Raw genomic sequence first — 478,919 nt, forward strand, 5'->3', positions numbered from 1 at the left:
AATTTCATGGCTATTAACCTTAATGAGCCTGCGTATGAAGGCCTCATTTCTATTCTGTCCAATAATAATAATAAAAACATTTTGATTGAGTTTCTGTGCTTTGAAGATATTTTTGCTATGACGCACATCTGGGCAAATAACCTTTGATTGGAATAGTCTTTGAGCAGTTGGTTCTAAAAGGTATTTGTGATAATAAAGCAAATGTGCTTTGAACGCCTGCAGAGCCTGTTTTCTGTTCTGAAGCATCGCGGTTAAGCAGTGAGCGGGTGTGCACACAGAGCATGAGCGGCCTCCGATCTCTCCGAGCCCCCGACAGCCACAGCCCCGGGAGCGGCAGTGGGAACGGGGATGTGAGATCCAGCTGCGTCTCAGTTTCCCTGTCCCTGGAGATGGTATTAATATCGCCTCACAGTCACAGTCTAGAGAAGTTCCCTCCCCTGGAGCCTCTGGTGCTGAAGTATGTGCACGGCCTGATGGCCACGGGTCTGAATCCCCGAACCTCTGAGGTTCCCAAAAGAAACATCACTAATAGCAGCTGCTAGAGTGATTATAACATTAGCAGTACCAGCAATAATGATAATCATTACAAAGAGAGTACATTCAAAATATAACACACTGAATTAATATTATTGTTAATAATAATAATGATAATAATAATAACAAGAATAACAATAACACTAATAGTGATGGTTATTGTTATTATTGCAATTAGTAGTAGCACTATTATCAACAACAAAAACACAATAACAACAATAACAATATTAATGCTCATTATAATAATGAATTAGCTTACTAAATCATATTGATAATTTTCGTAGCTTCAGCAGCAAGGAAATCTTGTTTTAATTTAAATAAAGTCTAACATTTTATGAGGTATTCTTTAAACACTGCTTCAGTAGAGAAGGAAATTAAAGAGACGACTAAATTGACACACATTGCATTGCGACACTTATATAGAGCTTCATACCCCAGAGCAGGGCCCCAAAAGGCATTTTCGAACAGGTAGCACAATACACAGCGGCGGATTGAATGGGGTAGATTGAATGTTGCCTTTTTTGTGCACCTATCTGGGAAGCATTTTCATGTGCACGAGTGACCAGAAAGGTGCTCTTATTTTGTCCTGGGACACAGCACTAAGGCCCATATTTATACTTGTTTAGCGCCGCATTTGCGTCATTTTCTTACGCAAAAGCAGTGCAAACTTGCAAAATACAATTGTATTTTGTAAGTTTGCGCCACTTTTGCGTCAAAAAGCGGCACAAATGCGTTGTGAATGCTTAAATCCTTTTTCAAATGTGCTAAGCCCATTTAATGATTCCAAAAAGGTTTTCTGAATTGTTAAATGGGTTTACGAAAACCATCCCAAATCAGTGTTTGGTGATGGGTGCTAAGGTCATCCTTTCCAAATACTATTTTTTTATGGTATATATTGATGTTTTGCAACCTAAATTCTGTCACAAAACATGAATATGTTACTAACACATCAAAGGAGCCCATTCATGAATGGGCTGCATTTTTTTTTTTAAAGATTGCTTTACTCAAAAGCAGTCACAGATATGGTGGTCTGCTGATCCCAGCAGGCTACCATCCACATGACAGCAGCAAATCTTAGTGGATCGTAATTTGTGGCCTACCTCATTAATCTTTAATGAGATACGTTGAATTGTGACCCACTACAATTCAGTATTTTGGGAACGGACCTATTACTTAAGCTTAAGTCGGTTTGCAAATTACCAATGCGTTCAGTAAATGTTGGTGCACAAATCGCAACAACTTTAGCTGAATGCATTGTTTGTACATAATGCCCTAAGAGGTATGATGGAGAAGGAAGCGTGAGAGGTGGATTCACAATCACAGTTGTACTTAGCTGACAGCTAGGGTTAGCTCTTCAGATCCCTATTTTATGAAGACGGTTTTCTTTAGATTTTTTATCCTTTTTCTGTGTACATAACAGCAGATTGGGCAACCACTCTGACCTCTTATGTGTCAGGATGAATAGCAGGCTGAGAATAAGTGTAGGGACTACATCAAGAATTGTCTGCTTGGTCTGTTTCAGTGGTCTTCGGCAGCCATTGACTGGCTATCTATTTTGGCATAGAGTGGTTGGCCCAGGTGAGTTGATGTATGGGTATCTGCGGCGATTCTGTCTCACAGGATGGTATACCAGAAATGCCCACATGTATATGTATTTTTAAGTATCTTTTTATTATTTTCAACCTGTGAAGGTAAACAAAAACACAAACACATGGCATTCTCAAGCTAGAGTACAATATAGCACATGTACGTAATGACAGTACAGTGGTATTAGTATGACAAAGTAGTGGATACGCCCTATCTAGAGCCAGGTAAACAAAGGGCTTGGTTTTAAAGTTATGGGAGGGACATCCTCGAGCCAGTGTCTCCAGGTGTCTATACAGAGTTGCATCCCTGCCATAGTAAGTTCAGTTCGAATAGTCTCATGCAGCATCTCTAAATTCTTCCCATTTCTCCCAGATCATAGAGTATTTTTGGGGGGCAGCCTCATGCCCGGTGGATTGTTTGTTCTGTGTGCATACAGCAGGGCATATTGCTCACCCAGAAGCTCACCCCCTGTGGCGTCCCACCACTCCAGAGCTGAATATCTCTTTTAATCACTATCAATGCAATGTTTTGGAATATTATGGCATATTTATGAATTGTTTGACCTTTTTATATCCTTAGGACTACCAATTGGAGTAAGCCTCAACAACTCTCCTAGGGTTCTGAATACCTGTTGTTGGACTGCAGACCAAAAGCCCCGGATCTTCTGATAATCCCAGAGGGTGTGGACCAGGAATCCGGGCAAATGATAGACTCGCAAACAGGTGTCAGTGGCCACCTGTCCCATTTTGTACAGTCGTGCACTGGTGAAATAGGTCCTGCGAAGTATTTTTAGTTGTATGAGTCAGAATCCCACTCCAATCGCTACCTCCCTGGGATACAACAGGCCTTTTTCCAGTCTTTTCCCAGGTCTCATGGGCCATCAGCGCACAGAAGGTAAAGAGTTTCTGCTCTCTCCTGGGTGGGTGTCTGACCCAGGGCCCCTACTCCAGCAAACACTTCCAGCAGGCTCCGCCAACACCCCTCGCTGCCCGGGCAAGGTCTTTACTCCATCTCCACCACCATCCTAGCTGCTCACTCTCCATAAGCTGGGGCCACCTGGCCTTTGATATTTGCACCACAGAGCAGCCACATGGTGCAAACTCCAGAGGAGACAGGATCCCAAGTCAAGTCATACATCCTCGGGGTTCTCCCTTCCTTGATGGGAGCAGTCGGTTAGGGCACCAACTTGCTTCGGCAGCAAGCCGCAGGCCTCCTCCGAAAATGTGTACTTCTTAGTTGACTGTGGCAATGATCAAAAGTATAGGCCTTAGAGAGGACTAAGACAATAGGGTGTGTGAATGTTATGACATCAGCCTTGATTACAATTGGTTGCATTGGTTTTCAAGGTGAAGCAGTTCCCAATTGATATGATGCCTCAGATGCTTGGCATTCACTTAGTGAAGTGGCCTCAGAAAGGATTAAGCTGTGGGTGTTGGGGATGTGCAGCTGTTCTTGCACGACGTGTATTGGTCACCTAAATACAAGTAAAATTGGCAACATATTAGATGATGATCGTTGAGGGAAATCGAAATCCATCCTTTTATAGCCTCTAACCTATACTTATATTAGCACTAAAAGTGCCATACAAATGAGTTCTCTAGTTAACCTTAATATACACACACCTTTAACTCATAGTCTGTCAATGTTTGCGATGCTAGGGTATGTTTCAGATACTTGATATAGCACATGCACACTAATGGTTTCTTGACCCTGTTCCACTTTCTGTGGCGGTAAGCACAACAATGCCTGAAAAGCCAGGTTTTCATGGTGCTTCTAAAAGACAAATGTTCAGATTCCAACATCAGTGGCAATGGAAGAGAGTTCCACAACACAGTCACATGTGCCAAAAAGCAGTGGCCACCCATTGTAGATTTCACATATCTTGGTACAGCAAGAAGCTGAGCTGAGGTAGAACACAACCTGCACATCAGCACACATCTAGTAATCTACTTTGCGATACCGGTGGAAGGTAGGCCACGAAGGGCCCTTTATACAATGCATAAGATCTATAATTGAATTATGAATTTAACTTAACAGGTAGCCAGTGAAGTTGTTTTAATACTAGACTGCCATGAGATCTTCTTGAAGGTAGACTGCTGTATTTTGAGCAATTTGCAACTGATTAAGAACCTTGGCCAGAAGGCCTAACTAAAAAGCATTGGCATAGTAGAGCCATGAGCAAATTAGTGCCACAACTACAGATTTGAGGGCATCTGCTGATAACTAAGTGTAATACTATGTGTATTTAACCACCGGCTCCTTCTTGAGCACTGACTCCATTTTGTGCTTAGCCAAGTGCCGTCACATGGGTGGTAAAGGTATTTTTCCGCACACAGCTTGTTAACCTGTTTTCGCTCTTCTCACCAGGGAAAGGAACAAAACATGGGTGAGAAATGTAGATAAGAAGGTACGAGGCTGAGAATGTTCATGGAAGAGCAGGGTACAGCTTGGTCTTAGAAAAACACCGTGAGATTTGGCCAGTCTGATACGTGTTTTCTCAACACTGAGCTGATGCGGCCAACATGTGAATCTCACAACTTACTCAAATTGAAGGGGGTTTCTAGAATCTTCCTCTTAAGATTGATTAAAGAATATAGGTGGGGGCAGAGAATAATCCCATTAGGGTGGTTCTCTTTTGTCTTTTGGTTGTCAGGGTTCCACAACCTGAAGTTGGCAGACAAGGGATGATGTCGGAGTCAAGCTCCACTGTGACACCTTTTTAATTCTTACTATTTAGTTCTGCTGTGTGCATACATGCTGTGGGCAGCTTTTGACACAGTAGACCACCAGGTATTGATCCAGAGAATGAGGGAGCTCGGAATTAAGGAACAGGCACTTGCCTGGTTTACTTCCTTCCTACAGGACAGTTCCTATCAAACAAACTACAGTGCAGGTGTAGTGTACCTCAGGGCTCTGCCCTTAGTCCAACACTGTTTAACATTTGTATGGCTCCCTTGGCCTCTTTGGTGGAATCATTTGGGTTAGCATTAGTGTCCTATGCTGATGACACCCAACTGCTGGTTTCCTTTTCTGCTAATGAGACCTCGGAAGGAGCCGCTTTCCTTACTTGTATGCAAGCGGTCTCAAGCTGGATGACTCAGAGTAAATTGCAACTAAATGAGGAGAAGACGGAAGTCATGATACTGGGCCCTGAACCAAGGCCTGGAATTTCTCGCACCTGTCCTTCGGCACTTAGTGAGTTCCCTCCTCCCAAAAAGCATGTTAAGAGCCTGGGGATCAGTCTGGATCCTCTTCTGACGCTAGACCTGCAGGCTACGAACATATCTACTACTTGCTTTGTCTTACTGAAACTTCTTAGGAAGATTCTTGTTATTCTTCCAGCACTGGCTAGAAGACTCATTGTGCAAGCTGTTATTCTTTCAAGGCTAGACTACAGGAATGGCCTTTTCCTAGGTTCCCCAGTATATGTTAAAAAGAAATTACAAAGAGTTCAAAATGCTGCAGCTCGTTTATTACTGAACATCCCGAGAAGGTCTTCTGTGAAAGCTGGATTGGCTTCCTTGCACTGGTTGCCTGTTGTACAGCGGATCAAATTTAAGGCTCTATGTCATTTCCACAGGTCTTTGCATGATAGAGGGCCTATGCTCCTTAGGAACTTGGGCACTTTTTATAGGCCAAATAGAGATTTGAGATCCACTACTCTTGCTTTAGTAACAGTACCGAAAATAAAGAAAGCAAGATGGGGTGGGTCCTCTCTGATGTTTTTAGGAGCAAAATTGTGGAACTCGCTGCCTCTTAATCTTCGGCTGATGGAGCAAGAACTGGAATTTCGAAAGGCCTTGAAAACTTGGTCATTCTAGGTCCAATTGTTCTTATTCCTTTCTTGTGTATCACTCTCATCCCCTCTGTGGTTAGGGTTTAGTAGCGCTGGGAAGCCCGAGGGTAGCCATGCGCTCTATAAATTGTGTAACATAACATAACATACATGAATACGTGGTCACTACACATATATAGATATATATTTGTTGTTTGTTGATGTATTGCATATTCCTGGATCATTATTATTCTACTGCTGGGATTATCTTAAGAGTTGCACGTGTAGTGCTGCATTCATAGTAAGTGCTCATATTATTATCGTCGTGTAACCTGGGAAGTGCCTTAATTAATTCATTACTCAGACTGAGTGCTGCATTCTTTGCATTCCTTTCACTTCGTTCTCTTTCGGTCAGAAGCAGATCAGAACCCTAGTGCACTAGCTTCTTGATCTGTCTTAGCAAGAAGATTCATTTTGATATTGAAATTTGAGACTTCATTAGGAGCTTACCATTGACAATCACTCCGAAGCTCTTAGCGGCATTGTTAGGAATAGAAAGAATACCCATCTTGTCTGGCCAATATACATTTGTCCAAATATAATCTTTATTGTTAATGATTTCTGTTTTTTCTGCATTGAGCTTCAAACCCATCCAGTTTGAAATGTAAAACATTACATTTTGGAATGACAGCTGAGAAGAGGGATGATTGCCCAGTCACAATAAGATCTGTGAGCCTTTGGTATGTAGGTATATTTTACAACCTTTAACTTTGAATTCCTTAACTAACAGATGAACATTTATGTTAAAAAGATGTGGAGACAGGGAAGAACTGTGTGAAACTCTGCAGGGTACACGCTGCTAATTGGCCGCATTGTTTGTCTTTGAGCGGTCTGTCAGGAAAGGTAGCCTGCCCCTTCAAACATTCCGCTTAAACACGGTTCAGCTGGATATTATAGTCAACCAAGTTAAAGGGGGCTGATAAGTCCAGCAATATCAGAGCTAAAGTTCTGCCCTGAGTCACACTCGTATCTGAGGTCATCTACATAGGCCAACAAATCAGACAGTGCAATGTGTCTAGGTCAGAAGCCAGACTCTAAAGGTTCCTCAAAGTTAGTTGCTTAGAGGTGAGAACCCAAAGTGTTCGCAACATGGGCTAAACTTTTAGCACAGCACAACAATAAAGGTACTGGTCTGTTGTTTTTCAGGATGGCTGGATTGCCATGTGGCCTTTTCAAAAGAGGCAATACCACAGCACCGTTAAATGATTGAGGAACAGTGGCCTCTGCAATAAGGTATTAAGGAATTCTTGTAAAAGATCACGTAGCACCAGCTCTAACGGTCTAAATATTGCCACTGTACAAGGATCTAGTTTAGATCCCACTTTTACCTTTATGGCCAGTTTCAGTAAAGTTATAGACCCACTTGAGATATTTCAAATAAGCATGACATATTTTTGGTCTGCATCTGAACTGGTTGGAAGACTCCTTTAACTATCTCCTTTCTTATCTAGAAAGAAAGAGTTCAATTGTGCGCAAAACGTTTGGGTGAGAATAATTCCAGCAGCGACTTTGGTTGTAGAGGATAGTTCCTCAACAGTCCTTGTGTATATCAGAAGCATTCCAGATCGTATTAATATAAAATGCCATTTTGTGACACGGTAGATGTTTATATTCTGTAATTTCTGATTTAAATTTTTCTCTCCCCTTGCTCCCATAGTCCTTCCACCATTGGTGGTCTAACCATTATAGTTGGTTTCCACAGCCATTAACTCTAGAGCGGACCATGGTACAGGCTTCTCTTGGTTTATAAAATGACAAAAAATAGGTGACATGTTCCCTTTGTGACTCTTTGCGACACTTAGTAAATGCTGAATTGGTATTCTCAGCAGATTTCACCATTTTAAATTCTGAACCCTCTAAAGATTTTATTTTACAATCAATTACTTTTCAATTTTACACCATTAATGTGACATTTTCAGGCTGAGCATTACTTGGTTTCAATCACTCTGATATCAGTAATGAGAAATGGATGAACGAGTGGTTGAATGAAATACAGGGATGGACTATCTATCTGCTCTGTTACTTCAGTGATATAAACCCAATATAAATCTAGGATGTTTCTGGTCTCTTGCGTAGTTTAATGATTATGTTCTATTAAATTGCATTATCCTTGGTGCAAGCCTCGTGGTCTTCAACCCATTCATTAAAGTCTTCAATTATCAACAATTGGGAATGGTTTACCAATAGGGAGCATGCTAGTTTATAACATTGCTTAGGAAATTCCAACATGTAGTGGGGAGGACAATATTCCAGACAGAAGGTTCTAGAGCTATGGTTAAGCTCCAGGATAACAGCAGGAGTTCAGTGTCTGTGTCAGTAGGTTCTAAGTGGAGTGAGGAGCAGGAGACCTGCTTACTCACAGTAACCTCAAGCCCTCCACTTCTTAGTGTCAGCTCTATTAGAACTGAGGGGCTAGTTTTTAGTTAATAGTATTGCTTCTTGGTTGGTCTCCATTAGATAGGTGCATACATGCCAGCCCTCCTGTTTCAGACGGGTTTTTACATGCAGGAATCAGGAGGCTAGTCTCCAGCCTCCTGATTCCTGCATGTAAAAACCCAATTTCTCTGGGGGCTTCAGCTGGCAGGGCCTGGTCTTGTGTAACTCGGAATATGCATTGACAGTAACCTGCTTCATAAGGCCAGTGCACAGCACTTACTTCATGCTCTCTCTGCCTGCCATAGCACTTTACCTGTGCTCCTGACAGGTAAGGGAAAAAAAATACATTTGCAAATCTAATATTTGATCCTGCAGCAGCAGACTTGCAAATCCCATACATAACAGTAACCCGATTCAGGCACCAATAGAAGTCAACGGGGGAAATACATTCTCATGATATTTTTCAAGAAAGATCCCACTTTTCTCTTCTAAAATGTTGGCAAATATGAAAGTGGTCAAAACTTCAAGATTCTGCTTCATTACAGAGCATATGTTTAATAAGCTACTTGAAACTTCTTACCAGGTGGTTGTTGAAAGAAAGGTAGAAGAGTCTGCTGGTGTGTGTGTACTATTCATATTCTTTGAGCTTTAAAAAGGCACACAGGTGCACCGAACGGGGAGGACCACTGCTGGAGGCTGGAGCTAGGGGATCAGAGAGACCAAAGTTGCAGGGCTGAGCAACATGTAAAAAGGGGGGTGGCAGGGCTGGGGGCAATGAGACAACGTGAGTTAATAAAGCAAACAAAAACTGAATGGGAAACTGAACTTTAAACCAAACCGAAAACTAGCTTGAAACTGACTTAAAATTCTTATTTACCTTAATCCTTAAGTTCTTTAGCCCTATGCCTCCCTTCCCAACTTTATGTTTCACTTTTACAAACCAATCCTTTCCTTTTTATGCTCTCCCTTTTCTTACCTCCCTTCATCATCGGAACCTAATACCTCCTGTATTCTCCCACTTCCGCTACTTCCCTTTCTTTACTGCATTTCTACTATCCTCCAAGTCTGCCAATTCCCTCCTTTCATTTAACTCCCCTCTTCCCACTGCCCTTTCCCTCTAGTCCCCTCCCATTTCCTTCTCCAATCTTTCAATACCCAATCCTGGAAAGACTTTTCCCAAAGCCTTTCAATTCCCTTCTATACTCAGCACCTCACATACTCTATCCACTCTTTGTCTTCCTTGCCCCTTACCTACCCCTGGAGCTTTCAAGCCCTTTCTCATTCTTTGCTTCCACCTTTCACTGATCCCCATCCCATCTCCACTCCCTTCATTTCTTCTCCCATCCTCTTGCTTTTACTGTTGACCCTTTCTTTATTCCTCTACATCTCATCCAAGCTCAATCCTTGTTCCCCTCACCTTCCCTGCCAATCTATTCCCTTACATACTCTTTCCTATCCACTCTTTATCTTGCCCTTCACACACCTCATCTTAATCTTCCTTACCATTTCCTTTATCTTGCTCTACTTTCCTCTCTTCCCCTCTCCCTTTTACTCCCTTCCTCCTTGCCCATTCTTGCCTTTCCCAAATCCTATCTCTCCCTGCCACTTCTATTCCTTTATCTTCACCTACCCTTCCCCTGCAGTCCTTTCATGTCCCCTTCCTTGGCCATCCCTTCCTTTCAAATTCTGCTCACCTCTCTTCTCATCTACTTTCCTTTTCTCTACTCCTGTTTTCTTCATTTCCTTTCCTTTCTTTTCCATTCCCTTCCATTCCTTGCTCTTCCTTTCCCCTTATCTTCCATTGCCTTCACTGTCCCTGGCCTATCCTCTTTGAACCTCTTCTCACCCTTACATTCCCTTCCCCAATCCTCTCCCCTCTTCTCCTCTCATGTAACCTCCCCTCCCCTCCTCTCCTATCCCCTCACCTCACCCTCCATCCCCATTTCCTCTCCTCTGCCCTTCTCTTCACTTTCCGTTCCCTGCTCTTCTCATCACCTTTTCCTCCCTGCCCTTCACTTCCTAGACCCAATCCTGTTAACTTTCCTCCACCTCTTTTTCTCTTGCCTTCCCTTTGTAGCCCCGTCCTCTCCTCCCCACCACTCCCATTCTATTCCCTTTCTTGCTTTCCCCTCCCTTTCCCCATTCTTATTGTCCCACCTCACCTCTCCTCGCTTCTTTCTCTTCTCCTTTTCTTTGCCATTCCCTGCCCTTCCTTTCCTTCCCCAGTATTGTCTGCTCCCCTCCTATCTCCTCATCTTCCCTTAACATTTTCTTCCCTTTTCCCTTCCCCAATCCTCTTACCTGATTGTTCTCCTCTCCCATCACCCTCCCTTCCCTTCCCGCTCTCTCCTTTCTTATTTTCCCTGGCCGTTCCTTCCACACACCTCTCTTCTTCATCTTTTTCCGTCCCCTCCCTTTCCTTTGTTCTCCTTCTTTTCATTGATTCTCTTCTCATCTCCTTCCACTTCACTACCTTTCTCTCCTTTCCTCTCCCATCCTTTCCCTTCTGCCTTCATCTCCCTGCCTTTTCCTTCCTCTCCTAGTGTCTCTCCCCTCCCCTCCATATCCCTTCTAACCCACTCCCTTCCTCTCCCCATTCCTTTCCCATCCTTCGCTTCCCTTGAAATTGTCATTCACTTTCTTTTCCTTTCCCTAATCCTCTCCCAGTCTCCTCTCATTTCCCTTCTACTCCTTTACACTCCTCTCCATTCCTTTCTCTTCCTTTTACATCATCTTCCCTGCCTTTCCATTTCCTTTCTCTTTGTCTCCCCTGCCCTTCCCTTCATTTCTCATCTTCTCCCCTTTCCTCTCCTTTCACCACTTCCCAACCTCTTCTTCTCCTCTTCCACCTCGCCATCCTCTTCTTCTTTCCTGTTCCTCATGCATTTCCTTTCCTTTCCTCACATTTGCTTTTCTATCCCTTCCTTTCCCCAATTCTGTCCGCTGATCTCTTATCTCCTCTCCTCCCTTCCTTTTCCTTTCTTCTCCTTCACCTTCCCTGTGGTTCCCTTCTTTCACCTCTCCTCGCCTCTCCCCTTCTTGGCCCTTTCCTTCCTTATGCCTCTCCTCTACTCTCCCCTCGCCTGAACTCTCCTCTCTCCTCTTCTTCATTTTGTTCATCCTCCTCTTTCTCTTCATTCTCTTCTTCTTTCCCTTCCTTCTCTTTTTCCTTTCTTTTTTTCCCTTGCCATTTCCTTCTATTCCTTTCCTATTCCTTCCTTTACATTTCCCCTTCATTGTCCCCTTCATTCCTTCATTCAACTTTCATTCCCTTCCTTCTCTTTACCCAAATTTCTCTACTCATATCTCCCTTTGCCTCCTCTTCCTTCCCTTTTGTTTGTTTCTTCTTCACTTTCCATGCCATTCCTTTCTTCACCCTTCCTTCCCACTCCTCACCCCGGCTCTTTCCTTCCGATCTCATCCCCTCCTCACTCCCCTTCTACTCCACTCCCTAATTCCCCCCTCCCTTCCCCATCATTTTCCTTCACTTTCACTTTCACCTTCCCTGCCCACCCCATCCTTTTCCTGTTCCTTGTTTCCTCCCCTCCACATCTCTTCTTTCCCATCTCCTCTTCTCTTCTATCCCACCTTTCATTTCCAAACTCTTCCTCCTCCAATTATCCTATTCTCCTGTACTCCGCTTCAATTCAGAGTCCTTGTATTCCTTTCTCCTCTCCTCTCTCACCTTCCAACCTCTTCTTCCTCCACGTCCTGTTCCCTTTCCTCTTCCCTTTCCTTCCTCCCTCATCCTCTTCTCTTCCTTTTCTTCCTCCCCCACCTACTCTTCCATCTCCATTTCCTTGGCTTCCCATCCCTTTCCTTCCTTCCTTCCTTTCTCTTCACCTTCCCTGCTCTTCCTTTTATCCAACTTCTCTGTTCCCCTCACGTCCCTTCCCTTCACCATCCCACTATCTTCACTGCCAAGCCCTTTTCTTCCTTTCTGCAATAATTGTCTCCCTCTCCTCACCTTCGCCTCACTTTACCACTCTCTTCTTTCTTTCTTCCCTTCTGTGCATCTTCCCTTTACCCCTAATCCCTTTCACCTTCCTATACCTTTGTCCCACTACGCTTTCATCTCCCTTTCTTTCCTTTCCTCCAATCCTCTCCAGTGTGCTTCCATCAATTCCCTTCCACTCCTCCTTTCATTCTCTCCCTTTCTTTCCCTTCACTTTCCCTTCAGAGTGGATACAATGAGACCACACACTGTCTAGCCACAGGTATGGGATGTGACTACAGTGACCCAGCATTCTACATTTTTCCACAAGGAAAGAGCCTTCAGAGAGTAGACAAGAATCAGTGAATTAGTATACATATGAAAAAATATGTGAAAATTCAAGCTCATAATTTCATAGTGTCTGTGAAAGACCAGGATTGAGAATGACGTTTGCTGCACTTGGACTACACATGCAGCCTCACCACTTCTTGTATCAAGGTCCATAATGGTACAACCATTGACGTATATGTCATCCTCTATGCTGGATCAACAGACCATCAAGGTTACTTTCTGGTAATTGATCAACTTCATGGTCAATCTTCTGCACAAGTCTTTTCGAGAGTTTGTGTGCAATGCTATGCTGCACCATGGGCCTGTGAGAGGTACTGAATCAAAGGCTGATGTTAATTTGGCATAAGTACTTTTGGACAACTGGCATTTTGGAATCGTGTAATTTGTATGTCTTATCTATCCAGAAATATACTTTTCCTGTTTTGGAATAACCTCACTCGATGTTGAAGCTGGCAACCAACAGAAGCAACAACTGCTGGCCAGCCGAGGAAGCACAGGACTCAGGGCCCAACAGCCCTACTCACAAACTGCATTTTGCAGGAAGTGAAGAAGTACAACAGTATTTAGCGTTACTACTCACACATTACAGAATGGCATTCAGAATCCTATGGGAAGAGAGCTCAGCCTCTCCTACTTTTTCTGTGCGGAGATCTCTGCAAAAGTGGGGTATATCCATAAATGTACATATACGTTTTTGAGCAAATGTGGGAGGGAAAAGGAGAGTGGCTGAAAAAAGCTAATTACTTATTACTAAATGGGAGGTGTTTTTGAAGATTCAGGAGCTTTTTATGGATTTTAATGACTAAACACACACTTTGAAAGGAGTAATACAATTGCTATTCACAAACTACACTTCTAAAGTTAGTACAGCCATAAGTATGTCAAATGTAATGTATTCTCAGCCCAGTCTTGAGTACGTCAAGCACCACACATGGCTACCTCACAGGTGCTGCAACACTGTCAAATAAAACAATGGAGGTTGAGAATTAGATTAATTAGATTAGATAGTGTTAAATAAATCAATTTATTTTCAACAATGAATATATAGTAAAAAAATATATTCAAATGAAAAAATATCTAAATAACTCTACTGTTAAAGTTTAATTATTGTTTTGTAAATTGATAGATTTAAACTTGAATTACTTAATGGATATTTAGTTTGATGAGTTGATTATACAGACATTTTATTTTATTAGTTCTAGGTAATATTGATGATTTTCAAAGAATTTACATTTATATTGCACATTAACATATATTTTAAATACTAAACTGAAATACCCTAAACGTTCCCATGTAGGGATCTCCAGACCTCGCCTACATGTTAAGGTACATGTACGAAGTTGATAATGATAATGGGCACTTCATTTTCAGCATTTCCAGAGGTCTAGAAGAGGTGACATCGAAATACACAGCTCAGCTAAGTTAAAAGACAGACTATTGTGCGTGTGTGCTACACTGTTCATCAAACCCTGATGACTGAAAAAAGACATGAGGTTAGCTCACATCAATCCTGGATGCCACTTTGGCAATGCAGTCACCCCGCAGGAAGATTTCATATTCAGCCAAACTTAAATCATGCCAGAATTTCAACCATGTGGAAGTGTTTTGTTAGGAGGAGAGATTGTGATGTTGCTGCAGCTGTAAAAATATCTTCCATTTGTTATAGTCTATGCTACGTATCATGGCCTGAAGACATTCATCCTTGGTGGCATCTCATATTTCCTCTTCAGATGGCAATGGACCATGAGCCTGAGGTGTAATTCAGGGTTTCTCTTGAAACGGTTACCTAAAGGTGTGGTGATGTATATGCTGAGACAAATAATCCGCCAGGTTAGTCATGCTTGGCCAGAATGCAAAATCATACTTTTCTAGCTGTAGCATCGGTTTTTCCATATGTGTTTTTCTGTGAGGACCATGTTCCAGAAATAGAAGGGCCTGGGGCTTATGGTCTTTGATGTCCTTCAAGGTAGTGATGACAATGTGAGCAGCCAAACTTTATAGAAATTTCCCCCTTTTCTATTTCCGAGTATACAGTATGGTATCCTTCAGGTCACAGCTGACAACAGTATTGGGTGCCCACTTGTCAGGTTGCTGTACTTATAAGACTACAATTCATGTAATCCACTGCTTGTTTAGTGGCCTCAGCGGGTATAAGTCCTTCATGGTGAAATCACACAACAGTGCATTCATGGCTTTTCATGTTTTTTAGTGGAGAACCACTCCACGATCAGTGGAGGAGAGGACAATGTAAAATAGAAGTGAAAAGAAAGGAACGTGAAAGGAAGGGACTGCAGTCAAAAAGAAGACAAGGGAACGGGAGGGAAGAGGGCTGACAATGAAAGACAAGAGAAACCAAGGTGGGGGTTTGGAGGAAAAGGGAGGGAAGGGGGATGAGGGGAAGGGGATAGGAGGGTGGAGTAAGGGAAGGAGAGTGAGGGCAGGAGAGGGAAGGAAAGTGTGTTCGGAAGTTATGGAATATGGGTTGGGAAGACAAGAGGAAGTGAAAAAAAGAGGAGAGTAGATCTGAGAAAGGATAGAGATGGGAACTCAGTTGGAAACGTGACTAAGGGAAGGGATTGAACACAGAATAGAATTGGGGAAGAGAAAGAGCACGAGAGGAAACAAAAAGAAAGGACAGGAGAGCTGGAGAATGACAGGAAAGGAAAGTGGGAAGGGTGGTGCAAGGAAAGGAAGGGAAAACAGTGTGCATGGATGAGAAGAAAGGAGAAGGGTATGGAAAGAGTATGAAAGGGAGAAATGGGAATTGAAAGGAAGAAAATATGAAGGAAATGATAAGTGAAGGGGAGGTTTTTAGGGCATAAGGAAGTAGATCGCATGAAAGGATGAAACTGTAAGGGGAGGAAAGGGATGGAAAAAAGTTGAAAGGATGGGAAGGTGAAGAAAAATGGTGCCTGTTTTAGTTTAGGTATGAGGGTACGGAAAGGTGGAATGGGCATGGAAGGAATGAGAAGGGAATGGCAGTAGAGTGAAAGAAAGTGAAGTTGTAGGGAACGGAATGCAAAGCAAAGGGTAAAATGGGAAACGAAAAGAAACACGTCAGAGAGAAGGGAAGGAAAATAGAGGAGACAGGCGAGGAGGGATGGCAGGGAAACTCTGTCAGGTGGGGTGGGGAAGAAGAGGGAAGGTTTGAAAGACAAGTGAAGGATAAGACTGAAAAGGGCAGGGTTCGGCTGGAGGAGGCGTGGGTTGGAGGAAAGGAAATTAAGGAATAAGCTACATGGGGTTTTTAAGTCAGTTTCAAGTCAGTTTTGAGTTTGGTTTCGAGGTTAGTGTCCGGTTTGGTTTTCAGTTTTCTTTTGATTTATTCACTCACCTTTGTTCCCCACCCCTGCCCTCTTCCTATTTGTAGCCTGTTCAGTCCCCGCAGCTTCCAGCGTCTCCGTGTCCCCGGCTCCAGCTGCCAGCAGTGGTCCTCCCCGTCCGGTGTCTGTGTGTGTAATGCTGCGGCTCCCTGGTTACCAGCCTTTTATACCGAGAATACGTCACAGTGGAGACTTTGCAATTGGTCATCACACATCACCGCTTTATGGGTGGTACCATTTGGTCCAGGTTCACAGGGTGATACGAACCCACTTTTCAACGAGATCCATCCATTAAGTCACACAAATGATTAAGCCATGGCCTGGGAAAGAACCCCGGCTAGCCGACATATTTCCCCAACAGTCCTCTCTCCCCCCCACCCCCCCCCCCACTTGGACGTACCCGGGGCCTCATGACATCACATTGCAGGGCCTATGATATCACAAGCGTGTCATCCACAGGGTTCTGCTACTGTTGCTGCTATGGAGGTTGGAAGCTTTCAAATGGATAGATAGAATTTATTTTCAGGCGTTGTTTAAAATAAATGATACATTCAGCATAATCCCATCCACACAACCTATCTTCAAAGAGTGCAAAAAATGATTTACCAGGCTGCTGTCTAGATTCTGCACTGTTCGGCCAGCGGACATGGAAATAGCAAAAAAAACTTTTAAATGTACCCAGCGGCCGGGTATAGAGACACTACCTTATGCTTTAGGCGGTAGCATCTACTTACCTGGCTGCTGGGTAAATAGTGATATTTTACTGCTGTTTACTCGACTGCTGGCTAAATAGTAGAAATTATTTGCTATTTGACTAACAGCCATGGAGAAATACTTCACTATTTACTTGGCTGCTGGCTAAGTAGTACAGATTCTGGACTGATCTGGCAGCCATGCAAATAGTGGTAAAACTTTATTATTTACCCAGCTGCTGGGTAAATGGTAGAGATTCAGCTCTTTTTGGCAGGCGGCCTTGCACATAGCAGAAAAACATCACTTCTTACCATGGCCACCGGCTAAGCAGTAGATATTCTGAAATGTTCGGCTGGCAGCAGTGCAAATCGCAGAAAAACTTTACTACTTATTCATTTTTCAGGCAGGGTCTATGGATGCACTATTGAAGTTCCAGAACTGATTTGCGATGTTTCTCTTTCAATTATCATTTCAAATATAATTTCTGGTTGTTGCTAAAACACAGCCTTTGTGCTAGGTGATGGTTCTCACGATAGTAGCATTAGTGCTGGTTCCAAGCAGAAGTATACCTAACAAGGACATAATGAAGCATGAGAGCTTAACACCTGGCTGTCATCAGCCTTCCTGAGTCCTCAAGGACTGAAAAAAGGACTGCCTTGCTTAGAAACTTTGACACCTTTAACAAGAGAAACCTATAATCTATCCAGTGCTTAATTTGTGCTTGTTGTTTCAGGTACTGAATACTGGCACTTATTTTTGAGGGCCGGGGCTTATTCTTCGGCCTCAAGCATTTGCTGTGAACAAAAGACACATATGGGTAAGACGAATGAAGGGAAAAACGAAAAAGCGTCACAATGGGAGAAAGTAGAAAGCTACTACAGTGAGCAGCAGGGGCAGAGAGTGGCTTTCTATGGATTAAAGAGGCGCGAGATGGCACCAGGATTACGCTGACTCAGTATGCCGTGTTCACACATTTAATTGCAAGAGCTGCGTGTTTAAGAGGAGGGATTTGGGCACCAGCACCTTTTATTTACAAATTAAGCAGTGAATCCATCCCTTACTTCTACCATGAACACTATGTAGTCACCCAGGAATAACTAATCAGTAGCCCTTTGCTAAAGGACCTCACAGAAATTTTTGGGTAGCCTTTTCTCCATTCTTCCTCACTTCTGTTCTGGATTCTCACCAACTATCCACAAGGATGCAGTCAATACATGCCCTTGTAGGGAATATGTATCTACTCTCAAGTCATGCAAAATGCACGCCACTGGTCCATGCACTAAGACTTTTATCACACAAGGAGTCTTACTATTACTCACTTAGGGGCAGATTTATTAAGGGCTTGCATTGCCCTTGCATCAGGCAAGGCTACACCAGGCAACGCAAGCCTTTAAATGAGATTTACTAAGCCACGCAAAGCCATCTGGCGTGGCTCTGTATGGCATAGTAGCACAAAGCAGTGCAAATTGGTGCTTTGCGATATCCTGGGTTGAGAAGATATGGATAGAGCATGGGCATTGCCATGCATCCACCTAAGAATTCTGATGCAATCCTAAATTTACTAGGGGGTGTACACCTGGGATTTCATCAAAATAGTACACCTTCCCAGGTAAGGTGCAATGAGGTGAAACATCTGCAGCACACACAGAAAGAGGAACATGTTTCAAAGGATTGTTTTTGTGCAGGAAGATGCCAAAAACTATCCTCTTCATAAGCAGGCACCCTTAAACAATGGTGCATGGGTGCCTGTGTTGGCGCTAAGCAGCACATATTGTGCCAGTACAGGGAAAGAGCAAAGTCTACTAAGATACAACACATTTCCGCTCGCTCCTTATCACGCACCGTAGCACAGTAAATATGCCCATTGTTACATACCCACCTCACACACACTCACATGGAATGTCAGCACAAAGATGTGGATAATAACAAAGAATCCTCTTTGGGCCATGTCAAATGATCTACCTGAAGCCTTCGCAACCCACTTTTCTGCTCATGAGTCTTCTTATGATTGTGATCTTCCCTTTGCTGATTGTCATATGCCTTTGACCCCTTTGTTAGCTATTAACCATTTTTCCTGACTTCAGCCATCTGAGGTTCTCAAACCCTCTCTGCAATCCTACACAAACCAGACTAATTTTCACTCATCCACCTTTAAACTCCTCTGCCATGTTTCAGTGCCTATGTTCTCAGATCCACCCTTAGGCTACTGTGCCACCATCAGACCACGTCTTCTACACTCAGCGGGCAGAGTGTAACGGTCCTGGCTTTTTATTCACTTTGCATGCTTTGATTTTTCAGCAAATTCTTACCAGTTCTGTACATGGGCTAAGGGGGGAGGGCAGTTTCTAGGGGTCTTCAGCATGAGAAGCATGAATAAGAAGAATTTACAAAATGGATATCCTAATACATGTGGTTTAGACTCACATAAGTGTTGTCCTGCTCCTGGTTGTCTTTTTTCACTTCCAGGACCTTCTGTATCTTTAGCCAGTGGTCCTCCACTTAGCCCTGTTCCTAGTCTGACGTTTCTGTGTTCTTTTGGTTCTCTTGATTCTCATCTTGGCCCTGGTCTAACTAGTTCTGCTCATCCCGACTTCCTGTATCTGGGGCTCTTGCTTGTAGTCCTTCCTGACTCTGGTATTCCTAGCCCTGCTCCAGGTTCATCCTTGCTTTAACCCTTCCTGAGCCTTCTAATCCTGGTGCTACTGATCCTCATTCTCATCCTGGTGGTCGGCTGAGTCCTTATCCACCTAGCACTGCTATACTGGTTCTCCTAGGGCTGGCAATCATAGTCTTCTTGGTCTCGGTCATGCCGATGCTCCTTGCCCTTGTGGTCCACTTGGTACTGACTCTACTGGTCCTGGTCCTCGGGCTGGGCCTGGCATTTTGGTCCTGGTCTGGTCCTATTAGTCCTCGTGGCTCTGTTTTTCCTGGCCGACCATATCCTCTCCAGCATGACCTTAATACCTTGGTTTCTAGTTCGCCTGATTTACTTGGAACTTCAGGTCCTGGTCCCTTGGTTCTGAACTCTCCGGTCCTCCAAGCGCTCTTCCTGGCCTTGCTTATTCTAATCCTTCTAGTCCACCTAATCCTCTGCCATCTCGCCCCTGGTCTTAATAGACCCAGTCCACCTACTCCTGCACTGATTAGGTCTCTGGTTCCTCCTCCAACATGTCATGATACTCTTGCCCATGGTCCTTCTGCTAATTGTCATCTTGGACTAACTTTTCCACTTTCTCCCGATCCTCCTTGTTCAGGTCATCCTGTTCTTAGATGTTCTTAGCCACCCAGTTTGGTCATCATGGCTCCTGTCATCCTGGCCTTCCTTGTCCTCGTTTTCCTCCTCATCCTGGTCCTGCTTGTTCTGCTATGCCATGTCCTGATGCTCCGGACCTCTGTGAATTGAGCTTCCTTTTCCCTTGGTTGTCATTCCACTGGTCTTCATTGCCCTGGTGCTCTTAGCCTGTTGACTCTGGCTGCCTGGCCATCTCCTCTTTATTCTTCAGGTCCTGTTCTCCCAGTCTTTCTCACTCTCAGTCTGGTTTGCTAGCAATGTTCTTCCTATTCCTGGTCCTCAAAGTCTATGTTCTCTTCCTGGTTTTGCGCCTTGTAGGCCTGATCCTTTTGTTTACGGTCATTCTTATTTATGTCTTTGTATGCCTAGTCCTCTTGGTTATGCTGCTTCTGGTCATCCTTGTTCTTTCAGGCCCCCTTCTCCTAGCTCTTTTTTCTTTCCTGATCCTCTTGACCCTCGTCCATTTAACCTGGTCCTTGTCACCCTGCTCACATGATCCCAAGTGCATCAGATACTAGTCCTGCTGTTCCCCTCAGCCTACCTGGCCTCTTGTCTCCTTGTCCTCTTAGCTGTTGTCTTCCTGCTTTGGATCATCCTTGCCCTCCTGGCTGGCTCTGTGCCTTGTCCCTATGGTCCTTCTGGCTCTGCACCCAGTAGTCTTGGCTTTCTTGGCATTGTTCTCTTTGTTTGGGTCCTTGCCATTTTGGACCCTTGTCCAGTCTCCTTAGTCTCTCTGGCTCATGCTGTTCTGGTCCTCCTGATCTTCCTCAACCTGGTCCTGCTACCCCCAGGTCCTGGCTTTTCTGCTCTACTTGGTACTCTGGGCCCTGTAATTATGGTTATGGTATCCCTGGCACTACTAAGCCTGTCCCTGATCCTATTGGTGCTGATCCTTCTAATCCTCCTTGCTCTGGTCCTCCTGGCTCTGGTCCTCCTGGCTCTGGTCCTCCTGGTATTCTTGGTACTCACCACCTCATGTCCTTGCTTATTCTGACCCACAGACCTATTGGCCTGGCTCTTGTCTACCTGGATCTGGTCCTGATCCTCTTGGCCCCGATCTTCTTGCTGGTTGTCCTCAAGTTGCTACACAAACTCATCATGATCCACCTTTATATGGTCCTCCTGGGCCTGGTCATCTTGTTGCTCATCTTCCGGACCATTCTGTTCCTAGCTCTGTGGCCTGGACATTTAGGCTGTGATCCTTCTGGTCCTGGTGTCCCTGATCATCCCGATCCTCCTTTTCCTCCTCACCCTGGTCATCCTGGTCTTGATACTCAAGTTCCTGATCCCCTTTGCCCTGATCTTTGTGGACTCCTTAATACTTTGTTTGTTGGTCCTGCCTGTGTCCTTTGTCTCAGCTACCTGGCACTCCTTGTCAAGGTCATGCTATTCTAGTCCCTGTTCTTCTTGAGATTCAGTGCCTATTGTCCCTAATCCTCTTTGTCCTGTTTCTTATAGGTTGGGTTCTCCCAGAGCTAGTTCTCCTGGACCTGAACAACTTATTATCTTGGTCTTGGTTTCCTAGGCCCTGGCCGTTCTTAACTTTCTTGTCCTATTGTGTTTGCTATCATAAACTTTGCCTTTTGTCCATCATGGCCCCTCTGGGTTCAGATAGTCTTGGCCTATCTAGCCCTGTTCCTTGGTGGTCCTCTTGGACCTAGTCACCTTGTCCTAGTCCTCCTGACCTTTAACCTCCTAGGCCTGTTACTACAGGTCCTGGTCTTACTAGCTTCTCATGCCCCGGCGCTTTTAGCCCTAGTTCTCCTAGTTAGGATTTTCCTTGTCCTCCTGGATCTATTCCTTGTTCACTTAGTCCTACTGGTACTGCAGCCATTGATCCAGGTCCAGCCTCATAATTTTGGTCCTGGTCCTCCTGTCCATCACTATCCATTCCACTTGGGCTTCCAGATGCTTGTTGGCCTTCTCACCTCAGATCCTCCATACCCTGGTCCTGCTACTTTTAATGATTGATCTGTCCCACTTGGTCATCTGAGCCCTGGCCCCCTCAGTTGTGATCTTCATGACCCTCTTAACCTTGTTTCCGGTTCTCCTGGTGATGATGATTTTAGTTTACCTAGTCCTCTTTCTTTGGTCTTCTGGGGGCCCTTGTTACTGCCACCCTCGGTCTTCCTATTCCCTGTCCTGCTTATCCTTGTATTATGGATGTACTGGACATTGCTATTCAGGTGCTGATTTTCATAGTCGTCTTTAGTCTGGTCCTGATACTCCTGGCCCATGCTGTCCTGATCCTTGCCTGCATGGCTCTGCAATAACATGTTCTATCACAGAGCATCCTTGCCTTTCCTAGTTCAGATGTTCCTTGACCTCAGGTTCATGCTAGTCTAAGAATTTTCTGTCACTGTGCTTTCTGGTACGGGTTTGACTGGTCATCATTCCCATGTACTCATTCCCTAATGTCATTTGGATCCTGGGTCTCCTATTTCACAGTCTCCCAGTCATGGACCTTTTCATCCTCCTCACCCTAATTCTTGTCCACTAGTCGTCCTGGTCCTGCTTCCCTGGTTTACCTAGTACACTTGTTTGCCCGTACCTAATCCTTGTGATACTGGTCACCTTGGTCCATGTACTCCTGGTCTTAGTTGTGGTACTTTTTGTCTGTATTGGGTCTCCTGGTGCTAGATCTACTGGCCTTGGTTTCCATAGCCCTCCTGGTTCCCTTTCTTCCTATCCCATCCTACTCTTACTAGTCACCTGGTTTCTTGGTTTGCCTATTCTACCTTTTTCTTGTCTGTTTGGCCATGGGCCCCTCTATCATGGTCCTCATAGTGATGGCCCCATTTGGCCCGGTCTTCCTCCTCCCTTTGGCACTGGTCCTTCTAGTTCCGATGTTCTGGGTCACCCTGGTTCATGTAGTTTTTGTTAACCTAGCTTAGGTTATCCCTGAGCCTGACACTTCTGGACCTTCCTAAGCCGGTCCCAATCGACCTAAACTTCCTTGTCCTTTACAACCCCTGGTCTATCTGCTTGGGTCTGCTACTCCTGGTTGACTTGCCATCTGGTCCTGGTTGGTGCATACAGGCCCTCATAGCCTTTCTTGTTGTTATGGTCCATGGCATTCTGTTCTTTCTATCTCTGGTCATTCTATTCCTTCAGGCCCTTGGCCCCTGGGCCCAGATCCCCCTGTTTCACATCCTACTGGCCTAAGCCTGGCCTCTGTACCCCTAGTGCTGTTATTCATTGCTCTGTGCCTCAATGTCTATTTGTTCCTGGTCCCCTCTGGCATTGTAATGCTGGTCCGCATAGATTGGGCCTCACTGGGCCTTGTTCCTCTTGTTCTGGTCCTCCTGACTCTGGTCGTCCTAGCACTCCTAATGATTCACCTCTTAGCCCTTATTCTCCTGCTTTATAATCCTCCTCCTACTACTGCTTCTTTCCCCAGTACCCCTCCATAATGACTTTAGTCAGGTACAGCCTCCAAGCATGTCATACCGATTTTTTCTTTTGGCTTCCAGATTTTTTTTCATGATAGAATCAAGAACGACATAGTATGGTGTTGGACCTTAGGGACTTTATGTCACACTTTTGCTCCCTTTATGGAGCCTGCTCGGTCCATATAGGTTAGATCTCTATGTGTCCCCCAGCTCCAGCCACCAGCAGAGGTCCTCTCTGTCCGTTGTCCTTGTGTGGAAATCTGTAGTTCCCTGGTTGCCTGCCTTTTATACAGAGAGCACAACACAATCTGAACCTTTTTCATGGGTCATAATGCATCACCACTTTGTAGGGGATACCGTGTGTTTCAGGTTAACAGGTGAGCAGGCAAGGCATGGGTATTATTCATTTTCAGGAAGCTGTCACACTTTTAAGCCACTTAAAATAATCCTGCAATGAACCTGAATGAAGGCCCCATCCTGCCAGACATTCTTCCCCAACAGTGATGTCTACTTTTCTCAATGGTGCTGTGATATCAGGTGTTCCACTGACAGGGTTCTGAATCCGGCACATCTGGGAAGGCACAGACACTTTAAGGTGAATCTTAGATGTGTGTTTTTCTCTCATTCTTGTTTATAATAAGGAAGTGTCTATTTGCCCAGCTGTCGACCAAATAGTACAAAATCTCTCTACTATTTAGCTGCCCATAGATTAAATAGTAGAGATGATTTACAATTTGACCAGCGGCCAGATAAATATTATCACGGAGGCCTTCATTTAGCCCGCCATAAAGTAAAAAGGGACTCCAGGCAATGGCAGTGTGGTGTAATCTTGTAATTGGGATGCAAAATGTGAGAAGCTTTTGAAAGTAAGAGCATATACAAATGTATAATAGTTTGTAAAAAAGTAACTGCATTAATTAAGCTAAGCTATTAACACTGTCAAGTACAAAATCAGAACTACCATTCCCAAAATGCATTGTGCAGGTGACTAAAATGTCAGTGTGCCTGAAGGCGGCACTCATCACATGGGACAAATTAGTATCAATGCCCTAAACATGCTCTGCTCGGTGAATAGTATGAAAAGTTGTGTTTTTTCACACGCAGCAGAGGGAACTCTTCTTGTGAATCACCCAGATGCATCACTTACCTGTCTCCTGCTTTCACTTCACCTTTCCACAGAAGCCCCTTTAAAGTGTCTCACTCAGTTTGCCTCCTGCAATTGCCTCAAAGCACTATGACCCCGTACACCAATTACCTACTGTATGTGTTCTTCCCTCTGGGGCCCAGATACAACCTGTCTGCATTCCATGTTTGCTGCTACTTGCTAACTGCTGATGTGTTGCTAGATTTGAATGCTAAGCAAGCACAATCCCTCTTTTAAGGAAGCCTAAAACTAGCTCAAGGCCATCCATAAGAAGCCCAAAATGAGCCCAGCCATCAAAAATCATCGAAAGGAGTATCATAAACACTAAAAAAAACAATGTATTCTCATTAGAGAATAAAACATTTATGCAACATGCTTTAAAACCATACAGAATATTCTTTGCTGACAGCCAGATACTCCCTGACTGAAGCACAAAATATCTATGTGCCATTTCCTGAATCTTCTATTTAATTTCTACATGCCTCATTTGAATGTTAAAATAAATGTTTTTATTCAAAATTGATTTTTGTCTTTTTTTATCTGTTAATAGTTTAGCTTAATTAATGCAGTAACTTTTTTTTACAAACTATTATACATTTGTATATGCCCTTACTTTCAAAAGCTTCTCACATTTTGCATCCCAATTACAAGATGACACCACACTGCCATTGCCTGGAGTCCCTTTTTACTTTATGGCGGGCTAAATGAAGACATCCGTGATAATATTTATCTGGCCGCTGGTCAAATTGTACATCATCTCTACTATTTAATCTATGGGCAGCTAAATAGTAGAGAGATTTTGTACTATTTGATCGACAGCTGGGTAAATAAACACTTCCTTATTATAAACAAGAATGAGAGAAAAACACACATCTAAGATTCACCTTAAAGTGTCTGTGCCTTCCCAGATGTACCGGATTCAGAACCCTGTCAGTGGAACACCTGATATCACAGCAGCTTTGAGAAAAGTAGAGATCACTGTTGGGGAAGAATGTCTGGCAGGATGGGGCCTTCATTCAGGTTCATTGCAGGATTATTTTTAGTGGCTTAAAAGTGTGACAGCTTCCTGAATATGAATAATACCCATGCCTTGCCTGCTCCCCTGTTAACCTGAAACACACGGTATCCCCTACAAAGTGGTGATGCATGATGACCCGTGAAAAAGGTCCAGATTGTGTTGTGCTCTCAGTATAAAAGGCTGGCAACCAGGGAACTGCAGATTTCCACACAAGGACAACAGACAGAGAGGACCTCTGCTGGTGGCTGGAGCTGGGGGACACATAGAGATCTAACCTATATGGACCTAGCAGGCTCCAGAAAGGGAGCAAAAGTGTGACATAAAGTCCCTAAGGTCTAACTCCATCCTATGTAGTTCTTGACTCTATCATGACTAATGGACTTCGCCATCTTTCCTGGAATATGCAGAATCATTATCATGACTGCTATTAGATGCAGATGTCACCAGACCTTATCTTTCCAAGAACTGTGAAAGCATCAAGCCCTTCGATCAATGACACAGATACATCCAACAAGGCAACATTTGTCTGGGTCAAATGTCTATTTTTCACCATGTCAAGGTGGATTAAATACATTAATTGACAAGACAGTGTAGTTTGAATTGTCGCCCTTCTACCTAATACATTCATAATGAACCATATAGGACAATACCCTAATGCACATAATTCATGTCAGACATTCCACAATCTCTGATAAGGTTTAGTATATAAGGATTACCACTTGACCACTTGTAAGGAGAAGTCCTTTGCCCACATTATTGCCTGAGATCCTGCCAGAGGCATCTTCCTCTCCTTACCTCTCCCTACCCTTTCCTCTCCATATTGTCCCCATTCCCTTTTCAGTTCCTTGCCCCAATCACACCCCCTTTCTTTCCCTTCCTTTCCCTTCATCTCTCTTGCCTGCCTTCCCTTTTCCACTCTCATCTCCCTTTCATTTCCATTTACTTCCCCTGTCCTCCAATCTCCCCTCTTCCCCTCTTGTTTCCCCTACTCTCCTCTTTTTCCTCCCCTCCCTCTTCCTTCCTTTTCCTTCGGATTCCATTCCCCTTTCTGCTCCTCCTTCCCAGACCTTTCCTTACTTTCTCCTGTCTCTCCGCCACTTTCATGCCCTTCACCCTACCTTTCCCAAATCCAGTTCTCTCCCTTCTTTCTTTTCCCTTTGCTTTCTTTGACCTCCCATCGCCTTCTTTACCTTCACTTCTCCTTCTCTTCTTGTCCCTTTCTTCCAAATATTTCCTCTTCTGTCTTCTCTTCTCCATTCCACTCTCTCCCTCTCCTTCACCTTCCCTGCCATTCCCTTCCTTATCCAGATCATCCTTTTTGTTCACCTCTATGTCACCTCTGTTCCCCCTACCTTTCCCTTTCTTACATCTACCCTCCCTTTTTCCCAAATCCTCTTACCCATCCATCCCTTCCCTCCCCTCCACCCACTCCACTCCACTCTCTTCAAAACTACTCCAGTCTACTTTATTCCTTTCCCTTCACTTTACCTGCCCTTGCCTTCTTTTCTCCCCCTCTTTCCCCTCACATCAGGTTCCTTGCCCTTCCTATTTCCCAAGTCCATTCTCCCCTCTGGTGCGGGGGGCCCCCCACCCCTAGGCTTACACATACTCAGCCCCTACTGACATGATTGTGGGGGGTCCCTTCAGTATATCTCGCAGGTGGGACCCTTCACACTTTGTTACGGCACTGCTTCGCTCCTCTCCTCTCTTCCTCTCCCAGTCTGCTCCTGTCTCTTCACCTCCCTTTACTTATCCTATCTCTTAATCCTCTCCCTTCTACTTTACTCCCTTCTCGTTTCTTTCCTTCCCTTTCCCAATCCTCTCCACTCCTTTCCACCCTATCTGCTCTCTTCCTTTCAGCAGCACTCTGTTCTTTTCCTTCTTTTCTCCTCTCCGCTTTCCCTTCCCTCATCATTCCTTCACTTCCCCATATCTCCTCTCTTCTCCTTCACCCTTCCTTTCCTTTATCTTCCCCTCCTCTCCTTTTCTCTCCTTTCTTCACTTCCCTTCTTTTTTCTTTTCCTGTCCCATCTCATCCTTCCACAACCCCCTTCCACTGCACTCCTTTTCTTTCATTTTTTCCCCTCTCCTCTACATTACCTTTACCTTCCATGCCCTTCCCTTTTTTGCTCCCCTCCAGTCTCTTTGCCTTCCCTAACTTTCTCTTCCTTTCTTCTCTCCTCTCATCTTCTCTCTCCTCCTTCCCTTCATCTTCCCTCTCTTCTTTCTTCTCCTACCCTACCCGTATACCCCATTCCCATCCTTTCCGTAATGTTATCTTCTCTCCTTTGCTCTGCTGGCCTTTTGTCTCATTTCCTCACCCGTCATTACCCTGCCTTTCATTTCACCTCCCCTGCCCTTTCCTTAATTTCCCCAATCCTCTCCAAATACCTCCCCTAGACCCACTTCCCTTCCTTTCCCTTCAATTCTCATTATCCCTGTCTTTACCCATCTCCTCTTCCTTTAACTCCCTTTCTCACCTTTAGTTTCATTCTCAACTTCCCTGCCCTTCCCATTTTGCAAATCCCCCCTCCTCTCCCATCCCCTTCACCTTTGGTTTTCTGCCATTCCCTTCCTTTTCCCATCTCTCCTCACCTACCCCTACACCGCCATTCCCTTTCTTTCCACAATCTTATCTTCTCTCTTTTCCTTTGCTCTCCCTGTGTCCTCTCCTCTCCTTCACTACGTTTTCTTTCACCTTATCTGCTTTATTATTCTTTTCCCCAGTCTGCTCTTATTCCTTTCTCCACCCTTCACCTTCATTTCTCTTGAATTCTCTTCTTCTTCAACTTGCCAATCTCCTCTCCCTTTTACTCCCTTCCAACAAATGTGTCCCCTTCTTTCACTCTTTTACTCCCCTCTCAATTTCCCAAATCCTCTCCTCGCATCCCCCTCCCAATCCCTTCACCTTCCTATCCCTGTCATTCCCTTCCTTTCCCCAATCCTCACCTCTGCTCTCTTCCTTCCCCTCACCTTCCGTTTTGTCCTTTTCTCTCAACTCTCCTTCCCTTCTTTCAATTTTTCTTAACTTCCCTTCCTTTAACTTTACCTGACCCTCCCACTCTTCTCTCCTACCTTTTCTTGCCATTCCCTTGCTTTTCAAAATCTCATTGTCTCTTCTTTATCTGCTCTGCTCCCCATTCCTCATCCTTTTCCTTTCTTTCCCCAATCCTATAACTCCCTCCCCTTTCCCTTCCCCTCCCTTGTGTTCACTTCCCTTTTCTTTCCTATCCTTCCTTGCCCTCTCCTGCCCCTTCCACTCCCGTTATACCTTTCATTTTCCCTCCTTTCCCTTCCCATTTCTTGCCCTTCTTATTGCCCATATCCTCTCCCCTTCCTGTACCATGTTCCCATTCCTTAAGTAGCATTTTATCTTTTTTTCAGTTCCCTTTTGAAATTCAATCCTCTCCTCACTCTTCCCTGTCCTTTCTTCTCCTCTCCCGTACCCTCCTCTCCTCTCCTTCTCCCTCTCTTCATGTCGTTTTCCCTTCCTATTTCCCAAATCTTTTCTCCCCACCTCCTGCCCCACCTTCCCATTCCTTCACTGTCCCTTTACCTTCCCCGTCCTGCCTTAATCTTCCTTTTCCAATTCTCTTCTTTCCCTTACCTTCCCTTCCCCTCCTTCATCTTCCCTTCCATTCCCTTCCAGATTGTTCACTTCTTTCCCTATTTCAGTTCCTTGTCTTTCCTACCTTTCTCTGGATTTGATAGATAAAGCACGCAATCACCCAAAAGGCTGTCCTGGCACTAAAAGGAGAGAGGGACACTGCTCATAGTAGGAATAGGTGTGTTTTTAACTGCTTGTGAAATTTCGAGAGTTTAGGCTCTACCCAAATGGTAGGCGGGCGATTGCTCCAGACTTGAGCAGTCAATAAGGAGAAAGCTTGGCCGCCTGTGTGCATCTTGATAAATATAGGAATATTTGTTAGTATATTGAGCAGGCAGGTGTGATGTCTAGCAGGCAGATAGGGAGAAAAAATAGATGCGATGGTGCTAATGGGCGCAGAACCACGCATAGTTTTATGACAAAAACAAAAAAGCCTTAAAAAGTCAGCATTTGCATACAAGGAGCCAATAAAAAGCAGCAAAGTGAGAAGAAATACGAGTTTATCTTCTGAGACCTAGAATGACGAGGGCAACCACATTCTGTGTCAATTGCAACCTATGCAAGAGGTGACTGGAGTACAAGAAAAAATTGAATTACAATAGTCCAACTTGTTGCAGGATATGGGACTTGACTAAAAGATTCCTAGATAAACTACCTTCATCTGTAGAAACTGGTGGTTGTTAATTTATGTTGGCTTCAAATGATAATTTAGTATAAAAAATTATTCCTAGATTATGTGTATTAGAGGAAGGTATGGGACAAGCACCTAGAAACCCAGGCCACCAGTTAGAGATCTAGACACAAGAGTTGCCAAAAACCAAGACCTCAGTCTTATCTGTATCAAACCTGGGAGAGTTACATTCATCCAGTAGGCCATTGATTGTGAGCAGCTTTTGAAATGGTCCTGGAGAAATGCGCACTCTCATTTCAGTCGCAGAACGATTTGGGTATTTTCCATATTAGAATAAAACTGGAGGCTGTGAAATGCTATAAAGTCAGCCAGGAGAGCCACATAAAGATTACAAACTGTAGGGCTTAATGTTGAGCCATGTAGGACCCCAAAGTTTACTGTTTTGAACACTAATCGATAGTGATCCATAGAGACTGCTTCAGTTTGTCCCTTCGGGAATGTCTGAACCAGTTTAGTATGCTGCCCTGTAAACCAGCTACAGCTAGTGTGTTCAGGAGAATGTCTTGAGAAAAGGCATAAAAAGGTGATGAAAAGTCAAGGATTAGGACCGCAGAACTCCCAGCATCCAGAATCACCTGGATGTCATTGATGGAGGCTGTCTACACGGTTCCCGTACTAAGACTGGAATGAAAACCTGATTGATAGTATTTACAAAATAATTATTTTCTGTGTTATGACAGTTGGTTGTTAATAAAATTTCCCATGATTTTAGCAATCATGTATCAAGGATGTAGGACGGTAGACGGACAATATTGTAGGGTCAACTATGTTTTTTTTTTCCAGTAGAAGGATGATAAGCACTGTTTTCCACAAATCAGGCACCTTATCAGCAGACAAGAAGGCATTGCACGTTGACATTACTATGGGCCACAGAAGAGGCAATAGCTTTCATAATCTTAGCTGAAGAATGATCTAGTGGTGAACCAGAGGAAATTTGGTTAAGCTTATAAAGGATGGCGTCTTGACTCACCGATGAGAAATCTGACCAGGGGACAGCAGGAGAATGAGAAAGGGTAGAACTCAAACAGTTTGGCATACATGAAAGTATATAATTATGTTACAAAAGTCTGATAAATTAGAGCAGAGCCTTTGTGTGGTAACAGCTGTTGTAGAAGTAGCTTCAGGATGAGTTAGAGAATGATAGTGAATATTTCCTTCCCTTCATCATCACTCCTAGACCACGGCCACACCGCAGTGCTCATACTCCTCGACCTCTCAGCAGCCTTCAAAATGGCCTCCCACAGCACTCTACATACCAGACTCCACGACATAGGAATCCGCGGAAGAGGACTGGAATGGATCCACTTCTTCCTCTCCGGAGGACTCAGAGGGTCAGACTCCCACCCTACACATCCAGACCCATAGGAGTCAACTGCGGAGTCCCCCAAGGATCCTCACTGAGTCCCACACTGTTCGATGTATACATGACCCCTCTTGCAACCATCGTCAGAAGCCATGGAATGAACATTGTGTCATATGCCGATGACACACAACTCATCATTTCCCTCACCGAAGACCTGGACATGGCCAAAAGGAACTTCCTCTCAGGAATAGAAGCCGTCGCCACCTGGATGAGAGAAAGATGCCTCAAGCTCAACTTCAACAAGACTGAGCTCATTATCTTCGGAAATGCCACATCAGCTTGGGATGACTCCTGGTGGCCCACATCCCTCATCGCCCCCCCTGCACTGACTGAGCACACCCACAACCTAGACATCATCCGCGACTCCTCCCTGTCCATGAACCGCCAGGTAAACTCAGCCGCCTCCTCCTGCTGGCACACACTCCGCAATCTTTGGAAAATCTTCAGATGGATGCCAGCAGACTGCCGCAGGACAGTCACCCATGCCTTAGTCACAAGCAAGCTTGACCACAGCAACGCCCTCTACGCCGGCACCTCGACTAGAAACATCAAGAAACTGCAACTAATCCAGAATGCCGCTGCCAGACCACCCACGCCAAGAACGTATCTCTCAACGCCCTGAGGACCCTCCACTGGCTCCCAGTCGTGAAACAAATCACCTTCAAGTGACTCACCCAAAAGTACATGGTCATATACAACGCAGGACCAGTCTACCTGAACCATTGCGTCTCCTTCCACACCCCGCCAGATCCCTCCGCTCCACCCAGCTGACCCTGCCCACCATCCCTCGCATTCGTTAAACCACAGCCGGAGGACAATCCTTCACCTAAATTGCAGCAAAGAGCTGGAACAACCTCCCCCTGCACCTCAGACAAAGCCATTCGATCACCATCTTCAGGAAGAACCTTAAGACGTGGCTCTTCGGCTGAGGCCCCTTTCACACTCCCAGTGCCTTGAGACCCTTACGGGTGAGTAGCTGCACTTTACAAAAACTGATTGATCTACTAATTTCCCAACTCTCCCCTCTCCTGTACTCTCATCTCTTACCCTTCTACTCCTCTCCTTTCCTTTCTGCTTTCCCTTTACCCTCCGTGGCATTCCCTTTGTTCCCCTCTCCCCACCCCCTCTTTAACCCCCTGCCCTTCCATGCATTTTCCTTCCTCTCTTCTAACCTCCCTGCACCTCTCTCCTGCTCTCCTCTTGTCCTCTCCCTTAACCTGCCCTTACATTTCCTTGCTATCCTACTCACGTCTTTTCCATGCCCAATTCTCCACCTTCCCACCCTCCTCCTACCCTAACTCCCACCCTCCCTCCCTCCCTCCCTCTCCTGGCACAATAAGACCACGCACACTCCTGCTATTTGTATGGATGTGGCTGCAGTGGCCCAGTGTGCAGCAATTTTCATCAGGAAAGAAATACTATGGAGGAGAGACAAGAATTAACATACATTTGGCAGAATGAGTGATCAAGTTCATAATCCTGTGGTCTCTGTGAAAGACTAGGATTGGGGTGAAGGCTGTATTGTTTATGGCTCTTCAAGTAGTCTCACCACTTCTTGTGTCGAGGGCCTTACTGTCAGGACCATTGGTGGAATCGTCATCCTCTATCTCAATGCTGGATTGGAAGAGGATCAAGGTAGCAGTGTGGTCATCGACAGTACTCAGGACCAACCTTCTGCTTGACCCCATTTTCCTTGTCTTTTTGACAGTTTTTATGAAATGTTGTGTTTCACCATTTGCCTGTGAAAGGTAAAACATCTATGTTTGATGTTTACTCTGTATATGTATTGTTGGACAACTGGTATGTTGAAATGGAGCCAGTTGTCCCAATTATAGACATGCAAGAATAAGGGCCTGATTTAGAGTTTGGCAAATGAGTTACTTTGTAACAAGGTGACAGATATTGCGTCCCCTGTATTACGATCTCCATAATCTATAATGGGATCATATTATGACTGATGGGATAGCCTTCACGTTTGTAATGGAGTAACCCCACCGGCAAACTCTAAATCAGGACCTTAGTAAACATATGGCAAGATGAGTTACCATTCACAATCATAATCCGAAATGGGGCCAAGTGACTCTCTTTACTCAGGAATGTCATGGACTGCAACTATTTTTTTCCAGTTTTGGGATAACCACACTCGATGTGGAAGATGGAATCCAGGAGGACCAACAACTGCTGGTTATTTTGGGAGGCAGAGAATTCAGGACCCCAATTCACAAACTGCAGTTTGTAGTAAGTGAAATAGTACTACAGAAGTACCACTCACATACTACAGAATACATATAACAAATGTATGAGCACAAGGGGTTGGGAACTGAAGGAAAGTGGGTTAGGAAGGAAAGAGGAAAGAGGAGCCGGTGAAAGAGAAGGGAACAGAAGGGAAGGAAGGAAGAAGAGAGGAAACAGTAGAGAAGAACTGGGGAAGAGGAGGGATGAAAAATGGACATGGGATGGGACAGGAATAGAAAAGGAAAGGGAAGGGGGAGAAATAGAGAAAGGGAAAGGGAGAAGAGGAGGTGAGAAGGGAGAGAAGAAGAAAAGAATGGAGAGGGGAGGAGAGGAGAGTAGAAGAGAAATGGGGAAGAGAGGGGAAGGTAAAGTGAGGGAGGGTGGGCAGGGAGGAGAGAGGGGAGAGGAGACATAGGGAAGTAGAGGAGAGGAGGGGGTTAGGAGAGGAGAGGAGAGAGCATGGGGTGAAGAGAGGTGGAATGGTAAAAGGGAAGGCAATAAATGTAAAGGGAAATGAAGGGAATGAAAAGAAGATCAGATGATGGGAGTAAAATAGAGAGGAGGGGATGGGTAAATTGAGAAGGGGGAATGGTGAGAGGTGTGGAGAGCAGAGGAGAAATGGGGAAGGGAGAGAGAAGAGATTGGGATGAGAGAGAAAGTGAAGGGAGAGAACAGAAATGGGGAAGGGAAAGGAGGTTAAGGGCAAGGCAAGAGAGGGAAGGGGGAGAGGAGGTGGAGATGAGAGATGGGGAAGGGGAAGGGAACGCATGGGGAGGAGAGAAGAGGAGGGATAGGGAAGGTGAGGGGAAGAAAGGGAAGGTGAAGGGAGGGAAGAAGAGAGGAGAGAAATGGGGAAGGGATGGGGAAGGGAGGAGAGAAGATTGGAGAAGGGAAAGGGAAGGAAGTGTAATGAGAAAAAAGGGGTTGGGAAGGGAAAAATTGAAGACTGGGAGAGGAGATGGAGAAGGGAAGGCAAGGAAGGGAGAGATTAGGGGAAATGGGGAAGGTAATTAAAAGGATGCGAATGGAATGAAACACAGAGGAGAGAAAAGAGATGGGAAAGGGAAGGGAGGGAAGCAGAGACAAAATGGGTATGTGAAGTGAGGGGAGAGGGGGGACAGCAGAGGAGAGAGGATAAATGGAGAAAAGAAGTGGGAAAGGGAAGGTGGAGGGCAGAGGAAGAGAGAAGAGAAATGCTGAAGGGATTGAAAGAAAGTGAATGGAAGGGAGCTGATGAAAGATGTGGAAGGGGAGGTGAGGAGAGAAGGCGGGAAATGGAGGAAAGCAAATTGAATGGATAAGAGAGGAGAAGTAAGGAGAGGAGGTGAAGTAAATGCAAGGGAAGAGGAGGAGGAGACATGGTTAAGGGAAGGGAAAGAAAGCAAATAGAAAGGAGAGATGAGATGGCGAAGGGGTGAGTGGAGAGGAGAAATTGGGAAGGGGAGAGGAAAGGGCAGATGGGATGAGAGAGGATGAAGAGAGAGGAGAAATTCAGAAGGAGATAGGAGGAAAGGTGAGGAGAAATAGGGAAGGGAAAGGAGGGGAGAGGAGGGAAGGTGGGAGAGAAAGGAAGAGAAAAAAAGAGAAGAGCAGTGGGGTGAGAGGAGGGAGAAAAGGAGAGGAGGGGAGAGGAGAGGAGAGGAGAGGAGAGAAGATGAGGGGAGCATGAGGAGAGTGGTAGAGAGGAAAGGAGGGGAAGGGAAAACAGAAACAGAGAAGGGAGGGAGAAACAGAAGAGGAGAGATGATGAGAGGGAAATGAAAAGGACTGGGAGGAGAGGAGCTAGGGGAAGTGAAGGGAAAAGGAGTGCTATGAGGACAAATGAGGTTGGGAAGGGAAGGAAATAAAAGACAGGAGGGGAAAGGAGAAATGGGGAAAGGAAGGAAAGAGAAGCAAATGCAAGCAAGAGAAGGAGGAAGGGGAGAGAATGAGAGTAGAGTTTTGCGAGGAGAGGAAAAATAGGGAAAGAAGAGAAGGGAAAAGATGGGAGGAGTGTGAAGGAGGGGATGGGAGAGCAAGAGAAGATAGGAGGACAAGGGAATGTGGAGAAGCAAACTGTAGAGTAGAAATTAGAGGAGATAGGAGAGGAAAATGGGGAAGGGAGTGAGATGGATGAAAAGGGAAAGGAAAGTGATTGAGAGGAGACAAGAGAGAGGATAGATTGGAGAAGGGAAAGGAAATGTAATGAGAAAAGGGGGTTGTGAAGTGAAGAAAATGGAAGACTGTAGAAGAGATGAGAAATGGGGAATGAAAGAGAAGAGAATGTAAGGGAGAGAAGTGGGGAAGGGAAGCAAAGAGAGAAGAGGAGAAATGGGTGAAGAGGGGAGGGAGAGAAGAGTAGAAATAGGGAAGGGGAGAGCAGGAGAGGGATAGGGAAAAGTATTGAGGGAAGGGGGAGAAGAGGGGTGGAGTTGGGAGGGGTCTGTAGAAGAGGAGAGGAAAAGAGAGAGGGGAGCAGAGGAAAGGAGGGCTAGGGATGGGGAGAAAAAAGGATAGGTGGGGAAGAGAAGGACAGGGAAGCAAACTGGAGGGAGAAGAAAGGACAGATGGGGGCAAGAAGGGGAGGAAAGGTGAGAAATGGGGAAGGGGAGGAAAGAGGAAGGGAAGGTGAAGAACATGGAAAGGGTTATGAAGAGTAACTGGGAAGGGACAAGAAGGGATTGGAAGGGAGAGGAGAGATGGGGAAGGAGAGGTGAGGTGAGGGCAGAAATGGGGAAATGAAGGACACGGAAATGAATGGAAGGGAGAGAAGAGATGGGGAAGCAAATTGAGGAGAGAAACTTTTTTAAACTGAAGGAAGGGTAGAGGCAGGAGGAGGGGTGGGAGGAGAGGAAGAGGATTGAGGTGACATGGGGAAGTGGAGGAGAGGGGAGAGGGGAGAGGGGAGAAGGAAAGTGAGGGGAGAGCAAGAGGGTTAAAACAGGGAAGGGGGAGGAAATGAGAAGAGAAGACAGAAGAAGGGATAACAGAAGTGGGGAGGAAAGCACAGGAGAGAGAAGTGTAAAGAGACCACAGGAGAGTGCATGAGAGTAGATGGGGGGGAGGAGAGGAAAAGAGAGGGGAAATAGGAAAGGGAGAGGAGGGGAGGAGATGAGAAGGGAGAAGAGGAGTGGAGAGGAAACAAGGGGAGCGAGCACAGGAGAGGAAACAGGGAGAGGAGAGAAGGGTGGCGTGGGGAGGAAAGGAGATGAAGGGATGGGGAGAGAAGAGGAGAGGATGGGAGAGGAGAAATGGGGAAGGGAGGGAGAAGAGAGAGAGGATGAGAAGGAAAGAATAAGGATTGGGAGGAGAGGAAATTGGAAACGAAAAAGGAAGGGAAGTGTAATGATGAAAAGGGGGTTGGGAAAGGAAGGAAATGGAAGACTGAAGGGGAGAGTAGAGGAGGAAAGGGAAGGAAATATAAGAGTATGGAAGGGGTTGGGAGAAATGGAGAAGGGGAGGGTAGCAGAGATGAGGAGGAAAGGGAGAGGTGAGATGAGGAGAAATAGGGAGGGGAGACATGAGAAGAGGGAACAAGAGGAGTGGGGAGAAGAGGAGAGGGGAAAGCAGGAGAGAAGGGAGAAGAAATGAGAGGAGAGGAGGATAGAGGAGATACATTTGGAAGTGAAGACAAGAGGGAAAGGGAAAGGATAGGTATTGGGTGGAGAGGATAAATGGGGAAGGAACAGAAAGGGGAGCAAATGGAAGGGAGACAAGAGATGAGAAAGGGAAGGGGGAGGGAAGGTGAGAGGAGGAGCAGAGGGGAGGGGAAGGAAGGATTGAGGGTAAATGGGGAAGGGTAGAGAGAGAGGAAAGAGCACCTGAGGAGAAATGGGGAAGGGGGAGGGGAGTTGAGATGAGATGAGAAGGTGGAAGATAGGAGTGGGGAGGAAATGAGAGGATGGAAAGCATAGGAGAGGTGAGAAAGGGGAAGGGTTCAGGTGGAAGTGAAGGTAAGGAAAAGACAGGAGGGGATGGGAGAGGGCAAGAGATAGTAGAAATGGGGAAGGAGAGGGGAAAGTAGAATTAAAACGTAAGAGGACAAGAGAGAAGCCGAGAGACAGGAAAGGAAGAGGACAGGAGAAGGGGAAAGTTGAGTGGGGAGGAGATAAGCACAGGAGGGGAAAGGGGGTGAAGAGTGCAAAAGAGAGTAGATGACAAGAGAAAAGGGTAGAAGAGTGGAGAGGAGGGGTGGGGAGAGCAGGAGAGGAGAAGAGGAGAGTGAAGTAGAGGAATAGAGAGAGGGGATGGGAGATGAGTGGAAAAATTGGGAAAGGGGACAGAAGATTGAAGAAGGGAAAGGGAAGGTAGTGGAATGGGGAGAAGAGGGCTGTAAAAGGAAGGGAAGGGGATGGATGAGTGGAAGGAAAAAAAGAGGAGATGAGAAATGGGGAAGGGAAGGGAGAGTAGAAGTGAGGAAGGGAAGCAGGGAGAGGGTAGAGGAGAAATGGGAACTGGAAGGAAATGAAGAGGAAGGAAGGGAGGGAGGGAGAGAATAATATAGATATGGGGAAGGGCGAAGTGGGGAGGGGGAGGTGAGATGAGAAGATGGGAATTAGAAAGAGAGGAGAGGAAGAATAGGGGGGAGAAGTGGGGGCAGGAGAGGAAAAGTGTAGAGGGGAGCAAGGGAGAGGATGGGATGGAATGGAAGATGTAATCAGAGGAGAAATGCGGAAGGGTGGGGGAGTTAGGAAGAGTGAAAGGAAATGAATTCGGAGTTGAGAGAAGCGATAGGAAAGTAGGTGTAATGAGGAAAAAGGGGTTGTGATGGAAAGGAAAAAAGAAGAGGGGGAAATGAAAGAAGTGGGTTAAACTGGGTATGGGGAGGGATGGCAAACAAGAAATGGTGGGGAATGAGAATGGAAGACGGGTAAAGGAAGCCAAGGGATGGGAAGGAAACTCTTTGGGGAAAAGGGCAAGAGAAGGGAATTGGAAGGGAAGCAAAAGAAGGGAAATAGAGTATGAAAGTGGGTTGGGAAGGGAAAGTGAAGAGTAGAAACGAGAAGATATTAGAATTAAGGATAGAGAGGGATGGAATGGAAGAAAATAGATTAGAAAGGGGGTCGAAAGTGAAGGAAAATGGGTTAAAAGGAAAGGAAAGAGACATCGGAAGGGAGGGGAATGGAGATTGGAAAGAAGGAGTGTTGGAAATGGAACACAAAAAGGGAACGGAATGAAAAAAAAATAGAATTGGGGGATGGGAGGAAGGGGCATGAGAGAAAAGGAAGAGGAAAGGGTTAGGGACGTCTAGAAAGTAAAGGGGTGGGAATCGTAGACAAGGGAGAGGAATTCAAGGAAAGGAAGGGAAACGATAATGGGAAGGGTCAGGAGAGGAGAGAAGATAGAAGGGGTCGAAATGTGGTGGGTATAGTATAGAAGGGAAAGGGGGAAGGTGGAAGGGAGTAAAGGGAAGGGTGGTGGGAGTGGAGTTACAGGGAAGGAAAATAATTGGGTCTGTTTGACTGGAAAGGAATGAAAAGTGTAGGGAAAGGTTGTGGAAGGGATGGAAAGAAATGGAATCATAGGGACAAAGTGTGGGGTGATATTAAGTGGGGGGCAGAAGGTTTGTTGGCAGAAGTAAGTAGAGAGCATGGAATGATGGCAATGTAAGGGAGGTGAAGTGGACGGAAAGGAAGTGGGAAGGATTATTAAGATGAAAAGCATATTGCCTGCAGTGGGCAAGGTATGGAGGGGCTCAGAACGGAAGGGAAAGGACGGAATGGGGATTGAGAGGGGATGTCCATAGGTTGGGAATGGAAGAGACAGTGAAGGAAATAGTGAAGGGACTAGGAGAGGGGAATGCGCAGTGAAGGGAAAAACGGAAAGAAATTAAACAAATGTTAGAAAGATTGGAAGGAAAAGAGGGGGTAGCAGGGAAACTGAGTGGGGTAGGCTATAAAGAGACCAGAAGAAAAAAGGGAAGGGCTGGAAGTGTTTCGAAGAAAAGTGATGGATTACGTTGGAACGGGAGGTGTTCGGTTCGAGGAGCTGTAGAATGGTAGAATGTGGGGTGAAGAAATGGTTTTCAGTTCAGTTTTCGTTTGGTTTTACTATCTCACCTTAGTTCCCTTGCCCACACCCCTGCCCCTTCCTTATTGGAGCCTGCTCAGCCCCTGCAGCTTGGGCCTCTCCGTGTCCCCAGCGCCAGGCGTGGTCCTCTCCGCCCGGTGTCCTTGGATGAAATGCTGCATCTCCCTGGTCACCAGCCTTTTAAAAAAAAGGTCACCTCATAAGGGAGTCTTTGTTACGTGTCATCATGCGTCACCACATTGTGGTTGATACCATGTGTTTCAAGTTAACGGGGGAGGCACGGGTATTATCCAAATTTCTTGAGACGTCCCACTATTAGGTCATTAAGATGAACCTGCGATGAAGCAGGAAGAAGTCTTAATCCTGCCCGACATTCTTTCCCAGCAGTGCTTTCTCACTTTCTCTCTGCTGGGGGCCTCCCCTCTGCTGGTACCGGGGTGTGCTGACACCACGTTGCGTGTCTTGTGACATCACAAGTGTTTCAGCAACAGGGCTCGGTGTCAAGGGTGCTGGGAAAGCGCGGGCGCTTTCGAAAGATGTGCTAGACTTTATGTTTCAGGTTTTGTTTAAAATAAATTATAATCCCATCCCCTCAACCTGTCTTCACAGAGCCAACCCGATTTACATACTAACTGATTCTTAGTGCGCCACGTCTACATCTCTTTGTCTTCCCTGCGCCTCCCCTCTAGAAATGTGAAGCAATCGCCTCCTTTCAAGAAGTGCGAATATCAATTAAGTCTACTAAGAAAGGTACATATGAAAGTTCTCCAATTTAATTATTTAATCTAGTAAATAGAAAGTGCGAGCTTTGGATTCTGAAGACCTTTATTTCAAATAGTTCGAACCCTGCGCCATGTTGGCAGCTGTTTCCAGGCGTTCCTTGTGCTTCACGAGATGCGGCTTCTGTGGCTATGGAGGTCTGAAGAGGTCTGGCCGGCGAGTAGTGCACTTCTTGTTTACGTTAGTGGTGCCCCCGTGATCACCCGTCTCCCCCTGGGCCCGTGTTAACCCTTCTGTCTGGTGCTATAAATGCAGAATTATTTTAACTTGTGCCATCCACGTCTAGTAAAAAGGTGTAAAAAGGCCAACTATAAAAGTGAACCGAAACATACATAAACATATTTAGGCGAACAACCAACCCTTTTCAAATAGGTCAAAGCTGTTTGCTCCGTCACAGGCCTGATCATTATACACAATCTGAAGATGCTTCAAATTAGTGGTTTACAAAAGCTTAACTTTTCCCCTCTGATTTATCATGTTTCTCTGTAGCGTTTTCAATTTGTACTCTTATATAGCTTCTAGGCGCAATAAAGCACAGATTCACAGAATTAAATAGCTCCTTACACGCAGATGGATTGGACACCTCTATTGTCCATGGCCTTAGAGGTCACACTCAGAGCTGGCAATACAACCTGGGACACCCAGACATGTGCAAGGCGGTAACAGGAGCTAAGGAGCCCCAAAATGCTTTCATCCCAGTATGTCTCATGGCACGTGGACGAGCTATTGCTGGATGCTTGGTTCACAAAGAGCATGTAAATGTGTTTAAATGTGTTCAACGTGTGTGTGATGTGTTGCGTGTGTGAGTGTGTCTGTGTTAGAGACCAGCAAATATGTACACAACTGTCTTTGTGGAAATCGACAATGTGTATTAAACGGCATCATACAGATTGAGCAGTAATATCTATCTATCTATCTGTCTATCTATCTCGTTTACTTATTTATTTATTTATTTATTGCACTGCATTGTAGAAAGAGCCTTTCAGCACCAGATTTTGGCAGGCGAATGTTTAAAAATAAACCATTTGTGGATTAACATAAACAGAATGGTGTTACTGGAGTTGGTAAGTGAGTGGAGGGAGAAACGCAGTAGAAGTTTTGTGATATGGAATTAGTCAAATGTTCCTTCTGGAATGAGAGGGTATGTCTTTAAAGCAATCTTTAAAGTCTTGAGAGATTAGGTGGAGCGCAGGTCAGTGATGAGTGAATTCTAGTGTAAGTTATTTTTTTGTTTATTAGCAAGTTAATTGAAACCAAAGCTAATTTGAGAAGTAATCACATAATCGTACCAAATAATCACTAGCACATGCACTTAAGTTAAACTTTGAGTACACACAGTACGAAAACATTCTCCTGTTATTAAACTTAATTGAGTTTAACATTTGATTACACAGTATATAATGAGGATAACCCCATCGGCTTGCCCTGGACAAAATCTTTTCGTAAAATATTAGATTAAAAATGAGGATTTAAGTCCGAGCACTCACTTACAGCCAAAAATAAAATGACCAGGCTTTTTGAATAATTATCTGCCCAAAGGTGTAGTTCATTGCTCAGCATATTATTTCCCACAATATGGCGGTGTGAGTTCGGGCAATTTTGATAAATTGCAAATTGTTGGTTATCTTCCCAGTCGTTATTGGTTTCTGACATGGCGTTGTCCCATTGATTGCCTTGGCCTGGATACTCATTACATACAACAATCCTCAGAGAGTCTAAATCAATGCCTTCAATCTTCCAAAGATCTTATGCAGAAACCAATCCATCCTATGATATATCCGTCAATGTTTCGATCCCTCTATATCTTGGGCCAAATCCCAGCTCCACAGTGGGTCTTCTTCAGGACTAATACGATGGGAGTCCCATACATATATCCTCTGACTTCTTCACTTCTTTTACTTGTCTATTTATGAGGAAATCAAGTCTGATTTTAAAATATCATTCCTCCTTATATACCAAGTCACCCGTCAATTCCAATGCATTCTTCATTCATATGTGAGCCTTCGAAAGACTGAGCGTTCACCAAGCAAGAAGGCATTGATTTAGACTCTCTGAGGATTTGGAATGGAGTTCATGCAGCAAACAAAAAAGAACCAACCAACTGTTTTTAATGTTTTTTGTATAGGTTTTTGATTCATTGGAATATGTATTATTCTCCTTTCTATATATCACAAGCACTTTTTCTCACACTATCTGTCCCTGGGTGTGTTGTTTTATCAGATGGGCTGTCCATTTAGGATGAATATATTAAATTGATATTTATGTATAAGTAAATAAATGAATAAATATATTTATATGAATAAATAGCTTTTTTGCTTTCAACTATGTTGTTTTATGATGTATAAATAAGTTGTCGGGTTCTCCCCGTTAGGGCATTGTTGTATGTCATGGTTATCTTCTACCCAGCCCGGTCGGGTCATTGGGTTACCCTATGTGGTTTATTGGCCTGGATACTGGCAGTAGTTGGGTACCTCTTCCAGGGGTTTACTTACTGCCACCTCCTGAATATCTGGGCTTCCACCCCCATGACCACTAATTATTAGTCTTTTTCCTTTGAATGACTGATTTTGCTGTTTTGAGTGACTTCTGGGTTTAGAAACTGCTTTCGCAGGCTTATCCTGACTGTCCTGCTGCATTTCCCTCAACTGTGTGGACTTTGTCCTACATTCCGCCTTACTGCCCTTGGCTATCCCCTCTGGATCCTTCCCTAAGTGCCAATGGATTTAGCACTAGACTTCCAAATGCTGTTTTGCTGGACCCCCTTAGACTTTTTCTGCGCTTTCCTATGCCTTTTCTTTTCCCTTTTCGTGATAGAGGCCTCCTTCCCTGCTGGTTCCTTGGTAACTTCTTCCACCGTCCCTTCCCTGGTGAGACTTGTCCCTTCGGTACTTGAGCCTGGCCTACACTCATTTAGACACAAATTCATCTTCTGTTCTGGAGAATGATTATCCTGTGAGTTTTTGCTTTCTTTACTTTCTTATAGTAGATCCACTTCATGGAGGGTATCATTCATTACCTTCTTATTCTTATGTACCATATCGTCCCTGCAGCGAAAGATGGTCTTGAGTTCCGACGGCTTGTGCCCTTACTTCTATCAAGATATAGTTTGAAATTTCTGAGGCCTTAAGAGAATTATCACATGTGGAGACACAGTGGCATGACACTTGCTGAGTATAGGAGTTGTTTTGAGCTCTTTTAATTAAGTCATTCAAAGCTTGAAGTTTCTTATCTATGCTCACTACGTGCACTGCCAAGATATTAAGTAACTCTACCTGAGTGTCCTGTTTGTCTGCTTGAAAGTGAATAGCTGCGGACATGGTGTCCATGGTTGATAAAAGAGCCCTCCACGAATCTTCTGAATCTCAAGCTGTTGGCAGGTCCACATTACCTTTAACTACCGTTAAAGGGACCACTGGAACATTGGTCTCCTCTGGACAGACCAACGCCATGCCCATTACGTTTACCTGCGTTTCTGAGTTCCTAAGACTCCTTATATTTGATGGAGTGGCCTGGGGGGGGGGTCTGGCTTCACCGAGGAACTACTACTGCCGGTAATTCACTGGTTCAAGATGACATTTAAGATTTCTGAACACCCTTCCCCTCCTTGTCTAGCGTGGGTGTTCGAGATATGACCCGCATTTATCGGTCCCTCACTGGCAACCTTCTTACTTAAAAGTGTATCTGAGCAAGACTCTGAAAGGTCAATTAATGGTTGGTCCTCCTTCATTATACGTCAGAGTAATTTCCCCCCTGTGGTGATTGAACTGTATTTAAGGGGGAGCTATGACTCCAGTTATTCCAGTTACTGAGATTTAACATGGAAAAAGTATCAAGTTGGTAGCAGAAATGGACTTCTGCCTTAGTCGCTATGCTTGGGTTAGTGGATTGCGGATTTAATGAGCTGGTGGCAATCTGGTCCACACGTGGCATTTCCATATCCTGGATGGGGGATACGCAACCCCAGCAACTGGCTTGAAGTCGCTGGCCAATGATGGGGAGGAAGGCAAAGGGCCATTCAAGGCCACAAAGGGAGTCTCAGCCGTCTTAGTTATCAGAAAGTCAGTGATTTTATATCCCTCTTTCTTATCATGGCCTGCTGATTTTAATGAGGTTTTCTCAGAGGTTGCTGATTTTAAGGGGGATTTATTCCCAGTAGACATACTCCTTTGCTCAATTAGATCCTCCCCTGTTGGTCCTGGAGAGCCTTCTCTTTGCCTCTTTGCTGCTTTTTTCTCCCCTGAGTTAGTGTCATCCTTGCTTTACGGCCGATATTCAGGCTTTATGCAAGAGCTGTTCAGCCAATGGTAAACTATTTGTGCTAGTAGAGAGGAGTTTAGCAGCTTCCCTTAAGCACAAGCCACATCGGACTAATACCTGCCGCTTCTGTGCAAAAAAGGCAGACTGCGGCCTAATGCCTTTGAAAAACTCACACCCTCTTGCCTGGCCTGTTCTCTAGCACCAGGCACCCAGCACCGAGTCGCTTTTTTTGTGGCTTGTTGACCTGTCGCTTGTCGCTTTTGTGGCTTGTTGGCCTGTCGTTTCTCCCTACTAACTTGTGCTCCTTAGTAGACTCTGTGTAGGGCAATGATGCTCTCAGAAAAGGGGTTTATGCTTACTTGCTGTATAGCCCGTTGTAGGCTCATGGACTCCCAGGCTCCTAAACTCTACTTCAGAGGCCACTTCAGAGGCCTGGGCCACTACCCACTTCCTCTTCCACTACTGCAGCACCAGCACCGAGACCAACACCAACACCAGCGCCTCCAATCCAGAGGTGTTGGTGTCGCCTTTGAGCGCACGACTGCAGCACTGCAGCACCACAGGGCTGCCAATCACAGGGGCACCAACCACAGGGCCATGGGTTCTGGATGATGGAACCAGGACACAGGACACCTCCAGCCTACTCCAAATGACCTCCTCAGGGCCACCTCAAGGTCACAGTCAGCTGAGGTCTGCTGCCTTGATCTCTTGATAGCGGGCATCTCAGTGTCACACTTCATGGGCCGCCACACCTCGTAGTCCTCTTGAAGTGTCTCCAATCCGAGGCTTCGTAACGCCTCAACAGCCCAACAGCACCTTCAGTGGTGCCTGAAGTTATAGGCACTGCCGGGGGCGCGCTGCACCTTACAGCCCCCTTGTAGAGCCTCAAAACAAGGCTATTAAGCGGTCCACGCATGAAAATTCACCTGGCCCTGAGGCAATGTGTGCAGAGATTCAACATTAAGTTCGCACAAATATGGTCGAAACTCATGACCTTAGTGGGTTGATCCAGCTGAGCCCTGGATAGCATACTATCCTAATGCAGCTAGGAAGCGACACACAGACAGGTGACCCAACATAACATTTTATTATCTTAAGCCTCAACCGCTGGAGGGAGGGGAAGGTGGGGCGGGGAGAAGAACAGCTCCTCCCGAATGGAGGTAACATTGAGTTCTCACCTTGGTGGATGTCCTTCAGGACACTATTGGAAACTACTCAATTGAGGGACATTTAAGAAGGGAGAAAAGACCATAATCAATTGGTAAGATTTCCCAGAAGCTTTAAGTTGATTCTTGTTGTCATGACTGAAAAAAAAAAACCTCAACAAAATGCCAGTTGTTTCAAGTTTCACAAGAGGACCAGCAAGAATTGTCCTTTATGGATAAAGAATCGGGATACAAGTTGTCACTAGCATTGACTGTGGTGGTCTCTTGCGGGGGATGGTTCTAGTGTGTACCAAACAGTACAGAATTAATTTAAAATTCTAAAGGATGCTTGACCTTGGTAGCAAACCGATGCCCACCAAATGTCGTGGGATGGAATCTGAAATGATTTCCATTCGTATAGGATATTCTTGATCCCTATTGTTAACAGTAGGTCTAAGGGGCTTAGATCCTCAGAGTTTAGTTCCAGAATGGGTATGAAAGATCATTGACCTAGAGTCAAAGCATAATAGTTATTTCTTCTGTCAATGTTTTTGATTTCTTCCAGCAATGTTCTCAGCATCTTACAATGAAATAGCTTATAATCAAGGGAGCCTGTTGCTTCTTGGCATGTCCATCATTGGTCGGAGTCAATAAGGTCCACCCTGAAGAGTTTTTCAGGTGTCCAGGAGGCCCTATTTAGTGTGCAGTATTTGCATTGGGAAAGAAGGGAAGATATTTTTTTTATTACCTAAGGAGAATTTCCAACTGTTTTTGCAGGAGCCATCACATACATTCATGGGGCAGGATGTTGTGGGGGGGTTTCTCCATTTGTTTTGAATCTCTGATGTTTTCCTATTTTTAGTGTCCCTGGAGTTTTGTATTCTGTAACTTTTTACTGCTGCATGTTTAGTTTAGTTTAGTTTGGGGGATTTGTAGAACGCTTGGCTACCCAGAGGCCTCCCAGCGCTAGAGCGGAAACAGAAAGTAAAGGGCAGCTTATACTGTGAACAGGAAGGTTTTCAATTTTTTGCAAAAGGAGGATTCTTGCTGATCTTGGCAGAGCTCCAGAGGTAGGGAATTCCAGAGGGTTGGTGCTCTAAAAGCTAGAGATTGACCGCCCCACCTTGATTTCTTTATCCGTGGGACATTGATTAGGGAGGCGGTCGAGGATCTGAGAGCCCTTTGAGGGGTGTAAGGCGTTACCATCTGTTTAAGAATGGCCAGACCCCTATTGTGCAGAGCTCTGTGTACAGTGCAGAGGGGTTTGAAGTTGATCCGTTGCTCCACAGGCAGCCAGTGGAGGGAGGTTAAGGCAGGTTTCACGGAGAGGTGTCTAGGAGTAAGGGTGCCATGGTGTTCTGCACTATTTTAAGTCTTCTTAGGACATAACGAGGTGAGCTCAGATACAGGATATTTCCATAGTCCAGGCGGAAGATCATGAGCGCCTGAGGAATTAGTATTTTGGCTGGAAATTGAAGGATCTTAAAGACTTTTGTGAGTAGTCTTAGAAGGTCAAAGCACTGGCTGCTAGGTTTTTTGTTTGGTAGTCCATGGTAAGGGGAGAGTCTAGCCAGAAGCCTAAGGAGTTTATGTTGTCTCTTGTCGGAGGTATACGTAAGACTGGACAGCTTTATCATAAGGTTGATGAGGTCTAATTCATGTGTTTTATTACATTTGCTTAGGGCTACCTTGAGTTTTAAAAAGTTATAAAAGTCTATGTTATTTAGATTGTAGATCGCTTGTATCTCTGCAAATGTTTTGGGCTTTTTAGTGCTGCTGAGGTCTTTGATGCATAGTGTGGTCTTGTCTTCCCAATTTCCCACACTGAAGATTTCCCTTCTTTATTGATGTTTGTGTTGCCCCTAAGCGAGGCATAATCAGATTGTTGGATTTTGCCAGGAAGATTGTTATCAAGGCCTTTGTGTGCCAAGATGGTGTCCTTGATAATAAGTTGTGAATGTTAGATTTTGAAGGTTTTCATTGTTAGCATAGAGATAGATCAGGGAGGATGGTTTCATCAGTTATTCTTCAATGTGTAGCCATAAAGGTTTATCAGCACTGGGCTTAGACCACCACATGGTTTGTCTAATTAGAAAGGCCAATTGATATATGAAAACGTTTGAAATATTGAGACCACCTTTGAGTTTGTTCATTTTTAATTTCTTGAGTGAGATTCTGCCTCTCTTATTTTTCCACAAAAAGTAAGATATCAAGAGCGCTATGTTTTTGTAAAGGTAGGTTGAGAGATAGAGGGTGGGATGAAAGTGATAACGTTAATTTGCAAGGTTATCATCATCTTGATGCATTCTGCTCTTCCCAACAAGGTCATAAAATTAGGTGACCATGTACAGAATAGTGCATTGCCTTTTTGGAGGTCTGCTTTCTTTTTATTTTTAAGATTATTCCAAAATTGTATCCCAAGGTATTTGATTTGAGATGGTTGCCAGCCTAATTTTGTATTGTTTAATATTGAGAGTATGCATAAATTATTTAGTATGAAAATCTCTGTTTTGTCTAAGTTTAGTGAATAGCCAGATACCTCTGCATATAATTTAATTGTGTCTAATATTGTGGGACAACACTTTCTTCCTCTTCTGAGAATATCAATTCCCTCAGTATGTATTTTGTCTCAAAGATATTTGTTGACTCGCATGCAGGCCGAAGGCTAGGTGTAGAGAGCAAATACCATATGAGTACATTTATTACCTAGATTTAGTTTGAGCAAGGGAGGGCCAGAAGACCTTATCAAAGGCATTATTTCTATTCAAGGCCAGGGCCATTGAAGGGGACGATAATGTTCTTGCCTTTTCAATGAGGTAGCAGAAACATCTAACATTGTCAGACACAAGTCTGCCCTTTACAAAACACGTTTGTGTTCAATGTATCAGTAGGGGGAGGACTTCTTCCAGGCTGTGTCAGAATTTTCGCATAGATTTTACAAACAACATTTATGATGGAGATGACTGTAATTTTTGACTTCAAGATGGTCTTCCCATCTTTGTGAATCACAGCTATCGTAGCTTTCAAAGCCTAAGATCTTACCAGAGGCCTCAAAGTGATTGAATAACGATTCAATATGGGGCATTATACTATCTTGAAAGTGTTTATAAAAGCTGACTGAAAGCTTTCGGGCCCTGGAGCTTTCCCACATTTGAGAGAGTTGATTGCCCGTTTAATTTCCATAGGGGGAATGCTTTTGTTGAGTATTAAGCTTTGGTGTTATTAAGGATTGGTAATTGTAATTTACCCAGGTATCTTTGGAATTTACTAAGTCTGAGGGTTGAATGAGGGTTGTATAGCTCACTGTAGCATTCCTAAAATGTGTTAGGTATTTTATAGGATCAAAGACTGTAACTCTAGATGTGTTCCTAATGGCGGTGGTGAGGCCATTGTTATTTGTATATTTTAAGTTTTATTATTATTAGTATTCTTTTTAATATAGTATTATTTTTTGAATTTTTAAGTATTTGAATAATGTTCTAATTAGCTAATGTTCTACAAGGTTTGCTTGATTCTTCAAATGTCTTCAACTTATTGTTTTAAACCAGGTGTGAGCTCTGGTGCTGAATATTTTATTGCATTGGTATTTCAGAAGTTGCGGCTTGTATAGGATTTCTGGGTTTCTCAGTTTGGCCAAATTATTTTCTAATTGCTTCATTGAAGTATCTAGCTCGTTAAACATCTTGAATGGGCAGCACCTAAATACAATCTACAGTTCACCTTTAATATTTGTTGACTCGGGATCTTTAAACACTTTTCCCTTAACTTTAGAAAAAGGGTTTTACTCAGAACCCCAGGACATTGCTGCTTGGTTTGGCAAATTTTGCAGCCACAAAATAAGAAATTTGCAGCCAAAAAAGCAAAAACATTATGTGCCTATCTCAAAAAATACTCTGGATCAGCCAGAAAACCAGCACTACACAGCCAGCATGAGATGGGGAAGGAGATGTCTGATGCCAGGGAAAGTGCAGAATACAGCTTAAAATATTTACTCCCTCTCCCATCATCCTGACAGGTTGTTTCCAACGAGTCACATATTCTACTGGACGGAGCTGTTATTGTACCCTCCTGCACCTTTCTCGCTTCTTAATGTAAGGTGGAGGGAGGGTTGAGGGGGCTATTATAACAGCGTCCTGCAGAATCATTTGTTTCACGCTGCTCCTTGTAGCAAGAGGTTTGGTGGGGAAAGATGATGAGGAGTAAAAATAAAAGGCCATTGGGGGAAATGGGGGGGACTGAGTAATAATGATTACTGGGACGGGTGACATGAAAAAGGAGGACTGCCAAGGGCCAGTGAATAGGTAAGGGCAGGACGATGCTTGCAAGGCAGGGAGAATGGGGACCAGAAGAATAACTGCCAAGGGAGGCCAGGACGATCACTTTCTGTGCCTCAGACTCCAGCAGTTTTTCTCCTTTTTAACAGGTCCGGTGACACTTGTTTTGGGTACTTGGAGGCAGACTTTGCCTCTCTACAGTGTGGGCGCTGTGAATGGCCTGAGGCCTACCGCATGCATGTGCGCTGCTATTCTGGGGGATATAACACCATGCACACAAGGGTACTATTCCGGACTCATCCTCGAGCGACTGGCTCTGTCTTTCTTTATCAGTTCGGCTGTGTACACCCAGGCTGGTGTGTGCAGAGGTCACCCTCTCTAATGCTGAGCCCGGATGGCTAACTACATCCCATCCAACCTTTAAATGCGTAGAGTGAGCCCCGCTCAGGCACACGCTAAGTAGCGGAGTCTCTGACTGGGCCTTGGGTTTGGTCTCAATTTCTGTATCTGTCTTGATGGTCGCTGGGACGCCAAGATTCTCTCCGTCTCCTCTGCTCTGGGTCTGTCATCACCAGTGACTTGGCTTGGCTTAGGCGAACTCTGTGGGCGAGTCTCTTCACCCCGTCTAAGAGCGCTCATCATGTCTTCGCCTGCCGGTATCATTATTGTCGGGGTGTCCACCTTCTTATCGATGGCTTCCGGTTCATTGGGTCTCTGAAAGCACTTGAACCATGACACATTCCTCGCGATGACCTCATGGCCTCTCCTGGCAGTAATCATGGTGCCTCTAGTTGCTGACAAAGTCCACGCTCACCTTTCATAGGGTGTGCGTACTTCCACCCTGGGTGTCAATCCCTTATTAAGACAGAGACCCCTGCCTTTAGGTGTCAGTCAGTTGCTCTTCTGTCTCTGTTAGCTCTCTCGTTGGTCTTCTTTCATCTCTCTTGAGCATTGAGAGGTGGGGCTTCCATCCTGGGCCTGACAGAATGCTAACTCGAGTTGATCTCTGAAACATCGGGGTGCACCATGTTGTGCAGTGCGGAGTATTGCAAGAGGGTTGGAGGAACCAGTGGAGTTCCCACTCACAGTGGTGATGTTAATCAACGGCCACTCAGAGTGCCTTGTTCAGGGTCTTCATTAACCTTTCTACTGTGCCATTGGCTTGTGGTCATTGCGGGGTGATCTTCTGATGCCTAATCCCAAGTGTCGATACATATTTTGCAAATTTAGTGCCTTGACGGGGGCCCATTGTCGGTTTTGATGGTGTCTGCTTTGCCATAGGCTTTAATGTCTTTTCAAATACCGGCTTGACTTGTGTGAGCTCTATGGTGGCCACCAGTTATACCACCGGGTATTTGGATCGATCATTGACTAGTACCATGGTCACCCTCCCATCTGGGAAGCTGCCGAAGTCCATGCTTACGTTTCTCCATGTCTTCCTGGGTCTTCTTCGATTACGACTCCCTACTAACTGGCAGGCTTGTCACAGCCGCACAGCCTCTCCCACTTTCCCATTCATTCCATGGATCCAGACCTTGCTTCTCATTCGGGCCTTTGCCTTCTCAGCACCCTAGTGCCCCTCATGGGCCATGTCTATTGTGCATTGGTCCAACTCTCTGGAGATTACAATGCGTTGTTCCCTCATTATGATGCCATCTGCTATTCAGCTGATCTCATCCCTCACCTTTCTGATTTGTGACAGCCTCGACTTCTCTTCTAGGTGCCATTGGTTGAAGTCCTGTTGGAATAGTTTCCATGCATTTCGGGTGATTGCCTCCTCTACTCTCTAAAGGACATTGTCCTCTGTGGTTGCCCTCCTGATGTCATCAATCATCTTTGCCTTTGAGCAAGCTGCCGTGGTCACGATGTGAACAAACTCCTCACCCCCCTCACTCCTAAAGTTCCCTTCCCCTTCACCCCGGTTAGGTGCCTGGAAAGGAAGTCTCACGCATTGCTGCCTCCCACCCATAGCTGACAGTGAGCCGATATAGTAGGAGTTGCACCACCCAATGTTCGATCCACGGCGGGGGATGAGAAGCTGTCCCTGCAAATAAGCTCACCAGCAGCTTGTGATCTGTGATGACTTTGAACTCTCCTCCATGCACGTATAGATGAAAATAGTGGCATGCCCACTTAATGGCCAGAGTCTGCCGTTCGATTTGGGCATGTTGAGTGTCTGTGGCCATTAAGGCGTGGCTTGCACATGCCAGGGGCGCCTGGTTCTGGTTCTTGCATCAGGACTGCTCTGAGCCCCAGAATCCACCACGACTCAGTGCCTTTGCCCGGGTCAAAGTATTCCATTGTGGCGTCTGCCAGCAGGACTGTTTTGATTTTGTTGAGTACTTCTTGCTTTACCCGGCAACACGAGCTGAAAACCTGTGTCTGGTATGCTTGCTGAGTAAGCCTTCCGCTGATGGGGGTGGCAATCTCCAGCCACCACCTGGCGGTGCTGCTCCCTGATACACGGTGATACATCCGCAGCCAGGTGGTGCAGCTGGTGGATTTCACACCCAGCCGCACTGATGTCTGTGAGGTAGGGCCGGGGCAACAAACTCCATGGGAGAACCTACAGCGATGCGCTGGTCATAGCAAGCACTGCGGGCAGGCTTCATACACCACCACCTTCATCGCTAGTGTGCTGTGTGGGTCACTGTGGATGAAGAGGCCTACCGCATGCATGCGCGCCACCATGCACACAAAGGATCTATTCGGACTCAGCCTTGAGCGACTGGCTCCCCCGTTATTTATCAGCTGTGCTGCGCCCGCCGGGGCGGGTGCGTGCAGACGTCGCCCGGATGCCTCACTACAGCCCCCTGGAAGCTCAAAGTGGCATCGCCTGACAGGAGAGAGGAAATTAAAATATCTCTCTCCTGCTTCACTATTCTTTTGCGCTGGGTCGATAAAACGAGAGAAAATATTTTTCCAAGCTGGGGCTTTTGTAGACCCAATTTCCGACTTTTTTTCAAATCTCAAAATCCTGGATAGGGTATATTTACAGTGTCTGCCCGGATCAGTCGTTTCTTTTTCGGCAGTCATGCTAGGACTGTAAGCCTGCCATAACACCTTTTTCCCACAAGGGAGCAGACAAGCTCTTTGGAGACAAAATTATTTGGTAGCGTTTACTTTAATTATGTTTCACAACTGCTTCTGTTTTGGTCACCAAGTTCCTCGCATATTTTGGTGTAGCGTTCAGTGATGTTGGACACAAGTCTCTCAATTCTTAAAACGTGTCTATAGCTTACGCCAGTTCAATCCTCTGTTGTTCAAGTGATTATCTTAAACTCTTTGTATGTGATGTTTATCTTCAAGTCACGGAAACGGCCAGACATAATTCACTTAACTGTAATATTAAATTTAAAAAACGGTATAAAAATACCTGGCAGATATCTGCAGCGTTCCATAAATATGAGAAAATAGCACCACGTCGTATTTACAAAGTGTTCTGACCCCATAATGACCCGATATAGTGTCGGTGCACGAGGACATAGAGCACGAAACCGTGCCCGCCCTCTCAACACTAGCGTATCAAGCGTTCTATTTGCACTAATGCAAGCTAGAAAAGTAGCGCCTCCTACAACTACATCATGGGGCATATTTACAAGCGCCACTGAACCATCACTTTTTGTGATGCTCGGTGACGCTGTGGACTACGCCATATTTACAAGGTGGCGTTAAGCCCTTCCTGCACACAAATAATCATCCATGACATTTTGCTTCTTCTTTGTGTGAATTCTGCAGTAGAAATAGAAAAAGCAAAAAACGAGCTTGAATAAAAGTATTCCTCCTCCTTGTGCAATACTAACGCCACCCGTGGGATGGTGTAAGAGTTTGACGCTGCCTCAGATTTATGTTTTCTTGTAAATCTGTGACAGCGTCAAAAGCAATAAGTGTTGTGTTGGAACGCCCACTGCAATACCCATTGCACCCCCCTCTCATGCAGAAAACTGCATCGGAGGGGCCCATATTTACAAGGGGATGTAAAACCACAAAAAGTGTTGTTACACCTCCTTGTAAATATGGAGAAGTTGTTAGTGCCATCAGAACATCGCAAAAAGTGACGCTCGGGTGGTGCTAGGGCCTTGTAAATCTGCAGCGTAGGGAGGAGCACAGGGGTGTGCCGTATTCTTGTTAATACAGCGCATCCCTGCGTTTCCAAAGTAGCACAGCGCAGCTCTGCCAATTTTGGCGCAGCACCACTTTATTGTAAATATGCCCCCATGTTTGCTAGTAAAAGAGTGTCATATTTTGTGTGAAGAGGGCCTCTCACACAGTGGCGTAACCCAAAGTGATGGGCCCGCCTCTTATATCTCAAAGATATTTATTGGCCTCGGGCTGAATGGGGCCTCCTTGAATGGTAGTGGTGAGGGGTTCAAGGCTTGCGCCCCACTCTTCCCCAGCCCTGCAGGGACCTTTGTTACGCCCATGCTCTCACATCCTTGAGCGCGATGTCACTGCACTTGCTGAACTCTTGATAGCTACGCTCCTGCTCTCAAGCGTGACTTATGTACTCATATCCTCGAGTGCAATCACCATTCGACTTCAGGAGGGTCACACGTAATAGGTGTACCCTTTGCAGCAATTACGGATGTAAGGAACGGAGAGATATGGCACACCAAGGCATGTCAGTGGTTCGTACCTGTTTTCATGTGGCAGTGGGTCTTGGGAAGTGCTATTGATTACACAAAATGCCATGGGTGTTGGAGCTGTTCCCACACCATAACGCCCACTTGGCGTGCTTTGCGATTCAGTGCTGTTTTGACCTTGCTCATAACTACTTTGGATGCTACAATCCACTAGCTCAGAAAAGCTGACGCACTAGGGGCGTAGCCTCCGTTGGTGCAGCAGGCGTAGTGGCCATAGGTCTGAAGGGGCCACTAAACCTGATTGTTGTTGTTTTTTTAAATTTAAACAGCAGCCGGGAGAGGTGTATATGTGTCGGGGGGCTGGGGGTGGGGGGGGGGGTGGGGGGGGGGGAGTGATCATTCCTTTCTTTCCACTAGGGCCCATACACTGGCGGCTGTACTGTGGCGCGCGCTAACCCTTAGCGCAGTTTTGCACCTAGAGCATCCATGCTAAACATTAGGAAATCTGGGCGCTAGTCCCTGTTTGCATTGTTGCTCGGCCGTCCGACAACCACTGTCGAGGTAAGTATCGCAGTACCTCGAAAACCTGACACTTATTCGCATAAGCCAGCTTTTGTCAGCCTGAAATTTATAGGGCCTATTAACAAAAGAATGTATGCGTGAGGAATGAAACAGTACTCCGTAGCCCCCGCCTTCCACTTCCTGTTGGTAAAAGTGGAACGCGGGAACAATCGTTTCTGTTTGTACTTACTGTGCATGCTTGCAGATGAAAGGAGTAAACCAGTATTACAACGGAGACCAATAAGCAGAAATGGCTTTGAATAATGACATTAAGTAAAACTCCGTGGAAATAAAATGCTGGGTGGCCTGGCACAGACATCAGACATAGAGTTATTCTTAATAGTCCTTTGAGTGGAAGGTGTGGTAGACTGTGAGTTCCTATTGCGGTCACACTAATGTGCTTATGTGACCCGAAGGAGTGAGATGTCCCCCAGCCTGGGCAGGCCTGCATGCAGACATACCGCCATGTTATGAATTCCTTGGAAGTGGAGGAAGACACTGTTTGTCATTCCGTAGGAGATGCTGTTGGTATAATCAAGCTTCAGATATCAGAGAAGGTAAGATAGCAGTGCCACCCTTAGAGCTTGAAGCATGCGCATGTGTATGTTGTGACACTGTGTATGCATGTGTCATGATGCAGGTGGACATTTGTGATTTCTGTGATAAGATGGCCGACCTAAAGTGTACAGAAAGATAAATAAAAATAAGTGCACGCAGGGAGCAGACAAGTCAGTGAGTGGTCTGGTTGCACTTTCAAGCTTCCTGGCTCTTGTGGGGGAAAAAAACAAGCACATTATAACAGTGGGGGCTTGGGGGGGGGGGGGAGGTATGGGGAGCATCAAGGAGGGAGTTGGAGGGGGAAATGAAAATAGAGCCAGTAGAAAAGAAGTGCGTACAAAGCGCAAAACAATAGCGAGATGGAGCGCCATTAAAACTTTGCGGAATGAGGGAAAATTGGAAACGAGAAAGGAAACACCGGTACATTCGTACTTCCATGGAATATTCATTAACAAAGACAAAATGGTCCCCTCAAATATGCCATGGAAGGATACAACTCAGTCATTCAGAACACTGCAAGACCGGAGTGCTCCCCGGAGGGACAAACCCAGGAACAGAGAAGAAAGCCAACGAATTAAAAACAGACAATTGAAACAGAAAACAAAGAAATCCAATCACCAGGCTGTCTGTAGCTGAGATCTAAAAACACTGAAAAGTAACTTGTCTCTTTGGAATCTATTAATGTATTGACATTTGCATACCGCAAAATTTTGTTCTGGAGGGTAATACGTTTATTTCAGACTTACAAAGTTGACCACTTCTTTTGCAACAACACTTTGCCCTGTTCATTTTCAATCATCCCAACAGTCCGCAGCACACTGTGAAAGTGCTTTAAAGAGAGCGTTGCCTTCGCTGCCATAACAGATTCACTAGTGACTAGCTACTCAAATCCAGCTTTTATCTTTGCATTTTTACACTTGTCCTCATTTTATAATGCTCTAAACAAATCATCAAGTCCCTGAATGTAAAGAAAAAACATGGACTGGAGCTGATAGTCACACACAGACATGGGAAACTTTGCAAGGTTGGTTTAGTACCCTTGCAAAATAAATTAAAATTAAAGACACCTAATTTGGGAAAGAGCTTAATTGAAATTCAGCATAAATCATAAAGGATGAGAAATGTATTTCGGGCAAAAAAGGTGCCTGTCAGGACCCCTTTCAAAGGGCCTTGGAGCAAACAGGAGCTATTGGGCCTTACCATGGGAGTTGTGGCCTTTTACTCCTGAAATCTCAGGGCTCAACCTACTATGCATCTTGAGTAACCGAGGCTAAGTACTACCCTTTTTAGCACTTGCCTCTCATTGGTAGCGCAGGTCGAGCAGTTCAAGGCTTCTTAGGGGAGGGGTGATGGGAGAAGGTAGTTGCAAGGTGTATGCAGATGCTCTCAGCAACCCCGATAAATGAATGTCCAACCACATATTAGTGTTTATGAAAAAGATCGTATTTATATTCAAACATAAATTGAAATACGGCTCACGAAAAAAATAATACACACAGCCTTCGTAAAGCTGGCACTCTAGCATTGTCTGGGAAGGTCTCTGAGTCCAACTCCTGTATGTAAAGACTGTGGTTATTCCCCATTCACACACAGCAATATTCAGGATGGAGTGCTCTAGTTGGTAAAAGTCTTAGAAGTTCCACAATCGCTTCTTAAAAATCAAAGTGTCCCTGTGCCATAGCTCTTTTAGTAAGAGGAAGTTCCCTCAGAGGCTCAATGGACTGGCATCTGCTCTTGCTGGAGCTGCGGTTTGGCAGGTCCGGGTGCGAGTCAGTGGTCCGGTAGTATGAAGAAGTCGGATGCTGCAGGCGAGACAGCAGGCATCCACAACGCTCCTCTAATAGTGTTATAAGTTTTACTCATTCTAGCAGCTGGTTTCGGGTGCTTTTTGGTTTGGATGGTTGAATTAATGCTTTGCTTTCATAGCTCACAACTCACTACTCTTCACTTTTGCATGCTTCTTCAAGCCGACGGCTCTCTCGCTTCCTCATGGGCCGCACCTGGCATCCCGGGGTCGAATACGCACCCGACAGCCCTTTGTGTCCGAGCACTGCATGGATGACGGCTCACGTCATGCTACAGTGCTGCACTACTCTGACAGTCCTTGTCTGCACACTGGCCCTCACCTGCAATACCAGGGTCACAAACAGCACTCCTGGCAACAGCCACTTGGGTTCACAACACTGCATGTGCGATGGCCTGCTTCTCACCACAGCTCTGCACCAGGTAATGGCCCTTATCTTCACCGTAGCTCCCACCTAGCATGCTGTGGTCACGAACAGCACACTCGGGTTAGCAGCCTGATCCATGCCTCAGTCATCAACGCAGACCAAAATCTCACACTCTCCTTCCAGGATCCAATGAACAGGATTCCACTGGACCTCACTTCCTCCTGGTGCTCTTCAGATCCTCACAGAGTTCTCTGATCTTAGTACGCAGGCAGATGCTGGTTCTTCAGTTTCCAGGGCTAGCAGTCTTGATTCTCCCCTCTGCTCGTCTAATGCTTGCCCTACCCCATCTGACTTTTTATCTGCTTTTTGATATATTTTTTCTCCACTGCCGCAAGTGTCTCCACTGATCCTCCACACTCCACTCACCCATGTTGTTTCCACCCTCCCTGCACTGACTTCTCCTCCAAGCATTCCTTGTTTGCTCCTCCACCCCTCTTGTCTCAGTCTTTAAAAAAAATCTTTTTACATTTTTGGAGGGCCTAGCAAGCACTCTTTGCTGCTCGGCTGTTCCTGTTTTTTAAAATGTGCTTTTGCTGTATGTTTAATTTATTATTATTGTTAGACCTGGCATCCTTGGCGTAGTCTTTCCTGTCTTTTTGCCTCTGCTTCCTATGTTGTGACTTTGTGCCGGACTTTGTTTTTGCTGGTTTTTGGTACTTTGGGCACTTTACCACTGCTGACCAGTGCTAAAGTGTAAATGCTTTCTTTGTAAACTGTATGTGTAATTTGCATTTCCATGATTGGCATATTTGATGTACTAGTAAGTACCTAGTAAAGTGCACTACAGGTGCCCCAGGCCTATAAATCAAATGCTACTAATGGGGCTGCAGCACTGAATGTGCCACCCACATGGGGATCCCTGTAAACATGGCTAACACCTGCCACTGCAGTGTCTGTGTGTGCAGTTTTAAACTGCCAATTCGATCTTGCAAGTGTACCCACTTGCCAGGCCCAAACCTTCCCTTTTTGTTTATGTACGGCACCCCTGAAGTAGACCCTAGGTAGCCCCATCAGCAGGGTGCAGTGTATGGTAAATGTAGGACATGTACTGATGTGTTTTACATGTCCTGTCAGTGAAATACTGCCAAAGTAGTTTTTCACTGCTGCAAGGCCTATCTCTCTCCTAGGTTAACATGGGGACTGCCTTTAAATATCTTGTAAGTGTAGTTTCCCATTGGGATCAGAAAGAGATATGTAGTTTGGGGTCTCTGAACTCACAATTTATAAATAAACCTTTTGGTAAGTAGGGTTTTAGATTGTCAGTTTAAAAATGCCACTTTTAGAATTGTTTAATCATTCTGTGCCTCTGCCTGCTTGTGGAATCCACCTCTAGGTCAGGCTGATAGTTGGGCTATTTGTGAATTCCCGCTAGGCAGTGACGCAAAAGGAGCTGGGGTGCAGCCTGCATATTCTGATGACTCTCCTGGGCTAGAGTGATAAGGGAAGAGCTGGCACGTACACCTAAAAGGGCCATGCCTGCCCTCACACAATGCAGTCTCCACCCCCTGGTGTGTGTCTGGGGCCAGGCCTGGGCAAGGCAGGATCGTGCGAACAACTGAGATTTCCCTTTGAAGTTTGCCTACTTCATAGGCAGAAAGGAGTATAAGTAGTGGACTCAAAACCCCAGACCTTTAGAGTACTTCTGGGTCAAGAGGAACCTCTGCCAAGCAGCAGAGCTGGAGGAGGAGTACTACCCCGTTGCTGTGTGCACTTTGCTGGGTTGGCCTGCAGTTGGTGCTTCTGTTAAGTTTCTCCAAGGGCTTAAACTGAGCTTGTTCCCTGTTCTGAAGTCTCAGGGCCATCAAATACTTCCTCTGTCAGCCCCTGGACTCTCTTGCTGAGACTCCTCCCCAGCCAAGTGGTGCCTAATCCATTCCCTTGGCCCTTTAAAGGAGAAGCTGGTGAAAAAAATAAAAGAAAAAGTGCACCGACATTAGACGACGTCCGGAGTGACGCCACTGCCGAATCCTGCACCACGACTGTAACTGAAGCCGGGGTCTCTACTGGAGTGCGATGACCCCGAAGGCTCGCCGCAGCCTCACTGAAGTCCAAGACTCCGTAAGTCCCGAAGTGCCGTGTCACTGACGTCCGTGGCACTTGACTCCGCCGGAAGTGTAAGGAACCGACGCTTTGCACCGATGCCGCCTCATCTCCACAGCTCTGCAGAAAGGACCCGAATCCTCGCACCTACACCTCCCCTCCTTTGCTCCACAGCACGGGAGCCCGACGCCACACCGAATCCAGCGAAGCCTTGATTCCCATTCCATGCACCGACTTGTTTCCTCATTTTCACAAAGTACTGTACCTTGAGGTCTGTGCGGCTCCGAGACCAGCACCATTGGCGTTGGATTGTTGGGAACGACTCTGTCACTATGCTGTGATATCACCAAATTGGAGCGTATGTGTTTCTAAGTGCTATATTCAAGTTTAATCTTTGAAAAATTGTAACTTTGCTTGTGTTTGTTGGATTTATCTCATTTTGGTCTTGTTTGCTTTAGATAAATAATGGCTATTCTTCTAAACTGGTGTTGTGTCACTTTTGTGGTGTTTTCACTGTGTTACTGTGTGTGTTGGTACAAGTACTTTACACATTGCCTCTGAGATAAGCCTGAGTGCTTGTGCCAAGCTACCGAGGGGATGAGCAGGAGTTGTCTTAGGAATGCAACTCCCTTACCCTAACTAGAGTGAGGGTCCCTGCTTGGACAGAGTGCAAACTGAGTGCCAACCAGAGCCCCCATTTCTAAAAAAAATTTTTTTTAACTTACTGCTGGAAGATTGGCATTCGCCATCTTGGAATAGTATCTAAAAATATAAACAAATAGCAGTTGCGTTATGCTCTAGGTGCATCTAAGCATAGTGGCACCTGTTAATGCATGTCATAATGCTTGCCTGTCGTAGCCTCATGCTCGTGCTGATTGCATGCATGCGTAAGCTCATTTATTTTAGCCAGTGCTGTATAGCATCGGCAAAAAGCATTTATTTTCGCTGATGCGGAATAGCTTAGACAAAAAGCATCAGCAAAGCCAGTAGATCAAAAAGGTGAGAACTATTGCCATTGCTTGCTATCAAATACTTATATGTGTGGTTTTATTGCAATCAACATATTTATTGATGCTTAGCATACCTGCATAGCACTGTTTGTAAAGTTGCCTTATATCTTGCTTTGAATACTTTGAGATGTGTCTTTCTTGCTTGTGGCCAGTAGTTACTTTTTGTGAGGGTCACATTCTGTAACCAACAGACACCAGCGAGAGTGAATCGCATTCTAGAGAGCTGAGTCTGATGATTTGTCAAGTGTATCTTGGGCCAAGCTGGGAGCTCCCATTAATACGGAAGGATACATTTCAAAGCCTTTCTACAAGGACACATCTCAAGTTTTTTCCTTCAGTACATGTTAGTGCTTTGATTTGCTGAAACTGAATAGAAGTGAAACATTCACAATCATTTCTAGTCAAATTGTAACATAAATAAAACTACATTGAATGAACAGGACATGTTGGGAAACTTGAAAAGTGAGAATGTTGCCTTTACAACTATTTTTTTCACAGCAATGAATTACTATTTAAAATTGTTTTTCATACATATAATTTGATATAAAGTGGAAAGAGTGTCAAAAGTTGAGAAAGGAATGCCCACATTCAATCCAAATACCATTCAATCTGCACTCAACCCCTCTAATAGGAACCTGTATTCCCACTGTAACAGGAAGTACCTCACCGTGTCTGAGTCTCATGAAACACACAAATATCCAATAAGTATAAATTCCAGTGTTAATTAAATTTAGCATTCCATACATATTTTCAGTTTAACTAATTAGCAGAGACAGACTGATGTCGGAAACATAAACAAGGCACAGAAAGGCTTCATCAGCAGCTCTCTTATTTCTGCTCTACCGCTCTTTTGACAAGAGTACAAAGATCAAAAGTGTTCCTGTGATCTACAGGTGCATGAGATGAGCATTTTGGCTACCGGTACTAGTATCATTAAAAACAAACCAACAAAAGCTGCATTAGAAATAAAATACCTAACTGAAGTATCACCTAAATATTTATGTAATGGAATATAATACTAGTCAAGTCATATTATGACAAATATAGACCCTCATTACAACTTTGGCGGGCGGCAACCGCCGCCCGTGAAGTTGTATCCGCCGTGCGGCCGCCAATGCGGCCGCACCAAGTTTCTGCCCGCCGGCCCAGCGGGGATGTCGGCCGCAACACGGGAGCCGGTTCCAAATGGAGCCGGTGGTGTTGCAGTGGTGCGACGGGTGCAGTTGCACCCGTCGCACTTTTCACTGTCTGCTATGCAGACAGTGAAAAGCTCCATGGGGCCATGGCAGGGGGCCCCTGCACTGCCTACGCCAAAGGCATGGGCAGTGCAGGGGCCCTGCGACTCCCCTTTCCGCCAGCCTTTTCATGGCGGTTCCTACCGCCATGAAAAGGCTGGCGGGAGGGGGACTCGTAATCCCCTGGGCAGCGCTGCCCTGGGGGATTACAACCGCCAGGACCAATGTGGCGGGAAATGTCGGTCCCGGCGGGGCGACCGCGGCGCTTCCGCCACGGTCGTAATCCCAGAGTTTGTACCGCCAGCCTGTTGGCGGTACAAACTCCAGAAGAGCCCTGGCGGTCTTTGACCGCCAGGGTTGTAATGAGGCCCATAGTATATTTAGAAATGTATTTACATCATGCTTCAAGTATGCGTTTGGTTCACATGCAAAAAATTTTGATTTTATTTGAGGGCTTTCTTTTCAAGGTGGCTTGTCCATTCACAAAAAGGTTCTTGACAATTGCTGAAAACAAAGGACCTTGTCTGGTGCAAAGCACTCCTTAGAAGCCACCAAAAATACTCATCTGTTCTGCTCTTCGAGTTGACAGAGGCACAGTCCTTCACATTATTGCTTGCTGCCTCCTAAACAGACTCCTCTATCACTGATCTCCTTATACTCTGTTCCCTCTCCCTCAACAGCTGGAATTCCTCAAGAATCTACTATTGCTCCCCTCCATTGTAACTTTTATCGTAACCGACTACCACAGGTCATCTCATGCTGATGACACACAAATTATATATAAAGTTTAAGAATTCATCTGCTCGTTGTTTCTGCATGATTGGGCAATACATACTAGTGGCTGACTGTTTTATACTAACAAATCAGCTCAAGCCAAACACATAAAAAATGGAGATACTAGCCTATGGTAAAAGGAGCACCTGCTACCTGGCTAAAAGGACATGGTTCATCTCCTCCAAACCTGTTACATTAATATAGGTTCGGTTGTGGGTTTTAACCTCTCCCTGGTTCCTTGAGTGAATCAAGTTACCTATGGGTTCTTTCACATGATAAGATATTTGCATTGAGTTTTCTTATATCGAAGTTTCCATCAAAGCACACGAATCACTGTCAATCTAGTACTTTACTGTCTAGAATATGCCAAAGTTATCAACCTTCAAGCATCTTTACATGTGTTTTTGAAACTACAGAGAATCCAAAACTCTGCTATGTGAGAATTTCTTAACAATAAAATCTGAACTCACATCTCACCAGCCCTTTAGTCTCCACACTGGCTGCCTGTGGCCAAATGTATCACTTTCAATGCAATGCATGTAGTTCATGGTGCCATTAATGGCTCTGGATCTCTTCTTTCAGTGTAAATGCAATACCCACAACAAAACATTAGCTCCTAGCACTTATCTTTGATCTTGACTATCCCTTCCTCCATAATAACTTGTTGTGAAAGGAAAAAAGTGAAGACCTCGAATTTTCCTTTGCAGAAGGGTAATGATTTACAATCATCACTGTTTTACTTGGCCTTCTCTGCAAGGTCACCCCCATACCTTTGCCTTCATTCCTCCTGTTTTCTGAACCCATTTTTGTTGGCTTTTAGGATTATACGTTATCACAGCTAACTAGTGCTAAAGTGCTTATACTCTCCCCTCTAAACATGGTCAAATTGGCTTGCACCCAATTGGCACATTTAATTTACGTATAAGTCCTTAGTAGAGCAGTACAGCATGTACCCAGGGCCTCTAAATTAAATGCTAGAAGTGGGTCTGCAGTACCTCTTGTGTCACCTGCTTAAGTACCCCTTTAAAAGATGTCTTAGGCCTGCCATTATAGCCAGAGTACAGTATTAAACTGCCAATTCGACATGACATAATAAATCTTTTGCCAAGCCTAAAACTTCCTTTTTAATACATGTAAGTGACCCCTAGGGTAGGCCCTAGATAACCCATAGGACAGGGTGCATTGTACTTAAAAAGTTGGACATGTACTTGTAATTTATTCTTGTCCTAGTAGTGAAAAGCTCACAAACTATAGTTTTACTGCTGTGAAGCCTACCTCTCCCATAGGACAGCATTGGGTTACCTAATTACATTTAAGAAGTGATAAGGTTTGCTTGGGAACAGGTAGAAACATCCTCTTTGGCCTCTAATGAATTGTAATTTAAAACCCTCTTTAATGGTAAAGTTGAATTTTAAGTCACAGTTCTGAATATGTCACTTTTAGAAAGTCGGTGTTTTCTTGTCCTAACCATTTGGTGCCTGCAGTCTGTATCCTGGGTCATATGACTAGGTGTAGTTGGCAGTTGGGTTTGGTGTACTCCTCCTGGACAGTTACACACTTCACTCTATTCTTGAATGCAAACCAGGACAGGAAGGAAATTCCAGAAACAAATGTGGTGGGAAGTCTAGAAGTGTCTCCCACTTCGCAGTTGCACCAGTAATAAATATTAGACTCTCATACCAACTCTTCAGTATGCTCCTGGACCTGTGGCTACTACAGAAGAAGGACTGTCCTGCGGTCTGATGCATGCGCTGCTGTCTGAGAAGGAAGACTGAATCTGCTCCCTTCATCCCAGGCTACCTGAAGTGACTCCTAGGTTTAGCTGACATACCTCCTGTTCAGAGCTACAGGGATATAACAGCTCCAGAGGCCTCGCTGAAACTGCCCAGCTGACCTGCTGCATCTCAACCTCACTGAGCCCTGCTGGCATCTGTAAGAGGGGGTCCCTGATCCCCAAGAGGCACCTCCCCAGGACCTGGCCCTTGGCAGCATCAGAGTGCACCTCCTTGAACACAAAGGAGAAATCCTGAAGCTTTGGGCTTCTCGTGACCGCGAATGGGCCAGTTTGCAGTGAAATGTTGCCACCTACAGCACTCACCAGCACTAAGCTCTGGTGAACACAACTCTTTGCTGTATAGTGACGAGTGTCAACCGAGATGTGCACTTCGCGCTACAGCATTGCTAGCCCTCGGTGACTGCCAGTTTGAAGCTCCAGCAACCACTGTCTCAAAGCCTGACAGCATCTTTGCTCTACAGCAACAACCACCTGCAACACCCAGACTGCTCTTCGCACCACAGTGACGACTATACACATTGCTGTCCCTGCTCCTTGTGGCCTCCTCCACTGCAAACTAGACTCTTCGTGATGGTCTTTGAGAAGATAACTTTTTCAGTGGGACTAACCTGGTACCTGTATCCAGCCAGCGCTCTATTGCAGTCGACCTGACCTGTGCCTTTCACCCAGACTAGCTCGACCAGATGACTGTGATTGGTGCTTTCTGCTTGTAGGTGCTATACTTACCTAAAATCTTTGACATTTCATATCTCTGGTTCTACTGGTGGGTTCTCTGTTGTTACGGTATCAAACATTTACCAAAAATGTTACTCTATTTTTTGAAATTGGTGTGAAATATTTCTTCTGTTGTGTTTTAAATTTATTACTGTTTTTGTGCTGCATAACTACCTTACACATTTACTCCAAGTTCAGCCTGACTGCTTTTATGCCAAGCTTAGAGCGGGTTAAGCACAGGTTCATTTAGTGACTTTTGTAATTCAGTCTGAGAGGGATTGTGATTGCTGCTTCAAAAGGGATAACACCACCACTCCTCTCAGCTAATTACAGTTTCTCACAGTCTCAAATCCTGGACAGCATTACATTTCACATGCACATAATACAGTTAGCTCATTTTTAAAAGGGCAGGTATCTACATGTGCAACGGCATCTAATCTCACATTATTCTTTACCTCCTCATAATTAGGCCTTGCTACATCTTAATACCCAGTTTACTTCATGTCTACAAATCTCACATTCTCTACTTAACATCTACCATGTAGGGGTCACAACATCCACCAACCATTTCACCCAGGCACTCTGCAAGGGAGGCCTGGAGCCGTGTCATATTGAAGCGATTTACAGCTCTCTGAGGGAGATGAAGCTCTATATAAAAGCAACAATGCAATACAGTTCTATACACAGAGCGTCTGCATGCTTCAGGAGAGAAAGACCTGTGACTTTACTTGCTGTGTCTTCTTTTTTGTTTGGTTTAAAAGTAGTGCTTTATAAGAAAATCCCCTGTGAGATGAGGAGGCCAAAATATAATCACCCTCAGCTGCTGTAGTTTGTTACCCTTGTTTGGAGGCCATCTTGTGCAAGCAGCAAGAAAAGGAGTTCCCCCGAGCCAAGTGACGAGTGTAGTTTCAAGCATACATGCCAAGTTCATCACCCACCTCCTAAGAAGAATTTTCGTCCAGGCAGCAATGGTCAACTTGTTGAGTGGCCCGAGAAGCAAACAAAAACAGAACAGAATAGAGAGGAAGACAGAAACTTGTGGAAATTGACTAATATCTAAATGGAAACATTTGAGCATAATCAAGGATAAAAATCAGCGACAGATAGACAATGAGGGTGTTTGTAAGGTAGCACTGTCCACCCAGCCATTCAATGCACCACCGTATTGCAGCATGCATTAATATTAGCTTCTACTCAACACTGTGTGTTTGCTGGCAACTGGCAATTAATTGGGCCACCAGCATTCTCCATTGTTATTTATTTCAATATTTATTTTACTGGTTACAAAGCATGCTAGGAAAAGAAAGGCAAGATCATCAAAAGACAAGAAGCTACTCAGTGGAATGCCAGGTTTTCAAGCCTTCGCAGTGCTCCTCTGTTAGAGGTTTTCTAAATGAAGGGAGGGAGAATTCCATTATTTGTCCATTAGGTAAGACAGAGAGTGGCTGCACCAATAGACTATGTCAATCTTTGGGCCCACCAGCTGAAGATCCATTATGACTGTAAATACAATATAAGATTGGTGACCATACCTTGCTGATCTAGGGGAAGTGGCATAGAGTGTGGTCAGATAGAACCAATTATTGCAAACTGTCTTTGTGGCTTAAAGAGATTGGCCCAGGATGGAGATCAAAAAGAAACCCAATCTACCAAAGTGTCAGCAGGATAAGGAGATTGTCGAGAGTTGGGGGGTGGCTCCCACAATCAGGACCTCTGTATATTAAGAGTTACGTTTTAAACAATTTCTATTTATCCATTTCACAGAGAGAAAGCTCCTGGGAATTGGCTTGAGCTAGTTGCAAATTGCCATCAAATCTCAGAATTATCATATGGCGAAGATCTAAAGGAGAGGCCATATGATCTTATGAGAGAGGGATATATAAAGGTTTAAGTAGCACTCCGAGAGAAGCCTTATGAAACACCATAGGATAAGATCTGAAAGTGGATTGGAAAAAGAAGAGAGTAAGGCAGGAGGAGGAGCAGGAGGGAGACTGTGATAAAAATGAATACTGGAGGGAGCAAAGAGGAACAAAGGAAGAAAGGATGAATAAGGCAATGAATGCACTAAATGAAGTAACAGAGGCAGAGAGGAAGCTAGGAATGAAATAAAAAAAGAATAAAGGAAGAAAAGCAAGAATGATAAAGAGATAAAGGAACAATAGTAAGGAACCAAGAGAGAAAAATAACGGAAGTCGTAAAAAAGGACAAATTCAAAAACGAAGGAATAAGAAGCAAAAGGCGAATAATAACTGGGAATACTGTGACACAGGTCTAATGTATGAACACAAAAAGGGACAGTGAAATACAGTAAACACAAATAGCAAATTAAATTCAGAAAGGCACGAGACAATGTCTGGCCAGGGCGCCCCTCCTGTGGCACCCTCTGTTACTCCAAGTTTTGTCTTATTGACTACCGTCTGTCTTTCTTTGTGGTTCTTTCCTCTTCGCTAATGACTAGCCTCAAAGACGGGAACAAAGTTCAGAGAGGAGCAGCAAAGTGCATTGCCCAAGGGGACAGGCTCCCAGGTCAACACCTGCCCCCACTGCAGCATGTCCTTAAACCGGAAACACCATCCAGTCAAGGCATGACCGGCTGCTCACATAAGAAACTGTAGCTGTGGTATACTTTCAACAAACACATTGAAATTAAGGAAGTACATCTTGTGGCTCAAGTCTCTTTGTGTCTTTGTGTTTCGAATGAAGTTAGTTTAAAGGAGGGAAACTATTTAATTATACTTCGTCGAGACAACTCTTAGATTTAAATGTAACCACGTATTTTCATGACGACATTTTATGTCTAAAAGCTGTTAATTATTTTAGCAAAAACACGTTACAAGCACAAAACCTGACTGACAACCTGACATGATCCCTGGAAAGAGAGAGGGAATGTCACAAGGCGAAGCCTTCTCAACAAAGGAGTTATTTCTCTTGGTGTCCCCTACTGTGTCTGCAAAGCAACCATGAGAGAACAGCCAGCGATTACAACAAAAGTGTCAAATTGTGAGCGACGGGCCTCTTCAAACTTTTCATTACACTTGTGTAACTAGAAATTCTGAAATTTTGTGAATTTCAGTCCACAAAATGTGGCATCATTTTGTTCTGTGGGAGACTATTTTGAGCCCCCTGGGAGACATTCTCTTCTTGAACCAGTCACATTGCCAATGTCAGGCATTACTTGAATGCAGGGAACGCCACTGCCTTCAACTTCAAGCAAGATACCACTAAATTTTGTTTTCAGATATTGTATATATATTATTTTCAATGTCCTAAACATAATTTTGTGATTTTGCACGGGATTTCTGCCATCCGTATGGCACATGTTCTTCTTCATCACACTGGTGGATGGATTGTCAGGCGGCCAATGCCTCTATACATCCCAAAGTGCATAGTCTTCTGAATTTTGAAGACATTTCTGTTACTGGACAGAAATCCACCGGTTAGCCTCACTATATAATCCTTGTGGTGGAAGAACAATGACTACATTGGAGAAAATTCCACTGTTGGATTCTCCTCCTGATTTAGCACTTCTTCCAGAAATCTTTCATTTTTTATTTACTACTCAACTCAAAGTAAATCGCTAACAATAAAAATACAAAAGAAATAAGTGCAAAATCACAACCGAAGTTGCGTGTGTGTAATATTGAAGGACAACTGATAACGTGTGTTTATCATACGTTGGTGTTATGATATACAGATTATAGAAAGAGCTTTATAAATGTCAGTAATATAATTACAAATTGGATCTTTTTAATATAACTGAATTTGTAGAGCAATGCAAGTGTAAATAGTCTATCTAGTTGGAGATGTAGTTAGATTGGTGGGAATGTACAGTCATGAACAATCATTTAAAATGAGTTTTAACCTATAGAAAACTGAAAGTCTTCTAGAAGGGTGTTGTTATATTACCTGGCCTGTCTCTGGATCTGTCAGCAGCGCTGAATTACATATTGTGAGGATGCCATTAATAGACTCTCTGAAAAACCCTGGGTAGAACTTCAGCTCTTTTAGACTGTTGATTGACATAGAAAATATGTTCTTTTTTCTCAGTGGGTCTCTAATTAAAATTTACATTCCAAAAGGGAAGGCCTGTGTACTTGAGTTACTTCACTGCTTTTTTTTTCCACAAATAATACAATAAGCCTCTTATGTATCAACACGTCTTCACTTAGACACTGGAAAGGGTAAAACCCTTGAATACACCAGGTCCTCAATTCTCTTAAATGTGATCCACAAAGGAACTTTACCTGACTACCATTTGATGTAAAAAAAATAGATTAAACTCCAGGTAAGCTGTAACAAAAATGACACAGGGAAACTCATTTTCCAGTACAAAACTGCAAAAAAGACCATTTGATGTCACATACTGCCGCTAATGAAATCTGGTAGTCAAGATGCAATCTAAATATACCCAGTATACATATGTGATCAGGCTGAAATAACTAAGGGCCTGATGTACAAAAACACTGTGCAGTCGCAAAACATGCTATTCAATACATCAAAGGGAGTCTGACGGCAAAAAATCTGTTTATTATTTACATCAGCCCTTTATGAGTCAGAAAGCTCTCTCCGAATCGTAAAAGGGGTTTTGCGACCTTGTCTCAATCACAAATAGATGGGGGTTTGTCAATTTGCTTTTCAAAGAGAAATTCATCAGTTGTTTGTGACAGGTATTGCAGTGGCAATCCATAGATTGCAAAGGAGACGCTATCCCTGTGAATCTTGATGGTTGGCTCGAGAGAAGAGGCAGAGGTCCACAGGACCAGTGTATGATCCCCCTGAAGTCTCCCAAATGGCAATCAGTATTTTAAAGTAACACTGATCCCTTTAATGGACACGTGTTGCTTTAAAAAAAAATGTTGCCCGTTTGGGTATGGAAATGCATGGAGAGAGAAGTCCTTCCTAATAGCGACTCGCAGTCCTATGTACGAATGTTTCGCGAATGGAATACGGTTGCAAGATATTCACTTTCTAACACCAATTTAAACTTGGTGCTAATGCATTCGCAAACAGGAAGGGATCCCCAAGGGACCCTTTCCCTTTGTGAATGCATGTGAAAAAGGTTTTTCAGAGCAGGCAGTCGTCCAGCTGCCTACTCTTAAAAAATGAAACTGAAACGTTTCATTTTTTCATTAAATGCATCCCGTTGGAGGAAAACAGGCTGCATTTAAAAAAAAGATTGCTTTATTTTAAAGCAATCATAGGCACGGTGGTCTGCTGATCCAAGTAGCAACCCTCCTTGTCATTTTTGCGATACCCATTGGGTCGCAAATTGCGACCTACCTCGTTAATATTAATGAGGTAGGTCTATTTGCAACTCACTGTTAGTCGCAAAAGAATCTCAGTGGAGTTACATACATTTGGAATTGCCATTTCCTAATTGTGATTCACATGGAATCACAATTAGGAAATCGCAATTCCTGACATGCGTACATGTGGCCCCAAGGTAGAAGTATGTGGAGTGGATATATAAAGGAAAAACTGCTGTTCAGGGAACAGTCTGGTATTTTCCCAGTTGCATTCCATAATCTTTACAGTCGTGACCACATACTGGTTTCTATGCTCTGGTCTCGGCCAGACCCAACATTGTTGGCTTGCCTCTAAATATATTAAAGACAGAATATCTTGGAGTGAAAATATCGAAGACACAATATAGAAAACGAAATATCAAAAGGCAAGTAAGTATAGATTTGCTATACGGAACTCCACATATATGTACCTTGATGATATATATATATATATCTCCAAGATACATGGATGTGAAGTTAGGAGTAGTAAATCTTTACTTCCGCACTTACCTTTCAATATTTTGGTCCTCAGTATCTTGTCCACAATATGATTATAACACAATATTTCTATGTTCGATATTCAGTAGTACAATCACCTGGTTTACATTTCTGTGCACAGCACTTTTGTTCGAATACGAGATGCTCATGCTATAATAAAAACAAATCATGGTGTGGGGCCATGCTATTGTTTGGCCTGCAGTGTTTTTAAATATGCAGATTAACAAGCAGTCTTTGGCCTTGACAAGCTGCTGCAATGATTAATTATTGTTTTGTATTTTTCTATTTCAAGGATATGCCATAAAGAAAAGAAGCAAAAACCCGAAAACATGCCACCTCCACATTCCATATCATGCAGAGCAAACGTGGCTACTGGTGGGCATTACCCATACCTCGGACAGGCTATGGACAGGCTGAAGAAGACTCCAAAGTGTCTAGCCCTTGCTTGCCATGTGGTGATGATAGAGAACAAATGCAACGGGAGTTAATATAGATTAAAATATTAATGTTTTACTTCAACAAAATGAAGAAACTTGTTATCTCTGAGCTGAGAATGAAGCACTGAAGCAGGCTATGGCAAGTGACATTTCCACTGGTATTCTCAGTGATCCTCCCTTCTCTGGGGATCCAACTAAGTTGCAAGAGTTTTTGGATGGCCTAATACTGCATGTTGCTTTCCAACCAGGCCTGTTTTCCTCCTATTTGATAAGCTCCTCAAGTGAGGAAGCCATGCTTTGGGCTATGTCTTTTGTGTTCACTAAGGATCCCTGCCTAAATACCTATTCTGCCTTCCTGAATTTCTTCAAGAAGATGTTTGACAGACAAGATTGAGAGTTTTCAGCTCACTATGCCCTCTCTGATATCTCAGAGGAATGTATATATGTCCTTTCAAATTTTTCGCACTTTCATCAGAAATCATGTAGCAGAGACCATGTAGACTCGGGTCAAGAGGACACTTATTACCCTGTTTCATTGAAGGGTTAAAGAATAAAAAATGAGTTGATCCGATCTTCACATCCTAAGAGCCTTTCAAAGTTGACTAAACTGGCCTTGGTGATCAAGCATTATTTGAATGAGAAAAAGTTAGACAGAAGAAAAGCCAAAGGAATTGATCCTGGATTGGAAACGTGAGATCTCTTCTTAGAGGATCTGATCCTGTAAATCAGTTCCTAGTTCCTCGGAGGATCCCATGTAGATTGGTACAATAAAGGTTCCTCTCCCTGAAGCTGAGAAGGAAAGAAAGAAAGCAGTACTATGGCCCTCATTACAACCCTAGCGGTAAATCCCACCTACCACCGTGCCGACGGCCGCCATCATACCGTGATTGGTGCAGAAATCTGCTACGGGTATTATGACCCACACAGAGAAATCCACCTCTATAAAGACACCCACACTGGTCCGTCACACCAAAGGTCAGTGATAAACTGGCGATAGCCAAACCCACACCGTTACGCCAACAGGAATACACCCACAGTATCACAACCCACGAATCAACGCAGCGGTCTTTCAACCGCGGTAAACCATTGGCGGTACACACCGCCGCGCTCAAAATACACGCACACTAACAAAACTCAACCACATTGGACAAATCAAAATACACACACCTGACACACATACACACACCACACTCACACACCCACAACACTATAAAACATACACGCACATTACTCACAACCCCTTACAGTGAACAATTTTGAAGAAGCAGAGAGAGAGAAAAGCAAAGAGCACACCATCATCCAGAGGCACAGAACACTATCACACATACACCATCCACGCACCTCACACCACACACCCCAACACACCACCCCACACATCACCTCACACATCACCTCACACATCCCTCACACCACATCATGGCACCTCAAAGACACCCCAGGTTTTCTGAGGAGTAGCTCAGGGTCATGGTGGAGTAAATCATCCGGGTAGAGCCACAGCTATTCGGATCAGGTGCAGCAGACCTCCATTGCAAGGAAGATGGAGCTAGGGTGGAGGATCGTGGACAGGGTCAACACCGTGGGACAGCACCCCAGAACAGGGGATGACATCAGGAAGAGGTGGAACGACCTACGGGGAAAGGTACGTTCCGTGGTATCAAGACACCAGGTAGCCGTACAGAGGACTGGTGGCGGACCCCGACCTCCTTCCCCACAACTAACAACATGGGAGGATCAAGTCTTGGCGAACATGCATCCTGAGGGCCTCACAGGAGTAGCAGGAGGACTGGACTCTGGTAAGTCAAATCTTTACTACTATATCCCCCCACCCTACCTGCATGCCATCACATACTCCCACCCTCACCCTCACTCCCATGACTCCACCACCTCCCATATACCCTACCATCACAAGCCACCACTCCCACAACCAAGCCCTGCATGCAACAACAATGCATGGACACCCTTAACAGACATCCATGGACACCCATCACCAAAGCATGTCCAATAGAGAGAGACTCCCCCAGGCCACAAAATCGCCACTCACACAAGGGCCAAGGCGATAGTGCAAGCACAATAATACAGGGAAGCAAACCCATTGCACAAGATGGCACACACAGATACAGTAACAATGCATTTACATCCCAACAGGGCCCCTAGCCAACGTCACCGGACAGGAGGTGCCAGCCATATCCAGTCCCCCCACAGAAGAGGTCCACAGTGATGACAGCAGCTCTGCACGCCTGGATGACGATGACCAGCCTGGCCCATCAGGGACCTCTGGACAGGCGGTTCCCCTGCCACAGTCCCAAACCACCACAGAACCTCCCCCTCAGGAAACACCACCACAGCACCCACCCAGCGGGCCCATGCCACTGTCCCCTGGACACGTCAATCAGCAGTGTGTCCCCCACTACAGGGACCCCAGGCAACCCTACTAACCCAGGACGATCAAGGACCTGGGGTCAGTGGCAGTGGGCACACGGTTCAGGGGACAGAGGTATAGGACAACAGGGTAGCTGGGAGGACTGCTGTGCAACAGGGGAGGACAGGCCCAGGGAACCGACCCTCCACGAGGCACTCTCCAACATCATGGGAGCGTACCACCATTCCTAGGAGACCATGGGCACGGTACAGGCCAAGGTTCAGGAGATCCAGCGGCTGCAGGAGGGACAATACATAGGGATCAGGGAGGACCTCACCAACATATACACCATCCTGTCACCATAGCAGGGGTGCTGGCAGACATAGACAAGACCATGAGGAAGGCAGTGGCACAACAAAGGGCCCCTGACACTAGCCAAATTGAGGAATAGCCCTCCACCTCCGCCGGCACTAGTGGACAGGAGGCCCTGCCACAGGACCAACAGGCCACCAGCACCCCACCCCCTGCAGAAGGAGAACCACCCTGCAAATGATCCCTGCGATCCAGGCAGAAGACAGAGAACTTTGCCAAGACCCCCGCCAGGAAATAAGACTCTCCTGATTGTCACCCTTCTGTCCCACTATGTCACCCTGTCCACCTAGAACTGCAATTACTCCCTTTCCTATGCCCCATTGGACAATGCACCTGTGATACCCAGAGACTGGACTCTAGCCTGGACTTTTCTCCACCATCACCCCAGCCCCTTGCACATACCCCAATACTCATTAGCCCCTAAATAAACACCCTTTAAGCACAAACCAATCTGGAGTCAGTCTGATCTTTCACAAATCTATAATGACAACATTAGTAACAAATAGCAATGTAAATTTTCATTTACTCATACCAATGTATGACAGTTGTTGGGCAACAGTACATATAGCAAAAGGCAGGATGGGGTACTCATAACTAAAAAAAATGAAAATCCAAAGTGAACTGTCAGTGTCCATAGACAGAGGTTAAGAGGCTGACTTATACAATGTGGTACAGTATTCTGAAATGTGAGGAGGAGTTACAGTGTCTTACCTGTGTGTCACTGGAAGTACTGCATGATGATGTTCGTTCGGTTGTCAATATCTTCTTCCTCTGCCTCCTCTTCCTCACTGTCCACAGGCTCCACCGCTGCCACAAGACCATCACCAGGCTCATCCTCCTGCATAAAAGCACCTGGCGTCGCAATGCAAGGTTGTGCAACGTGCAGCATGCCACGATTATCTGGCACAACTTCTTAGGTGAGTAGTATAGGGAGCCACCTGTTAGATGGAGGCACCGGAATCTGGCCTTCAGGAGGCCGAACGTCCTCTCAATAATACGCCTAGTTCACCCAGGCGCCTCATTGTAGCGGTCCTCTGCCCTTGTCCTGGCATTCCACACTGGGGTCAGTAGCCACGAGAGGTTGGGGTAACCAGAGTCACCTGCAAATGTCGAGGGATAGCTGTTAGCCAGACACTCACCCTTTGGAACAACCCCATACCCAGACACCTACTCATACTGTGTGAGGACCTTGGCCTCACCTATTAGCTACACCCGATGCCTCTGGAGTTGGCCCATCACATGAGGGATACTGCAATTACTCAAAATGTAGGCGTCATGCACAGAGCCAGGATACTTGGCATTCAAATGGGAGATGTACTGGTCTGCCAAACACACCATCTACACATTCATCGAATGGTAGCTTTTTCTATTTCTGTACACTTGTTCATTTCTGAGGGGGGGGAGAATGCCATTTGGCACCAATGATGATGGGGATATGTCCCAGGGCATAAAAGTCAGCCTTCACTGTGGGCAAATCCTCCACCTGGGGAAACACGATGTAGCTGCACATGTGTTTCAGCAGGACAGACAACACTCTGGTCAACACGTTAGAAATCATTGGCTGAGACATCCCTGATGCCATGGCCACTGTTGTTTGAAAGGAGCCACTTGCCAGGAAATGGACCACTGACATGACCTGCACTAGAGGGGGAATTCCTGTTGGATGGCGGATAGATGACATCTGGTCAGGCTCCAATTGGGCACAAAGGTCTTGGATTGTGGCACGATATAGTCTGTAGGTGATTATGATGTGTCTGTCTTCCATTGTCGACAGGTCCACCAGGGGTCTGTACACCGGAGGATGCCACCATCTCATCATCTGCCCCAGCGGTTGTGGCCTATGGAGGAGAACGGTGAGCAGAGGGTCATGTACCACATAGATTACAAGTGTGCCTGCAGTAACGTTCGTAAATCCGTGTGTGCCGTAGAATTCCGTATATGTGCCAAAATGTGCTGTGACGCAGTTAGGTGCCATGCATGTGCCCCCCTGAAATGGCGGCTGCCTGACTTGTGAGGAGGGACAAGGGGAAATGAGGTAACTGCACTGGCGTTGTGCTGCGTCACGGTAGGCGGTCAAAGACCGCTGCGTAATTCAGCATTGGTTATCATTGGGCCCTATGGGCTCCAGAAGCCAATGGCGATGTACGCCGGCGGTGACGGTACGCACCGCCGCGGACGTGACCGCCATTTTCTATCTGTTCACTCACTTGATACCTGACCTTCAACAGGAGAGGACCTACACTGCAAGTGCTGCTGTGACCTCTGTCTGGAAGCCACAATGCCTCGACTGTCTGGGGAAAGGGCCCCAGCCTTCACCGGACAACCTGGTGGATGGGGTCCTCCCCAGTACACGCTACTCTACGGTCCTCCAGACAAACAGGTGAGTTCACTGTGAGCATGAAGCGTGGGCAATGCCTGTTTGGAGTGGTGTGGATGGAAGGGATGCATGTGAGGATGGTCAGTGTATGGGCGTCAGGGCATGGTTGGGAACTGGTGGGCAATGAGTCTGACGGTCCGGACGGATGAGTAATGTCCTTTCCTTCTGTAACTTTCCTCTAGGTCAGCACCCACCAGAAGGAGGGTATTTGGCATGCCATCGCCAAGGAAGTGCGGACCCTGGGGGTCTATCATAGATGGAGCACCCACTGCTGCAAGAGATGGGAGGACCTGTGCCGCTGGAGCAAGAAGACGGCAGAGGCCCAGCTGGGGCTGGCCTCCCAACATGGAAGGGGTGCCTGTCGCAACATGACCCCCCTGATGTTCTGCATCCCGGCGGTGGCCTATCTGGAGTTGGAAGGGCACTTGAGGGCATCACAGCAGCCAAAAGGGGGTGAGTACAGTGTCATAAAGCTGACTCTGTGCGGTTTAGGAAGTATCTGGGTGGGGGATGTGAGCTGTGGGTGCCCCTAGGCCAGGACAAACATGGCAGTGTAGGTCCCTTGTTGAGCAAGCTCTGAGGCACTCCAACCCCAATAGTGTTAATGGGCATCTACTACTGGGCAGGCTCCTGTGGGTTTCAGGTGTGCAGCTAATGGTGTTAGGCTTTGTAGCCCATGGGCTGGTGACTTTCCTATTAACTGGCAGTGCATGGCCTAGTGCATAGGGCTGCTCCCTGTGTGTTGTGTCCGCCAACGGTAGTGGTGTTGCTGGCATTGACCATGTGTGTCCTCTGTCTTTCCCCCCCTTCTTGTTTTGTCACCCTGTCCTTGTGTGCATTAGCATCATCTGACAGAAGACCTGAGGCGCCAGCGACGGAGGGAGCTGCAGCCCACATGGCCAGGAGGGTGAATCCACGGAGGGTGAAGGCACCAGTGGGACGGAGGGCGAGGGGAGCTCCACGACAAGGACAGGAGGGGATCCCAGCGACAGCAACACCTCCTCTGATGGAAGCTCTCTGGCAGTGGCGGACACCTCTGTGCCCACCCCAACAGCAGGTTTCCCGTGCCTGCTCACCCAGGAAGGTGGGCATCTTCTTCGCCCCAGGCACCTCAGGCCCTGCCCCAGTCAACCCTACTGCCCTCAGTGAGGAGGCTATTGACCTCCTGAGAACCCTCACTGTTGAGCAGTCAACCATTCTGAATGCCATCCAGGATGTCGAGAGGCATTTGCAGCAAACAAATGCATACCTGGAGGGCATTCATTCTGGCGTGGAGGCCCAACAGAGAGCATTTCAGGCTCTGGCCTCAGCATTGATGGCAGCCATTGTCCCTGTGTCAAGCCTCCCCTTCCAACTTCCACTACCAAGACCCAATCCCCTCTACCTCAGCCTATCCCAAGCAGACCATCAGACCAGAATGCACACACATCAACAGACATAAGTGGCTTAGAAAAACATAAGCACCACACATCCCACAGGCACTCACACAAGCACCATACCCATTCACACATACCAACATCTACTTCCTCCACTGTGTACCCCTCCTCCATGTCGTCCACCTCCCTCCCTGTCTCATCTCCACTCATACCTGCATGCACTACATCATCAGCCACTGCCTCCATCACCAGCACGCCCATCACAACACACCGCTCACGTGCAATCACCACCCCCACTACCTTTCACACGTCCCCTGTATCCTCTTCCAGTGTGTCTGTGACCCCTCCTCCCAAAGTACACAAACGCAGGCACCCACCCACTCAACAGCCATCCACCTCACAACAGCCTCCAGCCCATGCACCTTCACCCTACCTCTTCCTCCCCTCCCACACCCCCTCCATCTTCCTGTCCCAGTATGTCAAAAAAACATTTCCTAGCTAACATTAACCTCTTCCCTACACCACCCCCCGGTCCTTCCCCCAGGGCCAGGATGTCTGGATCCCAGGCCAGCACTTCAGCCACCAAATCTGCATCTGCTGTGGTCCCTACTAGTCTGGTACGGACCAAGGGGGCACCCATCAGAGCTGCCAGTGTGTCACCAACAGATATGAAGGACCACCCTATTCCGCCACCTGCAAAGGTAAAAAAGGGTCCGGCTTCCAGCAGGGGAAAGTCACACCTCCCACCCAGCAAGGCCTCTCCCAAACACAGTGAGGACAGTGCCAAGGTCCCTGCAGTGACTGCCAAGGTGGGGAAGGGCCCCAAGCCAAAGGGCAAGTCACCTCAGGGCACGATGTCTCCTGGTGAGGGGCTGGTGACCACCATATCATCAGGGATGGCAGCCACCTGCACCACAGTCACCACTGCCACTCCAACCACCACCTGCACTGCCACCTGCACCGCCACCAGCACCGCCACTGCCACAACGTCAGGCTGCAGCATCCTCCCCAAGGATTAGCCATTCGAGGCTGCCGGGGACGGTATGGTGTCTCCATCCACCACAACAGACACTTGCACCACGGCCAGCACTGGCAGCATCTCCGCCGCAGCCACCGCCACCTGCACCACCATCAGCACCATCAGGTGCACAGCCGATGCCACTCTGTCGGATGTCAGCACCATCCCCAGTGGGTAGCCGTCCGAGTCTGCAGGTGGCGTCCTGGACCCCTTGAGACACCACCACCAGCACTGACACGAACCAGCAATTGACAGCCTAAATCGCTGCAGGATGGAGTGTGGCTCTACCTCCATGGAGTATCATGCAACCTGTTCCAGGTACATTGCATGGCTAAGACACCCAGGTGAGAGGATGTCAACTGCCACACCCCAGGTGCAGCATCACTGGGCACCAAGCCCCCTCCAGAACCAGTGGAGAAATGCATCCACTCCCCCAATCCGTGGCAGGATGAAGCACTCTGGGCACAAAGCCCCCTCCAGAACCATTGGAGAAATGCATCCACTCCCCCAATCCTTGGCAGGATGAAGCACTCTGGGCACAAAGCATCCTCCAGAGCATGTGGGCAAACCACCCACTTGAGAGACTGTGGCTTTGCACTCCCCAGGACCAAGCAGTGGGCAGAGCACCCACTTGAGAGACTGTGGCTTTGCACTCCCCAGGACCAAGCAGTTGGCAGAGCACCCACTTGAGAGACTGTGGCTTTGCACTCCCCAGGACCAAGCAGTGGGCATGGAGTCCCCTCGAGGAGCAGTGGTGTCGTACCATCATCCGGCTGAGGTGCCCCTTCTCCCCTTCCCCCTGAGGTGCCTGTTTTTTTTCCGACCTGATGCCCCTGCAGTGTTCTCTCCGTTTTGAGGCAGGTGTCATGTGTGGGCTTCACCCATGCTTTTTGGGACCACTGGTCCACGGACATTTACATGGGACAGTGTACAGACTTGTGTACTTGATGTAAATATTTTTGTATACTGATTATTTGCTTTTCAATAGATCTGTCTGATTGTTCCAATATAACACTAGTTAAACTCATTTTGTTTTGTCCTTGCATTCTTCTAGGGGGTGACGGGGTGTATCTGTGATGTTGTTGGATATGTGTGTGTGTATGTTGTTGTGCGTGGGGGTGTCGCGTGCTGCATGTGTGTGTCACTCTCTTTTCCCTCCTCCCCTCCCCTGTGTGCTAGGTGCAGTATTAACCGTTGTTGCCGCCACCGCCTTCTTTCTACTTCGTGGTGTATTAGTAGATACAACAACATGGGTTGGATCTGCAATTCGGGCTCCATGGCGTCCTGGTTCCTCGTGGAATGTCTAGAGGTGAGTGGTTCCCCTTCGTTGTTCAGTTTCTGCCATGCTTTTGAGGGCTTTGGTACCACCCCGGAAAAGCTGGCGGATTGGTGCCTTGTAATAGTGTGAGCGGTACATTGTCTTCCGCCTGTCTGTTGGCGGTTACCGCTGCGGTGTTTGTTGCTACCGCCGTTGCGGTCGGAATGTTAAAGTGGCTGTATGTGTTGGCGGTTTCCACCATTGTCGTGATCCCATTTTTTTAACCGCCGGCCTGTTGGCGGTATTACCGCCACTTTAACACCAACCGCCAGGGTTGTAATGAGGGCCTATGTGTGTACCATGCCAATCCAAATAATTGGTTAAAGATTGCCCAGTTTTTCCTTCCAGAAATCAGGAAAAACTTCAAGTCCTGTCGGCTTTAAGGGAGAGTCAGATTGAAACTGGAAAATCCATATGCTTGGAAAGTCTTCAAGCACAGAAATTATTTTATAATTATTTCTGAGTCCAGTCAATTTCCAATTTGCTGGCAAGTCAAGGATACTGGTTTCTGTAGCTTGTGGACTTTATGTGGACAAGTTTGATCTAAAGAACATTAACAATTCAGATGGTTGACAGTTCCCCCTTTGTACTGGTACAGTCAATTAAATGTCTGTTCTGAAGGAATCTGTTTGCAGTCCCTCTGAAACTCTCTCCTTTGATAATCTGGCCTTTCACAATTGTTCATTGATTTTTGACTTCCTTGTTTGGAATGGCATAACTCAAATCTTACTTGGCGAACCAGAGTTGTCTCATTATCACAATTCTGTCAAGAGAATTATCACTTTGCTGAAGATTACTAGTTACCATTGGATGCGATCTCCTACTCCTTCAATGCTTCTTGGGATTAGTCAATTCTTACTGCCAGTTCATCTCAGAATTTGCACATAAAGCGTTCATACTTCTCATACACCGAATAGAGTCCATCTCATGGATTTTGTTGGACTTGAGAAGCAGAAGTCTTTCAGAAATCTGCAACCCCTTCCGTCTCTCCGCAGTCAGGTCTTCCATATCAAAATACTTTTTCACCAGCCCAAGGCAATTCCTATAAGGAACTTTGGCGGGCATACATAGCTCTTGTGTCTGAAGAATTCTGGGAACTGGCATGGCCCGAATAATTGTCAGCTTCACTGACACAGATAACCCTACACAGAATTGAGGAACCAAGTGGGAGGACTTCGTAACTGATGATTAGTGTCTTACCTTTCATGTTCATTGGCAGTGAGTACTCCAGGGAGAGGGTGGGTGAGAGGGTTTTTTGGAGGGTTGAAATGATGTTGTATTGTGTTTTCTTGATTATTCTTATAAGCGCTGCTACGCTTTTTGTTGGGGGCTTGTTATTTCATATTACTTGCATCACTAAAAAGAGATTTGAAGCATAAATACCTTTTCACCTTCATCCAAAGGATACCATGTAACAATGGATGTAATAATGGTTACCTCTGATTTTTTTTAAGATGACTCTCTTCTCAACTTTCCAGTCTAACCCATTGGCAATCCAAATACCAAGTGAATTACCCAGAATATATTTCATTTAGAGGGGTTTCCAATTACTATCATGTCAGAGTATCACAATGCATACATAATTATTAGAAAAGTCCTTGTTTAGATCTTGAATTTCAGCAATCATTACTTCCGGGCTTCACCCACAGACAAGCGGACAGACTGAAAAGGACAGTGCCTTGAGCACTATCTTTGCTGTGAAAGTAATGCCACAAAGAATAACATACCTAAATTTCTACCCTAGACTGAATTTGACTGTTGTAATGTCACTCTCCCAACTTTCTTGTCTTCAAGGTTTCAATCCTCAGTATTTTCGTTCTTCTCCATGAGTAAATCCCTCAGGCCCAGCAGCATCTGGATTTTTAAAACAACTTCAAGAACAGAGAAATGTGATTTCCAAGAATCTAACACAGGCCGAACTGACGATCAAGAGTCAGGCAGATCAACATCGAAGACCTGCACTAGAGACCAAATCTAATGGCTGTCCTCTTGCTTTTTGATTCATGTCATTTTCCTATCCTGCTAAGACCTAATTTCTTTGGTCTGCTTCCTATTGAAAGAAAGATCAATCTAGTGGCTTACAATCTGATATACAATCTGAGTGAAAATGGAGGGGGTGCACGGGCCCCTTCCTAGGGTTTCTATTAGCCCCAGGGACCACCACCTCCTCTGGGCTAATTTGCCGAAATGTGCTGGGGGAGCCACGATTCCCCGGAACCACCACCTCCCTGGGGCAAAATCTTTATTTAAAATGGGGGAGGTCTGTACAGCCTCCCCCACAGCCCCGGGGACAGCCACCTTGCTGGAGCTAAATATAAAATAAATGCAGGGGCCCTGTGTGGCCCCCCCTACAGTCATGGGACCGCCACCTCCCGGGGGTGAAATAACATGATGAAGGGGTCTGTTTTTTTACCTCTTCTTTACACTTTCAAATTAATTTGCTAACTTCAAAATTAACCGCATTTTGACATAATCACTTGGTGAAACCTATTCACATTTATGAAGCCATTTTCCAGGTATAAGTATCGTAAGGGATTACCTTATAAATTAAATACCAACAAATTTGTTTGCTCATAATCAAACCCATGTGGGATAAATCCTTTATCAAACACTGATAAAAAGTTCAAACTAACATTAATGGCTACCTTGACTAAACTAATTTACAACATTTTTTTGATCTCATCATGGCATTTATGTGTTCCTTAGCCTGTACACAATTGAATTTGCACTTGCATCATGCCCAATTTGCTGAATTTCACTATCATTACAAACATTAAAAATGTTTCTTTAACTTCTAATATTGTTCTCTGATTTCCTCGTATGTACCACACCAATATGGCTTTCTCACCCTTGTATCTCTGTCTGGTATGTGTTATATTGTTTCTTGCATGGCTTCTGAAAAAGTTACCAAGTCCCTTGCTTCCGTGACACAGCAATCTCTTTACCATCGTTTCAAAGGCTACACTTTCTGGTGTGATGACATCAGCTACTATTCCAGCAGGTGTACTGTTAACTATCGTCCCCTGCTTCCCATTGAGCTCATTCCCAGCTGAATTCACAGAAATGTATAGAACTCATCTTCCATGTTCAGGCCATTGGGTGCTTTGCTATCCAACCTCAAAATATACCTGCTCTCCATCTGTCTCAAGAGCCTCTCTTGGTTCCCCTCCTAAGATGCTGAGGGCGGAATCAATGACAAAATACTTCAAGCTGGTTACATCACCTCAAAGGAGTTCAGAAATATGTCTGGTGATTGGATCTGACCAATTCTTGTTAACCGTTGCTCTTATAAGCTGTAGTATCCTCTTGTGAACCTGCAATTTCATGCTTCCCATGTACCGTAGCCCACAAACACATTGTAATACATGCAGTGAAAAATTCCATCCTACAATAGTATGTTCCCTGAATATAGATTGATGACTCAACTACCTCTTCACCCCATGATTGCAAGCCTTGCATTTGTGGCACCTATGAAAGCCCTTCTTATGCAACCAAGTTGTTGTTTTAGTCTTCATATCATGGCTGCTTGATACTAATGAATCCTTCATAGCACAAACCCTACAAAAGGTGACTTGAGGAGATATGGGCAAGGTTGAACTTAGCACTTGGACTGCCTGCAGAAGATGCCAATGTTTTCTTAGTATAGTTCTTAGCTGTTTGTGCACCATGCTGTATGTGGTGATCATCCTGATTTGTGGGATGTCCCTCTTTTAGTTGGGCTTAGAAAACAATATGGATTCTTAACTGATTGACTCAACCTTGGCTACTGCTGTCTTGATTACTGCCTCTCTGCAAAAAGCTTTTTATGTTTTCTTGCTTTCCAATCTCTCAATCCTGTCTTGTACTGCTGTTATTTTTTACCTTTAACAACTCCCCATAAGGGATATTAACGATGGTATGTTTAGGATGTAAGCTGGAGGTGTGCAAAATCGTATTACTAGCTGCTGGCTTTCTAAACAATATGGTTTTCAGTCTCCCATTTTTTACAAACACCTGAAAAACCCAAAATTAAACTTGTTTCATATCAATGTGTTCTTTAAAATGCAAATTTAAATAATTTTGGTTAATGACCTCCATAAAATTTTTAGCTGACTCCACAGTACTATTTCATATAACAAACACGTCATGTATAAATATCAGCCAGCATATAACCTTCTCTCCCCACAGAGTACTGTAGTCACTGATGAGCACCTGCGCCTCCCACCAGCCCATATGCAAACAAGCATAGCTGAGGGCAAAGCAGGTGGCCATAGCCGTCCCATGTAACTGCCTGTATATTTGCTTGTCAAACAAGAAAAAGCTGTTATTAAGGCACCATTTGATCATTTCAAGCAGCATTACAGTGTGTCTATACAGAGACAAGGGCCAACTCTTGTTCAACCCCTCTTAGTCCATCCTCATGCCGGATACTCGTGTATAAGGATGTGAAGTCTAAGTTCATCAAGCTGTATTCTTGGCTTCATGGGATATCATATATTATCTTCAGGAACTCAGCTGTGTCCTTCACAAATGATGGTAAATTGCGAACATATTCTTGCAAAATGTGGTCAACATATCTGGATGTATTTTCAATAAATCCATTAATCGCTGAGATTATTGATCTCCCCGGTGGTTGTTCTGCATCCTTATGAATCTTAAGTATCAAATATAATACCAGGAGTTTTGGATGGTCATTCTTCATCTTGGCTAAAGAGCGCCCCACCATGCACAGTGTTTTGTCAACCATTTTACTGCAAATATGACATTAATCTTATCAATGATGTTATCAAAGATGTCATGAGTCCCGTAATTTGTGGGTAATTAGCAGTGCATGGCGAGGGCGTGAGTTATAGTTACTTGAGATAACTCTAACTATAACTGGTACATTTTTATAGTTTGGTATGTTTAGAATGTGAGCCTAACTATAACGTCCCTGTAAATTTTGTTTTTTAAGGGAATTTCTATGTTTGTTTAATTCAATTTCCCAGCTATAACGTCCCTGTAACCTTTGTTTTTTCCAGTGACTATATATATATATATATATATATATATATATATATACACACACACACATAAATATGTATACATATATATGAACCAAACACTATGACACTTTAACACATTTTTTAAATGACTTACCTGCGAGGTAAAGTACCATGATGGAAAGGTAGTGTAGTGATACTGACCTTCAATGCATTTATCCCTAATTTAAAAAATCTGATGTACTTACCTGAGTTGTACAAACTCCAATTGTGCCACATCTCTTTCAGTATTGATGGTCTTGGAAGCTAGGTTGGTGATACCAAGAGAGAGTAGATTGGAAAGACCATGTAATATGATTCTGGATACTGGTCCTTATAATATATTTTAATGTTAAGATACTGAGTTATAGGGAAACATATATGAATCATCATCTTAGAAGGAGACAGATAACAGACAACCAGGTAGTGCAATACCACAAATGATTATGGGGGTCATTCCGACCCTGGCGGTATGTTGGCGGTAACACCGCCAACAGGCTGGCGGTGTTCCGCCAGCAATTCTGACCGTGGCGGAAAAGCCACGGTCAGACCGCCGGCCCCTCCACTTTCCCGCCAGGCTTCCGCCTGGCGGGCATAATCCCCAGGGCAGCGGTGCAAGCACCGCTGCCCTGGGGATTATGAGTCCCCGACCGCCAGCCTGTCCGTGGCGGTAAACACCGCCATTGAAAGGCTGGCGGTAAGGGGACTGGGGGTGCCCCTGGGGGCCCCTGCACTGCCCATGCACTTGGCATGGGCAGTGCAGGGGCCCCCAGGCATAGCCCCATCGCGCATTTCACTGCCCGAATTGCTACTGCACCCGCTGCACATCAACATTGCCGCCGGCTCTATTACGAGCCGGCGGCAATGTTGATGTGCCATTTCCGCTGGCCCAGCGGAAATGTCGGAATAGGGAGGCATGAATACCGCCGGCAATGGCGGTATTCTGTCTCCCCCGGCCTCGGCGGTCTGAAGAAAAGACCGCTGAGGTCGGAATGACCACCTATGTATCCTTTTTAAATCTCACCTACCAGACAGTACAAGATTTCTGGTTGTGAAAGACCTTTTGTGTACTTACCAAAAAAGGTACAGTGGGCTTAGAGCCCACGCAATGCTTACCATTGGTGGCTTGATTGTCACTCTCATTTGTTGCTTCTTATTTAATGCCTTGTCTTCCTCTTTTTTCATTTATCCCTCCCCTAGGGCATAGCCTCTTTACCATCCTTTTGACTGGCTAACTTGTATCCTTACACTGCTCACATTAAGGCAACTGCTTTTTTCTTTTTGATTAAGCACTCCATGGGAGTCGCTGAGAGTGCTCTCTCCCTTGTGTGACCCCACCCTGTCAAATATACCCCTAGCCTCTGTGTTGCTCTCACTCTTGTGTGCTGCTCACTCTTGTGTGCTTCTCCCAGCCAAACTCCACCACCTGACATCTGCATCATTTTATAGGTGAACGCATGGGTGGTGACGCATGCACGTGTTTGTTTCATGATGCATGCCTGCTCATACATCATCGAGCAGGAATGTGCCTGTTAAATTACTCAAGATGTGTCATTATGCCTTGTTTCTTTCTTTTTCTGTTTACCAGTGCTGCACAGGATCTGCAAAAATATTCCTTTTGCAAATTCTGTCCAGCATCGCCAAACAACATTGAGATAGCCAATAGGTTCAAAAGGAAAGACTTCTTGCCATTGCCAATGCTTGTTTAAAGTATCACAATTGAAGTCGATGTTGTTTAAATTGCATTTACTATGGCATTTAATGTAAGATGAGTTTGTTTAGTTTATTGTTGATGACCACTAATAAACTGCGTAATGGATATAAATGCTCTTGGAACAATCCTTTGACTAGAGAAATTGTTGCATTTGGTTTTGTAGAAGCACAAAAATGGTACTAAGAATATTCCAGAGTTGGGGGTAAGTTTGTCATCTTTAATATGTTATAGTTTATATGATAGATCTCATAGAAAACATTCTTTCTATCGACATTCAAATGGTTGTCAAATCATTTGCTCAATATGTATTTATTGAAATGCAAAACAATATATTCGTCGAGGCTAGCTATTTACTTACACTCGCTTGACACAGCATCATTCTAAGACCCATTTTAACATGCCAGGAGTCGCTTTCGTGGAGTGAATTTTTATCTCAATGCACGTTGTACCCTTCTGCTTAGTTACAGTGACTATTCTCAGGGGCAGCTAGTTATCTTCGAAAATCACAGCCGTAAATATCAACCCTGAATAGTACAGAGCGAGCACAACTTTTTTCCGCGTGGTTTCAACGAACTTACAAAATAGGTTTGAAAAGATGAGGCAAATAGCGGGTTTTCCACACAGTTTTCACAAACAGGGCTAGATTAAACATAGCGTTTTGTGGTTGTGACTGCAAAACAACTTCTAGTATGTATCAAACCCAAACTGCTTTTCATTAACACAATATCGAATCAAATTTGGATTTGCGACTACATACCAAATCCTATTGTGAAGGGTCTGTATAGGGTGTCCCTTCCAAATAGCAATACACAATGGGATGTATTAATGTTATGTAACCGAAATCAGACGCGAAACATCATGGTCTATGAGACATCGTCCCCACCGCAGCTGAAGTGCTTGGAAAATCTGCGATTTGAGCTTCCAATCGCTGAAATCTCGAAGGAAGCAAGAGTTACGATTCCGCTATCACCTAAATTTGATGTTGCAGACAATAATGGCAAAACATTTTTGCGATCTTCACCAACCGACGAGATCTGGTACCTCCCAGGCAACTTATATACCTGACTGCGGACACATTGTCAATCAGGAGGAGAATACAACAGTGGACATTGTGTGGGGAAAGTGATCTGACCGCAAATGCCCCCGCCAAGAGCTCCAGACAATTGATGTGATAGTTCAACTCTCCCGGGGACCAACTACCCCCGTCTCTACTGAGCTGCAACGTGCTCCGCAGCCCCACCGGCTGGCATCCGACTCGATTATTATATACAGAACTAAGGAAAAAATAGCTCTACCATTCCATGCGTCCAAGTGGGAGAGCCACCAGGCGATCTCGGTCTTGGCTTCTTCCGAAGGCAAGACCAGTTCCCAATACTGTAGACTCTTCTGAAGATGCAAGATCTTCAATCTCTGAAGAGCTCTGTAATGCAGAGGCCCCGGAAATATGGCTTGAATTGAGGATGCAAGAAGACCCACTAGTCGTGCTAACATCCTCAATGATATGGTCGGAGAGGAAAGGGCTCTCCTCAACTCTTTCTTGATCAATGCTCGTTTGGTTAGTGGGAGAAGAAACAGGGCTTTGACCGAGTCTATCTGAAAACCTAAGAACTCGATAATTTGAAATGGCACCATGCTGGATTTCTCGGCGTTGATGATAAACCCGAGATCTTGTAATAATGGTACCATCCAATTGAGATGGCAAAGGACTGTTTCTCTCTCCTGAGCCATAACCAAGATATTGTTGAGATAAACGATAAGCCTCACACCCCATTCTCTCCGATACTGACCAACCGGACGCAGAAGCTTGGTGAAGCACCAAGGTGTGGAGGACAGACCGAAGGGCAGGGCTGTGAACTCGAACCAACAGAGCCCCCCCCATTGGAATTGAAGAAATCGTCTCTGGGGTGCGAAAACGGGCACCAAAAGATAGGCGTCTTTGAGGTCCAACCGAACCAACCAATCGCCGTTTCTTAATAAATGCCTGAGCAAGTGTATGCCTTCCATTTTGGAATGGTGGTATACAATCCAAGAATTTAACTGTTTGAGCTTCAACACAAGCCCAGAGCCACTGCCTTTCTTTTGCACTAAGAAAATCGTGCTGACGAACCCCGAGGATGAGATACAGTCTCTACCACACCTCCCTTCTGCAGGAGTGCAAAAATCTCCTCTGCTATGAAGGAGCGATCTTTGAGGGAAAATGGGGGGGAGGGCCCTCTGGGTTGGGGAAGCATAAAATTCTAGCTGAAACCCTTGAACAGTCTGTAACACCCATGGATCCTGTGTGATAGTGTGCCATGCAATGAGTAAATGTTGAATTCTGCCCCCCAAAACCACCTTCGAAAAAGGAATAATCCTTACCTGTAGTATTGGAGTCCTGAGTGGAACCACCTCCACGGTAGCCTCTGCAGGTATGGCCACGACCTCTGTAGCGGTTAGGGTAGAAGGTTGAGGAACCATAGGTACCGTCTCTTTGAGTGGCAAATCGCAAAGCCTGGAAACCATGGCCTGCCGCTCAGCCACTGAAGCATCCAGCCCGAGCAAAAAGAGCATTATTGAAAACTTTCTTTATGGAAGTTTATGCCTTTTCTAGAGCTGTGAATGTTGCTACATATTTGCTGAGGTCCTTGACAAACTTGTTGCCAAAAAGCAGGCCATTAGCTAGAGTCTCGGCCTCATTAGATGCCAGATCTGCCAACTTAGGGTCCAGGCGCATGAGGAAAGAGCACCGGCGCTTAGTGAACATGGCGCAGTTCGCGTTGCCTAAAAGGCATATAGCGCATTGCACCCATTCTAAAATGACCTCCGGATCCAGGGGCGTGTTTGTTTCCTTAGACTGGATTGCCAAATCTAATATTTCTGTTAGAGGTCCTGACAAATCTAATAGTTTATCCTGGCAGCCATGCCAAGCGCGGCCCAACCCTTTTTTGGGATCCTTGGCAAATTTCTTCAGGAACGTCGCCATACTGGGATCTAGCTCCGGAGTATCCGCGACTTTGCCAACCAATGATGACCGAGGGCATTCAGATCTGAGAGTGTTGCAAACTTCTTTTACAAAGCTTTTGTGCAGTCTGTCCAGCACATAGTGAGCCACCTTGGCACTTGGAACCCATTCCGTGGAGCTGGGATGAATAATGTCTTCAGGTGTGAAGAGGAGATTTCGACCACTTGGAGCCGGTACATCTGAGGCTACGTGATGAGACTTGCATTTTTTCTTGCGGGAGGGAGAATCTTTTTGTGGGTCTTCTGACTCAGAGGTAGAAGAAGAACGCTCCTGTGATTCAACTTGAGGCTGTGAGGGCATAGCGAAAGGATTTGCGGCCTCATAAGGATTAAATCCTCTGTATTCATGATCACGCAGCACTGAAGCCGCCATTTGCGCCAAAATCTCAGCAGATGATGATCTCTCTGAACGCTATAACTGAAGGTTGGGGACTTCAGTAGGGTCATACGATTGCGAGCGTGCAGGCTGACTACCCTCGCCCAGCAGTTCTCTCCTGCCAAAGTTAGTCAAGGGCTGAGTGAAAGGCTTTTAGTTCTTTATCAAGGCCTAATTCACGAGTCCTGGAAATGATGCCCAAGTGCCTCCACTAATCTTTCCTCCATTTGATGTTCCAGGGGCACTTCTTGTAATTCTTGAAATTGATCCTCCTCATCGGCTTAGTATGCAATTATGCAGAGGCTAGGAGGTATGGATGAGTTCGGGGGGGAAGGGGAACCCTATAGCAGGTGTTAAATAGAGTGCAATAAGGCAGTAATACACCTGCCTGGCCAGGTAAGGAAGTAGATGTGGAGGGCACCACCTGCTAAATGAATACATTAGAATTTTTCCCCTGAGCCAGGTCTTGATATGCTTATTTCAGCCCTGTCGGGCAATCGGTGAGGCCAACTCAATTGCCTTTGTGCTGCACATGCGATGAGCCGATCGGACCCAGAACATTTTCCGATTTGGAGTATGCACGTCATGCGCAATAGAAAGGGGACTACTTCCTCTAACACAACATGCGGAGAAACTCCGCCGGCCTCGCTCCACAATGGCCCCATGCAAGGGATCAGAGATCCCAGTAAACAGCGCGATAAGCATGAAGCACGCTAGCAAATTGAAGCAAAAAATGTATTATAAATAAATTTTAAATCTACACATAGCCTATCACATAGTAAAGCATAAAGCACTTAACTGGCTGCTGTAGCTGCAATGAAAGAGGATAGAGTCTGATGTTTGGACCTTATATGTTGTTGAGGGAAGGGTCATGATTGGATGACGATGTGTATTCATTGGATATGTAGTTTAAAGTTTTGTTGCTTTTCTTTGGCTGCTGTTTTGCCAGTAAAAGAAAGAGAAAGCTTAATCTGAAACCTCCAGTCCTGCCATAGAATCACCGGCATCCATCAGCACAACACCCATTACTCCTCTTCCTTGGCATCAAGCCAGTAAAGGCTTTGCAGTCTACCTGATGGCCAACATATGCTAGTTGTGATTGATGATTTCTCGAAATATCCAGAAGTAGAGATCATAGAGTCTGTAACAGCCAACCAGACCAATCATCGTTTGGAGAAGATAATGGGCAAACATGATCTTTTGCGTGAGCTTTGCACTGACAACGGACCTCCATTCTCTGGCCCAGCCAAGAGTTTTGCAGAGACCTAAAGTCATGGGGTATGCACCACTGGAAGATCACACCCATGTGGTCCCAAGCAAATGGGGAAGTAGAACGTTTTATGAGAACTGTGAACAAGGTACTTCACATTGCACTGGCCAATGGCCAGAACCTGGACTGTGCCCTGTATGCATTCTTGTGGAGTACAGACTTACTCTACACACAACCACAAGAGCTAGTCCCAATGTACTGTGTATCAGTTGCATGATAGGTGACACCATTCCTCATGTGGAGGTGCCTTTTGCTGTACAGAGTGAGGTGTCCAACGCCCTGCATCAACGAAAGGTACAGAATAATAAGGTGTCCTCCTGTTAGGGTTTGTACACAGCAAAGAGCATGTCCCCTCTCACTGCACTAGTGGGTTCTGTAATAGCTCCCTTTTAAACTTACTATTGAAAGCCTTTCTTGTTATCTCACCTCCCCCCCCCCCTAGGCTTCTGTGTATGTTGTTTAATGTGCTGTTTTGTTTACACATTGGGCCTTGCTTTTACCAAGGCTTCTTTAAAACACTCCTCCCTAGGCCATGTGTTAATCCAACTCATTTGCATAATAACTGAAACTCTGCACACCTTTCAAGAACATGTGCAGCATGTGAGGACCACACCCAGCTCTTCAAACCACACCCATCTCTGCACACCTTCCAAGAACATGTGCAGCATGTGAGGACCACACCCAGCCCTTCAAACCACACCCAGCCCTGTCTATAAAAGGCATCCCCCGAGCCTCACCCAGTGCTTGTGCTCGTCTACCTCCCGCTTACCTGAGAACAGATCCCTCGGCGCTGGCACTCCTGCTCTTTACAGACTTTCATTGACTTCAATGGGCGCAGCTTCTGGCTCTTCCTTCTTCCGGTTTCCGGTTCCTCCTTGCTTCAGCCTCTCTCCTATGAGTAACCTGCAGAAGAGAAAGAAGACAAGGTTAGACTGATCAGTATCTCTTGCCAGCAACAAGTAAGTGCAAAACCTTTTATTACCTGAAAGAACTTTGACAACAATTTCTGGATTCGTGTATAGACAATTTGAAACGAAATACCTTCCACGAACATTGTGATTCAAACTCTTTGTTACAAGAATATTTTGCAAAACTTTGTGAAGCAAACATTGTTTTTTCTCATGGAACTTTTAAGAATCGAACAGTGGAAACCATTAACAGCAAGGCAAACAGTAAATCAAGGACTTGCACAAATTACATGCTGTATTTTGATATAAAAGTACAGTATTTGTTTTATAAAAGATTCTGGAAATATGGGAAAAAAGTTTTACAGTAATAGAAAACACATCCCAGAGCAGTAACACATTCCAAACCTGGAAACTAGAGACCAGGATCCAAGAGGTACTTTTAGAAGAGAATTTCTAATAAATAAAGGGATAGTCAGGAACCCATTTAGGAATAGGTTGCACTTATCTGTTCTTTGTTTATGTTTCATTAGGCACCAGTTTCTACAGAAGTCAGAAAGGGCCGCAGATTTGTGCAGCACTTCAACAGTGGAAACGCAAGAACGGTGTTGTCTCTCTTTTTTTTATTTTATCCACTTCCCCCCTTCCCTTGAGCTTCTGTTCTTAGTGCACTGTTTTAAAAACTAGTGTGCTGGAACAAGCAGTTTCAGGGTGGGGTCGGATTGTCTTCAACCTCCATCAGAACTGAACAAGAACTCAGGTGAGCTGGGCTTTGACAGAAGCACAAGCCTTTAAAAAATTTCAGTTCTGGTGGACGATGAATACTGGGGAAGAAATAGAGGGCATTGTCGTCACGGATATGGCGCAGGCCCTAAATGAGGACTTGGCTCATAATGAATCAGTGTCTGGCATCTTGCAACATATGCAAGAGGAAATAGAGAGATTAAAGATGGAGAATACCTCTTTAAAACAGGATTTAAGCAGGTATAAATTTAGGGGATCTCAGTGGAACACAGCTTCTACGCTTTTGTTTAAAACCTCCTCAGAGACAGGGGCGCCATCAAAACATACAACTTTGCCTTCCCCAGTTGAGGTTACTGTTAATGTTCCTAATGTTGTGCCCTTAGCAGCACCTGAACGTTTTCATGGAGATAGTAACAAATTCCATGTTTTTATCAATCAATGTCAATTACACTTCATTTGTAAGCCACAACTGTTCCCTACTGATGATACGAAAGTGGCATTCGTCTTGTCTTATTTGGGTGGCACAGCAGCCAATTGGTCAATTTCTTTCGTGGATAGAGATGATCCCATCCTCCATAATTGGAATCAATTTAAACGTACCATGACCAGCCTTTTTGCAAAACACACTTTCATGCAGGCAAGTGATAATGAGCTTTTAAATCTTAAACAAGGTAACAAGGATTTATTGACCTATCTCACTAGTTTTAATCGTTTACTCACCGAGACACAGTGGCCAGAAGAAAAGCGTGTCTCCCTTTTTTATAAAGGTTTGAGAGACGAGTTAAAAGACGCGCTGGCTCATATCGTTGATTTGCCAAAAGACTATTCAGACTTTGTAGATTTAGTTGTGAAATTAGAACATAGACTAGGAGAAAGAAAGGGAGATAAATACAAACTGGAATCACGGTTAACTTTTATTAGACACGAGAAGAAAGACACAGATAATAAACTCCCTGAACCAGAGCCTATGCAAATAGGGACACTCAGAGGTCCACTCACATCAGAGGAAAAAGAAAGAAGGAGAAAATTTCAATTATGTTTATATTGTGGCAGGGCAGGTCACTTTGCCAGAGAATGTCCAGTAAAGCCTAAAACTCCACGAAAGGGTGCTGTTTCCTCCACCTCCTCAACTGAATCGGGAAACGATTAAGCTCGACAAGGGGAGAGGTTACTTGTTCGAGAAAACATCTTAATCAAACCTCTAATGCTGCAGCCTTCAGGGTACCGCACATACCTAGACATTTCATAATTCAGGTCGTTTTAATTGATACTACCCAAGTGAGGCATTCTCTCCCTGTCCTACTGGACTCAGGCGCGACAGGAAATTTTGTGGATAATAAGTTAGCTGAAATCTTAGGACTTCCTATGTGCCTAAAGCCTTGTCCAGAAGCAGTATGTGCAGTGGATGGGTCAGAATTGACCTCTGGATTAATCACAAAACAAACAAGTCCACTTGTTATGGTCTGTCAGAACGGGCACACAGAGGTGATTAGCTTTGATCTGATAGATACTCCTAATTTTGGTTTGATTCTCGGGGTACCCTGGTTAACAACTCATAACCCAAAAATTGATTGGGTGAATAGAACTGTTACTTTGGATTCCTCTTTCTGTATAACCAATTGCTATCAAGAAGCAGGTACAGAACAGAGCACAGTATTACACTGTGCTAGTGTTACACAAGATGAACCAAGTCTCCCTCCTGAATATTCTGACTTTAAAGACGTCTTTGATCCAGTAAAGGCTAGTGTGCTGCCCCCACATCGGTCTTATGACTGCCGTATAGATCTTATCCCAGGGGCCCCTTTACCTAATAACAGAGTATATGCTTTGACTGACGAAGAAACCAAATACTTAAGAACCTACCTAGATGACCTACTACAGTCTGGGTTCATCCGTCATTCCACATCTCCAATGTCATCTCCACTCTTTTTTATCCCGAAGCCGGATAAATCCCTGCGCGCGTGTATCGATTATAGAGGACTAAATAAGGCTACAATAAAGAATAAATATCCTCTTCCTCTAATACCTGTGTTGTTGGATCAATTAAGACATTCTACTGTATACACTAAACTAGATCTGCGGGGAGCTTACCACCTGGTCCGAGTAAAAGAGGGGGATGAGTGGAAGACAGCTTTCAAGACAAAGTTTGGTTTATTTGAGTACACAGTAATGCCCTTTGGGTTATGTAATGCCCCTGCGGCCTTTCAGTTCTTTATAAATGAGGTCCTACACGAATTCCTGGACGTTTGTGTCATAGTATACATAGACGACATCCTCATTTACTCTAAGAACTCAGAAGAACATACCCAACATGTTCATGCAGTATTATCAAAGTTAAAAGAAAATCATCTTTTTAGAAAAGTGTACTTTTAATGTCAACAAGGTGGACTTTTTAGGATACTGCCTGTCACCTCAAGGAATAACTATGGATGTAAAGAAAATCAGTGCTATTGCTGATTGGCCAGAACCATCCTCTGTAAAAGATATTCAGAAATTTCTGGGTTTCGCCAATTTTTATAGGAGGTTTATTGCACATTTTGCAGACATTGCGGCCCCAATAACTATCTTGTTGCGGAAAGGGCAACGATTTCTTTGGACTGATGAGGCGGCACACGCCTTTCAACTCCTAAAACAAAATTTCACTTCAGCCCCAATTCTGAAACATCCTGATCCTGACTTGCCCTTTTTTGTTGAAGCGGATGCTTCACAAGTAGCTTTAGGAGGAGTTCTCTCTCAACGAGATGCAGTAGATGGCCAGTTACATCCTATAGCCTTCTATTCCAAAAAGTTATTGCCAGCTGAACAAAATTACACTGTGGCTGAAATGGAACTACTAGCTATCAAAGTAGCCTTTTCAGAATGGAGGCACCATTTAATGGGAGTCAAGTACCCAGTTACAATCTTTTCTGACCATAAGAACCTACAGTTTTTTGGATCACTTAAAGCACTAACACCACGTCAGATGCGCTGGTTAATTTTTTTTAGCACATTTGACTTTGTTATAACCTATAGACCAGGTGCACAACAAATTCAATCTGATGTGTTATCTAGATACGGACATACCTCAGACATGAAACAAGATAAAATAGGAGAACCCATTATTCCTCCCCAAAAGTTGTTGGCACCAGTACAACAGAAGGATTTCATCACAGATCTATATAATGCACACATGCAAATAGCACCTCAGGATTGGTTAAAGGATTCCCATAACACAATACAACGAGGTTTATTGTATCACGACAACATGCTGTTAGTGCCCACCTCTGAATTACAAACACAGGTGATAATTTGGCATCACGCCTCACCCTTGGCAGGTCATCCTGGTTGGGTAAAAACCATGGAAAATGTGCAAAAACACTTTTGGTGGGACACTATAGGAAAGGACATTAAGCAATTTGTCACTACCTGTCCAATTTGTGCAAGACATAAATCTTCTCATAAGGCTCCTAACGGCTTGTTAATACCAATGCCAACACCCAAACAACCTTGGCACACTGTGAGCGTAGACTTTATTGTAGGTTTACCACCTGTAAAATCCTTCACAACAGTGTTGGTTATAGTGGATTTTTTATCTAAAATGGCACATTTTGTACCATTACGGAAATTACCCACGGCGGCAGAATTTGCCGATATTTTTATAAGGGAAATTGTGCGTTTACATGGTTTGCCAAGCAAAGTGGTTTCAGACCGAGGGAGCCAGTTCAACTCCAGATTTTGGAAAAAATTATGTGAAAAACTGAAAATAGATGTGGCCTTATCCACTGCTTTCCACCCAGAGACAGATGGACAGACTGAACGACTGAACCAAACCTTACTTCAAACGCTACGTTGTTTATTGGCTGATTATTCTAGTGAATGGTTGGAAGCTCTCCCTGTAGCAGAGTTTGTTTATAATAATACTGAGCATTCAGCTCTACTTTGCTCACCATTCTATTTCTTGCAGGGGTATCATCCAAGAGCTATACCCATTTTGTTAGAAGATTCCCTGTTGCCTACAGTAACGGATAGACTAACGAAGTTAGGTGACATACAAGACAAAGCCAGGAAACATTTATTAAAGTACAAGGAAAGCATGAAAAGACAAGCAGACAAACACAGGTCTGAGGCCCCAATGTATAAAATTGGTGACAAGGTATGGCTCTCCACAAAGAACCTAAACATAGAGGGATCCCGAAAGCTGCAACCACGTTTCATTGGACCCTTTAGTATAACTGCCATAGTAAACCCGGTAACAGTAAAATTAGATTTACCAAAAGAATATCCAGTACATACTACATTCCATGTGTCCTTGCTTAAGCCGTACAACTCAAAAACCCGACCTGAACCACCACCTCCACCCATACCAATTAAGGGAAATCTGGAATATGAAATGAAAAGCATAAAAGACTCAAAAAGAATTAGTGGACGTCTGTTTTATTTAGTAGAATGGAAAGGATATGATGAATCTGAGAATTCATGGGAACCAGCATCATATGTACATGCCCCACAGCTGATTAGACGGTTTTATTTAAAAAATCCAGGAAAACCCCGTCCTGTAGGAGGGCCTTTGAGGGGGGCAACTGTTAGGGTTTGTACACAGCAAAGAGCATGTCCCCTCTCACTGCACTAGTGGGTTCTGTAATAGCTCCCTTTTAAACTTACTATTGAAAGCCTTTCTTGTTATCTCACCTTCCCCCACCCCCCTAGGCTTCTGTGTATGTTGTTTAATGTGCTGTTTTGTTTACACATTTGGCCTTGCTTTTACCAAGGCTTCTTTAAAACACTCCTCCCTAGGCCATGTGTTAATCCAACTCATTTGCATAATAACTGAAACTCTGCACACCTTTCAAGAACATGTGCAGCATGTGAGGACCACACCCAGCTCTTCAAACCACACCCAGCTCTGCACACCTTCCAAGAACATGTGCAGCATGTGAGGACCACACCCAGCCCTTCAAACCACACCCAGCCCTGTCTATAAAAGGCATCCCCCGAGCCTCACCCAGTGCTTGTGCTCGTCTACCTCCCGCTTACCTGAGAACAGATCCCTCGGCGCTGGCACTCCTGCTCTTTACAGACTTTCATTGACTTCAATGGGCGCAGCTTCTGGCTCTTCCTTCTTCTGGTTTCCGGTTCCTCCTTGCTTCAGCCTCTCTCCTATGAGTAACCTGCAAAAGAGAAAGAAGACAAGGTTAGACTGATCAGTATCTCTTGCCAGCAACAAGTAAGTGCAAAACCTTTTATTACCTGAAAGAACTTTGACAACAATTTCTGGATTCGTGTATAGACAATTTGAAACGAAATACCTTCCACGAACATTGTGATTCAAACTCTTTGTTACAAGAATATTTTGCAGAACTTTGTGAAGCAAACATTGTTTTTTCTCATGGAACTTTTAAGAATCGAACAGTGGAAACCATTAACAGCAAGGCAAACAGTAAATCAAGGACTTGCACAAATTACATGCTGTATTTTGATGTAAAAGTACAGTATTTGTTTTATAAAAGATTCTGGAAATATGGGAAAAAAGTTTTACAGTAATAGAAAACACATCTCAGAGCAGTAACACATTCCAAACCTGGAAACTAGAGACCAGGATCCAAGAGGTACTTTTAGAAGAGAATTTCTAATAAATAAAGGGATAGTCAGGAACCCATTTAGGAATAGGTTGCACTTATCTGTTCTTTGTTTATGTTTCATTAGGCACCAGTTTCTACAGAAGTCAGAAAGGGCCGCAGATTTGTGCAGCACTTCAACAGTGGAAATGCAAGAACGGTGTTGTCTCTCTTTTTTTTATTTTATCCACTTCCCCCCTTCCCTTGAGCTTCTGTTCTTAGTGCACTGTTTTAAAAACTAGTGTGCTGGAACAAGCAGTTTCAGGGTGGGGTCGGATTGTCTTCAACCTCCATCAGAACTGAACAAGAACTCAGGTGAGCTAGGCTTTGACACCTCCAACCAAAGGCCCGACACCAACATCTGCAAGTGGACAATACAGTTCTTGTAAGATATCGACACCCAGGAAGTAAGTTTTGCCTACCGTTTGAGCCCTCTCTGTGGAAGATCACTGATATACGAGGGACAATTGTCACGGCTACAAGAAGTGAGGAGACAGTCACCGGAAACATTGCCTTCTTCAAAACCTACAAATCCTCAAGCTCCCATACCAATGAGAACTCTCAATCAGAACTCGCAATCATCTCACAATTCGGATCCAGGTCTGGACAAGAATGGCCCTAAGGAGGTAATACAAAGCACTTCCGGCTCGTCTGAGAGCCTACTGTGGTCGTGGATACACTAGGGCAAGAACAGAGAGCACCGACATCCAATGAGCAGGACCTCACCCATGACACCGAGAATGAACACCCCAAGAACAGTGTTATGGGTCAATGCAAAGCAGTATCAAGAGAACACCTCAGGTCCCATCCTGCTATCTTCACTAGACTAAAAGATTTTGGGGGTCATTCTGACCCTGGCGGTAATTACCGCCATGGCGGAGGTCGGCGGTAGCACCGCCAACAGGCTGGCGGTGCACCGCTGGGCATTCTGACCGCGGCGGTTCAGCCGCGGCCAGAAACGGTAAGTCGGCGGTGTACCGCCGACTTCCCGCTGCCCTTGAGAATCCTACATGGCGGCGGAGCGCGCTCCGCCGCCATGGGGATTCTGACACCCCCTACCGCCATCCGGTTCCTGGCGGGTCTCCCGCCAGGAACAGGATGGTGGTAGGGGGTGCCACGGGGCCCCCGTAAGAGGGCCCCACGAAGAATTTCAGTGTCTGCTTTGCAGACACTGAAATTCGCGACGGGTGCAACTGCACCCGTCGCACCTTCCCACTCCGCCGGCTCCATTCTGAGCCGGCGTCCTCGTGGGAAGGGTGTTTCCCGCTGGGCTGGCGGGCGGACTTTCGGCGGTTGCCCGCCAGCCCAGTGGGAAAGCCAGAATGACCGCCGACCGCGGTGCGGTCTTTCGGCGGGAACCGCTTGGCGGGCGGCGACCGCCGTCCGCCGCGGTCAGAATCACCCCCTTTGTGTTGCATTGACTAACAGTATAATTAGTGCTCCACCAATACATATGTTTTGTTTTGATGTGTATTCAAGAGTTCTGTGTGCCACGCTGAGCGCCCTGCATTTTGTTTTTGTTTTCTTTGTTTGGGGAGGGATGTTATGTCACAAAAGTGGGTTATCCCATTTGTTCAATCACAGGAAGGGGGATCTGGAAGAAATCCCTCCCAAGTACGTTGTGATGGTCACAACCATCACGTGAGTAACCCAAGTTTTTAAAAGTGCCCAGGAAACTTATCTTGGTGTTAGTTCACCTACAGTACGTGTCTGTGTGTGTCCTTGAATTGTGCAGCGGCCCTCCTCCCTCTATTGCTCCACATGCTGTGGCCTGCAGAGCCTATCTGCGGCCCAGGCCTGCCGCACAAAACAGTCCGCAACACACCCCTTCTGCATTGTGAATGTTTAAAAACACATTTTTATGAGTAGGTACTCATATTAAATGGCTGCAAAAGTTTTCATTTTTAAAAAATGCATTTCATGCTGCATTAAAAAAAGATAGCTTTATTAACAAGCAGGCAGACATGGTGGTCAGCTGACCCTAGCAGGCCACCATCCCTGTAACTGTAGCAAGTCATAGTGGGTTGCATTTTGCGACCTACCTCATGCATATTAATGAGGTACGTCGGATTGTGACCTGCTGCAAATCCTGATTTTGCAAATAAACCTATCAGTACAAAGGTCAGTTCCCAAAATCAGAATAAATTCTGTCAAAGTCGAAGAGCGATTTGCAACCACTTTTACCGTAACAATTCTTTGTATATTTGGCACTAAAGTTGCTAAAAAACATAGGTTGCGAAAGGGCACTTAAAATTTCACTAGTTTCATAGTATGACGAGGAAGTCTGACCCTTCCATGTCCCAAGACAAATCTGAGAAATTGGTCACAAAAGGATGAGTTTTTAAGCATAGGATCAGTACAGTGCTATCCTCGCCGAGCTAGATAGTGACAAAGTATTTTGCCATTTGTACAGCAAAATCTTTAAGCATAGGATTGACACAGTGTCATCCTCGCCGAGCTGTAAAATGACAAAAGCCATTTACCACTTGACTTTGTCACTATCTAGTTCCGCGAGGATAGAACTGTGCTGATCCTATGCTTAAAAACTTTGCTGGATAAGCAGACATTTGAGGTGAGCAAATCTAGAGTGTCGCTGGTGTTGCAGGGTGCTCCTTACTAGAGCAGCTCTCCACCTAAAATTGGGAACTTCCCAGAGTTCTCCTTTGTTTTTTTGCATAATTTATGCGTCACTCTAACCCTGAAAGGGCCTTGGTTTGACTTGTACTGGGTGCTCCCTCGTGTCTGGACAAAGCTATAACCCTCTGAAGAGCTCTAATGAGAGCGAAACACGTGTCAGGGGTTGCTTTACTCATTCCAGGTTGGCTTGGACGGTATTTGACCAGTCCAAAGCTGTAATACTGTGCCTGGAGTGGTAAATGGCTTTTGTCATTTTACAGCTCGGCGAGGATGACACTATGTCAATCCTATGCTTAAAGATTTTGCTGTACAAATGGCAAAATACTTTGTCACTATCTAGCTCGGCGAGGATAGCACTGTGCTGATCCTATGCTTAAAAACTTTGCTGGATAAGCAGACATTTGAGGTGAGCAAATCTAGAGTGTCGCTGGTGTTGCAGGGTGCTCCTTACTAGAGCAGCTCTCCACCTAAAATTGGGAACTTCCCAGAGTTCTCCTTTGTTTTTTTGCATAATTTCTGCGTCATTCTAACCCTGAAAGGGCCTTGGTTTGATATATATATATATATATATATATATATATATATATATATATATACCAGGAAATGCAATAATGTTGTCCAAAAACATTAGCTTGTCAATTTATGAAAATACACATATTTTCCCATCAAAGTACTGCCTTTCATTCTGTAAACCTGACAATTTCGTAACACAAAAGCTTAAAATGTTTATAGAAGACATATTTTTGTTGCAAAACGCCCGCTTTTCATTTTTATTAAATACATATTATGTGTACTCAGGCCGTTTAATTCTGCCCTCCAGGCCCCTGCATCACCATCTCCTACTAAAGATTGCCGTAATGTGTCAAGAATTGCCACACTCGTATGACAGCATTCATTGCAACAATACCAGGGTTGGGCACCATGGTATGTTAGGAGCACAAGATATGCAAAGAACTGTCTCCATTTTGTCAAGGTTCCATCGTACCAAAGGCATTCACCACCATGTGTTAGATGCCCACAATACGCCAAAAATGATCACCAGTATTCCAGAAACAACATTATACCAGTAATGGGCATTATCATGGTATTGATGCCACCAATATGCCTAAAATTGTGGAAGTATATCAGAACCAGCATTATTGATACCCATAATATGCCAAGATTTACCTCCATTATGCTAGGGCCATCATTATACCAACGTTGGGCAGCATCATACTATGGATGCCTACAGTTAAGCAACAATTCAGTCACCATGCCAGTGCCAGCATTATATCAGTGCTAGGTACCATAATTTCATGAGTGTCTGTAATATGCCAAAGTTTCCACCATTATACCAGACTACATCTTCAACATACATGAACTCAAGTACACTCACTGACAAAATTAGACTCACATACATATGTAAAGTGTCATGCTCTTGCGCCACCTCCTCTGCCTCACCTGGATCTCACTCATTCAGCCCCTCGTTTCCACAGCAAACACTAACAGTGTAATTGGCGGCACCAGGCTTGTCAAATAGCCAGTAATTGAGTGGTTGAGATGCATGGTGACTGGCTGCATTACAGGCCTTGATCTGTCAGTTACACTATGATTGTATGCAGGGCCTGTCAGTGGTTTTGGTGTGCTGCTAGGCAGTGCTTATCTGGTGAGTAATGCACACCTCCTCAACAGTAAAACAATAAGAAGGTGGTAGGTATAATGTTCGCAAAAGTCTCAGTCACTAGCAGTCCCACAGGGCACATTTCTGTTAATTGTGCTTTTGCCCCTTGCACAACTCAGTATGGGGCGCACCCATATACAAATCATTCTTTGTCATTTCAGTCATCGTACCCATTACTTTTTTGTTTTTTTCCCTAAGTGGGACCACCTTTCTAACATAGAACTAATGCAGCAACTCTCTAAAGAACACACCCTCTTCTTGCCAGGAGGACTGAGGGTGAACTACCGGCCTATTATACATACCCAGTTTGGTTTCTTCCCTGTAATTCTGAGGGTCTGCAGCTGTGTGGTTCCATTTTTGTAAGGTAGGGCAGCAAACCTCAGATCCTTGGAGTGATGTAGAAAAAAGGGCAGGTCACAGCCACATGAGAAAACCACCATTGACCTTTCCAGAAAATGGTGGTAGTGTTTCAACATGCAGAGTGGGAGAAAGTGGATTATTAACTGAAGTGGATGGGAGTCTACCACAAGTAATATTGTCACTATTTTGTTAGGTCCATTAAAGGTTTCAGTAATTTAAAGCTGAGTTCATCCGATGATAGCTATGGCACAGAAGACACAGGTTTAACTTGAGGAAATGTGCAAAGCATTTAGAAGTACCAAAATAGTAAAAAAGTTGAAAAAACAATGTAATGAAAATCCCACTCCAATGTATAAAAATAGAGAATCATTTCATGTACAAAATGACACCAAAATAATAAAAATCCAATATGAGGAAGCTGAGATATTACTTTTTGTGTTTTAAGTTAAAAAAAACACAATGCGGGCCAACTGGTTGTGGTAGACCATCACCTAGACACGGTTTGAGGCTAACCGTGCTGGAGAGAGAATCAAATACATCAACCAGGTTCTACCTGTTCAGAGATTTTACCATTAAACTTAGTCTTTTAGATGTGATTCAGAGACCCTCATTAGGACAACGTTGTAGGCTGCATCCGAGAAGAGCTCCAATACATCAGTTAGGCATTGAATTATATCCTGAGGAAGCAGTTGATTTAGGCGGGAAAAGCTCTGAGCTGGAAAATTCAAAATTCACACCCAGGGCAGTCCTCTCACCGGCCGTATATTTTAGACTCCTTCACATGGTCAAGTTTTTTACTTTCAGACTTACTCACGTTTTTTAGAACTCAGCCAATGTAGCCAACGAGAGCTCGATGAAGCTGGATTTCTTCTTTGTGAGCTCCTGCTGAAAAAGATTTGCTGCTACACAAAATTTCTGACCAGGAGAAACCTGAATCTTCAGCCCAGCGGCAGCATACCTTGGTTGGATCAACTTGGCAGATTTGTGCAGGTCCTTTAGAGGTCTTTGGAACCAAACAATTTCTAAGTTCCATGTTACGAGGAGTACACTTTGACATAGACCAGGGTCCCAGGGCCTGAGGAACAGCACTGGGAACAGAGGGTGGTGGGGTAGAGACTCACTTCAGCAGAAGCCACTTGCAGGATTCAGGGCAGAAACCGTTGGAACTGGTCAGCTGACCGCATTCAGAAAAAGTCTCCTTGCAGGTTCTTTTTGACCTATTAGCTTAAATGGAGGTGAGCCAATGCACCCTTGGAGTCTACTTCTTTGTGCTGGGTACAAGTGAAAGAAGGTCCAGTCCTTCAGATCGCCTCACAGATCTCAAACAGCAGGTGCAATCCTTCTTCTGTTCTTCCACAGGTCCAGTGTGTTCTGAAGAAGGTTCCCAGTGATGCCATATTTATGCCTGGCACTAGCCTGCTGGTGTGTGTCTCCAACCTATTCCTAACCAATTGAATAAATGTTTCCGGGGGTAACCCTACCTACTTTTGCAGCAGTTCCTGTGTGATATACTGAAAACAATCTACAGTTGACCTCTCTGCCTAAATCCAAGATGGTGAAAACCTTCTTCCCTTGTTCAGAGCCTGTGTGTCCAACCCAGAGGTGCAGCCAGGAAAATGAGCACCCCCTCATCTCTAGTCACTTCAAACCATTTCTAACGGTAACTCCCTCCCCACTGAGATTGGAGCTTGCCTGACTGTGGGGTGGGTTTGGCAAACAAGGGACCTGTCCAAGTGTCAACTAACATTTGCCTGTTTAAAACTGATCAAGCTCCAGGGCACTGCCTAAATGCTTATTATTTCAGGGGAATAGTGACAACTCCCCACACCTATGCTGATGTTTCTGCTCTGGGAGCAGTTTTCACACCTCATTCAGGACTTGAGCACTGAGGGCTGCAGCTGGAGGCTAAATCAAATCATCATCCAGAGGCTTTAGCTAGGGAAAAGGTAACATTCTAAAAGTGCATTTTTCTTATTATTCATTATAAATCCCACTTCACCAATGAATTTTACTTTTACTAAATATTACAAAGAGCCCAAAAAAGAAATGTCTTGGTCTTTCCTAGCCAAAGAAAGCAATGCTGAATTTAATAGTGCATCCCAATATTGCTCTACGGAGCAGCCAGCCTTGCTACAGTAAAAATAATGTTTAGGTACTAGTTACTGTAAGGACATGTGTAATATTAACTTTCCACATGTTCTACTTTTGAATACCATGCACCCTGCTTTATGGGCTAAAGGCTCACTTAGGGGTAACATCACTTATTCATATTCGAAAGGAATGTTTAGATCTGTCACAAGAGTTCTTTTAAGAAGTTGAATGACAGTTTCTTTCTGTTTAAACTGCAACAGTCAGGTGGTAGGTCTGAAGCCAGGTTTACATTATCACTGCAATGGATGGCACAATAAGTGCCATAGTTTACTGGTGACATTTATCCTATACGCCCTGTATTTTGCACTGGCGCCTAGGTAGCAGAGTCCCGGAACACGGAGTCAAAAACCCCACAGCATCAGTCCACAAAAATAGGGGTGGCCATGAAAAAATTGTCATTTTGCTACACAGAGATTTATTTCCTAAAGTAGGTCCTGCATCATTTACTTTCAGAGTTAATGATGGTGACTATTGTATTCCGAATAGCCTATGCCATAGATATGATATACTTACATAAAGGAAGCGTCTGCATATCTAACAGTACTACATGTTCGGATGCTTTCATTGCACAAAATACAGTAGTATAAAAAATCCACCATTTATAGGGAAACATGAGAGATGGAAAATATTCACAGTTCTCTGTGAAATATTAATTTCATCATCACAATGAAAGCCCCAAAAGTCTCTGTTGAGCTTTACCATTGCCAGGGCTACTAGGATTATGTGGCACAGAAGACTAAATTATGCAGAAGAGTTGATGTGCCACATTCTTGGGCAGTTTTCATCTATTTTAGCCAGGGATAATATTTTTGTGAAGTCTTCAAATCATTTGAGGAATTGTGTGGCAAATACAGAAAATCTATAACTTTGCAGTAAAAACTATAGTGACAGCATTGTATAAATCCACTGACCGTCACTGTTGTCCATTGTAGTATTAACAATTAAGTCATGAAAGGTAAACAAAATCTAAACCTGTCCTTCCAACCATTGCCTACTAGTAGCTGCACTTGGAAATAATAGAGTTTTTCAAACTAACTATTAATAAATAAACATGTAATATAAAAAATATATAATGGGTAACATGTATACTATGGTCCTATACTGACATCTCTGGGTTCTAGTGACATTTACAAATCGCTTGGCTTTCAGCATCATGGCTTATGATGTCACCAGAAGCCCTAGATACAATTGTCAATGCGTAAGAATGTCCCAAACTAATCATACCAGATGCGCACCAATGGTGAGGACCAGGAGCAGTGTAGGTCTGATACGGACTTTGGTGCTTCCCGGTTGGACCCGCCACTAACACAGTTGTTTTCCAAGTCACTATTCAATACTGAAACATTCCTATTAGAATGACAAACACTGGATATAGTTTTAAAGTTTATATAAGAAAGTAATAATCAGAGTACATTAAATATTCCTTCAAAGTTCATGATAACTGTAGGAACAGTGTTCTTTCCTTAAACACTGTACCATTTTTTCCACAATTGGCACACCATTAGCACACAGATAAGTCCCTTGTAAAAGGTACCAGTGGTACCAAGTGCTCTGTGGCTAGGGAGGGTCCCTATGCCACCATTAGGGACCCCTCAACAAACACATGCACACTGCCATTGCAGATTGTGTGTGTTGGTGGGGAGAAAAAGGCAAAGTTGACATGGCATCCCTCTCAGGGTACCATACCCTCAAAACACTGCATGTGGTATAGGTAGGTCCCCCCTCTAGCAGATATTACAGCCCTAAGGCAAGGTGCACTACACCACAGGTGAGGGCATAGCTGCATCCCTTCCACCTCCAAGGCCTGCCCTACCCCCTGCCAGCACCAATGCCTCTCCCCCGCCAAGAAGAGGTCCACCACTCCCAAGAAGGTTCCCCCTTCTCAAACCAAAACCCAACCCTCCCAAGCCCAAGCCCTCCTCACTCACCCGCCCCCCAATTCTCCCTGAGGGGCCTGCCTGCCCCCTTAATGCCCCTAGCTGTGGAGGTTACATGGCATTTAGGAGTCAAGTTTGGGCACCATTTTGTGCCTTTAGTGCAATTGACTTTTATATTTGTGTACTGGCCAATGGCCTTGGACTTTTAGCATATTTTTACCATAATATATTATGACCAACCAGTTGTTGGATTCCTGGTTACATCTTTGTCCTGCATTTCCTTTCCGAGGTTTGAGTCGTTCCTGGCTGACATTGGTTGTGTGCCAGTTTTTTGTTGTATATATTGCTTGCTGCTTCATATTTCATTTGAGCAGTATGTGAGGTTGTGTGCAGTGCTGTTGTCCCCCAGGGTTTGGATGTGTGATAGGTATGTGTATGTAGCTGAAATGTTGGTGCCGTGGGACTGTGTTGTGTTTGTTGTGATATGTGTTTGTTGTTGTGCTTTGTGTGTTTTGACTGTTTGAGTCTGCGTGTATTGTGTATTGCATGATAGGTTCGATGTACTGTGTGTGTGATGTGTATGTTGATTGCTAGGTTGTATCATGGTGTTGTGTGTGTTCCATCACACATGGTTGTACATTGTGTTGGGTCCCTGGCCAGTGTTGGTTGTGAGTGTGTGTCATGGGTATGTATCTGTGCTGTTGTTTTGTTGTTGTTAGGAGTTTGTATGTTGGATGGGGATCTGTGAGGCTGGGCCTGTGCTGTGTTGGCGTGCGTAAATGTGTGGTATTGACATGTGGTGTGTGTGCGCGCTGCAGTGTGCGTGATGTGTATGTATGGGTGCCCTGGATGCAGAATGTGAGTGTAACCTTTTGCACTCCCCTCCCAATATGCTCCTACAGTGTCTAAGTCCATTCTTAGACATTGTAAGTGCAGTTTGGCCATATTAGGTTCATGGGCTGGAAGTTTGTCATTTCGAACTCCACAGCTCCATGATAGCTTCATTGAAGGCTGGTAAGTTTGGTATCAAACATCTCAGCACAATAAACCCACACTGATGCCAGTGTTGGATTTTTTGTAAAGAAAACACAGAGATGCCCCCTGTATTTTACCCAACCCTCTGGTGTAGGGCTGACTGCTCTGTGCCAGCCAGCCACTAGCAGACACATTTCTGACCCCATGGGGTGAGAACCTTTGTGCTCTCTGGGGACAGGAACAAAGCCTGCTCTGGGTGGAGGTGCTTCACACCTTCCCCCAGCAGGAACTGTAACACTTGGCGGTGGGCCTCAAAGGCTCAGGCCTCCTGTTACACTGTCCCAGGGCACTCCAGCAAGTGGAGATGCCCTCCCTCCAGACTAAGCCCCACTTTTGGCGACAAGTCGTCTGGGAAAATTAGTTAAAATAGGGAGGAGTGACCACTCCAGCTAGGACCACCCCTAAGGTGTCCAGAGCTGAAGTGACCCCCTCCCTGCAGAATCCTCTATCTTGATTTGGAGGACAAGGAAAGGGTGTAGCCACCCTCAGGGACAGTAGCCATTGGCTACTGCACTCTGACCCCTCTAATGCCCCTAAATCCAGGATTTAAGGGCTCCACTGAATCTAGCTCATCAGATTCCTGGCGACCTCAAGAAGATGACAAGAAGAAAGAAGAAGGAGTGCTAAGCTGACTCCCAGCAGAGAAGCCTGAAGACACCAACTGACTTGGCCCCAGCCCTACAGGCCCATCTCCAGCTTCTGAAGCCCTGCTACAAAAAGTTGATGCATCCTACAGGACCAGCAACCTAACCTCTTAAAAGCCTCAAGAGGACTGCCTGCACCCTAGAGGACCAAGATCTCCAGTGGACAGCAGCCCTATCTAGAAAGAAACGCCAGCAAAGAACTCCAGAATTGCCCCAGATCCGCGAGTCCTGCCCACTCTGCACCCGACACCCACAGTCGAGGTGGCCCAACTGACTAGAGCTGGTCCCCAGGTAATTCTGACCTAGTGTCCACCCTGGGTTGACCCCTCCTGTCCAACACGACGACGCATGCAGCCTAAATCCGGCGGACCGACCTAACAACGAGAGAACCGGATGAAGATTCCTGATGACAAAAGGTACCCCTGCATCTGCAGTCCCCTGGCCTTGGGGAATTCGACCTCCGGTGCAGCAACGCTCAACAGCCGGCCCTCCTCCTCATCCATCCTAAGGTTTTCCTAAACTGACCTCCTGGACCCAGCCTGCAGCCTTTTTGTGACTCCCGGGGTCCCCCTATTCAAAAGAATTGGGAGCCCGATGCTGTGTTTGCACCCTGCACCCAGCCGCTCCTGCACCACTGTGGGTGTGTGTTTGGTACCGACCTGTGGCCCCCCCAGTGCTCACCTAATCCCCCCAGGTCTGCCCTCCGAAGATGCGGGTGCTTACCTGCGAGCAGGCCTGATTCCGAGTACCCCCAGTCTCCATAGGAGCCCATTTTAAATTTTACAGCAACTTTGACCTCTGCACCTGGCCGCCCCTGTGTTGCTGGTGGTGAGTGATTGGGGTTAACTTGAACCCCAACCTGTGGACATCCTAACCCCCGGAGACTGGAACTGTAAGTCTTGTACTTACCTCAAAACTGTACTAAATTTTCTTCCCCCCTAGAACTGTCTTTGAAAATTGCAGTGTCAACTATTAAAACAGATTATTACTATTTTTTTTAAAACCGTAAAACCTGTCAAATTGAAACAAAGTGGTTTTGATACATACGCTTGCTACTTACTTGCAAATGTACTTACCTGCAAACTGAATTGTGACATCCTGCCCACAGCCTCAGGGGATTGGCCAGTGTCTATGGAATTCTTGTGTCACGAGAATTCCAATGCAGCCTCTCCGAGGTGACTGAGAAATGAAATGTCAGTTGGGACTGCCGATGTGGCTGAGGTGTAAAGAATAAACCAAGAGTAAATTCTTGAAGTGCTGCTCTTCATTTTTGGACATTTCCTCTACATTTTACAGGAATCTTGTGGTTCTAGAAATAAGGTAACAAAATATTTATTTGCTATATAAAAACCATTGGCCTGGAGTTAGTCATTGAGTGTATGCTTCCCTTACTGCCTGTGTGTGTACAACAAATGCTTTGCAGTACCCTCTGATAAGCCTAACTGCTCAACCACACTACCACAAAAGAGAGCATAGTATTATCTACTTTCGCCTCTGTTCAGCCTCTGGGGAGCCCCTGGAATCTGTGCACACTATATCTCATTTTGATATAGTATATACAGAGCCAGCTTCCTACAATAACCCATATAGATCATAAGTATAAACTAAGCAATACACTTCTTTATAAAATCCAACATAGATTCACCTTCTAATGGTGAGGAAAAAAGGGTTCTGCAGTACAGAGAAGTGCGTGTCCTTTTATAGGACTTTAGACAAAGACGGTCATACATTTCACACTACTACCTGGTTCTCAGTCCATGAGGAGCAAGCAAAATTAACCAATTCATTACAGAATACAGTTGGAGGTTTTTCTCATAGCAGCATTACATTAAATTATGCTTATTCGCACAGCTTAATGGAATAAGACAGTTGATACATTGTACAGCACTAGATTGGGTCTGTTAGAATGTTCTCGGTTAGGTACAGTGTGGAAATTGCGCTGGGAACACTCTCTGTCTATTACAATGAGGCACACAATTCTCTATTTAGAACACGGTATAACAGTGGTTGTTATGTGATATATGATGACATCAGTGCAAGACGGAGGACAGGATAAACAGAGCTTATGTTAAATTAGCCTCAATTTAGAATGCTTATAATGTAAAAGGAAAGCAGCTCTCACAACACGATCACATTACGAAGTTATCTGTTATGCATTCTACACATACAGACTATATAGTGCTTGTGACCATAGCTTTTTGCTGTTTACTACTTTTCAGTTTCATGGTACAGATTTTATAGTTTCTCATAAGGTTAAAAAGCTTAGGAGTCTGTCTATCAGTACTTAAATCTACCACGATCATGTTACACAGAGCCCACTGCAAAGGACTGAATTAATCCTCAAGTGCAATCTTGCAAGCTGAGAGGGGAAACAGTACCCCTATAAAGTACAGACAAGCTATTTTGTGTCTAGATTTGAAAAACACTGCATACATATAAATTATTGCTTACAAACACATAGAGAAAGCTTTGGGTCTGCCCCATTTAACTATTCTACTTTTTGGATCAGCCTCTTAAAGCCATTGGCTTGAGACTTTGTCAATCATACCTTGGCTCAGCCCAGTGTATTTTCCTCTCTGACATAATGTTGTTGGCTATTGGTTGTGTCCTTGCGCCTCCCTTGTGCTTTGTATTGTAAAGAATGAGGAACTTTTTTACAAGGGAACTTTCAGTATAGATGACTTTTGTCTTTAACATTTGTCTAGCTTTATTGTGGAAGTGATATGTCTGCATACATTAGGACATTAAATCCAGATCTGTTGTCACTGCCAATGATTGTTTACCACTTCATTCAACAATTTCAATGCAGGACCGAGGTTTTAAGCACACGTTGCTGTATAACACAAATTTTCCTGTATTCCTGTGACTTTACATGAAATATGAATCACTACCTTATAGCTCTTAAATGTGTGCCCATTAGCATCCAGGTAATCTTTTTTGGTATATTAAGAAGAGCAGCTCTGAATATGTGAATGATTGAATGAATGAGGCAAAAATGCATGCATTAAGGCCCGAGTGCCTATGCTTAAATAGTGGACAGTATGATGCAATCCACTTCTAAGCACTGATACAGAGGCTCTGCAAGCTCCATCCTGATTGGATAAGGCACCACATCACTTTCAACATGTTGTTTTTGTAACTTCACAAAACAATATCTGACCTCCACCTGGTCATAAATAGAAGGTAGTTTAGAATCCACCTGGGACTAGTCTGTGTGCCCTGTTTAGGGGGAGTAGTGCAAGTCCAATTGTGAGGCCTGGGCCCTGCTACCCTGCATGGTCTCCTTTGCTCGAGTTTACTTCTGAACCCCAGGGCTGGCTCCCAATGTCCTAACAAAGGCCCCATGGGCCCTACCAGGGCATTGTGAAAGACTAAATAGTACTAATGAATATTCCAATGATTAGCCATGTTGAACTAACATGAATTATGCTAAAATAGTGAAATCAAGCATTTTGGAGAAATGTGCTCACCTAGGTGGTAACCATGACGTGTACGACATTATTAAAAATAATATTAACTGTTTAGAAATAATATTCACATGCATAACAAAATGTATCAGCGGATCATATTTACTCATTAACGAAATGTTTCACTTAAAATTACTAGGCATAGAGTAATGGTGAAATAATGGGCCTAGTCGACAAGGCCTCATGTTAAGCTTCATGGCATCAATAAAGGTTTGTAAATCTTTTTCTGCCTCAGTAGAGAATTCACACTCGTTCATTGATCCTTGTTCACACAGTGCTGACCAAGATGTAATGTTGCAATGTTATACTAGTTGATGCCTCAAACTTTCTTGTGAGAACCATGTACTGTAATGCTATGTCCTAACCATAGATACATTTGTATCTTTCGTGCATGAGAAACTGATGCTCCAAGGACATGACAATGGCACTACTGACTGAAGTTATGTTTGCAACAAAATGTTACCTGACTACAACTGGTAATGGGAATGGGAGAACATGATTCAATCACCAACGTGTGAAAGACTTTTGAACTATATCACAGATTTGGAAATTAATGTTTATTGGTTCTGCTACGAACGTTTGACAGACTGACCAATGGGAATCCAAGAAGCTACTTTGTGACTTGACTTCTCCCGACTGCACATAGCAGGAAGGGCAGAGTTCCAGGTGCCCTTCCTTCCTAGCCTTTAGCCACATTGCATAATTACTATTACTATTGATTGTTAATGATATTGATACTGTTTACCATAGCTTGATGCCCTTGCTAAGTTGGTTCAGTTAACTTAGAGCCCCATCCTGGCTGAGCCAATCTCCTTAAATTTTCCCTACCAATGATAAATTAACGTGTCCTTTATCAATAAATTATAAAAGACCAAATAAGGTCAGACACCCTCACAGTTTTTGGTAGCAGAAACGGATTGTTACGTCTTAAGAGGCCACCATGGCTTCTCAGTTTTGGTAACGGATGGAAGGTAACATCTCCTTAAAGGGCTGCGATGGCTTCTTAGTTTTAGGTAACAGAGTAAATGGTTTTGTTTCCTTAAGATGCCTCCATGGTTTCCCAGTTATAGTGGTCCACAGTTTTAGATAATAAAGTAAAAGGTTATGTCTCCTTAAAAGTCTGCCATCGTTTCTCAGTTTTAAAGTTGGCTCTGTATACACTATATCAAAGTGAGAGATAGTGTGCACAGAGTCCAAGGGTTCCCCTTAGAGGTTGGTAGTGGCAAAATTAGATAATACCAATGCTCTATTTTGTGGTACTGTGGTCGAGCAGTAGGCTTATCAGAGGGTAGTGTTAAGCATTTGTTGTACACACACAGGCAGTAAATGAGAAACACACACTCAAAGACTTAACTCCAGGCCAATAGTTTTTATATAGAAAAATATCCTTTCTTAATTTATTTTAGAACCACAAGATTCAAGATTTGAGATAAGTACCTAAAATGTAAGGTACTTCACACAGGGAAGTATAGAACTTTGATTCAAAGAAGTAGTACACACAGTTTTAGTTAAAGTGGCAATAAGCTATTTTAAAAGTGGACACAGTGCAAAAACCAACAGTTCCTGGGGGAGGTAAGTTTGGTTAAGTTTCTAAGGTAAGTAAAGCACTTACACAGTCAGTCTCCTGGGCATAGGCAGCCCACCTTTGGGGGTTCAAGGCAACCCAAAAGCCACAGCACCTGCTCACAGGGCCGGTTAGGCGCAGAGGTCAAAGCAGGGCCCAAAACACATAGGCGCTTATGAAGAACAGGGGTGCTCCGGTTCCAGTCTGCTAGCAGGTAAGTACCTGTGTCCTCGGGGAGCAGCCCAGGGGGGTTTTGTAGAGCACTGGGTAGGGAAACATACAAGCCCTCAAAACACACCCTTAGCGGCACAGAGGCGGCCGGGTGCAGTAGGCAAAGTAGGCGTCGGGTTTGCTATTGAAAGCAATGGAGGGACCGAGGGGTCCCTTAGGCGATGCAGGCAGGGCACAGGGGGGCTTCCCGGGCCAGCCACTGACTGGGATAGGATGAGGGCCGCCTACTGGTCACTCCTGCACTGGTAGGTGGTTCCTCTCAGTCCTGGGGGCTGTGGGTGCAGTGCTTGGTCCAGGCGACAGATCCTTTGTTACCAGGCAGTCGCGGTCAGGGGGAGCCTCTGGATCCTCTCTCCAGGCGTTGCTGTGGGGGTGCAGGTAGGTCGACTCAGGGTGTCCACGTCATTGGAGTCACCTGGGAGTCCTCTCTGGGGTGTTGGTTCTCCTGAACTTGAGCCGGGGGTGTCGGGTGCAGAGTGTGAAGTCTCATGCTTCTGGCGGGAAGTGAGAGTTCTTCAAAAGTTGCTTCTTTCTTGCAAAGTTGTTGCAGGTTCTGAACAGTGCCTCTGTTCTCAGGAGTTTCTTGGTCCTTTAGGTGCAGGGCAGTCATCTGAGTCCTCAGAGGTCGCTGGTCCCGTCGGATGCGTCGCTGTACAGGTTCTTTGAGTCTGGAGACAGGCCAGTAGCGCTGGGGCCAAGTCAGTTGGTGTCTCCGTCGTCTCTGCGGGGCTTTCAGGTCAGCAGTCCTTCTTCTTTCTTCAGGTTGCAGGAATCTGATTTCCTGGGTTCAGGGTCGCCCCTAAATACTACATTTAGGGGTGTGTTTAGGTCTGGGGAGCAGTAGCCAATGGATACTGCACTTGAGAGTGGCTACACGCTCTTTGTGCCTCCTCCCTGAGGGAAGGGGGGCACATCCCTATTTCTATTGGGGGAATCCTCCAAAATCAAGATGGAGGATTTCTAAAGGCAGGGGTCACCTCAGCTCAGGGCACCTTAGGGGCTGTCCTGACTGGTGGGTGACTCCTCCTTGTTTTTCTCATTATCTCCTCCAGCCTGGCTGCCAAAAGTGGGGGCAGAGGCCGGTGGGATGGGCATCTCCACCAGCTGGGATGCCCTGGGGCGCTGTAACAAAAGGCATGAGCCTTTGAGGCTCACCGCCAGGTGTTACAGTTCCTGCAGGGGGAGGTGAGAAGCACCTCCACCCAGTACAGGCTTTGTTCCTGGCCACAGAGTGACAAAGGCACTCACCCCATGTGGCCAGAAACTCTTCTGGTTGTGGCAGGCTGGCGGAAACTGGTCAGCCTAGCACTAGGAGTAGGACTGGTATTCAGGGGGCATCTCTAAGATGCCCTCTGGGTGTATTTTACAATAAATCCCACACTGACATCAGTGTGCATTTATTGTGCTGAGAAGTTTGATACCAAACTTCCCAGATTTCAGTGTAGCCATTATGGAACTGTGGAGTTCATAATTGACAGACTTCCAAACCATACTCTTTATGGCTACCCTGCACTTACAATGTCGAAGGGTTTGCTTAGACACTGTAGGGGCATAGTGCTCATGCACTTATTCCCTCACCTGTGGTATAGTGCACCCTGCCTTAGGGCTGAAAGGCCTGCTAGAGGGGTGACTTACCTATGCCACAGGCAGTGAGAGGTGGGCATGGCACCCTAAGAGGAGTGCCATGTCGACTTAGTCATTTTCTCGCCACTAGCACACACAAGCTGTGAGCCAGTGTGCATGTGCTGAGTGAGTGGTCATCAGGGTAGCATAAGACATGCCGCAGCCCTTAGAGACCTTCCCTGGCCACAAGGCCCTTGGTACCAGGGGTACCATTTACAAGGGACTTATCTGTGTGCCAGGGCCGTGCCACTTGTGGGAACAAAGGTACAGGTTAGGGAAAGAACACTGGTGCTGGGGCCTGGTTAGCAGGGTCCCAGCACACTTTTAATCATAACTGGCATCAACAAAAGGCAAAAGGTCAGGGGATAACCATGCCAAGGAAGGCATTTCCTTACACAACACCCCCACCCCTAAATGAAAGAGAATGAGACTAACCTTTCCCAAGAGAGTCTTCATTTTCTAAGTGAAAGAACCTGGAAAGGCCATCAGCATTGGCATGGGCAGTCCCAGGTCTGTGTTCCACTACAAAGTCCATTCCCTGTAGGGATATGGACCACCTCAACAGTTTAGGGTTTTCTCCTTTCATTTGCATCAGCCATCTGAGAGGTCTGTGATCAGTTTGAACTGTGAAGTGAGTACCAAAAAGGTATGGTCTCAACTTTTCAGGGACCAAACCACAGCAAAGGCCTCCCTCTCAATGGCACTCCAGCGCTGCTCTCTGGAGATTAACCTCCTGCTAATAAAAGCAACAGGCTGGTCAAGGCCATCATCATTTGTTTGGGACAGGACTGCTCCTATCCCATGCTCAGACGCATCAGTCTGCACAATGAATTGCTTAGAATAATCTAATCAGGAGCTTTCAAAAATGTTGCTGTACACATAGCTTGCTTCAGAGTGTCAAAGGTCTTTTGACTGTCCACGGTCCAGTTCACTTTCTTGGGAATTGTCTTAGAGGTCAGTTCTGTGAGGGGTGTCACTATTGATCCACATCTCTTCACAGACCTCCTATAGTACCCAGTCAAGCCAAGGAATGCTCTGAATTGAGTCTGGGTTTTTGAAGCTACCCAGTCCAGAATACTCTAGATCTTGGGTTGGAGTGGCTGAACATGGCCTCCACCTACAAGGTGTCCCAAGTAAACCACAGTTCCCTGCCCTATCTGACATTTAGATGCCTTGATAGAGAGGCCTGCTGCTTGCAGTGCCTGCAAAACCTTCTTCAGGTGGACCAGGTGATCCTGCCATTTTGAGCTAAAGACAGCAATATCATCAAGATAAGCTGCACTAAAGGTCTCCAAGCCAGCAAAGACTTGATTCACCAACCTTTGGAAGGTGGAAGGGGCATTCTTTAAGCCAAAGGGCATCACAGTGAACTGGTAGTGCCTATCAGGTGTAGAGAATGCTGTTTTCTCTTTTTCCCCAGGTGCCATTTTTATTTGCCAGTACCCTGCTGTCAAGTCAAAGGTACTTAAGTATTTGGCTACACAAACTTAATTTGTCTATTGGCTCATCTGCCCTTGGGATGGGGTGAGCATCTCTCTTGGTGACAGAGTTGAGCCCTCTGTAGTCCACACAAAACTTCATCTCTTTCTTCCCATCTTTGGTGTGAGGTTTAGGGACCAATACCACTGGGCTAGTCCAGGCACTTTCAGAGTGCTCAATCACTCCCAACTCCAGCATCTTGTGGACTTCCACTTTGATGCTTTCTTTGACTTTGTCAGACTGTCTGAATATTTTATTCAGGCATACAGACATACTGTCTCCTTTGTCCACATCATGGGTACACAGGTGTGTCTGACCAGGGGTCAAGGAAAAGAGCTCAGCAAACTGCTGGAGGACTTGCCTGCAGTCAGCCTGCTGTTGGCCAGAGAGGGTGTCTGAATAGATCACTCCATCTACTGACCATCTTTAGGATGAGTGGAGAGGAGATCAGGGAGAGGTTCACTCTCTGCTTCCTGGTCCTCATCTGTAACCATTAACATGTTTACATCTGCCCTGTCATGAAAGAGTTTTAGGCGGTCAACATGGATCCCCCTCTTGTGGGTCCTGCTAGTGCCCAGGTCTACCAGGTATGTGACCTAACTCTTCTTTTCTAGCACTGGGTAAGGGCCACTCCATTTGTCCTGAAGTGCCCTTGGCTGGTCTCAAGGTTTTTGCTTGCCTTTTCCATGTACTCTGCCATCCTTGAACATAGGCCTAGTACATAGTCCAATACATCTTGCTTAGGCTCATGGAGAGGTCTCTCCCAGCCTTCTCTTACAAGTGCCAGTGGTCCCCTAACAGGATGGCCAAACAGAAGCTCAAAGGGGGAAAACCCTACTCCCTTATGTGGTACCTCTCTGTAGGCGAAAAGCAGGCATGGCAAGAGGACATCCCATCTCCTTTTGAGTTTTTCAGGGAGACCCATGATCATGCTCTTCAATGTCTTATTAAATCTCTCCACAAGACAATTGGTTTGTGGATGGTATGGTGTGGTGAATTTATAAGTCACCCACACTCATTCCACATGTGTTTCAGGTAAGCTGACATGAAGTTGGTACCTCTGTCAGAAACCACCTCCTTAGGAAATCCCACTCTGGTAAAAATACCAATGAGTGCTTTAGCTACTGCAGGAGAAGTAGTGGACCTAAGGGGAATTGCTTCAGGGTACCTGGTAGCATGATCCACTACTATCAGAATATATTGGTTCCCTGATGCTGTGGGAGGTTCCAGTGGACCCACTATGTCTACTCCCACTCTCTCAAAGAGGACCCCCATCACTGGAAGTGGAATGAGGGGGGGCTTTGGATAGCCACCCGTCTTACCACTGGCTTGACAGGTGACACAGGAGGTGCAAAACTCCTTTACCTTCTGGGACATATTGGGCCAATAGAAATGTTGACTAATCTCTCCCAAGTCTTGGTTTGTCCCAAATGCCCAGCAAGGGGAATGTCATGGGGTAAGGTCAGAATGAAGTCTCTAAACTCCTGAGGCACTACCACTCTCCTAGTGGCACCAGGTTTGTGATCTCTTGCCTCAGTGTAAAGGAGTCCATCTTCCCAATAGACCCTGTGGGTTCCACTGACAGTTCCTTTTTCTTGCTCAGCTGCTTGCTGTCTTAGGCCTTCAAGAGAGGGACACGTCTTTTGCCCCTTGCACAGCTGTTCCCTTGAGGGTCCCTCTTTGCCCAAGAGCTCAACCTGGTAAGGCTCCAGCTCCATGGACTCAGTTCCCTCTGGGGATAGAATATCTTCCTGGGAAGAGAGGTTCTGTTTCTTGTGCTGTGTTGAAGCTGGTTCCCCAGTCTTCTTTCCTTTTCTCTTGGAAAGTTGGGCCATTATTCCAGACTCCAACACTTCTTTTTCACCCTGAGCCCTGCTTTGTGTCCTTGTCTTGACACACACCAGTTCAGGGATACCCAGCATGACTGCATGGGTCTTGAGCTCTACCTCAGCCCATGCTGAGGACTCCGGATCATTCCCTAGCAGACATTCTACTGGAATTGCAGAGGGGACTACCACCTGTTTCAGGCCAGTGACCTTCCCCATTCTAAAGTTACCATTGCCATGGGATGGACTTTAGTTTGATTGTCAGCATTAGTGACTGGATATGTCTGTCCAGCCAGGTACTGTCCTGGGGAAACCCGTTTGTCTGTCACCATTGTGACACTGGCACCTGTATCCCTCAGGGCTTCTACTCTAGTCTCATTGATTAAGAGCTGCTGCATGTAGTTATGCATGTTAGGCGGCCAGGCAGCAAGTGTGGCTAAAACCACCCCACCCTCAGAGACTAATGTAGCTTCAGTGTGCACCCTGATTTGCTCTGGGCACACTGTTGATCCCACCTGGAGACTGGTTATTCCAGTACTAACTGGAGTAGTATTTGTTGTGGGACATTTGTTTGGACAGGCCTTGTCTCCAGTTTGGTGTCCATGCTGACTACAGTTTCGACACCAGGCCTTCTTGGTATCAAAGTTTTTGCCCTTATACCCATTTGTGGACTGTGAAGAGGCTCTGGGCCCACCCTCCTGAGCAGGTTTTTGGGGCCTGTAGAAGACTCTTTACTTTTGCCCTTGGGTGTCTCGCCACTATTCACCTGGGGAGGCTTTGTGACCCCTTTCTTTTGGTCACCCCATGTGGAAGTCTTGTTCACCCTAGTCTTGACCCAGTGTTCTGCCTTCTTTCCCAATTCTTGGGGAGCAATTGGACCTAGGTCTACCAGATGTTGATGCAGTTTGTCATTGAAACAATTACTTAACAGATGTTCTTTCATAAACAAGTTATACAGTCCATCATACTCATTTACACCACTGACAGTTATCCAACCATCTAGTGTTTTGACTGAGAAGTCAACAAAATCAACTCAAGATTTTTTAGCCCCCTGAACCTAATCCTGTACTTTTCAGTTGAGAATCCAAAGCCCTCAATTAGGGTAGCCTTCATGAGGTCATAAGATTCTGCATCTTTACCAGAGAGTTCAAGGAGTCTATCCCTACACTTCCCAGTGAACATTTACCAAAGGAGAGCACCCCAGTGAGATCTGCTTACTTTTCTGGTTGCACCAGCCCTCTCAAAAGCTGTGAACCATTTGGTGATGCCATCACCAACTTCATATTTTGTTACAATCCCTTTGGGGATTTTTAGGATGTCAGTATTCTCTCTGACCCTATTTATGTTGCTGCCACCGTTGATGGGATTTAAACCATCTCTTGTCTTCCCCTTTCTATGGCTAGGAGCTGCTTCTCCAAAGCCAATCTTTTGGCCATCCTGGCTAACAGGAGGCCCTCTTCACTGAGGCTACCCTCAATGCTTCCAAAGGTACTGGTCTCCCCTGTGGAAGAACCATGCTCTCTGACTATGATTTGTGGAGTCAGGGTTTGAGGAACCCTGTGCTCCCTGGTTAGGACATGAGGGGGGAATAAATCCTCCTGTTCACTAACTTCCCTATCGGAAGGAGTATCCTCAGAGGGGTGGTCCCTTGTGAACTCTGCCAAAAGCTCCTGGAGCTTTACTTTGGTAGAGTTGGACCCAGTTTTTTTAATCTTTTTTAACTTACAGAGACCTTAACTCTGACATCCTTAGATGCAGGTAAGTGGTGAGGTTGAGTTCCACCACCATCTCATCTGTGCTAGACATTATCACTCTAAAAGTTGGGATTACTTTTTAAGAATCTAACAACCACTTCTAGAACATAAATCCAAACTTTTACAAACTTTTAAACTCTGAAAGAAATGCTAACAGGGACTTACACAAGACCCTAGCAGGACTTTAAAAAATTTAGAAAATTAGTCAAATTGCAAAAATCAATTTCTAATGACAATTTTTGGAATTTAGTCGGGTGATCAGGTATTGGCTGAGTAGTCCAGCAAATGCAAAGTCTTAGACCCCACCGCTGATTCACCAATGTAGGAAGTTGGCTCTCTATATACTATCTAAAAGTGAGAGAGAGAGTGCAAAGAGTCCAAGGGTTCCCCTTAGAGGTTGATAGTGGCAAAATTAGATAATACTAAAGCTCTATTTTGTGGTAGTGTGGTCGAGCAGTAGGCTTATCAGAGGGTAGTGTTAAGCATTTGTTGTACACACACATGCAATACATGAGGAACACTCACTCAAAGACTTAACTCCAGGCCAAAAGTTTTTATATAGAAAAATATATTTTCTTAATTTATTTTAGAACCACAAGAGTCAAGATTTGAGGTAAGTACATAAAATCCAAGGTACATCACACAGGTAAGTGTAGAACTTTTATTCAAAGCAGTAGTACACACAATTTTAGTTAAAATGGCAATAAGCTATTTTAAAAGTGGACACTGCAAAAATCCACAGTACCTGGGGGAGGTAAGTTTGGTTTAGTTTCTCAGGTAAGTAAAGCACTTATACAGTCAGTCTCCTGGGCATGGGCAGCCTACAGTTGGTGGTTCAAGGTAACCCCAAAGCCACAGCACCAGCAACACAGGGCCAGTTAGGTGCAGAGGTGAAAGGAGGACCCAAAACACAGAGGTGCCCATGAAGAATAGGGGTGCTCTGGTTCCAGTCTGCTAGCAGGTAAGTACCTGCGTCCTCAGGGAGCAGACCAGGAGGGTTTTGTAGAGCACTGGGGGGACACACACAAGCCCTCAAAACACACCCTCAGCGGCACAAGGGCGGCCGGGTGCAGTAGGCAAAGAGGGCATCAGGTTTGCTATTGAAGCAATGGAGGGACCTGGTGGTCACTTAGGCGATGCAGGCAGGGCACAGGGGGGCTTCTCGGGCTAGCCACCGACTGGGCTAGGATGAGGGCCGCCTGCTGGTCACTCCTGCACTTGTAGGTGGTTCCTCTCGGTCCTGGGGGCTGCGGGTGTATTGCTTGGTCCAGGCGTCGATTCCTTTGTTACCAGGCAGTCGCGGTCAGGGGGAGCCTCTGGATCCTCTCTGCAGGCGTGCTGTGGTGGTGCAGGGATGTCGACTCAGTGTGTCCACGTCGTTGGAGTCGCCTGGGAGTCCTCTCTGGGGTGTTGGTTCACCTGAACTCGAGCCGGGGTGCCGGGTGCAGAATGTGAAGTCTCACACTTGAGGCAGGAACTGAGAGTTCTTTAAAAGTTGCTTCTTTGTTGCAAAGTTGTTGCAGGTTCTGAAGCGGGCCGCTGCTCTCAGGAGTTTCTTGGTCCTTTAGGTGCAGGGCAGTCCTCTGAGTCCTCATAGGTCGCTGGTCCCACCGGATGCGTCACTGTGCAGGTTCTTTGAGTCTGGAGACAGGCCGGTAGGGCTGGGGCCAATGCAGTTGGTGTCTACGTCATCTCTGTGGGGCTTTCATGTCAGCAGTCCTTCTTCTTTCTTCAGGTTGCAGGAACCCGATTTCCTGGGTTCAGAGTCACCCCTAAATACTACATTTAGTGGGGTGTTTAGGTCTGGGGAGCAGTAGCCAATGGCTACTGCTCTTGAGAGTGGCTACACCCTCTTTATGCCTCCTCCCTGAGGGGAGGGGAGCACATCCCTATTCCTATTGGGGGAATCCTTCAAACTCAAGATAAAGGATTTCTAAAGGCAGGGGTCACCTCAGCTCAGGGCACCTTAGGGGCTGCCCTGACTGGTGGGTGACTCCTCCTTTTTTTTCTCATTATCTCCTCCAGCCTTGCTGCCAAAAGTGGGGTCAGTGGCTGGAGGGGCGGGCATCTCCACTAGCTGGGATGCCCTGGGATGCTGTAACAAAAGGCATGAGCCTTTGAGGCTCACCGCCAGGTGTTACAGTTCCTGCAGAGGGAGGTGAGAAGCACCTCCACCCAGTACAGGCTTTGTTCCTGGCCACAGAGTGACAAAGGCACTCACCCCATGTGGCCAGAAACTCGTCTGGTTGTGGCAGGCTGGCAGAAACTGGTCAGTCTATCACTAGGAGTCGGACTGGTATTCAGGGGGCATCTCTAAGATGCCCTCTAGGTGCATTTTACAATAAATCCCACACTGGCATCAGTGTGCATTTATTGTGCTGAGAAGTTTGATAACAAACTTCCCAGATTTCAGTGTAGCCATTATGGAACTGTGGAGTTCGTAATTGACAGACTTCCAGACCATATACTCTTTATGGCTGCTGTGCACTTCGATGTCTACGGTTTTGCTTAGGCACTGTAGGGGCATAGTGCTCTTGCAGTTATGCCCTTACCTGTGGTATAGGGCACCCTGCCTTAGGCCTGTAAGGCCTGCTAGAGGGCTGACTTACCAATGCCACAGGCAGTGAGAGGTGGGCATGGCACCCTGAGGGGAGTGCCATGTCGACTTAGTCCTTTCCTCCCCACCAGCACACACAAGCTGTGAGCCAGTGTGCATGTGCTAGGTGAGGGGTCCCCAGGGTGGCATAAGACATGCTGCAGCCCTTAGAGACCTTCCCGGGCCACAGGGCCCATGGTATCAGGGGTACCATTTACAAGGGACGTATCTGTGTGCCAGGGCTGTGCCAATTGTTTGAACAAAGGTGCAGTTTAGGGAAAAAACACTGGTGCTGGGGCCTGGTTAGCAGGGTCCCAGCACACTTTCAATCATTACTGGCATCAACAAAAGGCAAAAAGGCAGGGGGGTAACCATGCCAAGGAAGGCATTTCCTTACATAGGTACACTGTTTTTTTATAGCAGAAACAAAAAGTTATATCCTCTAAAGAGATTACCATGTCTTTAATGTAGAGATATTATTTGGTGAATTTCCCGAAAACGTGGGCCTTGCCAAAGTTTGTTTGAAGATGTCAGCGTTCCTAGTGTAATTTGTGAATGAACTAGATTTTGCACTTGCACTGCTTAAGCGAATTGCAGGTGAATTGTGATGTTTGTGAGTAATGAGGAGTTTGCATACTCCAATGAAGTTGTTTAAGGAGTGTGCATACTCCAAAGGGTGTATGTAGGGAAGTCCTCGATCTTCATTTGTGTGTGGCGCTTTGTGCTAAAAAATTGCCCACGTGGTGTTTGGTATACAGACCCTGCGTGGTCTAAGACTCTGGTGTATTGGTTATTGTACAAGTGAATGAGACACTTGGTTGATGTTGCAGTTTGTCTGTTTATAGGTTAATCCGGCATGGTTGACAAATCTGTAGAGTGTGAGTTGAAAGGGAGTGTTAGTTTTGACAGAGACTTGGTAATTCCTAAGTGCACCAGGAGGATTGATGATCAGTGGAGGGCAGAATTTGCTGGTCGAATTTTGCTTGTGAGTCAAGGAAACTGAGATCGGAAGAGTATCTGTTAGAGCTAAAAGCTGCAGTTGAAAAGTCATTAAGGTTTCCGAAATGATGGTGTTTTCCTACCTGTAGTAAACAGACAAGTTTGGTGTTGATATTCTTTAGTGCTCGCAATATTTTGCATTTAGTGTTGCAGTCCAATTTGAGGAGGACAAGCTGAAGCGCTTTGTCAGCCGGTGTACATGTGAGTGTGTCGTCACTAGGTCTGCACTTGGGTAGGTTGGTTGGTGAGGAAAGCTGCAAACTGATTGGTGGACAACGTGAAGCATTATTGGTTGAGAAAGGCAAGTAAAAAGGATTTTGGGATTAAAATTTACTTCCTGATTTGATTGAAGTGTAGCTTAAAAACTGAAAATGACATTTTGGAAAGCATTAAAGAGTGCCCTAAGGGGAGATGTGTTCATTCCAGTTAGAATAAAAGAAATTACACTGCCAGAAGGCACACCCGCATATATTGTATTTGACGGACAAGGTGCTGCTCTATGTCTTTGGTTAAAGCAATGGTGCAAAGATACAGAAAAGGAAGGGAGCTTAGCGTTTCCAGCCCACAGAACATTTAATTTGAGAATTTTAGAGAATTTGAGGAGAGTGATTTAAACCTCCTCCAAGACCTGCCTAGTTGGAAGCATTAGCTAGTTGGGAGTTAGTGGCCAGACAGCAATAGCAACAGAAATTTGAGAGTAGAATGAGAAAAGCTAAGAAAACTTTATCTGAGGCGAGATGGGATAGAGAGCAGAAATTTTGGAGAATTTATATTTTACAGGGAATTAAGATGTTTCCTGCAATTACACAAGAGAACGAGATCCATCTTAAACAAAGTGCCAAAAAGAAGGGTGCTTATCCTCCTCAGGAAAAGGAACAGAAATCTAGAGTCTAGAAAGTCTTTAACATATGATGAAGATTCAGATGATGGTGAGTTCACCTTACAATTATTGAGAAGTCGCCCTCCACCAAATGCACCACATGAAACAGGTTCAAGTACTAGTACCGATCCTACTGCTCCAGTACCTACTGATGTGACACGAAGTCAAGTACAGGTTAGCCATACTGTCCCTACCACTTCCACAATTCAGACCTTTGTGCCACAGGTTGATATACCTAGAACATATCCAGATGTCCCTATTGTAAATTCCACACCAAGTTTAATAGTGCTGACAGGACATGTTTCCCAAATGAGACAGGTTTATCAGAAACCGACATTGATTCAAATAGAATCTACGCCAAATTTGATATCCCCAATGCAAGCCCAGACAATCATGAGACACACCCTCATAACAATGTCACAGACAAATACGTCTGCATTGACATGTCAGAATACAGGAGTAATGTACTCTAGAGATCAAAACTTCCAACGAGTCCTGACGCTGTATCACTGTTACTGTTGGTCCTGTTATACCATTGTTTGCTCAGGGAAATACTAAGGGTAATGAACAGAAAATGTTGAATTTGAGTGCAGAAACTGAGAGATTCAATGTAAATACAGGAGTCATGCATCCAATTAATCACATATTTGACATGACAGGTCCAATAATTGACTTGAATTATCCCAGGACACCACCAAATAATTCATGGAGATCATACCTAGGCCCTTATCCATTCTTGATGACTCCAGAGACTCCATGTTTAACTTTTTAACAAGTGCCTGGTGTAAGTAATAACAATATCTCTTTGCAAGGTTTGACAGCCGAGCAATTAAACGAATGGCTGGAAATGCTGAATAACACACCAGGAGATTCCAATGCAGAAAGTCCGTTAAATTTGATCAGGCTTAAATTAGAAGTAGAGGAATTAATTAAGGGAACAATTGAATTAAACAGAATTGACTCACATAGTGAAGATGAATTGTGCTTCTTGTACAAATTAATTACCAACAAAGCAGGATTGGTATACCAGAAATTAGCAGACCTGGCAGAGAAATACAACATTGAGATTGAGAAAACAAAGCATTTGAGAAGAAGTTACAGGTTAGAATTTGACTCAAATAATATTGAGAACATGAGAATACCGGGAATTCACATTAGAGAATTAATCCAGAGCATTCAGATAGGGGGAGCATTAGATAAATGGCAAGGCAGATGGGCAAAGAAAAGAGACAAGAAGAAAAAGGCGTCTGCAAATTTTATTGCCAGTGAACAGCAGGCTGACAATCCAGTAAACATATTACCAATGAAGGAGATTCCTGGAGTGAATTTTGTACATGTCCCTTGGAGCAGAAGTGACATTCTCGCGTTTATAAATGACTACCCGCGATTGAGAGAGAAGCCAGTGGAATGGTACCAACAAATAGACAGGTTTGTGAAGCTTTCAAAATGCCTGTGGGAAGATTTGAATACCCTGTTGGAAATAGTGGTTCCAGTCGATTGTGGGTTGAATGCAAAAGGAGTGTAAATTGGCCAACAAGAGAGTCCCCACGAGACCCGTCTACAGGTGCACCATCTGCTGATGTAGTTAATTATTATTACAAAGTGATCGAATTTTTGAAAACAAGAATTTCTCCCACAAATATCGATTGGCAGAGAATAGATAGGACAGCTCAAGAAGGGAAATAATTAATACATGCTTACTATGAGAGATTGTTGCAGGCATTCAAACATTGCAGTGTTACAGAAACAATTGAGCAGAAAGACATGATTCATTTTGTGTTCATGTTTGTTGAAGGATTGAGACCTGAAATTAGCCAGATGATTAAGAGTCATTTGATTTGCTAGCAAGCAAAACCGATTGATGAAGTATTGCAATATGCCAAATACTGTAGTGATGAGACTGAATTGAAGCAAAGAAAGTTGAAAGAGAATGCAATGATGATACAGATTAAAGCAGCACAATCAGGAATACAGGGAATTTTTCCGCAGCAGCAGCAGGCAAATATGTTGTTTCAGAATCAGGCAAAAGGAAGAGGTCATGGTGGAAATGGAAATGTGAACCGTAGTGTCGATTTGAGCACTGTAGTCCCTCAGAATGATATGCAGGCAATAAAAAGGATGTTACCTTGTTACGCTTGCGGTGGCCTTGGACATTGGAAACAGGAGTATCTGATGCTAGGACAGGAAGGGATTGTCAAACAAACGAATGAAAACAATCCTTTTTTAAACATGAGAGGACCAAGAGTGAGAGGGCAACATTTTAATTTCCAGAATAATGTGAATCAAGTGCAAGGTCCTCGGCCCATGCAACAAATGCAAATGCCACATTTTCAGATGCCACAGTCACAGCAAATGCACTCCCACGTTCAAATGATACCTAAGCAACAAATTCAGGTACCTCAAGCTCCAATGTAACAGCAGCAGATGATGCTTCCTCAGCAGGGCACAGGTCAACAGTTTGACACCAGTAATAAAACAATACACCAATACCCATTACACATTAAGGATGAATCGAATGATGAATTGAGGAGAGATAGCTCAGATGAATGAGACTGCGTGTTAGCAGCTTCATTAGAAGTAGACCAAAGGGGTCCTTATGTGAATGGAAGGTGATGGGTCACAAAGTCTCATTCTTAGTTGATACAGGAGCTACATGTTCCACTGTAAGATCTGCAGAAGTCCCTAACATACCCCTTTCAGGGAAAACAGTGTAAATCGTGGGAGTTGCAAATCAGTATTTGACTAACCCAATTACAGAACCAGTTTCAGTTAAATTTGGAAATTTCAAAGGCTTGCACAAATTTGTAGTTTGTGACTTGAGTCTGGTTTCCTTACTAAAAAAGGAATTTGCTATGCAAAACAAGATGTTCAATTACCTGTTCAAATGATGGGATTGCCATTCAAACAAATAGTGACGATGAAGACGATCAATATGGGGAAACCAACTGTAACTCAGCAAGTGAAGAGTACCCATAGATCAGGTTCTTTTCTATCTTTACAGTACAAGACCTTTCCTCCACTTACATGGAACAGTTAAGATGAAAGTGTGGGATTTTTCAGGAACAGACATCGGTCTAATCAAAGGAGTTGAGACAGTTAAAGTCATAGTCAAGCCAAATGCCGTTTTAACCTAAGATTCCCCAATACTATATGATACAAGACACTATTGCAGGGATTGCACCTATAATTGCAGAATTCATAAGATAGGGTGTCCTAAAAGAAGTACTGAGTAGCCTGTGCAACTCACCTATCATGGGTTTAGGAAAACCCTGTGGAAAATTTTAGATAGTTCAAGATTTGAGGAAAGTCAATGATATTGTGATTAAATGTTGTCTGGTGGTGCCATATCCAGCAATAATATTGTTTCAGATCCCATGTGACGCTGATTGGTTCACTGTAGTGGACCTATCTCAAGCATTCTTTTCTGTACTTCTTCATGAGGATAGCCATTTTTTTTTTGCTTTAAATTCCTTGATCGAGTATATTGTAGGTGCCGAATCCCACATGTTTTTCAGAATCCCCATCCATCTTTAATCGGATACTGAAGAAGAAACTGGAGACACTGGAAATGCGTTTCCAATCGACCTTGGTTCAGTACATTGATGATTTGGTGGTCGCTTCAAAAATGAGGGAAGCATGCACACAGGATACAATTGCTTTACTAAACCATTTAGGAAATATTGGACATAAAGTGTTCCCTGCCAAATTGCAGTACTACCAGAAAGAAGTTAAATATGTGGGACATCAGATTGAAAAGGGAGCAAGAAAGATTTCCAGAGAGTGAGTCACTGCCATACTACAGATAAATCCCCTGGTTACACAAAGAGATGTTAGAATGTTTCAGGGAACGGTGAGGTATTGCCGCCAATGGATTCCCAATTTCTCAATAATTTCCAAACCACTGCAGAAGCTGACTCACAAAGAGGTTACTGACCCTATAGAATTTGACCAAGTTTGTATGAAAGCCTTTACTGAGTTGAGAGAAAGTCTGTGCAAAGCTTCGGCTTTGGAAATGCTTGACTACACGAAGCCATTCATGTTATTTTGTCATGAGCGTGACGCATGTTCTCTTTCTGTTTTGACACAGGTACATGGTGGTGTAAACCGCCCGTAGTATATTTTTCTACTACTTTGGATCCAGTTGCAGTAGCTCTGCCTGGCTGCCTTGGAACCATGTCAGCAGTTGTATTGAGCCTCACTCAGAGGGAGAGCATTGTGATGGGACATCCTGTAACTAACCCAGAATCTCACAAATGCTAGATTGACCAGATATGAAACTTTAATTTTAGGTTCCCCAAATGTTACTCTGAAAAGGTGTACAGTGCTTAACTTTGCTACCAAAAGAAAATATTGAAATTGATAAATTGAAAGATGTCGAGCATGACTGTCTGGAAGTTACTGAGTTGTGCACAAAACCCAGACCTGACATTCGAGATACCTAATTGGAAGAAAATGACCAAATTATTTTTGATGATGGTTCCTGTTTAAGGGATAACATGGGAACACTAAAAGCACGATATGCTGTGTGCACAATTTCTGGTATACTCGAAGCTTCCTGGCTTTGGGGAATATTTTCTGCAGAAATAGCTGAATTAGTAGCTCTTACTAGTGCATGCCATGTTTCTGCACAGTTTAAAGTTACCATTTATTCAGACAGCCAGTATGGACTTGGAATAGTGCCCAACTTTGGCCATCTGTGGTCACAGAGAGGTTTCTTGACCTCTTCTGGTTCGCCAGTTAGAAATGGTGACAGAATCCATGATTTGTTACAAGCTTTACAAATGCCAGAAAAGATTGCTGTGGTGAAATGCAGTCCTCACCAGAGATCGCAAAAATGGATATGCAGATCAAGTTGCAAGGTTTTGACCACTGAATTGTGTATCCTTCAAGGAAAAATGGGAACTGTTTCTAGAAGAAGAGGTTGGCACAAGTTATGCATTGACTGTTGTTGATATCTGGGAAGAATTAAAGAGCCTGCAAGAAAACGTTGACAAAGAGGAAAGAAAAACATGGATGAAATTGAAATGTGTACAAAGAGAAGATGATGTTTGGGTGTCCGGTGAGGGACAAGTAGTACTACCTAATTGTTTGCTGACACAAATGGCTAGATATTATCATGGTCAAGCACATGTTGGGAGGGATGCAATGATCCGAGTATTCAAACAGTCATGGTTTAACCCAAAATTTGGACAGGTTGCTGAAGCAGTTTGCCACTGTCGTATCATCTGCCAACAGATGAATGTGGGAAAAAGAACAGTCGTTAACATGAGCCTCACTGGAAGAGCTGGAGGTCCATTCAGCAGAATGCAAATGGATTTCATTGAAATGCCTGTGCGTGGAGGATTGAGATATGTGTTGGTGATTGTTTGCATTTTTAGTCACTGAATTGAAGCATACCCCACATGTAGGAATGACAATCTTACTGTAGCAAAGTTATTGTTTAGGGAGCTGATACCACGTTTTGGTTTTCCAGACTCTTTAGAATCAGATAGAGGAAGTCACTTCAGTAATGAAATAATTAAATTGCTATGTTCAGCCTTAAACATTGAGCAGAAATTGCACTGTAGCTATCGCCGTGAAGCATCAGGACTCCTAGAGCAAATGAATGGTACACTGAAGTCACGTCTTTCAAAAATATGCGCATCCACAAACATGAAATGGCCAGCCACACTGCTGTTAGTACTGATGAGTATGAGAAACACACCCGACAGGAAAATTGGACTGTCTCTGCACGAGATTCTCATGGGCAGAGCAATGAGGTTTCCAGCGAATCCCGCAAATGCTCTTGTGAACGTAACATATGATATAGGCGGTCATTACAACATTGGCAGTAAAAGCCGCTTACCGCCGTGCAGAAGACCGCCAACACACCGCCGCGGCCGCGGATATCCTTCACAGCTATTATGACCCACATCCCGGAATCCGCCAAAAGTCAGACACCCACACAAGTCCGCCACACCAAAGGTCAGTGATAAACTGGCGAAAACAAAACCTCCACCGTCACGCCAACAGAAATACACCCACACTATCACGACACACGAATCCACGTGGCGGTCTTTCATCCGGGGTATTCGATTGGCGGTGACACCGCTGAGCTCAAAATACACACACTCTTACAAAACACAGCCACATTGGACAATTCAAAATACACACACCTGATACACATACACACACCACTCCCACACACCCAATACAATATAAAACACACACCCACATCACCCACAAACCCCCACAACTAAAAATCCCAAAAGAAGGCCAGAGAGAGACACCACCAGCAAGAACAACAGCATCCACAGGCACACAACACCATCACCCACACAACTTCCACGCACCTCACACAACACACCATCACATATCACCACACTTATCATCACACACTCCACCCCACACATCACCTATACCACCCCATGGCACGGCTAAGACACCCCAGGTTTTCGGAGGAGGAGCTCAGGGTCATGGTGGAGGAAATCGTCCGGGCAAAGCCACAGCTATTCGGATCACAGGTGCAGCACACCTCCATAGCTAGGAAGATGGAGCTATGGCGAAGAATAGTGGACAGGGTCAACGCAGTGGGACAGCACCCAAGAAATCGGGAGGACGTCAGGAAGAGGTGGAACGACCTACGGGGGAAGGTGCGTTCTGTGGTCTCAAGACACCACCTGGCAGTTCAGCGGACTGGCGGCAGACCCCCAACTCCTCCCCCACAACTAACAACATGGGAGGAGCAGGTCTTGGCGATTCTGCATCCTGAGGGCCTCGCAGGAGTAGGTGGAGGAATGGACTATGGTAAGTCAAAGCTTTACTATTACATCCCCCACCCTACCTGCATGCTATCACATACCCCCACCATAACCCTCACCCCCAGCACCCCAACTCCACACATATGTCCCAACATCACAAACCACACATCCCAACACCAAGCCCTGCATGCAACAACAAAGCATGGACACCCATCACCAAAGCATGCCCACTGCACATACCCATACTAAACCCCCTAAACCATCATCACACAAGCTCCCACACAGGAATGCTAGCACTGGGGTACACGGTCACCCACCCATTGCACACCATTACACACACAGATTTAATAAACATCCTTTTATACCCCTGCAGACCCCTACCCAACGTCACCGGACAGGAGGGTCCACACATGTCCACACCACCAACAGAAGAGGCCAACAGTGATGACAGCACCTCTGTCCAAATGGATCTAGATGACCAGCCCGGACCATCGGGGACCTCTGGACAGTTGGTTCCCCTCACACAGGCACAGGCAACCACAGACCTTCCCCCCTCTGGAAACACCAGCACAGCACCCACCCAGCGGGCCCATTCTATTTCGTGGCCTGCTGTATGCTTCACAACTTGGCTTTGCAACGCCAGGTGCCTTTTCTGCAGGAGGATGGTCCAGATGGCGGTGTTGTGACAGCTGTGGAGCCTGTGGACAGTGATGAGGAGGAAGCAGAGGTTGGTTGACTCTGTGCTCGCTGTTGTCCTTCATAGGCACCGTCCGCTGGGACATGTGAGGAGATGGCGGCATCCTCCTGTGTGCCGACCGTTGGTGGACCTGTCGACAATGGAGGAGCGACATTTGATTATCACCTACAGGCTTGACCGTGCCACAATCCAGGAACTGTGTACCCAGTTGGAGCCAGACCTGATGTCAGCAATCCGCCATCCCACAGGAATCCCCCCTCAAGTGCAGGTGCTGTCAGTGCTCCATTTCCTTGCAAGTGGCTCTTTTCAAACAATTGTGGCCATGGCATCATCATGACGCAGTTGAAAATGAAGCCATGTGGGCCCCTGAAATGGTGGCTGCCTGACCTCTAAAGTGGGACAATGGGATGTGAGGTAACTGTGCTGTACACCGTCGCGGCAGGCGGTCGGAGACTGCGGCGCAATGCTGCATTGGTTAACATTGGACCCTATGGGTCCCAGGAGCCAATGACGATGTACGCCGGCGGTGACGGTACGCACCGCCATGGACGTGACCGCCATTTTCTATCTGTTCAAACACTCGATACCTGATCTTCGACAGGAGAGGACCTACACTGCAAGTGCTGCTCTGACCTCGATCTGGAAGAGACAATGGCTCGTGCGTCTGGGGATAGGGCCCCTGCCTTCACATCGGAGGAGTTGGAGAAACTCCTGGACGGGGTCCTCTCCCAGTACAACCTACTCTACTGTCCTCCAGACAAACAGGTAAGTACACAGGGAGCATGTTGTATGGGCTATGCCTGTGTGGAGAGGGCTGGATGTAAGAAGGAAGGGGGCAGAGTGCTGCAGGCATGAAAGACGGTGAATGCATGTGCCACATGGCAAGGGTAGGGATGGGGGCCAATCACTTTGACGGTGCAGTTGGTAATGACTTCTCTTTTTCCCCTGTACATTTCATGTAGGTCAGCGCCCACCAGAAGAAAGATATTTGGCGTGCCATCACCAAGGACGTCCGGACCCTGGGGGTCTACCACAGATGGAGCACCCACTGCCGGAAAAGATGGGAGAACATTCGCCGCTGGAGCAAGAAGACGGCAGAGGCTCAGCTGGGGATGGCCTCCCAACGTGGGAAGGGATGCACGTCGCACCATGACCCCCCTGATGTTCAGGATCCTGGCAGTGGCCTACCCGAAGTTGGATGGGCGCTTGAGGGCATCACAGCAGACACAAGGGGGTGAGTACACTCTCACGCTGCTGACTTTGCGTGCAGTGGAGGTGTCTGGGTGGGGGAGGAGGGCTGTGGGTTTCCCTAGGCCAGGATGAGTTCCGTAGGCAAGGCCCCTCCGTAAGGCAGGTCATGTGGCACCCCACCCCTGTAGAGTGCCAAGTACAGCCATTCATGCCCCTGTGTCATCTATGTGTGCAGATGTCGTCCATAGCCTTGTAGGCCATTTCCCAGGAATTGAACAGTGGAGCCCAAGAGCATGGCGTAGTGCAGGGGGCTTCTGTGTCTGTCATGTCCGCCAACGGTAGCGGTAATCCATGCACTCAACATGTCTTTCTTCTGTCGTCTCCCCCCTTTTTGTGGTCTCCCTGTTCTTGTGTGCATTAGCATCATCAGGCGGAGGAGCAGTGGCACCGGAGCACGAGGGAGCTGCATCCCACATGGCCCTGGAGGGCGAGACTACGGACTCGCAATTCACCAGTGTGACGGAGGGCGAGAGGAGCTCCACGGCAGGGACAGGAGCTGACACCAGCGACACCGACTCGTCCTCTGATGGGAGCTCCCTTGTGGTGGCGGCAACATCTGTGCCCCCCGCATCTACAGGTACAGCCGCCACCCCCCCTACCAGCACCGCCATCCCAGCAGCCCCTCAGCCTTCGACCCGTGCCAGCTCACCCAGGAGGGTGGGCATCACCTTCGCCCCAGGCACCTCAGGCCCTGCCCCAGTCACCCCTGCTGCCCTCAGTGAGGAGGCCATTGACCTCCTCAGGTCCCTCACTGTTGGGCAGTCTACCATTTTGAATGCCATCCAGGGTGTAGAAAGGCACTTGCAACAAACAAATGCATTCCTGGAGGGCATTCATTCTGGTCAGGCGGCCCTTCACCGAGCTTTTCAGACTCTGGCCTCAGCACTGATGGCAGCCATTGTCCCCGTCTCTAGCCTCCCCCTCCAACTTCCTCCACCCAGACCCAATCCCCTGTACCTCTGCCTATCCCAAGCACACCATCAGACCAGCCTGCACACACCTCAACACCCAAGGGAAGCTCAGGCAAACATAAGCACCACACATCCCACAGGCACTCACGCAAGCAACACACACATGCAGACACACCAACATCCACTGCCTCCACTGTGTCCCCCTCCTCGTCGTCTCCCTCCCAGTCCATCTACACTCCTACATGCATGCACTACCTCTACAGCCACTACGTCCCTCACCAGCACACCCACCAGCACACCCCACTCACGTGCAGTCACCACCCCCACTACCATTCACACGTCCCCTGTGTCCTCTCCCAGTGTGTCTGTGACGCCCCCTCCCAAGATACAGAAACGCAGGCACACACCCACCCAACAGCCATCCACATCACGACAGCCTCCAGCGCATGCACCTTCACCCAGTCACCAAACGTACACCTCCTACTACCACCACCTCTTCCTCCACTCCCAAACCCCCTCCAGCTACCCGTCCCAGTGTGTCCCAAAATCTTTTCCTGTCCGCCCTTGACCTTTTTCCCACACCTCCCCACCCCGTCCATCTCATAGGTCCTGAAGTTGCACCTCAGCCACAACATCTCCGGGACCAGTGGTGCCTGTAGTCACCGGTATGTGGAGTGCACCGGCCACCAGGACAGCCAGTGTGGCACGGAGCCACAGCACAGACAGTTCCCAACCTGTGAAGCATCAGAAGTTGACCAGTGCCCGGTGGGAGAGGGGGAAGACTCCAGCCACCAAAGCCGCTCCCAGGGGTCCCGTTGGGAGTGTGGAGTCAGCTGTGACACCTTCCAAAGTGGGGAAGGGCCACAAGAAACCCGGCAAGTCTGGCCCACTAGCCCATGAGCGGCAGGGGCACTGACGCAACTGGGTCCGTCACGGGGTGAGTGATGCACTCTGGGCACCAGTCCCCCTCCAGAACCAGTGGAGACTGTCATCCACTACCTCTGTCCTTAACAGGATGAAGCACTCTGGGCACCAGTCCCCCTCCAGAACCAGTGGAGAGATCCATCCACTACCTCTGTCCTTCACAGGATGAAGCACTCTGGGCACCAGTCCCCCTCCAGAACCAGTGGAGACTGTCATCCACTTGAGAGACTGTGGCTTTGCACTCCCCAGGATTGAACAGTGGGCAAGCCACCCACTTGTGAGACTTGAGAGACTGTGGCTTTGCACTCCCCAGGATTGAACAGTGGGCAACCCACCCACTGTAGAGACTTGAGAGACTGTGGCTTTGCACTCCCCAGGATTGAACAGTGTGCAAGCCACCCACTGTAGAGACTTGAGAGACTGTGGCTTTGCACTCCCCAGGATGGAACAGTGGGCAACCCACCCACTTGTGAGACTTGAGAGACTGTGGCTTTGCACTCCTCAGGATTGAACAGTGGGCAACCCACCTAATGTAGAGACTAGAGAGACTGTGGCTTTGCACTCCCCAGGATTGAATAGTGTGCAAGCCACCCACTGTAGAGACTTGAGAGACTGTGGCTTTGCACTCCCCAGGATTGAACAGTGGGCAACCCACCCACTTGTGAGACTTGAGAGACTGTGGCTTTGCACACCCCAGGATTGAACAGTGGGCAAGCCACCCACTTGTGAGACTTGAGAGACTGTGGCTTTGCACTCCCCAGGATTGAACAGTGGGCAAGCCACCTACTGTAGAGACTTGAGAGACTGTGGCTTTGCACTCCCCAGGATTGAACAGTGGGCATGTGGCCCCCTCGTGGATTTGGAGTCGTGCACTCAACCGGCTGAGGTGCCCCCCCTTTCCCTCCCCCTGAGGTGCCTGTTTTCCTGCTGTCTGATGCCCCTGCAGTGTTCTCACTGTCATGGTCGGGGATCTTGTGTGGGCCTCGCCCATACCGTGTGGTCCCAGTGTTCCACGGACTTTCTTTGTGCAGTACCTGGACTACTATGCCTGTTATTTATTTTGTACATTGTGTATATATATATATTTCTGCCTACTTGTTTTTAATATATTCCAATGGTTACACTCATTTTCTTTGGTCTTTACATTCTTCCGGAGGGGGTTTGGGGGGTGTAACTGTGATGTATTGATATGCATTAGTGTGTGTGTTGCGTGTGTATGTCCCTGTTTTTGCCTCCCCCCTCCCCTGTGTCGTAGGTGCTGTACGCACTGTGGTCTTCGCCGCCGGCGTTCATGCTCCTGGTAGAGGAGCAGGAAGACTATCGCAGGGAGAATTTGGAGTTCCGGTTCCATGGTGTCCTCGTTCCTCGTGGAGTGTGTAGATGTGAGTGTTTTCCCTTCGAAATTCCTGCTTCTGTCGTGTTTTTATCCGCTGTGATTCCGCCCCGGAAAAGTGGCGGATTGGCCTGTCATAATAGTGTGGGCGGTACATTGTCTCCCTCCTGTCTGTTGGCGGTAACCGCTGCGCTGTTTGTTTGTACCGCCGTGGCGGTCTGAGTGTTAAAGTGGCTGTCTTTATTGGCGGTTTCCGCCACGGTCGTAATTGCAATTTTTTCACTGCCGGCCTTTTGGCGGTCTTACTGCCGCTTTAACACCGTCCGCCAGGGTTGTAATGACCACCATAGTGTTGGATTACTGCAAAAGTCTGGCTGACGTGGTTCGCTCTTTTTCTCATCAGGTGGAGGCCACAAGTTTGCAGCCATCCCAAGATCAGAGTCACAACCTGAGAACTGGGGCCTGGGTTGTGATCCGAAAATACATGAGGAAGACTTGTCTGGAGCCAGGTGGACGGGACCCCATCAAGTAGTGCTAGTCACTACTACTGATGTCAAGTGTGCAGGAGTTCCAAACTGGATACATGCCAGTCACACTCGAAAAGTACCCTGTCCTTTCGACAATCAAGAGGAGTTGTTGAGATTACCAACAATATCCAGGCAAAATCCAGAAGCAGAGAAGGAAACTGGAGAGTCAGAAACAGACTCTGAACAGACAGAAGAAAATCCTGATACCCCTGTAAGAGACGAGACGGAGGAATTACAGGAAATCAAAACTGAACGAGTCTCACCAGAGGCAGCAGGAGAGTTTGGTCAGAGGAGGGCTCTCCCAGAAGCAGACGATCTCAAAACACAGATATAGCAGCCCACCAACCTGGTGGACGGGGTTGAGTTAGATCAAAGTCAAACAGTTCGACTCTTCCATAGCCAGTTACAGGTACATCAAGTCAAAATCCTGCAGAACAAAGAGAAGCTATAAGTCCAACACTGAAAAGAGCACTAGCAAAGAGAACATGGAGAGAAGACTAGTGGCTGAAATCACAAATTAAGGGAAAAGACTCAGTCACATTCTCAACAATCATAGAAGAAGTAAACACCAAAAGAAGAGAAGATTTGAGTGATGGAGAATTAAGTGGGGATCGAAGACTGAAAAGAAAACGAGTTGCAAAATGAAGATATTCAGGGCCTGAATTGGCATATGTAACTATTAGTGATTGGCAACACACATTTTTGTCATTTTGTTTTGATCGTGAGATTCCAGGTCAATACTTTGGCACTTGAATGTGTTTTATGAACTGAACTTTGAGCTTCAGTTTGTAAAACTGAAACAGAAAGAGACATTCATTAACCTGATAAGACTTTTTAGAAAAAACTATTTTGACAACAGTTACCGATTTTGGAAAACCTTTGGCAATGCTGAAATCTGAGGGGGACATGGCGGGTTGCGTAGCGGCGTAACCCGCTAGACGCACTCTCACCGCGCTTGGGGGCGTGGCACGTGTAAGCAGCAGGGATCGGCTGGATGTGCCGCCCGACTCCACGTTTGGCTTCTCGGAGCCCTCGAGACTCGGAAACCCGGCAAATCCAGGCTCCGGGCGAGGCACTCGGCGGGAGGCTCCGGCATTGGGGCCGAGCCACGCTGGAGCTCCGCCGGGCAAGAAAGGGCTCAGCGAGGATTCCCCTTTGGGGGAATCTGGGCAGAGCCAGTATCGGCAAGGCTCCCGGGAAGGAGTCCCGGGAGCCAGACAGTGCAGCTACACGCCGGTTTTCACCCTCGACAAAAGGAAAGATAAGTAAGGTGGCGGGGCGGTGGAGGCCAGGAGTATTACAAAATTCAGTATTAATAAAGCCCCTGGGAAAGTGTTCCGGGGTAGTGCGGTAGCACGCTCTTTTTCACTTTTAAAGGAGGGATAAGTAAAGTGGCGGAGGCTTTGGGGGTTAGAGACAGTGCAAAAAAAAGTTTGTCCCCATCCTTGCCTTCTGTTAACATTTTGCAGGGGAGGAGGCGGAGTTTGGAAGAGGAGAAAAGAGATAAGGAGGTTACTGATGGACAGGATAAGATCCAAGGCAAAACTTCTGATTTATCGAATTGTTTATTTAAAGTCAAGAAAAGAGGAAGTGAGGGAAAACTAGGGAAGAAATATAACAATAAACCTGCGCCCTCGTTAAGAGCTTATTTTAAGACTAAGCCAGAAGACATTGCGCTGATACCTGGTCAAGGAAAAATTGATACTTATATGATTAAGGATACTAGAAACGATACAGACTCCGGTGAGGGAGGTATGAATGATCCCCCCCCTTCGACTAATATTTCGGCTCACCAAGTGGATAAACAAGTTGGTTCGGATCTTATATTGAGGCAAGATGGTGACTTACAGGAGGTAGGAGTTGTGGCAGAAATACCCATCAGCCCCCCCCCTTCTCAAACCCCGGTCCCCGATCCAAGATTTAGTCAGTCTATGGAGGAGATGATTCTTGCTATTTCGGAGGACATAAAAAAAGGCTTTGCTAGTTCGGAAAGTAATCAAGTAGAGATTAGAGAAGCTTGTGAGGTACTGGAAAGAAAATTCGATATTTTAACGGAGAGAATCCAGTCATTAGAAGCAACGGTAGGAGGGATGAAGGAAGAGCTGAACAACCAGAAGGAGAAGATTCGAAATTTAAGTGAAAAGGAACAAGGCTTGCAAGTAAAAATTGAACAGTTGGAGAATTATTCGCGTAGAAACAACATAAAACTGTTAAAAGTCCCGGAAGGAGCAGAAGGAGCAAATCAGAAGGAGCAAATTTGAAGTCATATGTGGTTTCTCTTATTAAATCTGTATGTGAATTGGAAGAGAGTCGAGAAGAGATTGAAAGAGATATCCAGATGGTTCATCGTGACCCTTTTACGAAGCGACCAAACAGCACTAGGCCAAGGAAAATCTTGGTTAATTTCCTAACTTATCATTTAAAGGAGAACATTTTGAGCAGTGCATTGAAACAGAAATCATTAAAAGTCGAAAATGTAATATTTGAGATTAGGTCCGACTTGTCTAAGATTACAATGGATAGGCAGTGGGAGTTGGGGAAAAGGTTAGATGAATTAAAAAAATTAGGGATTACGGCACAGTTGAAGTTCCCAGCTTTTTTGCGAGTAATGTATAATAATAAAATGTATAATATAAGAGAGACAGTCAGGGCGGACGAGCTGTTAGAACTTATAAGTAAGGAACAGACCGATCACGTAAAATGAATTTTTATTTTTTGAAAGCTCCCAGGCAGGCGGAGTGCTCTAAAATAAGGCCCAAGTTGGCTGATATAGTGGGGGGTCCCCTATGGGAGGGTGTTGGGAGGGGGGATTATTAATTAGGAGGGTTTTGATTTTTACTTTTGGGTTTTTTGATTTTGAGTTTTGTGTGGAAATAGTTCCTCATTCACCGAGGCAGAGGGAAGGCGGGTCACTTTGGAATGGCTAGATTAAATAAAGGTCAGGGGTTGGAGGAATCTACGATTAAATTACTCTCCTGGAATATTAACAGTCTAAGGACGAAAGCAAGACGTAATAAAATCTTACAATATTTAAAAGATTCTCCGGCACAGATTTTTATCTTACAGGAAACTCATTTGGTTGCAGAAGAATGTAAGGAGTTATTTAAGGCTCAAAAGTGGGTACAAATGTGCTTCTGCACTACCAACAATTTTCACATAAGGGGAGTAGCTATTGTGGTTAAACAGGGAGTACAACCTAGATTGGAGATTTTAGAAACAAGGGCAGATCACGCTGGTCGTTGGGTCATAATAAGAATACGTATTGGTGAGCCAAGGTTGGTTTTGGTTGGATTCTACGGCCCGAATTGCGATGATATTGAACCTCTTAAAAGAGTTTTTTCTCAGTTAATCGATTTTTCAGATGCAGTTATCATGACAGGGGATTTTAATGTGGTGCTTGACAATGGATTAGATAGAACAGATACTTGTCGATCTTCAGGCAGGCCAAAAACACAATATTATTTAAGGAAGATGATGAAGGAGTATGGCCTGTGTGATATATGGCGGAAGAGGGAAGGGGAGGCTAAGGTATTTTCATTCTTTAATAAGAAGTATAGTCATGCTTCACGTATTGATTATTTTTTAGTGGATGATAGGTTGTTGGAAAATGTTGACAGGATTGAATATTTACCCCCGCATTTATCAGATCATGCTGCAGTAAAGCTGCATTTGACGCTCCCACAGAGAATAGTTTTTAAGAGGTGGACATTGGAGCGCGCACTATTATTGGAAGAGGATGTTTTGGTACATCTGCGTAGAGAGACTGGAATTTTTTTCAAGATTAACACAGGTTCAGCATCGTTATCAACGGTTTGGGACTCCTTTAAGGCGGTAATACGAGGGGAACTTAGGAGTATTGCATGTCACAAACATAAAATAGTTAGAGATGAAATAAATATGTTAGAGCAAGAAATGTCAGTGAAATGTAAGAAACTGGTTGGTAAAGGAGAAGGAGCCCAGGAGGAAATAGGAAGAACAGAAATGACTGAGTTAAGAACACGAATAGCAAACATTTTACAGGCACGTATGGTTAGGAAATGGGAGGCTAGCAAGTTAAAACATTTTGAATATGGGGAAAACTCAGGAAAATTACTTGCCTGGAAAGCTAAAACAGATCAAGTTAGGAGTTATATTAAGGAAATAGTGATTGAAGATACGGGTGTTAAATTATCTCATGCAGAAGACATTGAACGAGGGTTTCAAGATTTTTTTACATTTTTATATACGGAACAGGCAGAGGTGCGAGAGGGAATGGTGGAGAACTGGTTAGCTCAGGATATATTACCAGAATTTTCGCAACAGAATCAGGAATTTCTTAATGGTCCTATTACGGTGGAAGAAGTGCGAGCAGCCTTAGCTAAGGGTAAGGAAGGGAAAGCCCCGGGTCCGGATGGTATTCCGGTGGAGTTGTATAAAGCATTAGGTGAGGTAATTGTTCCGTTCTTGACTGAGTTATTTGGTAGGATTTTTTTTAACGATATAAGTATGGCAGTTACGTGGAATGAAGCAATTATTACATTAATACCGAAACCCGGGAAAAACCCATCTTATTGCTCTTCCTATAGACCTATTTCATTATTGAACAGCGATTATAAGCTGTTTACGAAAATAGTGGTGGATAGGTTAAATAAGGTAGTAGACAGCTTAATTCATCCTGATCAGAAGGGCTTCTCGAAAGGGAGGTATTTGTATGAGTTAACATATGAATTAATAGGGGCCATAGATATGGCAGTAGAATCGGAATCCCCTTTGGGGATTATAACGGTCGATGCTGCAAAAGCCTTAGACCAGGTAAACTGGGTCTATTTAAAAACTCTGCGAAAAAAAGCTAAACTGGGAAATAATTTCTGTGGGGTAGTGAATCAGATATATAGGGCTCCTATAGCTAGAATATTAGTGAATGGGAACCTTACAGGGCCGATAGCTATAGCTAGAGGCACCAGACAGGGATGCCCGCTGTCCCCTGCACTATTTAACTTATACATCGAACCATTCGCGAGGAAAATTCAGTGGAATACGATGATTACTCCTTTTAGCTGTCAGGGCTGGGAAAGAAAGCTCGCTTTGTATGCTGATGACCTTCTGTTATATACAGATGATTTAGGTACTGCATCTTCCGAGATTTTTAAACTGGCCGAAGAGTTTGGGAGGGTGTCTGGTTATCATGTGAATGTTGAAAAAACTGAGATTATGGCTTGGAATATGGAATATAAGTCTGCTTTTCGTAAAAAGGAAATTAGATATTTGGGAATTTTGGTACCTCAAGATATTAATCAGTTAGCGGAGAGGAACCAGGAAACATTGTTCGCAGAATGTAAAAGTTTATTGCAAGGTTGGATGCATCTTCCCCTGACGATAATAGGTCGAGTAAACTTGGTAAAAACGGCCATTCTTCCAAAATGGAACTTTCTGTTTTCTACTTCTCCACTCCCAATGCAGAAAATTCATATAGAAAAAATGCAGCGCCTTATAAGCAATTTTATTTGGAGATCTAAGGGTGTTAGATTCTCTCAGAAGAAGTTGCGTCTGCGTAAGGTTCAGGGAGGTTTGGCATTACCTGAGTTGCAATATTATGCATGGGCCTTTCTTTTGAAAAATTTTAGACTTTTGTCTCTTGCGTCAGATTCCACAACAACGGGTCTAATGTTTAAGATAATGGCCTCTAGAATTAACGGTGCTTCAACCAATTTTGTGTTTAAATTTGGGGACCCCAAGTTTTTCAAAAAGATAAGGTTGAAAATTATGCGAGGGCTGGCAGAAAGTTGGTATCATATTAGGCAATCTGCGAAACTTACTTACTATAACATTGACGCACCTATCTGGGACTCCCCGGGAACCCCGGAATGTTTTCAAGATGTTTTGGCATTACCGATAAGAGAAGCGGGATTAGAATATTGGGGAGAGTTGTTTTCGGAAGGGGCTTTTTTCTCGTGGGAGGAATTACAGTTAAAGATGGGTGGTGCTTTGTCCAGATGGAAATTTTTACAAATAAGAAAATGGGCTCAGGGGATAAAGGAAGGTGTTAGTATGCCTAATCCATTGAGTGAGATCACCCCAAGCCCACTAGGAGGCCCTCACAGAGTGTGTACTTGGTATTGGGGGATTCTGGAAGGGGTAGATGGTGAGTTTGTATTACCTACCGATTTGTGGAGGAATTTTTTTTCAGAAGACGTAGCTAAAAGGGGGTGGGAAGAGTCATTAAAAATGCTTTTTGATATTGTGAAACCAGCCACTCTTAGGAAAAATCATTATTTCACATTACATACAGTGTATATTTCCCCCAAGAAACTATCAAAAATGAAAGGAGGGCAAGAGGTGGAATGTCCAAAATGTGGTTTATTACAAGCAACTGATGTTCACATGTTTTGGGTATGCCCTGATATTCGATTCTTCTGGGAAAGAGTATGCGAAACAATTTCATGTGTACTAAATCGGGGAATTGAGCCCTCTCTTCAGTTAATAATATTTGGCCAAGTTCAAGACCAGCAGGGGTGGTTAGGTCGGGACATTATTGCAGATAAAAAGTTTGTATTTTATGCAATACTGTTGGGAAGGTGAGAAATTTGTGGAAAATGGATTTTAAAGACCCCCCCAGATCATTCAGAATGGCTTAGGGATGTTTTTTCTATAGCAGAATTGGATCAAAAGATGGGGGGAAAGGAAAGGATGCGAGGGAATTTTTGGGTAGCATTAATGAATTGGAAATCAGGAGATTGATGTATAGATGTCTGTGTGTTTAATGTTGGAGTAGAATTGTATTTGTATTTGTGATATCTGTCCAATGATTTTACACCCTGCTCCGAAATCCTCACAGAATTTGAACAGTCTGAGGATTGTTTGAGAGTAATAAACAACCCCTGGCCGAGGAAAATATCCTGCGCTTCGGTTGAAAAGGGAAAGGAGGTTGTATATGGCCTAGGGTGAATGAGGACAAAATAAAAAAAACAACAAAAAAAAACAGTTACCGATTTTGACAGAAGTTCTGGAAAAGAGACTGAAAGATGTAAATAAATGCAAAAAAGATTTTGGGGGGGGTCTTGCTGCATAGTTGAATGTTTCCCCTTCTACTTTCTGATTCTTTACAGATCATGAGTAATCACAACAAGCAGGTTAGAAACAATAGGTGTTGTAAATACATAGGTATTGGCTTAGCAATTGTATGCATGACAGTATGTTTGCTATTGATTGTGAGCATGAGCTTTCTCAATAAAGTTGAAACTAATCACACCTCTTCTTTAGAAATCTTCCCTACACTTATAGAATTAGACAAGTTTAAACAGGATGAGAAATACTCACAAGGAGCTCTTTCCTTCAATGTTTTCTATTGCTTGCTTTATGGATATGTCGAGACAATGAATATGAGAGAGTGTTATGTTTGCATGTAGATTTCTTCATCAGTGGAAGAAGGAATAACTTACCATAGTTTGCCAATAACATATGGAATTAGTTGCAGTCCTTTATTAACAAGGCTTTATAACAAAGAATACATATAGTTTTTCTATTCAAATCATGACATAATGTTTTCTTTTGTTCCTACTATCAAATATTTGAGTAGCCTAGCTAGGGAAAAGAATATAGAATTAGTGAGATGCTTCTTTGAAGCCACACTAACGTTTGGTACTTCTAAATTCCTTGAAAATTCTAAGGTTATCTACTATTGTAGATAGCATGCTGACTAGTTTTTCAGGAGCCATGGTCTTAATGGACACTGAAATAGCTGCGGTACATTCTATGACACTTCAGAACCGCCTTTCGTTAGACATCCTTTTAGCAAAGGAGGGCGAAGTCTGTAAAATGCTGAAATTGCAACATTGTTGCACATATATTCCTGATAACAGCGGAATAGTTAAACGCCTTATTAAAAACTTGACTAACAAAAACTCTGACTTAAAAGTTCTAAAAGAACCTGGGGTATGAGAAAAGATTGGCAAAGGTTTCACTGCCGTGGGAAATTAGTTCGGCAACCTAGGAAAAGGTATCATTGGGAAAATATTGCAACCCATCTTAATTATTGTCATCTGTATCATTTGCATAATGGGAGTTTATAAATTGTACACTCTAATTAAAAGACAGAGAATTACAAATGAACAGAGGCAGGAGGAAATTAAATTGGAAAAAAGAAGAAGCAAATATTTTGACGGATATTGGAGAAAACAGGAAATTGTTAGATGCTATGTAGAAACAAAATTTTAGATTAACAAAAATGTCTTTTAGGTAATGGTAAGGTCTGATGACACATTTTGTCATCAGAGGAGGGATTGAGAAAGCCTAAGTAGTACTAATGAATATTTCAATGATTAGCCACTTTTTTACAAGGGAACTTTCAGTATAGATTACTTTTGTCTTTAACATTTGTCTAGCTTTATTGTGGAAGTGATATGTCTGCATACATTAGGACATTAAATCCAGATCTGTTGTCACTGTCAATGATTGTTTACCAATTCATTCAACAATTTCAATGCAGGACCGAGGTTTTAAGCACACTTTGTTGTATAACACAACTTTTCCTGTATTCCTGTGACTTTACATGTAATATGAATCACTCTTAAATGTGTGCCCATTAGCATCCAGGTATGGTATATTAAGAAGAGCAATTCTGAATATGTGAATGATTGCATGAATGAGGCAAAAATGCATGCATAAATGCCTGAGTGCCTATGCTTAAATAGTGGACATTAAGATGCAATCCACTTCTAAGCACTGATACAGAGGTTCTGCAAGCTCCGTCCTGATTGGAAAAGGCACCACATCACTTTCAATATGTTGTTTTTGTAACTTCACAAAACAACATCTCACCTCCACCTGGTCATAAGTAGAAGGTAGCTTAGAATCCACTTGGGACTAGTCTGTGTGCCCTGTTTAGGGGGAGTAGTGTAAGTCCAATTGTGAGGCCTGGGCCCTGTTATCCCGCCTGGTCTCCTTTGCTTGAGTTTACTTCTGAACCCCAGGGCTGGCTCCCTATGTCCTAACAAAGGCCCCATGGGCCCTACCAGGGCATTGTGAAAGACTTAATAGTACTAATGAATATTTCAATGATTAGTCATGCTGAATTAACATGAATTATGCTAAAATATTGAAATCAAGTGTTTTGTAGAAATGTGCCCACCTAGGTGGTAACCATAACATGTACGACATTAATAAAAGTAATATTAACTGTTTAGAAATAATATTCACATGTATAACAAAATGTATCAGTGGATCATATTCACGCATTAATGAAATGTTTTGTTTAAAATTACTAGGCATGGTGAAATAATGGGCCTAGTCGACAAGACCTCATGTTAAGCTTCATGGCATAAATAAAGGTTTGTAAATCTTTTTCTTTCTCAGTGGAGAATTCACACTTGTTCATTGTTCCTTGTTCACACAGTACTGACCAAGTTGTAATGTTGAAATGTTATACTAGTTAATGCCTCAAACTTTCTTGTGAGAACCACGTACTATAATGCTATGTCCTCACCGTAGATACATTTGTATCTTTCGTGCATGAGAAACTGATGTTCCCGGGACATAACAATGGCACTACTGACTGGAGTTATGTTTGCAACAAAATGTTACCTGACTATAACTGGTAATGGGAATGGGAGACGAGGATCCAATCACCAACATGTGAAAGACCGTTGCACTAAATCACAGATTTGGAAATTAATGTTTATTGCTTCTGCTGCAAACGTCTGACAGACTGACAAATGGGAATCCAAGAAGTTACTTTGTGAATTTGACGTATCCCGACTGCACATAGCAGGAGAAGCAGAGTCCCAGATGCCCTTCCTTCCTAGCCTTTAGCCACATTGCGTAATTACTATTACTATTGCTTGTTAATGCTATTGATGTAGTTTCCCATAGCTTGATGCCCTTGCTTAATTGGTTCAGTTAGCTCAGAGCCCCATCGTGGCTGAACCAATCCCCTTCACTTTCCCCTACCAATGAAGACTTGACGAGTTTCCCACTGACGAAGAAGTCACTGCTTGCTGATCCATACAGGAGAGGTATAACAACTGCAAATGTTCTTGTTGTAGGTTTCTGTCTTTCTTATAAGTACCAACCTCTATTTTTGTTAGAGCCTTAGCTAGATGCTTTCCAAATTATGTTTTTGTGAATTTTCTTATTTGCATGAAGTCCAAACATGCCATTCGAATTAGAGGATTAGTTAGTGTGTCACTGTCACAATCATTGTTATTAATACAGGGTTGTCTTTGTTTGACTGCTGACAAATGTATGCCATTTCTCTTACACAATTATTGTTATTGTTGGTTTGTACAGTAACTCTTGAATGTTTAATGACAAACGTATTAGCTAAACTGAGATTCTTCCACCGTTTTGGTCAGCCTGTGTTGGTTGTATATGCGTATAATTTGGTGTTGAGATTAATTTACGTGATATTAGCATTGCTAATCTAGGGAAATAAACTTTCTAACTGTACTAAAAGGTGTGGTTATCTATGGCCACAGGGGTCATGGTGCGTGAAATTTGCTGACACAAATGTCCCGCTAACGATTTATTGAACTTGTTGTCCTGTTTTGCTGGTTAAGGTCATGAGTAAGATTTGTGTCCATGGTAGATCACTCTAAGCGAGTCACAAGGTTCATTGAAGCTCTAGTCCGTCCCCTTATCAATAAATTATAAAAGACCAAATAAGGTCAGACGCTCTCACAGCATCCCTGTCGATTAGTTGCAAAATATTGCCATAATTGGACTTCAGTGCACCCTGAAACCGCTAGATCCCGGTGCCACTGAACCTGCTATACTGTTGATAGCTACGAGCCTGTGGGTACCAGCTGGTGCGGGGGACAGGGAGGGATGGAGACGCTATTAGTGGTCTCTGGAGTGTAATGCCATGGTTGAAGTAGACCACTGAGCATAAGAAATATACACACTCAGCAAGACCCCCCTGAAGCCGTCTGCCAGGGTCTGGGTGGTGTGTAGATGCGAGTGCTGGGAGGTATAGAGATGTATGAGGAGTGACTATAGAGATGTATGAGGAGTGACTATGTGTTCATTGCATACATAGTTTCTTTCCTGCGTGCTACTTTCCTTATCTTTGAGTGTTAAGTAAATGCTATTTTTTTTACAGTGAAGGGTTAGAGAGGGAGGAGGGGGTACGATGGGAGGAGGAAAACGGGGGAGGTGCTGCTTTTAGGCAAACCTATTCCCTCCTCTCGAGGAACAACTGCTATATTCATCATCAGCAGCGGCGGCTCCTGCAGCAGCGCCCCGAGGGAAGCGGACGTGGAGTCAGAGCGCGCTGCGACCACCTTTAAAGCGCCCACGTGGACCCCCGGCTTTCAGCGCCACTCTGCCCGTGCCGTGCCACCAAAGATGAGGAAAGCCATCTGCCTCTGGGTCGGGCTTCTGCTAGCTGGACAGGGCTGTAGCCAGCAGCCGCACGTAAGGTGAGAGCCGCCCTCGGGGGTCCTTGGCAAGGGGGGAGAAAGCCTACGTCTCTGGTCCTCAGCGGGCAGGCTGTGGCAACCACGGACCTCCAGCTGTCCCACGTCAGGTGCCAGCAGCTGGTCACGCCCGGGTGCTTTCTTTACATGTCGGTATTTATACTAATTCCTCCTCATGGTTCTTCCGGTCTCCCCTGCAACCTCAGAGCTGGCTCTATTCACAAAAAGTCTTATCTCTAGTGAGTATTATCCTGCTTCATGAATCACTGCCATGTGCTCGTCCCCCCTCATTTAATGGGTTCTGCCACTGTTCTCTTTCCTTGAGTAGGCTGTCCGGAGATGGGACTGTCTGCCTCCTTCTCAACCTACGTCATACTCTTACTTATCTCTCGCCGAGGGTGCAACCAGTTTACTCTTCTGTGTGCCTGACGCTTTCTTACCCTGTGAGTCGAGATGTGCTTTGGGCAGCTCTTTTGGTGGCTTTTCCACCAACCTCAGTTTCAATCGTTTGTTTAAAAAACAAATAAACAAAACCACAGACTTCGCTCAAAATAAATCCGCTCCACAGCTCGGCTGGCAGGCGTGTCTCCTGCATGCTTTCCAGACCGTCTACGTCACTGGTGCACTAGGGTGGTAGGTTTATCGCCGTGTGCTCACCTCACGGTGGGCTGTCTCAACGCTGCCTTCTGCACAGCATCCTTCTGCAACCCTCGCGTGCTCCGAAACAGTCTTTCCTGCTCGTGCCTGATTCCTGGGTTCTCCACTTTTATGTCGCCTGCCTCTGGTCACTCTTCCTTCAGAGGACATGTTTGTGCCTGCACAGCAACCGACCCCTCAGTGACTGACCCCTCGCCATAATTCCTGGCCCCAGTGACAAACCATGACCATATCCGTGTACTGACCATCCAAGGGTGGTATTGTGTGCCTTCCTCTTCTTCCACCATCAGGCGAGAGGTGGCGGCGACACCTCGACCCCAAAGCTTCTTCTCCATGTTGTGCCCTCACAGACAGCTGGGTACACACAAAGGGTGCGGAGGCCAATTACATCATTTTGAACAGCACGAGCCGCCAGTTCATCCTTTTGCAAAATTGTGCCTCTGCGGCTCCCGTTGTATGATGAACCTTCCTACCCTCATGGTCTTAGGGTCTCGCTGCCAACTGCCCCCGCCCTATGTGGCCTTTCCCCCGCGCTGCTGTCAGCATCCATCACAAGTTCCAAAAGACGAATTCGATGAGAACTTAGAAGGGAAAGTTAGTAGCTTCCATCGGGTCACAGAGCCCGAGGGGCCCAAAGAACGCTGATTATAGCTGTATTTTATAATTCAAACAGCAACCGAGGGGCCCATTTCCATCCTTGCACTCCACCGTCAAAGGGAACGCACAAAGCGTTTCTCGTCCTTATGACATTTTCACATACTTTTCACAGTTTTAGGTTTTACTACCTGTACTGTTTCAAAAGTATAATTTCTGTCATTGTGACTCAGCAAGCGATTATGTGAACATGTGCAGCATAGTATTGTGATCTACATTATCTCTACTTTACTTCCGGGTTGAAAAAGTCTTTTCTAGTTCTTTTTGTTCAGGTGCCCTCTAACTTTGGGCTCTTTAAAGCTCTGAGCTCTTTAAAGCTCAAATCGTTTCTTTCCACTCATATGGTTGAAATTAGTGTAACAAAGATGCCGTAGGCCCTAGTGCAAGCAAGGAGAAAGGCCCCTTTGACTGGTTTTAGGGTGGTAAAATACAGCATTGTCAGGGTTCAATCGGCGCCTCAGGGCTCTGGGCCCCGGTGTCTACCTCCGATGGTTACACGGCTTGAACTTCTTTGTAACTCCTGATTCAAGACTTTATTTTCCGAGTTCTTATAGTGAGTTCTTATTTTACGCTTTGGATGACGATAACCCTGAATCCCTGTTTCCCCATCCTTTAAAGGTTAAGAGCACAAATGCACATGAAAAGGTTCTACTCCAGTACTGAATTTTTAATATCGGCCTGTTCTTATGTTAGCTCAAGAATAATGGCTACCAACATATATCAAGGAAAGTAGACGTGGAGTAAAGAATAATACATCCATAATTCCTTAAGTATCTTTACCTTGGAGATACGCTGATAATTCATTTTATGGAGTTGATGTTTGTGCAGGGCATTATTATTGACCTTGCTTTAGTTACACGGGAACACCACAGAGAGTGAGTTGAGCCTATAATGCCGAAGTAGGTAAGGCAAAGCCATTGGATAATCTGGTGGCATTGAACTCTCTTATCTGTTGTGAACATTTTTCCAGGTCTAGTTTTTTCTTCTGCTGCATGTCATATTTTGTGACATTTTAATCTATATCTATCCACGTTTAATTTTTGTGTATTTTGTGTCAAGTTATGCAGATTTGTAGAGTGCATTATCACTCAGGAGGGTATCTTGGTGCTGAACAGGTGTGAACCTAGCCATACATAGGGCCTAGTGAGGCTACTCAAATAGCCAGATCTTCAGCTTTTTGCGGAATTCAAAAAGTGAGGAGGAGGCTCTTATGTGTAGTGGCTGGTTGGTCCACACTTTGGAGCGATGTAGGAGAAGGATGGACAGTTTGTTCTGGATTTACATATGTGTGGGATTTGTTAGGCTTCTGGATGAGCAGAGGTGTCTGGAAAGTTTGTGAAAGCAGATGCCATTGTTGAGGTGTGCTGGGCCAATGTTATGTAGTGCCTTGAAAGTGTGGATGAGGAGTTTGAATTGTGCTTGTTTATGAATGGGCAGCCAGTGGTGTGATGGGAGTGCAGCGTGGGAGTTTGAGTGGTTCTAGCCATAGAGTTCTGAATGTTCTTCAAACTTCTAGTGAGTCTTTTGTTGATCCCTGTTAGAAATGGGGTTTCTGGTTGGCTAGGGTTTGTACCTCAGCCAGGAAGAACCCACCACTCTAGTCATGGCAAGACAGAGACATACCCTAACCTGTGCTCACGCTCTAGCTTGGCGCAGAGCAGTCAGGCTTAACTTAAGAGGCAATGTGTAAAGTATTTGTGTGACACGTATAGTACAGTAACTCAATGAAGACACCACAAAAGGACTCCACACTGGGTTAAGAAAATAGAAAATATTTATCTGGTTAAAACAGGATAAAAATGATAAAAATCCAATCAATGGATCAAGAGATATGTGGGTTTAAAATTACTAGGTCAATCTCATAAAGAATCATAGTGCTCAGAAAAGAGTGTGTCTTCCTATCAGGGGAAATATCAAAATATTCTTACTGATGAATGTGCAGGGCCCACAGGCTTGTGGGCCTCGCTGCGGTCCTCTGAACGGGTGGTGAGTCCCAGGGTCCCAGAGTGAGCAGACTTAGGGCACACTCAAGGGGCCACTCGGGGGCCTTGCCGGGCAGGGCTTACCTCGGGGGCAAGAAGCATGCAAAGTTGCCCCGGCGGGTGCAACAATACCGCTCCTGCAGTATAAGGCTGACATTGCTGGGGTTCCGCGTTGCCTGGCAACCCCTCGACTCCTTCGGGATGTCTCCCCATGGGGTAGCAGTGCTAGAACTCCGGTCTCTGCACTGGCAGGACAGAGAGTGATGTCAGTCAGGGAAAAAGCTCAGCCATGCTCAGAAGACTAGGTGAGGTGTCACATAGTCTGGAAGTGCTGCATCTGGTCCAGGTTGGTACAGCGAGGCAGCAGAGCCAGGGAATCACTATAGGTACACCGGGGGTGAAAGGTGTGGCAAAATCCCAGGGCACCGCAGATGCACTGAAACTGGGAAAGGTAGCACTATGCTCACACTGAAGTGGGACCGCGAGGCAGCACTCGGAATAGAAAGCGTTAAAACATTCCACACATGCTGGGTCCCCAAGGTGCAGGAGCGTTGATTCTTACGAAGCAATCTCTTACAGGTGGTGAGAAGTAGCTAGCAAGGTCTTTGATGTCCCTGAGACCTCAAGGAGAACAGGGGGCAAGCCAGCAAGCCCTTGGAGTCACTCTGTGGTGTTGTTGACAGGGCAGAGATTAGCAGCGGGCAGGGCAGCACAACCAGGCATGGCAGCAGTTCCTAGGAACAGTCAATTTTGGCAGAGTGGCGATCTTGGAAACATAACAGTCTTTACTCCAGCAGAGTTTCATCTAAGTCCAGAAGTGTACTTCTAATTGGGTCAAGAGACCCAGTACTTATACAAGAAAGTGCCTTTGATGTGGGGGATGACTTCAAAAGAATTCTTGTGAAGTGCACAGGTCTTCTTTTCAGGTCAGTCTAGGCTCCAGACAGCCAATGGGAGGTAATCAGCCCTTTTGTATGAACTCTAGTCCTTACCCTTTGAGGTGTAAGTGTGAGCCCTTCTCAACTGCCTCCCCAGGAAGACTCATCAGTATGCAGAAGAATGCAGATGTGGCTGAATATCCTGTGTTGTGGGTGTCTGAAGGAAATGCACAAGTGTAGCTATCCCCTAGCCCAAGCCAGATGTGTATTGGAGATAGGCTGTAGGCACACAGGGCAGAAAGAGAAGAGTAATGTCTACCTTCTAAAACTGGCATTTCTAAAATACTAATAATAAATCTGACTTTACCAGTAAAGAGGATTCATATTTACCATTCTAGTAGTACTAAACATGATGCAGCTACTCGTCTCAGATCAGGAATTTACAGCATAAAGGTTTTTATAAGGAATTCCCAATGCTGGCCTATGAGTGGGGCAGGCCTCACCGTAATGAAAAATTACTTTAGGAGTTTTTCATCACTAGGACATGAAAAATGTAAAGAAACATGCCCTACCTTTTGCTTACATGGCACCCTGCCCTATGGGCTACCTAGGGCCTACCTTAGGGGTGACCTATATGTAAGAACAAGTGGAGTTCTGGGCTTAGCAAGACGTTTTAGATGCCATTGGCAGTGAGACTGCACATGCAGGCTCTCCAGTGGTATGCCTGAGACATGTTTTCAGGACTACTTAAGTGGGTGGCACAATCACCACTGCAGGCCCACTAGTAGCATTTAATTTACAGGCCCTGGATATGTGGTATACCACTCAATAAGGGACTTACAGGTAAATTAAATATGGCAGTTGTCGATACACCAATATTAGCATATTTTAGGGGAGAAGCACATTCAATTAAGCACTGAATAGCAGTGGTAAAAGGCCCAGAGTCCTAAGGCCAACAAAAAGATACAGCAACAAAACGGGAGGTAAAGACAAAAAGTCTAGGGGAAGACCACCCTAAGGATATCAGGTCTAACAATCCCAGCATAGAGGATGTTCCCACAGTCTTGCTTGCCTGTGACAAGAGGGAGGTGTGACCGTTTTCTGGGTGCTTAATGGGATCTATTAAAAAAAATTCCTCAGCATCTGCAAGATATGGAAGCATGTGGCAGTGATCATGTCAAGTTTGCTGTTGATGATGATCCTGAGGTTTTTGCTGTGGTTGGCGCGCGTGGAGGCTGGTCCTTGCTCTGATGGACACCAGGTGTTGTGCTCTTCCCAAAGATCATGGTTTCAGTCTTGTCGGTGTTTAGCATTAGCCAGTTGGTCTTCATCCAGTGGATGATTTCAGTCATGCAGGCACTGAACTTGATTGAGGCACTGGGCATCTTGTCTTTGAGGGAGAGAATGAGTTGTGTGTGGTCAGTGTGGGAGAGGATGTTGATGTCATGAGAGCAAATGATGCTGGCTAGTGGCATCAGTTCTGTGTTGAAGAGTGTTGGGCTCAGGGAGGATCCTTGTGGAAGTCTACAGATGAGTTTGCAGGCATCTGAGGTGTAAGTTTATCTAGTGAATTTGCACTTATAACAGAAAGGCCTAACAGGTTTCAATGCTGTGAATACCCACATAATTAATTCAGTCACGCATATGACACACTCATATTGCACACATACACTGTTGTTTAAGCCTTATTGAGAAACGTTGTCTGCTTTTCACTCCTTTTCCTGACAATCCACAAAGCTATTAACCCAGCGGCCAAGAGTTCGAGAATATGAACTCACTGAAAAAAAAAAACATAAATTTAATTTTTATCCATATGTAAAACTAGAAAATAAATAAAAGTAAAATCAGTAAAAAGAGAAAACTGAGCCTTAGTCATAATACAGACATAACCAGCAAATTGACGTTTTCGGTTTTTATATTTTTTCTCCACCTCTCACACATGAAGTCAGAGCACATTGATGCCTGTTAGCTTTCTGTTGTGTCCTGCGTCCCATCCGACCATGCAGCTCATCACTGTGATCTATAAATAATTTGAAGCGGTCATAGATATTTCCAGAATAAGAGATTACAAGAAACACCTTTTAAAGGAGAACATTTAACCTTGCTAAAGTTTTGACCTCCCCTCAGAAGTACAGAACATCTCACTGTCCAGAGTCTGCTGTGCCGCTTTGCCTTATGGTGGAATGCTTTGTAATATTTTATGTACATTTGGCCTTCATTGCTATATGTTCCGTGTCTTTGCCAGGATGGTTGAGGTTTCACTCTATGATGAGTAGTATTTCCTGTTTGTGGCCTGGTTATTGTTGCCTTTTCACACTGTGCCCTGCCTTGCTGGATGCTGTGTATATTTGCCTCTTTGGGTCCTGCACTGGGATATGATATATAACCTTTCTTGACTGTAGTGAACCTGTTTTTTGTTTGCTTACTGCGCCCCTCTCTATGCTCTGTAACTTTGCCTTTCTGTTTCTTCTTTGCTATATTCTTTAAATATTTTGTCTGTCTCTTACTCCATTTTATGTAGATGTTCCTGATTGTGTCATACATTGCTAAATGCTGTGTTGCTTTGCCTGATTCAACCATGAGTCACTTGGGTGTGTACCTTTGGCAGACTGTACCAGGCATTACTGTATACTGTATTCATCTGCTCGAAGTTCCATTGCATTTCGGACTCTCTGTGGCCTTGCTAGACTATTCTGTTCTAATTTACTGGCATACACCCTACCCAGAGGATCTCTTAGTCTTGTCAATAAGCCATCCTCAGACAATAAGCATTGGTGTAGTGAATAGGACTGGCTTGCGGTTTCAAATATAGGCCACGCTAATTGGATTTGCTAAAACTGCTGACAGAAATGAGTTTGTATTTGAGCAACAGCAGTACAACAGCACTAGCAGGGGTGCTGCTGAGCGTGCTGAAGGTTATCAGGGGCCCAAAGTCTGAATGTGGTTGCTAAGAACACCAACCATTAGATGAACAGCTCTTTGGTAGCCCTAGAAATTCATTTGTTTTGCACTAAAGCAAAGCAATGAGTGTTGCAGTAAAAAAACAAAAGGTGTTGCTTTTTGTATACATTACATGTATTAAAGAAATGAATGTGACAGAAAGTATGATTATTGAATGTACTTTTATCCCCTGATTTTTAAGTTGTATGGAATAATGTGGGGCAATACCACACCTAGGGGCAGATTTTAGAGCCCCTAGCGCCATCTTAGCACCACCATAGGATCATATTTTTGATGCTAAGGCGGCACAAAAAGGGCATTTTCCCTGCGCCATATTTACAAAGTGGCACAATGCATGCATTGGGGGGCCAAAAATGGCGCAAGGAAATCTAAGAGATTTCCTTGCGCTATTTTTTTTTGCACTTTTAACGCTTGCTCAGAGCAGGTGTTAAAAGGGGGCTTCCATTATTTATAATCGGTCCCTATACTCCTGCAGAGTACATTGATAGCACAAAAAAAAAAAAATGACGCTATTGCCCCCTACCCTGAGCCATAGTGCGCCGTATTTTAACTACGACACACACATGGTGGCGGTAGGGGGCAAGGAAAGTGGCGCTGCACTAGGTGCAGCGTCACTTGTCTTAAATCTGCCACCCTAGTATCTTAGTGTGAAGTATTTACCAGGTGGTAAATCTGACTTTTCAACTTTGAAATGAAACACGCTATGCAGAAGCGGCAGTCAACATAGCGAACGCTACATGTTTTGCCCTTTTCAGGACTTTTTCTTTGATATATATTGGCAGATTTGACATCCTGGAGTCTATCAAGAGAAAACTGTGAAATTGGGATGATTGTCACACAAATGGTAATTCATATTCCTGTGCAAGCTCCTGTTCACCAAAGCGTTGGAATTGAGCCTTGAACTTGCGATCAGGGATGTAGTTTTAAAACATACTCTCATGCATTCCAACCATGCTCTTCTGTAGCATGACGGTGGGACTAACTATGCTTCTGGGCTGATCCAAGCTGTGATTGGCAATGTATCATGTGATTTGAAGGGATCTGACATAATTGCATTGATCACCATGATCGGCTGCGCCAGATTTCGTATTATGGTGAGGTTCAAGCGGCTCAATGGGTGCAACACCAGCATTCATAAAATGTTAATATCTGGGAGCCAACCTCAGTCGTGGTGTGAAGGGCACATGGGATTCGAACTCACAGGATGCCTTACGCTGGCTGTGTGGTTCTACAAATGGCAAGGTCAGCAGTAGGCCTGGGAAGCAGAGCTTCAGCAGGTTTAGAGGCCAAGTCCTAGTCCTGCGGAATTGGGGAATATGCCAGCTTCATTCTCTGGATGAACTTCAGCAGTAAAGGAACACAAATGTCCAAGTCCAGAAAATGATCAGTGAGCTGTTAGCCTGCTCTAGGCTTTGTAAATATAAAGTTTGGAAGCTGGCTGATGTCACACTGCCATCAAGTGCACCTCATGATTTCAAGGTCCAGGCTCGGGTTAGATATTCCAGCTCAGATCTCAGTAGCCTCTGTATATGTGCAGAGACTGAGGTAAACCCTCTCGGGGTTGTCTAGCTCAAATCTATGCGTACTGCCTCCAATCTCTTTCTGAAGTTGAGGAAGAGGATGAGGAATAAGTGGGGAGTAGGGTTGCCATTTGTGGGCAGAATTCATCTTCCACCTTGGAAATGCCATTCGAGGTTTTTCCTTGTTTCTGATTTTTACAGATAAACAGCGACAGAAATTAAAATTTCTCCTGTACCTATTCGTTTTTAAAAACAGGAAAGTATAGACAGCTGGTATTCTCTTCTGTGACTCTCCATGCTGTCATTTATGACTTCCAGATCGATACCTATGCAGATTGACAGTATGGATAATATAATAAACGGTCCCAGTTTTCCATTCTCAATAACATTTGCATATAAATATTCACAGAAAACCAAATTTCTCCTGTTTGTATTTATTTTTAAAAATAGAAAATACAAAAAACTGTTCTTCTTTTCCATGACTCTCCATGCTGTCATTTACGACTTCTGTGCCAATAACTGTGCAGTTTGACAACATGGACAATTAAAAAAGGGATAAAATGTTGTTAAATAACTTCATCTGTGTTTGCACTATAAAGCTAATATTTTCGTATGAGCGTATTGGGATTTTATATTTGCTAATGGTGCTAAAACTCTAAAGGCATCAAAGTACGAGCACACATTTATCAATTTGATAAATGTGGAAATATACTAAGTTCAATTTGATTTGGCCGTCAAATAGAAAATAAATAAGGTCACACATTAATAACATGGGTAAAAAATCTGGATAAATACATATGTGAATTTTCAATAAATACATGCTATAAAACTTGGAACACTAATTATCTGCAAATACATATGGGTATCATTAACTTAGTCACATTGGTAATGTTTGCGAAGCTCTTTATCCTAATTTACACACGTTTATGTTCATGCAGCTGATGACTGTGCATAATGTTCACAAACATACTTTTTAGTAAAAAATGCACACACGTCTCCTGGACTTCACTTCACACAGGAAAGCCACTCCGCTTGGGCGCACCTGGGCATTACAAAAATATGTGCCAGCTTCTAGCAGGCAGGGCTTGGCCTGAGGGGAGTGGACGTAGATCCATGCCAAGTAGGACTAAGCAAGATGAGAAGCCTCATAGGGCACTCCCCAGGGATGGCACTAAGGGCACCAATCTGCAGTTTGGATGTACCTAGGGATTTGCCAAAAAAGAAAAGCACGGGGGCTGCTTTGGGTACCGACGTGACAGGATGCCAGCTACACAGGTTGTCAGGCACTTTCATCCTCACAGTACCTGTTGTGAGCCACTCTTTATCACTATCACTGTGCCATGCGGCACACTGTTTCCTAGCACCATAACTTGTAAACTTGTGTGCTGTACTCTGCTTTGCTGTGCTTGGGGTTCTGACCTCCGGGCTGGGGCAGTGGTTGCTGTGTTGTGCATCGCTGTTTATGCCCTTTGATTTGCTATTACCCCATTTCATGCTCTGCCTGCCCCCCGAGCATCAGTCCGTGCAGCGCCTCGGTGTAAGCACTGCGTGCTGGGCTGCCCCACATCCCTGCATGCTCTTGCATTACTGCACCCCACATAGCTACCTTCCCTCCTTCCATTGGAGATCCCTGCCATGGACATTTCAAACCTCTCTGGGAGAGAAAAAGTCCGTGATCTGGACAGCAGAAGGCCCAATGCCTGATCTTAAGGTGCATATGGCGGATTTCAAAGATTCCTTTATTGTACATTAAATACTTTTCTCAAATAGACAGTTCAAGTGACAACAAAATGCAGCTTCTTATTGTAGGGTGACCAGATTTCCAAAACACAAACAAGGACAGGGCATGAACAAAAAGACCAGGGCACTGGACATGTGTGCAGAAGAGAAGGATGTTGACTCTTGTGTACATCACTTGTACAGACTTGTACAGAGACAGGACAACATTTGAAATGTTTGTGGCTTTTTTCGGGGTGGGGCTATCCCCCTTTCAGGATCTGAATGGCGTCTGGCACAGGGAACACTGCAGGGATCTAATAACTGAGGACATCTGTGACCCTGGGCCTGAGGGTCCAGTTACGGCTCTTACCTGACGTTTTGAATGTCGTGCATGTTTGTAGTGAGCTGCTAGTATCTTTTTTTTTAGAAAAACTTACCAGCCACACTGGTTAGTATTGTCATTACAGGGAGCTTTGGTGAAAACATTAGCATACCAATAGTGCGCATGTGATTGTGTGTCAGAATGTAGGGCTTCATGTACTAAGGTATTTTGCTGTCACAAAGCCTATGTCTTTCATTGAACACAGTGTTTTATGGAAATGTATCAAAACCCTTTAACGAGGCGTGCTTTTGCGATCCCTTACGAATCCCAGGGCCACTAGGGTGACCACCTGACATTGAGGCAAATTCTGGACAGGACTATAGAAGCTTCAGGGCAAAGGGTAAAAATTCAGGACAAAAATTCAAGAACAGATGTCAGTTTTACAGACACACCCAAGAGAGGCCATACCCTATTACATTATCAGTGTATTTATTTACTCTTTTTTAATATAGCACTATATATACACACTGTGGTCTTTTTGTGATTGCCTCCTACTATGCTACATTTCGGCGCCACATTACGTCCTTGTTCAGTAGTAAATTAATGCCATTCAGCACTGTGTCAAGGCCATCGCCCGTACCCAAATCTATCCAATCTTTCTTAACCCCTTCGCTGCCAGGCCTTCCCACTCAGGTGCCAAGCCTTTTTTTTTGGGCTGTTTGGGGCAGTTCACACTTAGGCCCTCATAACCTCTTGTCCTTATAAGCTACTCACGCCAAATTGGGTCCTTTTTTTTCCAACATCCTAGGGATTCTAGAGGTACCCAGACTTTGTGGGTTCCCCTGAAAGAGACCAAGAAATTAGCCAAAATACAGCAAAAAGTGAGTTTATTTACAAAAAAAATTGAAAAAAGGGCTGCAGAAGAAGGCTTGTGGTTTTTCCCTGAAAATGGCATCAACAAAGAGATCGTGGTGCTAAAATCACCATCTTCCCAGCTTTCAGGAACAGGCAGAATTGAACCAGAAAACCCAATTTTTCAACACAATTGTGGCATTTTACTGGGACATACCCCATTTTTACTATTTTTTGTGCTTTCAGCCTCCTTCCAGTTAGTGACAGAAATGGGTGAGAAACCGATGCTGGATCATAGAAAGCTAAACATTTCTGAAAAGTAGACAAAATTACAAATTCAGCAAGGGGACATTTGTGTAGATCCTACAAGGGTTTCCTACAGAAAATAACAGGTGAAATAAAAAAAATATTGAAATTGAGGTAAAAAAACACAGACATTTTTTCCACATTTTACTCTGTAACTTTGTGATGTCAGATATTTGAAAGCAATATACCGTTACATCTGCTGGACTCTTCTGGGATATATAGGGGTTGTAGGTTCATCAAGAACCCTAGATACCCAGAACCAATAAATGAGCTGCACCTTACATTGGGTTTTCATTCTATACCAGGTATACAGCAATTCATTTGCTGAAATATAGGTATCAAGAAAACCTTTGTATTTCCAAAATGGGCACAAGATAAGGTGTTGAAAAGCAGTGGTTATTTGCACATCTCTGAATTCCAGAGTGCCCATACTAGCATGTGAATTACAGGGCATTTCTCAAATAGACGTCTTTTTTACACACTGTCTTACATTTGGAAGGAAAAAATGTAGATAAAGACACGGAGCACTTGTTTTGCTATTTTGTGTTCCCCCAAGTCTCCCGAGGTAAATGGTACCTCACTTGCAAGGGTAGGCCTAATGCTTGCGACAGGAAAGGCAACATGGACACATCACATTTTTACATTGAAATCTGACGTGTTTTGCAAAGTCCCTAGCTGTAGATTTTGGCCTCTATCTCAGACGGCACCTAGGGAAACCTACCAAACCTGTGCATTTTTTAAAACTAGACACCTTGGGAAATACAGGGTGGGGTGACTTGTGGGGCTCTGACCAGGTTCTGTTACCCAGAATCCTTTCAAAACCTCACAATTTCCTCATATTTCGGTGACAGAAAGTTCTGGATTCTGAGAAGAGCCGCAAATGTCCTTCCACCCAGCGTTCCTCCAAGTCTCCCGATAAAAATGGTACCTCACTTGTGTGGGTAGGCCTAGTTCTCGCTACAGGAATGCCCCAAAACACTATGTGGACACATCAAAATGATCAAATACAGGTGGGGGGGGACGCCTGCGGTTTTGGTCTTGGGCTCAGCAGCTATATAGGGAAACCTACCAAACCCAAACATTTCTGAAAACTAGACACCCGAGAGAGTCTAGGGAAGTGTGACGCGTGGATGCCCCAGTGTTTTCTTACCGAGAATCCTCAGCAAAGCTCAAATTTAGCTCAAAAATCAAAATGTTCCCACATTTCTGTGTGAAATCACCGCACCGGGACAAATTTCCTACCACCCAACGTTCCCCTCAGTCTCCCTGTAAAAATGATAAATCACTTGTGTAGGTGGTCCAAGTGCCTGTGACAGGGAAGAGCCAAAAACATGTCAAAACTGAGGGGAACCAAAGCGAGTTCAAAAGGGCAGTTGAAAAAAAAAATTTTTAGGCTGACAAGTGGGGCACAATTTTTCTCGGTATAGATGAGATAATGCTGGGTGGTAGGAATTTTGTGGATTCCTGCAGATTTCAGAAGGTTCCATCACAAAAATGGGGAAATATTTTGTGATTTCCAGCAAAGTTGGAGGTTTGCAGGGCATTGTGGGTAAGAAAATGGTGCGGGTGCATGTGAAGCACACCACCCTAGACTCACCCAGATGTTTCGTTTTCAGATGTGCCTAGGTCTTGTGGATTTTTCTACATGGCAGCGTCCCAAAGTCCAAATAGTGCAGCCCTCACCTTTCGAAGTGGGACGGTTTTGAGAGTTAGCCAGGCTTTCATGGCCCAAATGTAAAACCAAAAACCAAAATAATCAAATGTCCTCTTGCTTGCTTTGGGATAAGATGTTTTTGTGTGCGGGGGAGAGCTGAAAGACTGTTATCCCCTTCAGTTGGGGTGGAGGCATAACCAGGCCCATACTGGTTGGTAGTCACCACCCCTCTATTTTTGTTTTTAATTCCCAGGCATTTAGTAGACTTTCTGCCCCCCCTGGGATGTGGATCTAGGGTAATTGCCCTATTTGCCCACTGGTGGGCAGAACAACTTTGGCCCCATTTATTTGAGGTTGGGGTATGGCCATTCCCCCACCCTCTTATTTTGGAAAAAAACATCTTCGCTGGTCCCTGGTGGGTTTTCTACCCCCCTTGGGGGCAGATGGACCTTCCAAAAATAGGCCGATCTGCCCCCAAGGGGGCAGATATGGCCAACAGTAGTGTGCCCCCATAGGGAGTGACCTTGCCCAAGGGGCTGCCCCCCAAACAAAACACACACATACACCCCCTCCAGCCCCCCTCAGTGGGGTCTGACGAATCTTCAAAATATTTGGGATATAAATTGCACGAGCAAAATGTAAAAAAAATAAAATATAATTAGTGTTTCTTTAACATATGGCACTGTTTTCCCCTTTATATACAATTACACCTCAGACTGAGCTGGGAACCAGTTACCTTTTGATACCTAGTGATTAATATCTACCATTCTCCCACTGATTTGCAGGATGGAAATCTCAGCAGAGTGTCACAGTCCCTCCGAGCCCAGTTTGCTTTTTGGTCTTCTCTTCTGCTTTCTGCAGTGGGCCACGTGACACTAATGAAGATGGTGTGCTGCCCCGATGACAGTATTATTTTGCTAACCTTCCCCTGCTCGTCCTTCTTTCCTTCTTCAGACATGCCACACATCTGACTTGGTCGCTGGGACACCGTCGGGTAGCTCTTTCCACTCTAAAGCTACCCATGACTGTGGGTTGATTAAGCCTTTTGGACTTAGAACGCTATTGTTCAGCTGCACAGGTCCAATGGGTGGCTTGCTGGCTTTCTGCCCGTCCCCTGCATGAGATGGCATTTATCCGTAAAGACTTTTAAGGCGGGCTTACTGCACTGCTCATTATTTCCTACTGATCATTATACGGATCACCAACCAGGATTATCATGCAAAGCTTGCCTTGCTAGAACCTGTAAACTCACTGACATGAAGAAACCCTGTGCTTCTGCACTACCTTTGCTAAGCCTTCCCATTCGCACAGGACAGCTGTGCTCAGAGTAACTCCATCAGTAGCATGCTGCAGGTATCTTAAAATTGGGGGATTTGTTTCTGGACTGCAAGCTACTAACTTTCCAAACCCTTGAGGCGGACTCATCTGCACCTCTGTCAACTCCTTACTTACAATCACCTTAAACAATCATTAAATTAAAAAAACAAAAAGACAGGGTAAAATCAGAATAATGTCTAATTTACCCTAAATAATGTGTATCCAATGATTTCAAAACATATAGATTCAAGGTTTGTGTGGGCAGGATTGGAATTCCCTAAACTGCCAGCATAGAAATGGTCAATATGTTTCTCGCTCAAGAAAGATAGACGGGCGATTCGCCAGGACCTAAGAAAAACATTCCTAAACCTCACTTTAGTAGTTGATTAAACAAAATAAAATATATATGGCAGGGACCCTTCTTGTATTAAAGAAAGGGCCCCATAGGGATGGCGTAGGGCTTATGTGGTCTGATCTGTATGAAAATCTATCACAGAATGCGATCGGTCCGGCACATCTACCCCAGCTCCACGCTCTGATGCGGAGCTAGGGTAGGTGTGCCGGACCGATCTAATTCTGTGAAAAATTGTCATTGTTTCTGTGGTTTATAAGGGAGTACTATGCACAGGACCAGCCTTCTTTTCTACTATAGCCTCCTATTGTTTTGGCCCTCCTAATTTCATGTTTTGACTTCTCATTATACTACCTGGGTGACTAATGTGGCCAGACCTCTGCAAGATACAGACTGGACTCAAATACTGGACTTTCCCCACAAAGTATCCCACGACTGTCATTTGAAGTACATTCTTAGAAGTTCCTTGGGAAAACATTCCGCGCATTGCTTGCCATTGGCTTTGTGGTTTGTAACTCACATTTTGTGCTTTCACTTTGCTTGCTTTATTTGTTTTAGGCTATGCAGCTTGAGTTTGTCCCTTCCCTTGCTCAAACTTTATTTACAGTATCCTTCCGAGTGCTCCCTTTCTGTAACTGATCTCATCACATTTGCTGTGCATTCAAAGAACAAGGTCAAATGTCAGGCTCTGTCTTCGGTGGAAACTTAGTGTTTACTTTTCTTTCTCTTACTTCAAAGTTAGAGGATTTATGCAACAATCTTGATGGATACTGGGGTTAGGAAAGAATTTTTTCTATCACATGACAACATGTAAATAAACTTCAGAATATATCAGAGTTAGGAGTACAAATGAAGCACATTTTTGATAGTTCTGAACTGTACTGGAAAAAAATACCTTTAGATGATTAAAACAAATCATTGTATTAGGTGATGCAATTTCCACACATCATCGTCTGTGCACTGTATAGTTTTATTTGAAAAACAGTTTGTCTGTGCAAAGTAATAGTCATTTCAATCAAAAACATGTTGTCTGTAATGGCAGTGTGTTACGGCACCATGCATACTCCACTCCGCTCTGCTCTGCACCATTCCACACCACTGCACCCTTCTCTGCATCACTCTGCTTTACACCACTCCATCCCACTGCACTGTGGGATTCTCCACTCTGAACCACTCCACTCTATGCGATTGCACTCTTTGCTGCTTCACTTTATGCCTCTCTACTCTACTCTGTACCACTCTACTCTATGCCAATGCACTCTACGCCTCTCTACACCAGTTTTCTCTGCGCCTCTGCACGCTATACCACTCCAGTCTAGGCAACACCAATTTAGTCCACACAGCTCCACTCTATGCCACTCTACAACACTGCACTGTACTCCACTGCACTCTATGTTAATACACTCTATGCTAGTGCACTTTACTCTGTAACACTCAACTGAACTCTACATCAATTAACTGTATGTCACTCTAATCTTCTCTATGCCATGACACTCTACACCACTTTACTCTATGCCAACACACTATATGCCACTCTATGCAACTCCACTCTACCCTGCACCTCTCCACTCTACCCCATTTCACTCTACTGTGAAACAATGTACTTTACCCCACTGCACTCTGCGCCACTGCACTTTACCCTACACCTCTCTACTCTACTCTATGCCATTGCACTCTACTCTGAAACAATCTATTCTACGCCACTGCACTCTACACCACTCTGCCCACTGCACTCTCAACCACTGCACTCCAGTTCAATGCACTCCACGCCAATGCCCTCTAAACAACTGCACCCTGACACTCTACTCTGCAACACTGCACTGGCCGCCACTATACTCTACACCACTCCTCACTGTAACACTGCATTCTGCAACAATACACTTTATTCCACTGCATGCTATACCACTTGACTCTGCATAACTCCACTCTATGTCACTGCGCTTTACAGCACTATGCTCTGCTCTGCACCACACTACACTACTCCACTCTGCACCACTTTATGCGACTGCACTGTATGCCACTTGAGTCTACTATGCACTCTATGCCACTGCACCACTCTACATTCTGCACTCTGTGCCACTCTATTGTATGCCACTCTACTCTGCTCCATGCCACTCTATGCCACTGCACTCTACATCAATGCACTCTAAACAGCTGCACTGTATGCCACTGCCCTTTACTCTGCACCACTGTACTCTACACCACTGTTCTCTGTACCACTTTATGCCACTCTACACCACTGCACTGACACTCTATTCTGCAACATTGCACTCTTTGCCACTGTACTCTACAGCACTCTACTCTGTACTACTGCATTTTACGCCACTACACTCTATGCCACTGCACTCTACAGCACTATACTCTACTCTGCACTGCACCACTCTATACTACTCCACTCTGCACCACTCTACGCCACTGCACTCTATGCCACGTGAGTCTACTCTGCACTCTATGCCACTGCACCACTTTGCACTACTGTACTCTCTGCATTCTATTGTATGCCACTCTACCGCACTGCACTCTATGCCACTCTGCTCTGCCCCATGCCATTCTACGCCACTGCACTCTATGCCACGTGAGTCTACTCTGCACTCTATGCCACTGCACCACTTTGCACTACTGCACTACGCCAAAGCACTCTAAACTGCACTGTACACCAGTGCCCTCTACTCTGCACCACTGTATTCCAGGCCACTGCTGTCTGTGCCACCCTACACCACTGCACTGACACTCTACTCTGCAACATTGCACTCTCTGCCACTGTACTCTACACCACTCTACTCTGTACTACTGCATTCTACGCCACTTCACTTTATGACACTACACTACTGCACTCTCTGCCACTGTAGTGTATGCCACTCTACTCCACTGCACTCTATGCCACTCTAATCTGCCCCACCCCACTCCATGCCTCTGCACTCTAAACCACTGCACTCTACGCCAATGCACTCTAAACAACTGCACTGTACCCCCTTGCACTCTACTCTGCACCACTGTGCTCTACGCCACTGCTCCTATGCCACTCTACTCCACTCTACACCACTATGCCACTAACTTTTAGGCATGCTGAACAGCAGCCACTCTGGTGTATAACGTGGCTAAAACGCATTGGCAAAGCCAATAACTCTTTCGTAGATGAGACTTATTACTTTTGCCAATGTTTGTTAGTACTATGAGGTACCGAGGTCCCTGAAAGAACTGTGAAGGTGTAAGTCCTTATTTTAAACATGCATTACAGACATCACAATATAGGCTGCTACAAAATGTGCAAATACATTTCTGTTAAATAAAAAAAGTCCTAAAATACAGATTTGAATAATATACAGAATATACCTAGTACTAACATTTTTTTATAACAGTCCAATAAAACCACACACTGCACAGCTCACCTTGGAGCACTCTTACAGTGCCTCTCTAAAAGAAAATATCTTTGTCATCAGAAAGCTTCAAGTGGCTCCTTAGATTAAAGTCAGTGCATGTTTCCAAGCCCCTTTACATTTGCAGATTTACCAGTTGTGGACATTTGCATTTCTTTAGAGAAGTAGACACCCTGGCAAGAAGGCCTTTTCTTATCTGCCTGCCCCTCCCTCCCTCCCTCTGAGCACAGGAGACTCCCTGCCTTTCAGTCCAGCTGGGGAAACTGATCTGTCCCAATTACATTTTATCCTTTTGGAGAAGGGCTAAAATTACGGACAAATGCTGTCCGTTAAGCGTTTCATCACGGTCAACGGATGGCAGGGCGAAATTACGGGCAGTCCGTGAAAATTACGGACAGGTGGCCCCCCTACAGACTACTGCATGTTCCCTCCCAAGGCTTCAAAAAGTTTCACCTGCCCCTTTAGCGGCTGAGGTGAACCTTAAGCCTGGGCTGCTTCAAAAATGTTTCTTATTTTGAAAATGCAGATGAAGGTCTGCTGTCCCTTGTAGGCTTCCATCCGTGCATTTGCAGCCAGTCAGATTGTGCCTAATTAATACTCATTTTGCAGATCGTTTTGCGACCGTCTGAGAATATACTATTTGTGCTGTGACTGATTGACACCCAGCTTGCATTGCCGATTGCATTCCCATTTGCAAAACAGTTTGTGTGAAAATTGTCCATCCCTTGTGTGCAAATAAAATACTACGTCACTCCCATTGAAATGAAAATTACCCTCTTTCAAAAATATCTAGACAGTTTCGATTACCACAATATAGTGAAGTTATGTATATATAGGTTTGTATATATTTACTATTAATACTCAGCATCTAAGTAACACATAGGCATATGTATCATCAAGGTACATATCTGGGAAGTTAAGCGACTATTTCTGTATATAAACTTGTTTTCAGTCTATTGTGATTGTCATATATAATTTTGCTGGACAATATTTAAAGCAAGACATTCTGGTAAAACACTGCTCACGCTCATTCTTCCCTCTCTCAAATGCAGGTTATGTAAGTTATTACAAAAAAATATATGAGGATGGGCATCCAAACACCATAACTTCCCACCGTGCATCTGGTTACCATATATTTTTGTCCAGTTCATGGAAAATGGAGTGCATTGCTGAAATTCTGCGTCACTTGATCAGTTTCAAGGAGTGTATATAGTCAAGAGGGAATATTGCAGTTTGCCAAACAGCTGGTTGAATGTTCTAGTTCGGGAAAACTTGGGCTCAGGGTCGTAGATTAGTCAGTGAGATCTCCGGGGGGGGGGGGGGGGGGGGTATGAATCGTAAATTTCCCAACTGAGAAGCACTATGCCAAGGGTTGAGGGATGACCAAGGGTCGGGATTCACTGTTCCCATGAGGAACAGATTCAATACTGATTTGCATTAGGTTAGCCACGTCTCAGTTCCTGATAAAAAAAATAAGTTAAACCCTTTCAGACAAACGAGAATGACAAGAAAAACCAACAAAGGCACAGGAGACCCGACCCAGGGCCCCAGACCCAACTCTTAAGCCAAGAATCTATGTATTTGGTGCGGGCGGTCACATCCCAAACACCCTCCAAAAAAGCTACGCCTCTGCTTGGGCTGTCTGAGATTGTTATTGTTTGTCTTTTGCCTTCACAGACAAGCTTTCACTTGTGGAGGAAACCTAAGTGGAGAGACTGGATTTATTGGCAGTGAAGGATTCCCTGGAGTCTACCCTCCTAACAGCAAATGTACTTGGAAAATCACGGTAGGATGTGGCGGCGATTATTTTTTAATAGCACCTCTGATTTCTTCTAAGCCTGAAGAGGGACAGGGTGGGGTAAACTGAATGACGAGAGGAAAAATACGGTGCCATTTTAAGGATGTTTGGGGCCCGTGTTTGGAACAACTTTGAATTTAGTATGCATGTCCGTTAATTCAATCTACCATGGTAGAAAGTAATAGTAAATTATAAATTAAAAGGGGAGCAATCATTAATGAAGCAATTTCTTTTCGCTTTTTGATCTATATTTGTCATCGTTTATTTTATGTGGAATTCAGTGTTTAGCCAGCCTGTACCTCACAATGTAGAAAAGACCTAGTAAGTGCAACGTGATGCATAGGTGGTGGGCTAGTACTCACTATAAAAATAACACGTAGGCACATTACGTTTGAAGGAAGGTGCGGGCCCGGTAATTGACCACTTTCCTAGGGCCTTCAAACGCCCTAAACCCTGCAAACAAATTACATTGCTGTAAACAACTCTGAACCGGATCACAGAGAGCAGTGAAAGGCAGCTTGAATTAGCATGTTTTCCAGTGAGTCCGTTCATGGTGATGATGAGTAACTGGAAATATATTGCTGTAAGGGGTAGAATATTTTCACAACTTTTTACTTAATGGAAGCCAGTTCAGAGGAAGGCTGGAGGTCTTCATTACTTGAAACGAACCACCTGGGTTCCATCCTTTCTAGGGTTGACTGCCCCAGAGGGATCCCTGTGTCTGTGTCCTAAAAAGAGGTTTGGGGGTGTATGGACATGGTAGTTCTCGCTGAGGGGTGTTAGGAATAGGAATTCTTATCCTTTAAGGCCATGTAACACTAAGTGGTCTGGGGCGCAACAGGCATGTGGGCCTGCTTTCTGTGCCCCTGGGATGCTTTGGTATTACAGAAGGGGCCGCAAATGCTTGCATGGGCGTGTGTGTAATACAGATTGTGCCAGTTCTACATGCGCAATCCGAAAAGGGCTTTTCCTCATTTCCAAGGAGACTGGTCCCAGGCAAATGAGGAAACAAATAGCCTCCCTGCCCACAAAATATTAAAGATGTGTGCGCAGAGGAAAAGGAGCTGTCAGTGCGACCCCTGAGAGCGCGCCTTGAAAGGTGGGAAAGCAGGTCCTTTGGACCCTCCAGATACCCCGTTTCAGAAGGGTACAACCACTCCCAGCACCCGCCTCCAGGTGGCTGTTTGCCCCCTTTCACATATAGGCTGCATTGCCGCCTGCACAGTGAAGGATGGACAGGCTCCTTCAATCAGGTCCTTCTTTCACTAACCACCGCTCTCAGCGCCAGGGTGCGCTCCTGCACTGGGAATAGCACATTGGTCGCGATACTGTACACTGTGCCACTCTGCGCCAGGCACCCAGACCTATGTGTCCACTGCTGCACAGCGTGTGACAGTGCACCATATCCGTGGTGTTCTTTGGGGGGCGAGTGTGCCTCACCCCCATCTCCAGGTGGATAAAGAACCCAATTGAGGAGAGAGGAGAGAGCAATGAAGTAAAGCGCTGGGCAGAGGGTATGCAAGAGAATTCACCTGAGCATGGTACCTGATGCAGGTGCGCTTATTGTTGTGTAATGATGCAGCCCCCTTTCTTTGTTTCTTTAACATTCCTTGTTTATTGGTCATCCAAACGTACGAATTTATGCACCCTTAGAGAATGTTTCTTAACGTGTCAGATTAGGCAAGCTAGATTTGTGAGAAGAACCTATTACCATAGGGTCCGTCAGAAAAAGTTTAGTCTTCGATAGTCGTATACTTGTTTTTTTTGCATTCATTTTTACATTCAGTGCCTGTGTCCTTGTTTTTATTTCTGCCAAAACGTGTCCTATTCTCGAAAAAAGTTGCTTTTGCTATTCATTCTAATTTTTGGTGTATGTGTTGCTTTTGGATGGAATAGGCAAGGTGATACATTTCTGACCTGTGGCTGTTACAAAATATCTCTACCGATTTATTTTCTGAAAGCTGGCATGTTACCTCATGGTAGCCAGATTGTGGTTGTAGACATGCAGAATAAATGTTGCACCTGTATTATGAAATTAAGTGCCCATATCTGCAACTTGCGATTGGTTGCAAAATATATTTTATGCCTGTTTATGTATGTATGTGTGGGTGTGCGCATATGTGACGTATGTTGTGTTGTCTTTGTGTATAGGTGCGTTTGTACATTGGACTGTGTCTGCAAGGGAGCCTGTCGTTGACATGCTTTTTCTGCATGTGTGCATACCTGTGCAAATGCATCCCTTGATGTCGTGAGGCCTCTGTGCATCTCTGCATGCACTATAAAAAACGACCACGCCTATTCGATTTGCCAATACGTGTTCTATATCTACAGCCCAATGCTCCTTCCATGTCACATTGTTTGGTTACCTTGACATCATCTTCTACCATGCCACTAAGATCCTTTCACAGTTTGGTGAACTTTAATATCTCGTCGCCCCCACATTCTGTACTTGGACCCCACATTCTGTCCTTGGATCTCTGTACAGTAGGTCGATTGAAGATAATTTTGCACACCCTATTCTACTTTTCCAGGTTTTCTTAATTGTGACACATTTTTTTCAGCTCCTTCTTCAATCTTACCCCATGACAGATGTTTGTGCATCTGCTTCTATTCATAAACTACAAAGAAGTTCTCCAGCAGTATGAACTCTGAATACATTAGAGAGAACATGCTCAAGAACTGACCACTTCCAGTTTGGATCCTTATCCCATTGTAGAATAGCATCCATTCTGGTGGTAGTTGTAAACAATCTCTGGATGGTGGTGGTGTCAAGGGATGGACATTGCTGGAGTTATGCAGAGCACTAAACACACCGACCATTCCATTCTTTTGCCTGACCTCAAGGTGCCTACTGGCTTTGCTCTTATTTGCCTGTCAGAGGTGTCCAAAATATGGCCAGAAGGTCCATACCCATGGCAGGCATTCTAGAGAACCACTGACTAAGAACAGAGGTTCAATTCAGATTCCATGTATATCATTTTATCTTATGTAGATACCCCTAAAATCTGACATGGGTTCTGCAATCTTAAACCGATGTTGCACTCTCATGCTTTGTTTCCTCTTATTTCAGGTGCCACAGCCATCACCTTTGGTTGACCCAGAACTACTCGGGGTCAGCCATTTTCTTTTATTTCTATATTAAGCCTCTGACTGCACTCGTCTGTCTCACTGCTTTGCGTTCCACTCTACTGACAATCCGATTCTTCTCAAACTGGGTAGGCGGCTTTCTGTCCGCACTCAGAAATTCCAGCTATGCATGTTGGACATAAAGGCTAAATAAACTTGCATATTTCAGGTTTAAGAGTCCTGGGCCAGACTGGGGACCCAAAAGCAGTACAGGCAAAAATAATGAAACCAGCCACTTTCATTGCTCTCCTGTCTTTTTCCATCGATCCATCTGTTCACTCTCTCTCGCTCTCTCTCCTGCTCACCTCTCTCTTCTCCCTTTCTGATCTTTCACTCTCTTTTATCTTTCTCTCCATACACCTTTCTTACTCTTGCTCTCAAAGCCCAGTGTCTGCTGCAGTTAGTTTCGGGGAGCTAGAGAAAGTGACGGGACACCATGAGTGGCCCTGGACTTTCAAAACAGGCCACCAGTGGCTGCAGTCCACCTGGAAAATGCTAGAAGGAACAAAAGGCAAGCCTGGTCCTGTATGGGACTGAATGAATAGCCAGTGCCTAAAATGATCTTTGACAAGATGGAGGTCATGATGACGGGTGGCAGAGAAGACCTTTGTTCCTCCTTCTTTTGTGGAATAAGTGGCCTTCAGGGGACTCTGTATGGACCTTTATTCAGTGTTTTTGTACAGTAGCATATATCTTGAAGGATAAACTGCATTTGTACTGGCATGCAAAACCCCAAATGTCATGCCATGCAAACATGTTTGTGGCTTCTTGATTTTGTCTTCCGGAGTGGGGTGATGTGTGCTAAATGCATAGCATGTTGATAGCGCCATTGAAGTGTTCCCTTTGGTACCCAGTTGGGACCTTGTTTGTCTCTGAATGGATTCCATTTATTAGTACCCTAGTGCTTTACAGTCCTAGCTCAATTTACTAACCTGGCTGGCATCCAATGACTGTTCAATTTCAGTACAAGTTTTCTATGTGGTCCTGAGTGACCTTTGACCTGCTCGGCTAGTGGTCCACTCCCCGCATGCACAGCGCCCCCCAGCTGTCCTCGTGTCTCCCCACCCCGCCCTCGCTGCTCCCAGCTGATCCCTGGGGTCTAGTGGTAAGCGTAGTGACTCTAATACTATTATTCTTGTGATTACTGTTTTGTAGCACTGTTATTCTTGTGATTACTGTTTTTGTATTTTCTGCTTTTTGCGCCTGTTTCCACCTGATTTTTGTGCCCTCCGTGCCCCCCAGCACCTTGGCTCCCCTAAGCCGTCTCCTTTTCCCTGCCTCTGCGTCCCTGTGGCCCCGCCCGGAGGCGCACCAGAGGCAAGCCCGTCTGCACCCGTCCGCACCTGGACCGCGCCTAGCGCCTCCCCCCCGGTCCACAGGACCCCTGCACCCCCAGGCGCCACTACACGGCCAGCGACCTCAACGCCCTCAATCCCGGTCGCATCTTAGCATGCTTCCAGTCCTCACTGAGAAACAACAACGGATCATTCTCCTGCCGCACCTTCACCTCCAAAGACCGGAACAAACCACCTCCACTGAATACTCCTCAACACCCGCTCTGCACGCAAGCACGCCATGGAGCTCTGGGATTTGTTCGACACCACCGCCCCATACGTAGCCTTCCTGACCGAAACCTGGTGGAACGACTCTTCGGCATCCGACATCGCCATAGCCATCCCGGACGGCTACAAGATCACCCGCAGGGATTGCGCCAATGGAATCGGAGGAGGAATAGCCATTGCCTACAAATCCGCCCTCAAAGTCTACACCCACACGGACGACACCCTCAAGACCGCCGAACACCTGCACTTCCGAATCCACACCGACCCCAACACCACCCTCAGAGGAACACTCATCTACAGACCTGCCGGACCACGGGCACCTTTCAGCGACTCCATCGCCGACCTCACCACCACCCACACACTCACTTCCACAGACTACATCCTCCTCAGGGACCTAAATTTCCACCTTGAGAACAACAACAACAACGCCAACTCCACCTCTCTGATTGCCAACCTCGCCAACCTCGGCCTCAGACAACTCGTCACCACACCCACCCACATCACCGGCCACACGCTTGATCCCATCTTCTCCTCAAGCGCCCACGTCACCTTCAACCACACCACCAAACTCCACTGGACCGACCACCACTGTATCCACTTCACCTTCAAGAAACATACCGAGCACCACAGCACCCAACAACCACCCCGTCGCTGTTGGAGCAAAGCTACTGAAGACCAGCTAACCAACACCCTCGCCCAGAACCCTCCTTCCGACCCCACCGACCCAGACACTGCCGCCCACAACCTCAGACAGTGGAACAACGACTGCGCCAACACCCTCGCGCCACTCAAGAAACCCACCGACAACCAAGCCAGGAAAAAACCCACCTGGTTCACCGACGAGCTCCAAACCTCCAAGCACGACTGCCGGAAACTTTTTAAAAAATGGCTCCTTCAACGCACACCTGACAGCCTTGCAGCCCACAAAGACGCCACCCGCAGGCATCACCAACTCATCAAACTAGCCAAAAGATCCCACTTCAAAGACCGCCTGGATAACAATGCACACAACAGCAAAGAGCTCTTCAGCATCGTGAAAGAACTCTCCAACCCCAGCGCCAACGTCAATGACATCCCTCCATCTCAAGAACTCTGCGACGCGCTGTCCACCTTTTTCCACCGGAAGATCACCGACATCCACAACAGCTTCAACACCTCGACCACGCCAGACCCTACCCCCGAAAACACCACCCACAACAAACACCCGACCTCCTGGACCAACGTCAATGACACAGAGACACGTAAGATCAGGAACTCCATCCACTCAGGATCTCCTTCGGACCCATGCCCACACCACATGTACAAAAAAGCCGACGCTACCATCGCCCCCCAACTACGGAAGGTCATCAACATCTCCTTCGAAACAGCGACGTTCCCGGACAGTTGGAAGCATGCCTAAATCCGCACCCTCCTCAAGAAGCCCAAGGCAGACCCCAAGGACTTCAAGAATTTCCGACCTATCTCCCTTCTCCCGTTCCCGGCGAAGGTCATCGAGAAAATCGTTCACACGCAATTAACCCTTCACCTCGAAGACAACGACATCCTGGACCCCTGCCAGTCCGGCTTCAGACGAAACCACAGCACTGAAACCGCCCTCCTCGCTGCCACAGACAACATCAGACGCCAAATGGACAACAGCGAAACATCAGCCCTCATCCTCCTGGACCTGTCTGCCGCCTTCGACACGGTCTGCCACCGCACCCTGAAAACGCGCCTCCATGAAACCGGAATAGAAGAAAAAGCCCTCGACTGGATCACCTTCTTCCTCTCCGGCAGAACCCAGAGAGTCCGCCCCCTCCCTTCCGATTCGGAGCCACCAACATCATCTGCGGCGTCCCCCAGGGCTCAGCCCGAAGCTGTTCAATATCTACATGGCCCTCATCGCACAAGTGGCCCGCCAACACGACCTCAACATCATCTCTTACACCAACAACACCCAGCTCATCCTCTCCCTCACCAAGGACCCACGCACTGCCAAAATCAACCTCCAGGAGGGAATGAAGGCCGTCGCCGAATGGATGAGAAGCAGCCGTCTGAAACTGAATTCGGACAAGATGGAGGTCCTCATCCTCGGACCCACCCCCTCCGCCTGGGACGACTCCTGGTGGCCTACCTCCCTGGGAACCCCACCGACGCCGACCGACCACGCACGCAACCTGGGCTTCGTCCTTGACTCCTCCCTCTCCATGTCCAAACAGGTCAACGCAGTCTCCTCCTCCTGCTACGACACCCTCCGCATGCTCCGTAGAATCTACAAGTGGATCCGACAGAAACAAGAAGAACAGTAACACAGGCCCTTGTCAGCAGCAGGCTAGACTACGGCAACGCACTCTACACAGGTATCCCAGCAAAAACCTACGACGCCTCCAACACATCCAAAACGCCTCCGCCCGACTGATCCTCAACGTACCCCACCACAGCCACATCTCCCACCACCTGAGAGACCTTCACTGGCTCCCCGTAGACAAGAGGATCACATTCAAGCTCCTCACCCACGCTCACAAGGCACTCCACAACACCAGACCAACCTACCTGAACAACAGACTCAGCTTCTACACCCGTCCGCTCCGCAAACCTCGCCCTCGCCGTCGTTCCCCACATCCAACGAAAGACCTCCGGTGGCAGATCCTTCTCCTACCTCACCGCCAAGACCTGGACCACCCTCCCAACCAACCTACGACAGACCCAAGACTACTCACCTTCAGAAGACTCCTCAAAACCTGGCTTTTCGATCAGTAGCAGCAGCACCCCTCCCACCCCCCCTCAGCGCCTTGAAACCCTCACGGGTATGTAGAGCGCTTTATAAATTCTATGATTGATTAATTGATTGATTGTGAAACCAAACCATGATCTTTAATGAAATTTGAGTAGATCACATCGACTACTATCCAATGAATTCATTACCTTGGGGATCCAGTGAAACACCTGAAACAGAGGTGTGTGGCATAATTTTCCTCCCGACCAACCTACGACAGACCCAAGACTACTCACCTTCAGAAGACTCCTCAAAACCTGGCTTTTCGATCAGTAGCAGCAGCACCCCTCCCACCCCCCCTCAGCGCCTTGAAACCCTCACGGGTATGTAGAGCGCTTTATAAATTCTATGATTGATTAATTGATTGATTGATTGTGAAACCAAACCATGATCTTTAATGAAATTTGAGTAGATCACATCGACTACTATCCAATGAATTCATTACCTTGGGGATCCAGTGAAACACCTGAAACAGAGGTGTGTGGCATAATTTTCCTCCCGACCAACCTACGACAGACCCAAGACTACTCACCTTCAGAAGACTCCTCAAAACCTGGCTTTTCGATCAGTAGCAGCAGCACCCCTCCCACCCCCCCTCAGCGCCTTGAAACCCTCACGGGTATGTAGAGCGCTTTATAAATTCTATGATTGATTAATTGATTGATTGATTGTGAAACCAAACCATGATCTTTAATGAAATTTGAGTAGATCACATCGACTACTATCCAATGAATTCATTACCTTGGGGATCCAGTGAAATACCTGAAACAGAGGTGTGTGGCATAATTTTCCCGTTGTGGAACAGAACCCACTCTTTTCAAGCTACTAAACAATTGCCTTTAGGTAGATAGTGACAACGAGTTTCTTTCAAAATGTAAGATTGTACTTGCTTTTCAAAATATCCCTTCAGAGAGCAATGTACAAAAGAAAACAGAGTATTGTACTGCTAGTTATCACCAGAACAATGGTTGCATGTCTGTTTTTACTACCACATCATCAGTAAGTATGCAAGCCTATGTAAGCCTGACTCATGGCAGTGTCTAGTGCGGTGGTGAGAACACTCAGTGCAAAGTGGGACTGGCTTGTTTCTCAGAGGTTACTCACCAACCACAGTAACTCCGTGTCTGTGAGTGTGGCTACTATACAGAGACAAAGCATCCTCCAGGATCTCCAGTGGGGAAAGATCCCTCCCCTTTTACAGGAAAAAATACCTAATGCATGTGTCATATAGTCTCAGAAACCTCAGTCCCTGTATTGCACCCGGACGCCATTATGAAGTGCATGTCTGTAGGAAAGGTTGGAAAATTCTAAGGATGCTCTAGCTTTCAGCTTATTAATGTATATTTTTAAATCACGATTTTAGTGTCACGTGGCACAATAGGTAGTAGTCTGCAGGAATACGTTTAAGTCTTGAAAGGTAATTCTTTAGCCTTCTGACCTTTTAGGCTCAGCATGGACCTCATGCAATATTTAACTTTTCCTCCAACTGAATCTTTTTACGTTGTCACCTAGAGTATTACTAAAGGAGTTGCTGCCTGTTTTCCGAGTCAGAAGTCTGACATTCTTAAGATACTCACCGTCAGTAGGTCAAATATTGAGTGCACAAATCGGTTGCTCTGAAAACGATGGGTCTGTAAAAGAAAAGCCAAAAATAAAGATTAACAAAGAAAGTGGTACCAAATTTAAGAGTTAACCAATGAGAAAGCAGAAAGGGGTACGCTGTAGTGTGGTGAGGGTGGGTAATGAGCGTGTTATTACTAACTAGGAAAGTGCCCATTTTGGCGACATCCCACCAAAAAATAATTGTTATTGCAACTGCTGTCTCTATCAGACTGTCTCTTTAATGCACAGACTACACGAGTACGAAAGGTTTTCCTCTCAGAAAAGGATGTTTCTCAGAGCAGCTGGCACAAATCTATTATGCTAAAAAAATATTGTCCTTAGAATATCAAATACAGAAATATTATGAATGTAAGTATCTCTCTGCATGTTTGTGCGTGTCTGTAAATATATATATATATATATATATATATATATATATATATATATATATATATATATATATACGTGTATTACCAGCCAGTTCTCTGCGCACAGCTGAGACTGCTATGGCCAATCGGGGTCGGTGCACAGTTCCGGGCGCAGAACCCGTGAATATCCACCAACTGCCCTTTCAAATAATCGTTGAAAATAATCACCGGCACTCCAGATTTCTTCTTAGCAAATGAATGTTGTTTTATTCTTCATGAATTAACGTACATCATTCAAGGCTTAAAGCTGATGCGTTTCAACCTGTCGGTCTTAATTATAGACCATAATTTCATGCTATCACATGCAAGCCCTATCGCCCCCAAAAATATATATACATTCACTTAAAAAACAGAGGTTTAAGCAACGTCATAGTTAGGTGAAAATGTCACTTACAACATAACACTTTAAACTCCAAAAACCACGGAAATTCACCAGTTATAGTTAACTGAAGTAACTTAAATTCCCGTCCCACCATGGACAGTGTTGTCATCAATGATGGTATTTGAGATGCCATTAGTGATGTTATCAGTGTTGTCATAGAAAATATCATGAGTGAAGTAATATGTGAGGCCACAAGCAACACATGCTAAGGACAGATAGCAATAAGATCTGATTGGCAAAGGTGTTGAGAAGCAATTTTCAGACTCAGGAATCGGTCCTTGTGCCCTTAAAAACAAAGAAAAAAGATATATGGGGCAGGATAGGGATGCCCTGAGGAATCTCAGAGTGACCCCGGGGGCCAAAATAAAAAATAAATATTTTTTGTGTGCTGAAATCCTGTAGCACTCCAGCGGGACCTAGCACCATTATTTGATTAACTAAGCCATGGGGTGGGCCAGGACCTGGTGGTCAGCGCTTCTTTATTTTTTAAATAAATTTTGGGGGTTGTGCACGGTCCAACTTTTGGACCAAGGAATCCCATTTCCCAGGGACCACATCTCGCCACGACAAAGAAGCAGACTCAGACATTGCCAGGCTTGTTACCTGCCCCCATAACCATGTCTAGGCTATAGGGACATTATAGTTGGATAAGAATGTCAGTCATTGTGTTACCTTTTGAACCTGAAAAAACACTGACATTTGTGAGCAATCGTGTAGCAGTTTGCTAATTATAACTTGCACCCCAGCTATGCACTGCTTATTAACTCACATATTACATCAGCATCAGCTGCCCCTGGGGTGCGTCATGGCGTCGACTCACTGCCGGCCTCTGCTTCTGTTCCTTGGCATATCTCACAGATTGTTTGTTTGCATGTAAAAGCTGTAACATTCCCTTGACAGCCGAAGAGGACTCCACATGTTGTATCGTGCATATGTCAGGCATGGGCTGTTGCAGCCCGGCCTCACAAATGCACAACACATATTCGACATGCTGCACTAGCATTGTGGAGTGCAGCATGTAAGATAATGGAGATTCAGGGCTTGTCAAGCACACACCCTCTTGTCTAATCAGAAACAGTACTAGAGAAAAAAGCTCTACCTCCGTACCTTTAACCCTATTTTAGCTTCTGATTGGGTGGGAGCTTATGGGTCTGCCCCTGGTGGCTGCATACAGAGGTGGGAGTCAGAAATTGTGGGCCTGCCCAGGTAAGATTTTGTGTTTGAAAGTTTGAGTGTGTGTCCGTGTGCTGGAGAGTACATGTGTATGTTTTGGTGTGTGTCGACACATGTCTGCTTGTGTGCGATCTGCAAGTCTGGTCCAGGGGTTATCAAGACCCCAGGCAGAGTGCTGGATAGTGCTTTTAGACCTCACTACTTCCATAATCCACCAGCCACCACTGTAATACATCACTCATGACATCTTCAATGACATCATTGATGACATAACGCTTTAAGAGGCTCCACAGTAGAGTTGCTGGAAGTGTAGAGTAACATCCTTAGTAATCAGATGAAACTCCATTGGCCTCCAGGTGGATGTAGTGGTGTCGCTTCCATTCCTGTAGCAGGTACAGAGGTACCGGGACCCAAAGGTAAAAGGGTCAAAAAAGGGACATCTCTTGATACCCAGTCATGGGGCATGTGGCTCATTTTCCTTACTTGCCATGACACATTGCTATGGCAATAGTTGGATGATTGGTGGTAAAGCTGATTTCAGTACAAGGTGATCAGGCAGGTATAATTTTTAATTTATCCTCTTTTAAAAATGCAAACATTTTCCGAAAATGTCAATGTCTCTGCTTTTTGGGCACCAGGCCTTTGTTGATTATGAAGAACAACCAGGGTCTGATAGGCCACGCTGCCGTTCTGGCACTTTCATGGTTCATTGCTGGCTTAAGGAGTACTTTCAGAGCTGGATGGGCTGTCATGACCCAACCATAAAAGCACTCATGTCCCCATTTTAGTCTCGTCCCCCTGCAATGTATGGGTGGTTTGAACATTTTTGCTAATGTTGAGTTTCGTTTTCTGTCCAAGATTTTCACAATATATATTTTCTCCTCTTTTGCGTCTGCTATTTTGAAATTCTGCTAACATTCTTTTTCAAATTGTGGAAAGACTAGCTCTGTCTGACACATGACTATCGTTCCTCATCCCAAGATGGCACCATGGTCAGAGGCCTTTGGCTCTCACATGAAACCCAGAACTAACAGCTCCACCTCTCTAAACCAAAAGAAAGTTCTATAAGGACTAAGCTGCTCTTCATTTCCCACCTCTGATTTCAGTGCCTCACCGCAAACTGCTGCGGGGCGCTATTGTGCATGCTGAATGCTGAGGAAGCATCCCACAGGGAGACCATGCATTCCGTAGAGCTAACCACATTTCACTTCTTTGCAGTGAGTAATTGCGGCCTTTCATTATCAAGTAAAATCTACAGAGCAGTGGGTTGGTTGTGGATTTCTTAAGGAACTATTATGCACAGAAAGAACTCCCACCTGTTCCACTTACCTATAGCTATTTCCCTGTATGTTTTGTTACTCTGCTATTACATATGATGCTTTTGTTCTCACAAAATCGCCGGAATCCATGCTCAAGTTCAGGCCCTGCTCACATAATTAGATGTGGGTATGATAATCTTCTAAATCTGTGTTGTACGGTGTTTTCCTTCCCCAAAAGATTACCCCAAAGGCTTTGTCAGTGGATGAGTAAATTGCTACACAGTTTGTTACGCTGGTAGTGTTGGCTTGTGTCACAATCTGAAAGTAGTGTGTTTGGGGTTGTGTGTGTTTTTCAGAGGTGTGCGCCAATCATGCCACATAATTTTGAAGCTGTGCTTCTCTGTCAACAGTGAATACTTAAGAAAGTGATAGGACTATTGTTTGTTTACACATACAAGTTAATCTTGTAACCTGCACCTGATGCGTCATGCTTTAGGGAACAGTCAGATCTGTATTGCTTTTGGGAAGGTTAGATGGTTGCAGATTACCTTATTCCTCCTGGGTGGGTGTTGTTGCCCTTTCAATGCTTAATTTGTAAAAAAAAAAAAAAAAAAATGTACGGTTGCCCAAAGCTCTCCTCTGAAACACGCAGCTGCTGCAATTAAATGTGAGAGCACGGAAAACTGAGGCAGGGTAATCCTGAAACCATCTCGGCCCCCTTTAACACATCTACAGCCACTCCCGGCACCTTCAGGTCACTCTTGCAGCTTTCTGCTTTCTCCGTTTGTGACGCTTTTCCGTTTTTCTCTTCCTCCGTCTTTCCCATATGTGTCTTTTGCTTGCAGTACATGCTTGAGGCAGAAAAATAAGTGCCGGCCCTCAAAAATAAGTGCTAGTGTCCAGCACCGGAAAGAAGGCTCTCCCTTTAAGGCTGTTTTTCACGGGTGGGGTGGGGGGGCAGTTCAGGACCTAACAATCCTTCATTGGTTGAAGACTTTGAGGGCCTAATTCACAAAGGTATTTACCTATAGTATAGCCCTTTAAAAACTAAATCGCGCTCCCGCCGTCGCGGGAAGCGCTGTTGTTGCCGGGAGGAGGTCAAGGGGCAGGAGCCCTTTAAAAACTAAATCGCGCTCCCGCCGTCGCGGGAAGCGCTGTTGTTGCCGGGAGGAGGTCAAGGGGCAGGAGCCCTTTAAAAACTAAATCGCGCTCCCGCCGACGCAGGACGCTCGCGGGCGGCGCCCGGGCAAAGCCCGGGCCAAGGGCGGGCCCATCCTTGGCCGTCATTGCCAGGAAGAGGCAGGGCAGGGCCACCCCCCTGACATCTAGCCAAAGACGTGGTCCATACAGCAAACTTGTCTATGGCTGCCTGAAGGAGATCTCGAGTTCCCCTGCTCGGCGCGTGGGTAGTTCTCCCATAGAGCCCCAGGCCCCATCAAGCACGTGGAAAACTATTAACCCAAACCGGATACTTGCAGGTGTATCCGTGTACTCAGCTGAATTTATCTCAGTTCGTCATATAACTGCTTATTGAATTCCGTTTCTTGGAGGGTGGAAGGAAGCGGCACCATTCTTCTTCCCCCAAGGGCAGGAGCCCATAATTCATTACCCGCTCTACGCCTGTCTGTGCCCGATAAGTGGTTGGGCCAGGCTTTATATATATACGTTTGGACGTCTTACTGTGGTCTTGTCTTTGGGATTTGTTAACAGTAGGGTCTGAGAAGCTTATCAATCACACTATAGTGTCAGTGGCTGGGTCCCAAAGGCCTACACACCCCTATAAGCCGGGGGCCCACTAAAGGCCCCTGTTTTAAAGAATAATGGGCCGTCAACGTGGGGGTGGGTTGGAAGGTAAGCAGCACTCTAACAGAACCGTAGATGGTTTTCTGCAAAAGGCTGTTGGGGAACTTGCAAAAGAAATAGAGTTAGTACAGCGACTCTTAGCTGCCCCCCCTTCTTCAACCAACAGCCTAGTTCATGATAGCTCAGCCCCACAGCCCTCCCCGCGTCCAGAATTACAGTCTGTAATGACTACCCCTTTCCCTTCCCCCTCTAAAAAGTCCCAGGAGAATCAGGACGAAACCCCAATTGTAATTACCACCCGTGCTGCACCTATTCCGCTGGCCCAGAGTCCCCCAAACGAAGGCCCCCTCACCTTAGCAGATTCCAATACTAAAGGAAAAAGGAAACGAAGGGAACCCGCTTTTAAAAACAAACGATCTAGGACTTTGAGCCCCTCTAACACGGCCCAACCTTCTAATAAGGATACGGTATCAATCCCCTTACACAACACAAATGAGTGTCAAACAAATGAGTACACCAGGGATTTCATAAGAGATGAGCTTTCCAAACTATTTCTTCCAATTTTAACCCGCCTCCAATCGATTGAGGACAAATTGGAAAGCCTTATCAATAGAAAGCCACCAAAAATTGCTCCATCCATAGAAATCCAATCCCATCCCCTAGCCAACCATGACCCCATCACTGCCAACAGACCCACTGGCCAAATAGCAAAAATCCCTTTTTCCTCTTTAAACCAAGATTGGTCCAGCTCCGTCAAAACAGCTAGTATTTTAATGAATAAGCCCCATATGGTTCCAGTTCCCCTTTTAAAAGGAACCGCCACATGGAATAACCCTGTAACTAATCCGGGAGATGGCAACCCCACTTGGGATCACCTGCATACAGAACACCAGAAGAGCGACAAGTTCAGGGGTCTGTCAGATCCAAAAGTGCTCCATTTGCCACCAGAATCATGTCATTATGTACTCATTATATCGAATGTTCCTGAACTCAAACCTCATTCCACTGAATCTTTTACCGAACTTAAAAACAAGGTTATTCATTGGTTGCACGTGAATGCAGGGTTTGCTTTTTCCATGACACCCTCAATACTGATGGTGAGAAGGGTAGGGTGGGTGGGTTCCCTAGCAAAGATCGGTTCAGGGGACTGCATAGTTATCAACTTCAATTCTCCAGACCTTGTCCAACGGCTCTTTATAAACGCTAACAGACCTTATCCTATAACTGGAAAAGCCTCCCTTTGCAGGTTACAAGTGTTTTATCCACCTCCCACGCCAGTTTGGAGTAGACAACCGCCAACGTTATACGGGGCTTCCCCGGCTATCCACACACAGTCTATCCCTCTATTTGGCCCCAGATGCCCTTCGTCATCTCTTTCTGAAACAGACTCACTAGGAGACGACCTTTGGGAAGTGGCTCCGAGCAATGGTGAGGCTGAGGACATCCACCCTACTGCCCTCAGCATCTCTAACTCTGTTGCCCCTTCGACCTTGGCAGATCCTGTTAACCAGGGATCACCCTTAAGCACCACGAGCCAAGTTAGCGAGGAATGTATTCCGTCCCTGTCAATTGTTCCATACATTCTGGTGTCCACCCGCATGTCCAACCTACCTAATTCATATATAGCTGGGGCCACATCCAGCGAGGTTCACAAGGCACATAGCGAGAAAGCCACTGGTCCTAATATACCTGAGGGAACTAGTATGGTTCCTAGCAGTTCCTCCCCCTGTAGGAAATATCCTCAGAATAAAGCAGGGTCCATAAAAACAGAGGATCTCGATAAGGTACTCAGCTGGAACATAGCAGGGTTGGAAAGCAAATTACAAAGTCCAGGATGGGGCAGTCTTATTGATGATCACCTGATCTGCCTCTTCCAAGAAACGTGGGCATTAGAACCCAAATATAGACTAGGCTTTAAAAGCTATTGGGTTCCAGCACGCAAGTCCTCTTCTGGGAGACCATCGGGAGGGCTGCTTGTGTGGATCAACACTTCTCTTAGGTGCAAGATAGAAGAAATAGACACGGGTTGCCCTGACTTGCAAGTCCTATTAATAATGATTTCTGAAGAGAGACCGTTACTTTTAATTAATATCTATAACAGGAATGTGAGCTCTCACACCGATTCTGATGTCCTGTCCATTCTGGACAGTTTTCTTAAAAACAATCCTTCCTTCTTTGTTTTGATTGGAGGGGATTTTAATGTCACTTTTGAACCTAATCCTCTAGTCCAAGGAATATATAAAGAAGAGGATGCCCATTGGGGCATCCCTCAGCTAGTCTCCAACAAAAGACCAAGGCTGAATAAATGTGCGCGCTTACTGGCCGACATCACACTAGCCCATGGCCTCCGAGCCTGCAACGGTCGCTCACGCTCGGATGTAAATTTACAAGCTACCTTTAGGCGCGGAGGGCTCAGCAGTCGTATCGATTATATACTCCTTGACATCCGACTGTGGAGTCACATGTTCGATATGAGGGTCCAAAAGCAAATTGAGAGTGATCATGACCCGTTGATTTTATCGACCAGAGGACTTTTTCCTTTGTTTACTGTGCCCTACTCCAAGAGCCATGCCTCCCAGCTGGCTCTAACTAATAACAGACGCAACCTAAAATGGGAATCTGTTAATTCTTCCCCTAAACACCTGGCATCTATTTACAACCTGCTTGCCAACCAGATGGAGTGTATGATCCGCCTAAACGAGAACGGGGAGGGTGACAGAGTCTTAGCAGCCCACACTGACTTGTTCCAATCTTTAAAGCATCTTTTCACAAAAAAGTTTCTCATTAATCCTAACAAAAAACACTGCGCTCCTTGGTTTGACAACTGTTGCAGAGAAGCACAACTGTCTCTCCTGGAAGCAATAAAAGATGGCCATGTTGGGCTGTTAAGAACAGCCAGAAAAGTTTATAAGAAGGAATGTTCTAAGGCACGCAGAAGTTGGGAAGAGGCCAGATGGGTTATTATTTTGGAGACTGCTAAATCCAATGACACATCTAGGTTCTGGAAACTAATAACTGATGACTGTAGCATCTCCCCTGCCGCACCTGGCTCCTCAATTCTCTCAACATCATGGGTAGAGCACTTTGGGCAACTATATGAAGGGCCTTCTGAAGCATCTTTGTGGGCCCCTGATGCCCCAATAAACCATGAGACTACCCCAATCACATTCTCTCTAACCGAAACAAGAGCAGCAATAGACTCACTGAAATGGGGAAAGGCCCCTGGCCCAGACAAGATCCCAGGCGATCTATACAAATCAAGACCAGATATATGGGCACCATATCTCAACCTTATCTGCAATGCTATTGCAGCAGGGGCCCCCGCTCCTCCCACTTGGAAAGGGGCCGAAATAGTACCCATTTTTAAAAAAGGAAATCCGAACATCCCTGCCAATTATCGTCCGATTAGTCTCCTTGATAACTCCCAAAAAATCTATGCTAAGCATCTTTTGCTCCATCTTGAGGAATGGATTATGGAGTCCGAAGCTCTTTCTGACCTACAAGCAGGATTTAGACCTGCAGTGAGTACAGTTGACCAAGCCCTAAGATTCCTGTCAATAAAATGGAAGAATGTTGACCTGGGGAAGGGTAATCTCTATGTGGTCTTCATAGACCTCAGAGCCGCATTTGATTTGATCCCCAGGAACCTGCTGTGGTCAACATTATCAAACATGGGAGTGCCATCTGGTCTCCTGAAACTCATTGCTCAACTGCATGAAAATACTTTCGCTCAAATTAGATGTGGCCAGGGGGGTGAGTTGACTGACCCCGTAGCTATTAAAAAAGGAGTTAGACAGGGATGTGTTCTGGCACCCACTCTTTTTTTGCTATATATCAATAATTGCATCCACTACTTAGAGAACTGTATAAATGACTCACCTAAATTGGTTGGGAAAAAAATCCTGTGTCTGCTATATGCAGATGACACAATTTTGATATCTAAATCACCAATAGGAATCCAAAACCTGATCAACCAATTTTGTGTTTTTTGTAGTGACTATGGTCTGGACGTAAACATTAAGAAAACAAAACTCATGATATATAGTACCTCCAAGAAACGCTTGCGCGTTAGCATAGAAATGAACTCGATTCCATTGGAGAAAGTAGAAGAGTTTGACTACTTGGGTTTCAGACTATCGACCACAGGCAAATGGATGGCAGCCATTGACAAAGGGGCTCTCATTATAAGCCAGAGAGGTGGGGCCCTTGTCCGTAGATCGAGAAAGGCTCCGAGTCCCCCCTTGAACAAACTTGCAGAGATTTACAATGTCCAAATCAGAGCAGCGGCCCTCTATGGAGCGGAACTTTGGGGGTCCCACAAAAACCTTGATACTCTGCAAACCAAGGAAAACCATTTCCTTAGACAGATTGCCCGGCTAGGTATGGGCTCACCAATTACCCCTCTAAGACTAGACCTAGGTCTAAACAGTATCAAAACCACAGCAGCCCTAAGGCCTCTCTCCTATTGGATTCGCTTATGGAAATCTGTTGAACTCGAACCATATAGGCTGGCTATAAGAGAGCTCATAGCCACCCCCCAGGCGCTGGAGAAAATCCCATGGCTGAAGGAAATGAAATCTGCCTGGGTCAAAATAGGTTTTCCTTCCTACTGGAACTATCCAGATCAAATCCCCGATAATGCAAAGAAACTTGTCACAAAAAGATATTGGGAGAAAGTTAACGAAGACTCCTTGCACCAAAAAGGGGCGGGCAGGCTAACAATGGAATTTCTCCAATTCAAGCACGAGCCCTGGCCTGAGAACTTCTTGAACCTTCCCATGCCTCCATACGCCTGTGCTTTATATCTCCAACTAAGATATGGTACACTGCCTATTAATGGTTTTACGGCTCACTGGTCATCTAACATCGCTCCAAATGATAGATGTTTCTCTTGCCATAATTGTAAAGAAACAATAGAGCATATACTATTTTTCTGCCCTCTGTATAAAAGTCCCAGAGTGAGGTGGATCATTCCCCGCTGCAAAAACATGTCATTACATGATAGAGCAAACGCCACCAGAATCTGTACATACGACTCATCCTCCGTGGTAGCTATTACAGTTACCAAATTTTTAGCGGAGGCCTGGTACATCCGGCGTAGGCTTATTGTTTCAAAGGGCATGTGAGCCATCCTGACATTAGTTGCCAGAAGGAGTCTCAACTGTTATTTTTTTTGCCTCTATATGAGGATTGACGAGGGCCAGGTCTTACGGGGAAGCAATTGCACACATTGGTATGTTAGACAGAATTTTATATTCTAGTTTTTATCTTCTTTTATCCTTAATATTTTAGCCATGTCTTATTTATTGTACTTTTTATCTATAATCAAATACTTAGTCTTGTTGATCTTATTGTTATACTGTCCTGATTATTACTGTTTTTTTTATTGTTATCTTGTTTTTTTTTTTTTTTTAACAAATACTATTTTATCATGTATGATTGTTATCTTTGTTACTCAAAATGGCCTAGATCTCTAGACCGAATGAACTCAAATAAAATAAAAAACCTATAGTAAAGTTATGACTGCAGAAGCTCCGCACTCGGGGCAGAATCTTTACACTGCAGTTCTCAGTGCAGAGATTATGTCCTGAGCAGAGACTACTCATTTGTAAGTTTACTACACTTACATACCTTTGTGAATCAGGCCCTTAGTTTGGACTGATGGAAGAGTGATTCTGTTCCATCATTTGTTTTATTATTGACACATAAAATCTTGATTGCAAGCCACTGCAGAGTGAGAGTGTTGGGGTGGTGTGGCTGTGTTTGTGCAAACGTAGAACGTGTCTGGTGGCAGCATTTTGAATTGGTAGTCTGTGGCCTGCATTCCAAGGGCTCCAATGTTGAGCATAATAAAGATGTGGCAGCAGAAGGGCTTTGGGCTGGACCCTACTGCAAATGCTACCCCCAGATGCTTATCAGTACATCATAGTAGTCTCATGATGAAGAATGTGCTTTTTGGTCACTTGGTTAACTTGTGTCTGAAGGGAATTGCTGGAATCCATAGTCACACTCAAAGCTTTCTCGTCTTTTAAGGTGAAAAGAGATGGGCCTATATCCTGAACCCACGCATTGGTATGGTCAGAATCTGTACTGTGAGCCACTCTTGAAAATTGTCCTCTTCGAGGAGTTGCATTTTAGTTGCTTCTATTCCATTCTATGGTGTACTACTTGAAGCCGTTATCTCTGGCGAAAGATGTCCAAGTCAGAGGGGTTTTACATCCTTAGAAGGATGGGTGACGAATACGTAGCTGTAACAACTATGGTTGAAAGAGTGGATGAACTTCTGAAGGGAGATAGGTATGCAATGAAGAATACAGGAAGGAGGGTGAGCCTTTAGAGATATCTGCAAACTAGATAAAAACTCCTGAGCAGAATGTGGCAAAGGTAAAAATGTCCGTAGGAATAGACCTACCCCAAATTCCATTGTCACATAATCTCTGGAGTAGTAGTTAGTAGTCCACTGTGTCAAGGCTGAGAATAGGTCAATGATTTTTTTAGATTCCAGGGTGTTCTTGAGTGACCAGTGTGCATTCAGTGCCTCTTCCAGTTTAGAAGTAGTCTGTTGTTTCGAGATCTAAATTTAGTCAGATTGGCTTTATCAAGGTTGCCAGCACAGCATGGCACAAGGGTGTAGTTGAAGGTTAGTTGAATTGCTCCAGGAGGCAGAGTAGTGATTTAGCACGGTTATGATGAATAGGAGATAGATTAGTGGTGGTGTGGAGGCACAGAAGGCATGAAGGACTAGATAGAATTTTGGGCTAAATGTGTGAAGGTTGGTAATTGCTATTACCAATGTACAAAATTGATATCGGGCCCATTAGTGATTCATAGTGGGTCACAAATAGACATACCTCATGATTATTAATGAGTTATGTGCTAGGATTTGCTGCCATCACTGGGATGGTAGCCTGCTGGAACAGGAGACCCCCATATCTGTAATTGCTTTTAAATAAAACACTATTTTTTTAAATGCAGCCCATTTTCCTTAAAAGACAACAGGGATGCGTTCAAAAATAAAAAAATGAAAAGTTTCATTTTTATTTTTTAAGAGAAGGCAGTGTCAATGGGACCTCTGCGTGCTCTTAAAAAATATTTATTTGACCATTCTCAAAGAGCAGGTGGTCCCAATTGGCCATTTGCAAATAGGTTACCACCAACTTTGAGTTGGCAGTAAAGTTTGAATGATTGTCAACCACATTACGGTTGCAAAACATTCGTATATACCAAAGTGTATCGGTATTTGGAAGCAACACCCCAGACACGCCCCTTTCTAATACCTATTCGCAGACCCAAATTGCGATTCGGTAACAGGTTATTGAATCACAATTTAGGTTTTGTACATAAGAAAAGGCATTTCTGCGTTTGCAAACAGCTACAAACTCAAAAATGTTTCGTACGTCTAGCCCTTAATGCTGTAGGAGCGCATGTATACATTATAGTGAATGGATTTGCAATAAGATTATGACAAATAAAATATACTGCTGGGAAGCTATATTCAGAGTTTGGGGAGTTGAAGTTAAAGTATCAGTTTCATTATGAAGTAAACTATTATTTGATAATGAAGTAATGAAATAATTGTCACTAGCTAGAATAGCTACCTAACTACATTCACAATGACAGCACACTCATAGCTAATAATAATCAATATGCACTCTGTGTGTCCATTAGAAAATACATAATAACCTGTTGGATTTATTGGGTACAGATCCCTTCGATAGACTTTACCTAATTTTGATTTCCTGTGCATAAACTCCGCTGGGACCTCTTGAGGTTGACAGAAAAGTCTTCAGCCTTACCACTATGTGTAATACGTTTAACTATATTCATTGTTTGTGATTGTAAACACTGCAGATATATTTTTCAACATTGTATCTATTTTTGGGTGAAATGTAACATTGGTATTTTATCCTTTAACTAATTTCTTGTCTGTGAAGAGGTCTTTAAGCTTAAAGTGCCAGTACATCAGCCATTCTTTTGCAGATACATCAACTACATAGATGTCTTGCAGGCTTTTACCCCAATATCTGCCTAACTTAGCAAGGTTGAAAGACATACTAACCAAAATGAATGAGGTTGCTGGGTTTCCTGGCAGAAGGCATGACTTTCTATTGCTTCTATCTTCTATCTGCATTTCAGTTCCCACGGGGGTACATAGATTCACTAACTGCAAGGGATCGTATGTGAGGGGACCACGTCAATGAGCCCAAGTCCATCCGAATGCCATCTCCCGCCGTTTCTGCTCCCATGACACATCCTGAGACCCAACGTTTGTTTAGTTCGAGATTGCAAGAATCTCAGGCCACATTTTATTTATAATCCTTACACAAAACCTAAGTAATCAGTTAATCACAGCACAATCCAATTTTTTTTCATGAAATTACATTTATCCACATGTTTTAACAGATTCAGCTATACATCGAGTCACCTAAGCTCTCTACCACCCCAGTGACTAGAGTTCTGTGAGCTCATAGTTGACTCGTGTCTAGATCACCCATGCTTATCCCAGGGTTTTTGCTCATGGGTAAAAAATCCCTGAGCATCTCAATGAGACTCCTGTGAGGTAGCAGACCTTACGTTAAATATAAACGGCTTGCTAACCTCAGAGCGTTTGCACATTGGGTGCCCCTGTACCTATCAACCAGCCAGCCAGCCTATGCAACCAGGCCATGCCTTGATTCCCTGGCACAGACTGCACTCTCCAAAATAAAAGGGCCAGTATAATAAAAGTGCCACTGTGCATGTGTTGAGCTAGGCTGGGGCAGCGGAAGTGACCATCCCAACTCCTCCACTGACAAGCACACTCCGTTGAGGTCCTACTGTCAATGTTATCATGAGTGTATTACATAGTGACTTGCAGGGTGACCTGAAAATTTCTGCCAACCATGAACTCACCCTGCCCCAATATGACAAAGCACAGTTGCAATACGTGAACAGGCCTGGAAGGGTAGGTGGGTAAGAAGGAGAAGGCGCTTGCACTGCAGCACAGCAATGGGTAGCTCTCTGGGCAAGATGCAGTGGTGAAAAGGCCAAGCCGTGAGCTTGCCCACTTCTGAAAGCCAGGTCCTCAGTCCCACTCACCACCCCACCGCAATCAGAGGACCCGCAATAATGCTGCCCCCATGAAAATGTAATGTGGCGGGCCACACCCCTTAACCCGGGGAAGTCTGTGGCCCGCCACTTTGTAAATGGCACCTGCTACCGCCATGCCCCACATACCCATCAGCCCAGCCCATTCAGGGAGCGCTTTTGGGCATATATCAGGGGACTCATTGAGTCCCTCCCACCAAGTCAATGAGCCCAAGTCCATCCCGAGGCCCTATCCTGCTGTTCCCACCCTCAATGACACACCCTAAAACCCAAGTTTTGTTCGGTTAGAGAGTGCAAACATCTCAGGCCGTATTTTATGTATACCTCCAAAACATTTTTACATGAGTTTACATTCATCCATATATTTTAACAGATTCAGATATGCATTGAACACCTAACCCCTCTACCATTCCAGCAACTAGTTTTCTGTGTGCTCATGGTTGACTCATACTTGGATCACCCCTGCCCTTTCCAGGTTTTTTGCTCTTGTGTGAAAAATCTCTGAGCCTCTCCTAAATGAGGTTCTTGTGAGGTCGCAGGGCTTAAGTCAAATGAAGAAGGCCTGATCACCCCAGAGCACCCATCAAAGAGCCAGCCTGTACAACCAGGCTATGCTTTGGTCCCCTGGCATGGACTGCACTGTCCAACCCCCAAAGGACCAGTGTCCCAGAAGCAGCAACACACAAGTGCTGAGCCAGCCTGGAGCCGCGGAAAGGACCATCCCAACTCCTTAACTGGCAGCTCCTCTACTGAATGCTGCACACCCCGTTGAGGTCCCACTTAGCAAACTCATTCAGTGCTCGTACAGAATGCCCCAGCACCAGGAGTGCCTGGGAACTATGAGACCATGCAATGAAGGCTTCTGGTAAATGATTGGCGAGCCACATGATCTTCCCAACAATGGCCTTGAACAAGTCTCTACATCCTATTTGCACTAAAGATGTAAAATCACCAGAACTGAAGGCGGAAGACCCTTGGAACTAACTTGCCCACCACTGACCTGAGGCCCTTTACCTGGAGACCCCCTTGACCAAACCACCTCATGTTGAAACCGGTGGTCTTAGCACACTCCGCAAAATCACCAGATCAGTTTGCCTCCGAAGCCCTCTGGAAGAAACAGTGGCTGAACACCCACACCTCTTTAGTGGGCAGAGCACCTGCATGCACAGAGGAAGGAAGAGAAGCAATATTAGAAGTCATAGCATATGCAGCCGAACATATCGCCTTTAGCACTCAGAACTCCATCTCTAAATCCTTTGCACCTACATAAGTGGCAACCCCTGTGCCCAATGAGTGTAAGTTGAAAAAAGATTAATTGTTCCATTTGCACATATTGCAATTCTCAGGACTCTAGAGAACTGATATCTGGAGAAAGGAGAACATCAGTGTGGACGTCAGCACTGTGGCTGGACCGCATGGACTCAGTGCTAGATAATCTACCAGAGACGGGACCAGGCAACACTGGGAGCAACTATCTGCTCCCCCTTGCCCGACTGGTCTGTTTTGGAAGACAGCAAAGTCACTACCAGTGACCACCAAGGACCAACTTAACTGCTCTAGCTGAATGCCCCAGTGAATGTCCTTCTTAGACTGTGCAACCAGTTCCACTACTGGGTAAGCTCTGTAAAAGGATAGGCAAAAGGCTGCCTTAAACAGCGGTGCCTCAAAATGTGAATGGCAGACCTCGTCAACCTCAAAACTAGGGAAACCAGTCTCTGCACATAGATTGGCCTTCTCATGTCTTTCTGCCTTCCCTTAATCCGCTGCTAGCCCATTAGGGCTTTCTTGATGGGAAATGAAGAGGACCAGTCCCTGTGCCCACACAGTTTTGCACAGAAAGAGGGGACCACCAAATGCATCTTAGCCTAAGCTGCTGACCTTCCGTCCCCTTTTAGCATGTTAAGGTGTGCTACGCAGGAGGATTGCTCAAAGATGACCCCTCCACCCCGGCTAAAAAAAATTGGATATCTCTGGAATGCCCCTTCATAGACTTTCCTCGACTTAGTAGCTAAGCTGGCTGCCACAAGGTCTGGCGAATGAGACATCAAGCCTCCAATGATAATCCTGGAACAGTGTAGGGTGCACTGCTGCCTCTTTTCTTAATCCAATTTGATAGTTCTCCCTGTTTTTGGCAGTTGAGACGGCAGTATAATGCCCTGGAAGTCTCCAACTCAGCATGTTCTAAGGTTTCTACCTAAGCTAATGTCCATCCCAGTCCTTATCTTTATTAAAACAAAAGTGCTGTTAATCTCACAGCAAAACTAAATATTGCACAGTTTAATTATTAATGCATCATGCAGGGTTGTCATAAGTTGCACTTTAACAATGAGGCTTCCTTGATAAACGTCTTACCACCTACTGTGGCTAAGATCACACTATTACAGTCCACACTATACAAAGCAAAGGCAAGGATTAGGCTCAGATGCAGATTGCTCAAACGTTCTGTGAAGTTTAGTGTGCACCTCGGTTCAATGCCATTATTAGCTTTGGTACCAAAAAGTTCCAAGTGGGCATAGCAGATTTGCCCACATGTCTCTAAGTCTCTCATCCCCCTATGCAGTTATGGTCTGCTCTTATCTCTTCATGAATGGTGGTCATCCCAGCTATGCGACGGGCATGGATGGTATTCCTGCTTCCTCATGGAGTGAATTCCTCCTTTGTAGAGCACTACAGTGGCTGCCACAACCAGAACCATCTTTACAAGACAGATTCAGGAGGCTGTTTATATGGTGTCACCAGTCTTCGACAACAGCGTCCCTGCAGTTGAGTCTTCTTCCTGATATTAGAGACAGTTGCAGCCTCTGGGCCAGTGCTGGGCTTTTTGCTTTGATGACAATTCAATCTACTTCTCGTTGTCAGCAGTAGCACAAGTCACTCTTCGACAGTCAACTGCTAGGCAACACAGAATGACATGCTCTGGTACAGTCTTACTTTCAGCTTCTGAAGAACCATGCAGGGAGCCTCACAACACTGGGCACTACTGTATCATTTTCTTGAGATTGTCCCTTCCTGTAGGTGATCCTCACAGCTGACATCTCCTCCTAGATAGTCTCTCCTTCAGATAGGCCATGCACACTCCTTCCCTTACTTAGTAGACAGACAGGCCTCTAGGTCCTTCATGCAGATCCGTTGCTCTTCCAAATGAAAGTATTGATTTCAGTTCATGTCTCTTTATCTCTGGGAAACTTTTGGGCAGGCAGTAGCTGTGGTTACACACAGCTCCTTAAGTACTCTGCAGAGCTCTCCTTCCTTGGCCAAAAAGAACTTGTAAATGGAACAAAGTGTGATGGTTTGTTCCAAATTTCATACACATTTTCCAGATAGGTGATGCAGATCCATTGTCTCAAGCTTCTGAAAGTGTTTGATTTGGTGCTGTTCCAAATTTTATTCTCAGACTGTGCTAAAGACACAGCTTTTGTGCAAAGTAATGTCTCTCACTGCAGGTAGAAAAGGGACATACGTCAAGCAGGAGTATCCATAATTGGGGCATTATGAAATGTGAGATCTCTGTACCTGACTCTCATCAGCCTCCTTAAGTAATAATCAGAGACAGACAAAGTGTATCACCTGCTTAGAGAACCTGTATACTCTCACAGGTGATTAGTTTGCTATACAAATCAACATAGCATAAACTACATAACATAAAATAACTAGGCTTGGGCGGAGTTCATGGAGTTCTGCTACGTGTAACTCTGCAAAGTGCCAAAAAAACTCCATGCTCTATGCAGAGTTCACGAGCTGTGAAGTTCTGGTAAGTCACACTGTTTGAGCTGATTTTCACTGCCAGGAGTTTCTCCCGAGCTGTGAAATCAGCACGTACAACATCACACAGAGCATCAGAGGGTGCTAACTTCTTTCTGCCACTCAAATAAATTTTCTATTCAGGCGGCAGCTTCCTCAATGCGAGCAGCAACTTTCTCAACGCAAGTGGTAGCGACCTGCTGCGACCGCTCGCATTCAGAAATCTCTCTAATGCTTGCCAGTTTCGTGATTTCTCTCGCTCGACAACTTAACGTTGGTGTGCCACGCAAGAGAAAAATCTCCATTCCGTGTCACTTAGCGTAGTTTTTCGGAACTCGGCACAGGGGGGCAGAGCTTGAAGTGGGAAAAACTCTACTAACTCCACTGGTGGAGTTGAATTCATCGTCCACCCCTAAAATTATCATAACGTAACACATAGAAACTTCCTCACCTTGAACAATAGAAACTGTAGCCCTACTCTTATCTATCATCTACTGAATGGCAGGAAGTCAGAAAGATCTAATCAGCAGCCTGTGGAATTTCTAAAGGCAACCCTGTATCTGTCCTTCTCACTTCAGTCGAACCTCCACTCTCCAGCTACAGGAACACAGGCAATGCACTTCTGCTCTCAGCAGAGACTATTCTCCCCATCCATCTAATGTCATGCTATAACAAAAGCCAATTAAAATTGATCCCACTGGCCTCAGCCGTACTGAAACTCACACATACACAAAGTCCTTCAATCATACAAATGATGCATGCTCCCTTACACACACATGCACTCAACATGCACTAGGGATGTCAGTGCTAGGTTAGAGGTTCCACATAACTGTGGTACTCTGCATGAGGAGGGTTAGACGCCCACAGTCTCTCTGACACTGATAAAAAAGGTCTGGTCATACTACAAATCACAAAACACTCTGCCACTATTATTTTACATGATACACCCAGGACAGGCAAAATAGTCCACTGTCTACTTTGAATCACACACATCAGGTCCTTGATGTCACATGGTGAGGGACAGACTCAGACCTGTGTGCTTACACTAGAGTAGCAAGACAACAGGGCCAAAAAATAAGTTAAAAACATTAATGTCAGGATTTCAGTTTCTCCTGCTGTGGCACTCAGAGCAGGGGAACACACATGCATACCAACCAGAGAACATTCCCTTCCCAGCATATATAGTGCAAAGATCACATGAATGTGTAATGTAGATTAGTTGCATTCACTTAACTTCGCCTGAAGGGAAAAACACTAAAGATGATGCTAAGCAGCTAAATTTGTACTCCTCCTAACACACTGCTACACTTAATAGGGCGGATACATTACAGCAGCTGCCTCTGTAAATTAACTTTCTTCTCCATCCTGGTGTTATGAAGAAATCCGAGAGCAATGTGTGGAGCCAGCCACTCCATCACCTCTTGACAGGGACAGCCCTTGAAGGGAACCCACGCCTTGATCACCGTGTGCATCACATCATCTTTTCTCTGTCTCGATTGGTTAAATCATCACTTTCCAAAGGAACTAAGTGGTCATTTGCACCTTAACTTCACACATCCCACTTAGTAGGCATCCATCTGTCAATGGGATATACGTCCTTACTTTTAATCAGAAAAGGAAGTTGCATAGACCGAATACAAAATGTCAAAGTTAAAAAGAAAAGGGTACTTAAATTGTCCGATCAGACAAAGTCCAACATTACGAGCCAACAGCAATGATGCTGGGAGCCACCAACAGTGAGGAACAACTGTTAAGAGGCACAGTAACCAACACAACATGGCAGCCATCTTGGACAGGGGTATGTCCCTTGCATCGCTGTCGTGCGGTTAGTGGGTTTGCAAGGGTAGTGTTGTGGCTGCCTATTTTTCTTAAAAGAAAAGAGAGCAGTATTAATAAAATATCTAATAAAACGATGAAATAGCTACACAGATTTCATATTCACTAGAAACAACACACTCGAACTAACACCAATGAAGGATTGATAGGGTAGATACCGGGTTTATTTTTTACTGGCCTAACCAGTATTTTTAAGTTCAGGCTGGTACAATTATTGAGAAAAGCAGTAAAATACTGTATTTTGCACTACTGAGCTGTCTAAATCGTTTCAGAATGATTATTAGACATTTTAAAAATTAATCCTAACAATTTGACACAAATTATTTTTCACGTACCAGGTCTTGGCAGTTCCAGAATATCAAAGTGTGTAAACAAATTACCAGTATTTTTATTTAAGAAAGGTGAAAACCCTAAGTTGGGAGCCATCAATAAAGTGGCAACATTTAAGAGGGTCAGTGGGAGCTGTAAAGTCCTCACTGCTAGGTGCTCTGGGTGAGAAAGGAGCAATCTGGTACCTTCACCAGGGGAGGCTGCAAGAGATGAAAAATTGTCACACATCGTGTGCTCTGCATGAGACCGGGGCAGCCTGACAGCATCGCTGGGAAGACGACAGGAGCTTTAGGTCTCACCACTTGGCGCTCTGCATGAGGAAGGAGCTGCTTGGTGGCAGCATGCGTGGGAGCCAGAGGAGGCTCAAAATTATAATGAAATAAACAAAACTACATGTCCCAGAATTCAAAGAAAAAACCTGGACGAGGGCAGCACATCATGCATGGAACTGGGAAACTTGGCTGGGCTGGAACTATTATATTAAGTGCCCAGGTGAAGTTATAAGATAACCAGTATTCCAGTGCGAAGGAGGAAGAGGTGATGATTGTAATCAGCTCTGACCTCACTGTACTTTGAACAAGAGCTTTGACAAAACCTTTACAATCTCTGGGTCCTAAACACTGTGACAATCTTGATTCTGGCTCAAACAAGAGTTTATGACAAATTTAGAATTTCATAAAGTGTGCAGAGTTCCTGTAGTTTTTATATCCAAGCACATTTCACCTGATGAAATGTGTGCTGCGTAAAACCACAGTGTTCCTATTTTTGCACTCGGAACCAGGAAAATGCGCAATATTACTGCACTATCATCAATATCACCCTTTTCAGCCCCCAGAAATCAGACAGGAGCGGTAACATAGAAAAGCTAAAACCCAGAATATCAGTAATTTCCTAAGTAGACAAATCCTGGGACTACTGTGGCATATGACACGAGGGCTAGAGTCAGTAGGTCGGTAAGTTCATAGCCTCAATTTCAAATTTTTGACCATTTAACCATAATATGTGGCAGTTTTGGGTAATAATCTACAAACAACTGTTGGGATCTGCCCCTTTAATGAGCAAATAAGGTTTCTCTTTTATGTGCTACAAAGCATTCTGAACGTTATAGCGCTTTCCCATTATCTTTTCAACCTAGAGCCTTACTGATGAACCCGGAGCGGAGTTGATTCCTTTAGGATTTTGTTGTCCTCATTGGATCTGATCAGCACATAAATTCAATTTCAAATACAATTTCAAAATTAAATGTAAAGCACATTAGGCTTCACAATAAAGAGTAACAAATATTATACTGAAAACCAGGAAGGTGTATGGAAGGTTAAAAAGTGCTTAATTTGAGCCGGTGGTTGCCAGTGGGGCCACCTGCACTCATTTTTGGGGACCAACACTTATTTTTCCTCATCAGACATTTCCCGAGAGCAAGAGGAGGAAAACACACAAACAGGGAAAAGGGAGAAATAGAACGACAGAAAAAACATCACCAATGGAGAAAGAAGGAACCAGAAAAAGGTGAGAGAAAGGGTCAAGAAGTGTCTGGCAATGGATTGAAGAGGACTGAAATGGAAACAGGACACGCAACTTTGGTAAACTGTGCGCTGTCATTTAATAGCACCAGCCACTGGCTTCTGATTAGCTCCTTGGAGGAACAGCAACTATTATTTCACAAACTCAGCACTGAGTTTAAAGTCATTACAGAAACCTAAATAAATTGCAAGGACCCAGTCACGTAATCATTTATCCTATAAAAGCAAGAAGCTCAGAATAGAATGCAAGATATGAAATAGCAGAGCAGAGTATAATTCAGTTTAAGTAAATAAGTCATAAATCAGAGATCTGACCGACTGATCCACCTTCTGAAGATTAGGACACAGCGAGCCTGACTCCCTCTGGGTAGGGCTCATTTTATAGGGTGAGATACAATGAGATTCATACATTTGGAGTGAATGTGTAAAGGTCTGAAATCCCACACAATCATGTTAATTAAAGGGCATTTGTCAGCCCTGTCCCACAGATTCATATAATGTATTTCCCGTCCCTATTGCTCCTGTAACACCTCAATAGTTAGAACAAATCGCTACAAATCAAGGTTAAGTTCTCATGAGAATCACATTGTGGCCCCTATAAGTGAGGCCTTGGGAAAGCTTCCACTATGCTAACACAGCATGGAAACGAAGCATCATCTGGTACATAAAGGAATGGCTTTGTGTTCAAAACATTGTCTACAAAATAGCTGATATATCCTGAATGCTTAGTGTGGGAAGGACAGAAAGAGGACTACGTGAAACAATTAGGTGGCCGGAAACAGCAACAACCATTTTGAAACTGAGGCCAACATTATCCAACTTTAAAATAAACACACCTTGTCAGCAGAATATCTAGAATATATTATGTGTTAATGACATCATATTAATACAATTAGACATTTTTTTAAAACCGTTATACCCTGTCCATTATTAATTTTAACTGCGGCAATATAAGGACCAGAGGTAGTAAAAGGACATAAGTATTATGTGTGGCAATACTGTGACTTTCATTGTTCATTTTGAAATATTCCACCCAACTTCATTTTGTTTATTGGTGAGTGAGCTTTTCTTACCTTAGACTTGTAGGGAGTTTGATTTCAAACAAATCTTTGTATGGGGTATTATTCTCAACAATATTGTTACTCTTTTCATCCTAAAGCAAGAAGTTTCAGATTGCTTAATTTAAAGCTTTGGTGGTTGAATTGTCTTCTGCTAGTGTGGTGGGTCCAGGACTTTTGCCACAGTTGTGGTGGTGAGCCCCCGCGGTTTGAGTTCACGGTCAGGTTTTCTCATTAATGCCATTGTCCCAGTTCTTAAGAATCCTGTGAACATTCCAGTTTTTTTTCTGTTGTTTTTTTTACTTCAAAAAAGCAATTTCAACAGAGAATGTGCTCACTATACATGATTGACACAATTATGTTAATAACATTTGCATATAAATTGAGAAATATGGATGTGAGGTGCCATCGGTGGATTTGGGGAGCCAGGGTTGGCATTGTCTCTCGGCAAATTACTTGGCCTCCTGTGTTTGAAATAAAATTAAATCTGACCCTATGTAATGTACTCTGGCGCTCAGTTAAAGCGCTCCAATGCTCTTGGGAAGTGTTTGCTCTATTAATAGCTGCAATATAAATAGAGTCCAAAATGCACTACTGAGCCGCATTTAACACGAAATGGATATGAAGCATTACTCAATACTCTGCTGCAGAAGGAGTTTTGCTAAAATCACTGGCATCTTAACCAAGATTTTTCAGAAGCCTTGTGGTTTTGGTGAACAGATTCAACAGTCCAGCTCCTAACTCTGAAAAGTGTTTCAGCTCCTGTGCAGCTCACCACGTGCCACTTTTATTGGCAGATCAATGTCTTGGCCACAGTACGATAAAGACATATCGAAGGGCGTGGTCAAGATTTTGACACTTACAAAAATTGCTGTTGGAGAGGAACACCAAAAAATGTAAAGAGTATTTTTTGGGTAACACAGCATTTTAACAGCATGTTTACTATTACGTTAAAGATTGCCCCCATCTCATGTCTGTTAAAACTAGGTGGGCTGCAAAGGTTTGTGGATCTAAATATTGGGTTGCGGTTCTAAAATGTTTGGGAAGCACTGGGTTACAGAAATGTGCAAACTCGGTAAGGGTGCAGATTTCTGTTACTAACTCCAGTGACTTGATAGTTTTGTAACCATATTGAATATACAATATTTATCTCAGACGTTATTCTGACAACGACATTCTGGCACCACACGCTGCTGTATTATCGCCATGTCTACAAATGAGAACTCATCATACAAGGCAAGTTCTGATTGAAAATTCAGATGCATTCCACTTGTTAGCTTTAACACAAAACCGAGGGCAAGACATAACATACTGCTTGTCCCACCATTAACACTCACTAATTGCCCGCTATGTATAGGAAACTGGAAAACTTGCTTAACTTATAACCATTGTATCTTTAACACCCTGTAGCACTTCCCAGTTCCTCCAGACTCACTCAGTGGATCTTGGGTGAATGGTAATGGACATTCCAATCTTTGAGTGCACTAACGCTTTCAGTGTGTGCAGTGCCTTAGAGCAGATGGATTCATTCTGAAATTCAAGTGGAACAGCAGGGTATTGGGTATTTCTTCCCAAGTTCTCGCTCTTCCTCTTGTGTCAGCTCAGAAGGATATTGAAAAAGGATCAACTGAGTTAGTGTGAAACAGTTTTCAATATGTAATTTTGTGGCTAATCTAGAGTCACTGAATGAGCGTTTGGTCAAATCCACACCTACTCAGGTTCACTGCCAGAGGTTACAATGCTAACTCGAAATGCAAGCTAAAAGTATAATAAATTAATGTGAAACATGACGCTCATCTGTGCAAATCTGCGGTATTTCAAAAATGTACTGACAGATATTCGCATTATTTGCGTTGGTGTACGTTCAACTAGCCTGCGTACTGCTGCACAGGCCACGCCCTACATGGATTTCATTAGTCTTATGCTGCCAAGCTGTGCAGTTTATACTTTCAGAAAGCATCCCTCTGAGGTGTGCAGTGGCTGTGCTGGTATGGTATAAGGGATGTATTGGGGTTGAGGAAGATCAGTGGGAATACATCCTACATGCAGAAATGTGTATTTGGAGGGATCCACACACCTGTGGAAATGCATCCATGGAGGGGCACCACCATGTGCATTTAGAAAATTCACAATTTGAATGCCAATATATGGAGTCAACCAGACCTTGATGGCAAGTGGCTCAATCGTCAAACAGAATCCTTGCAGACCACAGAACAGTATGGAAGAAGATCTCATCCAACCACCAGTCAGGTGGATTGAAACACACTGACTTTGTAATTTTCCTGTGGGGCCACAAACGATGGTCAAATACACTATTCACTGGTAACACACAATAGTGATTTCTACCATTAATAGATGTTCCGTGCAGTGACCAACCAGAAACTGACGCAATCATGAAGTTTATTTGAACTCTGAAGTATATAATCCAAAAGATTCTATAACAGGATTAGTAAGTACCCTAAAGCATAAATATAAGAATTGCATTTCTGGGCCTTTATCAACAAAATCGTTTAAGATCACGTTCAAGGATCTCATGTGTTCTGCACCATAAAGAAGGTGGGCTTTTCTTCCCAAAATACTTGAAAATATGAACACTTGTGTGTTTTTTTAATGTTTTATATGCCCATGAAAAAGTTACAAATGTCTACTGCTTCATTGCGGTGTCTAGTTAAACTAACAAAAGCATGAACCAGACAGCCACCCTAATAGTTTTTTAATAACCTCCATATTTTGTACTTTATGCAAATTATACTACCGGAACTTTATTAGCACGCATGCACCTGATGAGTGACACGTGGAGGTACAATGCATCAAGAAAAAAGCCACACGATTAATAACTAGGGTCTGGGCGAAATTTCAGTTACCTCGGCATAATTCATGTGATTCCGGCATTATGACTTTTATGCAAAGTTCTAGGAAATTGTGCCTTTTCGCCAAGTGGCATAATTAGGGGTCACTTGTGGGAGCACCGGAGCAACACAAATGGACAGAACTTGAGCAGTGCTCGCTTGTTGCGCTTGTGTTTTTGCACTACTTTTTTAGTGAGTCTTCGTAGCCAGAATGGGCAAGAGGATGTATTTTGTGCTAATATATATCGGAAAATGTAATGTTTAGATTTTTCAGAATTTTGTGTATTTTTCTGAAATTTCACATAGTTTCGCAAATGGAAATTATGTGAATCCTGCACACCCTATCAACAACCCTTAGGATGAATGTAACCCCTCCCTGAGCAGAATTCTTAACAAGCTCACTCCATTGTGGTCTATCTGGGCAAAGCCATTTCATGCAAGAAAAAGGCCAAGTAATGTTCCTAATTCAGAGCCTAATGACACTAAGAAATGCCATGCGGATAGAATAAGACTGCATACAGTAATTACAGAACACTGCACCATAAAATGAGGCACTGTCATTGTAAAGTTTCCCACATGTATTTATAGAAAAATGTTTATATACATGAAAGCAAAATATTTTACAAGTGCTGCACCTCTTGGCAAGCCATGGGATGGTTGCCCGACATAAATTTTGGCTTTGACTCTTAACCACATTCCAGAGTTTGTCCTTCTAAAATGAACATGGGTATGTTTGAGGGCCTGCCAGCTTTGGCAAGCAATGTCAAACTATAATAATAAGGCACGAAGAGCACAGCTGGGCGCTACAGAGCAACCCTCCGTGAAGTGCTGATTTTAGTGTATAATTGGCTTTTTCCGGACAGTCACAACATATTTCGGAGCACATTTATAAAAAAATCACGCAGCGTAGCAAGCCACCTTGCGCTGCGTGATAGGGGAAGGGCAGGAATGTGCCATATTTAACATTATACTGCGCATTCTTTCCCTCTGCACTGGCGCACAGTGTCCTGCCGTGTACCAATGCAGGCACCCTGGCACCATGGTGCAAGGGCACCTGTGTTGCAGACAGGGTTGTTTCTGTGCAAGAAGAGACACCTTCCTGCACAAAAACAAACCTCAGAGGCATTTTCTTCTTTCTATGTGTGCAGAATGCAGCCCACGTAGAAAGAGGAAGAAATGAGGAGAAATGAACATGTTTCTCCTTGTTATGCCTCACCTGGGAAGGCGTAGCATTTTAAAGCATTCCCAGGTCTACCATTAATGGTAAAGCTGTAAATGCACCACAATCCATGGGTGGATGCGTGGGAACTCCTACGCTCAGCCCATGGAATGCCTCCCTGGGGGCAGAGTAACGTAACGCAATGATTTGTGCTGTGTTGCATTATTGTAGATGTATCAAGCCACTCAGGTGCACTTAAGGTGGCCTTGGCGGCATGATAAATCTTGCTTAGTAGTTGCTTCACTCTTGCAGCCCATTGCGTGGTGCAAGGGAGATGCAACTGCATGATAAATATGCCCCTTTGACTATTATATTTCCTTGGTGGTAACTAAAACAATTCCAATGTGCAAAAAGTTTTACAATAAAACTTGATTGCTGGAACTGGTAATGTGTTGTGACAACAATATTTGTGCATATTTGTTGTGTTGCATTTTGTTATTCTGATGTTATGTTGTGTTGTTTTCATATGCTGTTTTGTGTTAGTACAGTAATATTGGGGTTACAAGGGTAACATATTAATATTTAAAAGGAAGATTTTGACCTGTCAAAAAGATTTATTTTGGCAGATTGAATTGCAGTTTTTACACTGCTACAGTCAGGCTACAATGGTAGGCCTGAAGTCATGGTTGCACTTCCACTCTAGTGGATGGCACGACAGGTGCTGCAGTATACTAATGGCACTTAACTTCCAGGCATTGGGCACACATTGTGTCATATACTAGGGACTTATGGAGAAATTAAATATAACAATTAGGAGTATACCAATTCGACCATGTATATAAGGGGTGCACAGGCACTTTCCTACTGGTTAGCGGGGCAAATTTCACAGAGTTCTAAAGCCAATAAAATGTATGGTCCAGCAGATGGCGAACAATGTGGGATGACCACACAGAAAAGGCATATTTCCTACACTTAGCATGGCATTATGCAATTTCAGACTACGTAGTTTTATCACACGTTGTTATGCTATAAAATCACCTGCATGATACTGAGTATGATGCAGTTTTTCTGTATGCAAAAACACTCCATGCAAGTATGCTCCGTGCTTCAATCAGTTATTAATCCATGTACTATTATATTGCATTACAATGCATGAGGCTTCTATAATACAAGTTCATTTATCCAAGCCCAGACCTGAGAAATTCCCCCAGAATTCCCCCCGCCTTAACACGAATGTAACTACCTAACCTAATGCACAAATTAAATACATATTTTAGGTTGGGAGGAGAAAGAACCTATAATCACAAGCACATGAAAATCACAACAACAGTAATAGTAAATGACAAAATATTCAAAACTCTGAAGCCCCAATGCATTAAAATGTAGGGACTTCCAGTCAGTTGTATTTCCAATGCAACCTGGAATCAAAGGTTGTGCTGTTGAGTGTATATTTGTACATTCCCTATGGATATATCTCCCCAAATTCTAAAAAAAGGACGCCATTTCTTATCAAATTCACAGAAATTAATGAGGAAGCACAAATTCCTAGGTTCACCCTCATGAGTCGAGTATTAACTACAGCGATCAGGTCATCCTACATCGTAGACAAACCGATCCATCCAAAATTCATGTCTGCATACGGGACCTCATACACTGCTCCCTTGCCATTGCCTTGACCACCACACTATGAACACCTGCAGTATAGCAAAACCGCAGGCGAGTCTAATCAAGTACATGTACTACACAACGTCATCTCAAGACATAGTCACATTGCTATATTCCTGCACCACATCTGGTCTAGCCATCACCTCCATTTTACCTCCCCCCACCCTTAACCAATTCAAAATATTAAAGAAAACTGCCACTTACCTTAGTCACAAAGAAATGGTGTACCTTATCACACCAAGACGAGACATAAGTACTCTCCATCATACATGTACTAAGGTGATCTACTCATAGCTCCACTCTGCCCTAATCACAACCATTCTCTGGTTAGAAATCGCTGCCTGACACCCTATAACAAACATCCTTTGACCAACAATAGCTCTTAATAGCCCCACCAAATGCCAACTATGCCCATCCCTTCCCTATAATACCCTAACTCCCACCCACACCCTGAATCTAACTATGCTAACCCTGTCTTCTGTGCCAATCATGAGGTGTTCGTGGATCTTTTTTGGAGGGCTGTGCCCTGACCCTGGTAAGAGGGCAGCAAGTGCACACATCCTGTGAGGCCTGACTGTATCAGGAGGTGGATTGGTCCAATGACGTACTCCTGGTGCTGCTGTCCCTGCACTCGGGCAGCAAGAGGCTGGGTAGCAACCTCGTCCACTTCATTCTCCCTCAGGGCCGGATTGTTTATTATTCGTAAATGCATCAATAATGACCATTGAAAAGTAAAGCCATTTTGACAAAGTATAATAATCTTTTTGTATAAAGCCCTGTCTGATAGTTTATTCAACAAATATTCGGCAAAAAGGTTCCCATCCGAATCCAGTAAAGATTTGAGGCGATAACTACATTTGTGAATTAGTTGTGAGGTTGAACTTTCCCAAGATAAAGGAATTAGTATAGACTGAAAAACAACTGAATAGATGTACTTTAAGAGTGTGCTCCATGCAGTAGGGTGCAACTCAAGTATAGCGACATGGAGGGATGCCATTCAGACCCCAGAGAGAGAAGATTGACTTGATTTATTGGTTACAAAATTTCTGCTTGAGGGATGGAATTTATGCATTGTTTCCGTCTAGTGGTGCAAAATGCAGGAAATTAAATTTATGCATATAATTCATTGATGAATCATTCCATTTTTTTAATGTGGCATATAGTAATCACAAGATATTTTTTTGACTGGTAGTGCAGAGTCTAATTTAGAATCAGAATTTTCGTGAGTCCTGATATTCCATTGCTCTATACAATCCATACCAGGTCTCCCCATAATTTGATCATAAAATCCCAGGCAGTTTGGGTTTAAATGTGGCTTTCAGGTGCCTAATTTACAGATCTTGGAATTCCCTGAAAATCATACATAATGCTCCCGTCTCTGCACTAATTGCTGTGTGAAGGTAGTGATCGCGGTTGTCATTCTTCACAAGACCGTCCAGTTGACACTTTCCGACTCCAGCATACAGACACAATAGAGCAGGTCACACGAATGCCACTTCTCTGCTGAATCCAGTGTGGTCCTCATCTCCCACAGGTGCACATTGACCAGCTCTCTAAGATAGATTCTCATTTCAGCCATCGCCATTGTACTCTCTCTTTAATTTGAAAGTTAAGAGGCATGTTCAACATCTATAACCTCCCATCACTATCACGTTCATGACAGGCTGGACAGTCGTAGGAGCAGGCCTAGCTCTGTCCTCCTGTTCAGGTTCGGAACCCAAGCCAAAGACCACATCCTCCGGGCAGCCTCGAGGAGAATGACATTCTGGCCTCCATCAGCTCCTACTGCTGACCTCCATGAGAGCTAAGCCTGGGGCTGTAGGACCCATTGATGTGAAGATAATTACAGAGGACAGGGAGATGTTGTGAATAGCAGGGGCAATAAGACAACCAAAGCAGGGGTGGTGGAGGCGGTGGTGGCTGTAGCAGATGGAGAGCAGGCAGTAGCAGTAGGACACAGGTGGTTGCAGAAGTGCTAGCTAAAGCAGGAGTGGTGGAGGCTGTGACCTCTGAAGCAAGGGTAGAGGAGGCAGTGGCAAGTACATCTGACGTCACTGAGGTGGCAGGAGCTGTGGTGCAGGCAGTGATCACTGAGGCAAGAGTGGAGGAGGCCGTGGCAGAAGAACAGAGGTGGCTGCAGAAGTGGCAGATAAAGCAGGAGTGGTGGAGGCAGTGACCACTGAAGCAAGGGTGGAGGAGGCAGTGGCAAGCACATCTGACGTCACTGAGGTGGCAGGAGCTGTAGTGGGTGACACAGTGGCAGGTGTAGTCGTACATGTCTTCTCCACTGGCCCCCAAGTGGGTGGTAGATATGGCTGCTAGACGACTGCCCACTGTCACTATCCTCCTTCTGAGCGGTGACACCCGCAAGAGGACGTGTCTGTTAGTGAACAGGTATAGTGTAGACATGGACTACAAAAGGTGTAACCTCTCACGTTAGTATAAAGAAACATGGGCCAGTGTATTGAGCCAACATTATATTTTCATGCTGCTTGCATAGCATATACCAGCAAAAAGACTTGGGGAAGCCCTAGTAACCCCGCTATACTCGGGCTAGTAAACTGAGGTAATACAGAAATAGTTCATAGTAGGGAAAGATACCCATAGATTAAGTGTCACAGTGAAAACCTTAATGAATCACTGGAAAAATGTTTTAATTCAAAACCGTGTTCTTTATATAAATCTATATTATTGTCTCCTTCTGTCTCGCCCTCCTACATAAACCACAACATATATAATGAATATTCAAAAAACATCACTATTACAAAATATAACATATATATCACACCACAATATACAGAAAAAATATAAAAAATAATATATATACAACAAAAAAATATATAACAAAAAAAATATATATATATATACAAACAGGTACTAAATGCAGGCAAATTGGCACTAGAAGCTTCCCAATAAATTCACTTTTAGGGGCTGCCAAATGACTTTTTCAAAGCAGTCCTCCAATTGAGGTAGTAATGATTAATACCGTCTGGGATGTAAAATTACTCAAGTCTACTTAAATGCGGTATAATCATATATCATAGTCTTTAAATTTATAAGTTCATAACACTCCTCCAGTTGTTAGTCGATGCGTTTGACACTTGAGTAATTTTTCATCACAGACGGGATTAATCATCACTACCTCAATTGGAGGACTGCTTTGAAAAAGTCATTTGGCAGCCCCTAAAAGTAAATTTATTGGGAAGCTTCTTGTGCTAATTTGCCTGCACTTAGTACCTGTTTGTATACGTATATATTTTTTGTTATATATTTTTTTGTTGTATGTATATTATTTTTTATATTTTTTTATATTGTGGTGTGATATACATGTTATATTCTGTAATAGTGATTTTTTTGAATATTCATTATATATGTTGTGGTTTATGTAGAAGGGCGAGACAGAAGGGGACACTAAGATAGATTTATATAAAGAACATGGTTTTGAATTAAAACATTTTTCCAGTGATTAATTAAGGTCTTCACTGTGACGCTTAATTTATGGGTGTAATTTCCTATTATACACTATTTCTGTACTACCTCAGCTTGCATAGCATATGGCACAGAGCATTCTCCAGTTCTCACTCAGAGCATTTTACATTGATGAGGTTAGGATTAGATTTGGTAAACACAATAACAACAATTGTGAAACCTTTTCACATCAACAACAATTGTGGCACCATATCATTTCACACATTCATGCAGTCCCGGCAATTTCCTTGACCTGACTGCTGAGACCATAGTCCATGACCCCTCGAGCTCATAGCTGATCCTATGTTCACCCCACAACACACATTGCTATCCATTATATGACAACATCTTGTCTAGGCTGCATTAGTAGAATTGAACTTAAAAGTGTCACAGTTTTGACTTGACAACTACTAGTTTCTCCTCTCTCACAAAACGGCTTTCTCCCAAAAGCTGTCGCTTAACATGTAGGACTGTGTGTTAAATTCTTGTTGTGTTATTGAGACTGTCAGGCTCACAACAGTGTTCCCACCTGGGGCAGTTTTTAAAGATGCATTTTCTTTCATCTGTCACTTCATTGGTACTCTTCCATGCGCTGTAGTATCAGAGGGCTTTGCATCTATAATACAGTTGATGGGAGCAGCCTTAGGACACCACCGCTCGGTGGTGCCAAATTGCTCCAAAAGGCTTTTTGAGGTTGACTTTTTGTATATATGCACTGATTTATACTTTTTGGTGCAAAACTGCACTAACACAGTTTTGCACCAAAAGGTTTAGCACCGACTTGCACCATTACTGGGCACCAGCCAGGCACCATATTTATGGAATGGTGCAAGCCGGTGCAAAGGGTAGGCTAGAGTAAAAAAAAAATGATGTTAGCTGGGTGGGGCTGGCAGTATGGAAGAAGGGAGTTTTGCTTAAAAAAATGACATTAGGCCGGTTAGAGTAAAAAAAAATGACTCTAACTAGCTTAGCGTCATTTTCTGATGCAAAACCATCCATACCACATGACTCCTGTCTTACAAAAGATAGGAGTCATGCCCACCACCCAATGGCCAGCCCAGGGGGCCAAGGTCCCCTGGGCATGGCCATTGCACCTAGTGACATGTAGGGGGTCCCATTTCAGGGCCCCCAATGGCACTTAAAAAAATATACTTACGTGTACTTACCTATACTTACTTGGGATTGGGTCCCCCATCCTCCGCTGTCCCTCTGGTGTGTGTGGGTGTCCCTGGGGCCTGGGGAGGGCAACTATGGGTTTATTCCATGGTGTTCCACCATGGAAATAGGTCCACAGGTCCCCTAACACCTGCCCTGACCCAGGTGCAAAGCAAGCTTTGTACCATTATTTGACTCCTCATCCCCCCCATGCGTGATTTTAGCACGGGGATAAATATTGCGCTAAGGCCATAGAGTCATTTCTTGGACAGGAACGCCTACTTTGCATCTCATTGACACAAAGTAGGTTCCAAGTCGAAAAAATTACTTTAACTCCATAAATTTGGTGCTAGACGGGTCTAGCGCCAAAGCATAAATATGAAGTTAGTTTTGCACCGAATTTGAGTCAAACAAAATGACGCAAATTCAGCACAAAACAAGTATAAATATGCCCCTGAGTGCAGCTGAATTTGAGGATGTAATTCATTATGCGACCATGCCAGTCAGAAGAGAGGGCAGGGTGGTTATTATTCCCCAGGTCCGGCGCTATTTGAGGACTCTGCGTTATTACTACTGCATTTATTTTAACATTTTAATACAAAAATGGCTTATTTAATAATAATGAAATCTGCTAAAGCAGCTAGTACCACCAGGTGCCACCAGATACTGGATCTACCATGTTTTCTCTTTCCCTACAGAATATGTTTTTTAAACTTTGTTACAGGTATTTGTACTATGAAGGGCCTCACTTCAGTTTGTTGAGCTAGGCCCCAGCAAAACCTCTCACTTACCTACATGTGAAAGTCAAAATGCTTGGTGTTTATTACCTCTGTCTGTGTTTTGACCCCATTTGTTTTTACATTCGATTCTGAGATTTTAAACATATTCTAGTAGAAAAAAGGATTACATGAGGTATCAATGCTCCTCAAGTAAGTTAAGATTTCAGTGGCTGCTTCCCTCTCTTATTAATGGCACTGCCATTGAAGGGTGGCTGAATTATCATACACAACTGTTCTTACATCTATGCTTGTGTCACAGGAATCAGCTCTACATTATTACGGTCTTTTGTTCTAATACATTTTTTGCCCAACGTGAATGTTATGCAGTGGAGAGAGATGCTAGCGAGGTATGGCCGGAGAAGGACTCAATATTTTGGTCTATGCTAGGATGGAGTTGGCTATCTCTGCTCTGCTGTCATATTTGCTGATGGTTCATTTGGTGAGCGATGAATCAAATGAAGTGATCCTGACAAAACATTGGTTGTGATCTCGGGATTTGAGTAAAGAATACTGATGTGGCATGAAGCGGCCAGTCCTCTTGGCTATAACCAACATTTGTTTTTAAGTGCAGTACTTTAATTGACTCCTTTTGAATTTTAGTTTGATACATGCATATGATCCCATATGACATGGAAGTGTATGCCACCCACTTTGAGCACTAATGCCAACTCTCAGCAGTGTAGGCGTGCCAGCGACGAATCCAAACCAAAGCACATTGTCTACAAAAACATGTAAATTTCTGCATGGTTTTACCTGGTTACTCGAAAAACCTTTTTGGCTGTAGTGCATCATCAAAATAATCGCATAATAAGTCATGCCATGCATGGAGGTGTTTTGCTTCTTAAATGTGTCCCTGGAAATGTAAAAATACATATTAACATTTTACAAAAGCATTTGTATAATATTGTTCTTGCGTTTATTTAGCACTTGATACCCTTCATGAGGTGCCAAACCACAGTACACCATTATGGTGCACTCTGCTGGGACAGTGCTGAGCTACAGCGAGGCCTGTGTGGGAAGCTTTCTATTGTCTTCCATGATTACCCAGAGTGGTTCGCTTATCTTGTCATCACTACAAGAAGAGTGAGGCATACAACGCCCTTACATACATTTTTGAAAGGGTTGGGTTATGAAGGGTCTATTTGGTAAGTGTTTTAGTGCTATGTGTGTTCTGTAGGTAAAGATCTCCTGGTGCCATGTGCCACCAGTGATCACTGAGCATGTAGACTTGCCGGCCAACCTTCAGAGGGTTTTCCAATGCTAGAAGATTGTGAATAGTAGACAAACAACCAACACGGATGCAGTCTTCACAGGCAGCCAGGGTGAATTCAGTATAGAGTCCATTTAGGAGCAACCTAGGAGAAGCCCACAGGAATGCATCGGCTTACAGGCAATGATGATAAAGTATCGCTAGAGTTCACCAAAAATAACAGAGTGGCAACCTGGTGATGCAGTGGTTGAAGATAGAAATGGCAAATGATCAATTATGGTAAGAGAATTTAATGTCCTACATATCATCTGACACAAATATTGTGTCCTAAATGTATTTTATCAAAACATTGGCCTATTGGAGTCAGTAATACAAAATCACAAAATGCGGAGCTATTTTGGTAGATAATATTAAGGCCATGATAGATATGTCAGACAATATTTTTGTAATCGATATTCAGGCAAAAGACACATCTAAAGAGTCCACTCAAGAGTGAGAGAGAGGCAACACTCTGACATATACTATATACAGACAGCCATGATATTGTTTTATATCATTGGATCAGCAGAGGGCAACCCACAAGCATGTGCTGCTTATAGGCCACAGTAGCACATGATCTATATGATTGCAATCTGGAGAAACACAGAGACAGCTCATGGCATTCACTGTATGAAGGCAGACATGGCACATGTTCTATATAGTTAATGCAGAAGAAACAGCTGAGCAGCCAACAGGAATGCAGAGGATACAGGCAGCCATGGTAATGATCTAAAGAGTCCACCCAAAGAGTCCATCCTGGAGTTCAGGTGTAACCACAGGAATGCACAGGAATATAAAGCCATCTTAAATGCTTTTTCGAAACTGCAGGGGAGTCACAGAAAAGCAATCCACAGACATTCTCTGTTACAGGCATCCATGGAACCCAGGTTAGAAATAGACAGGCAGGCCCACATGCAAATGAAACTAGACAACCTGCGAAGGGCGGAGACAAACAAAAACAACTCTTTGGAAATCAAGGAGGCCATAACCTAATGCCCAGCTCATAGAAGTCACATATGGCCCTTTCTCATCGACAATTATTAGTGCCAGGCATATTTCAGTATTTGTCCCCTAGACATAATGCTCAAAAGAGTCCAGCCAGGAGCGACAGGGGAGAAGTCCTTGGCAGCCCTTTATATAGACAGCCACAGCAGAAGGTCTAAAGGGTCCACTCATGAGCGACAGAGGATCAGTTCATGGCAGCACTTCAATCAGAAAGCCAGTGCAGAGTCCAAAGGTTCTATCCACAAGTGACGGAGGAGCAGTCCATGGCAACACTTCATCTAGACAGCTTGAGCAGAAGCTCTAAGGTGTGCACCAAGGAGCAACAGAAGAGTGGTCCGTGGCAGAAGGTCATATCAACTGCAAGGCCAGAGGCTTTAAAGGGTCAATGAAGAGTCACAAAGGGAATAGGCAGACTTAGGGCCTGATTTGGAGTTTGCGAATGGGTTACTCCATCACAAAAATGACGGATGTCCTGTCCGCCACATTACGATCTCCACAGGCTACAGTGGAATCATACTACGGCGGATGGTATATCCATCACAATTGTGACAAAGTGAGCCCATCTGCCAAACTTTAAATCAGACCAAAAGTAGATTCTCTGTGTAGCCCACACAGGAATTAAAGAAGTGCAACCCACAACATGCTCTGGGTGCATCCAGTCAGGGCAGGTGCTCTATAAAGTCCATTGAGAAGTAATTCACAGGCAAGCGCAGGATATGGCAATGCATAGTAATTTTCAGAAGGGTTCACACAGGAGCTATGTAGAAGTAATTCACATGTATGCGTAGTTGGAATGAAGCCATGGGAAAGGCTCTTTAGTGATTACCCAGGAGTTACAGGTGAACATCTCACAGGATGTTCTGGATACAATCAGCCAGGGTAGATCCACCCAGGAGCAAGTCGATAGCATCAATATATTAAGTATCTGGAGCTCCTGAGTAACAGACTTTGTAATGGGGAATGTTGTGGAAGCAATATAATGAGTCATTTGGCCGATTTGAAGGACAGAAGTTTAGGAAAACTACCGGTTTGAAGGGAATGTAAACTGAGAGGGCTTTTGGCACAAGGCCCATCAAAGCCCAAACAGGACCAAAGAAGAAAATCCCCATCGGACGTTAATACAACCTCTCCCCCCTTTAACTAGATGCTAGAAATATTAAATTGCAATAATTATTAATAAAAGAAGCTAAGCTCAAGAACCAAGAGGAAATGTATGCTAGCAACAGTTTAAGCACAGAACTGAGGCAAAATGTGGTAGCCATCACATAAGAAATTAGTAGTAATCAGTAAACCAAATGATGTCCATTAAGGTTAATAAGGGCTGGATGACAAGGGTGTTGTTAAAGACTTTAGGAGTCTCTGAAAAAAAACTGCATTGGAGAATTAATATAAAAATCTATAGCTGGACAAGATGATTGATGTGCAGCAAGTGAATCCTTTTATGTCAAAACAATGCTACAACAGTTGAGTCAGGCAGACAGAGAAAACATTAATAAACACAGTAATGTGTGGGTGGCAGAAAAAATATATGAGCACAATGTAAAAAGCCGAATCATCTGGATTAGACAGCTTTCCTGTTGACTTTTATCAGTGTTTTGATGATGATTTAGTGATCATAACTATTAAAATATATGTCAATATTATACAAAGCAGAAATGTTCACTTTTCCTTGAAATAATGCAACATATTTATAATTTCCAAAAAAAGGCCAAAGATCCTGGATTGGAAAGAAGTGCCTTGAATGTATTATACTCAGTTGTGATCCTTTCGAAATCTTCGATAACATCAATAACTGTTATTTGCTAGGTGTGTTGAAAGTGATGAGTTTGATGATAGATTTATTCAGGGCTTTAGGGGGATTTATGAAAGACCACATGCCAGAGTCACAGCAAATGCTAATTTTAAGAGAATAAATATCAAAGTAGGGATGTCTCCTCTACCCAGTGGGTTTTAACTTGGCACCTGAAGTTCTGGTGGAGGCACCTAGAAATAACCTATCATTTACTCAGATTTATTTTTACGAAATTAATACTAGACACATTATTTACTGAAGAAATTCTTCTTCTGATGAACACTGAGATGTTTTTCGTGGCACTTTTGCACACAGTAGTTGAATGTAATGTATTTTCTTGTAATAGAATTCATTGTCAACGAACCACATTGATGGATTTAAAACCTTGCGTCAGCACACATCTTTGGTAAGTGTGAAGTTGCACAGACCAAAAATTATGAAGATTCTTACACTTGTTTTCGAAGGAATATTTAAAAAATAGCACAACTGAAAATAAACCTCATAGTTAAATCACATAGTTAGCATGCTTTGGGGCTAACTCTTTGGGCTACTCGTAATATAGTTAAAATGTGGGGATTACACAAAATCCTGCATATATTGAACCAAACGAGCAAGTAGAAGTTCCATAAAACATATATGCAAGCTCTGATCATCTCCTCACTTAAATTTTCCTGGAAGGTTAAAAAAAATCAAAACTTTCACTAATATGGTTGCAAACACCTGCTTGCAAAAGATCTTTTGGTCTTCCATGCTCTGAGAACTGTGCTAAAAGAGCTCCTCTAAAGACTAGTTATTTTTCCAAACTGCCAAACAGTGAAACACAAATGGTGAGGCAATTCGGATGGTGTTAAAATATGTAAAAATCCTGAGCGTTAATCAGAATTTTGGATACAGAGGTCTCATAAGTGATGCAGCATATGAGAGCATACTTCTAGTGAAGCAAACAAAATTATAAGTTAATTGTCATTCAAAAGAATCCAGTCAACTTCAACCTCAACAACAAATAGACAAGTTAAATGAAGAAATGAGAGCAAATATATCTGCATTTCAATTATTCTCTTGGACACCCTCAAAATGAGTGTAAACGTGCAACAAAGGGTAGTTCAGCAAAAATTAAACCCCAAGCTACACTGGACTTCAGATACTGAAGATGTTTAGTCCAGATACGTACTGGAGGAGCATTAAAGAAAATTATATGATTATAGAATGTTCACAGGTAGAAGAACTGTGGCATGATGAACTACAATTTCAGACCAATTGACAAATGACATATTTTGTGTAAGCTTATTGAAAGAACAGCCTTCATGCCCTTGCTTGTATTCAACGAGGAATATCGAATAACCAAACAGGATTCTGCCATGGGACTGGAATTGAAATCAATCAATCAATCTGGGATCAATCAATCAATCAATCAGCATTTGTAAAGCGCAGCACTATCACCCGTAGGGCTATCTGGGTGGTGATGGTGCCATGTCTCTGTCGAAGAGCCAGATCTTACATTTCTTTCTGTAGTCCGCTAGGGAGGGTGCTGTTCGGAGGTGGAGAGGAAGGTTGTTCCGCATCTTGGTGGCAGTGTAGGTGAAGGAACTGTCTCTGCTGTGCTTGCGACGGATTCGGGGGGGTGCGAGAGCTAGTGAGGTGGAGCGAACGTCACTTGTGGGTAGATGGAATCTCAGTTGCTGGTTGGCGTAGTCTGGCCCTTTGCTGTGTAGAGATTTATAGGCGAATGTGAGGATCTTGAACAGGCATCTCTTTTGGATGGGGAGCCCGTGGAGGTCTCTGTGGTTGGAAAACTGTGGGTCCTTCTGGGGATATACAGGATGAGTCTGGCTGCAGTGTTCTGTGTGGTCTGGAGTCTTCTGAGGAGTTGGTCAGAGATTCCAGTATCGAGGACATTTCGTAGTCGAGGCGGTTGGTGTTGAGGGCCTGCGTTACAGCCTTTTTGGTCTTTATTGGGATCCATCTGAAGATTCTGCGGAGCATGCAGGATTAAATTAAATCAATAGTAGACCAGAATGGGGTGGTAGCTGTCCATCTACCTGACCTCTCTACAGTGTTTGGCTCAGTACTTGACCAAACCTCATTACCACTAGATAAACTCAGAAAACAATGTACTTTGCTGGTCTAGGTTACTTTGAAAAGATGTCAAATACCTACCCTCTTACATTCCCAACCACCACCTTTCAAAATTGGAGACAGCATCCCAAAGTCCTCTACTATTGCACCCCTATTTTTCAACATTTACATGAGTCCTCTTCTGGACATTATCAAGACCCTCAACCACTCCTGGTGGAGCTATGCTGATGACATCCTACAACTGGAGAATCCTTTAAACTAACACAAATATGCCCTAGACTTCATCTATGACAAATAGATGTCCTTTAACCACCTCATACTCAACGTATAAGAAAAAGAAATCCTCACCTATAGAAAGCGGTCTTCTATCCATTTGTATTGGGATTGGAGGAGGCATTATTATAGTCGTATGGCCCACTGCAGAGGGCTATATCGGTTGTAAAAGGCCCTGAACCCAAGTTATAAAGCTGAGTGAGTTTAACAACAGATGTTGTCCAAGGAAGAAGGGCTAAAAGGCTATTAAAACATTCTACCCACTAAGGATAGACTGTTTTAAATTAAAAAAAGGGAAGCATGAAGACAAACATTGAAATGTTGGAGCTCTGGGCTTATACCAGCCATTACAATAACAGAGCCACTCCATTGTCTTCAATGGGTCTTTCAACCTTCCAGTGTTCTAATTGGAGCTATCTCAATAAATAAACAGTCAAGACCGTGCCCACAAAGGCTCCCTGACCCACCCAAAGATGTGACACATGGAGCACTGGGGCATTGCTGTCGATCTACACTGCGCTTGCCTACTCAGCTTGAACTGCAATGGCACATATTACATGACAGCAAGTGACTGACATAATAATAAAACGTGTTCAATGGATTTCTTCTGCTACGTTTCGTATTGTTGGAATTAGCCTGGGCGGCTCCTCCATAAGGGAGAGGCAGCTGCAAACCTTTTCCCCAAAAACAATCATAAACTGAGTTTATGATTGTTTTTTGGGAAAAGGGGTGGGGTCACGGGGTGACGTGTACTGAGTGGGAGTTCACAGCATTCCCCCTCAGAGCACATGTGTGCTTGTCCGGCCGTGTCGGGCCGGCCAAACACACATGCGCACAGGGCTCTCTCCAGCCCACCAACACAGTTGCTGGGCTGAAGAGACCCTGCACAGGACTCCAGTCAGCCTGGGAGCACACTGGCTGGGCACTCCCAGCAAGCAGCGTCAGGATTGGCCACAGGGCAGGCTGGCAGCCCGTGCCTGCAGTCAACAAGGCGCAGAGGAGCGGAGCACGGTGAAGGAGGTAAGTATTAGTTTTTTTAAATTATTATTTATTTTATTTAATTCTTCTCACCCCTGCGCGTGCCGCCCCGCCCCTTCAGCTTAGCGCAAGCCACGACTGGAATTACACGTGCATATACAAAGGGCCCTAATGACAGAAATGTTGCAATGAATAGGTGTGACTTACTCTTGTAGTAAATGCAGAAGTGTAAATATATGTTTGTTTCATATTATGTGTCCTATGTTGAAATGAGCAAGAGAGTGAAAACACTAGGGGATGCATTATAGCTATGAGAGACAGCTTCCTATTTGCTTGTGTCGTAAGCATTTCCTGTGAGGGAGCAGCATGACAAAATGCTCTAAGAACTTATTCTGAGGTAAAGTTAATAATATGAAATCTTTATTCATTACATATCATCGCAGAAGCGGTGAAGCGATGGTGCTAAGGTTGCTGATGCAAGCAAGGAGAATGGGCCCTCTTCCCAAATGTTGGGCAGCAAAAGACAGTCATGAATAGGGAGCAGAGGTCTACTCACAGCACCTGGATCTGGTGCCACTGCACGTGCTGGACTAAAGATAGCTTCAACCCTCCTGCGACCAGGAGGTCGCCAAAACACAGTGTTGACCAGTTTCTAGAAAATTGTTGGTGGGGCATTGTCACTGGTGGTTTGATGAGACACTGAGACACGCTCTATTTTGATTATTTTTGCTGTCGGAAATCCGTGGTGGAGGAGGCCAGGTTGATATTCACCTTGATTACAATTGCTTGCCTCCGGTAATGAAAGTATGGCCCACGAACAAGGTTTGATCGGACAGTCTGTGGCAGGATAAAGTCTAGGGAATAAAGTGTGTTATAGCTAAATGTAAACCGAGACGCACTGACATGGAAACAATATGGCTTTAGTGCCCTTTAGGGTAAATATTTTAAAGTTATGTGCCAACATTCTTCAAATCACATAATACGTAATTTGGTAAATAAGAAACAATCATTCGATTTTATAAAACACTCAGCTGTCATACCTTGAAAAATATAAAGCACTAGGAAAATCGCACCTTTAATTACACCATTCATATCATACCATATTAATATATATTAAGAGTTAGTGTATAGCCATTTTTAAAAATGCAGGTGTCTTTCGGCCTATTTATTATTAATCATAAACTTAACTTTCCTGACAGTTGGAACACAAGATTATTTCAAAAAAGATTTCGAATACCAAGAACACAAATCATTTAAAAGTACACAACACAATAAACTATGAAATTAAGTGTATTTTCGAACACCACACAGTACTTAATTTAAGCCAGTAGTTGCAGGTGGGGGCCACTGGCACTCATTTTTGGGGACCAATACGTATTTTTTCTTCATAAGACTTTGATCAAGAACAAGAGAGAAAAAAACACAAGAGGGCGAAAAAAGGAGGAAGAGAAAGATGGACAAGCTGTGACAAAGGGAGAAAGCAGGGTTGCACACCAATCCAAAGGCCTCTTGCATTTATTTAGCCTTGCAATGCACCTCTAATGACTGACCTAAATCCAGTTTCAGACTTGCATGGAAAAATGATCTCTCTATTTATTACCTTACCTATTTCTTCCTAGAAACAGATTCGGATAAAAATCAGGAAATCATCCCGGACAGCAAATACGAGGCAAACACTTTTTTTCATGTACAATTGACTTTTTCTAACACCCACATGCCTACACAAGATTAATGTGGACATTCCGGATACTTGTTGGACATGTTCTGCACAGCAGGCTGACTTGAAACACTTGATATTTACATGTCCTTATGTTTCCGTTTTTTGGATGCAAGTTTGGGGTCAAATTAATTCCATATTTTGTTCCAACATACCTTATTCTATTACCAGTGTGTTTTTAGTGAGTATATCTGATGATGTAAGGGCAAATGTTTAATTAATGTGAAAATACTGGACCTCTTGTTAGCAACTGATTTTCAGCAAATAACTCGACACTGGAAAGATTTTACGCAATTGTCATCAAGAGCATGGCAATGTGCAACCTCTTACAATCATAGGTCGGATACTGCTTATGTGACTCCTATGTCTCTTGTTTTAAAATGGCAAGACTTTTGTACTCCGATTTCACAGTGTTTCGATAAATCTGCCAAATTGTTATTTTCCGATCCCCCTAATGCTCAAAAAGTAATTGATCCTCGTTGACTTCCTGCTTTGATTATGTAATTTTTCCTATATATTATGTACCATTTAATCTACATTTTACTGTTTCTCTTTTGCTTACAATCGGACATCTGTTTTTTCGCATGAGAATGTACATGCTTTCCCTTTCCTCCCAATTACTTAATTGCCTTTTATTATTCAAATGTTACACTTTAGAAGTTTCTTATGATTACCATTTGATTTCTGCAATAAACTTATTCTTTAAAACTTAAAAAGGAAGAAAGCAGGGATGAAAATGAGCCTGCAAGGGTGAGATAAAGAGTCGGGGTGTGTCCGAATTAAAGAAGCTTGAGGTGGAAGAAAGACTGTGCAGCCTTGGAATTCGACACAACATCTGTGCACATTTTTAAAGAGTGTCCGTAGCTCACAGCCTGACAGAATGAAAAAGCGCACAGTGAAGGCTAGAATATTGATTGAAGGGATGTACAGCAGTTGTAGACCGTGAGACTGGACCTTGATCCTCCTTTGCCTTGGGGGATCCTCTGCATAAAGGAGATGGACACCTGAATGTAGCACTGGAGGGGGAGGGGTGAAGCGCTAAGCATCTGGTGCCCACATAGTCACTTTGATGGAGATACCCCTGTGGTAGCGAGACGGCTTTGCACTGTAACCCATTGGGTAAAACATATATCAAAACCTATGACAAATGGATAGCCCCAAAGGAGAGTGAGGACCTTTGTCTCATCCCAGCCCTCCCCACACACACACATACATTTGCGTCTCAAACCCCCCCAACACACACACACTCTCGCTCTCTGCTTTCTGAGCATGGGTCTACGCTTTTGAGAGAGAAGCATGGTTTGAGACCGCCATCCGCCCTCACAGCCGACCCGAATAGACCAATATACAGGAGAAGCCCACAGGATCAAAACAAACATTACAGAGTGTGGCGGATACCCTTCTGGGGCCCCACTGCCCAAAGGAGCTCAGATCCTTGTGGCCATAGAGCAGTCCAGCCTCACATTGGAAACTAAGATCGTCGTTCTGGGGCTCCAAATAAACCTTGTGAACATGAACTTGCGCAAAGTCAACAACCGCTTGTTTGGCCACATAAAAAGTGGTGCAGTGAGGGACTACAACTACAAAAGAGGTGGAACTGTAAAAAGCACTGCAAATGACTGCACGCTGACCATTATATTTTTGAACGGCAGAAGCAAAAAGAAGAATTTAAGAGACAGTAGGGGCATCTTCCTTCCCTCTGAGAAGGTAAGTTATTATTAGGATCTTGGTTCAGCTACCACAAAGGTGGCACACATACTTGGTTTGCTGGTGGTTTGGTCTTTTGGCAATGACTGATTTGAAAATCAAACAATATGTTCTAACTATGATGTGGGCTAAGAGAGTGGATTGGTGTGGGTGCAATGTTTCGAAAAGGGGTGTACAAATGTAATTGAACTGGTAGTTTTTAATGCCTCGCACTTAGCCTAGTATTTCAACTATATCACTTGCATCTGACTTGTTGAGACCAGGAAGTGATTGCTATTCACAGTTTGTTCCCTTCTGTTCCAAATTGGTTGGATCAACAGGAATTGACACACGCATGTTCCAAGACTCAAGAACCAAAATGCATGATTTAAAGAGTAGTCTTCCCAGTTCTGTTAAAATGCTGTCTTTCTTTCTCAATTCTGTTGAGCCTACAATCAAAATCATTTGATTCACTTGTATTACAATGCTATAGCGATGCTCCACTCTCAAGCTTGTGTGTAATTTATCTAATTGTCATAAAATGAGGACGCTGAGTTGCATCAGACTCAGCCAACTTAACGACTTTGGAGGCGGCCCAGTAATGGAGTAACTCTGCCTCAAACGCGTTGTATCCGATTCACAGCAGGGTCGTTCTTGCAATTTAAGAGTAAGCCAGGACTACTATAGGAGTAAGCCACAACTACTCATAGAAAAATGTCTGTGAATCGAACCAGTTGAGTAGATGCTGCGGCATTCAAACCCGAACCTAGTTCCATGCACTTTTTCACTGTCAAATGTCATTTGCTTCTGGAGGCCAGTTGGAAGATTTGATATCTTTGTATGATTCTCTGAAAGACACTAACATGGCTCATCTAATTCTGAACACTAACAAATCAGAAAACATATTTTCTTTGATGATTTTTTCAGCAAGTTTGAGGGTTTCTGTAAAAGGTTTTAGAGCATTATCTTTGGTTTTGAGTGTTTTATCAAGATTATTACTAATCTGCTATTTTGATTGTTTTAGTCTAAATTAAAAAATAATAATAAAAAAGTTTCAAGAGCTCCATACGGAAATTGAAAACCTCAGATGACAGACAGGACCCCCGAGTGAAGAAACACTAAACAGAGAGAGGAGAGATCTGGTGGTCTGCATTTCTTTTAATTGTGTGTAGTGTAGGAGGAGCGAGGTGAACTCACTGAGGGTCTTGCCAATGATACTCACGTAAAAGGAAAGTGTGGAGCGCGGGTCTTGCTTGTCCAAAGTTGTGAACGATGCTAGTGTCTTGTTATTCCCCATGCTAGGGCAAAAACATGTAAAGGCTGGTAACTTGGGTGGTCGTACCCGCCGAAATCAGTAAATACGGATATTACCATTTATCCCATATTACGAGCCGTCTCATAACGAGGGTCACAGCGTCTACCACAATATGGATACTTGCTCCCTCGGCACTGAAGTGTGGGCAAAAACTCGATTGGCGCGCCTCGAGGCAGGGAACCATTGTGCAGCAGGCGCAGTGGCACCGGTGCCCTGTGGTCTGAAGGGCCCACTGAAGGGCCACTGGGCCCTGGTTATTGTTGAATTTTATAATTCTAAAAGCAGCTGTGGGGGGGCGCTACCTTCCGTTCATGAGAGCCCATCGTACACCTGGGTGGGTACTGGGTGAAGTTGGGAAAAGCGTAACTGTGTTCATCCATTACTGGGGTAAACGTGTTTCATGGCCCGCCGAGCTCTGAATGTGCAGCTATTGCCACACAGTGATAATTGGTGATTTGCCAAAGGCCCAAATAATTGGTCAAGTGACGAAGTGAGGTTAAATATTCGACTTCACCACAGGGCTAGAAGGCTTCCATGTAGTATAATCACTTCCTTCGGAAAGAAATAATTAACGCAGCCTCTCTCTTCAGTCATATGTGTGGCGCGCACTGTGTGCCACAGATGTGTTACGAATCAAAGGATATATGTTTTCGCTACAGCACTGTCACATTTCATGAAAATGCCAGCAGTATTTCCGTTTTCACTGTGGCGCTCTGCTTTCGTCTAGGCAGTTAAAGTCAACGGTTATCCTAACAGGAAACATCCGTGGACCTTGACAATATTTGAAGAAGTTGACTGATTTACACCTCGAAATTTCGCGAGATTTCCAAGAACGGCACGTGCCCCTTATTTGACTGATATGGCTACCAACGGCTGGTGTGGGCACAGTTCCAGCTCGGTTTGCTGCATACGGTGAGCATTATTAAGAGGTTACGACCCACGCCCCTTCTTCAAGAAGGCAGTAATTGCTAGGAATGCCGGAGCGCGAGGCACGGTGAACAGAAAGTCATATTAGTCAAAAACCTTCTGGATTATGGAGGAGTGCTGATCCCCCGGGGCCACGAGTGATAAATTCCAGCTTTGTTTTGCAAGGTTGCTTGCATTAGAGATGATTTGACTGTTATAAAATCAAATTCAAATGCATTTCTTTCGTGCTGCCGCTGTCTGCCAACCTACCGCGCAGAGTCCTATTTTACATTGTTCTTGTAATGTATAAACAACATAAAATATGAATGTTGGATTTATCTAGATTTCCATTTGGCAGCAAAATTATGTACGTTATTCCAAAACCTACCCACTTAGAAGCACTGACCCATGAAACTCCAGTATGTGGTCACTTTGCAAAACCAGCTTCATCGCCCACAAAGCTGTGATGACCGGCACACCAGCCTAGCAGGCTAACAAGACCACCATCTCCAGTGGCTCTCGGCACACGCACAGCCAGGACACCATCATAATAGACACTAGAAAGTGCAAAAAAGAATAAACAGGAAAACTAGCTTTCTCCATCTGCGCACCCAGGATCCATAAAAAGAATCATGTTTCCATGTAAGTCAGCCAAAATCTGCTCTTATTTAGGAAAGAGCTGAAGAACACTATATCATAAAACCTTTAAAAGTCTGCAGCTAGATTTGTCAGAATTCAGCTACCATTGACTGCATCTTTGCCTCTGAACCTGTACAGCACTAGGCTTATGCTATACAAATCCCACATTACACATATCTTGTCACATAGCATACCCATTATGAACACTGAAATATCGAAGGTGTCAAGTTGATATACTCATTGAGGATGGGTAAGAGTCCTTTGGTGAAGGTGTGGTGAAGGTAAGGGTAAGATGGGGCCCCTGAGAGGATGATATTCATGGTGCTGACTGCAGGCCACAAGAACTGTTTCTTTCTTTGGCCATGATGGGGAGTTAAGTTGCAATGGTGTTGGGGTCTGGTTGAGGGTCTAAGTTGCTGTAAAGGGAGGTAATTTTATGACAGAAGAATTCTGAGAGCTTGTTGCAAAAGTATTGTGAAGAGGTGATGTTGCTGAAGGTGGCAGGAGGCTCAGTGAAATCTTTGATGATGGCAAAGATTCCTTTGCTTCTGTTAATGCCGGTGTCAATGTGATGTGCAAGAGCTGAGAGATTGGTGTTCAGTATGTGCAATCTACAAGAGCTGTGCGCTGGGTGTTCCCTATCTGCTGGTTGTAGAGTCTTAGGGCTGATTTGAAGTTGTCTTTATCCATGGTGTCTTGACTTGTTCTCCATTTGTGCTGTAGTTGCTTGCAGTGGCATTTCATCAGCCTGAGCTGGTTGGTGTATCAACTGGCCTGTGGTCAGGCTCTTGTTATTGGGTTGCTTTTGAGGGAAGCCAGGGTATAGGCGCATATGGTGATCCAACTGTTGAAGTTCTTGTTGGCTTCTGGCACGTTACTGTTGTGCTCAGGCTGCTGCGCGGAGAGGAAGGAAGCCTATTTCTCTTCTATGATGCTGTTCCAGCAGCTGCGGTTGGTTTTGGTGGTGGTAGGACTGTAGTGGTGACAGATGGATATGCTCAAGCTGACGGGGGCGTTGTCTGTCCAGGTCATGGTTACTGGTTTGTCGACTGCGATGTTGATGATTGAGGGGAAAATCGAAGCCATTAGATGTCCGGCAGTGTGGTGGGTTAGGCAACATGCTTGGTGAAGACGAGGTTTCAGAGGTTTTCCAGAAGGTCAGTAGAGTTTGGGTCGGTGCAGTCTACTAGGTGAAATTTAAAGTCTCCGAAGAGGATGAAGGTGCTGGCATTGATGATGAGGGGTGCGACGAGGTCTGTGATGTAATGGCCGAAACTGGTGCATGTGGGCTGTATACGAGGGTTCTGTCTATATAGAAGTTGACTGTAATACATATCTTGAGAGTGAGGTGTTCCATATAGCTGGTGGGGGTGTAGGTGGTCACCTCCGGGCCTGTGCTGACGGTCTTGCCTGGTGATCTTGTAACTGGTGGGGATAGCTGTAGGGATGTCCGGTGAAGAGGTACATTCTCTCTAAAAAGAGAGTTTGTTTAACAACAGAGGCCAAAACAACACAACTGGAAACAGAATCACTGAATAAGCTTTTTACATCTATCTGCTGTAAAATTGCCGGCTTCTAACCCCAGTGTTTAATCTACAAAATTAATATGTGCAGGGAACCTACGTTTTTATTAGGAGCCCCACAAATTACACAGTCAAATGGTGGGGTTGCAGAATACCAAGACTGCCTAGTTTTGATTCCATCTCATGCCTTTTTGGTAACCACTCTACACTTTGGGTCTCTTTATCTCACTCTTGAAGATTATTTTCTTCCCTGCTTTCTTTCTTTTCCTTGTCTTTGTTTTCCTACTTCCTGCATCCTTTTCTGCCTTTCTCTCACTCAATCTGGACCAACGGCTGTTGATGACAAATTAGTCATGGTCCCCAGTAATGACTACTGGTACCACCACAAAATAAGAACGGTCTGTTATGTGAGTGGGACACCTAAAGTTCAGTTCTGATGACATACCTCTTCAATTCTGAGATTTCCATTAGAATTTGAAGACAGGTCAAACAGAGACAAAGAGATTTGGGTCAAATAAACAAGGCTAATATCTGCGAGTGATCCACACAGTGTTGATAAATAATGCATTAATCACTTTGTTAATTTAAGAAGGTCAATCATGTATTTGAGGTCTGTTTCAGAAATATTTTAAGATAAGGTGGTAATGTAATTTAACATTGCTGGCAGGTGCTGATCTGAGGGTGCTGCTGCAGGCAAAAAACTAGGAAAAACCCACCATACCCTGGCTTAATATGCACTCGTTTAGGAAGCTGTGTTCTGACAGGCTGCTGGGCCAACTAAGTTTCTATTGTTTAAAGCATTTGTAGCAGGTCCCTCTGAGCCCTCGGTGGATGAGCAGCTCCAACCACCTTTTGCAATAATTTGATGACACAATAAATGAAACCCTAATGCTGCTGCCTTAACTCATCTACAGAAGTGTGACAGTGCTTTGGGACTTTTTAAGAGCAACCTTTGTGTTGTTTGATAATGTTATGTTATCCGCAGAAAGGTGTGTGTTGCATTTCTGAATGCATACAACTTTTCTTTAGGTCTGGTATACATATAGCTTTAGTTGCCAATCTCACATAATCAATAAAAATCTTAAATAAAAAATACATACATATGGCATTGGGCCAGCCATCTTCATCTATTGATCTATTCAGCTGTCATTCGTGTTTTGCTTTCTCCCACACCAGCATGCAGCATGAGCAGCTCACTTCAGCCATTGTTTTTCTTGCAATGCTAGTGCTAGAAATGGCCCTCTCTACAGGGTCACCACCAAACCTTTTGCCTTCCTCTGCAAACTTTTTGCTGGATATTTTCTGGATTTTTGCTCGTTGGTCTTAGGACTCAGTGCACTTAACCATTGCTAACCAGTGCTAAAGAGCTTGTGGTCTCTCCCTTAAACGTGATGTGATTGAAATATATCTTGGCATATATAATTTACATGTAAGTCCCTTGTAGAGTGGTATACCATATACCCAGGACCTGTACATTAAATGCAACTAGTAGGCCTGCAACACTTATTGTGCCACCCACTGAAGTAGCACTTTAAAACAGGTCCCACACCCTTCCATTACCTATGAACCTGAAATGATAAACCCTCTTTAATGTTAAAGTCGAAATTATCATTACAAGTTTGAAAATGCCACTTTTATAAAGTTGACAGCTAGGACTTTGTGAATTTCTCCCACACAGTCACACAATAGTGGGATTATCAGAGCCTGAATGGGCTATTAGCTGACTTGCACAATCCCACTTGCACCTGAATAGAGTGGGCTCTGCCTCCACACAAGAGGCTTAACAACCCTGTATTGTCAGTGCAACCAGCTGGGATCCAGGGTAGGGGAGGCAGGAAACTCCTTGAACTTCAAAGAACCCTTCTGGAAGCTTCTCTCAATTTCTAGGAGCAGGGCACCAGGCTATAAAAATAGGGCTCGCCACCTACTCCTCAGTTCACTACTGGACCTGCGGAAGGACTCTCAGACGACTGCCTGCTGCTGTGACTTGTTGCGCACTCTCCCAGATCACTGCTGAACCTAGAAGAACTGTTCAGTTGCATGGAGCCTGCCTTGAACCTTCAGGGGCCAGCCCTGCTTTGAAGCCCTGCATCTTCACCTGCACCCAAGACTTCCAGAAATGACTCCAAGGGCTGGTTTTGCCAGCCTCCTGTCCACAGCCACAGGAACATAACAGGCTCCCATCATTTTTAACCCGCACCTTGACCCAGTCTGAGTGAGGCTTGAATCCCCAAGAAGTCTCTATCCACTCTTGGACCCTTAGGCATGGTGCTAAAGGTGCCAAGGAGGCCATTTTCCAAAACTGGGAGCTTGCTATTATGAACCTAAAACTTTAAAAAATCATAACTCTGGTTCTACTAATTAGATTTTGATGGCTTTGGTGTCAAATAATTTATTAAAATTGTAATCTATTGTTCTAAAGTGGGATTATTATTGTGTTGTTTTTTCACTGTATTGCTTTTTGTGTGCTGCATAAGTACTTTACACATTGCCTCTAAGTTAAGCCTCACTACTTTTTGTGCCAAGCTATGCAGGGTTAAGCACAGGTTAGTGTTTTTTTGTGGTTCATCCTGCAAGGGATTGTGGCTGTTGCTTGGCCAGGTCACATCCAAGTCAACCAACAATCCAATTTCTCACGGCGAGTGACAGCATTTTGGCAATCTCATGTGCAAATATGTCTAAAAAGAAGTGCTAGGACTAGTAGACATAGGGGGTCATTCTGACCCCGGCGGTCATGGACCGCCGGGGCCAGGGTTGGCGGGAGCACCGCCAACAGGCTGGCGGTGCCCCGCATGGCATTCTGACCGTGGCGATTTTGCCGCGGTCAGATGCGGAAAACCGGCGGTCTCCCGCCGGTTTTCCGCTGCCCTTTAGAATCCTCCATGGCGGCGCAGCTCGCTGCGCCGCCATGGGGATTCTGACAGCCCATACCGCCATCCTGTTCCTGGCGGTTCTCCCGCCAGGAACAGGATGGCGGTATGGGTTGTCGTGGGGCCCCTGGGGGCCCCTGCAGTGCCCATGCCAATGGCATGGGCACTGCAGGGGCCCCCGTAAGAGGGCCCCACTTTGTATTTCAGTGTCTGCTTTGCAGACACTGAAATACGCGACGGGTGCCACTGCACCCGTCGCACCTTCCCACTCCGCCGGCTCAATTCTGAGCCGGCGTCCTCGTGGGAAGGCTCTTTTGCACTGGGCTGGCGGGCGGCCTTTTGGCGGCCGCCCGCCAGCCCAGTGCAAAAGCCAGAATACCCTCCGCGGTCTCACGACCGCGGAGCGGTATTTTGGAGGGGGGAACTCTGGCGGGAGGCCTCCGCCGCCCGCCAGGGTGAGAATCACCTCCATAGTCTTTGCCGGTACATTTTTCTATCCATTCTTCATCCTTTTTTATTTTTTAGTCACCTTTGTGTGTTTAAATTAAGTCTTCAGGTTGCAGTAATGCGAACCAAAGAAGAATATTTCACGTGAAGCACACTAAAACTAAAAATATTTGTATTACCTTTCCTGAGTACACCTACCTGCTAGGAAGAATCTGTATAGAATTAATAACGTTATATACAATGGTTATTTTTTCTATAGCATGGTTGTTGTGAGCATATGGCCACCAGCTTGAGGAAGTGTCATGTTTTCATTTTTTTTCTTTTCTTTTTATGGTGTATGCTTTTACTGAGGCTGGACCTACACACTTTACCAATATTTGCGTCAAATAGTGATTCATTCCACAAATCTACTGTTTCTGAGAGTTCTGAATAACTGTTGTCAAATTTACTCAATTTTAATGATACCAATCTTAGAAGAAAGGAAGGCTGAGATTAATTTGCCAAGATTGATCAGACGATTACATAAGGGGCTGCATTCTGGATTTTGGCCCTGTCCAACTCTGCAACATGGTGCACACTAAAGTCTATGCACTGTGTGCAGACCCTGGTGCTAGCTGGCACCTGTCTTGGGAACTGTCACAGCTCCCGCCAATCATAAGCAAACAGCTATCTCCCAAGGGTGGGCACCTCAGGAGATATCAGGAGCCGGTCCTGGGGGGTGGTTCCGGTCCCCAGGGCCATAAATGGCTCCAGGAGGGGGGCAGCGCAGCCTCCATCCTTTGTTATGCAAGGGGCGGCCCTGGGGAGGTGGTGGGCCTCAGGCCATATATAGCCTGGGAATATAAAAATTCTTTAAAAATTCTTTAAAAATTGAAAAGGGACTTGGGAGGTGGTGGTTCCCAGGATGTGGGGGATCCCTGGGGCACCCAAATGATACTGTGTTTGTCCCAGGGAAGTGGTGGACCCGGGGCCCAGGGCGTTGTACGCAGTATCCCCTATTTTTTTTTTTATTGCATAGCCCCGGGGAGGTGAAGGTCCCTTCAGCCCTAGGGAGTGGGATGGGGGGGTCTGGCGACCCCTGCATGTTTCTGAAATGTAGGGCTGAGGAAGTGGTGGTACCTGGATCTTTTTTGAGCCATAAGAGGGGCAGAGGGGATCTGGCCCACCCGGGGGCAAAATTAAAACCAAGCATGGGTATAAAAAAATCACAGTGAAATTTGCAAATATGTAATTTTGCAATGATTTAAAAAAAAAAATGCTTTTTTGCCCTGGTGAGGTCCCAGGGTAATCCCAGCACCAAGGCTAGGGGATGAGGGTATTCGTAGCCTGACTCTTTTTATTTTTTTGCGTTTATTTTTGGGACTCGGCTGAAGTCCCAAAGTGGTGGCAGCCAATCAGATCTCAGTACAAGATCGGCAGTATTCGTGAAGTAGTCGTGACCCTAGACATACAAATTTGGATTTCCTTTAATTTCTCTATAACTACTGAACGGATTTACACCAAATAAGGAAAAACGTGCTTTCTGGTCCAAAAGCTAGCTTCCTGACAAATTTGCTGTATTTCCGTCCAGCGGTTCAGGCTGTAGTCGTGTTCAAAATCCCTATGAGAATTAAAATGGGAAATGCATTTTTTTGCCTCCGCCTTTTTTCTTGGTCCCCGCTTGACAGATCACCCTGAAACTTTCCATGCACAACCAGACTCCTGGCTACACTTTTTCCCTAAAATTTCATGAAGGTTCATCAAACGCTGCCAAAGTTATAGCCAAGTCAAACACGCTTTTTGTATGGAAACTAGGTCCTAACTATAGCTGCCTACAGTTGCCCGCCAATAGGTGATATATAAATATGTACATGCACGGCATGCAGTTGGCTGCATGGGGGGTTGGCCGCAGGGCCTGGCCTGTAACAAGGGCCTGTGGCCAATCCGCTGCCATGAACAGCCGAAGGTCCTGCGTGGCAGCAGTTGAATTAACTTATGATAACTAAATATTAATTTATGTTAACAAAAACCTAGAAACCTAGAAATTCACTGAAAAAAGGAAGGTTACCAGGGATGTTATAGTTTAGAAATAGCATTAAAAAAACGTGGAATTTCACTGAAAAAACAAAAGTTACACTGGCATTATCATTAGGAAATTGAATTAAAAAAACCTTAGAAATTCACTAAAAATCAAAGGTTACAGAGGCAGATTTTGCACACACAGAACCATAGAAATTCAGCAGTTATAGTTATCTCGAGTAATTATAATTCGTGCCTCCAGGTAACTATAACTCATGACCTCACCATGCACTGGTTGCAAAAGGCTTTTTACGTTACAATTTGGAAGTAAATAAGCAGACTAAGGGAAACGCCAACATGTGTTTTGATCGTGAGAGCTTTTTCAAGACTGATACGTTTTGGTGAAATGTATGTTGATGTAGTACTAGTGTAAGGCTCCAAGGAGAAAGGTAATCTTCTCTAGTAGAAGTGAAATGTGGACATCCTAATAGTAGAGCTGGTGTCACAAGTAGAAGAAAAAGTTTTGAAGCAATGGTACATATCAGCCAGTATTAACCTAGCCGTCTATCCACAGTGGGCATGGCTGAGCACCCTTTGTATCACATACAACTTGAGCAGTAACTTAACCACCGTGGCACTCCTTTTTAGGTTGCAGAATACCAGATATTACAGTTGTCTGGTTTGCTAAAGACATCTTGATGACTTTCCGAAAGTTGATCTAGGAATGCATTTCACCTGTGGCTTGCCATTGGCTTTGTGGTTTGTAACTCACAAATTCTGGCTTTCTATTTGGTGGCTTTATTTGCTTTAGACTCTCCAGGTTCAGTTAATTCCTCCTGTTGCCTAAACTGTGTTTACTGTATTCCTCCACGAGCTGGCTTATTGTATACAGGCCTTTACATTTTGTTCTTGTCACATTTACTGTGAATTCCGAGATCAAGGTCAAATATCAGGCGCTGTCTTCTGAGGGCGCTTGTTTATTTAATTTTTCTGACTTCAAAGTGAGAGGAGTTATGTGACAATCTTGCTGTTTTGGTAGTTGGGGTAGGAAAGAGGGGGTTTTCTAGCACACATCAACATTTAAATGAACTGTGTAAGTATTTTTTAGAATATATTAGAATTAGGAACACAAATGAAACACATTTGTGTTATTTCTGAAGTGTGTTGGAAACAATTACTTTAATAGTATAAAAACATATCATTACACTAAGTGATGATATTTCCACACATTTTCATCTGTGCACTGTATAGTTTTATCATGAAAACTATATTTGTCTGCCAGTGTAATGATCATTTCAATTCAAAATCTGTAAAGGTAGTGTGCTACAATACCATGCATACTCTGCTCTAAGCCACTCCACTCTACTTTGTACCACCCCATACCACTGTACTCTACTCTGCCCAACTCCTCTTTACACCACTCCATGCCATTGCACTCTGAACCACTCCACTCTGCCACTGCACACTATGCTACTTTATGACACACCTCACTACTCTACCCTGTACCATTCTACACTATGCCAGTGCAATCTTCACCACTGTACTCTACACCACTCCACTCTAGGCCACACCAATGTACTTTGCGCTACTCCACTCTATTCCACTGTTCTCTACACCACTCTGCAACAATGTACTTCATGCCACTGCACTCTAAACCAATACACTCTATGCCAATGCACTTTACTCTGTAACACTCACTTCTATACCCCTGCGCTCTATGACAATCCACTTTATGCACTTTACTCTGCACCACTGCACTGTATGCCACTGCACTCTACACCACTTTACGCTATTACAATCTATGCCACTCTGTGCAACTGCACTCTACCCTGCTCCACTCCACTCTATGCCACTTCACTCTACTCTGAAACAATCTACTCTATGCCACTGAACTCTATGCCACTGTATTCCACTCTGAGTCACTCCACTCTACACCACTGCACTTTACTCTGCTCTACTCTTAACCGCTGCACTCAATGCAATGCACTCTACACAGCTGCACTCTACATACAGGCATTCTACTCTGCATCACTGTACCCTTTACTGCTGCTCTCTATACCACTCTACTCCAGTCTACATCACTGCACTCTGACACTCAACTCTGCAACACTGCACTCTCACCACTAAACTCTATGCCACTCTATTCTACACTACTCCACTGTACACTACTCTATGTCACTGCACTCTACAGCACTATACTCTACTCTGCACCACTCTACGACACTGCACTCTATGCCACTCATCTCTACTCTGCACTCTATGTCACTGCACTCTATGCCACTCGACTCTGCACCACTCTGTGCCACTCTACTCTACCTCAGTGCGCTCTATGCCACTACACTCTAAGCCACTGCACACTACACCACTCTACTCTGCAACACTCTATTCTGTGCCACTGTACTCTACCATGCACAACTTTAATCTTCACCACTGCATTCCACAACACTGCATTGTATGTCGCTGAATTCCGTGCCACTGCACTCAATGCCACTGCACTCTATGCCACTATACTCTGCAGCACTTGATACCAGAGCACTCTACACCAGTCCACTCTACCCTATGCCACTCCAGTGTTCACTACTCTGCTCGACTCCACACTATGCTACTCCAGTAGACGCCCCTCTCTGCTACTCCGCTCTACTCCACTCTTCTCCACTCCATTCTATGACACCCCATGCCACTCTACTCTGTGTCACTAACTTTTAGCCATGCTCAACAGCAGCCACGCTGATGTACAACATGGCTAAAACACATTGGCAAAGCCAATAGCTCTTGCATAGGAGAGACCTATTGGCTTTGCCAGTGCTTGTTATAATTAGTAAAATCTGGACCAGCTATCTGGAGCCGCCAGACCACCTTTCACTGTGCAGTCCTGCCTTACAGAGGTTGCCTGAGGGAGCCACTGTGGCCTCTTTTCCTCCATTCCAAAGTGTGCTGTTCTGTTGGGGGGGGGGGGGGGGTGCGCTGTCTGTGCGTCTCCTGTAAGTGGCACACAGTCAATACCGTCTCTTTGCCTCTGCAGCTGCATTTGTAACAAGGAGTGAAACAATAAATCGGCAGATTCCCTTATTTACATAGGGCGAGGCCACCATGGACATTAAGAAATGCACCTTTGAGATCGAGCTGTCACACATTAAGCATCAGCACGATCTGCATTACAGAAGGGGTCGTGCCACTGATGTCATTAGCCAGCACAGGTCCAGTGCTTTTAAAAGGCTACTTAGTAGCCTCAGGTCTCCACCTGGTGATGGCATGACATAACTGAAAAAGTTATGAATATGGCATTTTTTCGGTATCTAGTGGCCAGGAGCCATGAAAATTCCTACACTGTTCTCGAGAAAGTATTAATTTATAGAAACATCATGCCACCAGCAAGGTAGCTAAAAATCTATGTTATGCCCAAAGGTCTTGTCTATGCACAGGATCATATGCTGTGGAGAAATGTATAAAGGCCGAATGAAGAGTGAAGTAGACTTGTTCAAAGCCTATTTAGACCATTAAACTGTCACCACTGATTTTCACACCGTAAAGAAAATATTTGTCTAAAACCTGTTTGCTAAACTGCAATCATTTGAATTTGTTCAGCGCAGTGATTTCATCTTTGCGATCCAGCAAAACAATCACAGGATGTGAACTTGAAACTTCTTTTCTCCATTTCTTTTAATTCGGGACCGTATTGTAACCACTCCCAACCTTCCTGGACAATATGAATTTAGCTGTTTGATGGACTACCTAAATCAATGGTAACAAATCTACAAACAAGTAGGGCTGGATCACAAAACAGTTTTCAATGGTGGTATTACCTGTCCTTGTTCGTACATCAACACAGTGCTTGGTGCTATCACCTTTTATCACCATATAATGAAAGCAGATTTGTTAAGGTGGTAATGTGGATGAAAAAAATTGTATATTTGATGAGTGGCGTTTTGTTGTGACTTTGTCGTGTTATGTGGTTTTGGTGCGCTGTTGTTTTTTCTGTGCGGCAGTACTGCATAGTTATATTGTATTTTACTGTGCTTGCTGTGTTGATTCCTGTATTGAGAGATTTTTGGGGCTGTTCCCTGCTGCTCTTTTGTTGTGTTGTTGTTTTGCAGATTGGTACTGTGTTGTGTGCACAGATCTCTGAGACTCTCCAATTTTGTGCAGGATTATTCTCGAGTAAGAGGATCTTTGCAGAATGTGGAGTTGTAGGAGAGAAAGATATCAGATCGCAATATCTCATGGGGCCCTCAGTTCCTCCGCCCACTCGTCCTCCTAAAATTCCCCTACATCCGTTCCCCAGCCTGCTTTGAGTTTCTGGAGGACATCAGGGGAGTTATTAATTAGCGCTTTATACACCAGTGATATAGGTCAGTTAGTAACCTGTCTTATAGGGGTGTGGATTCTTCTAGAAGTGCCTCTTTTTAAGGTCGAGCCTGCGTTTTTCGCTTGCGAGACGCTTTAGTTGTTAGAAAAGGGCTCGGAGCCCCGTCCATGTCACAGCAGTGTCTTTCATTGGTTCGTGGGCTTGCCTGTTAAAATCGGCTTGCTTTCATTAGTGGAAGGCATGCATATGTCATGCCTTTTCCGGTGGCTAGCCCTCCTCGAGCGCAGCGACCAACTACTGAAAACATGCGAGGCTCGCTGTTTTCCATCCGGTTTGTGGACTACTTTTTATCTTTTTTTGCAGCACGATCTCGCTTGCCAAAAGTCTAGCGCTTTCCATGACATCGACCCTGTTACATAGTTAATTGCACTTTTGCCGATAGGTTTCACTATGAGTGAACTGTAGCAGCACGATCGCGCTCTTTTTTCCATTTAATGTGGCAAGAAAAGTCTGGTTGGGAGTTTACAACTGCTAATAGCTCTAACTCGGGGAAATGCGAGACCCGTTGCATTGTAAATGCTTGTTTGATATATGAAGCCAGGGTGTTTTAACCCTGTAAATATTTATAAGTTTCGGACTCTGCCAATTTGTGAGGTTCCCTGTTGGTCTCCAAAAGGATCATGGGCCTGAATACAACTTTGGAGGAGGTGTTAATCCGTCCCAAATGTGACGGATATACCACCAGCCGTATTATGAGTTCCATAGGATATAATGGACTCGTAATACGGCTGGTGGTATATCCGTCACTTTACCATCACTTTTGGGACGGATTAACACTTCCTCCAAGGTTGTAATCAGGCCCCATATCTCCATCAGCCCACAAATCTCCCAATTTTGAAATACCAATCAGGACACATTTTCTACACCCTTCTTATTTCCCCACCTCTGCCAGTACATCACTATTCCATAGCAGAGATTTCTCTTTTTACATGCCTTCCATCCCAAGTATGCTGTTGCCCCCCTCCAGAACTATAATACTGTTCGAGTGTGGACGGGTACATCTTTTAACAGCATTTTCTTATATAGTGCTGCTTGGTATCTCCTGCTGCCCATCTTGTATCAGTCTACCCTAATCGCCAATTCATCCTGAGCTGCGTACACCCAGACCTTTATTGTTCGCAACTCAATGGCTCAATAATATTTCTTAATATCCAGCAAAGCCATTTCTCCATCATATACTCCCTTTGTTGGTTTGTACAAAGCTATGCAGGGAGAGCCACCATTCCATAGCTGTTGTCGTAATTCAGTCTCCAACATTTAGAACATTCTGCTGGTATATGAAATAGAGTATTCCTGAGGGCAGGAACATCATCTTAAACATGGCCGCTCTACCCAACAATGACAGTGACAAAGCCCACCGTGGTCTGCAATAAAGGCCGAAAGGACGTAGAGCTTGCTGCTCCTGGGGAGACCGTTCATAATGCTTTATTATCCTGTGCCCTGGAGTGGTAATGGTTGTAGCGGTGGCATGAAGAAAGATCAGCAGATAATTCATGCGGCCTGGAGCTTATTTGGGAGTTTCACTGAGGCTGCAAGGGCATGCTTTGGTGCAGTGCTCCTTAAGGCTGCGGTCTGGCAGGACATTTTGGGTGTGGCCTGGCCCGGAGCTGCCTAGTATTGGGAGGGAGTGTTGCTACCTGGGACTACGGCGGCTCCTGTTGTGCCCTGTGGTGTCCCTCCACTGCTTCTGGGGGTGCCAGGTGATCATGTGGAGACTGCGCGCCTCTGTCGCAATGATAGGCAGCTACCGTAAGGCTAGCGGTGCAGGTCATGGGGCCTGAAGCAAGTAATACAGCCATGGGGGACTGCTTGGGCCTGCAGTGCTGGATTGGAGCCCACAGCGAGGACTGCAGTGGTGAATGCAGGCTATTGATGGCCCTTGCTGAGCCCTGGGGGCATTTCACGATGGCCTGAGTGGGAGGTGAGGCTCCCTAGAAAGAGGAGGAGACAGTGAGAGATAGCAGTTAGGGAGGCCCTCTGCTCTACAGCCCTGGGCTGCTACGGCATAGTTGGAGAACCCCAGTGTCATTGGATTCCAGCAAGGAGGTGGCAATGGCACTGAGATGGGGCCCAGAGAGGATTCCAGAACTTTGTTAGGGGCATAGATTGCATTACTGGCTATCACCATTGCATGGCCCTATATGAAATGAGTCTGCCCTCTGGGCCAAATTGTTGTGAGCACTCAAGGAAACTTGTACTGGTGGAAACATTGTGACTTGGCCATTACTGGGCCCAGAGGACCTACAGTCTGGAGCAGAGGAGTAAACTGCTGAGGTGAGCCAGCCTCGGTGGCAAGAGATGGGGGGACTAGGGGGACCTGCACTTAGTTGTACATTGCTATCAGAACTGGTGTAGTGTTGTGCACAGGGGCACGCAGATGCCTGTGACTGTTTTTAGTGACTGGGGGGGCAGAACTGAGTTCTGTGGTCTTGGGGACTGATTGCTTTCTAGTCTTAGTCCATTGAGCCGGCGAGTTGGATTGTCGTTGACTGTGGGCCTCTGGAAGTGCCAGGCTACCGTGTGTGGCCTATTGGACACAATCATGGGTAAAGACAAGCATCCCAAGACCCCTGCACACAACACTATCACGCAGTACGCCTTCCTCAAGCAGCTGTTGCAGTGGCTGATTGATTGGGGGTGTGCAGATTCCTGGAGCGCCTCTTTGGAGAATGGGGGTGAGCCCTTGCGGGCCAAATTGCTGCCGGCTATACAGGGTGTGCGCTCCACATTGGAGCATAAGATTGAAACACTATCTGTTGATGTGAACCTCATTAGGGCTTATTTGTGGAAAGTCACTAAGAAGTTGAAGAATGCTAAGAATAACATTAAGACAATACAGGACGAGGTCCCTATGCTAAAGCAGCAGATGGCAAAGATTGCAATGGTCTCTAGGGAGTTGGAGACCTGAGTGGAGGATGCGGAGGTGCATTCCTGCCATTGTAACCTGCGGTTCCTGGGGTGAAGGGCTTATCGGTGGTGGACTTCCTAGAGCATTGGATCAAACTGAGGCTGCTGCCAAGAAGGCTGTTTGAGATATTTGTCGTTGAGAGGGCACACCGGGCATTGGTGCTGGCTCCGATGCCTGGAGGTCCCCCGTGGGCTATAATAGCTAAAATACTTAATTACAGGGACAGAGACTATGTCCTAAAAGTGGCTTGGGAACAGGAGATCCGAGAGCTGACAATCATGCTATAACCATTTTCCCCGATTACACGAGGAAAGCTGAGGAACAACGCAAGTCATTCCTTGGTGTCAAAAATAAATTGAGTGTCATGAACCTAAAGTACGTGTTGCTTCACCCCTCCAAGTTCAAAGTTCTTATTAATGGGATGACATACTTTTTTGAGAGACCCCAGGACATGTGGGATTGGCTGGCGATATGGGGTGGTGCATCGAACGGTGGCCTTGGAGTTGTGACTGTTTCGGGGGGGGGGGCTGAGAGGCAGTGGTGATTGAGGGGTCGAGAGGCCATGGTGATTGGATGTGCCGCCCTGGGAGAACTTTGCCAGTGTATGTGTCCCAGGATTCCAATAGAATCACGATTCAGCCAGATGGCACCATGCAGCTGGCTGAAACTGCTCCCTTGCGGGTTGAGGGAGTGGTGTCCCTGACTGGGGATCTGGCCTCTGTATTGAATGACTCTCAGCTTCACTCAGCGGACATTGTACCAGAGACTAATCTTACGCAGTGCAAAATCTGTCTTGGGATGCTTTGGTTGAAGGTGGAAATATCCAGTAATCTCTGATACACATGGGGGGGGAGTGGTGGTTAAGGGCAACAGTTTTTCCTTTCTGTTTAGGCCTGATTTCTCAGATGAGAGGGCAGCTTTTAGCTTCCTGCTGGGGATCTTTTTTACTTGGTAATGATGTACTTCATTTATGCGTACTGTGATGTTTATTGTTCTGCATTTCTTTACTCCAGGTCTCAAAGTTTACCACTTTGGGCTCAGTGGTGTGTTGTTGCACACTTGCGCTAGGAGCCGGGGGACGATGGCTGGATTGGACGGAAGTTGGGAGCAGGGGAGGTGTTGGCGGGGTCCTTATCCCAGTTGGATAAGCCGGGGATATTGTGTTGTCCTAGCACATGGTACTGGTGGGCTTACATAGCATGACTGTTCTACTATGCTGGTCCTGGGGTGGGAAGTTTGTTTATTGTTTTTTTGTGTTTTTGTTAGTTGTACAGTTTTTTAAGCAGCGTTCTTGGCAGGTTTTTTAGGTACAGGGGAAATGGAGTAGTGGGGTATTGGTTTATCATACGAATGGGAGGAAGAATTTGGATGCGTACCTGGAATGTTCAGGGTCTGGGTACTTATGTTAAGAGGTATAGATTCCTCTCCTTTTTGAAGCGTTACAGGGTCGACATTGCCTGTCTTCAGGAGACACACCTCATGGATGGGGAGATTGACAAGGTGGCCAAGAAGTGAAAGTGTCATTTATTTCACAGCTCTTATCTTATGCCAGGGGAGTTTTGGTTTGGGTAGCCCCGGGGACTCCGTTTGTGCCTATGTGGAGGCTTATGTGCAAGAGAGGTATGTTTTGCTGCAGAGTAGGCTTGATGGGAGGGCCCTTTCATTGCTTAATATTTATGCTCAAATAATGATGATCTTCGATTTTACTTCAGGCTGCAGGATCTGATGGTTCTAAGGTTGATGGATCACTCATTTTGTTGGGAGATTTCAGTTGTGCCCTGGACAGGGATAGGGGCAGGTGTCCTCCAGGGTCGGACACGAAGCCACATATGACTGCATCTTTGTGTGAAGTTATGACAAATTTGGGGCTGCTGGATGTGTGCAGGGCTCATAGACCTGTGGACTAAGTCATTACCTGTCATTCACTTACCCACCATACCTACAGTCGCTGGATAGGATACTGGTGGCTGGATTCCCGGCAGAGGTCATCCCGAGGGTGCAACCCTTGGCTCATTTCTTGTCGGATCATACACTGGTACTGGGAAGATGAACTGGAGGAGGGGTTGGTAAATAGGCTTGGAATTGGCGCTTTCCAGTGGATGCCTTGGCTGACTTGGTGGACAGAGATAGGCTATTGCAGCCCATGATGGGTTATTTGCTGACTAATTGAGGCTCCACCGGTACCCACGCAGTTGACGGGCATGCTTTGAAGGCAGTTATCTGAGGGCAGTGCATGGGCTTGATCTATGGTGTGCACAGGTAGCTACTGCATGATTTGCGTGAGGAGAAGAGGGAGCTAGCAGATTTGCAGAAGCTGGACCTGTCCGATCCAGAGACTCAACAGGAAAAGTTGAGGGTGCGCAGAAGTATAGCAGAAAAGTGGGATAGGGTAGATGCGTATACGCTTACACAGCATAGGCAATGCTTGCACCAGGAGGGAGACAAGTTGAGTCGGATGCCGGCTTGGCTGCTCCTCTGTGGTACATTTGGGAGAGCCATATAGGATGATTGTGTCCTCAAGAGTAGAAGTGGGTTTAGCAACACTTGGAGAGGGCGTATGGGGAAATACTTGTAGCTCGGTGGCTCAGATTCGAGCCTTCTGGCCCCACTCAAGCTGCCTCGGCTGGGTGCGGTGGCTGCAGAGGAACTGGGTGTGGAAGTTACATTGGAAGAGGTCAGGGCTGCCTTGAGGTTGCTACCAAAGAACAAGGCACAGGGGGTGTGGTTTCCCTGTGGAATTTTATCAAGGTTTACAGCAGCCGTTATTGGAGGTTTTTCTGGAATGGAAGCTATGGAGAAAGGAGTGCTCCAGCCTAGCATGTATGAGGGCCTTATATGTATGCTGCTGAAGCCTGGTTTTGCATTGTACCAACCTCTCACAATGATAAACACTGATATTAAAATACATTATAAGCTATTGACTGAGCTCACTGGTGCAGGGTCTAGTACATTAGACCAGTGTGGGTTCATTCCTGGCCGTAGCACAGCGATGAATCTGAGGCGCCTACCACATGTCCTGTATGAGGTCGAGGGCAGCAAGGAGGACTTAGTATTGGCCTCAATTGATATTGAAAAGGCGTTTGATACCGTGGATTGGGGGTACCTTTTGGAGGTTATGAGATTCATTGGGTTTGGCCTCTGTTTCGAGCATGGATTCAGTTGTATACTAGGCCTGGAGCGTGGGTGAGGGTGGGCCAACATAGGTCTGCTCGGTGTGATATTGAATGTGATACTAGGCAGAGGTGCCCTATGTTGCCCCTTCTTTTTGTTTTGGTGGTGGAGCTTTTGGTGATGCAGGTCGGTACAGTCTTGCATGAGTGGGGATTTGAGGTGGGGCACTCTCTGCATATTATATCTCTCTATGCTGATGCTACTCTGTTTTATCTTAGTGATCCTAGTACGTCAGTGGTGGCATTATTGGAGCTGCTGCTTGAATTTGGCAAAGTGTCTGGACTCTGAATTAACAAATGAAAGTTCCTGGTGTTTCGACTGGTGGATCTGACTTGTGTGCCCAGGGAACGGTTGCTGGATCTTGGGTTGAGATTGGAGACAGAGAAGTTTCGATACCTTTGTATGATGGTGGCACATACACACAAGAAACAATTACAGTATAATAATTGAGAGGATTATTGGCTCCCTGCAGGCCTCTCTCCAGTTTTGGAACACGCTATCATAATCACTGATGGTTAGAGTTGTGGTCTCCAAGATGGTGTTTTTGCCTGCATGCCTGTACGTGATTCAAAATTGTCCCCTGCACACGGTGGTGTTCCAACAGTTGAATTCCCTTCTCACCTTGCTTATGTGGGCTGGGAAAAGGACTAGAGTATCATGCCTGGTGTTGATGAGGGGGTATGAGGATGGTGGACTTTGTGTATCGAATTTTGAATATTACTATTATGCTTCTCAAATGCAGCATGCCGTGAAATGAATGGATGAGGGGGGTAATTGGGAGAAGGATCTTCTAGTGGGGCTGGTGGAGGGGAAGAAGTTCACTGCATATCTGATGATGGGTACTGGGGTGTCCCAGGATGCGCCCTATGTGGCCCTATGCGACAGATAGCAGGGTGGCACAGGGGGTGACGATGGGGATTATTAGGGCTCCTTTTCATAGGGAACTGCCAATATGGATCTTGGCTCCATTTCGCCCAAAGGTAGAGGCTATGTCTTACCACTCTGGGCCTGAGGGTGGCTGCGAGTTAGCGGGGGATCTGTATCCAAGTGAGAATTTTGTCTTTTGAGGAAGCACAGGATCTGTTTGCGTTAGGCCTAGAGCACTTCCTCCATTATGCAGGTGTATCTGACACGGTGAAGGGGCTTTGGCCATCTTATCTTGTGGCTCTGTCCGCCTCTGCTACTTTGGGTGTGATATTGACGCTGGAGTCTGAACAACATCTTATTTTGCAGTCTTATAAGGCACTGCAGGCTTATATGATGAGGGGGCCTCTGAGGGTGCAGAGCGCTTAGGAGGTAGGTCTGGGGACCCCCTATTTCAGATGTGAATTGGGCTCAGATATTTCCAATAATGCCTGGTTCAAATTAATTCACTTTAACTTCATGCATCACAACTATGTGACTCCTGTGGACCTGAATAAAATTAATGCTGCGCATGCATCGATGTGTCCTTGTTGTGCTGCACGGGAGGCAGATTTAGGCATCTAGTGTGGGGTTGCGGGTAGGTGGGGTCCTTGTGGCAGTGAGTACTAATACGGTCGAACCGGGCTGCTGCCCTGACCTGTGAGCTCATGCCACAGCTGTGCTTGCTGGGTCATCTAGTCCTCCCCAATAATGATCCGGTTCATGCAGCTGGCACTTGTGCAAATGAAGAGGTGAGTCGCCATCACTTGGATGGGGGTTAGGGCTCCATCAGAGGAGCTTTGGGTTTAAGATGTCTCACAATGGGCTGTGGCAGAGGAAACAAATATTGGATGCATTAGCTTAGATGCCAAACTTCGAGTTGACTTAGAAGCTTGGGGTTTGCTATGTCAAATGTTTCTAGACCAGGAGAGAGGATAGTTAGGAGACGATTCCACAGGTAGTGATGGACGAATATAATGTTGGAGGGGGGTGCAGGGCTGTGTCAGGGTGTTAAGAACTTAATGCATTGGCTTTGCGCTGTTTACAGTGATAACGGAATGTGTCTCTGTTTTCCGTCACGTATTTTATTACTTTGATGTGGAAATTGATCCCGAGTGGCTCTGCCGCTTGTACTCCGCTTTGTTGAGATGCTGCTGTGTTTTGCATTGTCATGTGTTTATAAAATGACAAATAACAGTTATGAAAAAACAAGTTATAGAGATTAAGCTCAAGGAACATATTGTTATTTCTAGTTACATATATACCTAAATATCTGAATCCCTCCATCGCAATAGGCACCCCACACTCTGGCAGTAGCTTTAGTACTCTCTCTGTGAGAGGGTATGTTTGGGATTTATCCCACTTTATGCTATAACCAGAATATTTACCAGAGTTTCTACACATCTGCATTGTTCTCTACACCATTGATTCAGACTCTGCTACATAGAGTACTACATTGCATATAGGGATGTTTCTTCCTCCCATGCTTTATCCCATCTCTGACCCTTAATCAGTGAATCTTGTCAGATCCAAGTGGCGGGGGTTTCAGATTCAAAATAAACATCACCAGCAAAAGTGGACAGCCCTACCTGACTCTTCTCCAAAGTTCAAATGTACTTGATTTCTCCCTTAACCCTGGCCATTGGTTTTTGGTAGAAAGCCCTATCCATTGCCTGTATCGAGGGCTGAAGTTGAGTTTGCCCAGGACCGCAAACATGTAGGTCCACTCAAAAATATCAGATGCCATTGTGGCATCCAATAACATCACTAGTGTTTGTTCCCACATGCTATTGGACCGATTCCAAGAATCCATATAGGTGGCTGAGATTGAGCTTTGTGCCCCTATTTGGCATAAAGACAGACTTATCTGGGTGGACTAGAGTTAGTATTATTCATTTTGGTCTGGTCACTAATACTTTGGCTAGTATTTTGGCCTCCGCATTTAACAATGAAATCGGCCTTTATGAGGAACATTTGTCTGGTGGCTTCCTCAGTTATGTTATGGCAACTACAGCCACTAGTCTTTGATCAAGCAGGAGTCTGTCCTTCTTCCTTGCCTCAACCAATACCAGAGCTAGTCTACTCCCCCCCCACCCACCCATAGAGAGCATAGGGAGGTGTCAATTCTTAAGAAAATCCTATATTTTTCTGGGGATCTGGTGATTGTGGATGCATATATATCCTCCAATAACTGTCGGAAATTACTTCTGCCATTTCTGAGTTTTAACTTTCCCACAACATTTTTGATGTCCAGGACCCAGTTTCTATTTTAGTCACTCCATTCCAACCAGGCCAATAATTTCCCTGATTTATTTCCCTCTTCGTATAATTTACGCTGAAAGTATACAAAAATGGCTCCAGCATCTTTTTCAGCAAGGTCTCAATATTCTTGCTTTTTCAAGTTGAGCCTGTGAGTAAGCTCTTCATCAACCTGTGATACAAGGAGCCATTCTGTGCTGAGCAACTCTGCCTTTAGCTCATCCGTTTGGGCCCTCCTATTCTTTTTTCCGCCCGTGATCAGTGATATCACTTCTCCCCTCACTACCGTCTTGTATGCTTCCCATAGTGTGCCAATGGATTCAACTGTTTCACTGTTATCTTTAAAGCAATGCCCCTCTAAAAGCTTCCTATTTTAAGGTACCAGGGGTCAAAGGTCTAGTTTCTCCTAGTCTCATCTGCTCTCCCATTTTTTTCACTCATACCAGAGAGTGATTCGAAAATCCGAAATCCCTCTTGCCAATTGTCAGGCTCCAACAAACTGGCCCATGTGCCAGCCCTATGTTAGGAGACATCTGTGGGAGCCTAAGTAAGATGTGTATAGCTTCAGCAAGGGATTATGGGGGTCATTCTGACTCCCGCTGGCCGCGGTAACCGCAGGGCCGGCGGGAGCCGCCGAATGACCGCACCGCGGTCAAATGACCGCGGCGGCCATTCGGGCTTTCCCGCTGGGCTGGCGGCCGACCGCCAGAAGGCCGCCCGCCAGCCCAGCGAGAAAGCGCCTTCAACGAGGATGCCGGCTCCGAATGGAGCCGGCGGAGTTGAAGGCGTGCGACGGGTGCAGTGGCACCCGTCGCGATTTTCAGTGTCTGCTATGCAGACACTGAAAATCTTAGTGGGGCCCTGTTAGGGGGCCCCTGCAGTGCCCATGTCATTGGCATGGGCACTGCAGGGGGCCCCACGTCACCCGTTACCGCCAGCCAGGTTCTGGCGGTCAAAACCGCCAGAACCAGGCTGGTGGTAAGGGGGTCGGAATCCCCATGGCGGCGCTGCCTGCAGCACCGCCATGGAGGATTCCCCAGGGCAGCGGGAAACCGGCAGGACACCGCCGGTTTTCCGTTTCTGACCGCGGCTCTACCGCCGCGGTCAGAATGCCCATGGATGCACTGCAAGCCTGTTGGCGGTGCATCCGCGGTCGTTGGCCCTGGCGGTAGTCTACCGCCAGGGTCAGAATGACCCCCTATGTACTTGCCATAAATCCACTAGCCCAAGCACCTCTAGAAATTCCTCCACACCTCCCTGGTTTTCCTCTCAGGTTACCCCTGTCTCATTCTTCATTGACCACCGTGTTTAAATCACAAGCCAGCATAAGAATGCCTGGAGGAAACTGGAACAGCAAGGAACCTATGTCTCGGAGGGTGGTAGCATGCAGCTCCTGTGGGATGTAAACCAAATAGAAGTTTAGTGTCAGCTCCTCCTACTGCCCACTCTGTGAGACATATCTCCATTACTTGTCAATCCACATTTGTCGTGGGATGTATGGAGTCGACTTCTTTAGTAGGAGACCCATCCCCTTGAATCAGATGTATACCCCAAATGTGCAAGCATCTTGTAGCCATACCTGTCAAAGTATTCAATTATTGCCTTTCATGTGGGTCTCTTATATTGTGACAATATCTGGGACATGCGTTTTAAGGTATTGCAGAATCGTTCTTTTTTTAATCCTACTGCCCAGACCATAAACTTTCCAGGACAGTGCCCTTTAAGAGTCCCCAGTGGCCATTTTAAGGCTGTCACTTCTTTTTCCTGAAATATCTTTGGGCTGGTTCCCCATCTAGAATGGCTCAATACCAAGTTCATGCATTGGTTACTCACTCCTTCTCATGTTGCTCATTGGTGACTGTGAAAACATAAACAAAATAAACAAACCAAAACCAAGCATCCCTTCTAATAAACTCCCCCCTCCCCGCTGGCCTGTACGGCAAGTTCCAAACTACGTGCCTCCCCAAATTGGTGAGTACCTAAAAGGTGGCCTGGCTGCGGCCCTGTCTTTTGTTTGATAACCACATAGATTGACACCAATTTATTATGCTATCTTCAAGGAGCAAAGTGTATTTTATTACTGATTGTCCCCTATCGGCCAAATTATGGATTTCTGTTGTCAGGGTTCACCTGACCTCCCTGGGCTACCCTGATCACGGGCTGTTCCGTTGTCCTTACTGATATTCCCTGATGTTTGGTCATGACCATCATCATCACCAGGTTTGTGTTCCACCTGCTCTTGAGACCTGTATGTGTGCGCCTGTCAAATCTAATCATGCTGTGGGCCTTCTGGGCCAGATTGTTTGAGTCTGGTTCCTCCATTTGGCCTTGTATGTTATCTAAATGGTCGCCTACCCTGAAGGCAGTCCCGTTCTTCACCCGGTGTCCCAAAGTGCATGGTCTTGCCTTCTGCCACTGCTCTTAATTTTGTAGCAAACAGCATCATATATTTGAGCTGTTGCACTCTCAGCACATTTTAATTTCATCAAAGCTGCAACTCTGTTTTTGAACTCAATATGAATTCCAGAAAAAACCTTATAGTGACATTTTCATAATGCACATTGTTTTGTTGTCTCGTGATCTGGTACATGGCATCCCGGTCACTGTTATTGAAAATCCATCCTATTATGGTTCTGGCCAGAACCATGCGAATGGGTGGTGGCACTGTGGCTCTACAGAGAAAAACTTAGACAGTCCTTAGGTCTTAATGTCTGCCATACAATGGCTTCCAAAATTGTTTAACACTGGGTCCCTTTGCCCCTTCTGGGGCCCCCTCAACTCTTTTTTAGTTTCTCCTTGATCGTCCCTCATAGTTTTCAAGTTTCACCTTTGTTAGTTCATTGTCCTTCACTAGTTGGTTCAGTGTTGCACAAAGTCTTCATGTAAGTTTGCAGCATGGTGAGTCAATTTTCAGCATTTGTTACTCTTTCGCTCTATTTCTTTTAAATGTCTGCTCTTAGGAGGGTGACCTCTACTAACAAAGAGCCAATTTTTGGTTCCAGTGAGCAACGCATTCCCTGGAGACAGTTTAATATGTTTAGCAAAGCATATATTGGTTTCGTTGAGGATTAATCAAGGGCTACACAAGGAGTAAAACAGTAGGAAATGGATGATCCCCAGATTTTTTGATGTAGTAAAGGAGTATTTTGAATGGATATGTCGGCCACAGAGGTCATTATGCACTGAGAAGAGTGTGTGACACCAGAAACGGGGGCAACTGTGCTCAGAGCACTTGAAGTAGGAGTGGGAAAGTGCGGCCAGTTGATGCAGCTGGGAAGTATTTGTGGAGATGGAAAACAGAGATCAGGAGGTACCAGTTTGGGATAGTCAACAGTTGACCAGAAAGGGGTTAATGCTACCTGAAGTGGATTGTGATCTGTTGCATGAGCACTCACAGGAAGTGGCAGGATGGGAACCTAAGGAGGAGCTCTCAAGTGTTAATGCATCTTCGGAAAATGTGGCCTTAAAGGAAGAAGGTGTATGAAAATAGGTATGGAGAGCAAAAATTATAGAAATTGAGTGTGGAAGGTAATTGATGGGCATATGCTTGTACCCAGTGGAGTAGGTAACAGGAAAAAGGCAAGATCTCTTATGGTTCAAGGTCCATCTTTGCTTATGGAAGATGAGAGTCATTTCTCCTGTCTTAGGGCAAGTATCTAGGGAGCCATTGATAAAGTGGCTATTTAGAGTAGAGGGACAGAAATAGTGCTAGCTGTGGATTTTTTTTGTGGGTGTAGGCCTAGGTATAAGAAAAGCTAAGCTCAAATTCTGGCCAGGAGGCATGTCAGGGCAGGAAGATCAGTAGGCACGAAGTGCCTTGTAGGATTGACAAGAGGGTGGGGGGGGTAACACAAATTGGAAGGGTTTGCATTTCGTAGTGGGCAGGATAATGAACACTCCCCTAAGACAAGATACTCCCTTGTACGTAATAGGACAGATTTAGTGGACAAAGTTGATGGGGAGGTGGAACAGCATGTAAGAAGAAGGTGAGTCAATGGGATGATTTCCTAGGTGGCTGTAAATTTGGCAATATAAGAAGAGCTAAACTTAAATTGTGTGATTAGAAGATGTGACTGTGTGGCCGGCAAGGACCTATGTACTCCGGCTGAAACCCTGAAACCGGTCCCAGGATGCTTGTTTCCGGTCCAGTTAGGACCTGGCTTGGCAGTTCGTGCTGGAATGTTCCCATGAGGAACAGGGTCAAGACTTATTTGCATATGGCTAGGTCCAAACTGGGGTGGCATGGTGAGCAAAAGAACGATGGATTAAACCCAGATCTGTGACTGGGGGTGAGTATTTGCATTGTTCAGCACTCGTCCATCATCCTTTTGTGTTGCTGAAATTGGAAAATCGCCATCAAACAGAACACAAACTGAGAAGTAATTACCACCCAGTCATAAAAGCATGAAAACCCACATCCGGTTTCAAGGCTTTCTGTTTTTGTTTCACAGATGAAAAGACTCAGATTGGTGTGAATAAGAGCGTTCTATCGATTTCACGGTGTCCAGCCACACCTGGCATCTTTGTTGATGTGTTATTCGCGGCATCCTGTTCTGAAAACATATTTTAATGCTTCCATGGCACCGTTTGGATCATTGCCAACAACATGTTGCATATGATACTGATTTAAAATGTAGCAGACTTGGTACTTTACCATTTCAAAATACTATTTTTGCTCCACAATGATCACTTATATGGATTAATTTAACTATCTTTGGACCTGGAAACCTTTACCTTTGCACTGTAAAAATAACAGTTTTACCATTAAAAACGTAGCATTACCAGTAAGGATTTTGCATACTGTCATAACTCTGAAGTCCCTCTGGATAAATATATACTTTTTCATTATTTAATACGTCTTCTGTCGTAGAGGAGCTCGTAACACTGCTTCTAACAGGCTCTTGGTTTCTCGATCCTTTTATAAAAGGGTTACGATTTACCTTACTCTGCAATTTTGGCTTTCCTTTAACTTACTTTCGTAGGTACGGTGGTAATCTGAGTGAGAGAGTTATGGTGCCAGTGAGTAAATATTCTTCTACCAACTAAACAGCGAATCACCACTAAACACTCCTTCCACATTTGCCACGTTGTGACAACAATTTGGGGAACTATTACTAGGCAATTGAAAGAGAAGGGTCATTTTAAAGTGCCGAAACTAGTACTTATGTAGTACTGTTTTGCATACTATTGCATTTCTTTGCGAATTGGCCCCAAAGTATCTTAAATGGTAATAACATGTCAATGCAACAGTGGCGTAACAATGGCCCCCGCAGCCCCCGCGGTGCGGAGGGGGGCTCTGGTGGGGGGGGGGGGAGGGGGGGGGGGACCTCAGCACAGTACACTATGCACGGGTGGGCGGCAGGCCCCTGCCTTGGTCCAGGTGGGAGAGGCCCCCCTCAAGGTACTTTGCGGGGGTGGGGGGTCACGTTTCTTTACGCCACTGGAATGCAAAGGGAATATTTATTTACATGTACTACAAACAAGTTAGACTTCCAAAGTTTTGCAACAGATTTTTGGCAAAAGTGGATGGATTTGTTTTTAATGATGTGATGAACTGAGAAATGGGAAGGTATGATTTTGTTAGCAGCCCTTGACGTTTTGCTTACTAATAAATAACTGTGATGTCTTTTAGGAAATATTATTGCCTGGGCTGCTGACATGCCCACGGTCTGGCTGGATGGTGAAGTGGATCACTTAAAACACCCTGTGCAGCTTGCCAAATTTCTCCGAGTGGCTTACTTATTATATAGACATGCTTACCCTGACCCTAACCTTTGACCCTGAAGTACTTCAGACTGCCACTGCTGGCAGTCGATGCTCCTGGAATAAAGGAATTGGTTTATAATTTTGTAGTGTTCGCACACATTCTTTCTTCCGTCGCCTGCATATAGACAGTTTTATTTATTTGACCTAGACAGGAACAAGTGAAGACAATAAAAGCTTTGGTTTATGAGTGTGTAGCCTGAGCTGCTGCATTTTGACTTCCATTTAACGCGTCTGGCTCACGGGTTATATACTGACTTCCTAAAGTTTAAAAAGTAATCTTTTCTAGTGCAATATGAGTTGTGTGTGGCATGGGCCATGGCTACGTAGGAGGGAGAAAGGTAGGCATTGAGGATGCCGTGATATTTAGACCCCTACGAATTAATGATTGCCTTTTACTCTATGGTCCCGATTCCTATTTTCAGTTACTAACAAACCAGTGTTCGTGCAACTTCGTGAAAAACAATTGCCTCAATAATACGTGGAACAAGAATGCTACAAAATACGGATTCACACTTGTATATCTACGGTGAATGGTAAGATTACTATAGTAGAACCTAATTGACTTAAAAAAACATTGATTATTGTCTCACAACCTTTTCGAATGAAACAACTGAGGCCATATTGACAAGGCCTAGTTGTTGGGATTTGATATCTCACTGCACAGATCAAATTCTGGTTTTGAGTAAACAGTTTGGTTTATAACTTCTGCACATGATAAAAAAGCACAGCATACACTATAATGCAGGTCAATTGAGCGCCATATACTGTTTTTTTTTAACCATTGGTGAGGAAGTGCAGCAGAATCATAACTCTTCAGGCTTCACCTCTCAAAAGCCATTACCCTCACCACACTGAAAAAATGAAATATTTACCATATTACACTCTACCCATCTGCATATATACTATGTTATCCTAGGAGGTATGGAACCAAGGGCCAGATGTAGGAAACTCCCAAATTGCGAATTGCAATTTGCGAATCCCTGCGACTCGCAAATTGCAAGTCGCAATTTGGGATGCAGAAAGGTGTCTCAGACACCTTCTGCGAGTCGCTATGGGGACGCAAAGACCCACCTCATTAATATTAATAAGGTGGGTCGCAATTTACGACCCCATAGCGACTCAGGGCACTCACGGGGATGGAGGCCTGCTGGGACCAGCAGACCTCCATGTCCGTGACTGCTTTTAAATAAAGCAGTTTTTTTTTTTCAAAGTGCAACCCGTTTTCCTTAAAGGAAAACGAGCCGCACTTTGAAAAATAAACCGAAACCTTTTGTTTCGGTATTTTTCTGGGCAGGTAGTGGTTCATTGGACCACTGCCTGCTCTGAAAAATTATTATTAGGTCCAGTCACAAAGGGGAAGGGGTCCCATAGGGACCCCTTCCCGTTTGCGAGTGGGTTACCATCCACTTCAAGTGGATGGTAACTGCGGGTCCATTTGCGACCGCTTTGCGGTCGCAAATGGAATTGCATACCACAGCGACTCGCAAATAGGAAGGGAACACACCTTCCTATTTGCGACTCGTAAATGCATTTTGCGAGTCGGTTCCGACTCGCAAAATGCATTTCTACATACCAGATGGGGTTTAGCGACTCGCAAATGGCGTTTTTCGCCGTTTGCGAGTCGCTAAACCTTTCCTACATCTGGCCCTAGATGTTACGTTTTAAATATACTGATGCAAAAATATCATAGCTAGAATTTTGACTACCAAAATAACTTGAAGGTAACCATGTCAAGGCAAGTATAAATTTACTAATTCTGGGAATGTGCACCTGTACATGTTAAAGGTACTTAGCTGTGGAATTAAGAATAACATATGTATGCTTACCTATATAAACCTGCCTTAAAAACATTTTATAACTTGACATTCCAGCTGCAGTTTTTTAGCACAATATTTGTGTCCTTGAAATTCTGACATACAACATACTATGGTCATTTCAATGAACATTTCCATTAAAGGAACCCGGAGGAAACACCATTAGCCATCTCTGCTCAGCAAATATGTCAGGTTCCTCAGTGGACAGACTTCTATTTGCAGCCTTGGAAAGATGGGAAAATCCGCGAGTCCAGGTTTTGACTGCTCATGTCTGCCAAAAATAGTGCGACCCCTTCTGATAGCCACAATGCCACTGACAATGGAACGTCTAAGCAGATATTGACCACCATAAGGAGCCCCCAAGAGTAAAAAAAACCCAGAATGGAAAAAACATGTAATGGCGATCGGTGGCTCCCGGAAAGCTGATGAGGACTGGTACTAATGGTAGAAGACCAGGACTGCAGCAAGGCTCAGAAGGCACAGAAAAGGCTAGTGGAAATGCCAGAATCAGGAGAATAGAAAGGTGCAGAAGGGAAGCAACTGGAGCAAGAATCTCCAGCAGGAGCAAGGAGACACCATTAGGAGCTATGATACACCAGCAGGAGTGAGGAGACACCAGCAGGAACCCAGATACACCAGCAGGAGTGAAGAGACACAAGCATGTGCAAGGAATGTTGCAACGCAAAGGAGAAAGATGGTTCAGCTCCTTATATTCCCAAAAACAGAAAGTGACATAGAGGAAGAAGTGAAGCCACCATGATGGATTGGGAAATGCTGGCAGGAATACATGATAGAGCCCCCTTGATGAATTGGTTAAGTAAATACCCTTCCTCAAGAATTATGGTAAGCAGAAACTACAGAGAGCAAGAATATGGCCCACAAGGAGAGGAATACCTCCAGCCCACCCAACAAGTGATGTGAAGAATAGCTCTCAGCGGCCCCTTACAGGACTCGCCGGACCACAGGTAAGTATTTAGGGTGTTCCGCTGTATAACGCGAGACGCCAGGGAGGCGGTGGAGTGAGCTGCGGGTCGTGCTGTCACCCTTGCCGTGACAAGATAATTTCACTGTAATTTAGATTTGTCAGGCAGAAGAGTCACTGCCTTTGTCAACTCTCATTGGCTGGCGAATCGCTTGTTTTGTTCACTAAAATACATCCTACATACATGTTTTGTGCTGCTTGATGCGAAAAAACAATTATGGCAGACTTTGCACTCGTCAGCACTTTTGTTTACTCTAAACATTGACCCCCGAAGTGGTTGGGTTATTTTGAAATTGATGGTATTTTAAAGGAGGGCACTTGCCTCTTACATTGACATTGACAGTCAGATTTAATTTGTTCGGGTGTGTTGTCTATCATTTTGAAAAGTAATGGCAGAATGCACCCTACATGACCTGTCCAAATGTTCTCAAAAGTTAGTTCTGGCTTTAATTGCCTAGTGTTCTTTTGTAAGGCAGTTTTCCATAAGGTGTAATTAGGTTAAAGATCACTTAAGGGTTGTCTGTTTACACTAATGCAATTATAATTGTGCAGAAAACGTGAAGGCCTATAATAGCACTAAATCCAATGTGTGACTGCAAGAGTGGATTGCTTTGTAGAATTGTTGACCGAAACCATAATTGTCGAAACCCCAACAATGTTAAAAGATATGTAACAAATGAAGATAAGAGTGAGAGAGGAAGACAGATCAAAGCAAGAGTGTAGTGGCATAATTTTGAAGAGCTTTGAGTAGGTGTGGAGGCTTAGAAGGAGGGAATTGCACTAATCAAGCTACGAATGGACCAACATGTGTGAGAAGAGAATATGAAGATACATTGACTCCAGCACTTAAAAGGGAGGGACACAGGGACAGGGAGATACAGTCAAACAATTCAGACAACTAAAAGGCATAAACACCTGTATGGAGAGACTTGGATTTGAAGACCTGGGTAGACACATACACAGACCTTGAGGTTGGAAAAATAGACAAACAGTTGGGAGACACAGACTCAAACTTGAGGACAACATGAGGATCGTAGAAACCAGTTGGTACTTTGGTGGAGATAACAAGGTGATATAAAAAGGTAAAGATTCTTCTCTCCCTGAAGAACAACCTGATAGCTACTAATTTTGTTACCCACTGGTTTTACTTGACTGCCCAGTGGAGCTCGCAGCTCAATGAAACACACAGAAAAATGATGACAATCTGTTAACCAATATAACTATCAGCACCATGAGGCATTGGACATGACAAACAGAGCTATTTAAAGAAACCCAGTGATATAAACCAGCATTACAGATTGGGATTAAGTGTACTCTGTCAAGCAGAGGGTGAACAGACAGCAGGTACAAATAAGAGCATGGTAATATGAACTATTCTTGATGGACTGGGCAAAGACTGATTAGAGCAGTTTCACAACATTTCTCTGAAAGTTAGTGAAAGTTCATGACAAAAAATATGCAATTTCATACTTTTGTATCTATGATTGAGGCAGGAGTTTGCATTATGGCAACGAAATGTATGAGTTTCTCCCACCACACTGTTTAATCACTCCCAGCTAGTACAAAGTGCAGATGCCAACCTGGTTAAAGATGCTCAAAACACGAGAAATATCATTCCGGTTTTAAAATCGCTTTGGTGGCTACCCATCTGCACAAAGACATCCACCAAAAGACTGCCTTCATTACGGCCTCAAACATTTCCTGGTCTGTATCCCCAAGTCTCTATGTTACTCAAATCAGTTTATTTGACAGATTCACAAATCCAGACTCGCCTCCTATGGGGACAGGGGATTTTCTATTGCTGGACCTAATAACTGGAATTCTACGCATCCTGCCTAACTTCTTTAAGTAAACTCTTGAAAACTTGGGGCCTGATTTATGAAAAGTTTGTGCCCCCTTTGCATAATTTTTTCACGCAAAAGTGGTGCAAACTTTCAAAATATAGTGATGTTTTGTAAGTTTATGCTGCTTTTGCGTCAAAAAAGAAAGCAAAGGGGGCGCTAACTTTTCATAAATCAGGCCCTTGGTCTTTTAATCGATAGTTGTCTGCATTGCGCTCTGTGTTTCTGGCCCTTTTCTTTCTAGTCCAAGTTATGAAGTTTTGACCCTGTAGTGACAAGAGGCTTAGGCGCCTGTTCACTCACAAATAAACATGATGTAAAATAAGGTGCATCATGACGTCATAGCCAATGTGTATAGAATTTGAATATATCTCTAATTATATGAAAGATCAGGAAAAAGGGTAAGGCTTCACTATAGACATTGAGCTTTGGAATAACATATTAAATAATGGTTATAATGGTGGGTAGATTTGGTCACAAAACAATGGGACAATGGATATTTAGGTGATACTTCAATATACTTAAGTTCAAATACATATCAGAATGCCCTGAACAAGTGTCGGGAAGGGGGAGGGTGAAGAAGCAAAGCCACATTGATACATAGCTGGTAGAACTGACGTCAAATATTTTTTATCACTTTATTTAGAATTCAGACATCATAGTACAGAACATGGCTAAAATAGCAAAACCCTGAGTTGCACATACATCATCAATCAATGAAGCAAATACAGGTAGCATGTACTGATAATGAAGCAAGCATTGGCATGTTTAATACATGTCAACTTATTTCCCATTACACATAACCACCAATGAGACTATACACATCTTCAATCAAGTGAGCAGTTGATCAAGACGATAAAACATTATATCAACAGTATGTTAAAAACCTCGATGATGCAGTCATTAACCAGAGTCAATGGTAGCAAGGTAAGTTCGGAGAGGCCCCCAAAAGTTGTGTGGCCTTGCAGATTGTGGCTGGGTGGAAGCATAGGTTTCCAAACATTCTTCACATAAAGTCATATCTTTAAGCCAGTCTGAAAAAAGGGAGACCCTCCGACCCCGCCGACACCATGGCAATTCTATGCTTACCCAGAAACAATGCATTGCCAGTGAGTTTGCGATATCCCTTCAGAATATTTTGGACATATCCCAGGAGAACCACGTCAGGGATGAGCTGTAAAATAAGCTCAGTTATGTCAGCCGCCGCAGTCATAACCTGCTGTCAAAATGTGGTAATTAGCGGGCAAGTCCAGGCAAGGTGTCGAAAATCTGCCCCTCAAACCCCACAACATTTACATCTAGTGTTGTCTACATGATTGAACTTAGCCAGCATCATAAGGGACAAATATAACCTATGCAAAAATGTATGATGATTCAGTCAGACTCTACCATTAGGGGATATATCTTGAGTTTGTTGACAGCAGTAATGCCATACCTGGTCGGTGATATCCATGTCTATATCCTCTGCATACTGAACCTTTTCTCTGGAAGAGGTTCCATGAATGCAGTGTATAGACTGGTAGTGAGCCCGCGAGGGTAAGGATTAGAAATTAGGGTGGACAGCAAAGGCCATTCTTGTGACTCCCAAGGATACATGACAAGTCGATGGTCTTCATGGAAGACCTTACTAAATGTGATGACAACTGTTAAGGTATTGAATGCTGCTCCCAAATATTCCTGATAGGTTTTGAACTTATGGTCTTGGAATAGGTCTCCCAATGTGATAATATGGTTCCTGTGAAGGGAGGCGCACAGTGTGGAGCAATGCTTTACTCGATAATGTGCAATGGAAACGTGAGGTGAATAGGGCACTGGGACACCGCATAGTGATGCAAGCCTATTAAATGCCCAGCAGTACATCTTACAGTGTGTATTTCAGTATAGGTTTTGTAAACTGGGAATATGGTGTGGCTTGTATCGGTAGTGGGTGTATTTGCCCTTTTTTGAGGGCGGCATGAGGGGCATGTCAAATGTTATGTATTCAATGGTTTATGAAACGTAACTGCACCACCAGATAGTACACTTCGAAATAAGGTGGAGCAAGCCCCCAGCCATATAGGAGCTGTAATTTATGGCAGGTTGTTTGTCTGTCCACGCTAGCTTAATCATAAGTATGTTAGGTTGATTAAAATGCTTTGTTCAGTGTGTTATGGAAATTCTGGAACATGTACAGATGTTTTGGTAGGTTCACCATCTTCATTAAGACAACCCTACCTACCAATGACAGTGGAAGAGTGATCTATCGATCCACTTTCCCACCAAGCTCTTCCAAGTATTTCCCATAGTTCTACTGAAAGATGGTCAGGATGTCAGTGTGGTATTGTACACCCAGATATCGAACAGGACCTATCTGCCACTGCAGCAGGAAAAGGATGAGAGGATGGTTCATAGCCTCAGTAATAGACTTTGGCCAGTTTATCTGCAGTCCCGACCGGAGACCAAATTGCACCACTTTGTTAATAAGTTATCTTCAGGGTCACGGACAACTAAAAAGGTATAGTTAGCATACAATGATAGTAGAGTAAAACGAAAGCCAGTCTTGACCCCACGGCGACAGTGATGCTCTTGGAGGGCACAAGGTAATGGCTCTACGGTAAGAGCAAAAAGGATGGGTGACAGGGGACAACCCTGTTGTGTTCTTCTGCTGATAGGAAATGATAACCCACCATTGATCCAAACCTAAGCAATGGGGTCTGAGCAAATGAGCTTGATCCAATGGACTAGCATCCTGCTGGGCAACATTCTCTCCACTACTGCCAACTGAAATGACCAACAGTGTTGAATGCCTTCGCTGCACCTAAAAAGGCAGTCACGACTTTTAAAGCAGGGTGTAGTCAATGCGTGATGGCAAAGAGGGATCTAAGATTATCTGCTGTGGACCGACCCGGAATAAACCCTGATCGACCTGGACAGACAAGACTGTGCATCACTGGGAGCAACATATCAGCAAGTATTTTGGCCAGTATCTTACTGTCCACATTGATAAGGGAAAGGGGCAATAGGAGTCACATCTATCAGGGGATTTGTCTGATTTTAGGAGAGTTATGACTGTGGCTTCCCTCATAGTGAGCTGAAGCCTCCCATTTCTGTAAGCCTCTTCGTACACCGCTAGGAGCACAGGGGCCACTTTCTCCAGGTATTCCATGTATTCCATATAAATATCTGCCTGGGCCTCCAGTGTTGCACCACTGTTTAAATGTCTGCTTAATGTCTTAAACTGATATGGATAGATTTATGGTTTTTCAGACTTCCACGCCCACCCACGCCAGGGCCACTCTGTCAAGATATTCATGAATATCAGAGTGCTCTATGTTTATCTATGAGGCAATTAGTTCCTTATAAAATTTAGCAAAGACTTCCATGATACCAGAGGGATCATATTCAAGAGTCTCCTCTGCCGTGTATATACAGGGGAAGTGGGCAGCAGCCCAGCCTGGTTTAGGCAGAGCTGCAATTGTGTGACCTGATCTGTTTCCCCCCGTATCTCTAGGATTGACTATATTTGCTTACAAACTTCAATTCTCTGTTGGCTTCGGCTTAGAATTCAAGTAACTTAGTGCGCACAGGGCCTAGGAGTGACCGATCTTGCATGGTATCATCCTGGTATTCTAAATGTTGTAGATCCTTCTCCAGAATAGAGTCGTGCCCTGATCACTTTTGGTATCCTATTGCTCTCAGCTATACATTCCATACAAACTACAGCCTTAAGGGCCTCCCATAGAGTAGCAAATGAGAAGACTTATTCCCCTTTAAGCGTCAGGTAAGCGTTATCTGCCTGTCGAATCTCCTCCTTAAATGTGACATTGAACGCCTTCTTTGGTTGAAGGTGCCACATAGACGTCTGGTGCCATTTTTTAGGCAGTTTCAGGCAGAGCAGTATTGAGGAGTGATCTGAGAGAGTTCTGGGAAGATGGAAGATATCATCCGCCCATCCCACTGCGCCCTTGGTACCCACACATAAATCAATGTGGGAGGGTGAGTCATGCACAGAGGAATGAAAAGTGTATTCCAAGTGCTGATGGGTGTTTGTAGCATAAGAGATCTATCAAGTCAACGTACTTCATAACACCCAGGCATGCCTCCCAGGACATAGTTAGTTACCCATCGCTCCAGTCGGAACAGTCAGATCTGCCTTTAGGATTAGATTATGGTCACCCGCCCATAAAATGGTGTGTGGGTCAGGTTTCACACAATGTTTTAATATTGCCTGGAAAAAATCAGGGCAGTCTGTGTTCAGGCCATATGTGTTTATAAGGGTGACATGAGCGTAATTGTTTATCCTCTACAGGATAAGGTACTGCTATCAAATATAAAGGTCATGGAGATTGTGCAACACATACAGAAATTATACTAGGGATATACCTCCCTAAATATCCACTGGTGCTGTTAAGTTTAAGAAAAAGTACATCTCATAATATATCTTAACATAAGAGTGATTTGTCATCTATTAGTGGTGGCCAAAAGGGAGCTAGTGGCTTATTAGAACATAACATTAGCGCCTTAAGCAGAAAAATGGCTGGCAAGAGCATAGGAAAAATTTACTTTGAAAAAAAATTGAACAAAGTCAGAAATTCCACAAGTATTCCACTAAATCTAGCAATCCTTCATCTCCTGTGCAGGAGGATGAAAAGGGGGCGCAAAAGAAACGGTAAAGTGAAAGAGTTTTTAACAGCATAAATATATGACAATTAAATCCACATATAAAAAGCATTCATTCTTGAAAGATGTCATGTTGTTGTTACAATAGTGTTTTATTTCAGTGCAGCCACATTATCAGGGTCACATTAGTACCAGCTAACACAAGTTTCACTCACCCTGGTATATTTACTTCAGGCTTGTGGTTTTAGTGATATATGTAGCTATGCAGCTATTATCATATCAAACCAAGACAGCCATTTCTTCCAAAACCCCTCGGTGTTCTCCTGGCACTCAGGTGGTGGGGGTCATCCTTCCGGGTCCTCGAGTCGCTTTAACTCTTATGAAGATATACAGGCCCTCACTAGGAGTGACCACTTAATGCTGATGGGACCAGTAACAGCAGTTGCCCTCTTTATTGGCAACTAACTCCAAGGCCTGTCGAAATACCGGCTCATTTCCTAGATCCATGATCATGAGGATCAAGGTACAAACACGTGCCTTATTTTGAAAATAATATGTGTGCACATTGTTATTTGGATACAATGTGAATACCTTTATCATACCTTTTTTAGAGTAATATAACCCATTTTTTCCCGAAGATTTCCTACTGGTGCTTCGAGTAGCCCCTAAAGGTAAAACATGGAAAGACAATATAAAGGGCAACATTTTGCATAACTTGTCCATACTTTATTTTATTGTAAAAATCATTGATCAACGAGAATTAATTATCAAGTATGACATTTATGTTGTTTTACTTTGTGTTTAACAATGAAATAAGCCAGCGAAAAATAGATTTACTTTTCTTACATAAAATAATCCCATATGTTCGGTCGATTAATACAGGTTGTAAATCTCTGGAAGACATTTCACTTGCATAAAATTGAACTACTGCTTTCATTTGGCACTAGTGTATTACCATTTACCCAACTGACATGTAACTTGTTGCTTTTGCAGTTTTCAGTCATTTCACATGTTGTCCTGTACTGGCCTGGCAGTGTAACTAGATCAAAATGGCTCTGGCACCACTACAATACATGGAATCTGCAACGATGGCACACTTTTACAGGAGCAGCCAAATGCCATTTCAGCCCTAGATGTGATGTGGTCGTAAAACAAGTTTTGTGTTTGTAGGTCACTTATTTATCAATTATTCCTTTTTAGATTTGGCTCTTGATACCTTCAGCTGTCTTGCCAGCCCATTTTTTCTTAGAAAAATCATAATAAAGACATTCATATTAAGGTGTTTTCAATCAGTTCCCTTTTGCCTTTTGTCATCAAAAGTATGCTCTCTCTCCGACAACAGCACAATCTATAGAACAATGGGTCCGCCCAATTTAGACATCAGATACTTTCACTTTGAGTGACTGCATTTTTCTGTTTCACATATATACATCTACTTACAAAAAGACACTTAAGAATAAAAATGCTTAGACACGTGTATGGGCCAGTGACTGCTAGTGCCTATGTATAGTAGAGTGTCATCGACTATTTCCTTAATGGTCAAGACATTTATTTGAATGTTGCAATGTTGCAATGTTGACTATTTATCCCAAACAAACTATGGCATTTTTGTATCTAGTACACATCATTACCGTAGCACTAGTATATTTGCACATCTTTAGGTTGAAGCCACATCCCTTGAGGATTATGAAGGACATTTCATGGAATTACATATAGCACAAAAGGGAGACCTAGCCACAACTTAACTACTTGTAATACAGCTTTGTGAACCTATCAAGGGTTTAGAGCTAACTCAAGGAATACCGAGTAACAATTTGAGGTACCTGAGCTATGTGAAGCCTTGAAGCAGTTAGATCTGATTATAGAGGACCAACTAGTAATAATATGAAGTACTGCAGCTTTTTTTTTAAACTTCAGATTTTTACACCTGGTTTGAAAGTGACATCTTGTGACAAAAACTAACATTGATGACGGGGCAGCTAAGCTTTAGTAAAAGCAATTTAATGGTATGCAATACAGAGCAACTAAAAACAAAAGAATAAAAAACTTGTTAATACTAAGGTTGAAGGCATGTAAACATAAATTACTGCTAATGCCTATCTATGATAGGTTGCCATCTTAGATCCTGCATTGAAATGAAGACGTTTATTGAAGGGTGAAATGTTGACTAATTATTATAAGCGTACTTTGGCATTTGTATTTTATCCTATGGAAAACACACTTAAATCATTAGAGCAGCAATAGAGTATATGCAAATTTTATTAGGCCCTAGAGGAGCACCTAAGACTGACTTGAGGAACTACAGCTTTTTGAAAAACTTCAGGGCATATTTATGAAAAGTGGCGCTGCACACAGTGCAGCACCACTTTTCTAGCTCCTCTTAGCGCTCCCTAACACCACCATGTATGCACCGTATTTAAAATACGGCATACCATGGCGGTAGTTAGGGGACTAGCATAAAAAATTCTGATGCTAGTCCAGGCTTTGCAGAATTAGCATAAAAAATGTTGACGCTAATCCTGCAAAGCACCCATAGGCCCATTGTAACCAATGGAAGCCTCCTTTTTACGCCTGCTCTGAGCAGGCGTTAAAAGGGCCGGAAAAAATATGCAAAGAAATCTCTTCGATTTCTTTGTACCATATATTTGGCCTCCCTAACAGGGGAATCCACCCTTTGTATACATTATGCCTGGCGCAGGAATAATGTAGCGCAAAGGGTTACAAAGTGGCCCAGTGCCTGCATTGCATCACTTTGTAAATATGACGCAGTGTTTTTGGTCTTCTTACGCCACATTAGCGTAAAAAAATGACGCTAATGTGGCGTTAGAATGGCGTTAGGGGTTCTTAAATATGCCCCTTTGTACTTTTACACGTCACTCAAGAGGGACACCTGTAACTACTTGCCAAACTCATGTTTTCTAAAATAATTAATAGTAAAAATGTATATATATATATATATATATATATATGTGTGTGTGTGTGTGAGTGTATATATATATATATATATATATATATATATATATTTAAATATATATATATATATATATATATATATATATATATATATATATATATATACATATACATATATCGGTATATATATATATATATATAGATATATATATATGAATTTAAAAAATGAGCAGCCAATTTTGTATCCATTGAGTTGCACAACTGACATTTTCATTTTATAACAAAACAAAGCATGGTGCAATGGAAAGTGACAGATAAAGTTTATCACAAATAATTAGAGTAGCAGTAGCATATCTGCAAATGTCAAAGTTGAACCCTCAAGCCTTATTAATGATATTTCAAGCCATTCAATCTAGCCCTAAATGGGCCCCCAGTGACAACTTTAGGTACTTTACCATTGTGAAGCCTTGAAGCCTAGATCTGACTCTGAGGAGCACCTAGAAAACCATTTCTGCAGCTTTAAAAAAACCTTTTGACTTTTTCACCAGACTCAATAAAAATTATCTTTCTTTTTATTTTTTTGTCTGTCCTTTGATACATCTCGCCAAGAGAAACATCTAGTAAGGACTTGCCAAACTCAAGTTTTCTAAAATAAGTTGGCCTTTCCTTTACTTTTTGGTCTGTCCATAAGACATCTTGCTAGGCTATTGCATTTCTAAAAACATCATACATAATAAACAAACAGAGACCAGCCTTTAACCAGGGGGCTTCTTCCATGTGTCTGTCCAATGGTCATTCACTTGACAGCGCAGGCTTAAAATGTTAATTTTTATTTAGTTTTATGTATTTATTCACTTATTTATAATAACATTAAATACCAGCTATTTATTTTGCCTGCACGTTGAGTGCCCGGTTAGACAGTGATTTGTTTATTCATCAGTTATAAAATATTTGTGTAAAAATGTGGATGCTAGTGATTTGAGAACTGGGTTAGGTGCTGGTTTATTATATACATCTTCACAACTAATGATAATAAAATGCATGTTATTACTGGAAGGCTTATTCTTTTAGCAAATCACCTATAGAATGGCCACATTAGTAAATATTTTTATATATTAAATACAGGCACATGGCAGGGGGTGTGGCCAGCCGGGGCAAGATGGTGGACGCACACTGAAAGTGCTCGGTGTCGCAGCCCCATTATACTGAATAAATAATGCACATAGTGGGCACTCTTGCCTCAAAGGAAGGGCAGCTGCCCTGGGTCCGCCAGGCAAACTGGGTGAGCCATTTGGAGATGTCAATAAATCAATCATAGATTTGTAAAGCGTGGATAATCACCCATAGGGTCTCAAGGCACTGAATGAAGGCATGCTGCTCAGTCAAAGAACCAGGTCTTGAGGTCCTACCTGAACTGCTTCAGTGATGCAGTCTGCCTGAGCTTGAGGGGAAGTGTGTTCCATGTCTGGGATGCTGGGTAGAAGAAGGATCTTCCTCCTGCTGTACTTTTCTGGATCTTGGGGACTGCTGCAAGGGTGAGCTGGGAGGAACGGGACCTGGGAGGAACAGAGACATCTGTTGGGTACGTAGAAGGTGAGGCGATGGTTGGGGTATTCTGGTCCTATGTTGTGCAGTGCTTTGAAGGTGTGGATCAAAAGTTTGTATGTGATGTTCTTGTTGACTGGGAGCCAGTGTAGGTCTCTGAGGTGGAGGAAGATTCGGCTGTGTTGGGGGATGTCCAGGATGAGTCTGGCTGCAGCATTCTGGACTCTTTGTAGTCTTGATTGACGTTTCTTGGTAATGCCGGCATAGAGTGTGTTGCCGTAGTCCAGATTGCTGGTGATGAGTGCATGGGTGACTGTCTTCCTCATGTCAGCGGGAATCCATTTGAAAATCTTCTGCAGGAGATGGAGGGTGTGGAAGCTTGATGAGGAGATGACGTAAACTTGGTGGGCCATCAATAGAGAGGAGTCCAGGATGATGCTTAGGTTGCACACATGGTCAGTGGGAGCAGGGCGTTACCCAGAGCGGTGGGCCACCAGGAGTTGTTCCAGACAGAAGGGGTAGAGCAGATCACGAGGATCTCTGTCTTGTCCGACTTGAGCTTGAGGCAGCTGGCCTCTATCCAGGCAGTGACTGCTCTCATTCCGTTTGGAAATTCCTCTTGTCTTGCGCAGAGTCCTCAGACAGGGAGAGGATCAGTTGGGTGTCATTGGCATAGGAGACTATATTTAGCTCATATTGTTTGGTGATCTTAGTAAGCTAGGCCATGTAGAAGTTGAAAAGCGTCGGGCTGAGTGAGGATCCTTGGGGCACTCCGCAGCAAGTGTCTTTAGGTTCTGATGTGAACAGCGGTGTGACGCCGCGAGGACCTGCGGCGCCCCACTTGCGGACCGGGGTCAGATCGGCAGTCCGAGTCCTGGACAGCGGTTTCTGCTGCGGGCTGCGTTTTGAGCCGCGTTTCAGGCCGCTGCCTATTTTTCGGTCCACAGCGTGACCAGTCAATCTTTCTTTGGGTGCTGCTTCGCGCTGCGCCCGCTTTTCGTCCTTATAATCCCTCTTACCTATTCTTTCTGTCTTTTTTCTTTTTTCTTTTTTCTTGTTTTCTCTTTTGTTTATGGTTTTCCTCTTAGCCATCTTTTCTTCGTCCCAGGAGTCTGTGTTTCCTTCCCTGGATGCTTTGCTTCTTCTTTTACACCATGGCTATTTTTCCATTCACTCAAATGTGGCTTTTTCCAATCCAAAATGGTGTCTTTGGAACTTCCTGTGTGTCACTTCCTGTTTTCCAGTATATAAGCACAGTTGGTCTTCTGTTCCTTGTGTTGCAAACACTTTAGTTCTGGTGGTGCTCCTCGCTCCTGTTTCTGGTCATTTTTGGACTTCTCCTGTTTTTCCTTGGCTGCAGTATTGCTGTTTCCTGTTTATATTACGCTTCTCTTTTTTCTTACCTCCTTTCCAGGAGTTCCTTGCTTCTGAGGTTTTTCCCAGGACTGGGTTTTTGCCTCTGGGACTTCTTCTAGAGGTCACTGTCTGCTTGTTGTTACTCTATCAGCAGCACCGTGGCTACTGTAAAGGGTCGCCCTTATCTTGGTCAGTCCAGAACCAGTAAGAGACCAGGTGGTGCCTCGAGATTGACAAACAATCGCGGTAAGAACGTTCAGATCGGGACAAGTGGTAGTCTGACCCTCTGTGTTCTTCAGAACCTGATGCAGTCTAGGATGCGGTGTGTCTCGAGGAACTCGTGAGTTGCTGGTTGACGGCTTTCTCCGCTACTTTGGCTGGGAAATGGAGCAGAGAGATGGGTCTGTAGGTGTTCAGCTCCCTATGGTTGGCGGTAGGTTTCTTGAGTAGCAGGCTGATTTCGGCGTGTTTCCAGTCTGAGGGGAATGTGGTGGTCTCGAAAGATAGGTTGATGGTTCAACAGAGCTCCGGTGCTATGGAGGCACTGGTAATGTGGAGGATATGACGAGGGCATAGATATGAGGGTGCTTCCGAGTGAATGGAGTTCATCAGTTTATGGGTGTCCTCTATGACGATGGGGGTTCAGGAGTTCAGCATCTGGTGGGGTGCTAATTCCGTGGAGGTGAGTGGTACTGGGGGGCTTTGGTTCTTGAAGCCTTCGTAGATGTCCTGGATCTTACCGTGAAAGAAGGTGGTGAGGTCGTTGCAGAGGTCTTGGGAGGGAGGGTGTCTACCCCAAGGTTCATGAACTCTTTGATGATGGCGAAGAGCTCTTTGCTGTTGTTAGTGCTGATGTTGAGGCGTGCTTGAAAGGTGGCATCTTTGGCGGCTCTGATGTTCTGGTGGTGAGTGGTGACTGCATTTTTGTAGGCTGTGCAGTCTTCTGTGGATTTGCTGAGCCTCCATTTACGTTCCAATCATCTGCAGGCGCGCATGGATTCCTGTAGGTCTGGCAAAAACCACTTGGGTGTTTTGCTCTGTCGATTGCCTGCTGATTTCCTTAGGGGGACTATGTTGTCTTTGCAGTTTGAAAGCCAGATGTGAGATCCCACCCTCAAGAAGCGAGATGTGACAAGGGCATCTGGATGCCAACTGTACTGCGTGCGGGCAATGGAGACTCCCGCTGGTGCTGAAGCCAACACCACATGAGGCAGGGGGCAGGCGAGCGAGTGGCCCAGCTTGAATCATGGCTGCAGAGGCAGCCCAGGTAGAGCGGCCTCCCCTTGGAGCAGGGCCACGCTCAAGGACTACACAGTAGCGGGCCTACAAAAGAAAATGGTGGCGACAGTGCATGGTGCTGCGGGATCTATTCAGTGACGGCCCAAGGAGGTGTTGTGTACAGCCAGAGATTTTAAAGTGCAGGTGAGTACGCACTCTGCCTGAGCAGACAGCAGCACTGCTGCGGGAGAGAGAGGTACAGGGGTCGGATTGGGAAGTTGAACCGTGTCAGCCATGGTGAAAGTAGAAAGTCATTGCACAGCCAATCCGGGGATCCCAGCTGGAACCGAACTTTGAGGCCTGGTGCTGCCCAGAGGAGGGATAAGAAGGGAATGCAAGCCTACCTGGACGCAACATGCTAGCTGCTGCAGACTGCCATGTAAACAACTAATGGGTTGCCCTGAGCCCTGCTATGAAAGCAGCCAAGCCATGGAAGTGCCAGTGAGAAACTGCGGCACCTGGCGGTAAGGCCATAGCACTGAGATACTGGGCGCACGTTAGCACACACCACATTGTGCAGGCCTCAGCCTACCTGACTATTGATGTGACGATCCTGCACTCGGAGTCGCTTGATGGATTTCCAGCACAATTAAAACATGCACCCTCAAGACATGCGCTCCCCTTTGGGCACTGCGAGGGGGACTGCACTGTGGCCATAGCGGGCGCCAAACATAGTTAACCACCAAGAGGGGCACACCACATACCTGACATTTGGGGTTCCTTAAACAGACACAAGTTGCACGCGAGAAGGACTTACGCGGATTGCAGCAGGCCTGTTTGGGTATAGGCCAGCAGACGGAAACAAGAATACTCACAGAGGCCCTGGTGATCAACGGCAGGTATGGGCCGATTGCGCAACACAACGCAAGGAGCTGCAGTACAACAAGCGGCGCCTGCCACCCCCGCCAGTGCAGGGGACTCACATTTGGCTTTTGGCTGACTCCCAGCAGATGGTCTCACTAGAAGCCAAACTCAACACGTACTGGCAGCAATAGAGCACTCCAGAGTCTCGCTAGAAACTAAAATTGGCAGTGTGGCCTCTGGCCTGACCTACATGCGGACCACGGCAAACTAACAGACAGAGTTGTGGTAGCAGAACAAATGCTCAGAGATCTGTAGCCACAGACCAGCAGCGTATTCGCAGCACTACAGACATTACAAGACCAAGTCAAGACGCTGGAGCGAAGGACTGAAGACGTGGAGGGAAGATTGAGACAAAATAATATCCGTGTGGTAGGCCTGCCGGAGTGTATAGAAGGGCAAGAAGCGACGCAATACATGAAACAGTGGCTGAGAGAGCTTCTCACTTTACAGGCACTATCACAATATTTCACTATAGAGCGGGCGCACCGGGTCCAAGCTCGGAGGCCCCTGCCGGATGCTACCCCCACCCAATGGTCCTGAGAGTACTACACTTCCGGGACAGAAACTCAATCTTACGCAAAGCCAGGAAGCTAGCCGACATAAAGGTGGGCAATGCCCGTGTAATGTTTTTTCCAGATTACACAATAGCAGTGCAGAAGCAATGAAGCTTTTTCATGGCAGTGAAGAGCCGACTCCCGGAACTGAATTACTCCCTTTTGTTCCCTGCACGGCTCAGAGTGACTGAGGGGGCCACATCGCACTTCTTCGACTCCGCAGAAGAAGCCTGACAATGTTTGGACATGGGTGGCTCACATTCTGGTAAATGTGATACTACACACAAACCAGCAGTTGGGGGACAGTACGGGCCGGGAACAGCCGCGCAGACGCCACACCAGTGGATGCCGACCAATGATGACGCCTAAATTGGCGCCTAACCTGGAGGAAATCATAACGGAGAGATGGCAGGCGCTGCAAAATGCTGCAACCATCACTGAGCAAGCTCACATTATTGACCAGGACAATAACCCAATACAATCCTCCAGTGATGAAAGCTCCATATCCACCTGGCCCTCCCAACCTGAATCAGGGCTACTTCCTGAAGTCACTCCACAAACAGCAGACAACATAATATTACTCTGATGATGATATGCAGAGTTAATGAACAGTAAATACCCTGGTATGCAGGGCTGCAGAGAAAATAGACTCAGCCCAGCATGGATTAAATGCTCTGAGGTGCAGATTATATCCTGGGCGCACTCGGCCTGAGGCAGAGAGGTGAAGCGAGACGCAGAGGTGGCGCGCGCTCCGGGCAGGTGCGTCAACTGAACTACTGGTGTGTATTTGCGACTGATCACTGGGGGCTTGCATTACCTGCCGCCCACTGGCGCTCCGGAGCACAGATTTTAAAATCCTGGCAAAACTGTTGGCAGAACGCTTATCCCCATTGGTCCTAGGCCTGGGACAGCCTGAGGTGCTTCTTCCAGGTAATGGAATGTGTTCCAAGAAAGTGGCCAAGGGCAGGCTGGCTGGTCCTAGATTTGGAACAGGCGTTTGATTCTCTAGTGGGGAATACTCATTCAAGGTCCTCCCCTGCTACAGGATTTAGGTGCATTTCTAACGATTTGTGTACATGTCTCCCACAGCCAGAGTGAGGGCAGGCTAACTGATCTCGGAGCCCATTGCCATGGCTAGAGGCACCTGCAGAGATGCTTGCTGTCGCCACTACTGTTCTCTTTAGCAGTGGAGCAAATGGCAGCCCAACTGCGTCTTTTGGGATCTGATTGAGGTATACCCCTAGGAGATGAAGTGCATGCTGTCTTGCTCTATGGAAACGATCACCTAGTATATTTGAGAGATGCCTCTAGCATCCCAATAGAAATAACGCACACACTGCAGCAGTTCGCTGAGCTGTCAGTGCTTTGGGTCTACTGGGCCAAGTCCTGTGTGTTTCCGCTCTCCAGAAATGCTCACAAATCATTACAACTGACCTGGCAGCCACACACATTTAGATATTTGGGCCTACAAATCCATCACACAAAGTCAGACCTCCTGTAGGGCAATCTGATGCGTGATGTAACTTTCTTATGTGCACAGATGACCTTCTACCAAACACTGACTTTTGTCAGTGGCAAACAGGGTGGCACTGCCTAAAGTGGTAGCCCTGTCCCGACTCTTATATTGTTTTGCCAATTTGCCCTTATAAATTTGCACCTTCTTTTATCGGATGATCACCGGATCATTAGAAACTTCATATGGGGAAATTCCAGGTGCCGAGTGGCGTTGCATGAGCTGTACCAGCCGGTGGAAGGTGGGGGTTTACCGATCCCTAACTTCAAGCAATATTATCTGGCGTCCCAGCTTCAGTGGGTTGCGTGATAGCTAGCCACGTGGCAGCTCGCTGATACAGCCACTCTGTTACCGGCCTAGACACACAGCAGCGTGCTCCCTCTATTTCACTCCTGTAGTTCACCCTCACTACCTTCACCACCACTGCTGCTGGTGGCACACAAATGTTTTTGTTGCAGCCTACACATTTATTATGCAACGGTGCACCAGCTCTGGCATTACAGGGCATGTCCCGAGGACATCGATTTACTATGGCGGCAGAGCTGGTTTTGTGGAGAACGGCGGCGTTGGAGATGGTGAGATGCCTATATGAAGATGGGGAGCTTATGACTTATGAGGCACTGGCAGAGGCAACAGATCTCCCACTCCGCCAATTTTTGCTACATGCCTCCATATTGGGTGCGCTGCACTGGCAGTGGGGCGAGATCGCTGGCAAACTGCCAATGCACCTAACCATACAATATCTTCATGTCATGGGAATGGGTTGACACTTGGTTCGGTGGCTCGCCACCTCACTACATGCACATTGCATGAGTCCCTGTGCATGAAATGGAAGCAGAACTTTGCCCGCCCCTACATGGATAAAGAGTGGTCTAATATTTTACAGAGCCCCACAATCATCCCACGAAATGCACGGTTTAAGTTAATACAATTATATATTGTGCTCAGGGTATACTTCACTCCACTTAACATTAACAGATACTACAACACCACAAATGCCACATGCCCACGCTGTGAACTGATCAATGCGGACATAGTGCACATGTTGTGAGACTGCAGACATCTGCGGTCATACTGGGAGGAGGTATTGAGTCATCTAATACATTGCACAGACAGAAACAGCCCTGGGACATGGGAGGTATGTATACTGGGTCTATACCAGAGGAGCAAGAAACATAAGTTCACATCTCGATTCATCGATTTGGGGCTCCTGGTAGCTAAGCATTTAATCATGCGCTGGTGGAAGTCACCAGATCCTCTGCACTTGAGGGCTTGGCTCCACTCGTTGACGAACTGGGCACAGGCTGAGGGAGCAGCATTGTGGCTTGCAGACGCAATGGGTATACATAGGCACCCTATGGCCAGCAGGTGGAATGCATTAGTAATGGGACTAAGTACAGACCTCACAGATACACACGCAAGCGTGGATGATGGTGATTCCAACCCACACAAGTATCAAAAGGAGCAGACAGCGCACCCTTGGGCATATACGTAGGGGACTCACTGGCAGGTATTAGTGACTTCAGCAGTAACCCTTGGTGTAGTTGATATGGATTATTTAGAGGACACCAATCCTCCCGCAGTGTGCAGTAAGGAATAGTAATGTAAAGAAACCAAGATAGACCTGCCAGTTATTGTATTACCTTTACCTATTTGCAGTTTGGATGGGTTATTAGAAATGTTTTTGTTTGAGATAAAATTGTATTGTGAATTGTTGTGGATGCTGGAAATCATATACTTATTACTACTGTGATGTTGATTGCTGAAAAGTAAGATGTCTGTGCCAGCATTCCGAGAAATTATACAGCAGAATGGCAAGTGTCAACATGATGTACAAATGACAATCCATGCCAAACTGACTTTAGTTACTGATGAGTGAGAAATGTATACCGCGCTCACGCTGTCATTGTAAATACTGCGAAGAGAGAATTATGTAATATGAAATGTTTCCACTGAAAAACAAAAATACACAGATTAAAACTAAAATGCAGGCGCATGGCAGCTATATTTAGATGGCCATATATTTTTCCAATGCGTTTTTTGCATAAAGAAATAAATGAACCGTTGCGCAGCAGGCCAAAGCCAGACCTATTGGCTTTGCTGGTGCTTGCATACAAGTACAGTCATCATACACACGTTTCTTTGTCATCACAGGTCCCCGAAGGAAAGGTGGTGGTCCTCTCTTTCCGGTTCATAGACCTGGAAAGTGACAATTTGTGCCGCTATGACTTCGTCGACGTGTACAATGGACATTTCAACGGACAGCGCATTGGCAGGTTTTGTGGCACTTTCAGACCCGGAGCCCTGGTGTCTAACAGCAACAAGATGTTGGTGCAAATGATTTCAGATGCCAACACAGCTGGGAGCGGTTTTGTTGCTATGTTTTCTGCAGCGGAGCCAAATGAGAGAGGTATTTTAGAGCTTGAATAATAAATCCTAATAAAATCGGTAGGCGGTATTGCTTAAAGCAGCATGGCATGTTGACATCATTATATAATTCCCTTCGAATTTAATGCACATTTTCTTCAGAATCTAAAAGTGTATTCCCAATGTTATCTAATATCTGTGATATGTGCGTTTATCTACATTCATGTTTTGTACTACCAATGTTTCGATTTAGTGACATTGCAGGTTTGGCGCAGCACACACTCCTGCATGTGTTTTCTAGTTTAAAAAAAACTACAATTTCAAAAGCACACTTTTTGTGTTGACATATTGATAATTTTAAACTCTGCAAATTGAATGTAGAAACAACTTACAAGTCAACACAAATCATCAGAAATAAGGTTGAGCAAGGGACCACATGGTAAATTCTTGTTTTTGGCCTTCTTGGGGTTCGCTAAATTGTATTGTTTCGCTCTATTTTAGCTCTCATCGAGATTTCTGGGAAACTAGCAATATGTCTTTGCAAGTTCTAGCTGGTGCTGAAAATGGATGCACATTAACTTTGAAACTGTGTTCATTAAGACTTTGAAAATTAATGGATATTTCTGAGTTACTTTTCTGGTAACCCCTTAAAAGAAGGATGAAATTTCCGATGATAGTGTAAAAACCCAGTGCTCAAAGCTTAGTGAACCGCAGGTAGTAATCGCAATATTTTCAAGATTCACGTCAACTTCACAAGAGAAAAAACTTTGCACACCCCTGTTAGAAGTATTTTAAAGACATGACCCCCCTCCACACACACACACACTCACACACACCCTCACCCCAGGCAGCCATGTCGTTATTTGTTTTTACAGGGAACACCAGAGTTTAATGCACGTTTCCTGAGCACAGCAGTAACTTTTATCCTATTAATACTTTTCTATATGTACAGGTGATCAGTACTGCGGGGGACGACTGGACAAACCTTTGGGCTCCTTTAAAACTCCTAATTGGCCAGATCGGGATTACCCTGCGGGGGTCACTTGTTCGTGGCATATCGTTGCCCCAAAAAATCAGGTGAGCACTGTAAATTGTAATACATTTAAAAAAGTGGCTCAAAATTATTTTCATGACGATATATCATGATATTAAAGGTTAATTTCAACTTGACTTTTAATCAATACGTTCAAACACAAGGAAAATGTGATTTGCATTTTATCTTCATTATCTGTTTTACGTTATTCCCCATTTCAATTTAAACTTGTAAAAAGTGTCAGTCTTGTTAAAAAAAGCTGCTGACTAAGTTTAAGTTTGCAAAAATAAAGTCAATCACATTAAGTTTCCAATCACAAATGTTGAATATTCACAAAACATACTAGACGTCTCCATCATACCTAATTTTACCTGTGCTCTACGCAGCTGATCTTCAGGAAAAAAACTTGTTTATGACATTCATGGCCTTATTTAGAGTTTGGCAGAAGGAATACTCTGTAGGAACAAGGATGATGTTTCAGCCACCCTATTATACATGCCATGCACAGGCTATAGTGCACATGTAATACAGCGAGCAAGCCATCTGCCACATTTTCAATGTTTACTTAAGGATGTAATACTCAATTGAATCACTTCATGTCTGCTGAGGCAGATGGTTGCTGCACATGCTTCCTACATTTTGAATTTACCACCATTGCTTGTTTGGCTAAAGGATTTTAATTTTCCATTATGGGAGCCTGTGTAATCTGCTTTCAAAGATGCAGTCAGTCTCTTTTTTAGCACTAAGAGCTAAAGAGATCAACACCTAGGACCATTTTTATACTTTTTTAGCGCCGCATTTGCGTTCTTTTTTTTACGCAAAAATTTGTCACCTACCATCTTTTCAACTTCTTGTTTGGGAATGCATTTTCCATTGTATTCTGCATATTGTTATGTGGGGTTGCATCACTGCAGCTATGTCCTGACAGATTATAGTCCACAGAATGGCTGCTTAGTTTTTCGCCTCTCCCTCCTCACTCTTGAATTTGTTTGGATCTTGTTAGTTGAGTTCTGAGTAGATACCTTATTCATATAAACTCTGCTTTTCTTACCCTTCAGCTTACTTCTTAATAAAAGATTAACCGCAAATATACTCATGATGATTCATTCCTGTCTAATTCATTCACATACAATAAAGCACAGTCATGTATTGTCTGAACATTTGTCACTTTAAAATTGCCAATTTAAATATCGAGTCTTATTTCATACACATGTAGGGGCAACAACTCATAATGTTGAAGTAGTCAGTTTTGAAATGCCTGTGACCTAACAATCCTATTTCCTCTACAACCAATGGTGGGCTGATGTGCAAAACCTCTCTTGGATCTTCTGCTACATCTCATCCTTAATAACAGGTTTTCAAAATTAGATTTTCCAGTAGTACTTCTCCACGCTGTCTGTAGTATCGTTACAATCAATATTTCAACTTTAGACATTTGTCTTCATTCATCTCTACCTGATATTCATCCATGAACCTGTCCTACTTTATCTAAATCAAATGATTACTGGCTGTTCGCTTGTGATTAGGTGACTATACCCAAGATACTATTTTCTCTAAGCATTTGATTCAGATTACCAATTTAAGTGAAGGTTCACTTCTTCTCCATTCTATAAAGATAACCATTCTGAGGGGTATATTTACAAGCCCCTATCACCACCTTGCACCTCCCTAGCCTAATTTTTTTTATGCTAAGACAGCACTAAGGAGGCCTTTCTCCCGTGCCATATTTACAAAGTGACGCAATGCTTGCGTTGCGCCACTTTGTAAATTCTTGCACCACATTACACCTGCGCCAGGCATACTGTCTGCAAGGGATGTGTTCCGATGCAGGGAGGCCCGAAAAAAATGGCACAGTTAAACTTACAACATTTCACTATGGCATTTTTTCTGTCCTTTTTAATGCCTGTTCAGAACAGGCTTTAAAATGCCGCATCAACTTTAATCAGTGGGCCTCCCTGCGCTTTGCTGCACTAGTGTCACAATTTTTGATGCTAGTGCAGCAAAGCGCCACAATAGCATCAAAAAGTTTGACGCTATTGTCCTAATGGCCGCCATGGTGCACCATATTATAAATACGGCACAAGCATGGTGTTATTAGGTGGGTCAGGGGTGAAGCAAGAAAAGTGGCGCATCGAGACCTATGCCCTACTTTCTTGTAAATGTGCCCCAGAGTTTTTAAGATGTAGATTGAACTATAGGGCAAAAAAGTGCTTGCATAACGATTTTTAGGGGATTTGGAAAGCCCAAGACATGGTTGAATCACAAATCATTAATGTGGTTTCACACAAAAACTGGTGCCTATTAAGTCCTAATTTATCATACATGAAATAACAGATACCATTCGCCCTATATATTGAGCCTTACTTGAAGTCTTCCTAACTCAATCAAGGGATACAGCCATTGGTATCTAATGGTTTTGAGCTTGAAGTTGCAGCCTATGCTGATGATGTGGCCATTTGTATGTCAGATCCATTTGAAACTATTGGTCTAGACTCCAATGAGGCCAATTGGATCAGGAGCATTTCTGGTAATAAATTAGATATAACCAAACCACATGTATTGCTCAATTTCCAGCCGACAAGTCAGATCCTGGGGACAGTAGCATTGGCTACTTATTTAGGAGTCAGGTTGAGGAGCAGAGTTGATAGCATCTTCAAACTTAACAACAAATCTCTTCTGGAGTCAGTTACTGTTAATGGAATCGACTTCCCATTAGTATATTAGCCACTGTAACATTATTAAAATTAATGTTTTGCCTAATTTTGTATATCTATTTCGAGCCACCCCACATTTCGGGTTCCAGATTTCTTTTTCAAGTGCCTTGAGGGAGTTATTGGTAGCTTTATACAGGTCTATAGACAAGCCAGGCATTTCATTCACTTCCTGAGATTGCTGTATAAACCCGGTGGGTTCCAGATTCCCAATTTCAAGCTTTACTTTTGGGCAGCTTTTGCTGGCTGCATACAAAATCTGCATACTGGGAGTGACACAAATTTGTCTATTTTGGGTTATTAACTAGTTTTGGGACCAGATAGCAGTTTTTTCTTTCTAAGGCTCTCTGATCCCAATAACTACAAATTTTATTAATGATATTATCCACATTTGGAGGACAATCTGCTCTAACTACTCATCACCTTCTCTGCAGAGATATACGCTACTTTGGGGAAACCCAGTGTTTCCCTCTATATTCCATGATGTTGTTGGCAAGGCGTGGGAAAAGGCAGGGGTCCCAACTGTTGGACAACTGTATGATAATACATCGTTTGCTTCCCTTCTGGCATCTTACGATCTTCCTTATCAATTTTCCTTTAAATAACTACAGCTTCAGGATTACTTTCTTAAGTGGGAGTAAGGATTAGATCATTTTTGAATAGTCTAATATTGTCACTCACTCATACAGGGCACCCATAATACCAATCATAGTTTATTGCTGTCTTCCAAATGGAGTAGGAGTCTTATTTCAGAGATTTGTCCAGATGAGATCCTGGGTGCTCTAGAGACTATTGTTTGATCTGTTCACTCTGTAAGTTGAAAGCTACAGCAGTTCAAGACCGTTTGCATGCTGTACTATACTCCTGAAAGGATCTCAAAATCGTCGTTAGTCAAGGTTTGGTTAAGATGTATTGTTCCAAGTGCAGAGACCCACAGCAGATATAGTGCATATGCTTGCTACTTGCCCAGCGCTTCAGGAATTCTGGGCAGCCGTGGTTCAACTTTCAATATCACATTTTGGATTCAATTTCCAATTATCTGTTAGGGAGATTATGCTGGCCTACACAATTGATAACAAGTCTAGCTGCAGATCATTGATGTCTATTATACTGCTCAGTTGTGTGTTTCGAGGGCATGGATAGCCTCTTCCCCCCGAAGATAATGCAGTGCCATGCACTTATCTGCCAAATATTCAAGTTTGAGCTAGCTACATCAAAAACTAGAGGCGTTAAAGCAATGAAATGTTTTCAGAGAATTTGGGCTTGCTCTAACGGGGACTAACCGTGTGTATTAATTACTGGTTGGGTTACCATCCTTTTTGTTGTATTCTTTTGTCTGGTGCAGATTGGCAATTATGTTTGCAATAATGTATTTATGACCATGACTGACTCTAATAAAAATGTTTTAAAAAAAGATACCATCTCACATACACTCGACACAGCAATAAGCCAATTTAATTTACTTAATATCTCTAGTTTACATCAGTTTGTCTCCCAGTGGCAGCACAGGTCCATATTTCAATTTGCTGTAACCAAGGTCCTGAATATTAATACACTCAGGAGCTAAAAAACAACTCTATGAGGAATAGGTTGGGGAAGGATCAGACGGTAATAGAACCTGCAAGCATATAAAGACCAAATATTTGGTATCCCACCCTACTATAAATAAGAGGTGTCTACCTGATTTGACATATCAGATATGTAAAAATCATTTTTGAGGATCACGCATGGTTTAACCATATTTGGAACATTCGAACGTTGGCAGCTCCATTGAAAACAATGGAGTGCTGTGGGCTTTTACTGGCCGGTAAAAGCCCGCAGCGCCAACATTCCAATGTTCACTTTGTTCACAGCAACAGCTGTGAACAAAGCCTCACGGAGCCCGAGGGGATTTTAATCCCCTCGGGCTCCGTGAGCAATTTGTTTTATTTAATAGAACATTCTGCCCTGAGTGGCAGAATGTTCTAATAGCCTTAGAACCCGCCGTAGCGGGCTCTACCGGCTATTAAAGGCCCTTTGGCTTGGGCATTTAACGCGGGAGCGGGCCTTTAATAGCCGGTAGAGCCCGCTACGGGCTATATTGAGATACATAGGCGATATCTGGTAGATTATCTTCTGCTCAGCTAGATTAAGGGACACTCTTAATTGGTGCCTTTCAAGGCCAGAGGAAATTTAGCAAAATGATAATTACAATGATAATGGAAGCAGGAAATATTGAAATGTGACTTAGGTTGAACTTTTTGTTGAACTGTTTTATTGACTTTAGACTGAATACCAATTAATGCCCTGTATAAATAGGATAATGAGGTTTAATATTTTAATATTTTAACCGAAAATAGACATATTTTTAACTTCTACTCCTAACTCATTCTTAACTGTTCACTGCTAATTCGAACTGCACTTTTTAGGGGAAGATATGTCTAAGCAAAAGACTTAAGCTGGGCTTTTTGGAAAAATAAAAATCTTTAGCACTACATTACCACAAAGTCAAATGTACCCTTTAGTATAAAAAAAATTGGCAAACATATTTGTCAGTTTTGCAAGTTGTAAGTTCACTCATGTTCTTATCATAGTTTTCTGCAGCATTCCAAGTAGTTGTGCTATAGAACTGCAAGTTACATCATAATTTTATAATAAAACAGCATTTAAAAAATCCATGATAATTGGCTGAAAAAACATTTGGATGCTGGCCGACCACACAACTTCTTCCCTCAACTGGTAAAACAGTAGTTAGCAGGGAAGTAAAGATGGGACTCATTTACATTTGTGACATTCAAGACCACCACAAAGCACCATGGGAAATGTAGTTTCTTTTGTACAAGTCTCCAGACGATTTAAACTCAGGGTTTTCTGTACTTGCCATTAAAGCAGGAATTACATAGTCAATTAAATAACATGCATTCTATTCACAATTAACATTATCCAAATCCAAAACCTGACAGAAGCAGTTCAAACCTTTAGAGTTTTTCTTGGTGTAGTAACCATTCAGCATTTATTTCTCAAAATCTGTGTTTTTGTATCTTTGCCAACAGTACTATCTGTGCTAATGTCACACTTCATGTGTAGCATCACCATCTTTGTTAAAATGATGAGCCTGTGAATTGAAGTGTCTTATGAATCCTGACATATTTATAAACATTTCACATTAAATTGCATAGTACAGTCTTTAGACATTGAGTTACGATGGGTTCACAACTGCATCTAACAGCATTTAGAACTTTACTGGGTGCATATGTTGTCACCATAAAAACATAGTAGTTCTGCATAGTTTTTGCACTCATTTTTGACAGTCTTGCTGAAAGTGTACTACACAGGGTGCATTCACACCCCAGCAATATATAATTAAGTCAAGTATATCATGGAAATTCAAGACACATTATGGTGGGTAAAACAGGGTGAATGTGAGCAATGTATTTTTTTGTCCTTGTAATATCTTGTTTTTTCACAACTTGTGATTACCATAGTCCTTAACTGTTTCTATATTCTTTTAAGTATCTAGAGAGAAACAGCCACTATAACTTATGCATTAAAATATTGCAAAATTGCTTATTTAACTCCAATGCCTTAAGGCTATTGATCTGTCATTTTGGGAGTTTACATTTTGTGTCCCAGATTCCCAAGCAATCCATTTATTTATACTTTAGTTATGCTTATATTTATTGAGTACAGTATAAGGAGGCAAATGGGCACAGTATGGTACACAGATAAAAATATAGATTATTAAATACAATCACCTATGGCTAAACCAGAACAAAGTTACTGGGAGTCTGCCAAAAAAGCAAACCATGTAATTTTAGCAGCTTACTTTTAAAATTTCAAATCTAGCTAGAGTAGCGCTGGTGTCACTGGAATGGTGAATGTCTTGGCCAAATAAAGATTTAGGCACCTTGTTCACTTCTTCAAACCCCTCAATGCTGAATATTCTTCTATGTCACTGAGACATGTCATTATGATCCTTCCACTTTTCTTTACAATGAGTAGTTATTTATTTATTTACTTATTTATCTACTTATTCAAAATGAGTACACTGGGCATCTTCATGAATCCTAACAGAGCATGCTTCAATTGAATGTTCTGTACAAACTTTAATAGCTAGAGGCCAGTAACAGAAAATCTGTGTCCCCTTTCGAATGCACCTAAGTCTTCAGAATTCTAAGGAGCATCTGACTTTCTGCGCTCAGTCACCACTGCTTATTTGATTAGCTTATTCTGAAGGTAAATTAGGACAATGCTATTTAGTTATTGAGATATTGACAAAACAGACAAGTTTGAAAGTGATGTGCTTGTCGACAGGCAATTAATGGAGGGACAGCAGGCCATTCCTATTACTATTAGATCTCTTCAGCCTAAGGATCAAATGAGCTGCAATATTCTGGATAAGCTGTTACTTTAGTAATCTCCCTAATGTACCACTAGAAATATATATCTGGGGCAACCCTGTATTACTTGAAACCTGGGTAACCAATATTCCAAGAAAACAATGGTTCCCTCGGAGAGAGACATAAGCCTATGCTCACGTGCAATGACTAATCAGTATTCACAAGTTATGATTAATAAACAACTTTAATAGTTTAATTGTATTGAATCAAATCCAAAGAATGCATTTCTCAATGATTATATTATTACATTAATGATTATATGTTATAGGTGCTACAGTGAATGGTGCAGTGAACATGACATAAGTGAATAATGGTGCCTAAGTGTAGTAATTAAAAAAAACAGAATGAAAACAGCGTAGCTATATTCATAATCAATTTTTCAATCTTGACCCAAAGTTGGAGTACAATTTCAACAATAGCAGTAACTTTCTACATGTTAGAGAGTCAACTTTTTAACCCCTAAATATGATTTGTGAAGGGTCTTCACCAGGCCTAGTTGGTAGCACCTATGAAAACAGATGGGGTAGCTCTATAATGACCAGCTGACTGTCTGGTTCTAGGGCATGCTGAAATCTATTTCAAACAAGAGTGTCATGTAACTCAAACCAGTGGTCAGAAAGAACATGAATCAGTTTTTTACTTTTCTGTATCAAGTGGTCTCAGATTTGTATCTGGGGAATTAAACAAATTTAAGTTTTACTATTTTTTTTACAAAAATTCTTCCTAGACCACTGATCTATTCAGTCTAGTCCTGAACCCACATATTGAGTCTGGCCGTATACATACCAATTTCTTTAGGAATATAGCTCATCTAGGAGCCGTGCCTCATCAGGAACATGGTGGGCCATGAATGGTTGACTATTCGTTGGCCAACGTACTCAGGCCCTGGAGTCCTAAAGGACTGAACAGTAAAGGAAGGTATATTAAGAAATCTGGCAGGCTTTAACAAGGCATATACTAAACTGATTTAAATACACTCCCGGTGACTGTAGTGACCAAGAAAAGGGTGAGTGTCAAACTCATATTGAAAAAAATGACAAGTCAGGTGCAGATAGCTTTTGTGCTCTATCATCTTAGATAATGCAATTAATTGGTAAGACTGCCTAGCTAGCCCAAGCCGTTCACACATTCACATAGTCAAGTCTGGCATTAACAGAAGACCCTATAGTTTTTTGTGGTGGTTTAGTGCAGGGTAGGGGACGACTTGCTTAAGATGCAAGCAGAAGAAACAGAGGAGACCAGTGAGCTTAAAGTAACTTCAAATCAGAGTCTGGAGTCCCACATTAAACCAGGTTTATTTTTTACAGTTTTGCCAAATATAGTGGGAAGGCGAAAACGTTTGGTTGAGGGCATTTTCAAAGCACCTGAAAGTTTTTTAATTGATCCCAGGAAGAAAACTTCAGTTGTTGCTCCTTTATATGTATCCAGCCTTAAAAACATTTTTTAACACCAACCATTTTTAATCATTTTGAAAAAAAAATAGTTAACCACAAGTTTCTGCCATAAAGTACATGTCCAGATGTTCTCTCCATAATGTTCATTCTTTCTCAAAATTCACTCTTTCCTCCATTTCATGCGGATTGTCTATCCCACAGACGTTTCAAATGTTTCATATTCCTTTTGAGTTTTTTACATTTCTTAGACATCCAGCCTTTCTAATCATGAAGACCTGTTTATAACTTGGAAAGCTCCTTGTAAATGAGAAAGCAGGCGTGTTCTTTGATCTATGTAATATTTTTCTAATATGCTAATTGAGAATATTTTGTTGCTGATAATACCTGCTCTTTTGTCTCTGGGATGGCCCAGGTGCATCCCCGTTTTCTGTATTTTTGCGGAAAATCAACAATAGCTTTCTCTCAGACGCTGTCATATTTTACTTTTCCTGAAACCAAAACTTACTTTCTCTCTTCCAGCTTGAATCAGTGCCTAATAATCCCCTAAAGTGAAAGCCATTCTTAGCCAGGAGTATAAATTACAATCTGTTCATATTTTCCATGAACTCTAATTATTTCTTTTGGACACAGTGCATTGTTTTGACATTGAACATATTGGCTTTTACCTTGTGCATATTGTTTGCATCCTGAGGCCTATATTTCATTCTCTATCGTGATTCCACAAATGGAATAACAACACTGACCCAGTGTAAGGTTTGAATAGTTTTTTCAAAATTTGTGGACAATTATGTGAAGACTGCAGTCTAGGCAGAGGCCTGTTTTAAATTCAATGGCAATGATTATTTCACATATTTTAGGCATGTTTCAACTCTGTGTATCCTTGTTCGCCTTTTCCTTTGCAGATGTCATTCTTTGTTTCTCGGTCTGTGACTAAACAAATAGGTTATGACTGTGACATTTACCACCTGACATTTATTCTGCTTGTCCAACCATTTAAAAAAAATGTTCTACAACATAAATCTACATTATTACCAACGTTGTTCATTTTCACACAATGCTTAACTAGAGCTGGTGGTTGCTGGTGAGGACCACTGGTACTTATTTTTTTAGGGCCGGCACTTATTTTTCCTCATACAAAATTGATCAAGAGCAAGAGAGGGAAACACACAAAGGGGACAGAGGAAGAGAAAGAGGGTAAAAGATTACAAAGCAAGAAAGCAGGAACCTGTAAAAGTGAGCTAAATGGCCAGGGAGTGTCAGGTAGTGGATTAAAGAGTCATGAGGTGAATTGAAGACTGCACAGCCTTGGTATTCGGCGCTTGAACGTTGAATTGCATCGGCCACCGGCTTCTGAGTATCGGCCACTGGCTTCTGAGCAGAGCTTGGTTCTTGATAAGTAGTACTCTCGTGGGGGTAACCTTTTGACACATGTAAAACATTTCTGTGCTTCATTACATTACTGTTGCATTTTAAATTAATGATTTTGATTAAAAGATTTTTTTTTACAGTTATGAACTAGCAGTCTTTATGGTGCCTGCCTATGAAATGGATTTTTGAAGATAAATGAAATGATATGAATCACCTCCAGTTTGAATTACTATTCAGTCAGCTATGAAGAGTTAGTGTGATGCTTCATTACAAAGGGCCCACCACTGGTCTCACATCCATCATGGGAAATGGTAAAGACTGGGCAACTATTAACCCATTTAGTGAAGAGTCTTCTTTTGAAAGACTGCCCGTCTGGCTTTTGCCGTTGATGCAGTTTAGACACACACTCACTGGATGTGAGGAAGTCATAATTAATGCTAAGGACAAAGGACAAATGAGTTCCTTGATTCTACTGGACGTCTCAGCTGTGTTTGACACCTCTGAAAATGAAATTTTGCTTCACCATTTGTATACTTACACTGAAGCAGAGGGCAGTACCAACACAAGAATTACATCCTTCCACCACCAAGCACAATCACCAAGTCAAGATGGCTAGGGTGGGACCCATTTCTAAACATGTTGCCCCCCTCACCCTCTTGGACCAACTTGAGTTTTCAGAGGACACTATTTGGGGTGGTTAGTAGCTCTTAATAAGTTGATACATATTTTACATCACCTACTATGCACACAATCCTTGCCTACCATATGTTACACACAATACCTACTCTCTCCACCTAATCTATCATACCTATCCTACTACACCTACAATACCCACCTAACCCACCTAAACATATCTTACCTTAACAATCAACCTACGTTAAGTACCTTGCAAACCTGTGTTCCACACCCAAAGTAGCAAAGCTACTATACCTACCTACCATACCTTACATATCATACTCTCTTACCTACCATAAGTAACCCAGCTATCTAACCTACCATATCTACCTCCATTAAATACATAGCATACTTACGAAACCTATCTGTCAGACCTACCATATCTATCTCTGAAATCTTACCTATCAAACATTCCATACATACAGGCATAACCAACCAAATCAGTTTACTGAACCTAACCTATCATATCTAACCTACCACACCTACCTGTCATACCTTTCTTTCTTACCTGTACTACCTATGTGCCTCTCATTCCTAACTTATCATACATAACCTCTCATACTTACCTAACATATGTACTAAACCTGTCTGCCAAACCTTCCAACCATACCTAACCTACCTATTATACCGTATCTAAATACCAAACCGATCATGCCTTCCTACCATACCTACTAAATGTACCTTCCACACCTACCTACCTTTCTTATGTACTACTCCTACATATCATATCCAACTTTCTATAACTACAACTCCTAGCTACCCTACCTACTGATGATACATAACCTGCCATTCCTACCCATCACACCAACCTACCATATTTACCAACCATTCCTACAAGACCAAGCTACTATATCTAACCTAGCATAGTTACCTTACGCTTTATAAATATTGTGCCATATCTAACCTACTATAGCTACCTACCATAATCACCGTACCTACATATGACAACTGCCTTCCTACTATGCCTACCATACTCAACCTATCACTTACTTACCACACCTGCCAAACTAACCTTCCATGCCTTCCTACAATTCCAGCCAAATTTACCTACCATACTTAACCTACCATACCTAATCTACCAAACCAACCTATCATACCTACGTACCATATCTATGATACCTTCCCTTCCTACCTACCTTACCTTCCAATTGTAACCCATTTTACCTACCTTACCTCCTCACTCACCCCTGCGGTGCATGTATCTAATGCTTCCGGTGAAGTGTCGGTTTCATGTTTAAAAAAAGGGCCAAGATACGTTTATGGTAAATTTGACAACAATGTAAAAGAAGCCATAAACCATTTAACTATTACATTTGAAATAGTCTTTTGTCATGGCTCTATCCTAGAAAGGATAAAACCCAGTGATTAAAGGAGCATAGCCACACATACAAATCACATACCACTCGCAACCTAACCTTTTGCACAGTAACACAAACATTCTCTCATCTTACAAGTTAGAAGGGGCCAACCATAACTCTAGACAAAAACTTGCAATTTAAAATAAAAACCTAACAACAAACCTACTCGCTCACAACAACCACTTGACACTGTAAAAACCATAACACGAAACAAACTGAATTATAGTTCTATCAACGTCAACACTTACAAACACTGTGGACAAACAAATAAACTGAAAAGTAGCTAACATTTCTACTAACTCTCTTACACTTCTCTCTTTCTTCTTTATTAATTTTATATGAAAGTGCGCAATCACAAGATTTGCACTGTGAAACTACACAAGGTAATAGTTGAGTAATACTTAGTTTCAAAAATAAAATTTAATTTGCTTTCTATTCCCTTTAAATATTTTAGACATCTTTTTTGTTACTTACATTTGAACGTTCTAAGGGGCAGATTTATACTTTTTGACGCAAACCTGCGTTAGCGCAGGTTTTTGTCAAAAAGTATAGCGCCAGCTAGCGGCATTCCATGACACAGGCCGGACATCATATTTATGGAATGGCGCTAGCAGGCGCTATGGCCCTGTTAGCGTCCTTGGAAAGGACGCTAACGGGGCCAGGGAGGCATAGGGCAACCGGGGCTTGTGTGACAAATGATGGCGCTACACTGTTTAGAGGCAAAAAACATTGCCTCTAAGCAGTGTAGCGCCATTTTCTGGCACACCAACCCCCATGGACATGGCTCCTGTCTTCGTAAAGGGAAGAGCCATGCCCACCACCAGAATGGCCCCTGGGCATGGCCATTGGCACCAGCACCGTACAGGGGGACCAAGTTAGGGCCCCGAGCGGTGTTTGGAAAATTGCTCCTGGTGTGGGTGGGGGTGTCCCTGGGGCTATGGAAGGGCACATGTGGGCAATTTCCATGGTCTCTGACCATGGAAATCTGCCTACAGGTATCCGTACGCCTGCCCAGACCCAGGCATTAAATAATGGCGTTAAGCAAGCTTAGCGCCATTATTTAAGTCCCCAGGCCCATGTGCTGGATTATCAGCCTTTTCTTGACGGGAACGCCTACCTTGCATCTCATTGACGCAAGGTAGGTTTTCCCCGCCAGAAAACGACGTAAACTCCATAGCTTTGGCACTAGACGTGTCTAGCACCAAAGTATAATTATGGAGTTAGGTTTGCGCTGAATTAGCGTAAAAGAAATGAGGATAATTCAGCGCATACCAAGTATAAATATGGGCCTAAGCCCATAGATGCATCTTTTACAATTCAAATACATTCTATAACTCAAAAAAGCATAACACAAGATCATTCTCTTTCAATTCTGCTTTTAGAAAAACTACATACATATACTACATATCGTACAAATAAAAAGCCTAACCTATTGGCATATCCAGTGCTTATTTGCAATCTGTGCACACATGCAGCACACAACTTTCATGAATCTAGGCCTTTCTGTTTTATTTGTAAAGGTAAGTGTTTGCTGAGAATTATCTTGACTGCACATTCTGATATAAAATGGGATTTGAAAATGAATTCCAATTGTTACTATCAAAATACGATATACAGATCAACTGGCTAAAGTCCTCCGAAACTCTCTAAGGTAATCTGTTCTTTTGTTGCAGGTGATTGAGGTAAAGTTTGAGAAGTTTGATGTGGAAAGAGATAATTACTGCAGATACGATTATGTGGCAATTTTTAATGGTGGAGAAATCAATGATGCTAAACGAATCGGGAAATTTTGTGGGGACAGTCCACCAGGGTGAGTAGTTTTCATTCATTCAAAAACGTTGACACGTTTACACCTTTCTTCACGAATGTCACAAACAATATGCCATCTACCTGAAAAACACATCACGCAGTGGTAGCGCTACCTGAATAGCCGCTGTTAAAAAAGATTGCAAAGGATTTACGGACAGATGTACGACACTTTGGTATTGCGAGTCATGATACTAAATGCACAACAGTGTAACTCACACTGTTTGCGATTCCCAATGGGGTCGCAAATGATCTACCTCATTAATATTCATGAGGTAGGTTGCAATGTGCGACCCCACTGGGAATGGCCTCACTCACAGGGATGGAGGCCTGCTGGGGACAGGAGACCAGCATGTCTGTGACTGCTTTTAAATAAAGCAGTATTTTTTTTAAATGCAGCTCGTTTTTCTTAAAGGAAAACAGAATGCATTTCAAAAACAAAAATGAAAAGCTTTCTTTTCATTATTTCAGAGCAGGCAGTGGTCAATGGGACAATGGGACCACTGCCTGCTCTGAAAAAATATTTATGCATGTATTCACAAAGGGGAAGGGGTTCCATAGCGACCCCTTCCCATTTGCAAATGAGTTAGCACCAATTTGAAATTGGTGCTAACTGCAATTGTTTTGTGACCGCATTCACGGTACAAAACAATCATACATAGTAGCACTGCGAATGGCAATTAGGAAAGGAAATCCCCTTCCTAACTGCAACTCGCAAACCCTTTTTGCGATTCAGTAAAGAGATTACGAATCGCAAAACTGGGATTGTGCATCACAATATGCTTTTTTCTTGTCGCAAACGCCCCGAGTCTGCGAATTGGGCCGTTTGCGACAAGAAAAAAGCTTTGTACATGTGGCCCTTAGTTACTGCCTGTTTTATCTATTTTTTATGATGACCACATTTTCAAGTTTTTTTCCACTAAACTTACACGTGTGCACACAGCAGTGCACAAACTCACGCACACTCTCTCACATATTTTGCTGTATTGCAGAGTAAACTGTAGGAAGCCATACGAAAAACCATGTCTGGAGCACATTTGCGTTGTTTTTCTACCATGACTCTCATGCTTAGTGCACCCTGGGCCACTGGTTGTGACCTCTTGATGAATGAGGGAATTCATATATTCTCAAAACACCTAGGCATAGAAAACTATTAGGCTGTTCTCTAAAATCGTCTTAAAATGTACATGACATCGGTGAATGTATTGCAGAAATATGATAACATTATCACTATCGCTCAAATAATTCATGGTAGAGAAATATTTAAATAAATTGGATAAACATGTAGAATCTGTAAAAATATTTGTGTTTTATGTTTTTGACACACAATAGATATTCCACTTGGCTCGGGGTTCTCTGTAGTCAGCAGCTTCTTCTGAAGGGCTGTGCAGCTTTCAAAAGCAGTTTCTTTAACCTGGCTGTTTCTGGCAGGAAGTTTGCCTAGTAGAGACAGTTACAAATAACCCTGAGGTTTAGATGCGGACACTAGTCTCCCAACTTCTCAACCAAAAAACTGAACACAGAGACTCATGTCAGGGGCAGGACAATCTTCCCTTTGGCTCCTGACAGACATGGCGGCTTCCTCTCCAGAGTTATAAACAAGCTCTGTAGTTGACAAGAAGTCTAAGAAAGGGGGATACTAATGAGCAGCCTGAAGGTGATCCATAAACTTGTTTCTAGCAATACCGACTCCCACGTGTACACCACAGTGATGCATTTCCTCTGATTACTGGCACCCAACTTTTCACAGAGTGTTTTTTAATCGCAGGTAGGTTCTGAACCTAAGATGTTCTATGGCTCCAAACTGCACCTGCTGCCAACCTGGCCAGCCCACCACACTCAAAGGGATGTTAGCACTTCCTGTTAACACTATGGTATGTGAGTCCGGCAGAAATCTTTTCGTGGAAAAAGAGGTGTAGAGGTGTGGAAGGAGGCATAAGTGTCTTGCACTCAGATCAACTCCCCTTTCTTGGACATTGTATGTTCCCTCTGAATATGGTTTGCACAAGTTCTTCCATAAAGACTGACTAATGTTAAGAATAGGAACTGCACTGAGACTGAAATGCACTGCACATGCATTTCTGCCACATTTGTTCGCAGGTTGTTCAAGGGGAGAAGAGACTTGTTACAAAGTCCTTTTAAGTAACATTCCCCTTGCAGTCCATGTGCAAGAACTAGATCTTGTGGCTCATATTTTGAAGAAATACAGCATGCTGCAGGAAAAAAGGTTTTGCCAGCGTGTTTTTATTTGCTTGAGGAGTGACTGCTCCACTTACACTGGCAAGAGTGAGATGCGGAGTGGAGGGAGAGAGAGGATGTAGTGTTGTGTCTCGATCACTTGTGATGAGACAGTTCAAACCTTTTGCAAGCCCCTTAACTCTTTGTCATCCTGAATAACATGAACTGTGAGAGACAGGAGCAAGCATGCGGTGCAAGTTAGATCGCCCAGCTCTGATTCTCCGTTGTATTCCTGTTTGTAAGTGGTTACAAATACTGACTGGTGTAAATTATCAAGCCTTTGCTAATAACTTTGCAAGGAATTTGTGAGGTTTTCCTGTCAGATTGTGCAAAGCACTATTCCACAATTTAATTGCCACACTAAAGGTACTGCTCAAAAATAACTGTGGTAGGACCAAGAGACCAAACGCAATCGTGCTCAGAGGGTCAGCACAACCAACTTGTTGCACCATTTTCAACATCAACTCGTCCACTTCTATCCCAGTGATCAATAGCTCAACAGCATTCAAAACCTTTACTCTCAGTCCTTCGGGGATTGAAACACACCAGCAGTGTTTTTAGCACAACAAACAATTCATACACAAGACCTCAAATGCACTCCAATCAGATAATTAGTTTACAATTTACTCTAGCTCTCTTTAGCTTACCCTGTCGGTGTCTGGGCATGTGCGTACCACTATACAATAGTTTCATTTACAGTTCTATGCAACAGTTAAATGTTGTTTATTTACTTACATAAGTATATGTGTGTTATTCCCCAAGAGAACGAGGGAAAGAAGTATTCTGAATTGAACTAAAAGTTAAGAAGGGGCTAGCAAGCAGTAACCTGGAGAATTTGCATATACCTATTATGGATCACCATGTTCTCTCTTGAATACTATCAAACCAGCTAGAGTGGAAGCAGTGATCAGTATCTATGAAAGTCATCCTTCCTCTGCCCAAACGTGCACGCTTGGGTTGAGGTGCAGCATATTCATTTGTCCCAAATGGCCGCCACTTTTACTCCATCAGTTGGCTTCTGCGGTGTATTCACTGCCCATCCTTTTCCCCATGGCAGCATTTACCCCACCTGTTTAATCACAAGCAGACTTGCTTTTGTTAGGGCAATGGGTAAAAGTATTTATGCGGTGCCCAAAACAGTAATAAAGACAACACGCCCACAAAATAAAAACAGAGTAAATTTTAATAAAAAGAATGACACCAAAACGACAAAATTCCAAAAAGATGAGCTAGAGATAGGATTTTTAAAATTAAAGTGTAAATAGTGCCAAAACCACTAAGTGCCAATGATAGCCTATAGAAGCGGTAGGCTAGGACCTAGTCACCATTTCAGGCTGTCCACAGTAGCGCTCGGGTTGGAAACGCCAAGTGTGTTCGTCCCAGCCAAAGAATTAACCTTCTGGCTTAGGGGCTCATTATGAGTTTGGCGGGCCTTAGACTGCCAAACTCGGGTGACGGTCAGACTGCCACACTCCTGGCAGTCCGACTGGCAGATTATAATCCTGGAGGTCGGACTGCCAAAAGACCGCCGCCTCTGCCGGGATCAGGGATCCCGACAGGTTGGCAGAGGTCAAAGTTGTGGTCTGCCATGGCAGTGTTGAGTTCCGCACTGCCGTGCTGATCACAATTTTGTTTTCCATCAGCCTTTTCATGGTGGGGTCCCTGCCATGAAAAGGCTGGTGGAAAGGCAGCGTTCAGGGCCACAGGGACCCCCCTGTCAGCACCCTCAGAATGTGCACTGTCTGCTAAGGCAGACAGTGAGCATTCCAAGGGTGCTGTGTGCAATGGCATTGGCCACGGCTCCACGAGGGTGCTGACGCCAATGCCGGTGCACTGGGCTAACCAGCAAAAATGTCATAATATGACGTTTCTGCCGGTCATCCTGGTGTAAACTTTGTAATACGATAGCGGTGAGGTCACCGTCTTTATGGCCCCCCTTACCACCACCATATTGGAGTTGTGGCCGTTCAACCGCCCAACTCGTAATGAGGTCCTTAGTCTTTTTTTGCAGCCTAAAATACCGAAGCAGTGTGAACCTGAATCTGTATCCAACGGAGTTGCATAAAAATTGGCCACCTTTGCCTTGAGGTCCACCGCTGACAGCTTCATGGTCGTTGAAGCCCATTAAATTTCGAAGTCCCCACTTTTCAGAGTTTCTGGAGCAGCTCCTCTGGGGCAATTCTAAGACTCCCAAGACCACAGGGACAGCACTTAGGGCCTAGGATTCCATGTCCAATCCAGGTCTAGTTGGTAGTTGTCAAGTAGTCACTTCAGGAAAAGGGCTTCTTGCAGCTTGCTGTGTCCGTGTAGCTACACAGTAGGTCAGCCAATTGACCCTTGGAGTCCACTTCGTTGTCCTGGGTACAAGATGGAGCAGGTCCAGTTCTTCAGGGCTCCTCCTAGGTCCCAAACAGCAGGTTCAGTCTTTTTCTGATCTTCTACAGGTCCAAAAATGTTCTACAGAAAGTTCCTTGGGGTGCCGCATTTATAGCTTGCATTTGCCACAGGGTGGGGGGAGACTCTTAGACACTTCCTAACCAATGGGGAAAAGGTTTCCGGAGCAACCCTCCCCACTTTTGTAGTACATCCTGTTTGCCATACTGCAGGCTATCCACATTGCACCATTCTAATTGAAATCTAAGGTGGCATAGGCCTTCTTCCCTTGAAGGAAGCTTGTGTACCAGTCAGGGGTGTGTTTATACAAATGAGCAGTCCTCTCCCATGTGCTCACTCAAAACTGGTTCCAGGGGTAGCTTCCCACCTACTGAGCTTGGGGCAAGCCATGCTAGAGTGGGCTTTGAGAACAAGACTTTTCCTTATTCAGGTCTCCACGTACACTAAAGTAGGAATGGATAGGCTTCACCTCTCTCCCTTTCATGTTTATGACATTCTATGGTCCACCATACCGTCCTTCTTGATCTGATGGGGATCACATGCCCTACACAAGGCCTGAGTCATTGTTCTGCTCTTGGAGAAGTTTTGCATACTTCATTTAGGTCAAGCACTGACTGGGCAGCCTCTGACAAGCTAATGCAAATTAGCCTCCAGGAGCTTCATGCTTGGAAAGGGTAACTTTTCCAAACTTTTTATTAAAAATCAAACTTCACCAAAGAATTAGACTTTAATAAATATAAAAAATAAACTTAAAATGACCATTTTAGCATTTCTGTCAAAAGTTAACAAAGTTTATGATCTGCACTTTCTAGGATCCAGGTACAGCTCTGACATTGAAAATAGCTTTTGGGTCACCACTGGAGAAATATGCCAACTTTAATTTCACACATGTACCACTATTTTAATTTCACACATGTACAACTTTTAAATATCAAGCACCTTACCTTGGGAATGACAATGTGTACTTATGAGTAGCTTCTTAATATTTAAAATGAGGGTTGACAGGTTTGACAACAGGATTTTAGGCTGCAGCAGTCAGGTTACACATGGTAGTCCTGAAGCCATGTTTTATAGAGCAAACATGTGGATTGCATAATAGATCCAGCTGTCTACAGGCCATCTAACATCCAGGCCCTGGGTACCTTTTTTACACCCTATGCTAATGACTTACAGGCAGGTTAAATGGGTCAAGCAGCGATTAGCCATGGTAACCATTTGAAAATATCACCACAGGCTCTTTACTCCTGTTTGCCTAGGGTAAAGTGCACAGAATTCTAAGCCAGCAAAAATGGATTCTAAAAAAATAAAAAAGTCTAGGGGAGCCGTGTAGAAAAGGCTGATTTTCCACTTTAATGTTATATTTTTATGGTAGATCTGTTATATGTTGCTATATGTTAATTGTTATGTTAGATGGTACAAGTTGCACATTTTGCCCTTAGTATGGTGTTGTAGCATTAAACATAAGTCTCTATGACATCAGCCGCAGGTATATGTAAACAGGGACTGTCCTCGGTTCCAGATCCATTTCCCAACAATCTGGAGAACTAGGCTCTCCTAATCACCCATTATAAAATGTATAGGACTAGTTCGCTTGTTCCACCAAATACCATTCAAAGACCCTCAGTTCCACAAAAGGTCATTGGCACCACACCTCAAATAGTTTCAAAGTTGGATACTTTTGTTTGGAAGGAGTGATTGATTCTAACACTTGATTGTGGATGGATATGGGTGTAGTATTATGTAATACCAAGCAAGAAGTTTCAGAAGTTCTGTAAACATATGGAGGACATACCTGAAAGGTGAAGTGCAGTGTATGTGTTAATTTTGATCACCAAGAAGGTAGTTTTGAGTCCAAGACTAGTCAAGAAGTCAAAACTACCTTTTTGGTGATCTACTACCTTCTTAGTGATCTACTACTAATCCTTTAACCCACTACTCTGCATTGGAACACTGCCCCCCCCCCATGAAAGGTGTTTTCCTTGGGGCACCTATCTGAGTTTACAGTACCAGTTATAGTTTAGGGTTTGCTTAGGCTTTGTGCTCATTGCTTCATTGGCATTTATGGCCAAGAGTGGTCTCAGGGTAGCGCCCAAAGCTGATGTCTGTGTTCTGTTTTTCTTATGTGTTAAGTGTCTTGGATACTTTTCTGCAGACATCTGACCACTACAGGCACTTGGGATTCCTACAGGCCATTGCCTCTGTACACTGCACTTACTAAAAAGAGAGGTATGAGCCTATTAAGTTATTACCTGACGTGGTTGACACTGTCCCAGCTGCATCAAGTCACAAAAGCCCATACCTTATCTTTCGAGTTCCCTAAACTACAGAACTCCTTTGGGCCCTTTTAACATCTTAAGAGGCACATCTGTCACTTTTCCCAACAATCACAATTTAGTTCTCGGTACTACCTCAGCACTGACACACAACACTCTGACTGGTGAACCAGGATTCTCGAAAGTATTCCACTTGTAATTTGTGTATTTTGATTCACTAATGTGGGCTTTTTGTGTTTTGGTTCCAGTCCAACCTCGGTGTCATCTGCTGATGTTCTTTTTCAGCTGGCCTTACCTTCTATGTATGAAACAAGGATTTGTAAACGCTACAGCTGCCCATACTAGGGTCTCCTGGTGCTATCTAAAAAGAGCAACCACCAGATAAAGTGCAGGCTAGATAGCTTGAAATAACCACGTTTTTAACTGTTGTACATCTATATCTGTTTTTATCTATATGCATAGCTTTTACTGCCCACTGAACACCCTTTTCTGAGACATGTACTGATTTGTCCTTGGACACTATCAGTGCACACTGCCCAGAGTCACTTTGTAGAGGTCTTGAAATGGCTGTCTTGTAATGTATATCATTGCAGTGTCTGTTGTCTAGCGCTGGTGATACTTAATGTACTAATAAATACTAGCATTATTCTTGAATTTTTGTTTTCAAGCTTCAAAATGCAAATACTCACGATAGAAAAGCATCTAATTTCTTAAAAACCACCATGTTACCAGCATTGACGAGCTACCTGAAAACCTCTCCAGCCAAAGGCAGAAAAGTAAATTCCCTAGATAAACATTCAACAGTGGTTTTTCTGATATTCCCGACAGTCTATGAAAAGACATACAGTACTTCAAGATTGAGAAATGTTCCCATTTCTGTTTGCACAGGAGAACGCTAAATTGTGGTACTAGACGCGGTGGGGGCCTATAAGAATATTCCGTCTTTAAACCAGCCCTTACATAAACACAAACATTCAATTACTCATTTATGTCTACGGGGCTTTCCCAGAGAAAACGCCAGCTCTCTACTAATAATATACCTAGGCAAGGGCTTAAAAGCAATGATATACTTAGACATGTGTGCAGTGATTGAAAGTTTGAGTCGTACTTAGCACAAGCGTCTTTGCAGAAAATGTCTACCAAATCCCAACATCGATGAAATGGAATTCACGCCTATTCCATTCCTCTGTAGTTTTCTTCCCATAGAAGTACATACATCAAGATTTGACCCCTTCCTCAAAACAAATGTTTTTGGGAGGCCTACAAATTACTGCTTAAATACAGATGCTAAACCTCTGAAACTAATTTCCTTATTATTCTTATATGTTGAATTTATGACGCATGTCAGAATTGTCCGAGGGAAGCCTTAGAATTTGGTCATAGGGTAATTACTAGGGATGTGTGAAATTTGCAAAATTTGCTTTTGCATAATTAAGCGATATTTGGGAAAAATTATGCGAAGTTACATGTAATTAGCCAAAACGAAAAAACAGTATTTGATTTTATATTTTAATGCAAAATGCGTCCTTGCTTGTTTGTGATGTAAGGACTCATTTTTAAAACAAAAACGAGCCCCAAAAGCACAATTGCTGCAAATAGCCGCCATTCACGTTCTGGTAATGTGTTGTTCCTGTGTGCATATGCTAAATTTGTGCCGCAAACTGCACAGAATTACACAATATGGCATAACAGCAAAATTTTTGTAGTTTTGCTTAACGAGCGTAATATGAAATTATGCAAGATTATGCCCATCTAATGGAATTTTTGCCTGGGTCTAGTTATTACTATAGAAAATCATCTGAATCACAAAAATGTTAAAGTTGTTGGAGGTAACTAACTTTCTTCAAGGTGTAGTTATATATTTTTTTGTATATCAGTTTGACGATCATCCCTAGTGACCCCTCGTGAAAATGTGTTTTGGCGTTTCCAAATTCTACTCGTTCTTTCCCTTTGGGCCTTCTCGTGTTTCATTTTAAGTTGAAAGTAAGAACAAAATAAATCCCAGAACTCTGTATTACTGTTACCACATCTAACAGATGAGCATAGTCCCTGTAATTAAAGGTTACCACTTGCAGAACTCTAAAAAAAGCAGTAAAACATATGTCACAAAGGATGGTAATACTGCACATCTGTTACCACATGTCTCACAGCATTACAAGACACTGGACGCAGTGGTTACCTGTGGTCACATCTGGGGAAAAATCATAGAGATATAACCATCTGAACTGTCTACTGTCACAGTTGTACTACTGATATCAGGTCACTTAGCAATCCCATTGCCAATCCAAAAAAGGCTCAGGGACATGGACTCACTTAACTGTTCTCTCAGACTCTCCAAGTCCGTGAAATCTTTGGGAATCACCCTAGACAAAAACATGTCAACGAAAGAACACATTAACAATTCAGCCAAAGGGGCACATCCTAAAACATCTCAATAAAATCAAACCGTTTATCCCTCTTGCTGACCTAAAGACTGTAGTGCATCTGCCATCTGAGTACCACAGTTAATAAGATACAAACCTGTCTAAGCCCCAATCACCTAAAACTGAACCCCAATAAAACTGAACTTTTACTCTTTTCCCCAAATGACAACCCACTGCCAATCCGAAAATGGCTCAAGAGCATGGACGCACTTAACTGTTCTCTCACACTCTCCAACTCTGTGAATTCCTTGGGAATCACCCTAGACAAAAACATGTTAATGAAAGAACACTTCAACAATTCGGCCAAAGGGGCACTTTACACCCTAAAACTTCTAAAAAAAATCAAACTGTCTATCCCACTTGATGACCAAAAACTGTAGTGCAATCATGTGTCCTCTCTAAACTTGATTATGACAATGCCAGAATTACAGGGATCTCAAAAAGCCTGCTTGCGCCTCTTAGAACAACTCTGAATGCAACCACTAAACTCTCACAGGTATAAAAAGATTTGACCACATCTCACCTGCTCTCAAGAGTCTCAATTGGCTCCCAACGGAAGGAAGATGTATTTTCAAGACAGCCTGAATCACCCACAAAGCCCTTCACACTTCAAACACTAGATGTAGGAAAATGCCACTGTTGGCATGGTCACCCCCCACTTTTTGTCTAGTGTTGAGGCCAGCTTTGATTGGAAGTGTGGTGGGACCCTGCTAACCAGGCCCCAGCACCAGTGTTCTTTCCCTAAAACTGCACCTTTGTTTCCACAATTGGCACAGCCCTGGCACACAGTTAAGCCCCTTGTAAAAGGTACCACTGGTACCAAGGGCCCTGTGGCCAGGGAAGGTCCCTAGGGGCTGCAGCATGTATTATTCCACCATAAGGGACCCCTCACTCAGTACATGCACTCTGCTTTGCAGCTTGTGTGTGCTGGTGGGGAGAAAAGACAAAGTCGACATGGCACTCCCCTCTGAGTGCCATGCCCCCAAACTACTGCCTGTGGCATAGATAAGTCACCCCTCTAGCAGGCCTTACAGCTCTTAGGCAGGGTGCACTATATCACAGGTGAGGGCATAGCTGCATGAGCACTATGCCCCTACTGTGTCTAAGTCAATTCTTAGACATTGTAAGTGCAGGGTAGCCATACTGAGTATATGGTCTGGGAGTCTGTCATTACGAATTCCACAGCATGATAATGGCTACACTGAATACTGGGAAGTTTGGCATCAAACGTATCAGCACAATAAACCCACACTGATACCAGTGTGTGATATATTGAAAAATGCACACAGAGGGCATCTTAGAGATCTATAGGTTAGCCCAACTGCTAGTGGAAGGCTGACCGGTCTATGCCAGCCTGCCACTTCCAGACAAGTTTCTGACCGCATGGGGTGAGTGCCTTTGTGCACTCTGTGGTCAGAAACAAAGCCTGTCCTGGGTGGAGGTGCTTCACACCTCCTCCTGCAGCAACTGTAACACCTGGCGGTGAGCCTCAAAGGCTCAAGCCTGGTGTTACAGTGCGCCAGGGCACTCCAGCTAGTGGAGATGCCTGCCCCCCAGACAAGCCCCCACTTTTGGCAGCAAGTCCACAGGGGTAATGAGAAAAACAAGGATGAGTCACCCCCTCAGCCAGGTCCACCCCTAAGGTGACCAGAGCTGAAGTGACCCCCTCCTTGAGAAATCCTCCATCTTGCTTTGGAGGATTGGGACCAATACGGATAGAGATGTGCCCCCCTCCCCAGAGGGAGAGGGCACACAGAGGGTGTAGCCACCCTCAGGGAAGTAGCCATTGGCTACTGCCCTCTGACCCTAACACACCCCTAAATTTAGTATTTAGGGGAGACCCTGAACCTAGCTCTTCAGATTTCCTGACAACCTCAAGAAAGAAAAAGGACTGCTGAGCTGAAAACCCCACAGAGAAGAGAAGGAGACACCAACTAACTCGGCCCTAGCCCTCCCGGCCCGTCTCCTGCTTTGAAAAGCTGCAAGAAAAGAAGCAACGCGTTCTGCAGGACCAGCAACCCCTGAAAAGCCTCCAGGGGACTGCCTGCCTCACCGAGGACCAAGAACCTCCTGTGGACAGCGAACCTGCCCAAAGAAAAGACCAAGAAACCAACTTTAAAGGGACTTTCACCTCACTCCAGAAGCGTGAGTCCAACTACTCTGCACCTGACGACGCCGGCCCGTGTCCAGATAAACCAGCTATCCAGAGAGGACCCCCAGGCAACTCTGACAACGTGTCCACCGTGGGCTGAAATTTCTGCATCCCCACAATGATGTCTGCAGAGGAAATCCCAAGGACCCCCTTGACCGCGACTGCCCGGGACGAAGACATCCCACGCCTGGAGAAGCACTGCACCCGCAGCGCCCAGGCCCGTGAGAAACCGTCCAGCAACGACCAGCAGGCAGCCCTCACCCTTGCCCAGTCGGTGGCTTGACCGAGAGGCCCTCCTGTGCCCTGCATGGGCACCTAAATGACCCCCGGGTCCCTCCATGGAGTTCTATTGAGAACCCGATGCCCTGTTGGCACACTGCACCCAGCCGCCCCGTGCCCCCGAGGGTATGGTTTTTGTGCCTACTTAGGGCCCCTCCAGTACTCCTCCAAAGCTCCCTGGGCTGCCCTCCGACAACGCGGGTACTTACCTGCAAGAAGACTGGAACTGGAGTACCCCCTGTCTCCATAGGCGCCCACGTTATTTTGGCTCCTGTTTGACCTCTGCACCTGACTGGCCCCGAGTTGCAAGTGCGGGGTGTTTGGGGTTGCCTTGAACCCCCAACTTTGGGCTACCAATGCCCTCGAGACTGAACCCGTAAGTGTGGTACTTACCTCAGAAACTGTACTTTACTTACCTCCCCCAGGAACTGTTGAAAATTGCAGTGTCCACTTTTAAAATAGGTTTTTGCTATTGTAAAGAAAACTTTGTACAATACTGATTCTATTAAAAATCCTAAGTATTACTATGAAAAGTACCTTTCATTTTATGTACAAATCAAATTCATTTGAAGAGCAATGCTCCGTACACCTCAACACTGGCATAATGGCTCACTGAGGTAACCGTCCGGTGCTGATTTGCAGGGACTTGAAGGTCAGACTTAGCCTCCAGTGCTTCTAGGTAGATCATTTGAGTACTACTAAAATTAATGAAAGTGAACTTTTTTTAGTTACATTGTTTGGAAATGACAGAAACAAAGCATGAAGCTATATGTAAACATCAGGTTGCTGAATATTTTTGAAAAGGTATTATAATTTACACTGGCTACAACTGAGGATCTGTGACCATAGCACACTTCCTGTAATGGCCTATAAATCCTTATATTACTTCCAACTTCTGATGATGAGTAACCCAGGGGCTGGGTAGTTACGCCCATTTTATCCTGTCAAATGTATCACTTTTTTCACTGGGCAGGCAAAGTTTCTATTTGAGGCTCCCAGGGTTTGCAATTCTCATTCACCCACATTTGACTCCTCTGTGTGCAACTCATATTTAATCTGGTATTTTTCAACGTGTTCATTATAAATAATGCTATTAATGCTACTTTTGAGCATGTACCTGACTGTTTGTCACACAGGTACTCCATCACAAACATGGCGGATATCCTGTCCGCGACATTACAAGTGCCTGATATGTCATATGCCTAATACATACAAAAGGAAAACCCAATAGTCCCTTGTGAGCTTGGGTAGCAAAGGTGATAAGACAAATTGCCAACAAGGGAATCATTCAAAAGAACATAAATTGCAAAGTTAAAATCTGTTTTAGATGTGCTTTTCGTGGCATCATAAATGAGTTAATATTTCATGGAATAGTTAAACAGAGAAAAAATCACATAGACAGGTGTATATACTTGTTGAATGCAACAAATTGTGTTCAAGCACAACAAATGACATTGTGTTATCCAATTAAGGTTCCACTGTTCCACATTATCATTTGTTAATGTTTCAAAAACTCACTCTCCAGAGAGAACCTGTGAATGTTGGTCTTAGCATTAAAAGAAAACTTCCGCTGGTTGAAATATTATACAGCAGAGAGATGGGCTAAATGGTGACAATCCACAAGACCATCTTCAGGACCATAGTAATTTATGGAGATACACGATAGCCTCCAGTCTTCTTAAAACAAAACTTTGGGCCACATGGAGCAAGCTTTTTGCACGTCGCAAACAGCGACTTTCGCTGTTTCCGACACGCAAAAAGCACATCGCAATGCACAAACCCCGTTTTGCGATTCGGTAACCTGGTTACTGAATCGCAAAACGGGTATGTGACTCGCAATTAGGAAGTCGCAAATCTGAAAGTTGCTACATGTGGCCCTTAGTTTATAAGGGCCTGTGAATGGTATTTTAACTATGATATGTGTTTTATTGCTCTATTTTTTATATTTCTGCTAATTAGGTCATTTCTTTTTGTAATAGGGCTTCTGATTTTAACATTAAGATGAATACAAAGTCAACAGTGATGATAATGTGTTTAAGACCGGTGCACACATGTATGGTGCGTGCTTGCACGCCTCTCATGGAATCCCCAACACCTAAGCTTATGTGGTTTAGTCAGGGGCGTAGCTCAGGCCCCTTCCGCCCTCCTTCGTAGGGACCCAGACCTTTTGAGGGGCCACCAACGCTACAGAGGGTTCCCATTCTTCCCTAAGTCCAATGGATATCTGTGAGCAAGGAGAGATTCAATGCCCCCTTTTCACATTCTGCAAGGGGGCCTTATCATTTTACATAACGTCACTAGCTTATGTCCCATGCAGCGCGTCACTCCCTAAGGTCGCGCAGTGTAACTACTCATGAGTCCATTCATATGTGGGCATGACTGTCTGAAGAGCGGGACAGAGGGGGCATTAGTCACAGCCCCCTTCCTTTTTTTCAGGGCCCTGCACTTTTTCTGTGACTTTTATTCTGTTTAATATTTTAAGATGGCTAGTACCATTAGATGGTCATGTTTTTTAAACTTAGAAACAGGTGCTCAGTTTTTGATAGGCCCCATTCCGCCTCCTCGAAGTTGTTAAACCTTTGGCAATGGCTCTCACAACACTTGGGCATCACAAGCTGTCAGTGTTGTCCATCTGCTCATCTTGAATCACGTGCATTCCTTCCTGTCGCCTTCGTGTGAAGTGTGCGTCTCCAGGAGCCATTTACACTGCATTCAGTATGCATTGTTGTGAAAAGTCAGCAGGGGTGAAAGCTGCAAAAACATTGACTGGCAAACTTTGGAATGTCGGTAGTCACAGAACAACTCTATTTCCCAAGCTCAAATGTCACCACACATTTACGTTTTCACAATAGGAGAAGATGAAAGTGGCATGACGCAGCACAGCTTTTTGCGCAAACCAGTACAGCATTGGGACTACGTAGCAAATTATCTTAAAAACGTATATATAAAAACCCTCCATTCAGCGAATGTTACTAAGGTAGTTTGTTAGCCGCACATGATACTTTAAAACTGCTCTAGGTTGCCAAACCCTTGAAAAATTAAACATGACGCAGCATTAAGGACCTGTAATCCAGGCGGAAGATTAGCATTTAAGAATACCACATATGCATGGTAATTGGTAAATGCCACTACGACTGTAAAACTGTCTCTGTAGAAATCACGACCAGTGCTTTGACTGGGCAGGAGCTGTCCTGTAATGAGTAACTGCACTTCTTTAATTTGAAAGGTAGAGTACCCGCTCGTCTCGGCACTGTCGCAGTACCTTCAATGGGAGAGTACCGGCACTTTTCAGTATCAAACAGGTACTCTAAAGCGTGAGTACCTGCACTTCTCTATTTCCAATTAAAGCGCTGAGTAGGTCTGTCAGGACGGTGCAGTAAGCTAGACTGCGCAGCATTACATTAAAATAGAAGACATAACCACGGGAAATCGGCCCAGATGCAGAGCCATGTTTGTTAAAAGTAATGGGATGGCTGCGTTTAGTGACGCATCACAGTTTTATCATCTAAAGGCACCCTGGCCTTCTTTTCGGGTGGCTATTTAATTCCAATGAGCGGGCCATCCAAACTAAGTGGCCCGCAACGTCGTGTGAGTATGATCCAAGTTCATCAAATGGTGAATGAAGTGCCAGGACCTCTAACGTGCCAATTCATGCTGTTGTTTGTGTCTGTATAGCGCCCTGCCTACATACATTGCCGTTTACATTACTGTGACTGTGGACTAGGGTAGGATGAAGCATCATATATCAGTGCGAGTGTTGGCTCCTTGGTACAATTTTTCATAAGCTGATTTGCATGAAGGGGAGGGTGTTCCAGGGGTCCTAGAAGTGCCAAGAACTGGAGTCCTGAGATACTAGGGGGCATATTTACAAGAAGGTGGTGCATCGGTTTCTTGCGTCGCCCCTGCCCCACCTAACAACACCATGGTTGCACGGCATTTATAGTAAGGTGCACCATGGCAGTCGTTAGGACAACAGCGTCAACATTTTTGATGCTATTGTGGCGCTTTGCTGCACTTGCATCAAAAATGTTGACGCTAGTGCAGCAAAGCTGAGGAAGGCCCATTGATTAAAATGAGTGTGTCATTTTAATGCCTGCTCTGAGCAGGCAGTAAAAAGGATGGAAAACAAATGGTGCCCTGACATGCTGTAAATTTCACTGCACCATTTTTCAAGCCTCCCTTCGTCAGAACGCCCCCATTGCATACATTATGCCTGGCTCAGGCATAATATGGCACAAGGGTTTACAAAGTGGCTCAATTCAAGCATTGCATCACTTTGTATATACAGCACAGGAGAAAGGCCTCCGTAACGCTGCCTTAGCGTTAAAAAAAAGTACTCTAGGGCAGCGCAAGGTGGCGCTAGGAGCTTGTAAATATGCCCCTAGGTACTTCCACTGAAGTGCTCATTTTTTTAGCACCCTAGGCAGTATGATAAGAGAGGTAGGTGAGCAAGGAAACACAAGGCTATGCAACCTCATAGACCAGCTTCAAGACAAGGGTGAGGAATAGACAAGCGTATAATTTTAGATGAAGAGGAGGTGACAATGTCCTCTATGCCAGACAAAAAAACGTTTTGCAGCACAGTAAACGATACCTGACGGCTGCCAAACTTTACCATATTGTTTTACCAAAGTATACTTTTTATTTGCTCTTTTCTTCAAATGTGTGGCCTTCTTTGGAGAGGTGTTTATTATATCTCTAACTTTTTTACTTTTCTATTTTTTACCTTTACTGATTTGTTTCTGTCTATCATTTGCTTTTTATGTCTCAACTAGATACAGCTTTTAGCTGTATGTTTGCTAAAGACTTCTTATATACCATATCAACATGTGCAATGGGCTTACAACTAGCCTATTTCTTTACCATTGGTTAGTTTTCTTTTCTTTTTCTTTTTTGCTTACTTCTTATATCATGGCTTGCCTTCTTGAAGTGGTGCTGGAACTAGTGTGCAGGAGGTGATGCAGCACCCCAAAATAAAGTTGTGGGAGTTAGAATAGTAAATGAGAAATAAAGGTCCATTTACAGTGGTTTGTCTCTGGCAGGATGTGAGGTTTATTTAAAGATTCTGTCTTATGTCATGAAACTTCAGAGAATTGTTGCTAATTATTTTGATACAGGAATATGCATTTATGCTTCCTTTCTGTTGCTAAAAGTCCAATAATTTAGTATATGTAACCAAATGGCACTCTGAGTGGCAGTAAAAAGTGAGTGAAAAGAGAAGGCACTAATATGACGACTTTCTAACAAACAAGATTGTCTCTTCATCCTTAAATGTGAGGAAACAACAGTTTAGTAGGCTCAAAAGAAACCAAGACGCATTCATTGAAATTACCGCCATACATACAAAGTTAAAACTGCTCTCATTTATTATTTTTCTCTTTTCATATAAAGTTGTCACAGCTGCAAACCCAAAACGCTTTGATCCAGTTTCCTTTGATGCCATTTGCATTACATCTTACATACCACCACTATTTTAGAGTGTTGTGTAAATGATAGGAATGCACAGAAACACATTTCTCCATATTATCATCCATGTGCACGATGCGGTTTTGCCACATCAGTGACAAGATAAAATCATATTGTGGTGTGCAAAAAAAATGCCACTTTACCACTGGAAACATGCTGGTATTAACTGTGGAGACAAATATGTAGAAAAGCATGATGTAACAGTACGACATTGCATCATGTCTAATTTTTCAATAAAAATAATGGTTAGTTGGGTGGTAAAACAAAGCAGAAAAGTTATATGGGCAATAAGATCCTACCGATTTAGTGTTGTCTTCCATATGAGCTCCATAGTTATCCTTTTAACATGTAGGGCCTGATTCACAAAGATAATCTTGAACTTATGTTTACGTTTACCATTTGTGTGGTATTCGCAAACTGCGAGTTAATAGTAAGTTTACAACTGCAGAGACTCTGCAGTCGGGGCAGAGAACTCTGCATATATAAAGATAAGACAGGCCTATCTTTTTATGTGCGGAGTTTTCTGCCCCCACTGCAGAGTGCCTGCATTTGTAAACTAACTAATAACTAGTAGCTTGTGAATACCAAAAAATGGTAAACTTGCTCAAAAGTTTAACTTTACCTTTGTGAATCACGTGATTCTTCTGAAAGTTTGAAACTATCGTCAAAATTGGCAACTTATTTTAGACAAATCTTAATTCTATCCTATGCTTCTGCATTGGTATAGCTGTTACCTTTTAATTTCTAATCATATTGATGTAGTTTTCTAGTAGTTTGTCTACTATTTGCAAGAAATTTATCAGAAGATACTAAAAAACTCTTACCTAAGGCAGACATTTTTGTACAGATTGCAGTAGTTCACTTGAAAGGCAACATATATAATGTAAGTAGCAGATCTGTTTAGCAATAAGGAACGTGATAGTGATAGCACATTTCGAAAGGTTGAGCATCCACAAAATAATGTGTTGCTTTGTAGTAGTGAAGCCCAGTTCTGTGATAATAGTAATTGCGAGAGCATACATATTTGACTAAAAACAGCCATAAGAGGCAAATAAACCAGGGTGGCATGGGTTCCCAGTGAAAAAAAGTGCAAAAGAATCATCCATTGACGTTGGTTTAAGTTTCAGAAACAAAATGCTTAACTATATAAGAAAATAAATTAAATTAGATCTCCCCTGACACTGTGGAGCAGCTGAGAATATGAGACAAGATTCTGATTTAGAATCTATTCCTAAAGCCATCAGCTACTTCCTAATTGCTTAAATTCATCTACTCTGGATGGGGTCAGAGGAAAGAAATGTAGTGCCACACAAATCTGGCAACAAATTAAGAAAGTTGATCACATCCACAGAAAACTAAATTTTTTTAAAGTGCCTACTCATGTATGGCTTTGAAATATGTTTCTATCACTAGTTATAAAGGCTCAGTGTCTTTATTTGAGTATGATGCAACAACAAGGTAATGGATTTAATGCTACAATTAATCTCAACCACTGGCAATTGCTTGGGGCTGCATTCCAGTCTGTCGTTTTTCACCCAGCATGCCGCAACAGGTTGGACCCAGCCATATGCAAATCAGTCTTTATTTATTTATTTATGTTATTTGAGTAGTTCTGAATAGCATGAACATGGCCCTTAAGGGTATTATAGGGCTGCCCAAAAAGCAGACAAATCACACAGAAACTGGAAAAATGTGAGTTACATATCAAGCAAATAAATCAAGCATGACATAGAACAATGCAAACAAGAATAAAAGGCAACAAAACAGAGTTATATAACAAGGTGCCTGGTCGATTCAAGCTCCAAAAGTGTTCACATGGAGTAGTCAAGCAGAAAAGAGTTCAAAGCAACTATTGATGTAATTTGTTCAACAGAAGCATTTTTACTTCTTTTTTGAAGGAGGTAGTCCAGGGGTTTGATCTGATTTCCGGAGGCAGTGAGTTCCATATTCTTGGGGCTAGACCAGAGAAGGAGTGGTTGTAGGTTTTCTTTTTGTTGAACTTCTGTGGTTTCAACGTTAGGGAATTAGCGCTTCATAAAGAACGACAACTGCCAGACAGTTCGAGTTTCTTGGCCAAGTAGATGGACATGCTATGGTGAAGTGTCTTGTGAGCCACGTAGGCTATCTTCAACTGGATCATTGCTTCAAACGGCAGCCATTTAAAAAGTTTTAGGTCAGGTGTAATGTGGTTGATCTTCTTGATCCCGTGATGAACCTTGCAATTGAGCTCAGAGTGGCCCTAAGTGAAGCCAATCTTGCTTTAGGTAACCCTGCAGAATTACCACTCCTATAATCTAATCTGGAGATGACTAGGGATTGTACTGCCATCTGAAAGTCAACAGGTGGCAAGAAGGGTTTGCTTTTCCTAGCGTGCTCAGAAGGTAATTAACTCCCCTGGTGGTAGCACTGATATGATCTTGCATATTTAGATGTTTATCCAATGTTATACCTAGTGATCTAGTAGAGTCAATTATGTGAGGGACACGATTGAAAGCTGTAAGTTGTTTGAGCCATTCTTCTATGAGGCAGAATGATTGTGAGTGGTGATCAAGAGGAATTCCGTTTTGAGAGTGTAGAGCATAAGGTGATTGCATGTTAACTATTGTTGGGTTTTCAGTAAGGTGAAATTGAGAGTCTTGATATCTTCGGCAGAGGAAATCTTCAAGTACAATTGTTTACCGTCAGTTAACACATGGTATTGACTGTTTGAAAGCTTCAGAATTCTGATAAGGGGCTCTATGAACAAGTTGAATAGCGTGGGTGACAGCGGCGTGGATCTTTGAGGTACTCCTATTGAGGCTGGAGTAATGTCAGAGAGGGTTTGGTTGGCTTTGGTTCTTTGAGCTCTATTATGTAGGAACAGAGCAAACCAGTTTAGAACAGGACCAGATAGTCCAATCCTATTTTCCAAGAGGTTGATCAAGTTGTCATGTTGGTCCGTATAAAACATATATGCGAGAACCAGCAGATTAATCAGGCAAGGGTGGTTCTGATCAAGCAATCTCAGGGCATCATCTACAATGTGAGTTGGAGCCGTTTCAGTGCTGCGTCCCATTCTGAAACCGGACTGGCAGTGGTCAAGGAGATGAAACTCCTCAATGTGTTTGCAGAGTTGCAGATTCACGCATTTCTCTAGTAATTCAGCAGAAATTGTTCAGGTCAGGCAAGTCCGCATTTGTTTTTATTAAGGATTGGGGTGACCTCTCCTGTCTCTAAGCAATCCAGAAACAAGCGCTGGGAGAGAGATACATTAACAATCTTAGTCCACAGCAGGAGAATGGAAGATCTAAGCTCCTTAATGAGCTTGGCGGGCAGCAGATCATTAAAGTGATTAGAGGGTTTTATTGATATTACTGTTTTGAGCATATTGGCTTCCGCAGGAAGTTTGAAGGCATTCCAAGTAGCATTAGGTTTTGTAATAAAGCCAGTATGAGTGGATTTCTCTAGGTGCTGTCCTGGGAACAGACTGAGCTGCACCTGATTTGTAGATGCTGGGAAGCAAGTTGCAGTTATAATTCAATTCAAACACAAGCAGAGAATTCATCTCCACTAGGCAGTGATCCATATTCCAGAGACTGGTGGTTAGATTTGTAGACATTTTGTTGTTTGATGACTTCGAAAAGATTTTTAGGTCTGTTTTTGGTGTTGTCAAGTTGGGTCCTAAAGTAGTCTGCTTTGGAGCCTCTTATGTGCTTGTTGTAAGCACTTCTTAATGACCTCAACTGCTTGAGGTGAAAAGTGGAGACAGAGCTTCTCCATGATCTCTCAGCGAGTTTCAAGTTGCACTTTTCCTTGCTAAGGTTGCCGTTGAACAAGGGTCTGGACTGCCTACTTGGTGTTCTTTATAACTGTTTTGGAACAAATGTGTCAAGTATGTCTGACATTGATTGGAAGTAATGTTCAGTAAGATCATTCATATTCATCAAGTTTGTGGGAGGAAGTAGGAGGTTTTTAACCATAGGGGTTAAATTGGATAGATAAATATTTTTCAAGTCTCTAGACCATTGTCTGAGTTTATGAGGTTGCCCCTGTCTAATCAACACCTTTTTCAACATGAGGAAGGAGATTAAGTAGTGATCTGACTTATCACAGGATGATACGGAATCCAATTGTATGACATTGTTCTTGGTGAAGATTAGGTTGAGGGTGGAGCCTTTAGTGTATGTAGGGCCATTACATGACTGAAGAAGGTTAAGGTCAGAAAGGAAGGCCTTGAAGATGTTCAGTAAGGGGTCATCTGAGTTGTTCCAGTGAATGTTGAAATCCCCAAGGAAGATCTGGTTGGGATGTTGGTCAGAGGTAGAGGAGATGGTCTCCATTAACTGTTCAATGAAAGGTAGGTAATTTCCCAGGGGAAAGGGGGTGGCAAATTGTATGAAGTTTGTACACAATCTTGTTATTATTCCATATTTCAATACCTAGGTATTCACAATAGGGTACAGGATCAGTTTGTGCTTGTTTCAAGGCGAACAAGGAGCGGTATATGCATGCTATGCCACCCCGACTCTTCCAGATCTATTCAATCTGATAATGTCATAGTTGGAAGGGACTAAGGTGTCCAGAATGAGTGAAGAGGAGTCATTAAGCAAAGTTTCAAGTAAGATTAGGAGGTCAAGGTCTTGTGCGAGGATGAGACTGGCGATGTTTGCTGCATGTTTTATTGCTGACCTACAATTAAGAAGCATAGAGTTAAAATGTGATTTCGTTACTAGTGCCTCTTGGTGTGTAGTGACGGCGTGTAACAGATTGAGCCTATTAATCGTGTTATAGTTGTGGCTTGGTTCACTGAATAGGTTAAAGGAATAGTCTGGCTATGAACCGATGAAGTTGAGTTCTTATGAGTGGAAGAATGTGAGAACGGAAGGCAGTGAATATTAGCATCAGATACGTGATCTACAACCCTCTGGAGTTCAGAGGAGGGGTTGAAATGGGGTTGATTTCCACAATGCAGGATAGGTGAGCTCTCCTTAAACGATGTCTCACTCTCTGAAAATTTTGAAATTCCACTTGAGGGTGGATTATAAAGTTTAGTATGTGAGGTACTATTACTCCAAGCTGCCCAGTTAGGAATCCAGAGCTTCTGGAGTTTTGAGGTGATGTGTAAAAGGATCTGGATATCAGCTTTAAATAACTGAAGGTCATGCTTAAGATCAGCGAGTTTATCCTCAAGGTGAAGAGAGTCAATAGTACACATGGGACTGTAGTGTAACCTAGGGATGGATACCGTATGAGGTCCCTTGTAGGTGGGTGTCTTGGTTCACAAATTGAAGGGTCACAGGTGGCGGGGGATGTGATAGGGTAAGTGGTTGGAATATGAAGGCTAGTAACGAGTAAGCTAGAGTAGATGAATGGAAGAGGGGTCAGAAGAGGTCTTCTAGATGCACCTGCAATGGTCATCATGTCTTTTCGTGAGGTCACTGCAAGCTGGATAGGGGTCGATGTGGTTGTAGCGGGAGAAAGGGTACCATTGATCGAGAGAGGGCGATTCATAATTCTTTGGACCTCTGGGATAAAGCTATTTTCAATTCTCAGACAGTGAGTATTAGTGCCCAACCTACTATGCACCAAGGAAAGGTACAGATCAGGTGAGAGGATAATGGGGGAAGGACAATCAATAGTTAGGAATTGATAGAGCGGTGCCGCCAACAACAGATCCAGTCTTGGGAAACAGAGAGTGGTAGCAAGGAGACAGGGGTGATAGGGTAGAGGTAAGGCTGGATGATACTCATATTTCAGCAAGAAAAGCGATAATGGCTTAAAGTGGTAGAAGGCTCATTGTTTGACACCATTTTATTAATCCTAATGATGATATCATCAAACCGCTCAAGATTCCGGTCAGAGGATTGGATGAGAATGTTCCTGTTGCTGTATAGGGAGATTGTTTCTTCAGCCATGAAGACCTGTGAAGGTATTATGGATATGTGTAAACTAAGTGGTATTTTCCTAATTGTAGTAATAGGATAATAGGATATTGCTCTCCTCCACTCCTCTACTGTTGGTGAAGATTAGGTCATTAACCACAACTATTTTTTTAAAACAAAAGTAAGCATTAGATATGAGCGTCTTGATTCTGCACCAATAGGAACAGTCCAGCCTGAACTTCCAGGCCAGGTTCTACCTTACCTGAACACAAGCATACCACGATCAGTTTCACCCTGATTGAGACTCATCCATCGGGTGCAGCTTTATTCCCTTGGATCAGTGAGCACGGGACCCATGTGTAAACATACCCTTGCCACTTAGGACGGTACATCAAATACACAAAAGGTGAACCCAGCCATACGCAAGTCATTCTTTACCCTGCTCTAATAGCAACAGGGCACATCAAACTGCCAGGCCAGGTCACCCCTGAACCCAAACACAAGCAACCCACGATGGGGCTTGCCCTCAAAGAGCTCAAAAGAGTCATCCATTGGCCTTGGTTTCAATTTCTGAAACAAAATTGTTTTCATATACAAGAAGGGGAAATACATGAGATCTCTGGCAGTGTGGAGCAGTTGAGAAAATGAGACAAGATTCAGTTTGAAATTCTTTTACAAAAGACATCAGCTGCTTCCCAATTTCTTAAATTCCTCTACACTGGTGGGGGTAGGAAGCAAGACATTTACTGCTGTACAAATCTGGCAATAAATAAGAAGAGTTCAACATTTTGACAGAAACCTACAAACTTTTAAAAGTGCTCACTCACATACAACTTTGGAATATCTCCGTAATGCTAGGCATTTTCTCTCTTAAAGGTGTAATTACTTAATTTAGGTTTGCAGCGCAAAAACAGCTGCCTTGTTGAGTGACAAGTTGGCAACATAGTTATGTTAATTTCTTCATTAGCTTATGCATCTTTTTATTAATTTTTTGTATATATTAATTTATCATTTATTTTACCCGAACATTTCTACCTGAAATTTTATATATGGGTGACAGCATATTGGTTGGGTAAAGATGAAGCAGCCTGAATCAGCATTCTGGAGTCAGCCTTGGTAGTCACCAACCACAGCAGGGGACAGGCTCCAAAAAAACCTTCTGAGCTCATGCCCTTTTTTCTTTTTTTTCTACAAATTAAGAACAGGGTGAGTCAAATATTCAGAGCCCTTTGGTGTAATGGGAAGCAACTTTGCTTCAGTGTGAAGAAACTGCCAGAGTTGAGTCTGGGGTAGGTGGACATAGCTTGAATACAGTGTTACATACTTCTCAAACTAGAGTAAAGGGTAATGTAGGGGTTGTGAAAAGAGGGAGACTGGGGGTAGGTACCAAAATACTGTACTTTACTAAGGGCAAAATCAGTGATCTCATCTTCACTAGGTGTAAATAGAACTGTAGGTGGATCATGCGTATACTTTGGGGGAAGTTCAGATAGTGAAGGCAGTTGAGATAATGAAACTATGAAACATGTTACTTTTGAAGGGGATGTAAATATTTCTGTCTGAATGTGTGAGACTTGGCATCCTTGGCGTGGTTTCCCCTGACTTTCTGCCTTCAGAACTCCTGTTTTGCTGACCTTGTTTCTGCTGGCTTTAGGACTCTTGGCACTTTATCACTGCATGTGCTCACTGGCATTCCCACCATTGGCATATTTTATTTACTTATAAATCCCTAGTAAAGTGCACTATCTGTTTCCTGGTCCTGTAAATGAAATGCTACTAGTGGGCCTGAAGCACTGATTGTGCCACCCAATCCAGTGGCACTTCAAACATGTCTCAGGCCTGCCATTGTAGAGCCTGTGTGTGCAGTTTCAAACTGTCATCACAACTATGCATGTTCACCTGCTTGTCAGGCCCAAGCCTTCCTTCTTAATACACATAAGACACCCCTAAGGTAGGCCCAGGACAGATCAAGGGCAGGGTGCAGTATATGTAAAACGTAGAACATGTACTTTTAAGTTTGACATATCCCAGTAGTGAAAATCTTAAATTCGTTTTTCCCTACTGCAAGGCCTACCTGTCCCATAGGATAACATTGAGATTAACGTATTACATTTTACAAGTGTAATTACCAATTAGGAAGAGATGGGACCCCCCAGGTTGGTGTCTCTGGAATCCCAATTTAAAACCACAAATTATGGTGAAGTCAAATTTTACATTTCCCTCAGATTTTCCTAACCGAAGACCCAGACACAGCCAAAAGGAACTTTCACTCAGAAATGGAAGCCTTTGCCACCTGGATGAGAGAAAGCTGCCTCAAGCTCAACTCAGACAAGACTGAGCTCATCATCTTCGGAAATGCCACTTCAGCTTGGGACGACTCCTGGTGGCCCACATCCCTCAGTGCCCCCCCTCCACCGACTGAGTACGCCCGCAACCTAGGAATCATCCTCGACTCCTCCCTATCCATGACCTGCCAGGTGAACTCAGTTACCTCTTCCTGCTGGCACACACTCTGCAAACTTCGGAAAATCTTCAGATGAATCCCAGCAGACTGTCGTAGGACAGTCACCCACGCCTTAGTCACTAGCAAGCTCATCTACGGCAATGCCCTCTATGCCGACACCTCAACTAGAAACATCAAAAACCTACAACTCATCTAGAACGCCACCGCCAGACTCATTCTGGACCTCCATTGCCAAGAACATATCTCCCAACACCTGAGGACCCTCCACTGGCTACCGGTCGAGAAGCGAATCACCTTCAAGCTACTCACCCACATTCAAGCTACTCACCCACACATACAAGGCCATACACAACACAGGACCAGCCTACCTGAACCACTGTGTCTCCTTCCACACCTCCTTCCACACCTCCGCCAGATGGCCCTGGCCACCATCCCTCGAATCCGCAAAACCACCACAGAGGACAATCCTTCACCTACATTGCAGCAAAAAGCCGGTCCAACCTCCCCCTGCACCTCTAACAAAGCCCATCACTCACCATCTTCAGGAATAACCTCAAGACGGGGCTCTTCAGATGAGGTCCCTCCTCTGCCCCCCCCAGTGCCTTAACACCCTCACATGTGAGTAGCTGTGCTTTACAAAAACTGATTGATTGACTGATTGAATTGTAATTCTGAACATGCCCCTTTTAGAAATATGGCATTTTCTTACTTTAGCCATTTGGTGCCCTCTGCCTGTCTCTAAATACACGTCTGAGTTTGGTGGTAGCTCAGCCCTATGCATTCCCACCAGACAGCCATACGCAAAAGGAGCTTAGGTGTGACTAATGGGCCATCCACAACCTGATGGGCTGTCCTGGGCAGGATGGGGGTGAGGAGCTGACACTTACACCTGAATATGCTCTGTCCTGTCCCCACACAAAGGGCTGTGTACCTCCTTGTAGTGAGTCTGGAGCCATGGCAGGAAGTTCATGGGCTATGTGCACTTCAAAGGCATCTCTTTGAAGTCTCACCCACTTCAAAGACACCACTGTGTATAAGAACTGGACTTCTGACCATACCACTTCAGTGCACTTCTGAACCTATGGATACGCTGCCAGGAAGGAGGACTGATGTGCTGCTAGAAGGACCTCCACTCTGCTGGCCGGCCACTCTGTTGGACTCCTTCCCTGCTGTGCTGACCTGCTGCCCACCTTGCCTGGTAGTGAGAAGGACTCGACCTGCATCTCTCCAAACCAGAACCATAGTGACTCCAAGGGCTTGCTGGCTTGCCTCCTGTTTTCTGAAGTCTCAGGGACACAAAAGACTTCCAATGCATCTGGACTCTGCCTACTGTGAGTCTTCCCATGCCAGGTGGTGCCAATCAAGTCCTGGGACCTTGGAAGTGGGTCTACAGTGGTGCTCCATTCAAAACCGATGCATCGCCACCTCTCCACAGACCGTAACCGGTGCATCACTCCATTGTGAGGATCAGCACCAGCGCATCAACCCCACTGCGTGGACTGAAGTTGACACATCACCTCCCCAGCGCATATCGACCTCAGCATAATGCCTTCAGAACCACTGCATCTCAGACCTATCACATCACCGCTGTTGCGTGGAGAAAATCAATGCATCTTCCCTACTGCATGGGAAGGATTGAAGCATCACCTTCATTGCGGGGGTCAACACCAATGCATCACTTCAGTCTGCTCCCCGCATCCTCAAAAACAACGCAACTAGGACTAACGTACTTTTGTTTAGCAGGCCCAACGGAGTCCTGTAGCCAGCCTGTGCTCCATCGTGTTCAGCCTGAACTTTTTGATTTTGTCCTGATCCTGCGCAACCAGATATCCGCAGTTGGCGTTTCTTGTTTCTAAGCGATATTTCATAGTTTTTTCTTTAAAAATTGATATTTCAGGTTCCACGTATTGGATTTTTGTCATTTCAGTCTTGTTTTATTTATTAAATTATGCTCTGTTTTTCTAGCCAGTTGTTGTATCTTTTTGTGTGATTATTCACTGTTTTACTGTTTGAAATGTTGCACAAATACATAACACATTGCCTCTTAAGTTAAGCCTGACTGCTCTGTGCCAAGTTACCAGGGGGTGAGCACAGGTTAATTTACGGTGTATTGGTGACCTACCCTGATTAGAATTGTGGTTCCTGCTTGAACAGGGTGCATATCTCTACCAACTAGAAACCCAATTTTCAACATTGTGGGAGCAGATATTGATGTCAGTATGGAATGTGATTTAAGAGGACTGCCTGAGCCATGCAGCAAGACGACCATAGGTCCTATGTGCTGCTCTTTTGTGCCTTCTGTAAACACTATAAATTTTTTTTATTGACAAGCCTCATGCTTCTACACTAAGTGATGCCAGGTGCTGACTGATTGCCCCCCAAGATCCCTAATCTGTGGTCAGTCTTTCCTTGCACTATCTCACAGTCCAAAAGAAATCTCTCTGTTTTCGAGTCTGACCAGACACTAGCTATGGACTGCTATAGGCTGACCTCATGAGAGTGATGTGATAATAAGCATAGAGAGCATGTTCATCAATTCACAAAAATGCCAAGGGTAGTTGAAGTCACATCATACACCCTCTGACCTTAATAACAACACAGGAAGTGACATTGTATGACCTGTCGCCCTGAATGCCCCCAGGAAGTAGCATCACATTACCTTAAACATGAAGACATTCCAATAATTAACATCATTGACATTTGACAATAACTGCATGATTCATATAATACAATACAAGCAAATGCCCATCTTAGAATTAATCTATAGTAGGGTGCTGAAATTATCTTTGAAAGTGGTGGAATGTAATACTTGCCCTGAATGATAGCAAGCCAAACCTCTTCTAGGAGAGCTTAGTGGCTTCCTCCTCCTGAGAAGGTTTTGAAAAAATTGTGTTAGTGTCTTTAAAAGCAAATGTTCACAGAAATTTACTCAATCAATCAAAGAAATTTGTAGAGCGTGCTACTCACCCGTGAGGGTCTCAAGGCGCTGGGGGGGGGGGCAGGTAGGAGGGGAGGGCCAGGGAGGGTCACTGGTCGAACAGCCAAGTCTTGAGGTTCTTTCTGAAGACCAGTAGGTCTTTGGTTTTGCGAAGGTCGGTTGGGAGGGAGTTCCAGGTTTTGGGGGCGAGGTAGGAGAAGGACCTGCCTCCTGTGATTGTGTGCTGGATGCGGGGTACTGTGGCTAGGGCGAGGTCGGCTGATCGGAGGTTGCGTGTGGGAGTGTGGAAGTTTACCCTTTCATTGAGGTAGGTTGGGCCGGTGTTGTGGAGGGATTTGTGTGTGTGGATGAAGATCTTGAATGTGATTCTCTTGTCTATGGGGAGCCAGTGAAGGGATTTGAGGTGTGGTGAGATTCGTTTGTGGTGGGGGAGGCCAAGGACGAGGCCGCAGCTGTGTTATGGATTCTTTGGAGTTTGCGTTTGAGTTTGAGTGTGGTGCCGGTGTAGAGGGCGTTGCCTTAGTCCAGTCTGCTGCTGATGAGTGCGTGGGTGACTGTCTTTCTGGTTTCTGGGGGGATCCATTTGAAGGATTTTTTTAGAGTGCAGAGTGTGTGGAAGCAGGAGGAGGTTAGAGCATTGATTTGCTGTGTCATGGAGAGGGAGGTGTCGAGGATGATGCTGAGGTTGCGTGCGTGGGTTGCGGGGGTGGGTGCGGGACCTAGGGCGGTGGGCCACCAGGAGTCGTCCCATGTGGTTTTGTTGGGGCCAAAGACGATGATTTCGGTTTTGTTTGAGTTGAGCTTGAGGTGGTTAGTGGTCATCCAGTTGGCGGTGTCTAGGAGAGCGGCGTGTAGGTTGTTTTTGGCGTTGGTGGGGTTGCGGGTGAGGGAGAGGATGAGTTGGGTGTCATCTGCATAGGAGAGGATAGTGATTCCGTGTGCTCGGAGAATGTTGGCTAGGGGGATCATGTAGATGTTGAAGAGTGTGGGGCTGAGGGAGGACCCTTGGGGGACTCCGCAGGTGATCTTGGTAGTGGTGGAGTGGAAGGGTGGAAGGCGGACTCTCTGGGTTCGGTGGGTGAGGAATGAGGTGAGCCAGTCTAAGGCTTTGTGGCGGATTCCTATGTTGTGAACTATATTGCATCTCCAAAGTTCTCTGAATTCTGACACATTACATTTTTATCTCGAAGATCCCTTATATACACAAAGCCCATCAAATAAACTTTATTGCACAGATCTACTCATAATCGCATACATAAATAAAACAAATAAAATCACATTCAGCCAAGATAAAAACATTAAAATTAATTAGCAAATTAGATAGGGATCGTGATGACACAGCCAGTTAGGATAATAAGGTAAATAAAATACATTGTTTATTAAGAAAACAAAAATAGGGGAGAACTAAACCCTATCAAAAAGGGAAGAACCAGATATGGAGACTGGTTAATCAGCAAAAAACAAACGGGCTAATAAGCAAAAAACAAAACAAATTAAATTAAAACACAATTCATTACATTCACATTTGCAACCAACATTGAGTATTACAGACTTAAAACAGTAAATTCAGCTCTTGCTCTGATCGCCCACATCCAATGCTTAATTTGAGCTGGTGGTTTCCGGTGCAGGGCACCAACGCTTATTTTGCTCCCTTGGGCATTTACTGCGACCAAAAGCCTCATCTGGGAAAGACGAAGGAAGAGGAAAACGAAAAAGCTTCACAAAGGGAGAACCCAGAAAGCTGCAAGAGTGAGCTTAAGGGGCCTGGAGTGTATGTAAATGGAACAAAGAGGCCCGAGATGGCTTCAGGATTACGCTGCTCAGTATTCTGTGCTCACACATTTATTTTCAGCAGCCCCGTGTTTTAAAGGAGAGCTTTGGGCAACAGCACGTGTTTACTTACACATTAAGCACTGTCCACATCCACACCAAGAACTTTGCATTACACAGACATAAGTTACATTTGGAACTGATCTCTGGATTCTCAGCGCAGTTCACCTACTACAGGCCTAAAAACTTTCCAGTTAGTGAAGAATTGGTAACTGAAGTAATGTCCAATTGTCTAACCCAAAGCCAATAGTGTTTCTTTAAAGACACCGCCATGATGTTTACCGCGGATGGATCTTCTTAGGCCAATAGATGGGAGTAGTGTTTTAATCTGACAAAGCCATGGAATTTTATTATATGTGTCTGCCTCTAGGATATCCATTAAAGCCACCCTATAAGGAGCCAGTTCAGGTTGTGACCAAAGCCTTCTCCAGAACAATAGTGACCGAAGTCTAGCCTTGTCTGAGACTGAGTTCCTATCCACGTCAAGCATCAATGGGAGAAGAGGAGTGCTAGCTGGAAGTCGAGACAGACTTCTTAAGAATGTATTCTCTGAATTTGCAAGCAAAATTAAATCTGAGAAACCTCAGAGTTCAGAGCCATAAAGTGTAGAGCCTAGTGCTTTAGCATCGTATGTATGTGAAGGAGGGGCAATGGGTTCTGAGTTAGAGGAGGTATGCTCTTTTAATATGACACCTGCTATTTGTGTTTAAAAGAGGAAATCTCCACTTGGGGTTTCCATTTAAGATGTGAAGACAAGGTAAACCCTAAGTAAGTGAAAACATCCACCCTCTCTATCTTGGCCCCCCCCAACTGTAATATCCCCTTAAAGGTTTTGTGTTTCTGAAGAGTCATAAATTTTGTTTTAGCTGAATTAATCTCAGGTCCCCAAAATTTTCAAAAGGGTATCATCGCCACAATAAAATTGGTGTTTTGATACCAACCAAGGAAGGTGCATCAGTAGGAAAACTTCAAAGATACTGTACAATATTATGTAAAAATAAAGAAAATAAAGTGTGGGGCAACTCGCAGCCTTGGCGAACCCCTTTAAGAATAGGAAAACGTTCTGTTAATTCTCCCTGTTTCCTCCAGCAGACCTGCACATTATTATCCTCATGCATACGGATGAGAATGGATAGGAGAGCCATACAAAAGAGGGCACGCCACAGCTTCTTACGAGGGACCAGGTCAAAGGCCAATTTAATATCAAGGAAGGCACCATACAAGCTGCCTCTGTTGATTGCGACCATCTTCCAGTATAAAAGAAGGAAGCGAAAGACCTGACCTGTAGTACTTACCTTCTTACGGAATCCAGCCTGGATGGGGGACAGAATATCACTGTCATCTGTTCAATCCTCTATTCTACCCAATAAAAGGTGCACAAAGATTTCCTGGGCACAATCGATTAAGCTGATAGGCCTATAATTGTATGGCAGAGCTGTGTCACCTTTCTTATGAATTGGGATGACTTCAACTCCCTTCCAGGATTCCAGAGTATAGACTCCCCTAACTATGGCATTGGCCAAGAATAAAAAATACATGGACCAGTTCTCCCTGTCCTCTAGGAATAAATCAGCAGGGATGCCATCAGGACCAAGTGCCCTGCCTCTAGTTACTGCATCCAAAGCGAGGCTAACTTCTGCCAAATCAAAAGTAAGCTCCTGCAGTGCAATGGAATCATCTAATGGCAGAGCAATCGCTTTGTTCATCTATTAAGGGGGTAAGCTTGGTTAGTGAGTACAAAGCTGAAAAATATTCTACACATACAGAAGGAGCTACAAAGTTTAAGGTAGAAGGGGGATGGCCGTCTCCACCCAATTTAACTAAAGTCCACACTTTAGTTGAATCCTACATAAAGCAATCATTGCTTGTTTTTTTTTCTTCACTGCAGTAGGTGTTTTTAAACATATTGTACTTGGAGAAAAATGCCTGCCAGATCTATTGCCTTTGTCAATGCTTGTTACTTATTTGCACTGCTTTGTCTCCAGTTTGACTGTGTCCTGGCTGAGGGTGTGAGAAGAGCTACCAGAGATTGTAAACTTGTCAGCGAGAAAGACGAGGTGTGGCTTTGATGGCTTTGTAGATGATGCAGCTGATCTCAAAGATGGTCTGGTCTCGCAAGGGGAGCAAGTGGAGTTCCACTCCCAATTTACCGATCCTGGTTGAGCTCACCCGCCCTTCTTCCCCTTATAAGCAAGTGTTGAGGTGCATGTTCTGTAAAACTGACATAACATCATCAAGAACCAATATGAAGATAAAAAACATGAATGATGCAGTCTATAACTTTGAATAATAGGATGAAGGAAATGGGGTTCAAAAGCCTTACACAGCCATTTGATTCATTGGATCTAGTTGAGGAACATAAAGGACAGATGCCCTCCTTCTGACCTTGGCGGGCGGCGGAATCCGCCCGCCAAAGTCCCGCCGTCAGGTTACCGTTCCGCGGTCGAAAGACCGCGGCGGTAATTCTGACTTTCCCGCTGGGCTGGCGGGCGGTCGCCTTCAGACCGCCAGCCAGCCCAGCGGGAAAGAGGCTTCCACGATGAAGCCGGCTCGGAATCGAGCCGGCGGAGTGGAAGCTGTGCGACGGGTGCAGTTGCACCCGTCGCGTATTTCACTGTCTGCGCAGCAGACAGTGAAATACATGTAGGGGCCCTCTTACGGGGGCCCCGCGACCCCCCCTACCGCCATCCGGATCCCGGCGGTCCGACCGCCGGGATCTGGATGGCGGTAGGGGGGGTCGGAATCCCCGCGGCGGTGCAGCAAGCTGCGCCGCCGCGGAGGATTCAATGGGGCGGCGGTACACTGGCGGGACCCCGCCAGTGGTGCCGGTCCGACCGCGGCTTTACCGCCGCGGTCGGAATCCCCATTGGAGCACCGCCGGCCTGTCGGCGGTGCTCCCGCGGTCCTCCGCCCTGGCGGTCAAAGACCGCCAGGGTCAGAATGACCACCAGAGTGTGCTGAAGAACACATTGATAGAGAAGAAGAGTACTGTAGAAAGTATCATTCAGAGGCTTCAAATTCATATCAGATTGACATTCCTGTCAATAATAAACGTGCCATATGCTGAAGGTAACTCCAATACCAAAGTAACAAATGTCTTTGGATGTGTGTTTTTTTTAAAAGTGATTATGTGTTTCTTATCATTGTTAAAATTTGCCATTCCAGGTGTAAATTTTTTTAACATTATATTAGTACTAATAATGTTCATAAAGGAAATGTCTTTGTTTTCGTTGGCAATTTAGGGACAATGGATGTCAATACACTAAGGCAACTGATCCCTTGCTGACTGAGATAGGGAAGGGTGAAAAGTTTTTGGCTGTCTTGAAAGATAGGTTGGGAAAGCCAAAAGATGAGATGGATAATACCATATACTTAAATAATGCATTGTGAGAAACAAGAGTGCTTCAGGAGAAAATTCTGGTTGACACCACTTGGAAGGAAGTGAATGGGAATGGACATGAAGGGAGCAGACATGAAGGCACTGAAAACTCTGTGTGCATCTGACAAGACGATTATCATGGAAGCCAAAACATCTTACAATTGAAACACCATCAACAGAACTTCCCACAGAACCAGAGCTCTCTTAAAAACAATCAAGCATTTAGTCAAACCCACTCTACACTGCCCACACTGAAAAATACAACAACTTCTTCTAGGGGAAAGCTTGACATAATTAAAAAACATAGAGGCACAGAAATTGCAGCTATCTACTCCCCCAGCCCCAATACCACTTGCAACGCACCAGTGTGGTCACAATTCAACACACTATCTACTGAAGTCCTTCTAGGACTAATTGATCACCTCATGGATCATCCTATGACGATGGCACTATCCTTGTTTTCATAGTGGAATCCATCTATGGTCACCGAGAGAGGCCTCTTGTTTACATAGTCAACACTGTCTTCATCCAAGGAATTCAGGTACCCTTAATGCCAGACACATACTACCACTGTTAAAGGAAGCCAACCTCGCCCTGACGTTTTCCTCTACTATAGTTGTGTCTCCCACATTCCATTCCTGTCTCATGAAAAGACATTCATGAGAGGTTCAAGGACATTGCTGTCCTTTAGGACTCCCAGTCCTGTCAGGCCACAGCACGGGATTGACACTGATCTGGTTAGTTGACAACATTGTCATCAAAGACATCAACAGCCCTATCTGTCAATCCTATTCAACTGTTTGTAGCTTTCTATACCATGGACCACTTAGTCCTACTCTATATAGTTTCCTCTAGAATGGACTGCAGTAGCATTGTTGCGCAGTGGTTCTCTTACCACCTGAATAACAGATCTGGAGCACCCATATGAACTTTAGAGCTGACTGTATTCTATTCTGTGTAACCTCTTACATACCCAACATTCCATGACATCAACTGAGATCTGCAATCTCTACACATAACATGTACATGCTGCAGATAAACAAGAAGATTGAGATCCTACGGTGTATAGACAATAAGCTGCTAATCCTAAGGGTGTCACTGGGCGACCACTTTAACAGCCTGAAGGGATGCCTCTCCACTGTCCAGTCCTGGATGTTACAGCTCAATGCACTTAGTATGAAGTTTCTATATATTGCCAGCAAGCAAGTATAAATTCTATGTTAGTTTTCTGCTACAAACCTTAGCGCCTTCACCCCATATCTGTCTGCCTGTCCCAGATATCTAATATTTTACATTGTCACTAGGCTCAGCAGTTTGGGAACGAACATCCCAAAGTAACCACAGACTACTTAAATAAGCATTTTCTGAGGGCCAGTGTCCTTCTCTCAGAACCCAATTTAAGAACATAAGTCCAGGCACAGGTTCTATCGGATCTGCGGGATGCTAATACCAGTCTTGCTACTATCCATATGCTGACTGTAGCCCCAGAAGGGCATCCTCAGTGTTGAAGCAGGAATGATCAAAGGGTTGCAAAAATATTACCTGGTCTCCCTTACACATAGGTCATTTCAACCAGCTCCCTCTTCATGCTCGCTTTCTCTTCAAAGTCTGCTGCATCAAGTGCTAGCCAGTGAACTCAAGTTACACCTGCAGCAGCACCTTCCACAGGAATGGATGTACTAGAAGAAGACAATAACCAGCCTTCTTTTGCTATATACCCATGACCTGGAATTACATTTTGACACTACCTCAATCACTCCTTTCAGTTCTGGAAGGTTCTTCAGACACATCTTGCCAAGGAATACCTTTTTTCACAAGTATGAACCTGGCTACCCAAATATGGGATGCTAATCAAAGAAAACCTTCTTGTAAGTTACACTCCTATGTGTCAATGACTTATATACAGCACTGTGTTCTATTTAAGCTAGGTTTGCACGCTATAAGTAAACCTCCATATATGCATGCATACATACATACACACATAGATACATACATAATACATACATACATACATACATACATAAAATCACATATGGAACAATTTTTCTCCCGTACCCTTTACATCGACAATGATGGCTCACATGATGAAATTGGGAAAGTTATTAGGCTACCAGTCAAGGGCGGTCATAAGCATGCTGCCAAGAAGGGCAGAGTATTGCCATTCCCTAAGGACCGAAAAGAGCAGAGTTGAGATCCCGAAAGTGGTTATTTACCACAACGAGTTGAGTTCAGAAGAGACATGATTGCTATTTCCCAACATATCCCCAAAGACCATGTATCTGTAAAAAAAACTGTCATAGCCAAAGTTTGAGGTTTCACCCTAGTAATTTGCCAAATTAAACGCATTGCTTAAGAGCGGACTCTCTTTTTCACAACATTTGTGAGTAGAATTCCCCCTGAACTAAATTCTGACCAAGGTGAATTTTCCCATGTGCTGTTTGCATTCACTACCTGGGGGCGCTGAGATTACCCGTTCAGATTTCTTTCCAATCTACTTATTGATTCCCTCAGTCACTATGAAGCAATCATCCTCTCCCACATCTCCATTTAATGAAAGGGATAAGACGTTTTGTACATGGATCAAAGACTGGACTTTGTGTTGCCTTCCTTCTTGTGAAGAACTCTCCAAGGACTTGATTTAGAGCTTGCCTCCTGTTGTTTGAAGTCTCAGGGACAGCAAAGACTTCTCTTTGCCAGCACCTGGAGTCTATGGAGAGACTGCTACTGTGCCAAGTGGTGCCCATCCAGTTCCTGGGACCCTGAAAGGAGAAGCTGGCAGCCCAAGAGTGAGAAATCCACGCACCGACCGATGTGCGGGGAAAAGATAGACGCGACTCCGATCTGCGGCTGAAAAAACAACGCGCTGCCAGCTTCGCGGCTGAAAATTGAAGCTCGCCTGCAACGCGGCCGGAAGATCGACGCCCGCAGCTGTAGAAACGATGCGCAGCATTGCTGACAGAGGCTGGTCAGATCGCAACCCGTGCTGCGTAGTTTTCGGACCATTGTGTGGCTGAATTTCTGATGCAAACACCACTGGGCGTGTAAAAACAATGTAAGGCCTGCCTGGACCCGAGAGTGCTGACGGGATTGACGCATCGCTCTCCTGCGGAGAGAAGAAACGATGCACGCCGACCCGACTAAAGGAGAAACGACGCACGGTCTGCTCGTGAGTGAAATCAACGCATCGCAAGCCCTTTTCCACGCACACTCGCCCGTGCGGGTTATTTTTGATGCACCCAAGGTAAATTTTCATGCTAACGGCATTAGCATTGTGTTTAAAATTACATGAAGACTCGTTTTGGTTTTTAATTGATAACTTGACTTGTGTATTGTGGATTTTTGTCGTTTTGGTCTTGTTTTGTTTAGATAAAGATTTTCTATTTTTCTAAACCTGTGTTGTGTTATTTTGTAGTGATTTCATTGAATTACTGTGAGTGTTGGTACAAATACTTTACACCTAGCACTCTGAAGTTAAGCCTACTGCTCGTGCCAAGCTACAGAGGAGGTGAGCGGGGGTTAGCTGAGGGTGATTCTCTTTTACCCTGACTAGAGTGAGGGTCCTTGCTTGGACAGGGGGTAACCTGACTGCCAACCGAAGACCTAATTTCTAACAAACATACTATAATGTTGCTCCATCTACGGCATTATGGGCCACATACACGGTTTGCGTGACTACTATCTTGCCTCGTAGGTTCATTCATTGCACTGTCACCAGGGTGGAGGTGGGGGCAGGAATGGCTCTACGTGTCTATGCTCTTGTTTATAAACTATCCCTTTACATCTCGGTGCAGTGCTTTAATGGGCATATTAATGTCAAATGTTCCACATGTGAAAGACAGACATTTTTTGGACTCTTGTTTGACAATCGTGTTTTACCTGATGTTTGTTATATGGCATTGTACAGACTTTCAAGGCTTGACTACAGTGGCGTAATGAAACTTGAGGTGGCTCCCCTGCAAAGTACCTGAAGGGAGCCCTTTCCCAGTGGACCCATTCAGAGTCCTGCCGCCCATGCACAGTGTTCTGTGGTGAAGTGACCCCTCTGGAGCTCGCCCCCCCCGCACCACAGGGGCTGCGGGTCCCTTTGTTATGTCACTGCTCTACTCGTGCAAGGGCTTTAATAGCCAAGTCCGACCCCTTGACTCGACTCTATCTTGGCTCACCCTGTTAATTTGTTAGCTTGACGGCCTCTTGTATGAACATATGGGGATGTTGGAAGTAAAAGTGACCATTCGTTGCCTTTTTTCAGTTTTTAGGTCAAGCACACAAGCACTCTGATGTGTTGTAATCTATCTGTGGGCTTTTAACAACGCCCACCACACGCCCATCACTATCACTCGTTCATGGACTTGCCTTTAAAAAATCCTTAGTTATCATTGGTAAATGCTTTACCTTTGTCTCTCCTTGGGGCAGTTTTGTTAGCGCCTTGGTAATCGACCCTGTTACATGGATAATTGCACTTTTGCTGATACATTTGACTGCGAGCAAACAGTATTTCTCCTTTTTGTGTCTCTCCTCTGCACTCATGCTCATGGCGGCCGTGGCGCTTGGAATCGGCTCGCTCATGTCAACTGTTTTAATTTTCATTTTCAATATATGTGGCAAGAAAAGTCCAGATAGGAATTTGCAGCGCTAAGCTCTACCTTGAGCAAACGCGAGACCCTTTTCATTGCAAAAGCTTGTTGTTTTTTCGTGATCACGTCAATACTGTAGATATTATAATGTACAGTGGAAATATAGTCGTTTGAGATGCTTGATTTAACTGATGTACCTGTGTAAATAGTCTGCTATGTAATGACATATGTAACTGTTCAATATTAAATTGCTTCTCTGCAGTAGTAACTGTTCTTCCAGAAACCGCCCAGACACTCTCTTATGTCTTGTTCCCGCTGACTCTGTATAGATTTGTAAATAAATACTACTATATTGTACAATATTCCATTGTATATATGTCATTTTAAAGATAATTATGTGATAATAGCGTGCTAGCGTTGCCTGTTGACTTTTGCACAAATCACAAAAATGTCTTTAAAATAAATAAGAATCGAATTCAACAAAATCTGAGAGATGTTTTATTATATTGACTAAGATTTATTTGTTGGTGTGGTCACTAGTGATATAGCAATGCAGAGCATGGCATTTTCTTCTTAGCACTTCCCTCACTTTTCTTCTTCTCCAGGCCTATTGTATCTGAGCGGAATGAACTCCTTATTCAGTTCTTGTCTGACTTAAGTTTAACTGCTGACGGATTTATCGGTCACTATAAATTCAGACCGAAAAAGCTACCCACAACTCAAGCTCCACCTGTTACAACTGCTCCGCCTGCAACCACAAGTAAGTTTTACTCTTTAATTATTCCACCTTATGGGTAGACCCTCACAATCTGTGCAACATTCCGAATTTTAGTAATTCTAGTAAATCTAGTCATTCACTGGTCATAAAAACAAATATCACCTTCGCATCTTTAAATAATTTAGCTCTATAATCAATGTGTTTACACATGTCTTAGTTTGGTGTACTATAACATCCAAATTAAAATTAAACATAAATTGCATTTTACTTAGACATAAGAAATTCTGTAACCGCCGTAGACCAGCAATAAAACTAACGAGGATCGTCCCAGACCAATTAAAAATAAAAATCTCCTGCTTCCTTTCTGAAATAAAAATTAGATTCAATAGACGAATCACTAACTTGCCAGGTCTAACCAAAGTAGTTGATACAATAGTTGTGCGCCAACTCTAAAAACAACTCTTATCAACTGCCTCTGTCTCATTCAGTCGGGTTTAGACCCAGAGATAGGAAAGAAAGTACACTTCTTGACAAATGGGATGATGCAACAATTTATATGCAGAAGAAGGAGCAGGTTGTCTCCTAGTCATGTTGAATCCAACCACAGCATTTGACTCACTGTATCAATTTCCCTTGCTATACAGGCTCAGTCAGATCCTGCCACCATACTTGCTTGGATGTCAATGACATATTTTCTTTCATGAGAAGTTCACCCTTCATGGGATGCTAAAATGTTTTCAGGAAACAAATCCTTTGCGTAAGGTGCTACATGGTTCACCACTGTCCCCTCCCTTCTTTATTATATATCTGGCCCTATTATTTACATCTTTTGGGATTCACAGTCATAATTCATTCACAAGACAGTGACTCGTTCGTGAATATTAAATGGTCATAAAATACTGCCCCTTTGGCTGTGCTACACAATCTCCCGAAAACAGCAGAAATTTGGATGAAGGGAAGCGTTTTACTCCTCAACATCACAAAGCCTAAACTTACTTTGTTTTGGACTAAAGCACATGCCAGTCTATCTTTACCGCCAATCACGGAACTTCTCGGGCACTCGTTTCCTTTTTCAATTAAGGTGAATACCTTAAGTGTTGTAGTTGACTGCATGTCCTTAAGTGAGCAGATTGACTGTGCTACTGAGGGTTGCTTCAATCAGCTGAGCAAAATAAAGCCTATCTCTTTCTCCTCTTGCAAAAATACAAAACCACTGTCACACAGGCAGCAGAAAACTCCGCCTTGATTACCTCAACAGCCTCAACTTTAGGCTCTGATGCCCAGATCCAGCTTTTGCAAAGAGTACACAATGTAGTAGTCCACCTGACATCGGTTTAAGGGAGACTCCAGCCCAGCATATAATACACTGGTTGTGAAATTAAGACAGAATCACACAAACTAGGCATGTTAATGTTAAGGGCAAAACAATATAGGCCTATCTGTTTGGAAAAAAATATAATCGTCCAAATGCATGTCTTTGCATGATCAGGCCCAAACGTTTGTACTAATGCTGCTGGTTTTTAAACTCTGGAAGTGCACTGGGAGCTGCCAACCAGGCCCCAGTGCCAGTGTTCTGAAATGTAATAGCATATGTTTAATTAACTTACCCCAATTGTATATGATAACTTATTTAATAGTCCCTAATAAATGGTACCAGGTGTACCCAGGGCCTGCACGTTTAGTGTCCCTCATGGAACGAAGCACTTATTGTCCAATCACAAGTGTGACAAAGCAAAGCATGACTCCCAGTCTGACATTACAGACTGGGAGAGCGTTTTTTAACTTGATAACCCAACTTTACCATTTCAACCCTTGGCAAAGCCCAAACCTTTCCTTTTAATATTTGTAAGTCACCCCTAAGGCAGGCCTTATAGTTGCATTAAACCACGCTTGTTGTTTAAGTTGAATTTAAAGTAACTATCTTACAAATGGAACCTTTACAAAGCTGCCTCTTTGTTGCTCAAAATTCTCCAGTAGCCGTTTCTGTTTCAAGCAGCTGCTGACCACAAGACAGCCTGCAGCCCTCCTAGGGAAAGCTGAGAATGACTGTCAGGAAGAGGAACAAAGGACCTGCTGCGGGGGAAGTTATGCTCTCCTCCTGGCAAGATATCCATTGTGGATGTGAACCCAAAAGGCGAACTTCAAAGGGCAAGCTGCCTCTTAAGGATAAATGGTTGTCACACTAGGAAGGGGTTGCTCTTTTGCTTAAGCTGACCAGCTGGCATTTCGGAAAGAGAGGGAAAAGCTGTTGCCAAAGTATTATTTAAAGAGGAATGTTGCCCCCATGTAGCCACACCCCCTGGGTTGAACGATGGAGATCCACAAACCAAGACAAGGGTCTTTCCATGTTGGGAGTGGGCAGAGAGCACACTCTGGGATAGCTAGGTGTCACACTTTTCAGGAATTCTTCATCAGGCAGGACAGGCCTGTGAGCCCTTTACTAGTTAGCTGCCACTATCCTTAGGCTCATAGTAGGCATAAAAGATTCACCCCTGGCACCCAGATTTCAGATCACAACTGTTTTGAAAGAAGGACTGCCTTGCGGCTCCATGGACCCAGTAAAGAGAGGCTGTACCAAAGACTGGACTGCCCTGCTGCACTTGTGGACTTGCAAGGAGAAGGCTGTGCCTGAGGTGCCCCAATTGTGGAAACGTTGCCTACAAGTACCGGACAGTAAGAATGAACCCAAGACTCAGTTGGCTGACTCCCTATTACAGCCACAGGGCCATAAACACTGAAAAGCCTGTACTCCTGAGAGCCCAGTGCCAAGAAGCCTGACCACTTCTGGAAGCCAAGGTGCAGCCTGGGAGACCGAGTTCTGTCCCATATGAGGTGCACCTGAGTTCACTGAACCCATGAAGGCCATGAGATTGCAGCTTGGTTTCTCTTCAAGAAAGTTATTGCCAACTAAAGGACACCGTTGGGACTGCTGCAACTGAAGACCAGCAGATTAGGGCAACTGGAACTGCTCTGGGATTTATATGGATCCCATCAGTGATCTACCCATGAGGCAGAAGATGGGCTTTGTCTGGATCCCATCAATGATCAACCCATAAGGCCGAAGACAACCCCCAAAGCCTGAGGACCATGGGGTGGCCAGAGGAATGTCCACCGCATCAGCTCAGCATCCCCTGAATCCTCAGCATCCTTCATTCCTTGCATCAGGACCACTCCTTTAATCTCGAATGCGGTCCTGCCTAAGGATTTGAAATTGGACTATAGACTGCTAAAATTAACAGGTAACTGTCCGTTGGACATGGTAGGTCCATGTGACTGGCTCCCTATCAGAGTTGGCACCCCAAGAGGGCCTAAATAGTTTTCAACTTGCTTCTTGTGATTAACCCTAAACCCCTATTGCGATAAATTACAATGATGTACTGCCATGAAGGATAAAGCAGTGAGTCATTGTTTCCTCAAAAATTCATATCTCCAGATACCTCTGGTAGATTTTTGTCATTCTGGTCACTATTGAAGGATAACTATATGCTAATTTTATAGGTTGATGTTGGATTTTTATTGCATTGTGTTTTTATCTTATTTTACTCTTTGAGTACTACTTAATGCTTTATACTTGTTCCTTTGATAAAGCCGGACTGCTTTGTGTTACAGCTACCCAGGACTGAGCTAAGGTTCTGCAAACAAACCTGGATGGACCTGACTGAGAATTGTGACATAATTATACAGTTAGGTAGTGCAACCACACCATATAATAATCCATATATCTCATAGTCCTGTATCAGCCAGCTAGACAAGTGAAGATGTTCTCCAAACCTGTGGATGCACTTTCAAAAAAACAATTTCCACCCACTTGAGGGAAATCTTTCAATGAAGCAGGCAGTCCCATTACTGACAAGCGTAGGCAAATTACTCCTTAAGGCAGGCTGTCTGGAGGGACTTGAAGCCCAATCTAAATAATCATAGTTTCTATTTTCAATGCCACCTTTGCTTTGGAAGCTCAGTCCATTATAACAATTTATGTCACATACACCTGCCATTTTCAAAACAGCTTTGTCATTACTCAGCATGTGAGCTCAACATACCTTGCACACAGACTTACCAAGGTCCTTAAAATTGTACACACAGAAGCGATACTTTGGACGGGACTTCTTCCCTCAAAACCCTTTATTACTATTGGTGTGTAACACATTGGATTGGTTCTTCAAGTTACATTATACCAACACAGGTACCGTCAACACCCGCGTCTCATGGATACTCATCTCACTTACTAGCCATATAGCCTTGATAAAGTCACGGATGTGACGAAACATGTGTTGGCCATGCCTGTTTGACTGCACTTCTACTTTTATGACAATCTATTCCAATAAGTGACTTTTTGGAACAACAAGAAGCATACCGAACATTTATTTTCACAGTTTCCACATGCAATCTTTTACCTGTAATTTCTTCAATCGATGCAGTGTATGTGAGTGCTGTGGTCACCACTGTTCTTCATTTTCAAAACAGCTTCTGCAACATATGGACCAAGTCAAAATTTACACTGATATGCAGGTGCAAGTTCTGAGATAAAAAGAGCTCGAGGATTTAGAATGTTTGCCTATAAAATAATTGAGTCACATTTGTGCACAGGTTTGTCACTGAAACTGCATACTACATTTAATGAATGAATTAATGAGATCTTTTGAGGTGTGGTAAGCTAGGAAGGAAATTAGTACAGTCTTAAGTGGCATCATTGAAGTATTTAATCTCCGGAAGGACTAAGGACATGGACTCATGAGCCCTAAATGAGAAGCTCAGTAAGAGTAGAATTTTTAGTAGCTTCAGATGGTATAAACAAAACTTACAGATAGTGGCAATCTGGGATACAAGAGTCACAGTAGAGCAAAACAATATTATTTCCAGGTACCAAACTAAGCAAACTTGAGGCAAGCAGATTCCCAAGGAATCTGCCCACCTCTAACTCAGCATCTGAAAACTGGGTGTAGCATTTGCAGTATCATTCACATTATTAAGTCATTCATTTTCAGGCACAAAAGTTTAAAGTAAGTCTTCCCCAGGCAATGTTTATTGAGTACAAGGATGGATTGTGTCCATATTTAATGAAATATAGGGAGGGATATCCCCACGGGGGATTCTTTGTTTATGTCACAGTGTCTCACTTGTACACATACAAAGCATATGAAGGTACATTCAAGAGATGGGGATCCCAGGGCATTTCCCATGCAAAAGTAAGAGGTTAGGTGACTTGCCACAATGGTACCATGGTTGAGAGTACAACATTGAAAATGTAGCCACCAGCCTTGATTCTTTCATTCCTTATTGAATATTTTAGAATACAATAACTCCATATTGAGTATACACTCATCATCCTCAGTAATAAAATAGCGAGTAAGGAAAATAAATTATTGAGATCTAAAATGCACCAGTATTTATCCTCACTCCTCCCCTTCACATCTCATTCCTCTTTATTCCTTAACTGAAAATGGCAGAGGGCAAAATAAGAATGTCCTAGTTTAGAGACCTATATTTGATTTTATAGAACTTATCTTTCATCCTCCAGGCTCATCATCTCTAGAGTTAGAAGATAGAATGAGGGGGAATGAGGAGTAAGAAGGAATGTGAGGCTTGAGTTGTGATGTCTTAAAAACTGATGAAAATTCATGAGCAAATAAAGTATCTGCTTCTCACTATCCCTCATTGAGGCTGAAGTGCATTGCTGGAGCACAATCCATGAGATAATTTTAAACAATCCCCAATAAAGTATACACATCTTTGGGGTCTAGAATGAGAAACACTATGGGATACACTGACACCAAAGGAGTAGCTGACCTGAGTGTTGCAAACAGAGAATGCTTACAAGCTGGTCTTTTGCCAGTATGCAGTTGCGTATAATTTTTTTTAATTGAAATGTCTGGGTCCACTGTCAACAGTAGTGTAGCACCGCCACACTTAAGAAGTTAGTTATTTGTGAAAAGAATTGAAATGTAGGTATTCTTACAAAGCTTATTTCCTTTCTTAAACATAGGACGCATACACGAATAGTAAGGACACAATGGGCGTTATTTAGATTTTGGCAGATAGGTTACTCCATCACAATTGTGTGGATATCCACCCTGTTACAAGTATACTATATACAATAGTACATTTAATATGGTGTCTGCAAACTTCAAATCAGGCCTTAAACAATTTCTCCAAGTATTTGAATACTCTAATGATGCTGAATATTGAAATAAGCAATTGGCCGTGCATTCAATATAATTGGTGCAGCTTTCTTATAATAAATTGTACTTAGGAATCCAGAAATCTGACCATGAAGTCATTTTTTCTTATTCATAAAGGAAGGCTCAGAGGCGAGAATATGGGCGTATCAGTGGTCACACAAAGGGTAAAGGATAGGAAATGTCCCCATGAAGGCAGTGGTTTCTCAGGAGCCCAAACTATTTTTCCTGTGTACCATTCAGATATTGCATGTATAAATATATATTTGCACATCATTAAATCATGCAAAATTTCCATTAAGTAGAAATTAGGCGTGAGTAAATTTGGCAACTTGGAGTGCTTCTAGAAACCTACTGCTGACATAGATTTCCAGGAGTTCTCAGAGGTTTATTGTGAAACCCATAGAAGTTAGTTGAGAATTTACTCCAAACATAGAATGAAACGTTTATTACCAGCAGCCCTTTGTGAACAGGGCCCATTGCATTTGCATCTATACAGTGATGCCCTATGTAAGTTTGCATAAAAAGTGCAAAGAGGCTGTTGTTGTGGAGCTTAAATGGAGGGCAATACAAATGTCATGCATAAAGATTGTGTGCATGTCTCTATCGGTATGTATAGGGTAGTGATGCAGAGTACAGTTCAATAAAAATTCTATACAGTAAGTTGGGCAGGCAGAGGGACCATGATCTTTTGCCTGTTTTTTCTGGAGTGGGCAGTGGGAGATAGCAAAAAGAAATTTTGATCAGTGCAGGCTACATTGCTCCACCAGATAAGATTCACTCTTCATTGCTTTTATTGATTCTTGTCTACGAGGAAGCGGACCATTGTATTGTAGTGTTGCATTCTAATTAAATGCAATGGCTATTTTAAATGTGAAATATTTATTGAAAGCTTTCTGCTGCCACTATTAGGTGGCGGCATGTTTTCTTTTTTAATGTGTCATGGCAATTGCTTGCAATTAAAGAACGTAAATCACGACTACTCCATCTTGTCTAGGCCTAAGCTATTGGTTTTGCCAATGCTTCTTTAAAAAATGACATTGCATATGCAGTTTGAAATAGGTATGCTTCAAAGTCCTGCATCCTCTAATGGAAGTGATGAAGTGTGGCTGTTCGGAAAGTGCTAGATTTGTTAGTGCTTTTCTTTTACAAATGTAGGGACTATCAAGCGATTCTATCGATGGACCAGGAGCGGTTATAATCCTCTAAGGATTTTGATGTTCCATGGCTGAGCATGGTCACCAAATAAGTACACACAATAAATGTGGAGCTGTTAGATCTAATAGCCTTAAAGTGGACCCCTCCCCAAATTTTTGCCTACCTCCTCCATTTGTTTGACCTCGTTTTTGCTGGTATTAGGACTCTGTGCACTTTACCACCACTGCCAACCAGTGATAAAGTGCTTGTGCTCTCTCCTTAAAGCATGGTAACATTGGCTTAACCTTAACTTGCACATGTGCCCAGGTCCTGTCATTTAAATGCTACTTGTGGGCCTGCAGCACTGATTTTGCCCCCTACTTACGTAGACCCATTTACACTGGCATATCAACCTAGCAAAATAACCCTTTTTCCAGGTCCAAACATTCTCTTTTTATACGTATGACACCTCCAAGTAAGTACTGGGCAATCCAGAGTTGAGGGTGCAATGTATTTAAAAGGCAAGACTTGTACTTTGGAGTTTTACTTGTCATGGTAGTGAAAAAATCACTACTGCAAGGCCTATCTCTCTGAAAGGATAACATTGGGATTACCTTATTACATCTTATAAGGGTAGTTCACAAAACTGGAGAAGATTACGTTTTAGAGTTTGGTGTCTCTGAATTCGCAGTTTAAAATCATAACTTATGGTGAAGTCGGATTTTAATGATATTTTTAGAATGTTGACATTTTCTTACTTTAGCCATTTGGTGCCTGTTGCATGTCTCTGATCACTTGGCTGGACTGGGCTTTGTATAGATATCCACACACAATGGGAGCTTAGGTGTGACTTGATGGGCCTTCCTAGGAGTATAGGAGGGAGTAGCTGGGCACAGCCTCACTTACACCTGAATAGGCTATATCCTGTCCACACACAAAGGGCTGCATTCACCAATGTAGTGAGTCTGGAGCCACGGCAAGAAGGGCAGGACATGGGGAAGGAGCCAAAATGGCGGCCGCGACGGACGCCTAAAGTGTGGGCTCCATCTCGGGCTCACAAAAAATATCCTGAGGGGCACTCCCGGAGCGGCATTTGAAGCCCGAGAAGTCCAGCGGAACCGCCCGTGAGGCCAACGCGCCGTGAACGAACCGAGCAGCGCCGGCAGCAGAGACGCTGCGCGTGGTGCCGAGCGGAGGCTTTGAGCGCGTCGACGCCCGCGACCTCGGGTGGACTGCGGGAGCCGCCGAGGAGGGGGCGGCGCCGGAGGCCATCCGCTGTGCCAGCCGGGAGGCACCGGCATGAGGCGAGGTAAGCGGGGCGGAGGGGCTCCCAGTGGGGAGAGCCAGAACTGCTCACGCCCTCTTTTCCCCCTCCCCCCTTCCTCCGACATCTGTGAACGCCACGCTCCCATCATTCCCCACGGGGCGGCTCCTCGTGCGGGGCGCTGCCGCAGAGAAGATCGCGAGACCGAGGCCCGGAGGCGCGCACGGCTCCTCCTCGTTTATATCCCCATCGGGGAACAGCTTGGGAAACAGAGGAGATCTAGGCACGGCGCGTGCATAGTGGAGCCGCGCCGTGCCAGAAAACATACGACTAGGCGCGGCGGTGATGCTGGTGAAGTCGAGGGACAGCAACCTCCATAGTGCCCACATTGGAATTCTTCTTCCCCTCTTCTGTGGGGACACTAGCACCACACGAGCTACAGGGTGGCTGGGCAGTCAGGGGAGATCGGGGTTCCTCCCTTCTTCCCCCCACCATTTCTCGCCACCCCCCACCCCTGCCCATGGTTAAAATTGTATGGAAGAGCAGGCCATCAGGCGGGCCTGCTGGGGAAACCCCGGTCGGCAAAAACATCATCCCACTCTCACTGGCTGAACCACCCAGGAGAAGGCGACTGCCCATGACCCAGGACACTTATGGGCGGCAGCGCTAAACATTTATCTGCTTGAAACTCACGCAGCTACCACCGGCATGCCTGCGGAGCTGCGCAGACGGACTTCGGCTGCGCCACAGGGAGGAACCACACATCGTGTGGCAGGTGCGTACTAAAAGGGGAAACCGGCATCCAAGCAACGTATTGTCACACCGCCCTGAACCACAAAAGTTGAACAACATAAATGCGCCATGGCCGGGAAATCCAAATCTGCGAAAGGCCAAGAACGAACCACACCTGGACCAACACCAAATGATCAACAGCTAATGCCAACCCTAGAGTCGTTAGAAAGCACACTCCAAGCCCACTCTACACAATTTGAGATAGTGCTGCAGGCGATCATGGACACTAAATCTTCTTTAGAAAACAGAATAGACACAGTATCACAAGACCTGAACCTACTCAGAGTGGATAACCGCAAACTAGCGGCGAGAGTGAAGACAGCAGAAGATTTGTTAAACGAGCTGAACCCAATGGCTACGGACAATCAAAAACAAATCCAACGACTAGATGCTGAGGCGAAGGTCCTATGGAGACGCGCTGAAGAAGCAGAAGGCAGATCCGGGCGCAATAATGTACGCTTTCTAGGGTTCCTTGAGAAATCAGCAGAGCACCAAATTATTCTTGGAGCAATGGCTAATCAAAGAAGTGCTAAACGGTGCCCCATTGAAGTTCTTCTCTGTGGAAAGGGAGCACAGAGTTCCGGGGAGGCAACCGGCTCCAGGCCAACCACCCAGACCACTGATAGCAAGATTCTTGAACTATAGAGACCGCGATATAATATTACAGCAGTTCCGTAGCAAAGGTCCATTCCGATACGAGGACTCCGTCATTAATGCCTACCCAGACTTTACTCTGGAGGTACAAAGACAGCGCAACTCCTATGTGAAAATCAAACAACGCCTCCGGGAGCACAATATTAAATACACCCTAATGTTCCCTGATAAACTAAGAGTGATAACAGACGATCGTACCCATGTGTTCACCTCCCCAGAGGACTCCTGGGCATGGTTGCATGCCAAAGGGCTGGCCCAATCCCAAGAGGGCACGGGCGAAGGAGAAGAATGGCTTACCTCTTCGTCGCGCAGGCGCACCAGGAAACGATCAAAGGGACAACCCACTGTAAAACAAGCAGCAGACGAAAGGGCAAAGGTATTTAAAGAAACATCCCTACACACACAAAACTCTTTTGAGGCATAACGGGCGGATCCCATTGACAACACAGATTCCGACTCGATCAGCTCGGACTCCACGATAACAGAGATGTTCAAGGGTCCGAAGCTCACCCCCAGATCTGCGGATGCACTGTGAATGCAAGATGCGAGACAAGTACTCCATCCGGACTGAGTAATAAGCCGAAGGGTGGCAAAGGACAACTGTGAGGAAAGCCAAACGCAGGATGCAGTTATCATCTATGAGTATCATTTGAACAATTTTTATTTTTCTCTATAATAATGATTAATGACATTGATCATGTGGTGTGGGGGAGGCTAACACTCCGGGAGCGCCCATACGTATACACAGATTACTTCTGTGGAAGGATGTGAGCCCCTTATAAGAGCCACATCCGATTGTCAAAATAGCTCCCCTAAAGGTATTCACATGGATACAGGTTTTCTTAAGTAATAGTGTGTTGTGTAGTTCGTTACAAGTTCATAGTAGAGCGAGGGAATGAGATGGGGCGGGTGGCGGGGGGAGTGTGTTAAGTTGCATATTATAGGTCAAGATAGAACACAAGAAACTATGCTGCAGCTGTTAGTCTTAATTATACATTTGAAGGAGATGGTATGGGTCCGGACGGGTATTGAAAACTGGAGTGCGTCACATATAGGTGCATCACACAATGTTACATGGCTCAAACTGCAAATCATACCACACATGACTATGAAATAGTCACGTGGAATGTGAGGGGACTGGGTACACCAAGCAAAAGATCTCAAGTATACGCCCGCCTCAGACGTCAGGGAGTACATATCGCCATTCTACAAGAAACACACCTCCTGGAGTCTGACTTACAAGAGATGCGTGGGAAATGAGGAGGACAGATTATAGGCACAACATACTCAGCTTTTGCTAGAGGAGTACTGGTGTGGATAGCAGGCGGCGTCCCATATGTCCAAACCACACATAGGATAGATCAAGGGGGTAGATACATGGTAATAGAGGGACAACTAGATGGGAGACAACTAACGATAATTAGGATCTATGCCCCCAATAGTGCGATAGCTGAGTTCCTGGGCACACTTACTCCAGCATTATTAGTAAACCCCGAAGCCCCGGCCATCTGGGGTGGAGACTTCAATAGCACACCAGATGTGGTACTGGACAGGTGAAACACACACCCGAGAGGATCAACAAATAGAAGCGCCAGGGGCCCATTGCTGACACGGGCGGGCGACATTAGACTATACGATGTATGGCGCATGAAATACCCACAGCAGAGGGAATACTCATTCTACTCAATACCCCACAAAGTACACACCAGAATAGATATAACATGGGGAACCCTTGACATATGCTCACTGATTAAAAGGACAGAATACCTGGCCAAGACACTGTCAGATCACTCGCCGCTGAGATTAACCCTGAATTGGGGCAGAAGACGCTCAGCAATCCCTACTTGGCGTTTGCAGGTGGTAGCTCTCCAGGATCAGGCGTTCGTAGAAGGGTTGAATAAAAAAGTGAGACAGTACTGGGAAATTAACAAGGACACCACAGACACTATAGCAGTAGAGCGTGACGCACACAAGGCTGTAGTTAGAGGGCATTGTATTTCATCCACCTGGGGAGTGAGGCGCACCCTCCACATGGAGGTCAGCAAACTGGGAAAGGAACTGAGAGTATTGGAAATTGCAGTGGAACAAAATGAGACACCATACTCAGCGCTAAAAGAGGCGCGTATAAAATACACTGAAGCGTATTCACGACTCCGCCGACACGATCACCAATATCATCTAATGCTCATACAAACAGAGGGAGACAGATCGGGAAGGCTGCTGGCATGGCTCCTTCGTGAGAACCATCAGCAGACCCCCATAGGTACTATAAGGCTAGATGGAGGCAAAATGGCCACCACTCAGGAAGAGATTAATGGGGCGTTCAAGGAATATTACACGAACCTCTATACCAGACGCACAGTATGTACTGCCCAACAACTAGAATCCTTTCTTGCAGAGTCACTCTTGGCACAACTGTCGCAGGCAGATAGGGAGACGCTGGAGGCTCCTTTGAGAATGGATGAATTGGAGTTAGCTCTAGCATCTGCCTAGGAACAAAGCGCCAGGAGTAGATGGCCTCCCAATAGAATACTACTCTACTTGCTCGAAATACTTAAAACCTCACTTGTTGAAAGTATTCGAGGAGGCATGGACTTGCAAGCTATTGCCTCCAACACAGAGAGAGGCAATGATAGTGGTTCTCCCTAAGCAAGGTTGTGATCCCACAGACGTTAAATCTTATAGACCACTCTCACTTCTAAATCTCGATTGCAAAATCCTAGGTAAAATACTAGCTAACAGGATAGCTCCCATTATACACACCTTGATGCATGACGACCAGAACAGATTTTTTCCAAAACGTAATACATTCTTAAACATCCGCAGGTTGTTGAGTGTTATGGGAGATACCCCTCCGGATGCGCACGATGAAGTGGTATTATCATTAGATATTGAAAAGGCATTCGATACACTGGGATGGGACTTTCTGTTTGCCACTATGCAGAGTATGGGAATTGGCCCCAACTACATACAATGGGTACAGACACTGTATGCCAATCCCCAAGCTAGGGTGAAAACGGGAGGTCTTATATCTGATAGCTTCCCGATCACCAGAGGCACTAGGCAGGGATGCCCTCTCTCTCCCTTACTATTTGCTATAGCGATGGAACCATTAGCGACTCGATTACGTGCAATGAAAGATAAATGGGGAATTCTCAGGAGTGGGCTACACCACATTATATCATTATATGCAGATGATGGCCTAATATACGTGCGGAAGAAAAATGAGGTGATACCCTCAGTGATCTCACTCTTGACTGAATATGGGCAGATATTAGGCTTGGTGGTAAATTGGGAAAAATCATGTTTGTTTCCACTAACTATCTGGTCTCCGATGAGAAAAGAAACTGCCCCCAGAGGACGCCTGAAGTGGTGTTTTGATACATTCAAATATCTGGGGATCCACATTTACCACAGAACCGAGGATCTCAGAGATTGGAACCTGGGCCGCGCACTAGGCTCTATGAAAGGGTCGCTGCGTTTCTGGTGTAAATTGCCATTATCACCCGTGGGCAGGGTGGCGGTGGCGAACATGCTGCTACTGCCCTGGATGTTATATTACTTTGCAGCATTACCAGTCAAAGTCCCCAAAAGCTTTTTCCGGGATTTGAACTCAGTTCTACTGGAGCTTCAATGGGGTGGGGACAGAGCGCATGTCGCACTTACCACACTGCAGCGTCCAATTAACGAGGGAGGTTTGGGCGCCCCCAATTTCGAACTTTACTATGCTTCCGCACAGTTACAGTGGATACTGAACTGGATACACAGACCCACACTGGCAGAATCCGCATGGGTGATGGCGCGATTGCATGGAGTGCCATTGGTCACATGCCTAACAAACAAAACAGCTAAAAAGGGTATCTGACAATCTATTAATGGTAGTAGCACACGCATGTTGGAAGAGATACATACAAAAAGGTCGCAGGGTATGCCCCTATTCTCCACTTATCCTCCTGGGACTGATTCCTGGATGGGCTAACGCGGCTAGAACAAACTCGCTCCTGGCTTGGACGGAAGCGGGTATTCTGACGATAGGAGACTGCTTTGAAGAGGGGAGATTAATGACATTTGAATCCATACAAGCCCTCACATCAGTGAATCCAGGGCAATTTATAGCTTATTATGATATATGTCACTTAATCAAAAAGACATGGGTGGCTGGCGTCCAAGAACCAGAGATCTCCCCCACACTACATCATATGCTGCAATATGATAATCAAATAAAAGTTGTAACGAACTTACATAAAATCCTGAATAAACCCCCTGAACTTAATTTGGAGAATGTAATAGAAAGATGGAATATAGTACTGCCGAATCCGATATCACAAGAGGACTGGTTGAAAGCACTATACCATACTTGGGGGGTATCGAGAAATCCTAGATTTTGCCATACTCAGTTTAACTTCATACACCAAACATACCTATCACCAGCTAGGATTAAACGCATGTTTCCTGGATCGGACCCAGCCTGCCCCCAATGTAATGCCCCACTGGCACACTTTTACCATATGGTCTGGGAGTGTACTCAGGTGAAAAGGGAATGGAATGGAGTAGTTGAGGAAGTTTCAGATTTGACGGGTCATATATTTGTAATGGACCCCAAATCCTGTCTGATGGGGATGAGAATGAGAGAAAAGAAACATAGACACTTACATAGGTTTGCAGACTTGGCGTACGTAATGTACAAAAGATTGATAGCCATGAATTGGAAAGTGCCCAGGGCACCAGATTTGAAAGCATTGCACGCCCTGACACTGCGCTAGACCCGCACAGAATACCAGGTACTACGAAAATTATCAGAGGAGGGCCAACCACACACAGGATGCAAAACCTGGGAAACATTAGTAACCAAACTAGAGGCTAAGAATGACGAGCGACCACCATGACCTGGACAGCAATACAGTACCAGAGATAAGATAGACCCTGACCACCTCTAACATAACGTAGAGAAGCGGACGAACTGCGCCATGCTAGGAGAGAGTGCACCCACACCCATAAACTGTTGGTCTCCACAGCGGAAATCACGTGATGAGTAAATAACCAGAACATGAACAATAAGCACCGCCACACTACACACCAAAAAAGACACCAATCCAGTCACCCCCACCATCACAAACAGAACATGTAACAGCAGGGAAGAACGTAGCCAAGTTGTTGAATGGTTAAATAATGCAAGTATTACACTGCAAGTCCCAGCAACCAACCGCAGCAGACAAATAAACTGAGAGATGCAACAAGACCTAAGTTGTTCTGTTTTTGTTTTGTTTGAATGTAAATGTTATAGCTGATCAATCGAATCTTACTATTGAAAACACAGAATTATTGTATCATGATCTGCAATGAAAATGTAATAAAACATTAAAAAAAAAAAAAAATGAAGGGCAGGACCTCTGTGCACTTCAGAGGCCTGTCTTTGAAGTCTCCCCCACTTCAAAGACACCACTGGGTATAAGTACTGGACCCAGACTCCACCACTTAAGGACACCTATGGACCTGCGGGTACTTTGCTGGTAGAAGGACTGATGTGCTGCTAAAAGGACTTGCTGCCTTGCTGTGCTAATTTGCTGCCTGCTTCCCTCTTGCCTGAAGAGGAAGAACTGGACCTGGAACCCATCATTAACCCAAGATCCCGGAGTGACTCAAAGGGATAGTTTGCTGGCCTCCTGATCCAAGCCTCAGGGACATAACTGGTTTTCCTCAGCTCCTGGACCCATTTTCAACAAGCTCTCGATCCTCAAGAGAAGCCTCTCAGGTCCTGGGCCCTGGGAAGTGTTTTTTAAGCTCTTAAAGTAAAGTTTTTTGGCTCTTTGAAAACGCAAAGGGGCCCGTTTACTCAAGAACCTAGTCGCTTGCCTGAAAATCCAGCACAAGCAGCCCCAAATTCATCTCTTCACACAGCAAGTATCATCTGCCCATGTGGATCACCACCGCAAGGCTCCAGCCCGCCAGTCTGCAATGCCTGACCTTCTCCTTACGTTGACCATCACCAGTGACGCTCTCCTTGCCCCGACAAACTTCTTCCCCGCAAATGGAACTCTTGGCACAAATATTGAGAAGGTAAAATTTCAGCGGGACTAATCTGGGACTGTATCTGACCCGCGCTTCATCATGCTTTGCTTGAACATTTGACTTTCACCCAGTCCAGCACAACCAGATAGCTGCGGTTAGCACTTTATGCTTTTAGGCAAGATGTTGCAGTTTATTCCTAATTCTAGTTCTGCATATTGGATTTTTGTCATTATGGTCTTGTTTTATTTATTACATTTTGCTCTATATTTCTAAACTGAAGGGGAATCTTTTTGTGTGGTGTTGTCACTGCTTTACTGTTTGATGTGTAGCACAAATACTTTACACACTGCCTCTAAGTAAAGCCTAACCACTCTGTGCCAAGCTACCAGAGGGTGAGCACAGGTTAATTTAAGGTTTGTCTAACACTTATCCTGATAGAGTTGTGGTTCTTGTTCGACCAAAGCTTATACCCCGGTCAACCAGTAACTCAGTTTCAAACAGAAGCACATTAGCCTCCACAAGAAAGACGGACATCATTTTGGTTTCAAACTATGAAGGTTTATTAAAAGTTGATGGTTTACAGAAGGCAAAATTCAGATCAGTGTCAATTAGTAATAGAAATATAAATGCAGCAAATAAAATGAAGCTCAAATAAAGTCAAGCTCTAATAAATCAGAGGTCAAACCAGCATGGGGGTTTCCTCAATGGAAAGGATGAAGGAAAGGCAGTCCTGTCTCTGAGAGAATACTCTATAATGTCCTACGCTGCTCTATTCTGCACTCAGCTGATCTCCATTCTGATCTAAAAGACACACCTACACTCCATCCAGGCATACATTACCTATAGCCTATCTAACCATGAATAAACATAATTTCTCACTACAACCAGCATTAGAGAGCCTCTGTGTTAAAGTCGTTTTAATGCAAAACATTTAATAAAAAAGTCTTCACTTTCAACTGGTTCAATAGAAAATGCATAATTTCTGGTTATTAATGCACCGTGTAGCGTACAAATCTGCAAACTGTGGATTTGATTTGCACAATTATCAATTTATCTTCCCATTAGCATTTGATCACAAAAGTCCTGTTTACAAGATATTAAAACAGCTCTTAGTCATGTTAGATCACTTGTTCCCGGGCTGTTGTACAGAATACAACTTTATAGCACAATTTAATTATATCCAAAAGGGTTGTTTTTTTAATTACATAGCTTTACAAACCATATTTAGTATGCTGTAGAGTGTGATCTCAGATGTTAAGTGTTGCGTTTTTGTTACTTACATATAAACATGTTTGACTGTAAAAAATAACAAACAAATCAGGTAGCAAGAATGCTGAATGGCCAGCCCCCTTACAGGCAAGGACTTCTGCACATCAGAATGTGAAAAAGAAACAGTCACTGACTAGTCAATCAAACAACATTGGTGGTGGAGAGCACCAGCATCTACCCACGTATCTCAGGATTTATCCTGCAGTCTTTTGCATTCTAAAGTACTCTAAGAATTAAAGTAACGGCATGGGTTTAGTGGCTTACATAGTCTTGTCTTGTGGACCACCACTGAATCAGATGTGAAAGCACCTAACCAATCTCTATGATTTCAGGCCTCAAATCAGTCACAGAAATACAGACACAAGTATAGAACCAATGCAGAAACTGTGGACTATTTAATGTAAACCACAAACTAAAACAGTTACATAAATCAGAAGTTTGATATAATGAGAAGGTTGGCACTTTTCAATATTTGGTTTCTTTTTTAAAAGAGAGCATGAAACAAGCTAAGGATACTAAATTGATGCTTAGTGTATGATTTCTAAATCCCTTCACATTTCTTGATCATTTAATATGTTCATTTTTGCATTCTGCTTTTTTCTGTGTGCATACTTTATGAATCTACTAAAATATATTTTTAACTGTCACAGCTCCTGTGAATGTGCCTTGAAGGCCCAAGGTCATCCTCGGACCACAGGTTAAGGACTGCCGGTTTGGCTATCAGTGGTTTGCTGTTGTCTTCATCAAAAGATAGCGTCAATGCCCAAAACCTCTACTCCATTACAGATTAGGTATTCCATCTTACCTACTTATCCATGTACCCCCCATTGATCTTGTGTCAGGCAGTTATGGCACAAATGTCATTGGCCTCCATGCTTTATAAATACATACATTTATAACTAAACAAATGAGTCCCTTACTTAAAGTGGACCCATTGGTCTTCTCTTTCTAAATTAGTTTTATTAATTTGCTTCCTAAGCAAATGGTCATTTTACCTATTAGTACCCAATAAAATATGTTTAAATTAGCTCAGGTTAGGTAGTTTGAGTCACCTTTGAAGAAGAAAATGTACTTTGTATCACATGGCAACAGGTGATCCCTCAGTCCCACCAATATTTTATGTACATGCTCATGTCATTGCCTCCAAAACATAACCTACAAGAATCTCCCTTTATTAGACAGAAGTCACATTAGGGACGTGGCCAAAGCTGGATTTGCTTATAGAGCTATCAAAGTATGCCCTAACTCAGTGGTTCCCAACCTTTTGATTTCTGTGGACCCCCACATTAACATTAATGGAATGGAAACCAGGGACCCCCACTGAATCATCATTAGAATCCGGGGACCCCCGCCTGAGTCATTACTGGAAGCTGGGAACCTAATTTGTCAATATTTGTTAATATTTTTTAATTTTCTAGGCTCTGGCGGACCCCCTGAGAAGGCTTAGCAGACCCCCAGGGGTCCCCGGACCACAGGTTGGGAACCACTGCCCTAACTGGTTTCTGCCTCTGAAAGGCAGGAAGACTTGAGAGTCAGTTTTATGTTTAATTGACTCGGCCTTGGGGATACTGATACTCTTTCCCATCTGATGGGCTTTGTTCTGCACACCTCTTGAATGCCGTTCTTTGTAAATTGCAGGTGACGACTGCAAGATACTTAAACTATAACACTGTGTCTACTTCTATGACCGTAAATCATTACATGTATTTGGTTTATTTTATCAGAGAATTTTAATAAGCAACGAAAATTCGGCCAAGCTAAAAAGCCAGCTGTTCTCACAGCAGTTTGCTTGCGAAGTTATTCTCACAGTAGGATAATTGCAGATATTCTTTAATGGGATTATAACTCTGAAAAAGCTACAAATTATTTTAAATCTGCATAGAACTGATGTGCATCAAATGACACACCACCACATCAAAGGATAGTCGCACAAGACACAGAGGCCTATTACCAGAAAGGCGACATAGTATGTGAAAAAAATAAAAGCATGAAGAGACCTCACAGCTCGGGAATTTTCCTACATATGACCTATTTGCATTCATTTTTATGAGTTCTCAGGTGCTTTACTGGAAACATACAGCAGTCGCTAGGGTAGCAGTGAAGTGGCGCAATCGATAAGATTATCAAGGAGTATAGGAAACAAAAAGACATTGGGTAATCTATGAACACTGTAGGTGTGGGTTCGACACATACCTGAACAACGGCCCAATGCCGTATACATGGTAGGCTTCAATATGACGCTTCTTACACCTCTGCCCGATAAAACAGTCTAGAGGTCAAGCTATTCACTTGGAGACCTGGGTTCGAATCCCGACCTGGGTACTTGACTATACATATGTGAAATGTAATAAATAATAAAACTCTCACTTGAGGAACACACTCTTGTATCGTATCCTAACCATTCCAATGATGCACTCCAACTGCTCAGGAGCTTAGTCTGAGCAATATAATAAGAAATCCAATCATGCCCATCATTGCAATTTGGTAAAGGGAATAATACGGCTTTAGCGATTGTTTATCAAAGAGCGTGTTCTGTGTACTCATACATGCACATTTTCAAAGAAGTCACTTTTAGGACCATGTAGATAATACCAGGTGAAATTGGTTTTCATTAGAGAGCCTGGCTGTACCTGGCTTCCAGATGCTGGGGCTTCTCAGCTTTAACACACTCTGGCTGCCACCCAAAAATATTGCCCAACTGTTTAGGTTTTGCTTGTGATCTTCTTATTGAAAACAGCATTTCCGAAAGACGGCTGCTTCAAAGGAATTGATTTGATGAAGGTATTTTCCTGATTTCACAGGTGATTTTTGGCTTGCGTTGACACGAATTGCACAAGAATCGCAATGTGCAAATCAGCTCTGAAAAAGAAGCCAGACATCAATGTGTTTCTTCCACTCGGTTTATGTGTTTACCTGAAAAAATATATATTCTGATTTAGTTCAGTGAGAATGAAATTAGACAGGCTGAAGAGGTATCTGTCAGTACAATGAACAATTTTCCAGGATATCCAGGAGTGCACAGAATACTTATGTCATGTAGGCGAGTGCATGAGCCGGAGTCACTACCAATTTCATTTTTCAGAAGAAATTATGCCGAGAATAGTATTAGTTACAGACATCTGCAAATGGTAAAATTTCAAGCATTCCTTTTCTCAATGTTGGGAACATAAAAGGTCTCCCTGGGCCTCTGCTATTGTTATTGCTTCCATTTGTCAGAACAAGGACAACTAACTTGTAGAGCCACTTGTGTGAGTGGTGGCAGTAGGTGGTTAGATTGTTGGAGACAAAGAGGCTGGAGGGAGACTGTAGGGAGACTGTAGGGAGAAAGACACTGCATGCTGTATCATTCTTACTGAAACTAGTTCGAGATGTTACTTCCATTCTAGCACCTACAGGGTTCCAAAGCTTTTACCTTTTTATGAAGAGCCATCACATCTTACCAGGAAAAACATTGGAAGTGTCATAATACTATCTACACACTGGCACCCCAATACAAAAGGGAATGGCAGTACATATGAAGACACAGTACCATATTTTGCATTGGGGTTGCATTCCCAACGTGAGAATTGATGTCATTTACGGTGGCATTGGTGCATATTGTACTCGCAGAGAGAGATCAGACATGTTTTGTGCTGAATTCTAAGCCCTCCCACAGTTGTGCAAATTTACTACTTTTCAGGTGGTCTTAAAATCTATTTGTCAGTGTGGAGACAAGAGAAGATGCTTTATTGGGCTTGAGAAATCTGAGTCTCTTTTGAGGTTCCCTGGGTTGTATGATGGAACCACGCATGCGGCAACCACGCATGCCTGAACAATGCGGTTGGAACAACGACCAAGTTGTTTCCACGTATGCCTTTACAACGATTTTTTGTTGTAAAGGCATTCCTAGAAAAAGGCATGTGTGGAAACAGCATGGGTGGTTGTCGCATGCCACCCCTCACCCTAAAAACAGAAGTACCCCAACACCCCACCCTTAAAAACTACCCCAGTAGCCCTCACCCACCCTGAGCCCTAAAACCGACCCCACCCCCAAAAATAAAACAACCCAACCCCTAAATACAAAATTACCCCGACCCCCCACCTCTGCCCCTAAAAACAGGAGTATCCCGACCCCCCACCTTTAAAAACTACCCCGATAACCCCCACCCACCTTGAGCCCTAAAACCGACCTGCATCCCCCAAAAATAAAACTACCCAACCCCTAAAAACAAAATTACCCCAACCCTTAACCCCCACCCCCTTAAAAACCCAACCTGCCTTCCCTGAATACAAAATTACCCCAACCCCCCACCGCCTCTAAAAACCCGACCCCCTCACTGCCCTAAATACAAAATTACTCCGACACCCCCGCCCCTAAAAACACACCCCACCCTAAATACAAAATTACCCAGATCCCCCACTCCCGAATAACCTGCCCCCCACCATCCCTAAGTACAAAATTACCCCAACTGCCCACACCTGCCCCTAAAAACCCGACCCCCACCTGCCCTGAATACAAAATTACCCCAACCCCCCTCCGCCTCTAAAAACCCGACCCACCACCTGCCCTGACTACAAAATTTTACCCAAACCCCCACCCTGCCCATAAAAACCCGACCACCCACCTGCCCTAAATACAAAATTACCCTGACCCCACCCTAAAAACCCACCCCACCCTAAATACAAAATTACCCCGACCCCCACCCCTAATAACCCACCCTAAATACAAAATTACCCCGCCCCTAAAAACCCGAACCCCCACCTGCCCTAAATACAAAATTACCCCGACCCCACCGCAAAAAAAAACCTAAAAACATAATTACCCCAATACAAAATCAAACCTGACCCCCCACCCACCCTAAATACAAAATTACCCCGACCCCCCCACCCCTGCCCCTAAAAACAAAATAAACTGATCCCCCCACCGCGCCCAAAAAACCACAGTACCAATCCCCCACCCAACCGCTTATAAAAAAAAATAACCTAACCACCCCAATCCCTTCACCCCCCACCCCTAAAAACTATCAACAAACCCTGCCCCAGCCTCACTTACCTGACCTCATCCTCTCCCGATGGATCTTCCTTTTTCTCTGCCTTAACCACGCATGTGCGTTGTTCAGCACGTGTGTGGTTAAGGCGGAGAAAAGGTCCTGTGTTGTTCAGGCAAGCGGCGTTCCGCTTGCGTGAACAACACAGGCGTTGTTCTGCATGAGTTGTTCCGGATCTTTCCGCTTAGGACAGCCTGCATCACCAGACTACTACACTGGCCCCTTAGACCTCAAGTCATCAGAGATCATTTGTGCACAACGACTCAATTAACGACTAGCCTCGGACGGTCACATTTTTAATTGGATCCTGTCCTTGTATAGTTCATTTTTATTCTCTTGCTGGTATATGGGATAAGGCAAGTGTGAAGAAAACACATGGAAAAACCACTACGAGAAGAAACCGAGGAGGCTGATCTTCAAAGATGTGCAATTTCACAGCATTTTTATCAGCAGCACCACATTAAGGCTCACTCTGAATACTGCACGGTCATAGACAAAGATCAGTGGATGCTGGGCAGGCAGAGGGCTGGAGAAGAATCACATCAGTAGTGAAAGGTAAGCGCTCAAATAGACTAAGATATTGTAGTGTTAGTACAGTAATCCATAAGGACCACTTAGGGCTTGGGCCCAAAAGATCAGGCATTTCAGAGAATTTTGAAATGGTTATTTTTTGCACCTTGTTTTGAAATTTCAGACCACAAATTTCTGCAGCCTTATGCCTTTTTGACTTTAAGGAACAAGATGCCACCAAACTGCATCTTTCGTGATTTCCCTTTTTGCGTGGGTCCCTTCAATCGTCTTTATTCCCCTAACCTTCTTTTAAACGCTCACAACGCCAGTTGTCTTTTTACTCCATAAAGTCCATGCATTATGTTATATTTATTTGTATCCTGTATTTAATTTCATTTGAATTACAACTGACCTTCCACCAATGGCAGCTGGTGAAAGTGGTGGGGCTTAGGTCAAAGTTAAGAGTTATGGTGTGCGAGTAAGCACGTAAAGTGAGCCTGATTGTCCTGTCAGGAGCTGGGGAGGGGATGTTTCATGGGGGCCATTTTCATCAGGAGCCACAAAATATTGATTTAAAAGTCCTAATCCCCCAAAATCTGCGACAGTGATTTAAGAGATAAAGAGGGAGAGACAAAATCATGTTTTTCCTCGTAGATTTCCCACCAGCACCGATGCATTTTTTGGAGTTGGAGACTACTGCATATCCTTTAAGCCTAAGGAGGTGGCTTGAGAAGGGAGGTGCTGTCAATGACATTTACTGCAATGTCGTCATTGGTCCAAAGTTTGTGTTATTTTTCGATGACTTCATAATCATGCAAATTAGTAATTTAAAATTGTTTACATTTATCGTCATAGAAAGCAATGATGGGAGCTTGTCTGCGGTAGTACACCACACAATTTGTACCATACCATGCCATGTCATTACAATGAGGTCAAACAATTCACTGGACAATAGAAACTTACTTTGCATCCTCTTTCAGCTGTACAATTTCATTGCCAGCAGTCCAAACCAACTAAATCATAAGCTCAGATTTCAACCAGCCTCATAAACTAGCATTATCATAGAAATATTAAGGCCCTTGTTCTTGCAAGCTCTACTTGGCCTTTCACAATACCTCTGATCATATCCAAGGTTAGAGGTAATTAACCTGTTGACTTTTGCCCAAAAAAATAAAAACCCAAACATGGTTCTTTCCTGCAGTGCGTAAGGCCCTCAAGCACTACCTATCTATGCTGGCTGTGCCCAGGGTGGCAGTTTCTTCCCCTAGTGCTCAATTTGTAAAGGAATAAGGGCCTGATTGCGACCTTGGCAGATGGGATACTCCGTCACAAGTGTGACAGATATCCTGCCCACCATATTACCTGTTCCGTTATATCCTATGGAACTTGTAAAACGGCGGGCGGGATATCTGTCACGTTTGTGATGAATTATCCCATCTGCCATGGTCGTAATCAGGCCCTAAATGCCTTTGCCCAAAAGATCTGCTCCGCATCGCATGGCTGGTGCAATTAAATGTCGGCACGCCGAATACCAAGACTTGGTAGTCTTGAATCCACTTCATGCCTTTCTAATCAACTACTGGATGCTGTTACTTCTTTAGCTCATTCTTGCAGCTTCCTGCTTGTTCTCATTATGACAGGTTTTCAATCTTTCTTGTATTTTCTGCATTCCTTAGGAAATTATAGAAAAGTTAGAATATTTCTGCATCTTTATACACATCCCTGGATCCTGCACATGTTTGTAAAAAAACTGACTTATTAATCGAATTCAAATATCTTTGTGCAACAAATATCTAACAGCTTTTCTGATGTGTTTCAATTTGCACTAGAGGTTCTATTTCTATTCTTCATGTTTGTAAACATGTTCTCTCTTTCATATGTAATAGCTGTACACCAAGAATTTAAATGATTTAAATGGTTTGTGGGAAAGGTGATGGTGCGACAATGTATTATAAGGAATACAGTACCACCTGCTGTATATGATAAGGATATTGCAAGTCACCTTGAAGTTCCATAAGCTTATAAACGAACCCAGCCTTTGGCCTTGTTCCTTCGTATAGGCATGAAACTCCTCAGTGACTTGAAATATCCTTATGATGTATGGCAGGTGGGCACTTTATCCCATATATTACAGGCAACTTGTGAAGGCTCTCATTGCCTGCAATAAAAAACTGGCATAGCTGTTCAACTGCAATAAGTTACTACAATTGCATTGAGAAGGGTCAATTCAGGTCATTGAGCATAATTACAGCTGTGGTTTAAATAAGGAAAATAGGAAATGGCTTTTCCTTTTTCTGATTTGTTTTTCTAAAATAAAAACTGATCAGCAGAACCAATATAGTTATGGGAACACGTTTTTGAAAATAGGGAAAATGGAATCTGTTTGCGTGTTCCTGCACATTCTGAGGTACAGCTTTTTCTAAATCTGATTTGCAGTCAACTGATGCTACTATCTTTTTGCAACAAGTAACTAAATGCTTTTTTGGTGAGTTTAATTTTGCACTACACTTTCTACTTTCATTCTTCACATTTACAAACATTCAATCTCTCATATGAAGGAGTAACATACCAAGGATTTAAGCATTTTATGGGAAGGGTGATGCTATGACCATGTATTATAAGAAATACAGTACCCTGTGCCGTATATTATAAGCATTTTATTTCCCACTGACTGATTTGAGCCAGGGAGGTATAAGCCATTACTCTTGTTGTGCACCTCTATCAGAATCCTGCAGCTACAAAGGACTAATAGGCTGGCGTATGACTGTTGTGGCGATATTTATCAAACTAGTCAAAACTAATAGCAGCTCACCAGTTAACCCATGCTAATAACATATGCGGTGACATGGTTACATTGTATTATGGTACTTGTAGTTTGTTTGTTTTTCTTATAAATGCTGGACTACAAATACCATAATATAATGGAAACCCAGCACAGTACAATATATTAAAACCATTAGTACACACTGCTATTTGTTTGTAACAAATGCCAAATTATATTGCACACATTGATATTTCTATATTGCTACCTCATTATGGGACAATAACGCTGGCCTAAGAATTATGTCTGTGGAAATCATAAGAAAGGATGGCATCAGTGGTGGAAGAGGGCAAGCCCAGCCTGCAGCTGTCAATTTAGAGAATATTTCTGGGTTTGCACTCATTCTTTCCTATTAAGTAAGCACCGGTTATAACTGTAAAACCGGAGTCCCCATCATCAATTAGATGCCTCAACTACCTTTGGAGCTCAGTTACCTACATTAAAGCAACTTACAAAATATGCGAACAAGATACACACATCCTAAACTCAAATTCAGATGCCTGCATGTATTGCTTGGTTCCCTTACACTTGAACCTTGGAGCCCAGATTTACCAATGCTTTGCACCGGGCTTGAGTCACTTTTGTGATACAAACCCAGCACAAAACATTGGGGTGGGATTTACTATCCAACACACATCAGAATTTACATTGGATAGTATCCCGAAGTAACAAAAAGTTGCGCTATGCACTGTTCTGCATTACTTTATAACAAGTGGGAGTTCCATCAGTGGTGCATGGGCATCCCCATTGATCCAATGATGGGTTTCTATGCAAATCCCTTTCTACAAACATTCATAGACAGGGGCTTGTGCCAAAATCGTATGCCTCTTGAGGCAGGAGTAACAAAGAGAAATGTATGCCTCATAGCATAATTTTTGTACTGGAAGGGACCTCTTCAGTACAAAAGCTGTGCTTCAGAGAACACACACATCCTTGCACTGTGGTGCAATACTAGGCGCATTGGTGCATGGCTGAGAAAAGTGGGGAGAGCTATGGCACACTCTTTCTCTCTCTCCTTGATGGAAGGGGGTGCAGCACTACCTTGAGTCAAAGAATAGTAAATCTACACTTAGATGCGGGGCCACTTTGGATGTGATAAAGGATAGCACTGTTTCCAGAAATTATGCATTTTTACCCTACCTTTCATGTATGTGTCATCTTTACATGGGTGGGTAAGAATTCAAACTCTCCGAAAAAACCTGTGCACACATGGATGTCAATTCACCAAGTTGCAGGGGTAGCGGAAGTGACATCACACACCATTTCATCTTTATGTTTAATCACACACTCATGCTTACACATACACTCACTTTCACTCATATACTCACTCTCTTTTACATAAGCACACTCTTCATGCATGCACACAACATACATTTAAATGTGTTTTTATTTACCTCAGCTACCAAGGAGGGTCAGTAATAGTGAACAATATGTTATTATTCACTATTAAAGTAATACAAAAAATTTATGAAAACAAGGAAATGGAGTCCCAAGCAAGCTGCCCTTTGTTCCTGGCACTGATTTTGCTACCTCTGGGGCCAGGGGTCGCAAAGGCAGTGCCAAGAGTTGCAAGGGGCAAGCTGGGACCCCTGACAACCCCTAAATGACGTCCATAACCTGTCCATTTTGTGGCTCGCAACATGGTGCACTGTGGTCAGTAATGAGACTTGCTGAGCCACATAGCTTCCGTGGGCACGGGAGGGCTTAATCTCAAAGCTCCCGGGATAATTTAGGTGACGTTGCAGCACGTCATCTGTGGGAGGCCCCTCACCATAGAAGGCAATGTTTTGTAACGCTGATGATTTCTTAGGCTTCAGGGCTGGCAAATGGTAGCAGGTTAACACTTGCACACAGAGAGCCTGGTTTCTGCTTTTTTAGCACCGAATTTTGATGCAAAAGCGTCGCAAACGTACAAAATATAATTGAATTTTGTAAGTTTGCGCCGCTTTTGCGTAAAAAAACGACGCAAATGCGGCGATAAAATGTATAAATCAAGCCCCGAGTATGAAATGTGCCTGCCTGAAATTGATCTCTGCATAGCAGACAACCTTAGGCAGACTATCTGCGCCATTTTCACTGGTTCAATCAGCAACAAAACACAAATACCAGGCAGAAAAAGGAGAAGGATGGAGGCTCAAAGCCCACATTAACGCCCCACCACTGCCTTCCTCTTTTCTTAAGAGATGTCATGCCTTCACATTACTTGTACCAATTGAGCAGCTTGGAGATTTTTGGAAGCTGTTGGACTTTTGCTTATGCAGGGTCATCCCCAGTCTTTTTCGCCTCCTGCCTCCTATGTTTTTCTGACATGTTGCTGTTGGCTTTTCAACTCTGAGCACTTTACCACTGCTAATCAGTGCTAAAGTGCATATGCTCTCCTGTTTAAATTGTATGTAAGGGGTTTATCCATGATTGGCATATTTGATTTACTAGTAAGTCCCTAGTAAGGTGCCCTAGAGGTGCCAGGGCCTGTAAATCAAATGCTACTAGTGGGCCTGCAGCACTGGTTGTGCCACCCACATAAGTAGCTCTGTAATCATGTCTCAGACCTGCCCCTGCAGTGTCTGTATGTGTATTTTTACACTGTAAATTCGACTTGGCAAGTGTACCCACTTGCCAGGCCTAAACCTTCCCTTTCCTTACATGTAAGGCACCCCTAAGGTATGCCCTAGGTAGCCCCAAGGGCAGGGTGCAGTGTATGGATAAGGTAGGACATATAGTAATGTGGTTTATATGTCCTGACAGTGAAATACTGCCAATTTCGTTTTCACTGTTGCAAGGTCTGTCTCTCTCTCATAGGATAATATGGGGGCTACCTTTAAATATGATTAAAGTGTAGATTCCCCTAGAGAGTAGATGGACATGTGGAGTTTGGGATCCCTGAACTCACAATTTAAAAATACATCTTTTAGTAAAGTTGATTTTAAGATTGTGAGGTTGGAAATGCCACTTTTAGAAAGTGAGCATTTTCTTGCTTAAACCATTCTGTGACTCTGCCTTGTTTGTGGATTCCCTGTCTGGGTCAGTTTGACAGTTGGGTTGTTTTTCACCTTACACCAGACAGTGACACAAAGGGAGCTGGGGTGTGATCTGCATTTCCTGATTAGCCATCTCTGCTAGGAGGGAGGGGTGGAGTGGTCACTCTCATCTGAAAGGACTGTGCCTGCCTCTGACAATGCTGTCTCCAGCCCCCTGGTGTGTGTCTGAGGCCTTGCCTGGGCAAGGCAGGATTTCACAAGAAGGTGTGAGTCCCCTTTGAAGAAAGGTGACTTCAAAGACTAAAATGGGTATAAGAAGGGCACCCAAACTTACAAACTTTAGAAACACTTCTGGAATCAAGAGGAACCTCTGCCTGGAGAAGAGCTGATCGCTGAGGAACAAGTGCTGCCCTGCCTGTGACTGTGCTTTGTGGAGCTTTCCTGCAGTGCTGCTTCTGCCAGAGTAAGAGGGCAAAGACTGGACTTTGTGTGCCTTCCATCTTGAAGAAGAAATCTCCAAGGGCTTGATGTAGAGCTTGCCTCCTGTTATTGAAGTCTCAGGGATAGCAAAGACTTCTTCCTGCCAGCACCTGGAGTCTCTGGAGAGACCCCTACTCTGCTCTGTGGTGCCCTTCCAGTTCCTGGGACCCTGAAAGGAGAGGCTGGCAGCCTAAGGACAAAAATACACGCACCGAGCGCCGTGCGGAGAAAAGATCGACGCGAATCCGATCGCGGCTAAAAAAACGACGCGACGCCGGCTCCGCAGCTGAGAAACGACGCCGCAGGAAACGCGACCGGAGAATCGACGCCCGGAGCAGGAGAAACGACGCGCAGCATCGCTGACGAAGGCTGAGAGATCGCAACCTGCGCCGCGGGACTTTCGGACCGTCGCGTGGCTGGCTTTTTCGACGCGCATCGCCGTGCCGAGTTGTTTTCGACGCATATAACCGTGCAGGGTTATTTTCGACGCACACCGCCCGTGCGGGGTTATTTTTGACGCAAACCAGGTACATTTTCACGCTAGCAGCGCTAGTGTGTTGTTACAACTACCTAAAGACTCTTTTTATTTTAAACCTTTAAAAAAATCATAACTTGACTTGTGTATGTTGGATTTTTGTCGTTTTGGTCTTGTTTTGTCTAGATAAATATTTCCTATTTTTCTAAACTGGTGTTGTGTCATTTTGTAGTGTTTTCATTAAGTTACTGTGTGTGTTGGTACAAATACTTTACGCCCAGCACTCTGAGGTTAAGCCTACTGCTCTGCCAAGCTACCAAGGGGGTAAGCAGGGGTTAGCTGAGGGTGATTCTCTTTTATCCTAACTAGAGTGAGGGTCCTTGCTTGAACAGGGGGTAACCTGACTGTCAACCAAAGACCCCATTTCTAACATTGGTGACCAGCGGTCGGGATTGGACTTGTATTTGTACTTGACATACAGTAATTGAGTGTACACTACTGTTTTGATCTCAGACCACTACGTGACCACATACTACTTGTTTGGTGATCTTTTGATTTTCCTCTTAAGGACTCTTTTTATTCTACTTCCATGATTTTGCTGATCCCTTGACTGATTCTTTTTACTTCATTGGGAAATTATTTTTTTTCTGCCTTTGGAACTTTGCACTTGTGACCATCATGTCTCAATCTGGAGATGCAACAGCTGGAGCTGTGTTTGAAATGGAGAAACTGAAGGAGTACTCAGTTGCTCAATTGAAACAGTTCCTTAAAGATCTTGACTGTCCCACTGAGAGCTCCACCAGGGAGGGGGAGCTGCAACAGGCACAGAGGGCCGGGGTGACAATCAAGAAGGCTGGAGGGCACACAGAGGAGGAGAATGTGGGTGGGGAAGTGCAGAGGATACACAGTGGTGTAGTGGAGGTACCTGTTACGCCTGGGGGGAGGGTCCCCAGGAGGGGTATCAGGGTGTCGTCTAAGGGTCTGACTCCTAAAGATGTACAGGACAGACAGGCAGAAAGGGTTCGCCGGTTGGAGGCAGAAAAGTTGAGGATGCAAAGGGAGAATGACAAGTGGGAAAAGTTGGAAGAAAGGAGGAGGAACTTAGAGATTAAAAAAATGATTTATGCTTACGAGCTTAAATTGAAAGAGCTGGAAGTCATGAGGGCTGAGTCCAGCTGGAATGGTGGCAGCAACAATTGTATATCCAGTGATGCTGCAGAAGTGCACATGCCCAGAGAGGTGGTGCCCTACTTGAAGGAGGGAGTTAACACACGCCAGGAGGTTCAGGGGTATGAGGTAGCTCCAGTGATGCACAGGGTCCCTGAGGTGGATTGGGGAACTGGCATGGGGAGTCATATTCCTACTGGTGGGAGGGACACTCTACTGACTCTAGGTGAGAGTGACAGGGAGAGGGGTTCCCCCCAGGTAGAAGTCCTGGTTATGGAGTGTGAAAACATCCCAGAAGAGTGTGGGTTGAGTGTCAGGGACAGTCAGGTACTGTCTCACCAGTCTCAGGAGGGTGATGTGGGGTGCTTTTTCAAAGCAGAGTCACTGGATGGTTGGGTGAAGGGTACTTTGGTTAATTCATGTGAGGGGCTGAGTGATGTAATTGCTGGAGAGCATATGTCTAGTCCTTATTTTCCAGAGCTATGCCAACACCAGGTGGAGTGTGAGTTCTCTGACCCCAGGGAGCTTACAATGGAGGCAGACTTCTGGGTGAGTACCAGAGAGTCTGAAGAGGCATTTGGGGGTGCTCCTGAGAGGAGTGGTCTAGGTAGTTCCCAACCAGGTGAGGTAGGGAAGGATTGTAGTGTCCCAGGTAGGTCCCAGTGTAGTGGGATGGGTGAGGGACCCCATGTCCAGTCTCAGAGGAGAGGGAATGGGGATGGGTTGAGGCCCAAGGGGCCCGAGATCCGGTCCCAGGTCCTGGAGGGTTCCCTGCGGGAACACCAGGAGGGGAGCCTAGCCTGTACCATAGGGCCATCTGTTGAGGGAGACCCCACAGTGTCAGGAGAACTTGGGGGGGCCGCTGTAGCCAGCGTCCCACCAGTTCAAGTGTCTGGCAGTACCACTCCTAGTGAGGGGGTGCAGAAGTCCAGACAGAGGGTTGAGAGGGGGTTGCGGACCCCAGTGGAGAACCTGGAGGGTCAGGGGTCAGCTCTGAGAGCAGAGCCCCCCATGAATGACCTTGGTGAGACCATTTCTGGGTTGGGGGGAATCCAGACTCTGTCAGATGGGCAGAGGTCAGGAGACCTGCGCCAGCCAGACTCTTGTGTGGCCCTTCGGGACAGTGTGTCCCCTGAGGGGGGTAAGTGTGCCCCCCTGGAAGTCCTGGTGTGCCAGGCAATGGTTCAACCGCAGGGTGGTGACTCTGGGTTGAATGATCAGGTTCAGGGGGTAAACTCTGACCTGATGGGGGGTAAGTGTGCTCCCAAGGAAGTCCTGGTTTGCCAGGCAGTGATCCAGTCTGTGGGTACAGGCCCTGGATTGGGAGGCCAGGTTAAGGGTGTCCCCCCTGACCTGGAGGAAGGGGCTACTGCTAACAGTGCCCCTACCATGTTGTCTTCTGGGGGGGCCGCTCCTAGTTGGGTGGTTCAGGACCCCAGAAGAGAGGGCAGGGGGAGGGAAGCCTCACCCCTGGCCCTGGTCCAACCTGAAGGTACAGACCCCAGGTTGGAGGATCAGTTGCAGGTTAACATCCCTGCACTGATGGAAGAATTGTGCAGGACTGCTTCTACAAGCACCCTGACAGTTTTTGACTCTGGGGGTGCCGCTTCTGCGGGGAGGGTACAGAGCCCCAGAGGGGAGGACCAGGGTCAGGTTAACATCCCTGACCTGGTGGAAGAGAGAGTGGTCAAAGGGTGCCAGGCACCTGGGGCTACCACCCCCCACTCTCCACAGTCACAGTGGTTAGAGAGGCCTGAGGTCGGGCTCTCATCCCTGACAGTTGTCTGGGGCCACTGTGGCTTGCTGTCCTGGTGGACAGAGTTGCCCCTGGGGGGGGGAGGACGAGAGTCACACCCCGGGGGTGGAGTGGGCAACACCACTGTGTTGGCCCTGGTGGTACTATCTGCCCATTGCAATACATCTGTGAGCAAAGTAAAGTTAGGTGTTGCACAGATGGTGTCTGTAGATGTGGAGAAGGGTTCCCCATGGGTTAGCTTAGTGGGCCCTGAGAGTATGGACAGAGGGATCCAACTGGAGTCAGGAAGGCGTAGAACTGGAACATGCCCCTGCTGTTGTGGGCCTGGGTCCCTGTTCTATCGCCCCAATCAGGGAAGTACATCAAGGTATTGATTGTTCTCCCCTGGCTTTAGGCTGGTAGGGGGTCGTGTTGGACTTTTGCTTATGCAGGGTCATCCCCAGTCTTTTTCGCCTCCTGCCTCCTATGTTTTTCTGACATGTTGCTGTTGGCTTTTCAACTCTGAGCACTTTACCACTGCTAATCAGTGCTAAAGTGCATATGCTCTCCTGTTTAAATTGTATGTAAGGGGTTTATCCATGATTGGCATATTTGATTTACTAGTAAGTCCCTAGTAAGGTGCCCTAGAGGTGCCAGGGCCTGTAAATCAAATGCTACTAGTGGGCCTGCAGCACTGGTTGTGCCACCCACATAAGTAGCTCTGTAATCATGTCTCAGACCTGCCCCTGCAGTGTCTGTATGTGTATTTTTACACTGTAAATTCGACTTGGCAAGTGTACCCACTTGCCAGGCCTAAACCTTCCCTTTCCTTACATGTAAGGCACCCCTAAGGTATGCCCTAGGTAGCCCCAAGGGCAGGGTGCAGTGTATGGATAAGGTAGGACATATAGTAATGTGGTTTATATGTCCTGACAGTGAAATACTGCCAATTTCGTTTTCACTGTTGCAAGGTCTGTCTCTCTCTCATAGGATAATATGGGGGCTACCTTTAAATATGATTAAAGTGTAGATTCCCCTAGAGAGTAGATGGACATGTGGAGTTTGGGATCCCTGAACTCACAATTTAAAAATACATCTTTTAGTAAAGTTGATTTTAAGATTGTGAGGTTGGAAATGCCACTTTTAGAAAGTGAGCATTTTCTTGCTTAAACCATTCTGTGACTCTGCCTTGTTTGTGGATTCCCTGTCTGGGTCAGTTTGACAGTTGGGTTGTTTTTCACCTCACACCAGACAGTGACACAAAGGGAGCTGGGGTGTGATCTGCATTTCCTGATTAGCCATCTCTGCTAGGAGGGAGGGGTGGAGTGGTCACTCTCATCTGAAAGGACTGTGCCTGCCTCTGACAATGCTGTCTCCAGCCCCCTGGTGTGTGTCTGAGGCCTTGCCTGGGCAAGGCAGGATTTCACAAGAAGGTGTGAGTCCCCTTTGAAGAAAGGTGACTTCAAAGACTAAAATGGGTATAAGAAGGGCACCCAAACTTACAAACTTTAGAAACACTTCTGGAATCAAGAGGAACCTCTGCCTGGAGAAGAGCTGATCGCTGAGGAACAAGTGCTGCCCTGCCTGTGACTGTGCTTTGTGGAGCTTTCCTGCAGTGCTGCTTCTGCCAGAGTAAGAGGGCAAAGACTGGACTTTGTGTGCCTTCCATCTTGAAGAAGAAATCTCCAAGGGCTTGATGTAGAGCTTGCCTCCTGTTATTGAAGTCTCAGGGATAGCAAAGACTTCTTCCTGCCAGCACCTGGAGTCTCTGGAGAGACCCCTACTCTGCTCTGTGGTGCCCTTCCAGTTCCTGGGACCCTGAAAGGAGAGGCTGGCAGCCTAAGGACAAAAATACACGCACCGAGCGCCGTGCGGAGAAAAGATCGACGCGAATCCGATCGCGGCTAAAAAAACGACGCGACGCCGGCTCCGCAGCTGAGAAACGACGCCGCAGGAAACGCGACCGGAGAATCGACGCCCGGAGCAGGAGAAACGACGCGCAGCATCGCTGACGAAGGCTGAGAGATCGCAACCTGCGCCGCGGGACTTTCGGACCGTCGCGTGGCTGGCTTTTTCGACGCGCATCGCCGTGCCGAGTTGTTTTCGACGCATATAACCGTGCAGGGTTATTTTCGACGCACACCGCCCGTGCGGGGTTATTTTTGACGCAAACCAGGTACATTTTCACGCTAGCAGCGCTAGTGTGTTGTTACAACTACCTAAAGACTCTTTTTATTTTAAACCTTTAAAAAATCATAACTTGACTTGTGTATGTTGGATTTTTGTCGTTTTGGTCTTGTTTTGTCTAGATAAATATTTCCTATTTTTCTAAACTGGTGTTGTGTCATTTTGTAGTGTTTTCATTAAGTTACTGTGTGTGTTGGTACAAATACTTTACGCCCAGCACTCTGAGGTTAAGCCTACTGCTCTGCCAAGCTACCAAGGGGGTAAGCAGGGGTTAGCTGAGGGTGATTCTCTTTTATCCTAACTAGAGTGAGGGTCCTTGCTTGAACAGGGGGTAACCTGACTGTCAACCAAAGACCCCATTTCTAACAGAAGCCATCTTTTTTTCTATCTGAATCGGATTCAGGTCTGAGATCTGTTTGAAGGACACTCTAATGGTCCTCACTCTCTTTAAGGGTAAGGAAAAATAATCGCGCCTGATCAATCTGCATTCAGTGAGCACCCGTAAACATACTTAGCCATGTGACATGCCCCTGACATGACTCACTGACACCAGTGCTCAGATACAGTGCGTTGCACCGGCACAACTGTCCCATTTTGCCTGTAATGATGTGGATGGGTGAACGCAGCACTTATTTACGCAGGATGCTCTCCTAACCACACAAACCCTCCTGAGCTAGAGGCCAGGGAAAATTGGAAACAATTCTACACCACTCATAAGTAGAAAAGGGGGTATTGCCAACTGGCCCTGACTTAATGGTCTAATCCTTCCATAATTGGTTTATTCTAAAGGTAGGCAAACTTGTAAAAAAAATGGTGACCTTTCTGTATTTCTCCAAAAAACGTTAAAAAAATGTCAAGTTCACAAGGCTACATGCCGTTGAGCTTCAATTGAAAATATGGATGTTTACAATACTGTCAGTAGTGCACTCACCCTGTTTTCACCATGTAGTATTAAAATTTAATTTGGCAAACCTTTTCTTCGCAAGTGTGTAGTCACCCAGTAGGAAAACTGTGCAAAACTCATCGTTCACCGAATGGTTTGTAGTGGGGTAATAGGCGGTGAGATAAAGTTAGAAGAACGCTTATTTTGATATTTTAGAGCATGTTTAAGTGAAGGCTATAATGTACTGTCACTCTCATCCCTTCCTTATTTTTCCTTTTGTCCCTGTGGGGATGATGACTGTATCTGCATGCTTTCAAACACTCAACTGAAATAGACAGTACATTCTGCTTTGCTCAAGGTGAGGTCTTGATATGATAGTTGTGCCTCATAAGCAGAGCCATTGGAATCTGTCGAGAAGGGAGGACTACATTATCTGCAAGGTTGACTAAATTATGCAACCTGAAAAAAGCAAATGAGGCAGAATGCTGCATATTACTTCATTATATTTTACATTTTGAAAATCGAAACACTTTTGGGCAAAAAAATCACCTTATAAATACCAGTTTAACACCAAAATACAGCATTAAACAATTGAAAGATGACCAAGCAACCTTTGCGAAAGGCCTTCCACTGTGTCGCATTACGTGTCGCCAAGCTTTTAGTAGCTTTTGATAGGTTTTAGGTAGAAACCACATTTTTTATCATCCTCAGATTATGCAGCACATAATGCATAATGTGGCCAATGTGACAAATTCATGCATCTGCATCTGAATCTGCTGTTGCGGTGTAAAGCATGCACACTCTTCGACCGAGTAGCACTGCATAAAAGCACAAAATAACTCAAAAACATAAATACTTATTTAACTGCAACAGACTTTCCCTAGCTGTCTGCAAATAGTTGTACAGCCACCGCGTGACTTAGGGGCAGATTTATTAAAAGTGGTGCTGCACCCAGTGTAGCACCACTTTTCTTGAGCCCCTTAGTGCCCCCCTAACGCCAACATGTGAGCCCCGTATTTAAAATACAGTGCACCATGGTGGTAGTGTGGGTGACCGGCGTCATCATTTTTTACACTAGTAGGACGCATTGCAGAACTAGCATCAAAAATGTTGATGCTAATCCTGCAAAGCACCCAAAGGCACTTTGAACACAATGGGAGCCTCTTTTTAACACCTGCTCTGAGCAGGCATTAAAAAAATGTCAATAAAAATGACGCAAAGAAATTTCTTAGCACCATTTTTTGCTCCCCATAGCACCGTAACACCCCCCTTGCATACATTATGCCTGGCGTGGGCATAATGTGGAGCAAGGAATTACAAAGTGGTGCAATGCAAGCATTACGCCCCTTTGTAAATATGGCGTGGCGTTTTTGACCTTCCAACGCCACATTAGTGTAAAAAAATGACGCTAATGTGGCGTTGGAATGGCGCCAGGCCCACATAAATCTGGCTCTTAGTGTATAAATGAAAGGCGTTACACCAGAATATCCTTGCCATAATATCCTTTGGTATTAATATTGTCCTACATATTGTCAACAAAAATGTCGGATAATATTTGAAGAACTACATGAAATGAGGCTATATTTTTGTAAAACATATTTAGGAAACAATATAAAGGTTAGATGATATTTCTTTACACAGTATTTTGACATACAACCCAATAAAAGCAGAATAAACGGAACTTTTGTTGATGTATGTTAATCATTCGTATATACAACATCCATACCTGTAGTACATATAGCCGAGTATGCTATAAACAAATTCTCCCCCCCAAAAAATATTTTCAGAACAGCGAAACTGGGTGCCTTACTTACTGGCTTGTGATCACGTCATGAAGACAAACGTGAGTCATGTTGAATTCATTTCGAGAAAGGAAATTTCAGCGGCATGCACAGTAATCACTTCACGATGTTTCTGTTTTAAAAGCCATACTGTGGCCAACCTCAGATATTTCAGCTACTGGAGTTATTAATGACCTAATAATTCATACCTGCATGGTGCAAACACAGTCAAAAGTGACTTGTGAAGGTGTGACATTTTCTGTACTTCTGATGTAAAACATATTTTTACTTTGACTTCTTTCTGCTTGATCACATCAAATCGGCATTGGCTGAATTTCACTTCAGTTTTGTGGTCAGAGAAAAAAGTAACAAAATGTAAGAAGTGCCCGCTGTCGCTGAAATTGATTCAATAACTGAGCATCTCACTCGAGCACTTTGTCAGTGAGCTCTGATGGTCCGATATACCACTATGCAGTACCGTTTTTGAAATAATTATTGGACACGTTACCAAAGATCTTACTTATTGCAGCTGCTTTACAGCAAGAGCACTTCGGCCCATATTTATACTTTTTTAGTGCTGCATTTGCGCCGCTTTTAGATGCAAAAGCGATGCAAACTTACAAAATACAATTGTATTTTGTAAGTTTGCGCCGCTTTTGCGTAAAAAAATGACGCAAATGCGGCGCTAAAAAAGTATAAATATGGGCCTTCATTTCCAAAAGGAACTTCGATTTTGCAAGAACTAATTCTGGATTAGTATAGTGGCTGTAAGAAATTGGATTATTATTTGTGGTGGGTGAATGCCCATCTCAAGAAATAATCACAGTCCTTGTCAGGGTGAACCTTTAAAGTCACTAAATTAACTTGTGCTCCGTTCCCTGGTAGCTAAGGCACAGAGCAGAAAGTCTTGACCTAGGGCTATGAGTAAAGTATTTATGCAGTCCCAAAACAGTTATAAAGTCAAAACCCCAACCAATACAAATCTCAAACTAAATTAGTAAAATAGAGTAACATTTAGTAAACAGAATAACACAATAATGACAAAGATCTACTAATGGGATCCAGAGATATGGGTTTTTAAAGATTTAAGTTGAAATAGAGCCAAGAAGCACTAATCGTCAATGATAGTCAATGGTCATGGTAGGCCAGGACCTAGGCGCAATTTGAGGCTGACCGATATGGAGCACAGGTCGAATACACCAACCAGGTTTGTTCTAGTCAATGATTCTACCTTCTCACTTAGTCACTGAAGTCCCGATCAACCACAGAAGTACACTTCTAAAGCCCCCAGGACCTCAGGGGAGGCACTTAAAGAATCACAGGGTGTCAGAAAGAGGTTAACCGGAGGGCTCAGTCCAGGTCCAGCTGCCACTAGTCAGATGAGTACTTCTAGGAAAAGGTGTTTTGTAGCTTGTTGTCCCACTGTAGACATAGAGGGGGTCAGCCAAATAACCCTTGGTTTCTACTTCTTTGTCCTGGGGACAAGTGGTAGCAGGTCCAGTCCTTCAGGGTTCCTCTCAGGTCACAGACCGTAGGACCAGTTCTCTTCTGATCTTCCACAGGTCCATAAAGTGTTCTGAAGTGAGTACCTAAAGATGACACATTTATGCCTCAGACCAGCTAGAAGGACGGGGTGACTCCTGGACACACCGTAACCAATGGGGTAAAAGGTCTCAGGCCAACCCTACCCACTTTTTCAGTAGTTTCTGCTTGCCTTGCTGCTATCAGGCCCAAACTGTTGTGTGTCGGGGCATTTTCAAGATGGTGCTAGTGCGCCTGGTCCTTAGTAAGTAAACTTACAAGGGGACACGTATAGGCCAATGAATCTTTTGGATCGCATGGAATATCCTAGCTATGTAGTGACCAATGGTATCAACAATCAGCAAAACCAATTACTAATATTAAAAAACAATTATAACCATCAATTCATGAATAACCACCACTCCATAAAGCGTTTTAACAATTTTTATTTCCCTAATTGTTACAATACTAAGTCATTAATAAGATTAGACTTCATTCAATCTACTCAAACTAATTCATCAAATAAGCACCAATACATCATCTAATTAGAACTTGAGGAAACATATGCTCGAATGCTTCAGCATAATACAATAAAAATGAATACAAAGCATCAGTAGCAGAGTTCAGCAGGTAGTTCGTCAGTCATTTGTCACTGTCAAACGTCAGCCCTAGGAAACCTACCGAACCAAGGTTAGCATTAGCATGTTGGACTTCATGCGAAATAATTTAGAAAACATGAATTTAGAAAAACATCTTGCTACGAGAAAAACTATAAAACAGCGCAGTTGGTACCTAGAAGAAAAGGTACATGTTAGTCAGTCACATTATCATAGCTACCTATCCACGGAATGGATCAGCAACAAAGTCAGTCTTCGTCTTCAAATCATCAATAGATCAGCAACGCATCAAGCTCTCAGAGTGTGAGCCCAATGGCAGAATCTCGAACCGCGTCTCCTGACGTCATCAACGTCTCACTTCTATTCTCCCACATCTGAAGTCTTAGCCCCTTGTCATGACTTTTTATTAGGGTCTCCCAGTCGATCCTCCTAATTTCCAATTGGTCAGTCAGTCAGCAGATATGACTTTAACCTATAACATTAATTTACCAAATTAATAATTTATATATCAGTCCTTTCTCAGCACGTGGATTGGTCCACTATACGATGTCCTCATCATCCGGCTCTTCAGGTCTCGAAAATGTTGCATGTTCCTCTTCAGTCAGTGCTTCCAAGTTTTCAAGTCCTGGGAAAGTACATTTAGCCTACTCTACACATAATTGTATCAAATTGTCTTCATCATCTCCTGTCCGTCGGTACATTGCAGAAAATTCTAGCTAAGCAACTTTTACATCGGGTGGTTCAGGGTCAGGCTATGCTTCAACTTCTCTGCAGCACGTTAGTATTTCAGCTCTTCTTGTGAGGCCGAGAAAAGCTAGGCCTTAACCTCAGCTAAGTTAACTTCTATATATTAATATAAACATAGGTTATACATTTTAATATGACATATTACTACATCATTTTTTTCACATTTTTATAACTTGACACATTTCTTAGTTATTTTTAGCATGACTTCGTACAAATGGCTGCCAATTTCCGTGGTCACAATTTCAAACGTGTACGTTATTTTCTCTACAACTAATTTCTCTATGAACTTTCACTAATTAAACTTGTAATCATTCATTAATAAATTCTAATTAGCATATTTGCGCCAGCAATGGCAAATGTCTTCAACAACACTAAACTTGGTCTGTGTATGGGGGGGGGGGAGTGTGCCATAGTAATCCTAGCGTCCTCCCACAACTATACCTAAAATCCAGTTTGAAACAGGTTTTGAACTGACAAGCCCGGAGACAGAGGTCTGATAAGACAAGAGTAGGGTCCTTCAGCAACCACAAAGGGGATCCACAAGAGTTGTCTTGCCATCTTATTCTCCCCTTTCATGTGTACACATAGTGATAAATGTGGCTCAAGAGGCCTGTCAAGCAGGGTTTAACACTTTGCTGCTAAAAAGGTGTTCACAATCATCAGTCTGCATATTATGTGGATTCAGAGGAGTCATCTCTGCCCATTCGGTCAGCCTATTGTTTGCTCCACAGAGGCATAGCACACCTATTTAAAGCTGAGCATAGGGTGAGGGCTGTCAAAGACTTATTAGCCGTCTAACAGTTCAGGCCTGTAAAGCTTAACCTTACAAAAGTTACTTTTCCTTCATATTTTGAAAATGTCACTTCACAATTGAATTTGATTTTAAATTACTGTTAGTAAGCAAGTGAGTCGTACCTTATTTGGTTTGTATAATCATAAAATATGTTTATATGTATTACAAAAACAAAAATGAGTATTAAAATATTTGCTTGATTATTTGTTTAACTAGTCCCATTCCAGAGGTACAGTATTGGTATTTTAATGTGTACTCTGGATTTCTACATAGGACAGATAGACATGCCACAGTGAAAATAGCCTTTTGGTCCTTGTCACTGTAGGGACAGGGTTATAACATTTTTACATGCCCCACTTGTAAATACCATGCATGCTACCTTGTGCACTACAAAGCCTACAAAGGGATGATTCACTAATATTTAAAAGGGTCAGGCTACAGTAGTGTGACTGAAGCCATGTTTTCTTTTGTCACAAATGGATAGCAGAGTCCACCTGTGACAGTTAACTTGCATGCCATGGATGTATTTCTGCACACTAACTATGACCTTACAAAAAAGCTAAATAAGCCAATCAGTGTATGGCCAATTTCCCCAAGTTTATGGGCCAGGACTGGGCAGGAGTGCCTAGTATGCCGAGTCTAAAAAACTAACTATAAAAAAGGGAGCAGCAAGAGGTGAAAAATCAGGGGTGACCACACAGAAAATGGGACACATGGCCTTGTGTTCAGATGACACAATGTGCTGGTAGTCATGTGCACCCAATGGCAGTGCACCTCCTGTGTTAATATGTGTTGAGCACAGCTCTAAAGCCTGTCTAAGGAAGCTTCACACCCTGCACATCTGAATTTTATCAAATATAAGAACATGTCATCATGTACACTTCTTTGCATTTATCCACTGCGTGGGCCCCAAAGTTGTCTCCTTACTTAGACATTCTGTATCTCTTAATGTCTTTCACCTGCTGTGCTTATCTTATCAACAGATTCTCCTAAAACACTCTCTCTTGCACTTGTTTACCCTCTGTTACACTTCCCTTAATAGATGTACAGTTATAAATACCACCTGAGCCAAAGACATCCAACTTCTAAAAACATAAGAAAGAGTGGCCAATTGGAGTGAGCCTGAGGTGGAATGCTACGCTATTAAGGATTTTTTGTTGATTGTCCTTCGGCAAGACATTTGGCTATTACAAGTGCTCCAAGATGAGCTGTTAACCAGGAAGCCATCCCCTGCAGTTCATACAACCTTATATGTATCTATCTGTAGAAGCTGGCATTTGATTCTATAACATGAAGACTCCAAGCTGAGCCCCGACATCGACTTTTTTTTTAACAATTGTTATAGATGTTGATACCTCATGTCCAGTAATTCACATGCAAAGTTATAATCAGAGGAGTTGAGAGCGTTATTGACCAATATTGTCTTGTGGACTCTTATCTGTTTTCTCTGGTAGGATTCTGAAAATCTTACAATAACACAGTGGCAGTCATTACAGACATGGCAGTCTGGACCGCCATGCCGGCGTTGGCGGTAATTTCCGCCACCGGCATAGAGGTCCAGACCGCCATATAATGAACGTGGCTGAACCGACACGTATGAAACGCCGCCACCACCAGGCTTCCACCACCAGCCAGCCTAGCAGTGGTGGCGTTTGTGATCCGACTGGGCAGCGCTGCAAGCCCCTGCATAGGCATTGCAAGGGCCCCCATGCACAGCCCTGTTACGCGATTTACGGGCAGTGAAATGCGCGGTGGGTGCTGCTGCAGCCTCCGCACTGCTACATTGCCGCCGGCTCCACTTGGAGCCGATGTCAATGTATAGGCCCTGCATCCAGCTGGGCCGGCTGGCGGAAACACTGTTTCCACCCGCCGGCCCAGTTGGATGTTCTTTATGTGGCCGCGAGGGGGTTTCTGCACACTGGCGGTCTTCTGTTGACCGTCAGTGCCGACCCGCCGAGATTGTAATGACCCCCAGTATTTCTAATACAACTGGTTCCTAGAGGGACAAGATATTTGGTCTTACTTGCCGTCATTACCACTGTACGCAACAATATATCCACTCATTTGGGATCTCAGTGAGCCTAATTTGTGCCAAATTAGTCTGATAATTTACAACACTTTTCATATCAGGATGGGGACTCGTATGGCTTAACAGGTCTTAGATGTTACTGTCTGGCACCCTCTGGTCTCCATTATGCAATTTTATGTCAGTAGGTCATGCAGTCCTAGGTCCCGCTTAATTGTGGCTTATGGCGAATACTGCCAGTTTCACTTCCCTCATTCATTGGGAATTGTTGTGGCCTGTATTCCAGCCTAGACTGCAATTATCTATCTTGTACTGCCTTTTATTTACTAGTGACATGTGTTTAAATCAGAACAATTTAATTTGTATTTGTTCTTCTTCTGGAAATATGTTGTTGCGCTTTATAAGAGAAGAACGGGGTAGTGCTATATATCAATTATTCAAACCCATTTTAATTCATTTGTGACTTTAACATACATCCTGATGTGTTATACCCATTTAAAATATATTTTTCGAGGATACATATTTGACTCACAACATCAAAACAGAAGAAAGTGTCCTTGTATTGTTTTATCCAGTAGTGAGTGCAACACTTAGAGGTTGGATTACTATATAAAAGTTTGAGTTATTCAAGTAGTTAATTTGAGTTGTATGCTGGCTTTCCTCTAAAATGCAAGTGTAATCAATCATTTAGTTTCTTTTGTTGCTTGCCTCACAATTATGTTGACATGTTTTGGCGCAGTCATTTTGTAGGCCTGATCAGGACAAAGACAAGGACCTGCAATTTCAAACATTGTGTCACTGGTTAAAACATCTTCAGTTGCGATGATAACTGAAACACCCTATCCCATCATCACTATTCTGGGAAAGTGGATTATTAGTTGGGGTGGACGGTGGTCAACCAGAAATAATAATGTCACTATTGTTGTTAAGTCCAGTAAAGATTTTGAAAATAGAAACCTGAGCTCCACCCATGGTAGCTATGGCACAGAGCACAGGCTTAGCGTAAGAATATGTATAAAGTAATAGGAGTACCAAAACAGTTAAAATGTCAAAAACACAATATAATAAAAATTCCACTCCAATTTATACAAATAGACAATATTTTATTGAACAAAATGACACCAACAAGACAATAGTCCAATAAGGGGAACCTGAGGTATACATTTTTTAAGGTTTAAATAAAAATGGTGCCAAAAAACCCAAAGCGCCAACTGTGGGCAGCTGTTCATGCTAGGCCAGGACAAGGGTAAGGTTTAAGGCCAGCTGCAATGAAGCATGGATCGGATACAAGGACCAGGTTGGTTAGGGTCAAAATGTTACCTTTGGGCTTAGAAACATTTATGAAGAAAAGGTTTTCACTAGTGAGTCGTCCGGGGGAAGCTGCATCCAAAGCGGGGCTTGATTACTGTGGGTTTCTGAAGCACTGGGTCCTGGTGTGGTAGGCAATGAAGGCACGGAAGACCCCAGCGGGCGGAGTCCAAGTTTGTGCCTAGGATGGCCTCGACATCAATGGGAAGCTACTCCCCGTTGATCCAGGAGAAGCCCTCTACATTCAGACTTAAAAACTTTTCTGAAATTGGATTTCCTTCAGTGGGGCAAACCAGGCTAATCGGCGATTCGAGGTCTGGCTTTGACAGCGACCATGATCTCCATTGGTTCTCCAGGCAGAAAGTTGACAAAAAGTCCCAGCTTTTGCAGATTGGGCAAGAGGAGTACACTCTAACACTAGCCAAGGGTTCCAGGGCCTCAGGAACAGCATTTTTTGGTCAAGCACACTCCAACACCACCAATCCACAGTTAAAACTGGTCAACTCGGCTCTTTCAGGGAGGTGGGCTTCTTGAAGCTTTTGGGTCCCCATAGCTTACAGGTCAGCTAACTGAGCCCTTGGAGTCCACTACTTTGTCCTGAAGTGGGAGCAGATTTAGCCCTGTGGGTTCTTCTAACAGAGATCAATAGAAGGTGCAGACCTTTTGTTTTACACACGTCCAGCAGTGTTCTTAAGAAGGAGCCCAGGGTGTCACATTTATACCTGCCACTAGCCTATTGATGGGGGTCACTGCTCCTGGCATCGCCTTGACTAATAGGGAAAAAGGTCTCAGCAGTAAGTGTACCCACTTTATCAGAGGTCCATGTATTCCCTACTGCAAACAATCCCACAGTCCCCCTCTCTGCCTAAAGCCAAAATTGCATAATCTTTCTTCCCCTGTGCAGAGCTCATGTGCTGACCCTAGAGAGTTACGCTACCCCACTACGTTTGTGTTTTGCTTTGCTTTTGCCACCCTAAGTGCGCCGGGTATGCCCAGACGTGGGTCCCGGGCTCACTGTGCCACTGGATTCAAGCTAGCCTGGCTGATGAGGGGTGAAACCCTGAAACCGGTCCAAGGATGCTTGTTTCCGGTCCAGGGAGAACCTGGCCTGGCAGTTCGGGCTGGACTGTTCCCATGAGGAACAGGGTCAAGACTGATTTGCATATGGCTGGGTTCAAACTGGTGTGGCATGGTGAGCAAAATAATGGATGGATTAAACCCAGATCTGTGACTGGGGTGAATGTTTGATTGGTTCTGCATTCCGTCCATCCGGTTACGCTATCCCACAGCGTTTGTGTTTTGCTTTGCTTTTGCGACCCTAGAGGTGTGGCCAGGGAAATGAGCAGTGCTTCCCCGGTGGTCACTTAAAAATAGTTATGGGAGCATCTCCTCTCACTCTGGGACTGGTGCCTGGCTGGCTAGAAGGACGATTAAGGGGCAGGCCCAGGTGAGGGCTACATCTGCCTGTGACAGGGCAGACCCCTTTTCAGATAATTAAGTTCCTGTACCCTACCCAGATGGTCATTCTGTCAGAGGAACAGGACTCCACCAACACCCAAGCCCTTAGTCCCAGCTCTGGGAGGCAATTCACGCTTTATCAAGGAGCTATTCAGCTCCGAAGTGATAGTTGGAAACTCTGGCAAATGGGCTGTTAGAGGCTTTAGGCAGACTAATGGAGACTTTTTAAAAGCACATTTTGGGAAATGTTTGTTGCAAATCCAACTTTGCCAATGACATGAATTTGTAATAAGTATTTTAAAAAGTTAAAGGACAAGCATTTTATCAAATTCCTAGGCGGAGATAACTTTATTAACTTTATTAAAGTATCACAATGCTTTTCTATGTAGCTGCTAACCTTGCTTAGGTGAAAATAGCTTTCAAGGCATGATCACTGTAATGGTATGTTTTACGTAAAATTTTACATGCTCCACTTTTAATTATCATGCACCCTACCTTATGGGCATTTAAGGTCTACTTAGGAATAACTTATTAACATTTAAAAGGAGGGTTTAGGCCTGTCAAAAAGGGTTTTTTGAAAGGTTGAATTTGCAGTTTAAACCTGCACAGCCAAGGTAGTGATGGCAGGCCTGCAGTCATGTTTTGCATTGTCACTTTAGTGGAGAGACTATGGGCCAGATGTAGCAAAGGTTTTTACCCATTCTGTGTCTATGGGAAAAAGTGTTATTACATATGGCCCTATATGTGTTGCAGTCCACTTGTACCATTTGGTTACAGGCCAGGGATACACATTGCACCATATATTAGGGACTTATAGGTAAGTTAAATATCCCAATTAGAAGTATAGACAATTTCAACATGTTGAAGGGATCAGAGCACATGCACTGGGGCCCGGTTAGCAGAGTTGCAGTGCACGGAATTAAAAAACAGTATCATCAGTCCAAACAAATTCAAAATCATGCAAAAAGAGGTATTTTCCTGGAATTGTCATTTGTCTTATGACCAGAAATACAGTTTCTAAATTCAAAGGCAACATAATTTAGATCTATACATTTCAAATTCCAATGACACAGTACTATGTCCCATGGAAGGACTAAAACACAATATTCAACTACACTACACTGCACCCTTGGGTGCTGCACACCTGTGGTCATCATCCCCCTCTCCCCTCGACTCCCTTTATCATGGACTTTCAGCCATATATGTCAAATGATTTCCAAATGAATGTTTGTGTTGTGTATTCCTCAAAATTTCTAAAATGAAGTTAAAATGATGAAACACTTGTCAGTTTAGAGGTGAATGGTGGTTAGTGCATATCTGTATGTGTGCACAAGAGTAAACATGCATCCATGTGTCTATATATTTTTATGTGTCTCTGTATCATCTGGTTGTCAGTCAGTATCAGCGCCTCATAAAGGAGGCTTTAGCTCATAACTGTAATTTCTCTGAGATCTTGTACCTTATTTAAAGTGGATTAAACTCACTGTGAGTGGTCAGGCCAAAACCTCACCAGATCAGACCTTTTGGAAAACTGACACTGACACCTGAGTTAATAAATTGTCATATTAGGCCAATTTATACTGGTATATGAGAATAACATGTAATAGTACTAGGATATTCATCCAGGTCTTTTAGAATTTGTGGAATGAAAACCACTATATTTTGTACTTCCTCTTGGTTATACCCGGTGGGTACAGATCATTTATTTATCCCATGTTACTCTCTCACCTAACAAAAAAATCATCTATTCATAAAACATTTTTGTCAACAGAAGCAAGAACTACTCCACATATCCAGAAAACATACAATTAGCAAGGTGGCTCTTATGGAAGTAACTTACATTTGTTTATGCTGAATTGTGATTGTTTTATTAAATATATGTTTTCTCTTTTTAAAGGCTTGAAACCAACTGTCATCTCGTGCAGTCAAAAATGTAAAAGAAGTGGGACACTAGAAAGCAATTTCTGTTCAAGCAATTTTGGTAAGAGTGTACATGGTTTTCACAATATTTTTATTAATAACTCTGAGATTACCATCATTTCTCCGAACAAAGGCATCAATGGTGCACCCAAAGTTGTTTTTATGCTCTGTTGTGTTTTCATCTGTTTCTGTGTTTCAGTCAGTGCTTAATTTGAGTCGGTGGTTTGCGGTGCTCAGCAGCGGCATATAGGGGCATATTTATACTTGTTTTGCACCGAATTTGCATCTTTTTTACGCAACTTCGGTGCAAAACTAACTCCATATTTATACTTTGGTGCTAGACCCATCTAGCGCCAAATTTATGGAGTTAAAGTCATTTTTTGGATGTGGAAACCTACTTTGCGTCAATGAGATGCAAAGTAGGAGTTCCCGTGCTAAAAATAACTCTATGGCCTTAACGCCATATTTATACCCCGTGCTAAAATCAGACACAGGGGAGGGAAGGGTCAAATAATGGTGCAAAGCTTGCTTTGCACCATTATTTAACATCAGGGTCAGGGCAGGCGTTAGGGGACCTGTGGGCCTATTTTCATGGTGGAGCCCACAGGTGCCCTCCTCAGGGACACCCCACCTACACCGGAGGGACAGCAGAGGATGGGGGACCCCATCCCAGGTAAGTATAGGTAAGTATTTTTTGTTTTTTTTAAAGTGCCACACTGGGTGCAATGGCCATGCCCAGGGGACACTGGTCCCCTGTGCTGGCCTTTGGGGTGGTGAGCATGACTCCTGTCTTTTCTAAGACAGGAGTCATGTGGTGTGGATGGTTTTGCGTCATAAAATGATACTAGGCTGGTTAGAGTCACTTTTTTTTACTCTAACCTGCCTACCGTCATTTTTTGGTGCAAAACCCCCTTCTTCCATACAGCCAGCCCCACCCGGCTAACGTAATTGTTTTTTACTCTAGCCTACCCTTTGCACCGGCTTGCACAATTCCATAAGTATGGTGCCTGGCTGGTGCTCAGAAATGGTGCAAGCCGGTGCTAAACCTTTTGGTGCAAAACTGCATTGGTGCAGTTTTGCACCAAAAAGTATAAATCAGGGCCTTAATTCTCAACACCAGTTCTAATGACAGTCTGCCATGTGGTGACACTGATTGTCTAATTCTGAGATGAGCACAACAACAGTTGTTTAATTATTCAGAATGCATCAAAAATGAACAATATCTTCCGCCAACGTCACTTTGATACCTTTTGGTGGCCTGAAACAATCTGAACTGTCACATTCGTAGGAGCTTAGGGCCAGATGTATCAAACAATTTTGCATTCACAAGATTTATTAAAGGCATTCACAGTGCAATTTCAAGGAATCGCTAAAATAGCGGTTCCCTGAAATTGCAACTCCATTTAGGGAATCGCAAATTGCGATTCTCTAAATAGGAAATCACAAGTAGGGAATTCCTATTTGCGATTTCCAAAGCACATGTATCATGCATTTTCTAAATGTGAATTGGGCATTTAGGAAATGCAATTACCAACAAATCCAATTTGGTGGTAAGCATGTGCAGTTTAAAAAAAATGCATTATAAATGCATTTTTAAAAATGACATGTAGTGCACACATGCCCCCAGGGCATGTGTGCGCTTCACATGTCCACAAATATTTTTTGGGATTGCATCAAAGGGGGCCTTAGGCCCCCAGCACCCTGGAGTTTGCATTACGTAATTTGAGAATTCCTAACATGAATTTGCAAATTAGGTAATGCAAAACCATTCACACCTATGGGCCTACAGGCCCATAGGCATGAATGGAGTCCCATTCCCTAAGTGCAATTCGGTAATAGAGATTGTAATTTTTACCGAATCGCAATTTTCATACATCCCATTTTGCATTTCTTAAATAGCGATTTCTTAAAAAATCACTATTCAAGAAATGCAAACTTGGAGCTTGATACATCTGGCCCCAAGTGGCTAATAGGTGTGCTGGCACTGTCATTGGCAGCACTGGTAGTGGCAATGGGTGAGCAAGCTGCAGGGGCCTCCTGAAAAGGGTCCTTACGCTTATTTATTTTTTTCCAAATTAAGCACTGGTTTCAGTAGATCTTCGGGTTACTACTTTTAAAGGAAACTGGTGAATATGTGACCAAAGCAAGCATGCTTTTGCCAATCCAAACACACAGAAGGCGGTCTGTTACTAAATGAACGTGTTGATTCAACCTCTCATCTGGCATGTTTTCTGACTGTGAGAATATGTTAATATTTTGCTCAAAAACGTATGTTTGTCAGATCTAAAACATCCCACACACCTGCATAATTTAGTCAGAGTATGTTTTTTCTAATAGCTGAAATAGTTCTCCAGCATAAAAAATGAAAACGTGTGAAAAGCAAATGTCGTTAGTGTTATTCTACATTTTAGAATCTGGAAATAACATTAATCAAGTGCTGCGTTGCTATGGTACCCAAAAATCGCGCTATGTCCAATAAATATGGGTTACAACTCCATTGGAGATAATAGAAAATTGACACCCAAAGATATTAAATTTTTGTAAATAAATATTAGGACACAGTATTTACGTCAGATGTTGTTTCTGCCATTTTAGAATCTATAAATACATAAGTAGCATGCCTTAAATATCATGTAAAAACCTATTGGCCGTTTGGAGTTATTAGAAAATATGCACCGAATGATATAATATTTGTGTCAATGATATTTAGACCATGGTATTTATGTCAGGTGATATTTCTGATGCTGATATTTTGTTCTACAATTGTTGCTTTCAGATCAGGGGCCCTGTCTGCAATTTTGAAATGTGGAATTTGATTTATGATCTACCTTTTTAAACAACAAAACAATAATTTGTAAACTTCATCAAAGGGATAGAGACTTTATGTTGCTAAATATATACTGTATACTGCGGGGTTTCCATTGATACAAAAAGCAAGCAATTGTTCACACGGTTTAATCCAAGCAAAAAGGAAACACATAAGGCCATGAATGGTTAACCACGATGTTGCAATTCAAACAGTCTCACAACTTCATACTAATGACATTCATCCATTCCAATAGGAAGGATACTATAGGGGTCACAGGGGCAGCTGATGTTGTGGCAAGCGGTGGGCCGGGGCAGAAAACAAAGACAACAAAAATAGAAAAAAAAGAAAAAACGTAACTTACCTCACACCCGCTGCATCGCCGCCGTTCTTCTGACTCGACTTAGTGCAGGCACAGGCTCCCATGCTGCCCTGCCTCCAATCCTAACGCTGCTCTCATGCTGCCTGTCATTCCCCAGGGCCCAATGATTTATTATCGTTCTTGTGCTACAGGCAGGAGGTGACGCTTCTCTGCAACAGCGTAGAAGCCGCCGCTGATGGCTCCAGCGTTAACAAATCCCTACAATATTCACTTATTATAACAAAAAAAACGGAAGCGAAAATGAGTAAAAACCATTGTATATTTGTTTAATATTGTACAAGGATTTACAGAGTTCAGGATTGGGACACCCACTTTCCTATTAACTGTTTACTGACAACATGCCCCAGTGAAGTTCAGCTGCTTGAATCAAATTGTTATCTATCCTGGTGGACCTATTGTGAGATTCTCTTATCTACTTTTTGGGTCTGCTTACTATTGGAAAGCTTTGTTCAGATAATGCAGCTACATATATGTGTGTTCTGCTTCTGAAAGATGAGGGTGATAAAGGAATCACACAAAAGGGGAGCTACCTCACAGAAGCAATGAAAAGGGTTCACATACACAATTGTTACTGGGACTTGGGCATCTCTTCATTGGTACTCTCTCTGTGATGAATGTGGCCTGGTTGTTATGTGACTGTGAAAGATTCTGTGTCCCAATAAACAATGCTGCTGGTTACAAGAATGGAAAAGGGTCACCTTATTTACCCCTAAAACAATGTCCCTAGTGGGAGGTTGGGGGTGGGTTGTGCTTAGTTGAAAAGCACGATGGGGAGGATTTAACATTCTTTAACGCAACGCAGCAAGACAACTTGCTGTGCTGTGATGCGTGTGAGGGAGCGGGCAAGAATGTGCCATATCTCGCAAGATATGGCACATTGCTTTGCTCTGCTTGCGCTGGTGCACAATCAGCAGGCTAGCACTGAAGCAGACACCCTTGCACCATGGAGCAAGGGTGCCTGTGTTACAGGCAGGCAGACCACTTTTTATCTGTGAAAAAAGTGGATTATTAGTTGGGGTGGTTGTGAGACTGCACCAAGTAATATTGTCACTATTCCATGTCAGGTCCAGTTAGGTCTCTTTAAATCAAACCATATCTCAGTGCTAGGTAGCTTTGGCATGGAGCAATCAGGTGTAACCCAAAGGAAAACTAGCGTAAAGCACTTATCATTACCCAAACAGTCAAAAAATAAGAAACACAACACAATAAAAATCCCAAGTCAATGTTTCAGGCCAACCACTATTGAAGTTGTGAGTTGGATGCAGGTGCCGGGCTGATCCTGGTCAAGATTTTACCTTGACACTTAGAACCTTTTCTGGTTCTTATTGTTTTCAATTGAGGTTGACGGGATCCTCTGCAGCTGGTAACTGACATTGGGCTTCACGTTGATGACCGGCAAAGCCTAGCAGTCTGGTGAGCATCGGACTTTTTGTCCAAAAACATTATCTTTTGCCTTTAGCTTGCAAGTTGCAGTTCTGTGAGGGAAACTCTAGTACCAACCAATGGTCCAAAACCTGGGATGCACCTCTTGGGAGCTAGGACTTGATCTCAAAGGTTACACTAGCGGAGTCCAGCACAAGTCCAGTGGCTACTAGTTAGCTTAACAGTTGGCAGGCGCAGACTTCTTTAGCTTTTGTATCCCTAACGCTTAACAAGAGGCTAGCCATCTAGTCATTGGAGTCAACTCATTGGTCCTTGGGAAGTCAACCGCAGGAGCAGCCCTTGTCTTTCTGAAGTCTAGTCTTGGTTCAGCAGGTGCAGACCTTCTTCTCTCCTTCCCAAGTCCAGCTGTGTTCTGAGGCTGGTAGCCAGAGATGCTACTTTTACACCAATTTTGAGTTTATGGGTGAGGAGGTGAGGAGGTGAGGAGGACGTCCCACATTAACGCCATTTCCTGTGGTGTTGGAACTAAACAATCCCACAGGGCATCTCTCTACCCAAATTCAAGATGTCTGAACCCTTCTTCCCTGAGTCGGAGCTATGGGCACATCCCTGAGATGTGCTCAGGATAATGAGCCCCCACCCCTGGAAAACCTCTTCAGCAAAGGGTTTTCTCCCTTCTGGAATAGATGCCAGCCTGTTTACCTAGACAAAGGAGTGGGTATGCTACAGAATGAATCGCATTTTCCTATTAGAGGCAGCAGCCTCTTTGAAGCTGGGCCATATGTGGCCTCAGCCCTCTGGCCATCTTGATGGAGGAGGTCACACCTCCTCCTCCCATCAGACCTTTTGTCCCGCATTGCTGAGCGTGTTTCACACTCAGAAACGGCTACTGGAACTTTGGGGCAAAAAAGTTTGAACTTTCTAAAATCACTTTTAAATTAAAAGTTACTTTAAATCTGACTTCAGCAACGAGTCAGCTTTAATGTAACAATTTAATTAGAAAAACTTGGAGTACTATATTTGGTGATCCCAAATAGAAGTTAACACCGAGCGGCTGGGCTAGTGAAACTCCAAGATAGCCAATGGGACTGCCTGCCTTACTACAGTGAAAACAAACATTGCAAGTTTTTACTGTCAGGACATATAAAGTATTAAAGGAATATGTTTTGCTTTTTGATATTTAGGCCCATATTTATACTTTTTGCCGCAAACCAGCGCCGGCACTGGTTTGCGTCAAAAGTTTTACCGCCGGCTAACGCCATTCTTACGTGCCATGGGGGCACCTTATTTAAGCATTGACATTAGCCAGCGCTGCGGGCTGGTCAGAGTAAAAACAAAATGACTGTAACCAGGCATCGCCGGCGTTGGGGAAAATGGGGGTTGTGCGTCATAAAATGGTGCAAGTCAGGTTAGAGTCAAAAATCATGCCTCAAACCGGACTTGCGCCATTTGTTGACGCACAACCCCACTGAAATTACTCCTGTCTTAGCAAAGACAGGAGTCATGCCCCCTTGCCCAGTGGCCATGCCCAGGGGACTTCTGTCCCCTGGGCATGGGCATTGGGCACAGTGGCATGTAGGGGGGCCTAAATTACCCCCCCCCATGCCACTTAAAAAAAAAAAGATTATACTTACCTGAACTTATCTGTACTTACCTGGGATGGGTCCCCCCATCCATGGGTGTCCTCCAGGGATGGGCAAGGGTGGAAGGGAGTGCCCCTGGGGGCAGGGGAGGGCACCTGTGTACTGCTTCCATGGTCAGAGACCATGGAAGTGAGCCCACAGGTCCCTTATCTCCTGCCCTCACCCAGGGGTTAAAAAACGGTGCACAACAGGCTGTGTACCGTTTTTTAAGGCCCGCCCCCTCCTGCGCGTCAAAATGACGTGGGAGTATAAATAAGGCGCACAGGCCTTAAAGTCATTTTTTGGGCGAGAAGGCCTACCTTGCATGTCATTAACTCAAGGCGGTTCCCCCATCCAAAAAATGACGCACACAAAGGAACTTTGACGTCCGCGGGGTCGGGCGTCATAGTATAAATATGGTGAACGGTTTGCGCTGAATGTGTGTCAAAATGTTTGACGCACATTTTGTGCAAACGGAGTATAAATATGCCCCTTAGCACCTTGCCTTATGGGCTACTAAGGCCTTTCCCAGAGGAGACCTACATTTATTAAAAAGGAAGGTTTGGACTTGGCAAAAGGGCTTATTTTCCCTTGTCTGGTTGGTGGTTTAAATGCTGGTCAGCTCATCTGCAATGGCACGCCTAGATCCATGTTTTCACTTTGTCACTGCAGTGGTGGCATCATGAGTGCTGCATTCGACTAGTGATATTTAACTTACTACCCATGGGCACCCTTTGTGCCATACACTTGGGACTTCCAGGTATGTTAAATATGCCTATTTAGGGTTAGCCAATTGTAATATATACATACTTTAAAAGGCAGAGCTCATGAACTGGTGTCTGGTCGGCAGAACCCAGTGCACGTCAGAGTAAAAAAACCTGCAGCAGCAATCCAAAAAAGTTAGCGGATGATCCTACAAAAAGAGGCACTTTCTTAAATTGTCTATTTATTGCTTCTTGCTTCTCCAACAATAGTATCAATGGTGAAAAGCCTACCAGTGTTAATTACAAAACTGCTGAATCACTTATAATGCACTGTAAAATGCAGTTAACAAGGGAAGTACATTTAAAAGAATTTTAATATGTCTAAATATATTTTAGATCTGTGTACATGTTATATATTTGTTTTATAAATGTATGTTGATTAATGGGTATATTAAAAAATCAGCTGTACAATGGCAAGCCATCTTAAAGCTGGAATAGCAAGTTGTTTGAATGATCTAGGAAACTAGGGGCTGGGAGTGATATTTTTTATTTCTTAGGATTTAGAGGATTGGGATAAACTGAAGAAGGGGTAGAAGGAAAGAGATTAGCAAGAGTGGCATTAAAATGTGCAGAGAGGTGGGTGAAGCGTGGTGGTAGGGAAAGAGTGGAATAAGATACATGACAGGAAGGTAGAAGTGGATCAGGAAACCATAAAAACAGCGACTAGAAAAGAAGACGATTTAGAAGGAGGATAACAGCAAGGAAAGGAAGGCAATGGATGGAAGGTGAAAATGTGATAAGGAGAGAGTTAGCAGCCGGCACTATTCCCAACAATTGCTTATCTTCATTACACCTTATGGTCAGCTTGGGCAGACTAAAAAATGAAATGATAGAATTCGTGCTAAGAATTAGGGCAAAAGGCAGTGGCAACAGCCAGTGAATTTTAAAAGTATTGGGAGTAATCCGTCGGCCCAAATGGCACACAGAGAGAGCGCTCAGATGCCTGAGAGGAAACTGTGGGGTGCATGGGGGTCTCCCCAGCAAGATATTGTTGAAAAAGATGGACCTAAGTGGTTGGTAGATTTTATAGCACAATCTTCGAGGATATTAGATTAACGCCACAGACTTTACAGCCAGATCTAAAGAAGCACTCATGAATTATTCCAATACTTTCCAAAATGGTTCAAGCGTTTATGGCATATTCAAGTGTTTTCAACATAAAATAAGAAAGGCTGACCCTCTCCTGGTGTGTTTGGAGATTGCGTCCCCCAAAAATCTTTGTGACAACTGAATCAAACAGTGCATTTCCCTCAATTCCCAATACTCCTTCAATCCACCTTTTTACAACTTTACAAACTCATTGATCAATATAATAATACATGACCTTGGACCCTCTGAATTCTGTATTAACTATGGTGTCAACTATGCTGTCTTCAATGTAGAGGATGCCTCAGTCTTCCATATAATTGCACATCTGTGCAATCTACGTTATGTTGTCATGTTAATAATACTTGCTGAAGCGCACATTCACCAGTGGCATCTCGGCGCTGTAAGACTAAGAAAACGAAAAAGGATCAAAAAGTCAAACTATCATGTAAAGAATTGTCTTATGGAGATGAAGAAATCCTTAAAACCCGAACTAGCACATATAAGCCTGTCTAAACATCCACGTCTTAAGCTTTCCTGAATGTCAATTGTCTGTTTTCTAGCCTCAAATAATCAGGTAGGAAGTTCTACAACAAGGAGGCCCGAACTGAGAAGCTCGGGCCTTATATATGTTTCTTCTTTTATCTCGGAACCTGGAAGTTAGGTGCTGCAAGATCTTAATCTGCGGGAGGGAACGTATTTAGTAAGTGAGCATCTTTGCTAGGAAAGGGGGAGACAAACCTTGTTGAGCTTTACATATAGTACAGGAGATTTTGAACTGAACCCTTTCCCTAATGGTTACTAATTGTTTCAGGGTAGACGTCACATGGAAATGCCCCAGAAGTTTAAATATGAGGCGGGCTGCTTCATGTTGAATAAACTGAAGCCTCTGGATCACATTATTTTGGAGAGCTAAATAGAATTGGCATAGTCTAGCTGAGAAATAACAGTAGCCATAATCACAGTTTTCGAGGCTGGAGAGAATAGAGGAAAGTTTCCCGATCAATTTATAAAAATGCATTTAGATGCAACTGCACCAATCTGAGAAGTCACCGTTAAACCACTAGCTAACAATACACCCAAACTCTTAACCATAGTCTTAGGCTTTGGAGGGTCACCCATCTCTACTGGCCAATAAAGTCTGCCCCAGAGGTCGATTTTGTTGTTTCGAATCATGATCTTTGTTTCACCAACATTTAATTTGAGCTGGTACCTTCCCATCCAGCATCAGAAGAATCGCATGTTGTTATGAAATTCCAACTACAAGGCCAAATAGATAACTATCTGGGAATAGTCTGTATAGTTGTTCACCCCACATCCCCTAGTTGCAAGTTATTTAGTTAAGGGTCTAACATTTACATTAAATGGATGGGGCAAAAGGGAGTACTCGACATGTAATCTGGGTAGATGTAGCAACAACAGACCCAGCATCACTGCGTGAGTGCAATCCTGCAGGTAGGATTTCATCCAATTCAAGGTTGTATTATTGAGCCCTTTTGCCTCCAAACAGTCGGCAAGAATCTAATGGTTGATCTAACGCAGCTGATATATCTAATTGTACCAAGGCAGATGACCCACATCCCCGTCAAGCCTGAGATTATCCATTATGGCCATTATCACAAATTCAGTATTGTGGCCCGGACGAAAACCTGCTTACTGTCGCATAATGTTATGTACATTTTGCAAGTAGTCATAAAGTTCCTGCACTATTTGTGCCACCAACAGGTTTTCTGAATAGGGAAGAAAGAGATGGGATGATCATTTTTTAATACCTTAGGGTTGTCTCATTCTTTCTTTAAAAGAGGGATCACCCTGGCACTTTTGAAAATTTTAGTAGTTGATCCCTGAAGGAGAGATTTGTTCAAGACATTAAGCTGCACTTCATTGACCTTCCTTATGTTTCTGAACATATGGAGAGGACACAGAACTGCACGGGATCCTGATTTGATACTCTGGTATTCAGTAGTCACTAACCCATTTTAAACATTGCAATCTCCTTTTGGACTAAGCACAAGCAACGTTTATCACTATCCTGCCACCGAAACTGGGAGAATGCCCCCTTTGCATCTATTATGCCTGGTGCAGGCATACTGTAGCGCAAAGGATTACAAAGTGGCTCATTGCATGCATTGCACCACTTTGTAAATTTGCCGCTGCGATTTTGTCCTCACTGGGCCACATTAGCGTAAAAAAATTAAGCTAATGTGGCACAAGGAGGTGCTGGGGCCTCTTCAATATACCCCTAGGTCTTTTAGTGTGCTGCAGCTGAGAATCATTACAGGTGCTTGAGCACACAACTGTATGAAATCCATACATCTGTCTTGCGTTACTCTGCATTGGGAAGGTATTACATAGGTGGAGGGTCAGGGGTGTAACAGAGGTCCCCGCAGCCCCTGTGGTGTGGGGTGGCCCCCAGGCTTACCCATATTGGACAGGGCTCCCTCAGCCCCTGCTGATGTATGCGTGGGTGGCCCCATCAGCATATCTTGTAGGAGGGCCCCCTCACCTTTTGTTACGCCACTGTGTAGAGTGAGTGTTTCCACACATTTACCCTTGTATTTTGTGGCATTTCCAGATTTACCAAGATATTTAAAGAGGGGAATGTGTCAAAATTGTACACCTTCCAAATAGAGGTCTAAAGAGGAGAAATAACTTTATTTCTCTTTGTTGTTTCCTCTTCCTAAGTGTGCTGCATTCTGCAACACCCTTAGAAAAAGGAAAAAGCCTCTAAGGATTGTTTTTGTGCACGAAAGTGTCCCTTCCTGCACAATAAAGCAGCCTGCCTGCAATGCAGGCACCCTTGCACCATGACTCAAGGGTGCCTGCGTTGGCGCTAGGCAGTCATAGTGCACCAGCTCAGTGAACATGCAGGAATGCACCATATTTTGGTAAACATGGTGAATTCCTGCAGTCTGCATTTGATGCAGCTCAGAAAGTTGTCTTGCTGCATTCTGTTGCTTCAAATAATAATACCTCTAGGTCTTAATTGCCATCTTGAAGTGGCTTTTTAAGAAATATCATTTTATTATGTTCAGTATGTTAAACTTTTTGATGCTATCCAACCACAGGCGGCAAAGATGCTGGCAAATTTCTATAAGAGATGACAGTAGGCAGAGAGACTGCAGAATCACTGAAGCGCTTTTGTTGTTAGACCTTTAGTGACCTTTAGTCGTACACATTTTATACAATGTGTGACCTCAGTCCGAGAGTATGGCTTTTTTTTTTTTTTAGTTGAATGCAGTGTGTCTCCTAGTGCCACTTTGGAATCTCTGTCAGCCAAGAAAGTCTTTATGATTATTCCTGGTGACATGCACCCACAACAGCTTTTCAAGATTTAAGAACAAACAAATTGATTATTTAACTGATCTTTTCCAATTAAACAAAATCCAGCTTTCCACCAACCGTGTGTTCAACATGACTTAAAATTTCAAAACAGCCATTTTGCCTGTATCAACAGGGATGATGTTAGTTGCACACACATTGTAAAATAATGATTAATTTACTTCTCACAAAATTCCCTCTCATTCTGTACTCTGTGCAGGACATCTGGGGTGATTATGTCACCCTGAACACACTTAGGGCTTGATGACAACTTTGGAGGACGGTGTTAATTCGTCCCAAATGTGACGGATATACCACCTACCGTATTACGAGTCCATTATATCCTATGGAACTCGTAATACGGTGGGCAGGATATCCGTCACATTTGGGACGAATTAACACCGTCCTCCAAAGTTGTAATCAGGCCCTTAGAGCTTTGAATGGATGTGAACCTTTTTGAAGATATTTGTCATAACCCATGTTTTGTCCCTTAGACTCGTTTGCCTGTCCTCCTCATGCTTCCTTTTGATATACTTTGTGTTTTGCTCCATAAAACGACTGTCCTGTCACACCCAAGAACTCTCTGCTATGGAGATAAATAGGGTGAGACAATATGGCTCTTCAATTTGTTGAATGATGTGGTGCTGCAGAAATTGAGTGGGAGCTCCTTATAACACAATCCGTCCTTCAAACACGTGACCCTTCTAGTGCTGGTCTTTATTTCATGTGGCGGTACCAAGTCGGAAACGTCTATAGAGAAGGTGCCAGGAAACTCAATTAAATCCACCCTACTCTCATCCCGAAAGGTCAAATACCTATGGGTGTTGCCAGGGGAATGCAGGAGTAGGCTAGGGGAGCTGTAAAGCAGTGTTGTCCCCAGCAAACCATAAATCCAACAGAGATGCACCCCTGAGGTGGCAGTGCTTCCCTAGAGGCAGGCCTTTACCCGAAAAGACGTGTGTGTGCGGGAACATTCGGTGGAAGCTTTTGTTTTCCTGGACCACCAGCAGTTGGCTAAAGACCTACGGGCCATATGTACGAACACATTTTCCCATAGACACAGAATGGGCAAAACTGCTTGCTACATCTGGCCCCTAGGAAACTTGGACAGGTGAGGGACGGATTTTTATAGGTGTGTGACTTCCCCTCCAGCTGAAAGTCTACTTGTTCTATTGTTTGCAACAGCATTTCACTTCTACTGTCCTGCAATGTGTGTCAGGCTAGTTTCAGGGAGTTAACCCACCTTTAATTACTTTGGATTCTTTCTCTAAACGGCAACACTGGGGTGATTGTGACTTTAGCTTAGAAATTAAGTATTGAAGTTTCTTCTACTATTACTGAACCAAAAAAACATTTTTTTCACCTTAGTAATCACAGGCACAGTTATTACCACGGCCATCCGAGCAGGCAGCCTGTATGCTACAATTTCCATCATTAATGTTTACAAAGAAGGAAATCTGGCAATCCAACAAGCCGGCAAGCACATGAGCGCCAAGATCACTGTGGCCTGTAAGCAGTGTCCTCTCATCAGGCGAGGTGAGTAGAAAATAAGTCAGACAATTGTATTGTGTGATTTGGCAGGCCATCTGTCTTTCTCTTTAGAAATGTGTCATTCATACCCAATTTATTTAAGGAGCTGTTTTTATTTTTCATTCATAGTCTAGAAGACTCTCAATGAATATACTGCAAACAACACAAGTATAAACCTAATAACAACGAACATAAGACAAAAGGATTGAATACAAGTGCAATGCATACAGAAGGCTCTCCTTCAGTTTATAAAAGACAAGACACCACAATGACATCACACAACATGAAAGGAAAGAGGCAAAGAAGAATGCAGCACATCCATACATTCCAGTAAAATCATTACAGATTTCTACATAACTGTCCAGTTTATGTGAAGTAACAAAGATGTTTCCAGGGTTGCTCATTTGTGAAGGTCCAGTATAAGATTTCCATATTCTAGGGATAAATGTTTTGCCAACTAATAGGGCCTGATTTAAATAAACATTACCAGAGCTCATAGGTCTCACCTTTGGGAAATTTTGCCTTTGCCAATGTTTTTTAGCGATGCTGTACAGCATCCCAGATGAAGTGCAACGTGGCTAAAGAGTAAACATTTGTGATCGCGCCTACAAAATGACCTGTGCACTTTTTTTTGCTTTTTATTTACAAAACCGAATCGGAGTGGTAAAAAAAGGTTTTTAATAGTAGTGCTAAAGCCTTGCATTGATTTTTTGAGGTGTAGGTGGAGGGAAGCAGCACAAGGGTTTTGTTTGGAGGAGCAACACAGAAAGTGCAGGTGGGGAAAGCAATACAGAGGAAGCACATGGGCTAGAGAGAAGAACATGGAGCTGTGGGTGGGAAGTACACTGGCAAGAAAGCAATGTGGGGGAGAAGCACACAAGGGTGAGCACAACACAGAGCGGCATGGGAGAAGCACACATGTAAGAGAGCAAATGAAGTAGGTTGGAGGGGGAAAGAGCAGTACAGCTATTCAGCCACCTCTTTTTGCCTCTGGCCGAGGGCTCTACACTGATGGCACTCAGATTCTGCTCTGCCTCCACTGACACTCTTGGGACCAGGCAGAGGTGACAGGTCTTGTAGATGGTTCAGCTCTGGATGCAGCACAGCTGGGTTTGCCTCAATGACAATAACCCCAAAGGCTTGTTCCTTGGCTGCTCTTGCTCCTTAGCACTTAATTTCAACAGACCCAAATGTGTAGGCTCTGTACCTTCTCCCAGTAATGGACTCACCTCTCTCACTTTGGAAAGTTGTTATCTTCAATAGGCCTTTTTGGGTGAGATTCTTTCAAACTGCCACGTGGACTCCTTATTACCTAGATGGGTCTTCGGCTGAGAGTTGGCTCAGATAAGATGTTGTCTGAAGACCAACAGTCTGAAAATTAGGAGGTAAGGGAGCTCTTCCCATAGCTGAGACGGGTATTGAGCAGTATGGATTTTGGATAAATGGACCTCTGGGGCAGTTTTGTTGCCAATAACCTTGCCCTAGGAAAGGAAATACATTGTATCATAGGTGTACTGGGATTGGGGAGCCTGAGGATTTTAGTAGGATTACCAATGGTTGACTAGGTTATACTCTAAAATAACCAGCTCAACCCACTCCAAGGTGAAACTCAGTATGGAACCTGAAGAAAAGGGAATCATTTCTTCCAACTATGAACTTGAAAGCTTGAGGCTGTAATATTATAGTTTGCTCAGTTCATTAAAAATAGTGTGTGCTTTTACAGATACAGCTTCCAGGCTTCTCTTGCTAAAGACTGAAGGAAACATATTTTGTTATTAACTACCAACTTATACACACCTATAGTTACCTGCGAGCTGGCCATTGAACATTCCTAGACTTTAGGAGGCGGTTGGCACTGTCATTTCAAGGATCAGGCCACGAAAGGGCCGGCGTCCAGTAGCAGCGTAAGGAATTCACGCCTGTTCGGTCTACAAATTCTTGGCCAATGGTGAAAGTGATACACATTGCCAGACAGTGTAGAGAGGTATCAGCACCAGATATAGCAGGAGCACACATATTACCTAACGGTCATTCTTCCTAAAGTCCTGAAGAGGCCTAAAGTAACAGTGAGGCCGAAACATGTCAACAAGTTTTGATTGGAGTCAATTGAAAGTTCAAGAATCGAAAAGTCATATGAAAATATGTTTAAAGTGGTTTGTGCTGAAAAACCCCCCATGTCTGTGACATTATGTGACATTATGCAAAGACTACCTCCTAGGTGGATTACGTATAAAATAAAGTGCATAACCACATCGTGGGTAATAATGTAGGAAGATTGAAGACAATAGTAACTGCATTTTAAACTGTTATTTTTTAGTTGAAGATGTATGGTGATTTTTGTTAAATCTTTCATTTTCTTGCTTTTCAGTTTTTTTGTTTACTGTTGTCAAAATACAGCCTAGGTACTACTGTAGTTGAGAAAAAGAGGACTACTATATGAAAACAAAGTATATTAAATGTTGCATAGAATTCATACTGAGATCCCAGTGATAAATTAATGTTTCATTGTGGCATAAAGTAATGTATGATCTGTCCCTACCATATATCATGTTTGTGCTTACTGTATTCTGTGCCCAGGTTTAGTGGGTTATTTATGCATACACGTATTTAGATAGGCCTTAGGTGACAGCAGTGAAAACATATTAATATAGTTATTTTTGGCTTTTTCCATAGATAAAATTGAAAACCTTTTATCAATTGTTTCCCAACATTTGAACCACAAGGTCAAATTGTCTTCACTTATGTGTTATTTTTGTCATTTTTAAATAACCTGGTCTGAGCTTTTAAACTCTTTACATATTAACTGTGTTGTTTTTTAGCTAAATTTTGTACGTACATTGCATTTCTGGGAGGAAAGCCTTGCTGCTTGCATCAATCTACCAATGGTGGGCCAGGCAATCCTTAATTAATTTAGGGGCTTATTTCCAAGCCCCTAGTGCCACTAAAGTGTCATTTCAGCAACGCTTCAGTGGCGCTGTGCCCATTTCCACAGTTGCAAGGCGGCGCTAAGCCACTTTGCATGGCTTAATGCTACCTTGTAAATATGCCCCCTCCCCAATACAGTTGTCTGCGACAGAGGGGCGTGCAATTGGGGTTGCTGTGGGTGTTTCCACCCAACACCCTTTGCTTTCGACACTGCCTCAGATTTATGAGAAATAGTAAATCTGAGGCAGCGCCAAAAATCAGCGCTACCCCAAGGGTGATGTTAGAGTGGCGCAAGGAGGAGAAATACTGGCAAAAAGCCAATAATGATTGTTTATGTGCAGGACGGTGTCCTTTCCTGCACATAAACAATCACTAAATAATGACAATTTACTACTCCTTTGTGTGCTCCATTCTGCAGCACAAATAGAAGTAACATATCACTATTATTGATTGTTTATGTGCAGAAAGGGACTTCTTCCTGCACATAAACAATCATTCCCTGTAATGCAGGCAACCTTGCACTATGGTGCAAGGGTGCCGCAAGGTTGCCTGCGTTGGCGCTAGGTAGCTGAATTTAGTGCCAGAGCAGGCAGAGAGGACAGAAATGCTCTGCATCTTGTAGATATGGCACATTTCTGCCCTTTCCCCAGTGGCACAGCAAGATACGTGCTGTGCCGCCCTATGGGGGCCACTCAGTTTTCTTTTATGATTTGGATTGCTTGGCCTTGTGGGAGCTCAGTCACAATACTCCAAAGGCCACATTTAAAAAGCATGTGTCTCAAAGACAATGAAGTCTAGCTCTAAAAGGAAAATCCAAAGTAAGCTTTCTAATAAAAGCAAAAAACTGATGTAAATCCACAAGCTGGTAGAATTTCGCACACCCTTGCTCATGTGACCGACAACAAGCTTTGCCATTGTCCTGTTAGAAGACAATATTATCCACTGCCCTGCAATATCTTCCCTCAAAATCCCTGTGTGGTATCATCAGGGCTGCACTGGAGCTCTACAATAGCAAATAATTTATATAAATTCAAATATATTACTATGTGGGTAATAGGTTCCTCTGTGCAAGTCCCCTCACAAAGACTATAAGAGCCTACTCATTGAAGGGGTTTAAATTTTCCAAAATTGTCCTTATTATGTGCATATTTTCACTTCGATGAACATATCTATAATTAAAATATTTGCCACACTTATGAAGAACACCAAGATGTTCAGTCAAAGAACTCAACCCTCTCATAAATCTTGATCTCCCAAGAGTTTTTGCATTACCACTCACCGTGTGCTGCTACTTTTTGATACCCATAAACAAGACAAATTTACCAGTCAGCAAGTGACAAGTTTCAGAACAATTGTGCTGCAGTGATCTTCAATAGGAAAACCCTCTACTCAAATATTCCTCTTTAGTAGATACTCAACTCTAATCATAGACAGGAGGAGCTAACGTGACAACACACAAGTGGTGAAAGCTTTCTGCCACCACACCTGTTGATTTTCAACAGAAAAAAACAAGGGAATGCTCACAGTAAATGTGGTGAGTGGTCAATACTTCTGCAATATCCTGTAATCTTCCTAAAATTCCCATTACCTATTTTCCAGCAAGCTTCAGAACATCACATCTACCCATAAATGCAGCCCTCTCTCTCTTTGTATCTTCCACACATATATAACAATCCCAACATGTCTACAGAGTTTTACAAAGTGCCTTACATATTTCTTAATGCTACATGTTTCTTTCAACAGGTTTAAATTACATTATAATGGGACAAGTAGAGGAAGATGGGAGAGCAAAGATTTTGCCTAACAGTTTTGTCCTGAGTTTCAAGACCAAGAACCAGAAGATCCTGAATTCCTTGAAGAACAGGCGATGTTAGAATGTGACTGTGGTTGACCAGAAAAATCTTCACTCCAAAGCAATTCAATTCTTCAAGCACACAGGCACAGGGAAGCAGCTATTGGGATCAGCCCTTTCCTGCTAAACTACTGGTTACTCTCAATGAAACCTATTGGATGTTACCTGCCTTTACATTCATCACGATCCTACAAGCTGAACTGAACAAAATTCTGACTACTTAAGCTTTTAATTTAAATTTGTTTCACAAATATGGATTTATAGAAATGGGCTATATATTGGTGTAAAATATGATGAATTTCTAGTGCAATATTTATGATAATATAATTTTTTATCTGTTTAAGTATTTTGTTCTATGAGTTTATTTTATATAATGTTTCTATTTCCATCTATTCCCTGCTTAATAAAATATATATAAAACCTTGTGCACTGGCCATTGAACACTACATTGGGAAATGGCCTTCGACCAGGGACAGGAGCTTCAGAATGCCTACATTCAGGGCTCCGTCTATGTGGGTGTTGCAGTCTGCATGGCAATATGGGACCTGAGAAGTGAGGTAGAAAATAGGATGGAGTCACAAGAAACCTAGGGCCTTATTTGCTTCCAGACAGGGGAACAAATGTTGGGGGCAAATTGTACACTGACTTTCTGCTACCTGCCTGTGAATTTTGTGCGTTGTCACACATAGTGGCCTAACCAATGAATATTAATTAGGTAGTTCACTGATTGTGACCCTTTGCGATTGGCTAAAAACATAGAAAATGTGGCCTAAAAGGTACAGGAGATTACTATCATTGCATTTTGCATTCCAACTAGGATTTTTTTTTTTCTTAAAGCAGCCCCAGTTCCTAGAAGGTACCTGGTGCTCCACTGGTCTACTGGCCTCATCACCTGAAGCGGCCTAACATAATTCTCAAAGGCTAAGCCATTCATTGGGGGCAGCTTTCCCCTTGTGAATAGGTTACCATGAGTTCAAAGGTTTGCAACCATCACTGCAGTTATGAACCAATGATACATCTCAATTCAAATCACAGTTTCATGCCCCCTCATACTCGTGCCTCAGGATGAGTCTCAAAACCCTTTTTACGAATCAGAAACTTGGTTCCAAATCACAAAAGTGGCATAGCATATTAGAAAATACAGTTTTTTTGTTGCCAATGCTGTGATTTTGAAATAATTGGGTTGTCAAACACAAAATGTGTTTCTATATGTGGCTCCTCTTTCTGGTAGGGACTAGACAATGCTTTAACTACAAATTATATAAGTTGAGGATAAAAGTTACATTTGGATAACAAAGAAGATATATGTTAACTTGTGGACTTGGATTACTGGAGGATGCTTTCCAATAAATAGTTCTACAACCACAAAAAAGGTAATTTTATGCTTTCACAAGATGTGCCTGATTTACAAAGAAAACAGTATTGAATGTGCTTGCCCAGCTTTGTTTTGTTCATGCACAAATCTCTGTAAAGAAAGGCCATCAGTTCAACAAGAGGCAGAACTGCAAACTCACCGAGCCTGATTCATAAAGGTATAGTTAGACTTTTGGTCTAAGTTTATACCAAAAGTCTAACTATACTGCTTTTTGGTATTCACAAAGGTAAATTATGAGTCTTTACGTCTGCATTTGGGGTGGATTCTCCACACTGGGTGCGGAGTGGAACCTCCGCACATGGGGTGGAGACTTCACTCCGAATGTGGAGATTTTGCCCCAAATACAGACATAAAGATACTTCTCGTAACTTACCTTGTGAATACCTAAAGTTGTAAACTTAGGGGCATATTTAAGAGCCCCTAGCGCCACCGAAGCATCACTTTTTGTGACGCTCCAGTGACGCAATGCGCACTTACGGACCCTTCACATGCAGCACTTTGTGTGGAAGGGACGTGCAATGGGTGTTGCTGTGGGCACTCCACAGCAACACCCATTGCATTTTGACACTGCCTCAGATTGACGAGTTTTCGTAAACCTGAGGCAGCGCCAATTGTAATGCCACCATAGGGGCCGTGTTAGCATGGCGCAACAAGGGGAAATATTTTCATTTCTCCTCGTTTTTTGCTCTTTATTTGTGTGCTAGAGCAAATCGCCATTTAAGATTGTTTTCCTGAAGGAAGGTGTTCCTTCCTGCACAAAAACAATCTAATCCTCAACGCAGCCATCCTTGCACTATGGTGCAAGGCTGGCTGCGTTGGCGCACAGCAGCACATTTAGCACCGGCGCAGGGGGAAAAACAGTGTGCGCCGTATCCTAGTAAATATGCCACATCCCTGCATTTTGAAAATGTAGGTGCACGACTTTGCAAAATTTGGCACAGCGCCACGCACCATCATTTTCTATTAAATCTGGCCTTTACACTTTTGTCTAAGTTTACCTTGGTGAATCGGGCCCACCATTTATGTGTGTAAATTGTGAATGTCCGAGAAGAGACAACTGACCATTAAGGCAAATGACTAAAATGGCCATGAAGGAAGCCCAATTTAGAATAGTATTCTGATTCACAAAGTTATATCAGTCACTTTCTCCAATTTTCCTTTAATTCAAATTAGGCCTCGTCAAAATAGTTGCAAAGCAGAAAGTGTACTTGGCCAACGGCTCCAGTGCATTTTTTGAAAGAGGTGGCGCATACCAAGAGTCAAGCTGCTCATAGATGAATCTGGCATAATTGCGTACAATATTGTGGTAAATCCCTGTAAACGGAAATGTTTGTTTCTGATTTTTAGGTATTTTCTACAGTTTTTAGCTGTTTTTACTGGAAGACCTTCCAATTGAGGACAGTATGTATATATATATATATATATATATATATATATATATATATATATTAGACTTTGGGCCAGAGCACTGCTTACCATTTGATGGCTCTCTTGACATTCTAACTCTTATTGTTTTTTTTGTTTCCGTTTCTTGTATTTTTCTTCCTATATAGCATATTATATCCGTTTGATTGGATGGTTTATTTCTTTTCACTGCTCAAATTCAAGGGACTACTTTTTTCTTATGATTGTAGGACGTCATGTGACTGCATGTGTTTTCTTGATGCTTCTCTCCTCAACTCCATACTCTGTGTTGCTCACTGCTCCTGTCAGCTTGTTTGTTGATACCAACCAACCAATCATCACCGCTTGACAATTTGTTTTATTTATCCCTGTCCACCCTCGAACCTCCTCCATTGCCTCCTCTGTCCCACTCAGCTTTCTTTTCTGTTTTTTTTTTCCCTGTAAAGGCTCCCACACACCTAAATCCTCCATTCCTTACCCTTATTTGCTCTCCCTGCTCACAGGCATTTACATTTTCTATGTCCAGTCTGTCGTTTAAGTCCTGTCTTTCTCAGCAGCAAACTTTTTTTTTACATTTGTTTTGAAAGGTTATAGAATGCTGTAATTTGGTACTGACCCTCTCCATTCTAAACAACACTTTCACACATACTTGGTTAAACTTTCCATGCTATATGTGCAGGAGGTACTTGGTGATGTGCAGGGGGGGGAGAGCAGACACTGACCGGAAGGTCAGTGTCTGCTGACCTGGTCACTTCTAGTTTTTGGGGAGGTAGTTGTATGTAGGTAAGTATAGATTTACTAAAAACTCATATATGTACATTGATGACATATATATCTTAAAGGTATGTAGATGTGAAGTCAAGCGATGTAAATGTATATTCTTCTATATACCCCTAGGAGCATATTTAAGTTTAAGAGCCCCTAGCACCACCTTAGCGCCGCAAAAGCAAAATTTGTTTTATGCTAAGGCTGCATTAAGGTGGATTTCCCCTGTGCCATATTTACAAAGTGGTGCAATGCATGCATTGCGTCACTTTGTAAACATTTGCACCACATTATGCCTGCACCAGGTATAATTTATGCAAAGGGAGCGTTCCAGTGCTAGGAGGCCAAAAAATGACGCAGTGAAATTTAACAGATTTCACTGCACCATTTTTGGCATCATTTTTAACACATGCCCAGAGCAGGCTTTAAAATGACGCTCCTCTGGTAACCTATGGGGCTCCTTGCACTTTGATACACTAGCATCACAAAAAATCACAAGTTTTTTAAATATGCATCTTAGATTTATAGTCTTATGGTAACCCATCTTCTAGTCACATTAATTTTGTAAGATGAAATTTTTTTCACACAATATTCTAACATACTACCAGATGGGTTCACCAAAGGGACCACATAACCTGTGGCATCTATGGACTGCATTTTTCCCAGAGTCCCAGGTGATCATCACTCCCCTGGCTTTGGCAGGTGGGCGAGGATGGTGCTGCTGCCCACTCTATACAGTTTGCATTCTTTTCAGAAAAGCCAAGGCTGGGATAAGAGGGACTGTACAAAGAGATCAGAGCACACTCAACTGCAGGAAAGCTCATTAAACTGTGTTGTCCGGTGGTGTCACATGCCTGTCTCTACTCCCAATCTCTCTAAGTCATGAGGAGACTGACCATGTTTTTAGTCCAGCTGTACCAGTCACACCATGTGCGTGAAAAATGGCTTATGAAAGAAGAGTGCCAGCAGTAGCCTGAAAAGAAACTAACGCTAAGCCACTGAAGTGTGGGACTTAGGAGCCAGGGTGAAACTGTGTTAGTTATGTTCATGATCAGCTCAAGAGCTAAGAGGAGGAGGGTAAGGTTCCAGAGTTGAGACAACTAAGAGCCTTATGTCCATTTGTCTTTGAGTATGACTGTGTGTGTATGCATGTGGGACTGCACTACTGATGGGGTGTCACCTCTCCTCTGCTTGCATGTCCTTTTAGCTAAGCAATGTGATGAAACTACTTTCAGCAGCAAGGGAACCTGGTGGCAAATGTGTACAACCATCTCAATAGCAGATATGTGCAGGATGGGACAGTTTCCAGGAAGGCTGAAATGCACACAGTAAATTTGGATAAACACTATTTCATAACTTGCTGAAGGATTGCGAAGGGCATGGCCTTTTAGCTGAACCATGTGATGAAACTACTTTCAGTAATGTATGTCCATTGAGACCTAGATCGGAATGAGAGTGAAAATGCGTTAGTTGGGTGCATGTTCAGCCCATGAGTTGAGGTGAGCAGGTATGGTTCCAAAGCTGAGACAATGGAGAGCCTCGTGTGGATTTGTCTGTGTGTATACATGTGTGCACATTTATGTGTATTTCTGTGTGACATGGTGTCCCTACCTGATATACTGTGTTCCTCGCTGGAGCGATGCCTGGTGTCTGATACCACCAATAGTATATGCTATCCCCCAACATAAAGGGTTAATCTCTGGCATAATTGGCCAGTTCATGGCATACTGATGGCAATTCTATAGTAAAAGTAATCCTTGACCTATTTTGGGAATTCTTGATCTAATTATAGCATGCTGGCAGCCATCATTGACATATTAAGAGTGTTATTGGCCTACTGTTAGCCATCCGTGTCAAAACGGTGGCTGCCACACACATAGTAATGACCATGACTGATACACAGTGGGCATACTGGTCATACTGGTCATTATGGAGTCCAATGGTGTCCCTAGTATAAAGGTGGACATTATTGACATAATACAGGCATCCTTGATGTTCTGGTGACCGTCCATGGCCTGAGATTGTTATATCTGGGCATTTGAAGCAGAATCTGTCTATGTGAGGCATTTGTACATGTGAGTAATCAATGAAATTGACAAGCTGAAGTTTATGGACTGTGTATTTTCTGAAAATGAAAATTGATATTTTGAAGACAAAAATAATGCTTTCTTTTTTAGAAAAGGCTTTTCTTAAGGAAAGTTGAGTGCTTGCCCAAAATGGAAATGTTTATTTTATAGAAAATAATTGCATTTGCAGATATACAGAGAAAGATAAAATATTGCAAATCCCAAACACATTTAAATATAATAGTTGAATGATAATTCAAGCTGAGTTGGGTAGACTTATTACTATTGGTATTTCCTTTGTGCCAGGGGCATGTAATTATTTGGCTAATATTTCATTAGTCAGGTGGAGGTATTTAATACTGATAATCATTCTCCTGGCATTTCTGTTGGTATTCAGTGACCACGCACGCCTGCAATGCTTGGCTGGCCATAGTGTAATAGTAACATGTGGCCATTATTTTGCAGTGGCAAAATTTGCTGGTCGCTCAGGAGGACTTTTATTGAGCAGAAGTAGCTCTCAGTACAAAAGAGGATGGACATCCCTATTTCAGACCTACTTGCAACATCACACCAGCAATTACCTTATGTTATGCACAGCTACTATAGTATACCCATACTATGCCTAGGTCTGAACTTTATAATGCACACACAGCCAACAGGGAGATGCAAGAATTACAAAAAAGCATTGGGATAGTTAGATCAGGCACTGGCTGCCACATTTTAGCTTGGTCTATGTTTGTTTTGTTTTGTCATGGTTTTTTAAAAAACTTTATTGTAGCTGCCTGGCCCTCATCAATCTAAAAAAATAGCTATAAGCAAAAATATGTTCCTGCTTTGCAAAAATCACACATTGACCTAATAGTCCCTGGCACTTAAGGAAACCATGTTAAGTGTGTAAGTGCTCTTTCTGAACAGGGAAATGCTTTCACTCGTCGTGAAGTTAATTAATGGCTGCAGTGGTTTGACCCAGTGCCCCATGCTCCATGCTCTAGTGGGCAGAAGAAAAAGCTGCATAACACAACAAAAGACCAGTGAATGAAAAGGGTTAGCTGAAAGACTGTGTAAGTATGTTTACTAAACCTTAAATTTTAGTGAAATCAAGAGCTTGGCTAACACCAGACCTTAAACTATCTGAGCCCGAGGTCCTGAACTTTAAATAGATCAAAAGTATAGTGAACAATTTAGGGTGCAATAAATAAGGTGCCCGTGAATACCAGGTCCCAGAATCCGAGCAGTAGGTAACATCTCAGCTGTTGCTATAGGACATGCAAGATGCCATCCTGTTCACCCTCTGTTAAGGAGGAGAGAGACGTGATGAGGGAAGGAGAAGGCTGCACTGACACCCCTGCCTTAGCCCCGATTCCCTAAAGGCAATGGGCTCAATTCAGAAAGGAAAGTATCAAAGTACTGGTGGGTGGAGTCCTTCCTCTCCAACTGAATGGACTTTTGCACTTTTTGGCCATTCCCAAAGTACATGTAGTAGTATGCCTGGAAAGTCATGTTTGGTGCAAGTTTCAAGGTGTACTAGTATACCTGTTTTGTGATTTTCTTAAGGCTGCCTCATCTCCTGTGAGAAACTGTACAGAGTGTGCAGTTACCCGTCGGAAGAAGGCCAGCTCAATATGTAAAAGCACATTCTTTTTCCTTTATTTTCCTCAGTGGGGAAAACATTTTTCACCGTGGATAAAGTCCTTCCTTTACACCCCCAGAAAATCTGGAGGTGATCCATTCCACACTGTCCATCATGAAAAGGAAATAGTACGTTTCCAATCTTTTCTATGACAGAAAGAATTTACCTTCGGTAATGCCTTTTCTGGTAGAGGCTCTATCTAACCACAGGTTCCTCACCTTATGAATTTCTACAGGTGTTAGACTTGATCTGGAGAATTTTTTGATAGTGATCAGACTAGGCATTGGTAGGTGGCATCGTGCGGCTCTGCCTCAAGTACACTCCACCTCGGATGTGACATCAGGGCACTATATCTGCACCACCTTTGCATGTTGGTGTCATTTTCTTTCTGATCTTTGCCTGGATCATCAGATGCAGAGCCCATAGATATAGAATATGCCAGTGTGAACATCACTAGGTTTCAATCCTATTAATGAACTATTTGAGTCCTTTCCAAAGAATGGAGAGAAAGGTAGGACAGGAAGGAATCTGTGGTTAGAGTAAGTTCCATCAGAAACAGCTTTACAAGAGGTAATTAACCTGTTCTTTTGATAGAGACTTCTAAACTAAGATTCTTCACCTTGTGAATAGATAACAAAGCAGTACCCCCCCAGTTGGTGTGTCTCTGGAAGGACTCAGACCAGAAAATCCTGCAGGACATATCAGGCGATGTGTCCATCTTGACAAACCTTGCTGTTCAGGCAATAGTGCTTTGTGAACATGTGGTGGTACATTCAAATTGCAGCTTGGCAGATGCCCAAGAATGGCACAAGTGCTTCGTGAAAATGTGGAGGGACACGTGCATTGCAGGACACCACTGCATCAGTGCAGTGGCAGCAGCCTTTACTCTAGTGAAAGGAGCACACTAGGCTGCTTCTTGGCTAGCCCACTGCATGTCTTTATGTATAAGACAATCGACTGAGAGATGGTTCTCTTTTGTACCGCTTTTCTCTTTTTGCTGCAAAGAAGCACACAGAAAAGTTGGTCATCCAAATAATGGTCTCTGGTACGACTGATGTAAAAGCTGAGGGCCCCCTTAAGATCAACACAGTGGAGCATTTCCTCCTTCGTATGGGTGAAGGTGGAGTGTAAAAAGCTGGCAAGGTAATGGATTTCCTTATGTGGAAGGACATGACTACTTTTGGGAGGAATGCCAATTTTGTCCAGAGAGCAAACTTGTCAGGGAATAAAGATGTATATGGTAGTTGCATGGACAAAGCCTGGAGTTCACTCACTCACCATGCAGATGTTATGGCAATTAGAAACACAGTTTTTAAGGTCAGCATGCCAAAAAAGTAGCTGTGCATTGGTTCAAAGAGCATGTACATCACGTATGCGAAAATCAAATTAAGGTCCCATTGCAGCATCAAAATGTGTAGGTTGATGTAAGGTGATGGGTTCTGTCCATCAAACTCACCCTGATTTTTTGCTTTTTGATCACCTGTTTTTTTTACTCTGTTTCTGTGGGCGAGCCTCACAATGGGTGACTCACCCACAGTAAACACACATGAAATGCACTGTGCAAATTTACCACCAGTGTCTGTCTCTTATGAAGAGGTAGCTGCAAAGCAGCAAGGGTAAGGGGCACTTGCCTGGTAAGATGTGAACATATGTGCCCATGCATGCGCACAAGTGTGAAGGCTGTGTGTGTGAGACTCCTGTCTTGCGCATCCCAGTAACGGCACACAGGTAGCCTGGCACAGAGGGGACTCTGCAGGATTGCATATTGACTTGGGGTAGGCCTCATAATGTTATTGTACACTCACAACAGAGGTAAAGTCTTGCCTTGTTTACTGTCTTGTATGCAGTGACACTCCATTATACACCTATGGGTAAATTTCCTGTTGAATGCAGTTTTGCCTCCCTTTAGCCTACAGAGACCAGTGACATTTCGAAATGGAGTGGAACCTCTATGCCGGACCCAAATTTGAGCCTTCCAAGACAATATCTGTACAACTTATGGGTCATCTAGGATTGATATATTTCTCTGGCTAAGCTCAGGATCAGAGCCCAGGCCTTTTGTCACCATGCTGTGTAAAGTTAATTACATTTCTCTCTAGCAACAGGGACAAAAGTCTCCCCACACCAAGGCAGCAGTCAACAGTGCTTCACTCAGCTCCTGAGAAGGAAAGGGCTGGGGATTAAGGATCTACATCAATCAATCAGCTGTCACACTGTACCAGGGATGGGCGAGCCCAAACCCACTGACTAATAGAGGGAGAAACCCAGACCTCTGGGGCCAAGAAAAGAGAGGGCTCCCTTTTGACGATTTGGTGGGAAAGATCCTGGCAGTGATGTCAGTGAGGGGTGCAGTTGAGGCCCCCAGAGCAGATGGGACTAGTGACTCCTGAAAGACATTTTTTTGAATTGTTTCAGCATGCTGAGCAGCAGGGTTGGGACAGGGGCAGAGACGTGATATGGCACCCCAGGATAGGCCAGAGGTGCTGAGCTTCCAGACCTTTCCACCCCCATTTAAAAGGTCTTGCACAAGGTGGAGATCTCTCTCAGTGGTATTGCTCTGCTGGACACTTGGATTGAAGGTAGCAGTCATGGACAACTGAAAGAAAGAACCCCTGATGTCCATCTAAACTAAGCACTCTGACTACAGCTGACCCCAGGACCAGTGGGGCTCTCCCTGGGATGGGGGAAGCTGGTCCCCTTACACACCTTAAGGACTAGTTGGAGGAAGAACTCGACTTTTGTGCCAATGAAGTGAGAAGCACCAACGAAAAAACAGCATGAAGGCTGGTGCAGGGGGCTAGTATAACCAGCTCTCTCAAAGGTTTGCCACCTTGGAGGCCAGAAAGCCTAAGTTAAGTGCTACAGGTGGCTAGGGAATGTAACCTGGAGCATAATGAGCCCAAAAGCATGTAAAATGGCCCAAGGGGGGCCGAGATATCAGCAGGAGAAGGATTTGACCTTTTACCCCCCCCCCCCCAGACCCCCAGTGCAATCATGGAGTGCATGGAGCTCTGCTGCCCAGCTAGTAAAACATCTGGGGGGGGGGCAGGGCCAGGGGATTACTGCAAAAAAAACATTCTCCATTTATAAACCATGGAAAGGGGCATGTGTGGAGCTCCCTCTGGAGAGTTTAGGAGGTTTACGTTAACTCAATCCCCAAGCCGGTTCCACATTCTGGGGAGCCCAGGACCCCAGTCTGGGTTCCCCAATGCCACCAGAAGGGCCATTCAGCTCCTTAAAAGTGAAACAGAAAGGCGTGGGCTGGGGTCCGAACTACGGGCCCCAACAACCTATGGGAGGACTGGGGTGCTGCTGCAGTCCCCCATAGGTAGTGGGCCTGTCCTGCTTCCTGTGCCCGTGTCTTGGGGAGGAGGTGGACACCACTATTGTAAGCACCTTGCCTGTGGGAGCGGGCAAGAGAGAACAGAGCTGCCGCTCCCAAGGCTGTGGACAGGAATCTACTGTGCAGGGAGCACAGGGGGCAGCCAGGGGTTGGCTCCCTGAGCTGCCCCCAACATTGGCAACACACAGGGTGCCTCGGTGGGACTGAGCACCCCCAAAAACTAAAAAGGAAAAATGTTAGCCATGCAGCATGAAGCCGGGCAGCACATCTAAAACAAGGGGCTGGAGCCACTCATTAGCTAGGCACAATCTTACAGGAGGGAATGCCCCATAAATCCTTGCGTGGCTTGTGTTAAGTTTTGTGGATGTTGTGGCCCCAGGATTGCAGGGCCATCATCAACACCCCAAACAACATATAAGGGGGACAGCAGAAGTGCATCAGTGCCCCCCCAAAGGAATTTAATAAAAGTACTGACTCTAAGTTGGGAGGGTCTTGAGAAGAATGACTAACCAAGGATTTTCTTTGGTCTTTCCAGCACTCCCAGGGCAGAGCATGGGCTGTATAGCTGGGAGATCATTGCTCTTTAGGGGCAACGCTTTTGGTTACAGGTTGTGATCTAAAGATGGTTAAAAAAAAATAACACATTGTCCATGTTGGAAAATGCTTCATTCAAACAGTTGCCATCATTATTTGAAATGTTTCATTGAGGAGTGCTCTTCATGACCCTTCAGCACTGCTTTTCTTCAAAGTATCATTCACCATGATTTTAAAGGATGCTTTATTCAAAGATGATAACAGTTCTTTACTTAAAGGTTTAGTAATGCTGACAGTAGTTCATATTCCTAAAGGCCTGCAATGTTTTATTAATGATGAAGTGAGCACCTTATTGCAATGCCGGATCACTCATAATAATTGCATAAGATTATGTCATGCTTTACTACTGATATTGCAGAGATGTCATGCTTTATTACTGATAATGTGGGCACGTAAATACAATTCTTGACTATTCATAATAAGTGCAGAAGGATTATGGTTACTGAAGTCAGTGATGGAAAGAAGCATTTCCATAACATGTGATTCCATCTTGAAATGGGACACCACCATATATGGTTATGTGCTGTATTGTACATGAAGGGAGTGTACTGCAAATTCTGGGATCATGACCTTTAAGGGGTCCGATGTAATGCTCCCAAAGGTTTTTCCATCAGTCTTGTATGTATTTGTAAATTACTATGTAGTATTGACTAATGTGTGCGCAATAAATGTACTTTTACTTTTCTAAAGAAAAAGCACAGACTGAGCAATTATTTATTGAGTGTTATTATTGTGTATCAGCAAATGGAGATTCCTAACCCACACCACATCCCTTGAGTAGGTTGGACTACTCTACTCTGCTACCCTGAGAGAGTCAAGCATGAGGTGTTTGGTTCCCAGTGGAGGGTGAATATGTACCTATTACATGTGCAGGCAACACAATGAATGACCCATTTCCTCAAGTGGGAACATGTGGTTTAGCCCCTTCAAGAAATACATCACAGGTTATTCGAACAACAATGACTGATGTGGAAAACATTAGAAGGGAGAATAGGCCAAACGATAACCCTTAACAGCTGCCACAGCAAGGCCTTGTTCAGGCCTGGAAAAGCAAAACATTAGGATGTCCGAGAGTTTGGTTTGTGTGGTTTGTAAGGGTTGAATGTCACAGAAGAAACACCATACAACAAACCTTTCCCGTCATCTCGCATACATACAGTTCTGGTGGTGGGATGCCTGCCTGCCTGCTAGGAGGAGACTGACTACTTCAAGAGGAAGATAGAAAACCATCAACTGTCACTGTTCAAACTCCTTGCAAAGAGGTTTAGGTTGTGTAGGTTCGGGGGCAAATCTTTCCCCTGCTGTTGTGACAGACGTTTCTCCCAAAATGGCATCCAGATCAGAGGACATATTGTAATGGCCAAGAGTTCTAGGTAGCATACTCTCCTCGCCCAATCCAGAGCCACTAGGATGACTTGTGCAGGTTTTTCTGATGTTTTTCAGTACCATGTGCCAGAGGGATGGGGAAGAAAGGTGTATACAACTCCCGAACGACAATTCAGGCTGAAAGCATCGCCGAGGAAGAACTGCCTTGGGAACTCCACTCACAAAAGTTTAGACACTGCATTCTCTGCAGGGGCAAATAGATTGTGCTGGAGATCTACCTAATGCTGGAAGCTCCCTCTGTCATCTCCAAGTGTAACTTTCATTCATGATCTGCTATGCAACGGTGACTGAGTTTGTCTGACCTGACTTTTAAATACCCCGCAGGTATTGGTTGACCAGGTAAATGCCCTGAACACTCAGCCACTTCCAGAGATGTAGCACCTCCTAGCGCATAACTCACAACCTCACACCGTCTTATTTGTTGCATAACCACATGGCGGTTCTGTTGTTGGTGAGAACCTGTACTTGTTCCCCCACGATGACTGGGATGAACACCTTCTGTGCCAAGTGAGTCATCTGCAACTCCAGCAAGTTGATGTGAAGTTGAGCCTCCAATGGATACCAGAGTTCTCTGATCTCCACCTCTCCAACGCATCCTCCCTAGCCCATCAATGATGCACCTGTCATAACCATTATTTCTGGATGGAGTAGGGAGAGGGTTCTGCCACCAGTCCAATTGTGGTTGAGTAGACACCATTACCAAGCTTTTGCATTCTCTTCTGACACCTGGATGAACTCCGACAGGTCCCTTTGGTGCGGAGCCCACTGAAACTTCAAATCTAATTGCAGAGCCCGTATGTGCCTTTTGGTGTGACCCTTGAGTAGGATGAGGCATCCAAGAGTCCAAGAAGCCTCAGGTCATAGTTTGAAAAATCAGGATCATAGTCTGAATGTCCTGGACTCATTATGGTGGAGGGAAGGCTCAGAAGAGTACCAGGCCTAGAATAGTTTAAATAAAGAGGAGTGTTGTGAAGGCGTTAGGTATGACTTTGGCACATTGATGCAAAAGCACAACAATGTCAACAGGTCGACCACTGTCTGGAGGTGGTTTACAACTGTTTGAAGTGAGCCTGCCTTCAGTAGCCAGTCATCAAGTTATGGAAAGACTGGTTTTCCCAACCTCCGCAGATGTGCTGCAACCACCACCATCTCCTTTGTGAACACTGAAGGTGCACTAGTAAGGCCAGAGTAGAGCACAGAGAAATGAAAGTTCTCTTGCCCTACCTGAAATCACAGGTAACATCTGTGATAGTGCAAGTCGGGAATGAGAAAACAGGTGTCTTGCAAATCCAACGCCACCATACAGACTCCTGGATCTAGGGCAGACAGAACTTGACACAGCGTGAGCATTTTTTACTTGTCTTTATGAAGGAAGAAGTTCAAAGGAGGCAAATCGAGGATGGGAAAAGGCCTTCAACAGAAAGCAGCAAGAGTAACAACCAGTCATATTCTATGCTGCCGGCAACCTCTCTACAACTCCCTTCACCAAGAGACCTTGAATTTCTCATCGGAGTATGGACAAGTTGTTGCTGTGCAGATGCATTTACAGGGGTTGGACGAGAAGGGTAGGGAAAAACTGTGTTACACTGTCTGGCGCACCAATTGATGGAAGCTCCTCGATCAGGGAGGTGAAAGATGATGCGACATTCCACCGGGTGATCATGTGCTGTTGGGGTTTACTTAAAGCAGATTTGTGGCAGCTGCGAGAGGAGGGGCTGGGGTTTGGATAGTATTGCCGCTGTCGGCCTGCTCCCCTGCCTCTACCTCAAAAGGACCAAGAGGCCTGTTGTTGCTGCAACATGATCTGGCTTTGCCTCTGCTGGTATCCCCTGTCACAGACTCAAAAGGGGCAGATTTGCTGGGGGAATTGCTAAACAGGAGGAGCGACACCTAGAGAGTGTACTGTAGCCTTGCTCTCTTTAAAGCTCACTAAGGGTGAGTCTACCAACTTCTCTACAGTAAGCCAAGAGCCATTAAAGAACATGTCTATTAGCTCTTGTTGGACATCATTGGAAAAACCGTTGGAGCGAATACTAGTGTGGCGCCGAAGTACCAACTGAGAACCTTGCTGTGTCCTTGCCATCTTCGATAAGCCACTGGAGTGTAGGCCAGATATCATCTGGGACTGTTGGCAAAATGTCCACCACTCTGTCCCACAACACATGCAAGTATCTTCCCAGACGGTAACTGGTACTGACTTATCTGATGACATCGGTGGCAAATGAAAAGATCCGCTTGGCAAATGTCTCCATACATTTCAATCTTCTGGCAGGTTGGTCGCAAACACATTAGGGTTGAGATGACTTGTGGATGTTTGCACCACCAGGATGGTGTTGCAGCAGGAAACCAAGATCCCAGGAGCAGGCCTATGCCACCTTGCCACCTTCCTATTAACTGGAAGGTCAGATCCTGGTTTTGCTCAGGTGCCTTTCAGCACATCATTAAAAGGCAAGATAAGTTCTTGATAAGTTTGTCCTGGATTAAGGACCTCAGTAATGACATATTCACCCAATACCTGCAGGGTATCTTGCCCACAGTGGTGGGTAAGGTTTGATCTAAAACCTTTTCAGTCCTCCTTCTCACTATAGCAACATAATTTGAATTTATCAATTTGTAAAGTGCAAACAAATGCCCAAGGGCATCTCAGCGCTACATCAAGTGCCTAGGATTGAGATCTACCACTTAGTGCTAAATAGAGAGTAATTACAAAGCCATAATTAAAGTGTTTCCTAAGAGATAGCTAAATTGGCTGATTTTCCAGGAGAACTACTGCTTAGTGCTACACAGAAAAAATAAAAAGCCATGTTTTAAGGAGTTTCCTGAAAGATAGCAAATTTGGCTGGTTTCTCAAGAACCAGAACAGATAGCAGGTTCCAAAGGGGAGAGGTGTAGTGGGAGAAACTCCTACCACCCCAGGATGCTTTAAAAATTATCAGGGTGATTAACTTCCTGGCAGTTAAAGATCTAAGGTTCGAGCAGGAAATTGCCAAGCGATACTATTTTTGAGGGGCGCCGAGCTAGTCTAGAACAGTGGTTTATGGGCGATACAGAGTGATTTAAATGTGATTCTTTTGCAAGTGGGAAGCCAATGAAGTTCTTCTCTAACCTGTGACATGGTTCTTCAGGCGTTTTAGTAGACATATGGCCACATTTTGAATTCTTTGCAATTTATTTAAGAACCCTGTGTGGGCTCCAGCATATAGGACATTACAGTACTCAAGTTTGGAATGGACTAGTGATGTGACAACAGTTTTCTGTAGCTTGTGAGGTAAGAAGGGAGGAATCTTTTTTACTGTTTTCAAAGTAAAAAAAACATGCCGATGTTAACTGATTCGTGTGGGCTTAGAAAGAGAGTTTAGAGCCAGACTCTTCTATTGCCATTGGCAGTAAAGTGGAGGGTAATCCAATGTATGTGGGGGTATTCAGACCATTGGCATCCTGCAAGTCAGAAAATAGGTTCTCATCATCATATGGGGGCCATCGTCAGCATCATTGTCATCTTGTAGCTGTGGGGTTTCAGGGTTCAAATGTAAGCAAAGGACAGGCGCCGGTATTTATAGTTGACCTTTGGATTCCAATAAAACTATCGGCTCCGCTTCCAGTTTCGGTGCCGACAATGAAATCTGGGCTGGCAACACCTGTCTTTGTGCTGAAGGAGGCATCTGCCATTCCGCTGGTGATGGAGCTAGCGGAGCTGAGCTCGTAGAAGATGATGACATTGGATCAAAGTCAAGGAGCAAAGCCGCATCAGGAAAGAATCCTCCAGTAGTAACATGACTGGAGGCCGCCATGGATGTTTGGAGCCAAAGGTGTGCCAGAGAAATCTAGAGGAGTGCCAAGGGATCTGGAGGAATACCTAGGCCCAGATTTACAAAGGGCTTGTGGTACCTTGCGTCATGCAAGGTGGCACAAGGTGATGCAAGATGACGCAAGAAATATATTGCCAATTTACTATGCCATGCAAAGCCATCTTGCATGGCTGTGCATGGTTTAGTAAATGCAGAGTAATTCAAGACAGAGAAAATCGCTGCCTTGCATTGCTCTGTGTTGGGAAGGGGTTCCATGGGAGTTCAACCATGGATTTTGACGCAATCCCAGATTTGCTAAGGATAGTACTGGGATTGCGTCAAAATGGTACGCCTTCCCAACAGACGCATATTGAGGAGAAATATCTTTATTTCTCCTTACTATTTCCTCTTTCTGTTTGTGCTGCATTTTGCAGCACAAGTGGAAAGAGGAACATGTCTTAAAGGATTGTTTTGTGCAGGAAGGTGTCCTTTTCTGCACAAAAACAATCTTGCCCATAACGCAGACACCTTTGCACCATGGGGCAGGGGTACCTGCTTTGGCGCAAGGCAGAACTCAGTGCACCTGTGCAGGGAGAGAGGAGCAATGCATCATATCTTAGTAGATATGGAGCATTTCTTCTCTCTTCCTGTCACGCACTGAAAGGCAACAAGTTTTGCTGCATTGCGTGATTTTATGATAAATCTGCCTCCCAAATATTTTGTCAAAGGCTGTTTGAGTTTGTTAAGTTGCTGCATCCTAGCCAATGGCTCAGAGATGTTGGAGCTCATTGGGAGTAGACCAGAATAGGTTCTAAATTAGGGGAACAACTATGCAGACTCAAGGTACTAGGTACATTACGTGATTCTGAATGGTTGGAGTGACAGGACTATTGGAAGCCGTGCTTGGAGTGCTTGGAGCTGTCACATTTCGTGGACTTTTTAGGTCTCGCATAGGCAGCGAATGCGCTGCCTCTATGAGGCATGATGTGTTTCATCTCTGGGTTTACAACACTCCCACCTCTTGCAATTTGTTCCTTTGAGTGCCCTTTGAAAATACTTGCTTTTCTGTGGGCAGTTGCTTACATTTGTCCTCCTTTTGGTGTGCTGCTCACGCACATGGGACTGGCCCTGTTACTTGTAGCCTTTCACTTCTGGGCCATTTGTTTTTCATTTGTGCACTATTTTGTTTTTGCAGCTCAGCCTTGAGGAGCAGCAAAAGTAAGTGCTGTACAACCTTGCTGTTCTGCGCAAACACGTCCATGTGCATTTCTCCTCCAATTGCGCTGCAGATATTTCAGGGATGGGGTTCTACATATCAAGTACTGCCCTGTTAGGCTTGGAGTCTGGGCACAACGAAAGTTACGTTATGTTTTGTTATGATGTATTTCGCCATAGTGGCGACTGGCACACCCCTATAACATTTTCATATGAACAACATTTTTGCGTCATCTGAACTTTTCCCTCATGCGCTTCTGTAACACTATTGTTCAAGGCCTAGAACGGAACACGCATAATCGTGTGATAAACACAGATAACGAGGCCAACACACCTGAGATGACCTGATCTAATTATGGAGCTTCTGCTCCGGCTCCGAGTCCTCGGATGTGGCTCCACTGCTGTGTTGCATAATTCTGGCATACGTAAAGAATGCCACTGACACGCATATTTGCCCTTGCAAATGCCTACACAAGGCCATATTTATTTTCTACGCACAGCATCACACAAGGTAGCATAACATAACATAGCATAGTACAATACAGCATGACACAACATAGCATAGCATAACATAACACAACATAACAACATAGCATAACATAACACAACATAGCATAACATAATATAACCCAACATAGCATAGCATAACATAAAACAGCATAACACAGAATAGCATAACATTACACAACATAGCATAACAACACAACATAACACAACATAGCATAACATAACACAACTTAGCATCGCATAACACAACATAAAATAGCACAACATAACACAAGGTAGCTGTATAAAATAACATCATAGCATAACATAACACAACATAGCATAGCATAACATAACAACACAGCATGAAATAACACAACATTACACAACATAGCGTAACAAAATATAACCAAACATAGCATTGCGTAGCATAACGCAATATACTATAACATAACACAGCGTAGCATAACACAGCATAGCATAACATAACATAAAACAACATAACAGCATAGCATAGCATAACATTACACAACATAGCATAACATAACACAACATATCATAGTATAACATAACACATCATAGCATAGCATAGCATAACACAACATAACATAGCACAATATAACTCAACATAACATAGCATAACATAACACAACATAGCTTTACACAACATAACACAACATGGCATGACATAACAAGCCACATAATAGCATAGCACAACATAACACAGCATCTCATAACACAACATCGCATTACACTAATTCTAATTTATTTATTTCATGATTTGGAACTCCGAAGAGGTCCACATGCATACAATTACACAAATCGATGAAATGTTTTAATACAATTCTTAAAACTAAGTAAATTCCTTACAATAAATTTTCTAAATACTGTATCAAAAACATTCCACCGCTCCCCTTACAACAATTACAACACCAAATTCTCACCACCAAGAAAGCATGCCCTTCTCATGAACAGTCGAATTGCCTTCTCCAAACATGACCTTAGATACCTCCCTCCTGTGGTCTGACTTATCAACTTAGATGTACTAAACCTCGTGGTGCCACCTATCCATAATAACATTATTAGATCTTTAAAAAATGTAAAAGTTCTTATACAGAACATTTCATTCAGAGGATTACAAAAGGAGTCTAGAGCCTCCCTGGCAGATCTAATATTTAGCCGGAGATAGAGAGGGTTCAGCCACATTCTCCGCAGTGCGGTTAGAGACGGATATACAAAAAATATATGCTTGAGATTCTGCACCCCCTATAGCAAAGGTCACAGATATTAGTGTTGCCATCCCATTTAGAGGTTAGGTCCCTGAGTGGCACTCTATCTAGTCTAATCAGAATAAAGAGCCGCCTCACCCCATGTGGGAGGTTCCATGACAGGTAAGGCTGCACCACTTTGGGGGCCACACACTTAATTTCATCAGCAAGGCCTCTCTTTGAGAGGCAAGACTCATGATCCATTATGAATCCTTTAGACCATGTCACCGCCTTCAGTGTCTTTTTAAGAGTTAAATGCGGAATCTTGATGATAAAGTCCGGTTCTAGCTCTCATACCTGGATGGCGTAAATATAATTTCTAAAAAACCTGGATTTCCCTCTCAAGCTACTAAAGATTTCTGAAAAACCCAGGTATCTCAGTGAAGATTCTGTGCTATGTGCTATGCAATGTGCCCTCCTGACCACCGCCGCCAAACCCTGCACGAAGATATTCTTGATCCCGAATTCAAGCCTTAAAGCTGCCACCGAGGCTGAATTATTACAGGAGGCTAGATGTCTTAAGATCCGACCTTCTAGTTTGTCTAGAAAATCCCATTTAGCATAATCTACACATTCTATCGCGTACAGGAGTGTGGATGGGATCTTTGCTTGGTAGGCGGTCAGTAAATGGGAAAAATTATGCTGACCAACTGCATTAAAGAAAGCCACCACGCCTTGTGCTTGGGAAAGGGCCTTACTGTTATTATTACAAATGTAGGCCTGGTCACTAAGAGCAGCAGAGAAAATTTTACCAAGGAAACAGTATGCATTTACCTGCTCAAGCTTGTGTTGCCCTAGGACCCAGGAAAAAGAAAACATTTTACCAACTTTTTTCCCCTGAAAAACATACCACTTGAGACTTAAAAGTATTCATTTTCACGTGGTGCTGCCCAGAACAGGAGTTTAGAACGGCCAAGCGTCGATTTAGGCTCTTTGGGTTAACATCCAACACGACTATATCATCCGTGTATGGTAGGTAGGCAATGGAACGGCCACCCACTATAGGCGCATAACCTTCAGCCTTCCTCAAAATATCAGGAAGATCATGAATATATAAGGAGAATAGCAGTGGCGCTAATAGGTAGCCCTGCTTTAGTCTATTTTTTGTGGGGAATTTTGAGGATAGCCCCTGCTCTCCTCCCATAAGGACTTTGCACCATGTAGAAGAGTGCAATGCAATAACCAGGTGCAGCAAACAAATCGGAACACCCAGCTCATGCAGTTTCCTCCACAGGATCTTCCTATCCACCTTGTCAAATGCGGTAGAGTAATCTATGAATGCCACATAGACTGCTCCACCCCTAGTCCCGACATATTTTTCAATTATCGTTTGCAATAATGGGATGTTATCTATAGTGTTATGCACCTTTCTAAAGTTTGCTTTTTCCTCCACTCAGTTAGTTAAATGCTTTAGGATACTCTTCGCAAAGATCTTACCTGTGGCATCCAACAAGGAAATTTGCCAATAGTTTAAGGGTGCTGATCTATCACCTTTTTTCTACAAAGGGAGTATAATACTCCCAGTCCAGGAGTCTGGGATTCTACCTTGTAGGTAGCAGACAAGAAAGACCGTGTGGAGGATTCTTGCCCATAATTTAGACTCTCGTTTGATGAGTGACATCAGGTACTTGTCAAGACCTATGGTCCTGGAAGCCCACATTGGGCTTATAATCTCTTCTATCTCGAGCAGGGAGGGTGGGTCACTGATCGCCACTTCCCTGTCTCCATCTATGGTCGGGTCACTTTCCTGAGATCCATAACCTGGTTTTCAGTATATAGGGCCAGTATATACTCCCTCCAGTCTACCTCTGCTATTGGCGGAGCAGTGGGAGTTTTGCGCTCTTCACACCCATCAAAAATTATTGCCCAGAATTTGCTGGAATTTCTCGATACAGCAGCTTCACTCAGTTCAATCCACTTAAGATCAGCCTCTTTCCTTTGGATAGCAAGTTTCAACCACTTTCTTCTTCTCTTTAGAAGAGCTATCTTTCCACTCCTTACCTTGGACTCCCCTTCATGCTGCCACCTTACCAGTTTATTGATTTCTCTATTCAGCTTTAGAATGGGAAGCTTTACTTTCATTTGGGGAGGGTTAGTCCGCTCTGGCTGTTTACTAGCGGTGATATAATTCATGAACTGGGAGAAGTGTTTTGAGGGGTCCCCACTCATAGCATCAATATGTCTCACCAGATTTTCAAGAAGTACTTTCACGTTGATCTTTTGGCGGGCGACCAAAACACTCTCCCGTTTTTCCCATTAACACTGATGTGCTCGCCCTTTAAGCTCCAGTCATCTATCGACGGTAGCTGAATTTTTAAAGGTAGCTTAAGAATCATATGATCGCTAACCTTGATATCAATAATTTCCAAGTCCTCAACTGATTGCGCAGAATTATATGAGGCCAAGTAATAGGCTATGATCCAGCTGCTCATTGGGGACTTATGGGTGCAGGATGCGGTAAAATCTGAGCGAAAGCGCCCATTTAAAATCGTGCCACTAAAATTACTCAGTCCTTTCAAGAGAATATAGCCCCTTTTATCTGTTCCAATTCTAATAGGGAAAAGAATAGGCGGGATGTTATAAGCCATGTCCCTCTCTGCATCACCATAAGTGGCAAGTGCAGAATTAGATATTTTACAATTTAAATCCCCCATTATCACTAGATCAGAAGCATTTCCTAAAGCATAGATTTCAGTGAATGTCTGTTGTAAAATGATGTCAAATTCCTTTCCAGGAGGGATATAAACGTTTACAACCACAAGAGGAATTTTCCTGCCCTTCTCCCCTCTTAGATACACTCTCCCTGCCTGAAAGAAGTTTGATGAGGCGGGTAGACTAACAAAATCCCATTTATGATTATTGCTTAGTAACATAGCAACATGGTATAGCACAACATAACACTACATAGCAAAGCATGACACAACACAGCATAACATAACAATATAACATAACATTACAGAACATAGCATAGCATAGTAAAGCACAACATAACATACCACACCACAGCATAGCATAACATAACACAACATAGCACAGCATAACATAACAAACATAGCACAGCATAACATAAAACAACATAACACAACATAGCATAGCATAACAAAATAGCATAACACAACATAGCATAACATAACACAACATAGCATAACAAACAGCATAGCATAACATAAAACAACATAATACAACACAGCATAACACAACACAACATAGCATAACATAACACAACATAGCATAACACAACACAACATAAAGCATAACTTAAAACAACATAATATGTGCTCTATCATAACATAACACAACATGACACAACATAGCATAACAACACAACATAACACAACATAGCATAGCATAGAATAACACAACATAGCATAGCATTACACAACAGCATAACATAACACAACATACCACAACATAGCATAACAAAACACAACATAAGACAACATAGCATAACACAACATAACACCACATAACATAGCATAACATAACACAACATACCATAACACAAAATAAGACAACATTACATAGCATAACATAACCCACATAATTCCACACCACACCAGATACATCCACTCCATTCCAAACCAAAACACATAGGCAAAAAACATTGTCATTTTCAACGCCAATCGTTCTAGCTCTCGCAAATGCAAGACCTCATGCATTGCAAAGACTTGCTTAACTTACTTAAGATTTGTTACTTCAATGATGAACAGGTGCAAGATTGGCCTCAGTAGCGAGGGTGCGTTCACGCCCTCTGCTTCAACAGAGACCTGGTCTGTGTTTCCTTGCTTCAGAGTTCCACATCAGCTAGTTTGGCTTCATGATCTCGGATGGCCTTGCGGTTCATTTTCTCGCAGCAGTCACACAACACTGTGTCATGCTTGGAACCAAGGCCAATATTTATACTCCCTTTGCGCCGGATTAGCGTCATTTTTTAAAATGCTAATCTGGCGTAAAATTAACACCATATTTATATTTTGACGCTAGAGCCGTCTAGAGTCAAAATATTAGAGTGTGCGTCATTTTCTGGATGCGTGAAACCGACTTGCGTCAATAAGATGCAAGGTAGGCGTTCCCGTCCAAAAAATTACTCAAACACCCATGCGCCATATTTATCCCACTGGGCAAAAATGACGAACGAATGGGAGGGGGAGCCGGAAAATGACGCAAATCCCAATTTGCATCAAACTTTAACGCCTGGGTCAGGGCAGGTGTTAAAATGGGGTAAACACACCACTACTTAAGGAAAACACACAGAAGCAGCATCATTACTCAAGAACGATGACATGGAGGTGGTACTCATGCAGCATGCCAGAAGACGCAGAGCACAGGACCAACAGCAGCAGCTACCACCACACCAACATGGACCCCAAAGGCAACGCAGAAGGCAGGAGAGGCTATTCAAGACCAGGACAACCCTCCTGGGCCTCACGGAACATGATATCATCCAGAGCTACAGACTCAACTGGCAAGCCATACAGAAGCTGCTACGCCAAATTGAGCTACAGTTAGCAGCCAGCTTGCAGACACCCCACATTATTCCACCAGAGACCAAGCTGCTAGCTGTATTGTACATGTTGGCAAGTGGCTCATTTCAAACTACTGGTGCCCTGGTTGCAGGGGTCTCACAGCCCTCATTCTCCACCTTCCTTCCCAAGGTACTTGATGCCATCATCTCCCTCACACCCGCCACATCAGCTTCCCCAACACACAGCAGAAGCAGCAGGAGACCAAACAGGATTTTTATCAAATTAATGGCTTCCCACACGTGCTTGGTGCCATTGACTGCACACATGTCCGGATTGTGCCACTTGCTGCAACCGAGCACCTATACCGCAACAGAAAGCACACACACTCCATCAATGTGCAGACCATTGTTGATCACCAGGGATTGTTCACCAACATCATGGCAAAGTATCCTGGGAGTGTACATGATTCATTCATCTTCTGCCACAGCACCATCAATCGGCACTTACAGGATGGACGATATGGCAATGGCCTTCTTGTCGGTAAGTCCAGAAACCTAGTAATTTACACACAGCACAGCAACCCGGTAGGACACACAAGACATACACCACTACATTGACACATGGCCAGGAAGACACTGAGGTGTGACACTGGTAGTCATGTTTGCTATCCTGATCCAATGGGATCCACACCTATGGACAAATGACGGCTGCAAATAACAATAAATGTCAATCTAGAGCCGCAAGGGACCAATTTAAAACAACACAGTGACAATGACATGACCTTAACTGGCAGTACAACTTGGAAGATGAACCATTCAATGGGGGTCATTCCGACCCCGGCGGGTGGCGGGAGCCGCCCGCCCGGCGGAAACCGCCAAAAGACCGCAGCGGTCATTTTGACTTTCCCGCTGGGCAGGCGGGCGACCGCCAAAAGGCCGCCCGCCCGCCCAGCGGGAAAGGCCCAGCAACGATGAAGCCGGCTCCGAATGGAGCCGGCGGAGTTGCTGGTGTGCGACGGGTGCAGTGGCACCCGTCGCGATTTTCAGTGTCTGCTTTGCAGACACTGAAAATCTTAATGGGGCCCTGTTAGGGGGCCCCTGCAGTACCCATGCAAGTGGCATGGGCACTGCAGGGGCCCCCAGGGGCCCCACGACACCTGTTCCCGCCAGCCTCTTCTTGGCGGTGTAAACCGCCAGGAACAGGCTGGCGGGAAGGGGGTCGGAATCCCCATGACGGCGCTGCTTGCAGCGCCGCCATGGAGGATTCCCTGGGGCAGGGGAAAACCAGCAGGAAACCGCCGGTTTCCCTTTTCTGACCGCGGCTTTACCGCCGCGGTCAGAATTGCCCCTGAAGCACCGCCAGCCTGTTGGCGGTGCTTCCTCCGTCCCCGGCCCTGGCAGTCCATGACCGCCAGGGTCGGAATGAGGCCCAATATCACATAAGGCCACAGTCAATCCCATACCCTTCCAAGCAATACGTTCTGGCTAAAGGGTGTGTAATGTGTGTTGCCACAGGTCAAACACCATGAGACACATAGCATGATGACGCTGACTCAAATGAAGGTGACATGGAATTATTGAGGCAGTACCAACATCCCACATCACCCCTGGGGTGACATTGCCAGCTAACAATAATGAAGTGGACTGTGCAACGAAAAAATGTTGATGTGACACTAATGCAAAGTGCACACTGCTACACATACTGAATGAGACAGTTCCCCATATACATAACAGATGTACAGGGAGATGGACCTTCCTACACTAAAACCTTCACCCCCACAACAAAGTTAGCCAGCTCACCTAGAGAAAGTTCAGTAGTGTAGGCGCACAGTTGCACATGAGCCAACTGGGTGAGGGAACAATAACAGGTTTGCATAGAACTAGTCACACATGGGATAATTGTGCATTGTCAATACTGAACACTTCCGTGCTGCCAACTCATGGAGATGTGTTGTGCATTGTCACCTAGGCAAATCAAAGGGCCTCACTGTTGCATTTCACCTACATTTACATATGTCTAATTGGATGGGATGTCCAGGCCATGTAGTGCAACCATGTTACCACCACAGTGGAATCTATTGCGTGTGTGGAAGTATCATGTCACCTCCAGTGAATGCACACGGACACATCTTTCTCACTACACAAAGCATTGGAGATACACACTGAACTGCAAGTTTCTAAATATACCAGAGATATCAGGTCAATTAGCCATACACCAGTTTTGCTAGTTAAACAATCCAATCCCGAAAGAACCTCACAGAAGCCTAGGATCCCACACAATACCACAAACACATATGAGTCACAGACGACACAAGATAACAACTGACATGCAAAGTGACATTCCTGGTGCAACCAACAACAAAATACTTACCCCGTTTTCTCTTTCAGCTGATCAGGGTTACGGGATCCAGCCATGGATCATGACCCCATTTGCCAACCCAAGCACAGCAGCAGAGCGTGCCTATAATGAGGCACATCGTAGGACATACACCATAGTTGAACGGACTTTTGGCATCCTGAAGTCCAGATTCAGGTGCCTGGACATCACCGGAGGCAGCCTCCTATATTCCCCAGAAATGGTCTGCAAGATCATTTTGACCTGTGCGATCCTGTTTGGAGGAACATTCTTCTATATGAACCTGAACAACAACTGTCTGAAGAGGAGGAGGATGATGTCTGGGAAAATGAGGGGGAACATCCTTACACAGCTGCAGGAATGCGTCACAGACAACAGATAATACAAAAAAGTTTCCAACTATAGTCACTATCACCACTTTCTTATGATATGGAATTAAACACCTCACTTCATCACTCAATCATGCTATGGGTAAATATTTATGCATCACATGATCTCTAGGAATCCTAATAAGAGTATTGCCTCATGGAGCATTGCAGAAAGACAAATTTGCCTACTTCAGAATCCACATCACATTTGATGGGTATGAATGTACAGTCACTCACAGTTTTTTGGAAATACATCCTGCTATTTCACATTTAAAGGGCAATTCCATAGGACCACAGCTATGAGACACATCCATTTTGCCAACATGGTCCATTGCAGCATATGACACCCAACTAAGACACCATTATTCATAAGGTAAAAAAGTGCATCATACACGAGGCAGTGGATGTGCAATTACATTAATAACAGGAATGTATGACCAGACCCTTGACAGCAGTAAGTGTGACATCAGCTATCTCTGCCACGAGCATGTGTGATAAGAAGTGCATCAAACCTGAAAATGGATAGCACAACTGCCCCAGGTATGACAAGCATTTCTCACAAGACATGCCCTGTGCAGTCCATCCCAGGTAATAAGTCCTGCCACTGCCATGTTTTAAGTCTCTGCCTACTCTTCTCTAGGGGGCACTGTAAATGGACTATCTGTACCCTGGGAATCATCATCTACACTCACCCAGACTCCCATTTCTGACTCTGGGGGTCATTCTAAGTTTGGCGGGCGGCAGTCGCCGCCCGCCAAACTTACGCCGCCAAATGACCGCTCCGCGGTCAAAAGACCGCGGGGGCCATTCAGACTTTCCCACTGGGCCGACGGGTGCCCGCCAAGGGAGCGCCCGCTGGCCCAGCGGGGAAGGCCCTGCAACACAGAAGCCGGCTCCGAATGGAGCCGGCGGTGTTGCAGGGGTGCGACGGGTGCAGTTGCACCCGTCGCGATTTTCACTGTCTGCTATGCAGACAGTGAAAATCATGCTGGGGCCCTGTTAGGGGGCCCCTGCACTGCCCATGTCAGTGGCATGGGCAGTGCAGGGGCCCCCAGGGGCCCCACAACACCCATTCCCGCCCTCCTGTTTCTGGCGGTGAAAACCACCAGAAACAGGCTGGCGGGAAGGGGGTCGGAATCCTCATGGCGGCGCAAGCAGCGCCGCCATGGAGGATTCTCCCAGCCGGGGCTAATCCGGCAGGAAACCGCTGGACCCGGCTGGGCGACCGCGGCTTTACAGCTGCGGTCGGAATGCCAAATGAAGCACCGCCAGCCTGTTGGTGGTGCTTCCGACGACATCCACCCTGGCGGTCATAGACCGCCAGGGTTGAAATGAGGGCCTCTGTGTGCTTCCCTCTTCAGTATGGCATGCCATAGATCTAGTTCATCAGTCTGCATGGACCTCAGGTCTCATAATGCACTGCCTGGTAGTCGGTAAGACCTGTAATCTGCTGTCCATTGCTTCCCATGTGAAAGGTCCAGTTGGCCCCTTATACTGTATCCTCAACTCCAGCACTTGTGAGAGACTGAAGCTGCACACACCTGTGAGCCCACTCATGCAGCCCAGCCATTTGACTCTGCCCTGCCCTTGCTGCTGCCTGGAACTGCTTAGAAGCTGCCATTTCCGGAATCTCCTTGTTGTGCATTGGAGTACAATTCATTTGTGTACCAGAGCTCTTGTGGGATTGTGTAACAGTGCAGAGTACACCAGAAACTGATCTTTGTTTTTACAGTGTTGTTCCTGCTTGTTCCAGTCAGACTCTGCTCATTGTGTATTTGCCTTGTTGATGTGTGTTCCTGACAGAGCCTGCATCTTGTTAGCCAGACTGATTCCAGTCTTTGCGTTAACCAGAGACGTTCCCTGTGGCTACATTTGCCTCATAGTTGGTTTCCATGCCCTCCGTTTCCTCTTGGGATATTGTGTCTGGTAGGTCTACGATTAGTCATCAAATGTATAGAATAGTTTAATTTGTTTTCTTTTCTTATTTTGTTCTGGGACATGTTTTCAAAGGGGCGAATCTAGTCCCCATCCCTTGTCTGGTTTGCATGTATTCATGGTGCCAAACAGTGACAGTGTGCTATGGCTGTATGCCTGGATTTTGTACTGTGCCTCCAGCCTTACAAACAAGGGCTGCTAATATGTAGGTAAGGACAATACATGTTTGTGCCCTGACGGTTCAGAAACAGATTCACTTCTGCCGCCACCTTTTAATGGGGCTTGCGTGGTGACTAGCTGTGAGATTAATCAGCACAGAGGCACTGATGTTCCCAGTTGCGGTGGGAAGTGTAGAGCCCTACCATGTGTACAAATGTAGTGATGAAACCTGCCTGTTTTTCTATTACTGATCCATAACGTATTTGACCACACCAAGGTTGCTCTGTCATCAGCCTTCCGAAATTTCTGCTGTACCATAGCTGCCCTATCTCCTTGTATGCCGTTACCTGATCTTTGGCTTTAGGTCAATTCTGCTTCGAAGGATGTTCGGTTAATTCAAGGGTTGGCTCCACAGACTCCTGACTAGACCTGCACGTAACTGTTACACCATGGAGGCCAATACTGACACACAGTACATATGGCCACACACTTGAACTGGACACTTTTGTGCAATGAACCACTGGAAATATGTGAACACATGCAGCATAGTCTGCTGGTCCATCACAGGCACAGGAGAAACATAGGTCATTTACATTAGTCAAACTGTGGTGTACATAACAATGTTAATATTGGATTTGAGACTCTGTGTCACAAACACTGTACCTACCTAGCATGTTCAAGTGCCTGACTCATGGGTAGTATACACACAAGTGACCATGAAGTGGTAGCCAACATTGCATGAGATGTGAGAAGTAACATATCTGACATAGCCCTCATCAGTCGTCCTCGATCTTTCCTGTGTATAGTTAGTCATGGGAAATGTATTATCCCCAATGTCAAGAAAGTACACACAGCATAAGAGCCAACAGATATTACAAACACATATCATGACTGATGTACCTCATTGATTTGCATCTGATGGCTATACCCATTTCTATCACATTCATACATGAACATTACGCCAAATGTTTTGCATGCCGTTCCCACAGAGGCACACAAATAATTTTAACAGACAATTCACACACAAAACACAAAGGCCATGATTCGTTTTTTTGTAGCGTAGCCTTGCTGTCCTCTATTGAAGCAACACCTGCGCAAACTTGAAAAATCCAATTAAATTTCCAAAGTTTGTGCTGCTGTTGTGTCAGTTAAGAGAGCTAATCCTGCACAATAACATGAGTATTATGGGCTGCAGTAGTATGGTCTGCCACATGGCCCAAACACTAAAATACACACTGCAGGTCATACCATCCTATCTTTGTCTAGTTATAGGCTGCATGCATATTAAAATTAGAAAAATGACGCAAACACAGTGTGAGGCAGAATTCTTGACGCAAACGCGTAAAAAATGACACATATGCATTAAAAATAATGCATATGCATTAAAAAATGATGCATATACGTTAAAAAATTACGCTCACGCACATTATACATCAATTGGTCCCTAGCATTAATTTCACCAGCGCACCCCAGGCATGCGGATATCCATTAAAAATGTGTTGATCCATGAATGCGTGGGATTTTAACGTATATGCGTCAAAAAATATTGACGCAAACCCCGTAAGCGGCAAATATTCACACGCAAGACAAAAAACGTGACGCAAATGAGACAGGAAGTAATGGAATAGGATATCCTGTTTGCAGAAATGGTACAGTGGGTGTAATTTCACTTTCACTTTCACTTTGCAGTCTGATTATTCTAGACTGTGTGGCATTGTGTTTTGGATTGTCTCTCTGTGAATATTGTGATTTTGTCTCCTGTAGGCTCTTTATATTGTATCCTGTGTAAGTGAATTTGTGTCATTAATTGTATTTAGATTTGTCTTTGTAATGTTGGGAGTCTGTTTGTGGGTAGTATTAGTTGGGGTAGTTCTGGGCTGTCTTTGGGTTAGATAAGTTTCCTTTTTCTTCCTCCTTTCCCTGTTTTTCCCTCTTTACTTTTGATTTATTGTTTTGGTGTGATGTCGGGAAGGCCACGGCTGGGGCGCATGGGTGAGGAGGAGCTAGGGGCATTTGTGTGGCTGGTGTGCCACTTTCTCCACCTAATGTTGGAGGCTGGGGGCTGCGTGATACAGGGGTATCTCACAGATGCAAGACAGCTGAGGTGGGCCAAGGTGCTGTTACACCTGAGGCGAATTTTCAACACCCAACACAATGATCACCAGCTGAAGCATCGCTGGGCTGACCTGGTGGCCCGAGAGCAGGACCTACTGGACCACCTAGGTGTGATAATTAGTGGCCCTGTTGGTGAGTAGCAAATTGACTAATGTGTACAGTACAATGCTCTGGAGTGACAGTAGCAGATGTTGTGACATGCTGCATGCAATGTTTGTGGACATGTGGCATGCAAGTTGAACAAACTGTGAGTGTACCAGGAATGGGATGTATTTCACATGGTAATATATGGAAACAATGTAGTCCACAGTTTTGTGGAACCATGTCCGAACAATATTCAGGGCCATACGTACCAAGCTCTTCAAAACCTTCACTATTATCTTAGGCCGATATTTCTACTTTGTTTGCGCTGCATTTGTGTAATATCTGGACGTAAAAGTAGCGCACACTTGCTAATTCAAATATATTTTGCTAATTTGCACGCCGGTTGCATCAACAAATGAAGCAAATGAGACACAAAATAATTAGCCGAAGTTCAATGTTTCTGTGTGTTTACGTCTGGACAAATAATCATTCACATGGCCAAACCCAAATGGGCCATTATGCTACCAGATTGTAATATCACAAAACAGGGTCATCTCGTCGCATTTCGGAGTAGGTGTTGAAATCCTATCATTGAGTAGAAGGGCCCAACGACATTTTTTGCTTGGGCACAATTTCTGGGACTGAGCTAGTGTAGTTACCATCTGTGTCACTTTGCTGCCAACCCATTTTCTAAAGTGAAAGGGTCAGCATGGGATCCCTTCTCTTTGTGAATGCATGGTCACAAACTATTTTTGAGCATGATGTTGTGCAAGGGACCACCAACTGCTTCCATGATACTTTTTTAGTGAAGAAATAAGTTGTTAAATTACTTTCGGTACACCTCTGCGGAAATATAGCAGCATTTCTACAAATGTAAACTTCTCAGTATGAAGGCAGTCACAGACGAGTACCCCCATGCAAAGGTTGTTGGTGTTGTGTTGTGCTGTACCCATGGATTCCCCTGCACAGCCCATGCACCCATGCCGTGCCCCTTTGCCCTTTCCACTGCCTGATTTCCATGGCTGACATGCATTGTGTAGTAGGTATGTACCTCTCCCTGCTTGCAGTTAACATTTAGGCATTTTTGTCCCCCATGCAACTTACCCTGCATATGTGTTGTTTCCTGGTAGTCTGCGCTGTCCTGTCCTGCGATTCCTGTGACGATCTCCTCTGGGATGACGGCTGCCATCATCCCCTCCATCTCGTCCAGGGCCTCCTGCGGTGCTAGACTCCCACCTCCAGTCTGCAGTGCTGCCTTCCTGTTCCTTGCTATTTTTTCCTTTGTCCTGCGCTTGCAGTCATGACAGCGTTTCTTGCACTCCTTGAGTGCTTTCCGTACCTCTGCCATACTGTTTATCTTGTTGACAATTTGTTGCCAAATTGCCTCTCTCCTCCCAATTGGCAATTTTGAGGTGATGAAAAGTTGATGCTGGTGCTTTGTCACCTCTGTGACCAATATTTCATGCTCCTCTGCACTGAAACAACACTTCCTTTTCTTCTTGTCTCTCCTCTGGGTCTTGTCTGTGTCCTCCTGGCTGGTTCCTGGTAGATCGGGGTCTCCCTAGGGTCTCTCCTGGTTTCTGGGATCCATTTTGGGGCTCCTTAGCACTGTTTGCTGCGTTTGCCCCACTTTTTGACGTTAATGCGGTGGAAAATGGCACATATCCGGTTTGCAACGTCACAAACCGGATTAGAGTCATTTTACCCGCCTTAACGTTGTTTTGCTTTACGATGCGGCGCAATGGTTAAAGTAAAAAAAAATGACTCTAACCCGTGCTTTGCGCCACCGTGCGTCAAAGTATAAATTTGATGCACGGGTGGCGCTAGGAAATGGCGTTAGCCCGCGTTATCTTTTTTGACGCAAAACTGCATTTGCGCAGTTTTGCATCAAAATTTATAAATATGGGCCCAAGAGACCACAAATTGACACCATGGAAGTCTGTCACTGACATCTGGCTATGGCAATGCTGAAATGGTTTGAACTCTGTAGTTTTTGGATGGGACATGCCCTTGAAAACCAGATAAAGTTTGAGGGACGAATTTCTGTCAGAAATAAAGTAACTAATGTCAGAGCACCGAGGTGGCACAAATAATGTGCCACTGACATTACATTTTAGGCGGAACGGACTCAACGAGGGGCCGCAGGATGCCATCTACCCATGATGGCTGCTGTGAAAAAATTCTCCGGATCCAGTCTGGCACCGGTGTAAATTCACATAGTGAGGAATCTGTCATTGGAAGTCTCAATCAGAAGGGTTCGAGTTGGGTCGGAGTTCATGAATGCCTCAAACATACATGCATGTAGGTTACAAAAACGTACTAGGTAAACCATACCTCCTAATACCCACTGATGTGGATTCCACTGTACTTAAGATGGAGAAATCCACAGTTGAAACCACTTATGTTTGCTAGGAATCCTGTTGTGAATTCTTGGAGGAAGCAAATGATATACGTTCAGCAGTAAAAGTACATTTATGGCCAAAAATTACTTTGTGAATTTCACCCAATGTCATTAACTCTAAACATATAAACCTTGGCACGTTCACATACCTTCCTAAGAGGAATAAGGTTCACAGGTGATGACGCAGAAATGAAGGTTTTTACATTTATTAGCGCTTAAACGTAGTACTGCAATAATCAAGTGTGACTTTAACCGAACTAATAAAGATTGTACGGGGACAAATGTGCCCTCAGAATAGTTTGCCAACATTTATAAGCGTGCATAAATATAACGTGATGTATTAGAATTGTACTAATCTGACATAACCGTAAACGTGTGCCATGATTTGCTTGTTTGAAATGTTTTAGCTTAGCATAACTTTAGTGGAGGCTTCGGCCTAGTTGCCTTGTCTCACGGCTTAGATGCTCGTATTTTTCCAATGTGCTAATAAACGTGTATTCTTGCTTGAAGCTGTACTTTTCCAGTGAGATCGGTTCACATGCTTATCTTTAAGGTTTCGTGCCAGCCTGGCATCTTCTTCTTTGCTCCAAGGTCAATCTGCAGGTGCAGACAATGGACGCTCTGAAAGTGAGTTAATTGGTAAAATATGTTGCAACTTACGTTCCCGACTCCAAGGATAATGTATGCCTAGGTAGAAGCTTGTGAACTGTAGTTTTTGATTGGACAATTTGAAGCCAACCTATGAACTCTCCAATGGAAGACCCTACTGGATTTGAACTGTTGTCTATTTAAACCAGGTGCACAAGAAGAAAGCAGCCATTACGAACTTCACCAGCCATTTGCCAGCCATTCAGCTATTATGGCCCATCTTGCTGTGACGCCATTTTGAAAGAGACTTTGATGCTTTCTCTAATCGAGAGAAAGAGACTTTAAGTAATTCTCGCCCTAGAGACTTTAACTTTGATTTGCCCCTTTGCATGAAGTAATAGTTTTATCCTTTTGCCGCTGTGAGGCAATTGCCCCGTCCACCCTGCCCCTTTGTCCCGTCCCATGCTGATCGAAACCGGTACCTGTGAGACGAAGACTTCCTTGAATGCTGATTGAATTTGGTAAATATGAAAGGAAATTGTACAATTGCATTGTGTTTCTTTTTAGGTAACCAACTGCTGACTTTTGATAAGAGCCCTAGTTAGGAGTTTTCCAAATTAATGTTGCTAAATTGTTTTTGCATGAAGTCCCACATGCAGATGCTAATTTGAGGTTAGAGGAGGATTCATTTGTCGCACGATGCAATTTGAGACCTTGTTATGCTGACCAATGTATGCAATTAGCTCATTACAGATTATAGTTTTAGTGGTTTGCATTGCTATTATCGAATGCATTGTTATTCAAATGCTGCATAGATTGCATCTGTTTTGTCGTTATGGACAGCTATTAATGTTCATTTACATATATCATTTGGTGTTGAGACACATCTATATCGTGCTAGCTTTGTTAATATAGGGAAATAAATTCATTAACTTTGAATAAACTGGTGTGGTTATTCATGACCGAAAGGTCATGGTTCGCCGAAATGTTTTCTGGATTAATTGTGAAGTGTTATGTTGATCAGGGTATTGCTTATGTACGTTATTGATTATTGATTTGATTAAATTGATTACTCTCGGGTGAAGAGAGCCCCACTTGGTCAAAAGATTCATCGGCCTCAGAGCGTTCAGATACAGGTAATTTATTAGGACGGAACGCTCTATCAGTAGATGGTAGCAGAGGACGGTTTGGCATTTTGGGACCCCACTCGAGAAATATATGGTGTTGAATTAGATTTTTCTTGGGTAAAACAGATTGAGAGAATGATGATGGGCTAAGTCCCCCGCGACTTTCCCGGGATCTCGGAGCTTGCGAATGGAGAGAATGGAGGTGTGAGATCGGCGTTGGCGGTACTAGTGACTGTATGAGTGAAGTTAGGATTTTGCGCTTGCACAGCTTATTGCCGCAGATTGTTTGAAAAGGTTGCGAGGATTTTAGAGAATAGCGGAGGTGCGACTCCGAGTGTGAGAGTAGGGAAGTCGTCGAACTTCATGTGCATGTGGCGCTTTGTGCAGGAAAAAGGTCCACGTGGTTGTTGTTGTTGAGACGGGCCCTGCGAGGTCAAGAGACTCCGGAGTATGTTGAAAAGTGTATGAGACACTTGTTTTATGTTGTGGTCTGGTCGGTTTAATAGGTTGACCGGGCGTGGTCAACGAGTCGGTACGTGTGTTAAGGGAGTGAAAGAAAACTTCGACTTCGGGCTTTGACAAATTCTAAGTGCACTGGAATAGATCACTGACAAGTTGAGAGCAGAGTCTGCGGGTCAGATTTGCTTGCGAAAGTGGGGACCGAGAAAGATGGAATAACTGCCGAGGCTAGTGAAAAATCCCTAAGGTCCTGAAGCGATTGTGTTACCCTTCCTGTAGTAAACCGACAGATCTGTTTTATTTTTATTTGGTTGCTCGCGATACATGCTAGAAGTTGTTACGAGAGGAGCTGAGTGAAGGAGGACTAGCCGCGAGGCTTTGTCAGCCGCAGTGTGTGTGAGTGTGACGTCACTAGGAGCCGCGCTGGGATAGGTGGTTGTAGAGAAGGGTCGCGCACGGATTGGACGCAGTCCGTGGGGCTCGATTGGAAGGGGAAAGGCAAGCGAAGAGTATTCCGGGAATTAAAGTCACTTATTGATTACAAATTTTGTGAAATAAAAGACGAGAAAATGAAATTTTTGAAAGCATTAAAGAGTGCGATGAAGGGGGAGTCTTACATTAAAGCGAGTGTAGGAGAGGAGACGCCACCCGAAGGTACACCAGCTTACATTGTAATGGAGGAGAGGGGGGTAGCTCCGTGCCTTTGGCTAAAGCAATGGCACAAGCTGACAGAGAAACATGGGAGCGTAGCATTCCCGATCCATGGGACATTCAATATAAGGATCCTAGAGAATTTGAGATTTGCGATGTACGACATGAAGGTACCTCCAAGGCCAGCACAGTTTGAGGCTCTAGCGATTTGGGAACTAATGGCTAGACAGCAACAGCAAAAGAAGTTCGAGACCAGGATAAGAAAGGCAGAAAAGACTCTAGCGGACGCTAGGTGGGATAATGCACAGAAGGTGTGGAGGTCAGATATATTGCAGGGGATAAGATTGTTTCCCGCAATTGCTAAGGAAGAAGAGGCGACAGGCAAGAAGGCTACCTGTAAGACAAACAGGAGGTGTTCCAAAGATAGAGAAGACGAGTCAGATGATGAGGAGTTCATCATGCAATTGCTGAACGACCGTCCACCACCTTATGTAGAGAGTGAAAAAGGTCCAAGTACCAGTTCTGCCCCTCCGGCACCGGTACAGAATAATGAAACTCCGAATTCAGAAACGCCATCGGGATCTAAGGACCCGAGTTTACTGTTCACCCCGCAGATACCGCAGGTCAGGAGAATATATCCAGATGTGCCTGTATTGAAAACAGCAGACAATTATCAGCCGCAGGTCCCAAGGTATTATAGCAGTGACAACGGTACGGGAATGATCCTAGATCCAACCGTAATGGGAGTACAGAATGGTCGCAACCCAACATTGGCACAAGCTGAATCAACACAGTTTTTGATGCCTCAAAAGCAGATGCAGGGGGGGACCGCACATGCTCAGATGACGGGGAGTCAGACGGGCATGCCGGCAATGATGACCCATAGTGTAGGAATGAACATGCCGCAGAACCTGGGGAATGGACAGAACCCAGATGCGATATCCCTACCCATTACTGTAGGTCCACCGGTACCTTTGTACGTTCAGCCTAACTCAGGTATGAGCGGTCAGGGATCAATGGTGCAGAATGGGACGGAAAGGAGGTGCATAGAAAACACTCCAGAGACAACTCCGATAGCGGCTCAGCCAACTGGATCTGGGTCCTTGATGGAGTTTAGTCCCATATGTGCTCAGTCAACAGTGGTGAGGTCGAGTCCCCCACTGATGATACCGCTATCATCGAACACTGAAAAGTTGCCGCAACCATCAATGGCAGTCGATGTGAATGCTACACTGATGGGGCTGAATGCGCAACAGCTGACACAGTGGTTCAACAGTCTAAATTCCACACAAAGCTCAGCCAGTGGGAAGGGAGAAGAGGACTATCTGAATAGGGTCAGGTTGAACATGGAAGCAGAAGAATTGGTGGAAGGGACTATGGGTGTGAATAGGTTTGAGTCCTACTCGGAAGAAGAGCTGAGGTATCTATGTCCCAGGATTACGAGAGAAGTGAACAAGGTACATAGAAGCTTGCAAGAAATAGCTGACAAAAACGGGGTTGAGATAGACAAGACAAAACACTTGAGCAGGAGCTATAGATTGGATTTCAGGACCACAGACTTTGAACACATGAGGTCAGCAGGCATGAAAACGCACCTTAGAGAATTGCTGCAGAGTGCACAAGTGTGGAGGTGCTTAGACAAATGGGAAAGCAGGTGGGCAAAGAAAAAGGAAAAGAAGAAAGACAGTGTCCCAGAGCACAACGAGAAAAGACCACAGAGTAGTGATGCAATAACCATGTTACCAATGAGGGAGACAGCAGGGGGAAAATTAATACATGTACCGTGGCACAGAAGCGACATTCAGTCTTTTACGGATGATTTTCCCAAACTGAGAGAGAAGCCGATTGAATGGTATCAACAGACTGATAGGTTTGTGAAGCTTACAAAATGTCTTTGGGAAGACCTGAACACCCTCTTTGAGATTGTGGTTCCGGCAGATTTGTGGGAAGACTGCAAAAGGGCTGTAGGTTGGCCGACAAGTGAACCAGAGAGAGACAGGGATACGGGTGCACCATCACCTATGGTAATGAGCTTGTACTATAAGGTGATTGAGCATTTGAAGACGAAGGTTGCCGCGAAAAATGTGGATTGGCAGAAGATTGATCGAACTGCCCAAGAGGCTAAAGAGTCGATTCATGGTTACTATGAGAGGTTGTTGAAGGCGTTCAAGAACTACAGTGGCACGGAAACAATAGAGGCGAAGGACATGCTTCATTTTGTGTTTAGATTTGTGGAAGGGCTGAGACCAGAGATAAGTCAGATGATAAAGACGCATTTGATTTGTTGGCAGTCGAAACCGATCGATGAGGTGTTGAATTATGCGAAATACTGTAGCGACGAAATTGAGGTGAAACAGAAAAGGTTGAAAGAGAAAGTGATGGTGATGCAACTTAAAGCAGCTCAGACAGGTCTGCAAGGCTTGCAAGGGTTGCAAGGGTTCCAACAGCAGGTACCGCAGCCGCAGCCGCAGGGAAATATGGTGTTTCAGCCACAGGCCAGAGGCAGAGGAGGTTTTGGGAGTAATGGTCCGGATTTGAACACTGTTACGATTCCGAATGGTGTACAGGCAATGAAAAGGGTGATGCCGTGTCACGTGTGCGGAATCGTCGGACATTGGAAACGCGAGTGCCCGATGGTGGTGCAGGAAGGTGCAGGTGTTGGTCAGCAAAACAATGATGTCAATGCATTCCAGACAATGAGGGGACCGAAAATGAGAGGTCCAAACCCAAATTTTCAGACCATAAATCAGCTGCAGGGATTACAGCCCATGCAGCCGCAGCAGATGCAGATGCCCCGTATGCAGATGACGCAAATGCAGCCAATGCAACAGCAGTTACCCATGGTACCTAATCAGCAAATGCAAATACCCTTGGCACCAGTGAGTCAGCAGCAAGTGATGCTTCCTCCACAGGTCTCGAGTCAGGTGATGAGTACAAATGGCACAGTACAACAGTTCCCATTACACAGTGAGAATGGAATAAACAATGTATGGGAGAGTGAAAGTTCAGATGAGGAGGGAAATTGTGTGCTTGCAGCATCCTTGGAAGTTGATCAAAAGGGTCCATATGTAGAGGGAAGAGTCATGGGTCATCGTGTTTCATTCTTGGTTGACACAGGAGCCACACGTTCAACTGTTAGGAGCATTGAAGTACCAAATTTGCCACTCTCAGGGAGGACAGTTCAAGTGGTGGGAGTAGCAAACAGGCACCTGACGAACCCAATCACAGATCCAGTACCAGTCAGCATTGGTAACTATCAAGGGTTACATAATTTTGTGGTATGTGACTCAAGCCCGATAGCACTGTTAGGGAGAGACCTATTGTGCAAATTGTGATGTTCGATTATGTGTTCACACGATGGAATTAGAATTCAGACGAGCAGTGATGGGGAAGAAGAGGACAGTGTAGAAGGGGATGAGATGGAAACTGTCGATGAAGAATATCCTCTGATTAACCTTTTTCCGATGATAACTGAAGAAGATATTCCAGCTGAATTACGGGAAACAGTCAGAAAGGAAGTGTGGGATATGACAGGAAAAGAGGTGGGATTGGTGAAAGGAGTGGAACCAGTGAAAGTGACTGTAAAACCCAATGTAACCTTTCCCCAGACCCCACAATACCACATGGCACAAGACACCCTCATGAAAGTCGCCCAACTCATTGACGAGTTTGTAAAACAGGGAGTACTGAAAGAAGTGTTAAGCAGTCCATGTAATTCACCAATCATGGGACTAATAAAGCCGAGTGGAAAGGTCCGAATTGTGCAGGACTTGAGAAAAATAAATGACATCGTAGTTAAATGTTGCCCTATAGTACCGAATCCAGCTGTGATAATGTTTCAAATCCCTTGCGATGCCGAGTGGTTCTCAGTCATCGACTTGTCACAAGCATTCTTTTCGGTGCCTCTTCATGAGGACAGCCAATTTCTCTTTTGTTTCAAATTCTTAGACAGAGTTTACAGTTGGTGTCGAATTCCTCAAGGGTTTTCTGAGTCACCGTTAATTTTCAATCAGATTCTAAAGAAGGACTTGGAAGCGTTAGAATTGCCATTCGAGTCAACCCTAGTACAGTACATTGATGACTTACTGATTGCATCTAAGACGGAAAGTGGCTGCACAGCCGACACCATTACTCTGTTGAACCATCTGGGAAGGAATGGACACAAGGTGTCTCCTTCAAAGTTGCAGTTCTGTCAGAAGAAAGTAAAATACTTGGGTCACCAAATAGAGAAAGGGTCACGGAGAATAATGAAGGAAAGAATAACAAGTGTACTTCAAATGAGTCCACCAAAGACGAGGAGGGAGGTGAAGAAGTTTTTGGGGATGGTGAGCTACTGTCGCCAGTGGATTCCCAACTTCTCAACTCTAGCAAAGCCTTTACTGAAACTGACCCAGAAGGATGCCTTGGATGAAATTGAGCTGAAAGGAGATGAGATGGATGCTTTTATTGAATTGAAAGAATGCATGTGTAGGGCTCCAGCTTTAGGTATGCCTGATTACACAAAGCCTTTCACATTGTTTTGTCATGAACGTGATGCATGTTATTTGTCTGTCTTGACCCAAGCCCATGGTGGCATAAACAGACCAGTAGCGTATTTTTCAGCTACTTTGGATCCGGTCGCAGCAGCACTTCCAGGGTGTTTGCGCGCCGTAGCAGCAGTTGGTATCAGCCTCTCTCAGAGTGAAGGAATAGTGATGGGACATCCATTAACAGTCATGGTCCCTCACTCAGTTGAGATACTTTTGACCCGCTCCCGAACGCAACACATGACTGGAGCAAGACTCACAAGGTATGAAACAATAATTCTGGGCTCACCGAATGTGCAGCTGAAAAGGTGCACTACGTTGAATCCAGCAACCTTGCTTCCCGGCGAAAATGCTGAAATTGAGAACGCTGAAGACGTCGAGCATGACTGCCTTCAGGTGACTGAATTTTGCACAAAACCCCGACCTGACATTAAGGATACTAAGCTTGATGAAAATGACCAAATTGTTTTTGTTGATGGGTCATGTTTAAGAGATGCATTGGGAATATTGAAAGCAGGATATGCCGTATGTACTGTAACAGGTGTCTTGGAAGCGTCCTGGCTTCAAGGAGTCTATTCCGCACAAGTAGCAGAGCTTGTAGCCCTTACAAGAGCATGCCAACTGTCTACATTGATGAAGGTTACCATTTACACTGATAGTCAGTACGGGTTTGGAATTGTGCACGACTTTGGGCAACTATGGTCACAGAGAGGTTTCCTGACCTCTTCAGGGTCCCCAGTGAAAAACGGGGAGAGAATAAGGGAATTGTTACACGCCATTCAGATGCCAGCCGAAATTGCAGTGGTAAAGTGTAGTGCTCATACAAAAGGACAGGACTATGTTTCCCTGGGAAATGCATATGCGGATCAAGTCGCAAGATTTTGTGCCTTGAACTGTATATTGCTCAGGGATGAATGGAATTCGATAAATGAGCCAGAACTCGAACCGGCTGAAGCATTTGCCTTGAAGGTCGTGGATACAATGGATGAACTAAAAGCATTACAGAATAGCGTCAGGGAGGATGAAAGAGTTTCCTGGATTAAGGCACAATGTACAAAGAGACCAGATGAGTTATGGGTTTCAAATGAGGGAAAATTTGTTTTACCAAATTGTCTCTTATCGCAGCTAGCGCGGTTCTATCATGGGCAGGCTCACCTAGGGAGAGATGCCATGATAAGATTGTTCAAAACTGATTGGTTTAACCCCAGATTCCGTCAAGTTGCAGAAGCAGTTTGCCATCGTTGTGTCATTTGTCAACAGATGAACCCAGGAAAGGGAACGGTTGTGAACGTGAGCCACATCGGTGGGGCAGGTGGCCCGTTCAGCCGAATGCAGATGGACTTTATTGAGATGCCTGTGCATGGAGGTCTAAAGTATGTGTTGGTGATTGTGTGCATTTTTAGTCACTGGATTGAAGCATACCCCACACGTAGGAATGACAGCCTTACAGTTGCAAAACTATTGTTGAGGGAGTTAATACCACGTTTCGGATTCCCGATCTCTTTAGAATCAGATAGGGGAAGTCACTTCAATAACGAGGTGATAAAGTTACTTTGCGCAGCGCTGAACATTGAGCAAAAACTGCATTGTAGCTATCGCCCTGAAGCCTCAGGACTGGTGGAGCAAATGAATGGTACACTGAAATCAAGAATGGCGAAAATATGTGCATCGACAAATTTGAAATGGCCTGACGCATTGCCTTTGGTGTTAATGTCAATGAGAAACACCCCTGACAGAAAGACTGGATTGTCCCCGCACGAAATTCTCATGGGCAGGGCCATGAGACTTCCTGCAGTTCCCGCAAACGCGCTTTTGAATATTACAGATGATATGGTGTTAGACTACTGCAAAGGTCTGGCTGACGTGGTTCGCTCTTTCTCTCACCAGGTGGAAGCAACCACCTTGCCACCGATCCAAGGTCCAGGACACACACTGAAAGCAGGTGACTGGGTCGTGGTAAAGAAGCACGTGAGGAAGTCGTGTCTGGAACCTCGTTGGAAAGGCCCTTTCCAAGTGATCCTGACGACAACTACCGCTGTGAAGTGTGCGGGAGTTCCCAACTGGATTCACGCCAGTCATACAAAGAAAGTGTTGTGTCCCACAGATGAGGAAGTTGAAGCGCTGAAACTGCCAGTACCTGATAACAAAGTGCCAAGCGCTGAGACAGAACAAAACAGAACTAGAAGCGAACAGGCAGAAATAGAGGAGAGAGAAATATTCTCTGAGGACGAAACAACCGATTCACTTGGGGAAGACCAAGGAGAAACCTCAGACAGTGACGAAGCAGCTGAAGGCAACAAAGAGCCTGACGCAGCTGAGGGTAACAAAGAGCCTGAAGCAGCTGAAGGTAACCAAGAGCCTGAAGCAGCTGAAAGTGACAAAGAGCCTGAAGAAAGTAGCGGTGACAAAGGGCTCGAAAGAGGTGAAGAAGCAGGAGAGCCTGATCAGAGGAGGGCTTTCCCAGAAGCAGACGGTACAGAAAAAGAAAAGGAAAACGTGATTGACTCCCCAGGAGGAGGGGACAAGGCAGAACGGAACGAAACTGTTCAAACTTCCTCGGAAGAGATCGCAGGTCCATCAAGTGGACACAGTGCTAAGAAAAGACCTAGTATATCACCAGTAAAAGTAAAGACTAGAGAAAAGTTGAAAGACAGTGAAGGGCCAAAAGTGAAAGAGAAAAGAAAGGAAGTGTCTGTCGTGTTACCAACATCAAGTGAAGAAAAAGACTTTGCCAAAGAGGAAAGTACCAGTGAGGCAGAATCAAAGAGAGATGCAAAATTGAAAAGGAAAAGGATACCAAACAGGAGATATTCCGGTCCAGAATGGGCATATGTAGTCAATGACGATTGGACTGACGAATTTGTATCTCTTAGCCTCGAGAACGAAGAAGAAGAGATACCAATAGAAAAGAAAAGTTTTATGGACACTATTGACTGAAAAAAAAAAAAAAAAAACTGATAAATGACATTGCTTACTATAATCTAACGTGATACAACCAGCTGAGACATTGCTAAACCGGATGAGACATTTGCTAACTTGATAAGACTTTGATAACCTGATTGACTCTTAAACCCGATTTGAGACAACGTTGCTAACTGAAAAAAAAAAAAAAAAAAAAAAGAGACTGAGTTATTGCCGAATTGAGACAAATGCTGCTAACCGATAAGTGACTGGGCTCCTGAAGAAAACTGTGTGAACATTGCGCTCATTCAAGCTTTGTAACAAATTGCTGAATCGTTTTTTTTATAAGTGCTTCTAGCTCTCTGATTCTATACAGATCATGACACAAAACAGTAGGGTGAAATATTGTAAATATGCGTGTATAGGCTTGATAACTGCATGTGTACTAATAATAATGGCAATAGTGCTTGCAACGCGTGGTAAGGGTGAGAATGAGAAAATTGATGCTTCTACTTTTGCTCCTGTTACTGTCACTGAACTAACCGCATTGAAAAGACTAGAATTAGATGAGAGACACTTGCATGATAAGAAGGAACTTTCGTATAATGTTTTCTATCGCTTGCTAACAGAATATGTTGAGACTATGGATGCGAAAGATTGTTATGTGTGTACACAGATACCGACATCGGTAAAGGAAGGGGTGACTTATCACCACATGCCTCTTACATATGGGATTACATGTAGTATAGTAACTTCTAGATTTTATGGTCAAACTAACATACAGTATTTTTACTCAAATTATGATGTTACTTTTGCATATGTTCCTATAATCAAGCAGCTAAGCCAGATTGCTAAAGATTGGGATGCTAAAATAATGAGGGAATTTTTCGAGCCAATGCAACCTTTTGAAACAGCTCACGCACATAGGGAAAATCTTACCTGCTCGCTCACTGCAGTAGAAATAAGCTTTTTAGATCGCACAGATGATAGAAGGGCACAAATGAATGTGAAATTAGAAAAAGAGCAAGTAAGAGGACTTCAGTAGATAATTATGCTTTTGCCGCAATAAAAACACAAGGGAGAATAGCTTTAGATGCTTGGCATGTAGGGAAGTTTTGTATATATCGAGGTGAATCTTATTATGATAACATTTTTGTGGGAGCGAGTGAATGCAAACATACGTTTATCTTTAAGGCCAAATGGACATTCATGCTGAACGGACTTGACCCTGTCATACCGGGTGTATATTACATTTGTGGGCATAATGCCTATTATCGTCTTCCAAAGGGATGGTGGGGGAGATGTTATTTGGGTATAGTGTTCCCAAAGGTTTATCAACTGGATGACCTATCGGTGATTCCAAAGACGTCTGGATCTCATCGTATCCAGAAAAGAGAGACCGCAGCTGCTGTGGTAGGAGATATATTTGGAGCCATGATTCCTTCATTGGGAGTTGTGTTGAATTCTATCAAAATAAGAAAGTTGTCTACTATAGTGGATAACATGTTGACAAAGTTTTCAGGTGCTATAACCCTGATAGATGCTGAACTTGCAGCAGAAAGAGCTATGACTCTTCAAAACAGGCTTGCCCTAGACATTCTTTTAGCAAAGGATGGCGGCGTTTGCAAAATGCTTGGTGCGCATCACTGTTGTACGTATATACCAGACAACAGTGTGAAAATTAAAACAATGCTTGCAAATTTAACGAAAGAGAGTGCAGATTTGAAGGAATTGAAAGAACCAGGAGTGTGGGAGAAGGTTGGAAAGGGAATTGCTTCAGTGGGAAATTGGCTTGGTGGCATTTGGAATGGAATATTACTAAAAATAATACAGGGAATATTAATAGTACTGATTTGTATCTTTGGAATTTGGGGAATAAAAAGGGGAATAATAATGATTATGGCAAGAATTAAAAGAAGGAAGGAAGAGAAAATGATGAAAAGAATGGCAGAAGAATACAAAGCAAGAACAAGGGGAACTAAAAGGCAAAGAGAACTGACAGAATTTTAATGGAATAAAATTTGGGGGAATGGTTTTGTGTGATGACAAGTAGTCATCAGAGGAGGGATTGATGATGCAGAAATGAAGGTTTTTACATTTATTAGCGCTTAAACGTAGTACTGCAATAATCAAGTGTGACTTTAACCGAACTAATAAAGATTGTACGGGGACAAATGTGCCCTCAGAATAGTTTGCCAACATTTATAAGCGTGCTTTATATAACGTGATGTATTAGAATTGTACTAATCTGACATAACCGTAAACGTGTGCCATGATTTGCTTGTTTGAAATGTTTTAGCTTAGCATAACTTTAGTGGAGGCTTCAGCCTAGTTGCCTTGTCTCACGGCTTAGATGCTCGTATTTTTCCAATGTGCTAATAAACGTGTATTCTTGCTTGAAGCTGTACTTTTCCAGTGAGATCGGTTCACATGCTTATCTTTAAGGTTTCGTGCCAGCCTGGCATCTTCTTCTTTGCTCCAAGGTCAATCTGCAGGTGCAGACAATGGACGCTCTGAAAGTGAGTTAATTGGTAAAATATGTTGCAACTTACGTTCCCGACTCCAAGGATAATGTATGCCTAGGTAGAAGCTTGTGAACTGTAGTTTTTGATTGGACAATTTGAAGCCAACCTATGAACTCTCCAATGGAAGACCCTACTGGATTTGAACTGTTGTCTATTTAAACCAGGTGCACAAGAAGAAAGCAGCCATTACGAACTTCACCAGCCATTTGCCAGCCATTCAGCTATTATGGCCCATCTTGCTGCGACGCCATTTTGAAAGAGACTTTGATGCTTTCTCTAATCGAGAGAAAGAGACTTTAAGTAATTCTCGCCCTAGAGACTTTAACTTTGATTTGCCCCTTTGCATGAAGTAATAGTTTTATCCTTTTGCCGCTGTGAGGCAATTGCCCCGTCCACCCTGCCCCTTTGTCCCGTCCCATGCTGATCGAAACCGGTACCTGTGAGACGAAGACTTCCTTGAATGCTGATTGAATTTGGTAAATATGAAAGGAAATTGTACAATTGCATTGTGTTTCTTTTTAGGTAACCAACTGCTGACTTTTGATAAGAGCCCTAGTTAGGAGTTTTCCAAATTAATGTTGCTAAATTGTTTTTGCATGAAGTCCCACATGCAGATGCTAATTTGAGGTTAGAGGAGGATTCATTTGTCGCACAATGCAATTTGAGACCTTGTTATGCTGACCAATGTATGCAATTAGCTCATTACAGATTATAGTTTTAGTGGTTTGCATTGCTATTATCGAATGCATTGTTATTCAAATGCTGCATAGATTGCATCTGTTTCGTCGTTATGGACAGCTATTAATGTTCATTTACATATATCATTTGGTGTTGAGACACATCTATATCGTGCTAGCTTTGTTAATATAGGGAAATAAATTCATTAACTTTGAATAAACTGGTGTGGTTATTCATGACCGAAAGGTCATGGTTCGCCGAAATGTTTTCTGGATTAATTGTGAAGTGTTATGTTGATCAGGGTATTGCTTATGTACGTTATTGATTATTGATTTGATTAAATTGATTACTCTCGGGTGAAGAGAGCCCCACTTGGTCAAAAGATTCATCGGCCTAAGAGCGTTCAGATACAGGTAATTTATTAGGACGGAACGCTCTATCACAGGTACTTTCTCTTTGGAGATAAAAAATGTCCATATGGAAACCCCTTTCTCTATACCCCAATCATTACTCGAGGTTGTTTCTTTCATTCTTACCATCATGGAAACAGATTTTCTCCTACCCTTGACAGGAGTTAATCTCTGCTTCCAGAGTGGGAATGGATCTGAGAAAGGTTATGTATAAACCTGAGTGAATGGGTGTACCCAAACTGTTCTGGAACCCCTGGGCTATAATACCTACTCCCGCCTCTGGAGATGAATTACTAATGCTTAATTTGAAATCCTGCTTGGATAATAATGCATGAGTAAATCTATTTACTAGTCAAAATTCACATTTTTTCAATTATGAAAAAGATTCTCACTTATAAACCAAGCTATGCATCCCTCTGGACATATACGTTGAATGTATATGCACAAATGGCTTTCGTAATCCGGCCAACTGGTTCCACCTGGATTAATACAAGTCTGGTGAATAAGAAATCTCAAAATAATGTTAACTGACATTTCGGTTATTACAGCCCATGTGTACTAAGGGCCTCATTTTGCAGGCCCGTAGCGCAGGGCGGCGCAGCAAGTGCCTTGCAGCGCTGCACCAACGGGAAAGGGCAGAAAGGTGCTGAATCTTTAAAGTACAGCGCATTTCTGTCCTCTCCTCCTGTTCTGGCGCACTAATTGCTGCCATGCGCCAACGCAGGCACCCTTGCACCATTGTGCAAGGGTGCCCACGTTGTGGGGATGATTGTTTTTGTGTAGGGAGTGATTCCTTCCTGCACAAAAACAATCACAAGAGGTGTTTTCCTCTGTGTGTGCTGCAGAATGCAGCACACATAGAAAGGGGAACAAAAGGGGAGAAATAAAGATATTCCTCCCAGTTGTGACACTCTTAAGCCACCCCTGAGGTGGCGTAGAAATCTGACGCATTCCCAGACTTATAAATCTGGGAATGCATCAGATTCCTTCGTGTTCCATGGGTGTTGCCAGGGAACACCCCAAGCAACACCCATGAAACACCCGTTTCACGCAGTGTTATGCGTGAAAGAGGTCCATATTTACAAGGCCATGAAAAGCCACGCAAAGTGGCGTTGCTTGGACTTGTAAATATGGGCTGGCACAATGCGCCACCGGAGTGTCAGAAAAAATGTCGCTCCGTTGGCGCAGTGTGCTGCTAGGCCCTCATAATTGAGACACTAATTTCCTTATACTTTGAACATATTCCTGGACATTCCCAAATGTTGTAAATTTTCCAAATTTTGCAATGCCAAAACCACCGCACCAGCCTTTCTCTGTCTCCTCTTCCTTCCTTCGTCCAGACTCACTTTCTCTATTTCTTACTGTCTTGCAGAGCTTGAACCTCCATGGCCCCGTCTCACCATGATTTTACTTTGTCTTACTCTTGTGCTGCTCGTGGATTACTTCATAATTTCAGGAGTAGGACAGAAGTAATACTGGCCTACTTCTGGCCCTCTCTGTAGGCAGGTTTATCCCGACCTCTGCTGACACTGCTCCTCTGTCCGGAACTGCCCTCTCCAGCTGCTATGATTTCACTTGTTTGACCTGTTGGTTGCTTTATTTTAAAAGTCGTGGTTATTCTTGGTCTTCACTTTAACTATTTCGTTATTATTTTTTCATCTTTATTTTATTATTGATCCAGTTCCTTTTCTGCGCAGAGCCCACTACTAAGGGCCAGGAAGAGCTGCAAACAATTTAAATTAAAATAAATAATTCTAGCCCAACTATTAGACAGCAGGATTTTACAATACAAAGGAATCAATGGGGGAATAATGCTGCAAATATGTATTGCTCTCACTTAAAAACAACAGGCTAAAGGGACTAGAATCTAACCATATTGATCCACTTTCTGAATAAAGACACGATCGCAAAGACACATACTTAACTGAGGACAATTGCTCCTTCTCATCAATAATCACAGACAAAGTGATTTTATTCTACACAGGGTCCATGGCAAAACAGAGATTGAAAAAATATAGTTTGCCACTGCAGAGGATCCTTAGTGTACACTTCAGAGTTTATACAAGTGTCTTCCTATAAATTGTCGGACTCAATTGAATTCATAAATGGAGCCACGATCACTGCTCACATATGTTAAGACTAAAATAATTTACCTTTCTAACTCCGTTTAGAGCCAGGGCTACTTAAATTATGAGGCAGAGTAGGACCACATTGCAATAGAACTGACTAAATTCTACAGCCACAAACGGCAAATTATGTGGTATAATGTGGCATGCCCCTCACTGCACATGTATGTTTGGCCGGCTGTCTCGGGCCGGCCAAACACTCATGCTCAGTAGGCTCTCTCCAGCCCAACAACACAGTTGCCGGGCTGGAGAGAGCAGCACAGGCTCCCAGTCTGCCCGGGAGCGCCCTTACTGGGTGCTCCCATCCAATCCTGACGCTGCTCTGAGCAGCATCAGGATTGGCCGCAGGGCAGGCTGGGAGTGATGGAGGAGAGGAGTGGTGCGGCGAGGGAAGGTAAGTGGTTGTATTTTTTAAATTAAATTGATGTTTATTCCCTCCCACTTCCCCCACCTCCCTCTGCGTGCCGCCCTGCCCCTTCCACACCTGCGAGCTGCTACTGGTAACTTCATTATTTTAGCATTTGTACACATTATAACACTCAGGGCAAAAATTAATCTCACCAGAGACAGTTTAACATCTAAACAGAGCTATTGGCCCCTGACAGATGACCAGTTGACCTTTGCAAACGGCCTTCCACTGGGTAGCAACAAGTGTGGCAGCATTTTTGTAACTTTTAATCCCTTTAAGATTGGAAGGTGTTTTTTTGTTACAATCTACAAATTATGCAGCAGATAAATGATTCAGTGGAAAAAGCAGGAGATCCTTAAATATTCAGAAAATGTCACAGAATTGCATAGTTCCTGTGGCCCTGGTTAGGGGGCTAATGAGTGATGGTATAATTAGGCCCAGGTTGAAATTTATGTAGGAAGATTTGTATGCGAGATCGAGATTTTGGCAGTCTTTGTTTTTGGTGTCAATGTTTTCGTAAAGATATTTCTGCTGTATATCTTTTCATATGCTACTATGGAAAGGATAGCTATTTTACACATATCGGGTGAAATGCAATAATTCACTGGTGACTTGTATAGTTCCTTGTGTGCCTAAGGATGCTTTTTGCTGACTGTTTCACAAAAGAAAGATTTTTGGCTGGAATTATTTTTCTATACCAAAAACACCCGTTCTTACCTTGTAAGGACAAATGCTATATCTTGACGTTGTAACTTTTTTGGGGGAAAACTTTCATGAGAAATCAATGAGGTAATTGGTTACAGTGTTGAAAATAGTGGCGGGCACTTCAAAAACTAATTGTGATTCCAGGGATGTAATCCAGCACCATAAAATTGCCGAACAGGGAGACAAATTGGCCTTGGCAGGAAAGGAAAAAGAAATTATGACAGCAACCCAGTTTGTTTTGGGAAACTGACATGTCTCCAAGGGAGACGTAGCTTAGGCTATAAAGCACACTCTCGGATTCTCGGAAGATATCTTTCCTTCTGAGCAACATTGCTCAAAAAATGAAACAAGCACTGGCAAAGCTAATAGGTCTGGCTTTGGTTCCCAGCATTTTGCCTTTTTCCAATGTTTGTTTTATTTTGGCAAGATTACTGTAAAACCTTGTTGCCGAGGAATCACCTGGAACCCCACCAGTATAAAAAGGGAACATTGGCCAAATGCAAAACTACTTTTTGGCTCAATATATTTACTGCAATAGTCAATGGCTCTGAAGGGGACTACTTTTATATATATATGCTTCTTTTGTAAAAGCTAAATGCTGTCGCTCACTGTGAAGTTAGCCAATGGCCTAAGTGGGCTGAGACACTGTCCATGCCGTATGCTATGATAGGTTGAAGAAGAATGTGAATGGCATAGCAGCAGACCAAAGGAAGAAGAGGGCTTGGTGAAAGCCCCTATAAGTATATCATATGTGTATAATTGTAGTTAAATCAAAAGAACTTAGCAAACACCAGGCCTAAAAAAGAACATGCTATTTTTCATGTTTAACCTCACCTTTAGAGGTGCTCAGTGCTTTCACCCAAAACCAAAACGACACATTTTAAAATAGTTTGTAGAAAGTAGGGCGAGTTTATTGAGCTGAGTCTAACCAGAGGGACTAAAAGTGAAAAAGTGCTTGGAGGGTTGATAAAAAAGCATCAAAACATTCTGGGTTGGTGTAAAATAAACTGCAGGATTTTCCCTGGTCTGCAACCAGAGACAGAAAATAAGAAACACAAAAACATACAGATGGTAGTTTGACATAGAAAAATAAAAGAAAAAAGCTCGTTTGAAAAGAGGATATGTGTGGTCAAAATTATCATATTACAGATATCTTTTGTTGAAATCTTTTCTATGGCTCTTCCAAACAATCACTGTACAGACTCATACTTTAAATAAATTCGTGGACCCTAATGTACAAATATCTTTCATATGATACATTAGTTCTTGCTTTCAATAACAGCTCTGTGAAATCCACCCACCCTTCTGTATTAATATAAAGGGACATTCATTTCATAAACACCTTCACAGTGAATACACTTCAGTCCTTAGCTTGGATGACCACAAGCTAGTTTCTTGGATAAAACATGGCATATTTTGACGTCCGGAAACCAAGCAGGTCTCTCATTTCGTTTCTGAATTTGGATAAGTCCTGGCGCAGCTCGTTCAGGTTTTCCACTGTTGCCTGGTCTGTGCTTTCCATTTTCTGTCTCATGGAAGTCAGGTAACGGTGAACCAGACAGCACATCATCTTCTGGTAATTCTCGTCACGTGTTTGCCGCAGACTCTTCTATTCCTTAAAAGCACAGAAGATGTTTTTCTAAGATTATGACGCCACTAAGCTAGCTGGACATTCACAGTAAAATCATAAGTCATTGTGTGCATGCAAACTTCGCCTAGAGTCACATAAATCTACATAACAGTCTTTGAGTACATTTACACATTGTAGCAGGCATTAATAGTCATTCTCTGAACAATAAAGGTAACTTATGAATTTACTCCAGCATTGTCAATCCATATACATTTCCTATTCCCTAACCCTGGGAAATCACACCCTCTAGAGGTAGAATTGCACACTCTTGTTTGAACACTAAGGCCTGATTACGACCTTGGCCGATGGGACACTCCATGACAAGTTTTACAAGTTCCATTATATCCCATGGAACTTTTAAAACGGTGGGTGGGACATCTGTCACTTTTGTGACGGGGTAGCCCATCCGGCAAGGTCGTAATCAGGCCCTAAGGCCTAGATTTATCATTATCAAAGTTTCACGCAACGCAGCACACCTTGATGCGCTGTGTGAAAGAGTGAGGGTAGGAATGCGCCATATTTAACAGTATATGATGCATCTCTTTCTTCTCCTTCCATCAACACAGGCACCCTTGTGCCTTGGTGCAACGGTGCCTGCCTTGTGGGCAGGATTGTTTTTGTGCATGAAGGGGCACCTTGCTGCACAAAAATAATTCTCAGAGGCATTTGCCTCTTTTTAATTGTGCTGTAGAATGCAGCACACTTTGAAAGAAAAAGGAAGCAACAAGGGTAAATGAAGATATTTCTCTTTGTTGTGCCTCCCCTGAGAAGGCGTAGCATTTTGAAGCATTCCCAGGTTTACCAGTGTCCATAGGTGGATTTGTTTTTCAATGATAATAATTGGAGAGAAAATGATGTTCCCTTAATCCCATAAATGACTTTCCCAGATCCTGGGTCTTGCTAATGGTTGTCGAGGATGTTCCGGGGGTTCTAGTGATAGAGTGAGTGAAATAGGTCGCGCTTGCACAGCTTATGCAAATTGCAGGTGAATTGTGAGGTTTGTGAGGATTTTAGCGCATTTGCGTACTCCAGCTGAAGTTGTAGTAGGAGTGTGCGTACTCCACAGTGTGAGAGTAGGGAAGTCATCGAACTTCACATGTGTGTGGCGCTTTGTGCTAAGAAATTGTCCACGTGGTTGTTGATGTGCGGCCCTGCGTGGTCTAAGACTCCAGAGTATATTGAAAAGTGTATGAGACACTTGGTTATATGTTGTAATTTGTCTGGTTTAGTAGGTTGATTGGGCGTGGTCAAAAAGTTGGTGTGTGAGTTATAGTGGGCAAGTGGAAATTTTGACTGAGATTTGGCGAGTCCTATGTGCACCAGGACAGACCCATTGATTAGTTGAGAGTAAAATTTGCAGGTCAAATTTTGCTTGTGAATCTGGGAGACCGAGAAAGAGGAATAGCTGTAAGTGCAGAAAGAGCCATCAGTGAAAATCCATAAGGTTTCTGAAGCGTTTGTGTTACCTTTCCTGTAGTAAACCAGCAGATTTGTTTTTGGTTTTTAGTTTCTGGTTAGTGCTCGTGATATTTTGCATTCGTTTTGTGTGAATTGGAGTTTAGGAGGACGAGCCTCAAGACTTTGTCAGCCGCAGTACGTGTGAGTGTGACATCATTGGAGCAGCGATGGGATAGGTCGGTTAGTGAGAAGGGTCACGAACGGATTGGCAGCCGTCCGTGAGAGACAATTGGTTGAGAATGTGGGTGAAAGGAATCTTGGGATTCAAAGTCATTTCCTGATTTGATTTTGAAATAAACAAAAGTAGAAAACATGAAGTTTTTCAAAGCATTGGGAAGTGCCCTAAGGGGAGATACGTACATTACAGCGAGTGTAAGGGAGCCTACACCGCCAGAGAATACACTGGCTTACATTGTAGTGGGAGAGAGAGGTGTCGCGCCATGTCTTTGGTTAAAGTAATGGTGCAAATTAACAGAGAAAGATGGGAACTTAGCGTTTCCTACAAACGGGACGTTCAATTTGAGAGTTTTAGAGCATTTATAGAATCGAAGCCCCTTTCGAGACCAGCACAATTTGAGGCATTATCGGTTTGGGAGCTGGTAGCCAGACATCAACAGCAATTGAAATTCGAGGGAAGAATAAGAAAGGTAGAAAAGACTCTAGCGGAGGCTAAATGGGATTGGGATCAGAAGGTATGGAGAACAGAGACTTTACAGGGAATTATGTTGTTTCTGGCAATTATGCAGGAGGATGAGAAGGAAGGAAGGAAAGCAACTAGAAAGACTAATAGAAGTCCATCCGAAAGTAAGGGAGCTAGAAACCCTTCAAGAGTGGAGGAAGAATAGTATGATGATGAGTTCCTTACACAGTTATTGAGAGATCGACCACCACCATATACAGTTTGCAAGAGTGTTCCGAGTACTAGTGCTGATCCGACAGCCCCGACACAAGTTAATGGGACAGTGAGTCCAGTGCAGGTTAATGCTAACCTGAGACCGAATACGATGCAAAGTGGTCCTAATGTCCGAACTACTTCGATACAGAGAATATATCCTGATGTGCCCATTTTAGAGACAACATCGAACTTAGTGGTGCCCACGGAGCAGGTGGTTCCGAGACCAATACTGGTCCAGACTGAGCCGACTCCGATTTTGTTGCCTCAAGTGCAGCCCCAGGTAATGTCAAGATTTACGCCAATGACAGGGACACAGTCACACTTGACTCTGATGATGAATCAGAATATGGGAGTTACTCTCCCACAGAGTGTAGGTGCCAGATTAGCCCTGGATGCTATATCGCTACTGATTACTGTTGGTCCAGCGGTACCATTATTCGCACAAAAGAAACTGACTGTGAGCGAACAGGGAGCAATGGCCCAGAGTCTAATGAGGGGAGGACATAATGAACAAGTTTTGGGAGTCTCTCCTGTGGGTCAGACTTTTGAAGGATACAGATCATTGCTAGATCTTAGTCCACTTGTTGCACTTCCAGATGCTATGACAGGACCAAATGTAAGCCAGAGCCTGAAATTGTTGTCACTGCAGACTTCGAATGTAGTTGCACAGCAGGTGCCCCCAATCCAAGTGAGTACCATTTCGTTACAGGATCTGACAGCTCTGCAATTGACTGAATGGTTAGACAAGCTGAATACTCCACAGACTGCCTCTAAAGAAGAGGAGTATTTGAATTGTGCTAGGCTAAGCAAGGAAGCGGGTGAACTCATTGAGAGAACGATGGAGGTGAATTGGTTAGAATCCTACACAGAAGCAGAGTTGAGATATTTCTGCCCGAAGGTTAAAAGAGAGGTGAGCAGAGTGCATCAGAGATTCGCAGACTTAGCAGAGAAGTACGGCATAGAGATTGAGAAGATGAAGCATTTGAAGAGGAGTTACAGATTAGATTTTGAGGCAAAAGATTTTGAACATATGAGGTCGGCCGGAATGAAGGCACACCTTACAGAATTACTACAGAGTGCTCAGACCTGGGGAGCAGTAGACAAATGGGAAGGCAGATGGGTAAAGAAAAGAGACAAGAGGAAAAGGGATTCTTTGGAGCTGACTGAAAATGTGCAGCCGGATAGGGATCCTTAAAGATTTTACCAATGAGGGAGATTCCAGGGGGAAATTTGTTCATGTCCCTTGGAGCAGAAATGACATTCTATCATTTACAAAAGATTATCCAAAATTGAGAGAAAAGCCCGTAGAGTGGTATCAACAGACAGACTGGTTTGTGAAACTTGTGAAGTGTTTGTGGGAGGACTTAAACACCTTACTAGAGATAGTGGTTCCAGCTGATTTGTGGGCCGAGTGTGAGAGGAGTGTAGACTGGCCAACAAGTGAACCTGAGAGAGACAAGAATACAGGTGCACCGTCTCCTCAGGTAAAGAAATATTATTATGAGGTGATGAAATTCTGAAATTGAGATTTTCGCCCAAGAATATTGATTGGCAGAGAAGTGACAGGACAGCTCAGGAAGCAAAAGAGTCAATACATGCGTACTATGAGAGATTGTTGCAGGCGTTCAAGCATTACAGTGGTACGGAAACAATCGCGGTGAAAGACATGCTACACTTTGTGTTCAGATTTGTCGAAGGATTGAGACCTGAAATTAGCCAGATGATTAGGAATCATTTGATTTGCTAGCAATCGAAGCTGATTGATGAAGTATTGCAGTATGCGAAATACTGTAGTGATGAGAGTTGAAGCAGAAAAAGTTGAAAGAGAAAGCGATGGTGATGCAGATTAAAGCAGCTCAAACAGGAGTGCAAGGGAATTTTTCACAGCAGATGCCACAACAGCAGCAGGGAAACATCATGTTTCAGCCACAGATGAGAGGTAGAGGTCGTGGCGGTAATATGAATCATGGTCCAGACTTGAATACTGTAGTGGTTTAGAATGATGTGCAGGGAATAAAGAAGCTATTGCCATGTCACATCTGCGGAGCCACTGGACATTGGAAGCAGGAGTGTCCGATGATGGTGCAGGAAGGTGTTGTTCAGCAGAGTAATGACATCAGTTCATTTCAGAATGTGAGAGGACCGAGACTAAGGGGTATTAATCCAGATTTTCAGAATAATGTGAATTGAGTGCAAAATATTCAGTCCATGCAGCAGGTGCAAATGCCCCGTGCTCAAGTGTCACAGTTGCAGCCCATGCAGCAGCAGTTTTCCATGGTACCTAGACAGCAAATGCAAATACCTCAAGCACCGATGGAGCAGCAACAGATGATGCTTTCTCAGCAGGTCACAGGTCAGAGGCAAGACAGAAGTAGTAACACATTGCACCAATTCCCGTTACACAGTGAGGATGGAATAAATGGTGAATGGACGAGTGATAGTTCGGATGAGGAGCCATGTGTGCTTGCGACTTCTTTAGAAGTAGATCAGAGAGGACCCTATGTGAGGGGAAAGGTTATAGGTCACAGAGTTTTCTTTCTTGGTGGACATGGGAGCTACACGCTCTACTGTGAGAAGCACAGAGGTTCCGAATTTGCCCCTTTCAGGTAGAACAGTTGAGGTTATGGGGGTAGCAAACCAATATTTGACAAACCCGATTACAGATCCAGTTCAAGTTGAGATTGGCAATTTTCAGGGATTGCACACATTTGTGGTCTGCGATTCTAGTAAAGTATCCGTATTGGGAAGAGACTTGCTGTGTAAGAAGAAATGTTTGATTACTTGCTCAAATGATGGAATTGAGATTCAGATGAATAGTGATTATGAGGAAGACCCAGTGCTTAATTTGTGCTTGTGGTTTCCGGTGCTTAGCTCCGGCACTTTTTTCTCAGGGCCAGGGCTGCACACGATATCAGCTTGCTAAGTTCACACGGCCTCCCCGGTAAAGAGTTATCGCACAGTAATCCATTATTGCCTCGGTTCAGTGTTGTAAAATATTTACAAATTGGACACCGCATGAGGCCTGCCTTATGAGGCACATGCACTCACTGGCAGAAACTTACTGGGTGAGGTCCCTGCTGTGTCAGCTTAACAGGTGGGTCCATCAATCACAGTAGTGTAAGCGCAGGCTACCATTGAACACTTGAAAAAGGGGATAGCCCCTCCCCGTCCTTCCTTGGCATTTATTCCTCGTGTATTCTCCGAGTCAATGCAATGCAGACCAGTGCCCTGGTTTACGCCTGCGTTCCGCCCCAGCATACTACGCAGCTGCAGAGCAGGTCATTCAACAGAATAAGAAAGCAGCGAGTCGCACATCAGCTGCAGGCCTGCCTTTAATTAAAAGGCATTAAAGTAGTAAAAGTAAGTAATGATTTCATTTATTTCATTTTCGTAACATGCCTTTACATACGCAAGTAGTGTGAACTTCGACTTAAGCAAGCATGTCTTGTTTAATGGTTGAGGTACTGCCCGGAAAAGTGCAACCTCTTATTTCTTGTGCTTGTTTTTCGTTACAGAAGTGTAGGTTGTCATAGGGTTCGTTTGGGACTACAAATTCTAGTCCAGATGACGTGCTGCACAATCCTGATTGCTGAGTGATAATAATGTGTCTGCGTGTTGTTAATATACAAGCTAGGTTTCCAGCTGCCTACCCTCTTTCATTTCTTGATCTGCACCACAACCTACGAACGCACAAGCAGCCTGTGAACACTCCCGACCGGGAACAACAACAAGCCCTGCACCGCCCCACTCCACCCACCCACATAGTTGGCTTTCAAATAATCGTTGTAACTTTTTTTCTGATATTTGTAAATGTTTTCGTATTTGAAGAAATGCCATATGGTTGTTCCTTCTTGAGTGCGCTTACTGTTTTACATTAGTAGCCCTTCTCGGGCCTCTTCAATCCATTTAAGCCACTCCCTGCCCCTTCAGCTCACTTTTGCAGCGTTTTGCTTTCGCCCATTGTCCCATTGTGACGATTTTTCATTTTTCTCTTCCTCCATCTTTCGCATGTGTGTCTTTTGCTCGCAGCAAATGCTTGGGGCATAAGAATAAGCGCCGGCCCTCTAAAATATGTGCTGGTGCTCAGCACCGGAAACAACAAGCTCAAATTAAGCACTGACCTCTGGTCAATTCTTGTTTCCCTCTCGGACTGTTCTGTGTTTCGCCCTAGCTTTTAAAGAAGTGCTCATCAATTCATGGACACGTTGTGGGGTATACGACATTTGCCATCCTTCAGTTTGATAGGGCATGGCTTCTCATGGGACTCCACCTCTTTTAAGACAGGGTTGACGTAAGTTGCAAACCTTCAGTTTGGGAAGCTCTGCCTGCAGTATGCCCTTCTCTGTGTCTACACACTTGTCCTGTTGACCTTGTGGCATGCCTTTTGAGTAGTACTGTTTTTATGGAGCTTTGGTCTGGTTAAACCAGGGTTCGAGTCTGTTGTGGTTTGTTTCTTATAATGCAAACCTAAAAATGTATTTAATAAAGAGGTTATTCAATGTTTTACCTTCCAGCCTACCTCTATATTGCACATTCGTTTATACAGGAAATAATATTAATACATTCCTGTTTGCATATATTTATTAACATGCCTAAAGAAAGAAATGTGCGACCTATTGCCTTTGTCAATGCCCGTGGGGGTGGTAACTGGATTGCAGTGGGAGTGGTGAACGGGAGGGCGGATCGGCGTGTCTGCTGCAATGCGGAGGGAGGTCACAAAGATAGTTGCGATGCGGGAGTAAGTGCATATGAGGTACATATGCAAAGGCTTTCACAACTTGACATATATAATAACTCAACCAAATAGAAGACTGCACGGCTGGACATTTCTGACTCAGGTATGTGCAGTTTGCAGACCTCTATTATACCCTCTGCAATGTTTAGGTCATCTGCACATATGAAAAGTGTAATTTTCAGATACCACAGCATTATATACTCTGCATATAATAAAGGTCTGCTTTGTATACTGTAGGCATATCTGTGACATTTCATTTTACATGAGCCTGTGATATATGCACATTTTGGAGATTTGATATAAGCATATAATCAGAGCCTTTAGATGTCCATATTGGGTACAGTGCAGGACTAAGTGATGTGCATAAATCAGATACAGGCAGTGCATATTCCATGAAGGTGCATATTGTGCTTCTAGCAGAGTCCAATATATTCTTCATGTGATAGATGTCTTCATTGTGGGATTGTGCCTCTGAGCTCTATATTGTAATCTATCCTTTGGCAACAAAATGTACATATGTTAGTGGAATGCAAATTCCCCAAATTCTCAGGGCAAAACAATTGAGAAATGTGTAAGGTGTGGTACCCTCTTTTACTAATAGACTGGCCCCGGGCAGTTCAGGGTGTTAATTGCTAATCAGGCCTGGGGAGACACACATACAACAAAAATAGATAGTTATTTCAGCATTAATTTAGAGTCAGGCCTTTCATGGTCAGAAAAAGTTAATTGTTTTCCATTTCAAAAGTCATGACATCCAGTCTCTTTTGCAGACCAACATGTGTTTCAAGTCAACCATCATATTACCGAGGTAGTAGGACTGAGAACAACAGTAAGTAATGCTGGCGCCTTCCCTCCTGGCTATTGCTTCAGTACTGGATTGGTAAAGTACCAGTTGCCACATACAATGCTGAATGCCACATACAATGCCCAATGCTACTGGGTTTTTGGGTTCACTTTGGGCATCCAGAACCAAAGTGGACAAATGTATCTAGCTCAAGTCCTCCTTAGAATTTCCTTTAAATTCCAGTTGGTTTTCCTTGATGATTCTGAATAACTACTCTTTAAAATGCACCATTTAGCAAACATTTTTCTACATATTTCTTATGGGAGAGAACAGATACCCATCTACAACAGGGATGTGGAATTCCTACTGCCCGACGCCCGGGACATCTTGTTTGGGGTCAAGGGCAACAAGATTTTATGTTTACTTTGTCCTTGGGACAAGTAGACCCAACCCTCTGCAGCACAAACCCTTTGGCTGCCTGTTTACAGAGAGTGGAACTCTCTGCAGTTGAGGTAATGTGTTTCCAAAAGATAATGCTGTTCGAACTTGTATTTATGGTTCATTATTTGAAAACCTTAATTATTACGGTGAGTGCTGTAAATAAATGTTTTAATGTCACACTTCACTACTGACGTTGGTTCAAGTACAAAAAAATAAAAACGTGTATACACATGTTTGAAAAGTTTAGGCTATGAGGCTAAGTATAATGCTCCCAGAATGCTCTCTGATTATATGCAAATGAAGTGTCATTTAGTAAAATGTTTTGATGCATGCTAGTATTTCCCAAAAATATTTCTAATGGAAAATCAGTGTAACCATTTTCAACACGATTATGGGAAGCATGAAAATAAACAAACACTGACAAAGCCAACTGATCTGACATATTTTTATAAGTCTTTTAGTTTCATCAATGCGTGTCTTGTTTTGACATGGCTTTTGTAACACTTTATTGTTGTGGGAGCTACCAGGTCCTCAACATTGTAACAAACACTGGCAAAAACTCCCCAAAATGTTTTTGAACTCTAAAAGCACATGTTGCCACCAGTGGCATAACAAAGGCCCCGCAGCCGCCCTCCAGGGGGCCCCTTCAGCACAGCACCTGCCCTGAGTGAGTCTGGAGAGGGGGCTCCTCCATGTTCTTTGCAAAGGGGCACCCTCCAGTTTCATTACGTCACTGATTGCCACTGTAGTTCCTGACACTGAACAAAACTACTTTGTGTGCCAATATGCTCCTTGTGGAAGAGAAGAATGCGATCACTCACAGTAAAGCCAGCTGAAAGAGAGAGAAATAGAAGTTTAATAAAAACAAAATGTCTTTGTTAACACCAGACCTAATTAGGGACCAAGACCCACATGTAGGTAGCTTTTTGCATGTCGCAAACAGCGACTTTCGCTGTTTGCAACGTGCAAAAAGCACATTGCGATGCACAAACCCAGTTTTGCGATTCGGTAACCTGGTTACCGAATCGCAAAACGGGTTTGTGACTCGCAATTAGGAAGGGGTGTTCCCTTCCTAATTGCGACTCGCAGTGCAATATAGGATTGTTTTGCGAATGCGGGCGCAAACCAATCTCAGTTTGCACCCATTTCAAATGGGTGCTAACACTTTCACAAAAGGGAAGGGGTCCCTCTGGGACCCCTTCCCCATTGTGAATGTCACTGTAAACATTTTTACAGAGCAGGCAGTGGTCCTGCGGACCACTGCCTGCTCTGAAAAAATGAAACGAAAACGTTTCATTTTTCGTTTTTGTAATGCATCTCGTTTTCCTTTAAGGAAAACGGGCTGCATTACAAAAAAAAAACTGCTTTATTGAAAAGCAGTCACAGACATGGTGGTCTGCTGTCTCCAGCAGGCCACCATCCCTGTGAGGCCGCCATTCGCAAGGGGGTCGCAAATTGCGACCCACCTCATGATTATTCATGAGGTGAGCATTTGCGAAGCCCTTGCGAATCACAGATGGTGTCAGGGACACCATCCTACATTCGGATTTGCGACTCGCAATTTGCGGGTCACAAATCTGAACCTACCTACATGTGGCCCCAAATTCTTAAAGAAAGTCACAAAAGTGCACCCATGGTATATGTCGTACCCCTATAAAATATTTGTGAACTGTATTTTAGCATGGGTAAATACGCATGTGTAGATTTGCTCATGTGAAAATCTATTGAGCATTTGCAAGTTCATTTTCCCTCCAGCCACTTTCTTCCCAACCATGGAAGAAGTTCTAATTCTGCCATTGTCAGGAGTAAATGTCCAACCTTTCTTATTATGGGAAAATATTAGAGAGAAGCTGGTGAAAATCTTTAAAACATGCAGGTTAGTAGGTTTGCAGACTCAAAGGCATTCCAGCCCTGGAACTATTGCTTACTGCTTCCTCCAGCCCCAGTATGCAGATCTGCAGAAAGGTGGAAAAATAAGGAAATTGCTACAGTAGGGATTGAAACTGCTAGTATTCAAGCCCTACTATGGTAGTAGCCCTGGCATAATCAGAGAGGCTATTATCAGAGCTCTTACATAATGAGATTGCTGCTATAATTTGGCGCCACACTACATGGCACCAAAGGGACAAGTAGATCTTTTTACAGGACAAGTAGATTTGAGAAGCAACCTGTCCCGTGGACAAGTAGATATTTTAATAAATTCCACACCCCTGTACAAGATTGTTTTTAAGTTCCACTGCCCATTACATTTGTACAATTTGATACTACTTTACAATAATATTCTTGAGAGACCCATCAGTGTTCCCATAAGGGTATGTTAAATCCTTTTCAATTTTGACAAATGGACTTGAACTTAGAACTGCCCAATGTTCAACATCTTCTGCTACTAGATCAGTTGGGAGCCTTTTTGTGCCTGGTCTGGTACATGTTTTATTCTTGGCATTCTGATGCACACCCTGCTTCTCTTATTAAAGCTCTGTGAAGCAATTGCCATAATGAAAAGAAAAAAATGGATTGAATAAAATATTCACACATGGAATGGAGAAACTTAAGGCTGAAAGAGAACAAGAGAAGGAATGCGCCTTACTTTCCACGTATGGGTCTGTATGAAAGTAACATGCCTTGTATTTTAAGTGTAGGTAAAATGTGTAGGTGTTAGGAAAATGTACCTGAGTGACTGTATATGTTAAGAAGGTGTGCATCTTATAATGTATATGTCTGTTTTATGTGTCCTCTGTGTTTGGCTGTGCCGGAGTTAGAACTAGATTTCTGAGAGTTTAATGATGTTTGGATTGTGTGCCTAGCTGTGAATCTTTAAAGTGTGTTCTTCGACCCACAGAGCTGGGTGTTTAAGGTATGTTCTTCTGGTTGTGTTTAAGGAATGGTGTCTGGGGCTTGACTGTGTCAGGAACATATTTCCGCTTTGGTGTGTTACTTGTGTTTGTGTCAGGAATATGTGTCTGATTGTGATTGTTAAGAGTAGTGACTGGGACCATGATGGCATGTGTGAGGCAACAGCGGGTCTCACAGTAAAAAGAGGAATGTACAGGTGGATTTTTAAAAGCACCCTCTCAGATATGCTATCTCTTGCTCAGAAAGTCAATGTGCCTGATGCTTTTTAGGTAGGCTTTCTTTGGTTTCTGTGCCATTATTGGTTTTTGGGACATGCAGAAGGTGTACTGACAGTTTAATGAGTTTCAGAGGTGTAACTGTTGCAGCAGGTTCAGTGGCACCTTGGGTGAAGGGCCAACTAACTGATAGAGGCCCATTTGTTATACTTGTCCTGGAGACCTTTGCAGCATTGTAATTCAACTGATCTTCTTAGCTGCCATAGTTGGGTTGTCACTACACAGTTGGCTGTCTTCATATGTTTTGTCTGTATTTCTCGAGGAAAAGTGGTCTCAACACAGTCTGTTGTTTAACTCCTCATCTATTTTGTTTGTCTCGTGAGAAGTAGCTGTGTATGTGTGTAGGATGACATCTCTCTTGCTATAAGTTGCATCCGCCAGATTTCCTACAATGCTCAATCCTCCAGGCACTTGCCCAAAGCCTGCAGCCATATTCCACAGATTTAGTCATAAGAGTAATCTAAATACTTCCTGGTCACTTTGTTTACCTTCTTTTGCAAGAAATGCTTTGCTGGTTCTGGTTTATCAGTGGGCTAATATTGTCACTCCAGAAATCTGTGTTTGATCTCAGGGTCTTAAATTTAAATCTTGGTGTGGCCACTCAGTCTTTCGTATTTCTGAGGCTGATAAAATTACTGCCATTGAGTTGGATAACAACATTTTTAATTTGGTGTCAAGGCCCCTATGGTGAATATGTGCTTTACAAACATACATAGGCCCAGATTTAAGAGGGCCTAGCGCCTACTTGCGCCACATTAGCGTCATTTATTTTACGCTAATGTGGCCCAACGAGGCCAAAATCGCTGTGCCAGATTTACAAAGTGGCACAATGCATGGATTGTGCCACTTTGTATCTCATTGCGCCACATTATACCTACACTAAGCATAATGTATGCAAGCGGGGCGTTCCCCCATTAGGGGGGCTGAAAAAAATGGTGCAAAGAAATATAAAAGATTTATTTGCACCATTTTTTTCAGCATTTTTAATGCAGGCATTAAAAGAGACCACACCATTGGTTACAATGGGCCGCTATCTACTGTTCAGGGTTAGTGCAAAATTCTGGCACTAACCATGAACAGTATATCAATAGCGTAAAAAAGTTTGACGCTATTGCCCCCCATCCTGCGCCATGGTGTGCCGTATTTTAAATATGGTGCACAAATAGTGGCGATGGGTGGGTGCTAAGGGGCGCAAGGAAAGTGGCACTGCACTGGGTGCAGCACCTCTTTTCTTAAATCTGCCCCATGGTGTGTTAAGGACACAGAAATGTATTTTAGTCTTTTGGTTTTCAATTTCTTTGCAATATTACACTGTCATTATTTCCTCTGTCCCTCCTTGACCCAGTGCCTTTCACATATCCATCATGACAGCCCAGGCTACAATACAGCAAAAGGCCCCACAGACAGTTCATTCACTGTTTCATGCAACAGACGTGGGTTGGTTCTCTTTCAAATGCCCTTTTCAGGCTGCGTCTGTGGCACCACCTTTGTGTAAAGCGATGCTTCTCAAAGCAGGTAAACTGGAAATGACTCCAAGCAGGAGTACCCATAACACGGGCACAATTTAATTATGAGTTATCTGCACCTGGTTGTCATTAACCTTCTTGAAGAAACAATGAAGGACACACAAAAGGGCAGTGTTGGCCAAGAAAAGTTCTCTCCTTGAACAATAAATTACAGTCTCACCTGCCCCCATAGCATTCACCAAATGGCAGTTCTCAGGAAAAACTAATCAGCGCCCCTTTGCTAACGAGGCCAAGGACCTCATTGAATTTGTAAGGGAAACCCTTCACTTCAGTGCCTTGGGCTCCACCCTCCAGTTACAAGAATGCAGTCAATTCAGGATAACCGCCTGGTGGAAGACATGTTCACCCCTGTCTTGTGCCATGCTAAACCAAGGTAATCCAAAATGGATCTTACTTTTCTTTTGTAGTAATACTAGAAGCCAAAGCTTAAAGGTGAGCCAAAATTTAAAGACTGTGGCGGTCATTCTGACTGTGGCGGGCAGCGGTCGCTGCTCGCCATGCGGTTTCCGCCGAATGACCGCCCCGTGGTCAAAAGACCACGGCGGTCATTCCAACTTTCCTGCTGGGCTGGCGGCGACCGCCAAAAGGCCGTCCGCCGGCCAGCGGGAAAGCCCCTGCAATGAGGAAGCCGGCTCCGAATGGAGCCGGCGGAGTTGCAGGGGTGCGACGGGTGCAGTGGCACCCGTCGCGATTTTCACTGTCTGCTAAGCAGACAGTGAAAATCTGTATGGGGCCCTGTGAGGGGGCCCCACGACACCCGTTCCCGCCATCCTGGTTCTGGCGGTGAAGACCGCCAGAAACAGGCTGGCGGGAAGGTGGTCGGAATCCCCGTGGCGGCGCTGCAAGCAGCGCCGCCATGGAGGATTCCCTGGGCCAGGGGAAAACCGGCGGGAAACCGCCGGTTCCCCTTTTCTGACCGCGGCTTTACTGCAGCGGTCAGAATAGCCCAGGAAGCACTGCCAGCCTGTTGGCGGTGCTTCCGCTGCCCTCCGCCCTGGCGGTCATGGACCGCCAGGGTCGGAATGACCCCCTGTGTGTCGCCAAGTCCATGATCTTGGTGCTAAGAAATCCAGGGGAATGAAATTGTCCAAAGAATGGACTGAGTCTACTGTGAAGGCATATGGCACCAATATAGAGCAACAGCAGAAATCATTGAGGAAAAAGATTGCAGAACATGCACAAACCAAAGCTCATGTTACAACTTTAAAAATCTTGTAAAAGGCTAAAAAATGTCCTTTATTGCAAGTAACTGCAAAAGCTCAATCTGCACAAATATCAGCAATAGCCAGAATATTCTGTGTAGCTTATAAGGAAGCAAAGCGGAAAAGGCCAGCATACGGTTTTGAAACAGAGATAGACTGCCACCAGTTGAACGGACTGGATATGGGGCGAATTTTGCCCTCCAATGTGGCTTGCTCAAACATACAACGACACATATCCTCAGAAATGAAGAGGAAGATATTTGCCAAAATGATTGAGCTTTCCCCAAAAGTAAGTATTTTACTAGATGAAGCCACCGCTTTACATAGAAAAAGTTATTTAATTGTGTTCATGCGACTGCAGCTACCTGGCATGGACTCCCCAGCTAATATTTTTGTTGACCTCGTTGAGCTGAGTGATTTGTCAGCTGATGCATAGTAAGCAGTTTACTATCTGCACTAAAAAAAGATCCAGTTAACATAAGTGAGGACTTTCTCTCCAAATGCCTGGTTTCAGTTGCCTGTGATGGGGCTTCAGTGATGTTTGGCAGCCACAGTGGAGTTGTAAAGAGGTTGCAAGAAACAATCTCTCCCAATATTGTAGCCTGGTACTGCTCAGCACATAGCCTGGAACTTGCAGTTCATGATGTGATGAAAGATATTGGCGCTACAAATCATTTCAAAAACTTACTTGATAAGCTGTATTCTCTATTTGCCACATCTGTTAAAAACCGTTTGGAGCTAAAAGAATGTGCAGAAGCTCTTGACATTCAGCTCTGCAGAATAGGAAGCGTGTTAGATACTCTTTGGGTTGCATCAAGCTTCAGAACAGTGGAGGCTATTTGGAATGCTTATCTTGCTCTCTACAAGCACTTTACTAATGCAGCTGATGATGGTTTCCGTGACAGTTCAACTAGAAATATGTACACAGGCCTAAGTAGGCGGTTAGCACCTATCCAGTTTGTTGCTAATCTTGGCCTCATGTATGATGCTCTTCAGGAGTTATCAGAGTTATCACTTGAGTTACAGAAATGTGACTCTATGATCATTGATGCTCATCGAGCTATTTGTCGACAAATAGCAGTGTTTGAGGCAATGGTAGACAGGCGAGGGAACCATTTCTCACAGTGTAAAAAGGCCATAGAACAAAATATATTCCAAGGCGTGGTGCTGCACAAAGGAAAGACCACTGATAAAATAATTGAACAGGGACAATTTTTTCGCAGCCTTGCACAAAATTTAAGACATCGTTTGTTGTCTACAGGAGGTACTATTTCTACTGACAAAAAGGCTGAGTATGATATACTGATTAGTGAAGTGAAAGTTTTATACAAACAGTACTGGCCTGATGAACTACCTGCTCTCTATGGTGAAAGTGATATTGAGTCTCTGTGTAAAAGATTCAACATTGGCAGTCGACAAACCATACGTGCTTACAGAGAGTATAAGGAATCTGGAGGCAAAGAAATTAAAAGGCAGTTCAAGGAGCTTTTGATAGCCTTACACACTATTGCTATCAGTACTGCAGAATGTGAACAGGGCTTTTCTCAAATGAATCTAATATGCACATCTACAAGAGCATCATTGCTGACTGAAACAACATCTTCTTTAATGTTTTTAAATCTTGTTGGCCCACCATTTAGGAGATTCAACCCCATCCCCTATGTTCAGTCATGGCTTGCAAAAGGACAAAGAGCAGCTCATGACACTAGGAGTAAAGCACGAAAAGAGGAAGACTTGGAATGCACAAGCAACCTAGAGAGTTTGTGGGCTTTTCTGGAAAAATAGCCCAGTCCAACTGTCAAAACACATGCCATTACAATATTTCGAATAAGTTAGGCTTTACCATGTTAGGATATTTATTCATTGTTCTAGTATATACATGTTATTTATTTTGCAGTTCTAACACTTTATTGACAGTGTCAATTTAATGGTTTGTAGTATGTATGTGTCTTCTTTGTTTTCTATATTTATTGTTCTATTTTATATATTCTGTTTATTTTGTAATTTTATTTTTCTTTTAGAACATATATTTATTGTGTATTTGTATGTATCTATCTTTTATTTTTTTATTATTTTGTCTTTGAATATTTTGTATGGCACTGTGTTCATTTTGCACTAATATGTATGCCTTGAGATATGGTCAATTTCAAACTGCCCAGCCACTACCTCTTTTTTTGGCCTAGGTTTTAGGACTTTTTTGGGGAGATGATATTATTCTGTGGTTTATGTTAAGATACAAATCTTCAATTAAAAGGTAATATTTTGAACATGTGCATCTTTTGTAATCGGTCCTGTCCGTGTGATACAGAACTACATTTGGAAACACCAGTAAAGTTCCATGATTTTTACTATTCTGAATTTCTAATAAATGCACCTATATTGCTATCAGAGTAAGTAATAGCAACAAGCCCAATCTGTAATCATCTTTTTTTATAGTTTCTCTAAAATTAATCACTTTAATGGAATACTCAACTATTTATGAACCAAACCCCTTTGGCTACTAGAAGTGACAAGTGGCTCATTCAAGTGTATTACATGATTTTATTCAATGTATCAGTTTAGATTATTTTCAGAACATTTTGGTTTATTTTGTCACATTAGATATTTAAAAACACACAATTAGATTATGCTAAAAATGACAACACAAAGCACCTTTGCACATACACCAGTATTGTCCATTTCCCAAATTGGCACATAGAGCACTGGAATATTTCACATGTCCCTTTCAATTAATTAGTCATTTTAGCCAGGTTATTCCAGAGTTGTGCTTTAAATGCACTTTTGATTTCAGATTTTTCAAAAAGTTCCCAGGGCTGGGGGACTTCCTATCAAAACGTTACTTGAGGAAGGTTCCCTTGCTGAAATTCAGATCGGATATTACATCTGGCCTTCAGCAGTTCCAGTTGAGAATGTGGGTGGAGCCTACTGAGTAAGTGGGTGGGGCCAGTGGAGTAGGTGGGTGGAGCCGGGGAATTAGGTGTGGCCTCCTACAAACAAATTTGAGCACCTGGACTTAATATCTTACAAATTAAGCACTGGGAAGACCAAGCCCCAGAAATAGAGTGTGAAACTACCATTGAGGAGTACCCTTTGACTGAGTTGTTCCCAATGTTCACAGTGAAATAGCTCCATCCTGATTTGCAGGGAACAGTACAAGAGAAGGTGTGGGATTTGACAGGAAAAGAAGTAGGTCTGATTAAGGGAGTGGAGCCAATCAAAGTTACCATAAAACCGAATGCAGTTTTTCCCCAATTTCTGCAGTACTGCATGCCACAAGATGTTCTGATGAAAGTGGCTCAGATAATTGCATATTTTGTAAAACAAGGGGTTTCGAAGGAAGTGTTGAGCAGTCCATGTAACTCACCGAAAATGGGTTTGAAAAAGCCTGTGGGAAGGTTCAGATTGTTCAGGATCTGAGAAAAATAAATAAGATTGTGGTCAAATGTTGTCCCGTAGTGCCCAATCCAGCTGTTTTACAATTCCAGATTCCATGTGATGCAGAGTGGTTCACGGTCATTGATTTGTCGCAAGCGTTCTTTTCTGTGCCTCTTCACGAGGATAGCTAATTTATCTTCTGTTTCAAGTTCCTGGATCGAGTCTATTGTTGATGCAGAATTCCTCAAGGGTATTCAGAGTCACCTTCCTTATTCAACCCGATCTTGAAAAATAATTTGGAGTCATTGGAATTGTCTTTCCGATCGACTCTGGTTCAGTATATTGATGACTTAATGATCGTGTCCAAAACAAGGGATGAGTGCAAGTATGATACGATTGCCCTGTTGAACCATTTGGGGAAGAATGGTCATAAAGTGTCTCCACTGAAGTTGCAGTACTGTCAAAAAGTAGTGAAGCACTTGGGTCACCAGATTGAGAAAGGGTCGAGGAAGATATTCAGAGAGAGGATTACAACGATATTGCACATAAGTCCTCCCAACCACACAGAGAGATGTCAGGATGTTCCTGGGAATGGTGGGCTATTGCCACTAATGGTTCTCACATTTTTCAGTAATTTCAAGACCATTGCAGAAGCTGACTCATAAGGAAGTCACTGATCCCATAGTGTTAGATCAGGATGAAATGAGAGCATTTACGGAGTTGAGAGAGAGTTTGTGCAGAGCTCCAGCATTGGGTATGCCTGATTACAATTACACAAAGCCTTTCACATTGTTTTTGTCATGAGCATGATGCATGTTCATTGTCTGCCTTGACACAAGTCCATGGAGGCGCACATCGTCCAGTAGCATATTTTTCAGCTACTTTGGACACAGTTGCAGCAGCCCTACTGGGTTGTTTGTGTGCAGTTGCCGCAGTTGGTCAAAGTCTTTCACAGTGTGAAGGCGTGGTGGTGGGATATCCCATGACTGTAATGGTCCCTCACTCTATTGAGATTTTACTGACAAGGACGAAAACCCAATACTTGACTGGTGCGAGGTTGACTAGGTATGAAACAAGCATTTTTGGGTCGCCTAATGTAACATTGAAAAGGTGTACAGTGCTGAACCCGGCAACATTACTTCAGAGTGAAAATGCTGAAATAAAAAAAGAGGAAGATGTTGAACATGACTGTCTCGAAGTAACTGAATTGTGCACAAAACCGAGACCTGACATTAGAGATACACAATTGGAAGAAAATGTCCAAATTATTTTTGTTGACGGTTCTTGTCTGAGAGACAATACAGGGACACTGAGAGCAGGCTATGCTGTGTGTACAATTACACGTACCTTGAAGGCTTCTTGGCTTCGAGGAGTGTATTCTGCCCAGGTAGCAGAACTGATCGCCCTTACTAGAGCATGCCATGTTTCTGCTCAGCTGAGAGTTACTATGTATACAGATAGCCAATACAGATTCGGAATAGTTCATGATTTTGGTCAATTGTGGTCACAGAGAGGTTTCCTGACCTCCTCTGGTTCACTAGTGAGAAATGGTGAGAAAATCAAAGACTTGCTACATGCAATACAAATGCCTGAAAAGATTGCCGTGGTGAAATGCAATGCACATCTGAAGTCACAGGACTATGTGTCATTGGGAAATGGATGTGCGGGTCAAGTCGCAAGGTTTTGCGCATTGAACTGTATATCGTTCAAAGACAATTGGGAACTATTACCTGAAGAAGACAAAATGTGTACAAGCTATGCATTGAAAGTAATTGACACTTTGGAAGAATTAAAATCTTTGAATAATGTTGACAAGGAGGAAAAACATTAATTGAGTAAAACAAAATGTGTTCAAAGACAAGATGAATTGTGGGTTTCTAAAGGAGGGTCAATTGGTTTTGCCAAATAGCCTGTTGTCTCAAATGGCAAGGTACTATTGTGGTCAAGCACATATTGAGAGGGATGCTATGGTTCGTCTGTTCAAACATGATTGGTTCAACCCAAAGTTTAGACAAGTTGCTGAAGCAGTTTGCCATCGTTGTTTCATTTTCCAACAGTTAAATGCAGGAAAAGGGACAGTGGTTAACTTGAGCCACATTGGAAGAGCAGGCGCTCCCTTCAGCAGAATACAAATGGATTTCATTGAGATGTCTGTGTGTGGAGGTTTGAGATATGTGTTGGTGATTATATGCATTTTTAGTCACTGGATTGAAGCGAATAAATGATAGTCTCACAGTGGCGAAACTACTGCTTAGGGAACTGATACCATGTTTTGGGTTTCCGATCTCTTTAGAATCAGATAGGGGAAGTCACTTCAATAATGAAGTAATTAAATTACTGTGTGCAGCACTGAACATTGAGCAGAAGTTGCATTGTAGTTACCGCCCTGAAACATCAGGACTAGTAGAACAGATGAATGGTACCTTGAAGTCAAGAGTTGCAAAGATGTGTGCAGCTAAGAATTTGAAATGGCCTGATGTGTTGCCTTTAGTATTTAAGTCAATGAGAATCACACCTGACAAGAAGACAGGATTGTCGCCTCATGAGATCCTCATGGGCAGAGCAATGAGGATACCAGGGGTGCCAGCAAATGCAATTGTCAACATTACAGATGATATGGTGTTGGATTACTGCAAGGGTCTGGCTGATGTAGTCCACTCTTTTTGTCACCAGGTGGAGGCCACCACACTGCCACCGATCCATGACCCAGGGCACAACGTGAGAGCTGGGGACTGGGTTGTCATCCGCAAGCATGTGAGAAAGACGTGTTTAGAGCCTCGTTGGAAGGGACAATATAAAGTGGTCACGACGACTACTACAGGTGCTGGAATTCCGTACTGGATTCACGCCAGCCACATGAAGAAAGTGGCATGTCCGCTGGATCATGAAGAAGCGTTGTTGAGGGTACCAACATCAGTGAGACAAGTCTCAGGGCCGGAAGAAGAGCAAAGAGGAACTGAGACCAGATCTGAGCTCATTGAGGACGGTTCAGTCACTCCTGTGAGAGACAAGGGAGGAGACCTCCATGAGAGTATCGAATAGAGCCTATCTCAACTGAAGCACCAGGAGAGCTTAGTCAGAGGAGGTCTTTCCCAGAAGCAGACAATCTTGAAAGACAAAGAGAGCAATTGCCAGACCCAGAAGGGGAAGAAGTTGAGGTGGATCAAAGTCAAAGTGATCTGACTCCTCCTGAACCAGTTGCAGATCCGTCAAGAGAAAACACCACAGAACAAGTTCAATCTTGAAAAGAATACTGACAAAAGGTCCACTGAAAAGAGATAAGTGGCCGGAATCGCAAGTGGAGAAAGGGAAAGAGGTGGTTGTCGAACCAACAATAGAGGAAGAAGTAGATACCACAAGGAAAGAAGATCTAAGTGAAGAACAGCTGAATGGTGATCGAAAACTAAAGAGAAAGAGAATAGCAAGTCGAAGATACGCAGGTCCTGAATGGGCGTATGCAACTACCAACGAATGGCAGCAAGAGTTTATGGCGGTCATTCTGATCGCGCCGCCCGCCATGCGGTCACCGCCATTTGGCCGCTCCGCGGTCAAAAGACCGCGGAGGCCATTCTGGCTTTCCCGCTGGGCCGGCGGGCGCCCGCCGGCCCAGCGGGAAAGTCCCTGCAACATAGAAGCTGGCTCCGAATGGAGCCGACGGTGTTGCAGGGGTGCGACGGGTGCAGTTGCACCTGTCGCGATTTTCACTGTCTGCTAAGCAGACAGTGAAAATCATGCTGGGCCCCCAGGGGCCCCACGACCCCCGTTCCCGCCATCCTGTTCCTGGCAGTAAAAACCGCCAGGAACAGGATGGCGGGAAGGGGGTCGGAATCTCCATGGCGGCGCTGCTTGCAGCGCCGCCATGGAGATTCAGCCCAGATAGGGGAAATCCGGCGGGAAACCGCCGGATCCCCTTCTCTGACCGCAGCTTTACCGCCGCGGTCAGAATGGGCAGGAAAGCACCGCCAGCCTGTTGGCAGTGCTTTCCGTCGTTCACGGCCCTGGCAGATTTTACCGCCAGGGTCGGAATGACCCCCTATGTCTTTTTGTTTTGATAGAGTTCTGGGTCAGTATTTTGAGGTGATGTGAAGGAGGCTAATGAACTGAACTGTTGAAACAATCTGAGAGAAAATGTTTGAGAAAGAGACTGCTGAAAGTAACCGGAAGAGACATTGATAACCTGATTTGACTTTGAAACCTGATTTTGACGAAGCTGCTAACCGATTTTGAAAAGGGTTCCTTGAAGTGAAACTGAACTGCTGAAAGATGAGTTGTCTATTTTTGATGCAAGTTTTTGAAATTTTCTTCTGCTTTCTGATTCTTTACAGACCATGGCTGACTTTAGTCAACAAGGTAGAGGTGCTAGATGCTAGATGCTGTAAATATATGAGCATTGGTTTGGCAATTATGTGTGGGATATTGTTGGTATGTTGATTGTGGGTATGTCTGTTCTGGATATGAGAGGAGCCAACCATGATTCTGCTTTTGAGATGACTACTGCACTAACGGCATTAGAGAAGTTTAAGTTAGATGAGAATTATTTGCATGTTTATACTAATGCGCAGGGAGAGCTTTCTTCTAATGTTTTCTATTGTTTATTGAGTGAGTATGTTGAGACAATGGTTGCGAAGAATTATTTTGTGTCTAGGCAGATTCCTTCATCAGTCGAGGAAGGAGTCACCTATCGTAGTTTGCCCCTAACCTACAGATAAGTTGTGGTCTGTTACTAACAAGGGTTTATAACCAGGAGTACATTCAATACTTCTACTTGAATCATGATCTTGTGTTTTCATGTGTTCCTATAATTAGGTATTTGAGTAAAGTAGCAAGGGATAATAACATAGTTTTAGTTAAAGGGTTCTTTGAACCTACATTGAAGTTTGGCACAGCATATGCGCATCGCAACAATCTGACATGCTTGCTTACACCTTTAGAGAAGAGCTTCTTAGATCACACTGATGATAGGAGAAAGGTGTTAAAGGAGAAATTTGAGAAAGGCTTAGAGAAAAGGAATTACAAGAATGATTATGCTTATAGTGCAATCTAAAACACAAGGGAAATTAGCTTTAGATGCACAGTACGTAGGGAAGCTTTGTATATAGAGGCCTAAATCGCGCACTGACACTTTATTTGTGGGTCCGAGTGAATCTAGGCATGTGTTTTTGTTTCAGAGTAAATGGACATTTATGTTGAATGGGCAGGACCCTGCAATTCCAGGGATTTACTATATTTGTGATCTTAAAGCTTATTACCGTTTTCCAAGAGGATGGTATGGGACATGCTATTTGGGAATAGTTTTTCCAAAGATTTATCAAATGGAGGATTTGAAAAATGTCCAAAAGTGATTGAATTACATCATAAGAAACAGAGGAGTGAGTCCTCTTCTGCTGTTGTGGGAGATATATATGGAGCGGTGATTCCTTCAGTGGGAGTCATCCTGAATTCGATTAAGATTCAAAAGTTGTCGACTATTGTGGATAACATGCTGACAAATTTTTCAGGTGCCATACTCCTGATAGATACTGAAATAGCTGCTGATAGAGGTATGACTCTTCAAAATCGTCTTGCTTTAGACATTCTTTAAGCAAAGGATGAGGAGTCCTTAAAATGATTAATTCTAGGAATTGTTGTTCGGATATACCTGATAATAGTAAAGAGATAAGAGACATTGGGCCAGATGCAGGAAACACTTTGCGACTCGCAAACGGCAAAATTTGCCGTTTGCGACTCGCAAATGCGTGTTTCCCATGCAGAAATGCATTTTGCGAGTCGGGACCGACTCGCAAAAGGCATTTCCGAATCGCAAATAGGAAGGGGTGTTCCCTTCCTATTTGCGATTCGCAGTGGAATGCAATTCCATTTGCGACTGCATATGCGGTCGCAAATGAAGTCGCAGTTACCATCCACTTGAAGTGGATGGTATCCCACTCGCAAACGGGAAGGGGTCCCCATGGGACCCCTTCCCCTTTGTGAATGGACCCAAAACTATTTTTTCAGGGCAGGTAGCGGTCCAAGGGACCACTACCTGTCCTGAAAAAATACCGAAACTAAAGGTTTCGTTTTCTTTTTTTAAGTGCAGCTCGTTTTCCTTTAAGGAAAACGGGCTACACTTAAAAAAAAAAACTGCTTTATTTAAAAGCAGTCACGAACATGGAGGTCTGCTGACTACAGCAGGCCTCCATGTTTGCGAGTGCCTATAGTCGCTATGGGGCCGCAATTTGCGACCCACCTCATTAATATTAATGAGGTGGGTCTTTGCGACCCCATAGCGACTTGCAATTTGCGAGTCGCTTCGACTCGCAAATTGCAAGTCGCAATTTGGAATAATGCTACATCTGGCCCTTAGGGCCAGATGTAGCAAGCAGTTTTGCCCATTCTGTGTCTATGGGAAAATGTGTTTGTACATATACTTACTAATTTGACTAATGCAACTGCTGATTTGAAAGAATTGAAAGAACCACGTGCTTGTGAAAAGCTTGGCAAAGGGTTTTCTACAGTGGGAAATTGGCTCAGCAACATTTGGAATGGGGTACTATTGAAAATATTGCAAGGGATATTAATTGTCGTGGTCTTTCTAATTGGGATATGGGGATTATGCAAATTATGTAAAAAGATTAAATTGAAAAGGTGTAAGAATAATCAGAGGAGGGAAGAAAAGAAAAACGGAAAACCTTTACAGGGAAAATGCAAGGGGAAGACAAAATTATGAAGAAATTGAATTGTAAGGGTTTTAGCTGATGTGAAACTTGTGGGTGATAATTAGTGTGATGACATATTTAGTCATCAGAGGAGGGATTGCTAGCTCAGGTGTTTTAATAAAAAGTTATTAATGAATGTTTATGTATTTTGAATAATGAGTTTATGTAGAAAATTAATTAACATAGAAAGTTAATGCACGCATTTGAAAATGTGACCTCGAAAATGGCCACCAATATTCACGAAATGTACTAATTAATGATTAATACATATGAAATGTTGAAAAGGTATTAGATTAATGCAGTAATATGTCATATTAAGGGTTATGAAGTATGCTTTAGCTTTATTAATTGTATGCCTTAACTTAGCGAGTGTCTTGGCCTATTTTGCCAGGCCTCATGCAGAAGCTGTATTTCTTAGTGTTTAATAAAAATGCTGACAAAGTGAATTAAATTGTGAAATGTCCATTGTCTTGTTAAATGTGCTTAATGGGAGCTTTTCATGAGAACCGACTGCTAGGAGATGATGTTCTTGCTAATATTGTTACCTGACAATCCGGATGATGAGAACATCGTAAGGTGAACCAATCAACTGTATGTGAATGGGGAAATATTAGAATTTATAGATTTGACATAGAAATATTATAGGACAAAGTATGAACATACGATTAACTGACCAATAGGGAATTAGGGGATAGTTTAGGTGACTTTGATATAACAACGCCACAGAGGGGAAAAGATTCAGAGTTGAGAGGAGAAGAAGACACTTTAGGAGAGGGAGATATTTTAAAGATTTCAGGAGAGAGACGTTCATTCCGACATTGGGCTCATATTCCCTGACTGAGAGCCTGATGCTGGCTGATCGACTGATGACCTGAGGACAAATACTAATTCTGCTTTGCTGACCCATATCGAGGATAGGTATAATGCTATAAGACTGTGATTATTATGCATTTTTGCTTTTTCTTTCTAGGTACCAACTGCTCTGTTTTAATAGAACCATAGATAGATGTTTTTCCAAATTTGTGTTACTAAATTGTTTTGCATGAAGCCCAACATGCCGATGCTAATCTGGTGTTAGTTGAGGATTCTGATAGATGACGAAAAAGACAGATGTTTGATGGATTTCTCTGCTTAACTACATGTATTTCATTTCATTAACGCAGCTGACTCTGCTATTGATTTACACTGTAACTTTAGAATGTGTTGTAATCCAAACTTTGATTAGATTGCATTTCTTCTGCCGCTTTGGACAACCAGTGCTGTTTTTGTGTGTGTTTCATTTGATATTGAGACTAATCTACATGACCTTAGCATTGTTAAAATAGGGAAATAAACTTACTAAACGTTTACTAAAGGTGTGGTTATTCATGGCTAAAAGGTCATGGTACGTGACATTTACTGACTCCATTGATTATTGATTTTATAGACTACTAATGATTATTGATCATTGTTTATTGATTATTGATTATGTACAGGAGCTATGGTAAGAACTTCTTAATTGCGAGTCAAAAGGTTCATTGACCTATTCGCGTCCCCTTGTAAGTATACTTATTAAGGTCTGACGCGCTAACACCTCCCTGGGGCAGAGTAACGAGAGGCAGCCACTTGCACAGTCTTGTGTTGTTTCAGATTTACCAAGCAATGCAGGGCCACACAAGGTGGCATTGGGTTACTTGGTAAATCTGACTTAGGCGTTGCGTTGCCCTTTCAACACCCTGCATGATTCAAGGGCAATGCAATCCCCTGATAAATCTGGCCCTAAAACTTTCCACCATACAATGGCAGCTCTTTCAAACTGAAGCATTAACAAAGCCAACATCATAATTGAGTAAGCACAGAGCATAATTATTTACGTTAAAAATAGAGACTGAGGAAGAGGCACAAGGCTATTTGTATAATAATATGGATCCTGCCTGAGTACAGCTACTTTGGAGTTGTCTGGGCTGCTTTAAGTGACATTTGAGTTGTTGTAGATGCTAACAATGCTTGCAATATAAGCAACTTGTGTGTGCGAGGAGATGTCTGGCCATAACTAGTAGCCTCAGGTGCAAACTGTTTTAACTGTTGCAAACCCTTTCATTTGATAATTCTGAGAGTTTGTGACCGCTAAAATTATTTTTTTAAATGTACTAAAGTTTTCGGAATCATTAAATGGGTTTACGAAACATTAACAAATCACTATTTGGAAAGATAATTTAACGCCTTTTCTTCCTCACACCAATTCCTTAAAGTATGTATTAATGTTTTGTGACTGAAATCTGGTCGCAAAATAATAATATTTTACTACCATTTTAAAGGAGATGATAACCCATTCACAAATGGGATGGGATCCTCCAATTCCCCTTTTGTCTTTGTGAATGTAGAATATATATATATGTGTGTGTGTGTGTTTGTGTGTGTGTGTGTGTGTGTGTATTCAAACGATTCCATGGGTACTCAGAACTGTGCTTCAAAAGTATTTATTAAAGGTGCAACCAGCACACATAGAAGACACAAAAAATATATTGAAGAACATTCAAGGGGTACACTGGGAAGAAGACTACATGCTAATCACACTTGATGTAAAGTCACTGTATACCAGTATTCAGCACCATGATGGCATAGTTGCTTGTGAACACGTACTAAGAATAAAATCGATTAGCCTACATGCCCATACATGCATGATTCTTGACATCGTTGACTACTGTCTCAAAAACAATATCTTTCTTTTCAATGGGGTATGCTATAGACGAACACATGGGATTGCAATGGCAACCTGCTTAGCTCCCAGCTACTCTAACTTGTTGATGGCCTGGTAGGAGAAGCAGGCGTTCCCCGCTCCTGAATCTGAGGGAGATTTGAGTAGGGTGGCCATTGGGGTCCTTTTGATTGATGGCCTATTCCTTACGTGGCAGGCTGACAAGGCACAAGCAAAACGTTTGTGGATTGTTTTAACACAAAGGACCTTAACCTTGAATTTAGTAGCAGCATGAGCAGAGGTGACATCATCTTCCTTGATGTACAAGTAATGGTTAATAGAGGTATGCTCAAATCCAAATTCTACAGAAAAACCACAGCTGGGAACAGCTTGCTTCCTAGTTTGAGCAGCCACCCTTCTCAACTTAAATGGAGAATACCCTATGGACAGCTCATTTGAGCTAAGCATAACTGTAGCAGTGAGTAAGAGTTTGTGGTACAACAGAAGGTTATGATCAAACGATTCAAAGAGCATGTATACCATTCATGGGTGCTCAATCAGGCCATAACCAAAGCAGAAAGAAAATCCCCAGATGAAATATTATTTGGTACCACAGATAAACCACAGAAGGAGGAAGAAGGACCTATCAGGTTAATTACCACATTTAACAGAGAATCCCATACTGTGAATAGAGTACTCAGTAAGAATTGGAATCTCTTGAACTGTGACCCTACCATTGACAAATTTAGTAGGTGACAAACCTGCTATTACATACCATAGTAACAGGTCCTTGAGGGATGTCCTAGTTCATAGTGACATACCCCTAGATATAGGGATGTACAACCACAATCTGACAGAGTTATACATCTGTAACAATTGAAAAGCCTGGTACAACTACAAAATCAGAGTGACTATGTGGTACCAAACACTAAAACACTTAAAAAGATCACGCAGTTCATAACCTGCAGTACTAGCTATGTAATTTCTGTACAGGTATGCACTTGTGGATTCACATATGTGGGGAGCATGGTGCATCCAGTGCATAAAAGAGTACTGGAACATGCCCGAGCAATTATTAATCATGACAAATATCACCCTGTCACCAGACATTACAAACAGCATCATTGTAGTGATCGCAATCAGCTCAGGTTTTTTGTCATAACGCGAGCTAGGGTGGGTGCAAGGGAAGGGGACAGGATTCTCAAACAGAGAAAACGTGAATTGTGCCACATTATTGAACTTAACACCAAAACTCAGTTTGCTTTGAACTCTGATGAAGAATTGTATGTTCCTCTTATCTGAGCAGCTGAGTGGTGTCATAGAGTTAGCCCTGTTATTTGTAAGAAAGTGGTTTTAACTTCAGTGACGTGAGTTAGTGTGGATTTTTAATGTTATCTTTACTCTTTTTTATTACCGGAGGGGAGGAATGGACTCTCAACACTGCCCATGCTCAGATGATGTGAGACTGTTCCGGTTTGGCCTCCCTACCTTACTCTTCCAGAGGGGAATCAGGGACTCACTCTCTGAGGATTTGATTTCATTTTCACTTTTCCTTTGGTGTCTATGCACGTCACTGGTTTTAGCATGAGAGTGCATTTGTGGACATGTATTGTGAAAAATGATGACCTATCTTTATGATTTACTCATGTGCTTTGCACACTTGGGTCTGATGTGTGTGATATCAAATGGGTAAAGCCTATAATTTAGTTGCGAGGCTGACCTTTGATCAAATGATCATAAAAGTATCCTAATATTTGGGCCCTGAGAGCCCACTGAGGTGAGATTTCAAGAACTTGTGTGCACAGATATGCTTCTGCACGGGTAGCATTTCTGTCCCAGAGATTTCTCTTCCTGGTGCTCATTTGGACGTAGTTTGAGCATAGGACGAGGTAACTCCTCAGTGTGACTGTCTAGTATATATATGCCGTTAGTAAGCTGTTGACAACAACCTATGCATATTTGTGTTTTAAGTTTATATTCTTGAGGTACCATGTACATTTACATGCATATGGCCCCATTTTAGGACAGGTGATGATGATAACCTGTGGCCAGTGAGTTATGTATATTTTGCTGTATTTTTGCTTTAAAATGTAATTTTCAGAGCTGCTCCTCACATGTATATGTATATGGTCACATTTAAAGCCAGGTGTGCTGCTGCGAACCGTATTTATTAACTGCATATGAATTTAACACTTGTTGATTAGGAATGTATTTCCTGGAGTTTCCATGTTCACACATTGTGATGTATGTATTATAAGATGGCCACCACATATGAATTAGCACAGTTATATCTGCAGTCCATCATCTATGTCCAGGCTTATTTGCACTTATAGTGGTATGTGGTTTTACAATGTATGTGTTATGAAGGCCACGATGGCCAAAATGCTTTGCATCTTGCTGGTTGTATCTTGAATAAACACCTTTGAAGCACAGTTCTGAGTGTGCGTTGAGTCATTTGAACAGAACGTCAGTTTTTTATACATATATATTGCCACTGGTTAGTTATACTTAGAAAATGCATTTTTAATTTTGCTAATAACATTGGCCCCGTTTGATGAATCTTCACAAAACTTTCTAAAAGAGTGCTGCTTTATGACTAGCATGTGTATGGAAAGTTTTGGGGGGATCCGCCAAGCAGGGGCTGATGAAAAGGGGGTCCCAAAACACGTTTTCCTCATTCATTTTTCCAAAGGAAATTCAGACACCGCTACAGCCCAAACCGCTGAATGTATTTACACCAAATTTATCAGATCGCCAGATCAATCTTGGCCCAGAAAAAATGCTTTATATTAAGGTTAAAAATAGTATATTTCACACAGGGGAGGAACTGCGGAGCTGACATTTCTTGAAGTGAGATCTGATTTACTGCCACCACCTCAACAAGGGAGTGGAGGTAGCCGTCTTAGAACCTGGGATTCAGTCCTGAGTCCTAAGAAAAAACTTTAAAAAACACACAAGGGGCAAGGTAGAAGTACTCTGACCCCATAAGCCTTGTATTCCCTGCTGGGAGCCAAAAATGTTTTTTTTTAAATGTTGCAGCCAATCAGCAGCAAAATATTTTTAAAAAACAGAACCATGGTCTTGCACACTTCTTTTTTTACCCCCCTAGCATGGGCCAGAGCCTAGGCGGGGAGACGGTTTTATGTTTTTTGGGGGAGGGAGGCACTCTTGGCCCCCTTCTCAGACTGATTTCAGTCCCAGGGACTTAATCCCCCAGGGCCTGAGTTATGTCTTAATTGAGGGGCAGACCTCATCCCCCATGGCCTGAAGTACCTATTATGGGAGTGGGGCATGCGTCTCTCCCCAGGCTTTATTTGGCCCCAGGGTCAACTTTACTTTTAATGGGGGGGTCATCTGGCCCCTCTCACTAAGCCTCTAAGAGCCCCAGGGACCCCATCCCCCTGGACGTTAAACTAAGCAAAAGGGAGGGGCCACGCAGCCTCCTCCCCTTTAATGAAAAAACAGCCCTGGGGGATGGGGTCCCCAGGGTCAAAATAGGCTTGGGGAGGGGAACCCTTGGCATGCACTGCTAATTACCCACATATTACATCACTCATGACATCCTCTTTGACATCATTGATAATATCACTGCAAAATTTGCAGTGAAAATATTGATGAGAAAACTGTGCATGGTAGGATGCAAGTTATAGTTATCTTAGGGCACAAGTTATAGTTACTTGCAATAACTATGACTGTAACTGGTGAATTTCAGTGGTTTTTAGACTTTAAAAAACTGTTACTGAACATTTCACCTATTACTGAACATTTCACCTAACTATAACATTACTTTCACCAATGGTTTTTTCATTGAAAATACATATAGCCACTCTGATGTTATAGTTAGGATTCTGAGAAATAGGTACCCATCATTTTTTTTGCTTGTTAATAATGTTGTCACCATTTATTAAATCTCTATGAAATGTTGCATTTTATTTTTCTACATTGGCTGATGAAGCAAAGATAGGAGTGATAAAGGGGTGTAAAAAAAAAACAGAGGGTTCCAAAACACTTTTTTTCCACCAGTGCATTTCCCACCGACTTTTTCTATAGATGTAGTGTGGAAATGGCAGAACGGATTTACATGAAATTTGGCAGGAAAATATATTATGGTGTGGGAATGGTCCTTTTTTTGCTATTTGATCTAAATTGGCATTTAAGTAATAAGGGACAAAATCTAAGTGATATATTAGGCTGTGGCATACCGCAATACCTTCACAGTCACCATTGAGGTGGCACAAATAATGTGGCCCTGACATTACATTTTAGGTGGGACGGACTCAAAGAGGAGCCGCAGGATGCCATCTACCCATGGTGGCTGCTATGAAAAAAATCTCCGGATCCAGCCTGGCACCTGTGTAAATTCACATAGTGAGGAATCTGTCATTGGAAGTCTCAATCAGAAGGGGTTGAGTTGGTTCAGAATTCATGAATGCCTCAAACATACATGTATGTAGGTGTACAAAACCTTACCAGGCAAACCATACCCTCTAATTCCCACTGATGTGGATTTCACTGTAGTCAAGATAGAGAAATCCACAGTTGTAAAGAATTTATGCTTGGTAGGAATCCTGTTGTGAATTCTTGGAGGAAGCAAATTATATACTTTCAGCAGTAAAAGTACATTTATGGCCAAAAATAACTTTATGAATTTCATCCAATATCATTAACTCTAAACATATAAACCTTGGCACGTTCATCTACCTTCCTAAGAGGAATTAGGTTCACAGGTACTTTCTCTTTGGAGATAAAAATTGTTCATAGGGAAACCCTTTCTCTATACCACCACTGTTACTCAATGTTGTTTCTTTCACTCTTACTACCACAAAAACAGATTTTCTCTCACCCTTAACAGGAGTTAATCTCTGTTTCCAGAGGGGGAATGGATCTGAGAAACGTTTGTGGATACACAAGCTCCTGAGTTTGTGGGTGTACCCAAACTGTTCTGGAACCCCTGGGCTGGAATACCTACTCCGTCTCTGGAGATGAATTACTAATGCTTAATTTGAAATCCTACTGGGTAATAGTGCATGATTAAATCTATTTAGCATTCAAAATTTACATTTTGTCAATTATGAAAAAGATTCCCACTTATAAACCAAGCCATTCATCCCTCTGCACATATACATTGCATGTATATGCACAAATGGCTTTTGTAATCCGGCCCACTGGTTCCACTTGGATTTATACAAGTCTGGAAATATTGGTGAAAAAGAAAAATCAAAATGATGTAAACTGACATTTCCGTTATCTCAGGCCATATATACTAAGGGCCTCATTTACAAGGCCTGTGGCGCAGGAATGCAGCGCACATAGAAAGAAGTAAAAACAGGGAGAAATAAAGATATTTCTCCCAGTTGTGACACTCTTAAACCACCCCTGAAGTGGCGTAGAAAACTGACGGCTTTCCCAGACTTGAAAATCTGGGAAGCATCAGATTCTTTTGTGTCCCATGGGTGTTGCCAGGGAACATCCCAACCAACACCAATGGAACATCCATTTCACACAGTGTTATGTGTGAAAGAGATCCATATTTATAAGGCCATGAAAAGCCACGCAAATTGACTTTGCGTGGCCTTGTAAATATGAGCCGGCAACCTGCGCAACCAAAGCGTAAAAAAATGATGCTCCGTTGGCGCAGTGTGCCGCTAGGGCCTCGTAATTGAGACCCTAATTTCCTAATATTTTTAACACATTCTTGGACATTCCCAAATGTAAATTTTCCAAATTTTGCAATGCCAAAACCACTGTACCAGCCTTTCTCTGTCTCCTCTTCCTTCCTTCGTCCAGACTCACTTTCTCTACTTCTTACTGTCTTGCAGAGCTTGAACCTCCATGGCCCCGTCTCACCATGATTTTACTTTGTCTTACTCTTGTGCTGCTCGTGGATTACTTCATAATTTCAGGAGTAGGACAGAAGTAATACTGGCCTACTCCTGGCCCTCTCTGTAGGTAGGTTTATCCCGACCTCTGCTGACACTGCTCCTCTGTCCGGAACTGCCCTCTCCAGCTGCTATGATTTCACTTGTTTGACCTGTTGGTTGCTTTATTTTAAAAGTCGTGGTTATTCTTGGTCTTCACTTTAACTATTTCGTTATTATTTTTTCATCCTTATTTTATTATTGATCCAGTTCCTTTTCTGCGCAGAGCCCACTACTAAGGGCCAGGAAAAGCCACAAACCATTTAAATTAAAATAAATAATTCTAGCCCAAGTATTAGACAGCAGGATTTTACAATACATGGGAATCAATGGGGGAATAATGATGCAAATATGTATTGCTCTCACTTAAAAAAATAAAAGAGGCTAAAGGGACTAGAATATAACCATATTGATCCACTTTCTGAATAAAGACACGATCGCAAAGACACATATTTAACTGGGGACAATTGCTCCTTCTCATCAATAATCAGACAATGTGATTTTATCCTACAGGGGGGCCATGGCAAAACAGAGATTGGAAAAATTTAATTTCCCACTGCAGGGGCTCCGTAGTGTACACTGCAGGGTGTATACAAGTGTCTTCCTATAAATTGTCGGACTCAATTTAATTCATAAATGGAGCCACGATCACTGCTCACATATTTTAAGACTAAAATAATCTACCTTGCTAACTCCGTTTAGAGCCAGGGCTACTTAAATTATGGGGCAGGGTAGGACCACATTGCAACAGAAATGACTACATTCTGCAGCCACAAAGGGCAAATTATGTGGTGTATTGTGGCAAGTGCTGTGCCAGTGTAACTTCCAGGGGCGGCTCCTCCGTTAGGGTGGAGGAGCATAGCCCCACCGCCAGCAGCGGCAGCTGCAAAACCTTTACCAGAAAACGAAAATAAACTGAGCTTATTATC

At 44.0% G+C, this 478,919-nt stretch overlaps 1 protein-coding gene across 1 annotated transcript; it reads left to right on the forward strand.

Moving 5' to 3' along the window:
• The first annotated feature begins 149,298 nt into the window (after positions 1-149,298).
• On the forward strand, positions 149,299-393,643 carry PCOLCE2 (procollagen C-endopeptidase enhancer 2). Its single transcript, XM_069213912.1, has 9 exons — positions 149,299-149,543; positions 169,769-169,877; positions 273,887-274,142; positions 275,052-275,176; positions 288,691-288,827; positions 327,700-327,854; positions 375,525-375,608; positions 388,280-388,447; positions 393,110-393,643. Exons 1-9 carry the CDS (start codon positions 149,470-149,472, stop codon positions 393,238-393,240), a joined length of 1,239 nt encoding a protein of 412 aa, XP_069070013.1. The 5' UTR covers positions 149,299-149,469; the 3' UTR covers positions 393,241-393,643.
• The last annotated feature ends 85,276 nt before the right edge of the window (positions 393,644-478,919 follow it).

This window comes from Pleurodeles waltl, chromosome 11 (assembly GCF_031143425.1).
Source record: "Pleurodeles waltl isolate 20211129_DDA chromosome 11, aPleWal1.hap1.20221129, whole genome shotgun sequence".
Taxonomy (NCBI): Eukaryota; Metazoa; Chordata; class Amphibia; order Caudata; family Salamandridae; genus Pleurodeles; species Pleurodeles waltl.

Excerpts from the sequence above, each read along its gene's own strand:
- PCOLCE2 (XM_069213912.1), top strand. The coding sequence starts at position 149,470 with ATGAGGAAAGCCATCTGCCTCTGGGTCGGGCTTCTGCTAGCTGGACAG. Across the intron at positions 149,544-169,768 it reads AGCCAGCAGCCGCACGTAAG|ACAAGCTTTCACTTGTGGAG; the intron begins GTGAGAGCCGCC and ends TTGCCTTCACAG. Across the intron at positions 169,878-273,886 it reads AATGTACTTGGAAAATCACG|GTCCCCGAAGGAAAGGTGGT; the intron begins GTAGGATGTGGC and ends TTGTCATCACAG.